This window comes from Sus scrofa, chromosome 3 (assembly GCF_054392235.1).
Source record: "Sus scrofa isolate SSC_HxYL_T2T_F1_AM1 chromosome 3, Sscrofa_HxYL_maternal_Yorkshire_Landrace_v2.0, whole genome shotgun sequence".
In the NCBI taxonomy this organism is placed as follows: domain Eukaryota; kingdom Metazoa; phylum Chordata; class Mammalia; order Artiodactyla; family Suidae; genus Sus; species Sus scrofa.
Window position 1 is genome coordinate 34,792,051 of NC_139385.1, and position 568,385 is coordinate 35,360,435.

A 568,385-nucleotide genomic window follows, 5' to 3' on the forward strand; every position below is an offset into this window, starting at 1 on the left:
GTGATCAGGCCCATTCTATGAGCAGAAGGGTTGATAGACATTTTGAATGTTTAATCATCGATAAATTGAGATATGAAAGCAAAACAAAAAAACTTTTCTTTTTTTTTCTTCCTTTTTTTTGTCTTTTTGCCTTTTCTAGGGTCGCTCCCGCGGCATATAGAGGTTGCCAGGCTAGGGGTCCAATCGGAGCTGTAGCCATCGGCCTATGCCAGAGCCACAGCAACTCGGGATCCGAGCCGCGTCTTTGACCTACACCACAGCTCACGGCAACGCCGGATCATTAACCCACTGAGCGAGGGCAGGGACCGAACCCGCAACCTCATGGTTCCTAGTCGGATTCGTTAACCACTGCGCCACGACGGGAACTCCAAAACTTTCTTTTTTCTTTGTTTCTTTGTTTCTTTCTTTATTTATTTTTTTAATGGCTGTTCGCAGGCTAGGGGTTGAATCAGAGCTGCAGCTGCCAGCCTACACCACAGCCACAGCAATGCTGGATCTGAGCCACATCTGTGACCTACACCACAGCTTGTGGCTACACCAGGTCCTTAACCCATTGAACAAGGCCAGGGTTTGAGCCTGCATCCTCAAGGATAATAGCTGGATTCTTAACCTGCTGAGCCACAAAGGGAATTCCAAAAAAAACAAAAGAAAACCAAAAACACTTTATTGAAGTATGTTTTATGTACAAAAAATACAACCATATTACTTATTCAGTTCAGTGGGTTTTGACACATACATCTCTGAACCTTGGCCGCAATTAAAATACAGAATATTTCTATCACCTCCAACACTTCCCCGGCACCTCCATGCAAATTCCCCTTTGACCCCTGGCCCCAGGCTTTCTGTCATTATAGATGAGTTTGCATTGTCTAGAATCTCATATAAATGGAATCACACAGTATATATATTAATTTATATCTGGCTTCTTTCACTCAGCATAATGTTTTTGAGATTCATCTGTCAGATAAGCAAACTACAGCCTGTGGGCCTTATCTGGCCCACTGCCTGTTTATTTAAAGACCCAAGAGCTAAGAATTACTTTATATATTTTCAAATGCTTTTTAAAAATCGGAATATTGCATGATGTGAAAATTATATTCAATTCAAAATCCAGTGTTTATAAGGTTTTATTTCGACACAGTCTTGACTCATTTTTTTATGTATTACCTATGGCTATGTTCGTGCAGTTAAGCAGTTGCAACAAGAGACTAAGTGGTTCGAAAAGGCTCTAGCATTGCTGCCACATTGGTGTAGGTCACAGCTCCAGCTTGGATTTGACCCCTGGCTTGGGAACTTCCCTATGCCATGGGTATGTCTAAAAAGGAAAAATATATATACGAATGTTTAAAGCACACTAAAGTTCCTATCGTGGCTCAGCAGAAACAAATCTGACTAGCATCCATAAGGACTCAGGTTTGACACCTGGCCTCCCTCAGTGGGTTAAGGATCTGGTGTTGCTGTGAGCAATGGTGTGGGTCCCATATGCGGCTCAGATCTGGCACTGCTGTGGTTGTAGTATAGGCCAGCGGCTACAACTCTGACTCAGCCCGTAGCTTGGGAACCTCCATATGCCTTGAATGTGGCCCTAAAAAAAAAAAAAAAAGGCCAAAAACAAAAGCACACTGCAATGTAAATATAACCTGAATTTTATAGATCAGTAAACTAAAATAGCATGAGCTTAAGCAACTTGCCCAAGTAACTTTCACTTACACAGCTTTAAGAGCTCAAAATCACTTGGATCCAGAATCTGAACTCTTGGGAGTTCCCTGGTGGCACAGTGAGTTAAGGACCTGGCAGTGTCACTGCTATGACTCAGATTGCTATGACTCAGATTGCTGTGGTGGCGTGAGTTGGATCCCCAGCCCCAAAACTTCCACATGCCATGGGTGCAGCCAAAAAGAAAAAAAAAAAATCTGAGCTCTTTTTTTTTTTTTTTTGTCTTTTTAGGGCCACACCCGCGGCATATAGAGGTTCCCAGGCTAGGGGTCTAATTGAAGCCGTACACCACAGCCACAGCCACGACCGATCCAAGCCGCATCTGCAAACTACACCACAGCTCACGGCAATGCCAGATCCTTAACCCACTGAGCAAGGCCAGGGATCACAACCTCATGGCTCCCAGTCAGATTTGTTAACCACTGAGCTATGATGGGAACTCCAGAATCTGAGCTCTTACAATGTACTACCAACCAGGGAAAAGCTGGCCCATGCACAATTCAATATTTATAACTTTGATTTAAAAGTCCACAGTTGAAACAATACTTTCATAATCTTTTACAAGCTTCTTGGGAAGAAAATATGATTATTCATTACCTGAGATTTGTGAATAATAAGAAATTCATTTCTTTTTATATAGCTAAGGCTCTGGTCTATAAAATATTTGTATGAAGGAAAATCACTCTAAGCATTTGAAATATCAACATAAGGATCTTCTGGAGTTCCCATTGTGGTTCAGTGGTTAATGAATCCGACTAGGAACCATAAGGCTGTGGTTCAATCCCTGGCCTCACTCAGTGGGTTAAAGATCCGGCGTTGCTGTGAGCTGTGGTGTAGCTTGCAGACTCTGCTTGGATCTGGTGTTGCTCTGGCTGTGGCGAAGGCTGGTGCCTATAGCTCCGCTTAGACCCCTAGCCTGGGAACCTTCATATGCTGCGGGTGCGGCCCTAGAAAAGACAGAAAGACAAAACAAAAAAGGATCTTCTAAAGTAGAAGGAAAACCCACATTGATGGACCGTATCTTGTGACACAAAATAGATGGAGAAACTGGGAGTTCTTGTTGCTGCTCAGCAGGTTCCAAACCCGACTAGTATCCATGAGGATGTGGGTTTGATCCCTGTCCTCACTCAGTGGGTTAAAGGATCGGGCATCGTCATGAGCTACGTTTGTCAGACACTGCATTGCTGTGGCTGTGGTGTAGACCAGTGATTCCAGAACGCACTATTCCAGACTTTTGCTCTCCAGGACTTCTTTCCTGGGACACTTGTCAGCATCTGAATAGAGTCTATTTTTATTTATTTATTTATTTTGTCTTTTTGCTATTTCTTGGGCCGCTCCCGAGGCATATGGAGGTTCCCAGGCTAGGGGTCGAATCAGAGCTGTAGCCACCAGCCTACGCCAGAGCCACAGCAATGCTGGATCTGGATCCGAGCCGCGTCTGCAACCTACACCACAGCTCACGGCAACGCTGGATCCTTAACCCACTGGGCAAGGCCAGGGACCAAACCTGCAACCTCATGGTATCTAGTCGGGTTCGTTAACCACTGCACCACGACGGGAACTGAATAGAGTCTATTGATAAGAAAATAGTATCAGTGTTCATTTCCTGATTTTATTGCTTGTGCCGTGGTTGTGAAGGAGGATGTCCTTTGGGGAGAAATATACATTAAGTTGCCTAGAAACCAAAGGGCATCATCTGCAACTACTATGAAATGATTCAGAAAAAAAGTTGTGTGTTTATATTTGAGAGAGAGAACAAGTAAAATGTTATCATTTAGGGAATCTGGGTAAAGAGTTTTAAGAACGTCTCTGTATTCTTGTAACTTTCCTACCGCTCTGAAATTATGTCAAAACAAAAACAAAAATGAAAGTAGGGTGATGTGAAATCATATCTTGGACTTAGACTCTCGAATAAAGTGTCCTTGTGGAGTTCCCGTAGTGGCACAGTGGTTGCGGGTTTGATCCCTGGCCTGGCTCAGTAGGTTAAGGATCCAGCATTGCTGTGAGCTGTGGTGTAGGTCACGGACGTGGCTCGGATCTGGTGTTGCTGTGGCTCTGGTGTAGGCCGGTGGCTACAGCTCCAATTCGACCCCTAGCCTGGGAACCTCCATGTGCCGTGGGAAGCAGCCCTAGAAAAGGCGAAAGAAAAAAAGAAAAAAGAAAAAAGCATCCTTGGATTTAACAACATAAATGGTGTAAGAAAATCCACAACTTTTCCCATTCAGGTCAGAATTAATTTAGATTAAAGAATATTGGAGTTCCCATCAAGGCTTAGTGGTTAACAAACCTGACTAGCATCCATGAGGATGCAGGTTTGATCCCTGGCCTCACTCAGTGGGTTAAGGGTCCGGCGTTGCCGTGAGCTGTGGTGTAGATCGCAGATTCAGCTTGATCCCGAGTTGCTGTGGCTGTGGTGTAGGCTGGCGACTAGAGCTCCGATTCAACCCCTCACCTTGGAAACTCCATATGCTTCAGGTGTGGCCCTAAAAAGCAAAAAATGGTCCCCACAATGAGTGGTTTCATGTTCTGGAAACACCGAATCTGAGCCGCATGTTATGCCAGATGCTTAATCCACTGAGCAAGGACAGGGACTGAACCCACATCTTCAAGGACACTATGTCAGGACCTGCTGAGCCATAACAGGAACTCCTTCACTGTGATCACTGTGATTTATCAGCTTACACATCTATTTACAAGCCAAATTGTTTTAATTTGTCTTACCAAGTGTGTGTGTCTGTGTCTCCAACTTGAATATAAAATGAAAGCAGGAGTTCCCGTCGTGGCACAGTGGTTAACGAATCCGACTAGGAACCATGAGGTTGCGTGTTCAGTCCCTGCCCTTGCTCAGTGGGTTAAAGATCCGGCGTTGCCGTGAGCTGTGGTGTAGGTTGCAGACGCGGCTCGGATCACGCGTTGCTGTGGCTCTGGGGTAGGCCGGTGGCTACAGCTCCGATTCAACCCCTAGCCTGGGAACCTCCATATGCCTCGGGAGCGGCCCAAGAAATAGCAACAACAACAACAACAGACCAAAAGACAAAAAAGAAAAAAATAAAAAATAAAAATGAAAATAAAATAAAATGAAAGCAATGCACATTCTCCCCCAGAAAAACGCACCCATGCAAATTTAGCAGAGTTTCAGGAGTTTTACAGACCTCTTTCTGAGTCCCAAAGTAAAAACCTCTACCATAAACAGTGTTTTCTTTCTTTCTTTTTGTTTTTTTGTCCTTTTCAGGGCCACACCCTCGGCATAGGGAGGTCCCCAGGCTAGGAGCTAAATTGGAGCTGTAGCTGCCAGCCTACACCACAGCTCACAGCAACGCCAGATCCTTAACTCACTGAGTGAGGCCAGGGATCGAACCCGCAACCTCATGGTTCCTAGGCATATTCATTTCCACTGCACCATGACGGGAACTCCTAAACAGTGTTTTCTTAAGGGCAGGATTTGTCTTATTCTTGCATTTCTAGCCCCTAGCTTTCTAAGATGGCAGTGCATAAATATTTGGGTATAATATTGAATGAACCAATTATGCCCACTTTTTGACGTTAGGTTTTTTTATTTTTAATTTTTTTGTCTTTTTTTTGCCTTTTCTAGGGCTGCTCCCACGGCATATGGAGGTTCCCAGGCTAGGGGTCAAATCGGAGCTGCAGCAACGCCGGATCCTTAACCCACTGAGCAAGGCCAGGGATCAAACCCTCAATCTCATGGTCCCTAGTCGGATTCGTTAACCAGTGAGCCATGACGGGAACTCCTGACATTAGGTTTTAAAGTCTACTTTTAAAATAGAAAATGTGAGGCTCCTGTTGTAGCTCAGCAGTAATGAACCCAAGTAGTATAAACGGGGATTTGTGTTGGATCCTTCACCTTGCTCAGTGGGTTAAGGATCCAGTGTTGCCATGAGTTGCAGTATAGGCTGCAGACATGGCTCGGATCCTATGTTGCTGTGGCTGTGGTGTAGATCGGCAGCTGTAGCTCCGATTCGACCTCTACCCTAGGAACGTCCATATGCCACAGGTGTGGCCCTAAAAAGCAAAAAAGCATGAAAAAAAGGGTGTTTTTAAAAATACCCAGGCTGAGGTGTTAAGAGGTAAAACGTACTGATGTCTAGAACTTTGGAATGTACCAAAATATAAGGTGTATTATGGATAAATAGATGCATATTTACATAATAAAGCAAATTCAGGTAAATGCTGTAGAATCTAGGCAGTCGCATATAGGTTTTCATGGTATAACAACTTTTCTAAATGTTTGATAACACGTTGATAAACGTGATGTGTTTAGCTGAAGCAGAGGTACATTCCATTTTTAGATCTTGGAAGACATAAATCTAACATCTTTCTTTTTGCAGAGTTCTTTGGAGAATCTGATTATTTCCCACTGTACATTCTAAACCTGCACACAAGGCTTCTTTTAGTAGAAAATATGCTCATTAACATAACTGGGCAATTTATCTAATACAAGTTAGAAAGCTCAAATATATAACTACTGCACTGAAAATGCCACCCAGTGATTTACACAGATTTCGGTCCAGAGATGCTCACGAGACGAGAAAAAAGGAATGGTCTTGGGTTTGCAATCATTGGTTTTCTACGGTAAAGTGTTTTATGGACTGCAGCCTTGATTGACTAGTTTATTTCAGTTTCCCTCAAATAGAGGGACTAATAAGCAACTTTATGTACTCTCTCATTACCTGGAAACACATTATGATTAGACAGCAGGGGTGGCAGCGGTTACAGAGGCAGCATGTGCAGTGTACCAGCGCTGCAGTCAGGGTGCCTGGATCCTACTGGCACTGCGAAACGGAGCTAATAATCATCTCTACATCAGAAGGCTGCTGTACCATAAAATGGAAGAGCAGTAGCTGATCTATTATCATCATTAGTATTACCTAACAAGTCGTAATTGTGACCTGACATGAAGAAGGAGGCTGAGCCAGTTCCCTCAAAGTCTTTTCCGTCTAAAATTCTGCGGTAAGGTCTGAGACAAATACCTTAGCGCTGATCAGCGCCTTTTTAGTGCAGCGGTCACTCTAGAGGGAGTCGAACACCTGAAACCCCGCTAACTCCCGAGCGCCTACGAAATCATGGGTGCTGCGCGTGCGTGGGGCCGCTCGCTCGCCCCGCCCCGTGTGGTAATGGCCTGTTCCATTCCTGAAGGGTGGCTATCATGGGAGAACTTGGAAGTCTGGGCCTGGAAATACAGGTGCGTTACAGTATCTCCAGCATTTTAGTACATGAGTGACTACTTGTAAATATTAACTTCACCCTGACGCCCGCGACAAGCTTCCCAAAAGCGTTTGGAACGGCTCCACCGTTTACCCTCCCCCTCTCACCTGGGAAGATTTGGGCTGGGCGGTGTGACGGCCAGGTACGGAAGCCTGGAGGGCCCCGCCCACCCCGCCCCGCCTCGCCCCGCCTCCCCAAGACCCGCATTCCCCTCCCCGCCGCGCAGCAAAGCAGCTCCTCCTCATCTCCGCCCCGCCGGCTTCGGGCGCGGGGGGACGTCAGCGCTGCCAGCGTGGAAACAGCGGCGGGGCGCGGGAGGCGGAAGTAGCGCCCGGGACCGCCGGGCCTCCATCGGGCTCCGCCGGCCGCCTCAGCCATGGACGCGCCCCTGGAGAAGGTCCGTACCGGGGGTGGACGCGGCGAGGCGTCCCGAGGTCCCCGCCTCTGGGGCGACTGTTTCCCGGTCGCGAGCTGCCTTTGTGACTGGGGAGGGGGTCGGGAGCTAACGGGCCCGTCTGAGGAGGCCTGGTCGCGAGGGCGTCCGGCCCAGCGCTCGCGGCCGGGGCCTGGTCACGTCACGGGGTCGAGGGGTCTCTGGGGTCCTTGTGGACCAGGCGAAGCTGGGCCTGGTTCTGCGCGGGGCCGCGAGCGACCCGGAGCCTAGTCGGGGGCCGCGGGGCCGACCTTCGGGCCTGCCTGAGCTCGACTCGCCTTCTCGGATGACGGAGCTAACAGCTTGGGACCCCAGAAGCGCTTAGAATGAAGCCCCAGTTGTTTGGGAGCCAGCCGCAAACCTGTAGGTTGTCTGTGGTCTCCACGTTAGGAAGGGAGATGTAAAAGCAGTGGTTTTTCATCTTCAGCGTGCCGAGGAATCACCTGAGGCCCTTGGGAAAAAATAACAGATTTTCAGCCCTGGGGTCCAGACCTCAAGGGGACGGGACCGGGATCTTTGGGTTTTGCAAGTTTCCCACGTGATTCTGATGCAGTAGTTTGCGAAGACTGATTAAGACCCCCTGAGGTCCAGAAAGGGGCGGGGCTCCTTTCTGTAAATTGTGCATTTCGTTTTGAGCCTGCTGCTGCTCCACAACTTTCTGGCTCCCCCTTTCCTTGGCGAGGGGAGACCCTTTTGTCGGTCGGAAACTCACTGGTGGCAGCGTTTCTTCCCTCTGGTTTCCCCTTGGGGGAACAGCAGCGTGATGTACCTGGCTGACTTCTCTGGCATGTGAAATAAATTCTAGCTGCCCTGGATTTAGGGCTAGTAAGCTTGGATTTCTTCATAGACAGCCTACCTTCAGAGCCTGACTTTCTGCCCTCCCTCAGACTCCTCCTTTTCTGTTTAAGCTTGGGAATCCGCTTGTCCAGACCCAGGTTTTCATGTGTTAGAATTCAGAAGCAGCGCTAGTGTTTTAAGAGTACTTTAAGTTTGAACTGGCAGAAATAACATATTTTGTCATTTTTTTTTCCCATGCAGCAGCTGCTGTAGATTTGTTCACTTGTCACTGGAGAGTTGAAGGGCGTAATTTTACGAGCTGAGCCAGATGTCTTCCTGTGCACACAATGTGTAGCCGCCACCTCCATGGTTTCTCATAAATCGGGTGGAAGGAATCAAGAAAGGACAAAGATAATATGCTTGTCTTCCACCGCCTCTGCGGTGAACATTACCTGTTTTTCTGGCTAGAAGTAAAAGCTTTCCAGGCTTTTGATTAGCACAGTGTCTACCTTCTGGTACTTTGAGTTTCAGTCTAAATCAGTGACTGTCAAGCACTGGCCAGTTTTGTTCCCCAGCGAACCTTAGGCCAACTTTTGGATACATTTGGTTGTCAGAGCTGGGGGTTGTCACACATTTGCTGGCACCCAGTGGGTAGAGGCCAGTGATGCCACTCACATCTGACATTGCACAGGAGAGCCCCCCTACCAGAGAATTAGCAGTAGTGCTGAGGCTGAGAACCCTTGGTCTACATCCTGTGTGGACCAGTAGTTGAATACAAATGCCATTTGATACAAAATGATGCTAGAAATGTCCCCTCAGTGTTGTTTCCTTAAGAGTTTCATAGAGGAGATGGGAGGGGCTTTGTGTCAAGCCAGAAACCCCCAAAACTGGAGTGCTCTTTCTTCCAAGAATAGTTCATTATAGGCAAATCTGCAAAACAGAGTGTGTTGGCATCCTACTTTAAATATTACTTTTCTGGTATTTGATTAGTAGATTGCAGTGGTTGCTCCCTAAATGTTAATTGATAATAAAAGATCTTAAACTCTTCTCCTGAAGATCTTACGAGGTCCTGAAACTCCAGCGTGCTTAATAAGCTCTGAGCATTCACAAAAATTGCAACGATCTTTTAGGAATTCAGAGTGTGTGGGCTGGAAGTTTCTGCCTTAAGGCCAGTGTAGAAATTCTGAATGTAAGTTTTCCAGACCTAGTACTGTCTTTATTTTTATATTCCCTGAAGCAAATAGAGGACTTTACATGTAAAGAACAATTTTTCTTGGTGAACAGAAAAAGCATTGGTGTAATATGAATGCTGAGTATTTTGTGTTCTGAAAAATAGTTTGAATCAAAGTAAAACATTGAATTGTGTTCATTATCCCTTTTTTTTTTTTTTTTTCAGGAATAGACTATTCTGGGTTAAATTCTACTTTGCTTGTATAAATGTGAGCAGTTCTGAATGATCCCATTTAAACTGATCCTTGCATAATTTATGCTGGTTACAGAAACCACAATGTTATTTGATACCCAACCTCTAAAATTTCAAGTAATCTCTCACTCTAAAATGTAGTATACTATTGTCATTTAATAGAATCACTCTGTACATTTCCTTTGGTCCACGTATCATTTTGTACCCTTGCTTTTTCTTTAGATAATGTGTAGATGTGCTGGCCTGTGATGACAGAGCCATTTTCTTGTCTTGATTTTTTTCATTCACGATGTATCAGTTTTCTTTTGGCATTTGAAATTAGCGATGTCCTCAGGAACTAGAGATAGGTTAATTAAAGGGGCAAGAAATTCAAACTGGAAGAGTAAGAGCGTCAGCGCACCCCACCCCCATACTGTATGTCCAGCTCACAAGGAACAAGTCTCACGGTGTTTACTTATGTTAATATTCCAAGTTTTAAAAAGTGCCACAGGAAGTAATAACTCTGATGCTGAAAATCTTAATAAGCTATTCAACACACCTACATACACTTGTAAAAACCTGCTGCTTTAAACTTGTAGAACAGCCCAGACCTTTTCTTGCTGCTTGGAAAATCTCATTCTTCCTGGGTGTTATGTTTAGACAAGGTGTATTGCAGTTTATTTTGCATTTACTTTAACTCCAACCTTGAGTAAACTTAGAGCAAATGTCTCAATCTTGGCACTGCTGACACTGGGCTGGATAATTCTCTATTGTAGGAGGCTGCCCTGTGCAGTATAGGATGTTTAGCGGCATTCCTGGCCTCCACCCACTATAGTGTGTGTGCATACACACGCACACTCTCACACACACACCTGTGTGACCACCTAGAATGTCTACAGTTGAAGCAATTGTCCCCTGGGGGTGAGGGGATCCCCTCAGGTTGAAAACCACTGACTTAGAGAATCTAGAGCCGCACTGTCCACCTGCCACATTTGGCTATTTAAATTAAATGTAACTAATTAAAATTAAGTAAACTTGAAGTGCCTGTGGTCGCTCAGTGATAGTAAATCTGGCTAGTATCCATGAAAACACGGGTTCAATCCCTGGCCTTGCTCAGTGGGTTAAGGATCCAGCCTTGCCATGAGGTATGGTGTAGGTCGCAGATGCTGCTTGGATCCTATGTGGCTGTGGCTGTGGTGTAGGTTGGCAGCTGCAACTCCAATTTGACTCCTAGCCTGGAAAATTCCATATGCTGCAGGAGCGGCCATAAAAAGCAAAAACAAACAAAATTTTAAAAAAAGAAAATTAAGTAAACTTAAAATTCAGTTCCTCAGTGAACTAGCTACATTTCAAGTGTTCAACGGTCACAGTGTGGTTTGTGGCTACAGTACTGGGCAGCTCAGATAATAGAACATTTCTATCCCCACAGAAAGTTCTAATGGACTGTGCTTTAGAGTCAGGCCAATTAATTTATTGTATATATAATTCTTGTCTCTAAAAGAGGCAACTGTGACTCCATTTCTGACCTAATCATCCTATCTTTGGTTCTTGTACTCATCCTGAGGTAGGTGGCCCCTACCCCTTGGACCTGGTTTTGGAAAACTCTGTTATGACCTTACTGTTTGTTAGGAGCTGCATGGATGGAATACTGCTGGTCATTCCTCATAAGGACCACTAGAGTTTCTTTTCCTGCTCTTTACTTTAAAAGCTTTTGCAAAGAACCCCCATTAGCCAAGCTTGAAATGACCAGTTTCCATAGACTAGAAAGTGTTCAGAGAGGAGATGATAGCCTGTAATTTTACTGTTCATTTAAAGCTGATCCCTGTATCATCATGATTGAGGGTTTTGCACGCAGATGCATGGTGGCTGGGGCAATAAATGATCATCAAATGCTGGGTGTCTGGGAAAACGTGGCATAAGTTCCTCATCCTAAAAATGTATGATGTCGGTGTTTCTCAATTTATGCAAGATTGAAGCTATTCTTAGCAGCAGTCATTGGTGGCCCCCAGTCCTGTGTGTGTGCCGCCATATATAGGATTATGAGTTATAATTATAGACAACAGTTGCTTGAGCTTAATGTCATCTGTTTTCACCCAAAGAAGAGACCTGTTTTGACTTACAAGTTTTATTGCCAGCCAGCTATGGTCAAAGCCCAGTGCTGAGAGTAAGACATGATCCCTGGCTTGGGGGGAAGTTGCATTCTAGTGAGGGGCATACAAGTTTAGACAGATCCTTGTATAGCAAAGACGAGTAAAAAGAACCACAGGAATTAAGAAACAAAGGGCATCTAGTGAGTGACCAGGAAAGATTATGTGGAGGAGATTCTTTATAATATTCGAGGAGGTTGAATATTTCATTCAGAATCATGGCTTTTCTAGAGTTTGTTTTAAATATATAATGTAGCTTTTTACTTTATAACATGTATGTAATGTTATTGCTGGTAGGACATACTTAAGAGAAAGGAAGCCATTTTTATCTTTTGAAATTAAATCAAATATAAGAAATATGCATCCAATCACCTTGAAAATGTCCAACAATTCCTTTCAGAAATTTATCTAGTATAAATTAAATCCATTCTCTCCAAGCAGTATTCAAGGGGCATAAAATTATTTTGAGTTTAACTTTTTTGCTTAATTTCTGTTACTATTTGCAGTAGTTGTTGGTTGGATTTTTTTTTTTTTTTTTTTTTCCCCTTTGTGGCAAATGTTAAGTGTTTAGCTGCCTTAAGGTTAGCTAGGCCTTGCAGTGCAGCCTGGGGCCCTGTCTACTTTTTACTTCTGTGGAAAAGGCATGCTGGGTTTCAAATGACCGAGGGTGAAGTAAGCTTTTCTGAGATCTTTTTCCTGTATGTGGAAAAGCAGAAACAGCAAACTAAAGCCTTTGATTTGAAGATACACCTCAGTGACATTGAACATTGTGCTGCAGTAAGGATTTCAGGAACCTAGTGAGACCGAATTGCTTATTAGACTGGACATTTTATTGGGTGCAGCCGTTTGAAATTTCTGTTTTTGTCTACTGGGAATAACTGGATATTGGCAGTTTCACACAGTTTAAAGTTATGCACAGTAAAGGTTTGAAGATGCATAGAGGCTTCAGGAATGGATGGGTTCCTTTCCTCAGAATTCTTATTATTTTGAAGATAGGGTTGGCAACATTCATCCTACATGATTCCAGTTCAGTTTTGGATATGATATTGATAAGGGTACTGGATATCTTTATCTTTCTGATTTGCTCTCCAACAAGTCCTAGGAAATACCTCCTTTAAGGAGCATATCTCAGTGAAAAACTTGCTTTTTCTAGTGCCTATAGCATGCTTTGCTTTAAGCAGTTTTCTTTTTGTTCCAGGATAAGTATGTGATTCCAGACAAACTAGTAAGCTTTTTAGAAAAAGAGCTAACCTGTTGTGGTATTTTTCCATTCTTGGAAGCACTTACTCATGATAAAATGTCTAAGAGAATTGATTCTCCACAAACAGTGGTCTCTGGGAGCACAGTTTTTGAAATTTAGTCTTGGATTCCCGGCATTCCCAGCAGGTATCTTAAGGCAAGTGAATTGAATGCCCCCTTTTTTCCTTCTGCATACTTCTGTTCTCGCCAGGTTTGAGCTGGTGTTACGAACTTTACTGCCTCGTAATTGCTACTAGGTTTTTACCGCTCTTTTGTGTATTTTACCCCCTTCTTTTCCCTATATGTTCTTTTCTGCCTTTTTTCTTGAGGGATTTGTAAGGTTAAATACTAACACCGTATGCATTATTTGCATATCCCTTCGATTAAAATGTTATGCTTAATGAGCCAATAAGTACAGAATGTCTTCATGTTCTCACACACTCAACCGTAGAGCCCATGGCTGTGAAAAATAAGATTTTCCAAGAGTATCTAATTCTTAGAAGACAAGGGGGGATGGAAGTGCCGGATTCTTAATTAAATACTTTTCCGTTGGAACTAGACAACGGTATTTACAAATGTAGAAATGGAGACTCCAGTGAGTGAGTCAGGTTCGCAAGAGGGTGTATCACTTTGGAGAATCCTTATCATTTTCTCTCATTGTTGACCCAGGAGGAACAGCTGTGTTCCCAAAGCAGCTGCTGCTGTTCTGGTTGCTTTGCGGAGATGTGTAGTATTGGGGGTACTTGTTTAGTGCTGGACAGCAGGCATTCTTTATGTTTTCACCTGGAAGGAAAATATATGGTTTTTGGAGACTGAGGGATTATCATGATCCAGGATTAACCCCGCTTAGAAAGCCGGGGGCAGGCAGAAGAGTCTGTGGAATGTTAGAAACATCAATTTAGAGCTTTATCTGATCACTTTGATCAGTTGAAGAAAGGTGGTGATTTTTAAATCCATCTCATGCAAACACTGGAAACTGGCATTTGATAGCACCAAGAGCTGGCTGGTGTGATCAGCTGGTGTTCTCACATGCTTCAGCTTTTCTTCCGTCAATAGTCCTTGAACCATCCCAGCCCCAGCCCGGGAACATTCCTCTCCTGAAAAAGGTTTACTGAAACTACAGTACTGTGTATTTCTGTTATTGATGAATGTTGTGATTTATATGTTTTAAAATTACCTTGTACACGCCCCCTTTTCTGGACATTGCTTTTTTTAAAGGTTTCGCTCTTCCTTTCTCAGGTAGCAGTGACGCATGTAACATCTTTGGGGATTTTGTCACATCAGGGTACCACTCATACTCTTATTTGCTTAATATTTCTTTTAAATGACTTTAAATCAGTTCACCCTCCTTTTTAAAAGTGAGGAACAACGTACATAGGGCAAAATAGCCACTTTAATTATGTAGTTGGAGTTTTGACAGTTGTGTATAGTCATATAACCACCAGCATAATCAAGATATGGCTCATTTCCATCTTCCTGAGAAGTTCCCTTGTGCTCCTTTGCATTGGATCGCACATCCGCTTTCTGTCACGGTGACAGTCTAGCCACCCCCACCCCCCCATTTTTTTAAACTTAGATTTATGCTAAACAGTGATGTTTCTGAATCCAGGGTTTGAGCTATTTTTTTTCCCATTATTCACGTGAAAGTAAATAATATTTTTGTCACACTTTGGTAGACTGGTTTGACTGAAGAAAATGGGCATCTTGAAAGCTGAGGAAAAAAAAGTTTGTTTGTTTTTGTCTTTTTAGGGTCGCACTTGTGGCATATGGAGGTTCCCAGGATAGGGTCTAATTGGAGCTGTAGCTGCCAGCCCACACCAGAGCCACAGCAACGTGGGATCCAAGCCTAGTCTGCCACCTACACCACAGCTCATGGCAACACCGGATCCCTAACCCACTGAGCAAGGCCAGGGATCGAACCCACAACTTCATGGTTCCTGGTCGGATTCATTTCCGCTGCGCCACAATGGGAACTCCAAAAGCTGAGAAAATTTTAAGTGATTGTACAGCTCTAGTTCCCACAGCTTAGGCCCTAAGATTTTTATTCTTCTGTAGTTTCCACTTTTTTTGTCTTTTTGCCATTTCTTGGGCCGCTCCCGCGGCATATGGAGATTCCCAGGCTAAGGGTCCAATTGGAGCTGTAGCCACCGGCCTACGCCAGAGCCACAGCAACACAGGATCCGAGCCGCGTCTATGACCTACACCACAGCTCACGGCCACGCCGGATCGTTAACCCACTGAGCAAGGGCGGGGATCGAACCCACAACCTCATGGTTCTTAGTTGGATTCCTTAACCACTGCGCCACGACGAGAACTCCTATAGTTACCACTTTTTAAAGGTTATTGTGTACAATTTCTTATTTAATAAACTTTATTGACAAATGATTATGTATCATTACTAATAACTGGATGTTAATTTTAAGTAACATCCAATAAAATCAAGTTTCCCCCTCCCACCCAAACTGCAGGTTGCATCCTGTGTATGAGATGTCAAGTCAGTTTTTGCAGGTTGATGACCAGCAGTTTTTAAAAAATGAAATAGAGGAGTTCCTGTTGTGGTTCAGTGGGTTAAGAACTGAATGAAGTGGCTCCAGTATTTTTGCCTGAATTATGTCTAACATAGATGCACGGTATGGCTCAATGCAATTTCAAAGCTCCTAAGGACTTAGTGTCTGTGAGGATGTGGGTTCAATCCCTGGTCTCACTCCGTGGGTCAAGGATCAGGCATTGCTGCAAGCAGGGGCGTAGGTTGCAGATGCAGCTTCAATCTGGCATTGCCATGGCTGTGGCATAGGCCCCAGCTGTAGCTCCCAATTCAACCCCCAGCGCCTGAACTTTCATATGGTGCAGGTGCAGACGTTAAAAAAAGAGAAAGAATAAAAAAGGAAATAGAATAAAATGATAAATATATTTCAAGTTTTAAGGGTAAGAGTACCAGTGCTGTCTCATAACTAAGTTGATACAATTCTAGCCAAAAGCAAAAGTAAGTATGGTTTTTGTTAATCCCTGTAGCCTTATTCCAAGTAAATTTATAATTTCGTACTAGCTTTTTTGAAGAATTGAGAATTACTTCCTGACCTCTTTTACTATTTTATCTTGCATTTGACTTTCAACCTTTTTCCTCCAAAATTTAAATTTTGAGAGTTTTTATGATATTTTAACATTACCCATTTACTATTTCTTCTGATAGTGGCAGGATATTTGAGTATCCCACACCGACTGAAAGCAATAGGCATCAACTAGTATGAAAACGACTGTTGAAAAAATGCTTCTAAAAAGATGAATGGGAGTTCCTGTTTTACAAAGTGAGCTGTCTAGTTCTGTGACACTTATAAACAATTAAATGGTTCTCCTTAGGAGCTTTGAAATTGCATTGAGCCATATCATGCATCTATGTTAGACATAATTCAGGCAAAAATACTGAAGCCACTTCATTACACAGCAGAATCAATGATAGCTGAAATATAAATTATAAATTAACAGTCTAGACGTTCCTGTCGTGGCTCAGTGGTTAGCAAACCCAACTGGTATCCATGAGGACACTGGTTCGATCCCTGGCTTTGCTCAGTGGGTTGAGGATCTGGCGTTGCTGTGAGCTGTGGTGTAGATCATAGACACAGCTTGGATCCCACATTGCTGTGGCTCTGGTGTAGGCGGACAGCTTAGCTCCAATTTGACCCCTAGCCTGGGAACCTCCATGTGCCCTGGGTGCTGCACTAAAAGGACAAAAGACAATAAGTAATTTTGTAGTCTATCAACAGTCTGATAATGGTTTCTGAATTTTTAGTCCTAAGTATGTAGTGTTTTGTAGTTAGAAAACTGAACCTGTGGGTAGACACACTCCATAAATGCTTTGTTGCTTTTAGGGTCTGTTTTTAAACAGTGTGATTACTACAAACCTCTTTTTTTTTTTTTTTTTTTTTTTTTGGAGGGGGAGTACACCCAGAGCATGTGGAAGTTCCTGGGCCAGGGATCAAACCTGTGCTACTGCAGTGACAACACCAGCTCCTTAACCCGCTGGTCACAAGGGAGCTCTACCACACCCTCCGGGGGCTGAGGGGTCCAGGGTGAAAGGAGGCCCTAGGAGTCCAGCTCAGCAGTCTGAATTGACTAAAGCTCCCTTTCCTAAAAAAGCCTCTTAACCATTCAGGGCATTCCTGTCATGGCACAGCGGAAACGAATCTGACTAGGAACCAAGAAGTTTCGGGTTTGATCCCTGCCCTTGCTTAGTGGGTTAAGGATCCGGCATTGCTGTGAGCTGTGGTGTAGGTTACAGATGCGGCTTGGATCTGGTGTTGCAGTGGCTGTGGTGTAGGCCGGCAGCTACAGCTCCAAATGGACCCCTAGCCTGGAACCTCCATGTGCAGCGGGTTCGGCCCTAGAAAGACAAAACAAGAAAACCCACCACATTCGTGTTCCACCTGAGTTGGCTGCTCAAGAACAATAGGAAAGGCGATGGAAGGGAAACAGACTAAATACCAGCTGGCTTCAGTAGAGATGGTTGGGATCAGTTGACTTTTTTTGTTAGTAAAAGGACCTTCTTTAGGAATTGTTTCTGGTTGGCCCCAGATTTTTAGTCAGATCACTGTACTCAAGATTTAAATGAGGGAAGGTGTGTTCGTATATGTTTATAGGTAGGAAAAGAAGGCTCTTTTAGCAACACTGCACTTGAGCCGGGAGACGGGTGCAGCACCTGCACCTCGGTGTGCTCCTTTCAAGTTATATGTCTTTTATTTTACCTTATAACTCCTAATCAGCCACCACTGCAAACATTTGCATGGCCTTCGCTAGGTGGAATAATGGTTTAAGATACGAGGTAAATATTGTCATGAGGGCTGGGGTAACTGTACATCCTGGTTTGCTCAGGACTGTCCCAGTGAATCCCTATTGTCCTGGCTTAATTATTAATAGTGCTGCCTTGCACTCTTAAAAAGGGCTGGTTTGGGTGATAAGTTTGTGGTCCTCTAGTTGAGGCTGTTATAAAATAGAAATTTTACTCATAGGGAGAATCTTCTGATACCCTAGCTTCTTATCTAGGTGAAAACATCAATCTGACAAGTGTTATCTTTAACAGAAGACCTTAGCTCTAATTATGACTTTTGAGACAAGCCTTTTTTCAAAACGTGAGTTGCTTTATTTACTCATTTGATCAAATTGAGCAGTATTGCCTAGTGGTTAAGAGCACTGCTTCTAGAGTTGTACAGACTTTAAAATTCTGCCTCTAAAGCATACTAACTCCGTGCCATTGGGTTAGTTAGGAAGTAATGCCTTCAAAGCCTGGAATAGAAGCCTGGAATAAAGTAAGCAACTCAGTAAGTGTTAGTAATTACTAAGGGTCACGAATCTTAGTGAACCCTTTTACTCTGGCAGATCCTGGTTGGGACTGAAAAAATATGACATTCTGCCTGGGAACCTGGCATAGAGTACTGCTTTTTTTCTGCCTCAATATTGTAAGACAGTCTCCTTGTAAACACTGAGTAATGGACATCTTTATTCAACTTAATTCTTCGTTTTGGTTTGCGTGTGGCTGTTGCCCTGCTGTCGTTTATTAACATTTATTATTAATACTCATCACCAAGTTACTTTGGCCCTGTGACAGGTACTGAGGATATGAAATGTGAACAAGAGAGTAGTGGCTGCCCGCAGTAGGAGCTTATGGAGTCATGGTTTTTAGTTTGTTTGTTTTCTTTTGTTTTTGTCTTTCTAGGGCCACACCCGAGGCATATGGAGGTTCCCAGGCTAGGGGTCTAATCAGATGTACAGCTGCCGGCCTACTCACAGCCACAGCAATGCCAGATCTGAGCCTCATCCGAGACCTACACCACAGCTCACAGCAACGCCGGATCCTTAACCCACTGAGTGAGGCCAGGGATCGAACCCGCAACCCCATGGTTCCTAGTCAGATTTGTTTCTGCTGCACCATGATGGGAACTCCAATAGTTTTTAGTTTTAAGGAACCAATTAGCAAATAATTTTTTCTTAAGAGCCTTCCTTGATTTATGGCTTAATATCCTGCGCCTGGATAACATTTTGTGTGTTGGGTTATCCCATTAACACAAGCATGAGAGGGTCTGCAGCCTTGGAAGCTTATATTTATATTAAAAAAAATTTTTTTTTGGAGTTTCTATCCTGGCTCAGTGGAAATTAATCTGACTAGTATCCATGAGGACTCTAGTTCGACCCCTGACCTCGATCAGTGGTTTAAGGATCTGGCGTTGCTGTGAGCTGTGTTGTAGGCCAGTGGCTACAGCTCCTATTCAACCCCTAGCCTCAGAGCCTCCCTGTGCCACGGGTGTGGCCCTAAATTTTTTTCTTTTTTGGCCACCCTGTGGCATAATAGGATTCCCAGGCCAGGGATCAGATCCTGCAGTTGCTTACACTGCAGCTGCGGCAATGCCCGACTAAGCCAGGCCAGGATTGAGCCTGTGTCCCAGTGCTATAGAGATCCTCCCAATCCCATCTCGCCCCAGCGGGAACTCTGTAATTTATTCATATTTAACTAAACATGCTATTTTTCCTACTCGCCTGCTACACCCTGCCCCCATTGCCCCTCTTCATTCCCTAGAAGAGAGTAGGAGCCAGAACAATTTAAATGTCAGCCTTTCCACTCAGTGAGTATGTGCTCTGTAGAGGGAGGCTCAGATGGGAGAATTTGAAGCTGCACTTCCCTCCTGCCTCCCTCCAGTGTACGCGTCTTGTCACATGTGATCCGGTGATTAAAAATAAGTATTGTCATATGAAGTGTCTTCTAAATTAAGTCAATTACTTTGTCTGTTCTTAATTAACTGAAAATTTGATTCCAATATTATAGGAAAAGTTAGCAGTGTTGCACTTAGAGCCAGGATGTTGATAGCCAGTATGCCATATGCCTTCCTAAGGGGTTTCAGAGGTAATATGACGATCCAAGAAGCAAGCTGACTTGAGACTCTTGAATCTATAAGTCAGAATTAGTAGGAATCTGAATGGCTGCCTTCAAGAGGCTTATGGTCTAATTAGGGAGAATATCTCTACTGGAAAGTTCATCTAAAACCAATTCACAGTAGAGGTTATAAGGAATTATGAGGATAAATGACAGATGCATATTAGAATAGCCCCAGTTTCAAGCCTTCCGTCCTTTTATCCCCATAAAATCATTTTTGTCAGGTAACGAGTCCAGATTTTTTTATTCAGAAAAAAATGGTATTGACATCACTAGAGGGGAATGTGAAAAAGTGAGAGTGGTTTTATCCACAAAGGTTTCTTGGAAGTACTGAATTGTGGTTTAATAGATAGTTAGAGAAAGATAATAGGCACAAGACATTTTAGACACTTCCAACATTGCAAATGTTAGAAGCATGAAACAAGGAGATGTGATCGACCAAGCAAATTGTTTATCTTTTCATTAGGCCGGATGATCAGAGGTTGGAGTGTCACAGGAGCTGAGGGTGCTAAGGACCATGCCTAGCAGACTGAGAAGCAGGATCACTTCTCTTGGCCTTTATCTGTTCCTTCTCCTACTCAGAATTGTGAGTGGAGAGCGTGGAGACCTTTTCAGATTGTTCTCTACCCCATCTTGTGGCTGCATTTTAAATTGTGATTTTTATTAGAAACACGTGATTTTTCTATCGTCTGTAAAAAGCATAATGATTTTTTCTACTGTAAAAATCAGATTGGTTTGGCTGCATGATTATTTTCTAATCCCTTGTAGAATCAGTGTGATGTAATACAGGCAGAAACAGGAATTAGGAACCCAGGGTCTTGGCACCTCTCTGGCATTTTAGCTCCGTGAGCTCAGGCAAGTCACTTAACCTGTCTTCCTTACCTCTAAAATGTGAGATCAGAATCAGAGGTTTTCATGCTATGCTTTTTTTTTCCTTTTTAATGAAACTTTTTACAAATGGAACTTTACTCAAAACCCTCTTATCAAAAACAGAACTGACTAAGGGGGACAGAGAGCTAGAAGCTCCAATTGGTTACCCAACCCCTTCTTCCCAGAGTTCTCCCTGCAGGTCTTTAGGCTCAGAAGAACACAGGTGGGAAATCCATGGATTCAATTTTTTTGAGGAGGTAATGCAGTACTAAACATATCACACACGTTGCACAGGTATGCTGTATAAACTGTTGCTAGGTACAGTAGACAATATGAAGAGAAAAGCAGATAAATGCATTTGAGTGAGAGGGGGACAGGAGTTGCCGTTGTACTCAGTGGGTTAAAACTCAGCTGGTATCCATGAGGATGTGGGTTCAATCCCTGGCCTTGCTCATTGGGTTAATGATCGTGTGTTGCTGCAAGCTGTGGTGTAGGACACAGACGCAGCTTGGATCTGGTGTGGCTGTGGCTGTGGCTGGCAGCTGCAGCTCCAATTTAACCCTTAGTGTGGGAACTTCCATATGCTGCAGGTGCAGCCAAAAAAAAGGTGGGTGGGGGACACACACACAAAAGAGAACTTCTATAATTGTTCATAACCCAGCTCATACTGTGTAAATGTTCAAGGCAATAAAAGTATCTCCCTAAAAATTGTTTCAGAGATTAAGAAAGGAAAATGAATGTTTTAATTCTGGAAGACTTTTTAAAATTTTTATTATTTATTTATTTTTGAATGGGAGATGGGATGTTGGTACTAAAATCCAAAAGGAACAAAAGGATGTGAACGACAAAGACTCCCTCTGACCCGGGGACCCATTCTTTGGAGGCAGTCCCTTTAGCAGCTTGTGTGAGCTTCCAGAGTTTTTAGAAGCACTTGCAGGTTTATAAGTGTGTTAATTTCAGGTGGCTGCTGAAACAAATTAGCACAAACCAGGTGGCTTGGAACAACAGAAATGTATTCTCTCACAGTTCTGGAGGCCAGAAGTTTGAAATCACCATGACTGGGTGGGCAGGGCTGCGCTCCTTCTGGAGGCCCCGGGGAAGCGTTCCTTCCTTGCTCCTTCCATTTGTTGTTTCTTGCCAGCCGTCCTTCCTTGATTGGAAGGCTGGCATCTTCAAATACCACCGTTCAAGGCTGACATCTTCAAATCTCCTTTTGTTCTGTCTTCGTGTGGCCTTCTGTGTATGTGTGGTCTCTCTCCAGTTCTCTCATGTGGATTCATGCAGTTGCATTTAGGGCCCACCCGGGTGATTCAGGGTAATTGTGCCAATCAAATCCTTAATTTACTCACCTTGGCAGAGACTTTACCATATGAGGTAACAGCCACAAGTTCCAGGGATTAGGATGTGAATATCCTTTGGGGACTGTTTTTCAGCCTACTACAACAGTAAAACAAATAGTATACATACTTTTCTGGGCTTTGCTTCTAAAAGTGAAAATTTGGGAAAACCTTAGGATCCATTATTTTGGGACTGGTTAAATAAGCTGTAGTACATCAGATGCAATAAGGTGTAACCACAAGAGTGAAATGGAGGAGTTCCCTGATGGCATAGCAGGTTAAGGATCCAGCGATGTCACTGCTGTGGCATAGGTTAGATCCCTGGCCCAGGAACTTCCACACGCTGTGGGTGCAGCCCCCCTCCCCAGAATGGATGCAGAACCATAGTCACTATAAAGTAGAAGAAAGCAATTTGCAGAGGTGCCTATGAGTAAGGTAAACATTTGGAGATACATATGTCAAACTTAAAACTGGCTTCTCCTGGGGAATGGGACTTCATGTTATTCCTTTGTGCTATTGCAATTTGAAATAATTTCAATTTCAAATGTGTGCTTTGTAACCCATGTATTTTATAATAAATAATGAAGAAAAGAGAATTGCCTTTCATTTTTCTGGATAAATTATGTGTAGAAGGAATAGAGGGTTGTTAAAATTTGACCTTTGGAAAATTTGTTTCCCAGATAGCAGACCCTACACTAGCTGAAATGGGAAAAAACTTGAAGGAGGCCATGAAGATGCTAGAGGACGGTCAGAGGTGAGCTGTGGAACAGAAGTGACCCCATGAAATGTGATCAACCTGCTGTGAAACTGGTGGCACTGGTTTTCTACTGTTAAAGACACCTCTTGGTTTCAGAATGTCATACTGAGCTTCAGCTCACTTTAAAATTGGTGTTTGTCTTGGAAGAAGGTTCTTTGTAATTAAAGGATTTTGAAATCCAGGGGCAAGACTTTCATTTCTCCCTATTAAGAGTTTCATTTACTTAATATATTGACTTGAATTTATAAATACTGCTTACTGTATGTTCATGTCATGTAGGGCATCAATTAACCAAGAAATAGGTTGGAGTTATTATTATTTACTTTTTAAGGCCACACCTGCGGCACATGGAAGTTCCCAGGCTAGTGGTCAAATCAGAGGTACAGCTGCCGGCCACGGCCACAGCCACAGCCACGCCAGATCTGAGCCATGTCTGCGACCTACACCACCGCTCACAGCAATGCCAGGGATTGATGGAACCCACATCCTCATGGATGCCAGTCGGATGCGTTTCTGCTGAGCCACAAGGGGAACTCCCTGGAGTGTTATTTTTTTATTAAATATTCTTTTACTAATTTATTTTCTTAAATCCTCTTTTCCAGCCTGGGGCGAGGAGGGGAAATGTGATAAATGTGTTGTCCTACATCAGTTACTCTGGGTTATGAACATTATCACATGTTCATGCGCAAACGTTAGAGATTTAACTGTTTAATTTCCTTTAAATTAGGAGATCAGAGGAGGAGAATGGAAAGAAGCTCATATCAGGGGATATTCCGGGGCCACTGCAAGGCAGGTAGGTGGCAATGAAGAGAAGCAGCTTTACTTAGGGTGCACGTTTTCTTTAAACCAGGATTTTACTGTCATTGATTTACACTTTTAGTTTGGATGAGCACAAAGCAAAAAGAGCCGTGTGAAGGGTGGCATCAGAAAACCGAAAGGCTGTTAGCTGGTTGGTGATGATACGGAACCCGCTTCTTTTCCCTTTTCTCAGAGCTTAACACATCCTCTTAACTCAAAAAGCGATACGCAAACTCTTAATTAGAACTCAACTGTCATCCTTGGTTCATCCTTGAAGCCAGTAATTTCTGTATTAACTTGATAAGAGTTATTTTATTATATAGTAAATGAAAGGAAGATATTAACTCAGGTCATTTATTAGCAGAGTGATTTATATGTTGCCATCTAAAGCAAATCTGTCAAGTGTCTGTGGTTTGCGCTAGCAGGGCAAATATCAGGGAAAAACAGTAGCTGTCCAACTAAAATTTTCACAGGATCTTAACACTCAGTCTGGAGTTAAGGTTCCAACCCATTTTGCCTCAGGCTTATTTTTTCAGTTTGTTTTATAATCAGGAAACTGTACATAGGTAAATAGTACAACTCCCTTAGGTTGTCCTTTGACCTGAATATAAATATGCACAAGCTTGCAAAAGAAAAGTATGGAGGCAGGATCCCAGGGTGCCAATCAGTGTCACATCCAGCACACCCATGTACTAATATCTTATAAGGGGCACTCCTGCTTGTAGATGGCGGGGCTGGCTTGACGTTCATTTGACAACTGAGAAAAGAACCAAATCCTATGACTGTCCTCATCCCAGCCTACTGAAGGGAATTAAAGCATTCTGCTGATCCCACAGACGCTTCCCTAGAGGAGATACTACAGGAACCTCTGTAACTTCGAGGATGAGAGGGCGTTAAAGGAGTACTCAACATGCAGAATGCTCACTGGCAGCGTTGAGTGCTTTCCATGGACGGATTGCAGCCTCCCAGTCCTAATGGTGTAGGGTTAGTGGGTTTAGCTCAAGGTCATGTGGCCTAATCTCTACGAAATGTCCAAGGACCAGAGTCCCTGGCGTGAAAAGGTCAGGACTTGAGGAGGATGAATTTGGGGACATGGCTTTGACAGTGCTTTTCTGAAAGAGAGAACTTTATTAGTCACATTCTCATTAATAGCATGGAGGTATTTTGACGTCACGTGTTTTACAGGCTGCCTTGCCATTGCTTATAGCACCATTCACATTCTCCCCATAAGTGTTTACCTCCTCCTGTCATAAGCATTTCAGAACATATCTTGGATAGAAGTCAGTCTGTTGACACTCTTAGCACATCTCCAGTTTCCCAGCTTGGGGAGGAGTTGGTACTAAATGATGATTGCATTTCATGGTTAAGTCTGTTAGGACAGACAGACATACAAGACACCTACATGGAGGGAAACTAGATTATACCAGTGGCATTGGAGTATTCTTGCCTGCTTCTGTGACCTTCCAGCATCTTAGAAGGACTATTTGGGTCCTTATTAAATAGTCTCCAGGATGCAAATGAACAGGTAGAGAAATATTGCTAACTCTGGTAAAATTTTTAAAAATCAAATTTATACTTAGGTGGAAGATTTAGTTAATCACAAGTAAGATTATATTCAGAATTCAGTTAATAATCTGAGGTCTCTTTTTAAAAAAAGAGATAATCTTTAAAAAAAAAAAAAAAAAGAGAGAGATAGGAGCCCCCATTGTGGTTCAGCGGGCTAAGAACCCAGTGTAGTGATGAGGATGTGGATTCGATCCCTAGCCTTTCTTAGTGGGTTAAGAGTCTGGCAGTGCTACAAGCTGTAGCATAGGTCAAAGCTGTGGCTCGGGTCCAGCGTGGCTGTGGCTGTGGTGTAGGCCGACAGCTGTAGCTCCAATTTGACCCCTAGCCTGGGAACTTACATATGCCGCGGTTGTGGCCCTAAAAAGATAAAAAAAGAAACCTCCCAAGGCTAGTTTAGATGAGGGGACTAGCGTGGTGAGGGATGTGTGCCGCTTCCACCTGTTGACCGGCTTTCTGTTCCGCAGTGGACAGGACATGGTGAGCATCCTCCAGCTGGTTCAGAATCTGATGCACGGTGATGAAGAGGAGGAGCCCCCCAGTACCCGGTAATGAGGACGGTTGGCAGCGTCTCTTTGAAAGTACATGTGTTCTTATAATGTGAGGAAAAAGAATGTCTACATGTGTGTGTAACTGGGTCACCATGCTGTACAGTAGAAAATTGACAGAACACTGTAAACCAGCTATAATGGGGAAAAAATCATTATATACAAAAAAAAATAATAATAATAAAGGCAAGATGTCTTACCGAAAAAGAAAAAAGTACATGTGTTGTTGATCTCGATGATGGTTGCATTCTCACATCTTGCTGCAGCAGTGTTCCACGCCTAGCTACATATGCCTTTTTTTTTTTTTTTTTTTTTTTGCCTTTTTAGGACCACACCCGGGACATATGGATGTTTCCAGGCTTGGGGTCTAATCGGAGCTACAGCTGCCAGCCTACATCACAGCCGCAGCCATGCCAGATCTGAGCCAAGTCTGCGACCTACACCACAGCTCACGGCAATGCAAGATCCTTAACCCACTGAGCGAGGCCAGGAATTGAACCTGCGTCCTCATGGATCCTAGTCAGATTCGTTTCTGATGTACCACGACGGGAACGCCCTATGCTTTTAAAACAATGTTCACTTTTTTCTCTACAGGGAGACTTTTACATATTTTAGATAGTATGTTTTGTACAAGGAAGTCATTGACTAAAATCTTGTCGTTTTTATGGTTGTGTCTTAGAGAGGGGCTGGCTCAGGGACAGAATAGTTTGGTGTGCTTCTTTCTGACCTCCTGCTTCTGAGCATGTGCTTCTGCCTCTGATTGGGGAGAAGTGCTGCGGCTGAATTCACTGGTGTCAGGCCACGTTGTCTGTGATTCATCTGTTTATTTATTCATGTCAGGTGGTTTATGTAGCTTCATTTTTCTCTTTAATTGTTTTAAATTTAATTTTTTGAAGTAATGCCTTTTCCTGGTTCAAATTTCCAAAGATACATGGTTATATACAAAGGCAGTTTTCCTTATTACCTCTGCTTCCCTACCTTGTACTTCTTCCTAGAAATAAAATGTGGCCAGTTTCTTGTGAATTCTTTAGAAATATGAAACGCGGAGTTCCCGTCGTGGCGCAGTGGTTAACGAATCCGACTAGGAACCATGAGGTTGCGGGTTCGGTCCCTGCCCTTGCTCAGTGGGTTAACGATCCGGCGTTGCCGTGAGCTGTGGTGTAGGTTGCAGACGCGGCTCGGATCCCGCGTTGCTGTGGCTCTTGCGTAGGCCGGTGGCTACAGCTCCGATTGGACCCCTAGCCTGGGAACCTCCATATGCCGCAGGAGCGGCCCAAGAAATAGCAACAACAACAACAAAAAGACAAAAGACAAAAAAAAAAAAAAAAAAAAAAAAGAAATATGAAACGCGTATCTATATACTCAAGCAGAATATCTCTGCCCCCCTCCTAAATACTGTGCACATTGTTCTGGGCCTTGCTTTTTCTCTGGAAGTCATGGAGTTCCTGGCCTATCAGGATACAAGGAGCTTTCTCCTTTAAGAGCTATTTAGTTTTACTTTGAATGGATGAGTCATGTTTAACTTAACTAGTCTCCTATTCATGTTTTAGGCTGCGGCCAGTAACTTTGTACTTGTGTCATTTCTTATAGAAAAAGTGTTTCTGGAGTTGAAAGTCCTAGAAGTGGGATTGCTGGGTTAGATGAGTTTGTGCATGTGTAAATTTGATAGACGGTGCCAAAGTTCCCTTCCCAGAGTCAGTTTACATTCCCAGCACGGTGTATGAGAGCACCTCCTTGCCCACGCCTTTACCTGCAGGGGGTGTTAGGGCCCAGACCTAAGGACCATTGCCAGTGTGTTAGGTGGGAAATGGCACTTCAGCAGAGTTATAATTTGCATTTTTCTTGTGTAGCAGATTAAGTATCTTTTTGTATGTTTTTGTATGTTTTTCTATGTTTTGTGACCCATTTATATTTCCCTTTCTTTCAACTATATCCTTTGCCCAGTATCCTGTCAATTTTTTCTTTTCCTTTATTGCATTTATTCTTTATAAGGTATATTGGTCCATCCATTTTTATTTATATATAAAACTATACCTAGTTCCCCTTGAATTTGCTGTTTTGTTTTAAACAGCTATTCAGTGAAGGGAATTAATCTTCCTTTATTGGTCCTTAAATTATTTTCTGTACATTTTACTCTCCATGGTTCTGAAAATTGGAGTTTAATTTTTTGGAAGAAATTATTCAAAAACAGTATGTTTAATAGGTATTCAGTAAAAAGGATATTTATCTCCAAGACTCAAATTAAAAAGTTGTTTTTTTTCCCCGAACTTTTAATACGTTCCTTGCATTGAATTTTCTAAATTTATCTCCTCTTCTGCCTTCTAGGGCATTAAGTGCATTTCAGCTCTGACATAAATATCTGTGGAATACTGCAAATCTGTGTTTTATTTATTTTATGCATTGACCAATTCTTTTTTTTAATGTAATGAATTTTGATTGACAGAGTCCAGGATATTGGAGAGCAAGGTCATATAGCTTTGTTGGGGCACAGTCTGGGAGCTTACATTTCAACTCTGGACAAAGAGAAGCTGAGAAAACTTACAACTAGGATACTCTCCGACACTACTTTGTGGCTATGCAGAATTTTCAGGTAATAAGGTTTTAGTTTCCGATAACGTCATTTCGGACTTGAGTGTAGCCTGTGAGAGAGCTCTTTTCTGGAGCTATGCTGCCTGGGTTCAGATGTGCCTCTTCCCTTTCCTCTTGGAAGCATTGCTTGATCTCTCCATGCCTCAGTTATCTACAAAAGTGGGTGGCAGGAATATGTATTTGATGATAGAATTTTGAAGAGTCAATGAATTAATAAATTAGTACATGTTAAGAGCTGAGAACATAGCATGTACGTACGTGTTGGATCATGTCTACAGTTACTTATTTTTAGGCTTCCTAATGGGCACATGTTGATAGAAGATATAGCAGTGAAATGGATTCAGATATTTTTAATCGAAGTATTAGCTATGCTTTAGTAGAAATGCTATCATCAGGAAGATAAGTATGTGTTATGAAATTGAAGTTTGCTTTATATTGTAGTAATACTGGCATTATTAAGGAATTCTAGCCGATTAAGGAGTCAGTAGTAGACACGGGACCATTGGTATTTTGAGTTGATGCTATTGCTTCTATGGGAAGGGAATGTTTGCCTAACACTGGAACATTTAACTTGGGAGACCTGTTTTCAGATGTTGGGAAAGCTTGGCTTGGCAAGAGTATGAGTTTGCCTAACTGTATGGCAAAGGGGGAATTTCCTTCTGTTCTAGTAAAAACCCAGTACCTGTAATTGGAATTCGCTCCTTCTCTTGGAGATTGAGAGGAATAAAAGGTCCCGAGCAGGTAATAGTGAAAGCAGAAGTTAGCCTGAGTGGTATTTTTGACAATTTTACTAATTTTGGATGTTTGGGGGCTGAAACTCTACTAAGAACCATGCCTGCATCATCCAGTGCTGGCTTTCTTGTAAAAGAAGCTAATCCATGATCTTCAGCCTTTTCATACCTAAGGGATTCCCATTCTCTACAGGTGTTCATAGTTTCTGCTCTTTTTGGAGTTGGGTGTGGAGGAAGGGTCATTGTCTGTGTTCTCTATAATTTCCAGATGCGAGGAGTTGTGGGCCATCTGAGCCGAGGGTGATTCCTCTCTCCTGTGATGGAGCCAGGTGATAGTTTCTAGGTTGAGAATGGAATTACTTCCATGGTTGTAAGATTGGGATATAAAATCAGAGTTAACCAGAGATAAGAACATACTGACATGTGGTTGTCTCTTAACAGGTATGAAAATGGCTGTGCGTATTTCCACGAAGAAGAAAGAGAAGGACTTGCAAGGATCTGCAGGCTTGCCATTCATTCTCGCTATGAAGACTTCGTAGTGGATGGGTTCAATGTGTTATATAACAAGAAACCTGTTATATACCTTAGTGCTGCTGCTAGGCCTGGCCTGGGCCAGTACCTTTGTAATCAGGTAATGTGGTTCAAGGTATATATGGTATTTTTTTTATTTAAAAATTTATTAATATTATTACTGTTGTTGTTGTTGGCTGTACCTGCAGCATGCGAAGTTCCTGGGCCAAGGGATCAACCCAGTCCACAGCAGTGACCCAAGCCACAATAGTGACAGTGCTGGATCCTTAACCTGAGGAGCCACCTGGGAACTCCACAAGGTGGCTATTTTAAAGAAAATGTTTTATTCTGTCCTGGAACTTTTTCACGTGTGTAGACCCATTTCTTTAGCTGCTTTTTTTTTTTTCAACTGAAAAGAAAGATATTTTCTGAAGTTCCTGCTGTGGCAGAGTGGGTTAATGATCCAGCATTGTCTCTGGCAGTGCTGGCTCACTCCCTGGCCCAGTCCCTGGCCCCATGTAGTGAGTTAAGGATCTGGTATTGTCCCATCTGCAGCATAGGTAGCAGTTATGCTTTGGATTCGATACCTCGCCTGGGAACTTGGATATTCTGTGGCTGTGACCAAAAAAGAAAAAAAGAAAGGTGATTTTCTTGTATGATTATTTTGTCATTAAAATATAAATGTGTGGAGCTCCTGTTGTGGCACAGCAGAAACGAATCCAACTATAATCCATGAGGTTGCGGGTTCGATCCCTGGCCTCACCCAGTGGGTTAAGGATCCAGTGTTACCATGAGCTGTGGTGTAGGTTGTGGACATGGCTCAGATTTGGCATGGCTGTGGATGTGGTGTAGACTGTAGGCTGTAGCTCCAATTAGACCTCTAGCCTGGGAACCTCCATATGCCGTGAGTGCAGCCCTAAAAAAGACAAAAGACTGTGTGTGTGTACACATACATGCATATAAATATGTATTAATGAATATATATGTATACATTTTAGTTGCCCAAAGGCAACCACAGTCAACATTTTACTTTATTTCTTTCCAGATTTTAATCAGAGTGTGTGCGTTTTTACATGGTTATATCTGGCTTCTTTCAAGTATTATTACAATAGGTGCATATCATGTTTGACCACTTCTTCAAAGTAATTTATTTATTTTTATTTTATTTATTTATTTATTTTTTTGTCTTTTGTCTTTGTTGTTGTTGTTGTTGTTATTGTTGCTATCTCTTGGGCCGCTCCCACGGCATATGGAGGTTCCCAGGCTAGGGGTTGAATCGGAGCTGTAGCCACTGGCCTACGCCAGAGCCACAGCAACGCGGGATCCGAGCCGCGTCTGCAACCTACACCACAGCTCACGGCAATGCCAGATCCTTAACCCACTGAGCAAGGGCAGGGACTGAACCCGCCACCTCATGGTTCCTAGTCGGATTCGTTAACCACTGCGCCACGACGGGAACTCCCAAAGTAATTTATTTTTAATGTCTTTGCAATATTCCTTCAAGTGAATGCATAGTATTTTAACTGTTGCCCTTTTGAGCAACTGGAATGTTTGCATTCCTTTGCTTTTTTATGACCATTTTCAGGAAATGTTCTTTGTACAGTGCATATTCGTGCATAAGGCTTTTTCTATATTTAGGGTTATATTCCCGAGATAGATTTTCAGAGCCAGTCTAGAATTATTAGATCAAAGAGTGTTACCATTTTTTTTTTTTTCTTTTTATAGCCACACCTGCAGCATATGGAAGTTCCCGGACCAGGGGTCAAATTGAAGTTGCAGCAGTTGGCCTACACCACAGCCACAGCAACACTGGATGTGAATTGCATCTGTATCTCCTCCATGGCTTGTGGCAATGCTGGATCCTTAACCCACTGAGTGAGGCCAGGGACCAAACTCCCATCTTCACAGACACTATATATAGGTTCATAACCTGCTGAGCCACTTTGTAAAGTGATTAGGGGACTGCTTAGGGGACCACCTTGAGACAAGAAATTGTTAAGCCTCTTGGCCAAGAATGTTTTAAAGTAAAACCCATACGATTGGAGAGTTTGTCTTTATTAAGATGGAGAAGTCCCAGGAAGATATATAGGGAAAACTTAGAGCTTAAGTTAATTCTGAGCCATGGTCATTGGTGGCAAGAAATTATGCCTTCTTTTTGAAGGGGTATAAAATGAGGAGTTTTATAATATCCCTGTAGAAACATGAAACAGATTAGTTATTGAGCGCCTATTGTAAGCCAAGCTCTTAAGGAACCAAGACTGTCTTGGGACAGCAATCTAGTCTTCAGCAGATGCGTGAGGTTGTTCTGTTAAATGGGAAAGGCAGGTGGCGGCATAGTCATGGTCATGGTTTTAAAAGTGTACATACTTACCTGCTTATGTCTTTTATACCTAGAAGAAAGTAGTTATGTAATACATTTCTACCTCAAAAATGTCTGGACCTTTCTAAGCTAATAACCTGTTAACAGTGGTAGACTGGTGGCTTATGGCCATTTTCACTTGCAAGTTCTATATTGTTTTTTATTAATATAGTATATAGTTGATTTACAGTCTTGTTGCATCTGTATTTTTAATTGTGTGTTTTACTTGGATTTCACATTCATAATTTAAAAGAAAAATTCTTGAAAGGGACAAAGTGTGAATAAAGTGCTCATTACATTTTTGGTCTTTAAATGCTTCCAAGACTCAGTAACTTAACTGCTCAGCATAATACTGAGCAATATGCTGCAAACGTTAAGAAAAAGAAAAAATTCCCAAAACATAAACTCCTCAAGGATTTAGAAGCTAAAAAATGAATGTAAAATTAATTCCAGTTACTCTCTCCATAACACTGACTTCATTTTTTTCAAGAAAGGTATATCTGCTAGTCTGCATTTATTGCTTTAAATGTGGGTGGACCCATAAAAAAGACATTGTACTCTGAATGCCTTTAGCTGACGTTATTTACCTCTAATGCTTGGAGGAAGGATCCTAAATTATCCCCCAGTCCTCAGGGCTTGGTTTGTTTCTCTGTTTGGAAAAGCTTTTGTTTTTGTTTTTTTGGTATATTCTAGAATACAATAAAAACATTAATCATTTAGAAAATTGAGTTGATAGTTACTCATTTAGTTGACTTATTTAGAAAATTTTGCATTGTCTGTATCCTCTGAAAAGACAACTCCTGGAAAATCACCTAATTTTTTTTGGCTTGACTTTTTAGATATACTTTATTTTATTTTTTTCTAGATACACTTTAACATCTGTTTATAATATTAAGAGTTCTTGGGAGTTCCCATTGTGGCTCAGTGGTTAACGAATCCAACTAGCAACCATGAAGTTTGGGGTTCAATCCCTGGCCTTGCTCAGTGGGTTAAGGATCCAGCATTGCCGTGAGCTATGGTGGAGGTCACAGACGCGACTCAGATCTGGTGTTGCTGTGGCTGTGGTGTAGGCCAGAAGCTATAGCTCCAATTTGACCTCTAGCCTGGGAATCTCCATATGCTGTGGCTGCGGCCCTAAAAAGACCAAAAAAAAAAAAAGTGTTCTTAAGGAGAGATTGTTTAAAAAGGATATTTGTTGAGAGTTCCCTGGTGGTCTAGTGGTTAAGGACTTGGTGCTTTTACCACTGTGAGTTCAATCCCTGGTCTGGGAACTGAGATCTCACATCAAGCTGCTGCTTGCCGTAGCCAAAAAATAAATAAGTAAATAAAAAGAATAATTGTGACTTAGAGCCACAGTATTTTAGGGACATAAGAGAATGGTGGCAGAGATCTTCCTTGTAAAATTCTGTTTCTTCTTGCAGCTTGGCTTGCCTTTCCCCTGCTTGTGTCGAGTGCCCTGTAACACTATGTTTGGATCCCAGCATCAGATGGTGAGTTCTCCTTTTGGTTTATAAAATAATCGTGTTTTGAAACCATGTCTTTCTTTCAAATGAAGTTCTATTTACTGGACTCCAGATAGTTATTAGCTTATTCACATATTGCTTATATCTTTACATCGTGTGACACACGCGTCTAGGTTTGAGTCTCCATGAAGGTTGGTTGGCATAGAGATCAGGAGTGTCTGGCTCTTAAGGAGTTAGGGCCGAACACGTAGCACACGGAGGTTCCCAGGCCAGGGGTCGAATCAGAGCTGCAGCTGCTGGCCTACACCACAGCCACAGCAACTCGGGATCCGAGCCGCATCTGTGACCTACACCACAGCTCACGGCAACGCTGGATCCTTAACCCACTGAGCAAGGCCAGGGATTGAACTTGCATCCTCATGGTTGCTAGTCAGATTCATTTCTGCTGAGTCACGACGGGAACTCCTTTAGGGAGTCTTGTAATCACTGTATCACCTGTTTTAAGTAGAATCAAGGAGTTCAGTTAAGCACCAGAAATTCTTACTCAAGTTCATCCTTTCAAATGGTTATCACTGTTGCCTGGATTTATGAATGGGCAGATTTTGACAATGAGGTCTTTATTGTAATTCTTGGGATTGGATTCAACTTCTTTTTATTTATTTATTTATTTATTTTTATTTTTATTTTTTTTCTTTTTGCCATTTCTTGGGCTGCTCCCGCGGCATATGGAGGTTCCCAGGCAAGGGGTCAAATCGGAGCTGTAGCCACCGGCCTACGCCAGAGCCACAACAGCGCGGGATCTGAGCCGTGTCTGCAACCTACACCACAGCTCACGGCAATGCCAGATCCTTAATCCACTGAGCAAGGGCAGGGATCGAACCGGCAACCTCATGGTTCCTAGTTGGATTCGTTAACCACTGCGCCACCACGGGAACTCCGTCAACTTCTTTTTAGATACACATGTGATAAATCTTTCCAAATTGAACCAGAGCAAATGGGATAGGTTTTAGGGTTCTGTATTTCCTTTTTTTGTTTGTTTGTTTGATTTTTTTAGGGCCACATCCACGGCATATGGAGGTTCCCAGACTACAGGTCTAACTGGAGCTACAGCTGCTGGCCCGCACCACAGCCACAGCAACCCAGGATCGTGCGCATCTGCAACCTACACCACAGTTCATGGCAATGCCAGATCCTTAACCTGCTGAGCAAGGCCAGGGATCAAATCCGCAAGCTCATGGTTACTGGTCGGATTCATTTCTTCTGCACCACAACGGGTACTCCTGGGTTCTGCATTTCCTTTTCAGGGTAGTTAGATTTTCAGGTTCAGATACATCAGTGAGTAGTAGTATTAGAGATAAATTTTTGGCTGTTTTTTTGGGGGGTTGAGAGAACATTTTTATTTATTTACTTATTTTGGCTGCACCCACAGCATGCAGAGATTCCTGTGCCAAGGATTGAACCGAAGCTACAGCAGTGACAACGCCAAATCCTTAACTGCTGGGCCGCCAAGGAACTCTAAGAGAGAATACTTTTTTTAAACATTAATGTTTAAAACTAGAGAAATGTTGGTTCTATATGTTGTAGTTTTTAATTTTAACTTCATTTAACTGATTTTTTCTAGTTAGTCTTCAGGGAAAACAGTTTGATTTTCACATCCATGATTAGGGAAAAAAGGAAAATTGTCAGGAAAAGAACTGATCTGATAAAATTTGAGTCATCTGCTTCTCTTGGAAGTTAGGTAATTTTTTTTTTTTTTTTGTCTTTTTAGGGCTGCACCCTCAGCATATGGAAGTTCCCAGGCCAGCAGTCTAATCGGAGTTTCAGCTGCGGGCCTACACCACAGCATAGCAACACAGGATTGGAGCCATGTCTTCGACCTACAACCACAGCTCACAGCAACGCCGGATCCTTGACCCACTGAGCAAGCCCAGGGATCAAATCCCCATCGTCCTGGATACTAGTCGGGTTGGTTACTGCTGAGCCACAACAGGAACTCCCAGGAAGTTATAATTTTTTTTATTTTATAGCTTTTATGCTGGTTGTCTCATGTTTTTACGGTTTGTCTTTTAATCCCAGGATGTTGCCTTCCTGGAGAAACTGATTAAAGATGATATAGAACGAGGAAGACTACCCCTGTTGCTTGTTGCAAATGCTGGTAGGTATCATGAACATGAATCTTCCATTTTAGACATAGAGAGACGCTAAATACTTAGCCTAAAAAATGCCAAGTCTTAAGTAACGTTCGTGTGCTGCATGTTGAAGACAGTCTGTGTTAGCTCTGTGGTGAGATATTATAGTAATGTCCACCTTTGAGACAGCAGGTCAACTACCATTTTCTTCTCCGCTTACCAATACCAGCATTGTATTTGAAGTTCTAGACACTGCAGTAAAACAAGAAAAATAATATGACCTACACATGGAAAGGAAGAAGAACCTACCTTTATTTACAGATGGCATGACTGTGTAGATAGAAAATCCTAAGGAAACCACAAAGAATAGCCGTTGGAACTAATAAGCAAATCTTTCACGGTTTCAATGAACAATTGAAAATGAATTTTAGGAGTTCCCATTGTGGCTCAGCGGTAACGAACCTGATTAGTATCCATGAGGATGCAGGTTCAGTTCCTGGCGTTTCTCAGTGGGTTAAGGATCCGGCATTGCTGTGAGCTGTGGTGTAGGTTGCAGACACAGCTTGGATCCTGAGTTGCTGTGGCTGTGGTGTAGGCTGGCAGCTACAGCTCTGATTTGACCCCTAGTTTGGGAACTTCCATGTGTTGCAGGTACAGCCCTAAAAAGACAAAAAAAAAAAAAAAAAAAAAAAAAAAAAAATTAAATACCATTCACAGTAGCATCAAACAAACAAACAAAAAAAACGAAACACTTTAAGGATAAATTTAACAAAATAATGCAGGATCTCTACACTGAATTTTTTTTTTTTTTTTTTTTTTTGCTTATTGTAAGACCTGTGGAAGTTCCCGGGCCAGGGATCAAACCTATGGGATCACAGCAGCAACCTTTGCCACAGCAGTGACAACGCCAAATCCTTAACCTGCTAGGCCATCAGGGAATGCCATAGAAGTTGATTTTGAGCCAGTCCACAAAGAACAGCTCAATGAAGCAGAATGTTATTTCTCTCATAGGGAAATAATGTGTATGGAAGCTATAGAAGGTAACATTATCATGCTGTAAGACTCAGAACGTACTTGTTGCTGTTGGTATCTTTTGCGTGTGTTTATCCAGGAACTGCAGCAGTCGGGCACACAGATAAGATCGGGCGTTTGAAAGAGCTCTGTGAGCAGTACGGCATATGGCTCCACGTGGAGGGGTGAGTGGAGGGGAGTTTAGCCCGATGGTGGGCCTGCACTGAGTGCCCACACAGAGCGGCCATCCGGGCACTCCCTTTGTGGTCATGTTTATCACTCAGGGCTCTTTGGGTTGCAGAGAGATAACAAAATTGCCCCAATTGGCTTAAGCAAGAAGAGATTATGATTGGCTCACATGACTTAAGACCGGTGTTAGGATTGGCCTTAGGCACTGTGTCAGCCAGGACTGGGACTCGGTGCTCCTCTCCCTCCTTCCCCTGTCACTTGGCTGAACTTCCTCCCTGCTGGCTCCATCTGTAGAAAGCCTGTTCTGGTGCAAAGTAGCTGCAGCAACTCCAGCCGCTCCAGGTTTGTGTCCAGAGGGTCACCAAGGCCTTGTGACTGGTCACTCCGCTGGTTTAGGTCATTCGCCCACCTCCAGAACAAAGCTCTAGTCTTATAGAGGAAATTGGGGTGGCTGCCCAGCAGGCCGTGGGCGTGTTGCTAAGAGAAGAGGGGAGAGGATGCAGGGAAGCCTGGGTGGGTTACAATTTCCCACTGCTAGCCCATCATACATGGTGAATGACTTAATTTTATTCCCCTGGGAAAGAATGGTGACTGGGAAATAATACCTATCAGAGATTTAAAAGGAGACACCCATTATGCTAAATAAGTAGAAGATATCCCCTGAAACATATTTTGATTAAAATGTATTTTCAAGTTTTCCAGAAATTTGTATATCCCATACTTTGCGTTGCTCTTGTAAAAAGTATCAGCACAGCTGAAAGACATGTAAATGTCAGCTTGGAACAGCACAGCCTTTTTTTTTTTTTTTTTTTTTTGAAAGTACATACTTAGTAAATATGCAGCAGTAAATAATTCGTTCTTAGGTCTGTGTTTTCCCTTCCAGTGTGAATCTGGCAACGTTGGCTCTAGGTTATGTCTCCTCGTCAGTGCTGGTATGCTGTTGCTTTATTTAATGTTATGTTTTTAAGAAGGAATTTTAAATCACTTCATCCCTGATGGCTTTTCATGATTTTTACGAATGGGAACGGATATTGGGTTTCGTGTATCCTGATGGTCTGATGGGGAGTTGTTCTCTCTTTGGTAGGCTGCAACCAAATGCGATAGCATGACATTGACCCCAGGCCCGTGGCTGGGTTTGCCAGCTGTTCCTGCCGTTACCCTTTATAAGCATGACGATCCTGCCCTGGTAAGCTTGCCCTCACTGGGAGGCAGGGAGCATGGCTAGTCATCATCGGGTCTGGGAGCAAAGTACAGAGAAAGGAAAAGGCAAAAATCTTCTTCGTGCTATTTCTATGACTTTTATTTTTTTCCCCCGAAAGTAATGTTCTTTTTAACAGAAGTGAAACTATGCCATATATGGTTTTTTCTATTTATTCTCCCCAAACTTGCCCATGTGAATGAAGAACTTTTTATCACTGTATAATATTCCATCACTTCAGTACCACAATTTAGTCATCTCCATGTCTGAACTTTCCAGCTCTTTTCACATTTTTGTTACTCAAATAATAAGCCTCATTCATTGTTTGACATTATTTCCTTAGACTGGGTTCCCAGAAGTGGAATGAATGATTCAGAGTATTCTCAGTCTCTGGATCCACGTTGTCTAAAAGGTTGTAACGTGATGCCAGTTTTAAAAGCATAGTGGTGGTTTTGATAGAGGATCAGTGAGCGACAGTCACATGCAAAATAAGCTTCCAGTGACTCTGCTTCAACAGTTAATGCCTTGCTCAGGTGATAATGGCCAGGTACTTGAGGATGCCCAGAACAGCCTTGGAAGGGCTGCCTCACAAGTGGCTAAGAGCCCCAGCTCTGGGATGCACCCATCTGGATCATCATCCTGGCCTTTACCACATCTTAGCCGTGACAAAGCAGGGGCTCTGAGCTAAGTTGCCTGGAATACTTACCTCTTGGAGCTATTGGATGATCAAATGAATATTGCAAGCCAAGGGCCTGGCATAGCATCTGACACAGACTAAATGCATAGTACAGGTAACTAATTAGTTCTGCTGTGTGATTTCATTGGCTTTGATTAATAAACCTATATTGGCTTTTTCAGACTTTAGTTGCCGGTCTTACATCAAATAAACCAGCAGACAAACTCCGGGCCCTGCCACTCTGGTTGTCTTTACAGTACTTGGGACTTGATGGGATTGTGGAGAGAATTAAGCATGCCTGTCAGCTGGTAAGTAGAAACCCAAAGTTTAAATGAGTCACAAACACTCCAAGGAGGAAATAAGAGACAGAAAAATACTTCCCTGATTTGCCCTCCACCCAATACTGTTGTCTGGATTTCCCGTCTTGTAAGCAAGCAGACCTCCTGCTGTGCATGTGTAGGTTTCTGGGACTGTCCCAGCATTTTAGATGAGATGAAATCAGATTAAAAAAGAATGCCAGTGTCAGCATGAGATCAGACGTCACAGGGTGGCAGCCGGGGAGTGGAAAAGGATGCGCAAGAGGGGGTAGACATTCCATTTGACTCACTGACTTGAGGGTAAAGGCTGTAGAGACAGTTCTAATTCTATATTTAAGGTGTTCTAATTTGTACTCCAAATTTGTAAAAAATAATATAACTATGCTGTAGTTTAGAAAGCAAAAAAATGTGTTTGTGCAGTTTGAGAGCTGCGTTCCACTTAAGTCTAAAGCGTGATGTCACCTCTCCGTACCTCTGATTTCTCACCTATTAAGGGTGATGACGTAATGGAAGATTGTTGTGAGGACTGAATCAGTCAGTACCTGGAAAGCTCATCATAGCGCCCAGTTACACAGGAAGGTATGCAGAGAGGTTTAAGAATAACTCTTTAAGTATTTTCTTGGAGTTAGTACTTTCTTGTGTCATCTAAATATTTAAGAAAAATTAGTATTTTTGTTTTACTGCAGCAGGAATCTTTGGTTCATTCATAATGTTAGGATAGTTCATTCCAATATTGGTTTCTTTTTCTTTTCTGGCTGTGCCCATGGCATGCAGAAGTCCCTGGGCCAGGGACTGAACCCAAGCCACAGCAGTGACAACATCGAATCCTTCGCTGCTAGGTCACCAGGGAACTCCATTCTAACGTTCGTTTCTAATGAAATAGAAACATTCTAAATGAACTTGTTTCATTTCTGCATCACACAATATTAAGATTTATGTTCATTATGTTTATGGAAGCACCGCATTTTTAAAAACATTGGCTCCCATTTTGAGGTTTGGTTCTTCAGAGAGAGAGAAGCCTTCATTGCCGTGGTAACTTAGTCAATTTGGGGAAGGTTTGGGCCCTCCAGGGAGGGTTTTTCAATTCCCTTTGGCTGTGGAGTGCAGGAAAATAATGATGACATTAACCACCAAGCCCTTGAGGTCCCCGCTGCTCTGGCATCTCCCTGCCAGCAAATACTGTAGCGGATCTCAAACACCCCTGGGGACCCCACTGGAACCGTGTGGGGGTTGAGCAGCCGTGGGCGCCTGCATACATTCCTGCCTCGTCATCCACAGCAGGCCCTCTGTTCCCCGAGAGCGGAGATCAGCGTCCTCCCTCACTTTTGCAAAAAATTTCTTTTTTCTTTTTTTTTTTTTTTACTAATTTATTTATTTACTTTTTTTTTTTTTTTTGTCTTTTTAGGGCCGCAGCCACGGCATATGGAGGTTCCCAGGCGAGGGGTCGAATCGGAGCTACAGCTGCTGGCCTACACCACAGCCACAGCAACGCCAGATCCAAGCCGCGTCTGTGACCTACCCCACAGCTCATGGCAACACCGGATCCTTAACCTACTGAGCAAGGCCAGGGATCGAACCCGCAACCTCATGGTTCCTAGTTGGATTCGTTTCCGCTGTGCCAAGACGGGAACTTCCTCCCTCACATCTTCTTCCTCCTCCTCATCTTCGTCTTCATGGGAAGCAGTTCTTGAGTGTTTACTCAGTGCAAGCGCTGTGGAGTCTCACTGGACCTCTGCCACTGGTCCAGAATGTGAAGTCCAGTGATAACATGTTAAGCAGGTGTCTTCCGGTGTCCAGCCCTCAGTAAATACCTGTTGAGTTAATGAAGTGTATGTCATTTCATCGCCACCTTCATGTTGAGACACGTGGGATTGAGGAGGACGCTGGTCATCCCTCCCTGACACCGCCGTGTTCTAGCATCTATCAGCTCGGGCAAGATAGCATCAGATACTAAGACCCCCACTTTAGAGTTGAGGGAATGGAAGCCCGAGGAGGGTGGAAAGCTTGTCCTGCGTCATAGCTAGTTCATGGCTGATTAAGTACCTTACCCACGGGTGGCAAGTGGCAGAGTGGGGTCATCAACCCTGATGTGGTTACTGGAGACCCTCTGCTCCTGACCAGCTCTGAACAGTGCTGTGCACTCTCATTTACCCTCGATCTTCCTTCCACTGTCAGGTCCTGTGCCTTGTAAACATTGCACTCAGTGGTTTTTGGTCTTTTTTTTTTTTTTTGAGGTATTATTGTTATATAACATACTCATTTCAGGTGTACATCATAATGATTCGGTATGTGTATACATTGTGAAATGATCACCAAAATAAGTCCAGTTAACACCTCTCACCATATATAGTTACAAAAAATTTCTTATGGTGAAGACCCTTAAGATTTTTTTTAGCAACTTTCAGTATGCAGTGTGTTAAAAGTTACGACAGTACTATTGACTGTATTCCTAATGCTGTGTATTGACTATATTCCCTATGGCTTATTTTTATAACTGTAAGTTGGTATTTTTTGATCCCCTTTCATCCACCCACCCCCAATCCCCAACCACCAGTCTTCTCTGTAGCTATGAGCTTTGTTTTGTTATATTTATTTATTTATTAATGTTATTTATTTTTATTTTTGTTTTTTAGGGCCACACCCGCAGCATATGGAAGTTCCCAGGCTAGGGGTTGAATTGGAGCTGTAGCTGCCAGCCATAGCCACAGCCACAGCAACGCCCGAGCCACAGCAACACTAGCTTGTGGCAACGCTGGACCCTTAACCCACTGAGCAAGACTAGGGATCAAACCCACATCCTCATGGATATTAGTCAGGTTCTTAACCCGCTAAGGCACAACAGGAACCCCTGTTTTGTTTTGTTTTAGATTTCACATATAAGTGACATCATCATATGGTATTTGTCTTTCTCTGTTTGAATTATTTCACTTAGCAAAATACCCCGTGTTACAAATGACAAGACTTCATTCTTTCTGTGGCGAATTATTTTCCATTGTGTGTATGTATATATGTGTGTGTGTGTAATCATGTCTTCTTTATCCGTTCATCTACCAATGATACTTATGGTACTTTCCATATCTTGGCTCTTGTACATATGCTGCAATGAACATAGCTTTTCAAATTAGTATTTTCATATTCTTCAGTTCTTATAACCCATGTGACATTTCTGGATCATATGGTTGTTCTATTTTTAATTTTGTGAGGAAGCTCTGTGTGTTTTCCACAGTAGCTGCACCAGTTTACATCCCCACCAACAGTGCACAAGGGTTCCTTTTCTCCACAATCTTGTGAACACATGTCATTTCTCGTCCTTTCGAGGGCAGCCGTTCTAACAGGTGCGAGGTGATACTGTGGTTTGGTTCGCATTTCCCCAATGATTAGTGATGTTGAGCATCTTTACATGTGCCTATTGTCCCTCTGAATGTCTTTGGAAAAATGTCTCTTCAGATCTTCTGCCATTTTAAAATTGGATTGTTTGGGATTTTTGCTAGTGAGTTCTTTATATATTTTGATATTAACTCCTTATCAAATAAATGATTTGTAAATATTTTCCCTCATTCCATAGGTTGCTTTTTCATTTTATTGATGATTTCCTTTGCTGCGCAGAAGCTTTTTATTTTTTGGCTGCCCTCACAGTATGTTGAAGTTCCCAGGCCAAGATCAAACCTGTGTCACAGTAGTGAGCCAAGACGCTGCAGTGACAGTGCGGGATCCTTAACCTATTGCACCACAAGAAAACATCTACAGAAGCTTTTTAGTCTGATGTAGTCTGTTTAATTTTGCTTTTGTTGTCTTGCACTCAGTTTTTGAATGAATGAATGAATGGCCTGTATTGCTAATAGGAAAATGCACATAAGTCTCATTAGAGAAAACATTTTCTGGGAGTTCCCATTGTGGTGCAGCGGAATTGAATCCAACTAGGAACCATGAGGTTGTGGGTTCGATCCCTGCCCTCACTCATTGGGTTAAGTATCTGGCATTGCCGTGAACTGCGGTGTAGGTTGCAGACATGGCTTGGATCCTGTGTTGCTCTGGCTGTGGCGTAGGCCTGCAGCTGTAGTTCTAATTCAACCCCTAGCTTGGGAACCTCCATATGCCTTGGGTACAGCCCTAAAAAAGAAGAAAAAAAAAAATTTTCTGGAAGCACTAAATGTAACTTATAACTGAAAGAATGGGGAATATTTGCAGATGTTGAAATGTAAAACTTGGCAGCTGGAACTTAGAAATCAGCAAATCACAGATGGCTTTATCAGCCCGTGATCCTTGTTGCAGACCTACAAAGAATAGGATTGTCTTAATATGAAATTACATAAGCTGGGTGTTTTTGTTTTTGTTTTTTGCCATTTGCAGAGTCAACGATTGCAAGAAAGTTTGAAGAAAGTGGATCACATCAAAATTTTGGTATGGTATACAGTTTGATCTGTTTTTTGAAATAAATGATTTTTAACCTCAACAGCTTAGAATATGATGGGTGTCCCTGGAATTGTGGCGGCTCTAGGAAAACCATGTTCTTTGGGAGCGAGTCATGCATGTATTGATGACCTACTTCTACAGTTAGCAGAAAGCCTAGAAATTTGCCCCATATACTGTTTGAACTCTGCAGTGTTTTTCATATAATCCATTTGCAGTTTTTAGTCTGTTAAAATTTAGAATTGCACAAAGATGTAATAGCACCGTTGACTTCACCTGCCCAAGAATTTTTAGTACACCCGTCTTCCTGAAATAAAAAATTATTTTGTCTCTCAGAGTGCTTTGGGCTACTCTTTCTGAAACCCTCTGACCCCAGAATTGGCATTTGCATGCAGGGGAATAAGGCAGAAAAAAGCAGATGGCTCTCTGCTCCTCTTGTGCTGGTGTCTTCCTGAAAGATAGCAGCACTTGTCAGAGTTTGTGCCCAAAGGCCAGTAACTAGAAAAGGAGACGAGGGTTTAGGGGGGCTGATAACCAGTATCAGTTCAGGTTTGAATGTTTTCATGTTTTGCTTCATTGTATTTTAGAATTTCAGAAACTGTATAGGTCAGATTCTTTCTGTTTTTTTGTAGGTCAGATTCTAATTTAAACAGGGTCACTGGAGGTTCTTTGACAATTCTGTGTAATACAGTTCGTTTTAAAACTAATGTGTGGGGTTCAAGTGAGTGCATGTTACTTCCATTGTAGTACATAGTTTGGCTTAAATGCCCGAATGGGGCTGCTCTGCATTGCGTTCCGAGCAGGAGCTTAGAGCTACTCAAGTCCTAGCTGAGAAGAGGAGAGTGGCCCTGCTGGAGAAGCAAGTCAGGAGACTTGGGTTCCAGTTTCAGCAGTACCACAGGGACCCTGGGACACTGACTCATTCTCCCCCTAACCTCCTAAGCCTGGGGGGCGAGCTGTCGGTGAAGGGATGTGGGTTGGTTTCCTTTGATTGCAGACAAAGACCCCTAAAGTGTGGGCTAGAATGACACGCTGTAGGGTCAAGGCAGTGCCTGGCTCGTGTACTTCCTCCCCTCCCTTGCTGGGCCCCTTTGGGCTCCTCTTCCATCCTCTCCTTCCTCGTTCTCCTCCAGGCCTGGAGGACCCGATGGCACTAACCAGTCACCGGTTGGTAAGGCCACAGAAGGCCCGGGCGTAACCCTCCATGCTTCCTTCCAGTGGCCACACGTAGTACCACCTGAAGTCATGGTCTCTATGTGTTCAGTTTGTTTTTCCCTGTAGAAGGCTGTAAAAGCAGGGACTTTGTTTTTTCATGGTTTTATGTCCTGTGCCAAGTGCAGCATAAGTGTTCAAGTGTGGATAAATGCATAGAGTCTGGGAGTTGGATGCGGTGATTACTCCCTATTTTCGAATGAGGAGACTGAGGCACAGAGAGGTCAGGTGAGGGCCCGGGCTGCACAGCGAGGCAGCGGTGGGACTGGGGTGCACTCAGCGCCGGTGTCCTTACCCAGTGGACCGTCAGTCTCAGGTCAGATACAAGAGACTGGGTCCATCCTGCCTCTGCGTCTTGCTGTGAAGGGCGTATCTTATGACACGCAGCAAAGCAACGTGAAGGTCGTCAGGCAGCATAAAATACCAGTAGCTCTCAAATGTCTTTTTGCTCCTCGCCACAGTGTTCATCTAGTGCTTTCATAGATGCTGACTCATGAGTCCTCACAGGAAATCTCTGGGTTAGAGTGTTGTCACCTCCATTTCTTGGCTCAGATTAGTTGAGTGGGTCCAGAGTCCTGTAACTAGCATGTGGCAAAGCAAGGACGTGACCCCGGGTCATCCCGGGTTAGCGTCTCTGCCGAACAGTTACTCCCTTCTCCCAGTGCCCATGGCCTTCTTCCTGCTCATCGGACTGGCCTTCAGGAGCCGCTCCCATCCCAGAAGCACAGGCCCACTGCCCCCACTCACCATTTCCACCAGCACCACTGAGGCCTCTTCCAGGGCCTGGGTGGTGCATGACCCACTTTCTCAGTGCACCAGTCAGATTTCTCCATCTGCGGGGGTTTTTTGGGTTTTTTTTTTTTTTTTTTTTTTGGTCTTTTTGTCTTTTTAGGGCTGCACCTGTGGCATATGGAAGTTCCCAGGCTGGGGGTCCAATCAGAACTGCAGCTGCTGGTCTACACCACAGCCACAGTAACTTGGGATCTGAGCTGCGTCTGTGACCTACATCATAGCTCATGGCAATGCCGGATCCTTAACCCACTGAGTGAGGCCAGGGATCAAACTCGTGTCCCCATGGATTCTAGTTGGGTTCATTACCACTGAGCCACAACAGGAATTCCCAATCTGCATTCTAATAATGCTCTCATCCAGCACATAGAGTAGGTTCTGAGTTAACATGTAAGAGAAACTCTAATATTGTCACCCTCACACCTTGCAAATACCTCCAGGGGGCAGTTACCATGGTTTTGTGTTTGTCTCTCTGCTGGCTTGCTTTTTTTGGGGGGGTCCTTTTTAGGGCTGCACCTACGGCATATGGAGGTTCCCAGGCTAGGGGTCTAATCAGAGCTGTAGCCGCTGGCCTACACCACAGCTCACAGCATTGCTGGATCCTTAACCCACTGAGCGAGGCCAGGGATGGAATCCACAACGTCATGGTTCCTAGTTGGATTTGTTTCCACTGTGGCAAGACAGGAATTCCTCTGCTGGCTTTTAAGGTTTTTTTGGTCCTCAGTATTCTGTTACTTTCACCATAATGTGTCTAAATGAGGACTTTTTTTTTCTTTGCTATTTTTAGGTCTGCCATGTGCGGCATATGGAGGTTCCCAGGCTGGGGGTCGAAACGAACATGCAGCTGCTGGCTTACACTGCAGCCACAGCAGTGCCAGATCCGAGCTGTGTCTGTGACCTACACCACAGCTCACGGCAATGCCGGATCCTTAACCCACTGAGCGAGGCCAGGGATCAAACCCTCATCCTCCTAGATACAAGTTAGGTTTGTTTCCACTGAGCCACAAAGGTAACTAATTGAGAACTTTTAAAAAATCCTCCTGTTCCTGTCGTGGCTCAGCAGTAGTGACTCTGACTGGTATACCTGAGGACGAGGGTTCAATCCCTGATCTTGCTCAGTGGGTTAAGGATCTGGCATTGCCATGAGCTGTGGTGTAGGTCACAGAGGTGGCTTGGATCCCAGGTTGCTGTGGCTGTGGTGTAGGCTGGCAGCTGCAGCTGGGATTCAACTCCTAACCTGGGAACTTCCATATGCTGCAGGTGAGGCCCTAAAAAAAAAAACTGAAAAAAAAAAGGAGATCCGGTCCTGGCACAGCGGAAACGAATCCGACTAGGAACCTTGAGGTGCCATCCCCGGCCTCACTCAGTGGATTAAGGATCTTGGTTAAGGTGTTGCCATGAGCTATGGTGTAGGTTGCAGACGGAGCTCGGATCCTCTGTTGCTATGGCTGTGGTGTAGGCCAGCAGCTGAAGCTCTAGTTAGATCCCTAGCCTGGGAACCTCCATATGCTGCGGGTACAACCCCATAAAGACAAAAGACCAAAAAAAAAAAAACCTAAAAAAAATAAAAGTCCTGCTTGGGACGTGTGCCTATTTAACCTGAGCATTCTTTTTTAATGCTGTGGAATTCATTTTTCAAGTCTGACCGCCCCCTCTGGCTGTACCTTCTGGGCCTGCAGTGAGCTGCCTGCTGCTCCTCCTGGTGCTTCCATTTCTCCTTTGCTGCTGTCTTGTGCCCCTTCCGATCCTTCTTGGAGTTTTGCTCCTGAGCTGCATCTAATCTGCTGTTTGATCATTCACTGCGTTTACTCTCAGTGACTGCTTTTTAATTTCAGGATATTCTCTTTAGTTCTGTTTTAAGTTATTCTATTTTTAAATCATTTTTTATATTTATTTATTTATTTATTTATTTTTTTAGGGCCGAACCCACGGCATATGGAGGTTCCCAGGTTGGGATCAAATTGGAGCTGTAACCGCAGGCCTACACCACAGCCACAGCAATGCAGGATCCAAGCCACATCTGTGACCTACACCACAGCTCATGGCAATGCCAGACCTTAACCCACTGAGTGAGGCCAGGGATCGAACCTGCATCCTCATGGATGCCAGTCAGATTCTTTTTTGCTGAGCCATGATGGGAACTCCTTTAATCATCTTTTTAAAAACTTCCTGGTCCTTCATTTCTCTGTTTAAACACAGTGATCATTGTTTATTTCTGATGGTGGTTTTAGTGTCTTGGTTCTCAGGGCCACAAATCGTCCCTTCAGTTGTGTTTGCTGACTCTTGCTCCCTGTGTGTGTTGTAATTTCTCTTATAAGCTAGGTGTTGTTTTTTTTTTTTTTTTTGGTTTTTTTGTTTTTTGTTTTTTTTTTGTTTTTTGTTTTTTGCCCCCTTGGGTGATTGGCCTTGGTCCATTTGTCTGTATTCGCCCCACAGCTCCAGGTGTCCTGCACCACAGAGGACCTCACGCCCAGTTGCCACGCACACCTTCATTGCTTCTGAGAGAACTTTTTCTCTCTACACAGAACCTCAGAGCCTCAGGCAGAGTTAAGCTTTCTCACTGATCAGCGGGTGGAGTTTTTCTCTGTCTTTTCTCTGTCTTTTCAAAAAGAGGGTTTCCTCAAGGGTCCTGGTTTTATGTACGCTCAGCACTACCCCTCACGTGGGCTTAAAAATCCCACTCTAGAGGGTTAAAGCCAAGTTGCGGGCACCATCCATGTTCCCCTCCCCCCAGCCCCTGCAGCTCCGCTTAGAGTATTCTTTCTGGATTCACCTTTTTAGTGAGCCTAACCATGATTAGAACTTCTTTTGATTGTTGGTTACTTTTTTTTTTATTTTTTTGACAGTAAATGTGGGAACCGGGGTGGGGGGACTCAAGGTCTCAGGGACCAAGAGCACTGCCTCAAGAAACCACACTGCTTTTATTGTGCTCTTTAGATGAGATCAAGTGAGGAGGGGCTATGGGTGGAGGATATAGGGTTCCTTTACTATTTTATAAGTTCTTTTACTATTTTAAAAGCCACTTAGCTGGTAAAAGGTTAAGCTTTTACTCCAATCTTTAGGCACATAACAGTCTTTGTTCTTAAGCTTAAGTCATTCACCAGAACTGTGACTGTTTTTCAAGCAGGAAGATGGGATAAAATAAAGAAGGACAAGATGGAGTTTTCAGGAAAGAGGCTAAGAAAATATTGTAGAATGTTGGTTACATTTAATCAAGCATTTCAGGTATTTGGAATTGATGGCTTCAGCATTAGCTTGATCTACCATGTTGTCAGAACCAGAATTCCTTGTATATATAACCCTGTCCTGTATTTCTTAGGCACCCTGACATTCGAGACCACTGAGCTCAAAGAAATAAGAAAAAAAGACTTATAGAAATCTTGGCACTCAAGTCATTCTGCCTTATCCTAACTGAGAATCGGGGAGTGGGTGTAGAATTTTGTCACTTTGTTCCTCTTTTCTCAGGGGGCTTATTCCATTCTATATTCATGTTAAACCCCTCTATCTTTAAAGGTATTGATAGATTTATTTATTTATTTGGGAGTTAAAGGAGATAGTAGATAGGAAAGCACAGGAGTTGGCTCAGTAAAAGGCAGATTTTTTTTTTTTTTTTTTGTCTTTTCTAGGGCTGATCCCACGGCATATGGAGGTTCCCAGGCTAGGGGTCCAATCAGAGCTGTAGCCTCCAGCCTCCACCAGAGCCACAGCAACGCAGGGTCCGAGCCACGTCTGCCACCTACACCACAGCTCACGGCAACGACAGATCCTCAACCCACTGAGCAAGGCCAGGGATCGAACCTGCAACCTCATGGTTCCTAGTCGGATTCGTTAACCACTGAGCCATGACGAGAACTCCCAAAAGGCAGATTTGAATGTACGTCTTGCTTGCTCTGAATCAAATCCACTGTTCCTTTGAAAAGTAGACAAGAGCTTGGGTCATCCGCCTCCTGGCTTTCCGGTTGGCATATCCCACGAAGGTCCGACAAGTGTGTCGTCCCAGGCAGAGCCTTGGGAGATAGGTTTTGAGACTAGAATTGTAGTGCTGGAATTGCTAAATGCTTAGAGACCTTCTCTTCTCCCCCGCTCCCTGTACCTCACATCCCACAGTCTGTCAAGGGCACCACTGCTCCCTTAGTGTCCTGCCCCGCTGCCCCGCCGATGCCTGACTGCACATTCAGTCAGGGGAGAGCATGAGCCTGGGCTCTGCATTTCTAATGCAGCAGCGGTCTTCATCCGCTGTGAGATCCGTTAGTTGAACTGTGGGATGCCTGCCCCAAGTATAACCACCGCTTCAGTGATCTAGGAAATAGCTAGATCCAGGTCTCCACTTGCATCCTGCCTGGAGAGTTTTACATGGTGAGGGGAAAGTACTTGTACCTTTTTGTATGAGTGGGAAAGTTCCAGTCAGTCCTTCGTGAGGTGGCATCGTTTCTGGATTCCTGAAAGCTTTGACTCTCAACATGGATTCTAGTTTCACTTTTTCCTTGTCTTTTTGATCTTTCATGAGACTCATGTTTGTCATCATTACTAAAATTTCCTCCTTTCATTTTCATTGTACCAGTATCCATTCTGTTTTTCTTTTTTTCTTTTCTTTTCTTTTCTTTTTTTTTTTTTTTTTTTTGGCTACACTCATGGAAGTTCCTGGATCAGGGGTCAAACCCACGCCATAGCTCTGACCTGAGCCATAGCAGTGACACTCCAGATCCTTAGCTGCTAGGCTACCAAGGACCCCCCCACACACATACACCCCAGTGTCAGATATTATAATTCAGCTTGGGACTGGCTTATAATTGTTTCTAAGAATTTTACTAAACCCTTGATTTTTGTTTCTCTAGAAACTGAAATTAACCTTTGAACTTTTTTATGTGTTTATTAAGTACAACATCTGTAGCCTGTTTTTCAAGCTCACTGTTTGATTATGTAGGTGTTGCGAATTTACTGTTTCTTGGTAATAATCAGAGTCCATTTTTCAGGTGGAAGATGAGCTTAGTTCTCCAGTGGTGGTATTCAGATTTTTCCAGGAATTACCAGGCTCAGGTAGGTGATTTTAAAAAGAGGGTTATCTTTCTGTCTGTGTTTAAGGGTTTCAAATTTGAAACCATTGTAAGTCAAATAGATAGTCCAGATTTTTTTTTGGTCACACCTGTGGCATGTGGAAATTCCTGGGCCAGGGATCGAACCCATGCCACAAGCAGTGACCTGAGCCACAGAAATGGCAACACTGGATCCTTAACCCACTGAACCACAAGAAAAGTACTGTAATCCAGAATGTTTTGATTGCTAAAATCTTGTCATCATTTCCAAAAGAAATTTAATAATGTTCACAAGAACTCCAGACCTGTTTACCTTAGCATTTTACTGACAGTTTCCTGTGATTTAAACCTGTGGTTGCCAAATGCCAGTCTCTGGACTAGTGCCTGAATGAATGAAAGAGTTCCTTGAAAATACAGTTGGGAGCCCTACTGCCTAAGTTGTTTTTTTTTTTTGTGTATGTGTGTGTTTTTTTGTTTTGTTTTTTAAGGCCTCACTTGCAGCATATGGAGGTTCCCAGGCTAGTGGTCAGATTGGAGCTGCAGCTTCTGGCTTACACCATAGCCACAGCAATGCCAGGTCTGAGCCGCTTCTTCGACCTACACCACAGCTCATGGTGATGCCGGATCCTTAACGCACCAAGCGAGGCCAGGGATCCAGCCTGCATCCTTGTGGATACTGGTCAGGTTCACTACCGCTGAGCCACAACAGGAACACTCCTACTTCCTAAGTTTTTTGATTCAGTAAATTGGGTCCAGGAATCTCAATTTCAGAGCTGTAGCCGCCCGCCTAAGCCAGAGCCACAGCAATGCGGGATCTGAGCTGCGTCTGCAACCTACACCACAGCTCATGGCTACGCCGGATCCCCAACTCACTGAGCGAGGCCGGGGCTCACACCTGCAACCTCATGGTTCCTAGTCAGATTCGTTAACCACTGAGCCACGACGGGAACTCCGGAATCTCAATTTTTAAAGACTGTCCCAAGTGCCCCCTATGTAGTTTCCCTAGAAACTGAAATTAACTCCAGGCACTGTCGTTTTTCACCTGTCCAGTGACCTCTCACTTTCTTACGTTCCACACACCCCATCTCGCCATCCCGTCACTCCCCTGCCCTGAAGCCTGTGGTATCTTCCCGTTCCAGATGGATGGGGTGTCTGGGTCCCAGCCTTTGCCTTCCTCTCTGACTTCCTCTCAGGCCGCTTTCCTTCTTTCTCACTCTTCTTCCGTCAGACGGGTCTTCTCTGAGTCTCTAGAACATAGCATTCTCCTGCAGCAAGACCTCTGACTGCTGCTCCCCTGCTCTCCTGGCTCCTCTCACCATCCAGGTCTCGGCAGGGTCCGCCTCCTCCTGGAGGCTTTCCTTGTCTGGCCTGTCCCAGGTGACTCCCTGGCATTGTGTCAGAGCCCTTTCCTTTTTTCACAGCCCTAACAGCAATATAAGGTGATTTCATTTTGTTTCTTTGTGCTGTTTCTTCAAAAGAATGTCAACAGTAACCTGAGAAAAACCTTGTCTGCCTCATAGCTCAGCCCTGTGCTGGCACAGCGCCCTGCACGAGCAGGCCCCTAGGCTGTGTGAGGGAAGGAGCGCAGTTGTGCAGTGAGGCCCAGCAGGCTGCGGGGCTCCAACTCCCTGCTCGGGGCTCAGTGCTTGTAGACCAGCTGCTAACATAACGACGCTTTGATTTCCCCTCAAAACTCCTTGAAAGGAAAGCTTTTTTTTTAGGGCCACACCCATGGCATATGGAGTTTCCCAGGCTAGGTGTTGCATCGGAGCTGTAGCCGCTGGACTATGCCACAGCCACAGCAATGCGGGATCTGGGCCACGTCTGTGACCTGCACAGTCTTCGACCTGCGCAAAGCTCATGGCAACACCGGATCCTTAACCCACTGAGTGAGACCAGGGATCGAACCCACGTCCTCATGGATGCTAGCTGGGTTCATTACAGCGGAGCCATGATAGGAACTCCTGCAAGGAAAACTTTTTAAATGAAATTAAGAGTCCTATTTGAATATATTCAAGTGTTGTATTTTTCATAATAAAAAAATGTGAAAGCTTTAAACCCTTTGTAAGAAACACATTAAAAAAATTTTTTTAGGCGTTCCCGTTGTGGCTCAGTGGTTGTCAAATCCCACTAGGAACCATGAGGTTGCGGGTTCAATCCCTGGCCTTGCTCAGTGGGTTAAGGATCTGGCATTGCCGTGAGCTGTGGTGTAGGTCGAAGATGCGGCTCAGATCCCGAGTTGCTGTGGCTCTGGCGTAGACTGGCGGCTACAGCTCTGATTAGACCCCTCACCTGGGAACCTCCATATTCCATGGGAGTGGCTCTAAAAAAGGCAAAAAGACAAATAAATAAAAATAAAAAATTTAGGCGTTCCCCCTGTGGCTCAGTAGGTTAAGAACCCAGTTAGTATCCATGAGGATGCACGTTTGATCCCTGGCCTCGCTCAGTGGGTTAAGGATCTGATGTTGCTTCAAGCTGCCGCATAGGTTGCAGATGTAGCTTGGATCTGTTATTGCTGTGCCTGTGGTGTAGGCTGGCAGCTGCAGTTCTGATTCGACTCCTGGCCTGGAAATTTCCATATGCCGCAGGTGTGGCCATAAAGAGAAAAACAAACAAACCATAAATTTACCATCTTAACCATTTTAATTGTAAAGGGCAGTGCTGTTAAATATATTCACATCGTGTACAGCAGCTCTCCAGAACTTTTGCTTCTTGCAAAACTGAAACTTCATTAAACACTAACTCTCATAGCCCCACCCCCGCCCCTGCAGCCACCGTTCTGCTTCCTGTCTCTGTGAATTAGACTGACTACTTCATGTTAGTGGAATTAGACGGTATTTGTCTTTTGGTGACTGGCTTATTTCAGCATGGTGTCTTCAGGGTGTGTCCGTGTTGCCAGTGTGACAGCTTTCCTCACTGGTGGCTGTGTGCTCTGTCATGTGCATGCCCCATGTTTTGTGCTCTCACTGTAAGATGCACCTTTCATTCCCATGATACCTGAGACTTTTCTCAGGTATCTTTTGGGAGCTAAGTGAGGCGGGGTTGGGGATGGCTCGTTAGCTCCGATTCTGGGAGTTGAGTCCCCTTTCTGTGCTTGTGTCAGATCCAGGTCCTAACGTCGTCCCTGCGCCCAGCGTGGCCCCTTCGGCAGTCGGCCGGGAGAGGCACTCCTGTGACGCTCTGAACCGCTGGGTAAGGGTGGCTGGCACGGGTCCGGGGAAGCAGAGACCCACAGGGGAGCCTCCTGAGAAGGCGCACGGCTTCGGCCTGTGCGTCCTAAGAAGCCCCGCTGCCTCAAACGCTACAAGGCCTGTGGCGGCGCCTCCCCACTCTCCCTTCGGGGATGTTTCCTCGCTGCTGGCTGAGGCCGCACAAGCAGGCAGGCAGTGCAGCCCCTGGGGGAGCACCTGTGTGGTGACCCCAGAAGGCACATAAGCCGGAGCCTGCATACCTCTGGCAGCCTGGCACCAGGACATGAGTATAAAGAACATTCTAAACAACGTCAAAACTCACCGGCAGGACCAATCCTAGCGAAACAGTGGACACGCCCAACCCGGGGGGTTTGGTGAACTGTTTCGGTACACCACGCAGTTAACCGTGTAGTCACGTGGTGGTGGCGGAGGGGGGACAGTCACCATCAATTCTGTGAAAAAATGCAGGTTACTGCTGCACGGCATGTAGAATATCGGTTTCATGACAAGAGAAAATACACAGAAGACCCAGGGCCGGGCCAGGGAAGGGGTGGGGGCAGGGACCACATGTCAGCAGTGGGTGTTTCTCACAGGTGCATTGTGGGTAATTTTTTTGTTCACCTGTCTTGCCTAGATTTTTTCCTACAATGGACTTGTATTTTTTAGTAAGGAAAATGAAAAGATTTACTGTTTTTTTAAAGGAGTTGCAATAATATTCAAAGAAAATTGAAAATTAAAAGAAACTGGCCTCCAGGAGCCTCTTGGGTCTGGGCTGAATGCTTGAGGGTGGGTCCAGAGAAGCGTGTCCCCCCCTTGCAGGAGTTGTTCATTCTGCCCCTTTCTCTGCAGCTGGGAGAGCAGTTGAAGCAGCTGGTGCCTGCGAGCGGCCTCACAGTCATGGACCTGGAGGTCGAGGGCACATGCGTGCGGTTCAGCCCTCTGATGACAGCGGCAGGTAACCGGTCTCCGTGGGTGGCCTGCGATTTGGTTCTGGGTCCAGGCTGTGGGGCTGGCTGGCCTTCCCTTGTGATATTCCCTTTTCTGGCTGGAGAGGCATCTCCTTTCCCTTTGGGCTGAGTTTAGGTAAATGAGCCTTCCAGGGTGACTTCTCAGAAAGAGAGACTTTTCTTTTTTTTTTTTTTTTTTTTTTAAGGGCCGTACCCATGGCATATGGAGGTTCCCAGGCTTGGGGTCAAATTGGAGCTGCAGCTGTCAGCCACAGCAACCCCAGATCTGAACCATGTCTGTGACCTACACCACAGCTCACGGCAACGCCGGGTCCTTAACTCACTGAGCGAGGCCAGGGATCAAACACGCAACCTCACGGATACTAGTCGGGCTTGTTACTGCTGAGCCATGGCGGGAACTCCAGAAAAGGGACTTTTGAAGTCACTTGAATGCCCACATTTCGATGTGCTGTGATCCTCTCTGTACTGTTCAGTGGGTCTCAGTCTAGAGCGCACATCAGAATCACTGTGGAGCTCTGAAAACTCCCAGTGCCCGGCCCAGCTGCGAGGATACTGGTTACTGGGTTTTTTTGGAAGGGAGCCTGGGCGGCACAGGCTGGTGAAGGTTGAGAAGCACTGCTGTAGACAGTTTAGAAAGCAGTACAGCTGAAAGCACGGGACCTTGATGACAGAAAGTCCCCCGGCCGTTTCCTGCCCATGTGGCCTAGAGCAAGTTTCCTCTCTCTGGCTGCTCCCCAGCGCCTCATGGTGACGTGAAGATTAAACCATGAGATCAGGTGTGTGAAACGGCTTGGGTAGTGCTTGGCAAATAGTAGGTGCTTCAGAGTGAGCTGAGAAGAGAGACATTAAAGATCTGTGGGAGTTCCCGCTGTGGTTCAGTGGGTTAAGAATCTGACTAGTATCCGTGAGGATGCACGTTGGATCCCTGGCCTCGCTCCATGGGTTAAGGATCTGGCAGTGCCCTGAGCTGTGGTGTAGATCGCACATGCAGCTCAGATCTTCTGTTGCTGTGGCTTGGATCCCACGTGGCTGTGGCTGTGGTGTAGGACAGCGGCTATGGCACCAGTTTGACCCCCTAGCCTGGCAACCTCCATAGGCTGTAGGTGCAGCCCAGAAAAGACAAAAAAAAAAAAAATTATTTTTTTTTGGCTTTTTTTATGAGATGATTTGAACCTTTTTAGAAAATATTTAATGGCTTTTCATGAGGTGTTCTCAACATTTCCTGAAAGATATTTTCTCAAGGATGTTGAAATAGGGAAGTGCAAACTGTCCTGTAAGGACAAGCCATCGTGAGGATGGCCGGTGGCCTCCGGCCCCCGTAGGAGTCTCTGCTCCTGCTCTGCAGGGGACCCAGCCCCAGAGGCTGAGCCTCTCAAACCGAGGAAGCCGACTATGGACACCCCGGGCCACGCATATAGAGGCTTAGATCACGTACAGAGTTTGAACCGGTGGAAGTGGGCACAGCGATGTTGCCAGGACTCTTGGATCCCTGAACCCTGAGGCCTCTTAGGCTCTGACCTTCCGAAGTGGCTGGTACTGTTGTCATCGTCACCCACCCTTTCCTGCCACTCCCTCCAAAAAACCTCTCTCTCTCACTCCATGATGTTAATAAGGAGCGAGACTGTGTGGTCGCCTGTTTCTAAGCTGCGATGGGACGTCGATAGCCTGACGGAAGCACAGCCGTTCTGAGAAGGGTGATTTCTCCACTAGGGTTGCATTACTTATTACATTGGCGGAACTAATGCAGTCTTTTGTGTAAGAAAAAATTGTGTCTACACCTGGACCAGCCAGCTCTGAATTTTTACCACCACATTCTTTGGTCTCTGGGTTTGTTGGCTTTTTTTTTTTTTTTTCCTTCAGTCCCTCAGCTCCAGCTGATCAGATGTACCTGGAGCCGCTGATGTTGTGACAGTGGAAGTGGCACGTCCCGGTCATCTTCAGCCGTTCCCTAAGCCTGTCCCTCACGTTCTCTGCTCACCCCCAGCTTTAGGCACCCGGGCAGAGGACATGGACCAGCTGGTGGCCTGCATCCACGGCAAGCTGCCGCTCCTGACCTGTATGCTGCAGCTGCGAGAGGAGTTCAAGCAGGAGGTGGCGGGCACGGCGGGCCTCTTATACGTTGATGACCCCAACTGGCCGGGAATAGGGGTAGTCAGGTACGCGCCGAGGAGCGCAGGCCGGTCATTTGATGACCCAGCTTAGAAGTCCGCGATGAAGACCGTGGTCTCAGGCCCTCTGTCTGGGGTTGGGGGCATTCCTGCGCGTGCGCTCAGGGCAGCGGGCACGGCGCCCAGCGGGAGCTCGCTGACGAAGGCGTCGCTGCGTGTCCTTCCTGGGGAAGGGTCTGCAGGGGCGGTGCCCCGCTCAGGGCCCAGCGCACTGCGTCCCCCCCGGAACCCAGGTCCCGGGGCTGGGCAGCGCCCGCCCTCCGGCCCCACGCCCACCAGGACGAGGGCCACTGCCCGGTGCTTGCCGGCGGGACCCCCCGCCCCGGCCTCTCCCGCACTCCTGCCCCGGGGCCCTGGCTGTCGGCTGCGGGCTGGAGGGTGTCTCCCCTCCAGACCCTCCAAGCGGCTCCTAGGCCCCTTTCTCCCATCCCACACTTGGGGCAACGTCCAGTAGCTTCTGCTCCACCTGTAACCTGGGGTCTGAGGAGACAGCAGCTCTTCGGGATTCTGGAAGTCCTGTTGTTTGCTGTCGTTTATAGGTATGAACACGCGAATGATGATAAGAACAGTTTGAAATTAGATCCAGAAGGGGAGAAAATCCATGCTGGACTCCTGAAAAAGCTCAATGAACTGGAATCTGACCTTACATTTAAAATGGGTGAGTACTGCTTCTGCGAGTCAGTTGGGAGCCTCGGAAGGCTGTTTTCACACCGGCTTAGCAGGACCTGGGCTCCCTTGCGTGGTTTTGCCCCTCCCAGGGGGAGGTGGCCCCTGCCCCTCTGCAGGCGCCCCCGCTTCCCGGCTCCTCATCAGAACCCCCGGCGTGGGGCCCCGCTGCCCGGCCTGCCTCCTGACGCAGGACTCGGAAGCGAGGGGGCCTTGTCTTCCCACAGGCCCCGAGTATAAGAGCATGAAGAGCTGCATTTACATCGGCATGGCCAGCGACGACGTGGACGTTTCTGAGCTAGTGGAGACCATCGCCGCCACAGCCCGAGAAATCGAGGAAAACTCGAGGGTCCGTAGACTGATGGGTGTCTCCTTCATCTCTGGGTTTCCCCTGGGCCGCCGGCTGGGGTCTCGGAGAACGATGCTACCCCCGGCCACGTCTGTTCATTCCTTCCTTGCCTGCGCGTACATCCGGGCTTCCAGTGAGCTGGGCTGCGTGCCAGAGGCAGGCATGCTGGCGGATTGGACGCAGTCCCTGCCCCCTGGGGAACCCACGTACGGAAGCCAGCGAGGCAGTGGGTGACGTGGCCAGAAGGCAGGGGTTGAGCATTCAGGGCAAGGCCATCGCCTCTGCCCCCGGGGCCGGGCAGAGTTCCTGACGGGAGCTGGTCCTGAGGCTGAATGTGACAGTGCTTCTGATGATAGAACTTCCCACCAGTAGTTAGATCTGCTTCTCGTGGCCCATGGGCTGGGAGGACCAGGCTCCCAGGCTTAAAAGACATTCCCGAGTTCCTGTGGTGGCACATTAGAAACAAATCTGACTAGGAACCATGAGGTTGTGTGTTCGATCCCTGGCCTTGCTCAGTGGGTTAAGGATCCAGTGTTGCCCTGAGCTGTGGTGTAGGGCACAGACGTGGCTTGGATTTGGCATTGCTCTGGCTGTGGTGTAGGCCGGCAGCTGCAGCTCCGTTTCAACCCCTAGCCTGGGAACCTCCATGTGCTGCCGGTTTGGCCCTAGAAAAAGACAGAAAAAAATCCTCTTAAAAAAAAAAAAAAAAAGAAAGATGCTCCCCATGCCAGGTATTCCAGTCACTAGAGCTCACTCAGAAGGAGGGACACAGAAGCCTATGTCACGCAGTTCACTTTTGGTGGCCAAAGAAAAGGGACTTTGAACAGCTATAGCCGTTCCAGGATGGACTTCTTGAAGCTTCTTCCAGACCTGCCTGTGTCACTTCTGACTCCATTTCCACGAATGTTGTGTGGTGTGTCTATTTCCTGTTGATACAACGTTCAGGTCGTAGGGACAGTTATTTTTGTTCCAGGGTAAATGAGCTGCTCACCCAAGTATGTCTCAGGCTTCCTTTAGCATTTTGACCTCTTCTATCTGACTGTCCGGTTTTCCGGCGGGACTTCGAAGGGCTGCTTACGAGCACACTCTTGAAAAATGCCCCCAACTCCTAGTCCTAGGCCCCCAGCAAGAAGCTTAAACAAGCGATGCCTTTCTTGGTCTTAACACAGCTTCTGGAAAACATGACTGAAGTGGTTCGGAAGGGAATTCAGGAAGCTCAGGTTCAACTGCAGAAGGCAAATGAGGAGCGGCTTCTGGAAGAGGTGAGGCCCCAGGGGGCTCCCGGTGGCCCGGCCAGGCGGCCCGTAGGCTGGGCTGGAGCAGTGGTCGTGCCTTGCAGGGGGTGTTGCGGCAGATCCCTGTGGTCGGGTCCGTGCTGAACTGGTTTTCTCCGGTACAAGCTTCACAAAAGGGAAGGACCTTTAACCTGACGGCAGGTAGGACCGCCCCCTCCCTGGCTCCTTCACCTGGAGAGTCTGCCCCGGGCTCTGGTGCCCTCCCCTCGTGCCCGACAGCCAAGTGGGCACGGAAGCAGGCCCGCCGCCCCCGTAGCTCCCTCCCCGGGTCCGGCAGATCCCTCAGGCGGTGTGTCCGGGGGTCTGGCTCCTTGCTGTCCTGCCAGCCCTGGCCCTGGCCGGGGGCTGCTCCCGCAGGGGCAGTGGGAGGTGGTCGCCGGCAGCGTGGAGCCATTTTAGTCCCACCAGGCAACCCGCAAGTGTTGGCAATCACTGGGGTCTGGGGAAGAGGCTGTCACATGGATTCCTGTCCCAGCGGGCAGGCGGTGGGATAACTCCCAGCACCCCCCAGGCCCCTCCCAGGAAACGATGACTGCGTTGTCACATGGCAGCGACGGGTAGCCAGACTTCTAGCCCACCGAGCCTCAGCCTTTGGCACAGAGGCCCCGGCCCTTGTCGCTGAAGGGCAGTTCCCACTGGAGTCTGGCTCCCCAGGCATGCGGGAGCCACGCTGCAGGCTGCTTGTTGTCACACGCTCATGGGATACATGGGGTGGGGGGCGAGGCTGAAACACCCCAGCAGCGCCAGGACTGGGGGGCACAGCCACCAGCTGGCCCCCTCAGCTCCTGCCTGTGTCCCGTGGGAAGCTCACCAGGGAGCAGGCCGAGTGGGGCCTCTAGGGCCGCCTGCCCAGCGCCCTGCACGCCCCCTGCCCACAGGCTCCCTGGAGTCCACGGAACACACTTACGTCTACAAAGTACAAGGCTCTGGAGTGACACCGCCTCAGACCCCGTCAGCCGCACGCACCAGACAGAGACTCCCAGGTATGTCCAGTCTCCGTGTTGAGTTGGCTGACACTGCAGGCAGTTGGTTGTTTTTCTTTTGGGAAAGTAGGACCTTTGCATCCTGTAATGGTTTTCCCGTTTGCTATTACTGGCGTTGTTTTGTTTTCTTGGTTCTTCAACCCTAGTCCTATTTCTCTTCATTTAAGAACTGCTGTCAATGGCCCTTTAGCCATTTCAGAGCCCCTAGAAACCCCGGGCTCAGCGCTCCGCGGGGCCAGCAGGGGCAGGAGAGCTGGCGCCGTCTTTAACCAGGCCTTTATTCCCGAGCTTTTCCTGACTACGATTCCCTCAGATGTTCCCTCAGACGTCCCCCGTGCTGGGGACACGTTAGTGTCATATCAGCTTCAGTTCTTGCCTCATCACTTAAATGCTTCAGAGCCGGTAATCCCAGTGATTTCTGCTGAAGCAGGTGTAATTAAGTGATGGCTTGGGAGTTCCCTGGTGGCCTAGTGGTTAGGATTGGGTGCTTTCAGTGCTTCGGCCAAGAAAAAGTAATAATGATAAGTGATGGGTTATTGCAGAAGTGCCCCTTTCCGAGCACTCATTGCTGTTCATTGATCTTCCTATAGGCCAAAAGCCTTTTAAAAGGTCCCTGAGAGGTTCGGATGCTGTGAGTGAGACCAGCTCGGTCAGTCACGTTGACGACTTGGAGAAGATGGAGCACCTGTCAGGCGGGCAGGACGCCCCGGAGGCTGACAGCCCAGAGCAGCACCCCGGGCCCCCCGCTGCAGAGGCCGAGCAGCCCAGGGCCCTCCAGGACGGGGCCCAGCGCCCGGACGATGGCCGCCCACAGGTAGAGGACCCCGAGAGCTTAAGATAAAAGTCAGTGTTTGTTTGGAGACTATGAATATTGTGTCAGGGAAGATGACGTTACTCTGCAAATGTGAACTGTGCCACATGCTCATGAGAGAAATGTTATTTGTGCTTAACTGGGATTTTTGCACAAGTGTGTGCCTGAAAGCCAGGCTCCTGGGAGGGCAGTTGACTTGTCTGACTTGATGGGTATAGGACAACCCCCAGCTACTGTTTGTGTTGACCCGGCCGTAGTACTGCCGTTTCCCCCCAGCCGCCGTCAACACTTGTTATCACGAGGCACACTCTCAAGTTCGAGTGCCTGCCGCTTGAAACACTTGCCCTTATCGTTCTCAACATATGTGTATGAAGTTACTAGCTTGCACATAACGACTCTTTTGGTAAGACAGCTTTCTCTAGAACTTTCTGGGTTCTCTGTTGTCCTGCTGCAGAGGAGAGACAGACAGCGTTCCTGGCCATCTGTTTCCTTGGTGTTTAGTTTGATCCGGTCTTGATACACAACTGGATTGTGTTTGGCTTGAAGGAGAACGGGTTTCAGAAGGGCTGTAAATAGGAGCGTCGGAAGCCCCCTCCTGCCATCCCAACTGCTGCCTCCCCGGAGACGCAGTCAGGACTGGGTCCACTCCAGCTGTGGCAGGGTCAGAGGGCAGGTTGGACCAGGCAGTGCTTGTGTCTGACTTACCTCTGCCACACATCCATTGCTCCCTTTATATATGATTTGTAAACAAATTGAAGGACTCATCTATTAAGAGGAACTGTAAAAAGTCTCCCTGACCATATTATATATATATATATATATATATATATATATATATTTATATATATATATTTATGTATATTTTTAAATAACTGGTAAAGCTTTTAAATTGGCACACAAGTACAGACTATACTCATTTCTACGTTTACTATCTGAAAACTCGATAAACACTACTCTTCAGCTCCTCCTGTGAACTATGCTGTGTAGCACCCTGTGGAAATTCTACAATAAGCTCACCTTTGACCTGTTCTCATAGGGGCTTCCATAGCTTCTGTTCCACTGAGGAGCCCTTGGGGCCCAACTCGGAAACAAGAACCAGAAATGTAATCTTTCTTTCTCAGGCTGATCAAGCCAGACTACTACTGAAATGATTGGGAGTAAACCCTTAATTTTACTGCCCGTTTCTACTTTTCCAAAAGTACCGCGTCATTTCGTTGATCACAGGTAAACGGCCCCTGTGCCTTTTAGTCCAGCGAAGTCAAGCCACGGGGGACCTTGGGATGGTGGGGATTCACCAGGGGTTTGTGGACGTCAGACTGAAAGCCTTAGTTGTGCCTCATTAAGCCTATAATTACACTCTGATTCCATGTGATTGCTGACATACGGCACTTGTCAAAATGCAGTTTTTCTTTTTTTTTTTTTTTTTTGGTGCAGATGATTGAACAAGGTCTTCCCTGTTTATTGGTGCAATGAAGTTTAGCAGATAAAATGGGGGAGGGGAAATTATCACCTTTAACAAGATTAATTTTTAAATGTTTTTATATACTTGGAATAGTTAAATTGGTTTTGCTGAAAAAGAATTTCACCCTTGAGACACTATTTGAATGTTGGTTTCAATAAAGGTTCTTGAAATTGTTACCAGCGAGTTCACGTCATGAATTGCCAACAGTGAGAAAGCCGCTTCTCCTCTGCCTCGTATCACTAACCAGAAAGTCAGCCTAAACAAATGCCTTTGCCAAAATAAGATTTTATTTTAAAGTCATCTGAAAGACACTGAGGAAGGAAAAGAACCTAAAACTCATGGATGTAGAGTCCAAACGCATGGTCTCTCCTGCCCCCGCTGGCAGTCTTTGCCAGGCCAGAAGTTGCTTGCTTTGGTAATTCCTAGGTTTCGCCTCCGGAAGAGATCTCCTTCCATAAGCCATCTTCATTCTTCTTGTACAGCAGAGCTTTATTTCCAGGAAACAGCGTGTTCGTTGGCGAAGGGTATTTTTTTAAAAACATCAAGGTGGATCTAATATGTTCCACAAAGTGGGGGGGCTCGGCCAGCGGTGATGTGGAAAGGTTCTGGAAAAACAAGATACGGGGCATGAGCGAAGTCTGCGCTGTTCCCTCCCTTGATGAGGCTGTGCTCCTGCAGCCCCCGTCAGGCTCTTCTTAGATCAAGATCTAGATACAGACGTCAGCTGTCAAACCATCAGGAGAAGCGAGGCGTGCGTGGCGTTGACGGGGACGCACACCGAGCGAGCTGCCCCTCCGAGAGTCCCCCGCCCTCGCCGACAGGACCGGCCAGTGGCATCCTGGAAGTAGGTGCCGCTGCCGAAGGCAAAGCCGCTCGTAGCTAGTCTAAACCCTTTCTTTTCCTTACAGAGAGGAAAGCAGGGTCCAGAGATGTAAGATTTACCCAACCTGTAAATTCTCACCTCTAATATTTGCTTATCATCCTGCTGTAACCAGAAATCCACATGGGGAAACGGCATCCAGGAATACGGTCCTATACGAAGCTGTTCTGTCTTGGCATCGTAAATACTAATCATCTAAAAAAGAACGTTTCAGGAAGAGAATTTAAGGAATGATATCAGTGTAAACGCTCCCTTTCCCGCAGACTCCAGTGTAGCCTTGGCGTTGAGGTGTTTATCTGGATGATGAGCGTCTTCTGAATTTTGTCTCAATGAGAACACAAGCTGCTGCTTATTGAATACGTCTATGTTTTGCCAGTGCGCTTTGTGGAAACATACATCATTTTGTTTAGTTTTGACAGTGACTGCAGGGAGATGGCATTTTTCCCATTTTGATTAGAAACCCGAGGCTCAGAGTCACATTTCCAGGAAGAGTCCGAGCCCGGCCACAGACCCAGGTGTGTCTGACTGAAGTCTGTGTTCCTCGAGGCCACAGAAAACACGGCCTGCTACTCACACCCCAAGTAACCTTGACCTTAAAAAGTCCACATGTATAGAGTTCCCGTTGTGGCTCAGCAGGTTAAGGACCAGACCTTGTCTCCATGAGGATGTAGGTTTGATCCCTGGCCTCGCTCAGTGGGTTAAGGCTCTGGTGTTGCTGTGAGCTGTGGCATAGGTTGCAGACGTGGTTCAGATCCTGCGTTGCTGTGGAGGTGGCATAGCCTGGTGGCTACAGCTCCAATTCAACCCCTGGCCTGGGAACTTGCATATGCTGTGGGTGCGGCCCTAAAATAAAAATAAAAGTACACGTCTGTTGCACAATCACAAGAAAGGAAAAACCAATTAGTAAAAATGTTTAATAGGCCAAATGATCAATTCCCTGAATTTTCACATTTGCCAGTGGTAGTTTTTAGCTTAACCAGCAATCTTCAATTTTGGTTACTGAGACCGAAATATGCTCTGAATCTGAGGTAAATCAAAGCTATTATGCTACTTGAGAGGCTGCAGAAGGAATCCCAAAAATGCCAAAGGGTTGGCAAAACAGATCATTCCAAGTCCAAACATTTCCAATGAAAATGTCAGCATTTCATAAGTGAGGAGATTTCTTCTGGGCACTCTGAATGCTTCTGTATATTTTTTTTTCTCAAAGCATTTTTAAAGGATTCTTTCACCCATTTTTCGAACAGCATGCAAGTTTTAGGTTTTTATTTTTCTAATTTTTTTTTTCTTTTTCGGCCACCCATGGCATATGGAAATTCTGGGGTCTGGTCAAATCAGAGCCGCAGCTGCTGGCCACAGCCACGCCACATCTGAGCGGCACCTGGGACCCATGCTACAGTTTGCGGCAATGCCAGATCCTGAACCCACTGAGCGAGGCCAGGGATCATCGATTCTGCATCCTCATGGATGCTAGTCGGGTTCTTAACCCGCTGAGCCACGACAGGAACTACTCTCCCCACCCCACCCCCTTGCTTGGCAGCCACCTCCCTGGCAGAGTTCCTACAAAGGCCAAGGGGTTCGTTCTCTTCAGATCTGGATGTGGGGGGCTCACCACACCTCCCCTAACACCTTCAAGGTGGAGAACTGGGTCTGGGGCTTATCACCCAACAGTTCATCACTCTTACTGCACATGGGAGTGTGTGAGCGTGCGCTCGGGGGGTCCTGACCACGTGCAGCTTTGAGGCAGCTGACAGCCTCTTCTAAGGTCTGTAAGACGAGACGCTCGTGCTGGCCGAAGCCCCCCCTCGGCCTTAGCCCTGGGCAGCACAGAGGACGTCAGACTCACTGGTCCTCCGGTTAAGACTCGCGCGGCACGCAGCTCCTCCTCCGGGCCTCGGTCTGGGAAGGAGGCTCTGTAGATCTCCGCAGTCTTCACGTTGACAGCTGTGAGGGACAACGGGGCGACACGGAATTGACAAGGCCCGGGGCTGGCATAGTCGCACACTCACACCACCACACGGAGGGGCAGGGGCATTGCCCTCGCGAAGAGCGGGAGCTGCACAGAGCTGCTGTGTGTCTGCACTTGCGGCCCCGGAAAGGGAGCGCAGCCCTTTAGCCACGCGTCTCACTGGAAAGAGCTGAGGCCTGCGCTGGACCAGGTAGGACCTGGTTCCAAACCAAGGGCCCCCACATGGGCAGCGCGTGGCAAAGCCTCCCTGGTCAGTCCTGTGACCAGACGCAGCTGCGACCATGGCCTGGGATCGGGGCCAGCGTCTGGTGGTTGGGGTTCGTCGCTACTGTTCCAGACACACAGAGTACAGAGGATAAAGCAGTGACCATGTGTGCACCTGCCACCAGCTGAAAAAAGCAGCTGTTCCGGGTTGTGGCGGGAGCCTCTGTGAAGACAGCCCCGGGAGTCCTAGGGCTGTCACAGGACAGGGCCGAGTTCTAGGTTTTCTTGAGCCTGAGGGTTTCACACTCTCCTTGGCAGGACCTTTGTTGTCCATCAAAACCTTACTTGCTTCCCTGCCTGTAAGAAGATTCCCACGCCCCACTCCCGCCCCCAGAGCACTGGCTGGAGAGCAGCAGGCGGGCCTCCCGTGGGAGCAGAGGGAGCAGAGAGCCCTGACGTGCAACTGCCCCGAGCAGGAGGTGGCACCTACGCCGTCTGCTTGCTACCCTCCCTGTTGCCCCTTCACAGTCTAAGGATGTGGACATTCTATCTTGTAGCTCAAGGCTGGAGGAGGTGACAAGCCACCTGCCCACGGTGACCCGGCACACACACAGCGGGGTCAGGATTTGACCCTGAGCCTGGAACACACTGACAGCAGCAGGCTCCCTAGCTGGCCGGCTCGGCCTTGGAGGAGAGCCTGCCTGGTCGAGAGACCCCTACTTACCTATGCCGTAAATGATTGGAAAGTGGTTTTCATTTTCTTCCCGGTCATTTAATTCTAACAAACAAAAATTTAAGAGCTAACTTTAAGAAACATTAAACAACTCTTTACTTTTCTGTAAATAGAGGCCAAGGAGGAGCCCCCACGGCAGAAGCGGGCAGGCGGGCAGGGGGGGGAGGGGCAGTGGCAGTAAGGCGGAGGAGAGCAGAAAATGCACAGGACTATGTTCCTCTTTCCCTGCCGGGTCCCAAAGCAGCTGGGTGCAGTGAACGAAACTGCCTCATCAGGGTGCCCCTCCCCGCCACCAACATGCAAGGCAGCAGCTCCTCTCGGGGCCCTGGCCCCTTCTTACAGAGGCTGCTCAGAATCTCACGGAAGGACTCGAGGGGGGCCAGGCTCTCAACCAGGATGAGCAGGATTTGGATGCGGGGAGGGTGGGGAAGGCCGTGCCAGATGGGAAAAGCCGGGACAAAGCAGCAGAGTGATGATGGAGGCACAGGGGCCGGGTCCGGCTTTCAGGGTGAGAGCAAAATGTCCCTGAAATCTATAGCCTTGCTCTGGGAAAGATGGCAGAACTCACCTGTCACACATAATGTCACCAAGTGAATGTCGTCTTCTTGTCTGTCAAATTCACCTACAATGAGAATTTAAAGACTGATGTCCAAAACCTTCCTTTACGAGTTCCCATTCTGGATCAGCAGTAATGAACCCGACTAGGATCTGTGAGGACTCAGGTTCCATCCCTGGCCTCGCTCAGTGGGTTAAAGAACCCGTGTTGCCATGAGCTGTGGTGTAAGTCGCAGACGTGGCTCAGATCCTGCATTGCTGTGGCTGTGGTGTAGGCCAGTAGCTGTAGTTCCAATTGGACCCCTGGCCTGGGAACCTCCATATGCCTTGGGTATGGCCCTAAAAAGCAAAAACAAAAACCTTCCTTTAATTAGCAGAGCATGTGCTGAACAGGTCAAGAAGGCGCAGAAGGTCAGATCACTTCCCTTTAAGCCACAGCATGGCCGGTCTATCCGAGGCCAGGTCTGTGTGCACTGATGCCACAGAACCCCGTCTGCCAAGAGACAGACGCACTCCTAGCCTTGAGCCCAAAGGAAACTCCATCAAGGCTTGCCATTCTTCTCATTCTCATTCAGGAGATTTTTACTCCTTTCCTAAACAATTTTTCCCCAATTATAAATTATAAAAAATTTGATTGTCGGAGTTCCCGTCGTGACTCAGTGATTAAAGAATCTGACGAGGATGCAGCTTCGATCCCCGGCCTTGCTCAGTGGGTTAAGGATCCGGGGTTACCGTGAGCTGTGGTGTAGGTCTCAGACACGGCTTGGATCCTGCGTTGTGGCTGTGGTGTAGGCCGGCAGCTATAGCTCCGATTAGACCCCTAGCCTGGGAACCTCCACATGCCGAGGGTGCAGCCCTAAAAAGACAACAACAACAAAAAATTGATTGTCATTTGCTGCAGAGCAGAAATTAACACAACACTGTATAAATCAACTATACTTCAATAAAACTTTTTAAAATTCGTGTGCTTAGTGGGTAACGAACCCGATAGTATGCATGAGGCCTCGGGTTCGATGACTGACCTCCCTCAGTGGGTTAAGGATCCAGCGTCTCTTTGCAGAACAGATGCTGATTCAGAGACACTGAAAAACTTACGGTCTCCGGAGGAGACAGTTTGGGGGGTGGGGGGATGTGCTTGGGTTGTGGGATGGAAATCCTGTGAAATTGAATTGTTATGATCATTATACAGCTACAGATGTGATAAATTCATTTGAGTAATTAAAAAAAAAAAAAGGATCCAGCGTCTTCACAAGTTGCGGATCTTATGTGGCTGTGGCTATGGCTATGGCATAGGTTGGCAGCTGCAGCTTTAATTCAACCCCTAGCCCGGGAACCTCCGTTATGTCGCAGTGCAGCCTAAAAAGATTAAACAAAAGAAAAATACCAAATTAAAAAAAATGACTAAAGAAAAATTTGGAAAACATAGACACATGTAAGGAATACGTAGGTTTTTCATGGTATAAGTGTATGGGCTTTAATGCCCATAATCCTAAAGTTAACATTCGGTGTATTTCCTGCCATATTTTTCTGTGCACAGCTGAGTTCAGAATCCATGTAGAGAATTTTCTATCCAGATTTTGTGTGCATATGTGCTTCCCCTTGTAATTCTTCTTCGTAAGTTTTGCTTTTTAATGACTATATCACTGTTGCTCCCCTCATGGACATTAGGTTATTCCCTATTGTAAATAATCTTCTACCGCCCACCTTTGGGCGGAAATCTCTGGGCACATTTCAGATTATTTTCCTAGAACAGATTCCCAGCCCAGGAATTACTGGGTTAAAGGATAAGCAGGGACCATGACGCCAAATGGCCTTCCCATCAGGCTGAGCAGAGCATGTGCCACGGCCGCAGGATACACCTCCCTTGCTGCCTCCTGGTTAATCATACAACCATCTTTTTTAAAAAAATACTTGCTAATTTAACAGAGGGGAAATGGTTTACCAGTGTTTTGATTTTCTGCAGATTAAAATGGACATTTCTGTCTGGAGGGTGGTGGTTTTCACAGAGTTCAGGGTTGACGCGCTGGGAATGCATCAACAGCTGCTCCGGGAGTTCCCAGCGTGGCGCAGTGGTTAACGAATCCGACTGGGAACCATGAGGTTGCGGGTTCGGTCCCTGCCCTTGCTCAGTGGGTTAACGATCCGGCGTTGCCGTGAGCTGCGGTGTAGGTTGCAGACGCGGCTCGGATCCCGCGTTGCTGTGGCTCTGGCGTAGGCTGATGGCTACAGCTCCGATTCAACCCCTAGCCTGGGAACCTCCATATGCCGTGGGGAGCAGCCCAAAGAAATAGCAAAAAGACAAAAAAAAAAAAAACAGCTGCTCCGGCAGAAAACTCCATCCCCGTCCCAGCTCGAAACACTCAGCTCTTGCCGTTCAGTCCAAGTGTCCATGTGGCTCTAAGCAGGGGCACCCCCTCGGTGGTTTTGTCCTAATTGGGTTTTTTATCCAAGCAAAAACAAGTCCACGTTTTTATCAAATTTGAGGAAGCAGAGTGTACTTACTAAGAAGCTGATGAGTGAGTTTTTGTGACAACTGCCTGTCGTCACTGAAGCCTCCCACGAGATGCACTTCCAGCCTGTCAAAGAGAAAGAGGTGGTCAGAGGCTTTAGCCCTCGGCTCCCGTGGCCCCTCACTCCTCAGGGGCTGGGGCTGGCAAGCTTCTGGGACCCTGCCCAGGGCGCCCCGGGGCCCAGGGGAGCACTGTCAGCACAAACATGACGCTGCCTGGATGCCAGGGTGAGGGACGCTGCTCTAGAGAAACAGGGCGTGTCATGCTGTCCACCCGCCCCACGCGGAGGCTGGCAGTGCCCGGGGCAGGTCTCGGTCCCAGGGGCCGGGCGGCGGGCCAGAAAGAGCGCCTTCTGCCATCCAGCATCCTCAGCTCCGCTTTAGGGGAAGGAAACCGGCTCTGAGGCACACGCTTATTACCTGCGACCCCAGCTTTTCCCAGAGTGTGTGCCCTGGAACACAGGCCGCATGAGACAGAAAACAGTGTTCCCGGGGTGAGGTCGGCCTGGGGCAGCGCGCCAAGAGGCCCCCACGTGGCCCGCGCTTACCCCAAGTTGCCCCCGCGCGCGCGTGCACCTCCAAACCCCCGGCCCGGCCTGTGACAACCTGGGGACCCAAGTTCGGGCCAGTGTGGCCGGATTTCACACAGCCTCCTACTGACAGACAAAATCCTCCGGAGGAAGGAACCAGAATCTTCTGCACGAGCGGCACAGGGCAGGGCACCAGGGGCCTCATATCACGCATCTCCCAACCGCGTTCTGAGACTCTGGGAGTCGGTTCTGTGGCCAGGGCAGCCTCACAGCCCAGCGACTGCACAGGTCCAAGGCCTGCGGCTAAGCCAGCCTGACTGAGGCCCCGTGGGAGTAGAGTTCGGTTTAAAACCGCTCCGGGTTAGAGCCTGAATCCTGGCACAAGCTGGATTTTGCATCCCTGGGAGTCCAGGAACCTGCGGACCCGGGACCAGGTCGTGCACGGCTGCCTCGGGCTTGAGGGTGATGAGCGCAGTGCCTGCCTGGCCACCCAGAGCGAAGGGGACAGGCGGGAGCACAGCGTTGGCCGCCAGACAAGAGCTGAATCTCAGAGCGTGGGGGACACCAGTGGTCACGCTTTCTGTCCCCTTGGGAGGGCCGCGCTTGTGGCCAGACGTCAGCCCTGGCACAGAATCCTTGCCGCCCAGTGCCCGCCTGTCCCCCGGGCTTGCTCTCCTCCACAGCACCACCCACCCCAATGCGTCTACGTCCTGCTGCGCCTGCTCACTGTCCCCTTGCCTGGGGACGCGAGCGCCGTGGGGACAGGCTTTTGTCTACTCTGTTCCCTGGCACCTGTGACAAGTTCCAGATCACAGAAATCATTCGACACAGCCGCAGAAGGAAGGACAGGTGCCACCGCGGGGGTGTCACAAGTGACGTCCACCACACGGACACCTAAGGGGACGTGCCGGGAAGGCAGCTACAGGTTCAAAGTCAAAGCTTCCAGCCGCAGCCAGCCCCGCCCCCGCCCCCAATCGTTCACTCGGCCGCCTCAGACCAGGGGCCGACGCTGGGCCACGTTCTGCTCTAGGGGAACTGGACAGCCACCGTGCTGGTGACACTCGTTGCTGGCACAGCCGCCACGGCTCTTTCCTCTACGAGACACTGCCAGGTCCCCGGCATCACGAGACAGAGTAGCGTGGAGCTCACCTTCCACGTTGAGTGTGGTCGGAAAAGGATTTAATGGAGCTCATGATCAGGGAGACCTCAGCTTTGGTGTCAGTTCCGTCGCAGTGGGTCAAGCAGGTCGCCCCATTACCTGAAGAACAAGGGTGAAACGACGCGGGTTACGCCAGGGGAGAAGGCAGGGAGCGAGCCAGGCCTCCTCCTGGGCACTCAGACGCCTCGCCTCTCAAGAGCCTGCGGGAAGGAAAAGCGAGCCGCGCACCGCCCGCCACCCCATCGGACCGGGGCCTGGGGACCCTGCAGCCCAGAGCGCCAGGCGCAGCCACGAGACGCAGGTGGAGACCCCGGCGGCCCCACGGCTTGGGTCGGTCCAAGCAACGGCCTCCTTCGTCTCCCTCACCGTACCTGTGTGCCTCAGGACCACAATGTGACAAGTGGTGGCATCATCAGAACCCAGAATGCAGACGGAGCCTGTTTAAAAAAGAAATAAAATAAAGTATCCAACAGCCTTTGGGGAGAACGCCCAATTCACTGCTTCCTAACCTACCATCCTTTGGGGAGGTCACTGCAAGCTCTCTTTGCTGAACATACAGAAGGCCCTGGGGTCCCACTTGTTGAACAGACTGACCTCTGAGAAGTCTGGCTCTTTCCTGTTCAATTAAAAAAAAAAAATAAAATAGTGACGGACATTAGTGAGGCTCGAGCTGCTGGAGGGGTGCAGAGCGCCAAGGCCCCTCGGAAGCTTGAGCTGAGGAGGGCGTGTGTCCGACAAAGGCTCAACCAAAAGGCGCCAGGAACTGTGGGGTGCACCAGGGCGAAGGACGTGCCATGAGACAAGACCCTGGTACCTAGGAAATAAGGTGCGAAGACGCTTTCCCACACTTCTTTACGAAAGAGTGTGAGCAGCTCTACAAGTGTAAAGAGTCAGACCCGGGGACCGTGGATCCGGTGGCTTTGATGTCACCGCCCTGCTTCACTTTCTTCAAAGAGAAAGACGGCTTCAGGCTTTTCCGATCCCCTAAGCTAGCGATCCCACTTCTGGAAAGTGGCACTAGGGAAACGACCCAAGAGATGCAGAAAAGGTAAGTTCTCCAGAACCAGCTCGCAGCCGCTAACGGCACAGCCAGGAAAGGTGAAGACAAGGGGGAAAGAGCTTCTCTGAAATGCAAACTGAAGAGCAAGATAGAAGAGTATAAAAAAGACTTTTGAAGCCGTAAAGATGCTAATTTTTCTGGTAAATATGCTGTTAATACCACAGTGCCAAAAATGCTGCTACATGCAGGAAAAAATCCTGGAAGGAAATTCACCAGCATAACTCTGATTGAGACATGCTGTCACTGCTTTCTCTCCTAAGTGCTCTGTGCTGCAATGATGTTATTACAGAAAAAAACAAAAAGGATCCCTCATAAATGAGCAAAGTATAAAAAGGATAGGTTAACAGTAGGGGTTAACATTTTGACTAATTAAATATTTGTATATATTCTTATGCTGTAAGCCCTGGGGGGGGGAGTTAATTCTTTAACAAGAACTAATTTTTTTTCTAAAAATGTCAAATTGATACATCGCTGAAATTTCCTCCTCACTGACAACAAATAAAACTCCTCAATACACAATCTCCTATCCAAGTGTGTAAATGCGGAGCCTGTATGTGCCGTCTAGACCAAGGAACATTTTTACAGTCTTACACTGGCTGCTGGCCTTTCCTCACGGCTGGTGCTAAGCTAGGTTTTAGGGCTTAGCAAGCCCTTTACCCCTTTCCAAGACATGTAAACGCACATACTGGTCCGCTTGATGAATCTCCAATGAACCTCCATCAGCTGGAAGCAGCAGCTGGAATCAGAGCAGCCCCTCCCTTTAAGAAAGGCGCCAAGGGAGGTGCGGAGTGAGATGGAGTCAAGAAAAAAAGAGATGCGGCCATTTGTCCAAAACCGCACACCACCTCCCCAGCCGTGAGCGAGCGCTTTTCATCTTCCTACCACTTCTCACCTTAATTCAAAGCAAGAGGAAGGAGAGTGCGGGACGCCCCCGCATTACCGCCTTAATACTCACCTCTCCGTGCTGCTCTTTGGGGAGGGGGGTAAGCAGTCAAGGCAAATAGTTACTGTTCATTTTCACAAGCGGGTCTCCGCCCCCAAGCAAAGCTATTTCTGAGAAATGCATGATCAGGGTACCCGAGACCCAAAGTCACGTCCACCATGGACTTAGTTCCCACTGCTCCCCAGACCCAGAGAGCGCGCATCTTCAGGGGGGAGGACAGCCCCACAGCAAAGCGGCCTCCGCCCTGGGGTGTCACTCGGTGAAGAAAGCTTAGCCAGAGTTCTCCCCGGAAAACAGTCCTACTCCACAACCGCGCAGCCTTCCTGACATAAAAGCAGCCCCTGTCTTCTCAACCCTTTCCTTCCTCTGGATGCAAAGATTCACCAAAAAAATGTCTTTTCCCCCAGGCTCTCGCCACCACCATCCACCCCCTCCCAATCTCCATTCAATGGCACTCCTTTTTTTTTTTTTTTGGCTGCACTCACAGCCTATGGAAGAAGTTCCTGGGCCAGGGATTGAACCAGAGCCACAGCAGTGACAACGCAGGAGCCTTAACCCACTGAGCCATGAGGGAACTCAATGGCACTGTTCTCTTGGGGGGGGGGAGAGAAACAGTTCACAATTCACAAATAATGAGTATTGTGGGCTTTGCAGACTGGGGGGTCTCAGCATCCCAGCTGGAGTGTGACAGCAGCAGAGAACATGTGACAAGTGGCTGTGGCTATGTCCCCAGAAAACTGTATTTATGGGTGACAGTGAAATTTGAATTTCACGTGTCACAAAGTGGCATTCTTTCATTTCCCCCTCCCTACCGTTTACAAATGAAAACCCATTTGTGGCTGGTAGGCCACCCACGGACAGGCTCTGGGCCGTGGCTGCCACGAGTTAACCCTGCTGGTAAGCAGTCACTGAGCCGTACGGAGGACAGCCGTGTGTCCCTCCCTCCTGCTGCCACTGTCCCTTCCACCTTCCGACGGGGGAGTCAGCATGAGAGCGTGGTGCGGCGTGGGCGTGAAGGACCACGCGGCGCCGAACTGCCCCCCTGCCCCCCCGGCCCGGGGAGGGCCCGGCGCGTCTCTGCCCGCTGTTCTCTGACATCTAGATCCCTGCTCCAGCCCGGGATCGGGTGACCCTGTGCCGCTGTGCTTCGTCTCCTGCTCTGGGAGACGTGTGACGACGAACTGAGCGGCGGGCGGTCGGGGAGGTGGGGGGGGGGGAGCCGGCACCACCCCCCACCTCTGCTTCCCCGTCCCGACCCCAGGGTCTCCCTTGCCCACGCCCTCCTCCCTGAGGGCTGCGGCATCACTGCTTGGAAACTCTGATCTTGTTACATCACTTTTCTGCTCAAACAACTGTTTGCTGAGGAATGAGGCCTGGCGTTCATCAAGATTTAGCTCTGGGCCTGTTCACAGGGCGAAGGAGTACAACCAAGGTTCATGGAATTCCACGGATCACAGGACTGGTTCCGAGCGTGCGGTGAAGAGTGGAGGCTCTAGACGGCACTGCCCACAGGTGCTTTCTGCACTGATGGCCACGACCTGAGCACCTGAAATGTGGCTAGTGTGACCAAGGAGCTGATTTTTAAATTTTATTCAATTTTATTTTATTGTTTGTTGGTTTTCGCTGTGCCCGCAGCATGCAAAAGTTCCCAGACCAGGGATGGAACCTGTGCCACAGCAGTGACAATGCCAGGTCCTTAACCAGCTGAGTGATCAAGGAACTCCCTTTATTCAATTTTAATTTAAATGTAAATCGCCACAGGGCCCCAACAGCTATCCTAGGCCAACAGCTACCCTATGGGGAGCAGTATAGGGTTGCCAGGTTGCAAGGCAGGCTTCACTGCTCATGGGATATGGGACCATGGGCGACTCACTCCCCCTCTGTGCCTCATAGTCCCCACCTGTAAAATGGGAACAGCAGTAGTACTTGCTTCCTAGGGCTGGGATGCTCGGCAAGTTCTGCTGCACTGCTGTTACTGTTGTAATTATCCTAGACTAAGCACAGCTATGGACAGGCTTATAACTGCAGGTAGTGCATGCTTACATCATGGAAAAGAATATACAGTGTGTTATCATTTAAAAGGTGTATCATATCCTTACAGAGATTTTTCTTTGTATATTTACCAAAATGTGAAGCATGGTTGTGGTCAGATTCTTTTTTCTTCTTTTTGAGATCTATATTTTCTATTTCCTTACCAAGGGGACACACTACTTGTTTAAAACAAACAAACAAAAAAACACTTTCATGTCTCCACACTGTACACTGGCTGAAAGATCCACCTAAATCCCTGCAACTGGAGTCCTGGCTCAGTGGTAACGAACCCGATTAGCATCCATGAGGATGCAGGTTCAATCCCCGGCCTTACTCAGTGGGTCTGGGATCCAGCACTGCCGTGAGCTGTGGTGTAGGTTGCAGATGCTGCTCAGACCCCACATGGCTATGGCTGGGGTGTAGGCCATTGGCTGAAGCTCCAGTTGGACTCCTAGCCTGGGAACTTCCATATGCCACAGATGTTACCCTAAAAAGCAAAAAAAAAAAAAAAAAAAAAAAAAAAAACCTACAACTTAGGTATGACCTACCTCTCCCAGCTTATTCTCCACTCTCCCCGTCCCCACCCCCTCTGCCAGGGAAATCAGCCAGGCCACCAGCACTCAGAGCCCTTCCCCTTCTGCCCAGGGGCCGTGGAGCAGAGTCCAGCTTGCCCAGCTAGAACGCCCTCCCCCTCTTCCAAGAGATTTCTATAGATGGATGTGACCCCCTACTCCACGTTCCTATAATGCAAACTGGTCCCCGCTACACAGCCCTCCCAGGCCATGTCTCTCGAAAGAGGCCAAACCTCCCTTCTAGAAGGCTGGCCTCATTCCCCCTCTCTCCACACTCAGGGTGGGGTCTTGGACACTGATCTTTCTAACTTGATAGCAAAGAAATTTTCAAACAGACATAAAAGTCAAGCATCACCTAAATTCTTCAGGCAGTTGCAACTTTCTTCCCCTTGGTGAGTCCTACTCCCAACGTCACCACTTCAAGAAGTGCCTAATTAACAATGCCCAGTGTCTGCTAGGCAGCCAGTATGTCTTGGCCAATATTACTATTGTTTTCTTGAAATGCAAGTTGAGAATCACACACAATTGTCCCCTTTTCCCTGGCAGTAACTCCTCCTCCTCTTTTGGGTCAGTTTCAGGGGCCAGTCTGCTCAATCATTAACAAATATTTACAGAGCACAGATTCACTACCAAGGCCAGCCCTAGGCGCTGAGGTTACAAAGTGAAAGCACACAACTCTGCCTGCCTTCAGTAAGTTTACAGTCTGGGGGGGAGATCAAGGAAAAATAAAACAAATATGCAGAAAAAAATCGTTACACACTGCCAACTGTTACAGAAGAAACCTCAAGAATAGCTTCTCTAAGCCTAAGAGTTGATTGGGTTCCCCTGCTTCACTCTGCAGAGTGAAAAGAGGCTTTTTTTTCCCCTTTACGACACTTAATTATCAGTTATGGTGTTTGTGCCACTCTGTGATTAAAAACCATCCCAAGCCTGTGAAAGTCCCAACTGTAGGGCTAGAGGCAAACACGGTACCCAATCCTTAACTGGGTTTGCGGCAAGTGAGAGACTGGGTCCCGATTTTTTTTTTTTTTTTCACAGTAAGAACCCTTTTCCAAACAGTCTTTGCATAAGCACAGACTAAGGGTTCAGAGGTCTATCTAAGGACAAAAGCAGGAAACAAAACAAAACCCTTACATAGGGCGTGGTTCTCAACACCGCCCGGCTGGGGAAAAACAGAGTCCTTTCGCCTAAAAATAAAGAGCCCCCGGCCCCCGGCAGCTAGAAGACTAGGGGACCCACCAGGATGCCCCTGCTCCCGCCCGGAACAACTTCCTGCGTCCTGAGAACCCAAGGACGATGCCGCGCTCAACAAGGGTGGGGATCCCCGGCGAGGAAGTGAGCAAGGGCGCTGCCCAGATGTGCCTAAAAGGGCCAAGTCCGGAATGGGGGTTGGGGCCGCCCCGTCTGGGACGAGGGAGTCCTGGGGTGTCCTCAAGCCGCGGTGCTGGGCGACCTTGGGCGAGTCACCTAACCTCTCTGGGCCCCTTGTTCCCTCTAGAAAAGCGGGCCTCAGCAGATGCCCTCTAAGGTCCAAAGAAGGTATAAGCTCCAGATGCCTCAAGCGACAGCAGAAAGTCGGCTGCCGGGGCCCGGGCTCCGGATGTGCCGACAGCACCTCGGCTGCGCCAAGTTTGGAGTCTGATTCCGGGGAGAGCGGGTGGTGGCGGCGGAGTGAAGAGCTCGGGGCCCACCTCGAAACCCCCCGCCCAGGCCCTGCTCACCTCCAGAGGCGGGTGGGCTCGGACGAGGTCCCCGGCGGACTGCGGCAGCCGCACTCGCCGCCCCTCCACGAGCAGCGGCATCGCGGAGGCGGCAGCCCCGCAGGCCCAGGGAGGCGGCGGCCTCCCCGGCCCGGAGTCGCCCGCCGCCCCCGCCCTCGGGCCGGTCCGCCCCGCCCCGCCGCGGGTGCCACCGGGAAGTGGAGTCCGGAGGCGGAGCAGCCCCAAGAGGCTGAGGAAACCGACCAGGGGCAGGAGGGCGCCAGGCCCCATGGGAAATGTAGTGCAAAAGCGAAGGCGTGACCCTCCTCCGCAAGGGGCGCTGGGAAACGTAGTTTTGAAAGCGTGGGAAGTGCAGTAAAGGCAGTGCCAGGTTCACGTTCAGCCTATCTGGGCTGAGTGCGGGCTCCAATTTAGGTTCAGATCACGGCTCCACCACTTCTCAGAGTGACCTTGATCAAGTTTTCCCACGTTTTTACCTGCTCCATAGGATTGGATTTAACATAAAACATAAATCATCTTAAACGGAAAATGGAGCCTCAACTTTGCTGGTCCCAACATTTAGAAACCATTAGTGACACCTGGTGCTTGACATTCAGTAGGCACTCATAGATGGGCAAGGAACGGTGGGAGTAAAGATCATCAAGATGCCCACAAACCCTACCGACAAACACCCTGGCTTCTCACTTTGGAGCTACTCTAAAACTTGGAAATAGTATTCAAATGGATCCAACTCCACCTACATTAACAAAATTAATTTTACAAAAGGCCGTACGTGGTGAGATTAAAAAGATGGCCCACTTCACACAGAGCAAAAACTATTGGAACATCTACAGGGCACAGCAAGAGTTAAGAATCACCTTAATAAGCACGGCCTGGCAAGGGGAATACGCCGGCCCTTCCCCTCCAGGTGAGATTGCTTAAGCTGGCACCAAGGAGGTAACATGGGTGAAATGGAAGTTAAGTTTGCCTTCAAAAAACCTTTCCATGAAAGTGCTTCCTGCTTCATTAGACTTTCTCACAAGTTAGCCCAACAACTCACTTCATATGCATTTCCATCAAATCCTCACTACCCTAAACAGCTAATAGTTGTTTGCAATTTTATTTTCAATAAAAGAGGTCAGAGAGAGGCTAGGTAACTGGCTCAAGATCACACAGCTAGCTAGAAAGAGTAAGCCGATCTGACACCAATCTGTCATTTCACATTTGTACAAATTGGCCAGTTCTCACTAAAGAGCCACCCATAGCAGGCAGACAGGATGACAGACCCTGGAACTCCTACCCTACTTGAAAGCCTGCTTCTGAGTAAATGGGATAGAAAAATCCCTTGTTTTCATGTAATTCCCAACTTTTGTATAGATGTTCCTTAAAAGAATGTAACTTTGGGGGGGGTGGAGTTCCCTGGTGGTCTTGTAGTTAGGACTCAGTGCTTTCACCGCTGCAGCCCAGGTTCAATCCCTGGTCTGGCAACCAACACTCATTTCCACATGAAGCTGCTGCACACCAAGACACCCCGCCCCCACCCCCCCAAAAAATACTTAACTTTTTGGAAATGTTTGTTTTTCTTGGACCAGTTTGGTGTGATCAAGGAAAGTAATTGGTGCTTCAGATGCACCTGGACACCATTCTCATCACTGACATGTAATTATTTTTGCACTGGCAATATTTTTGCCTCTTAAAGTCTCAGGGCAGTAGAATCTCAGTTGCAGTTTTCTGTTGCAAAATGGTGATTTAATATAGCTCAGAAAAAAAAAAAGAAAAACCAAAAAGAAAAAAAATCAGAAATCCAAAGACTATTTGGGTGAGAAGCCTCTTTATTGGGGTACTCCCTTTATAAAGTTCTAGATTAACCATATCATTGTTTTATTGTCACAATGGATTTTTTTTCCTCAAATGCCTTTGAAATTAGAATTATTTGTATTTACATCCTTCTACGTTAAAACTACTTCTGAATCTACAAAGACCCCACTTACCATTAATTTCTATGGGCACGTTTTCAATAATTCATTTTATCCACTATACAAAAATCCCACTTTTTGTCAGCAGTTAAAAAAAACAGAGAACCTTAAGGCTCTCCACCAAGTCACCCCCCAAAAATTACCAATATCCAAAACTCTTTAAAACAATAAAAATTTGTTTGCCAAAAACTTATTTACAGACTGAAATTCAAACTACATTGCCATCGATATAACTATACAAGAACCTACAAAGCGCTAGGAAAAAGAAAGTATTTCATTACAAAATATTTATGATCAAGAAAGTATCGCTTGTCTTTAAATAAAGAATAGGAAAAAGTGGCAAAAAAATAAATATGTTCAAAAATGTCCATTTTCACAAATAACAAAAAAGTATACAAATAAGGGATGGAGCTAAAATATGCATGAGCTTCAAAATGACTATAGCAGCGCTTGCACAAATTTGTTGCAAAGCAGGGTTGTTCAGACTCCTCTCTCAATGTTTAGTTATAAAAATACAAACAGAGCCTCACCACAGGATTTCACTGAGCTGGCATCCAGGGTACCAACAGCCAGTAGACAGGGCCTGAAGCTGTCATGTTGCCCTGTGGTCGCTAGCAAAACCCTTCCACCAAAGGACCTAAGATTTTTTCTCTCTCTCTCTCTCTCTCTCTCCCCCCCACTTGGATAGATTCTCCAAATGACCAATACAATGCTCCACCCCAAACAAGTAGTTCCAGTTCTAAGAGGACTCTTGGGAGCCTCGGGGTAAAATTCTAGGAGCTGTGATTCCTAAAAGTCCAGCCCCACTTTTGGTCGGTGGGCATCACATTTACCCAGAACTCCTTTCTTCTTTTAAATCCATTCTGAAACCACTGCTTTCTCTGGTTCTGGTTCCCTAAGTTCTCTCTCTCTTCCCTCCAGGCCTTTATTGGTTTCTCAAGCCCCTGGAGCTCTCCTTCAGTGCCAGCTGCAACCTGCAGCATCAGGACCAGCTCTGGCCACCTCCCCACCTTCTCCTCTTCTCTTCCCTGTGTCCGCTGGACCCCAACACACAAGTACAGTTACAGCAGAGGGTGGGCAATGTAACCCAACCAGTTATACTCATTCTGAAGGCTTGAAATAGTGTCCCAGAGGATTTTTTTCTATGAAAAGATATCTTATCAACCAAGCCTTGGGACTATGGTTGTGACAAAAACCTTGTTAAAAAGGCAATCTGTTAAAAATGGGCAGTTGCCGACTTTGGAAATTTCATGATAATGATGTCAAAAAGCTGTAACCAAAAAATGTATACTTTCAACAAACAAGCCACGCTTTCCACATTTATCACCAACTCCACTGTAAAACGGTGCACATGATGGTCTGCCTCTTCCTTTTGTCTATCGAGGTGCAAAACAGAAAAGAAAAACAAAAAAACCTGTTCAGACACTGGAGTTAGTCGGACTTGAAAGGAAGATGCCTGAGGCACACACTTGCTCTAGTTCAAAGCGATGGTGAAAAATACGAAGCCTGGTGCCGCCGAGCATGATGGGAGCAGTGTGTGTCAATCACACATCTTTGCCATCAGGGGCGACTGGTCAGGCAGGTACAAGACAGGTGGGGAGCCCACGCTACTCGAAGGACTTCGGAAATGCGCGTCAAAGGAGCTCGGCGTCACCCCAGCTTCACCTTTCAGAAAGTCATCTTCTTCGTCTTCCGCCTCCTCCTGCACCAAAAACAGAGGTTATCAACACATCACCAATGGCAATTTGAAAAGTTTTCAACAATTCCATTCCTCAGGAATGCACTGTCTGGAAAGACAAAGGTACAGGGAAAAAAAGCATCTTAATTTCAAGACGCTTTTTTTTCTCCTCATTTTTTGGCCGCACGCGTGGCATACGGCAATTCCCCAGCCAGGGATCAAATCCAAGCTACATCCTTAACCCACCGCGCTGGGCTGTGGATTGAACTGGCAACACCTCAGGAATAATCCAGATCATTAACCCACTGTGCCACAGTGGGAACTCCAAGAATCTGAATTTCAAAAGCTTCCTCTGATACACACTTCTTTTTGTGTGTGTCTTTTTAGGGCCACACCCATGGCACAGGGAGGTTCCCAGGCTAGGAGGTGAACTGGAGCTGCAGCTGCCAGCCTACGCCACAACCACAGCCATGCAGATCCAAGCAGCATCTGCGAGCTACAGCTCAGCTCACGGCAGCGCCATATCCTCACCCCCACTAAGCTAGGCCAGGGATCAAACCCGCGTCCTCATGGATGCTAGTCGGGTTCATTTCTGGAGCGCACTTCTCTATTGCGAATCACCCACACAACTGCTCATCACATGTTGTAAGTATCTGCTTAAAGTCTGATTTTCTTAACAGCTTTTAAGTTCACGGAGGGCAGGTAACATGTCATTCTTGCTCAATCTGACATAATGTAAATAAATGAATGATTGCAGCCCGTCAAATGCAAAACATAAAGGAAAAAATAAATAAATAAAGAGAGCGTTCCAGTGATTATTTGAAAAAGAAGACAGGCACACAAAAGCTGACTCTTTAGGTGGAAATGAATGTGCTTGGAGGAAATGGATGGTGACAGGTTTTATTAATTTTCTTCATTGGCAATGGCTGCCTCAGCTCCGTGTTGCGTGCACCGCAGGGTGTGCTACAGACCCGCATCTTCACCACCTCTTCACGAAGACCTACGAAATCAACGCTAACTTCTGGGAAAATGTCAACCCTAAGTAAATACGAGTGTTAAATTGGTGCTAATGATCAAGTGGTAAAGACTGAAATTTGCAGAGTTCCCGTCGTGGCGCAGTGGTTAACGAATCCGACTAGGAACCATGAGGTGGCGGGTTCGGTCCCTGCCCTTGCTCAGTGGGTTGACGATCCGGCATTGCCGTGAGCTGTGGTGTAGGTTGCAGACGCGGCTCGGATCCCGCATTGCTGTGGCTCTGGCGTAGGCCGGTGGCTACAGCTCCGATTCAACCCCTAGCCTGGGAACCTCCATATGCCGTGGGAGCGGCCCAAGAAATAGCAAAAAGACAAAAAAAAAAAAAAAAAAAAAAAAGACAAATTTGCTCAGCTGATTTTTCATTATTCTTTTCCAAAGTCAGCATGTGAAGTGTCTGGTTTAAATGATTCGTTAAAAAATAACTGGCATTCCCCGGTGGCCTAGCAGTTAAGGATCTGGCATTGTCACTGCTGTGGCTGGGGTGCAATCCCAGGCCCCGGAACTCCGGCACGCACTGGCCAAAAACAAACCAACCAACCTCTTCTAAGACCACGACCTAAGCTTGGAATTCTGTAATGGCAGAATAAAAAATGTAGTCTTTCTCAAGGGTAACTTGTTATTTACTGTGTGACTACCATCTGTAACCACAGGGGAGACGCCCAGAAAGGGTGCTGAATCACAAAGTTACCTTTTTAATGGGTTTCTTCAACTCCTGAAGCTCTTCTGCACTCAGGTCTTCCCACACCTGATAAACAGGATCGATGAACTTCTTTGACCTGTCAAAAGATCACATTCCAAAAGCAAATTAAATACTATATCGAAGATCACAACATACTTAGGTCGTATCTCAAAAGTCACACTCCTCAAAATGACGAAGAAAAAACTATCGCTCAGATAATGAGTACCCCAAAATACCCCATGAGGTCCTGCCACTGGCTCCTGCTTTATAAGAGTTCATCGACTCACAGATGGAGTGTTACACCTACTGCTTCTCCTCTTTTCATTTTCAAGTGACAGGAGAAGCACATACTTGCTCTGGTTCAATTCGAAGCCGAAACGCCCTGAGCCCTGGAACCCAAGAGCACAATGGGAGGAGCGCCCGTCTCGATCACAGATGCCTGCGACGGGGGAGGGGGACTGGCGGCAGGTGTGAGATGGGAGGGGAGCCCGCACCACTTGCTCAATTTGGCAAAGATCAACAGTAAGTGATAATACATCCAAATGAAGGCGAAATGATGATTCTGGAATTTTCTATTTTTAGATTCCTATGATCATTTACTAAAAATAAGTTTGGGGAAAAAAGACCAATCTGGTTTCAGTCAACCAAGACTTAGGGGACCAGACAATCCCAAATCACTGTGTCGCTAGTTACAAAGAGCAATAAGCACAAATCCTGCTTCCTTATATACATGCCCAGCTAAGACTGGCTTGAGGGGTTTTCCAGAATTACTCATCCAGATAAATCACTTGGCTTTTGCTCATCCCGTGTAACAGGGTGGGATGTGATCTCTAGAGGACGGAATGAGTCATGTGGCAGAAATACATGAGCCTGGAAAAGGCAGCACCCTCCCCCAGGCACCTGTACCCTCCACCCCTTGTATTTTTAAGCCAACAGGTTTAAAGAAAAAACAACCCCCCCACCCCGGTGTCAATCTGGGCTCCTACTAGGGTAGAGACCTGCAAGGCCTAGGGTGCTACGACCCTCCGCAGCCTCTAAGAGGCTTCTCCACGCTGGGCCTGGAATACACGCAAGGGGACCACAAGGCCCTAATCAATGGTCAGGAAGGGCCACGCGTGACAAAGACATCCAAAATCCCAACCCTGGGACAAGCACATACACATCACATTTAAATTCACCACCGACAAGGCCAACTGTCTACACGCACCTACCTCTTCAGCACACAAGGATCGAAGGGGAAGAAGGTGTCCAGGGGGTTTGTGCAGGTTTGCACCGAGTCCCCCCCAGCAGTGTTTCTGATAACAGGCAGCATCTGGCGGTTGTTCCTCTCAATGAGGGTGTAGCAGAAGACGAGCTGGTATTTGCTGTGGAACAAAAGCCAACAGAGACAGAGGCACTGAGGTGCTGGGATTCCTCTGCATGGACACGGGCTCGCCCGCCAGAGTGTGCCAGCTACACGGACTCTACAGATCTTCGTGTGTGAACGGAACGAGTGCAAGAAAAAATAACAAAGTAGAAAAAAAGTAATGCTTTTAGGGGTGCAGTTCTCTGGGCCTAGGATTTAAGAGCTGGCTAAGGAGAAAGAAAAGCTATCACTTTAAGAATGTGAGAGGCGCTCAAATTATTAATAGGCACAACTCACTAATGCAATCAAGGCAATACTTTTAGTTTACAAAATTAAGGAGCTATCTCTACTTCTTTATCTGGACTCCGTAAAAGAATGAGCGGGCTGGTAAAAGGGGATTCAGGATTCACGGAGAAGATATGGGCGGCTGATGAGACTTGGCTGTTGAAGGAATTTAGGTGAGTACTGGGACGGGGGACATGGGCCTTCCTGAGTCAGGAGCTCAAGAAAGAGGGCAAGAAAGGAAAAGGCACAGTGAGTGAAAAGAGTTAAAGAGAAGAACGTGCAACAAAAACCAGCAAGAGCATAGGCTGTCAACCCCTCAGGTGGGAACCTCCACATGACTCAGCAATTTCAAAATCACTCACTGGGCCTCTTCTCTGAGATGAGGAGTTAGCTCACTTCTGCCAACTGTCCCCTCCCCTCCACCCATGGGACTTACAGGTTCCCAGGTCACTGCCACAATTTTAGGCAACACTGATTCCTGTTCTATTAGCAAGGGGCACATTTGACTCTTGGTGGAGGGTAAACCGGCAGCATCTGGTAACACCAAAGAGAGGCGCCTCCTACACCCTAGCCACCGCACTTCTGGTGACAGGGAGTGTGTGCCTGCCCACCAGGACACACATACCACGTTTCCAACACCACTGAAATCCCAGCAAACAATCGATTTTTTTAATTCTTTTATTTATTTATTTATTTTGCCTTTTTGTCTTTTTTAGGGCCGCACCCCCGGCATATGGAGGTTCCCAGGCTAGGGGTCTCATCGGAGCTATAGCCACTGGCCTACACCAGAGCCACGGCAACACGGGGTCCAAGCCACATCTGTAACCTACACCACACATCCAGCAACGCCAGATCCTTAACCCACTGAGTGAGGCCAGGGATCAAACCCACAACCCCGCGGTTCCTAGTCAGATTTGTTTCCACTGCGCCATGACGGGAACTTCCTCGATTTTTTTTTTTTTTAATTACGACATTACACAGCAGTCAAACATCAAAACACAGCTACATGAGTCAGTAGGGCTCTCACGACCTTGAAGTAAGGAAAGCAGTAGCCACAGAGCAACACGCCTGTCTCTTGGCCTCCTGCTCTCAGCATCGCATCTCACTCCCCGTCTGTCACCAGCACCAACCCCCATCCAGAGGCTCTCTGTTGAGTCTGCTCCTCAGCTGCAGCCCCTCCTCCCACCCCAAGGTCGTCCTACTGGGCAGCTGCCTCTTCGCCGCTCCACCCACCCTTCCAGCTGCTTCCCATCTTCCCACAATGTGCTGGAAGCTTCCACTCACTGCTTGTGGTTTCCTAATTCTTTACGATCATTTTTGAGATCTCAGGAGAGAGACAACCTTGAACTAGATGGCCAGTGAAGAAAAATAAGGCCACTAAATGGTAGCATCAAGATGTCCAAAGAGGACTGAGGGACGAAGAAATTATTCTTGTCTTCTAACAACACAATCTGTTGAAGATTTTAAGCTATGATCCAGGAGTTCCCATCATGGCTCAGTGGTTAATGACCTCGACTAAGAACCATGAGGTTGCCGGTTCAATCCCTGCCCTTGCTCAGTGGGTTAAGGATCCGGCGTTGCTGTGAGCCGTGGTATAGGCTGCAGACTCGGCTCAGATCCCGCGTTGCTGTGGCTCTGGCATAGGCCGGCAGCTACAGCTCCGATGTGACCCCTAGCTTGGGAACCCCTATATGCCCCGGGAGCAGCCCTAAAAAAGGCAAAAAGACCAAAAAAAAAAAAAAAAAAAAAAAAAAAAAATTAAGCCATGATCCTGCCCTCGATATCCTGATTAGATGCCCACCGTCTCCAATTCGCTTTGTACGTGAAGCAGAATAATTCAGTGACTCCTTACGAAGGAGCTGGACTGCCGGCACACAGACCCTAGCTCTGCCACAGTTCAGCCACGACCTCACACAGGTCGTTTAATTTCTCTTGGCCCCATCTCGCCTTTTATAAACAGGGGTTAATAATGCAGTCATTGGACTGTGTGAGGATTGAGTGGGTTCTATGTCAAGTGCTTATCAGAACTGGGCCAGGAACAGAGTCAAAGGCATGTGTTAGCTGTAGCCACAGGCCTCACTAAACCAACTTCCTATTACTGGATGGTTATCTCAGGTCCAATCTATTTTTATTACTCTTAGGGGAGTCACTCTAATAAACACCTCTAGTTTGTACCGCTCAGCTTGCTAGCTGCCTTACTTATTTCAAAGTGCCTAAGCTTCTGCTGAATTATCCCTCTTCAGAAGAAAAGTAGTGGCAGTTTTCAATGAAACCAAAGTATAAAAACAACAGTTGCAATGGGTTTTAAATGTTTCATTGTTATCAACATAAATTTACTTTTAAATAACCTCCACCAATAAAACATAAATACCTTGTGATTGCAGCAAAAAAGTTAACGACTGAGGGCAGGCAAATCTTCAGAGGATTTAGCTGACTCATCACTATCCGTTCAAAATTTAGACTTTGAAGGTACCTCAAACCTAGGAGTAAAAAACAAAAAGTTTTTCTTTTTTTAAAGTACAAACATAACAGACAAGCAGCACAGATTATTTCATATATTAAAAAAACAATTTTAAAACAAATGCTCTAGGAGTTTTCCTGTGGCACAGCAGATTAAGGATCAGGCATCTTCACCGCACTGGCTTGGGTCGAACTTTTGGCACCGGAACTTCCACGCACCACAGGTGTGGCCAAAAAAAGAAAAAGAAAACAAATGCTTTAAAGGTCCATGTAGAAAGTCACACAATGCAGACCCCAAAGAATATCACTACGCTTAACCATGTGAATTTATGACCAAGCCAACTTTTGTAAAGAAAACAGTTTATTCTTTTAAAGATCCAGGAAGTAAACACACATTCCTAATGTGCTACAAGCTTATGTGACAATTTGGAATTCAGACATATATTACAAGCTCAGCAGATGCTGAGTGTACAAAGAAAAAAAAAAAAAAGACCGCTCTGATTGAAATCAACCAGCAGGGAAGTTTTTAAGAAGTTAAGGGAAGAGTTCCCTTGTGGCTCAGTGGGTTAAGGATCCAGCATCGTCACTGCTGTGGCTGTTACTGCAGTGGTGCAGGTTCAATCCCTGGCCCAGGAACTTCCACATGCTGCAGGCACGGCCAAAAAAAAAAAAAAAAAAGGTGACTATATATATTTATACACGCACTCATCTGACAACAAAACAAACACCAAGACTTGCATGTTTTAAGTTACTAGTGAAGTTGAGCATGCTTTTCAAATGTGCATTCGTTGTCCGTATTTCAGGTTTTTTGTTTCATTTTGTTTTTTAACAGAACTGTGGAGGTAGAAGGAAAAATGAGACAGAGAATGCCTTGGAACTAGCAAATATAATTCTCTCCTGTGTTAAAAAGAAAGACATCACACTTATTCTAAGAGAAGCAAACCAACCTATGCCTAAGTGTATTTTCTTAGGAGGCTCCTTATTTTGCTTTTTTTTTTTTAAATTTTTCGGCCATGCCTATGGCATGTGGCAGTTCCTGGGCCAGGGACAGAACCCGGGCCACAGCAGTGATCCAATTAGCCACAGTGACAACACTGGATCCTTAACCCCTGCACCACAAGAGAACTCCTTTAGAAGACTCTCTGATGTGTATTTTGATAAAAATGACTAAAAACGTGATAATGTAATGGCTCATATGGAGTAGGTCAGATCCTCTTTAAGACTCTTACCATTCATTTACACAAAGAAAAGCAAAGATTTACTTACTCTGTAATAAAACCTTGTCCTACTAGAGTTCATATGATGATTTTTAAGCCCTGGATCTCTTTATAAGCATTCAGGACATGAGGCCTGGCACCAGTGGGGTACAAGAGCTCAGCCTCACTTCACATTTTACAGTGACCCTAGATGCCACCCTCCAAAGCAGAGGTCCCCAGTATCAAATCCACCAACCCCGCCCCCACCTTTTTTTGTCCTTTGAGGGCTGCACCCATGGCATATGGAGGTTCCCAGGCTAGGGGTCAAATCGCAGTTACAGCTGCCGGCCTACACCACAGCTACAGCAACACAGGATCCGAGCAGCTCACAACGACACCGGATCCTTAACCCACTGAGCAAGCCAGGGATCGATCCTGCGTCCTCGTGGATGCTAGTCAGTTTCATTTCCACTGAGCCATGACAGGAACTCCCCCCACCAACTCTTAAAGAGAAGGCCTAAGGGATTTTTAGGAGCCTTATAGGCTTATCGCTGCTTGAAATTATCTGTAAAAGTTTGCATGCACGTGCGGTTTTCTGACTCCATAGTTTTCGTCATTCTGAAGGGTAACCGGACACAGCAAAGTCTAGTTCACATCCACCAGCCCCAGGTCACTGACCTTCCTTCAGGTTTCCACTTAAAAGCTGCCTGTGTCTAAAAACAAAAGTGTAGAACACAGCTTGGCAGGCTGAATAGAACGGCCCGTGGAGAGCGACATCGCAGAATGCCTTGGCTCCCGAATCCTGGTTATTAAGGTATACGTGCAGCCAGTTAACCAAAAGATCTAGGCATGATTTTACAGTACTAGAGAAAAGAGAAATCCAAGTCAATTTCGCCGGCTTCTTAAAAAACCAGAGCGACATACGAACACACAATTGCCTCTCGCTACAAACTAAGGAAAGTCTATCCGTTGGCTTATCTCTTCCTCAAGGCCACGGAGGAGAAACCACCAAAGGAAAGAAAATCACGGGCAGGTGAAAAGGTCTTCCAGTTACAAGGTCAGGCATCTGGACCTTCCAAGAACAACAGGCAGCCCCCTAAGCATGCCTGAAGTCCCCAGGAATGGAAAACATTTTCTCCTCCTCAGCCCGGAAGGACTTTTCCGATGGCCTCCCAGCCCTCTTCGGGGATGTGGCCAAAGAACAGGGCACGCTGACCCATATCTTGTAAGAGAAAGATGGTCTGGTTGACCTCATCACTCCCTCCAGGATTCTGATGACGAAATCTGGTCAGCGAGGTAAGAGAGAACGGCCAGGGAGCTTTTAGTTTTCGGGGAAGGTTTTGTAACAGCATCCTGGCCAGACGAGATCTTCATGGATCACTGGGAGAAACAGGCCTAGAGTGGGCCTCCTGGACAGATCTTACTATTACCTTTAAAAGGATTTTTTTCTTCAGCTTTAACAGATACAACTGATTCGGAATGCAAATGAAAAATGACAAACCTATAAAAAGAATCAAAACAGTATACAACACTACGCCATCCACGAGAGAAACGGATCTTCATGTTCAAGTGCAACCATGCAGAACAGATGACAAGAGCTTTGCATATGAGGTTTTACATTTTAAAAAGGAGATATTTTATTCTGAAACTGCCTCTTGGAAACATAAACATCTTGCATAGAGTGGGAGAACAGATTTTTTTCACTTTAAAGACAGACCAAAAAAATAAGGCATATATTTCTCTGACTCGAGACAATACTATAATCTTTTGAAAGCGTGATAATGAAAAAGCACTTGGAAATTTAGGTTACTTACATAAGAGGAATAAATTTAGCTCTTGCCAAAAAGCTTCCAATATAATTTGCAGCAGCTTGCCTGATGATAGCAGGATTATTTGGATCCTGTAATTTTTTCCAGAGATGTTCCAAAAATGCTTCTGCGAATCCCTATAAAAAGAAAAGCTGTTGGTCTCATCCTTTTTTTTTTTTTTGTCTTTGTCTTTTTAGGGCCATACTCATGGCATATGGAGGTTCCCAGGCTAGGGGTCTAATCAGAGCTACAGCTGCCAGCCCATGCCACAGCCACACAACACCAGATCCAAGCCACATCTGTGACCTACACCACAGCTCATGGCAACGCCATATCCTTAACCCGCTGAGCAGAGGTCAGGGGTCAAACTGGAGTTCTCATGGATGCTAGTCAGGTTTGTTAACTGCTGAGCCACAATGGGAACTCCCAGGTCTCATCTTCTTTTTTAATTTTTTTATTTGTTTATTTTTTGGTCTTTTTAGGGCTGCACCCTCGGCATAAGGAGGTTCCCAGGCTAGGGGTCTAATCAGAGCTGTAGCCGAAGGCTTACGCCACAGCCACAGCAATGCCAGATCCAAGCCGAGTCTGTGACCTACACCACAGCTCACGGCAACTCGGGATCCCCAACCAACTGATCGAGGCCAGGGATCGAACCCGCAACCTCACGGTTCCTAGTCAGATTCATTTCTGCTGTGCCATGATGGGGACTCCTCATCTTTTTTTAAATTCTTAAGATATTCTGGCTATCAGAATCCTAAGATTTTTAACTCACTTATACGAGAAAGTTCTGGTATCTCAGTTATACTACTAAACAGATAATGAATACTTTTTTTTTTCAGTCTTTTTGCCTTTTCTAGGGCTGCACCCTCGGCATATGGAGGTTCCCAGGCCAGGGGTCCAATCGGAGCTGTAGCCACAGGCCTACACCACAGCTCACAGCAACTCTGGATCCTTAACCCACTGAGCAAGGCCAGGGATCAAACCCGCAACCTCATGGTTCCTAGTTGGATTCGTTAACCACTGAGCCACGATGGGAACTCCATGAATACGGTTATTGTGGTTATTTTTAAAATGTCTTGAGATAATATACATTAACAACAAAAGGTGTTCCCCAGCATTAAATAATTCAATGGATCTAAAAACTAGCTGAACATGAAAACTAACCCTATAGATTCAGGGCTTTGGAACCCTTGGATTTGTGACCGGGCTATTTCTAAAGCTCTACAAGTGATTCTGAGATTTAGCCGGCACTCGAAACCAGCGATAATCTGCACCCATGGGAACCCTTCTGCAGTGCCTCTCAGACTGCACACGTTCAACTTAACCAGAAACAGAAATAGGGATTAAATTACAGTTGGTTTTTGACTCATTATGCAAATCATAGGGGAAAAAACAGACCAATTAAGTTTTTTTTTAAAACAAAGGATGCAACCTCCATCTTTTCCCAAATAGCTCTTTTCAGAAGCTGCTAACACACGCTTTGAGGCAGAGTGAGGTGAACCTTCCTGCCCAGGACCAACACCCTTCCAGACTATTCGAGGAAGCTACGAAAGAGTTGCAAAAAGAGGCCTCTATTTTTTTGGTTTTGCTTTGTTCTCAAAATAGAAAACCAATGCCTAAAGTTTTAAAATTCTAGATTAAAAAAAATTTAGTTTGGGCTACTTAAGAGCAACTGAAAGAAAATAAAACAGTTAAATATCCAATATGAGATTTTAATTAAGGCTTGAATTGAAAGGAAGAGCACCGCCTAGCGGACCAAACACGGGATGACACTTTCCGAGCACTCAGATGAACTGCACTCAGATGAAGCCCTCTGCTTCTTCCTTATATTGAAAAGGGCTTCCTATTTTTTATTTATTTATTTATTTTTTTTTTTTTTTAATGGCCAGAAGTATGGCATATGGAAGTTCTGGGGCTAGGAGTTGAATTGGGGCTTACAATGGCTGCTGGCCTACACCACAGCTCACAGCAATGCAGATCCTTAACCCACTGAGTGCGGCCAGGGATCAAACCCACATCCTCATGGATACTAGCCGGGTTCTACTGAGCCGCAATGGGAACTCCCCAAAAGGGCTGGCTATTATTAGAGGCACTAAGTAAAATGAGCTGAAGACAACGAAATACTCACCTCGGTCTCCCTTTCCATACCATCCCCTCATCCCTCATTTTTAAATGGAAAATTGTGGGTGAGACTAAAATAAGCTACAATTATGTTAACGACATACTCACCAATTTAAAGCTACAGAGGTAAAACATAAAAAACTGCACGTGGCAGGAGGCATGTGTGGGCAACAGGAGTTTGTCAAAGATGGTTATGAGATCTCGATATAAATCCTTTGTCTTGTTGTTATCAATCTTACCTACAAAGAAAATTTGGCATTTCAGTTCTATAAAGATATAATTTTCAAGCTACCAGTTTCACTTATCAATTTTTAAAAAGAAAATAAAACTACTAAGAAACACGTCATGGAGGTCTGTCATGGCTCAGTGGTTAATGAACTAGACTAGTATCCATGAGGACACAGGTTCAGTCCCTGACCTTGCTCAGTGGGTTAAGGATCCGGCCTCACTGAGACCTGTGATATAAGTTGCAAACAAATGGGCTCTGATCTAGCATTGCTGTAGCCGTGGGATAGGCTGACAGCTACAGCTGCGATCTGACCCCTAGACTGGGAACCTCCACATGCTGCAAGTGTGGCCCTTAAAAAAAAAACAAACAAAAAAAAAGACCAAAAAAAATAGAAAAAGAAACACATCCTCAACGGATACCTGTATAACTGATTTACACTGCTGTATACCTGAAACTAACACAACTTTCTAAGTCAACTATACTCCAATAAAATTTTATTTAAAAAAAACAACAACACATCATCCATTGACCTATAGGGGAAAAAAAAGCCATCTTCATCTTGCACAGGTTTTCCTTTTCACGTATAACAACCCAGCAGTGGCAAGAAAGAGGCACTCATCTCACACACACACTCCTGTGATGCCATAAACTGTCAAAGCGCAACTTAGAAGAAGCCCTTTGATCCAGCGACTCAACTGCTGGGAATTCACCACACAGAAATAATCGAAGATATATGCATAAGAACGTTCGTTACACTGTTATTTATAATGGCCAAAAAAAAAAGCATGGGGGTGGTTTTAAAACATCATTGGGCATTCCCTTTGTGGATTAGTGGTTAATGAACCTGACTAGGATCCATGAGGATGCAGGTTCCATCCCTGGCCTCGTTCAGTGGGTTAGGGATCCGGTGTTGCCATAAGCCGTGGTGTAGGTTGCAGAGGCGGCTCAGATCCCACATTGCTGTGGCTGTGGTGTAGGCCAGCAGCTGTAGCTCCAGTTCAACCCCTGGCCTGGGAACCTCCATATGCCACTGGTGCAGCCCTAAAAAGCAAAAATAAATAAATACATAAATAGCAGGGGGAGGAAAAAAAAGGAGAGACCAGTTAAATCTATATGATTAGCAATAACTATTTTAGAATAACAATGAATGGGATGAGAAAAATGTTCACAATAGGTGAAAAGGGCAGATAATAAACCACTTACAGTGTGATTCTGCCGGATCACTGAGAAAAACACTCATATAGCCATGCAAACAGGAAAGTAAAACATAAAAATGCTAATAATAGGGAGTTCCCGTTGTGGCGCAGTGGTTAACGAATCCGACTAGGAACCATGAGGTTGCGGGTTCGGTCCCTGCCCTTGCTCAGTGGGTTAATGATCCGGCGTTGCCGTGAGCTATGGTGTAGGTCACAGACGCGGCTCGGATCCCGCGTTGCTGTGGCTCTGGCATAGGCCGGTGGCTACAGCTCCGATTCGACCCCTAGCCTGGGAACCTCCATATGCCGCGGGAGCGGCCCAAGAAATGGCAAAAAGACCAAAAAAAAAAAAAAAAAAAAAAAAATGCTAATAATAGTTCTCTGAATAGTAGGAATGTGGTCATAGTCTTTTTTTTTTTTCCCCTTTCTTTTCCTTTATAGGGCTGTACCTGCACCACAGGGAGGTTCCTAGGCTAGGGGTCAAATTGGGCACTGCAGCTGCCAGCTTACACCATAGATGCTTCTGCAACCTACACCACGGCTCACAGCAATGCCACATCCTTTAACCCACTGAGCAAAGCCAGGGACCAAACCTGCATCCTCATGGATACTTGTTGTATTCTTAACCCATTGAGCCACAACAGGAACTCAAGTGTCTTTTGAAATCCTTTCCTGTATTCTCCAAATTTTCTCTAATCAACATGTATCATTTTTATAACAGTAAAAAAGTTTAAATGGTGACACAGTTAACTCAGATTCAAGTCCTAGTACTCGGAATGGCTGAGTTTCATTCTTGAACCCTAGTTAGCAACGTGAACAGAAAATTTCTGTTTTTTCATGGCAAAACCTCTAGACTGAAAAATCCCTCAAGGGCAAGAAGCATATCAATTTGTTCACTACAGTACCAACACCCTGGCACAACCAGCTACCAAGATTCTCTAAAATCAAATGTAACACCATGCACCATGTGCCCAATCTATTACACCATTCTCACATGTCTTGAACTTGAGTATGATTTGAATTCCACCTAAAACCGACCAAACTTCATACATAATCTTTCAATACAGAAGTCAGTGGAAAGATGATCAAGGGCTTTGAAGAGAAGTATAACTGAGCCCGAATCCCAGTCCCACCATTTTCAAGCTGTGTCACATTGGCAAGTTACAATGTTTCTAAACTTTCTTTTCCTCATATGCAAAATAGTGATCTTTTTTTTCTTGGCTTTTTATTTTTTGCTTTTTAGGGCCGCACCCATGGCATATGGAGGTTTCCAGGCTAGGGGTCGAATCAGAGCTGCAGCTGCCGGCTGACACCACAGCCACCACAATGCCAGATTCAAGCCGCATCTGCAACCTACACCACAGCTCATGGCAATCCTGTGAGCTGAGTGAGGCCAGGGATCAAACCTGCATCCTCATGGATCTTAGTCGGGGTCGTTAACCGCTGAGCCATGACAAGAAGTCCTTTTTTTGTTTGTTTTTTAGGGCTGCACTCACAGCATACGGGAAGTTCCCAGGCCAGGGGTCGAATCGGAGCTACAGCTGCCAGCCTATGCCACAGCCACAGCAACATGGGATCTGAGCCTCGTCTGAGACCTACACCACAGCTCACAGCAACGCCAGACCCTTTAACCCACTGAGCAAGGTAAAGGATCGAACCCTCGTTCACATGGATACTGTCAGGTTCATTTCCACTGCACCACAAAATAGTGGCTTCGGTTCTAAGACTTCTATCAGTGCTAATGTATGAAAACTACCCAGTACATGGCCTGGGGCACTGGAGGTTTCAACAAAGCAGCAGCTATGGTGACTATCAGAGGCTTACCATCTACATAGCAGACATCCTTGACATAGGACAAGAGCAAAGACAGCAGGATGTCCAGGCGTTCAGCTACGGGATGGACCATCTGAGTGGGCCTTTCGGGATCAGCCTTTGTTTCGTGTTCAGTTTCTTCATCTTCATCCTTTGAAGGTAAAGTAAAAGTTGAAATTTAAAAAATCAGTAAAAGTAGTGAGAAAAGTCTGAGGTAACAGTTTCCTTTAAAAACTCCTGTGCTGGCTCAGGAGGTTAAGAAGCCGACCAGCAGTGGCTTTCCAACTGAGACGCAACTCCGGCTTAGCTCCTTCCCTGGCCCCTTCCTGTTGCTCACACCCTTTGTCCCGAGGGCACCCAAATCCGCTGTTCCCGATAAAGCCCACGTAAAACATCACCCCAGAGAGAAGCACTACGTACGACTGGTAACACACGGAAACGAAGCTGCTATGCTTCTCTAGGCATCACTCTCTCACAAACAATATGTGGTTTACAACAACAATCAGAAAAGACAAACTTAAGAATAAAAGTGAAACCCAAATTCAAAGCCTTGGCAACCAGCCAAGCCTACCAGTCAGTAAGCGACCGAGCAGAAAACGCCTCATTCTAGAAATCATCTTCAAGTTTGCTCCAGTACTGTTTTAATGCTATGCCTCGGAAAAGACTGAGAAGCCATCAGCTGTCTCCCCAGCCCTCGGGGACTGTGAAGTGTGTCTGACTTTGTTAATAAACACTAACCATGTGAAACAGCCCTTCTGCGGCGTCTGTTCCACTACCAGACTGAGGTGCTGTTTCCTCGGCATCTTCAATATCCTGCCGAGATGCATTCACCTACAGTGTAACAGAGGAGAAAGAAAAAGAATAAAAACATTTAAACTACAACTACATTATTCCCACATGGGACACTCATCTGATATACATGCTTTAAAACTGTCCAGGGAGGTCCCGTCGTGGCACGGCAGAAACCAATCCAACTATGAGCCATGAGGTTGCAGGTTCAATCCCTGGTCTTGCTCCATGGGTTAAGGATCTGGCATTGCCGTGAGCTGTGGTGTAGGTCGAAGACACGGCTTGGTTTCTGCATTGCTGTGGCTGTGGTGTAGGCTGGCGGCTTCAGCTCCGATTTGGACCCCTAGCCTGGGAACCTCCACATGCCTCGGGTGTGGCCAGGTTAGCACCCTCGTCAGCACTGTCACTCAGTACACAGTGATGGTGTGCAAACCTTTACATCAGTCTGGGTCATGAAGGAATTAACAATACATTAACGATTAACAATGAAGCCTCTTGTATTACATACTTACATAAAATCACTATCTACTGTGCTTGGTGGCCTAAGTCACATAGCTTCAACAAACCATGTCTATTGCAACTCTTAGTAAGCACGAGACACATGCACATTGTCTAAGAAGCATATCATCAATCAACTGAGCAGAAGATGATTAAATGAAAGTCAAATGCGGCCTCACCCCCCATGTCTCCAGTTCCAATGCAGTCTCAAGGGCCAGTGTGCCGGCCTTCCACGTGTCACCAGAATCCACTTTCCCTCAGAACCCACTTTTTTTTCCCCCTCGCCCTTCAGAATCCACTTTTCCCACTGTACCTTACTGCAGGCCTCTTAAAAAAAGGCAAAAGAGGAGTTCACGTCGTGGTACAGCGGAAATGAATCCGACTAGGAACCATGAGGTAGAGGGTTCGATCCTTGGCCTCGCTCAGTAGGTTAAGGATCTGGCGTTGCTGTGAGCTGTGGTGCAGGCCGGCAGCAACAGTTCCAATTAGACCCCTAGCCTGGGAACCTCCACATGCTGCAGGTGTGGCCCTAAAAAGCCAAAAGCCAAAAAAAACAGGTAAAAAGAATCCCTAACTCACTTCCTCAGGCATGACGTCCTGACTCTTTCTGACTACAGTGGGTTTGCTAGCTCCCAATGCCCGTGTGCACCTCGCATTAACCATACCCGTAATTTCCACGTATGGGTCTAGCTGATGAATCCCTGCTCCCTCACCATGAGAAGTGGGACCTTCTACAAACCATAGTCACCGATGGGGTTCAAGAAATGTGTCAAACTGTAGATTCTTTTTCACTCTTGCTACAATTGTTTCAAATACTAAGGCTATAACAAATACTATGACAGAATTAATAAGTGAAAATCAAAGCGAAAAACAAATGACCCAGCACTTACATCCAACTTGAGTAGCTTCTCAATAACAAGCTCCAGAATTTCATGCCTCAAGGTCGGAAAATACACACTAATCCTTAATAAGTTATGAACATAACATTCCTAAAATATAAAAAGATGATATTGCAACAGAGAATGTTTTATAATTATGCAAGCAAAATACCAACAGTCTTTAGTTTCAATAATTTAAATAGAAGACACTACCCAGCAACACAGAAACTACACTGCTTCTGTACACAATGCTCAGTATAATCTAATCACCTCCATTAAAGAAAAGTTTGTTATCTGCACACTTTTACAGTGTTTTTATTTTATTTTATTTTATTTTATTTTTTTGTCTTTTTTTGCTATTTCTATTTTTTTTTTAATTTTTATTTCTTTGTCTTTTGTTGTTGTTGTTGTTGCTATTTCTTGGGCCGCTCCCGCGGCATATGGAGGTTCCCAGGCTAGGGGTTGAATCGGAGCTGTAGCCACCAGCCTACGCCAGAGCCACAGCAACGGATCCGAGCCGCGTCTGCAACCTACACCACAGCTCACGGCAACGCCGGATCGTTAACCCACTGATCAAGGGCAGGGACCGAACCTGCAACCTCATGGTTCCTAGTCAGATTCGTTAACCACTGCGCCACGACGGGAACTCCTTTTTTTTTGCTATTTCTTTGGGCCACTCCCGCAGCATATGGAGGTTCCCAGGCTAGGGGTCGAATCGGAGCTGTAGCTGCCAGCCTATGCCAGAGCCACAGCAACGCAGGATCTGAGCCCCATCTGCAACCTACACCACAGCTCACGGCAATGCCGGATCATTAACCCACTGAGCAAGGGCAGGGACCGAACCCGCAACCTCATGGTTCCTAGTCGGATTCATTAATCACTGTGCCACGACGGGAACTCCTACAGTGTTTTTAAAACAGGTTTTGGAGTTCCCATTGTGGTGCCTCGGAAATGAATCCCACTAAGAACCACGAGGTTGTGGGTTCGATCCCTGGCCTCAGTCTGTGGGTTAAGGATCTGGCGTTGCTGTGGCTGTGGTGTAGGCCAGCAGCTGCAGCTCCAATTAGACCCCTAGCCTGGGAATCTCCATAGGCTGCAGGTGAGGCCCTGGAAAAGACAAAAACAAACAAACAAACAAAAAACAAAAAAACAGGTTTTGTTGAGATATAATTCACACACAATTCAACCATTTAAAATGTACAATTCAATGTTTTTTATGTTCAACAGGACATATAACCACCACTGTAATCAATTTTAGAGCATTTTTACCACCCTAAAAAGAAACCCTGTATCTTCTAGTAATGTACCTCCTACCAGCCCTAGGTAAACACTGGCCTACTTTCTTTCTCTACCAATTTGCCTAGTACAGACATTATAATATGCAGTGTTTTAGCACAATGTTTTCACAGTTTATTCATATTGTAGCAAGTAAACCATTCCTTTTTACTCCTGAATGATATTCCACTGTACAGACACATCACATTCTGTTTATTTTTTCTTCTTTTTTTTAGGGCCACACTCACAGCATATAGGAGGTTCCCAGGCTAGGGGTCGAATCAGAGCTGCAGCTGCCAGCCTACACCTCAGACATGGGAACATCAGATCCAAGCTGCAATGCAACCTATACCACAGCTCATGGCAATGACAGATCTTTTAACTCACTGAGTGAGGCCAGGGATCAAACCCTCATCCTCATGGATACTAGTTGGGTTCTTAACCCAATGAACCAGAAGGGGAACTTCACATTGTTTATTTATAAGCTGCTACACATTTGGTTTCCATATTTTGGCTGTTAGGAATAATGCTGCTTGGAACATTTATGCAAAAGTTTTATTTAAGCAGACAAATATTTTCACTTCTCTTAGGTATATACCTATAATGGAAATGCTGGGTCATACAGCAATTCTACATTTACTTTTTTGTTTTTTTTCCTGGCCTCACCTGCAGCATGTCGAAGTTTCCAGGCCAGGGATCAAACCCAAGCCACTAAAGTGACAATGCCAGATCCCACTGCACCACAAGAGAACCCCTACATTGAATCTTTTTGAAGAGATATCAGACTATTTTCCAAAGTAGCTGCAACATCTACCATTTTACATTCCCCCCAGCAGAGTAGGGAGTGTTCTGGCTCGTCACAGCCTCAACTACATGTGTTATTATCTGTCTTTTGAGTACCGCCATCCTAGCGAGTAATAACAGTATCCCATCTTGGAGTTTCCATCGTGGCTCAGTGGTTAACGAATCCGACTAGGAACCATGAGCTTGCAGGTTCGATCCCTGGCCTTGCTCAGTGGGTTAAGGATCCGGCGTTGCCGTGAGCTGTGGTATAGGTTGCAGATGTAGCTCGGACCCTGAGTTACTGTGGCTCTGGCGTAGGCCAGTGGCTACAGCTCCGATTCAACCCATAGCCTGGGAACCTCCATCTGCCTCGGGTGCAGCCCAAGAAATGGCAAAAAGACAAAAACAAACAAACAAACACCAGTATCTCATTTTGGTTCTGACTTGTGTTTCTCTAATGGCTAATGATGTCGAGTTTCTCATGCGCTCATTAGCCATTTGTATGTCTCTTTTGGAGAAACACCAACTCAGATCCTTTTATTTATTTATTTATTTATTTTGCTCTTTTCCCCACTGTCTGATACAACTGGTGTGAATACACTGATCATATATCCTACAACCACAATCAACTCATTAACTACTGCTAGTCTTTGTGAGAATTCCTTCGGATTTTTCTATATGTTAAGATCTACTCATCTACAAATGTAGGTGTACTTCTTCCTTTCCAATCAGAGTGCCTTTCTCGTTTTCTTCCCTAAATGACCTAGCTAGGACCTCCAGTGTAACACTGACCAGAAGTGGCAAAAGTGACGTCTTTGTTTTGTTCCTTATCTTAGGGGAGAGCCTTCAGTCTTCACTACTGAGACTGAATAGCTGTGAATTTTTTTTTTCTTTTTAGGGCCACACCCATGACACATGGAGGTTCCCAGGCCAGGGGTTGAATCGGAGCTGTAGCGCCAGCCTACACAATAGCCACAGCCGGAGTTCCCGTCATGGGGCAGTGGTTAATGAATCCGACTAGGAACCATGAGGTTGCGGGTTCAGTCCCTGCCCTTGCTCAGTGGGTTAACGATCCGGCGTTGCCGTGAGCTGTGGTGTAGGTTGCAGACGCGGCTCGGATCCCGAGTTGCTGTGGCTCTGGTGTAGGCCGGTGGCTACAGCTCCGATTAGACCCCTAGCCTGGGAACCTCCACATGCTGCGGGAGCGGCCCAAGAAATAGCAAAAAGACAAAAAAAAAAAAAAAAACAACAAAAAAAAAACAATAGCCACAGCCATGTCAGATTCGAGCCATGTCTGTGACCTACACCACAGCTCACAGTAAGGCTGGATCCTTAACCCACTGAGGGAGGCCAGGGATCAAACCTCATGGTTCCTAGTCGGATTTGCTTCCGCTGCGCCACAATGGGAACTCCTAGCTATGAATTTTTTATAGCTGCCCTTTATCAGGCTAAGAAAGTTTCCTTCTGTTTTTGTCATAAAGGGGTTTTGGTGTTTGTCACTTTTCCTGCATCTATTGACATGACCATGTGGTATTTATCATTTATTCTACAGGTATATTATACTGATACAGGTATATTATACTAATTAATTCGGGGATATTAAATCAACCTTGCATTCTAAGGATAAATTTCATTTGATCATGGTGCCTAATTTTTTTTATATGTTTCTAGATTCAGTTTTTTGAGTATTTTGTTGAGAATTTTTGCATCTATGTTCAAAAGAGATACAGAATTTATAATAGTCCACCTGAAGAAGACTATCACAAATATCAGCAGAAGTTATTATTAACCCCTTGTTTAAAACTGATCATACTTTAGGAAAAAATAATCTATGCTTAGAAGGGAACCACTAGTAATTATTAAAAGCTACACAGATGATCTAAATATTACACAAAAAACTTAAGACATCACTTACAGAAGGCGCTGCCTTCATGTCCAAATGAGGCATGTTTACTACTGGTAATAAATAAATGAACTATTATCTTACAGTAATTCCTATCTATGTAAGCATTTAGCCTATACAAGTATTTGTGAAATGGACTATGCCTTTGATGTGCACAGAGGAATAAGAAAAAAGACACATGGAGTTCCCGTCGTGGCGCAGTGGTTAACGAATCCGACTAGGAACCATGAGGTTGCGGGTTCGGTCCCTGCCCTTGCTCAGTGGGTTAACGATCCGGCGTTGCCGTGAGCTGTGGTGTAGGTTGCAGACGCGGCTCGGATACTGCGTTGCTGTGGCTCTGGGGTAGGCCAGTGGCTACAGCTCCGATTAGACCCCTAGCCTGGGAACCTCCATATGCCGCGGGAGCGGCCCAAAGAAATAGCAAAAAGACAAAAAAAAAAAAAAAAAGAAAAAAAGAAAAAAGAAAAAAGACACAGAGAACCCTCGGTCACTTGCCAGGAAAGGAATCTCAATCAAATTTTTAGTCTTGAGTTTAAAACACAGCAGACAAAACAACTTTTAAGAAAAAGACCTGGACGTTCCCATCATGGCTCAGAGGTAATGAACTCAACTAGTATCCATGAGGACGCAGGTTCAATCCATGGCCTCATTCAGTGGGTTAAAGATCTGGCATTGCCATGAGCTGTGGTTAGGTTGCAGACACGGCTCCGATCTGGAGTTACTGTGGCTGTGGCACAGGCCAGCAGCTGCTGCTCCAATTCAACCCCTAGCCTGGGAATGTCCATATACCTCGAGTTCGGCCCTAAAAAGCCAAAAAAAAAAAAAAAAAAAAAAATTAAGAGAGAAATCTGAAATCGCCAAAAACTAAATCACACAAAACATCGTTTTCATTGTTTTCCCCCATTAAAAGATTTCTTACCAATGTTCTCTCTGATTTTCGAACGAATGGAAATTTTTCTACCAGTATTGGCATAAGAAACCATGGCGTCCTATTTCGAAAAGAAAAAAATTCAATCAATTCATGTTAACCAGACTTTCTCAGAAGGTACCATTTCCATTCTAAGAGCAAATATGGATACAGGAGAAAAATGCTAATTCCTATCTCAAGCAATTGGAATAAATGCACAGCTTCAGAGAAAAATCTCTAACAAATTTAGGGCAAATGAGCTTCTGTTAACTTTGACAGCAATAGTAAATTAAAGGGGGTTCCTTTTTTCTACAAAAGTTTAGCAAAGAGCTTTAGTTTAAAATCAAAACATTTCCCACTACACACATATATTATTTTAAAAAGAGAAAAAATTATCAACTTGGACTTTTTTAAAGTTAGGTTGCTATACCTACTGGGAGAATTTGCAGGTCACCCCTCCAAAAGAAACCTACACATCCTAAAAGCCTTTTCTTAGAACTGTTATTTTTATTCCTATGGCATGACCCCAACACAGAGGGGTTTCTCACTAAAAAATTTTGGCTATCTTGTCAGTTGAAGACAAAAGCAAAATTCCAACCATAAAAAGTTGGAGGGGAGAATTTGCATATAAGTGTTGAAAAATAATTAAAGACAATGAATAGGAACTGAAATGACATTTTTTTGTAGAACATGATGTTGTATCAACAGGATACAAAAAACACGCAGCATACAGCTGGAGTTTGGATGCTATGAACATCCTGTAATTTCCTCCCAACTGATCATAATTTTCTTGAGACTTAAACACCATGATTCAAAAGTATACTCACGATGGGACATATCTTGCTATTATTTGTAAGGCTCTGTGACATGTGTCAAAATTTGCAGGAAGATCTACAAGGTGAAAAAGGAGAGTATGAGCATCAAGATAAGACTGAAAACTGAAAACTGATCTGTTTGATGCTAAAAACAACTGCTAACCAAAACTGAATCATTCATCACCAAAATAATAATTTCAAGATTTTTCTCCATGACCAACTATCAATGCAGACTAGAAATAATGCCATTAAGGGCAATCGACTGCCTATTAACATTAAATATTAACAAAAAAGATTCTATCAAAGGTTGCCTTGGTGTTCCCATCATGGCACAGTGGAAACAATCTGACTAGGAACCATGAGGTTGGGGGTTTGACCCTGGCCTCACTCAGTGGGTTAAGGATCCGACACTGCTGTGAGCTGTGGTGTAGGTCGAAGATGCAGCTTGGACCCCACATTGCTGTGGCCATGGTGTAGGCCGGCAGCTACAGCTCCGATTAGACCCCTAGCCTGGGAACCTCCATATGCCATGGGTGTGACCACTCCCCAAAAAAGAAAAAGACAAAGGTTGCTTTTGCTACAGTCTACCTATCAGAACAAATCCTAGAGAGGCAAAGATACTTTATCACTCAGCATGCATTCGCCAAGCCTTTGCTTTAATCCTCTTTGTACTTACTATCGTCTTCATCGTCAGAATCCGAAACATCTACGTCGCCATCCTTAACGATCACTCGGGCTTTTGAAAAAAGAAAATATGTTATTCTTCTAATGATGATCTAAACAAACAACAGCCACATAATAAAGCGATCTTTCCATCATCCAAACTTAATACAAGAATAAAATTTACAGTTGGGAGGGAGGGATTTTAAGTAACTAAAAATCCCTGAGTTCTAAGACTGCATCAGAAGCTCACCATAGCAAATTACAACCCACAAAAATAACAGCAACGAATGAATCTAGATGCCTCCACAGAGGTCATTACAGGGAACAGACATGTATCAGAACTGCTGCTGATATGTAACCTGGAGTCTTCTGTGGTGGTACAATCTCCAAAATGTATGGGGAAGTGGCACTGTAACAGAGATATTTAAAAAATGAAAACTCAGAGTTCCTGCCATGGTGCAGCGGAAATGAATCAAACTAGGAACCATGAGGTTGTGGGTTCGATCCCTGACCTCGATCAGTGGGTTAAGGATCCAGCATTGCCGTGAGCTGTGGTGTAGGTCAAAGAGGCGTCTCGGATCTGGCACTGCTGTGGCTGTGGCGTAGGCCGGCAGCTACAGTTCAGATTAGACCCCTAGCCTGGGAAACTCCATATGCCATGGGTGTGGCCCTAAAAACACAAAAGACAAAAAAAAAAAAAAAAAAAAAAAAAGAAAGAAAGAAAGAAAAGAAATGTCAAAGCAAGCCAAGAGCAACCACTCACGAGGTACAAAATGAGAGGCGATCATGCTGAGACATGGTCTCAGGAAGACAGTCTGTGCAGATACAAGATTCCCAAGGAAAGCTAAATACTCTTCTACCACTGTCTGACTTCTGTTCAGCCACTTCAATCTCTAGAGGTGGGAGAGAGGAAAAAAGAACGGAAACATTTTACTGATACAATATATACTATTTTTAAAGTACTGAGTTACAAAAATAAGAGTCAATGAAATTAACAGTGAACTTACCAACAGAATATTAATAAGCTGCTCAAAGTCTTTTGTCAAGTACATGATGGAGGAACGGAACTCTAGCAGCCAGTTAATGATCTGGTCATCCTTAAGTTAAACAAAAAAAAGTACTTTCAAAATCACAGATCCTCTAAAACAACACAGAAGATGGTACCTATCTGGGGAATAATATTTAAATTAGGGGGGAAAAGTCACAAATTTGGACTGAAGTGAAAACTGGGATAAAAATTTCTTACTGTGGACTTCCTGTCCTGGTTCAGCGGTAACAAACCCAGCTAATATCCATGAGGACGCGGGTTCAATCCTTGGCCTCGCTCAGTGGGTTAAGGACCTGGTGTTGCCATGAGCTGCAGTATAGGTTGCAGACGAGACTCAGATCTGGAGTGGCTGTGGCTGTGGAGCAGACCGGCAGCTACAGCTCTGAGTTGACCCCTAACCTGGAAATGTCCATATATGCCAAAGAGAGTGTGGCCCTAAAAAGACAAAAAGAAATCCCACTAGTATCCATGAGGACAAGGGTTTGATCCCTGGCCTCCATCAGTGCCTTAAGCTGTGGTGTAGGGCACAGACACTCGGCTTGGATCCCAAGTTGCTGTGGTGTAGGCCAGCAGCTGTGGCTCCAATTCAACCCCTAAGCCTGGGAACTTCCATATGCCAAGGGTTTGGCCCCCCAAAAAACATCATTTTGGTCTCTTCTGTTTGCCCTAGGAAACACCTCAAATGTTGACACCTGGGACTTTTTTTAAATTGAAGAATTATAACAGATTCAAATATTCTAAGATCACAAGGTACCTCTACTTCCTCTATACTCATGCTGCCTTGCAAACATGCTGATCACACTCAGTCTAAGTTGATCAATAAATACAACTTTTTCTTAACCCAACCTGCAAATGAGTTTAAATGTATTAAGATGTGTTCTATATAAATGACAGCTCCACTACACCTTCACATATTTTTCAGACAATAAAACTGCCATCCATAATACATTAAGTGCGGGGGAAAACCTGCTAAATAAAAAAAATATATATCTAATAAAAATAGTTTTGTATTCATGCATATATAATTCACAAGAAAAAAATTAAAACCCCTAATTTTTGAAAGAAGATGGTTAATGCAGGTTAAAGTAGGAGAAAGAGACATAAAAAAACAAAAGCAATACCGTGCTGTACCTTCAACAAGAGACCATGAACAGTCTTGATCCTGCAGTTATAGGCTCTTAACAGCGCTGCACCTACAGCGACAGGCTACTCATAAGGAGCATCATTCAGGGAGAAGACGCCGAGTGCCAGCCATCAACACTGCACATATGGACCTCTTCCTAATCCCGACAATGCTGCACAGGGATTACTGTCATTCCCATTTTACAGGAATGAGGAAACAGGCTAAGAAAGATTAACAAGCAATTTGCCCAACCAAGCCAGTATAGAACTAGCTTCAGACTAAAAAAAAAAAAAGGAGTTCCCGTCGTGGCGCAGTGGTTAACGAATCCGACTAAGAACCATGAGGTTGCAGGTTTGATCCCTGCCCTTGCTCAGTGGGTTAACGATCCGGCATTGCCGTGAGCTGTGGTGTAGGTTGCAGACGCGGCTCGGATCCCGCATTGCTGTGGTTCTGGCATAGGCTGGCAGCTACAGCTCCAATTAGACCCCTAGCCTGGGAACCTCCATATGCCCAGGGAGCAGCCCAAGAAATGGCAAAAGGACAAAAAAAAAAAAAAAAGAACTAGCTTCAAACCCATTTGCCTAGACTAGTGCTCCAGCCACTCTCCCACAATGCCCTGCCCCGGGGGAAGGCGCTCCCCACCTTCACTCAACCAGTGAGAGCTTCCTATGCACTCTGTGACAAACCTCAATGACATGGATGGCCTGCTGATGAAATCCTAACTAACCTGGCAGTAAAAGAGTCACGACTCATTTGCACTGCAGTAATGTCACAATGTCCACAATCATTAAAGAAAACAAGGCCTGAAGCAGAAAAGACAAGCTAAGTTATGTGCAAATAAAAATAAGTTAGCTCTATCCGATCTCTTTTCCACTAAAACAAGCTTAGGTAAATTATAAGGACAACATTTAAACTGCACCTTTTTTTTTTTGCTTTTGCTTTTTTAGGGCCACACCTACAGCATATGAAAGTTCCCAGGCTAGGGGTCAAGTGGGAGCTTCAGCTGCCAGCCTACGCCACAGCTCACAGCAATGCCAGATCCTTAACCAGTGAATGAGGTCAAGGATCAAATCCTCATCCTAATGGATGCTAGTCAGGTTTGGAACACGCTGAGCCACAATGGAACTCCTGGCCCCCTTTTTAGGACCGAACCCTCGGCATATGGAAGTTCCCAGGCCAGGAGTCAAATCAGAGCTACAGCTGCCAGCCTACGCCACAGCCATAGCAACGTAGGGTCCAAGCCTCATCTGTGACCTACCCCACAGCTCATGGCAATGCTGGATCCTTAACCCACTGAGCGAGGCCAGGGATCATACCTGCATCCTCAAGGATCCTAGTCAGCTTCGTTAACCACTGAGCCACAAAGGGAACTCCCAGAACTGCTCCACTGTTTCAAGCAAACCAGTCAGAGACTTTGGTGCTTAAGTACTGAATTATTATTGGAAATAAATTACTTGCAACACTCTTCTGAACTAACATACACACAACTGATATGATTCTTGGTCTGTTAAAACCCCAAGGAGGAGACATGCTGACATAAAATACAGTAGAACACAAAGAATGCGGTCCTTGTTCCTGTGGAAGAAGGCACAGGTCAGAGAAGGTTCTAAAGAGGAAATGACAGGAGTTCCCTTCATGGCTCAGCAGTAATAAACCCAACTAGTATCTATGAGGTTTGATCCCTGACCTCACTCAGTGGGTTAAGGATCCGGCATTGCCATGAACTGTGGTGTAGGTTGCAGACATGGCTCGGATCCTGCATGGCTGGTGGCTGTGGCTACAGGATGGCAGCTGTACCTCTGATTCGACCCCTAGCCTGGGAACTTCCACATGCCATGGGTGTGGCCCTAAAAAGCAAAAAAAAAAAAGAGGAAGTAACACTTGCACTGTCTTTAAAAAGAGTCTTCATTCTCTGGGGTGCTATCCCTTACGAAGGTAAAAGCAAGTCTTCAGAAAACCAAAAGCAGCTCAGTTAGGCTGGTGTATACGGTAAGCAAGCCAGCCAGCCGAGAGAGAAGTCTAAGGAGCAAAGAGGAGCCGGACAACTCGCTGAAGTCCCTGTAAGCCAGACTGATCATCAGAAAGATCTGCCGGCAGCGTGGGGCAGGGACTGAATGAACAAACCCTGTACTAAGACAGAACCTGGGACAGTTCACTATCGAACATGACACTTTGGCTGGATCTCAAAGAGAAGTTTTGTAATTACAGTAATAACAATAAACACTAATATAAAACCACGTGCCAGGCACTATTCTAACACATTAACATACATTAACTCCTTTAATCATTACAACCACTCCATGAGACAGGTACTAACACTGGTTCCTGTTTTACAGCGCGGGACACTGAGGCTTTAAGGTTTAGTAATTTGCCATTGGTTTCAAAACTTGTTAGGGAGGGAGGCCATGTAACCAGGGCCCATGTTCAAACAGGCAACAAATAAAAGGGATAGAGGACAGAAAGAAAAGGCAAAGGTATAAAGACAAAAAAAAAGTGGCAAGTTCAGGGAATGAAATAACCAGTGAGTCTGAACACTGAAAATTGTTGCAGGCCAGGCTAAAAAGCTGGTCATTTCCTCTTCAGTAGCATGAAGTTTTCTGTTTTTTTTGTCTTTTCAGGGCCGTACCCACAGCATATGGAAGTTCCCAGGATGGGATCAAAATGGAGCTGTAGCCAAAAGCCTACATCACAGCCACAGCAAGAAAGAATGTGAGACATGCCTTCGACCTATACCACAGTTCATGGCAAAACTGGACCCACTGAGTGAGACCAGGGATCAAACCCACATCCTCATGGATACTAATTGGGTTCATTACCGCTGAGTCATGATGGGAACTCCTCAGTAGGGATGAAGTTTTTAGCAATGACTTTAGATGACTCAGTTTGCACTGCTGAGGATAAATCTGGGGGAGGGTATATGTGAGACAGAGAAGAACTGGAATCTAGACACCACTAAAGAGGTTATTAGAAGAGTCCAGAAAAGAGAAGGCCAACAAAACAAGAAACTTGATTTTTTTTCCCAAAGGGATCAATGGATACAAGGGGTGAGAAAGTCTAAAAGGATTCCAAGGTTCCCAACTTAAGAACTAGGTAAGCAATAAATCATTTGAACACATGAAGAAGGCTAGCGAAGTGGGTTTGGAAGAGAGAGAATGCTAAGTTTGCGGCACCTGTTACACTTGTGGGCTGGCAGTTAATAAACAAGTCTGGAGCCCACAAGAGCAATCTGAGATACAGATACAAATCTGGGAGTTTATCAGGACGCAGGTCAATTTCAAAGCCACAAGGGCATAAGAAGATCACACAGGAAGGATCTGTAGAGTGAGGGTCAAGTTTGGAAGTCCAATAAGCATAAAATATAAGAACCTGTCACAAAAAATGATTAGAGATAAGCTTAAGAAGACAGGAAGAGGGAGTTCCCACTGTGGCTCAGTGGGTTAAGAGCCCGACACTGTCTATGAGGATAAGGGTTTGAGCCCCGGCCTCACTAAGGATCTGGCATTGCTGCAAGCTGCAGCGTGGGCCACAGATGCAGCTCAGATCCTATGTCGCCGTGGCTGTGGTGTAGAAGACAGGAAGATCATAGAAACCAAAGGAAAGGTATTAAGAAATTGGCAACCAACAGCATAAACTACTAAAAGGAATCAGTATGGGGCATTAAAAAAAAAAACAAAAAAAGGAGTTCCCGTTGTGGCGCAGTGGTTAACGAATCCGACTAGGAACCATGAGGTTGCGGGTTCGGTCCCTGCCCTTGCTCAGTGGGTTAATGATCCAGCGTTGCCGTGAGCTGTGGTGTAGGTTGCAGACGCAGCTCGGATCCCGCGTTGCTGTGGCTCTGGCATAGGCCGGTGGCTATAGCTCCGATTAGACCCCTAGCCTGGGAATTTCCATATGCCGCGGGAGCGGCCCAAGAAATAGCAAAAAGACACACACACACACACACACACACACACACACACAAAAAAAACTCCACTGAAATTAGCATGTAAGAAATCAGAGAGGAGTTCCCTGGTGGCTCAGTGGGTTATGGATCCAGCATTGCTGTTCCAGTGGCTCGAGTTCCAGGTTCCATTCCTGGCCCAGGAATTTCACATGACGTGGGTGAGGCAAAAAAAAAAAAAAAAAAAAAAATCACTGATAATCTCTGTCACAGTAATTACAGCAGTGGATTTAAACACGAATGAGAAAGTGCACACTGTCAGCAGGAGTAACAATCAACAATTACAAAGTCCCTCGGGTCAGAGGCTGTCCTAAGTGCTTCTTCTCTATCACCTCATTACATCCTCTTAAAACTTACTATATGTTTAAAGAATTCCTCTATGTCTCTGGTTTTACAAGGAGGAAAACAGAGGCAGAAATGTTAAACAACTTGCCCTAAGATGGAACGCTGGGAAACAATGAGCTGGGATTTCATCTCAGGTCATCTGATTGCCACTGCTCACAATAACAGACCACTCTTTCCAAGACAGGGCAGTAAAGGAAGAAAAGGGAAATAAGATTGATTGAGTTATTACTATACCACAGGTACATAACTTGAGCCAATTTCCAAAAATGCTGAAAGAGTAGTAGCTTGAAAGACAAGTCACCTTTTGGTTTTTATTTTGTTCTGTTTTGTTTTACTACTGGGGAACCATGAGAATTGCATACGGCACTGAAGAAAGGTTCTAGAAAGGAAAAATTAAAGCAGAGTTTCTCAACGTCAGGGTTAGTGGCATCTGGTGACAGATCATTCTTTGCCATCGAGGGCCACCACGTGTATTGTCTGTAGGATGTTCTGCAGCGTTCCTGTCATCCACTCACTAGATGCCAGTAGCACCCTTCCCTTCCCCCAGCTGTGACAACCAAAAACCGCCCCTGGTTGAGAACCATTAAAGAAGGATCACAGAAGACTTCCTGTTGTGGCTCAGCGGTAGCAAACCCATGTGGTTCAATGGTAGTAAATGTGACTAGGATCCATGAGGATGCGGGTTCAATCCCTTGCCTCACTCAGTGGGTTAAAGATCCAGAGATGCTGTGAGCTGTGGTGGAGACTACAGACATGGCTCAGATTCCAAGTGGCTGTGGCTGTGGTGTAGGCGAGCAGCTCTAACTCCAACTCGACCCCTAGCCTGCGAACTTCCATATTCCGCAACTGTAGCCCTAAAAAGCAATAAATAAATAAACAAAAACCAAAGAAGGATCAGAGAGTAAATTCCAGAGGATGAAAGAGGAACACAGTGCCAATTACTGTCTCTACAAAGTGGCAACGACTTTGCTAATGATCAAACACAAATTTAATTACCTTTATCTCTGGATCTAACAGCTGGTTCTTCAACAATTCAAAGTCATTTGTTTCGCCCTTAATAAAATGGGGGGGAAAAATGAATTTTTGCTTGCTTGGGTTTCCAGTTAAAGACCAACAGCAGAACTTTCAACTATTACAAAAAAATGCATCGTGATATATGTATCTGTATAAGTGATTTACTTTACCATACACCTGAAACTAACACAACTTTCTAAGTCAACTATTCTCCAATAAAATGTATTGGGGAAAAAAAAGATCCTAGATTCTAACAAGATAAACACACATATAAAAAGAACATTGTAACATTCATACATCAACTGGAATTACAAATCCTGACTACGAAAATTTTAAAACTTATGTTAGTGAAGCTAGTGGGCTAGAAAAAAAGAAAATGACAACTCAAATGCAATTCATCTTTAGGTGTACTTGTGTACTGACATTTAAATATGAAAGTGAATATGCTACATAGAGATATATATGCAAGTTGCATATAAAAATACATAGTCCTGATTATTTTCCCTCCATTGCTGACATACAGTAGAATCACTTCTAAACTGATGCAAAAACAAACCAAAACCAAAACCCTCATCAACAAAGCTGGTTTGTGGCCCAAAGCAATGCTTAGGTAACTCCTTAAGAAATAAAATGCCCTGATCTAATGATTTTTTAATTCTACCTCTTGCCAAAGTTTTAAAAAGATACTATACAAAGAAAGCATTTAAAGATCTGTAACAGCAAAGGGGTTACTACTCTCTGAGCTGACAGCACCAAGCTGCTGTGAAATATCTGATTTCAATATTGATATCAAATTCATCTTATCTGTCCTGTCTATCAGATTATAGCTATAGCTGTAATCTGACTAGCAAAAATAAAACCTCAATATGTCAATTTTAATTCAATAAAGGTGAGGAAAAAACTCACCAAACCTCACATTATCCCCTCTTACCTTTTTGTATTTCAGCAACACTTCTGTCACAGTTCCACCAAACCGAACGGTTTTTCTTGGGGGAGAAATGAAGAAATCATTCTCTAGTGCAAGCATATCTGAAAGCCTATAGAATGAAGATTATCAAGCCATTAAAGTGCTTGACAGGGAACAATAAAATATATAATAACCAACATTTACTGGACCATCATCATCCGGGGGGACTACTGCTGAAGTCCCCTAACTGGCCTCCGTGCCTCTCCTTGAGTCCCCCAACAATTCCTCATTCAGTGATCTAAAGATCTTTCAAAAAGACAGATCAAGCTATCCAACTCTCCTGCTTAAATTCTCCAAAGGTTTCCTACTTCACTCAGAATAAAAAGTCTACACTCTTTACTGGGGGCTTTGAGGTCCAACATTAATCTGGCCCCTGCCTACCTCTCTAACTTCATCTCCAAACACTTACTGCAGCCAGAGTCTTTTCTGTTCTTCAAACTCACCAAGCAGATTACCATTTTACTTATCATTACTTCTATCAGAGACACTCATTTTCCAGATATGAACCTGGTGGGACCCCTGTCTTCACTCAAGTTGAAGCTCAAATGTCAGAGAGGGCTTCCCCATCAGAATTCTAAAGTACTCATCCTTTCTTTCTCCCCTACCATCATCCTGTTTTATTTCTTCACAGAAGTTTCCAGTATCTGAAATCATCCTGTTCATTTATTTTTTGTCTTCCCTTCCTCACACTGTAAGCTCTGCTGAGAGCAGGGACACTGTCTCTTTTGATTGACTACGATCCCCCATGTCTAATACAGAAAGCAGGCACTTAAGAAATATCATGAATGATGCTATGCCGAATGTAAGTTTGTTTCTTTTAAACACAGTAGATTAGTGAAAAACATAGTATCTTGCTAGTGACTCTCAAAGTTAAACCCCACAGTGTTTCACCAGGATCAGGGACTTTAAAAGTTGACTAGGATAAACACTGTTAAACAAAAGTGTGTCAAAACAAATTTCAGGGGTTCCCATTGCTGCTCAACCAAAACGAATCTGACTAGTATGCATGATGACGCAGGCTGATCCCTGGCCTCCTTAACTCAGTGGGTTAAGGATCCAGCATTGCAGAGAGTTCTAGACCGCAGATGCGGCTCAGATCTGACATGGCTGTGGCTGTGGCATAGGCCAGAGGCTGCAGCTCTAATTCGACCTCTAGACTGGGAACCTCCATATGCTGTGGGTGCGGCCCTAAAAAAGACAAAAAATAAAATTAAATTAAAAATTTCAAAAAAACTAAAAAAAAAATAAAAGGCAGTATGCCATTAGTGATGGCATTCAGCTGATAATCCATATAACCCAGGGACTAAATCTAAATCTAACCAAGGAAGTTCCCTCTTGGCTCAGCGGGTTAAGGATCCGGCGCTGTCACTGCTGTGGCTCAGGTCACAGTATGGCACGGGTTCGATCCCTGGCCTGGGAACTTCTACAAGTCGCAAGTGCGGACCAAAAAAAAAAAAAAAAAAAAAAAAAATCTAGTCCAAGAAGCAGGTGGAACGAGTAAAAGGGTAGAATGCCGTACCCAGGCCTGGGACGCTATTGAGCGAGCCCAGTAAGAGGGAGTCCAGGGAGGAGCAAAAGGAACTCTGGAACAGAAAATAAGTTCATATTTCCAGCCCCTCTCCCACCTTTATTACCCACCTAAGGGACATGGGCTCCCTATTGAGAAACTGAACTGACCCTGTTCCCTCTGTTCCCACCCCCCACTCCTTTTCGGACCCTTCGGATTGCTCCCCTAATCCCGGTCCTAGGCTTTGGTCCCAGACGCGTAAGAGCAAGCGCCCCGGATTCTCACCCTGTTCTAGACGCGCCCAAGGTCTTGACTGCGGAGGCCGAGGTGGCAGCATCTCCGGGAAACCGCGTGTGAAGCAGCGGGGCCGCCATCGGGCCGGACAAGCGCGACGATTGCAACCTGCGCCGGAAGTCTTGTTTCTTCTAAGACCGCCTCCGTCCAGGAAGACTCGCGTGAGAGCTGCGGCCGTCAGCCAATCAGGAACCGCAACTGGGGAGCGCTGAGTGAGCTCGGCGAGCTAGAGCGCCACCAATGCGGTCTCCTCCAAGCCCTGCATCGGGCCCCTCCTTCTGCCTGGAGGACTTTCTCTGCCTAGCGAGGTGTTGCGCTGAGGGCGCCTCCTGTACAAGTAGGGGAGGGATTCGTAGGGCGGCACAATCCAGCCTCCAGGGTCCCAGAGAAGGGGCGGGGACACCGGCAAGTGCTAAGCCGTGGCTAGGTATTAAGCTTTTGGAGTCAAAACATCCGTCAGTCAAACTGAAGAACCCAAGGACCCGTGATTAACTCAAACCCGCAAAGAGATGGTGCCGTCCAGGGTTGGAACGAGTCGGCTCGATCCACAGGAAGCTGCTTCCCGGTACCTGCTGGCTACCCTCACAGACGCCCAAACTAATCTTATCCTCGCGGAGACAGGCTTGACGAAGCGGCTTACCCCTATACCTCAGAGCTTATCGTGATGCTGGGATGAGAAATCAAAGAGTGAGAGGAGACAGTTTCCAAAAGACATTAGCCCTTGAACTTAAATTTTTAAAGGAGGCACGGAGTTGGCCAGACCATAAAAGCAGGAAAGGGTCTTACAGGCATAGGGAACAGCAGGTGCCAAAGAAGGGTGGGTGAGAAGGAGGCAGAAGGAAAGATGGACTGCCCCTCCCCTTAGTCCTCCCCTCTCAGTTTCTAAGAAGGAAAAATGTTGCAACCTTTGGAAACTGTATAGAATTATATCAAAAGGACATTAAACCAGCTACAGCAATTTGTTAAATGTAAAGCGCTGTTCTGTTTTTGCAAAGGTGTAAAATCAGTGACTAAATATCTATGGTGGAAAAAAATAAACATTATTGAATAAACTAAAATCAGTAACTGTCTTTTGGCTGTCCCCAACCATTTCTTCCCTCACTACTTTATAGAATTCCTGCGAAACACTGGGCAGAAGTCATCAACGTCCCAAGAGCAGAGGAAATTGCACCCTGCTCACAGAGATGTTCAAGAGAGCTGTTTAAGTGGGACTCGCTCTCCTCCGCCCCCAAAGCAGAGGGGAAAACAAACAAACGAAAAACCTCACAGTTCTTTGCACTCTCAGTCAGTAGTTTAACTGTACTCTCCAGCAATTTGACAATTACTTTAATCTTTTATTTTTAAAAAAGTCTTATATGTACAAAAGAATGTATGTTAATCCGACTAGAAACCATGAGGTTGCAAGTTCAATCCCTGCCCTTGCTCAGTGGGTTAAGGATCTGGCATTGCCATGAGTTGTGGTGTAGGTCACAGGTGCGGCTCGGATCCCGAATTGTTGTGGTTCTGACGTAGGCCGGTGGCTACAGCTCCGATGAGACCCCCTAGCCCATGAAACTCCATATGCAGCAGGAGCGACCCTAGGAAAGGCAAAAAGACAAAAAACAAACAAACAAAAACAAAAAACAAAAAACCACCACAGTAGAGAGTTCCCCCTGTTGTGCAGTAGGTTAAGGATGCAGAGTTACTGCAGCTGTGGTGTAGGTCACAGTTGTGGCTTAGATTGCATCCTTGGCTAGGGAACTTACATATGCTGCAGATGTGGCTGAAAAACAAAAACAAAAACAGAGTAAAGTGAACACCTGCGAGTGTACACCCAATTTATGAGACAACCAGTATTACTGACACTTCTTGTGTGGTCCTCACAGATCCCATTTTGTCCCTGCTTCTTCTCCAGGTAATCACTAACCTGATCTTAATAATTTCAACTTTTTTTTTCTTTTCTTTCTTTTTTTTTTTTTTTTGTCTTTTTAGGGCTGAACTCGCGGCATATGGAGGTGCCCAGGCTAGGGGTCCAATCAGAGCTGTAGTTGCTGACCTACACCATAGCTCATGGCAATTCCAGATCCTTAACCCACTGAGCAAGGCCAGGGATTGAACCCTCAACTGCATGGTTCCTACTCAGATTCTTTAACCACTGCGCCACAACAGGCACTCCCATTTCAACTTTTCTTTATGCAGTTAGCCATATATATCCCCAAACAATATGCTATTTATGGAGTTCCCGTCATGGCTCAGTGGTTAATGAAGGAGACTAGTATCCATGATTACACAGGTTCAATCCCTGGCCTTACTCAGTGGGTTAATAACCCAGTGTTGGGCTTGGATCCGGCATCGCTGTGGCTGTGGTGTAGACCAGCAGCTGTAGCTCTGATTTGACCCCTAGCCTGGGAACCTCTATATGCTGCGGGTGCGGCTCTAAAAAGAAAAAGACAAAAAAACCCAAAAACCAATATGCTATTTACTTTTACTTTTCTTTCAATGATAACAATATTTCCATGCTGTATTATAGTGCTGCTTCTTTTCTTTCCTTTTTTTTTTTTTTTGAAATACTTTCCCCTTTGTTTTATTTTTTCTTTTTATGGCCACACCTGCAGCATATGGAAGTTCCCAGGCTAGGGATAGACTTGGAGCTGCAGCTGCCAGCTTATACCACAGCCACAGCAATGCCAGATCTGAGCCGCATCTGAGACCTATACCACAGCACGTGGCAACACCGGATCATTAACACACTAAGCAAGGCCAGGGATCAAACCCACATCCTCATGGACACTAGTTGCATTCTTAACCACTGAGCCGAAATGGGAACTCCTGCTACTTCTTTTCAATCAGGATTATGCTTCTAGAATCCAAGCCTGTTGTATGTCACTGTGTTTTCCCTGCCATATAGCATTTCATTATGTGAATATACTATGATTTGGGGTCAGGGGCCTTGACCACGTCCTCCAGAAGTTCTGGGGCCGAGAATAGAACCCACACCACAGCAGCAACGCGAGCCACGCCAGTGACAACACCAGATCTTTAACCTGCTGAGCCACCAGGAAACTTCAGTGTCCTATGATTTATAAATCTGTTTTCCTATCTCCAACATTTAAATTGTTTACTTTTCCTCTCCCTCCCATGGTTATGTACATTGCTATAAATATTCTTATATAGTTTCCTTATTCATAAGTGCAAGAATTTTTCTAGGGCGGAGTTGTCAGCTTGAAAGATATACAAGATACAAAGAGCTTTCCAAAGTGGTTGTGCCAATATACCCTCCCAGCAACACCTTCTTCTTAAGCTCGAGCACAGCTCCTTCCTTACTTTCACAAAGCACAGTTAATCAAGGCTTCCATGTTACAATTTTTTTCAGTGACACCTGGGCACAAGACAAGACAAATCTTAAAACTGGGAGTTCCCGTTGTGGCTCAGGAGGTTACAAACCCGACTAGTATCCATGAGGATGTGGGTTCAATCCCTGGCATCTCTCAGTGGGGTAAGGATCTGGCGTTGCCATGTGGTGTAGGTCAGGGATATGACTGGGATCCCAGGTTGCTGTGGCTGTGGTGTAGACTGTCACCTGCAGCTCAGATTTGATCCCTAGCCTGGCACCCATGCTGTGGGTGCCACCTTAAAAAGCAAAGCAAAACCAAACAATGCAAGCCAAAAAAGAAATAGCATAATCTGCTGTTGGAGTTCTTTGGTCATGTTCATTCATATTCTTTGGGGATCCTCTACTCAGTCACTCTGTTCTGTGGACCAACTCGGTTTGCCAGGATAAAAGCCTCCTTTATCCAGTCTTGCCTTCCACAGACACTGGTATCTTTCAGTCTCCAACTCTAATAAAAATGAATAAAGATCCCCCTCCTCCAAAAAGGAAAAAAAAATCAACATGCCACTCGCAAAAAGGCAGGCTTGCCCCCAAAGTGGTCATTCTTTTATATCACTGTGCATTACAGTTCATAATAATTGTGAACTTCATTCCAGAATGAAATTTTGCTTTCATATACCCAGCAGACCCATTAAACTGTTTTTCAAAAGAGCAATATTTCCCTGGAGATAATTTAAAAATCATCCCTAGAGTAGTTCAGTTGGTTAAATCCTCTTGGCTTGAAAGTAACAGAAACTATCTCAAGCTAGTTTAAGCAGAAAAGGAGAATTTGTTCTAAGGAGACAAGATATCTTAAAGCGCCAGAGAAGAATGTCCCACTGGCCAAATTTGAGTCAGGCACCATCCTCTAACCTAATCTATAGAGGTGAGGACATATTTTACCAAATGGATTCCAATGAATCTTTACTATATTTGAAAGAGTAACTATTAATGCTCCATAAATGTTTTTCAAATGGCTGAATGGCAGGGAAGATCCAAATGACAAATTTCCCAAAAGCAAAGCCAATAATAGATACACCATTTGCTCCTTTCCCCTTTCCAAAAAGAGTCAACATTTACTTTGTAAATCAATTATTGTTATAAAAAATCCATTCATTAATGCAAGATCTTAACTGTGTGTGTGTATATATATGTATATGTATGTGTATGTGTGTGTGTGTGTGTGTGTGTGTGTGTGTGTGTATATTTTTTTTTTTTGGCCATGCCTGTGGCATGTGTGAATTCCTGGCCCAGGGATCAAACCTGCACCACAGCAGCAACCCAGGCCACAGAAGTGACAATGCTGGATCCTTAATCTGCTGAGCCACCAGGGAGATCCTCAACTGTATATCTTTAATATCTATCATTAATGTATATTATAATAATGTATATATTTACTAATTAATCTGTTGTATGTTATATTTACACACAATGCATGTAATTATGAATAATAAAATACATATATATGTAATGTAACATATATAATATTGGTTCATTTAATGTATTATTAACCAATATATATAATATATATAATTATGAATAATAAAATACATATATATGTAATGTAATATATATATAATATAACTGATTCATTTAATATATTATTAACCAATAATATAAATATATTCCAAGACTATTAATTTAGAGCCTCCTTGTCCCAGAATAGTATAAAGTAGAGCTTCTCAACCTTGACACTGTTGATATTTTGGTTCAGAGGGAGAGGAGGAGGCTGTCCCATGCGCTGCAGGATGTTTAGCAGCATCTCTGGCCTCCAGCCACTAGGTGATAGTAGCATTCCCTTACTATCCCCATTGTGACAAGCAAAAGTGTCCAGACATTGCCAGATGCCCTGGGGGATGATATTGCCAAAATTAAGAACCACTGGTATAAAGCATGGCCATAGTAAACTTTTATTCCAACTGAAGACACAAAACATTCAAGACAACTAGAGAACAAAAAAGGAAACTTTTACTTCTAGTAGTAATTCAGTATTAAAGCACCAAAAGTCTCTGACTAGTTTACTATTTTATTTTGTTTGTTTAGTTGTTTTTTTGTTTCTTTGTTTGTTTCTGCTTTTTAGGGTGGAACCTGCAACATCTGGAGGTTCCCAGTCTAGGGATTGAATTGGAGCTACAGCTGCTGGCCTATACCACAGAGACCTCATATTTCCCATTTCAAAGTTTTCACCATGGATAAGGTACTTCTGTGTAAAACGTGTCAGTTACAAGGAAGTCCGGATTTAAATTACATTTCTTTTAATGCTGTAGCAAGCATTGCTTGAGTATGATCTGTACTCTCTGTAACTTGACATGCCTTAATAAAGCCAGAGATCTTCCCTGAATTTTTTACAGGGGCCATTGCCCTCCTACAATCTTTATATGCATTTTCACATGCCAATCGTCTAATTAAAATATCAGCTGCTTGAGAATGTGCCATCTGGCGCTATATGGCTAGAGTTACGTGGTCCAACCATAAGAGAATACTATGAACAATTGCATGCCAACAAATATGACAACCTGGAAGAAATGGACAACTTTCTAGAAACTTATAGACTGCCAAAACTGAATCAAAAAGAAGTAGATCAACTGAAAAGACTGATCACTAGAAATGAAATTGAATATGTCATAAAAAACACTCCCTACAAATAAAAGTCCAGGACCAGATGACTTCACAGGAAAATTCTACCAAACATACAGAGGGGAAATTACACCCATCCTCCTTAAACTTTTCCAAAAGGTTGAAGAAAAAGGAACATTCCCAAAGACATTCTATGATGTCACTATCACCCTAATACCAAAATCAAAGATACCACAAAAAAAAAAAAAGAAAACTATAGGCCAATATCTCTGAGGAATAGAGATGCAAAAATTCTCAACAAAATTTTAACCAACCGAATCCAACAACATATAAAAAGAGCTTACATCACAACAAAGTGGGATTCATCCCAGGTTCTCAAAGATGGTTCAACTGATGTAAATCGATCAATGTCATAAACCACATTAACAAAATAAAAATCAGAAACCACATGATCATCTCAATAGATGCAGAAAAAGCATTTGACAAAGTCCAACATCCATTCATGATCAAAACTCTACCAAAGTGGATATGGAGGGAACATACCTTAACATAACAAAAGGCATTTATGACAAACCCAGAGCAAATATAATACTCAATGGAGAAAAGCTGAAAGCCTTCCCATTAAAATCTGGAACAAGACAAGGATGCCCACTCTCACCACTGACAAACAAAAGAAATAAAAGGTAGAGAAGAGGTAAAACTGTCACTGTATGCAGGTGACATGATACTATATATGGAAAACCCTAAGGACTCAACCCCAAAACTACTTGACCTGATCAACAAATTCAGCAAAGTAGCAGTAGAATTGCCAAAGCAATGCAGAGGAACAAAAACCAAGCAGGAGGCATAACTCTCCAGACTTCAGGCAATATTACAAAGCCACAGTCATCAAGACAGTGTGCTACTGGTACCAAAACAAACGTACAGACCAATGGAACAGAATAGAGAACCCAAAAACAACCCCAGACACCTATGGTCAATTAATCTTCAACAAAGGAGGCAAGAATATCAAATGGGAAAAAGACAGTCTCTTCAAAAAAAAAAAAAAAAAAAAAAAAAAAAAAAAGGAAAAAAGGAGTTCCCGTCGTGACACAGTGGTTAACGAATCCGACTAGGAACCATGGGGTTGCAGGTTCGATCCCTGGCCTTGCTCAGTGGGTTACGATCCGGTGTTGCCGTGAGCTGTGGTGTAGGTTGCAGGCGCGGCACGGATCCCGAGTTGCTGTGGCTCTGGCATAGGCTGGTGGCTACAACTCCGATTAGACCCCTAGCCTGGGAACCTCCATATGCTGTGAAAGCAGCCCAAGAAAATGGCAAAAAGACCAAAAAAAAAAAAAAAAAAAAGTCTCTTCAGCAAGTGGTGCTGGGAAAACTGGACAGCCACATGTAAATCAATGAAACTGGAACACACCCTCACACCATGCACAAAAATAAACTCGAAATGGCTCAAAGACTTAAATGTAAGACAAGATACCATCAAACTCTTAGAAGAGAACATAGGCAAAACATTCTCTTATATCAACCTTACAAATGTTTTCTCAGGTCAGTCTCCCAAAGCAATAGAAATAAAAGCAAAAATAAACCAATGGGACCTAATCAAACTGATGAGCTTTTGCACAGCAAAGGAAACTATATATTTAAAAAAACCCCAAAATGACAAACTATAGAATGGGAGAGGGAGAAAATAGTTTCAAACAATGTAAATGACAAGGGCTTAATCTCTAAAATATACAAACAACTTATACAACTCAACAGCAAAAAAGCCAACAACCTAATGGAAAAATGGACTAAAGACCTGAACAGACATTTCTCCAAAGAAGATATACAGATGGCCAACAAGCACATGAAAAAATGCTCAACATCACTGATTATTAGAGAAATGCAAATCAAAGCTATCACGAGAATGGCCATCATTAACAAGTCCACAAATAACAAATGCTGGAGAGGGTGTGAAGAAAAGGGAACCCTCCTGCACTGTTGGTGGGAATGTAAACTGGTACAACCACTATGGAAAACTGTATGCAGGTACCTTAGAAAACTATACATAGAACTACCACATGACCCAGCAATCCCACTCAGGCATATATCTGAACAAAACTTTCCTTGAAAAAGAGACATGCACCCGCATGGTCATTGCAGCACTCTTCACAATAGCCAAGACATGGAAACAACCTAAATGTCCATCAACAGATGAATGGATTAAGAAGATGTGGTATATACACAATGGAATACTACTCAGCCATAAAAAAGAAGAAAATAATGCCATTTGCAGCAACATCGATGGAACTAAAGACTCTCATACTAAGTGAAGTCAGTCAGAAAGAGAAAGACAAATACCATATGATTTCACTCATATCTGGGATCTATGGCACAAATGGACCTTTCCACAGAAAAGAAAATCATGGAGAACAGACTTGTGGAGTTCCCGTTGTGGCGCAGTGGAAGCGAATCTGACCGGGAACCATGAGATTTTGGGTTGGATCCCTGGCCTCGCTCAGTAAGTTAAGGATCCAGCATTGCCATGAGCTGTGGTGTAGGTTGCAGACACGGCTCGGATCTGGATCTGGTGTTGCTGTGGTTCTGGTGTAGGCTGGTGGCTACAGCTCCAATTAGTCCCCTAGCCTGGGAACTTCCATATGCCGTGGGTGTGACCCTAAAAAGACAAAAGACAAAAAAAAAAAAAAGAGAGAAAGAGAGAGAGAGACAACAGACTTGTGGTTGCCAAGGGGGAGGGGGAGGGACTGGGCAGGACTGGGAATTTGGGATTAATAGATGCAAACTATTGCCTTTGGAATGGACAGGCAATGAGATCCTGTTGTGTAGCACTGGGAACTATGTCTGATCACTTGTGATGCAGCACAATAATGTGAGAAAAAACAATGTATACATGTATGTGTGACTGGGTCACCTCGCTGTGCAGTAGAAAATTGACAGAACTCTGTAAATCAGCTATAATGGAAAAAAATAAAAATCATCATAAAAAATTATGCCATTATGAATTGGGGACCAATTGAAGAACTAAGATCTGATAATAACCTAACTCTCAAAGTACACAAACAAGATAAGGGTGGATTCCAAGTGATGTCCTCTTCACAATATATTGGCATCCTGGGAGATTAGATGGCCCCCAGCTAAGAATGGGAAAAAGGCCTTTGCAGGATACTCAGTGGAAAATAGTAGCGGCCCTACAAAGAGTATCCTTATGGAATTTTAATTATACATATAGTAACTAAGCAAAAACTTTTACAGTGATTAGTACTTTTTTTTTTTTTAATCTCTATTGTCTTTTCTAGGGCCATACCCATGGCATATGGATGTTCCCAGGCTAGGGGTCTAATCAGAGCTATAGCCGCCAGCCAATGCCAGAGCCACAGCAACCTGGGATCCGAGCTATGTTTGCGACCTACACCACAGCTCACAACAGCGAAAGATCCTTAACCCACTGAGCGAGGCCAGGGATCGAACCCACAACCTCATGGTTCCTAGTCAGATTCGTTAATCGCTGAGCCACGATGGGACCTCCATCGCTTTTAATCAATCTAGTTGGATTCAGACTTCTGTTTTTGCTCCTTATGTACTTATGGTAGGGAATAATTTACATGTTTTCTTCAACTGTAGTTCTCAGGTCTATCATATCCTATGCACGAATTGCTATTTACATCACTGCATTGATAGGACTAATAAAAATCAATTCATTATGACCATGTATCAACCCCCCATGACCTGGATACCTATGTATCTTACTGAACCTTGGGAACAATACCCCACCTTGCTTATATTACATAATATATTTCAAAAGATTCTTTTTTGGGGAAAATGTATGATTGGATTAATTATGGGGCCATATTTACTACCATTGGTATTATTACATCGGTAGCTATATCTGCTGTAGCCCTGTCTCAGGAAATTCAAACTCATACCTCTGTGAACAATCTGGTCTGAAACTCCTCACAATTGTGGCATGATCAAATTTCAAATGATTTAGCCTTGGAGTTCCCGTCATGGTGCAGTGGTTAACGAATCCGACAAGAACCATGAGGTTGCAGGTTTGATCCCTGGCCTTGCTCAGTGGGTTAAGGATCTTTCGTTGCCGTGAGCTGTGGTGTGGGTCACAGACCTGGCTCAGATCCCGTGTTGCTGTGACTCTGGTGTAGGCCAGTGGCTACAGCTCCGATTAGACCCCTAGCCTGGGATCCTCCATATGGCTCAATAAAAGGCAAAAAGACAAAAAAAAAAAAAAAAAAAAAAAAAAAGGATTTAGCCTTTCAAGATGAATTGAATAGGCTAAAAGATGAATTTTTTTGGATGGGCAAGGAATTAGGTAGTATTCACACACAATTAAGGCTACCTTGTCATTATAATGTTATTACTTATAATTCCTTTTAAATATAATAGCAGTCTGTATAATTGGGAAAAAAAACTAAGGCTCATGTTTTGGGAGCCTGGGGATGCCACGATGCTATACTAGATATTATAGCCCTTCAAAAGGATATTCAACAATGTAGCTCTATGCACCTAGACACTTATAGGGATCAACTTATTGACAGCATCTTTGCCGGATTTCAGGCTTTTAATCCTCATACCAGGTTTAAAAATCCTAATATTACTTTCATTACTATTTTTTTTTTTTTTGGCTTTTGTTTTTTAGCGCCACAGCTGTAGCATATGGAGGTTCTCAGGCTAGCGGTCGAATCGGAGCTGTAGCCGCTGGCCTACACCACAGCCACAGCAATGCCAGATCTGAGCCACATCTGTGACCTACACCTCAGCTCACGGCAACGCTGGATCCTTAACCCACTGAGTGAGGCCAGGGATCGAACCTGCAACCTCACGGTTCCTAGTCGGATTCATTTCTGCTGTGCCAAGAAAAGAACTTCTTCGATTTTTTTTAAATTATGAGAACATTACACGGCAGTCAAACATCAAAACACAGCTACATGAATCAGTACATGAGTCAGCACCACAGCGGGAACTCCTACTCTTGCTTTTTTTTTTTTTTTTTTTTTTTTTGTCTTTTTTTTTTTTTTGCTATTTCTTGGGCCACTCTCACGGCATATGGAGGTTCCCAGGCTAGGGGTCGAATCGGAGCTGTAGTACCGGCTTACGCCAGAGCCACAGAAACGCGGGATCCGAGCCGTGTCTGCAACTTACACCACAGCTCACAGCAACGCCGGATCGTTAACCCACTGAGCAAGGGCAAGGACCGAACCTGCAACCTCATGGTTCCTAGTCGGATTCGTTAACCACTGCACCACGATGGGAACTCCCTCTACTCTTCTAATCATAGATACATTTGTACTTTTTTGTGCAGTCTGCAGAATCTGATTGATCAATAGAAGCCAAATGAAAGCACTGCAATCAAAAATTACCATGACCATTCTTGTACAACAATTACATAAAAAGGGGAGAGATGTTGGAGACCCTTAAACTTCTGAACTCTGCAGAAGGCATACTTGGCGTTATGTGCAAAACACAACAAGCCAAGGAATGATTATCCATGGCAAAGCCAGACAGGCATGTATGCCGACACAGGATTCTAAAGTATAGGGTCCCCTTGGGAAAATAAGATAGAAAGTTATGCATTAACCCTAGCATTTTGTAAGCAACTGTACTTTGTCCTGAAAGCATGCACCTCGGTTTTATTGCTGATTGTTTCTTCAGATCTTGTGAGGTCTGACCTCAGCACTGCCTGTTTTCTGTTCCTGCTTGACTGCACTACTTACGTCATTTAATAAAAGTCATGTGGGCTAAAGCCTAGGTGCCTTTGTTCTGCAGAACAGAGTGCCTCTTGGCCCCCCACTTTCTAAATGTAAAGAATCTTATGTGTCTTTGTTATATGGCACCACTCCTCTTTCAGGTTCCTGTTGCCCTGCCGCGCAGGATGCAGCACCAAAGTACTGCATTACCTAAAAATGTACTTTTACCTATAACTGGAAATTTTAAGAGGAAACTATCTCTAAATTAGAGCATTCTTGCATAAGAATTGACACACAAAAAAACATGAAGAGGAGTTCCTGTTGTGGCTCAGTGGTTAACAAATCCAACTAGGAACCATGAGGTTGCGGGTTTGATCCCTGGCCTTGCTCAGCAGGTTAAGGATCCTGCGTTGCCGTGAGCTGTGGTGTAGATAGCAGACGTGGCTCGGATTCCGCGTTGCTGTGGCTCTGGTGTTGGCCAGTGGCTACAGCTCCAATTCGACCCCTAGCCTGGGAACCTCCATATGCTGCAGGAGCAGCCCTAGAAAAGACAAACAGACAAAAACAAAACAAAACAAAAAACCATGAGGAGAGCAGTTCCAAATGAATTTTATTTGATTATCATTAAAATATGCAATCAAATCAGATTTTAAATCCTTGGGAAAAAGGGAAACTCAAGTTACCTAAAGAAAATGAACATATAAATTATAGCATGTTACACTGATTGTATTTATGTTTCTGATACCTGAGAGGTCACAAAGTATCCTTAACTACAAGGAGCTGCATTTTTCAATGTCCATTTCTGTGGAAATTGCACCTCTATCTTCACCCAGAGTATGTGAGATATTATTTTCCACTCAGAAGGCTGGAATGCTTTCACAAGCATGGTCTGTTTTAAAATCCAACTTATTTTAAAACAATGTTCATTTGGAATAGCATAGTTTATTATGGCTTAAAATTCTGGCAATAAATAACTTTATTGCCTGCAAGCTAGAAAATTCTCCTCAACACTGAAACATGTATACTTGGCAGAGGCAGGCTGGTTATTGTGCTGGTCTCAGGCAGGTCAGGACTCTAGACGGAGATTTCCAAAACAAGGTGAAGGCAAGTATTTGTGCTTTTAGAAACTTGGCACTTAAATCTGGAGGACGATTGGTGAGTTCTGGAAAGACAAAAGCAATTTTACTTGAGATTTTATAAACACAGTGGAACCAAAAAAATTACAGAGTTGTTGTTGATTTTCATTCTCCTTCTGGAAGTAAAGTTTTCGCTTTTTTTTTTTTTTTTTTTTTTTTTTTTGGGCTGAACCTGCGACATATGGAAATTCCCCAGCTAGGGGTGGAATTGGAGCTGTAGCTGCCAGCCCACACAGCCACACCACATTTGAGCCGCATCTGCAACCTACACCGCAGCTCATGATCCTTAACCCATCGAGCAAGGCAAAGGATCGAACTGGCACCCTCCTGGATACTAGTTGGTCCATTACTGCTGAGTCACCATGGGAACTCCTGGAAGTAAAGCTTTAAATATTGAAGTCATCCGTAGATTGATGTGGGAGTATTACAGCTCAGATTACAACTAACGGGCTTAAGAAAAAGATTCATTAATAACTTTCACTTGGAAGGGAAGTGTCTAATGTCTAACATACACCTTATAATCATACATCAATTACGAATCAATTCCACCTCCTCCACTGGTGTAACACTGAAAAAATTACATCACCTCCCAATATCAAATCTACCTTCCTTCAAGCGGAGCTAATAATGGTGCCTACCTGATTATTGTGACCAATGAGATGAAACCTGTAAATTACTTAGCAAAGTGCACTATAAACACTCAATAAATGTTAGTTACTATTATTAACAAATGCTCCACATGTTGGGGCATACGGATTGATTCAAAACTACATGGAATGGGAATACACAGATGAATAAAACAAAGGTGAATGAGATTCTCGTGGTCTGGCAGAGAAGATACCATTACTACTTAAGAGGTAATGAGTCATCTGAGGAAAAAAAAGGCTTTTTTTTTAAAGTACTTCATGAACTACAGAGCCTTTTTTTTTTTTTTTTTTTTTTGGCTGCCCCGAGGCCTATGGAGTTCCCTGGCCAGGGATCAGATCCAAGCCGCAGTCATGACCTAAGGCACAGGTGTGGCAACACAGGTTCCTTAACCACCCACTGTAACTGTGATGGTTCGAACCTGCGTCACAGTTCTCCCAAGACCCAGAGCTCCCAAGACAAGGCCAATCCCTCTGTGCCACATTGGGAACTCCTAGAGTGCCTTTTTTTGTTTTGGTTTTTTTAGGGCCTCACCTGCAGTATATGGAGACTCCCAGGCTAGGGGACGAATGACAGCTACAGCTGCCAGCCTACACCACAGCCACAGCAACTCTGGCTCTGAGCCATGTCTGCAACCTACCCCACAGTTCATGGCAACACAGGATCCTTGACCCACTGAGCAAGGCCAGGGATCAAACCTGTGTCCTTATGGATACTAGTCAGATATGTTTTGGCTGAGCCACGACGGGAACTCCTACAGTGCGATTTTTGATTTACTCTAGTTCAGGGTTTCTCACCCTCACACTCAGTGTTGCAGGGGGCTGGCCTGGGCACTGTCTGGCCTCTACCCCCTGGAGGCTTGCAGCACCCGCATCCCTCTCTGCTGTGGGCTGTGACTGTGATCCTCAAAGATCAAACCCGTCATCACTTTCCCCTCCTGCTCTCCACAGAGCCCGGTGCCTGCCTGTGTGGCCAGCGGTCTGCTCAGGGCCTGAATGTTACCACCTACACATTCTCGACTCTGCTGTTGGCAAATAGTAGGCACCAAATGGTGGGCTCTCACTCTGGGAGTCAGAGACCAGGCTAATCGCCTTGCCACGTGGTGGGCTCTCACTCTGGGAGTCAGAGACCAGGCTAATCGCCTCGCCACGTTGGCAGACAAAGAAAAGATGGCTGGATTCTCCGACAAGAGAGAAAGATGCCCTAGGGCCTGCGAGTCACTAGAGCAGAGAGAAAAACACCACTCTGGTTGCAAACCAGGCCCCAGCCAGGCCCGCCTCCCTCTCCCTTGGGCCAGGTGCTCTCCTAAGGTGGATGACTCCAGCTGATGCAACCGAGTCAAGGCGACTGCACAGTCTACCCCCCCAGGAAATGGGAGCAGGGTCAGCAGCGGTGGGGGGGGGGGCATGGGTGGGCAGTGTTACTCTCATATAAGCAGCCACTTAATATCTTGGATGTTGCCTTTTTTGTGTTTGTTTTTAAAGGATTTTGGATTTTTATTCCAAATGTAACAATAATTTGTTGGAGGCATGACACGATCCTTGATTTACAAATGGAAAGTTTAGGTTTTTCATACAGTCACTAGAAATACAGTTGAAAATACTATGATATTGGGGAAGCTGTTCGCCCTTCAGAAACTTAAGATAAATGGACTTTGAAGATTAAAGATTGGTACAAGTTTTGTTATAATTGACCTGTGACACAGTTGAACACTTGGATAAATGACTTCCATTTAGATTCTAGTATTTAGTGGCTGGATATACTGAGGAAGCTCCCTAAAAACAAGTGCCAAGGGTTTATTATTAGACTATCAATATTTTATTTTACAGTCTATAAAATCCACAGAACTGGCACACAGGTAAAATTGTATGAATGCATATTACTTCCCGTACACCTAATGAAAACACGGCATCTGCCTTAAGTGGGGGTGAAGTCTGCAAATGACAACAAAGTAATTAGAATTTTCCCCCTTAGACTGTGTCTTCCATTGGAGGTTTTTTGTTTGTTTTTTGGCTTTTTGCCATTTTCTTGGGCCGCTCTCGCAGCATATGGAGGTTCCCAGGCTAGGGGTCAAATCAGAGCTGTAGCCGCCGGCCTATGCCAGAGCCACAGCAACTCAGGATCCGAGCCGCATCTGCAACCTACACCACAGCTCACGGCCACACCGGATCCTTAACCCACTGAGCGAGGCCAGGGATCGAACCTGCAACCTCATGGTTCCTAGTTGGATTCGTTAACCACTGCGCCACGACGGGAAGTCCTGGAGTTATTTTTTTAAGCGGCAATTCTTTGAGCATTTCGGACTTTAACAGCCACTTTAATTGATTTTATTTATGCTTGCCTCTTGAGCTAATAGGAAAGCCACTCTATGCTGGATTTTTGCCTTTTAGCCCACAGAGTCTAAAATATTTACTATCTGGGCCTTTACAGAAAACATTTGTCAACCTCCATTTTCAATAAGTACTTATCTTGCCATCAATAAAGAGAAATGTAGGAGTTCCCGTTGTGGCTCAGTGGTTAACAAATCCATAAGGTTTCATGAGGTTGCAGGTTTCATCTTTGGCCTCCCTCGGTGGGTTAAGGATCTGGCATTGCCGTGAGCTGTGGTGTAGGTCACAGACGTGGCTCGGATCCCACGTTGCTATGGCTGTGGTGTAGGCCGGTGGCTATAGCTCTGATTAGACCCCTGGCCTGGGAACCTCCATATGCCGTGGGAGTGGCCCTAGAAAAGGCAAAAAGACCCCCCCCCCCCAAAAAAAAAGGGAGAGAGAAAGAAATGTATCATAAAGGTGTCATTCTACCTGATGTCCTCTTGAGACATGAAGACAAGAGTACAGCCATTTTGGGAAAGGACAGGGAATGGCCTCGAGCAAAACAGGCCTTGCAAGCTAAAGAACAAAGGCCCTGGGGGCCTGAGTTCCAGAGATAAAACAAAAAAAACCAACCAAGCCCATAGGAATAAAACATTAACTTTATCTCTGTTTCACTAAGTATACCTAGTTGTCCCAAGACAAGAAGCGCAACCATAAATTTTTTTGTCTTTTTTTTTGTTGTTGTTGTTGTTGCTATTTCTTGGGCCGCTCCCGAGGCATATGGAGGTTCCCAGGCTAGGGGTTGAATCGGAGCTGTAGCCACCAGTCTACGCCAGAGCCACAGCAACGCGGGATCCGAGCCGCGTCTGCAACCTACACCACAGCTCACGGCAACGCCGGATCGTTAACCCACTGAGCAAGGGCAGGGACCGAACCCGCAACCTCATGGTTCCTAGTCGGATTCGTTAACCACTGCGCCACGACGGGAACTCCATCAACCATAAATTTTAAAATTGTCTCTTCCTGTGCTTTCTTTCTTTCTTTCTTTTTTTTTTTTTTTTTTTTGTCTTTTGTCTTTTGTCTTTGTAGGGCCACACCCGTGGCATATGGAGATTCCCAGGCTAGGGGTCGAGCTGGAACTGCAGTTGCCAGCCTACACTACAGCCACAGCAAAGCGGGATCCAAGCCATGTCTGCGACCTACACCACAGCTCACGGCAATGCCAGATCCTTAATCCACTGAGAGAGGCCAGGGATAGAACCAGCAACATTATGGTTCCTAGTCAGATTCGCTTCCACTGCGCCATGACGGGAACTCCGTCTTCCTGTGCTTTCTTGCAGAAAATTCTCATGCCTGTCTTTCCTTCTCACCGAAGCACTCCCTAGTCCTGACAGCCACCTGCTGCTGATCAAAGAGGTTTGATGATTTCTGGAAATTATTCGTGATCATAAGACAACCCCACTGCCTTTTGTTATAAAAGCAACTTGCCTCTTCTGCTCTGGGAGCTGGCACTCCCCCACGGACCCCCTCACAAGCTCATGAGGAAGTTCCAAGCCAGTGATGGAACCTGAACTACAGCAGTGACCCAAGCCACAGAAGTGAAGATCCAGGATCCTTAACCTGCTGAGCCACCAGGGAACTCCACAAGCTCTCTCTTTTAACAAAAAGCTTTGCTTGCCTGAGTCCTGTGGAAGTGAAATTCACTTCTATGGTATCGCTGTCCAAGAATCTAGAAAGGGTCCAGTAACAATCTTTATAGAAAAAAACAAGTTACGTACAAGTAAATAAACTCCTGAAAGTGTTTTCCAGGAGGAATACCCATGGAGACCACACTTAAGAGTTAGAAACTATCGGTAAAACCATAAAACCTTAACAGCAATTATGAGCACTAAGTTTCCCAAACCTACCAAAGTTCAAATGACCTAATTCCTGAGGGAAAGCCCACTTTACCTCCATGAACTTAATGTTTCTGAACAGAGGGGGTTGAGGAAACCACCAGAGTACATACCCAGCAACAATTAAATGCTGCGGGTATTCCTCCAGAGGCACTTACTTTTCAGAGGCTGGGGTCTGGCTCTGTGCTAGAGTGAGCAACTCTTCTTTGCCAGGTCAGGGGTGGGCCACCTCCTGGGGGACACTGACTCCTGGGCATGAGCAGCTGGAGTTGGGGACTCAGGGAGCACTGATGCCACATCAGGGGGGTTCGGACTTAGCTTCTGGCCCACTGGTGGCGGGGTCTTGAAAGCCAATGACTTTCCGTGAAATTCCTGGGCAGACAGGGACTGGCCTGGTTCAACCCTTTGTACTGAAGAGCTGCTCTGGGTGGCCTGTTGGGTGTGATCCATGGCCTGAAAGTCCTGGATGGTCTGAGCCACCTGAGGGTCCACCATTTGGGTCTGAAAAGACAGTGTGGGCAGAAGTTGGAGCAGAGAGACTGGGGTGGCCAGATTCTGGGCTTGGGAAGCCTGAACAGGCGGTGGCTGAGTTTGACAGGCTTGAGAAAGATTTTGGAGCTGGGTCTGGGCAGCCACAGGCACCAGGAGGTGGCTCTGTGAAGTAACAGTCATTACGGAATGCCTCTGAGAGGCCACAGGTACCAGAGGCTGGCTCTGGGAGGTAAGGATGGTCAGAGGTTGGTTCGTAGAAGACAAGGGGACAGCAGGCTGGCTCCTAGAGGCAAGTGTGACTGCAGGGGCCTGGCTAGCAGCAGCCAACAAAACTACAGGCTGCTTCTTTGAAGTCACAACAGGTACAGACTGGCTTGCAGAGGGCAAGGGGACATCGGGCTGGTTCCTAGAGGCAAGAGTGGCTGCAGGCAGCTGGCTTTTAGAAGTCAGAATAAGTACAGGCTGGCTCATAGAGGCCAAGGGGACTACGGGTAGGCTCTTAGAAGCCAGGATGGCTGGAGTTAGAGGCTGGTCCAGAGAAGACGGAGTTAACTGCGGCTGTACCTGATGGGTCGATGGCAAACTAGTCTTAGGGCCTAGGGCACCAGGACTGGGGCCCAGTGAGCAAACTTCCTCTGCGCTTTTGACAGCTTCAGGTTGGGGGAGATCCTCGATATCGCGAGCCGCATCGCTCTCCTTGGCACTTTCCATCTGGTCTTTGACCTGGTCCTCCTGGTCTAGCTGGCCCAGCTGACCTGTGACGGTCATCTTCATTGAAGCACTCTCTGGCAGGATCCTCCTGCGGCACTGACGCCGATGCCGCATCCGCATAAAGGTGCTGGAAACATTGCCGATGGAGAAAGAGAAGCGGTTGCTGATGGTCTGGCTCAGGATTTCCAGCGTGGTGGCGGAGGGCAGGTGGTAGGGTCTGGGTGTGGGCTCTTCAGAAGGCAGTTCGATGTTAGCGCTGTACCAGAAAACCCACCAAAGGAGGCTGAGGAAGATGATGATGGAACCCAAGTAGAGCAACAGGTCGTAGAAGAGCAGGTTGGCGAAGACCCCGGTAAGGAGCACGGTGGCGCCCACCGTGTCGAAGGCGACGCCCAGCCAAAAGAAATGCCTGCAACGGCCCAGGCCCCGCCGGTTCTTGGTCTGATCGACGTCGTTAATCGGAAGCTCCATGAACCTGGTCCCAAGAAGCTGCCAGGCAGGAGGCGCCGCCACAGGCGGGCAGTGGCCGCTGGGTCCCCATAGCAACGCCTTGGGGGCGAGGCCAGCAGGAGGCGGGACGAGAGGGCGGGAAAGTGCAGCCGCCGCTCACCAGCCTAGAGGGAAAAAAGGACACCGCCCCCAGAGCCGGGCGCACGCGCAGTGCGCACCGTCGACCGCGCGGTCGCCTTCTCCGCATGCGCAGTGTCTCCTCCGGGCGCTACCTTCTGGCGTTCGTGTAGCCGAAGACCCCCGAGAGCGGAGTGTTTACTTCCGAGGCGGTGGTCTGTGTCCCGGTTGTCAGGGAAGGACGTTAATATATTCCTTCCCCCGTCTTCCCGCAAGGTGGCGAAATCCTGAAGGAGGGCAAAGGTCAAGGGCCCTAGTCTAGTAAATTGCCCCTCTCACCGTGGAGTAAGAATCTGAAAAAGAATGGATATATATGTATGTGTGAGTGATTCATGTTGCTGTACACCTGAAACTAATACAACATTGTAAATTAACTATTCTAATAAAATTTAAAATAATACTTCTTACTGTATGTAATTTTCAATGGAGAGAATTGCCATGTTTCACAATTTTTCATGAGCCAGTAACTGTCTTTAATTTTAAATTACTTCACACTTACCAAAGCATCTTTCACAGGACCCCGTCATTGTGACTAGTAATGTTCAAAAAAAAGGGGGGAGTTCCCGTCGTTGCTCAGTGGTTAACGAATCCGACTAGGTTGCAAGTTTGATCCCTGGCCTCACTCAGTGGGTTAAGGATCCGGCGTTACCTTGAGCTGTGATGTAGGTCGCAGACGTGGCTTGGATCTGGCGTTGCTGTGGCTGTAGTGTAGGCCAGCAGCTACAGCTCCGATTAGACCCCTAACCTGGGAACCTCCATATGCTCCGGGTGAAGCCCTGAAAAAAGACAAAAATAAATACCTTTTTAAAAAAGGTACATAAATTCAGTTTTGAAATTTAGATAAGATTACACCAAGCAAAATTTATAAATCAATTTTAGAAGACAAAACCATAATGGTGATTTTTAGCATATGAGTGGTTGATAGTGCATGCTACTTAAAATCATTGAAAACGAAATTTTGGCAGGAACTAAATTGTCAATATTTGAGAGTCAAGTTAGTGGCTGCTTGTTACAAATCATATATATTCATTGAAAATAATTTTTCCCCAATTAATATCTGAAGACACTCAACAACAAAAAAGCCAACAACCCAATTGAAAAATGGGCAAAACACCTGAATAGACATTTCTCCAAAGAAGATATACAGATGGCCAACAAGCACATGAAAAAATGCTCAACATCCCTGATTATTAGACAAATGCAAATCAAAGCTACCATATATGAAGTACCACCTCACACCAGTCAAAATGGCCATCATTAATAAGTCCACAAATAACAAATACTGGAGAGGTGTGGAGAAAAGGGAACTCTCCTGCACTGTTGGTGAGAATGTAAATTGGTACAACCTCTATGGAAAACAGTATGGAGTTTCCTCAGAAATCTGTACATAGACCTACCATATGATCTAGCAATCCCACTCGGGCATATATCCGGACAAAACTTTCCTTGAAAAAGACACGTTCATTGCAGCACTCTTCACAATAGCCAAGACATGGAAACTACCTAAATGTCCATCAACAGATGATTGGATTAGGAAGATGTGGTATATATATATATGATGGAATACTATTCAGCCATTAAAAAAACAAAATAATGCCATTTGCAGCAACATGGATGGAACTAGAGACTCTCATAATGAGTGAAGTAAGTCAGAAAGAGAATGACAAATACCACAAGGTATCACTTATATCTGGGATCTAATATATGGCACAAATGAACCTTTCCACAGAAAAGCAACACATGGACTTGGAGAATAGACTTGTGGTTGCCAAGAGGGAGGGGAAGGGAGTGGGATGACTGGGAACCTGGGGTTAATGGATGGAAACTATTGCCTTTGGAAGGGATAAGCAATGGGATCCTGCTGTGTAGCACTGGGAACTGTCTAGTCACTTATGATGGAGCATGATAATGTTCGAAAAAAGAATGTATACATGTGTGTGTAACTGGGTCACCATGCTATACAGTAGAAAATTGACAGAACACTGTAAATCAGGTATAATGAACAAAATTAAAACCATATAAAAAATAAAAATCTGAAGACAATTTTTTTCCAGTTACCTTGGAGTTTATTTAAACTAAGAGAAAATGGTCATAATGTTTTCATGCAATACATACTTGGGTCTTTAAATAACAATTGTGACAAATACAAGAAAGAATTAAGGAATGCTGCACTTGTGATCCAACATTTAGGGTTGTACATAATTTAAAAAAATGTCTTGGACTTCCCGTCGTGGTGCAGTGGAAATGAATCTGACTAGGAACCATGAGGTTGTGGGTTCTATCCCTGGCCTCACTCAGTGGGTTAAGGATCCGGCGTTGCTGTGGTGTAAGTCTCAGACACGGCTCGGATCTGGTGTTGCTGTGGCTGTGGGGTAGGCTGGCAGCTACAGCTCTGATTAGACCTCTACCCTGGGAACCTCCATATGCCACAGGGGCAGCCCTCAAAAGACAAAAAAAAAAAAAGAAAGAAAAGAAATGTCTCAAACAGTTTTCGAAATACTGTAGTAGCCAATATATAGTGGCATGCCTTAGGTAGCCATAGGAACTCAGTTTAGAAAAGAAAGAAAAAAGGAGTTCCGGTCGTGGCGCAGTGGTTAATGAATCCGACTAGGAACCAAGAGGTTGCGGGTTCGGTCCCTGCCCTTGCTCAGTGGGTTAAGGATCCGGCCTTGCCGTGACCTGTGGTGTAGGTTGCACCGTGACCTGTGGTGTAGGTTGCAGATGGGGCTCGGATCCCGCGTTGCTGTGGCTCTGGCGTAGGCCTTCATTCCCAGGCTGAATCGACCCCTAGCCTGGGAACCTCCATATGCCGTGGGAGCAGCCCAAGAAATAGCAAAAAAGAAAGGAAGAAAGAAAGAAAAAAAAAATCACACTTGGAGCTACTCAATTTCTTCAAAATCATTGAGCAAGAAAAGCAACAGTGAACTTCCATATAGATTTTACATAGCTTCTATACAGTACCTTGACTTAAATCTAAGAACAAAAGTTAAGACTCTCCTCCTCTATTTTTGGTAAACAACTGCTTGGCAAACTTAGATGACTTTTCCCCTTGGATTTTACCTGGGAGTGGCCTTTTGAAGTTTTTATTTAAAAGAGGGCAGGTTTGGCACTTTTATACTGATGTCACCCATGTTAATATTTCTTGGGATCTCAGGGAGGTTTATATTCTTTACAGCTGTTACAGCCGGAGCTGGAGCTCCTGCTAAGCCAGCCTCAGATTTGCCCAGTTTATTTGTGCATCAGTTTGTGTAACAATCTCATTCATGTTGGTCTCTAATACCATTCCTCCCATGACCATTTCTGCAAGAATACTGTGAACCTTATCTACATGAAAAATTAAATCCACCTCACAGACGTTTTCAAAACATTTGTCTAACGTTTCCACAAATACTTGAATTAGATCTAAAATGCCAAGTTCACTTTCTAAAGAATCACACAGAAGACAAAATGTAATTGTGTAATGTCTATAAATCAGTTTTCAGATCCTCCAATTAATAATCCTCCTTCTAGGAAATTACATTTTCATCTCTCTTAGATACCGAATGGAATGTCTCCCTGATGATTTGTTGTTGTGTATCTCCCCTGTAGGGCTGCTAGAACTTGGAGAGCCGCGGTTTCGTGTGGTTATTAAGAGGAGGATCGCCTTGATCATGGCTGAGCCAGGTCCACCCGCTGAGCAGGGGGTGCGGGTGAGGCTCGCCTCGGGATCTCGCGGGTGATCCTTCCCCACCCGTCCTTTCCTGTGCGCATGGGGGACCCCGAGTTGCGGGGCGGAGCTTGGAGCGACAATTTAATTTTTTTTTTTTTTTGTCTTTTTGTCTTTTGTTGTTGTTGCTATTTCTTGGGCCGCTCCCGCGGCATATGGAGGTTCCCAGGCTAGGAGTTGAATCGGAGCTGTAGCCACCGGCCTACGCCAGAGCCACAGCAACGCGGGATCCGAGCCGCGTCTGCAACCTACACCACAGCTCACGGCAACCAACGCCGGATCGTTAACCCACTGAGCAAGGGCAGGGACCGAACCCGCAACCTCATGGTTCCTAGTCGGATTCGTTAACCACTGCGCCACCACGGGAACTCCCGACAATTTAATTTTTTATGTCTTCATTTAAAAGATGAAATGATAATTTCTGTAATACCCTAATATTTTATTTTATTTTATTTTATTTTATTTTAATTTTGTCTTTATAGCGCCACACCTGCCGGCATATGGAGGTTCCCAGGCTGGGGATCAAATGGGAGCTACAGCTGCCCTGCTATGCCACAGCCACATCTTCACCCTTGGATACTTAACCCACTGAATGAGGCCAGGGATGGAACCTGTGTCCTCATGGATGCTAGTCAGATTCCTTAACCGCTGAGCCACGAAGGGAACTCCAGTAATTGATCTTTTATTTATTTATTTATTTTAGCAGCCTCAGTGACATATGGAGGTTCCCAGGCTGTGTATACGAGCTACACCACAGCTCCTGGCAATGCTGGGTCCTTAACCCACTGAGCAAGGCCAGGGATGGAACCTGCGTCCTCATGGATCCTAGTCAGATTCATTTCCACTGAGCCACGCTGGGAACTCCCAATAACTGATAATTTAACCCAGTGATTGATATACAGTTCCAGTTTGTTTATGTTTTTTTATTGTCTATTTATTTTCTATAGGTCACATAGTCATGTGTCTTGCTGAAGTTTTATATCCCTCAAGCATACTTGCAAAGTTACTTTCTTTTGTTGTAAGCAAGGGGGTAAGCCTTTAAGCATGAAGTTGTATATATTGGCAGGGTTTCTCATTGGAGGATTTTCTTATATTTTTTTACTTGTTTCAAAGTATCATCCAACACTGATAAATTGCATTAAAATGTATGATCTATTTGCACCAAAATGCTTTTGATTTCAGCATAGTGTATTTCCTCATTTGATATTATACATGTTAGAATGTTAATTCGCGTGGGAAATGCCGATTGCATCTGATCCTGATATCCATTGTATATCCTTTATATGTCTATAATGTATATAACCCATATGCTCGTCAAATTTGGAAAACAAATTTTTGTCTTTAATAAAATATTCAAAAGAATTACATTTGATTTTATAGAAGCAGAAGTTTTGCATATAAAATTTGAGCAAAACAAGACAAATGTGGGATAATCATTTAGGGAGAGGAAATAATGGCTTCTACTCCTTTATACTCCTACTGTGGCTGTTCCATTGTCATTTATCTGCAATATCTTTTTCCAGATAATAATTTCCCAAGTCTGGCCATATTAAATTTTTCTTTCAATAAAGTTGATACATTTTCTGTTGTCATGACAGTTCAGTACTCAATGTGAACATAATTTATAATCTGACACATTTGTTAATACTAGGTTGCATACGTTTTTTTTGTTTGTTTTTGGGGGGTTTTCTTTGGCTTTTTTTTTGTCTTTTTGCCATTTCTTGGGCCGCTCCTGCGGCATATGGAGGTTCCCAGGCTAGGGGTCGAATCGCAGCTATAGCCACTGGCTTACACCACAGCCACAGCAACGCCAGATCTGAGCCGTGTCTGCGACCTACACCACAGCTCATGGCAAGGCCGGATCGTTAACCCACTGAGCAAGGCCAGGGATTGAACCTGCAACCTCATGGTTCCCAGTCAGATTCGTTAACCACTGCGCCACCACGGGAACTCCTGCATACGTTTTAAAATGGGAAAGTAAGGAAGAGTGTTTTCCTTCTTATGTTCTCAATGGTATTTCAGGCTTCATGAAATTTCCTACTAGCATTATCAGTTCCTTTTTTTTTTTTTTTTGTCTTTTTGTCTTTTGTTGTTGTTGTTGCTATTTCTTGGGCCGCTCCCGCGGCATATGGAGGTTCCCAGGCTAGGGGTTGAATCAGAGCTGTAGCCACCGGCCTACGCCAGAGCCACAGCAACGCGGGATCCGAGCCGCGTCTGCAACCTACACCACAGCTCACGGCAACCAACGCCGGATCGTTAACCCACTGAGCAAGGGCAGGGACCGAACCCGCAACCTCATGGTTCCTAGTCGGATTCGTTAACCACTGCGCCACCACGGGAACTCCTTTTTGCCTTTTCTAGGGCTGCTCCTGAGGCATATGGAGGTTCCCAGGCTAGGGGTCGAATTGGAGCTGTAGCCACTGGCCTATGCTAGAGCCACAGAAAGGAGGGATCCAAGCCGAGGGTGTGACCTACATCACAGCTCTCGGCAATACCGGATCCTTAACCCACTGAGCAAGGCCAGGGATGGAACCTGCAACTAATAGTTCCTAGTCGGATTCATTAACCACTGAGCCACGATGGGAACTCCTATCAGTTCCTTTTAAATTCTGTTACACAGATAAAGCACAGATCCCTTTCCGTCATTACCTACATGACTATTCTTATAAGCTATAAATTCATCTAAATTGAGAAAGATTTGGGGGTTTCAGCTTCCAATGCTTTCTTGTGATCCTCTAAGAAGCTTTTTTTTTTTTTTTTTTTTTTTGCATGAAACTAATCTTTTATTTTATTTTTGTAAACTCTCTTTCTCTCTCTCTCACTTTGTCTCTTACCTGCCCCAGGGTATATGGAGTTCCTAGGCCAGGGATTAGATCTGAGCCATAGTTGCAACCTATGCCACAGCTGTAGCAACACTTTAAAGAATCCAGCGCAGATCCTTCAACCCAGTGAGATCAAGTCTGCGTCCCAGCGCTCCAGAGATGTCGCCAATCCTGTGGCGCCACAGCAAGAACTCCCCTTCCTTCCTTCTTCCTTCCCTCCCTCTCTCCCTCTTTCTTTCTTCCACACTCTCAGTATGTGGAAATTACTGGGCCATGGATCAAACCTGTGTCACATCAGTGACCTGAGCCACAGAAGTGACAACACCAAATGCTCAGCCCACTGAGTCACCAGGGAACTCCAAGGGTGGCCAATCTTTTAAAGAGCCGTTGTAAGACACAGACATACAGATCAAAAACCTTATAATATAGAATAGATAATTATATATCTATATGTTTTTTAACACCAAAATGCAAAAAATAAACATTTTAAAGAAAGTGTATATTAGTTTGCATTATTTGCCTTTCTGTGACAAAAACATTATTATTTACATAAAACCACCACAGCACTAGTTAACAGCGGCAGCAAACCTTTGTAATTTTAGAGTCTAAAAATCACTGGGGTTCTAGTATAGACCCAGAAAATTATAATTCCTCAACCTTCTGAACTCAGAAGAACTCTGAATGAAAGACTCTCCACTGGCGATCCTTTATGGGATAGAATAACCACATTCTCTTTTACTTATTTCAGCTTCTTCGAGAAAGAGTTAGTTGTCCAGCAGAAAAACACTCCTGAGTGTTTCTTGTTCTGTTTGTCCATTTTCAGTTCAGGTTTGGACAGTCATATTTTCTTTTTTTTTTTTTTTTCTGGCCCCTCCACTGCATTTGGAATTCCCAGGCTAGGGATCAGATCCAAGCTATAGTTGCAATCTAAGCCACAGCTGTGGCAACACCGAATCCTTAACCCATTGTGCCAGGCTGGGGATTGAACCTGCATCCCAGTGCTCCCAAGATGCTGTGGATCCCATTGTGCCACATCGCAAACTCCCGGGACAGTCATGTTTTCCATCTGTATTATGATAAAGGGAGAGGCATTCCCAGTACAAGGCTCTGTACCAAGTTTGTACCCCCTCTCCCATTTTTGGCCATGCTGCAGCATGCAGAAGTCCCTGAGCCAGGGATCAAACCTGTGCTACTGCAGTGATAATGCCTGATCTTTGATCCATTGAGCCACCAGGAACCACAGCTCCCCCTTTACACTAAATTTGTCTGTCCATTTCTTCATAGTTCTTAGAAGTTTGCATACGCTCTTTACTAAGATATGTTTCCTTACATTACCAAAAGATTTACGACAGCACCTAAAAGGTTTATGACAGCACCAACAGCCTCGCTGGAGTGCTCTCTGTGTGTCAGACGCTGTGCTCCCTAACCTCTATATTTGCATTGCCATTTCATTCTCACAACAGTCCCGGGAAATAAGTTCTATTACTATGTTTTATGGTTGAAGAAATTGAGAACCAGAGACCAGCTCTTTCAGGATCATACAGCCACTAGGTGGCAAATCAGTACATAAAACAGAAGCCGGGATTCAGGAGATAGGGGTTCAGGACTTCGAGCTGAAAACTGGGGCTCTAGATGTGTTGGAGCCAAGGGCTTGGCAATAACACCCAGCCTAGTGGAGAGAGACATGTGGCATCGAATAGGTGCTGGAATAGAGGAACATACAAGGGACAATCGAGCAAATAGGTGGTAAGCAAATAACACAGACACAGAGCATGGAGCTGTTGAGTTCTCAGCATAACTACTGAGGGAGAGGAGGCTGGCCTGGGGAACTGGCCTCTCAGCTACGTAAGGCAGTCGTGTGAGGAGAGAGTATGAAAATACTTACCAAGGAAACTGCCAGGGGGTTTGGATAGCCAATGTGAGTGTTTGGGGATTTGAGGAGAGTATTAGCAAAGTGGGGTGACAGGTGCAGAGATGAGGCTACACGGGGTTCGAGCCTCAAGGGATGATGACATGATGTAGCATCTAGACTTTTGAGTGTAGGGGAGAAGCACAGAAAGGCCCTAGGCCGGGGAATGATAAGACCAGACTGACAGTTTTCTTTCTTTCTTTCTTTCTCTCTTTCTCTCTCTTTCTTTCTTTCTTTCTTTCTTTCTTTCTTTCTTTCTTTCTTTCCTTTCTTTCTCTTTCTTTCTTTCTTTCTTTCTTTCTTTCTTTCTTTCTTTCTTTCTTTCTTTCTTTCTTTCTTTCTTCCTTCCTTCCTTCCTTCCTTCCTCCCTTCCTTCCTTTTCTTCTTTCTTTCTTCCTTCCTTTCTTCCTCTCTCTTTCTCTTTCTCTCTCTCTCTGTCCCTCTCTTTCTTTCTTTCCTTAATGGTTTGTTTTTTTTTTTTTTTGAAGGCTACACCTGCAGCATGTCAGAATTCCCAGGCTAGGGGTCAAATCAGAGCTGCAGCTGCAGGCCTACCCCACAGCAGTTGCAACACCAAATCTGAGCTGCATCTGTGACCTACACCACAGCTCACAGGAATGCCGGATCTTTCACCCACTGAGCAAGCCAGGGATTGAATCTGCATCTTCACAGATACTAGTTGGGTTCATAACTGCTGAGCCACAACAGGAACTGCTCAGATTGACCGTTTTAGAGAGAGCTCACAGCGCTATTTTTTTTTTTTTCACTCATGTCCTAGAAATTTTCCTCCAGAAAGCTGGACTTCCATAAAGGCTCTCTCCTCCATGCTTGACTGTCTTAAGGCAGTGTTTTCCAGGGGCTCCCAGATCACAGCAGAGAGAGGCTGGTGGCAGGTCATGGCCCACTGCAGGGTCTATAACTGGGACCCAGGTCTGTCTGCTATTGCTTGAGGACAGAGGGGCAAGACTTCTCCATTCCTTGGCCTATGGTGCTGGGTCCCATAGCGCCCTCAATAGCACCTCTGTTCATAGATGGATGCTGAATTTTTGTTGTTTGGAGGGGAAGGGACAAAAACAAGGGATGTCTATGCCTTTATAATGCTGACCTCACCTATTTCATGTGTACAATTTAACTGTTTCATGTGTACAATTTCATTTACTATTTTTAAACTATTGTTTTATTTAAATATTTAACTAAATATTATACTTTATTATTTATTTATGTTTATTTAACTGTTCCATGTGTATAATTCAGTGGCATTGAGTATGCTCATGCCACTGTGCAACCACCACCACTGTCCATCTCTAGAACTTTTATCTTCCCAACCTGAAAAATCTGTATCTATTAAATAGTCACTCTTCATCATCCCTGCCCCTCGGCACCCGGTATAATCACTATTCTACTTTCTGTCACTATGAATTTGACTATTCTAGGTACCTTTCATATTAGAGGAGTCATACAGTATTTGTCCTTTTGTTTTTTTCTTTTCTTTTTTCTTTTTTGCTTTTTAGGGCCGCTCCCATGGCATATGGAGGTTCCCAGGCTAGGGGTCGAATCGGAGCTACAGCTGCCGGCCTACACCACAGCACAGCCACATCAGATCCGAGCTGTGTCTGCGACCTACATCACAACTCATGGCAACACTGGATCCTTAACCCACTGAGCGATGCCAGGGATTGAACCCTCGTCCTCATGGTTCCTAGTCAGGTTCATTGACCACTGAGCCATGAAGGGAACTCCCGAAAATCCGCATTAATTAGTCATTCTTCATCATCCCCTCCCCTCAGCAGCTGGTAATCACTACTCTACTTTCTGTCTCCAGGAATTTGACTATTCTAGGTACCTTTCACATTAGAGGAATCATACAGTATTTGTCCTTTAGTGTCTGGCTTTTTTCAGTTAGCAGCCCTGTTGTTCAAGGTTTATTTATGCTGTGGCTCAGGCCACAATTTCATTCCTTTTTAAGGCTAATATTACCCTGGTGCAGGAATTCCTGTTGTGGTGCAGTGGGTCAAGGATCTGGTGTTGTCCCTGTGATGGGGTGGGTTTGATTCCTGACCCAGCACCGTACATTAAGATTCAGTGTTGCTGCAGCTGTGGCATAGGTCGAAGCTGTGGCTCGGATGTGACACCCCCACCCAAGAACTTCCGAATGCCATGGGCATAGCCAAAAAAAAAAAAAAAAAAGCTCATCCTACCCACGTTGTTTCTGTTTAACAAATGGTACTGATTTCATTCATGTTTTCTGGGGGCCCACCTCATTTGTGTTCTATAACTAGGCAAGGCGAGTAAAACTGGGTCGTCCTTAAATTTTTTTTTTGTCTTTTCAGGGCTGCACATGCAGCACATGGAGGTTGCCAGGCTAGGGGGCAAATCGGAGCTGTAGCCGCTGGCCTATGCCAGAGCCACAGCAACGTGGGCATCTGAGCCGCATCTGCGACCTACACCCCAGCTCACGGCAACACTGGATCCTTAACCCACTGAGTGAGGCCAGGAATCGAACCCACAACCTCATGGTTCCTAGTCGGATTTGTTAACCACTGAGCCACAACGGGAATTCCTCATCCTTAACTTTTAATTGATGAATTGGTTAAATTTAAAAGGGACTAGGGACTTTGCCCTATTTATTCTAGAAGGCATTGTCTCTAGGATTTAAGAAAAGTTTAATAACCTGGCTCTGAAGAATTGCTCCCTAAACCTACTTCTTCTGATGGTTATTTACTGAGTCACCAATATCTGGAGAGAACTTGGAATTATTATTGTTATTATGATGATTATTATTATTACTATTAGTCTTTTTAGGGCTGCACCCACGGCATATGGAAGTTCCCAGGCTAGGGGTCTAATTGGAGCTGTAGCCACCAGCCTACGCCAGAGCCACAGCAATGCCAGATCTGAGCCGCATTTGCAACCTATACCACAGCTCACAGCAATGCCAGCTCCTTAACCGAAACAGTGAGGCCGGGGATCGAACCTGCATCCTCCTGGATATTAGTTGGGTTTGTTCCCGCTGAGCAACCATGGGAACGCCATAGAACCTGGAATTATTAAAATGAATTTTTCCCACTGTCTCAAACAGTATAAGAAAAGCTAGTCTGACAATGGAAATGAACAGAATAGAAGCAACATCTTTATTGCTGTGGCTTAAAAACTAAAATTTCGTTCTGGTTTAAGAAGAACAAATAAAATGGAGGTACCTAGGAGGCCTGGCTCTGCACACAAAAATGGATAATAGGCTCTTTCTGGCTCTTGCAGCTCTTGCCCAGATTAAGCTGGAGGTTCCTTTGTGGGCAGACACCACAGTGGCTTGCCTTTGACTTGCCTTCTTCATTGCTGCTCTATAATATTTATACACTGAGTATCAGAACCAAGAGAAGAAGCAGTCCAAGGATAAAAGGTATCCAGTCTTTATCTGACAAAGCCGTTCCAACAGACACCAGCAAATATCCTAACGAAAAGTGAATGATGAATTCGCGGTACAGGATCAAGAAGTGTCTTTCACGCTGCATCTCTTGCAACAGGGTGTTGAAAATAGGAGCAGGGGGGATCCCAGGCGCAGTGGATTTTTGCTGGTGGTGGAATGATGAGAGAAGGAATTACAAATACAGGCGAAAGGCTGACTAATGTCTTTCTCATTTTGGAAAAGCATTTTTTTCAATAAGAAGTTCATCTGTACTGGGGGTGGGGGGCCAGGGGGACTTGGCATGGAAATGCTATAAAATTCGGTTGTGATGATGGCTGTACAACTATGAATGTAATAAAATTCATTGAGTAATTAAAAAAATAAAATGAAATTACTGAGTCAGCATATTAAAAAAAGGAAGTTCATCTGTGTCCATAATGAGCAGGACTGGTCAGACTAGAGTTCTATCCTGTCTAGTTTTCTGGATTTAGATGAGGAACATAACATTCTAGGATATTTGGTGAATATCTCCTGTGAAAGATGATCAAGAGAGGAGAATGCTGGAGTTCCTGTCGTGGCTCAGTGGTTAACGAATCTGACTAGGAACCATGAGGTTGCGGGTTCGATCCCTGGCCTTGCTCAGTGGGTTAAGGATCTGGTATTGCCATGAGCTGTGGTGTAGGCTGCAGACGTGGCTCAGATCCCGCGTTGCTGTGGTTCTGGTGTAGGCCGGCGGCTACAGCTCCGATTGGACCCCTAGCCTGGGAACCTCCATATGCCGCAGGAATGGCCCAAGAAATGGCAAAAAGACACACACACAAAAAAAAAGAAAGAAAGAAAGAAAGGAGAATGCCTAGCTGTAATTCCTGAATGGCTTCAGACAAGTTCAGGAAGCAATCTGTTATTGAGCAAATCTTACTGAACTTTTTTTTTTTTGGCTCCACCCCCTGCACGTGGAAGATTCTGGGTCAGGGATCGAACCGGTGCCACAGATACCACCTGTGCCACAGCTGTGGCAACACCAGATCCTCAACCTGTTGTGCCACAAGGGAACTTCCATGGTGAACTTTTTTTTTTTCTTTTTTCTTTGGCTGCCTCTTGACATATGGCATTCCCAGGCCAGGGATCAGATCCTAGCTGCAGTTTAGAACTACGCCACGGCTGTGGCCACGCTGGGTTCCTTAACCCAGTGTGCAGGGCCACGGATCGAACCTGCAACCCAGCACTCCAGAGATGCCACCGATCCCTTTGCACCACAGCGGGAAATCCCATAATGAACTTCTTTTGAAACTGGTTTCTATCCTGTTTTCCTGAGGCATTTTCATGTGGAACACGTGAAACGAGAGAAAGTTCGTACATTTTTCTGAAACATTTTCACTAGATGGCAAGTCATTTTATACTTCATGAAAACAAATGTGACCAACAGAAAGTAAAATCCATAGGAACTTAGGAACCACTAGTTTGAGCCATAATCACTGTGTCTCTAGATAGTGATCTGTAACTACTACACGTGGGTGAAATGGCCTCATGATCTGCCATTCTGACCTTCCCTTTCTTTCTTCTTTTCCTCCCTTTCCTCCCTCCCTCCCTTTTGTTTTCTTTCTTTCTTTCTTTCTTTCTCTCTCTCTCTCCTTCCTTCCTTCCTTCCTTCCTTCCTTCCTTCCTTCCTCCCTCCCTTCCTTCCTTCCTTTCGTTCTTTCTTTCTTTCTTTCTCCGCATCCATGGCATATGAAAGTTCCCAGGCTAGGGGTCAAATTGGAGCCATGTTGCTTCTGCAGCCACAGCAACACTCCAGGATCCAAGCCGCGTCTGCGACCTACACCACAGCTCAGGGCAACGCCGGAATCCGCAACCTCCTGAGAGAGGCCAGGGGTCGAACCCGCATCCCCATGGATACTAGTTGGTTCATTCCCACTGCTCCACAACAGGAACTCCCTGAACTTTCTCTCTCTCTCTCTTTTTTTTTTTTTTTTTTTTTTTTTTTTTTGAGGGCTGTACCCACAGCATGTGGAGGTTCCCAGGCGAGGGGTTAAATCAGAGCTGCACCTGCCCGCCTACATCACAGCCACAGCAACGCCAGATCCAAGCCGCATCTGCAACCTACACCACAGCTCACGGCAACGCCAGATCCTTAACCCACTGAGTGAGGCCAGGGATCGAACCCGAAACCTCATGGTTCCTAGTCAGATTCATTTCCACGGCGCCAAGATGGGAATTCCCGAACTTTCTTTAAACACACACATGTCCTAAGGTCTCAGGGCTGGCAGGGATCCACTGTTAAGTAATCAGGTAGGCAGCCAAGACCACGTGGGTATTCAGTAACTTCAGGGCAAGGCAAAGTCTCCGTGGGGCCATACTTCCACATCAGGACACGGGGATTTGACAGAACGGAGAGACCCCACCCCCTTGGGCAAGCTACCTCCCTAACCTCAGTGTCTTCACTAGTGACAACACCCACCTCATGTGGCAGGGAGAACATTAAACTGGCAGGCCAAGTAGAATGCCTAGCTTAAGAGTGAGGATCACTGCAGTTCCCATTGTGGCTCAGCTCAGGCCAGCAGCTGTAGCTCGGATTAGACCCCTAGCCTGGGAACCTCCATATGCTGCAGGTGTGGACCTAAGAAGGCAAAAGACAAAAAAAAAAAGAGTGAGGATCTCTACAGTGGCTTCAGGCCTGTCTCCCCAAGAGTAAGAATTTGCAGTCCGCTGAGTAGAGAATGGCAATCTGTCCTCATTTACCAATTTTCTGAAAAGTTGGATTCTTCATTGAGGAGCAGGTGCCAGGGAAGGAGCTGCAGGCCTCATCTGACAGCTTTCAGATGGACTCATTCTAAAGGCAAAATACATGCAAGTTCAAGAACATAAGCGACTCAGAGAGGGCCAGTGCACGATGGATTAATAACATGTCTAACTATGGAGCAGAAAAATGTAAGCAGCTCAGAGAGCTCATCTTTTCCGTATCAAGCCTAGAATTTTTAAATTTTATTTTTGCTTTTTAGGGCCACACCTGCAGCACATGCAGGTTCCCAGGCTAGAGGTTGATCAGAGCTACAGCTGCCAGGCTACACCACAGCCACAGCAACCCCAGATCCAAGCCACGTCTGCCACCTACACCACAGCTCACGGAAACACTGGATCCTTAACCCACTGAGCGAGGCCAGGGATCAAACCCGCATCCTCATGAATACTAGTCAGATTCATTTCTGCTGAGCCACAATGGGAACTCCCTATTCTTCAAGACTTTTAGACCTTAGCTATCCTTTAACATATGTCATTGGGTGATTGCACTTATGAATTTCACCTCCCGCTCCCACTCAGTACAGAGAAACGCCCTAAACAGACCCTTTCATAAGCTTACAACCTAATAAGAAATTTATTTCATTGAGATCTACACAATCATTATGCATGTCCAAGAAGTGTGCACATGCCCTGTATTTTTTTTTGATGGTGTGATAATTTTTTTTCCTTTTTTATTACTTAATTTATCACACCTCTAGTTGTACAATGATCATCACAATCCAGTTTCACAGGATTTCCATCCCACAACCCAATGCACGTGCCCCTTTACATACTTTTTTTTTTTCCTTTTTACTGCCGCACCTGTGGCAGGGCCAGGGTGGAATTGGAGCTGCATCTGTGGCTTATGCCACAGCCACAGCAACACCGGATCCAAGGTACATCTGTGACCTACGCCAAAGCTGTGGCAACACCGGAACCTTAACCCACTGAGTGAGGACAGGGATCAAACCCGAATCCTCAGAGACAATGCTGGGTCCTTAATCTGATGAACTACAATGGAAACTCCCTTTTACACACTTTTAACAGTGTTGTGTTGGGGTGTTTTTCTGTTTGTTTTTTGTTTTTTCTTTTGGCTGTGCCCACAGGATGTAGAAGTTTCAAGGCCAAGGATGGAACCTGTGTCACAGCAGTGACCTGAGTCACAACAGTGATAAGCCAGATCTTTAACTGCTAGGCAACCAGGGAACTCCTAATAGTGTTTTTGTTTTTTTACTTTTTCCAGTGACAAGCCAGATCTTTAACTGCTAGGCAACCAGGGAACTCCTAATAGTGTTTTGTTTTTTTACTTTTTTACCTTCTCGGCCTATGGAGGCTCCCAGGTAGGGATAAATCAGAGCTACAGCTGCCGGCCTACACCACAGCCACAGCACCATGGGATCTGAGCTGAGTCTGTGACCTACACAACAGCTGACTGCAATGCTGTATCTTTAACCCACTGAGCAAGGCCAGGAATCGAACCCGCATCCTCATGGATACTAGTCAGATTCATTTCAGCTGCGCCACAATGGGAACGTTTTCCTTTGCCAAAGAATTTTAATCTGTATCATTTAACAACAATAAACCATAACCCTGATTATACCAGCTATGCTGCCTTCTGTGAGTTCTAGTGACTTAAACTGAGGATGGTCTTGGCCCCCCCCCCACAAGAAATAAAAACATTTATTTATTTATTTATTTTATGGCAGCACCCACAGCATATGGAAGTTCCCAGGCCAGAGAATGAATCCGAGCCATACCTGAGACCTATGCTGAAACTGCAGCAACACCGGATCCTTTAGCTTGGGGAGAACTCCTACATTTATATTTGTATTAAAAAAATGTGTAAAACTCTTTTTAGGGCCATGCCTGCATCCTATGGAAGTTCCTAGGCTATGGGTTGAATGGGAGCTGCAGTTGCTGGCCTACACTGTAGCCACAGCAATGCTGGATCCAAGCCACATCTGTGACCTACGAGGCAGCTTGCTGCAATGCCATGGATCTTTATTCCACTGCGCAGGGCCAGAAATCGAACCCTCATCCTCATGAATACTAGTCAGGTTCTTAACCTCCTTATCTGCAACAGGAACTCTGAGAACTTCTGCATTTAACATGTACGAATTCATACATTTGGTCATGAGAATGATGGATTTGAGGGGGCTATCATTAGGAAGTCCAGAATGGAGATGCAAGGGTCTCAACGAGAGCAGTATTGGGGGAGCCTAGAGAAGACGTGATGATGACAAATGAACAAGGCTTGATGACTGATGGTGGCAGGGGTGGGGGGGAGTTGGGGTGGAGCGAAGAGGTGTAGGAACTGGGATCAGCTGGTTTGAGTAACTGGGCTTGTAGTAGCTACATTTTCGGAGACTGGATACACAGGACAAGACCTGTTCTAGAGTAAGGAGGATGAATTCTGTTGTAGGCATGTCAGGACTGACGTGCTTGGGAAAGATCTAGGTGGACAGGGTTAGGGAGAAACATCTCCTACCTGAGATAGATATAACCAAGAGTGAGAAACCTCTCCAATCAGAAAGTGCTTGAGGAGTTCCCGTCATGGCTCAGCAGAAACGAATCTGACTAGGATCTATGATGACACAGGTTCGATCCCTGGCCTCGACAAGTGGGTTAGGGATCTGGTGTTGCTGGGAGCTGTGGTATAGGTTGCAGACTCCGCTCGAATCTGCTGTGGATGCGGCTATGGTGTAGGCTGGCGGCTACAGCTCCAATTTGACCCCTAGCCTGGGAACCTCCATATGCTCTGGGGACAGTCCTAAAAAGCAAAAAAGAAAGAAAGAAAGAAAGTGCTTGAGGTGGAAGTTCCATTCTGGCTCAGCGCATTAAGGATCTGATGCTGTATATACTGCTACCAGCTCTAGTTGCTGCTGTGGCGCAGGTTCGATCCCTGGCCTGGGAACTTCCGTATACCACAGGTGCAGCCAAAAAAAAAAAAAAAGAAAAACAAATTTTAAAAAAGGAAAAGCAAGTCCTCAAGGCTATGGAATAGGCAAGATCACCCTGAAGGAATATGCAGAGAGCAGTGGGAAGAGCATCAGGTCCACGGTGCCCTGCTGGTTGGTTAACCCCTTTGCTTTCTGAACGACAAGGGGTCGTGCTGGCTCATCTCTACTAAATTTCTCCCTACCTATGAACGTCATCTGGCTCTAGTCCAAGACAAAAGAAACCTGGTCAATTTCTTGCAGCTTCAGTGCCTGTCACATTATAGCTACTCAAATACTTCTTTCACGGGGTGGTTCTGAAACCCATTAAGAACCGCTACTACAGGAAAGGGAAGAAACTGGTTTTCGGCTACTGGAGTTGAAATCCTATGTTTAGATGAAAAATGTATCACTCATTTAAGTCAGCTGGAAATGATTCTAAAGGTTAAGAAGCTAGGCATGAGGGAGTTCCCATTGTGGCTCAGTGATAATGAGCCCAACTAGTATCCATAAGGATGCAGGTTTGACCCCTGGCCTCGATCAGTGGATTAAGGATCCGGCATTGCCATGAGCTCTCATGCAGATGTGAGTAGACATGTCCCAGATCCTGAGTGGCTGTGGCTGTGGTGTAGGCTGGCAGGTGTAGCTCCACTTCAGCCCCTAGCCTGGGAATTGCCATATGCCGCAGGTGTAGCCCTTAAAAAAAAAAAAAGCAATAAGTTGGGCATGGGGTGTGGGTGAGGCAGAAAGATATGCACAAGCCAGAAGGACTCCACTACCTTTTAGAGATGGTAAATTGTCTATATCAGAGGAGGAAGCTCTTGTTACCCCTAACTAGGCTATTGCCTAAACACTTGAGCTGTTTCTTTAATGGTGTGCCATAGAACACTCCTCCCCAGAGAAACGCTTCACATATAGAAAGTTTGTCAAATGAGTTTGCGAAATGCTACCTACTCCTGGAGTTTCACAATGCACAAGAGTACTCTAAAGACTCTGGGGGATTTTGCAGTGACTTTGGCTTGTTAAATCCACTGTTCTCCAGTCACCTGGCCACTGAACCACATCCCACCACGACCTTTTAAAATCCTTCAGAACTCATGCCCCTTGGAAACACAGAGCACTAAATACTGGTTTGAATACTCCAAATGCCTCCCACTATAGGAGCAATTTTATAAGGATGTTCTTCGAGGAATTTTTTTTTTTTTTTTTTTGCTTTTTTTTTAGGGCTGTGTCTGTGGCATATGGAAATTCCCAGGCTAGGGGTCAAAGTGGAAGTACACCTGTGGCCTAGGCCACAGCCATAGCAACACTGGATCAAGCCACGTCTGTGACCTACACCACATGTCACGGAAATGCCGGATCCTTAACCCACTGAGCGAGGCCAGGGTCTGAACCTGCGTCCTCATGGATACTGGTCAGGTTCGTTACTACTGAGGCACGACAGGAACTGCAACTAACATCTTTTTTTTTTTTTTTTTAATGGTCACTGCCTGGCACATGGAAATTCCTGGGCCAGGGGTCAAACCCACACCATAACAGTGCCCTGAGGCACTTTAGTGGCAATGTCTGATCCTTAACCCACTGTGCCACAAGGGAACTCCTGGTGAATATCTTAATAGAATGCAAAGCAAGCTTTCCTATCTGGTGGACCAACAGTTTCCTCTAGTCTAAATTAAGGAAATTATGGAAGATTTTGTAATGCAGGTAGACAACCAACTTTGTAGTGAAACAACTGGCACTGTGCAGATCTGTACCAAAGGACAGTGAGGAAGAGCGTGGGCCCTGGAGCTGCACTTCGTGGGTTCAGGTCCAGTCTCTGCCACTTTCTAACTCCCTGACCTTGGGCGAGCTGCTTAATCTCTCTGCTCACATGTCTCCATCAGTACAGGGCTGATAACAGTGCTGATCTCTTAGAGTGGTTTGTATTGCCCAGAGCATCACAAGTGCTCTTCTAAGTTCCTGTGTATTTCATATTTATTAATTGGTACAGCAGTCTAGCAAAGTCCATTTAAAGGTGAGGCTTGTTCTAGTCAATAAAGTATTTTGACATCAAATGACTAGGAAATTAGCAAACATTTTTTCTGAGAAGTGAAATAATGAAGCAGCGTTTTCAAGAATCCTGCAAGGGAAGTACACTCAATATTTTGTAATGACTCATAAAGGAAAAGAATCTGAAAAGAATACATTCATATTATACATATGAAAGTACATATGAACATATGTATGAATCTGAAAAAGAATATATATAAATGAATCACTTTGCTGTAAACCTGAAACACATTGCAAATCAACTACACGTCAATAAAAAAACATTTTTTTAAGTGAATTAAAAACAAAACAGGAGTTCCCGTCGTGGCACAGTGGTTAACGAATCCGACTAGGAACCATGAGGTGGCGGGTTCGATCCCTGCCCTTGCTCAGTGGGTTAACGATCCGGCCTTGCCGTGAGCTGTGGTGTAGGTTGCAGACTCGGCTTGGATCCCACGTTGCTGTGGCTCTGGCGTAGGCCGGCGGCTACAGCTCCAATTGGACCCCTAGCCTGGGAACCTCCATATGCCACGGGAGCGGCCCAAGAAATAGCAAAAAGACCAAAACAAAACAAAACAAACAAACAAAAAAACAAAACAATCCTATACAAACTTTCAGATAAATGATATAGCAGTCATTTTTAAAAACTTGAAATTTACTTAACTGGTCTAAAAGGTGATTTTCAAGCAAAGATCAAGAAGTTTCATGAACGAGTATCCTTCACAAACAAATATACACTGTAAACCATCTATATTTTAATAAAAACAAAAATAAAAAACAAAAATCACCAGGGGAAAATGACACCTCTCTTTTTTAGGAGTAGGCTATTGACTATCTAACGCAACAGGGATTTCCAAGAAGAACCCATTATTACACCTTGGGTTACAATTTTTTGTAATTGAGTGGATGATGTTAGCTGACTATTTACCAGTTTATTTCAGAAATCATTTCAAAGGCTGTGAACTAATACTAATTAAGTTATTGATAAGTCATTTGAAAATAAATATTTATAAAATAAGAGTACATATACTTAACTGTTTTTTTGTTTGTTTGTTTTTTACTTTTGTCTTTTCTAGGGCCGCTCCCGGGGCATATGGAGGTTCCCAGGCTAGGGGTCTAATCGCAACTGTAGCAACTGGCCTACACCACAGCCACAGCAATGCAGGATCCGAGCCACATCTTTGACCCACACCACAGCTCATGGCAACACCGGATCCTTCACCCACTGAGCAAGGCCGGGGATCAAACCCACGACCTCATGGTTCCTAGCTGGATTCATTAACCACTACGCCACGAAAGGAACTCCCCATAGACTGCTTTAAGATTTTTATTTTTTCTATTATAGTAGATTTACAATGTTTTATCAATTTCTGCTGTACAGCAAAGTGACTCAGTCATATATATATATATATATTGTCTTTAGGGCCACACCCGCAGTACACGGAGGTTCCCAGGCTAGAGGTCAAATCAGAGCTGTAGCTGCCAGCCTACACTGCAGTCATAGCAACACCAGATCGAGCTGCATCTGTGACCTACAGCTCACAGCAACGCTGGATCTTTAAACCCACCTCCTCATGGATAATAGGTTCATTTCCGCAGAGCCACAACGGGAGCTCCTACATTCTTTTTCTTACATCATCCTCCATCCTGCTCCATCACAAGTGACTAGATATAGTTCCCTGTGCTACACACCAGGATCTCATTGCTTATCCACTCCAAATGCAACAGCTTGCATTACCCAGTCCATCCCACTCCCTCCTCCTCCCCCTTGGCAACCACACATCTGTTCTCCAAGTCCATGTTAACTTATTATGTTTCAATTAGTAGTTGTACCTCTTATCTTTTTGTTTGGTTTTTCCTACTCCTAATTAGCTAAAGTGAAAGATACTATCTAGAGAAAGATAACGGTAAACTACCTCATAGTTTAAACCTCCTACAAAATGCTTATTTTCAGCCATTTATTTAAACTGTGTATAATTTCAGAAAATAGACGTTTATTTTCATTATTTAAAAAAAGCTTCAGGGAAAGAAAACTTGGAAAATACACAACAAAGGAAAAGAATAATAAAGGAAAACATCCATAACAAAGGCTAGAAGAAAATACACTGAAATATTAACAACAATTCTGATTGTAGAGGCGCTCAAAAACCATGAAGTTACACTGTATTTTTTTATGAGCTTTTAAGTAGAAAGAGTTCTGAATCTTTTACTTTCTGGAAGTGCCCCCATTTCAGTGAAAGAAAAACCAAAGCACAAAGCAGAGAGAGAGAGAGAGAGAGAGAGAGAGAGAGAAAGAGAGAGTGTGTGTGTGTGTGTGTGTGTGTGTGTGTGTGTGTGTGTGTGTCTTTTTAGGGCTGAATCCATGGCATATGGAGGGTCCCAGGCTGGGGGTCAAATCAGAGCTGTAGCTGCCACACCATAGCAATGTAAAATCGAAGCCATGTCTGCGACCTACACCACAGTTCACAGCAACCCCAGATCCTTAACCCACTGAGTGAGGCAGGGATCGAACCTGCGTCCACATGGATGCTAGTCAGATTCGTTTCTGCTGAGCCATGCAATTTGTCTTTGATACTTAAAACAATGCCAAGAAATAGCCTTTAAGGAAGATCAGGAGAGGACTGTCTAGCAGTCCTCTGGGTAAGCAATCCACAGCACTGTTGTGACCGACTCCCACCTCCTCCTATCAGGACAACACAGGAATAGGGCTCTCATGACATCTGTCCTTTCTGATAAATTTGTGAACATATGTTTTGTTTTTGTTTGTTTGTATTGGCCGAACCCACAGCATGTGAAAGTCCCTTAGGCAGGGATTGAACCTGAGCCACAGCAAAGACCTGCACCACAGCAGTGACAATGTGGGATTCTTTTTTTTTTTTTTGCTATTTCTTGGGCCGCTCCTGCGGCATATGGAGGTTCCCAGGCTAGGGGTCGAATCGGAGTTGTAGCCACAGGCCTACGCCAGAGCCACAGCAACGCGGGATCCGAGCCGAGTCTGCAACCTACACCACAGCTCACGGCAAGGCCGGATCGTTAACCCACTGAGCAAGGGCAGGGACCGAACCCGTAACCTCATGGTTCCTAGTCGGATTCGTTAACCACTTCGCCATGACGGGAACTCCGTCAACTTCTTTTTAGATACACATGTGGGATTCTTAACAGATGTATTTGAACATGGATTCTAATGTTGGACACCTGAAACTAATAAGATGCTGTTCATCAACTATACTTTAAAAGACTGTAGTAACCTTTATCCTGAGTCATCAGGGTAGTGCTTTAAGCTAAATGCAAACATCATTTCAAGTTTCAAAAAAAGGAGAAAGAATATATATATATGTATATATATATATATATATAAACCAGCTCACTTTGATGTACAACAAAAATTGACAGAACATTGTAAATCAACTATAATGCAAAAATTTTAAAAACTAAAAAAAAAAAAAAAATTCAAAAAAGGGCTCTGACTAGTTAAATTTTTTTTTTTTTTTTTTTTTTTTTTAAGGCTGCAACCATGGTACATGGAAGTTCCTGGGCTAGGGGTCCAATCAGAGCTGTAGCAACACTGGATCCGAGCCACATTTGTGACCTACACCACAGCTTGCAGCAATGCCTGATCCTGAACCCCCTGAGCAAGGCCAGAGATCGAATCCACATCCTCACTGACACGACATTGGGTTCTTGGGTTCATAACCGCTGAACCACAACGGGAACTCCAAGATAACTTTCTATGTGTCGCTAATACTTTTAAAGAAAATTCGGAGAACCTACAGCCATTAAACTGTTTTCTAAGCAGGAAGAATTTTAAGTTCACATGAATGAAACCTTCATTTCAAGAGAAAAGTTAAAAAAATTTTCTGAGCGACGTCAAGGCATTTTATATGAAATTTTTATTTCACTTACCGATTATAAAAAGTAGCTCATAGGCAAAAAAATTAGAAGAAATGTCAACAGACAAGACAAGATCTCCTTTAACCTTCAGAGACAACCTATTTCCTCGGAGAAGAAACATTCACCTTTTAAAAATATGGCATGGATTGCCATTAATTACAACAACGTGGATCTTCAGGGGAACCCATTTTACAACTCAGATTTGTATTTTTTTCCTTTTTCCCCTCATAAGTTTGCGGCTTCAGTGCCCTTCTGCAAGCAGTGAAGGATCTGATTAACAGGGACTGTGAGTAATACTTGTTACTTCCTATAGGGCAGTGATTCTAATGTCATTGCTCAGAATAATCAACCACTTAAGGAGCTTTTAAAAATACAGACGCGAGGGGCGTTCCCGTCGTGGCGCAGTGGTTAACGAATCCGACTAGGAACCATGAGGTTGCGGGTTCGGTCCCTGCCCTTGCTCAGTGGGTTAACGATCCGGCGTTGCCGTGAGCTGTGGTGTAGGTCGCAGACGCGGCTCGGATCCTGCGTTGCTGTGGCTCTGGCGTAGGCCGGTGGCTGCAGCTCCAATTCAACCCCTAGCCTGGGAACCTCCATATGCCGCGGGAGCGGCCCAAGAAATAGCAACAACAAAAAAGACAAAAAAAAAAAAAAAAAAAAAACAAACAAACAAAAATACAGACGCGTGCTCGCTTATGGCAGCCCATACACTAAAATTGGAATGATACAGAGAAGATTAGCATGGCCCTTGTGCAAGGATGACACGCAGATTCATGAAGCGTTCCATGTTTTTAAATGATCTATAGGTGACATGATTGGAAAAGTCTTTATATTTATAATTAATTATTAAAGATTACTGTATGTGTGTGTATATATATATATATATATATATGTATATATATATATATATAAATACAGGTGCCTCTGCCCTCCTCGCAAACCACCTGAACAAGAGTCATGGGGATGAGGTCCTGCATTAGGAGAAATCAAAAGCGTACAGATCATCCTAAAGCTCACCCTGGGTCAAAAACTGCTGTAAGCGAAGTAACTTGAAGGTAATTATGTATAAATTCGAAAAGAATACATTGCTTTATTCTACCCTCTCTTTCCATTAGACACTATACAGGCCTCCCCATTTGATTTTGCCTGATGCTGTTTTGACACAGCTGTTACTTCTAAATGAAGGCTCCATCTGAGCTGTTGCACTGGTTCTCAAACTGTGGTCCCCAATCAGCAGCATCAGAGTCACCGGCAAACTTGTTAGAAATGTAAATTACCAAGCCCCTGGACCTGCTGAATCAGGGGGTAGGGCCCAGCCATCAGTGTTTTATTCATTTTTTTAAAAAATTTCTTTTGTTTGTTGGTTTCTTTTTTTTCTTTTTCTTTTCTTTTTTTTTTTTTTTTTTGGCCTCACATGAGGCATGTAGAAGTTCCTGAGCCAGGAACTGAGACCACATCACAAGCAGCAGCCCCAGCCATCTGCAGTGACAATGCTGGCTCCTGAACCCACTCATGCCACAAGAGAACTCCATTTTTTTGTGTGGTTTTTTTTTTTATTGTTTTTCTGTTTTATTTTTTATTATTTTTATTATTATTGTTATTATCATTTGCTTTTTAGGGCTGCAATTGTGGCATATGGAAGTTCCCAGGCTAGGGGTCAAATTGGAGCTTAGGCGCTGGCCTACACCACAGCCACAGCAACAGAAGATCTGAGCTGCATGTGCATCCTATACCACAGCTCATGGCAATGCCGGATCCTTAACCCACTGAGGGAGGCCAGGGATCGAACCTGAATCCTCATGGATGCTTAGTCGCGTTCGCTAATCACTGAGCCATAGAAAGAACTCCCTATCTTTTTAAAATTAGTGTTTTAACATGCATTTTAATGCACCCTGAGGTTTGAGAACCATGGAGCTACTGTGAATAGACAAGGTTAGATACAGGATACCCAGTTAAATATGAATTTCAGATAAATATTTTTATTTTATTTATTTATTTTTATTTATTTTTTTTTTGTCTTTTTGCCTTTTCTAGGGCCGCTCCTGCGGCATATAGAGGTTCCCAGGCTAGGGGTCGAATCAGAGCTGTAACCACCAGCCTACACCAGAGCCACAGCAACACGGGATCCGAGCCGCGTCTGTGACCTACACCACAGCTCACGGCAACGCTGGATCGTTAACCCTCTGAGCAAGGCCAGGGATCAAACCCACAACCTCATGGTTCCTAGTTGGATTCGTTAACCACTGCGCCACGACGGGAACTATAAATATTTTTAGTATGATTTTGTCCCAAATATTGCCTAAGACATACTTAAACTTCAAATTTATACTATACTATAAACTTTACTGTACTTTATATATATAACTTCATATATATACACATACATGCATGTACACACACAAATAGATATCTACGTAGGAATTCCCGTCATGGCTCAGTGGAAATGAACCTGACTAGCATCTGTGAGGATGCAGGTTCGGCCCCTAGCTTTGCTCAGCAGGTTAAGGATCTGGTGTTGCCATGAGCTGTGGTCTAGGTCGCAGACGTGGCTCAGATCCTGTGTTGCTGTGGCTATGGCGTAGGTCAGCGGCTATAGCTCCAATTTGACCCCTAGACCAGGCTAGACCCGTCTTACTAATTCAGTTGAACTCTTTACCAAATGTTTGTCTCCCTATCAAAATTGAATATTATTATGCTACTTTTTTTTTTTTTTTTTTTTTTTTGCTATTTAGGGCTGCACCTGCAGCATATAGAGGTTCCCAGGCTAGGGAACCTGGGAACCTCCACATGCCATGGGTACAGCCCCAAAAAGACAAAAAAAAGAAATAGATATCTACCGAGTTATCTACCTTGGGATAAAACAATCAAACATAGTGAACAAAATCAGGTACACTGATAGGCAAACATTTCATAAGCTATACATTTTATCAATTGTACTGAATCGTCACGTAAGCATTGTACCTACTCTTTTAGCAGTAGACTTAAAGCAAGCATAATACATGTCATGAGTAATTATACTCTGTGAAAACTTCGCTAGAAAATTACCTTTCTATCCTGAACACTGGGGGCACTAGTTTGGTCAGAAGTAACATAATAGGAGCTCCCAATATGGCACAGTGGAAACGAATGTGACTAGGAACCATGAGGTTGTGGGTTCGATCACTGGCCTCGCTTAGTAGGTTAAGGATCCGGCATTGCTGTGAGCTGTGGTGTAGGTTGTGGACGTGGCTCAGATCCTGTGTTGCTGTGGCTGTGGCACAGGCCAACAGCTGTAGCTCAGATTTGACCCCTAGCCTGGGAACCTCTCTATGCTGCAGGTGCAGCCCTAAATAGCAAAAAAAAAAAAAAAAAAAAAAAAAAAAAAAGTAACATAATAATATTCAATTTTGATAGTTAGACAAACATTTGGTAAAGAGTTCAACTGAATTAGTAAGACGGGTCTAGCCTGGTCTAGACTCTTGGATCTGCTGCCTCACACTGCTTATCCTCCTGTGGGTGTCATTGAGGTCAGTAGTTTTTTATATAGACCAGTTCAACGAAGAGGCCCTTCTTGAGTGGAAAATATGAATTCAAGAGTCAATTCTGGGGGTTCCCACTGTGGCTCAGCCTGGCTGGTATCCATGAGGTTGCAGATTTGACCCCAGGCCCTGCTCAGTGGGTTACGAATCTGGTGAGGATACCGTGAGCTGTGGGATAAGTTACAGACGAGGCTTGTATCCCACGTTGCTGTGGCTGTGGCTGACAGCGGCAGCTCTGATTCAACCCCTAGCCTGGGAACTTCCACAGGCTGTGTGTGTGGCCGTAAAAAGTAAAAAAAAAAAAAAAAAAAAAAATCCTCTTTTCTCTTTGGTCCCCTCAGTCTTGAGTATTGCAGGTAGTCTAGATAAGACCAAGATGAGGTCCTGACAGCCCCAATAAAACATTTACATCTTAGAGGCACAGGTGGAGAAAAGAAAGTTCCTCCTAGAATGACCTGTTCCCTCAGGGCCAGCATTCTGAAAAGATGCTTTATCAATCTGGCAAAACCAGTTTTGGATAGTCTAATAAGCCTCACCTGGGGCATTTTTCTCCAATCTAAAGAATATTGTGACCAGGAGTTCCCATCGTGGCGCAGTGGAGACAAATCAGACTAGGAACCATGAGGTCGCAGGTTCAATCCCTGGCCTAGCTCAGTGGGTTAAGGATCTGGCGGTGCCGTGACCTGTGTGTAGGTCTCAGACACGGCTCGGATCTGGTGTTGCTGTGGCTATGGTGTAGGCCGATGGCTACAGTTCTGACTGGACCCCTAGCCTGGGAACCTCTGTATGCTGTGGGTGAGGCCCTAAAAAGACAAAAAAAAAAAAAAAAAAAAAAAAAGGAATATTGTGGCCATATAGTGTTACCAAAAAAATCATCTTTTTGGCTTTAGTCATAGAGACAGAACTAAAAGCTGTCCAATTTTATTTTTCTCTTTTTTAAAATTTATTGACATTGGAGTATAGCTGATTTACAATGTTATATTATTTTCAAGTGTATAGCAAGGTGGATAAGTCACTCATATAAATATATCCATTCTTTTTCCCCATACAGGTTATTACAAACTATTGAGATTTTCCTGTGATATACAGTAGATTCTCGTTACTCATCTATTTTACACAGCAGTGTCTGTGTGTTATTGCCACGCTCCCAATTCTTCCTCCCCCCAATGGTTTTACCTATGGTAACCATAAGATTGGTTTTGAAATCTGTGAGTTTGTTTCTATTTTATTTATTTATTTATTTTTGTCTCTTTTTAGGGCCGCACCTGTGGCATATGGAGATTCCCAAGCTAGGGGTCAAATCTGGAGCTGCAGCTGCTGGCCTACACCACAGCCACAGCAATGCAGCATCTGAGCCTTGTCTGAGACCTACACCAGAGCTCACCGCAAGGCCAGATCCTTAACCCACCCACGGGATCCAAGCCAGGGATGGAACCCTCATCCTCATGGATACTAGTTGGGTTCGTTTCCACTGCGCCATGATGGGAACCCATAAGCTGTGAGTGCAGCCCTAAAAAAAGAAAAGAAAAAAAAAAGACAAGCAGCTACAAGGGAGACTATTGGAACCTACTTCGGATTGGTTTTGTAAACGGATTCTGTGGCCCCCGAGGTTTTAGGTATGAGCGCTGCAGCACTTGAGTGTCTGTGAGGAGGTGCTACCGGCCTCGGGTGGCCTTACTGGGGCTCACTGATTCGAGCGCCAGTCTTCCACTCCAGCCTGGGAACTCCCACATGCCACAGGTGTGGCTCTAAAAAGCAAAAACAAACAAACAAAAATCCCCCAAAACTATACTGTTTCTAAAGAAAATTTATTAAAATTGTAAGGCTCTAGCTTGTTGATCCCTGATTGATAGGCATTTATATTGTTTCTATGACTGTGCTGTTGTAAAGTTGTTAAAATGAATTGCCTTGAGCACATGTCATTTAATTTTTTTGCCAGTGTGTTTTGTGATATATACTTAGAATGAGATTCCTGAATCAAGAGGTAAAGGCATATTTTTTCATCTATACTCATTTTTTTTTTTTTTTGTCTTTTGTCTTTTCAGGGCTGCACCCACGGCATATGGAAGTTCCCAGGCTATGGGTCAAATCGGAGCTACAGCCGCCGGCCTACACCAGAGCAACACGGGATCCGAGCCGCATCTGCGACCTACACCACAGCTCACAGCAACGCCAAATCCTTAACCCATTGAGCAAGGCCAGGGATCGAACCTGAAATTTGTTCCTAGTCGGATTTGTTTCCACTGTGCCATGACAGGAACTCCTACTCTATATTCATTAACCAAAAACTCCCCTCATCTCCCTCCCCAGAGCCCCTGGTAAACAAAGGAATACAAAGTTTTTCAAAAAAACCCCACAATCAGCAACTTAAAACTTATGGGCATCTTTATCCTTATACTTATGTCTCTGAGGTTTCAGAATAATATCGAGATAACTTTCAACAGAGTTTTCTTGAGTTTATGAATCTGATTTCGTTTTATTTTTAATTTTTTCCTCTGAATCACAAAAGTTTAGGTTCTCATAGAAATGTGGAAAATAAAATTACAAGGACAAAAATAAGAATTGTGCAGAGGAATTCCACCAGCAGAAGATAACCAGTAACCACTGTGATATGTTTCATTCATTTTTCCTATTTTTTTTCTTCACTCCTCTCCTCTGCTTGTTCTAGGAGAAACCCCATGTATGCCATGCGTAGTGGGAATACACATATGGATATGTTTACGTCTGGCTCTCTCTCTGTTGTATGATTTATAATTATAAAGGTAGGGTTATACTGTAAACTTCAGCTGTTTAAAGTATTATTTTTTACTTTTATTTATTTTTTGGCCACCCTGCAGCATGTGGAGTTCCCAGGCCAGGGATCAGATCCAAGCCAGAGTTTCTTTTTTCTTTTCTTTTCTTTTCTTTTCTTTTTTTTTCAGCTTTTTAGGGCCTCACTGACAGCTTATGGAAGTTCCCAGACCCGAATGGGAGCTACACCTGCCAGCCTACACCACAGCCACAGCAACCTGGGATATGAACCTTGTCTGAATCTACACTGCTGCTCAGGGCAATGCCAGATCCCTGACCCATTGAGTGAGACCAGGGATCGAACCTGCGTCCTCATGGATACCAGTCAGATTCATTTCTGCTGCGCCGCAATGGGAATTCCCCAAGCCACAGTTTTGACCTACGCCACAGTGACAGCTATGCTGGATCCTTAACCCACTTTGCCAGGCTGGGGATTGAACCTGTGTCCCAGCACTCCAGAGATGCCACAGATCCCATTGCACCACACCGGGAACTCCCTGAAGTACTTTTAAATGGCCAGGAGATAGTCTTCAAAAACACTCTACGTTGGAATGAATGCCTATTCTATCATGTGAAAATCCTATAATTTAACTTTTCATTGTATAAATCTTATCTGAGGAGTTTATTTTCTTAGAGCTATTTCCCAAGTTGGGTTGCTGGGTCAAAGGGTGTGCTGGTATGTAACAAAATTCATTGATTTATTATTTGGGAGTCTCACGAGCTGAAGAAAGTACACAGATTCACATGCTCGCCTGCATGGATAGCTATTTTATCTCCTTATCACTCGAGGGCACCCACTCCCATCACATAAGAAAAAATCATTTTACTCACCAAACTTTTTTTTTGTCCCTTAAAGGCTGCACCCATGGCATATAGAGGTTCCCAGGCTAGGGGTCGAGTTGGAGCTGCAGCTGCCAGCCTACACCACAGCCACAGCAACGGAGGATCCAAGCCATGTCTACAACCTATACTGCGGCTCACCGAAACGCCGGATCCTTAACCCACTGAGCAAGGCCAGGGCTCAAATCCTCATCCTCATGGATACTCGTTTCATTCATTAACAACTGAGCCACGATGGGAACTACTTAATTTTTTTTTGTCTTTTTGTCTGTGCCTGGGGTATGCAGAAGTTCCTGGGCCAGGGATCCAACCCACACCACAGCAGCAGTGACAACACTGGATGCTTGACCCACTGAGCCATCAAGGAACTCCAGGACCTATGCATTTAAATTAATTTTCCTCCGTCCATATTGATTGGGAAATTCCTTGAAAGCAAAAGTCGTTCTAGATTTATGTGGGATATTTTATCCCCTGTGGCCTATAGAGAACTTCAGAAGAAAGAAAATGTTGTTTACCCATGTTTTGGAGAGTCTAAAACCTATAATCTGTGTGGACACACCTTAACCTTACACCTGTTTTGTGTCAGGCAGGCCAGTGGTGGGTGATCAAGAAGAGACCCAAGTCTTGCCTTGAGGGGCTCACTCCGGCGGGGAGACAGTGATCTCAGAGTATGGCTGAGGGATGGTGTGATGTTTCAGGTTTTCATAGAAGCAGGGAGACGGAGGTTTGGCACCATATAGAAATGAATTTGAATCTGGGTTCCCCTACTTCCCCTGAGCCTCAGTTTCTTCCAGTGAAATGGGAACAGCAGGGGCCTGAGGTTGTGAAAAGACCATGCACCTAATGTCCTTAGCGCACTCTAGCGGGTGGGATGTGACATCCCCTTAATTGCCATCATCCTTAGGAAAGCTTGGCGGTGGCGATGCAGAGTCTAGGGTTCCACTCTCAGAAGCAGTTCTGGCTAATTGCGAAGGGCTAGCACCAGAGACAGAAGGAACAGACGAGTACCATGACTGTCACCTATTTCTTTCTCTCTCTCTCTTTTTTTTTCCTTCTGCTTTTTAGGGCTGCTCCTGCGGCATATGTAAGTTCCCAGGCCTAGGGGTCTAATGGGAGCTACAGGTGCGACCTACACCACAGCTCAAGGCAACGCTGGATCCTTAAACCACTGAACGAGGCCAGGGATCGAACCTGCAACCTCATGGTTCCTCGTCGGATTCGTTACCGCTGATCCATCACGGGAACTCCTGTCATCTCCCTTTTTTTTTTTTTTTTTTTCTTTTTTGCCTTTTGCCTTTTTGCCTTTTCTAGGGCCGCTCCCGCGACATATGGAGGTTCCCAGGCTAGGGGTCGAATCGGAGCTGTAGCCACCAGCCTACGGCCACGGATCCTTAACCCACTGAGCGAGGCCAGGGAGCGAACTCGCAACCTCATGGTTCCTCGTCGGATATGTTAACCACTGAGCCACGACGGGAACTCCTCCTGTCATCGCTTCTCAATACTGAGCATCTATGGTGTAGACTTCCTGGCCTCCCCCGGTCCCTTGGAGGCCTCCTTGAGCTTGACCTGATGAGGAGCCTGAGGAGGCGAGGAAGGGGAGGCGGGCTTGCTCACACGCACCTCCCTTCCCTTTCCCACCGCTGTTGCTTTAGCTTTTTTCACCAGAATGTACTCAGTGACCTGGAGCAAGTCTTTGACCCGCCTCAGTTTCCGACCATGGTGGTGTTCGGGGGTGGCTAGTGGGTTGCAGAAGGCTGCTTTCGGGGGTAACAGGGACCCCAGGCTTCCCACATTCCAAGGGTTGATGATCGCGCCCGTCCTCCCCCTCCCCCCTCCCGTGGGTCGCTCAGGTGAGCTCTGGGAGGGGCCCGCAGGGAACGATAACATCAACAGAGTACCTCGCATTTTCTGAGACTCGACCCGGGCTACTCGTCTTTCCTCGGGAATTCTCGGCCCTCCCCCACTCCGCGACATCCCCGGGCGGATTCCTCCTGTGGGCCGGGAGCCCGTTCGACAACCGGGAGGCGGAGGGCCTCCTGGCACCGCTCTCGGACCGCCCCTGGCGGCCCCGCCCCGCCCGCTGGAGAGGGAGGCGGGGGCGGGGCCGGGGCGGGGCCATGGGCGGGCGGGGCGGGGCGTCGTGGAGGCGCCTGGGGGCCCCTGGCCACTGGTCCGCCAGACTGCCCCACACCTGCCACCCTCCGATGGGTCCGCTGCCTTTGTGCCCGCCAATAGGGCTGTCGCTGCTGCTGCTCCTGGGACCCGGCCTCGGGCTCAGCGCAGGTGAGTGAGGGATGGGCCCCTTCCGAGGACCCAGGAATTCCTGGGACTCCTCCGGCTCCCCAGGATCCCAGGAGCCCTATGGCCCTCAGCTTTCCTTCCTGTGGCGCATGGACACATTGCTTCCCACCTTCCCAGGAGCCCTGTCCCCTGTCCTCTCCAAGAGCCCCGACTCATTCAGGCCTCCCAGGAACCCAGATCTGGCCCAGCCCTTCCCTGGAGGCTCATTGTCCTCCCCAGACACCCTCTCCAGCCATTGTCACCCTCTCCAGCCATCAGATCTCCCCATCCGCCTGGTCTAGGCTCCTATGAACCGACCTTCCGCTCCACTTGTCCCTGGGGACTGCAGCAGCACTACGAGGGGGACTCCAGGGGTGAGACTGAGCAGGGGAAGAAGGGTCCCACCCTAACTGGGGCCAGGGAGGAATGTGATGTTGCCTTCTCACCCACCCCAATCATCACCCTTAGAGAAGTCCCCTCAGCAACGGCCCATTTCTGGGTGTACAGACACCCACAGGGAAATATACAGACGCTACAGGCATGGAACACAGTCAGACTCACCTGGGCGCTCAGGTATAGGGCTCATAGACAGGCTGACACACAACACAGGCAAAGATATGCCAAGGGGAACACACACACACACCCCTCTCAGGGACACTGAGACAGCTCCATATGGACACACATATAGAAGCACAAACACACAGTAACTCATAAACACACACACACACACACCCTCAGGCCAGTAGGAAGCCTGGACAGCCTTGGCCCTCCCAGCAGAGGCTGTCGTGGGCAGACAGAACAAACAACCCCCAGAATGACCTGCCCCACCTAAGCTGGCATGGAGAGAGTGTTTGCCTTGGTTACAGACCCAGTGCCGGGCATCCGCCCATGCCTGGGTTCCCCATAAGGCTGAGTCCGGGACCCTGAGACGCCAGAGTAGGGGTCAGGTCAGGGTGGAGGGACCTCCGGAGCCACCTTTGGGGTGTGGCGTTGGAACCTGGCCCGTCAGATAAGCTTAGCCTGTGTTCCATGGGGCATGGTAGATCCAGGGACCGAGGGCCTTTTTCTGAAAGCCCCACTGCACACCAGGGGATGCCAAGCTGCCGATGGCAGTTATCTGAAGCTGGAGGGTCACTCCCACAAGCAGGCAGCAGCACAGTGTAACCAGGGTCCCTTTGGAGGCGAGGCAGATTCTAGAAGGAGGTGATCGGTGAGCTGGGCGAGGATGGGGTGAGGGCATTTGCTGTGTATGTGATGGGAAATTTACCTGGAGGAACAGGAAATGATGATGGAGGGCTGTGTGTGTCTGGGGGGCGGGGGTCATTGAGAGAGGCCGATGGGGAAATGGGAGGGTTGGCCCCTGCAGGGCCTCGAGCTGAGGACCCTGAGCTCTACCTGGAAGGGGGAGGAGGGGGATGGGAGCTGCGAGGTTTCAGACAGAGACGTGGGCAGTTGGGAGCAGCCTTCGGCAAGTCCCCTGAGAGCTGGGACTGGTCATCCAGAGAGGAAGGCAAACCTTTAACTCTAGACTCATTTTCACATTTTGTTTCTATTCAGCTCACCTCTGTCCCCTTCATGAAGATACTCCTTTTTCCACAGAGAAAAAATGAAGTTGAATTTAATTTGGGCCTGGACGCTTTGAAAAACAATCAGTGTGATGACCTGTTCTAGGAGTTCCCGCCATGGCACAGTGGGTTAAGAACCTGACTGCAGCAGCTCGGGTTGCTGCAGAGGCAGGTTCAGCCTTCATCCTGCCTGGTGCAGTGGGTTAAGGATCTGGGGTTGGTGGAGCTGTGGTTTGGAGTCAATCCCTGGCTGAGGAATGTCCATATGTCAGGAGTACAGCCGTTAAGAAACAAACAAAAGACTTGTTCTCGATAAAGAGAAATGAAAGAGGCATGATGTTAAAGTCCAGAGATTCTGCTCTGCTGCTCACCTGCCCAGGCAGCAGGACACCAGGATGGGTTCTTTCGCCTCTCTTAGCCTCAGTCTCGCCCTCTGTAAATGGGAGAATGGCTGCCCACAAGCCAAGGAGGCGCTGCCACTGACAATGACCTTGCCTGTCCACTGGGGAGCACAGTGCAGGGTGAAGTGATAGCATCTCCTTACTGCAGCCTGATTCTGTGTTTTTTCTTTAGCTCCTGGGTCAGGGATTGAATCCAAGCTGTAGCTGTGACCTATGCCACAGTTGTGGCAATGTATGATCCTTTTAATCCACTGCATCAGGCCAAGGATTGAACCCACAGCGACTTGAGCTGCTGCAGTCGGATTCTTAAGCCACTGCACCACAGCGGGAACTCCTGATTGTGCTTTTTTTTTTGGTCTCTTTAGGCCACACCTGCGGCATATGGAAGTTCCCAGGCTAGGGGTCAAATTGGAGCCACTGCTGCCGGCGTGTACCACCGCTGATCTACATCACAGCCATGATAACACTGGATCCAAGCTGCATCTGTGACCTACGTTCCAGCTTGCAGCAATGAGGGATCCTTAACCCACTGAGCAAGGCCAAGGATCAAAGCCACATCCTTATGGATACTAGTTGGGTTCTTAACCTGCTGAGCCACACGGGAACTCCCTGATGGTGCTTTTTGACCAAACACCAGCCAGCATGGACTCACGGCCCTCACTGGAAGGAGGAGTCGCTCTGGGATTCTCTGATGCCCAGGTCACAGCGGGTTTGGAGGCCCCTCACCCCCAGAGGTGGCCCCCTCGATCCCCTCTGTGCTGTCACCCTGGCAGGCCTCCTTCCCCTGCTGCTACTCGGGGAGGATAAGGAGCACTGGGTTGGGAGTCAGAAGCCCCTAATCAGCTCAGGTTCTTCTTGGCTGTGTGACTGGAGGGGTCGTCCTTCCCACCTGGGTCACCTCTTTTTCGCCTGTGAGACACAAGTGTTCAAGTCGCACTGACTGTGTACTGCTATGTGCCAGAGCAGCGTGGGGGTCCAGAGAAATGACTAGAATCAGGTCATAGGGCCTCCCTGTGTGGGAGGAAGCGGTGCCTGGATGGTGAAAAATGAGGCGAAGCCGAGAGTCCTGAGCCAGAGTCTGGAGACCCAGAGACAGAGAGGCCTCCACACAGGAGCCCTCCTTGACGGCGGGGACCCCTTTCAGCTCACCTCTGACACCAGTGCCCAGCACAAGTGCCTGGACAGATATCTGATGTGTGACTGTGTCTGGAGTTGACAAGGGCACAGGTTTGGGAATTAGGGTGTTCCCAGAAGAGGGACCAGTCTATGCAAAGGCCCAGTGGTGAGATCTTTCAGAGGCTGTGGTTCTGTGGCCTGTTCTCTCTTCCATGGCTGCCTTGAAGATACTGATCATAATAGAACTTGTTATATGAGGAATGCTTTACATGCATGATCTCATTTCATTATGTGGTGTGAGGTCCCCTTCTCCCTGTCTTACAGATGAGGAAACCAAAGCACAGAGAGGTAGTTCCCGTCGTGGCTCAGTGGTTAACGAACCCAACTAGGAACCATGTGGTTGAGGGTTTGATCCCTGCCCTTGCTCAGTGGGTTAAGGATCCAGCGTTGCTGTGAGCTGGCGTGTAGTTCGCAGACGTGGCTCAGATCCCATGTTGCTGTAGCTATGGTGTAGGCTGGCGGCTACAGCTCCAATTGGACCCCAGTCTGGGAACCTCCATATGCTGCCCATGCGTCCCTAGAAAAAGCAAAAAAAGCAAAAAAAGCAAAAAACAAACAAACAGACAAACCAAGGCACGGAGAGATTGTGTTGTCCAAGATCACACAGATTGGAAGTAGGAGAAGCAAGATTCAATCTCAGAGAGTCATCCAGGCCCTTTTAAAGCTAGTGCCCTTCCCCAAGACCAGGGCAGCCCTGACCTGCAACCTCTAACGTTTGTCCCCACCTCTCCAGCTTCCCAAAGGTCACATGTGCACCGACGTGGGCTCATCGAACTGGCAGGGACTGTGAATTGCGTTGGCACCCGCACCCCCGTGGCCTACATGAACTACGGCTGTTACTGTGGCCTGGGTGGCCATGGCCAGCCCCTGGATGCCATCGACTGGTAAGTGCCTGCTTTGGGCTGGAAGGTCCCCGCCCCCTGGGGTAGTTAAGGCTCAGGAGGCAATACCCCAAACCAAGGTTGGGTTTAAATTAGGAAGAGCTGGAGTTCCCATTGTGGCGCGGTGGAAGCGACTCCGACTAGTATCCATGAGGTTGCGGGTTCAATCCCTGGCCTTGCTCAGTAGATTAAGGATCTGGCATTGCCGTGAGCTGTGGTGTAGGTCGCAGATGCGACTCAGATTTGATGTTGCTGTGGCTCTAGTGTAGGCCAGCAGCTGCAGCTCCGATTCGACCCCTAGCCTGAGAACCTCCATATGCTGTGGGTGTGGCATTAAAAAAGCAAATAAATAAATAAACAAATTAGGAAGAGCCCAGGGCACATGTGCTACTTACGGGCAGAGGGCCTCCTGGGTAACACGGCCAGTGAGGCCAAACCTTGGTGCCAGCTGCCCCCACTCTGCCCCTTGATTGCTTTCGCTAAAAAAGAGACATATCATTGACCAGACTTATTATGCATAGGAAATGTTCTGAGAACCCTGTCGAATCCTCACAACAGCCCCATTTCAGAGATGAAGAAGGTGAGGCAAAGAAAGATCAACCTGCCTGGGGCCACATAGAGAGTAAGGGGTGGGGACTGGGATTTGAACCCAGGCAGCCCGGCTGGATTCATGCCCCTAGTCACTGCCCTCTGCTGCTGCTGTGTGAGGCGGGGCTGTTCTGTGTGTGTTGGTGGGGGGGCTGTGGGCTTTGATCTTAAGTGACTTCCTCTCCCTTGCCCTCAGGGCCATGGCCATCCAAGGAGGCAGATACAGTGGCAATCCCCCTTTTATACACGGTCCCCCCCTCCGAGGCTTAAAGGGCCACTCATCCATTTCTACTTAGTGCCAGTAGGGGGTGGAGGGCAGGATGCGATAGTCTCTTCCTGGGCTCCAAGGAGGTCATTGTTCCTGACAGGCCTTTACCCAGCCTCGTGCCTGTGAGGCTCCCGCCGTGGGCCCTGCCCTCCCCCAGTCTGCTCGTCTGGTTCCTGAGCACCTTTCCAGATGCCACCCAGAGGTCACGGCCTCTAGGAAGTCTTCCCTGAAGCCTCCTCTGGCTCCCAGGATCCCCTCTCCTCACCCTGAATTCCAGCATCTCTTGTGGCATCTGGTGGCTTCTCTGCCTGCCCCATCAGACTGGGAGCTCCTCGAGGGTGGAGGGGACTCTGGCTGCCCTGTCCCTGCCAGACCCCACCCAACATAGAGAGGGGCTGTGGGCTGGATGGAAACGATAGCAGCAAACGATTGTGTGATGAGGAAGTCTCCAGACGTTGGTGGGTGTTTCTCATGGAATTTGTGTATTATTCTCATTTTTACCATTGTTACTGAGGTCCCATCATGTGGCAGGCCCTGGGCTGGACACCGGTGACACCGTAGGCAACAGGACAGAAAGGGCCCCGCCCCCGCAGAGGTCTGGTCAGAGGAAGGCAGATGCTCATCAGTCTTCTCCCTAATGCTGGTCTCATCATACACCTGCCTGGAGGGCGGGAGCCTGGTTTTATGAGAGGGTTTAACCAGGATATCATCAGAGCCTGGGGTGAGAGGGGGTCTGGTTGGCCTCCTGGCAGCAGAGCTGGGCTTGGGCTGAGACCTCAAGCTGGAAAGGTGGGCGCAAAGTTCTCCCAGGCAGAGGGCAGAGTCGGGGGCTGAGTCAGGAGGTTCCTCTCTCCAGGAACAGAGGAGAGACTCAGAGAACGAGGCAGGCCTGCCTCGAGCCTGGCCAAGGGATGGAGGCCTCACAGGACCTACTGGGGTCAGCGGAATTTATTTCCCAGGATGGGGATTGTCTAAGGCAAAGCTTGGACCAGAAGAGGCTGTCCCCCTGTGGGTCTGCACTTGCTCCCAGTCCTGGCACAGGCTGACGCCCAGGAGAGCATCCTTGCCTTCACTCACCTGCTGGTCTGCCTGTCTGCCACCCACAGGTGCTGTCACTACCACGACTGCTGCTACAAACGTGCCGAGGATGCTGGCTGCAGTCCCAAGATGGACCGCTACTCCTGGAAGTGCGTTGATCAGCACATCCTGTGTGGTGAGTTCCCAGCATCTGATCCAGTCGCAACCGTTTCCTAAAGCTTAGCAGGGCTTCCAACTACAGGCGGGGCCTGCCTCTCCCATCTCCTCCAGGCTCCACCATGCCCTATTGTGCGTCTGACTGAGGCCAAGTGTCAATGACCATGTTGCATATCCCTTGTGCCATTGATGTTGTTATGGAAAGGGAATGTTTCTGTCAAACCTAGGAAAACAGCAGGTAGGTCAAAAGGCCGGATGCTTTGAGAAAACTCGGAGTAGCAAGCCCCCTTGTCACCGTGGAGAGAAGATGCCTGGGTTTCGCGTGTCCCCTTTGCTTCCTTCAATAGCACTGCCTGCCCAGGGGACGTTTGAGTTTGCAAACCCTGGCCTGGGAGTCAGCAGCTTCATCAGTGATTCAGGTATTGTGATGTTGGCTGAGCCTTGATCTCCGAGCCTCAGTTTCCTCATTGGTGAACTGGGAGCAGAAATCAAGCTAGCCTGCGATGAGGGTGAAGTGATGGTGCCATGGTGCTTCCTTCCTAGTAGAGGTCATTACCTGTCTGTTAAGGAGATGACCCCACGTGGAACCTCTGGTGAGGATGACGGGGTTCTGTTCCATCAAGCTCAGAATCTGGGGGAGTACACGAACACAGTTCTGAGTAATCCTGAACACCCCGAGGAAAATGAGCTCTCTTTCGATTATCTCTTCATCTTCCTAATTTTGTGAAATTAGGAGAAAGTCTCGGTTCAGTGTCACTTTATTCATTCATTCATTCATTCATTTTTATGGTGTACCCATGGCATGTGGCTGTTCCCGGGCCAGGGATGGAATCCAAGCCTCAGATGCAATCTATGCTGTAACGCTGGATCCTTTAACTCACCGTGCCCGGCTGGAGATCGAACACGTGCCTCTGCAGTGACCTGAGCAGCTGCGTCGGTTTCCTAACCCACTGCGCCCCAGCAGGAACTCCAGTTCAGTGTTACTTCAGCTTTACCATCCCTGGGACACTTGCTGATCCTTCTAACAGAGAGAGTAGGTTTCTGGCTTACAGCCTTATTCAAAAGCAGTTCTAGGAGTTCCCGTTGTGGCACAGTGGAGACAAATCCGACTAGGAACCATGAGGTTTTTGGCTCGATCCCTGGCCCCGCTCAGGTGGATTAAGGATCTGGCATTGCTGTGAGCTGTGGGGTAAGTTGCAGACACGGCTTGGATCTGGCATTGCTGTGGCTGTGGTGTAGGCTGGCAGCTGTAGCTCCACTTAGACCCCTAGCCTGGGAACTTCCATGTGCTGCAGGTGCGGCCCTAAAAAAAGCAAAACCAAACAAACAAAAACAGTTCTAGGAGTTCCCTGGTGGTACAGTTGGTTAAGGGTCTGGTGTTGTCACTGCTGTGGCATGGGTTCTATCCCTGGCCCAGGAACTTCCATATGCTCCAGATGTGCCCCCTACCAACTCCAAAAACAAAAAACAAAACAAAACAAAAAAAACCCAGAAAACCCCTAAACAGTTCTGGTCTTACATTTAATTCTGGCTTTAAAAAAATCATTGTCTATCTGCCTATTTATCTACTTATCTTTAACCACCAACTGCATGTCTTTAGTAAGGATAATTGTAACAAAATCTAACATTGCTCTACATTTTACTTGACCAGTGCTTCTGCAGCTAAAAGGAAGATAAAACCGCAGTTTAAAATATTGCATCCCTGGGGCAACCCGACTGGTTTTTAAAACAAAACAATAAGAAAAGGAGTGAGGTATTTGTTTTTAAGATTACCTGCTGATGGATGGTATTTTCTACCTACGGTTTCCTTTCAAATAAATTAAAAAGCTGAGTCAATGGAAAAAACAGGAACTGAAGAATAGTACAGACACGATGTAGGTAAGCCTGGAGTTCTGGCAGTGAAACTCCACCTTATTTGAGGAGCTAGAAATGACTCAGACAACTGGTTCTATAACTTTTTTTCTTTTTACTTTGAATTGAGACTAGAGATGATATAAAAATTAATGATTTTTTTTCCTTTTTATGGCAACACCTGTGGCATAAGGACATTCCCCGCCTAGGGGTCGGATCAGAGCTGCAGCTGCCAGCCTACGCCACAACTTGTGGCAGTGCCACATCTTTAACCCACTGAGCAAGCTCAGGGATTGAACCTTCATCCTCGCTGACACTATGTCAGGTTCTTAACCCACTGAACCGCAACGGAAGCTCCGAAATTACCCAATTTAAAGTGTACAATTCATAGAGTTCCCTTTGTGGCTCGGCAGTAACAAATCCGACTAGTAACCATGAGGATGCGGGTTTGACCTCTGGCTTCACTCAGTGGGTTAAAGGATCTGGCATTGCCATGAGCTGTGGTGAAGGTCACAGGTGTGGCTCAGATCCTCCATTGTTGTGGCTGTGGCCTAGGCTGGCAGCTGCAGCTCCAATTCGACCCCTAGCCTGGGAACTTTCATATGCCGCATGCTCAGCCCTAAGAAAAGCAAAAATAAATAAAAATTAAAGTGTACATTTAGTGATATTTAATACATTCACAATGTCCTCCAACTACCATCTCTATCTAGTTTCAAACATTTTCATCAACACTACCCACCTCCCAAAAATCCCATATCCGATTAAGCAGTCAGCCCTCATGCTCCCTCCAGCCAGCACCTGGAAGCTACCAATTTGCTTTCAATTTCTATGAATTTATCTGTTCTAGATATGCCACATAAATGAAATTGTACAGTACGTATCCTTTTGTGTCTGGCTTCTTTCGCTTAGCATCATGTTTTCAGGAGTCATCCATGTTGTAGCCTGTATCTGAACTCTATTCCTTTTTATCGCTGAGGAATATTTCATTGTAGGTATGTCCCACGTTTTGTGTATCCACCATCCATTGGTGGACATTGGGTTGTTTGCACCTCTTGACCACTGTGGTGTAGGCCAGCAGCTGCAGATCCCACTCGACCCTTAGCCCGGGAACTTCCATATACTGCAGGTATGGCCTTGAAAAAAAAAAAAAGGAGTTCCTGTCGTGGCGCAGTGGTTAACGAATCCGACTAGGAACCATGAGGTTGCGGGTTCGGTCCTTGCCCTTGCTCAGTGGGTTAACGATCCGGCGTTGCCGTGAGCTGTGGTGTAGGTTGCAGACGCGGCTCGGATCCCGAGTTGCTGTGGCTTTGGCGTAGGCTGATGGCTACAGCTCCAATTCGACCCCTAGCCTGGGAACCTCCATATGCCGAGGGAGTGGCTCAAGAAATAGCAAAAAGACAAAAAAAAAAAAAAAAAAAAAAAAAAAAAGAGTGTCCTTGTGTTGTTGAATTGTAAGAGCTCTTTATATATTCTGGATAGTGGACTCTAGCATATATGCGATTTGCAAATATTTCCTACCATTCTATTGTCTTTTCATTGTCTTGGTAATGTCTTTGATATACAAAAGTTTTAATTTTGATAAAGTCTAATTTATCTCTTTTGTCTTTGGTTAGTTGTTTTTGGTGTCCTAAGAATCCATTGCCAGATCCAAGGTCATGAACGTTTACCCTTTTTCTTTGAACGGTTTTATAGTTTGAACTCTCACATTTAGGTGTTGGTCTATTTTGAGTCAATTTTTACATTTGATGGGTGGTAGGGATCCACCTTTATTCTTTTGTGTGTGGATATCTAGTTGTTGAAGAGACTCTTTTTTTCTTCATTAAATAGTCTTGGTACTTTTCTTGAAAATCACTTAGCCCTAAGCCTCTCTGAGCCTGTTCCCTTCCCTGGAATGTGGGTGTTGTAAAGATGAAAAAAAGGGGGGGGGGGCATTATAATGTGATACTCATGTATCAGATGGAGGTGGTTACTTTCTTCCTTCCCTTCTCCTCCATCCTTCACCTTCATATATGAACCTCGCTCTGACCTCCATCACCTCCACATGAGGGATTGAGGATCTCCACGAAAATCCCAGCTTCTGCAGATGGGGTCTGCCCTAGCAGGAAAGAGGCAACCCTAAGGATTACGTAAGATGATGTTTTAGATAGGCATCTATTCTCAGCTGCTTCTTCTTGGTCTGAATTAGGAGTTGGCTTAAAGCAAGGCTGAATTAATATGGAGACACGACATCAATTTTTAGGACTGAAAGTACCCCAAGCCTCATCTTATCCAATCTCAGTTAATTTTTTCTTTTTTTTTTTCTTTTTTTTTTTTTTGGCTGCACCCAAGGCATGTGGAAGTTCCTGGGCCAGGGGTCAAACCCAAGCCACAGTCGGAACTCCAGTCACAGCAGTGACAATGCCAAGCCTTTAACTGCTAGGCTGCCAGGGAACTCCCAACACTCTCACTTACTTTAAAAAAATTTTAATTTTAGAAGTTTTATTTATGTATTTCTTTTGGCTGCACCCACGGCCTGTGGAATTTTCCAGGCTAGGGATCAAACCCAAGCCACAGCAATGACAGTCCTTAGCTGCTAGGCCAGCAGGGAACTCTCCAACCCTCTCATTTCAAAATTTTATGGACTGATTGATTTTGGCTGCACCCATGCCATGTGGAAGCTCCCAGGCCAGGGATCAAACCCGAGCCACAGCAGTGACAACACCAAGTCTGTAACTACTAGGCCACCAGGGAACTCCTCAACCCTCTCATTCAGAGTTGGGGAAATGAAGCCCAGGGGGAGAAGCAATTTGCTTAACCTGGGGTGATAGACCCACTTCTGGGCACGGTCCCTGTCCCCAAACTGCCCCCTTCCCCTGAGGGGCAGAGAGGGAGGGACGTGGACCTTAAATGGGAAATCTGTTAAAGACTGATCTCTTCGCCCTTCAGCCTACATGTTCTGCTTGCCCCTCACCATGTAAAAATGAGGTTTGTGAAATATTTATTGGTGTGTCTGCTGGTGGAGTCTGTGCCTGTTTACAGAACTGCCCTCCCTGAACCGAATGAAGAGAACCAAAATACCTATTATGCATTTTTGGCTAAAAATATTCTCTTATTCTGTTTGGAGATATTCTGAACATAGTTGTTGACTTAATTACAGGTGTGGCCCATTTTCCATTTATGGGCCTGACAAATATATTTTGAAAAATGTTAAGCATATAATAATATTTACTGGCAGGCCTTTATTTTAAATGTAACCCTTGGGAGCTTCATTTTCTGCTTTTTTTTTTAGGGCTGCACCTGAGGCACATGGAGGTTCCCAGGCTATGGCCCTAATCAGAGCTACAGCTGCTGGCCTCCACCACAGCCACGCCAGGGCCAGATCCGAGCTGCATCTGTGACCTACACCACAGCTCGTGGCAACGCCAGATCCTTAACCCACTGAGCAAGGCAGGGGATCAAACCTGCAACCTCGTCGTTCCTAGTTGGATTCATTTCCGCTGCGCCACAATGGGAACTCCTGAGTTTTTATTATTCTTGAATAACATGATGCTCTGGGGCTCCTGAGGCCATGGGCAGTGAGACCAAACCTTGCTTTTGAAAGAATCTTTCTTGCTCAAGGAGACGGGAGCATAATTATGGGACATGCAGGCGTTGGGTCTGCAAATTCTGGGGTGGAAATCTGACCCACCCCTTCCAGCTCTGTGCCCTTGGGTAAGTTCCTGAATCCTTCAGAGCTTCACTTGCCTCATCTATAAAATGGGAACAATGAGACTCTGGTGCTGGGTTTGTATAAGAATTTGAAATGCTCGGAATTCCCTTGTGGCTCAGTGAGTTAAGAACCCTGCTAGTAGAGTTCCTGTTGTGGTGCAGCAGAAACAAATGCAACTAGGAACCATGAGGTTGCAGGTTCGATCCCTGTCCTCACTCAGTGGGTTAAGGATCCAGCATTGCGATGAGCTGTGGTGTAGGTCACAGAAGTGGCCTGGATCCTGCGTGGCTGTGGCTGTAGCTGGCAGCTGTAGCTCTGATTCGACCCCTCACCTTGGAACCTCCATATGCCATGAGTATGGTCCTGAAAAGCAAAAAAAAGAACCCAGTTATCTATGAGGATGCCAGTTCGATCCCCAGCCTTGCTCAGTGGGTTAAGGATCCAGAGTGGCCACAAGCTGTTGCATAGGTGGCAGTTGCAGCTCCAATCTGGCGTTGCTGAGGCTGTGGTGTAGGCCGGCAGCTGCAGCTCTGATTCCACCCCAGCCTGGGAACTTCCATATGCCACAGGTGTGCCCTAAAAAGACAAAACAAGAATTGAAAATGCTGTATGGCTTTTCTGTATTTTCCCCACAAATATTATTGAGAATGTACCCTTGAAACCATCAGGGTTAGTAAAAGAAGCCAGACACAAAAGGTCACCCATCCTATGATTCCATGTATATGAAGTGTCCAGACTAGGCAAATCCTTAGAGACAGAGAGTATATTAGCAGTTACCAGGGACTCTGGAGAGGGGAAGTGAGGAGTGACTTAGTAACTATGGGATTTCTTTTGCGGTGAGAGAAATGTTTTGGAACTAGGTAGCAGTGACGGTCGCACCACATTGGGAATGTACTAAATGCCACTGACTTGTGCACTTTAAAATGGTGAGAATGGGAGCACCCATTGTGGCTCAGCAGCAGTGAACCCAACTAGTATCCATGAGGACTCGGATTCAATCCCTGGCCTTACTCAATAGGTTAAGGATGCAGTGTTGCCGTGAGCTGTGGCGTAGTCACAGGCGTGGCTCAGATCCTTTGCTGCTGTGGCTGTGGTGTAGGCCAGCACCTGCAGCTCCGATTGGACCCCTAGCCTGGGAACTTCCACATGCCGCGGGTGTGGCCCTAAAAAGCAAATAATAATAATAATGATAACAGCAGTGAAGCCTGACAGTCGTCTGCAGTAGAGAGCCTCCATCTTGACGCCACGGACATCGCTGGCTGGATGACCCTGTGTTGCGGGAGGCTGGGCTGGGGGCTGAGGTGGTTTAGCAGCATCCCTGGTCTCACCCACCAGAAGCCAGCAGCAGGTCCCACATGGGACAACTGAAAATCTCTCCAGATGTGGCCAAACACCCCCTGGGGGAGATGACAGCCCATGGCTGACGGGTCTGTGACATGAATGTATGCTGACCACTTCCCTATCAACTGCTGGTCACGGTTTGCAGAGACCGTGGCTTTTCCCAAGTCTTTGTGTGCCTGTGAGAAGGCTATATAGGGTTGAGTCCTAGAATTGTTGGGTCAGATGGTGTATTTGAGGCATCTCTAGAATTCATTTGTAAAAAGGGCTGGGGGGGCAGCTGGAAAGGGGTTGGAGAACTTGTCCTGGAGGGGTCTTTATGGGGCAAGGGCAATTAAAAAAAACCTAAATTGTGTTTATCGTAGAGGCTGGTGAGACCTGGTAAAGACTGGGGGAGGGGGGAGTAGGGCCACCAAAGACCCCATAAGCCACCTCCCTTGAGCACTGCCATCGAGTGGTTTGGATATTGTAAGTCTAACAAACGACAAACTGCAACAGCTGCCCTCCAAATTCTGTTACTTGAGATGACTTTTGCCATAATGAAAGCCATCATATAGCTCAAAGTGGAAAAGTACCAAATTACAAAATGCAAAAGTGTTATGGGAAATAAAACTCCCATAGACACTACCCAGACAACTACTTGGTGAACTTTCCAGTGTTCGGGGTTTTTATTTTATTTTTTAAGGGTTTTGTCTTTTTTGAGTACATACTATATAAAAAATATAGCAGTACGTTTTGGACCTCTTTTTTTCTCTTAAATATAAGCTGTTTCTCATGTCATTAAAACTCTAGCAGGAGTTCCTAGTGTGGCGCTACGGGATCGGCGGCATCTTGGGGACACTGGGATGCAGATTCCAGCCCCGAGCCTGGTGCAGAGGCTTAAGGATCTGGTGCTGAAGCTACAGCTTAGGTCACACCTGCAGCTCAGATCTGATCCCTGGCCCAGGAACTCCATATGCCTCAGGGCTGCAAAAAAAAAAAAAAAAAAGAGAGAGAGAGAGAGAGAAAGCAAACTCTAGTGAACAATGCTCTGTTACAAGCCTGGATTTGTAAGGGTGGGGGTGTGCCCCAGAGTGGACATGCTGTTCCCTCCTGCAGACAAGCCATGAGGCCTGGGGTCAGGCGAGCTGGGTTGGGGCCTCAGTTCCCAAGGCACCCCCCCCACCCCCGGATTTCTCTTCTGTAAAGCTGGGGTGCTGAGAAGACTGGGTGGGATGGGGACCATAAGGCCAGCCCTTTGCCCAGTGCCTGGCTCTGCATAACTGCAAGGCAGGCTCCTCTTGCCTCGACGTTTCCTGTTACCCATACACTGAATTACAACCAAGGCAGTCTGCAGAATTTAAGTGTTTAAATTCTTTGGCTTTGGGAATGAGGAGGGGAGTGGCTGTGTTCCGCCCTCTTCTTGCAATCGTTTTACCAAGTGTGGGAAGCTTGATAAATGAATTTAAGTGAGAAAGATTTTCCCTTTTCAGGGAGTTCCCGTTGTCGACTCAGTGGAAATGAATCCAACTAATATCCATGAGGATTTAGGTTCGATCCCTGGCCTCGATCAGTGGGTTAAGGATCCAGCATTGCCGTGAGCTGTGGTGTAGGTTGCGGATGAGGCTTGTGTTGCTGGCTGTGTCATGGGTGGCAGCTGCAGCTCTGATTCCACCTCTATCCTGGGAACATCCACATGCCACAGGTGCGGCTCTGAAAATGCTAAAAACAAACAAACAAAACAAACTTCCTTTTAAGTCCTTTGTTAAATTTTTCCAATTAGGCAAGGAGGAAGTATCAATGGAATGATGGTCTGACTGCTGGAGGGGGTAAATCTCTCTTGGACTTGCTAATCACTCCCCAACCCTTAAAAAAAAAAAAAAAAAACAGTTTAGAGGCTTCAGATGGGCAACTGCATCTAACTAGACTAATATTAGAACATTATCTCCACTGGTTTTTATTGTTGTTTTTGTGTTGTTTCTGTGTTTTTCAGTTTCTTGTATTGTGGTTTAAGACTTTGGGTTTCCATGAATGTCACTGATAGAATTTATTAATGCAATTTAATACCAGTTAGCATAATGAAATCAGAAGGTATTTAATCATTGACTTAGTGTTCAACAAAGAGGGGATGTAAAGCTGCCAGGAGCCTAAGTTTGGGAAACCCTGTGTGCAGCCATGGAGATAAACACTCAGGTCATTGTAGGGCCAGGGGGTGCCGGCCGCTGATTGACAGCCCCGCCCATCACTCCACTGCCTCCTGGTGCTGCCAGACTCCTCAAGTCTTGCCCTGAGAGAGAAGCTGATGAATTTTTTGTCTTTTGCTTCGCCCTGCTAGGATCTCCAAGGAACCTGTGCATTTTTGCTTTTGTGGTTTTTGTTTGTTGGCTTGTTTGTTAGTTTGTTTTGCTTTTTAGGGCCACACCAGCAGCATATGGAGGTTCCCAGGCTAGGGGTCCAATTGGAGCTATAGCCAGCGGATGGCCTACACCACAGCCACAGCAATGTAAGATCCAAGCTGTATCTGCGACCTACACCACAGCTCACCACAATGCTGGAGCCTTAACCCCCTGAGCGAGTCCAGGGATCAAACCCGCAACCTCACCGTTCACAGTTGAATTGTTTCTGCTGCGCCACGATGGGAACTCCAGAACTTGTACATTTAAAAGGGGGTCTTTTTTGTTGTTGTTGTCTTTTTATTGCCACATCCGAGGCACATGGAGGATCCCAGGCTAGGGGTCTAATCGGAACTAGAGCTGCCAGCCTACACCACAGCCACAGGCACAGCCACGCCAGATCTGAGCCACATCTGCAGCCTACATCACAGCCCACGGCAACACTGGATCCTTAACCCACTGAGCGAGGCGGGGGATTGAACCTGCAACCTCGTGGTTCCTAGTCAGTTTGTGCTGTGCCACGACGGGGAACTCCAGAACCTATGCATTTAAGAGGGGATCTCTAAAGATGATGTCGCACCTTAAGGTCAGCTATGGCTCACGAGCACCTGCTGTATGCCCTGAGTTACACCAACTCATTCTCCCAAGAGCCCTTAGAAGTATGTACTTTTAGTATCCTCATGTGGCTCCTGTGGAAACTGCCTGGGAGGGATGAAGTGCTGTGCCCACAGGTACACAGCTACGATACCCATGGCCAAGTTGGCTACCTAATCCTTCACTGTGTCTCTGGGAGGAATTTGGAAGGACTTAATAGTAGGATTTTTGCCCCTATTTATGAGAATAATTAAAAGCCCGTAGTCAAAGGCAGGTGATGTATTCATAGCAGTTATACCTTCTACACTAATAAGATACAACTTGATGATTACAAAATCTAGGGCGTTCCCATTGTGGCTCAGCGGTAACGAACCCAGCTAATATCGGTGAGGATGTAGGTTCGATCCCTGGCCTCGCTAAGTGGCTTAAGGACCTGGCATTAGTGAGCTGTGGTGTAGGTTGCAAACTCAGCTCAGATCCCGTGTTGCTGTGGCTGTGGTAGAGGTTGGCAGCTGCAGTTGAGATTCGACCCCTAGCCTAGGGCGGCCCTAAAAAGCAAGGGAAGGGAAAAAAAAAAACTTTCCAACCCAGATTTATCTTTGGATGGCAACCTTTATGTCTCTGTGTAAGGCAGGGCCAGGATGGAAGGGAGAGATGGAATACAGGATTGTTACTGAAAACGAGTTTTTTTTAGATAGTATCATGTCATCTGCATATAGGGACGATTTTACCTATTCTCTTCCAGTTTGGATACCTTTTCTTTTTCTTGACTGGTTGCTATGGCTAGAACTTCCAATCCATTGTTGAATAGAAGCATTGAAAGTCGGCATCCTTGTCTTCTTCCAGATTTTATCTGGAAGGCTTTCAGCTTTTCACCGTTGGGGTATTTATTATATTGGCTGCGGGAATAAGCTCTTTTCTTGAAGGAGCATCTGCAAGAGACTTGGAGAACAAAGGCAGAGAAATGCAGATGGAGGCAATATAGATGGAATGCCTCCCCAGGGCCAACCAAGCCCCTGCAGGGCACTTTACATGGGCTTTCTCCCCCAGGCGTCCCAGTCACCTGCAAAGTGGACAGTGTCCCCATCTAAGCGAGGGCTTGGCTCAGAACGTTCAGATAAGATCACGCAGCTAGGAAGGAGCAAAGCAGATGTTCCAAAAAAGCCTGATGGTTCCCAGGCGTCTACTGCTTATCTAAACGGATCCTCACATGCAAGGGTTTAATACTGATGCAGAAGCCAAAAGGCATATGGACTTGGGACTTCCATCTGAAAGCACTTCCCTGGCAACTTCAATTTCCTTTTCTGTAAAATTGGGGCAGACATCTCCTCCCTCTGGACTTGCCTCGATGATGGAGATCACATCGGAACTGTCACCCGGATGCAATTTATGGCCCTCTTGCCTCCAGCTTGACTGGTTTATCCTCAGGTCACTGCAAGTCCCTGCCTTAACCTCACTCTCCCCACTTCTTCTAGGACCGGCGCAGGACAAATGTCAAGAACTCATGTGCAAGTGTGACCAGGCGGTTGCTTACTGCTTAGCCCAAACTGAGTACAACATCAAGTACCTCTTCTACCCCCGTTTTCTGTGTGAAAAGGACTCACCCAAATGTGACTGACTAACCTGACTTGAAATGTCTTTTTTGCACAAGGAAATAAAACTCCTTTTTGCGTATCAAGAGTCTTATTCAGTCCTTTGCAGAAGGGAACTGAGGCCAAGTGTTCAAGCTGCAGCCCTAATGTTTGCTTTCTCTGCTGTCCTGGAACTTGGGGCTGGAGCCAGTTTAGTTTCCACTTTGATTAATGTCAAAAGTCTCATGCCTGTTTTGTAAAGCCCCAACTGTATTTACGACTGTCTTGGGTTTGGTACCACTTTTGAGGTTCCATCTTGATGAAAAGGGCTGAGCTTCGGGGCTGGGCTGAAGCAACACACAAGATGGCCCACACGATGTCCAACCTTGTGAAGTTCAAGTCTGGCAGTTGTGAGCTCGAGACGTTTTCCCTATCCTGCTCCACCTCAACTGTTAACTGTTGTAACTCAGCAGTTAAACTTATTTCCTGATTGCTCATCATTAAGAAGAGAGAGAAATACAAGGGAGGAAAAAAAAAAAATCAAATTCCCACAGTCCAGAATAACCACTTTTAGCATCCTAGTGTGCTGTACATTCATCTCATCTGTTTTAAAACTGTAGCTCTCTACCATATGATTTTCATAATTTTTCCCCCGTTTCTCCATGTCTTAAAAAAAAACCTTTGGAAACTTCATTTTAAATGGTTGTATTGCTAGCTTTTGGATACTGGTGCTATTTCCTATTTTTATCAACTACTGATGTGATGAGGATGCTTGTGAATAAATCTCTGCCCTCCCTCCTCATTATTCTTTACCTGAGATGTATTTAAATGCAATTCTTGCATCAAAGGGTCTGAATATCGGACCCACCCAGGCCTGCTCTGATGAGGGGCCGGAGGCAGGAGGGGCGGCCTGTGGCCCTCACTCTCCAGGCCTGTTCCCTGTGCAGGTGATAAGCAGGGAGTGTCTAGCCCCGCCTGTTTGCTCCAGGCCAAGCTGGCTTTGCGCTGCTCCTCCCCAAAGCGTAGGTGGGTATTACTTATCTTGGCAGCATGACATGGGGAGCGGGTGGGAGCAATGTGAAGAGGCCAACGGGTGCAGGTGGGGAGCCCTGGATCGGGAGTCCGGCCCGGGCCCAGGTCCACCAGCGCCACCCGGCCTCCATCTCTTCATCGAAGAAGGAGACAGTCCTGCAGGGCCAGGGAGGCGCAGGTGCTGCAGGGTCTGTCAGGGTGACTGGAGGGTTAGAGGGTTAAGGAGATCTGCGGTGTCCAGCCACGAACCAGGGCCAGAGCAGGGGCTCTGTGAACGGTGCGTGAGTAAGTGAGTTCACAGAAGTGAAACAGATGAGGGAGCTTCTTGCTGGGTTCTGAGAACCACCCATAGGGCTGCTCCTGACACATGAGGCCAAGGGCCCTTCAGGCCTCGGGCTGCTTCGGGCCAAAAGGATGCTGGCGTGGTGACGTGTTACTTCTGCCTGCCTGAGGGCCATCCCTGTCTTCTGGAAGCACCTTCCGAGTTTCCCTTTGGGGAGCCTCCCTCCCCTCTGCTCCTTCATGTGGCCTCGGAGGGCTGACGCCCACCCCAGGTTGGGGGTGAGTGCGCGCCCAAGCCTGGCGAGGCCCCAGACCCCTGCATGTGGGATGGGTTGGGGGGGCCCGTGACCCCGGCTGGGCCAAGCACAGCCAAGGCCTGTACACTGGGCTTTTCCTAAGCGCTCCGGGGATTGAAGGGCTCTCTTTCCTCCCGGGCTGCTGAGCTGCACACCTGCACCTGCAGTGACCCAGGGCCCCCACGCAAAGAACTTGCCAAACAGCAGGTGCAGGAAAGCACGGAGCTGTGACAGGGACAGGCAGTGCGTGGCCCTGATGACACCATTCGGGTCTCTTGAGTACCTCCCATGGTAGGAAAGCCAACTGAGGTTTCTGTCACTTGCGACCAAGAGTTCTGACTCGGGAGCTGTCCCGTTCGGCTCTCTCATCTTACACGTTAACCCAGAGAGATGGGCACTGTCCCAGGTGGCGACAGAGCAGGGGGAGCACTCAGGCCCACAGAGCTCCCCGTCAGACCTCTTTCCGCTCTGCCACACGGCGGCCTTCCATAAAGTACCTTCTTCCCCCCGGTTTAGTCCTCAGTCATCAAACTCCTCCACGCACACCCGCCGCCAGGAGTTAGCTGGGATATCGCGTGGGGCAAAGGGCCTCGGAGCCGCCCTTCACCAAGGAGCACTGTGGAGTTCCCGTCACCGCTCAGCAGTAACACACCCAACCAGTGTCCACGAGGACACGGGTTCCATCCCTGGCCTCGCTCAGTGGGTTAAGGATCCACTGTTGCTGTGAGCTGTGGTGTAGGTCACAGATGCGGCTTGGATCCTGTGTTGCTGTGGCTGTGTGTAGGCCGGCGGCTGCGGCTCTGATTCAACCCTACCCCTAGCCTGCGAACTTGCATATGCCGTGGATGTGGCCCTAAAAAGACAAACAAACCAACAAAATTGATAAGCACCTCGAGAGCCGCCCTGCCCTGACACAAAGTCATCCTCCTGTTCCTGCTTCAGCCGTGTTTCTAAAGCAGAGCCCCAGTGTGAACCCCACTTCTTGGGGGGCGTCACTCCACCTGCTGTTTCCTTCCCAGTCTCTGCTGCCCCAACCACCTCCAACATAAAAACACACTTACTTCAGTTCACTTCTTGACCAGATCCTCCAAAAGGAGAATAATTCCAGAACTGAGAGTAACATGGCATTGACGATGAGAAACCGTGACGTCCAGTAATGGACCTCCAGCCAGTCCCAAGCAAATTCGGCAATCAGCTGGTACGGAAGGAAGGAGTATTTCACCAGGAATTCTCTCCACTGCTTCCATGTGGGCTCCCTCAGATCCTTTCCGAGTAACAAACAGGTAAATACAAACAAAAAAAAGATGTTCACAAAAAAGAATGAGGATTGACTTTTACACAAAATACTATGGTTATCACTGTATTACATTTATTAAAACACACACACACACACACACACACACACACACACACACACATACATTCAACAGTCTAAAATGAGATTTCTATTCACCAATTCAGTTTGTCTCTTTTTTTTTTTTTTAAGGGCCACAGCAGCAACGAATGGAAGTTCCCAAGCTAGGGGTGGAATTAGAGCTGCAGCTGCCAGCCCACACCCCAGCAACACCAGATCCGAGCTGTATCTGCAACCTACACCACAGCTCACGGCTGGATCCTTAACCCACTGAGCAAGGCCAGGGATCAAACCTGCATCCTCATGGATACTAGTCAGATTTGTTTCCACTGAGCCATGACGGGAACTCCCATCAATTCACTTTGTAATAATTACTCTTACATTGGATAAATGTTACCAAAGAGGCTGAACTGAGATGCTTGTTATATAATTGTGGGAACTCAGAATTAAAAACAAACAAACAAACTAAGCCCAAGTTACTAATAGCGAGCTTAAAACTAATCAAAATTAACCGTTTTCAAAATTTCTTCATCACATAAAACATTTTCCCAAATCAGCATCTCATCGGTGATGAGTAGAATGGTAACAGGTCCTGGCAAGACATACATCTTTAAAAGGTGCTTATGCAGAAAATAAAAACCTTTAATTACAGGTATCAGCAGGTAATGTGTAAAAGGGTATTTAGACAACTCATCGGCAGCCAGAGGTTAATGAAAGCTGCGCGGGAACATGCACGTGGACACTGAGAATCCCCAGAAAAAAGCTGGCCTGGGGAGCAGGCAGGGGTGGATGGAGCTTGTGAAAACGGAAAAGGCCAGGGCAGCTCTGTGCTCCCAGGCCTGCAGAGGCAGGTGACAGCTGACCACTGGAGAATTAGAGAAACACAGTGCAGAGGGGCTAATCCGTAGGCTTTAAACTATGTCCAGGGCTGAGGTCAGCTAGGCAGGCAAAGGTCTTTGGGGAGTTCCCGCTGTGGCTCAGTGGAAACGAATCTGACTAGTATCCATGAGGACACGGCTTGGATCCCTGGCCTCAATCAGTGGGTTAAGGATCTGGCATTGCTGTGAGCTGGGATGTAGGTCACAGACGTGGCTTAGATCTGGTGTGGCTATGGCTGTGGTTGGCAGCTGCAGCTCCAACTCAACCCCTAGCCTGGGAACTTCCATATGACGCGGGTGCGGTCCTAAAAAGGAAAGAAAAGGTCGGGGGAGGGTGGTCTTTGGTGGACTTCCCCGTGTGGCTCAGCAGAAATAAATCTAACTAGAATCCATGAGGATGCAGGTTCCATCCCTGGCCTTGCTCAGTGGGTTAGGGATCTGGCGTTGCCGTGAGCTGTGGTGTAGGCTGCAGATTCGGCTTGGATATGGAGTTGCTGTGGCTGTGCTGCAGGCTGGCAGCTACAGCTCCGATTCAGCCCCTAGCCTGGGAACCTCCATATGCCCAGGGTGCAGCCCTAAAAAGACACACACACACAGACACACACAAGGATCTTTGGAGACTTAGGAATTGGGTTTCAGCATGTATATGGATCATATGATGATTCCCATATCTATGTGACTTTTGACAGAAAAGGGCCAGAAGGCTTGCCCCAAAAGTACCAACGCAGAGGACCTTGCCCCCTAATGACCAACTAGACACACAGAACCACCCCCAGTCAATGGGCTCCACCGACGACTCTGCAGACCAGGTGGGCATCTGTCCCTGCCAAGGGCCCTGTGCCAGCTGATGCGAGGACTCCCATCTGTGAGGATGGATGCTGATCCTGCCTCATGGTAGGACAAATAACCATCCTTTGGGGACCCTGTGAAGGGACACTCACCACGCTGGAGGGCCCAAAACCCTAAAGCTCAGGCAGTCTGGACCTGTGCTCTCTTTGCTTTTTGTTTTGGCCTCCCCAGCAGCATGTGGAAGTTCCCAGACCAAGAACTGTACCAGCGCCACAACAGCGACCTAAGCCACTGCAGGGACGAGGTCCTGTCCTTAACCTGCTGTGCCACCAGGGAACTCCTAAGCTGCGTTCTCTTATAACAGAGGCAGTGCTGGGTTTCGTTGCCTAAATATTTCAAGTCCGGAGGGTAATCTCTCTAGCTATGCAACGCAGCAAACAAAACGGGCCTTCGGGAGTGGAGGGGTTCCTGCTGGCTTTTCTTTTGTGGGGTTTCTCCCAGAACAACTGGAATGAAGGCTCCTGTTGTTGGCTCTTCCCCGACAGGCTCCGGCTGCATCTCCAACTCCCCCGAGCCGAGGGACGGCAGCAAGACCCGGCCCAGGGCCCTCTGCAGACCCACCAGCAGCCTGGTGATGATGTCCTCGCTGGAGCCGCCTTCCTGCAGAGGGCAGATGGTGTGGATGAAGGGCAGGAAGGTGTCCGTGTAGTCGAACAGGTAGAGGTACAGCAGGCCGAGCCTGGGGGAGCTCTTGAGGGTGTAGAGCAGGAACAGAGACCTGCCGGGGTTCACGGCCTGCAGTGGACGAGAAGGGGGGACTCGCTACCCCCCGGCCCCCCCCCACCTCCCCTCATTCCTTCTGGTCTCCCGTCCCCGCCACTCGCTTCGCCCTAACACCGAATGAATGAGTGAGTGAATGAATGAATGGGAAGAAGCGGCCCAGGGATCCACGTGGCGGGCTGCATCATCTGAAGAGCCAGGGTCTGTCCACGCTGGGGAGGGAGGCGGAATGAGAAGCAGGCTCCTAGACACTGTGAGAAGAGCACAATCTTTGGGGAAAGTAATGGGTTGACATCACTTAATAAAGACGATGTGAAATTCGGAAGGCCTCATGCACATTTCGAGTGCTGCACTGTGTACAGCAGAGAAGATGGACCGTCGGGGACCTCAGTCCTGAAGTGACATCGGTGTTGAGCCCAGAATTCACACAGCCATTGAGGAATGCACAGAAGGGGCTTTCGAGCTCACATTACAATGTTAGGTGAAAAACAGATTCAAAGACACACAGCTGTCCCATCTCAACAGGGTCAGGGCCCTGGAAGCAGGGCCTGCCTGGTTCAGGACTGAGATCCCCTTTCTAAGGGAGCGCTTGGCTCATAACAGCTGTCAGTATCTATCTGTGGAACGAATACATAAAAAAAGGGCTGGAGGAGTTCCCGTTGTGGCTCAGTGGTAAGGAACCTAACTAGTATCCATGAGGATTGATACCTGGCCTCGTTCAGTGGGTTGGGGCTCTGGTGCTGCCGTGAGCTGTGGTGCAGGTCGCAGACATGGCTCGGATCTGGTGTTGCTGTGGCTGTGGTGTAGGCCCATGGCTGTAGCTCCAATTTGACCCCTAGCTTGAGAATGTCCATGTCCCAGGTGTGGCCCTAAAAAGACAAAAAAAAAAAAAAAAAAAAAGAGAGAAAAGGGCTGGATATGTTCACTATCTGGATGTTGTAGTGATGGTTTCACAGGTGTGTACAGAATGTTGAAACGTGTCAAACTGTACACCTTAAATATGTGCATGTCAATTATTTCTCAGTAAGACTGTTAAAACATATCCAACTTACTTGATGCTATAAATGGCTTGCTACTAAAGATTTTAAAATGTGGCAAAGGTTACATCTAAGAAGAAAGACCTTTGGAGTTCCCCAGTGGCCTAGCACCTAGTAGTTAAGGATGCAGCATCATCACTGCAGTGGCTCGGGATCGATCCCTGGCCTGGGAATTTGTGCATGCCGCCGGGGTGGACAAAAAAAAAAGAAAAAAAAGAAAGAAGAGAGAGCTTCAGAAATGAATACGAAAATTGTGTATCAACTCTACTTCAATACAATAAATAAAAAAAAAAAAAGAAGAGAGAGTGCTTCTCCTTACAGAGTTTCACACTGAAGTGCTTAGGGTAAAATAATTCAGTGTTGGATGTGCCTCACATATAGACCCAGGACTGGGTGTGGGGAGTGGGAGGAGGGGACACATGAAGGGAGGGGGGCCGTGAGCTGGTGCTCGATGAAGCTGGGAATTCTCTTCCCTCTGTTTTTGTATGTACATAACATTTTCTACATTTAAAGTTTTTTTTTTTTTTTTAAAGGTTCCACTTGTGAAATGGCTTGGTTCTAGGTCTCGGGCAGGCAGGGTACAAGAGTAACTTGACTATCTTGTCACGTGAGAAAGGAAAGTGTCAAAGACGAATGAGGTCAGGTTAAAAGGACCCTCAGCAAGTATACTGCACCTCGGCTCAAAAGTTAGATTTAAAAAATGGACTCAGAAAATAATGTGAGGTGACTCCTACTCCAAAAAGAAGGGACAACGTGAGCATCAATTAGAATAACTACTGAGGAGTTCCCGTCGTGGTGCAGTGGTTAACGAATCCGACTAGGAACCATGAGGTTGCGGGTTCAGTCCCTGCCCTTGCTCAGTGGGTTAAGGATCCGGCATTGCCGTGAGCTGTGGTGTAGGTTGCAGACGCAGCTCGGATCCAACGTTGCTGTGGCTCTGGTGTAGGCCGGTGGCTACAGCTCCGATTCGACCCCTAGCCTGGGAACCTCCATATGCCGCAGGAGGGGCTCAAGAAATAGCAAAAAAAAAAAAAAAAAAAAAAAAAAAAAAAAAAAAACACACACAAAAATAATTAAAAAAAAAGAATAACTACTGAAATGGGGATTTCCCGTTGTGGCGCAGTGGTTAACAAGTCCGACAAGGAACCATGAGGTTGCGGGTTCAATCCCTGCCCTTGCTCAGTGGGTTGACGATCTGGTGTTGCCATGAGCTGTGCTGTAGGTCGCAGATGCGGCTCGGATCCCGCGTTCCTGTGGCTCTGGCGAAGGCTGGCAGCTACAGCTCCGATTCGACCCCTAGCCTGGGAACCTCCATATGCCCCGGTAGCAGCCCAAGAAATGACCAAAAGACAAAAAAAAAAAAAAAAAGAGTAACTACTGAAATGTATTCAAACACAACGAGAATGTTAAAATCATCAGTTAATGATAACCCTAAAGAAAGAAACTGGTCCCCCTTCTTTTTTGTTTTTTTTTTTTTTTTTGCTTTTTAGGGCCACATTTGCATAATATGGAAGTTCCCAGGCTAGGGGTTGAATCTGAGCTGTAGCTGCCGGCCTACACCACAGCCACAGCAACGCAGGATCCGAGCCGAGCCGTGTCTGCGACCCATACCATAGCTCACGGCAATGCCAGATCCTTAACCTGTTGAGTGAGGCCAGGGATTGAACCAACATCCTTACGGATCCTAGTAGGGTTTGTTTCCACAGAGGCACAACAGGAACTCCTGAAGTTGGTCACTTTTGGAGGAAAATAAGAAGCAAATCATTACTCTAGAATAGGTAAGTTCAAGGAAAAGAATCAAGCATGTATCCTGCCTTTGCGGTATAAACTAGACTTAGTATAATCAAAATGGTTGATGGCAGTAATTTTCCTTTTGTTTTAAAGATGTATTTCAAGAGTTCCCGTCGTGATGCAGTGGTTAATGAATCCGACTAGGAACGATGAGGTTGCGGGTTTGGTCCCTGGCCTTGCTCAGTGGGTTAAGGATCCAGCGTTGTCTTGAGCTGTGGTGTGGGAGTGGCCCTAGAAAAAACAAAAACAAAAAACAAAAAACAAAACAAAACAAAAAGATGTATTTCAGTGAACAAATGAAGAAATGAAAGAGTTACAGTATCACCGTTTGGCAGCCCCTAATGAACTTAAGGGATCTAAACAATCAAAGACCATGGGACATCACGAGCCTCTGGGTGGAAGGCAATGCCACCGTGAATGAAGCAGTCTTGCCAAAACACCAAACCTAAACCAAACCAAGCGTCTACACAGAACTACCAGATTACAGCATACGCAGGGGAGGAAGGGACCTGCCAGAGACCATCGGCCAAGGTCAAGACATGGGAAAACCACAGGAGAAAATAATGCGGTTTCCTCAAGAAAAAAGAGAGAGGGACAATCTCCAGACTGAAAGAGACTTAAACAACATGACACGCACAAACAACCCGATTACAAAGTGGTCAGAAGACCTGAGTAGACATCTTCCCAAAGAAGACACACAGAGAGCCGCCAGGCCTGTGAGAAGATGCTCAACATCGTTAAACATCAGAGACATAAAAAGCAAAACGACGATGAGTGTATCCCCTCGCACCTGTCAGAACGGCCATCATCAAAAGGACCACAAGTAACAAGTGCTGACAAGGATGCAGGGAAAAGGGAACCCTGGTACACTGTTGGTAGGAATGTGAGTGGGTGCAGCTGGGGTGGAAAACAGGATGGCGGGTTCTCAAACAACTAAAAATAGAACACCATGTGATCCAGCGATTCCACTCTTGGCAATGTATCCAACGAAAACACTAATTCAAAAAGATACATTAGGACATCAGGAGGAGTTGTTTTGGAGTAGTGATTAAATGAAAATACACGTAGATTCCTTATCTGTTCCCTTTTATCAGAAAATGCAAACCCACTTTCACAGGGATTCCTCCTTAAAAGCGCCCCCAGGGCTGGCAGATGGTGCCTAATGGGTGGGCACAGGCACTGCAGCGGAGCGGAGGTGGATGTGCTCTGGTGGGCAAGTGGGTAATATGTCGTTGTAAAGGTTTATTCTCCTCCCCTCAGCAATTCTAGTTTTAGGAATCTAGCCTCTGCAAGGAAGATGGTTATGCAAAGATACACTGTATTAACTAGGCACAGAATTTTTTTTTTTTTTTAAACAAACCATGACTGGGGCAAGGTGGGAGGTGGTGCTACTTCTTACAAAAAACTGACCCGCGGGAGCATTTTGCTTCCTCAATGGAAAAGTGTTTTTTGTTTCTTGGTTTTTTTTTTAGGGCGGCACCCACGGCATATGGAGGTTCCCAGGCTAGGGGGTGAACTGGAGCTGCAGCTGCCGGCCTACACCACAGCCACAGCAATGCAGGATCCCATCCTTCACAGCTCCTTTGTGAAGCCAGCAATATGTATCCACAGCTACTGCCTGACCTTTATACTTCCCCACGTGGACAGGTTCAGAAGCTTCTTCCATAAACTGCAGTAATCCTTGGATCCCCAGAGTGCCAAGTTAACTACAGGATGTGAAAAGAGAAAGGGAAAGCAGCAATATCTAAAGCAAATTCTGTTTACCCCCAAATTTTTGAAAAATAAAGAAAGAGAGCTTGGAAACTGAAACAGCAGCTGCTGTTGTTTAGATATTTGAGAATCAATGCACTTTATTTTATTTTGCTTTTTAGGCCCCGAGATCAAACCCATGTCACAGCAGTGACCTTGGCGGCTGCAGTGACGACACCGGATCCTTGACCTGGTGTGCCACAGGAGAACTCCATGAGCTATCCTTTTTTCAGGCCTGAAAATTTACTACTATCGGAATGCTTTATTCCCAGGATTGACCATTCTGTGAATCAGCAGTGGTGGTGCCCGGAGGCACCTCCATGAGACTCTGCCAGCTCCAGGCAAAATAACATGAAACTGTGCCTGGGAGGGAGGCACAAAGCATCCTCAAGAGACGGTCCCAGGACAGGTAGTAGTGATGTCACCGCTCCATCCAGTCTCACAGGGACTGGCAGGTCGGCCCAGAAGCCGGTTCCAGGAGTTCCTGTGATCTGCGCAAAGTTAAGGAAACAATGTACTTGTCAACATTTGGAAACTGGGAGTTTGAGCATAAAACCGGCCGGTCAGCTTTTGCAGAAAAACAAGAGGACCCTCCCTCAGTAGGCCAAACCGCACTCCCAGGCCAGGTGAGCCCACTCCACCGGTCCATACTTTCCTGCACCAGGAGCTCCGCTCGCTCGCTCGCTCGCGGGTGCTTGGCCAGCCGCCCCCAGGGCCACTGCAGGGTCTAGCGCGCCTCAGACCATCCCTCTCCCACCCTAAGATCCTAGATCCCCAGAGCTGGAGCGGGTACCAGTAGGCAGACACCACGGGCCGCCCCCACCCCTCGCTTCCCGGGAAAGGCCATCCGTCCAGCTGAGCGCAACCGGATGGGGCCCCGAAGCCTGTCTGCATGGACCCCACTCACGTGGTCCGGTACAGGGGAGGCTGTGGCAGGGAAGTCCAGGAACAGGCAAGCAGCGCAGCGCTCAGCGCAGCACAGACCGCTGGACCTTTCAATTTGCGTGGTATGGGGGGGGGGGAGCGCCCAGATGAAGTGACATCACAACCTCGCCTCCCAGCACCTCCCGCTCCCGGCCTGGACCGTGGCCTAGACGCTGCCTTTCTGCTGGCCGAGTCCGCTGACCATGGAGTCCTGGGCTTCTTTGCGGAGGGGTGAGAACAGAGCTGGCTCTGCTGCCACCAGGGCGAGGCACTTGGAAAGTGCTTTTAAGTTCCTGTCTCCGGGAGTCGTGAATCTGTCCGGACTGCAGCCTGAGCTCCTGGCCGCCGCCGCCGCCGCCGCCGCCGCCGCCGCCGCGTGTTTGGCTTGAGGTTTCTAAACCTAAAAAGATCCCTGACTGGAGCTGTCCCTAGCCCTTGGGTTGTGCTGCTGCCCCGCCTCCTGACAGGCAGCTGCAGGTGGGCTGCTCGGACACAAACTGCAGCTTAGGTACACGGTCCTTGGAGTCTCCCTGTAGCCTTTTGGAAAGGGAAGGAGCACTTACTGAATTCACTGCGAAGTGACAGAGAGCCTTTCCTTGGCCAGGTTGGACAGGTGCTTCTGCCCTCTTTTCAACTAGTTCTCAACCTTGGCCTCTAAAGACTTAGGCACTAAGATGGTTTTGAACATCACGTCGGCGTCGCTAGGATGACTCCAGCTCCACTTAGAATGCCTGCCTGACAAAGCTCAAGGTGCCGGGAGAATCTAGCCAACGCCAGAAGAGAGTCTCTGCTCCTCAGTGTCTCTAGGAGAAGAGGAGCATAACTTCCAGAAACTCTGCTTAGTGTCCCCAGGTGAGTCTCCAACTTTCCCTTCCCGATTTTTAAAAAATTCTCACTACCTGAATCTATTGAGCCACCACACCCCCCGACCCACACCCACCCATTCCCTCTTTAAACTGCCCAGCCACTTCTGTACAAATCCAGGGTGAGTCATTTCATGCTTGCCACGTCCCTGTTTCCGTATATTATTGACGAAAATCTGCCGTGATCCCTTTACCTAGTGTCCAGCTTAATCTCTGGCAGAAGCCTGGGAAAACTTTATAACCAGTCATGAAAATGGGCCTATGGTGCATACACTTTAAAGATTTTTCTGACTTTGGAGGCCACTTGGGGGGAAGCGTCTAGTCCTCATAACACTCTAAACCTGGTTGCTGTCTTCTTAGGAGTATTGTAGTTAAGGAAATAAATGAGGAAGTTCCTGTTGTCGATGCGCTGATTGTGGCACATCAGAAATGATTCCAATACGATTCCCACGAGTAGTATCCGTGATGATGAGTGTTCGATCCCTGGCCTCAGTGGGTTGGGGAATCCTGTGTTGCCTTGAGCTGTGGTGTCGTTCTCAGATGAGGCTTAGATCCCAGGTTGCTGTGACTGTGGTGTAGACCCACAGCTGTAGCTCTGATTGTGCCCCTAGCCTGGGATTTTCTGTATGCTGCAGGTACGGCCCTAAAAAGCAAAAAGAAAAAAAAAATGGGATGAAGTTTAGTCAGGTCAGACCACAGAGTATATTCTGGGTCCAGAGATGAGCTGGAATGAAAATTCAGACTCAGTTTAAGGAGTTAAAGGGGAAGAAGGGAGCACATTTTAAAAAATGCTTCTTGTTTGACTGCCTCCTCTGCATGTTTCTCTCATGCTTTTAAAGTCTTCATGATCAGTCTCTCACGTCAACACATTACGTTCTAAATTGTTGGAGAGATGCCACTGGTGGGGGTGGGATGGGGGTGGGATGTGCATAGTAGGAGCAGTGGGGGCTTGTCTTAAGAGCTGAGCCCAGGAGAGGAGGTGAGAAAAGTTGTCTTGCCATGGGGTTCCACCAGCTCTACAGTGGTAGACCTCACCCTGTTCCTGCATGGAGCTGACTGTAGCAGACTGGGGGAGAGTTCCAAACTAGGCTGAAGAGGAACTTAAATGTGGGCAGGATTCCTTGTAGAGAAGTGTTCTTTTTCTTTCTTTTTTTCCTTCCCTTCTTTCTTTCTTTCTGGCCGTGCCCGTGACACGAGGGAGTTCCCAGGCCAGCGATGGAACCCACGTCACAGCAGGGACAGTGCTGTGTCCTTAGTCTACTGAGCCCCAGAGGGACTCCTGTAGAGAAGTGTTTTCATAGTCAGTGGACTGACTACCCAGATGTAAGTAACTGCTTCTGTGTCTGATCCCAGCAAAAGGATGCCACACATGGCGGGGGCGCGGAGGGGATCTCAGGAAGTAGCCGAGGTACCAAAAATATGTCCACTGGACAAAACAGTGATTCAGAGGGAGACATGCACCTTGATGTTCATGGTAGCACTTTTCACAATAACCCACCCTTGGAAACAGCCTATCCATAGACAGATGAATGGATAAAGAAAATGTACATATACACACACGACTACTACGCAGCCAGGAAAACGAATGAATGAATGCCATTTGCAGCGACATGGATGGACCTAGAGATGAACATGCTCAGTGAATTATGTCAGAAAGACAACCACGTCATATCATGTATATGTGGAACCTAAAATACGGCACAAATGAACCTACCTCCAACACAGAAACACAGATAGAGGATAGATTTTTGGTTGTCGAGGAGGAGGGAGGAAGAGGGTTGGACTGGGAGTTGGGGATAGTAGATGCAAACTATGACATTTAGAATAGATAGACGGCAAGGTCCTACTGTATAGAACAGGGAACTATATCCAGTTCCCTGGGATAGACCATAAAGAAAGGAAAAATTTTTTTGAGGAATGTATATATGTGACTGTCTCCGTCACTTTGCTGTATAACAGAAATTAGCCCATTATAAATCAACTATAACTTTTTAATGTGAAAATAAAATTGCACTTTTGAAAAAGCTGAGATCTTTATGTTGAATACTTCCCATTAGATTTGACTATCTTTTTGTGAATAAAAATTATATCGAACTTTCAAAAATGAAATGTGCCCGTGACATCACTACCATGGACAGTTATTGCAGCACAAACAGTGCCTGTCTGTGTTATGATTTTGTCTCCAAAGATTCCAGACTGGATTCTTGGGTGCAGTGTTGAAAGAAAGAAAATAGCCGTTGACAATGATTTCCCAAACAGAATGCTTTCACTCTTTGGGAAGATAAAGCCCTTTGACTCAGTTCCTGAGGTCATGTACTAACATGCCTTTGGTGTGCCTGTTGGTCCTAGGTGGAGTGGGGAACACAGACCTGGTTCCTGTCTTCAAGCAACTCAGGATCTAATCTGCAGACAAGACATGGATTCATCCAAAAGGTAAGTCCCACATGATGGTGATGTGTTAGGAACTTCTGAAAGGAGTGGAAGAGCCCACAGAGTTCTCAGCGTAAGACTCAGTTGTCTTCCCAGCTCTCTGAAGTCTTTCCTCCCAGCAGCCCAGACATCCTGTGATGACCTCTGCCCTGACCATTCTCATCCGCGTTCATTGGACTGTCCCCAGGTTTAGCCGATAAGAGCAAGATAGGCCCAGTTACACTGGCATTTCAGATAAACAGCAGATGCATTTTCAGTATGAGGATGCCTCATGCGGTGTTTGAGACCTACTCAAAAGTATTCCATGTTTCTCTGAAATGCAGATGGATATGTACCGCATCTTTCTTGGCTCATCCTTCCGTAGACGCTGGGGTTGTTTTCCTGTCCTGGTGACTGTGACTCTGTTGTGGTGAACATAGAGGTGCATGTGATCGTCAAGCGAGTGTTTTAGGTAAATCGCCAGAAGTGGAATTGCTGGGTCCTACGGTAGTTCTGACTTTAATTTTTCGAGGAATCTCATGCTGTTTTCCACTGTGGCTGCACCAGTAATGTTCCTTTTTCTCCACATTCTCTCCAGCGTTTATTGCTTGTGTGTGTGTGTGTGTGTGTGTGTGTGTGTGTCTGTTTATATAGTAACCATTCTCTAAGGGATGAGGTGAACTATTACTGTGGTTTGGGTTTGTAGTTCCATTAGTGTGGTTGAACCTCTTTTCATATGCCTGTTGGCCATTTTCTGTTTTCTTTGGGAAAACATCTGTTCAGATCCTCTGCCCATGTTTTTTATCTGCTTTTTGTCTGCTTTTTGTTTGTTTTGTGCCACACCCAAGGCATACAGAAGTTCCCAGGTTAGGGACCCCGGAACCAGCAGCACCCCATGCCACTGTGGTGACAATGGCAGATCTTTTTTTTTTCTTTTTTTTTTTTGTCTTTTGTCTTTTGTCTTTTTTGTTGTTGTTGTTATTGTTGCTATTTCTTGGGCCGCTCCCGCGGCATATGGAGGTTCCCAGGCTAGGGGTTGAATCGGAGCTGTAGCCACCGGCCCACGCCAGAGCCACAGCAATGCGGGATCCGAGCCGAGTCTGCAACCTACACCACAGCTCACGGCAACGCCAGATCGTTAACCCACTGAGCAAGGGCAGGGACCGAACCCGCAACCTCATGGTTCCTAGTCGGATTCGTTAACCACTGCGCCACGACGGGAACTCCGCAATGGCAGATCTTTAACCCGCTGAGCCGCATTAGAATTCCCCTCTATTTTTGTACTGGGTTGCTTGGGGGTTTTTGATGTGGAGTTGAATGAGCTTTGTTTGTTTCTTTTTTAAAGTATTTTGCCTCTTAATCCCTTATCAGATGTACGATTAGTAAATAGCTTCCCAGAGTAGGTTCCCTTTTCACTTTGATTTTGGTTTCTTTCACTGTAGAAACACTTTATAGTTTGCTGTCCTTCCACCTGTTTTTATATATATATATATATTTTTTTTTTTTTTTCTTTTTCTAGGGCTGCTCCCGGGGCATATGGAGGTTCCCAGGCTAGGGGTTGAATCGGAGCTGTAGCCTCTGGCCTACACGACAGCCACACCATCGCCAGATCTGAGCCGTGTCTGCGACCTACACCACAGCTCACGGCAACGCCGGACCCTTAACCTGCTGAGCAGGGCCAGGGATCAAACCCGCAACCTCATGGTCCCTAGTCGGATCCGTTAACCACTGAGCCACGATGGGAACTCCATTCCACTTTCTATCACTTGCCTTTGAAGTCAGATCCAAGTGTAAGCAGACAGATGTCCATGTGCTTACCCCCTATGTTTTCTCCTCGCCATTGTATGGTTTCGGTTCTTCCATCCGAGTCTTTAGTCCGTTTTAATTTGGGGATGTGGTGTGAGGTAGTGGTCTAGTTCCATTCCTTTGCGTGTGCCTGTGCAGTTCTTCCAGCACCATTGATTGACAAAGCCGTCCTTTGTCCATTGGATGCTCTCTGTTCCTTTGTTGGAAAGGAATTGTCTGTGTCTGTGTTGGTTTTACTTCTGGGCTGTCAGTGTTGTTTCACTGGTCTGTATGTTTTGTTTGTGTGCCAGTCCTGATCTGTTTTGATGTCTATAGCTGTGTAGTATAGTTTGAAATCAGGCAATGTAATCCTTCCAGCTTTGCTGTTCTTTCTCAAGATGGTTGTAGCTAATGGGGCTCTATCGTGGTTCCATACCAATTTTAGAAGTGGTTCTCCTAGTTCTGTGCAATGTGTGATTGGGATTTTGGTAGAGATTGTATGGAGTCTGTGTTGCTTTTGGTAACCTGGACATTTGAATGAGATGAATTCACTCCTCAACATGAACTATCTTTCCATTAATCTGTGTCTTTCATTTCCTTCCTCAACATCGTATAATTTTCAGTGTACAGTTCTTTACCTTCTCTGGTTAAATTTCTTTCTAGGTACTTTATGTTTGATGCAATCGTAAATATGATGTTTTGGTTTGTTTCTGTTTTAAATCTTCTATGTCTTTGTTCAGTCTTTCTTGTACTGTATTGATCTTTGCCTTCAGTTTTTTTTTTCCCGAGCTCTTGGATCCTCTTGACTATCGTTATTCTAAAGTCATTTTGCATGGAGGTGGCGGGGTGTGGGGGGGGTTGTCTTGTTCCTTCACCTGGTTCATATTTCTCTGGCTTTTCACTTTGTATGCTTTTTGTGTGATCTTGTTTGTGTAGGCTAGAGGTGTGTGGCCTCTCTTGGTTCTGGTGTCTGGCTGGCCCCTTGTAGGTGAAATGGATAGAGGGGCTTGTGGCCAGCTTCCTGATGGGAGGGACAGGTGCCTGCCCGCTGGTAGGTGGAGCTGAGCCTTGTCCCTCTAGGGGGTGGACCTTTGTCTCTGGGTGTGATGTGGGGCCCTTGAGGTACCTGTGTGTTGATCAGTGGGGCTCTGTTCCCAGCCTGTTGGTTGTTTGGCCTGGGGCTTCTCAGGCCTAATGTGTGGGACCAGATTCTTCCAAAATGGCCGCCTCCAGGGGAGCTCATGCCAACAGCTACTCCTGGGACCTCTGCCTAGACTGTCCCACCCCCACAGCGTGCCCCAGCCACCCCCTCCTTTCCCGGGAGACCCTCCATGACCGGCCGGGTCATTCTGACCCAGATTCTTCTTGAGTGCCTGCTTAGCCCTGGGACCCAGTGCACATGAAAGCCTGTGTGCACCCTCTGGGAGTGGAGTTTCTGTGGCGCTCTTGCACACCAGCCTCACTGGCCTTCAATGCCAAGTGTTCCAGGGGCTCCTCCTCCCCATGCCAGACCCCCTGGCTTGGGCACCTGCCCTGGGGTTCAGAAGTCTCCTGTGGGAAAGCCTCTGAAATAGAGTTCTTTTGCAGTCCGTGGGCCGCCCACCCAGGGGGAATGGGATTGCTTCTATCATGAATGAGTACCTCCTGCTGTCTCAGTGTGGCTCCTTATTGCTTTTGGGTGTAGGATATCTTTTTCTTGGTAGTTTCCAGTCTATTTTGTTGATGGTTGTTCAGCACTTTGTTGTAATTTTGGTGTTTTCATGAGAGGAGCGGAGCTTGAATCCTCCTACTCTGCCATCTGTCTATTTCTCTCTATTTTTTTGTTGTCTTTTGTCTTTTTGTCTTTTCTATGGCCGCTCTTGCAGCATATGGATGGTCCCAGGCTAGGGGTCTAATCAGAGGTGTAGCTGCCAGCCTACACCAGAGCCGCAGCAACGGGGGATCCTCAACCCACTGAGCGAGGGTTGCGATCGAACCCGCAACGTCATGGTCCCTTGTCAGATGCATTAAGCACTGAGTCACAACGGGAACTCCTTGTCTCTCTTCTTGGGTTTTTGTCTTGTTTTGTTTGTTTTTAGGGCTGCATGGCGGCATGTAGAAGTTTCCAGGTTAGGGATTGAATCGGAGCTGTAGCCACCAGCCTACACCACAACCACGTGGGATCTGAGCCGCCTCAGCAACTACGCCACAGCTCATGGCAACACAGGATCTTTCACCCACTGAGCAAGGCCAGGGATCGAACCTGTGTCCTCATGGATGCTAGATGGGTTTGTTAACCATTGAGCCATGACAGGAACTCCTGTTTCTCTTTTTAATGTTTTGTTATCATTGTATGGAAATGCCACTGATATGTATGTTGATTCTGTAAACTGAAATGTGACTGGATGTATTCCTTCAAACCGCTTTTGCTGGAGTATGTAGGATTTTCTGTTAGAGTGTCATGTAATCCGCAAAAAGGACAGTTTTGCTTTTTTCATTTATGATTTGGATGCCTTTTTTTTTTTTCAGTTTTTGTCTAATTGTTAGTAGGACTTCAAATCCTATGTGGAATAAAAAGGGCAAGAGTGGAGTTCCCATCGTGGTGCAGTGGTTAACGAATCCGACTAGGAACCATGAGGTTGCGGGTTCAGTCCCTGCCCTTGCTCAGGGGTTAACAGTCCGGCGTTGCCGTGAGCTATGGTGTAGGTTGCAGACGCGGCTCGGATCCCGCGTTGCTGTGGCTCTGGTGTAGGCCGGTGGCTACAGCTCCGATTGGACCCTTAGCCTGGGAACCTTCATATGCCGCGGGAGCGGCCCAAGAAATAGCTAAAGAGACAAAAAAAATAAAGTAAAATAAAATAAAAAGGGCAAGTGTGGGCATCCTTGTCTTGTTTATCATCTTAGAGGAGAAAAAGCGTTCAGCTTGTCACAGTTGAGTGGCATGTAAGCTGTGGGTTTGCAGCTGATGGCCTTTATTAAGTTGAGGTCCGTTCCCTTTTATACTCGCTTTGTTGAGAGTTTTTAACACGAGCGGATGTTCAGTTTTGTCGAATGGGTTTCTTTGCATCTGTTGAGAGAATCATGTGCTTTTTATCCTTTTTGTTTGTTTGTTTGTTTTCGTTTTGCTTTAGTTTTAGGGGCGCCCCCACATCATACAGATGTTCCCAGGTTAGGGGTCTAATCGGAGCTAGAGCTGCCGGCCTACACCACAGCCAAGCAAGTTCTGTTTCCTTTCCCAGATGATGGAAGTTTTTAGTCCTTATTTCTCCAGCTAGTGTTTCTGTCCTGTTCTCTTTCTCTTCTTCGGGAACCACCCCTGTAAGGCCAGTGTTATTCTGCTTGGTGGTATCCCATAGGTCCTTTAAAGTAACCTAAGTTTTTCAAACATCCTTTTTTCGTTTTGCTGCTCTGTCTGATTGAGTTGCATTGTTTTGTCGGGCAGGTCTCCGATTAACTCTCCTTCATCCAGTCCGCTGTCGAGCCCCTCGAGTGTGTTTTTCAGTTCGTTAATTACTTCTCTCCGGTTCCTTCCTCTACTTCCCATCTCTTTGTTGAAGATCTCCTTGTGTTCGTTCCTTCTTCTGAGTTCAGTGAGCATCTTCATGTCCATGCCTTCTGCCTCTTGATCGGGTAGATGGCTTGTTTCCCCTTCGTTTTGTTCTTTTTCTGTGATTTTGCCTTGTGCTTCTTTTAGGAAGAGACCCCTGTGTTTCATTGTGCCTCATTTTCTGTGTGGGTGTCTATGCATGAGGTCCGTTAGCCATCTCTCCCAGTCTTGAGGGAGAGGATTTATTGGGGAGCTGTCCCGTCGGGCTCAGAGGCGCCATCCCACTTGGCCACAAGAGCCAGGCACTCAAGGGGTGTCCCCTCTGTGGTCTGTGGGCACCCTGCTGTTGTGGTGGGGGCCCAGCTGCGACTCTCTTCGCTGGGAGGCGGGGAAGCTCCTGTCTGGGACCCAGGGTGCCTGGCTGTGGCGGATGGGAAGCCCTGAGTGTTTCATGTTCTCTCTGCTTGAAAGCCCTTGTGTCCTGACGTGTACTTTGGAGCATGGTGCCTCCCTTGCTCCAGAGCCGGGTCTTCTCCCATGTGGACTTCGGGAGGTGATCGAGGGCCCTGGTCCTCAGGAAGGCTTCACAGCCTCTCTGGGTTGCTTTGTCCCCCTTCCCTTGCTTCAGGCAGGGTTGCTACAGCCACAGCTGAGCAGCACGTCCACAACGGTCGTACTTAGAGACACACCAGCGCTTGCCAAGCAGACGTGTGGGAATGGGGTTCCTCTCAGTCGGCAGCAAGGGGAGGCTGTTTCTCAGAGTCCATTCCGCTCCCAGCCTCGGAGACGCACCTGGGAGTGAGCTCCAGTGCTGAGCAGGTCAGCGTCCTTTTGTCAGAGAGTCGGGGGGCTGCGTGTTCCCGTTTTCCTCTGTCGGACTGAGCATGAAGGGGGACAGTGGGATTTTTAAAGTAGAACTGTGAAGAGGCTTACAGAAATGTGAGCAGAGGTGGTAGTTGTTAGGGAGCCATGGAACCCAGTGCTCTTTTTGTGGGCTTGATTGTGAGCAGGTCTAGTTTTCTGACTGAGTTTTCTATTGTGAGGTGTTCGTCTTGGTAGCTCAGATTGATTTTTCTTTATGTTTAATTGTTTTTACATTTTTAGAGTATTTAACCGAATTACTTTGTCATTGTATTTTTACAGTGACGTGTATGACGACAAATCTGTCTCTTCTTTTTTTTTTTTTTTTTGGCCACCCAGCGGCATGAGGGTTTCCTGAGCTACGTAAGGATCAGATCTGAGCTGCAGTCACGATCTGTGCCGCAGCTGCTCAGTGCCAGTTTCTTCACCCACTGTCACTGTGCTGGGCCTGGGATCGAACATGTGTCCCAACACTCCCAAGACCACACTGATCCCGGTGTACGCCAGTGGGAACTCCCAGATGGTTCTTAGGGTTCAAATGAAGTTTGCTTTTTATTTTTTTATTTTTTGTCTTTTTTGGTAATTCCTGGGCCGTTCCCGCGGCATGTGGAGGTTCCCAGGCCAGGGGTTGAATCGGAGCTGTAGCCGCCGGCCTACGCCAGAGCCACAGCACACGGGATCCGAGCCGCATCTGCAGCCTACACCACAGCTCACGGCAACGCCGGACCCTTAACCCACTGAGCGAGGCCAGGGATCGAACCCGCAACTTCATGGTTCCTAGTCGGATTCGTTAACCACTGAGCCAAGATGGGAACTCCTGAAGTTTGCTTTTTAAATGAATTTAAGTTACATATGTGTCCATTTGAAGAATTCATTCCTCCTCACAGCAAAGTATGTGTAAGGGTCATGTTTAAAAACATGTTCCCTGAGAAGTTTTCTCCCTGTGTAGAATCCAGTAGTCTGTCCGGAAAAGGAATAGTGCTGTGAACTACCGGCTCTGTCCACTGCAGTATTCTTTTCTCTCACAGAACTTCTTCTTGCAACAGCGTGTAGACCAGCCAGGATATGGCAGCAGCCTGTGTCCACTGGGCTCATGATGAGTCAAGAAGGTGTGGTGTCCACATGCAGTGCAGTGGTCTTCGGCCGGAAAAGAGAGTGGCCTCTTGCCACTGGCTGCACCTTGGGTGGGCCTAGAGAGTATTGCGCTGAAGGCCGCAGTCAGACAAATCAGGGCAGATAGTGTGTGACGTCCCTGATCTGTGCAGTCTAATACCCAAAACCAATGAACAAACACGCCGAAGGGTAACAGACTCATAGATACAGAGGGGAAAAGAGGACACCGTCTCCCTCGTTGTCCTGTCGGAAAAGTGATGCATTCGGTCTCTCAGTTTTAGATACTTGGGGTGAATCAGCCACGGCAGAGTTGTCTCTCACAGCCTCCCGTACCTTACACCCTCCCCGCTTGGCTTGAGCTATTGCAGTGCCCTCAGTTTTCTCCTGGAATTGTCTCATGTTCCACGTGGGCTGGTGCTCACTTTGCTCTCGAGCCAGGTTTCATGACACTATCCCAGGAACCGGTGCGAGGAGGGGTTGAATTTTGAGAAGAATGCATTTAATCCTAGAGCTTTGAGTTATCTACAGTCTGTTGCTTAGAAAATCCTGAGAGATCTGTTTTCAGACACCCCTCTGTTGAAAGTAGGGTGAGTCCTTGTTTCCTGACTGTTCAAGGCATGGTAAGTTTTGTACGTATACAATGACAGGGACGCTGTTAATGAAGAACCAGTGGAAAGATAATCAAGTGTACAGATAGTCGCATCCAGAGAAAAATGCTGCACGCGGTCAATGAGTGAAGAATTTTGCAATTTGATGAGCATATGGTTAGCGTGTGGCATTTTACGATTGAATTTCTGTAACTACTCTTTCTTCTGGACAAACGTTACCTATGGACTGTAAAGACGTCTGGCGCCTCAACTGCTAGAAATGAGGGAAACGGTATTTCCATCAAAAAAGGGGAGCCCTTTTACATCTCAGCACTGTTAGGTTTTTTTGCCTTTCCCCTAAATGTTGAATACCCGTTATATTTGGGGAGGTCTTTTTCTCTCAGATAGTGTCTTTTCAAGACGGAGAGCAATACTGTTTGACTTTAGGTCTTTTTTTTTTTTTTTGCTATTTCTTGGGCCACTCCTGCGGCATATGGAGGTTCCCAGGCTAGAGGTTGAATCGGAGCTGCAGCCACCGGCCTACGCCAGAGCCACAGCAACGTTGGATCCGAGCCGCGTCTGCAACCTACACCACAGCTCACGGCAACGCCGGATCGTTAACCCACTGAGCAAGGGCAGGGACCGAACCCGCAACCTCATGGTTCCTAGTCGGATTCGTTAACCACTGCGCCACGACGGGAACTCCACTGTTTGACTTTAGGATGCAGTGTTTGAAAGAAAACCCGGACCCTGTCCAGGGAAACGGCCAGTGGGCTATGTAGAGCAGGTGGGCCCAGAGGGGGCAGAGTTGCCTCCCCTGTCTGAAAGTTCCAGGCCTTGACCAGTTGCCACGGCAATGGAATGATGCCCAGAGAGCCTTGTGACCCAACTGCCAGTGTGAGCGTAGAGAGGAGAGCGTTGGGCCACAGCTGGGAGGCTCTCCCCTTCGCTGCTCGAGTCGTTGACGATGGGCAACCTGAACTGTTGTTCGGGAGGTATGTTGGTGCTGAGCTAAAGGCTGTTCCCTCAGAGGGGTGGTTCGTCTTGACGGAACATGTTCTGTCCATCTTCAGCTTCATTGCCACCAGTCTCATCAGTCTCCCGAGCCATAGGTCTGTTGTACAGGCTTGCCGTAAGACGAAGGTGTATCTTAATGCTCCGAGTGAGCCGTCTGCCTCTCGTATTTTCCTAAATTTGAGAAAAGACTCGTGTCTCGTGGCAGTTTGAAACACGTTCTCCCAGTGCACAGACACTGCAGACGTGCCCCTCTGCCTGTGTCGAAGCACGAGGCCCTCGCCGTCAGCCCTGCAGTGGACATTCAGAAGGGGGACATGACAGCTCCACTCTCCTGAACGTACATGGCAATGTCTGACCCCACCTGCTAGCAGTCCAAAGGCAGAGGAATTTCCATGGAGAAAGAAACGGGGGTTTTTCAGGTTGGCTTTCCAGGGGTGGATGAGGAGCAGCCCACTGGCTCTTTGGGTGCTAGCTGGTAGTGTGGTGCCCGGGGCCAGTGCCAGCAGGGTGGTGGGGTGAACACTGGGTAAGGAAGGGAAGGAGGGTCTCTCTGGTGATCCTCAGAGAGACCCGGGGTGGGGTCTTCAGGCTGAGGTCTGGAGGGGGTCTCTGTAGGAGGAGCGGGGCCTCTGTCCCTGCCGCTCTCAGGTCTGGAGAAGGATGAGGAGTGTCCAGAGTGTAGACTGGGTTTGGGTGACAGAAGACTTGCACTCCGGCCCATTGTCAGCTAGGCCGTGGTCAAGGTTGCTGAGACCGGTGCTCTGACGGCAAAGTCAGCGAGACATGGAGAGTCACAGACTTCCTTTCCTAACCGCCCACCCAGCACTGGTCCAGATGGCCACCTCCCCAGCGAATCCGCAAGCCCTGATCGTCCAGGTGTGGTGCGCTGCAGGAAAGCTGATTCTTGCTAGAGCCCCCCTGTGAACTTGGTTGAAGATGTTTTGATCTCTGAGTGAGATTGGGGATGCAAGCAGACCGCTGTTCCCAGGAAGTGGTCAGCTGGTCACCGTGAAGGGCTGACAATGGGAAGACTGGGGGGGAGGCTGGGCCGTCGTCCAGAGGAGCTCTTTTTGGGCGAACGTTTGTATTTTGGATTGGCAAAATGTTGGGTAAAGAATTGGACTGCTCTCCTGGCTCCGATGTGTTCTCCAGGCTTACCCCAGGACATCTTGGGGCATCAGGACTGGACAGAGAGAGCCTCTGAGTGAGAGAGTAAGGGGCGTTGTGGGTTCAAGTAAGCGTCCAGGGCATGATGTCAGCGGCGAGCAGGTCTCATTGGTTCAGGGGGATCTGCGACCTGAGGGAACCAACTGCCCTCTTGTCCCAGATCCGTCAGGCATGGTTGGCGTGACTCCTGAGAAGTTGCTCTAAGTGTCAGTGGTCTCTGCTGGAAGATAGGGGTTCGAGCCCCTGTTTTGCACCCTCTTCCTCTGAAGTGGCATGATGTGCGGATCAGGGAGAATGACAGCAGACATTCTCCCTGAGCCGTGAAGCCCCCTTCCCGTTGGCAAGGCCTTCTCCTGTTTTGTTCGTCCTCACTCCTGAATCCTTGTCAGTGTCCCGTCTACTTGGGACGTGGGTCTTTTTCGCTCCCCTGTCTTGTTTTCTCAAGCAGAGAGTAATACCGTGTGGTTCTGGGATGCAGTTTTTGGGAGAACATGTTGACCCTGAACTGCCGTCCCTGTCCGTAGAAACACACACTAGTCTAGACCGAGCAGGTGGGCCCAGAGGGGGCAGAGTTGCCTTCCCTCCGAAAGTTGCAGGCCTTGACCGATTGCCATGGCAATGGGATGATGGCCCCGGAGCCCTGCGGTCCAACTGCCAGTCTGAGAGCGGAGAGGTGCGCGTTGGGCCATAGCTGGGAGGCTGTCCCCTTCACCCCTCGAGCGCTGGACGATGGGCAACCGGAACTGTTGTCGGGGAGGGATGTTGATACTGATCTAAAGGCTGTTCCATCGAATGGCGTAGTTTACCCTGAATGGAAATGTTCTCTGACTTGTTTTGTTTTCGTTTCTGCCGCTTCAGTGTATGTACAGAGATAGAAATGTCTTATGCAGCCATTTTGTATTACTCTTAAGAGTTTTAGTTCTTTCTTTCTGGTTGGGCGCCTCAAATAGTTTCCTGATTTATGAGTAGACTCCTGCCTATTTCCAATGTACAGGCCTTCTCCCATAACACCAGCCCCGGTAATACCCCACTCTGCGTTTATGCAATGCAGGGGGGACCCTGGTTCTGTCCTTCAGTGCACCTGATGGCAATGGGCATTTATAGCTCCACTCTTCTGAAGGCACATATCAACTTCTGAAGCCAAATAGTTGCATGTTAAATGTAGAAATTGTTTATAAGGAATGGAGGTGAGATTTTCAAGTAGGATTTCCATGGGTTGATGACGATAAGCTCACCGGGCAGTCGGCTGTTAGCTGGTAGTGTGCTGAGAAGGCACAGTGCCAGTAGGTTCGTGGGGTGAACATTTGGTAACCGAGGGAAGGAGGGTCTGACTGGGGAATCCGCAGAGGGAGACTTCGGGTCGGGTCTTCAAGCTGAGGGTCTCTAAAGGGTCCCTTTAAGAGGGTAGAAGACTCTGTCCCTGCCACTGCAGGGTCTGAAGAAGGACGAGGAGTTTCCAGAGGACACATGGGGTTTGGGCGAAGAACGACTTGAGCTCCTGCTCATTCGCAGCGGGACCTTGATCCGGGCTGCGGAAGAGGAGCTCAGACCCCTATTGCTGTACAGCAGCCAGGGGTACAACATTGCCAGTCAACAGTATTTTCATCACAACAGTTTTTTAAAGAACATTGTGTAAGTACGGCATTGACAGTCAGAGACTTGAATGTACCAAGCAGTCAGAGCACTGGCCCAGATGGTCTCCTCCCCAGTGAAGTCCCAGGAACCTCTTACCCAGGCACGGTCAGTGGAAGGGAAGCTCATTCTTGGCAGAGCCCTCATGTGGCATCCGGGTGAGACCGTTCTGAGCTCTGAGCCGTCTTGGGAGCGAAACAGAGCCCTAGTCGCTGGAGGTTGTCAGCTGGTTGCCGTGAGAGTGTAATGTGATGCAGTGGATGATGTGAAGTGTTGGGGAGGATGCCTGGGTTGGAGCATCCACGGAGCCAGGACAAAGCCCCGGTCCTTCGGAGGGGCTTTGTTTGCAGGAAAATGTTGGCTTCAGATCAGGGATTGAAGCATGGAGACAAAGGGCTGGATAAGGATGTGGACTGATGGCTTGGTTCAGCATCTCCTGCAGGGAAGGCATCCGAGCTCGCCCACTCAAACCTCGGGACGGGAGGACTTGAGGGAGCGAGTGAGGCGAGCTCTTGGTTCAAGGGTCAAGGGCATGGTCTTGGCCCAGAGCAGGTGTCCGGCCTTCGGGGGTTCCGGGGTTTCTGTCCTCAAGGGACCCACACGTTCTTGGCCCAGATCCGTCAATCAGCATTGCCCTGATTCTTGGCAAGTTATTCTAAAGGTCAGTGCCCTCTGCTGTCAAATCTGGCTTACTCCCGCTGAGTTGCACCCGCTTCAGCTGCAGCTGGGCCAACGTGGGGATGAGGGGAGATGAGGATAGATGCTCTACATGAGCTGGAAAGCATCCTTCCCATGATGCTCTTCCATCCTCTCCTGCTGGGGAGCTATTCAAACTCCATCTTTGGATGCAAGCAGCACCGAGACTCAAGCTTATGCAGGTAGTCCTTCCATGAAACCAATCCCAAACGTTAGCAAGAGAACAGTGGATAAACCAAATGCACTATGTACCCACACGAGCATAAACTTCTACCAGAAAACAAATTGTAAATACGATAAACATGGATGATGCAAACTGCAACACTCTTTTAACGATAGTGAAGCCAAGCAGACACAGAAAAAGAACACTGTGCAGTTCAACATATAGGCGGTAACGAGACTAGGCAGACTGTCAGAGATGGCACATAGAGATGGCTGAGACCTGGCAGCAGGGATGAAGGGGGACTGATTCCTGAATGGGTGCAGAGGTCCTGTGAGTTACGCCGAGAAAGGTTGTTGTGGACAGTAGTGCAAAGTCCATGGCATTGGGAAGGCCTGCTCTCCGCCTGAGATTCCTACGGCCAAAGCATTCCAACGAGAAATATTATGCATCTAAGACCATGAAAGAGGCGAACCACTCCAGAGGATGGAGCGTGAACTCAGGAGCACCCTGTGGGAAGCGTAGGGAAGCTGAAACGATGTCCTGCCATTTCAGACGATGGAGGCCTGTGGCTGGACGTGAGAATGGGCAGGAGCACTCAGGAGGCTGTCTCGTGGCAGCAGAGCCTGCATTCTCTCGTGTTGGCCATTTCTCAGATGGGGACTATGCCCCGGAGAGGTTCCCTTTAGCAAGAGAGGCAGAGGCTCCCTTTCTCAGGTCTTTCAAGGTGCTCGCTGCCTTCCTTCAACACGTTTACCCGGGAGGATGGGCCGGGAGAAGCTCCGTCCGTGCTTCATGCCAGCCCCACCCCTTGACTCCCAGCCCATGTCCAGTCAGGTGAGGCGCCCAGAGTACCTCCTGAGCAGCACCACCGCCCTGCTGACAGTGAGTGTGTGTCCCCCTAGCAACGCACGACGATGTTGTGGAGGCCGGTGGGAGTGAGAAGACCGAGGAGGAGGCCCAGGCTGTGACCAAGGAGGAGGAGGCGGGCCCGGCCCCTGAGAAGGGGGCAGAGGAGGCCGCAGCCGTTGGCGAGGCAGAGGAGGAGGCGGGCCCAGGCAGTGACAATGACAAGACGTCCCCAGCCAGGGCTGGGGCTGAGCAGGAAGATGAATCTGCCCCCAAGGTAAGCTCACCTTTCTTGATGTGAGGTTGGAAAAGTCGCCTCCTTTCTTTTTTGATATTCCTACTTGAGAAATGAAAATCTGAGGAAGTCCATTGTTTATGAGGCATGCAGATTCCTCTGCGGAGGAATGTGGAGTCAACGTTTGGTACCAGCAACTAGCTCCTTCCAAGGGGCATTTGCAAAAGGGAGCGCATCCGTTCCCAAGGGTACAGTAGGGAGCATTTTTCTTTGAAGAGGCCGGAATGTTTTTTAAAGGAACATGGCCTGGGGAGGTCTTCCGTGAGAAGTTCGCGCCTTTTCCAAAGGTGTCTTCGCTGTCTTCTTTTGGGGAAACCGACTCAACTCTGCCTTCTGTGTGCCTGCCTGTGGTCCCCAACAGCAGGAAGACCTGCGGCCACCGTGCAGAGGATGCTGTGACGCTCACCGTGTTTTCTTTTCTGTCATTGCAGGTGGACGGGACGGACGGTGAAAGCTGTGAGTATTCTGGAACCCTGCTCCGCTGAGGAGAAGTCCAGATGTTGAGGAAGGGAGGGGGGCTTTCCTGCTCCTTTGGTTGCAGAGACACGTTGAGGCCATAGAGCCCAGGGAAGTTCTGAGCACACGGAGGACAGACCAGGGCAGTGCTGTGAGGCCCCAAACAACCTTCGGTAGGCGACATGAGTGGGGGACAGTTTCTAACACCTTGATTCCTCATGTCTGTGTTTCTGCAGTGTGGAGCACTGTGAGTCTGTGTGGCAGCGTCCACGATGAAGATGACACAGGTAGGAACAGCTCTCGGGTAGGGGCCAATGGGAGAGGGTTCCCGGGACACTTGGGTTACACCTGCTGCTTGGGGTGTGGGGCAGGTGAGTCTGAAATCTAACAACAGAAAGAAATTGGTGTAAAGATGTTCAGCGCCTGTTTTAAGAGGGAGAGGGAGCAGATGAAGAGGTGCCGGAATGTTGGCATCTGTGCTCACATTGGGTCGAAGCGTCTCAGTCCCTGGAGCCGAGGGAAGGTGTGGGCACCTGGAGGAAAAACCAGGGTGATGCTCCGTGACCCGCAGTCACCTCAGGGACGGGGGAGAAGCGGGAGGGCCGCTGTTTGTACGTCCTTGATTCCCCACGGTGTGTTTCTGCAGACTCGGTGGTGGGGAGCAGCAACAGCCACCAGGACGAGGAGGCTGCAGGTAGGGAAGAGCACGCAGCTGGGATCCAGTGGGAGAGGGTTCCTGGGAGCACCTGGGTTGCACCTGCTGCCGGGCGAGGGAGGAAGGGGGATGGGACATGGCGGGTGGGTGGGTGGCCTAATGAGTGGAAGCCTGGTGTGGCGTTTTCCCCTCTGAAATTGATCACACGAAGAAGACTTGGGTGCCTGGTCTTTGTTGTGCTGTGTGTGTCTTCCTGTCTCCTTCCTTGGAGAAGGAAAATGGATTTTCCCTCCCAAAGCTGCTCCTTCCAGCTCTTGGCTCTGGCCACTGTGCCAGCTTGCTTTGTGACTCGCACCCTGAGGGTCCTGTGCACAAGAGCTGTTGACTTAGTTTCCTTTAGTGACCTTGATGGACCTGACGGGGTGGGACGCCAACCTCTCCTAGGCCCCCGACCCTGGAGACGAAGTTGGTCTAGTGAGTGTCAGGTGGTGGGTGAGAAGGCAGCTCTCTCCCTCTGCACGTGCAGGATTTCTGGGCTCCCTGACCTGTTGTGTCCTCACGGTGTGTCCTCAGGGAAGGGGCGTCCCGAGAGTTGGATGCCCAGAACAGGGAACTGAGGCACAGAGATTACTAGGTCCCCTTCCCTGGCATGTGTTTCTTCAACAGGGGATGTGCAGAGTTCGCTAGTGTCCTAGACGTTAAGGGTCCAGTGTTGGATCCCTGCTGTGGTGCAGAGTCTAGCCGTGGCCTGGGAAGTTCTGCATGCCCTCCCTGGGAGTGGCGAAAATCAGTCAGTCAATCATTGGGATTGACATCAGACCATTCTGCATGGTCATCATCTAGGTTGTCTCAGCTACCAAGAGGCGTTTTCCCACAACCCTGTGTGGGGAGGTAGCGGTTTGAAGTGCAGCCCAAAGAGCAAGGTCTTTCTAAGTAGAACTTGGATGCTGGAGGCTCTGCTGGGCAGCTGGGGATTATGGGCATTGAGGGCTTGGCCTGGGAGTCAACGATTAGTCATGTCCCTGTGGTCTTCTGCAGTCAGTCTATCACTCGTTCTCTCTGTTGTCATGTATTTTCCAGAATCTTGCTTTGGGAGGAAAGGATCTTGCTTCAGGAGCCTGAGGATAAGTTTGTCCTCTGCGAGCTTGGCTAGACTAATCCCCTGGTGGCCGCACAACAGGGTGCACCCAGCCACTGAGCCAGATGAAGGTACTGTGGAACCTGACTCAGTACACTCAGGCATGAACGATGATTCTGGTTCATTCAGTGCTCCAGATTTCAGAACAAACTCTACAGGTGCTAAGCCGTATCTCTCTTCTAGTGCATGGTGCAAATTCAAATGAACTAACTCGGAGTTCCGGTCGTGGCGCAGTGGTTAAGGACTCCGACTAGGAACCATGAGGTTGCGAGTTGGATCTCTGGCCTTGCTCAGTGGGTTAAGGATCCGGGGTTGCCGTGAGCTGTGGTGTTGGCCACAGATGCGGTTCGAATCCCGAGTTGCAGTGGCTGTGGCGTAGGCCAGTGGCTACAACTCTGATTAGACCCCTCTCCTGGGAGCCTGCGCATGCCAAGGGAAGCGGGCCTAGAAAAGGCAAAATGACCAAAACCCAACCAACCAACCAAAACCCAAATTGAATCACTCCCTGGGCACTTTCACAACCATGAAAATAATGGTTCGTTTAAACTCAACATTTGGTTCCTGGTTAATAGCAGAGATGCCCTCACTCATGTTTTGACATTTACTAATAGTTGATATTTGGGCTAGTTGTGCTGGATCCCTCCATGGAACCACATTTCCCAACTTGAAAACAATACTAGACGCGATTTAGAACAAGGTCATATGAACAAGACATGGTGAACAGATATCACAGAGAGCTCCCGTAAGCCATTCCTCCAATGTCCACCATTGACAACGTCCAGCACGGAATGGGGAACATGTGGTGCCCTGAGCGGCAAAAGAGTCATACCATTTTAGTCAGTGAGAAGTTCCCCGTTTACATTCAGATTCATTTTTGTGCTGTGACGTTAGTTGAGGTTGGACACCTGCACAATGTTAGGAGTCCCTGGTATGTTATTACCATAGAGGACGTGTACACTGCCGTTTGTAGCAGCGGGTTATTCCCAATAGCCAAAAGGTGAAACCACTCCCAAAAGACAAGAAGAGATCAGGGGACAGATCCAATGTGCCGTGTACCCAGAAGAGAACAGTATTCTGCCAGAAACAAAATTAAACTTTTAAATAGGTGACCACATGGATGATTCCAAAGAAAACGCAGTTTTAACATGAGTGAGGAGTTCCCGTGGTGGCATGGCAGAAGTGACTCCGACTAGGAAGCCTGAGATTGTGGATTGGATCCCTGGCCTCGCTCAGTGGGGTAAAGATCCGGTGATGCCGGGATCTGTGGTGTAGGTCGCAGATGTGCCTGGGATCCTGCCTTGCTGTGGCTCTGGCGGAAGCCGGCAGCTACAGCTCCGATTAGACCCCTAGCCTGGGAACCACCATATGTCGCGGGAGCGGCCCTAAAAAGCAAAGAACATTAAAGAAAAAAACAACAACAACAACAACAACCACCACACTTCAATCAGGCAGACACAGAAAAAGGACCACTGTGCAATTCAACATATAGGCGGTAACGAGACTAGGCAGACTGTCAGAGATGGCACATAGAGATGGCTGAGACCTGGCAGCAGGGATGAAGGGGGACTGATTCCTGAATGGGTGCAGAGGTCCTGTGAGTTACGCCGAGAAAGGTTGTTGTGGACAGTAGTGCAAAGTCCATGGCATTGGGAAGGCCTGCTCTCCGCCTGAGATTCCTACGGCCAAAGCATTCCAACGAGAAATATTATGCATCTAAGACCATGAAAGAGGCGAACCACTCCAGAGGATGGAGCGTGAACTCAGGAGCACCCTGTGGGAAGCGTAGGGAAGCTGAAACGATGTCCTGCCATTTCAGACGATGGAGGCCTGTGGCTGGACGTGAGAATGGGCAGGAGCACTCAGGAGGCTGTCTCGTGGCAGCAGAGCCTGCATTCTCTCGTGTTGGCCATTTCTCAGATGGGGACTATGCCCCGGAGAGGTTCCCTTTAGCAAGAGAGGCAGAGGCTCCCTTTCTCAGGTCTTTCAAGGTGCTCGCTGCCTTCCTTCAACACGTTTACCCGGGAGGATGGGCCGGGAGAAGCTCCGTCCGTGCTTCATGCCAGCCCCACCCCTTGACTCCCAGCCCATGTCCAGTCAGGTGAGGCGCCCAGAGTACCTCCTGAGCAGCACCACCGCCCTGCTGACAGTGAGTGTGTGTCCCCCTAGCAACGCACGACGATGTTGTGGAGGCCGGTGGGAGTGAGAAGACCGAGGAGGAGGCCCAGGCTGTGACCAAGGAGGAGGAGGCGGGCCCGGCCCCTGAGAAGGGGGCAGAGGAGGCCGCAGCCGTTGGCGAGGCAGAGGAGGAGGCGGGCCCAGGCAGTGACAATGACAAGACGTCCCCAGCCAGGGCTGGGGCTGAGCAGGAAGATGAATCTGCCCCCAAGGTAAGCTCACCTTTCTTGATGTGAGGTTGGAAAAGTCGCCTCCTTTCTTTTTTGATATTCCTACTTGAGAAATGAAAATCTGAGGAAGTCCATTGTTTATGAGGCATGCAGATTCCTCTGCGGAGGAATGTGGAGTCAACGTTTGGTACCAGCAACTAGCTCCTTCCAAGGGGCATTTGCAAAGGGGAGCGCATCCGTTCCCAAGGGTACAGTAGGGAGCATTTTTCTTTGAAGAGGCCTGAATGTTTTTTGAAGGAACATGGCCTGGGGAGGTCTTCCGTGAGAAGTTCGCGCCTTTTCCAAAGGTGTCTTCGCTGTCTTCTTTTGGGGAAACCGACTCCACTCTGCCTTCTGTGTGCCTGCCTGTGGTCCCCAACAGCAGGAAGACCTGCGGCCACCGTGCAGAGGATGCTGTGACGCTCACCGTGTTTTCTTTTCTGTCATTGCAGGTGGACGGGACAGACGGTGAAAGCTGTGAGTATTCTGGAACCCTGCTCCGCTGAGGAGAAGTCCAGGTGTTGAGGAAGGGAGGGGGGGCCCTCCTGCTCCTTTGGTTGCAGAGACACGTTGAGGCCATAGAGCCCAGGGAAGTTCTGAGCACACGGAGGACAGACCAGGGCAGTGCTGTGAGGCCCCAAACAACCTTCGGTAGGCGACATGAGTGGGGGACAGATTCTAACACCTTGATTCCTCATGTCTGTGTTTCTGCAGCATGGAGCATTGACAGTCTGTGTGGCAGCATCCACGATGAAGATGACACAGGTAGGAACAGCTCTCGGGTAGGGGCCAATGGGAGAGGGTTCCCGGGACACTTGGGTTACACCTGCTGCTTGGGGTGTGGGGCAGGTGAGTCTGAAATCTTAACAACAGAAAGAAATTGGTGTAAAGATGTTCAGCGCCTGTTTTAAGAGGGAGAGGGAGCAGATGAAGAGGTGCCGGAATGTTGGCATCTGTGCTCACATTGGGTCGAAGGGTCTCAGTCCCTGGAGCCGAGGGAAGGTGTGGGCACCTGGAGGAAAAACCAGGGTGATGCTCCGTGACCCGCAGTCACCTCAGGGACGGGGAGAAGCGGGAGGGCCGCTGTTTGTACGTCCTTGATTCCCCACGGTGTGTTTCTGCAGACTCGGTGGTGGAGAGCAGCAACAGCCACCAGGACGAGGAGGCTGCAGGTAGGGAAGAGCATGCAGGTGGGATCCAGTGGGAGAGGGTTCCTGGGAGCACCTGGGTTGCACCTGCTGCCGGGCGAGGGAGGAAGGGGGATGGGACATGGCGGGTGGGTGGGTGGCCTAATGAGTGGAAGCCTGGTGTGGCGTTTTCCCCTCTGAAATTGATCACACGAAGAAGACTTGGGTGCCTGGTCTTTGTTGTGCTGTGTGTGTCTTCCTGTCTCCTTCCTTGGAGAAGGAAAATGGATTTTCCCTCCCAAGGCTGCTCCTTCCAGCTCTTGGCCCTGGCCACTGTGCCAGCTTGCTTTGTGACTCGCACCCTGAGGGTCCTGTGCACAAGAGCTGTTGACTTAGTTTCCTTTAGTGACCTTGATGGACCTGACGGGGTGGGACGCCAACCTCTCCTAGGCCCCCGACCCTGGAGACGAAGTTGGTCTAGTGAGTGTCAGGTGGTGGGTGAGAAGGCAGCTCTCTCCCTCTGCACGTGCAGGATTTCTGGGCTCCCTGACCTGTTGTGTCCTCACGGTGTGTCCTCAGGGAAGGGGCACTACCAGAGTCGGATGGGTTAGTTTAGTTGTCCTCTGAGTTCCTGTTGTAGCTCAGTGGTTAATGGATCCACCTAGGAACCATGAGATTGTGGTTTCGAGCCCTGGCCTCATTCAGTGTGGTGAGGTTCCAGCGTTGTTGTGAGCTGTGGTGTTGGTCACAGATGCGGCTCGGATCCCGCGTTGCTGTGGTTGTGGTTTAGGCTGGCAGCTGCAGCTCCGATTGGCTCCCTAGTCTCGGAACCTCCATATGCTGCAAGAGTGGCCCTAGAAAAGGGAAAAAGACAAACATGCAATACAGTAAAACAAAGGAGATGTCGTCTGGGGTTGCTGCATAGGATCCCGTATCCTTGAGTCCTGTCCACCTGCACAGCTGACCCCAGTCTGCTGTCATGACTGTGCTCCCCTCTGGGAGAGGTCCATGTCCAGCCGCCCTGAGAGACCCTCCCCCCTGGCCAGCAGGCATTTGGGGGACTGTCTGACGGGGCTGCTGGCCCTGATTCACACACTTTCTTTCCTGGCCCTGTGACCCCGTCTCCCGGGATTGACCACGTCCGAGGACAGAGCCTCTGGGCAGCAGGACCAGGGGGTCACAGCTCCCGTCAGATCCCCCTGCTCCCATCAGACAGCCGTCCCCTGACCCCCACACCCCAGTCAGGTTGACCCTGTGACCCTTCCTAGCCCCGCCCCGGTCTCCTCCCGTCCAGGCCCCCAGGGCTGAGGGCAAACGGGGCAGGTGGGGAGCATTCACATCGAGTCTGTACTCAACCAATCTCAGCCTGAGAGAGGTGAGACGGGGTCCTTTGCCTCTGCGTTTGTGTCCACCTCTCCAAGGCCTCCCCAGTTTCAGGGCTCCAGAAAACAATGGAGAAGAAGGCATGTACGCCTCAGTGCTCATGCACCCAGGGCGGCTCACCTGGCCCAGCCCTGCATCGTTGTGGATGCTTAGTGCTCCTGGCCTCACAGAGAAGACATGGCAGCAGGATCCCGACCTGAGTGGGAAGTGCCCGGGTCTGGGTCTTCCCTCAGCCTCTGTAGGGCCCAGGGAGGGCCTGGGCCACCCCATGGCACCCGTTCTCCTACTGAGGTTGGAACTTCTGTAAACTCTTTGACGTAGATGACAAGTTCAAACGCAGCAACCCCTGAGGCAAATTCAATTCCGTGTTCTCTTGGGAAGAGGGAAAGGCTAGGATTCAAGTTCGTTATATTCCTTTTACTGGCTTTTCACTTCGTCATCTCATACTGTGAATGGAACTTGTTTTACTACACTTTCAAAAACATTGTCTTCCCAGCATTGAGTTTCTGCTGTGGCTCAGTGGGTTAAGAACAGGTGTCCATGAAGATGCAGGTCCAGTCCCTGGCCTCACTCAGTCAGTTTAAGGCTCTGGCATTGCTGCGAGCTGTGGCATACGCTGCAAAGGCGATTCGAATCCTGCCTTGTTGCGCCTGTTTTAGGCCTGCAGAGGCAGCTCGTATCTGACCCCTACCCGTGCACTTCCATGTGCCGCAGGTGTGGCTGAAAAAAGAAAAAAAAGAACCCATTTTCTTCTATGTACTCTTCATGTAGCAGTATAATAAAAAGATAAGTTTATGTGTTGATTAGCACATCTTCATGATTCTGTTAAACTCTTAATAGCAAAAAACATTCATGGAATTTCTTTCACTGCAGAGTAGTTAGCGTATTGTGTTTGTTTCAGGGGTACAGCTTCAAATTCTCTTTCCTTACAGGTTATGAGAAGATAGGGCATAGAGTTCCATGTGCTACACAGTGAATCCTTGTTGCTTCTCTCTTGATCTCACACTCCTCATTGATCCCTTCCCTTCTCTTTCCCCTTTGCTGATGGAGGTTTGCTTTCCATGTCCGTGCGTTGTTTCTGTGTTGTAAAAAAGGTGGATTTGTTTCAGAGTCAGCATAGAAGTGTTAGAACTTTTGTCTTTGTCTGACTCACTTCACGTGGTATGATAATCTCTAGGTCCTTCCGTGTTGCTGAAAATTGCATTGTCTCTTTCTTTCTTATGGCTGAGCACCACTCCGATATGCATACATATATATATGTGAAATATTTTTTGAAGAAGCGAAGTATAGTTGATTACCATGTTGTACCCATTTCTGCTGTACAGCAAAGGGACCCAGTCACACCTGTGTATACATTTTTTTTTTCTCTTCTCATGTTCCATTGTGTTCTCTCCCAAGAGACCGGATCCAGTTCCCTGTGCTACCGCGTAGGGCCTCATTGCTTATCCATCCTAAATGTAAGCGTTTGCATCGGCCAAGCCCAAACTCCCAGGCCATCCCACTTCCTCTCCCCTCCCCCTTGGCTCCCCACACGTCTGTCCTCCAGATCTGTGAGTCCGTTTCTGTTCTGGAGATATGTCCCTTTGTGCCGTATCTTTGCTTCCGCGTGTACGTGATGTCATGTGGTATTTGTCATTGTCTTTCTGACTTAGGTCACGTGCCGTGATAACTGTAGTGGCATCCCTGTTGCTGCCAGTGGCATTGTTGCTTTCCTGTACCCAGCTGAGCGGCATGACACTGTCTTTGTGTACCCCATCGTCTTCACCCATCCGTCTGTTGGTGGACATTTAGGTTGCTTCCATGCCTTGGCTCTTGTGACTTGTGCCACGAACATACAGGAGCATGTGTCTTTTTGAGTGAAAGTTTTGTCTGGAGAGAGGCCTAGGAGTGGGATCGCTGGATCACATAGGGTAGTAGTGTATTGAGTTTTCTGAGGAACCCCCACACTGTTTTCCAGAGTGGTCGCACCGATTTCCACTGCCACCAACAGTGTGGGAGGGTTCGCCTTTCTCCGCACCCCCTCCAGCATTTGTTATGTGTCGACTTCTTAATGACGGCCTTTCTGACAGGCGTGAGGTGGTCCCTCGCTGCAGTTTGGATGATGTGCAGTCCCCTCGTGATGAGCGAGGTTGAGCATCTCTTCATGGGCCCATCGGCCATGCATACGCCTCGTCTGGAGAAGTGTCTCTTTAGGTCTTCTGGCTCTCTTTGGATTGAGGCGTTGGGTTTTTGTGGTGGTTGTTGAGTTGTGTGTGTTGTTTCTCTACCTTGAAGATAAAGCCATTGGTGGGTGCATCGTGTGCAAATATTTTCTGCCATTGTGCGGGGTTTTTCTTTTTTGTTAAAGGGTCTCCTTTGCTGTGCAGAAGCTTTTGAGTTTAATTAGTGCCTGCTGATTTAGTTGTGTTTTTATTGTCATTATTCCAGGAGGCGTATCAAACAAGGTCTTGCTGCGATGTATGTCCAAGAGCATTCTGCCTGTTGTGCTCTAGGGGGTTTCTAGTATCTGGCCTTACGTGCGGGTGGTCCAGCCGTTTCGAGTTTATTTCTGTGTATGGTGTCAGTGAATGTTCTAGCTGCATTCCTTGACAGGTACCTGTCCGGTTTTCCCAGCACCACTGATGGAGGAGCCTGTCTTTCCTCCACTGCATGTTCTTGCCTCCTTTGTCATGGAGCCGTTGCCCCTTGGTGCTTGGGTTTATTTCTGGGCTTTCTGACTGATCAGTATTAGCTGCTTTCGTGCCTGGATCATAGAGGTTAGTGACTGTAGCTTTGTCGTATAGTCTGAATACAGGAAGGCTGATTTCTCCAGGTCTCCCCCCACACCCCCCCCCCATGAAGAGCGCAAGTGAGAATGGCTGGGAGGTAGAAAGGATTCTCAGGGTAAAAGGAGGTCTTCAGGCCTCTGTCCGTTTCCGCCACGCAGGGCTCATGGTTGGTGGTATAGAGTGTGGGCTGCAGGGGCTGGCTACCCCTCTCCCTTGGGTTATCAGACGTCCTGCTCCTCCCAAGATCCTCCCCTTTCCGCGGCATCCGTTTCCCTGTGCAGGGATCAGTCCCTTGAAGGCTGCCCAGCCCAATGCACAGGGAACTCGCTCCTGGAGGACAGTGATGTTCCCTCTTTGTTCACAGAAAACCCCCTCGGCTAAGCGCAGCACAGACGGCAGTGCCCTGGGGATCTGAGCCCTGGGGAGGTCCCGGCCCCCGCGGAGCCTGATGGAGCCACGCGTCCACCCGGGGGAGCCCTCCTTCCGTCTGTCTCTGCGCCTCCTCGGTGATGGCGTCCCTGTGTTTGTGCTGCAGACTCCGCTGGGACACCTTGAAGCCTCAGCCTGGGACTGGAAGAGTCCGAAGGTTTCCATCTTGACCAGGAAACAAGAGCGACCTCACTCTTCATCTGTTACGAGCCAACTTTAGTATAAGCTTAGTTCTTTATTGTCTAGATTTAGTATTCAGTTCTGATACATGTTTACTACTTGGTATGTAAGATTTTGGTAGAATGTAAGATGTGTGTGTTAAATAATCGTTATCTATCTATTTGCTTTTGAACTAGTTTTCGATAAAATAAACACATGTACAGGAAAGCCCCTTTAAGCAGAGGTAGAACTTAATGCACTGGCGTCAGGCAGTCACCCTGGTGTCCACCACCAGGATCACCCCCTGGCCTGTCACCCGCATCAGTCCTGACTGAAGAAGGGGACTGTGGATTTAGTCCTGACCGCCATCTGCCCTCATGCCAGTTTCCTTCCAAGGATTCTGTGGCCTCACGTCGGTGTGTACTGTTCACCGTGGGACCTCTGTCACGCTCCCTCTTTCAGGATGACGTGGATGGCCGGGCCTTGCATGCCCAGACCCTGGCTGCTGGAACATCCCTAACTCAGCCTTTCTCTCCTCGTGTCTCTACCATGTTTCTTTACATCCCGTGCCTGGTGTTGGTATTTTTAAACCATGTAGCGTGACACCGAATGGGACACAGATAAAACTGTAAAAGCAACTTGAATAAAGTACACTTTGATTGCAAAGCAAGTGTGTTTTGTGTTAAGGGATCCCTTGGGAGGATAAAGAATGGCACACCCAAGTGTGGAAGGCAGAGACAGGAAACATGAGAGAAGGCGTGAACGTGCAGCTCTCTCGGCAAAGGCCGAGGGAAACATTTCTTTGTCCACAGAAGGAAGATGTGGTGCTGCAGAATTGGGTGGCGAGAGTATTTTCTCTATTCCAAACTCTGAGAGTGAATCCCAAGGTTAACACTATTCCCCCCTCCACAGTGCGTTGTCACACCTTTCCATCGTCCACACATACTCGTGCCGTGCTCTCCCTGCCTTGTGGGACTCCGGGTTCTGCATGACCAGGGTTGCTCCTGAAACAACAGAGAGAGAGAGAGAGAGAGAAAGCCCAGCTGTCTTTGCCTTGGCTTCCCAACCCCCTCGGGCTCTCCTGGACCTCCTGGCATTCCGTGTCTAAAGAGTCTCCTGTTGGAAAGCTGAGTCCTGGTCATTCAGACAGGACGTGGGACGGCCGAGCGGGGCTCGCCCCTGGGAACAGACCCTGCGCACTTCCCCAGGTTGTAACGCACACCCCGCGCCCAGACCCACCGACCCCCCTGCTCCAGTGCTTCTACTGGGCGACCACAAAAAGAGGCGGCTGTTTCCTCCAGTCCACCGGCATCAAGGACAGAAGAGACAGACCAAAAGGAAGAGAGACAGATAGGGAGCGAGAGAGAGAGACAGGGCTGAGCATAAAACGGGGAGAAAGAGGAAAGAGGAGTGAGAGAAAGACACCAAAAGAATTCGGAGAGAAAGACAGGGAAGAGAGACTGTTGACATAGTGGCCTTAACAGCGGGCTCAAGTCACCCCGAGCGACCAAAGCTGTCACAACCCTGAGCTATCTCAAGGTGCTTTTCGTCCTGGGGAAGCCTCTCCCTTGGGGAAGCCATTCTCAAGTTGGCGGCGGAGGCGGTGGTGGGGGGTGGGGGGTCGCTGCCATGCCAATCAGGTCAGGTTCTCACCCAGGTTTCCACAGACGCTCGCCCAGCATCTGATGGGGACGCAGTCCGTCCAAAAAGGTGTGCTCCCAAGCCATGTGGCCTGAAGAGCCCCAAGAAGGGAAGCAAGACAGCTGCCTTTCATGTTCTGCAGGCTGGGAACCAGGCAGCTATCAGCAGGATACTCCTGGCGCGGACTGCCCTAATGCAGTCGGGGCAAGGCAGGAAGCATGGCCGAGAGCTAAAGGAAGAGCTGTTGGCCGCAGCGAAAGGAAACTCCAATAAGGTGCGAAGTAGGGTGCTAGACCCCCTGGCTGCAAGATCAGCAGAGACCGGACGGACGTGCGGAGTTCCCTCTGCCTCCCACAGCAGAACCTTGGTCTGCGCTGGCCTGGGGCACCTGCCGGCGAGGTACCCGCTCCTCTCAGTGCCCCGAAATGAACGCCAGTTGCAAAGTCGGCCGGGGCTCTCACCCCACCCGACACCACCCTGCACCCTGAAATCAGCAACCCCGCTTTTGAAGTCAAGTGAGCAGGCTTTGAATCATCAGCACGCTTCAGACCTGAGACCCAGACTGAAGTCAAGCACCACCCAGCTTATACCCACATGACCTGGATTCAGGTAGTTTCCTTCTAACGAGGGTGCCACAGAGGAGGAAGAGGCTCGGGCGGAGAAGGAAGAAGGAGAGAGTGGAGCTCTCTGCAGAGAAAGGGCACAGGGATGAGCCCAGCCTGCCCCCAAAGTACCACCACACGGACTCGCTGCGCTCACGGCCAGAAGCCAAACTCCACGCCAGCCTGATTCGAGAGAGCTGCACAGCCAGGATTCAAGCCAGGTCCACCTGGGCCAAGAATGCTGCCTCCAAACCATCGAAGGGCACTCAGAGCCCCCAGACAGCCTGCCCAACTCTCTAGCCACTGGGCCGCCCAGCCAGACAGGACTCGACTGGAACTATGTCCCCTCTCTGAGTTGAGGCAAAGTGGGCCAGAGGTTCAGAGGCTCCATGTACCCAGGTGCAAGGCCCTGGGCACCTCCATGGGGTTCAACCGACCTGTCTCCAACCCCATCTCTGAGCCTGAAGGCGCAGCCAGGGAGCTGCAGAGGGTCTCTGCTGGTGTCTGGCACCATCTGGGGGCCATGGGCTCTGAAACCAACCCTCCATTTTTCCTACTGTTTCCTAATACAGCTCCCCTGTCCCCACTGGGCCTGGGGCACTTGCCAGTGTGACTTCCTTAACCCTCTCCCTCTCGGTGCACTGAAAGCCTATCTCGAAGTTTCCCAGGACTCTCTCCCCACTTGTCACCACCCCACTCCCTGAAATCAGGGACACTGCGTTTTTTTTTTTTGTATGTTTTTTTTTTTTTTTAAGTTTTTAATGCAGTACCTGTGACATATGGAGGGTCCCAGGTTAGGGGTCGAATCGGAGCTGTAGCCACCAGCCTACACCACAGCTCACGGCCACACCGGATCCTTAACCCACTGAGTGAGGCCAGAGATCGAACTCGCAACCTCATGGTTCCTCGTCGGATATGTTAACCACTGAGCCACGACGGGAACTCCTCCTGTCATCGCTTTTCAATACTGAGCATCTATGGTGTAGTCTTCCTGGCCTCCCCCGGTCCCTTGGAGGCCTCCTTGAGCTTGACCTGATGAGGAGCCTGAGGAGGCGAGGAAGGGGAGGCGGGCTTGCTCACACGCACCTCCCTTCCCTTTCCCACCGCTGTTGCTTTAGCTTTTTTCACCAGAATGTACTCAGTGACCTGGAGCAAGTCTTTGACCCGCCTCAGTTTCCGACCATGGTGGTGTTCGGGGGTGGCTAGTGGGTTGCAGAAGGCTGCTTTCGGGGGTAACAGGGACCCCAGGCTTCCCACATTCCAAGGGTTGATGATCGCGCCCGTCCTCCCCCTCCCCCCTCCCATGGGTCGCTCAGGTGAGCTCTGGGAGGGGCCCGCAGGGAACGATAACATCAACAGAGTACCTCGCATTTTCTGAGACTCGACCCGGGCTACTTGTCTTTCCTCGGGAATTCTCGGCCCTCCCCCACGCCGCGACATCCCCGGGCGGATTCCGCCTGTGGGCCGGGAGCCCGTTGGCCTACCGGGCGGCGTAGGGCGACCGCCTCCCGGCGCCACTCGCGGGCGGCCCGTGGCGGCCCCGCCCCGCCCGCTGGAGAGGGAGGCGGGGGCGGGGCGGGGGCAGAGGCGGGGCCATGGGCGGGCGGGGCGGGGCGTCGTGGAGGAGGCTGGGGGCCCCCGGCCACTGGCCCGCCAGACTGCCCCACACCTGCCACCCTCCGATGGGTCCGCTGCCTTTGTGCCCGCCAATAGGGTTGTCGCTGCTGCTGCTGCTGCTGCTGCTGCTGCTGCTGCTGCTCCTGGGACCCGGCCTGTTTTTATTGTTTTTGCTTGCTTGCTTTGTTTTTCAGTCCGTTTCTTGTACTGTGATTTAAGACTTTGGTTTTCCATGAATGTCAGTGATAGAATTTATTAATGCAATTTAATACCAGTTAGCATAATGAAATCAGAAGGTATTTAATCATTGACTTAGTGTTCAACAAAGAGGGGATGTAAAGCTGCCCGGAGCCTAAGTTTGGGAAACCCTGTGTGCAGCCATGGAGATAAACACTCAGGTCATTGTAGGGCCAGGGGGTGCCGGCCACTGATTGACAGCCCCGCCCATCACTCCACCGTCTTCTGGTGCTGCCAGGCTCCCCAAGTCTTTTTTTTTTTTTTTTTTTTTTTTTTTAGGATGTGATGAGTATGTATTATCTCTGTTTTCTTTTCTTTTTTGTTGTTGTTATTTCTTTGGGCCGCTCCCACGGCATATGAAGGTTCCCAGGCTAGGGATCGAATCGGAGCTGTAGCTGCCAGCCTACACCACAGCTCATGGCAACACCGGATCCTTAACCCACTGAGCAAGGGCAGGGACCGAACCCGCAACCTCATGGTTCCTAGTCGGATTCGTTAACCACTGCACCACGACGGGAACTCCTCTGTTTTAAATATAATTTATTTAATTGTATGTTTGCATGATTTATTTTTAAATAATGGCCGTTTAACAACCGGTTCCATAACTCCTGAGATTTCAAAACAATCGGCTTGCTTGGGGTGGCTCCAGCACACTGCTGTTGCTGTCACGCCCATTTCTTAGAAAGGGAAACCGAGGCTCAGGAAGTTGTTCGAACAGACAGGGACAGACAGGGCATAGATCCCAAGCCAGGACTCGGCCATGCCTCGCTTTCCTTCATCCCACACTGGTCTAGAGGGCGCAGGTGGTCCCCACGAGATCATGTGACCTCGGGAAAGCCTTTGCCCTCTCTGTCCTCAGTTGGCCCATCCAGAGAGTGGCCCGCTCAGAAAGTGAATACTTGCCTGGGTTTCGTGTGCACCAGATTCAGCCCTTGGGGGGAGGTAACATGTGGATCCTCGCCCTCACTTTATAGACTGGGAAACTGAGGCCCGCAAAGATCAAGTCCTCGCCAAGAGTTACATACGTGGACAGAGTCCTGGAACCCCAGCTCCGCTGCAGAGGAGAGGAGGCTGCAGCCCACAACCTCGGGGTCTGGAGTTTTCTGCGAGCTGGGAGGCAGCGTTGCTGGAGAGGTTGGTCACCCTTCCCCAGTGGCTCCGCCCAGACACCATTCCCCCCAGCACCCTTGGCCCTCGGTCCCCAGAGCTTCCTGGACTGGGGAGGAGGGGACCGGGAGGGAGAATGTGGACAGCGCCGCCTGCCGGGTTCTTGCCTCTGGGGGGACTCTCGGTCTGTCTCTGCCGCTTTATCTCCATTCTCTTCACCGGGTCTCTGCATCCCTGTCTCTGTCTCCGCGTGCGAGTCTTTGTCGCTCTCTTCTGTGTCTCCGTCTCTCCTTCTGTCTCTTTGTATGTGTCTCTCGTTCCCTACGTTTCTCCCTCTTTCTGCCTTTCTCTTTTAGTCTCGCCATTCTTTGGCTGTCTTTTTGTCTCTTTCTGAGTCTGTCTCTGCCTCTCTCAGTATCTTTCTGTGCGCCTCTGGCTCTCTGCCTTGATTGATGTTTCTCTCCCCTTCTCCTCCGACGAGTCTTTACTCTCCGGTGAGAAGAGGCTGGCCGAGAACGCGCCCAGACCTGCCTCCGCCCCCAGAGCCCCGGGCCGCTGAGGGCCTGCGCCTTTAAGTGCTGGCGGCAGGGGGCGGGGTCTTGTCGGCCCCGCCCTGCCCGCCCCTCCCCGTGACGTCTCTTCCCAGCCCCTCCACCGCCTCCCTCCGCCGCCGCCGCACCAGCCAGCTCTGCTGCGCCCACTCCCCGGCCTCCGCCCGCCGTCCTGCCCGCCGCCCCATGGCGCCCCAGGCCCTAGTTGTGCGGGGCCGCTAGGACCCTAGGCGTCCCCTTCCCTCCCCCCCTCCCACGGCGCGAACCCGGGTGTCCCCGGCGCCCAGCTTTGGAGCTTCGCGTCCCTGAAGAGAGGGGACCCCCCCCCCCCACCTCGCCGCCCAGTCTCCTGGGACCCGGAGAAAATGTCTTCGCGGACTGCGCTGGCCCCGGGGCAACGACCGGAACTCGGACACGGTGAGTGGGGCTCGGCCCCTTGGGGAGACCCCGGCTGGGTCTGGCCGCCGAACCCCTCGCCCACCCTAAGTCTTGCCCTGAGAGAGAAGCTGATGAATTTTCTGAGTCTCTTGCTTCACCTTGCTAGGATCTCCAAGGAACCTGTGCATTTTTGCTTTTGTGGTTTTTGTTTGTTGGCTTGTTTGTTAGTTTGTTTTGCTTTTTAGGGCCACACCAGCAGCATATGGAGGTTCCCAGGCTAGGGGTCCAACTGGAGCTACAGCGAGCGGATGGCCTACACCACAGCCACAGCAATGTAAGATCCAAGCTGCATCTGCGACCTACACCACAGCTCACCACAATGCTGGAGCCTTAACCCCCTGAGCGAGTCCAGGGATCAAACCCGCAACCTCACCGTTCACAGTTGAATTGTTTCTGCTGCGCCACGATGGGAACTCCAGAACTTGTACATTTAAAAGGGGGTCTTTTTTGTTGTTGTTGTCTTTTTATTGCCACATCCGAGGCACATGGAGGATCCCAGGCTAGGGGTCTAATCGGAACTAGAGCCGCCAGCCTACACCACAGGCACAGGCACAGCCACGCCAGATCTGAGCCACATCTGCAGCCTACACCACAGCCCACGGCAATACTGGATCCTTCACCCACTGAGCGAGGCCAGGGATTGAACCTGCAACCTCATGGTTCCTAGTCAGTTTCTGCTGTGCCACGACGGGGAACTCCAGAACCTATGCATTTAAGAGGGGATCTCTAGGAGTTCCCGGCGTGGCGCAGTGGTTGGCGAATCCGACTAGGAACCATGAGGTTTCGGGTTCGGTCCCTGCCCTTGCTCAGTGGGTTAAGGATCCGGCGTTGCCGTGAGCTGTGGTGTAGGTTGCAGACGTGGCTCGGATCCCGCGTTGCTGTGGCTCTGGCGTAGGCCGGTGGCTACAGCTCCGATTCAACCCCTAGCCTGGGAACCTCCATATGCCCTGGGAGCGGCCCAAGAAATAGCAACAATAACAACAACAACAACAAAAAAGACAAAAGACAAAAAATAAATAAATAAATAAATACTATCAGTTGCTACTTAAAATCTGTGGGAACTTGAGTGTCACTTAACTGTTTAAAAAAAAAAAAAAAAAAAAAAAAAAAAAAAAAAGAGGGGATCTCTAAAGATGATGTCGCACCTTAAGGTCAGCTATGGCTCACGAGCACCTGCTGTATGCCCTGAGTTACACCAACTCATTCTCCCAAGAGCCCTTAGAAGTATGTACTTTTAGTATCCTCATGTGGCTCCTGTGGAAACTGCCTGGGAGGGATGAAGTGCTGTGCCCACAGGTACACAGCTACGATACCCATGGCCAAGTTGGCTACCTAATCCTTCACTGTGTCTCTGGGAGGAATTTGGAAGGACTTAATAGTAGGATTTTTGCCCCTATTTATGAGAATAATTAAAAGCCCGTAGTCAAAGGCAGGTGATGTATTCATAGCAGTTATACCTTCTACACTAATAAGATACAACTTGATGATTACAAAATCTAGGGCGTTCCCATTGTGGCTCAGCGGTAACGAACCCAGCTAATATCGGTGAGGATGTAGGTTCGATCCCTGGCCTCGCTAAGTGGCTTAAGGACCTGGCATTAGTGAGCTGTGGTGTAGGTTGCAAACTCAGCTCAGATCCCGTGTTGCTGTGGCTGTGGTAGAGGTTGGCAGCTGCAGTTGAGATTCGACCCCTAGCCTAGGGCGGCCCTAAAAAGCAAGGAAAAAAAAAACAAAAAACTTTCCAACCCAGATTTATCTTTGGATGGCAACCTTTATGTCTCTGTGTAAGGCAGGGCCAGGATGGAAGGGAGAGATGGAATACAGGATTGTTACTGAAAACGAGTTTTTTTTAGATAGTATCATGTCATCTGCATATAGGGACGATTTTACCTATTCTCTTCCAGTTTGGATACCTTTTCTTTTTCTTGACTGGTTGCTATGGCTAGAACTTCCAATCCATTGTTGAATAGAAGCATTGAAAGTCGGCATCCTTGTCTTCTTCCAGATTTTATCTGGAAGGCCTTCAGCTTTTCACCGTTGGGGTATTTATTATATTGGCTGCGGGAATAAGCTCTTTTCTTGAAGGAGCATCTGCAAGAGACTTGGAGAACAAAGGCAGAGAAATGCAGATGGAGGCAATGTAGATGGAATGCCTCCCCAGGGCCAACCAAGCCCCTGCAGGGCACTTTACATGGGCTTTCTCCCCCAGGCGTCCCAGTCACCTGCAAAGTGGACAGTGTCCCCATCTAAGCGAGGGCTTGGCTCAGAACGTTCAGATAAGATCACGCAGCTAGGAAGGAGCAAAGCAGATGTTCCAAAAAAGCCTGATGGTTCCCAGGCGTCTACTGCTTATCTAAACGGATCCTCACATGCAAGGGTTTAATACTGATGCAGAAGCCAAAAGGCATATGGACTTGGGACTTCCATCTGAAAGCACTTCCCTGGCAACTTCAATTTCCTTTTCTGTAAAATTGGGGCAGACATCTCCTCCCTCTGGACTTGCCTCGGTGATGCAGATCACATCGGAACTGTCACCCGGATGCAATTTATGGCCCTCTTGCCTTCAGCTTGACTGGTTTATCCTCAGGTCACTGCAAGTCCCTGCCTTAACCTCACTCTCCCCACTTCTTCTAGGACCAGCGCAGGACAAATGTCAAGAACTCATGTGCAAGTGTGACCAGGCGGTTGCTTACTGCTTAGCCCAAACCGAGTACACCATCAAGTACCTCTTCTACCCCCGTTTTCTGTGTGAGAAGGACTCACCCAAATGTGACTGACTAGCCTGACTTGAAATGTCTTTTTTGCACAAGGAAATAAAACTCCTTTTTGCGTATCAAGAGTCTTATTCAGTCCTTTGCAGAAGGGAACTGAGGCCAAGTGTTCAAGCTGCAGCCCTAATGTTTGCTTTCTCTGCTGTCCTGGAACTTGGGGCTGGAGCCAGTTTAGTTTCCACTTTGATTAATGTCAAAAGTCTCATGCCTGTTTTGTAAAGCCCCAACTGTATTTACGACTGTCTTGGGTTTGGTACCACTTTTGAGGTTCCATCTTGATGAAAAGGGCTGAGCTTCGGGGCTGGGCTGAAGCAACACACAAGATGGCCCACACGATGTCCAACCTTGTGAAGTTCAAGTCTGGCAGTTGTGAGCTCGAGACGGTTTCCCTATCCTGCTCCACCTCAACTGTTAACTGTTGTAACTCAGCAGTTAAACTTATTTCCTGATTGCTCATCATTAAGAAGAGAGAGAAATACAAGGGAGGAAAAAAAAAAAATCAAATTCCCACAGTCCAGAATAACCACTTTTAGCATCCTAGTGTGCTGTACATTCATCTCATCTGTTTTAAAACTGTAGCTCTCTACCATATGATTTTCATAATTTTCCCATTTCTCCGTGTGTTAAAAAAAAAACAAACAAACAAAAAAAAAACTTTGGAAACTTCATTTTAAATGGTTGTATTGCTAGCTTTTGGATACTGGTGCTATTTCCTATTTTTATCAACTATTGATGTGATGAGGATGCTTGTGAATAAATCTCTGCCCTCCCTCCTCATTATTCTTTACCTGAGATGTATATAAATGCAATTCTTGCATCAAAGGGTCTGAATATTGGACACACCCAGGCCTGCTCTGATGAGGGGCCAGAGGCATGAGGGGCGGACTGTGGCCCTCACTCTCCAGACCTGTTCCCTGTGCAGGTGATAAGCAGGGAGTGTCTAGCCCCGCCTGTTTGCTCCAGGCCAAGCTGGCTTTGCGCTGCTCCTCCCCAAAGCGCTGCTCCTCCCCAAAGCGTAGGTGGGTATTACTTATCTTGGCAGCATGACATGGGGAGCGGGTGGGAGCAATGTGAAGAGGCCAACGGGTGCAGGTGGGGAGCCCTGGATCGGGAGTCCGGCCCGGGCCCAGATCCACCAGCGCCACCCGGCCTCCATCTCTTCATCGAAGAAGGAAACAGTCCTGCAGGGCCAGGGAGGTGCAGGTGCTGCAGGGTCTGTCAGGGTGACTGGAGGGTTAGAGTGTGAAAAGGTCAAGTCGGGCAGCCTTGGGCCAGATGAGCAAACAAAGGAGGGAGAAAAACATTCCCCCTCCTTTCATTCAAGCCGCCCTGGGTGGCTCCTCAGCCCAAGGTCCGCATCAGGCTGGGGGACTTAATCGTGACTAGCTGGTTGTCCTGGGTGGTGCAGATTTTCTTTATCTTTCCTAAACAGTTACTTTTTCTCTCTGGAGAAATTTTATCTGTATATATATGTATATGTATATGTATATATATATAAATCTTTATTTTAGTTTCAGGTAATTTCTTCAAACTTTCAGATGTAAAGGTGGGGTGAAATCGTCAAAGATACAAAGGGTTAATGAATAGTTCATGGAGTCACCAAAAAACACTTTGGATGCAAGCTCATCTCTGCAGGGCCAGTCTTCAGATGTATCACAATTCACACCTGCTGTTGTCACACTGGAAGGAAGTCAAAGGCCATAGTTCCTCTCGTATCTACAATTACAGCACTTGGTGTAGTTACACTTGCTGTTTGGCATATCAGAATAGGATAATAAAGATTATACAGTGTGAGGTCAATGTACAAAATGTTTCCTTAAACAAATGGACTAGCCTGGATTTTTAGACTGGATCCTTAAAAACTAAACAACGCAGGAGTTCCTTTATGGCACAGCAGGTGAAGGATCCAGCACTGTCACTGCAAGGGCCTGGGTGCCTGCCACGGCGCAGGTTTGATCCCTGGCCTGGGAACTTCCGCCTGATGTGTGTGTGGACAAAGAAAAAAAAAAAAAATCAAAAAGCAAAACAACAACCAACCCCGCAAAACAACAACTCTGGGTAGCCCTGAGGCACTTCAGCCTGACGTGAACTGCTCTCCATCAGCTGCCTGTCATCCCACTCAATCCCTTCCGAGAAAGGGTTCCCGACTTTCCACGATTACAAGCAGCAAGCAGGGATGACAAGTGGAGCCGTCATCCTCGTCTGAAACGGAATCCTTTTTCAGGTTTCCCCCTGAGACCTCCTAGCCATCTTCAGTGAGACAGGATTGTTGACTGGATTTTGGTTTTTCCTCTGAACGTTTTATGTGCGACTGCCTATGCCTATGATAAAACCTCCTGTTTTCCTAAACTTGACCTAGAGGACAGGCTGGCCCTGGGCTTGGTCTCAGGGCTCCGACGTGCCCCAGGAGCCTTTTGCCCATCACAGGTTAGGGCAAGGGGGACTGCGACCCAGTCCGGGTCCTCCCGGGTCCTTGCCAGCTGTCGTGGGCTGCGCCTCCCGAGTCCCTGCGAGGAGGGCGGCTGGGTGGGAAGTGCTGCTGCCGTGTTGGCCACGCTCTGGGCCGCCGATCGCTGCTGCCACAGGCAGAGCGAGAGAGGGGCGGCTGCAGCCTCTGACAGACCAAGCAGCACCTCGTGTCCTTGGGGCAGAACGGAGGAAGCCCGCTCTCTCCTACGCCTGAGCATCCGAGCTGGGCCAGCGGGGAGGCGGAAGAGTCCCTCGGAGCCCGGGCAGCAGTGGTCACAACACCTGGGTTTCCAGCCGTCGGACCTCCTTGACCACAAGATCAATGTTAATAATTGGGTTAAAGTACAGGGCCCAGTAAAAGAGACAGTTGCACACAAACTGAGGGATGAGGGGCCAGAACATGGCCACAAAAAGCCCCTGTGTGGACACTTTCCAGAAATGGCTCCACATCCTCTGAGGCACAGTCCTGGAAAAGGAAGAGACGCATCTGAGGTGGGGTCGGGGCCGCCTTTCTCACGACGGGCGGCGCGGCGTCGCTGCGCTGCTCGGGCCCCAGGCCCTTCCCAGAGTCTGGCCTCCCCGCCTTCACCTCCAGGGCGCAGCCCGTGGGGTGCGTCCTCAGGGCCCTGGCACCCGGTCGCCACCCTGGGCCCCACGGGCAAGGAGGCATCTCCAGGAGGGCACAGCCCCCACGCCACCCGCGGCATCACCGACTCGCGCGCAGCACATTTAACATAAGAGTTTCTCTGCTGGGCTGTCGGCCTTCGGAGGACACACTGTCTTCTTTTTTGTCTTTTTGCCTTTTCTAGGCCGCTCTCACTGCACATGTAGCCGCTGGCCTACACCACAGCCCCAGCAACATGGGATCCGAGACGCACTGCGACCTACACCACAGCTCAAGGCAACGCCGGATCCTTAACCCACTGAGCAAGGCCAGGGATCGAACCGGCAACCTCATGGTTCTTAGTTGGATTTGTTAACCACTGCGCCACGACGGGAACTCCACAGACTGTCTTCTTTACCAGAAGATCTGCGGTGTCCAGCCATGAACCGGGGTCAGAGCAGGGGCTCCGTGAACGGTGCATGAGTAAGTGAGTTCACAGAAGTGAAACAGATGAGGGAGCTTCTTGCTGGGTTCTGAGAACCACCCATAGGGCTGCTCCTGACACATGAGGCCAAGGGCCCTTCAGGCCTCGGGCTGCTTCGGGCCAAAAGGATGCTGGCGTGGTGACGTGTTACTTCTGCCTGCCTGAGGGCCATCCCTGTCTTCTGGAAGCACCTTCCGAGTTTACCTTTGGGGGGCCTCCCTCCCCTCTGATCCTTCATGTGGCCTTGGGGGGCTGACGCCCGCCCCAGGTTGGGGGTGAGTGCGCGCCCAAGCCTGGCGAGGCCCCAGACCCCTGCATGTGGGATGGGTTCGGGGGGGCCCGTGACCCCGGCTGGGCCAAGCACAGCCAAGGCCTGTACGCTGGGCTTTTCCTAAGCGCTCCGGGGATTGAAGGGCTCTCTTTCCTCCTGGGCTGCTGAGCTGCACACCTGCACCTGCAGTGACCCAGGGCCCCCACGCAAAGAACTTGCCAAACAGCAGGTGCAGGAAAGCACGGAGCTGTGACAGGGACAGGCAGTGCGTGGCCCTGATGACACCATTCGGGTCTCTGAGTACCTCCCGTGGTAGGAAAGCCAACTGAGATTTCTGTCACTTGCGACCAAGAGTTCTGACTCGGGAGCTGTCCCGTTCGGCTCTCTCATCTTACATGTTAACCCAGAGAGATGGGCACTGACCCAGGTGGCGACAGAGCAGGGGGAGCACTCAGGCCCACAGAGCTCCCCGTCAGACCTCTTTCCGCTCTGCCACACGGCGGCCTTCCATAAAATACCTTCTTCCCCCCGGTTTAGTCCTCAGTCATCAAACTCCTCCACGCACACCCGCTGCCAGGAGTTAGCTGGGATATCGCGTGGGGCAAAGGGCCTCGGAGCCGCCCTTCACCAAGGAGCACTGTGGAGTTCCCGTCACCGCTCAGCAGTAACACACCCAACCAGTGTCCACGAGGACACGGGTTCCATCCCTGGCCTCGCTCAGTGGGTTAAGGATCCACTGTTGCTGTGAGCTGTGGTGTAGGTCACAGATGCGGCTTGGATCCTGTGTTGCTGTGGCTGTGTGTAGGCCGGCGGCTGCGGCTCTGATTCAACCCTACCCCTAGCCTGCGAACTTGCATATGCCGTGGATGTGGCCCTAAAAAGACAAACAAACCAACAAAATTGATAAGCACCTCGAGAGCCGCCCTGCCCTGACACAAAGTCATCCTCCTGTTCCTGCTTCAGCCGTGTTTCTAAAGCAGAGCCCCAGTGTGAACCCCACTTCTTGGGGGGCGTCACTCCACCTGCTGTTTCCTTCCCAGTCTCTGCTGCCCCAACCACCTCCAACATAAAAACACACTTACTTCAGTTCACTTCTTGACCAGATCCTCCAAAAGGAGAATAATTCCAGAACTGAGAGTAACATGGCATTGACGATGAGAAACCGTGACGTCCAGTAATGGACCTCCAGCCAGTCCCAAGCAAATTCGGCAATCAGCTGGTACGGAAGGAAGGAGTATTTCACCAGGAATTCTCTCCACTGCTTCCATGTGGGCTCCCTCAGATCCTTTCCGAGTAACACACAGGTAAATACAAACAAAAAACAGATGTTCACAAAAAAGAATGAGGATTGACTTTTACACAAAATACTGTGGTTATCACTGTATTACATTTATTAAAACACACACACACACATCCAACAGTCTAAAATGAGATTTCTATTCATCAATTCAGTTTGTCTTTTTTTTTTTTTTTTTTTTTTAAGGGCCACAGCAGCAACGAATGGAAGTTCCCAAGCTAGGGGTGGAATTAGAGCTGCAGCTGCCAGCCCACACCCCAGCAACACCAGATCCGAGCTGTATCTGCAACCTACACCACAGCTCACGGCTGGATCCTTAACCCACTGAGCAAGGCCAGGGATCAAACCTGCATCCTCATGGATACTAGTCAGATTTGTTTCCACTGAGCCATGACGGGAACTCCCATCAATTCACTTTGTAATAATTACTCTTACATTGGATAAATGTTACCAAAGAGGCTGAACTGAGATGCTTGTTATATAATTGTGGGAACTCAGAATTAAAAACAAACAAACAAACTAAGCCCAAGTTACTAATAGCGAGCTTAAAACTAATCAAAATTAACCGTTTTCAAAATTTCTTCATCACATAAAACATTTTCCCAAATCAGCATCTCATCGGTGATGAGTAGAATGGTAACAGGTCCTGGCAAGACATACATCTTTAAAAGGTGCTTATGCAGAAAATAAAAACCTTTAATTACAGGTATCAGCAGGTAATGTGTAAAAGGGTATTTAGACAACTCATCGGCAGCCAGAGGCTAATGAAAGCTGCGCAGGAATATGCACGTGGACACTGAGAATCCCCAGAAAAAAGCTGGCCTGGGGAGCAGGCAGGGGTGGATGGAGCTTGTGAAAACGGAAAAGGCCAGGGCAGCTCTGTGCTCCCAGGCCTGCAGAGGCAGGTGACAGCTGACCACTGGAGAATTAGAGAAACACAGTGCAGAGGGGCTAATCCGTAGGCTTTAAACTATGTCCAGGGCTGAGGTCAGCTAGGCAGGCAAAGGTCTTTGGGGAGTTCCCGCTGTGGCTCAGTGGAAACGAATCTGACTAGTATCCATGAGGACACGGCTTGGATCCCTGGCCTCAATCAGTGGGTTAAGGATCTGGCATTGCTGTGAGCTGGGATGTAGGTCACAGACGTGGCTCAGATCTGGTGTGGCTATGGCTGTGGTTGGCAGCTGCAGCTCCAACTCAACCCCTAGCCTGGGAACTTCCATATGACACGGGTGCGGTCCTAAAAAGGAAAGAAAAGGGCGGGGGAGGGTGGTCTTTGGTGGACTTCCCCGTGTGGCTCAGCAGAAATAAATCTAACTAGTATCCATGAGGATGCAGGTTCCATCCCTGGCCTTGCTCAGTGGGTTAGGGATCTGGCGTTGCCGTGAGCTGTGGTGTAGGCTGCAGATTCGGCTTGGATATGGAGTTGCTGTGGCTGTGCTGCAGGCTGGCAGCTACAGCTCCGATTCAGCCCCTAGCCTGGGAACCTCCATATGCCCAGGGTGCAGCCCTAAAAAGACACACACACACAGACACACACAAGGATCTTTGGAGACTTAGGAATTGGGTTTCAACATTTATGTGGAGCCCATATCTATGTGACTTTTGATAGAAAAGGACCAGAAGGCTTGCCCCAAAAGTACCAACGCAGAGGACCTTGCCCCCTAATGACCAACTAGACACACAGAACCACCCCCAGTCAATGGGCTCCACCGACGACTCTGCAGCCCAGGTGGGCATCTGTCCCTGCCAAGGGCCCTGTGCCAGCTGATGCGAGGACTCCCATCTGTGAGGATGGATGCTGATCCTGCCTCATGGTAGGACAAATAACCATCCTTTGGGGACCCTGTGAAGGAACACTCACCACGCTGGAGGGCCCCAAACCCTAAACCTCAGGCAGTCTGGACCTGTGCTCTCTTTGCTTTTTGTTTTGGCCTCCCCAGCAGCACATGGAAGTTCCCAGACCAAGAACTGTACCAGCACCACAATAAGCGACCTAAGCCACTGCAGGGACGAGGTCCTGTCCTTAACCTGCTGTGCCACCAGGGAAATCCTAAGCTGCCTCCTCTTATAACAGAGGCAGTGCTGGGTTTTGTTGCCTAAATATCTCAAGTCCGGAGGGTAATCTCTCTAGCTATGCAACGCAGCAAACAAAACGGGCCTTCGGGAGTGGAGGGGTTCCTGCTGGATTTTCTTTTGTGGGGTTTCTCCCAGCACAACTGGAATGAAGGCTCCTGTTGTTGGCTCTTCCCCGACAGGCTCCGGCTGTGTCTCCAACTCCCCCCTGAGCCGAGGGACGGCAGCAAGACCCGGCCCAGGGCCCTCTGCAGACCCACCAGCAGCCTGGTGATGATGTCCTCGCTGGAGCCGCCTTCCTGCAGAGGGCAGATGGTGTGGATGAAGGGCAGGAAGGTGTCCGTGTAGTCGAACAGGTAGAGGTACAGCAGGCCGAGCCTGGGGGAGCTCTTGAGGGCGTAGAGCAGGAACAGAGACCTGCCGGGGTTCACGGCCTGCAGTGGACGAGAGGGGGGGACTCACTACCCCCCCAACCCCGGCCCATCCCCCACCTCCCCTTGCTCCTTCCGGTCTCCCGCCCCCGCCACGCGCTTTGCCCTAACACCGAATGAATGAGTGAGTGAATGAATGAATAGGAAGAAGAAGCCCAGGGATCCACGTGGCGGGCTGCATCATCTGAAGAGCCAGGGTCTGTCCACGCTGGGGAGGGAGGCAGGATGAGAAGCAGGCTCCTAGACACTGTGAGAAGAGCACAATCTTTGGGGAAAGTAATGGGTGGGCATCACTTAATAAAGACGATCTGAGGAGTTCCCGTCGTGGCGCAGTGGTTATCAAATCCGACTAGGAACCATGAGGTTGTGGGTTCTATCCCTGACATTGCTCAGTGGGTTAACGATCCGGCATTGCCTTGAGCTGTGGTGTAGGTTGCAGACGTGGCTCGGATCCCACGTTGCTATGTCTCTGGTGTAGGCTGGCAGTTACAGCTCCGATTAGGCCCCTAGCCTGGGAACCTCCATGTGCCGCGGGAGCAGCCCTAGAAAAAGCAAAAAAAAAAAAGATGTATTTCAGTGAACAAATGAAGAAATGAAAGAGTTACAGTATCACCGTTTGGCAGCCCCTAATGAACTTAAGGGATCTAAACAATCAAAGACCATGGGACATCACGAGCCTCTGGGTGGAAGGCAATGCCACCGTGAATGAAGCAGTCTTGCCAAAACACCAAACCTAAACCAAACCAAGCGTCTACACAGAACTACCAGATTACAGCATACGCAGGGGAGGAAGGGACCTGCCAGAGACCATCGGCCAAGGTCAAGACATCGGAAAACCACAGGAGAAAATAATCCGGTTTTAAGAAAAAAGAGAGGGAGAATCTCCAGACTGAAAGAGACCTAAACAACATGACACCCACAAACAACCCGATTACAAAGTGGTCAGAAGATCTGAATAGACATCTTCCCAAAGAAGACACACACAGAGAGCCGCCAGGCATGTGAGAAGATGCTCAACATCGTTAAACATCAGAGACATAAGCAAAACCACGATGAGTGTATCCCCTCGCACCTGTCAGAACGGCCATCATCAAAAGGACCACAAGTAACAAGTGCTGACAAGGATGCAGGGAAAAGGGAACCCTGGTACACTGTTGGTAGGAATGTGAGTGGGTGCAGCTGGGGTGGAAAACAGGATGGAGGGTTCTCAAACAACTAAAAATAGAACACCATGTGATCCAGCGATTCCACTCTTGGCAATGTATCCAACGAAAACACTAATTCAAAAAGATACGTGCATCCTCAGTGTTCATAGCAGCATTATATACAATTGCCAAGAGGTGGAAGCAACCTAAGTGTCCATCAGCAGAGGGATGGGTAACCATGTGGCACATATACAAGAGAGTACTACTCTGCCATAAAAAAAATGACATTTTGTCATTTGCAACAACAAGGATGGACGTGGAATAAGTCAGAGAAATAAGTTAGTGAAATAAGTCAGAGAAAGATAAATGTGTTATTACCTCTTATATGTGGAATCTAAAAAATAGAATAGGAGTTCCCGTCGTGGTGCAGTGGTTAACGAATCTGACTAGGAACCATGAAGTTGCGGGTTCAGTCCCTGCCCTTGCTCAGTGGGTTAACGATCCAGCGTTGCCGTGAGCTGTGGTGTAGGTTGCAGACGCAGCTTGCAACTGGCGCTGCTGTGGTTCTGGCCTAGGCTGGCAGCTACAGCTCCAATTCCACCCCTAGCCTGGGAACCTCCATATGCCGCAGGAGTGGCCCAAGAAATGGCAAAAAGATAAAATAAATAAATAAATAAATAAATAAAAAATAGAATAAATGAGAACTAGTGGGGAGAGGGGAAGGGGGAGGGGCAACATGGGGTGGAGGGTTAAGAAGTATAAACTACCAAGTATAAATTAAACAAGCATGGAGTTCGTGTTGTGGCGCAGCGGAACCAAGTGGTTGCAAGTTTGGTCCCTGGCCTTGCTCAGTGGGTTAGGGATCTGGCGTTGCTGTGAGCTGTGGTGTAGGTCACAGATGCGGCTCGGATCCCAGTTGCTGTGGCCGGCAGCTGTAGCTCCAACTGCACTCCTAGCCCAGGAACCTCCATATGCCGTGACTGTGGTCCTACAGAGCAAAAAGTAAGAATAAATAAATAAGCAGCAAGGATTTATTGTACAGCACAGGGAATATAGCCAGTATTTTATAACTTTAAGAGGGCGTATAATCTATACATATTCTGAATCACTGTGTTGTACACCTGAAACTAATATTGTCAATCGACTTTACCTCAACTGGAAAAAAAAAAAAAAAGACATGACAACCAAATGTGAATCTTGATGGACCTTGGCTGGAACAAATCAATTTAAAAAAAAAAGTGGGATATCTGAATACTAACAAATTATTTGATAACATCAGAGAATTATTAATTCTGGGGGGTACATTGTGGTATTTTAGTTGTTTTTTTAAGTCTTTCCTTTTTAGAGATTCAATGAAATATTTGCCTAAGAAATACACGACATCTCAGATTTTCAAAACATCAGGGTTAGCAAGAGTTAGCATTATTGAAACTAACACAGTCATGAGTTGCCATTGCAGATATGGATTGATGGCCATTTTGTACAATTATCCTGCTTTCGTGTATATTTGAAATTTCCTAATAATAAAAGCCTTGGGAAAAAAACCCAACTTCTAAAAAATACCTTTGTACCGTAACTTTAGATGAGATGTAGAAATTTGAAAGTAGTTCTGCATCCTAAAGTAGTGTTTCCAACCCTTTAAAGACATTTTTTCATAGACCACCCCCCCCAAGAAGTGTTAATACCACGGACATACTGTGTATCTGCTTAAGGACTGTGGTCTTTGGGGGGTCGCAAGTCACTGTGATACTGAAAGCTTCTCACCCCCCAAAAACCAAAGGTCTTGGGGCAAGGCCACTCTTGGGGAGCACACATGCTCTAAAAGGAACACAGGTCCCAGGAATAAAGCTTGATGCTGTCCGGCTACATCCTGGTTTGCAGGAGACAGCGAGACGACAAGGTTTCATGCTTGCAGGTCTGCTGTCAGCTGGACCCAAATCTCCCCACTGTTGGCTACCTGCTATCAGAGGAGGAGGATAAACCAACCCACTGGGGTGGCGATTACGATGACGGCACTAGGTGGGGGGCTGTCTCTTCCAAGTGAGATGAGAACAGTGGCCCCCAGGGAAGGCCGGCTGCTCAGGACAGTAGAGCTGGAGGCGTCGCATCACACAGCCTTTTGGCTAAACATCAAATGCTCCCCCCTTGGAGAGGGGCTGGGAGCACAGAGCTCTGAAGGAGCAGACTGCTCACAAGCTTCTGCTTGCTTTTTACAGCAGGACCAGAATCACATTCCGATTCGCTCTGGTTAATAGTAACCACCTATTCTAAATAGAGGGTCACTGCTGGATATGTGACCCAGAAAGGTTCTGCCAGATATTACACCTCATCATGGGACTAATATTGGCTACAAAAAGTCCAGAGTTTGACTGCATTATCAGAACTAATAATTTATGATAAAAGAAAATATGGGATTTTTTTTTTTTTGGCCTCGACGTGGCAAATGGAATGCTGTGGCCAGGGATCAGATCAGCTCCACCCACACAGCTGCAGCAATGTCAGATCCTCAACCCACTGAGCTGGGCTGGGGATAGAACCTGCATCCCAGGGCTCCAGAGATGCTGCCAATCCTGTTGTACAGAAGTAGGGAATTTTTTAAATTAACAAACAAATAATGACACAGAAAACAATAAATCTTCTCTCTTAGGAGCCCATCCCCATTCTTTAAAAATTCTGAAACTACTGATTTTTTCAGTTTTTTTTTTTGGTTTTTTTTTTTTTTTTTTTGGTTTTTTGCTTTTTACAGCCTCACTTGCGGCATATGGAAGTTCCCAGGCTAGGGCTTGAATGAGAGCTGTGGCTTCCAACCTGCACCACAGCCACAGCAACGCCATATGCAAACAGTGTCCACAACCCACACCATGGCTCACGGCAACGCTAGATCCTCAAACCACTGAGTGGGGCCAGGGATTGAACCTCATGGATACTAGTCAGGTTTGTCACCTCTGAGCCATGACTGGGAACTCCCTGTGTTTTTTTCAGTTTTAAAGAAATACATACACAGGGTAAATGTAATTTTTTCCAAGTGGCACAGAAATGTATCATAGGACAAATAGAATTTGCCCTCCCACGCCAAGCCTCAATGCTTAGATGAAAACACGGTTAACAATCTGTGCATCCTTCCAGAAACTGTCGATGACACATACAAATCAGCAGGCCGTCTAATGTGCTTTCCTTCATCGTCGGGTAACAGGACAACCTGGGCATCCTTTCTTGTTAACGTGCCCTGAGTCGCCTCCTTCCTTTGTACTGACTACACGTGTCATCTGCCTTATTTAGTCACCCTGCTCCTCCTACTAATGGGCGAGGAGGTGCTTTCCAAGGTGCTATTGCCAATGGCACTGGGATGAACATCTTGTTTAATGACCTGCGGCTCAAGCATTCAGGTCTCACTATGACTCCATGAAGGCACTGGCTCAATAGGAAGGGACATCAGGAGGCCCAGTCTTTGCTGGTGTTCCCACAGTCAGCCTGTACTGGAGGAGCCTGGCCAGGGGCCCAGGGGTCAGGCTCCAGAGCCTTCTCCCGGTCACAGTACTGTGCTACCTGTGCTCTAGAGGCAAAGAACATGAAACTGCAGATCAAAGAGTAGGTACCATTTATGTTTTAAGAGTTAACCGACAAACTGCTCTCCAGAGAAACAGCACAATGCAGGATCTGCAAAACATGACTGTCTCTGTCCTCGGGTTATGAACGTTCCTGTCCTGACAATGCAGAGGGGAAAACAACGTACAAGTACAGCTTGTGCTGGAATTACCTGTGAGCTTTCTCCCCTGTAGATTTATCAGTTATTTGTATTTATTTTTCTCCATGATGTCTTCTTTTAGGATCTAGGTCTACGTAACCCAGATAGTCTATAACTAATAAAAATAGGGGATTTGTGGCATAGTATTGGCTAAACCTCCTCCATAAAAGAGAACTAGTTGGCTCAGCCACACTGAAGAACAATTTATCAGCATCTAATAAAGCTGAAGATGTGCATTTCCTGTGACCTGGGAATCCCATTCCTCAGTGAATGGCATAAAGCAAGCTTTCCGTGGGAGCTCACGTGCTTTGCAAGAACGTCCACAGCAGCACTGATTCTTGTAGCAAAAATGGAAACAATCTCAGTGTCCACCACGAGGAGAAAGCATAAGCTGTCACACACTCGTGCAGTGGGATCCAGCACAAGAGAAACGGTGAGCTGGAGCCAGAGGGAAAAGTTACTTGCAGAAGGATAAGCTCAGCCTCTTATGTTGAGGTTAAAATTCTGTAGAACAGGGACTTTCTGTCTTGGCTCAGCAGAAATGAGTCTGACTAGTATCCATGAGGACGCAGGTTCAATTCCTGGCCTCGTTCAGTGAGTTAAGGAGCCAGTGTTGCTGTGAGTTGTGGTGCTGGTCCATACGCATCTTGGATCCTGCGTTGCTGTGGCTGTGGTGTAGGCCCGCAACTACAGCTCTGATTTGACCCCTAGCCTGCGAACCTCTGTATGCCGGGGGTGTGGCCCTAAAAAGACGAACCCCCCCCAAAAAACAAACAACCTGTAGAACAGGAGTTTCTACTGTGGAACAATGAGACTGGCAGCATCTCTGCAGCACCAGGAAGCAGGTTCAATCCCCTGCCTGGCACAGTGGGTTAAAGGATCTGGTGTTGCTGCAACTGCGGTGTGGGTCGCAACTGCAGCTTGGATCTGATCCTGGCCTGGGAACACCCATGCGAGGCAGAGCAGCCACAAAAAGGAAAAAAAAAAAAATCTGTAAAACAAAGTTCTTAGAGCTGCAGATACACACAGTAATACAAGCAAGAAAACACACCCAGGAAGGATTCGAAGCCTGGCGAGGAAAGGGTGGGACTCGAGGGGGTGACAGTGGTGTCTGCGGTGTGTCCTGGAGCAGTGGGCAGACAGATAACGGCTAGCTTGTTCCCTACACTTTTTTTCAATTGGAAAAAGAAAGCATTCACCTTATATTCCCAGAGGTTCTGGGGTGGCTTCACGCCGAGTGCTTTGACTTGCTCCAGTTCCATGAGGATGGCTCTTCGGTGGATGCTATTTTCTATGCTGTATGGCGCCCTGGAAAAGTCTTCCTCTGTCAAAGTTAAGAGCAACCTGGGTCGGGGGAGGGGGCGTGGGGAGGGGAGAGGAGGAGATTTCTTTGAGATTATATTCTGGAAGCAAACTCTGCAGAGTTCCATCTTATCAACACAAATAATACTTGGGGCTCGAGGGAAGACACTTAATATATGAAATATGAGGAACAGCAAGAAATGAATGCTTGCCATGTGCTACTGACTACCTGCTAATGCTTTCATACACTGTCACGGATCCAGTTACCAATTCTGCATTGTGGGTGGCATTACGCCCATTGTGCGGATGAGAAAACTGGCTTAAAGAAAGAGTGACTTGCCCACAGCACATCCAAGGAATGGATTTAGTATTGCTCCTAGCCCTGGACTTCAGCTATGCACTTTTTTTTTTTTTTTTGGTCTTTTTAGGCCGCACTGGTGGCATATGGAAGTTCCCAGGCTAGGAGTCAAATTGGAGCTGCAGCTGCTGGCCTACACCAGTCACAGGGACACAGATCTGAGCCACATCTGCGACCTACACCACAGCTCACGGCAACACCGGATCCTTAACCCACTGACTAAGGGATGGAACGAACCCACATCCTCATGGATACTAGTCGGGTTTGTTACCAATGAGTGGCAACTCCAACTCTGACCTATTTTTGAAAGTGAGTGTGTGTATACAGAAAAAAAAAAAAAAAAAAGGAAAGAAAGCCAGCAAAACATTAGGACATTAGGAGGAGTTGTTTTGGAGTAGTGATTAAATAAAAATAAATGTAGATTCCTTATCTGTTCCCTTTTATCAGAAAATGCAAACCCACTTTCACAGTGATTCCTCCTTAAAAGCACCCTGAGGGCTGGCAGATGGTGGGCACAGGCACTGCAGTGGAGCGGAGGTGGATGTGCTCTGGTGGGCAAGTGGGTAATATTTAATTGTAAAGGTTTATTCTCTTCCCCTCAGCAATTCTAGTTTTAGGAATCAAGCCTCTGGGAGGAAGATAGTTATGCAAAGTTACACTGTATTAACAAGGTAGAGAATTTTTTTTTTAAACAAACCATGACTGGGGCAAGGTGGGAGGTGGTGCTACGTCTTACAAAAAACTGACCGAGTGGGAGCATTTTGCTTCCTCAATGGAAAGTGTTTTTTGTTTTTTTTAAGGGCCACACCCACGGCATATGGAGGTTCCCAAGCTAGGGGGCAAATTGGAGCTGCAGCTGCCAGCCTACACCACAGCCACATCAATGCAGGATCCCATCCGTGTCTGCAACCTACACCACAGCTCACAGCAACACCAGATCCTTAACCTCCTGAGCGGGGCCAGGGACTGAACCCCTGTCCTCATGGATACTAGTTGAATTCATTCCTGCTGTGCCACAACAGGACCTCCCAAGAGTGTCAAGTGTTGAAAGCTCAGTTCAGGGGGGAAATGACCAGAGCTGGAGGTGGAGTGCTCAGGCAGGCTGGCAGGGTCTGCCTCAAATGGGGTACAGCACGGCTGCCTGGTGGTCTAAGTAACATCCCTATGTGGTCCCTTCGAGGAAGGAGGGGCCTCAGTCAAGATGCACAGGGCTCAGGAAGGGGCAGGGGATTTGCTGATGGGCAGAAGCAGGCTGCCCCACTGCCCATCGATGAGTGAGCTCCTCCAGCTACTGGGTTCTTCACGGTATGTGCACAATGCAGTCTGGTCCTGTCTGGAGAAGAAAGGACGCCTTGCAAATGTGTGGTTGTAGATGTTAAATTAACAGACCTTAGCATGGACACATTCATATAGATGTACACATATAAACACAGGTCTGCTTAGTATAATCGCATTTTTAGTTGAAATAAACAAATAACACGTTCCTATGTGAAAGCCTGTGTAAACCTTGAAAGAAATGTGGACAAGTGTCCAGCAAGATCATAGTAGTAGGTATCTCTGACGAACAGGATTATAATGGTAAATTTCACTTCTAATATCCTATATTTCTACATTATTATTATTATTATTTTGTCTTTTTAGGGCCACACCCACAGCATACAGAAGTTCCCAGGCGAGGGGTCGAATCTGAGCTGCAGCTGCCGGCCTACACCACAGCCACAGCAACTCAGGACTGGAGCTGCGTCTTCAACCTACATCACAGCTCATGGCAACGCTGGATCCTTAACCCACTGAGGGAGACCGGGGATCAAACCCGTGTCCTCATGGATACTAGTTGGGTTAATGCTGAGCCACAACGGGAACTCCCCTACATTATTATTTTTAAATAAATAAATATGTCACTGTTATAATCAGGAAACAGCAATTAAAAGGTAAGGCCATCACATGGTATGGCTGCTTGAGAAAGACGTTCAGTGAGCCTCCAAAAGGTAAACACAGAGTCACCTTATGGCCCAGCCAGTTTCACTCCAAGAGAGTACTGAGGATTGAAAATGCACGTCCACACAAAAACTTTTACCCGAATGACCATGCAGCAAGTGTCCATCAACTGAAGGAGGGACGGATGAAGAATGGAAATACTCTGAACAGACAGATCCAAGAGTCAGAAGGCCGACCGGCGCTTGCCCGGGGCAGAGGGAGGGAAAGGAGGACTGACTGCTTTTAGCAAGAGCTGCCTTTTGCGGGGTGACTGTGGCGATGGCTGCGCCTATCTGGGAATATGTTAAAGCCCACTGAGTGTACACGCTAAATGGGTGAAGTTTAGAGCATGTGGACTGCATCTCAATAAACCTGTTTAAAGAAAATGCCAGTGACGGAACGGGAGATATTGCTCCTCACCTGCCATTTACTCTTTCAGATAAAAACCTGTCTCTGTAGAGAGAGGCCCAGGGGCCCAGCTGCTCCAGCCAGAGGACAACTTCTTCCGCTGTCCACCTGGCCACTGCCTTGTGGACCAGGAGGTCGTGCTCGGATTCCTTGCTGCTCCAGTGATACACCAGCAGGACCACCTGGGGAAAAGGGACACGGACTCACTGCACAGAAGGATCAGAGATGCCTGCTTCTAACTACGTGGGTGTGGGGCCAGGAAGGGAAGAGGCTTGAACTGTATCGGACGCTGGGCACCATCCCCGCCACAGAGAGCTGGGCAGCGCCAGCCCGGTGAAGTGCCCAGGCGAGGGGTCGAATCGGAGGGGCAGCTGCTGGCCTACGCCACAGTCACAGAGACTCAGGACTGGAGCTGCGTCTTTGACCTGCATCACAGCTCACGGCTACCTCTCTGCTGATTCTCGGGCCATCGGGGAACAGGGACAGGGATGGGTCTCACTGCAGGGCACTCCTGACCCCTTCATGTGGCCTCTTGTGTCCTCCCTCCTTCCTTCCTCCCCTCCCTCCTTCCTTCCTTCCCTCCTTCCCCCCCTCCTGTCTGTGGCACATAAAAGTTCCCAGGTCAGGGACCGAACCCATGCCAAAGTAGTGACAACACCAGATCCCACTAAGCCACCAGGGAACTCCTCATGTGCCTTTCCTACTGGAACATTGGTAACATCTAGCTTTTGTCCCATGGGTGGAACTTACGAAGACACAGCCTCTGCACTGGAAGGTGGTCACTGTTATAATCAGGAAACATCAATTAAAAGGCTGCAGCTCATGGAGTTCCTGTCGTGGCACAGTGGTTAACGAATCCGACTAGGAACCATGAGGTTGCGGGTTCGACTCCTGCCCTTGCTCAGTGGGTCAAGGTTCCGGCGTTGCCGTGAGCTGTGGTGTAGGTCGCAGACGTGGCCGGGATCCTGCATTGCTGTGGCTCTGGCATAGGCTGGCGGCTACAGCTCTGATTCGACCCCTAGCCCGGGAACCTGCACATGCCGCAGGAGCGGCCCAAGAAATGGCAAAAAGACCAAAAAAAAAAAAAAAAAAAAAAAAAAAAAAAAAAAAAAGGCTGCAGCTCTGACACCTCCCCGTCCTGGTGCCTCCTCTCCATGGAGCCCACTGCACAGTGCGAAGCTAACACTTCCTGGGCTCTGAACACGACCCAGGACACACTCGCACAGGCAACCTCCCCAGGCTGTAAAGGACCATGTGGTCACATCACTGATCGCTTAGGTGTATTTCACCAGGACTGAGTCCTTGGAAACTGCGGGAGGGAGGGGGACCGACAAACATCAACTTACTGCCACGCCAGTTAGAGCCGTGAGCACACCCGAAAAGAATCCCCCGCCTCTCTGCTGAGGCGCTCGGCCTGTGTGGGGAGCGAAAGGAATCTGATCGCTCCCGTACTTCTGAAAGGCTGCAAGACTCTGGATGATGTCATTATTCTGCTGAATGTCTTCGACTCGCATTCTAATGGCGTCGGGAAATAACTTTTCAATGGCATCCCTATGGAGAACAGAAAAAAAAAATCACGAGACAGTTGTTTTGCTAAATATAATGTTAGAGGTCACACTGAAACTAGTATCAACATTTAATAATATACAAGTGTTCTAGAGGAATGGACAAGAAGATTGGTTATGGCCCCAGTGGTAACACCAACACATGAGAAACCCTTATCTGTCCACTGTTAGGGAAACAGCTACATAAAGCTCGGCATATTCACACAATAAAACACTACAGAGTTCTTTGTTTGTTTTTTTATGGCTGCACCCACCACACACGGAAATTCCCAGGCCAGGGACTGAATGTGAGCCATAGCTGTGAGCTATACGGCAGCTGCAAAAACCCCAGACCCTTTAACCTGCAGGACTGGGCCAGGGATTGAACCCCTGCCTCAGCAGCCACTGGAACTGCACAGATTCTTAACCTACTGCACCACAGCAGGAACTCCCAAAACTCACTACATAGTTTAAAAAATGAATTTACTGGATGTCACTGTGTATCAAGGTGAATAAATTTAAGCCTTATATTGTCAAAAAGAAATAGTAAACTGCACAAATAGATGGTATGGGAGTTCCTGTCGTGGCTCAGAGGTTAACGAATCCAACTAGTATCCATGAGAATGCAGGTTCGATCCCTGGCCTTGCTTAGTGGGTTAAGGTAAGGATCCAGTGTTGCTGTGAGCTGTAGTGTAGGTTGCAGACGCAGCTTGGATCCTGTGTGGCTATAGCTGTGGTGTAGGCTGGCAGCTGCAGCTCCAATTCGACCTCTAGCCTGGGAATTTCCATATGCTGCAGGTGTGGCCCTGAAAAGCAAAAAAAAAAAAAAGAGAGAGAGAGAGACTGCTCCATGTGCTACCAACATGGACGCAGCATTACCTGAGGAGAATATTGACTTTGGGGAAACCTTCCCATTTGTCTCGGCATTCTGGGCATTCTGTTTTCTTGGAAGAGGCCCACCACAGAGCGAGGCAGTGCCGGCAGAAGCTGTGCCCACAGTTCAAGGTAGTGGGGTTAACCAGGATGTCGTAACAGCAGTGGCAGGAGAATTCACTGACAGAAATCTGAGGGCTAGTGCTCGTGACAGGGTCATCTTCCCTGTGGCTCTCTGTGTTCAGATCATTTTGTGGCAATTGCTCCATCTCTCAGCAACTAAGGGGCTCCACAGACACAGAAAATGTCAGAGTCGGAAAATGGCTGTGAAGCATCATTAAATCTAGGAAAAAAGAGACAACAACAGAAATAGGACACAGAATTTAGTAGGTGTTTGAGATGACAGCCATTCTATTACAGTCCTTTTTTCTTTTTGATTTTTAGGGCTGCACCCAGGGCACATGGAGGTTCCCAGGCTAGGGGTCAAATCTGAGCTGCAGCTGCCGGCCTACACCACAGCCACAGCAACGCAGGATCTCAGCTGTGTCTGCGACCTACACCCTAGCTCATGGCAAAGCTGGATCCTTAACCCACTGAGTAGGACCGGGGATCGAACCCAAGTCCTCATGGATACTAGTCAGGTTCATTACCAATGAGCCACAACAGGACCTCCCTTAAAGGTCTGTTTTTGAAATGTACCAAAATTTGTCATCTAAAACTTTACATTCCAGGGAGTTTTCATGTGGTACAGTGAATTAAAGACCCTGCGTTGCCAGTCCAGTAGCTTAGGCTGCTGCTGTGGCAGGGGTTTGATCCCTAGCCTGGGAACTTCTATGGGTCATGGATTCAGTCAATGAAGAAATAAAGAAATAAAATTTTACATTCCATAAACCACAGAAACAGCACTAAATTTCTTTCTGACCTATTGTCATACATTCAAAAATTTGGTAAAGCAGGAGTTCCCTGATTGCTCAGCAGGTTAATGATCCAGTGTTGTCACTGCTGTGGCTCTGGTCACCGTTGTGGTGTGGGTTCGATCCCTGGCCTGGGAACTTCTGCATGCTGTGGGTGTGGCCAAAAAAACATTAGGTAAAGCAAAACGGTGTAGTGGAAAGTTCAATGGACTTGGAGGGGGAGGCTGGAGGATTCTAGCTCCTTGCTTTTTGCTAACTTCCTTTGAAAATGTAACTTCTCTGGCCGCAGTTTTCTCAATGAAATGACATACATAATTTGAAACAAATCACCTTCTTGGCCCACTAAAATGTCTGGAGTTGGCAACAACAGATGTACTTCATGGAAATAACAGATTTTTTTTTTTTTTTTTTTTTGGTCTTTTGAGCTTTTAGGGCTGCACTGCCGCATATGGACGTTCCCAGGCTAGGGGTCTAATCAGAGCTGTTGCTACCAGCCTATGCCAGAGCCACCGCAGCACCAGCTCTGAGCATGTCTGCAACCTACACCACAGCTCACGGCAACGCCGGATCCTTAACCCACTGAGCGAGGCCAGGGATCCAACCCGAAACCTCATGGTTCCTAGTTGGATTCATTTCTGCTGCACCACGACAGGAACCCTGAAATAGCAGATTTTACCCAAACAAATCTGCCTTCCCATTAAGTAATCATTTCTTTTAACATCTGATTCAGAGGCGCCCATAGGAACAGTACTTGTGGCACAGCAGAAACAAACCCAACTACTATCCATGAGGACCCTCGCTCAGTGGGTTAAGGATCTGGCGTTGCTGTGAGCTGTGGTGTAGGTCTCAGACTCAGGTCAGATCCCGAGTTGCTGTGGCCGTGGTGTAGGCCGCCAGCTGCAGCTCTGATTTGACCCCTGGCCTGGGAACCTCTGTATGCTGTAGGTGCGGCCTTAAAAAGCAAAAAACAAAAACAAAACAAACTAGAACCTGCTTGGGCTTTGATGACTTCTAAGGGATTTTGCTTGTTTCATTTTACTCTAAATTCCCAGAATGGAAGCGAACAGAGAAAGAATACAGCTTAACTGAATGCGGTTGATCTTTTTTTGCTATTTCTGTCCTCAGGTATTTGGGTTCTTTCCGTTAAAGAAAGCAGTACTTTTAGAGAAAGAAAGTGCCTCTTAAGTGATAAAAATCTAGCTCAGATACTAAGGTTCCGAGTCGTGGCGATCTGACTTGGATCAACACGCCCTCCTGCACTGGCCACGATTAAAGGCCTCTCTGAGGAGGAGGCCCGATGTTCCTGGGCTGTTTACAGCTGTTCTCTACGGACTCTGCTCGCTCGCCAGTGGCTGGGAGCCGGGAGAAGGTTCATGGGCTCCAAGTTCCTTCACAAGTAAGCTCGTGTTGGAACCTGCCCAGAGCCTGCTGCTTCCCTCCTTGTTGCAAAACCTCAGAGGAGACTGGGCGGACGTGGCTGGACCTGGGGCGAGGGACTCATTCCATTTCCACTCCTAGTGCCCTGTGGACACGGATACACTTGGGTTTACGTGTTAGCATCGCATGACTTTATGAGTGCTGGTTACCTCGTTCACAGCCGACAGGAAGCATGTCTGAATTGGAAAAGCCTGCAAAACTGAAGACTAATGACGGCTGAACGCGGCAGGATGGAAGCGCACAGCAAAGCCGCGGGACTGAGCATGGGTTTCTGAAATAAAGGTTGAGTTCTCAACTGCTGGCTGGGGAAGCACTTCAGGGGCTCCGCGCACGCTCTGAAACCATGTGCGAGCATGTGTCTGTGCACGCCTTTTTCTGAAGGAACTCTATAGCTTTGATTAGGCTTCTCAAAGGGGAGCAGGATCCAAATGAGGTTAAGAACCACTGTTTAGGAGTTCGCGTTGTGGTGGAGCAGAAACGAATCTGACTAGTCTCCTTGAGGATGCAGGTTTGATCCCTTGCCTCGCTCAGTGGGTTGGGGATCTGGTGTTGCCGTGAGCTGTGGTGTAGATTGTAGACACTGCTCGGATCTGGCATTGCTGTGGCTGTGCCACAGGCTGGCTGCTGCAGCTCCAATTCAACCCCTAGCCTGAGAACTTCCATAGCCCATGAGTGTGGCCCTAAGAAGCAAAATAAAAACAAAACAACAACAAAACAAAAACAAAAAGCCCCAATGTTTAGGAGGTCTGGTTGTGGCTCAGGGGGTCAAGGATTCAGCATCACTGCTGCTGTGGCATAGGTTAAAGCTGTGGCTCGGATTTGATTCCTGGCCCAGGAACTTCCATATTCCTTGGGTGCGGCCAAAAAAAAACAGAACAGAACAAAACAAACCCCTCTGTTTATCCAGTGGGAGAGCAGCTTTCTCACTCCGCTGGGCGCTCCACAGTGAGGCAGCATCACTGTCAAGTGCATCCATCCTCGGAGACCTCTGGCACAGTCTCCACAGAGGCAACCGCCGCTCCACGGTGATGGGGGACATGTGGCCTTCAGGCCGACTTTCCCTCCTGTGGTTTTTCTTTCTCCCCTCCCCCTCCTCTTTCTATACAATTTGGTGCCAGCATTTGAAATCCAGATTCCTGGCTTCTTTGGACAAATCACATCTGGCCACACTGGGCTCTCCGTTTGTGTGACAAGAATCAGCTCAGGCTGTGTGTGTGAACACCCACCCCCTCCGTGCCAGTCAGCTGCCTGAGCCCTGGGGCTATCGGTGTGTTCATAACCCAGCCCGAAAGCTGAGGCTTTCAGGGTCTCTACTGCCCAGTGGAGGATTTTTCTGGGTTGACTGGCCTTAGGCGAGGAAGCCTCCAGAAGCTCTATCAGCTTCCAGGTTTTCTGTCTCTCGGCTTGCTCTCAGGTTGTGACGGCTGAGAAAGTGATGCCTCCGGGGCCTTCTCACGGACTGCCTCTAGCCTGCTTTAGACTCTGAGGCCGGACAGGAGATTCTGTGTGTGAAAGGCTCTGGGAGGAACCCGAGGGCAGGAGCCACGTCTCAAGATGCTAAGTCGGATTTGGTCTCGGCAAATTCTCACGGGCCGAGCTCAAAATAAGTGAGAGCTGTGGGCTCTCCTAGGAATCAGATATTTCATACGAGGCCTTTAAAACACTTATTTTAATTTTTTGGAGGTATGAGCTATGTCTTGGTTCTGAGTGACAGTGTAATTAATACATCTCAGTTTTAAACTCAGAAGACGCGTTCTGATGCCCAGCTTCACTATGAGCCATGAGATCATGGGCGAGTTATTCATTCTCACCAAGTCTCACGTGGGCGTCAAGAAGCAATGGCTTTACCCACGCGGATCTCACAGGACTGGCCTGAGCAGTAAGAGGACAACGTCAGCTCCGGCACATAGGAAGTGTGCAATAAAAGTGGTCCCTCACGAGTGGACTTACCTACAAAATAGAAATAGAAACAGACTCCCAGACACAGAGAAAAGACTTGTGGGTGCTGAGGGGGCAGGTGGAGGAGGAGTAGATGGGAAGTTTGGGGTTAGCAGGTGCAAACCAGTATATACAGGAGGCTAAAAACAAGGTCCAACTAAATAGCACATTCAATATCCTGTGAAAAACTATAATGGAAAAATATAAAAAAGAATGGTATGTATAACTGAATGACTTTGCTGTACAGCAGAAATTAAAACAACATTGTAAATCAACTATACATCAACTAAAAAATAAAAAGAACCTAACACCAGTCAGAAAGGCCATCATTAATAAGTCCACAAATAACAAATGCTGGAGAGGGTGTGGAGAAAAGGAAACCCTCCTGCACTGTGGGTGGGAATGTAAATTGGTACAACCTCTATGGAAAACAGTACGGAGGTTCCTCAGAAAACTAAATGTAAAACTAGCATATGATCCAGCAATCCCACTCTTGGGCATACACCTGGACAATAGCCAAGACATGGAAACAACCTAAATGTCCACAGACAGATACATGGATTAAGAAGATGTTTTTGAGTTCCCATTGTGGTTCAGTGGTTAACAAACCTGACTAGTATACATGAGGATGTGGGTTTGATCCCCGATCTCATTCAGTGAGTTAAGGATCTGGCGTGGCCATGAGTTGTGGTGTAGGTCGCAGACGTGGCTTGGATCTCATGTTGCTGTGGCTGTGGTGTAGGCCAGCAGCTGTAGCTCTGATTTGACTCCCTAGCCTGGGAACCTCCATATGCCTCGGGTGCAGCCCTAAAATGACAAAAAGTTTGGGAAAAAAAAAAAAAAAGAGAAAGAGATGTGGTTCATATACACAATGGAATACTACTCAGCCATAAAAAGGAACAAAATAATGCCATCTGCAGCAACATGGATGGAACTCGAGACTCTCATACTAAGTGAAGTCAGAAAGAAAAAGACAAACACCATATGATATCACTTATATCTGGAATCTAACATATGGCACAAATGAACCTTTCCACAGAAAAGAAACTCATGGACTTGGAGAACAGACTCGTGGTTGCCAAGGGGAAGGGAGTGGGGTGGACTGGGAATCTGGGGTGAATAGATACAAACTATTGCCTTTGGAGTGGATGAGCAATGAGATCCTGCTGGGAACTATATCTAGTCACTTATGATGGAGCCTGATGGAGGAGAATGTGAGAAAAAGAATGTATATATGTATGTGTGACTGGGTCACTTTGTTGTATAGTAGAAAGTGGACAGAACACTGTAAACCAGCTATAATGGAAAAAATAAAAATCATTTGAAAAATAAAAAAGTAAAAGAATCCTAAAAGATATATCAACTTTTTTTTTTTTGGCTTTTTGCCTTTCTAGGGCCGCACCCATGGCATATGGAGGTTCCCCTAGGGGTCTAATCGGAGCTGTAGCAGCCAGCCACAGCCACAGCAGATCCGAGCCGCGTCTTCAACTTACACCACAGCTCACGGCAGTGCCAGATCCTTAACCCACTGAGCGAGGCCAGGGCTCGAACCTGCAACCTCATGGTTCCTAGTCGGATTCATTTCCGCTGCACCATGACAGGAACTCCAGAGCTGGTGCCTTGACTGCTGCAGTCCTGGTTCGATCTGTAGTCTGGGAATTGAGATCCCACATCAAGCTGCTGCACATTGCAGTCAAAAAAAAAAAAGCAAACCAAAAAAAAAACCCAAAAAAGCCAGTGGTCCCTTCTTCCACATCAGGTTCTACTGAGCGACATTTCCCAATCCATCCAAGCAGAGAATCCCTAAGTGGCTGTCCTCATGTCCATGCCACACAATTAATTGACAACTTACTCTGACATTTTACTAATGAAATTTTTTAAAAATATCTGGAATGGAGTTTTTTTGTGGTGCAGTGGGTTAAAGATCCGGCGTGGTCACTGCAGTGGCTCAGGGGTTCGATCCCAGATCTGCGCATCTCCACCTGTCGTGGGTGTAGCCCAACAAACCAACGGACACCTGCAGAGATTACTTCCTGAGGAGCACACCACCTCTAAAGCATCAGTGTCAAGAAACGGCACAAAATCTTAGAAAGCATTAATATGTAATATGTGAAACATGACATGAATATACACATGGGAGCAAATGTACAACTGACCTTTTTCTACAGTGTTCATGGGCTCGGTCTGCTGGCACAACTGCCAGGAAAGAATGATCACGGTCTCTGATGACTCAGGCAGTTACAAGACATCTATCACCAAGGCCCTACCTATGTTCCCCCAGAGAAATACCCAACTGACATGACATAGTCTAAAAACCTTCATCTAAAAATCTTAAAAAAAAAAAAAAAAAATTCCGCTACAGCACAGGGAGTTGTATCTAATCACTTGGGATAGAACATGATGGATGATAATGTGAGAAAAAGAATGTGTACATATGTGTAACTGGGTCATCTGGCTGTATAGGAGAACAATGTAAATCAAGTATAATTTAAAAAAATTTTTAAAAGGTATCACTGTACACCTAAAAGAAAATAAATAAAAATCTTTAAAAAAGGGGGGTGTTGAGATACATATAATGTCCCAATAATTCTACATAACTAAAGACCCTAGAATGAACTGGCGATTACATCCTTGGAAGGAACGCTGTCAGTGTGCCTGGTCAAGCACTCGTTGTGGATATACTGAGAGGGCTACTATCCAGGAGGCGGTGCGAACACTGCTGGGAACGGTTTCGTTCTTTTTTTTTTTTTTTTTTTTTTTTTTTGAGATTTTTGTTGTTGTTGTTGTTGTTGCTATTTCTTGAGCCGCTCCCGCGGCATATGGAGGTTCCCAGGCTAGGGGTCGAATCGGAGCTGTAGCCACCGGCCTACGCCAGAGCCACAGCAACGCGGGATCCGAGCCGCATCTGCAACCTACACCACAGCTCACGGCAACGCCAGATCGTTAACCCACTGAGCAAGGGCAGGGACCGAACCCGCAACCTCATGGTTCCTAGTTGGATTCGTTAACCACTGCGCCACGACGGGAACTCCCGGTTTCATTCTTTAGTCGCTCAACTAACATTCAAGAAAATCAATTAATACAATAATTTTTATTGAGTTTATCAAAGAAGACCACATTAACTCCAAGTTTAGGAAGTTTTATAGCTTAGCTTATAAAGATTCCACGTGGTGACGGCTAATTCTTCAGGAAACGTAATGATCAGGCTGCTTGGTTCAGTGGTATGTAATTATGGTTCTACTTTTTTACTCCACAAAACACTGACTGTGACTGCAATACGTAGCTAACATTTTAGGAATGATCCTCTGAAGAGCTAATTTTTGGGGATTCCAGCCTGAAACACATAATCTCAATCATTTCTGAGAAGAGATGTCTGCTGCAAAATAAAAAGGTTTTGGCTTTAGATGGGTCTCTAGGGAGGCTCTTTCTTCTCATGACATGTTACCTGACAACAGAGAAGGACAATGGCTAATACTTACTGAGCCCTTAGGCCATGTGAGCGGCACGACAACCCCATGGGATAATTATCACTATCATCTCCATTTTACAGATGAGACCGTGGAGGCCTACTTAGTATAGGACAGAGTTGGGTTTTTTGTTTGTTTGGTTGGTTGGTTTTTAGGGCCGCACCCGTGGCAGGCTAGGGGTCCAATCGGAGCCACAGCCACAGCCACGAGGGATCTCAGCCACGTCTGCAACCTACACCACAGCTCATGGCAATGCTGGATCCCTGACCCACTGAGCGAGGCCAGGGATCGACCCCACATCCTCAAGGATACTGGTTGGATTTGTTTCTGCTGCGCCACGACGGGAACTCCCAGAGTTGGGTTTTAAATCATAGTCTGATAGACCTGTAACACCACGCTGGTCTTGGCCACATCACAGAGCTGCTGCCACGACACTGAGAAATCTAAACTAGAATCTGACATCACTGCAGGCTGAAGCAGGAACTCCAGCTTGTGGCCGTGAGGGTGAGCAGGCTGTTCCTCCGATGAAATAAACAAGCAGAAACATTCACGAGAGCAACAGGGGTGAGGGTGACTGGGTAAGTCCCTATTTCTGATACCCCAAGTCCACTCCTGGGGACATGCCTATAAACCCTGGCAGACACCACTGACCATAAATGTCCAAAGAGTGGCCACCCGTTTGTAGTGATTATGAGATAAAAAAAATGTGTCCGGATGTAGCCGGCCAAGGGTCGGAAATGACAATAAAGAGAGAACCTTATGAGTACTTCCTGCAGGCGGTGGAAACTGGCTTTCATTAACATAAGTGTTTCCAGGCTCTTATTGTATAAAATGGTGTTGTTCCAGCTCCACATAGACAAATTTGCTTTTGAGCCAGGGTCAGAAATCACTAGGGCAAAGGGAGCCTGACTCGCTGCCTGAACTCGGAGGCGGGGTGATTTACTGCCTGTGACTGGTGTTGGGCAAGATAAGCGCACACTGCGAAGGGTGTCCTGGCTCTCTCCTCTGTCGGGTCTATTCTGTAGCATGTTTTCAACGACCTATCTTGTATTAAACACTGAAGATGTTCCAGTAACTCAGAAAGTAATCAAACACTGCTGGTGGTTACTGGTAACCCACACCTCGGCTCTCGGTTTTTAAACTGTCCCCCTCTGATTCACACCCTATAAACAAATGACGCCTTTTCAGGTTTTGCACACGACTGTTCGAGGAGGCTCTGCCTCTCCAACCTGACTCTGATCTTAAGGTCAGGAACCAAGCCGGAGAATTCTATCTTTGGACTGGAGGGTAACTGGCACAAAGCTGGGTTCTAGATATTTGCAGCTGAAAATCAAATCCACAGATATCTGGCTTCTATCACAGAAATTTCTTAGAACCTCCTTCAGAATCACCTGGGAAGTTCGGTGAACTCCAGTAAGGATACTTGGGAGAGAGGTCGAGGAATGTTCATTTTAAACAAGCCCCTTAGAATATTCTTGGGTACATGGAAGCCTGGGAAGTGGAGAGCTGTTATGTAAAAAGAAAAACTTACATGCTGAGTATATGTTTCAGACAAGGGATGGGTGAGATTTTAACAAAATCAAGTTTAAATAACACTCCTGACCTCATTTCTTTTTTTTTTTTTTTTTTTTTTTTGTCTTTTTGTCTTGTTCTTGTTGTTGTTGCTATTTCTTGGGCCGCTCCCACGGCATATGGAGGTTCCCAGGCTAGGGGTCCAATCGGAGCTGCAGCCACCGGCCTACGCCAGAGCCCCAGCAACGCGGGATCCGAGCCGCGTCTGCAACCTACACCACAGCTCACGGCAACGCCGGATCGTTAACCCACTGAGCAAGGGCAGGGACCGAACCCGCAACCTCATGGTTCCTAGTCGGATTCGTTAACCACTGCGCCACGACGGGAACTCCCTGACCTCATTTCTTCTTCAGTCCTCTCCACTGCTTGAAACATCATCCTGGAGCAAAATTCTGATCAAGCCCTTTCTTTGCTCAAAACCTTCTCAACGATGAGAATATAAAACCTATGGTCATTAAGTTTGTCATTTAAGAATCTTTATGACTGGCTGCAAACAACATAACTTTTCTTTCCCTTTTTGGCCACGCCCTTGGCATATAGAAGTTCTTGGGCCAGGGATCAAATCCAAGCTACAGCTGTGACCTAAGCCATCCTTAACCCACTGCACTTGGCCAGGGATCAAACCTGCACCACAACAGCAACCCCAGCTGCTGCTGTGAGAATGCCGAATCCTTAACCCACTGCACCACAAGAAAACTCCATAGATCTTTTTAATGAAGAGCACAAACTCTGGAGCCAGAAGGACTGAGTTCAAATCCCAACACCTTCAATTATTAGTTGTGTGACCTCAGACAAATCACTTAACCCCTCTGTGCCTCAGTTTCCTCATCTGTAAAATGGGGATGGGAATACTACCTGTCTGACAGGGTTGTTGGCTGTATGACATGCATGCACAGAACTCAGAATAGTGCACAGTTGCGAAATAAGTTGGCTGTTATGATTATCCTACGTTGTCCCTACCACACACCTACTCAAACATTACACTCTAGTCCCATCTATTAATTCCTGCTCCTTGGGCATTTTTCATATCACACTGTTCCCTCCATGGGTAACATAGCTCCCACCACACCAGTACTACATCAAATGTCCAACTGACACGACTCAAATTAACTGTCACTTGAAAGTCTTTAATGACTCATTCCTCTTATACCCCAAATTAACCCTTCTGGTCTCTATGTCTTAGCCTAACTTTTATTTGTGCATGTTCTTATCTCCTAGACTAAAATCTCCCTGCAGAGGCTTGTATGGTTGAAACATTCTGGTCTTAAGAGTGAGACAGACCAGGGTTCCAAACCAGATCACATTTATCTTCCCTGAGTCTATTTCCCATTTATAAGTTCAGAATAGTAACATCGCCTTTGAAGGAAGCCTAAATGACAAACTTATAGATATTCAAAAAGGATCTCCTGCGTGGTTGCTTGGTATTATTAATAGAATTATTAATAGCGGTATTTACTGAGTGCCAGCTATGTAGGTACTCCACTGCCAAATGATGGGGCTTAATAAAAAAAAAAAAAGGCAGAACTGCCCTGTAGAAGCACAAATTTTCCATCAAATTTATGGAGATATGCACAGAAACGCACCATATCGGTCTGTATATCCCTAGGCTGGCTTGTTTACAGACCGCTGTTACAAGAACAAATAAAACAACACAACCCACACGTGCACTCTGCCAGCCAGCTAGCTCTGTCCGCGGGGGAAAATAGCAAAGCTCCTTCCTATTGGCCTTTTAGATCGTGACATCAAGACCGCTTCCTAAAGACCGACCAATGAGCTTCGGCGGGGAGGACCCAAAGGGACTGTGAGGGCGTGAAAGCAATTGGGGGGTCTTTCTCTGTTCTATCAAAGTTGGGGGCACCCGCCTCCCGCCCCGCCAAAGATCCCCAGTTAGACAGCGCCTGATATCTTTTGCCTTTTTTTTTTTTTAAAGAACTTCCTTTTGCATAAATCCAGATTTCCGAGCCATAAGTTCAGAATCAAAAGAGCTGAGGGTGTGATTCTGGGGTTGTTTCACTTTCGCCTTTTTGTGCCTCCTTTTAAAACGCGAGCAATCATTCAGCCCTGGGGCAGGAAAGTGCCCGGCCACTTAAGACCTGAAGGCCAGCCTGGCTCTATCAGGAACCTGGTCAATTTTGCACTCGCTGTCGCAAGCCGCAGCCCGCGCTTCTGGGGTGGGCGCCAGGTTGTCTCCCTCTCCCAGATGCGTGAAAGCGAAGCCCCCTCCCTTTCGCCTGGGGGAGATCCTGGAACTACGGGCTCCGACTGTGACCCTGGAGAGAACGGCGAAGGCCAGGGAGAGGCTGAGCGGAGGTGGGGCTCTTGAGAAGGGATGGAGAAGTTGGCCAAATGGGGGGTCAGCGCCCTAAAGCCAGGTCTACGGCTGCTCAGGACCTGGGCCTGGGAGGAGGAAAGGTCCTCTATGTCCGCCCTTCACACCCCGCCCCCAAATCAAGACCGAGGCGAGGCGCCCGCTCGCCATCCTCTGCCACGCCAGCTGCTTACCGCCGAGCTCATCCCGGAGCCGTCCCTGCTATCGCCCCCTGCCAGGATCCCCGCGGAAGCGGGGGGAGAGGTTGCGGCTTCACTTCCGGAGGTAACCTAGCTTTGCCTGCGGAGGAGGGTGCCCCCGGCCCACGACCATAGAGGAGAGGCCGCGCCGGTCTCCAAACTCCCTTAACCCTGCGCCCTCCCCGCTGCCTAGAGCGGCCACTCCCAGGCCGGGGAGCTCCGCGCAGGCGTACTACCGCCGGCCCCCCGCCCCTTCCTCTCGGGTGAACAGACCTTGAGCCAGGGCGTTATACCCAGAAGGTGAGGCTGCTGTGTGTATCTTCTCCTCCAGGGAGGGCGTTTCTGTATCTTCGAGAAACACCTTTGTCCGAAATTAAAGTAATGTTACAAGACTGTACTGCACACGCTACGGTTTTTTTCGCCTTTACGTTTTAAAAAATTCTAAGTTCCACTAAAGAAGAATCAGAATTAAAATGACTCACCACATTTTTTTTTCCTCTTAGCGTCTTGATCCGTTAAGAATTCATGCAGATTATCTGTTTTAAATTGCTGGCCCGGAGACTGTTATTAATCATTTTGGATGCTACTTTGTTTTCTATCAATCAGATGAGCAAAGAGTAAAAAAATTGGCGTTTGATGGTCTGTGCTAGTGCCAGGGGTATATGAACTCATTTTCTGGAGGATCATGTGGCAATAGGTATCAGCATGTTTTTTTTTTTTAATTGTGGTGAAAGTTACATAACAGAATTTACCATTTTAACCGTTTTTTAAGGGTGCGGCTCAGTGGCACTAAGTATATCCACATTGTGCTATTATCACCACCATTCATCTTTACGGCTTTTTTATATTCTCAAACTGACAGTCCATGCCCATTCAACAATTTCCAATAGTTCATTCCCCAGCCTCTGGTAACCACCATTCTACTTTCTGTCTATGAATTTGACCACTCTGGGTACCACATGTTAGTGGAGTCATACAGTGTCTGTCTTGTTGTGACTTGTTTATTTCACTTAGGATAACATTCTCCAGGTTCATCTGCTTTGTAGCATGTGTCAGAATTTTCCTCCATTTTATTTATTTATTGATGTGTAAGCATTCCTTTTTTTTTTTTTTTTTGGCCACTCTGGAGCCAGGGATAGAACCTGTGCTACAGCAACCACCCAAGCCATTGCAGTGACAATGAATTCCCTTTCATTTAAAGGCAAGAATAATAACCCACTGTTTATATGACATTTTGTTTATCCACTCATTTGATGATGGATACTTAGGTTTCCATTTTTTGGCTATTGTGATTTATGTTCCTATGAACATGGCTGTACAAATATCTGTTCAAAACCCTACTTTCAATTATTTTGGGTGTTTGTCCGGAAGTGGAATTGCTGCATTATATGATAGTTCTACTTTTAATTTTTGAAGACGCACCATGCTGTTTTCCATGCTGTACCATTTTACATTCTTACCAGCAGTGCATGTACAAAGTTCCAATTTCTCACCCAGGGGGTGTGAAATGGTATCTCATTGTGGTTTGTTTGTGTTCCTTTTTATGGCTGCCCCTGCAGCATATGGAAGTTTCTAGGCCAGATGTCAAACAGTTGTGGCAACGCCAGATCTTTAACCCACTGCAACATATCAAGCACTCCCCTTCCCTTTGTCCTTTTTTTTTTCTTTGTCTTTTGTCTTTTGTCTTTTTAGGGCCACACCCACAGCATATGGAGTTTTCCAGGCTAGGCGTCTAATTGGAGCTGTTGTGCCAGCCTTCGCCAGAGCCCAGATCCGAGCCACATCTGTGACCTACATCATAGCTCATGGCAATGCAAGATTCTTAACCCACTGAGTGAGGCCAGGGATTGAGGCCAAAACCTCATGGTTCCTAGTCAAATTCATTTCTGCTGCACCATGACGAGAACTCCCCTTTGTCCATTTTTAAATTGGATCCATTTTGAGTTGTAAGAGGGTTTTGGTTTTTTGTCTTTTTAGGGCTGCACCTGCAGCATATGGAAGTTCCCAGGCTAGCAGCTGAATCAGAGTTGTAGCTGCCAGCCTAGAACACAGCCACAGCAATGCGGGATTGAATCCACAGCCTCCTGGATATTAGTTGGGTTTGTTACCACTGAGCCACAATGGGAACTCCTAGGAGTTCTTTATGGATTTTAACCCTTTATCAGATATATGATTTGCAAATATTTTCTCCCATTTTGTGGGTGACCTTTTCACCTTGTTGATAGTTTCCTTTGATGCACAAAAGTTTTTAACTTTAACATAGTTAATCAGTTTTTTCTTTTGTTGCTTTTGCTTTTGATGTCATCACCAAAAAAACATTGTGAAATCCAAATCCCGAAACATTTAGCTCTGACACAGATGTTTGATTTATTTTGAGTTAATTTTTTTTGTTTGTTTGTTTTTTGTCTTTTTAGGGCTGCACCTGAGGCATATGGAGGCTTCCAGGCTAGGGATCTAACTGGAGCTGTAGCTACTGGCCTACACCACAGCCACACCAACCCCAGATTCGAACCTTGTATGTGACCTACACCACAGCTCATGGCAACACTGGATCCTTAACCCACTGAGTGAGGCCAGGGATCGAACCCACAACTTCATGGTTCCTAGTCGGATTCATTTCTGCTGTGCCACAACAGGAACTTCTCCATCTAGGACTTCTAAAGCTGATGCCAGAAGGCAGAGTTATTTCTTTTATTTAAAAAAAATTTTGAGCAGTCCTGGGAGTTCCTGTTGTGGCTCAGTTGAACTGAATCTGACTAGTATCCATGAGGACACGGGTTCGATCCCTGGCCTCTCTCAGTGAGTGGTTCGAGGATCCAGTGTTTCTGTGAGCTGTGGTGAAGGTCACAGACATGGTTTGGATTCCATGTGCCTGTGGCTGTGGCATAGGTTGGCAGTTGCAGCTCTGATTTGACCCCTAGCCTGGGAACTTCCATATGCCACAGGTACGGCCCTAAAAAGAAAAAAAAAAAAATTTAGGAGTTCCCACTGTGATTCAATTGGATTGTTGGTGTTTGGGAGCAGGTTCCATCCCCAGCCTGGCAGTGGGTTAAATATCTGGCATTGTTGCAGCTGCAGCTTAGATCACAACTATGGCTTAGATTTGATCCCTGGCCCAGGAACTCCACATGCTGTGGGGTGACCGAAAAAGAAAAAATTAATTAATTTACAACATTGTGTTAATTTCTGTTGTATAGCAAAGTGACTCAGCTATACATATATATCTATATTCTTTTTCATATTCTTTTCCGTTACGGTTTATCACAGGCTCTTGAATATAGTTCCCTGTGTTATACAGTAGGACTGTGTCTATCCATCCTATATATAATAGTTTGCCTCTTTGAATCCCAAAATCCCACTCCTACCCTCCCCCACACTCCCTCCCCTTTGGCAACCACAAATCTGTTCTCTGTATCTGTTAAGTCTATTCTTGTGTTGTAGATATTTAACTTGTGTTATATGAGATTCCACATTGTATGTGGATGTGATATCATATGGTATTTGTCTTCCTCTTTCTGACTTACTTTGCTTAGTATGATAATCTCTAGGTCCATCCATATTGCTGCAGATGGCATTATTTCATTCTTTTTCTTTTTTTTCTTTTAGCAGTGGAGTAGTATTTCATTGCATCTCCATCCCACGTCTTCTTTATCCATTCATCCGTGGATGGACATTCAGGTTGTTTCCATGTCTTGGCTATTGTAAGGAGTGCTGCAGTGCAATAGTGTCTTTTTGAATTACAGTTTTGTCTGGGTATGTGTTCAGGATTTCTGGGTCATATGGCAACTCTGTTTTTAGTATTTTGAGGAATCTCCATACTGTTTTTCAGTGGCTGCACCAATTTACAGTCCCAGCAACAGTGTAGGAGTGTTCCCTTTTTTCCACATCCAAGAGAAACATTTCAAGTTTGAGGCTAGACTATTTGTCATATTGTTTTTTCACCTTCCCATTCCATCTGAACTCTCTAATTCATTTACTCTCTGCTGTTCATAGTCAGAATAGTGCGGGTAATTAACTATACACAAATTTCCTTTGGTGAGGAGAGGAAGATCGACTTGTGTCACCTGGTGGGGAAAACATGGCCAGAGTCTTGTTCTTTAGGATACTTAATATGTCCTTTTGGAGGAAAACGGTTCTCTTCAAAAAGCACAAGTGGTTCATACTCATTCTTTCTCTCAAATGTAAGGTGTGAATGCAGGAATTGTGACAGCAAGTCACAACCCTAATCGTATCTTACCTCTGTCTATTTAGTGCTTTACACTTCACATACATTATCACCACTGATCCTTGACCCTTTTTAGAGGATGAAGAAATCGAGGATGAGTAAGGCTGAATAGCTCCAGATGTAATAAATGGGAGAACTAAACTTTGAAAGGTCTAACCGACTTTATGATGAAGTAAGCTTTTGCGAAAGGCCAAGATGAAGTCATCCCCTCCACCTATGTTTACTGAACACCTACACGTGTCAGCAGTGTTGTAGGCTCTGGGAAACAACGGCAAACCTCAAACCCACATAAAACTCCGTTAGGCAAGACCTCATCTGTTTTGCTAGCCGTAGTATTCCCGGGGCTAGTGCAGTCAGTACAGGTCTCAGCTTTGCTTTCCGCGTCACCTCTGTACGTGACTTTGCAGCACCCTTTTTCTCTTCACAGGGATCTTCGTGTTTCCAAGCGGCAAGTTTGAGTCCTGCCTGACTTTCCCTTCTTCCCGCAAGTTAAATTGGGTGGGGACCTTGTCTTTTCCATTCATTACAGTATTCCCACTCCTTTCAGGGTGCCGCGCATAAAACAGGACTGCGGAAATATCTGCTCATCAACTGGATGTCAGGTCAACCACTCTGCCAAAGGGAATGGTCCAAGTCCGGTCCTCACAAGTAGACGGCACCTTGGATGACCGCGATGGCCACGCCCCTCCTGTGTCCCGGGTGCGAGGGAAAGGAACCCAGCCTTGGCCCCGCCCCCGCCATGACGCAGACGCACGTGACGCGCGCCGGCGCGCGCTGTTTCCGGAAGTCGCCCCCGCGGTCTCCGCCGCAGCTGCCTGCGCTGTCGCAGCGGAACTCTGCGAGTGGAACGGCCAAGGCGGGCCGGGGAGGGGCGAGGGTCTGGCCACTCTGCAGAATGGAGATAATCAGGAGCAGTGCGTGTCCGCTGCGCACCTCCCCGAGGGTCCCCGCGGGCTCCCTTACTCGCCCTGCTAGGCCGGACCACGGCCGGTGTGCTTGGCGGGGCCTGGGGCAGAGGCAGCCCCTCAGGGGTTTGCTCTCCTTTTGCGCCTCTTGGGGCCTTGTTCCTCTCTGGCCCTTGCATCGCTAACGGCTTTGTTGTCCTCCTTTCCCGGGCACCCCTATCCCCCAGGGCCTTGTCCCTCTCAGGCTCGTGCACCCCTCGGGGCTTATTTTCTTCCGGTCTGTGCACCCCTTAAGGACTTGTCCTCCAGCCCGAGGAGCCTTAGGAGCTCCTGGGCCTTCCTTTCCTCCTACTCAAAGTAGCCCGTGGGCAGGAAGCCAGGCCACCGGTTCTGAGCCTCTTCTTGGTTTCTCCGCAGATTTTAAGAGTAACCTCCACAAAGTGTACCAGGCCATAGAGGAGGCGGACTTCTTCGCCATCGATGGGGAGTTTTCAGGTATCCCTTGCTTGCAAGCTTGAGGCTGGCACCTTGCAGTGCAGAGCCAAGCCTCCTTCTGCCCTTCCTGCCCCTGACTTCTGTCTGCTGGCCGCTCCTCCCTCTTTGTAGCCTTGGGCAAGTCGCATGAGTCTCCACGTTTCCTCTTGAACGTTTCTTAAGCACGGAAGACGTGCAGTGGAGTTGGTGATTGGTTTTGTGATTGTTGGAGCGCTAAGGGTTGCAGATAGAGATTATGGTTTTGGTGCAGTTTAGAAACAGTTGGACCTGTGCTTGGGGCAGAGTTTGAGGATTAGGATCAGTGTGTGTGTGGGTGGTGAAATACACATAACATAAAATGCATCGTTTTCACCATTTTTAAGTGGTTTTACAGCTCATTGGCATTAAGTGATTCACATTGTTGTGCATTCATCTCTACTTCATCTCCAGAACTTTTTCATCTTCCAGAACTGAAACACTCTACCCATTAAACAATACTTCCCAATTCCTCCCTCCCCTCTGCCTCTGGTAACCACTGTTTCTGTCTCTCTGAATTTGACTGCTCTAGGTGTTTCCTGTAAGTGGAATCATACAATATTTGTCCTTTGTGACTGACTTTAGGGTCAGACTTATGCAGATGAATTGAGGGTGTTCCTCTAGGCATTAGTGGGAGTGTTCATTGCCTGCCTTGTCACAGGTGTACATGTGTTCTAATACTTTACTAACGGTTATAATTGCAGGGGTTTTTTCTTTTTCTTTTTTTTGCATCAAAGACTTTTTTTTTTATTATTTTAGTTTTTTTTTTTTAATCTTTTGCTATTTCTTTGGGGCCGCTCCCACGTCGTATGGAGGTTCCCAGGCTAGGGGTCTAATCGGAGATGTAGCCACCGGCCTACGCCAGAGCCACAGCACGTGGGATCCGAGCTGCGTCTGCAACCTACACCACAGCTCACGGCAGTGCTGGAACCTTGACCCACTGAGCAAGGGCAGGGGTCGAACCCGCAACCTCATGGTTCCTAGTCGGATTTGTTAACCACTGCGCCAGGACGGGAACTCCTCAAAGACTAATTTTAAAATCCTAGCAGTTGGGGAGTTCTCTCATGGCACAGCAGGTTAGATCCAGCTCTTGTCACTGTAGCGGCTTGGGTCGCTGCTGTGACTCGGATTCCATCCCTGGCCTGGGAACTTCTGCATTTTTTTGGCGAGGCCAAAAAATAAAAAAAATTGTTGAAGTCAAGGAGTTTTCTGCTGTGACTCGAATTTCATCCTGGCTCAGGAACTTACGCATTTTTTGGCAAGGCCAAAAAAATGTAAAAAATTATTGAAGTAAGGGAGTTCTCTTCATGGCTCAGCAGTGAATGAACCCGACTAGGATCCATGAGGATGAGGGTTCAATCCCGGGCCTTGCTTAGTGGGTTAAGGAGCCCCCGTTGCCACGAACTGTGGTGTAGGTCACAGACGTGGCTTGGATCCCACATTGCTGTGACTGTGGTGTAGGCCAGCAGCTGTAGCTCTGATTCAACCCCTAGCCTGGGAACTTCCATATGCTGGGGGTGCAGCCCTAAAAAACAAACAAACAAACAAAAATAATAAAAAAGTAAAAATTATTTAAGTCATTACAAACAGTGGGCTTCTTTGGTATAGATACCCACTTTTGCTACTAGATTTTTACATGTTTAAGAAAGGTCAGCTCTTTTTAAAGAAATGAATGCTGGGGATGATCTTTGGCTTTTTTTTTTTTTTTTTTAGGGTTTATTTATTAGTATTATTTATTTATTTATTTTTTCTGGGGCCACACCCACAGCATATGGAGGTTCCCAGGCTAGGGGTCTAATAGGAGCTGGAGCTGCCTGCCTACACCACAGCCACAGCAACACCAGATCCAAGCCGTGTCTGCGACCTACACTACAGCTCAGGGCAACGCTGGATCCTTAACCCACTAAACAAGGCCAGGGATCGAACCCGAAACATCATGGTTCCTAGTTGGATTCATTAAACACTGAACCACGATGGGAGCTCCTAATCTTTGGCTTTAAGCATACAGTTTCTCATTGGAGTCAATTCTCTGAAAAGCTAAGAATTTTCACCATAAATATTTCTTGACCTCGAATATACTTTTGTTGTATGAATGTTACTCCAAACAGTTGAACAAGAGTTAAAATACAATTACTGTACTGTAACAATAATGTACATCAGGATTTGTTGATGTCTGCTTATGCATTAAACTTTTGAAAGCAGCAAAGCTTATTCAATCATAGAAATTGTTTTCATAAATCATGATTGTTTTGAATTATAACTGACCTATAATATATTAATTTCAGGTGCACAGCATAGGATTTAATATTTTTTATACATTTGGAAAACCACCACGATAAGTCTAGTTACCATCTGTTACCATAAACTACGTTATTACAGCATTATTTGCTTTATTCCCTATGCTGTGGCTTATTTATTTTATAATTGAAAGTTTGCACCTCTTAAACCCCTTCACCTCTTTGGCCCTTTCACTCACCCCTTTCCCTTCTGGTAACTATCACTTTACTCTCTGTATCTATAGTCACTTTGTTTTATTTCATTTGTTTCATTTTTTAGACTTCATCAATAAGAAAGCAGAGTGTTTGTCTGACTTGTTTTACTTAACATAATGCTGTCTAGGTCCATCTATGTTGTTGCAAATGGCAAGATTTTATTCTTTTTTATGGCCGAGTAATATTTCCTTAGATATATATTGCATCTTCTTTATCCATTCATCTATCCTTGAACATTTAGGTTGCTTCCATATTGTGGCTGTTGTAAATAATGCTGCAGTGACATAGGAATGCATATATCTTTTTGAGTTAGAATTATTGAAGCCAAAGGAGGTCCTGTCATGGCTCAATGGTAATAAACCCAACTAGTATCCATGAAGACGTGGGTTCCATCCCTGGCCCGCTTAGTGGGTTAAGGATCCAGAGTTGCCGTGAGCTGTGGTGTAAGTTGCAGATGCAGCTTGGATCTCAAGTTGCTGTGGCTGTGGCATAGGCCAGCAGCTACAGCTCTGATTGGATCCCTAACCTGGGAAGTTCCATATACTTCAGGTGTGGCCCTAAAAAGCAGAAAAAAAAAAAAAGAAAGAAAAAGTAATTTTTGTTTTCTTTTGATAAATATCCTGAAGTGGAATTGCTAGATCGTATGGTAGCTGTGTTTTTAATATTGTGAGGAATCTTTATACCGTTTTCTGTAGTGGCTGCACAAATTGACATTCCTACCAACGATGCACAGTGGTTCTCTTTTCTCCACATCCTTTCCAATACTTGTTATTTCTTGTGTTTTTGATAATAGCTATTCTGACAGGTGTGAGGTGGTATCTTGGGATTGCTTTGGCTGTTCATTTGCGGTCTTTTGTGGTTCCATACACTTTTGAGGATTGTTGGTTCTAGTTCTGTGAAAAATGCCATGGGGGAGTTCCCTTTGTGGCTCAATGCTAACAAACCCAACTAGTATCCATGAGAACATGGGTTCGATCCCTGGCCTCGCTCAGTGGGTTAGGGATCTGGCATTGCTGTGAGCTATGGTGTAGATCACAGATGCAGCTCAGATCAGGCCTTGCTGTGGCTGTGGTGTAAATTGGCAGCTGCAGCTCCGATTTGACCCCTAGCCTGGGACCCTTCATATGCCTTGGCCGTGGCCCTGTAAATATATATTAAAAAAAAAAAAAAAAAAAGCCGTGGGTATTTTGATAGGGGTTGTGTTAAATCTGTAAATTATTTTGGTTAACATGGACTTTTTTTTTTCTTTTTTTTAATGGCCACAGCATTTGGAAGTTCCCAGGCCAGGGATTGATTCAAGCCACAGCTGTGGCAACACCAGATCCTTTAACCTACCATGCCAGGCCAGGGATCAGATCTGAGCCTCTGCAGTGACCCAAGCTGCTGCAGTTGGATTCTTAATCCACTGTGCCACAGTGGGAACTCCCCATGGACATTTTAATATATTTATTCTCCCAGTTCATAAGTGTGGTCTTTCTATTTATTTGTGTTGTCTTCAATTTCTTTCATCAGTGTCTTAGAGTCGGGTCTTTCACCTTCTTGGTTAAATTTATTCCTTGATATTTTATTCTTTTTGATGCAGTTGTAACTGGGAATGTTTTCTTGGTTTCTCTTTCTGATAGTTTGTTACTTAGTGTCTAGAAATACAACAGGTTTCTTTTTTTTTTTTTTTTTTTTTGTCTTTTTGCTATTTCTTTGGGCTGCTCCCGCGGCATATGGAGGTTCCCAGGCTAGGGGTCTAATCGGAGATGTAGCCACCGGCCTATGCCAGAGCCACAGCAATGCAGGATCCAAGCCGCGTCTGCAACCTACACCACAGCTCACGGCAACGCCGGATCGTTAACCCACTGAGCAAGGGCAGGGACCGAACCCGCAACCTCATGGTTCCTAGTCGGATTCGTTAACCACTGCGCCACGGCGGGAACTCCTGCAACAGATTTCTGTATATCAATTTTGTATCCTGCAGCCTTACTAAATTCATTTATTAGCTCTAATAGTTTTTTGGTGAAGTCTCTATAGGGTTTTCTGTATTTGAAATCTGTTTTAGTCATTGAAACTGTACATTCTCAGATGGAAACACATCTCTAAATTTGTTATTATAGAGTTTAGCTTGGTAGCCAGTGATAGTAATGCTAATTTTGAAAAAGTGAAGGAGCAATTCCAGTTAATTTTAATTCATAAAGATATGAAATTAGAAGTTCCCGTTGTGAGGGGAGTTTCCATTGTGGCACAGCGGAAACGAATCTGACTGGGAGCCATGAGGCTGTGGGTTCGATCTTTGGCATCTATCAGTAGGTTACGGATCCGGTGTTGCCGTGAGCTGTGGTGTAGGTCATAGGCGTGGCTCGGATCTGATGTTGCTGTGGCTGTGGCATAGGCCTGCAGCTATAGCTCCGATTTGACCCCTAGCCTGGGAAACCTCCACATGCCACGGGTGTAGCCCTAAAAAGCAAAAAAAAAAAAAAAAAAAAAAGTTCCTATTGTGGCTCAGTGGGTTACGAACCTGACTAGTATCCATGAAGATTCAGGTTTGATCCCCGGCCTTGCTCAGTGGGTTAAGGATCCAGTGTTGTTGCAGGCTGTGTAGGTTGCAGATGCTGCTCGGATCCTGCATTGCTGTGGCTGTGGTGTAGGCTGGTAGCTGCAGTTCTCACTTGATCCCAAGCATGGGAACTTCCATATGCTGCATGTGTGTCTGTGAAAAGAAAAAAAGTTATGAAGTCATAGAGCTATTGAATAGTCAACTGACGTTTTTACATTAGTGTTTGTTAACAAGCTAAGAACTTGTATTTCTTAAAATCTAGGAATCAGCGATGGACCTTCAGTCACTGCATTAACAAATGGTTTTGATACTCCAGAAGAAAGGTATCAGAAGCTTAAAAAGGTAAGTGGATATGCTGGAAAAAAAATTTTTTTCCCCCATGTTGGTCCTTCATATGATGTTGAATTATAGAGAAGTGTAATCATTAAACTTGCTCGTTAACCTCTCAGCCTCAGCTGTGAAGTGATATTTTCATGATATTTAAAACAACAGCAAAAATAATTGTTTGCTGGAAAACACTTTGGGGAAGGTTTTAGTATTTTCAGTATTTGATTTACAGGAAATATGATGAGTTTATGTTAATAATTTGGAAATAGGCTTAATATGATACTCTGGTGGGCGGGTACTTCATTGGGAAAAATATGAAGACATGTGTATAAACTAATAATGCTTCTGATAGATAATCTGTAATCTGCTCTAATCATAGTATTCTGCCAAAGTCAAGTTGAGTCATCAGAAAGCCCACCTGATTGAGAATACTATTGCTGACGTAGAATATACAGCACTGTTTTGACAGATATTTTATCTCCCTTTTTCCAGCATTCCATGGACTTTTTGCTGTTTCAGTTTGGCCTTTGCACTTTTAAGTATGACCACACAGATTCAAAGTAGGTTGTTTTAACAAGTGGTGGGAATTCTTTGGTCATGGCATAATGTAACCCCCTAAGTCTCCTTTTATCTTATTTTCCCTAGGTATATAACAAAGTCTTTTAACTTCTATGTTTTCCCGAAACCCTTCAGTAGATCCTCACCAGATGTCAAATTTGTTTGTCAGGTTAGTAGTATAATTGCATTTTTTTTTTTTTTTCTATTTCAAATTGCTAATGAGCCAGTATGGAACTGTGGAAGCAGAATTCTCTTGAAAATTTGGTTTCACCACTAACTTGGCACTTTGGGCAAATCATTTCACCTCTCTAACCTTTAGGGTTGTAAATGCGTGACACTCTCATCCCCCCTTTTACATATCAGTGAGTTAAGGAATAAGATGTAAGAGACGGGCAGATGCAAATGAGAACGTGAGCTTTATTTTCAGCCATGCTGAATTGGAGGCCATGGTTTGTAAAGTGCCCCTTTTGGGGGTTTATAGTGTCTTACCCCCAAACTGAACCTCCAGATCAGGACCTGCAGGCTGCTTCCCACCCTGTTCTCATGACACCCATCTCCAAGGGTAGAGCTTTATTTTCTGAAAGATCAAAGTACGTGTGTAGCTTCTTTGAAAAGAGAGACCTGAAGGGACTGAGCTGTACATGTGCGGTTTCTTTGCCCAAGCTCAGCAGTTGGGAAAGACAGAGTCGAAAAAGACCACGGTTTCCTCAAGGTCAAGGCCAAGGTCAAGGTCAGGATACTGGGAGGCTCCCCCTTAGAACATCCGCTTTAAAGTTGTAGCTAATCTGTGAATTTCTGAATACCAGTTTCCCCTTTCTGCCCTCTTTTTTTTTTGGCCTGCGCCCGCAGCACATGGAAGTTCCCAGGCTAAGGATTAAATTGGAGCTGCAGCAGCCGGCCTACACCACAGCCCCAGCAACTTGGGATCTGAGTCTGCGACCTACACCATGGCTCACGGCAGTGCCAGGTCCTTCACCCGCTGAGCAAGACCAGGGATCAAACCCCCATCCTCATGGATACTAGTCAGATTCTTAATCTGCTGAGCCACAGTGGGAACTCCCCCTCTCTGCCCTCCTAACAATCTGATACAGTGGATCCGGGGAAAGTGAGTAAGTGGTACAGTATGTGCACACCCAATGACAGCTGAGTATTCCTCTTTTCTCCCTGTGATCTTGTGCCCAGGCTTCTCTCCAAGCAGTAATACTAGTTCTTTGGAGTCTTCCCATCTTTCTCTTTTCCCTTGTGGAAGTGGTAATGCAGCTGAGAAAGCCTGGAGGGTAGGCTTTGAGTGACTGAGTCGTGTCAGCCTCTTTCTATAATAAGGCAGGATAGGAGCAAATGAAATAGAGCGTTAGTTGTATGTCTGGGGCCGAAGAGGAGGTAATTTTGGCCTTGTAACCTGTATTTTTCTTAAATTGCCGAATAAACTATAGTTGATATTTCCCTACCTTGCCATCATCTAACTTATTTACCAGTCACCTTCGTGATTTGTAGATTTTCACTGAGAGAAACAAAATAGGCTCAGTTTGGAAGTTGTGTGGCTAGAGTTTTCCAGCAGTTGTTTCCAGTAACTGTCCAAAAGACAGTTATTCAAGTGGGTTGGCCATGGCTTCAGCCAGAGGTTAATCAAACAAATGCACATGGTGGCAATAAGACACCTTAGGGATGACGCTTTGTCCTAAAAGAGCCACACAAACAGTTATTCTAGGAAATGAATTGAAAACAGATCAAGTGACCCCTACCCATTGTATACAGCCATTCTGTGGCTTTACCTGGAACACTTCATGCAGTTCTAGTTGCCAGCCGTTTTTTAGAGAAAAGACAGACATCATCGACTTGAAGACAGGTCGGAGACTGATGTTTAAAATGGACAATGGGATAAAAATGGTGCAGTTTTCTAGTCTGGAAAAGCAAAGAGATTTAGACTCAGTAAGTAAACCTGTTATTTGTATACATAAGGCAAATGATAGTATCCTTTTTTTTTTTTTCCTTTTGTCCTCCATCTAAGATGGCTTTTGTTTAAAATTCTGTGGAGTTCCTGTTGTGGCTCAGTGGTAATGAACTTAACTAGTATCCATGAGGATGCAGGTTCCATCCCTGGCCTTGCTCACTGGGTTAGGAGCATTGCCGTGAGCTGTGGTGCAGGCCGGCAGCTGCAGCTCTGATTCAACCCCTGGTCTGGGAACTTCCATATGCTGCAGATGCGGCCCTGAAAAGACAAAAAGAAAAAAAATATCTGTGACTGCAGCAGAGTTGCATCTCACAAGGGAGTTAGCACCTGGAGTCAGCGAGTAGGATGAAAATTGTGTCTAGTCAAAAAATTTTGTCTAGGAGTTCCCGTCGTGGCTCAGTGGCTAATGAATCTGACTAGGAACCATGAGGTTGTGGGTTCGATCCCTGGCCTTGCTCCGTGGGTTAAGGATCTGGCGTTGCCGTGAGCTGTGGTGTAGGTCGCAGACAGGCTTGGATCCCACGTTGCTGTGGCTCTGGCGTAGGCTGATGGCTACAGCTCCGATTCAACCCCTAGCCTGGGAACCTCCATATGCCATGGGAGTGATCCTAGAAAAGGCAAAAAGACAAAAAAAAAAAAAAAAAAATTTTGTCTAGTCTTAAAAAACTTATTACCCTTAAAGGAGGGAGGTGCAAAACAATCCGATATGATCTTTGAAAAAAAATAAGCATCTGTACACACAGCAAGATGCTCACACCAGGCAAGATATGGAGGAATGGGCAGACTGAGAACCAGTGCTTCCAGAGCATGTGCCTGTTCAGTGGGACGGCCGGCAGTATTGCATGGTGTCTACATGGTTTTCGCCTCCTCTTCTTCATTTTTCTGGCTGAACATCTGTAGTTGAATCCCTAGAAGAAAATACCTACATGGACTTGAAAAATCAAGATATTGCTAAAAAGAAAAGAAAAGGCTGGGAGTTCCCTTGTGGCACAGTGGGTTGAGGATCTAATGTCTTCACTGTAGCACCCAGGTCACTGCTGTGGCGCAGGTTCCATCCCTGGTCTGGGAACTTCCACATGCTGTGATACAGCCCCCTCCTCCTCCCCAAAGTCAAGATACTGCTACTGTCTACCGAGTAAAAAATGAGTTTCTTTCTTTTGAGTTTCTTTTTAAAATACTTCTTCTCCATGCCAGTTCCTTCCTCATTTTACTCCCAATTCTTTTTCTGTTGTTGTTGCTTTTTAGGAAGTTCCCAGGCTAGGGGTCAAATCAGAGCTGCAGCTGCTGGCCTATACCACAGCCACAGCAATGTGGGATCCAGGCTGTGTCTCTGACCTACACCACAGCTCACAGCAATGCCAGATCCCTGACCCACTGAGTGAGGCTAGGGATTGAACCTGCATCCTCATGGATACTAGTCGGATTCATTTTGGCTTTGCCGCAATGGGAACTCCCACCTAATTTTTTTTTTTTTTTTTTTTTTTTTTTTTTTTCTTTTTTGGCTGCGCCTGTGGCATGTAGAAGTTCCTGAGTCAAGGATTGAACCCAGGCCATGGGAGCCACCCAAGCCATGGCAGCCGCCCAAGCCACTGCAGTGACAACGCTGGATACTTAACCAACTCCACCACAAGGAGACTCCCGCATTTCACTCCTTTTATGTACATATGTACATATCCTCCTGTGCCTACATATATATACACACACACATAATTTTAGCTTTTCTCATTAATATACACAGAACCCTAATATTTGTATTTTATATAACTTGCATTTTCTACTCATCACAATGTCTTCATACTTTGTAGTATGGATCTGTGTGATTTATTTAATAGGAGTTTGGAAGCTTTCCAATAGTTCCCTATTTATTTATTTATTGTTTGGTTCCCTCTTTTAAACAATACTGTAGTCAGTGTCCATCAGTGTGTCTTTGTGTATATGGAGCTATGTTTTATAGGCTAGATTTCCTAGAAGGGGAATTGCTGATTCATAGGACTCATGCATTTAACATTTTGATAGAGGCCTCAAATTGTCCTCTCCAACAGCTGTACTTCATCTCCCGAATCCTAAAAATGGTACATTTAGGAAAAAAATAGTGATTAGTAAACCACAAATAGATTTTGTTGGTTCAAAGGGTTTATTCTTTCTTTCTTTCTATCTTTTTTTTTTTTTTGCTTTTTAGGGCTGCACCCGCAGCATGTGAAGGTTCCCTGGCTAGGGGTTGAATCGAAGCTGCAGCTGCCGATCTATTCCATAGCCATAGCAACACCAGATCTGAGCCATCATCCACGACCTATATACCACAGTTCACAGCAGCGGCGGATCCTTAACCCACTGAGCGGGGCCACTGAGCGTCTGCGTCCTTGTGGATACTAGTTGGTTCGTTATTTCTGAGCCACAATGGGAACGCCTCCTTTTATTTATTTTTTTTGTTATTTTTCCTTTTTGGCTGCCCCGAGGCTATGGAGTTCCCTGGTTAGGAATCAGATCTGAGCCCCAGTGGCGACATACACCACAGGATCCTTTAACGCGCTGTGCTGGGCCGGGGATTGATCCTGTGTTCTGGCACTGCAGAGATGCCTGCGATCTCATTGCACCACAGTGGGAACTCCAAGATTGCGTTTTTATATCTCATCATATTTTAAATAGAATTTGTGTTGGCTAATAAAGATACATACAGTATATGAAAGCATACACAGTACATAAAAGGTGAATACCTTTTAACATAAGATTTAAAAAAATAAGTAATTGAAAAATTGGAAGAAAAGAAAAATGAGGTTATGATTACTGGCTTATGATCAGGACACGGATTTCATGCCAAAGAAACTTACCTATTTGTCCCTGAGCTTCCTACCGGATACGAAAAGGGGGGAAATAATTCTGTGGCCCATAGGATCAAAACTAACCAGGGCTCAGGAGAAGTTCAGTTTTTCTCAGACTAGAGGCCTGAGAGCATTTCCCCTTCTGTCCTCATGAAGAAATCATTAGGGTAGAAGGCTTTGTCTTCAGCTGCTCTCTAAAGTGAAAGTGTTGATTGGTCATTTTTTTTTCTTTTTCTTTTTTTTTTGTCTTTTTAGCGCCTCATCTGCAGCATATGGAGGTTCCCAGGCTAGGGGTCGAATCGGAGCTGTAGCCACCGGTCTACGCCACAGCCATAGCAACGCGGGATCCGAGCCTCGTCTGCGACCTACACCACAGTTTACGGCAATGCTGGGTCCTTAACCCCTGGGGCGAGGCCAGGGATCAAACCCACATCCTCATGGATCCTAGTCGGGTTCCTTAATTGCTGAGCCGTGAAGGGAACTCCTCAAGAGTTCAGTGGTGCTAGTGCAGCATCCCTCAGTCTAGACGGAATGCATAATGATTCAGGAGTATGATTTCAGGAAAGATAGCTCTGGGATGGGCAGACTCAAATGACTCAAGTGTGCTGCCCACTGGTTTTTTGACTTAAAACAAGAATAAATCTAAGAAGCAGCAGTGATGTTTCCCACTATTTAGTTAACATGAGTAAGAACTTTGTGAAATTTTTGCCATTCTTTTTTTTTTTGGTCTTTTAGGGCCGAACCAGTGGCATATGGAGGTTCCTAGGCTAGGGGTTGAATTGGAGCTATTGTCTCCGGCCTACAGCAGAACCACAGCAATGTCTGGTCTGAGCCGCATCTGTGACCTACACCACAGCTCACGGCAACGCCAGATCCGTAACCCATTGAGCGAGGCCAGGGATTGAACCTGCGTCCTCATGGATGCTAGTCGGGTTTGTTAACCACTGAGCCACGATGGGAACTCCGAAATTTTTGCCATTCTTATGTAACGTTATTTAATATTTTTATTAACATTTACCTATGTATTTTGACTTCACCTAGGTTTGAGAGATGTGTTTAATAAGTCTCATTACTGGGAATTTTTGCCTATTTTGATATTGAATGTAAAGAGCATCCGATTAAGGAGTTCCCATCGTGGCTCAGAGGAAACAATCTGACTAGTATCCATGAGGATGCAGGTTTCATGCCTGGCCTTGCTCAGTGGGATAAGAATCCGGCGTTGCTGTGCGCTGTGGTATAGGTCACAGAAGCAGCTAGTATCTTCCGTTGCTGTGGCTCTGGTGTAGGCCGGTGGCTGCAGCTCTGATTCAACCACTAGCCTAGGAACCTCCATATGCTGTGGGTATGTCCCTAAAAAGACCAAAAAAGAAAAAACAATTAAGAACATCCAATTAAGAATTTGGGTTTTCAGAATCTAATTTGAGGTGGATAGTCATACTTTGTAACCTGCACACATGGGCTCCCTTAAACTTGAACCTGTGGTAAGATAACATAAATACATTTTTTTTTTTTAATTTGGCTGCCCCATAGCAAGTGGAGTTCTCGGGCCAGGGGTCAGATCCGAGCCACTGTGGCAGCCTATACCACAGCGGTGGCAACACCAGATCCTTTTAACCCACTGTGCCCAGGCCTGGGGGTTAAACCTGCATCCTGGCACTGCAGAGACACTGCTGATCCCGCTGTGCCGCAGCAGGCACTCCTATATTAAATACATTTAATTTCTATTTATAGTCTGCTGGTCAGTACAGCCATCAGGAGTTTCCTGTCTATTGGGAGAAGATATGTTTGCCAAGTAAAATTTTCTTAAATGTTGTGAAACGAAGGATTCACATGTATATATTTTTGTATTTTTAGGGCCGCACCCGAGACGTATGGAAGTTCCCAGGCTAGGGGTCCATTCAGAGCTGCATTTGCTGACCGACGCTGCAGCCGCAGCAACATGGGATCGGAGCCGCATCTACTGCCTGCACCACAGCTCACAGCGATGCCGGATCTTTAACCCACTGAGTGAGGCCGGGGACCAAACCTGTGTCCTCATGGATGCTAGTCAGATTCATTTCTGCCGAGCCACGACGGGAACTCCAGAGGTGTTTGTTTTGTAATCTATGAAGGAGAAGACCCCTGCCTGGGAACCTCCATATGCTGTGGGAGTGGCCCTTAGAAAAGGCAAAAAGACAAAAAAAAAAAAAAGAAGGAGCAGAGCCCAGATGGTTTCAGTGAGTGGATGGGTGACTCAGGGCTGTGCAGCAGAGCCACCTTCTCCTCTGGCCGCGGCCCTGCTGCTCGCTTGCCTGGTTACCTTTGTTTGCTCACCTGAGTTCCTCCTCTGCTTCTCTTCTTCTGCCTGCCCCGCACGTCACCCAAATGTATGTTCTGTTTACTCTTGTTTCAGAGCTCAAGCATTGACTTTCTAGCAAGCCAAGGATTTGATTTTAATAAAGTGTTTCGCAACGGTAAGCTTATATGTGACCTCTCTTTAGAACTCGGAAATCTGGATGTGTTTGAGAATGGTCTTTCCGTGCCTGCTGTCTGAGCCAGAGTCTCAGATTTCCAGTCCATCATGTGGCCCCTTCTGAAAACCTGGCCCGCCGTGCCCTGCCTAGGAGAGCAGCTACTACTCTCTTTCTTTAGCTCCTGCCTCATTGAGTGGAGCTGCTTCTACCGCTGGTATGACTTGGTTGCCTGGCAGACCACCTGTGGGGAGTGCGTACCTGTTCTCTTTTTTCTTTTCTTTTTTTTCTTTTCTAGGGCTGCACCTGCTGCATATGGAGGTTCCCAGGCTAGGGGTCCAATTGGAGGTGCAGCTGCTGGCCTACACCACAGCCACAGCAGTGCGGGATCCGAGCCACATCGCCGACCTACGCCACAGCTCACGGCAACGCCAGATCCCTAACCCATTGAGCGAGGCCAGGGATCGAACCCGAAACCTCATTGTTCCTAGTCGGATTTGTTTCCGCTGTGCCACGACGGGAACTACTGTGTTTCTGTTTTCTGTCAGTAAGACAAGTGCTATGACGTAGTACTTTTAAAAGCAGCTGTATTCCCAGAATATGGAGATGCTTTTGGAGGAAAAAAGTCTACATAGACTGCACAATCCTGATGGCCCGCTTGCTAGCATGATGGGCTGGCAGGCGCCCTGGGGAGAGGGGCTCTGTCCCCTTCTGGATCCCCGGTGCAGAGCGAGATTCCCCTTCAGAGATGTGACCATTACGTATTCAGTGAATGAATACTGGATGGTAGAGGATACCAGAGTGGTTTTCTTTCTTGCTTTCCTTTATTTCCCCCCAAACCTCTGGTTTTTCCAGCAGCATTAAGCACCTGCTGCTCCCTGGTCAGCGTCTCCTTTTAACTTAATTGTCTTCATGGATGGTGTGCTTTCCTATGGCCAACGTATTAACGAGGGCGGTAAGGAAGGAGATTTTTCTCAGCGAAGGTACTAGAACATGGACTTCAAATAAACTCTCCCCTCAGTGCAATCTCCTTGTGAGGCCTTTAGAACTCATAGCATGTTTTTTAACTGCTCTAGAGGTGCCTCATCTTTATTTCTATTAATGATTTTGATTTTGGGAAATACTAAAATGGAATCCAAACTGCTTAACCTAATGGGTGAGCCAGTTGGATGATGACACACTTTGGGTATAAGAATTCATTTCCTTTGGCTCAGACATGACTCTGAAAGTCATTTTAAAATATAAGTTCCAAACGTGGTTAGAGCATTACAGTGAAATAAGTGCAAAAATCTTTGGGGGAGGGGGTGAGGATGGACTGGGAGTTTGGGGTGAGTAGATGCAAACTATTGTATTTAGGATGAATAAGCAACAAGACCCTACTGTACAGCACAGGGAACTATATCCAGTCTCTTGGGATAGAACATGGTGGAAGATAAGAAAAGGAAGGCGCATATATGCATGACTGGGTCACTTTGCTGTGTAGCAGAAGTTGGCACAACATTGTAAATGAACTATAATAGAAAAAGAAATTAAGAAAGCAATGTAATGTAAAAAAAAGGAAATCTTTTGAAGCAACTGCTTTAACCAGACTCATATGAAAGTGTAATTTCTGGCCTGCTGGTTTTATTTTCACAAGTGGAGAGAAACTGTCAAATTGGAGGCTCCTTCGTTCTCATTGTTTTATAGTTGGGCCTTGGAATATTTTAGTCACAAGTGCATCAGCCTTTCTGGCCGTCTGTTATGCCTGACACTCTCGTCCCTGTGCTGTTGTTGATACTCTCAATCTGACCTAGGCCTTCACTCCTCGGCCTTATCAAACCTTTCCCCTCAGGATTTGCAAACCCTGACCCTTTTCTCCTGCCGGTCCTCTCGGAAGTGGCTTTCACTTCCTTGTCTGAAGTGGAGCTGGGTGACTCATCCCGTCACCGGTCCCCCTGCAGCCTTTCAAGCACAGGCAGTTTCTGCTCCATCTTTCTATCTGCAGCCAGACAGCAGTGGGCATTCTTGTTTTTCTGTGCCACTTTCCGTCTGCCCAAATTCCCTCTTAGGAATAGACATTTCTCCCCAGGACTGTGTCCCCAGCTCTGCCAGGCTTCTTTCTGAGGACTTCCTGGGCTTGGGCTTCATCGTCAACCTTGGCTTTGGCTCATTGTCTTTCTCTCCTCTCCTACCTCTCTGCTTCTCCGGGATGACTTCAGCATCCACAAGAAGGACCAGCAAATGCTCTGGCTTGCCTGTTTCTTGACGAGGTGGCCAGCAGTCTTTGCCTCTGCCTCCCCTTGTTCCTTGCTCCCTTGGTCGCATCTGGGTCTTGTCAGCAGTGAGCTGTGCCCACCCCCTGCATTTCTCCTTAAAGCACCACCTCTTGTCCCCCTCCGCTTACTCAGGTGCCTCGTTTCTGCAGCCTCCACAGCCTTTTCACTGTCAGTTACCGTCCACGCCCTTGTCCACCTGGTCCTGCCCTTGCTCCTCTCTCTCTGTGGCTCTGGTGTGGCAAAGTTCCAGCCCCAGTTGCATCTAATCATCCACCTTCTCTATTTCTTTTTTCTTTCTTTCTTTTTTTTTTTGGCTGCACCTGTGGTATATGGAAGTTCCCAGTCTAGTGATCAAACTCATGCCACACCAATGACCTAAGCCACTGCAGTGGCAACACCAGGTCCTTAATCTGCTGTACTGCAAGGGAACTCCAACCATCTCTATTTCTGAGCATCTCTGAATATTGGTGGAAAACGTGATGCTCCTGAGCTAATTTGTCACATTACAGTCATGAGCATTTGAGTAAAGACTCAGATGTGCTCAAAAGCTCTACTTTTTTTTCTTTTTTTAATACCCCCATTTTTTTTTTTTTTTAAGGCTGCACCTGCATCATACGGAGGTTCCTGGGCTAGGGGTTCAATCAGAGCTGCAGCAGCCGGCCTACACCACAGCCACAGCAACGCAGTATCCAGGCTGCGTCTGCGACCTACACTATAGCTCACGGTAATGCCGGATCACTGAATGAGGCCAGGGTTTGAACCCGAGTCCTCATGGATGCTAGTCGGGTTTGTTAACCACTGAGCCACAATGGAAATTCTTAAAGTTCTACTTTTCTAAGTTAGAAATTCCCATTCCAGCTTTTTATGATGTGTGCGTGTGTATAAATATGAATTGCTTTTTAGGGCTGCACCTGCAGCATATGGAAGTTCCCAGGCTAGGGGTCAAATTGGAGCTGCACCTGCCAGCCACAGCTACATTCAGGGCAGATGGAAGTTCCCAGGCTAGGGGTTGAATCAGAGCTGCACCTGCCAGCCTACACCATGGCCACAGCAATGCCAGATCCGCATCGTGTCTGAGACCTACACCCCAGCTCATGGCAATGCAGGCTCCTAACCCACCGAACAAGGCCAGGGATCAAACCCATATTCTCATGGATAGTAGTTGGGTTCATAACCCACTGAGCCATAGCAGGAATTCCATGATGTTTGTATTTTTACCATCTCTATTCCAAACCTCCCACTTAGGGGATGGCCATGCCTCTCAATGAAAATAGAGGGATTTCCCTGTTGGCCTAGTGGTTAAGGACATGGCATTGCCACTGTTGTGGCTTGGGTTACTGGCTCTGGTTTGATCCCTGGCTGAGGAACTTCTGCATGCTTTGGGCATGGCCAAAAAAAAAAAAAAAGAAGAAGAGGGAAGAGCCGTTTTGTGTTCTCACTACCAGACCTGCAGATCTCCCCCGAACCCGGGCCCAACCTTTTTGCTTCTCTCCTTATAGTAAAGCTGAGCCCCTGCACCTGTCAAAGACTTGTCTCTTCTTCCTTGTCAGGCATTGGCTCTTCCAGTTTGCCCTTCTCTCTCCTGGGTGTTTCCCCTCTTCTGCTGATCATTCCATCAGCCTTTGTAAACAGACTTCGAGCACAGAGCCTCTCAATCTAGTCCACAGGCCACCTTTCTTCCTGCCGTAGATAGAATTCAGGAGTCTGTGAACTTGGGGAGGGCAGTTTGGAATTCACATCGATATTCTCCCTAACCTTGAACTGAATTTGTTACTTCTGTTAGGAATTGTAGGCAGCAGCCCAGCAGTGTTAGTGGGAATTTGTGAAATAAATTCCAGGTATCCTCAACTGGCATTTATATCGGGGCAGGTTTTTTTTTTTTTTTTTTGTCTTTTTTTGTCTTGTTGTTGTTGTTGTTGTTGTTGTTGTTGCTATTTCTTGGGCCGCTCCCGTGGCATATGGAGGTTCCCAGGCTAGGGGTTGAATCAGAGCTGTAGCCACCGGCCTACGCCAGAGCCACAGCAACGCGGGATCCGAGCCGCATCTGCAACCTACACCACAGCTCACGGCAACGCCGGATCATTAACCCACTGAGCAAGGGCAGGGACCGAACCCGCAACCTCATGGTTCCTAGTCGGATTCGTTAACCACTGCGCCACGATGGGAACTCCGGGGACAGGTTTTTTGAACTTTTTTTTTTTTTTTTTTGGTCTTTTTCGGGCCACACCTGTGGCCTATGGAGGTTCCCAGGCCAGGGGTTGAATTGGAGCTTAGCCACCGGCCTACACCAGAGTCACAGCAACGAGGAATCCTAGCCTTGTCTGCGACCTACAGCACAGCTTATGGCAATGCCGAGTCCTTAACTCACAGGTCGAGGCCAGGGATCGAACTTGTATTCTCATGAATACCAGTCAGATTCATCTCTTCTGCACCACAGTGGGAATTCCCGCTTTTCAAATTAGGAAGTGATGGTGCTAGAATACTGTTACCTCACTTACCTTCTCTCAGTTTTGCTGCTCATAACAAAAGAGAAAAAAATTCCACCCTCCCATCCAGATTCAATCCAGGATCACATGTTGCATTTAAGCTGTCATATTTCTTTGCTCTGTTTTGCTTGTTTATTCATTTGTTTTGTTTTTTTGGTTTTTATTTTTATTCGTCTTTTCTAGGGCTGCTCCTGCAGCATATGGAGGTTCCTGGGCTTGGGATCGAATCGGAGCTGTAGCCACGGCCTACACCACAGCCACAGCAACACCAGATCCGAGCCAAGTCTGCGGCCTACACCATAGCTCACGGCAACGCTGGATCCTTAACCCATGGATTGAGGCCAGGGATCGAACCCACAACCTCATGGTTCCTAGTCGGATTCGTTAACCACTGAGCCACGATGGGAATTTCTATTTTTCTTTTTATAGCCATGCCTGAGGCATATAGAAGTTTCCGGGCTAGGGGTTGAATTGGAGCTGCACCTGCCAGCCCACGCCACAGCCACAGCAGTGCAGGATCCAAGCTGCATCTGTGACCTGTGCTTTAGCTTGTGGCAATGCTAGATCCTTAACCCACTGAGTGAGGCCAGGGATTGAACCTGTGTCGTCATGGACACCATATCGGGTTTTTAACCTGCTGAGCCACAACAGGAACTCCTTGCTTTGCTCTTTTAAGATCCACAACAGTTTCTCCATTTGTCTTTGATTTTAGTACCTAGACATTTTTGCATAGTGGAGGCTAGTTATTTTGTATCATGCCCCTTAGTTTGGACTCCTCCTCAGACAAGTCGAAATGCACCCATTCATTTCAGGCAGGACTACTGCAGATGCGACTGTGCGTGCTGCTTATTGCATCATAGCATGACATTAGTTAGTCATATTACTGATGATATTAACCTTTCTTTTAATTTGTGAAAAATTACATATACGATTTATCGCCTTACCCTTTTCTAAGTATACAGGCGAGTGGTAGTAAGTCCACTCTTTTTGTTTTGCAGCTGTTGGTGTTGTTAAGGTTGATCACTTTTTCACCAATTAGCTTTAGCATCCACTGATGAGTCTTGGTTCACATAGTTATTACTGCTGACAAATGGTGATTTTCCAATTTCAGCATTCCTTTCTTTTTTTTTTTTTTGCTTTTTAGGGCCGCACCCACGGCATATGGTTATTCGCAGGCTAGGGGTCAAATTGGAGCTGCAGCTGCCAGCCTGTGCCACAGCCACAGCAGCTTGGGATCCAAGCTGCATCTGTGACTGACACTGTAGCTCACGGCAACACCGGATCCTTAACCCACTGAGCAAGGCTAGGGATCGAACCTTCGTCCTCATGGATACTCATTGGGTTCGTTACCATGGAGCCACCACAGGAACTCCTAATTCCATCATTCTTACTACAAAGTTTGTTGAGTGTCCTATGGCTTAATGCCCCCAGCATCCTGATGATGCCTAAATTTCTATCTCAGCACCTTTCTTCTAGCTTTAGGCTTCTATCCGTAACTCTTCATTTCTGTGTCTCTATGTCTCTTTAGATGATTTAACACATCTAGCAGGTAGCCTTTGATTTTTCTCCGCTAGGCCCCAGAGATCTGTTTTCTGCCTAGTTTTTCCCATTTCAGTAAGTGGCCCTACTGTTTTCCTAGTTGCTTAAACTTAATAGTTAGAAGTCTTTTTTTTTTTTTTTTTTTTTTGTCTTTTTGTCTTTTCTAGGGCTGCTCCCACGGCATATGGAGGTTCCCGGGCTAGAGGTTTAATCAGAGCTGTAGTCGCCGGCTTACGCCAGAGCCACAGCAACGCGGGATCCAAGCCATGTCTGAGACCTACACTACAGCTCACAGGAATGCCAGATCCTTAACCCACTGAGCAAGGGCAGGGACCGAACCTGAAACCTCATGGTTCCTAGTCAGATTCATTAACCACTGAGCCACAACGGGAACTCCAGAAGTCATTTTTGATTTTGCCCTTCCCTTTCTCTCTTGCCGCCAGTTTGTTGGCAAGTTCCAGCTCTCCTGTCTTGAGAATCATTCTCTCCATCTCTGTAGAGTGAGCCGAGGTCACAAGCTGTGACCCTTTGTCTATTTTATAAATAAAGCTTTATTGGGACACAGTCATGCCCATTCATTTACCCATTGTGTGTGTGACCGTTTTCATGTTACAAAGATCAGAGTTGAATAGTTGGAGCAGAGATCCCCATATGGCCCACAAGCCTAAAACATTTATCATTTGTCCATTTAAGAAAAAATGAGTTGACCCCTGATCTAAGTGGTTATCTCTTGCCTGGACAACTTCAGTGGCCAGTTCCTTCTCACTCATCTCCCTGCTTTCACTCCCAGGAGTCAAATGATCTTTTAAAAACATGGAGCAGGTAATATGATTAAAACCTTCCAGTGGCATCTCATTGCTCTTGGAATAAAGTAAATTCTTTCCGCGCCCTCAAGGGCCTGGGTAATCTTACCACATCCTTTCCAACCTGACATTTCACCATTCTCTTGCTCACTATATTCAGGTCGCACCAGCTTCCTTGCTGTTTTTGGAACATTCCAAGCTGTTTCCATCCTCTGGGTGTTTATGCTCATTCCCTGCTTGAAATGTTCTCCCTCCAGCTCCTTCCTGTCTGATTCATTCTTACCCTCTGGGTCTTCCCTCCTGGTGGCCTTCTCTGGTTGTCATATCTAAGGTCATTTCCTTCACTGCAGAGCAGGACACGTCTGCCTTGTTCACGGTGAGCTCATTGGTGCCTGGTCCAGTGCCTGGCGCAGCTTCAGTGCCAAAACAAGTTTGTTGAAAGAAGAGTGGATGAGTGAATGAACAGACAAAACATATTTCAAAATGATTTGCTTTTTCCTTTGATTTCTTAAGCGGTAGTTAAACATGGTAGGTCTTTCCTGAGTCTTTCAGACTCTGGTTTGTTAAAAGTTTTTTTTTTTTTTTTTTTTTTTGTCTTTTTTTGCTATTTCTTTGGGCTGCTCCCGCGGCATATGGAGGTTCCCAGGCTAGGGGTCCAATCGGAGCTGTAGCCCCCAGCCCACGCCAGAGCCACAGCAACACGGGATCCGAGCTGCGTCTGCAACCTACACCACAGCTCACGGCAGCGCCGGATCATCAACCCACTGTGCAAGGGCAGGGACCGAACCCGCAACCTCATGGTTCCTAGTTGGATACGTTAACCACTGCACCATGATGGGAACTCCTGGTTTGTTAAAAGTTTTTTTATGTTAGACGTTTACTTCTGCTAATGCATTCTTTTCAAAACTGTGTTCAGGAATTCCATACTTAAACCAGGAAGAAGAAAGACAGTTAAGAGAGCAGTATGATGAGAAGCGGCTACAGTCCAATGGCGCGGGCGCTCTCTCGTACGTGTCTCCTAACACTTCAAAGTGTCCCGTGGCGATTCCGGAGGATCAGAAGAAGTTCATTGACCAAGTGGTGTAAGTTCCTAAACCGAAACCGAACGTGCATCGGGTCCTGTGGATTGGGACAGGGCTGGCACCTGTATCTAAGGCTTGTGCTCACACACACACACACACACATACACATGCGGTGCACACAGAGGTGTGATGCTGTGTGTGGCAGGGTTTAACTGTGGAGTGTCTGAGTTTGAGTGACGGCCATTAATTGTCGGTCAAGTTCTGTGCACTGTGCTTAAACTTCCCACGTGTCCCCAGGCCAGAGACTGTCCTGACAAGTGGGTGGATCTCCTGCCTGGACCACTGTCTCGTTTCCCGGCAGGCAGAGGAATGATGCAGGCCCAGCCAGTTATTTGCAGCGTGTCCATGTTTTTTTCTCTTGTGGTAAATTTTCTGACAAGCAGACATGTCGCTGGAAGCGCGTCTGGGTTTGCTCGGTCGCGTTACGAGTGTCATTGCTTTATTAAGAAAGTGAGAAAGTCAATCACTTGTATTGATGAATCCTTGAGACGCTGTCACTTAGCTCATTAATAACAGCAACAGAAAGAATATGCCCAAATCGCGTTTTTTTCTTGAAGCCGTACTGAACTAAAAAGTTGTGACACGATTTGATGAAGTCACATTGTCATATGTTCTTGGAGTCCTGTTGCTTTTGAGTGTGATGATTCTCTTGGTTGATAACTTCATGCCTGAGTAATACTGACAGTCGTGTTTTTATTCTCATTCCTCAGAGAAAAAATAGAAGATTTATTACAAAGTGAAGAAAACAGGAACTTGGATCTGGAGCCGTGTACTGGGTTAGTTGCCCTGAATATTTTCACGTGACCTTTTTTTTTGGAAAGGTAGATGATTTCTGACATGTGCTCCATTTGGTTTTTTAAGAACATATTCAGGAGTTCCCGTTGGGGCTCAGGGGTTAACAAACCCAACTGGGATCCATGAGGATGCAGGTTCAATCCCTGGCCTCGCTCAGTGGGCTGAGGATCCGGCGTTGCCGAGAGCTGGGGTGTAGGTCACAGATGCGGCTCGGATCTGGTGTTGCTGTGGCTGTAGTGTCGGCTAGAAGCTGTAGCTCTGTTTCGACCCCTATCCTGGGAATCTCCATATGCCGCGGGTGCGGCCCTGAAAAGCCAAAAAAGCCAAAAAAAAAAAAGAAAAAAAGCCAAAAAAAAAGAGAACACATGCATATTTCATAAATAGTCTTTTTATTAGAGGTACGTTCCTAAGATTCCAGCACTAAGTTTAGCATTGACACAGTGGGGACCCTGGTATACGAGACAGTGAAGAATGCTTTGTCTTGTCCTCCATGGGAGAAATTGTGCAACTTTGCTTTAAATTATGCTCAAGAGTGGCGTAATTACTCTAGCCTCGAGGTGTGCTTAAGACATAAAGGCTTCCAAAGAGTAGAATGCACTGCCAGGCTACTTCTGTCCCTTCAAAATTTTTTTTATTATTGAGATATAATTTAGGCATGATATTACATAAGTTACAGATGTATAATATAGTGATTCACAATTTTTAAAGGTTATATTCCATTTATAATTATTATAAAAGATTGGCTATATTCCCTGTGTTGTACAGCATATCTCTGTAGCTTACTTTTTTTTTTTTTTGTCTTTTTTGTCTTTTTCTAGGGCCACACCCTCTGCATGTGGAGGTTCCCAGGCTAGGGGGCAAATCAGGGCTGTAGCCTCTGACGTGCGCCACAGCTACTGCAACACGGGATCCGAGCCGCATCTTCGACCTACACCCCAGCTCTGGGCAACGCCGGATCCTTAACCCACTGAGCGAGGCCAGGGATCAAACCCGCAACCTCATAGTTCCTCGTCGGATTCATTGTCCACTGAGCCACGACGGGAACCCCTGTAGCTGACTTATTTTATACGTAATAGTTTGTACCTCTTAATCCCCTCCTTGAATCTTGCCCCTGCCCCCCTCCCTCTTCCCCCGGTAACCACTGGTTTGTTCTCTGTACCCGTGAGTCTCTTTCCTTTTTGTTATATTATTTAGTTTGTTTTTCAGATCCCACATAGACGAGCGATGCCATACAGTATGGTCTTTCTCTGCCTGACTTAACTTCACTTAGAATAGTGGTTTTTTTGTTTTGTTTTCTTTTGTTTTGTTTTTAGGGCTGCACACGCAGCATGTGGAAGGTCCCAGGCTAGGGGTCAAACTGGAGCTGCAGCTGCCGGCCAACACCGCAGCCACAGCCATGTGGGATCCAAGCCGCGTCTGCGATCTACACCACAGTTCCTGGCAATGCCGAATCCTTAACCCCCTGAGCAAGGCCAGGGATCAAACCCCCATCCTCATGGATCCTAGTCAGGTTTGTTACTGCTGAGCCACAGCGGGACCTCTGAACGTCTATCCTTTTAATCTCTCTCTTAGTAAAAAAATCAGTGTTTCAAGAAGTCGGTAACTTAAACAGCCTCCATTGCTCTTCCTCTGTGACTCGCTCGACCCAAGTGTTTTCGCGCATCTGTCTCCTCAAAACTCTGTTGGTGAGCCACAGGCACGGATGCCTTGGTTAGACGAGAACTTGGGCCTCTTCTCTCGGGGCCGCGTGTGGTGCTGAAGAGCGTGCAGACAAAGGAGGGGGCCTCACATCCTGGTGTCATTCGCACGGGGGGTGGAGGGGGACCTGTCGCGTCCCTGTCTCTCCTAGCCAGGGCTTGATTGGTGTGACCTTTCCCTGCAAGGAGCCAAAATTAATACCCTTTCACTTGTTTTTATAGGTTCCAAAGAAAACTGATTTATCAGACTTTGAGCTGGAAGTAAGTGTTGAGTGTTATGCATGTGAGCTCTGGGAGGGACCTCCGGTTTAAAAACAAAATGTGGTTTTTTTTGCTCCTACTTCATTTTTAACATTCTTCTGTTCTCAGTGATTTGACCATTTTATGTCCTTGGGCGGAGCTTTATTTATTTATTTATTTTCATTATTTCCCCCTAATTTCTCAAGCTGAATATCCACTTAATTTATTTTCTTTGTTCTTGGCTCCTCATAGGTGCTATACAGCCTTTAAAATTTTCTTTTAACGCTCGCTTTGGCCTGTCCATTAACTTCTAGGTGTGTCGTGGTTTTTTGTTTGTCTTTTCATTTTTTAAAGTTTTATTGATGTGTAATTGATTTTCGGTGTTGTGGTAGGTGTGTAGTGTTTGCGTTCTTGGAAGGGATACAGTAAGGATTTGGTTTTAAGACCAGGGAAATAATTCAGGTGAATGCCTTTTCTAAAGCAGCATTGAGACCATGGGTAGGTTTCAGGTGGTCCATGAATCCCCTAAAATAATATCCAAAATTTTGAGTGAGTATTTTTTCTGGAAGTGTTTCCATTAGTTTAAGTTTCAAGTGGATCTCAAATCCAAAAATTGGATATCAGAATTGGACAGAGGGATGTTTGCATTTGACTTTGTTTGGGGTTCTTTTTGGTGTGTGTATGTTTCTTTTTAGGGCCGTATCCGAGGCATGTGGAGGTTCATAGGCTAGGGATTCGATCAGAGCTACAGCTGCCAGCCTACACCACAGCCACAGCAATGCAGGATCTGAGGTGCATCTGCGACCTACACCACAGCTTATGGCAACGCCAGATCCTTAACCTACTGAGCGAGGACAGGGATGGAACCCAAGTCCTCATGGATACTAGTCCGGTTCGTTACCTGCTGAGCCACGATGGGAATTCCTGTTTGGGGTTCTTATTCTTTCATTAACATCTGCCAGTGGCATATATACTGGGCATTGTCTTTGACCATTGTCATTACCAGGCTCCTTTCGTCTTCTGTTATCCTTGCAACACATTCCACCTGGGTTCTAGATTCTTCTCCTTGGCTGATGCCACCAATTATGCCAGCTTACCACAGCGTTACTCATCTCAGCCCTCCCCTAAGCACACCCATACCATCCAAAAAGACCTTCAGCATGTCACTTAGGAAGTAAGCTTTGTTATATTTACAAGCAAAATTTGATTATGTAGTAAGGAGTTGACTGCATGACATGATGCATGACATGTCAGAAGATGCCCAAGCCCTAAACAGATGAATTTGTCATCATTCCTGTTACAAGAGCAGCGACAGGGAAGCATTGGGTACCTGCAATATTATGGGCTAGGCATACGCTGAAGTCTTCCTCGTGGTAATATTTATTTCATACTTAATAAAACGTATGTAGTGAAGTTGTAGCTATATAGAGGCTTTTAAAATACTCAGGGTTTCAGCTGTCATTGTCCCATCTAAGATGCTGTATTTTCTTTTTTTTTTTTAGGTATCCCAAAGGCATTCATGTTGAGACTTTGGAAACTGAAAAGGTAACCCCAGGAATTATCCAGGTCCATCATTAAATGCATCAAACCCATGCAGCAGCACGCAAATGCAAAAATGCAATCGATGGTTGAACGTCAGAGTTTACTCTTTGACTCTGCTCGGGAGGAGCCAGGTGACATTGGGCAAGTCATCTCCCGTCTGCACACCTTGCCTTCCTCATTTGTGTATTAGGCATGAGCATGGCAGTGGTGATCTGTGCCCACCTCACAGCTTTTTAAAATATGGTGATCAGGAGTTCCCATCATGGCTCAGGGGACAAAAGACAAAAAAATAAAAAATAAAAAATAGCGATCAAATGTGTGGGTGGAAGTTAACATGCTTTGTAAACTTGAAAGTGTGCAAATGTATGTTCTTATTATTGCAGAAGACTGATATGTGTAGTATGCATGTAATAACCACTTCCTGTTACATGGGTCAGTAAAATGGGTTTTTTTTTGGTTTTTTTTTTTTTTTTTTTTGCTTTTTAGGACGGCACCTGTGGCATATGGAGGTTCCCAGGCTAGGGGTCTAATCAGAGCTACAGCTGCCGGCCTACACCACAGCCACAGCAACGCCTGATCCGAGCCGAGTCTGCAACCTACACCACAGCTCAGGGCAACACCAGATCCTTAACCCACTGAGCGAGGCCAGAGATCGAACCCGAAACCTCATGGTTCCTAGTCAGATTTACCTCTGCTGCGCCATGACAGGAACTTCAGGCCCAGTAAAATTTAATTTTAGAATCCGGTCATAAGCTTGGCCGTGGTCATGCTCCCAGGATGCTCTGATAGAGCCATGATCAGTAATGGTGGGCTGAGGGTGGGTTCCTTTTGTAGAACTTCTTTAGAATTTAATTCTTGTTTGTAACTCAGATATCTAGTTAAATAAGAGATTGAGTAAATTAAAGCTTGCTAGAAGATAAATCACAAACTCTGACATTGTAGTTTTTTTTTTTTTTTTTTTTTAGCCCCGCACCAGCAGCATATGAAGGTTCCCAGGCTAGGGATCGAATCGGAGCTGCCAGCACCAGCCTACACCACAGCCACAGCAATGGCAGATCCAAGCCCCATCTGCGACCTACACCACAGCTCCCGGCAACACTGGCTCCTTAACCCACTGATCGAGGCCAGGGATTGAACCCAAATCCTCATGGACACTACTTGGGTTTGTTACTGCTGAGCCATGACGGGATCTCCTGACGGGAGGTTTTACGATGTGTTTGATATAAAATGCAGTATGTTAGAAAGAAGGTTCTTATTATCTGGCAAGTTACCAGAAAACCCAGAATTTTTTTCTTATGTTAATGAAATATGATGTAGAAATATTGAGATGTAGTTGATTTCTGGTATTACATTAGTTTCAGGTTGTGCAACATAGTGGTTTAACATTTTTATAGATTAAATAGAAATTTTATTTTGTTTTTTATTTTTTTGGCTGCACCCAAGGTATTTGGAAGTTCCTTGGCCAGGGATCGAATCCCAGCTGCAGCTGCTACCTACGCCAGAGCTGCAGCAATGCTGAATTCTTAACTCACTGCACCAGGCCAGGGTTCGAACCATTGCCTCCAGAGAGACAAGCTGGGTCATTAACCCACTGCACCACAGCGGGAACTCCTAGAAATTTTATTTTGAATCAACTATGTAACATTTCATGTTCAAATGCAGCATCTTAGTGTTCATTATAGAGTGTCTTTTTAAAAATTTTTCTACATTTTAGGGCTACACCTGTGGCATGTGAAGGTTCCCAGGCTAAGGGTCGAATTGGAGCTGCAACTGCCGGCCTACTCCACAGCCACAGCAATGCAGGATTCGAGCCTCGTCTCATGCCACAGCTCACGGCAACACCAGATCCTTAACCCACTGAACGAGGCCAGGGATCGAACCTGCATCCTCCTGAATACTAGTCGGGTTCATTACCACTGAGCCACAATGGGATCTGCCATTATGGAGTGTCTTATTTTCAGTTTGTTGATAATTATAATTGATGTCTGTTAAGGTGTGTTAATAAACCATGGGAAAATGTCATGGAAAAATACGGGGCCTGAATTTTGGTTTGTAAAGCATCACCTCAACTTTGGGTAGCATTTCAAAATGCTTTTAGTGTGTTTAGCCCATGAAAGTGTTTGCAGTGAGAAAATTAAAATTTCTGTTGGTAGCAGAACCTGACTTTGGGGCGGAAGGGCACTCAAGTTGTTTTCCAGAAAATTCTATGTCTGCTTTATGTCTTTTAGAAAGAGCGATATATTGTTATCAGCAAAGTGGATGAAGAAGAACGCAAAAGAAGAGAGCAGCAGAAACAAGCCAAAGAACAGGTGATTGAGTGATGTTCGTTTCCTTTGGGTGAGACCTGGCAACAGAGTTGTGGATCCTCTGTTGAATCCAATTAAGTGAATAGTTTGCCCCTGTAGAAGAATTGAGCCCGTGGTAAGACCCAGAAGGGAATGAGGGGGGCTTACAGCTAAGGATTTAGACGTAGCCAACAAAGCGAGGCTGGGGTTATGGTCAGCTGGTCTTCACTTTTGTGAAGCAGTCTTGTAGGAAGAATTTGTGATGGTCATTCCCATTGTGTGTCACTGTGCTTTGCTGCCCATTGATTAATTAACATCACCGTGCCTAACTTCAGGCACAGTTAGTGGTTTTCCTAAAACCCAGCTCTGATGCTGTGATTCGGCAGATGAGGATGCATGGCTGTATTTGCACTGTTGGACCCTCCCCCCAGTTGTCATCCCTTGTCACCCGGGGGGTGGGTTCGAATGAGTAAGACTGGACGCAGGGAGACCCTAGGTGTGCAGTGGGCTCGTGAAGGAATGTGAGTGTCCTGGAACAGGAGAGGCAGCAGCAGTTGTGGCGGCGTCAGGAAATGTGTGGATGGTGGAATCTGGGGCGTCTGTGACTGGGTGTGGGTGGTGAACGAGGAGGGGAGGAGGGGGGGATGCTCGAGCAGCTGGGTAGCCTGATGTCAGTCCCCATCGAGGGGGTGGGCCGGGGCGAGAGGTGGAGGAGGCCGGGAGTAGGCTTGGGCCACCGAGGATGTCAGGTTCACACATGCATAAAGCACGGCCACACTAGACGAATTCCATCAGCAAAGACACCACACGCCTCCGTGGGTTTAGATACTTGATCACTGGGAGAAGGAAGGTCAGCCAAAGGTGCCAGCTGGTCCACATGCCAGAAAGATGACACTGGAACATGGGGTGTGAGTTGTGGGTACCCCTCCGAGGACCTGACTCTAGTCTGCAGCTCCGTGCTTTCGTGTGCTGTAGCTCCATCCTGAAAAGGTGGTGGCAGAAAGGTGTCAGAACCCAGCCGGCAGTGAGGAGCTGTCTCCTGGCAGGGCCTCCCCCCCTGCCCAGAGAGAGGAAGGTGGGTGGGAAATGGCCCCCCAGCCACCCCTCAGCCTCTGCCTCCCTTCCTCCCCTGGCTGTTCTACCCTGAGGCAAGGCTGTCCCACTGCAGTGGACAAAGGTGTCACACTCTGCTGTTGACCCAAGGAGATTTCAGGCGTCGTTGGGGCATCCGAGTGTGGGTTGTCCTGTCAGCAGAGTGTTGAGCTGGGGTTCGGGAGCGGGGCGAGGGCTGGCCTGGTTGTCGTCTGCAGAGACCAGGGCTGGATGAGAGCCCCTGTCAGGTCCATGAGGAAGGAGGGGGCCCCGGTTGGAGCCTGCTGACCACCAGCACTTGAGTGGTGGGCAGAAGTGGGGAGCTGTGCCCGGAGGTTACTGTGACAGCAGCCCAGGGAGAGAATGCTGGAAGGAGGCATGTTGACAGTGTCTGATGTCCGGGAGAGGTAGGATAAAGACTGAGGTGTGGCTTGGGTTTAGCCTTGGGAGTAGGTTTTTTTCCTTTTCTTTCTTTCTTTTTTGGTCTTGCCCATGGCATGTGGAAGTTCCTGGTCCAGGGATCAAACTGCACCACAGCAGGGACTGACAATGTCAGATCCTTAACTACTAGGCCACCAGGGAACTCTTCTTTCTTTCTTTTTAAAAATACCCCCCCCCCTTTTTTCCATCTTCTGTCTTTTGAGGGCTGCACCTGCGGCATATGGAGGTTCCCAGGCTAGGGGTCCAATCGGAGCTGTAGCCACCGGCCTCTGCCACAGCCACAGCAATGCCAGATCTGAGCTGTGTCTGCGACCTACACCACAGCTCACGGCAACGTCGGATCCTTAACCCACTGAGCAAGGCCAGAGATCGAACCCTCAACCTCATGGTTCCTAGTCGGATTTGTTAACCACTGAGCCATGACTGGAACTCCTAAAAATACTATTTAAAAAAAAAAATTGTAGTAAAATGTATACCATACGCTTAATCATCTTCAGCACGTTGAAGTGTGCAGTGCTGCACTCTCAGATACACTCACATTGCCGTGCAGCCATCGCCACTGCCCATCTCCAGAACTCTTGTCAACTTGCAGAACTGACACTGGATACCCATTAAGCAGTCCCTCCCCATTCTCCCTGCCCCCAAGTCCCCGGCAACCACCACTCTACCTCCTGTCTGTGAATTTACTCCTCTTATAAGTGGAATAATATAGTACTTGTCTTTTTGTTACTTGCCTAGTTCTCTCAGCATAATGTACTTTTGGTTCATCTATACTATAACCTGTGTCAGAATTTCCTTTCCTTTTTATTTTTAAAATTTATTTTATTTTATTTTTTTGCTTTTTAGGCCTGCACCCACGGCCTATGGAGGTTCCCAGGCTAGGGGTCCAGTCGGAGCTACAGCTGCTGGCCACAGCCACAGCCAACTTGGGATCCGAGCCGCGTCTGCAACCTACACCACAACTCTCGGTAACACCAGATCCTTAACCCACTGAGTGAGGCCAGGGATTGAGCCCACAACCTCATGGTTCATAGCCAGATTGGTTTCTGCTGTGCCATGACGGGAACTCCAGGATTTCCTTTTATTTTTTTTAATTTTTTTTTTGTTGTTTTTTTGTCTTTTTTTTTTTTTTTTTTTTTTTTTTTTTTTGGTCTTTTTGCCTTTTCTGTGGCTGCTCCTGTGGCATATTGAGGTTCCCAGGCTAGGGGTCTAATTGGAGCTGTTGCTGCTGGCCTACACCAGAGCCACAACAACATGGGATCAGATCCGAGTCTGCAACCTACACCACAGCTTATGGCAACGCCAGATGCTTAACCCACTGAGCAAGGCCAGGGATCGAACCTGCAACCTCATGGTTCCTAATCAGATTCATTAACCACTGTGCCACGACGGGAACTCCCAGGATTTCCTTTTAAAGGCTGGGAATGCTACCCCGGAGGACGCCTTTTATCCATTTATTTGTTGATGAACACTTGTGTTGCTTCTACCTTTTGGTTCTTGTGACTGTTGCTGCTGTGAACGCAGGTGTGTAAGTATCTCTTTGAGTCCTTGCATTCAGTTTCTTGGGGTAAATACCCAGGAATGGAATTGCTGGATCACATCGGGATCCTATTTTTAATTTTTTTGAAGAGCCGCCACGCATTGGCCGTTTTCCACAGCGATGGTACCACTTGCCATTCCCGCTGACAGGGCGCAAGTGTTCCAGCTTCTCTGCATCCCCTCCAGGGCGTGTTAGGCTCTAGAGTAGAAGGAGGGGGGCAGCTTCAGTGAGGATGCGGTGGGAGAGCTGAGGGCTTGCAGGTCCCTGGGAGGTAAACTGAAGTTTGTGAGTGGAGAGACGGCTCTAATTTAGCTGTGAGGAGACAGGGTGAGTGGTTGCATGGAGCTTAGAGTCAAGGAAGGGGTTTCAAGGTAGGAGCGAGAGTGGAGCTGCTTTAAGCACCCTTGGCAGGAAAACAGGAGAGAATAAACTGAAGGGATGGGTCTCAGTGCCGTGCTATAAAGTTTTTATGAACATACATTTGACCAGGAAAAAAAAAGTCGGAGAATGCTTGATTTGACCGTCAACTGCTGGGTGGGTCGTGTCAGAATTGGATGCAGTATTGAATTTGGCCAGCAGGTGGCATCTTTTAAAAGTTTGTGTTTTTAAGGCAGCTTGATAGACTTGGAGACTTCAGCAGATGATGGGAAGTGATGGGTACACTTTAACACTGTTATTTTATTTTTCATTTTTATTTTTTGCTTTTTAGGGCTCCACATGCAGCATGTGGATGTTCCCGGACTAGGGATTGAATTGGAGCTGCAGCTGCTGGCCTACACCACAGCTACGGCAACAGCAGATCCTTAACCCACTGAGCAAGGCCAGGGATTGAACCCACATCCTCATGGATACTAGTTGGATTCATTACCACTGAGCCACAACGGGAACTCCAGCCCTGTTATTTTAGAAACTGATGAATAATTTGCTACTAAAGCAGAGGAAAGGTATGTTCGTGGATCATTTCAAGTGTAGTTGTTTGAGGTGATAGACTCAAAGCACATGAAACTAAACGTATCTAACTCAATATAAAATTGCAGTGGTTTTTTTTGGCCTAGATTTTAACCCATTCAAATAAGGAATATGTTTATGTCAATAGTTTTTTTGTTCTGTTTTGTTTTTAAATTAGGAAGAGCTGAAAGATGCTGTGGGATTTTCTAGAGTCATTCATGCCATTGCTAATTCGGTAAGTGGACCAGACTTTTTAATTAATTTCCTAAACATAACAGTTAAAGGGAAATGCCTAGTTATCATTGCAAATTAGTCATCTGGTCATGTTTAGAATGTTTACCTGGTCTGGAAGGAGAAGTTAGAACTTCATCAAGATAGACCGTTGTTGTAATGTGCCTATTGTGACATCATAACTGCTGAATTATATCCAACCCACTTTTTGAAAACATAACTCTTACAATTTTTACTTACTCCGTGTGAACAGTCAACCTATTTTATAGTCATGGTCATCACATATAAGTAATTTTTCATCTTGCTGTTTCACTTAACTTGTCCTTGTTCACATTTTTCCATATTGTTTGAGAGCTTATGACTTTTTTTTTTTTACTTTTTCTAGAGCCGCTCCCGTGGCATATGGAGGTTCCCAGGCTAGGGGTCTCATCGGAGCCGTAGCCATCAGCCTACGCCAGAGCCACAGCAACGCAGGTTCCGCATCTGCAACCTTTACCACAGCTCACGGCAACGCCGGATCCTTAAGCCACTGAGCAAGGCCAGGGATTGAACCTGCAACCTCATGATTCCTAGTCGGATTCGTTAACCACTCCGCCACGACGGGAACTCCAAGCTTATGACTTTTTTAAAAAAAATTTTATGATAGTTGATTTCCAGCATTTTTTTTCCAGAAAGCATTTCTCGTAAACAGTGAGGAGGATGGTCCTTAGAGGGCATTATGTAGCCCCATGAAAACTGTCATTTTTTTTATTTTCGAAACCAATAAGAAGGCATTCCCTGGTGACCTAGCAGGTTAGGGATCCAGTGTTTCCATTGCTGCGGCTCCCTCCAGTCACGGTAGTGGGAAGGGTTCACTCCCTGGCCCTGGAATTTCCGCATGTCTTGGGTGCAGCTGAAAAAAAAACCAAACCCAGTAAGAAGTAGAATTACAAACTACAGAACATAAGGGTAAACAATCCAGTGTTTGAAGCATTTTATTCCTTAATTAGAAGAATCTAGAAGATAAAAATAATTGTGTTGCGTTCTTCTGCATAATTGAATCTTGTATCTCATAGCCTTAGTCACATTTGATACATTTTAACAAAGTGTCAACCATCTGTGTAAATGCGCCAGACAGCTCTGGGTGAGGTATGGTGGACGTTGTCCCTTGCTTGGTGAGTCTTCTCCGAAAAGAGGCCTCCACGTCTGGCATAGCTAAACTGGCCAGTGGTGGTTTGTGCATGACACGTGTAAGTCAGGCCACTCGCTTGGATGCTGAATTGCCTGGAGTCCGAGACTCTTTTCCTTGAGTCGGTGGCCTTGGCAGAAAGCATTGGCTCTCTGGAGGGGGAATCATCTTGTCCCTTAGATGCTGAGCTTCAGGGAGGTTTTAAGGCTGTACCCCGGGGGGAAGGGCTGGCTGTTTGGTCCTCAGGGGCAGGTTTGTCAGCAGGAGCACCTGAGGGGAGGGGGCTGCTGTCTTTGGGGGGATGGGGAGGGAGAGAGATGATGAACTGACCTTAGAGAGCTTTGTGCCGGAGGAGGGCTCCCCAAGGACTCTTTCTCTAAAGCAAGTGAGGATATCAGAATGGGATGGAAAGTTGGGTGAGCCCGGAGAAGCACAAAGCTGCGGGTCTCTGTAGAAGTGACTTCGATTACAGGCATCCAGAAAGGCAGAGGGGAGCTTCTGATACAAGCGTTGGCTTATATCACCCATACGTAGCCACCAGCTTCAGATCAGTGGCTGGTTGCACCGGGGTTGTCTCTGGAATACAGGGATGCGGGGCAGCGGTGGGCTTTGAGCTCTCTTGTAACCACTGTGATGGTTTACTTAGCTTCTCCAAGATTGGGAGTGTTTGCCTGGTACACATGCAGACCCCTTAGCCTGCTGTGCCTCTCTTTATTTTTCCTCTCTGTTGTCTTTCTTCTGCAGAGTAACTCGTAGTATTCTGCTGCCTCTTGGTAGTTCATGTTGCAAAGCATACTGCAAAAGAAGCCCTGGGTATTAGTGATCCAGACTTTTTTTTTCTTTTTAGGGCCGCACCTGCAGCATGTGGAAGTTCTCAGGCTAGGGGTCCAGTCAGAGCTGCACCACAGCCACATCAACACGGGGTCTGAACCGCATCTGGGACTTGCATCGCAGCTTTTGGCAGTGCTGGATCCTTAACCCACTGAGTGAGGCCAAGGATCAAACCCGCGTCCTCATGGATACTAGCCAGGTTCTGAACCTGCTGAGCTGCAATGGAAACTTCCAGTAGCTTCTCTAGTTTTTTTTTTGTTGTTGTTGTTGTTTCCTGGCCACACTCATGGCACATGGAAATTTCTGGGCCAGGGACAGAGCCTGCGCCATGGCAGCGACCCAAGCCCCTGCAGTGACAGTGCTGGATCTTATGCCGCAAGAGGACGTCCCTACTTTCTTTTCTTATTTGTAACTTTTTTTGCCTCCAACACTGGAAAATGCAAGTTCTTATTATCTGCTGTTTTCATAGTTCTGTGCATCCCAACCTCCTTCCCTGCGGGTGAGGGATTCATTGATAGTACAGTTGGGTTTGTCTTTGAGGGTTTGTGTCCCACCTTGCGTATCGCTGTGGTTTAGTCACTGCTGGGTGTTTTCATACTATACCCGCACCGTGAGCCCCAAGGACGACTTGTCTGTGAGATTTGGCAGATTTCGTGTAGAATTATTTATTTCAAAGAGGTGTGTTTAGCCCTCTGAGTCAAGGAGCCTTGCTCTGTAGGTCCCCTGGGACGTAGTGAAAAGACCAGATGCTTTATGTTACAAATGGTTAATCTAAGTTAATGTTCCATTTTGGTAGTTTAATTTTTATCAGAATTGGCTCATTTATTGCTCTTGTACTTCATTGGTTGAAAAGCAGTGAATTTCATATTTAAGAATAAACCTCATGAATTTTGACAAAGTGATGAAAGAAATGAAAACTCCTATTTAATATAATTAGAAATTAGTTATTTTACTGTTTAACATTGTTATGTTGTTATGAATATATCTTTTATCTTTTTTTTTCTTTTCTTTTATCTTCTTTTATCTTTTATCTTTTTTTTTTTTTTTTTTAAGGGCTGTACCTGCAGCATATGGATGTTCCCAGGCTAGGGGGTCAGATGGGAGATGCAGCTGTTGGCCTCTGCCACAGCCACACGGAATTTGAGCCACATCTGTGACCTGCACCACAGCTCACGGGTACACCAGATCCTTAACCCACTGAGTGGGGCCAGGGTTCGAACCCATGTCCTCATGAATACTGGTCGGGTTCGTTCCCACCACTGACCCACAGTGGGAACTCCCTCAATATATGTTTTAAAAATGAATGAGTTTCTTTAAAGAATCCATTCCTAAAATAGACGTGTGGAGTTGTCCACAAATTATTTGACAGTTCAAGGTGCTTAACATTTTCGGCTACTTTTTTAAACTCTTCAATAAAAATTTTACCACTTCTGGGAGTTCCCGTCGTGGCGCAGTGGTTAACGAATCCGAATAGGAACCATGAGGTTGCGGGTTCGGTCCCTGCCCTTGCTCAGTGGGTTAACGATCCGGCGTTGCTGTGGCTCTGGCATAGGCCGGTGGCTACAGCTCCGATTAGACCCCTAGCCTGGGAACCTCCATGTGCCGCGGGAGCGGCCCAAGAAATAGCAAAAAGACAAAAAAAAAAAAATTTTACCGCTTTTGATTCTTGAAGGCGGCGAGATGAGTAACAATCAGAGGGAAAAGATCATTGCCATCAAAATCATTTGGCCCTTTGGCTCTGCATTCTGTACTTTAATACCAGGAGAGGCACGCGGCCAGCTCCACATTTCTTCTGCATTTGTGTATCTTTGTATATATGTATTTTTAATGTCAGAAAGTACGTGTCGTGCAAAGTCCTCGTGGCACCGAACCATGCGTTTCGCTCGCAAGCCCCGGTGTAATTTTGTACCAAGAGGACCCTTCCTAACCTTGGCTTTTTTAGGGGAAACTTGTCATTGGACACAACATGCTCTTGGACGTGATGCACACGGTTCATCAGTTCTACTGCCCTCTGCCTGCGGTAAGTGACTTGTCCGCCCCACGATTCGAGCGGCATCATTCCTGAGAAAGTGTTTTCTGCTGGGATGCCTTTGCCCTGTCTGCAGTGTGGTCCCCGAGGGACCACCTCCCTGGTGTGGTTGTTTAGGGCTTTTTGTGTGTTTTGTTTGTTCGTTTTTTGCCTCGAGGGCCTCACCTACGGCCTATGGAGGTTCCCAGGCCAGGGGTCGAATCGGAGCTGCAGCTGCCGGCCTACACCACAGCCACAGCAACCCCAGATCCGAGCTGCCTCTGCAACCTACACCACAGCTCATGGCAATGCCAGAGCCCTGACCCACGGAGCGAGGCCAGAGATTGAACCCATGTCCTCAAGGATACTAGTCAGATTTGTTTCCACTGCACCACAGTGGGAGCTCCTGGTTGTATGTTTGTGCAGAGAGGTCCCCCAAGCCATTTTGAGGGATCTTCAGTCATCTGCAATCAGTGGAGCGAAGTTCAACCTTTGTTTCGTCTTGTCACCAGTGATGTGCTGAGTTAGTGTGGGCAGGGTTCTGAGCTGCAGGTGTGGTCCCCTGGTTTGGTACCACTGACGTGAGCCGTAGCCGGGCCATTGAAGGGGCTGGTGCTGGAGGCCGCGTGGACTGAATCAGGTCGTACGGAATTCTTGCCTGCTTCTTGCGAGGCTGCTCCTTAGATTCTCTGTCGACCTTGCTGTTTTCTTACTCTTGGAGCCAAGCGGTTTCAGTGCACCACAGCGCGGACTTTTTGGCTCCTCAGGAAAGATCTGCTCTGCTGTCCCCTCTGCTCCCTGACTGCCGTGGCCGCGTCTCATTGGTCTCTCATCACTGGTCCTCCCCTGGCTTTGATTTTCTCTCTACAGTTCCTTCCTCCCCTCCCTCCCCTCCCTCCTTCATCTTTTTAGGGCCACCCCCACGGCATGTGGAAGTTCCCAGGCTATGGGTCAAAGTAGAGCTTCAGCTGCCCAGTAAAATATTTGGGGCTTCTCAGGCTGGACAGTCTCTGTCAGTACGTGTAACACCACACTGCTGTGTAGCCCGAAGCCTGCCGTAGAATGCAGTGTGTGAACACCTGGGTGTGGCTTTGTTCCAGTAAAACTTTATTTCAAAAACAGGTGGTGGGCCGGATTTGGCCTCCAAGGCAGTGGTTTTCCAACCCCCCCCCCCACTTTAAACTACGGTCACATTATTCTTTTATGACTCCTGGATTGGCTGTCACCTCATTTAGAGTTCAGTGTCATGTGTACATCTGCAAAGCGTCAGTTTCTTCACGTTTCTTACGGGACATTGTTCCATCAGCATCTTGATTCCTTTTCTTTGGAAAAGTCTGACACAGCCCAGTTCTGAATACAGCGGGTCTGTTGCTTTCCTTGTCCCATTTCTGCAACCTAAGGTTGTCCCCATTTTTTCATGAAAGCTGTGTCACCCTCTGGGACGCAAAGCCTTCCTAGTTGTGAGTCTCGAAACAAACGTGTTAGGTGTGAATTTGCATTGTGCAAATCTAAAGAGCTGATGTGAATTTCAGATCAGCTGTTGACCAAATAGTAGCAGCCTCTCTCGGGACTCTTTGACCTTTAAAGCAGCGAAGTTTTATGTAAGGAAAGAGGAAGGCGTATTTAATAGTGTGTTTATAGGTGTTTTGAAAAACACCAACAGAGCTTGGCAAGTAGGCGGCATTAAATATTAACTAAACAAATGAGCATCTACCTTCCAACTGTGCCAGTTTTATAATCTCCTGATGTATGGTTCTGTTCACATCACTGACTGTGCTCAAAATTCTAAATTAATTCCGCATTCTTTGTTTTTTCTATACAGTGGGTTCTTTTTAGCCTGGCATATCGAGCTTTCTGTGACCTGGCCCAGCCTTCTCATGTAGTCAAGTCACTCGTTACTGTCCTTATTCTCAGCCAGACTGGCTCATTTTACCCCCCTGCATAGTGGTTTGCGTTTTTACTTGTCTGTGGTTTTGGTATGTAATTTCCTTCAACTTGAACTTCCTCTAGCTTTTCAAGCTGTATTCCGCTTTACCTACCTTCCCGAGGCGCAGCTCCCACCTCTTCTGGGATGTTTCTCTGCCTGCTGCCTTTGGTCCAAGAGGAGATCTTTCTCTCAACTCCCACAGAACTGTGTATCTCGTCTCTGGCATGAATTTTGTCTTTACAGCTTTCTCCGCTTTTCCTTCTAGGTGACTAGCTCCTTGGCCAAGGAGTGTATCCTGTTTATTGTCTGTATTTAAATGCCTGGCACTTAATGCGTGTTATCTTGACTATAACTGGCTTTGAATCACATTCTGCTGGAAAGAGCGTATGATTTGTTGCAAAGTGGAAGGTGGGTTAGGATAGTGATTTTTTTTTTTCCTCCAGGTAGCAGCAGGTGAAGCATATGGAAGTTCCCAGGCTAGGGGTTGAGTCAGAGCTCTGGCTTCCAGCCTACACCAGAGCCACAGCAACACCCGATCCGAGCCTCATCTGTGTGACCTACACCACAGCTCACGGCAAGCTGGATCCTTAACCTTCCAAGCGAGGCCAGGGATGGAAATCCCATTCTCATGGATACTAGTAAGGCTCCTTTCTGCTGAGCCACGATGGGAACTCTAGAATAAGTAATTTCATCCCTCTTTTATGACTAAAGTGACCTGAGTTCGTTCTGTCATTGTCAGAGGGAGAAGGTGGTTTTTTCCATTTACTTTGGAAGAAGTAACGAGAATAAAGGAGAAAACTTATTTAAAATGATTGAGCTCTTACCTACACTGGTATCAAACATTGCACTTAAAAATATATAAAGATTGCATATTTCTTTTTCTTTTTTTCTTTTTTTTTTTTGGTCTTTTTAGGACCGTACTTCTGACGTTCTCAGACCAGGGGTCGAATAGTAGCTGTAGCCACCAGCCTACCCCACAGCCACAGCAACGCCAGGTCCAAGCTGTGTCTGTGACCTACACCACAGCTCAGGGCAATGCCAGATCCTTAACCTACTGAGTGAGGTCAGGGATCGAACCTGCGTCCTCATGGATGCTATTCAGATTCGTTGCTGCCGAGCCACGCACGGTGGCACCTCCAAGACTCCGTATTTCAAAGCAGGCTTTTAGGGAAGAGTCCCTTGTTAAAAGTGCTCTTGGTGCTTCGTTATGAGCTTTTAGAAGGTGCTGGTTAAGAACTCTGCTACACGCCCTGGAAGTTGCCATAACTCTAATTTTTTCCTGCTTCGGAGACTTCGTAATAGTCTTGAGAGATTACAGTCTTGATGGCCTTCTTGTTGGCCTTAGCAGTGAAACCGCTTGTTTGTGTATTGGTCACTCATTTAACGACAGCCGTTGAAAAGCTGGTAAATATTTCAAGCTAGCTCAGCGCAGCCCGTATTTTTCGGCTTGAAAAGCTAATGGGAAATGGCAGCTTCCAGCGAAGCATGAATGACGCCGAAGAGAAGTGCAGTTGGGAAGGGTCAGGAGTGTGACTGCACAGCGTCATGTGGGCAATTACGTATGTAGATGAGGTAATTTAAAATGAGAGCCAGCTCCTCTCAGCTCGAGACTTCCTGATCCCATCAGCTGGGCAAATGAATTCTCTAATTTAGGCACTTGCTGTGGGTGCCATTTAGCAGTTTCCTGAGTGGTGAAAGCAAGAAGCGTGTGGGGGAACGTCGGTGTTGTTTGTGGCTATTTTAATCCATATTTCAAAGGTGTCCCCATTAAAAGTCGAACCTCATTTACAGTATGTCCATTTCCCGCGCGAACCATTTTATGTTTAAATAACGCCACTAGCCCTACAATCAGGATGCTTCGTGTAATAGAGACAGTTTTCTGCATATAATAGAAGCCAATCCCCCCCCCCCACTTCAGCCATAAAATATTTGTCTATTTTGGTTATGCAGAAGTTTAACCTCAGGTCATGTCATTCCCAATCACTGAGGAAACTGCTTCAGTTTTTAGAAAGTCATTATTGGCGAGAAATGGGCCTGGCAGTTTAGCTTACAGGGCCTGTGTGAGGTGTCACTGTTTGAGAAGAGAGCTGTGGGACTTGTGCTATTTATGTTTTAAATGCTGGGAGTGTATTAGTAAAAGCATAACAGGTTATTCTCTTGTGTTTCAGGACTTAAATGAGTTTAAGGAGATGACAACATGTGTTTTCCCCAGGTAAGCGTTCTTTGAGGGTTTGTTTTCCTTTAAAACAGTCATTGGCAGGGGGAGTTCCCTGGTGGCTCCGTGGGTTAAGGTTCTGGCATTATCATGGCTGTGACTGGGGTTCAATCCCTGGCCCGGGAACTTCTGCATGACAGAAGTGGCCAAAAAATAAAATAAAATAAAAAGCAATCATCAGGGTATCTATACAAATAGGTACACAGTAATTTATTAAAACCATTAGATCACCACAATGATCTAGTTCATGTCAGCTGGGAAATGGCTTTATACTCCACCTTGGAGAAAGTTTGCTTTTACAGCTAATGATTGGCTTTGTCATTAAAACCTAAAAATCAGGAGTTCCCATAGTGGCTCAGTGGAAATGAATCTGACTGGTATCCATGAGGACGCAGGTTCAATCCCTGGCCTTGCTCAGTGGGTTAAGGATCTGGCGTTGCCACAAGGTGTGGTGTAGGTCATAGATGCAGCTTGAATCTGGCATTGCTGTGGCTGTGGTTATAGGCCAGGTGGCTACAGCTCCAATTTGACCCCTGGCCTGGGACCTTCCATATGCTGCGTGCAGTGTGACCCTAAAAAGACCCCCCCCCCCCCGTAAAAAAAAAACACGTAAAAATCGGGGTTTGAACTGAGGGTGAAAATGGACAGGCAGCTGCTTTTTTCCTCATCCCACATCCCGGTGAGGTCTTCTCGAGTTGCCTGTTGACTTTCTTGTGTGTCAGGTGAACCTGTCACAGCGAAGTGTCTGGTCCAGGGTGTTCAGTTACACATTGGCAACAGTTGGATATAAAGTTGCATATAGTTGAGTATGTGCACTGGAAAGTATCTCTAGTTGGTCAAGAAGTGTCTGGCTAGAGAATGTGTTTTCCTCAACTGTAAGTCAGCGCCTTCACCCGTTAGTGTTTTCCACAGTTAGTATCGCTGTTCCGACAGGTCACACGGCAGCCACGTGGGACCCACAGGGCAAGGGTCCGTGTGCAAGAACCCATCTGAAGACGGATGGTGGACAGGTGCTCTTTCAGCCGGGCTCTTTCCATCCTGTTATCTGCAGTGCTCACATTTGAGTGGAAAGAAACCGTTTTCCTATTAATCTCTCTCTCTCTTTTTTAGTAACCCAGTCTCTGAATCAGAATAGTCAGAAATAACTCGATAGGATAGAACTGCCCAATGCAGATTCTGACCCTCCAAGAAATGATGCTGTACGAATCTGGGTTGCGGTAGGAGATGCTAAGAGCTTGGGAGTGTTAGGCCCGCCGCAGTGTGTGCCTTGTGTGGCAGCACGTGAGGATGTTTAACTTAGGCTTGAGGTCACGCAGCCCCTGCGCTGTCAGGGTGCAGGCGCGTCTAGAGCTTGTGCCCTGGGTGTGGCCTTTCCCACGGCCTCTGGAAGGAGTTCCTGGTGGGGACCCGTCCTCAGCCTCACGCAGCAGATGCCAGCGCTGGTCAGGACAGCTCGCGTGCTTCATTCCCTGGTCCACTTCGAAGACAATAGCCTGTTCATTTGTGTGAAGGACATTTGGAAATTGCTCGCCATTCTGTTTACCTTTTAAAAATTCTTTTGTTTTTAGACTCTTGGATACGAAACTGATGGCCAGCACACAACCTTTTAAGGTATTTTTAAATTTTGAACTGTTGCCGTTGTCGGCTTATCAACACTGCTTGTGCTATATTTAGAAATTTTCTGAATTGCCACAAAGAGCTGTGGAATTCTGGTCTACTTAAATGTCATTTTCAGATACATCCAAAAAAAACAAACAAACAAACAAACAAAAAAAGAACAAAAATGGAAAAAAGAACCTGAGAAAAGACTAGAAATAAATATATCAAAATATGAATAGCAGTTGTCGGAGTTCCTGTCGTGGCTCAGTGGTTAACGAATCTGACTAGGAACCGTGAGGTTGCAGTTCCATCCCTGGCCTTGCTTAGTGGGTTAAGGATCCGGTGTTGCGTGAACTGTGGTGTAGGTCGCAGACGTGGCTTGGATCCCACGTTGCTGTGGCTCTAGCAAAGGCTGGTGGCTACAGTTCCGATTCGACCCCTAGCCTGGGAACCTCCATATGCCGAGAGGGTGCAGCCCTAGAAAAGAAAACAAACAAACAAACAAAAAACAAAGCAATTGTCTTTGGGTGGTGGAATTATGTTTTTTTTTTTTTTTTTCTCCTTTATTCTTTCCGAATGTCAATTTTTAATTTTTTTTTTAATTTTTTTTTTTTTTTGGTCTTTTTGCCTTTTCTAGGGCCTCTCCCGCAGCATATGGAGGTTCCCAGGCTAGGGATTGAATCAGAGCTGTAGCCGCCAGTCTACACCAGAGCCACAGCAATGCAGGATCCGAGCCAAGCCGTGTCTGGTGTCTGTGACCTACACCACAGCTCACGGCAACCTGGATCCTCAACCCACTGAGCAAGGCCAGGGATCGAACCCTCAACCTCATGGTTCCCAGCCAGATTCACCAACCACTGCACCACGACGGGAACTCCTCAATTTTTAATATTAAAATATATAATGTATTTTTGGGAGTTCCCGCCGTGGCTCAGTGGATGCAATCCTGACTTCTATCCATGAGGATGTGGGTTTAATCCCTGGCCTCACTCATTGGGTTAAGGATTCGGCATTGCCATGAGCTATAGGTCACAGATGCAGCTTGAATCCCACATTGCTGTGGCTGTGGTGTAGGCTGGCGGCTATAGCTCTGATTCAACCCCTGGCCTGGGAACTTCCATATGCCTCAGGTGTGGCCCTTTAAAAAAAAAAATGTATAATATATTTTTGAGTAGATTACACATGCATACATTTCTTCATTTCTTTTCCTTATTTTATATATGTTGGATATATTTTCTAATCAAGGGAATTCAGGTCAAAGTATAATCAGTTGCTGCTTCTGAAGTGACTTTATATAACTGAGTGAAATGAATGCCAGAGCCGTATAGCTCTCTGGCTAAAGGACTGTAGATCTTTAACACATCAGTAAAAAACCTTTCGTACGGATCTACCCTCCATATGCTTGAAATTAAATGTGCTGTTTCTCTTTCACTTTGAATAACCGCTCCTGTGTTTCTCCAGGGAACACAAGGGGGCAGTGCTGGATGCTTTGGTTTTTTGTCCTGACGCTCATTGAATCTCTTTAATATGTGCTTCCCTGAGACGATGCCGGCTCATCATTCTCTGTTACTGGTTTGTAGGATATCATTAACAACACGTCCCTCGCAGAATTGGAAAAGCGGTTAAAAGAGACGCCTTTCAACCCTCCTAAAGTTGGTAAGGAGATAAAATGATCCTGAAGAGCCCCAAACTCTTGGTGCTAATTACGGGTGTCTGTTGTAGAAGAAATGTTGAAACCGTTCTAGAAACTGTGTATATTTATAGACTTTTTTTCCCTCAAACAACTTGCCCGTGCCCTGTGTTGAGTTACTGTTTTCGGAGTAAAGGCAGTCTTCTAATCCTGCATCTGTTTTCTGTGAGTAGGATTGGGGCCTGTTCATGGAGAAGTTTAGCAATTAAAGCCTCAGGACTTTTATTTCCTAATGCTTGGAATACTCCCCAAACTCAGTGTCTTTCTTTTTTATGGTGCATTGTTTAAGTGGAGACAAAGAGTTGGTGATTAATTGCCAGGGGTAGGATGAAAATAAACTTTTTGTCTCTGGAAAGCCCAAGAACAGGGTTTGCTGATGAGGAAGGAGCTGGCTTAGGTGCAGAACCGATGACGAGAGGAAAACCAGAATAAGGAGAAATGTTCCTTGAGGGCAGAGGTGTTTTGCCAAGTCTGGCCACGGCCCCTACCCAGGCAGTTGGTGACCCTTCCAGCTGTGCCTGCCTTGCTTCCTCCTAGCGTAGTTATGCTGCTGATACGGTGACTCACGTTCCACCAGCTGTAGCCTACAAACTTCCCAAGACATTGATCATAGGACTAAAGCTTCAGAAATTGACTGCAGAAGGTACTCAAGCAGCCAAGGTTACAGTTCTTTGCTTCCCTTTCTGGAATAGTCCAAAAAAGGAGTAAGAAGAGGGGGTGGGGGCTGGTAGTGGGTTAGTGGGGACACCTGGACCTTTTCTATAACGACACAATGGCACTAGTGGATCTGGGAAATATGTGGTCCAGCTGGTGAGAGAGGATAGGACTTAATTGGCCTTCATGTTAAAATACTTTTATAAAGCTTAAAATCTAATACTTGATACTTACGGAGGTTAAAGAATTCTTGCTCAAAGAGCATTGTATTGATGTAAAAACAGTGACAGCCTTTTCAGTATTAGTTTCCACTCATGCTTTTCATCCTGTTGTAACCTTTTTGATATTCACCTCCACAGTGGTTCTCGGAAATAATTATTTATGAGTTACAGTTTTATCCTGTCATTTCCATGTACTATTCCGGCAGAGGGTTTACTCTAAAGCAGGTTTCTCTTAGACCTCATTCTTTCGGCATCTGTGTCTATGCATGTGACCGAAGAAGCCTGTTTAAAAACGGGCTCTCCTCTGAAGTGGCCCCATGTTCCAAGGGCAGCATGACAGCGAGTTTTGATCTATTTTCGGACAGAGTTGTGCTTTCATCTTTAGATCTGTGAGCTTGGAGACCTAGCAGAGGCCAGTACTGAGTGGAGCCGATATTGATCGGAGACCTTTGCTTTGGGGGAAGGTTACCTACGGGGCGTTTACTGGGTACCAAGCACTGTGTCAGAGCTTTCCTTCCATGAGCTCATGGGAGCCTCACAAAGGCCTCATGAGGGAGCCATGATTCTCCATCTCCACTCTACCAGAACGGAGGCCCAGAGGCCAGGCTCCCCGGGAAAATAAGCGGTGGGGCCAAGATTCCAACCCAGGCAGTGGGACGCCAGAGGCCATGCTATTTAGTCATTACTCCAGAGTCAGAAGAGGAGTCATGGTCATAGTGCAAGTGGTGCGTGCTTGTCGGCAGCACCATCAGTGCAGCGAGGGGGACAGTGGCTGAGTCTTTGATAATGTAACGGAGGCATTTCTCTGGTCAGGACCAAAGCCCTCGTTTTCGGTGACTCTGTTATCTCAGTGTCCTGCGGGGAGAGAATTAAGACATAGGTAGCCTGGAGTTCCTGTCGTAGCTCAGTTAACCGACGCGACTGGGAACCATGAGGTTGCAGGTTCGATCCCTGGCCTCACTCAGTGGATTAAGGATCCGGCATTGCTGTGAGCTGTGGTGTAGATCACGGACTCAGCTTGGATCCCTGTTGCTGTGGCTGTGGTGTAGGCTGGCAGCTGCAGCTCTGATTCAGTCCCTAGCCTGGGAACTTCTGTATGCTGTGGGTGTGGCCCTTAAAAGACAGAAAAAAAGAAAAAAGAAACAGGTAGCTCTTTTTCTGCTTCTTTAGGGTATTTCTACAGCACAGACTAATGCCTTTGGGATGTGGCAGGGCAGTGCGCTCACCAGTCTTCATGATTTGTGATGACCTTGGGAAAACTTTTTTTTTTTCTCTCTTTTTCCTCTTTAGAAAGTGCAGAAGGTTTTCCAAGTTATGACACGGCTTCCGAACAGCTCCACGAGGCAGGCTATGATGCTTACATCACAGGACTGTGCTTCATCTCCATGGCCAACTATCTAGGTACTCCCTATTCCTGCTTCTGTCAAACTCACTGTGGTCCAGAGGGGATCTCACCTGTCTCCTCTTTCCCTGGGATCCACTCATGAGAAGTGGGAGGGTTTTGCGGTCAGAGTGCAGGGAAGGTTGGGGCAGAGGGCCTGGAGCGCACGCAGGAATGAAGCATCACCCCTTACCTGTGCTGTGGTACTCGGCCCATACGAGTACCTTTTACCCGTGCTGAACCATGCTGTTGATTTAAATATATTTTTCAGGCTTTGTCTGCCTGACCGTGTATAATGTTCTGCTTCTTTTCTTCATTAGGTTCTTTTCTTAGTCCTCCAAAAATTCATGTGTCTGCCAGATCCAAACTCATTGAACCTTTTTTTAACAAGTAAGTAACAGGGTCCCAGGCCCCCAGTGTTCTCTCCGTGCAGGAGCCCCCAGTGTCTGGGATGTCAATTAGGGGTAATGGGAGGGTCGAGGGCATTTTTAGATGGGCTATTTCTCCTCTCTGGTGACTCAGATGTCTTTTGAAAAATAGAAATTGACCTTTTCGAAAATAATGTATTAAATATTTTTGCTTCAAGACAAAAAAAGAAAGAAAACGATACTGAAGGTAATGCATCTCTTCCAAGACGAAGACCTGGTGGTTTTGGAATGTAAATGACCCACGAGGGAGCCTGGGTCTGTGTGTCTGTGTGGCAGTCAGACCTGGCCCACCCCTCTCGAGCTTTCCCTTCGAGATTATTGTTTGTGCTTGTGTTGTTATCTGCCTAAATAGTGTTCTTTCTAAGAAGATCTCGGTCCCCCAAGTGGCTTTTAAGCCCGTCTGTGACGGTTTTATTGCCATCGCGTTCTGAGCCCGCCTCCGAATGGTTCCAATGAAGGAAAAGCTGGCTCATAGCCCCTCATTGTTGGCCGAAGTCAGTGTGATTTAGGGAAATGTCTGAGCTCAGAGCCTTTTCAAAGACTCTCAAGATTGTTACTTCAAAGTACGGCTTGTTGCTTTCTTGGCACCGTCGAGACTCACGTTATGGATGTGACCCTCAAGCCAGCCACGGCGGGCTCCGAGCCAGAGGCCTAAGCCTTCATCTCTCCCCCAGCTCTCTTCACGCGGTTGGTTCTAGGAGATTCTGGGCGAGCCACACGGACCAGGGGCCGCCCGCCCGGATCACCGCCCCTGCGAGAAAGACCCATTGCCTTGTCGGGCCGGTCACCTCCTTTCCTCCGGTCATCCGCCGCCCTTGACGTTTCCGGCTGCGCTTTCGCAGTGAGAACACCGTCGCCCTCCGCGGCTGTAGAAATATGGATGTCACGGCGCCTGTGCGTAGGTGACATGCTGCAGAGACATGTTCCTTCAGAACATCGGGATCCCTGCAGGTTGGGAATCTGGGTAGTCTGATGAGTGCATGGTATCCTACCACGGCTGCTTCGGGTTTTGTTTACTTCCGGTTTTCTGTGGACGTTCAGAGGTACACGTGTTGCACTTTTTCAAAACATCTTTCACAGAGGGTTGGGTACCAGTGTCGCACATATCGACAAGTAAGTTGCGTTTTTCTGTGGGCAAAATTAATTCCGCTAACAATTGAGTTCTTGCTACTATCCAGTTCAAAACAGGCTTTTCTTGGCTCTCAACTCTAATTTTCGGGGCAGCGTTGGTGTTTGTAAATCTGAGGAAGGGCAGCTTGTGTGTGTACTTCCTGTTAAGTTGGGACTTGTGTCCGTTCAGATTTTTTTTTTTTTTTCTGAAACCTAGATGCATTCCAGAAATAGTTGAGGATACAGGAATCTTCCTGTGATATTGCACTGAAAATTCTTGCCCAGTTTGGTTTTTGCTCTGTTTTTCCCCATCTGTGAAGGAAGAATATTGTGTTCATCTTTGAAGGGAAAAAGAAATTCCATCAGGATTTGAAATGCAAAATAAGGACTATTTTTATTCTATATTGGAATAGCTTCGTCAAGTACAGCCACCCATTCTTTCTTTTTCTTTTTCTTTTTTTGGTCTTTTTAGGGCCAAACTTGTGGCACACGGAAGTTCCCAGGTCGAATTAGAGCTGCAGCAGCCAGCCTATACCGCAGCTCATGGCAATGCCGAATCTTTAACCCACTGAGCGAGGCCAGGGATCAAACCCGAGCCCTCGTGGACACTAGTGGGTTCATTACCTCTGAGCCATGATGGGAACTCCCACAGCCGTCCATTCTTAATCCATTTAGAAAGTGGAAAAGCAGTTGCTTATTTTGATGTCTCTTTCTGTGTTAATATTGACCTCATAGAAGAACATCCAACAATTGCCATCAACATTATCTCAAATGATTGGTTTTAGAAAAATTTGTAAGCTTTTCTTAATTGTATATGCATCGTCCTAATGTAAATTTGAATGGACATTAGACTACTTATATATGCAGATAACATTTTGTTCTGCTCTTACCAGATTTTTGTTTAAAAAGTAAACCTTAAAAAAAAAGTAGAAGTTCCCATCGTGGCTCAGCGGGTTCGACCCCTGGTCCCCGCCCAGTGGTTTAAGGATTCAGTGTTGCCATGATCTGTGGTGTAGGTCACAGGCTCAGTCCTCTGTGGCTGTGGCTGTGGCTCTGGCTGGCAGCTGTAGCTCCAACTCGACCCCTAGTCTGGGAACTTCCATATGTCTCAGGTGCGGCCCTGAAAAGACAAAAAAAAAAAAAAAAAAAAAAAAAAGTAAACTTTGAGGGGTTCCCTGGTGGGTCAGTGGGTTAAGAATCTGGTGGTGTCACTGCTGTGGCGAGGGTTTGATCTCTGGCCACATGCCGTGGATGTGGCTAAAAAGAAGAAGAAGTCAACCTTGAGGGGAGATAAACTTCACCCCTCCACACCTCTTTCTGCATTACCCTAAGTTAGCATCTAGCCACATTAAGTGTGCCTTTGGGGGAAACTTTATTGAGCCAACTATTGAGAAACTCCAGAGACAGCTGGTGTTTGAGCAGAATGCAAAGACTGAATGCAGTACAGGGTGCTTCCTGAACCCTCTTTGTCCAGGAGAATGTTTCAGCAGGACTTTGCATGATGTCGGTTGTCTCTTTCATGGCCTGGGCACCTCCTGTATTTCTCCTGTCCTTTTTGGAATCAGAATGAAAGTCCTAAGATTGCTGAGCGATGGAAATCCAGATGAGACCACTGCCAATGACAAGCCACGTGCTCTGTGCTTTTCCTGTCTGTCGTGAACTCTCTGCTCAGGAAATTGTTTCCCTTTTTTTATGACCTTGGTCAGTTGCATCAGTGCATGGAAAACCAGACGTAGAGAAGATCCTTTGGTCAAATCCTTTTAGGCTGGAAGGAGCTAAAAATAATCTGTGTTTCCTTTTTACAACACCACAGAAAGCACAAAATCAGACTTTTTGCCTTCTTATTAACAGTCATCTGTTTCTGAAGACACCTTGCACTCTCTCCTAGATAACCTTTTGTGACGGGTTTTGGGGGAAGGTCATTTTCTATTTACCTCAGTTCTTAGAAGGAGGAAGGAAATAAGCATGTATCTTATTTTGGCTAATCTCCAAGCCGTGGGAGTGAGAAGGAAGCCCTGCCTGTGCTTCGCTGCACAGGAGAGCGGCCGCGTGCTGGCACAGGTGTTCCGAATCTGTACGGGCTTTCTGAAGAAATCGGGGTCTTTCTGGGGTGACACCACCCCACGTTCTTTCTGAGCTATGGAGGAGACACGCCAGGAGACAATTTGTTTGTTTGTTTGTTTTTTCCTCTGTAAAATGGGATGGAACCGTTCACCTTCCACGAACATTAGAAAGGCCGCATGAGCCGCAGCAGGACTTTGATGAAAGCTCCCAGAACTTGGTAGGTGGCCAGCATATCTTATTTCCCTTCCTTGAAAGATAAGAGAACATAACACGCTGAGAGATTCAAAACAGGCGATGTGGTAGCAGGATGTGTTTTTTTATGTTTTGAGTTTCCTAATAAAGAAGAACATTTGTCACCCTGCGGACGTAGAAAGGGGAACACGTATGAAGTGTCCGCTTTTCTTGTACTCGTGTTTTTAGCGCTTGCGTATGAAAAATCAGGCCATGATGAAGTGTGTCAGGCTGGTACATACTGGAAGCGGGACTGCTTTGATGTGGAGCTTTCGATCACGTCTTGTTACTCAGGTGAACTCAGCAGTGTACGGAAGGAGGTGTAGGTACATATGACAGCGTCCTCGCAGAGGTGACGGCGCCTGAGATAAAGGACACTCGTGTTGTCTTCTGTTTCCTCCATGGAGAGCTGACCGCAGGTTCCTCTCCCAGGTTTCATGTGCTTCCTGTTTAACACCAGCGAGATGTCAACCTGCAGGACGATAGGAAAACGAGATACTCGAGATCAGCCCCGAGCCTCCTGTCTTTCACTGGGACCACGCTCGTTTGCCCCGTTTACCAGCAGCGGCCCATCCTGCTGAGCTGTGTGGTGCAGGTGGCCCATGTGTCAGAAAGTGCAGACCCGATTGTCTCTCAAGAGAGAGGCCCTCCCCTAGCCTTCTCTGTCCTCTCTGTCCTTCCTCGTACAGAAGAGCAGAGGTGCTGCGATAACCAGAGGACGTGGCTCATCGGTTCTGGTTCCCAGCGCTCACCTTTGGATTTTAGCATTCAGAGTGATGGATCAAATGTGTCCTTATGGACATCCGGTTCAGCTGGGGTATCGGTTAAGTCCATTGTTACAGTGAGATCCTCATGAGATCCCAACTTCCCAACAAATGCAAGAGCTCCGGCACAGTTTGTGCTGTTGGTAAGGCCCAGGCATGAGAGTCTCAAGACGCCACCTAATTGGTTTCCATTTGCATTTCACATCTTTTTTTTTTAATTTTGAAAAATTTTTATTAAAGTGTAGTTAATTTAAAGTGTCGTGCCGGTTTCTGCAGTACAACAAAGTGACCCAGTCAGACACACACACACACACACACACACACACACACACACACACTCACTCCCTTTCTTAGGGTATCTCCCATCATGGTCTATCTCAAGAGACAGGATATGGTTCCCTCTGCTGTACGGTAGGACCTCATTGCTCATGCATTCTCAGTGAGGGGTTCGTATCTACCATCCCCACACTCCCTGTTCATCCCATCTCCTTCCCTCTCCCCCTTGGCAGTCACAAGTCTGTTCTCCCCTCTTTGAGTCTGTTTCTGTTTTGTAGGTTGGTTCCTTTGTGTCATATTTGAGATTCCGCATGTAAATGATATCATATGGTATTTGTCTTTTTCTGACTTGCTTAGTAAGAGAATCTCTAGCTGCATCCACATTGCTGCAAATGGCATTGTTTCAGTCTTTTTTTTGTGACTGAGTAGTGTTCCATTGTGTATATGGACTGCATCTTAATCCATTCATCTGTAGATGGACTTTGAGCTTGTTTCCATGTCTTGGCTCTTGTGAATAGTGCTCCTGTCTATTTGAATTACAGTTTTGTCCAGATGTATGCCTAGGAGTAGGATTGCTGGTAGTTCTGTATGTAGTTTTCTGAGAAACCTCTGTACTGTTTTCCATAGTGGTTGTACCAATTTACATTCCCACCAACAGTGCAGGAGGGTTCCCTTTTCTCTACACCCTCGTCAGCATTTGTCGTTTGTAGACTTGTTAATGATGGCCCTTCTGACTGGGGTGAGGTGGCACCTCATTGTTGTTTTGATTTGCGTTTCTCTGATAATTAGTGATATTGAGCATCTTTTCATGTGCCTACTGGCTGTCTGTATGTGTTCTTTGGAGAAATGTCTATTTAGTTCTTCTGCCCATTTTTCGATTGGGTTGTTTTTTTGTTGTTGAGTTGTATGAATTGTTTGTATATTTTGGAGATGAGGCCCTTATCTGTTGCATTATTTGCAAAGATTTTCTCCCTTTCTATGGGTTGTCCTTTTGTTTTGTTTACGGTTTCCTTTGCTGTGCAAAAGCTTTTGAGTTTAATTAATGGTCCCATTGGTTTATTTGTGTTTTTATTGTCGTTATTCTAGGACGTAGATCAAACAAGATGTTGCTGTGATTTATGTCAAAGAGCGTTCCGCCTGTGTTTTCCTCTAGGAGTTTTATAGTATCAGGCCTTATGTTTAGGTCTTTAATCCCTTTTGCATTTCACATTTTAAAGTCACTTGATTCATTTCTCCAGTAGAATTGCTTCACTTGAGGGTATGAGGTAGTGCGTAGAGAGCTGTCCTGGTCTCTGGCTCAGATACCTGGATTTGAATCTCAGGGCACTCCTTCTACCTGGGCCACTATGGGCATCACCCTCTCCAGGCCTCAGCTTCCTCATCCATAACTGAGAACATGGGTCCTCGTTTGATGGGGTTGCCATGGGGGGGGGAGGGGAATGGGAGAATGCAGCTCAAATGCACAGGGCCTGGAATGTCATGGGCACATTGTCACTGCTGTGGGGACATTTATGCTGTGGGGACATTTATGCTGTGGGGACATTTATGCTTCTTTGACCAGATGCTGGGAGGAAACGAAGAGCTTTTTGTTTTGCTAAAAGATACCGTGTCATTATACCTTTGGTGCCGTGCAGCCCCTGTAAGTAGGGCTTTGTATTTAATGATGAGCCTTGATCAGAAGAGGGAAGGAGAGGGGGAAGTGTGCTTATAACCAGATGGTGTTCAGGGAGGAGATTTGAATGTGCTGCCTTTTTTTACTTGTTGTTTTTCCCCTTTGAGGTGTATGGTTCTTCCTCAGGCTTTGGTAGAGGAAAGTAAAGAAAGAGCATTTATGAAGTGAGCCATTGGAAGCTGCTTCTTTTTATATTTGCTTATTTATTTATTTTACTGGCCTTCTCATAGCATATAGTGTTCCCGGGCCAGGGATCGAATCCAAGCTGGAGTTGCAGCCTATGCCACAGCTGCAGCAACGTGGGATCCTTAGCCCACTGTGCCAGGCTGGCACTCGCATCCCTGCCCCTGCAGAGACACTGTTGATCCTGTTGCACCACATCGGCAACTCCTTTTTTTATGTTGTTTTTTTATTTAAAAATTTTTTTTTTTTGTCTTTTCTAGGGCCGCACCCTCGGTTCCCAGGCTAGGGGTCGAATCGGAGCTGTAGCCACCAGCCTACGCCACAGCCACAGCAACACAGGATCCTTCGACCTACACCACAGCTCATGGCAATGCCCGATCCTTAACCCATGGAGTGAGGCCAGGGATCAAGCCCGCAACCTCATGGTTCCTAGTCGGGTTCCTTAACGACTGTGCCACAACGGGAACTCCCTTTTATTTTATTTATTTATTTATTTATTTATTTTTGCCATTTTCTTGGGCCGCTGTCGCGGCATATGGAAGTTCCCAGGCTAGGGGTCCAATCAGAGCTGTAGCCACCAGCCTACGCCAGAGCCACAGCAACACTGGATCCGAGCTGCGTCTGCAACCTACACCACAGCTCATGGCAACGCCGGATCGTTAACCCACTGAGCAAGGCCAGGGATCGAACCTGCAACCTCATGGTTCCTAGTCGGGTTCGTTAACCACTGTGCCACGACGGGAACTCCCCCTTTTATTTTTTTAAACAGCTTTATTCACATATAAACATGTGACTCTATCATGCAATAAATATACGGTGAATAATTATAAATGTAAATAATTATATATTTACATACCATGCAGTTCACCCATTTAAAGTGTATAGTTCGGTGGTTTGAGGTATATGACATGAATTTTTTTCCTTACTTAATGATTTTATTACATTTATAGGTATACGACAGTCGTCACAAACAAATTTTACAGCATGAAAAATGACATGAATTTTTAAAAATTACGGTGAAATTTATGTAACATATACCTTGCCATTTTAACCATTTTTAAGGGTGTACAGTTCAATGGCATTAATTGCGTGCACAGTATTGGGTAGCCGTCACCAGTATCTATTTCCAGAATTTTTTCTTCACTCCAAACCAACTACGTATCCATTGGGCAGTAACTCCCCATTCCCCACTCCCCTCAGCCCAGGCGAAACCTCTCATCTGCTTTTCCAGCTCTGTAAATTTGTCCTTCTGTGAGCTGTTCTTTTTTGAGCAGCTCATGGCTTCACTGAGATTTTTAATCTGTTAAAACGATGGAGCCCTTTTCTAGCTGCGTTGCTGTCTTGGGTTGAGATCACTTCCTGGACACAGAAATCTGGAGGCCTGAGGAGGGGGTGGTGTCAGCAGGGCCGTGGAGGTGGGGGGGGGCGGCAGCTGGTTTCCTTTCTGAGGCTGGGTCTGCGCGTCTGTCCATGAGGCAGAGGGGGTAACCATCCAGCTTGGGGACCTCCCATCTGCCAGGACTAGCTCATGGCATGGAGTGGGTGTGCAGAGTGTGGCCGTGACCGTGGCTGTCACCACAGTGAACTTGCAAGAAGATAACATGAATAATTAGTTTTTCCTGGTACTGGGGACGGTGGCAGATAAACAAATCAGGGGGTGTGTACTTAGCTCACATCCTGGGGTGACAGTGTCTCTGTGTTGACAGGAGGAAAGAGGCAGACGTGTGTGATGCCAGTGAAATCTTTTTGGTAGAAAACAAATCTGACTAGTATCTATGAGGATGTAGGTTCGATCCCTGGCCTCATTCAGGGGATTGGGGATCCTGTGAGGCCGTGAGCTGGGGTGTAGGTCGCAGACACTGCTTGGATCCTGCGTTGCTGTGGCTGTGGGGTAGGCCGGCAGCTGCAGCTCTGATTCAACTCCTTGCCTGAAAACTTCCATGTGCCACGGGTACAGCCCTAAAAAGCAAAAAAAGAAAAAGAAAACACTTCACAACGGTCTTTGTATCTTCATTAAAAAGATCTCACTCGAGGTTGCATCGTGCGTGAGGGGAAGAAAATACAGGCTATGTGTATTGGTGCCCTCGTGTGTGCTGAGCCTCGGGCTGCTGCTGAGGCTCTGTGGCTGGTGAGCAGCGGCGTGAAGCACACATCTTCCTCTGTATGTCTGCCACCAGGAGCATCTGTGCCATGTACATCCCTTTCCCCAGGAGCCCCTGGCGATGTCAGAACGAGGAAGTCAGGGGAGGCAGGACAGAGGCAGATAATAGCAGTGGTGACTGTGGGACTCTTTCTTTGCCATGGGCTGGCTTCCCCCAGAACTTGGTAGCACCTGTCCTTTAGTTTTGCTTTAATGGTGCTTGGATGCAGGAGCCATATCCTCCATCCCCTAGGTACGGAGTCTTGAATAGGTCTCTAACCAGGGACAGGGAGTGGCGCTCTGCACTCACTGTAAACCAGTTAGAACTGTTGTGGACGCTGCTTCCTTATTATTAAGAGTCTGCGGAGTAAGCCTTTTCATAGTGAGTCCATTCTCAACCTCTTCCAGGTGGTGCAGATTTTTTTTTTTGGGTTTTTTTTTTTTTTTGTCTCTTTGTCTTTTTAGGGCGGCACCTGTGGCATATAGAGGCTCCTAGGCTAGGGGCCTCATCGGAGCTGCAACTGCTGGCCTACACCACAGCCACAGCAACACAGGATCCAAGCCGCATCTGTGACCTACACCACAGCTCAGGGCAACACCGGATCCTTAACCCACTGGGCAAGGCCAGGGATTGAACCTGCAACCTCATAGTTTCTAGTTGGATTTATTTCCGCTACGCCACGCTGGAAACTCCAAGATGGTGCAGATTTTGGAGTCTGCTGCCAGGAGGAGTAAAACTCATACAGTCATAAATGCTGAGAGCAACCTCCCTGATTCCAGAAGACTTGAAGCCAGTTCGTCCTAGTTTACAGACTGTATTGTTTTTCCCTGGTACATGAGATGTATTTTGTCCTCATCCCCCTTAACCAAATCCCTTAGTTTTTCCCTGAGTCATGTTCATTTCACTTGGGGTCTCCAAATTACTGGGATAGAAAGACTCTCCATTGTTGGCTTGACCTGATTATCCTGAACGTTGGTACACTGATTTTCACAAAGGTCAGAGACAAGGGGAGTCTGGGGCACATTAAAATATCCTGAAGGCTTTAGTGTGAGGTTTCTTAAGACTGGGAACTCGTTCTTGTTTCCAAACTGGTTGTTGGCTTCTTCAGGAAAGGGCGTGCTTGCCTTAAGCTAATCTTGCCTTATATATAACTTCTGCCTTGCGATCTCATTTGCCAAAAGATTTGTCAGGCAAGCTGCTTCTGTGGTTTTATCAAAAGGCTCCTTCTTTTTTTGCTTTTTGGGGCCACACCTATGGCATATGGAAGTTCACAGGCTGAGGGGTCCAATCAGTGCTGCAGCTGCCAGCCTGTGCCACAGCAATGCTGGCTCCAAGCCGCGTCTGCGACCTACGCGACAGCTCACAGCAACACAGGATCCTCAGCCTGCTAAGTGGAGTCAGGGATCAAACCTGTGTCTTCACGAATACCAGTCAGGTTTGCTGCCACTGAGCCACCAGAGGGAACTCCACCAAGACTGTTCAGCAGTTAATTTACATGATTCAAGGGTTAGCCGTGTGCTCTCAGAAACTTAGGCGAGCAATGCAATATCCTCTGCATGGACCCTCTTCCCCGGTTCAGGGCATTTCCCCCCTTTGACTAATTTCTGACAAAAGCCCTGGGGGCACATGATCATGTCCCCATTCGAGAGCGGAGGCTGTCTGTTCAGGGCCCCAGAAACAGCAGTCGGGGGTCACCCAGGTCTTTCCTCAACAGAGAATGAATTCTTCCTGCACAGCAACAGCCTCTAAAGAGTCTGTTCTGCCGTTAGCTGTACATTTTCTTCAGAGACAGTGCAGGTGTCTTTGAAAGATTTCTTTCTCGGTGTTTGGCCTGAGCAGTGCTTCTAAAAGATGTTGACCTTGACCCCTGGGTTGTATGGGGCATGTTCCTCTGGCATTGTACAAGCTGCTGTTTCACAGGCCTTGTCGACGTTGCCTTTGTACAGTGTTTAGTTTAACACTTTTATTTGATGGAATTTGATCTGATTCGTTTGATGGAAACTGTTTAAATAAGCTGCTGGTTTTCTTTTTTCCCCCTGCCCCCCCACCCTTGTTTCTTGCATTCTATCTCTATTTAAGAGAGAAGTTCCCGTCATGGCGCAGTGGTTAACGAATCCGACTAGGAACCATGAAGTTGTGGGTTCGATCCCTGGCCTTGCTCAGTGGGTTAACGATCCGGCATTGCCGTGAGCTGTGGCGTAGGTCGCAGATGCGGCTCGGATCCCGCATTGCTGTGGCTCTGGTGTAGGCCGGTGGCTACAGCTCCAATGAGACCCCTAGCCTGGGAACCTCCATATGCCACAGAAGTGGTCCTAGAGATGGCAAAAAGACAAAAAGACAAAAAAATAAATAAATAAATAAAAGACAAAACAAAAACAAAGACAGGGCGTGAGTTGGCTTCAGGACAAATGTCAGGTAATGCTCTATTTGTCAAAACATCAAGTGACTAGATTGAAAGTTGCATGCACCGCCCCCCCCCCCCCCCCCCGAGTGAAATGAAAATAGCTGGTGCCACACTAAACGCCCTTCCAGCCAGCGGGCGCCCTCTTATTTTACACAAGAGCTTTAGTGAGCAAAATAAATGAGCTTATTTTGTGAGAGATGTCTGCATACTTCCTACCCTGGATGATAAAATGAGTTCTTTATAGCGCATAACGATGTATAATGATGAGCCCTGGCATACGTGGTTCTTATGAAGAGCTTTTACTGCTGTGCCCTGAAGGAAACACCAAGGCCATTTGCAAGTACAGTAGAGCTGGCCGTCATTAAAGGGCTCAATTTTCCTTTGGACGGCTTGGGAGTCGGGGTGAGGTACAAATTAATTCACTGCTTGCCTCGTGTTGAGATTAGGTTTTCCTGGGCATTTCTGTCTCCCGGTCTCCAGTGGCGCGAGAGGAGTGCGGTTTTACTTGGCAGTCTCTTTTCTGCGGCACATCTTTTTAGGGGAGAGAAGGGTCGTCTTGATGGACACAGGTGAACAGTTGCCAGTTTTCACTCATTGAAAGAAATACCCAGTTTCTAGAAGGAAGAATGAACAGTTTGGGGGCTTGAGGAGTTTCCTTTCTCTCGGGCAAGAGGCTGCAGTAACGCTGCTGTCCTCACCGAAGATATGTCGTAATAGCCCACGATCCTGGGATCACTCAGCCTGCATGTGGCATACAGATCTGGCCCGACGGAAACCACGCGCTCGTACTCGGACACCTCGGTGTCTCACTCAACCTTGAGACGTGCCAACTCGCTGGTTGTTCCTGATGGTGACTGTGGTGTGGGGGGCAGGTGTGACCAGAAGGCCTGCCGCCCAGGTAGCCCTTTGTGTGCCCATCACACGTAGCTGTAGTTTAATTAGCTCTTAGAGCATCGCCAACAAAACAAACAAAACTCATGTCTAGAATCTTTACTTATATCCTGAAATCTTGTTTCACTTATATATTTTTTTCTTTTTACAACCACACCTGCGGCACATGGAAGTTCCCAGGGATGAATTGGAGCTGCAGCTGCAGGCCTATGGCCTATGCCAGATCCTTAACCCACTGAGGGAGGCCAGGAATCGAACCTGCATCCTCACGAACACGATGTCAGGTTCTTAACCCACTGAGCCACAAGGGGAACTCTTTGCTTCACTTACATACCCTAGAGGTGATTCAGGACCAAAATCTGGATTTGTCCCTTCGAGGCTTCTGCCGGGACTCCGCACTCACTGTTTCCCATGGAGGCTTTGAAAAGAGCTCAGGTCAGAAGCCTGATGTGAGGGGTACCCAGCAGAGGCGGGGGCAGCTTTAGGTCTGATCTGAGCCCGTCTGTGCTCCCGTCTTGGCCACGGGTGAGCCGCCGGACTGGGTCAGACCTGCTGCCTCATTCCTTGTGTGATGACGGATACTTCTCTGCCTGTCTTGCAGATTCCAGAGGATCCAGTGTGGCCGAATGTGATAAATACTGTGATTTTAGTTAGGCACTTTGGACTCTTAACAAATAAAATATTTTTTCCTGATTGAAACTCAGATTATGCTCTCATAAGTCCAAACAGCCAAAAAGGCGGGTGGGGGGGGGGGAACTGTCATTTTAGTGAATTTCCCATTAGTGTGTTTTCTAGCTTGCATTTATTTATTTATTTTTCTTTTTTCGGGCCACACCCGTAGCATGTGGAAATTCCCAGGCTAGGGCTTAAATCAGAGCTGCAGCTGCCAGCCACAGCCGCAGCCACAGCAACACCAGATGCGACCTACATCACAGCTCATGGCAGCGCCAGATCCTTAACCCACTGAGCGAGGCCAGGGATCAAACCAGCATCCTCATGGATCCCAGTTTGGTTCATTAACCACTGAGCCATGACGGGAACTCCTAGCTCTTATTTACTAATTGAGATCATCCTTGTTATGTGATTTTGTGACTTAAAAACGGGACTTTTCAACAGATGTTAGAACTCGTGGTCAGCATCACATCACTGACATGGTTTGTCCGGTGGATCTGTCCTGGTCCACTTAGGAAGCCGACGTTTGTGCTGGGCCTCGTGTCAGACACACGTTCCCTGGACGGCCCTGAGTGTTCCTGCTTTTGCCAGTTGCTTGTCAAAGCGGCCCCCAGCGCTCCTCACCGATTCACTTCCTCTGCCTGCCGTACGTTAACAGCGTGGGAGAACGGGGTGCTTCCAGAGCAAAACTCAGTGTTTTCTGTCATTTCTGAGTGGAATTGTTGACTTTATGCAGAGACTGGGTCCTGCCGAGTGGTGAAGAACTGTAATGGTCTTTTTGGTTCCCAGAGGCGTGAGCCTCTGTGCAAAGTACTTTTGACTCGCCTTCAGGACTTCTTGTGTGCATTTTGAAGATCAGCTTTTTGTTGTCTTCAGCACGGTGGCTGCATTATGTGGGTTAATACTGGCGCTGTTGTGCAATCCTTTTTTATTCACTGGACGACCAGGGAATGGTTCAGATAAGCCAGAGTCCAAGGCAAGCTATTGTGTCATCAAAGAATAACCTTTGATTTTAGTGAACTTCTTTGGACCTGCCTCGTGTGTTTTGTGGTCGTCAGAATCTGGGTCTGAACCTCACTGGTAAGGTCAGGGAATTCTGATACGGCTGGAGAGGTCTGATTCTTTGTGTGTGCGTGTTCCTCCTTCCAGTGTTGGCCAGCTTTGAGTGCTCCATCAGTGGCTAACCTTTGCGATGCTGGAGGCATTGACTTGTGGCCAAGTCACAGAAACAGGTTGGACTTTTGCCAATGAATTGCCAAGAAAGTAGTTTAAGTTTTTTGGTTTTTTTTACTTTCTTCTTAAAAAAGAGAAAAATAGCTGTCAGTAATAATTTCCGCCACGTTATCTCTTGCAGAGAACTTAAGTTTCTCACCACAGTTAACCTCCTGGTCTCAGGGAGTGGTAGAAGCCTTATGGCTTTGCCTCCTGGATTTTGAGGTGGTCTTTGGTGTTTGTGGTAACACTTTTGTGTTTTTCTAAGCCAGCATGATTTACTATAAACAAGTCATTAAGACTCATATTTTTTTTTGGAGAAGTTGGCCCAAGGCATTATTATCCAGCTGACCAGTGAATCGTCCATCACGGCAGTGAACACAGCCTGGAACATACTCTTTTTTTCTGTGAACCCCGTGAGTCTCTGTTCCCAGGTTCTGAGTCTATAAGGGCTTAGGTGGGGCCTGGGGACCTTGTGTTTCTCTCTGACTGCCGATTTTGCTGGTCTGGGGAAACGCGTTTTGCTAAGTGCTCCAGGTTAAGGCTCCTAAGAAGCTTTGTGTCTGAAATGAAGTGCTTCTGTGACTGACAGCCTTCTCACACAGTCTGGGTCAAGTGTCACACCACCCTGGTCGGAAAAGGATGTCAGCAGATGGCTTTTTCTGCCTGCCACACAGCAGACACGCAGCAGAGGTCATTGGCGTTTTTGGACCTAAAGGCTTTTTTTTTTTTTGGTCGTCTTTTTGCTATTTCTTGGGCCACTCCCGCGGAATATGGAGGTTCCCAGGCTAGCGGTACAATCGGAGCTGTAACCACCAGTCTATGCCAGAGCCACAGCAACGCAGGATCCGAGCCGCGTCTGCGACCTTACACCACAGCTCTCGGCAACGCCGGACCCTTGACCACTGAGCAAGGGCAGGGACCAAACCCACAACCTCATGGTTCCTAGTCAGATTCATTAACCACTGCGCCACGACGGGAACTCCTGGACCTAAAGGCTTTGTACGGAGCCTGGGAAGATGCTGAGCTGAAGACATGCAGGCTGCTGAGGGCAACACCCCGGAGCTCGCCGTGCTGTACCCTTGGGTCTTTCCAGGCAGGTCGGAAAGCTGAGAGGAGCAGCATCACCCTTATAATCGTCGACCGTTCAAAACCTGACAGGTGCCCAAAAGGGTAACCTTTGTTTTATGGCATCTAGAATGTGAACTTGAGTCATGCCGTTTTTTAGGGTCGAATCCTGGTGTGAAATTGGCCCTTGAATCACATGGGAATTTTCATTTTGCTCTTTGACAGAGTTAGTGTCTGTCCATTTGAGAATGAGTGCAGAGAGAATATTCCACCAGGAGGCCTGGAGGAACGTGACCCAGGGCTTGAGCATCTTCTGCCAATGACAGCTGTTGCGCCTCTTCCCTGAAATAGAAATAAGGTTTCGTGCAAGCACTGGTCCGAGTGGCTTTTTGATATCTGCAGATGGAAGGCCTGGAAGAGCGCGCTTTTCGTTGTGATTCACAGCGAGGGGACGTCCTTGGCTGTGTTAACTGGCATTTGGCTTGCCTCGTGCAGTTCCTCACATGTTAAAATGAAAATCGTCCGGTCAGCTGATCCACACGTGAGGCATTTTGTCAAATCTTTCCAGCGAGTCAGTGTGATGGCCGGTTTGTGTGAGGTGTGCATACAATGAGATGTTTTAATTTTCTTTCAAAAGGGCAGGGAGGCTTCCAGAGCAGTGGCCTGCAAACCGTCTGGCCTAAGCAGGGAGGGAGGCCCTCGGCCAGTTTACTTTGGTTCCATTCCACGGACGCTCAGCTACGGTTTTAGAATCGGTTTCCCAACTGCACGGGGTGCAGGCTGCCAAATCACACACACAGTCGGCTTTCGTGTTCTTCCAGGGCGTGGGGTGACTCGCTTCCTTCTAGAGCCCAGACCTGAAGATGGAGATGAGGGGATGGGTGAGAAGGGTTATTAATATTCACTTGAAAGGAGTTTCTATTTGGTTAAAATATTGAGCAAGCCAATGAGGTAGTTTAGGATTAACTAACTTTAAAAAAATTTTTCAAGTGTTTTAATTGAGAATAAGTTTGTACTTATCTCAGCAGAGATAATACTTAGAACCCAGAAGAAATATTAGGGAACAAATAGCCAGTAGAATGCTTGACAAAAGGTATCTTTAAAATTTTTTTCCTTTTGTCTTTTTAGGGCTACACCAGCGGCATATGGAGGTTCCCAGGCTAGGGGTTCAATTGGAGCTGCAGCTGCCGGCCTACGCCAGAGCCACAGCAACCTGGGATCTGAGCTGCGTCTGTGACCTATACCACAGCTCACAGCAACACCAGATCCTTAACCCACTGAGCAAGGCCAGGGATTGAACCTGCAACCTCATGGTTTCTAGTCAGATTCATTTCCGCTGAGCCACGCAGGGAACGCTGATGGATACTCATCAGATTTATTTCCACTGAACCACGATGGGAACTCCTAAAAAATTTTAAAGGAGTTCCTGTAGAGGCTCAGTGGTAACGAACCTGACTTCACATGGTGAGAGAATTGAGAAGTTTACTTTTTTTTTTAAAGAGCCGCACCTGCAGCATATGGATGCAGGCTAGGGGTTGAATCAGAGCCACAGCTGCTGGCCTTCGCCATAGCCATGGCAGTGTAGGTTCCAAGCTGCATCTTTGACCTACACCGGAGCTCAGGGCAATGCTAGATCCTCAACTCGCTGAGCAAGGCCAGGGATCAAACCCACGTCTTCATGGTTACTAGTCGGGTTTGTCACTGCTGAGCCGTGACAGGAGCTCTGGGAAGTCTGCTTCTTAAGTGTCATCCCTGTTTGTATTTATAGGACAGTAGGTTTTTCTAAACTCGTTGAGGCCACGTGATTTTAAGAGAAAAACAATATATATATGTGTGTGTATATATATATATATATATATTTTTTTTTTGTCTTTTTGCCATTTCTTGGGCCACTCCTACAGCATATGGAGGTTCCCAGGCTAGGGGTTGAATCGGAGCTGTAGCCACCGGCCTACGCCAGAGCCACAGCAACGCGGGATCCGAGACCCTTCTGCAGCCTACACCACAGCTCATGGCAATGCCAGATCCTTAACCCACTGAGCAAGGCCAAGGATCGAACCCACAACCTCATCGTTCCTAGTCAGTTTTGCTAACCGCTGAGCCATGATGGGAACTCCGAGAAAAACAATATTTCAAGAAGAAATAGGAGTTCTCTTGTGGCCCGTGGGTTCAGGATCTGGCATTGTCATTGCAGTGGCTTGGATTCAGTCTTTGGCCCAGGAACTTCCATATGCTGTTGGCATGCTCCCCCACTCCAAAAAAAACAAAACAAAACAAAACAAAAAAAACGGAGAGAGAGAGAAAAGAAATGAAAAGAAATGATGCAATTGCAGACTTAAACCTGTGATTTGACTTTATAGTCCTTTCCCGCAGGGCAGGTGAGCTAGTGCTCAGGATACTCAAGTTTGATTCAACTGGCATTTTCAGCTGGATTTTTTTCTTAGATATCTCTAGTTAGTTCTTCTGGGCTTCTTAGTTCTGGTAGCCTTTATTATTTATTTCCTTTTTTCTCTTTTTAAAAATATTTTATTGCAGTATGGTTGACTTACAATGTTATGTTAGTTTCCAGTGTACAGCAGAGTAATTTGGTTACATATATATACACACACACACACAGACATATATATGTAGACTCTTTTCCATTAGGTAATTATGAGATTTTGAATATGGTACCTGTGCTATGCAGTAGACCATTGCTGGTTATCTCTTTAATATATAATAATGTGTATATTTTAATTCCACACTCCTAATTGATTCCTCCCCCTCTATTTTTTAAGTTTAGAAAAATAGTAGTAAAAGGAATTTTCAAAAACAAAGCTTTTTGGAGGGGTGGGGGAATATTTTTTATTTTGGTTTAATGACGTCATTGTTTTATAGATCTGTGAACATAATATAAAATTTTGTGCTTTTTGTTTTTTGTTTTTTTGCCTCTTAGGGTTACACTAGCGGCATTTGGGAGTTCCTAGGCTAGGAGTCAATTGGAGCCGTAGCCGCCAGCCAACACCACGGCCACATTAGGTGAGATCTGAGCCACGTCTGCGATCTACACCACAGCTCACAGCAATGCTGGATCCTTAACCCACTGAACAAGGCCAGGGGTCCAACCCTAGTCCTCATGGATACTGGTTGGATTCGTTTCCAGTGTTTAATTGTGGGAACTCCCTGTGCTTTTTTAACACTTAAAATTGTATCACAATGAACTGATGTTTTGAAGTTTTCAGAAATTATCTTGAAGTTAATTTTTTTTTTCTTTGTCTTTTTAGGGCCATACCCACGGCATATGGAGCTTCCTTGGCTAGGGGTCGAATCGGAGCTATACCTGCCAACCTGTGCCACAGCCACAGCAATGCCAGATCCAAGCCGCATCTGCGACCTACACCACAGCTCACAGCAACACTGAATCTTTAACCCACTGAGTGTGGCCAGGGATCGAACCCGCAACCTCATGGTTCCTAGTCGGATTCGTTTCCACTGCGCCATGGGGAACTTCCTCTTGAAGCTGATTTTGATTGTTTAACATCCTGTTGAAATGATGGACTATAATTTATTGACCCCTACATATTGTTGACTCTGGAGGTTGATTTTGATTATTGGTGAATTTTGACGGTATAGCAATGACCATCTTGTCAATTCAGGTTTTATTCTCTTGAAATTTGGATACAAATTTTAAATTATTTTTATGGTGCTCGATGTGTTTATTTAACTTTGTTTTTTGCCTTTGGCCACGGCATGTAGAATTTCCCAGGCCAGGGATCGAACCCATGTCACAGCAGTGACCTGAGCCATTGCAGCGACAATGCTAGATCCTAACCCACAACCCACATGCCACAAGAGAACTCTTGTTCCTTTAACTTTTCTTTTTTTAATTAATGGCCACACCCACAGCACATGAAAATTCCCAGGCCTTTTACTTTTAACGAAAGTTTTTTTTTTTATATTTGGTTTTTAGAGGTTGGGGACTATGTCTAAATTTACTAAGTGGGGAATCGAAAATCATATAATGCATAAAAATACTGATCCTTCTAACCCAGGACTAACTTTTCAGGTTCTGGTTGTCAGTAGTAATAACAGCTCCTTTCATGGGGAACCTACTATGTGACAGGAGCTTTATGTGTTTTATGTATTGTCTGCTGGCGTTGCAGGCACTATTGATCAAATTGAGTAAACCAGCTACCAGAACCAGAGTAGTACACTTGGGCCTAAATTAGTGACCTAAAAATAAATTTGGTTTCTTAGCCAGAGGATTTGGTTTATTAAATTGTAGGCTAGGCAACAAGTTCTCAAACCGCAGAGTATCATGACTTCGTTTTTTCTGGCGTTAACAGAACAGTGTTATTCAGGCTGATGGTTCCATTTGTAAACTAGATCATGCCCTGCCTGGCTTTTGAATGCCTGGTAATCATGCGCCTTAATTGCGGGTCAGTGAAGCCAAACTAATTGCTTGTTGGGCACTTGGATGGTCTTTTTAATTTGTTGGCTAATGCAGTCCCTACCAGAAACGTACAATATGTCGTTATCTAAATAAAACTCATTAAAATCATCTTACGAACAACAGACGGTCTGATGCTTTGTCTGTAATCTTGCAAATAAAGGCAAATTGAATGGCATTCTGGAGAGTTGTCATTTAAAAGTGCTCTTTAAAAAGTGTGTTTGTATCCATTTTGGAAAGTATACATAAAATGACTGCTATGGTTTGTATCCATGGGATAGGGTTGTTTTCTTCCTGTTTGAATACCAAAGATTATTTTGCTTTGCGCTTTTAATATGTTTTAAATGATGGTAATGACATGCGCTTTTGAGACAGTCACTTCTTTAAGATTGTGTAATTCACCCAGTAAGATTAGTATTCATCCATTGACTGCATTTCGGTAAAAAGAAAAAAAAAAAAGACACCAGTGACACATTCTCAGCTCACAAAACACCAGTCCATAGGGGTTAACTTTACAGTTTGTAAATTTAACAAACTATATTGAGTAGCGACTGAGCTACCGAGTGTCAGGAACTGTTGTAGGTGTTAGGGATCCCAGGTGTTGTGTTTGTTTGTTTGTTTTCTATTTATGATAAATATTTAGCTCTAAAAAAATTCTGAAGAGAATCTTAAGACCTTTTAAAGTGATTTTTAAAAATAGAGTAATATAGTTAAGAAGCTTCTACAAAAAATGTAATAGATGCCTGTATCAGGTTGTTGTTGTTTTTTTTAATAGAAATTCATCCATTACCCATTTTTCTTTTCCTTTGGTAGGTTGTTTCTTATGAGAGTCATGGATATTCCCTATCTAAACTTGGAAGGACCAGACTGTAAGTGCATTTTTATTTTCTCATTGATGCTGCACACTTAAGTGTGTGGTCTGGAAGGGATAACAGGAAAAGTATTACTGAAGAAAGACCTTTATTCATTTAAAAATAGGCAGTGATTTTGTGGTTGATATGAATATTATGCTTAAGTTAATGTTACCCTTGGGCCTTGATTAACTCATCTCTTGACTTACATTTTCCAGTCTGTACATGAGTTGAATTTAAAAAGAAGTCTTCATTATTTCATTTTCACTCAGAACTCTAAATTCATTTCCTATACATTTATATATAATAGATTTTAGGATGTGCTCGCCATCCATGTCCATAGCAGTACATTTTCTTTTTTCCAATTATTTGAGTGTGTATATATTTAAGTTCAGTGGGTTGAATTTTTTTTTTTTTTTTTTTTTGGTCATTGGAAACCTCAGAGAGCCAGTCTGCTTGGGAGGTGGTTGCTTCTTTTTCTGACTTTTCTTTCCCATGGCTGTTTTCCTAGCCTTGGTTTCTTTGCCTTCATATATGCCGTTGGCGTGTAGAAGTGGACAAACTGTACTTTATATCTGATGATACTGATCACTGCAGTGATCGTTTGAGGACCTAGTGAATTGCACTCCACATTAGGCTTGTGTTTAAATCTGTGCTTCTCACTATAGTTCTGTAGGCGGCATAGCGTCACTCCCGATTTATATAAGATTTATAACCACGCGTGGCTTGGGTGTGGTCAGGTCTCTCGCTCAGAGTCAAGCACTTAAGTGGTGGGTCCGGGATTAGCAAACAAGATCGTGACTCAGGACTGCCGCTACTCAGACATAGTCTGTTTAATTTGGACAGTGCATTATTATTTTCTTTAAGCTAAATAAACATGTGGATAGCTAGATTAAAAGGAGACAGTTAAATGGGTAGTGAAACTTCTTGAACAGATTGAACAGAGCCGCCTTTTTTTTTTTTTTTTTTTTTCCCTTTAAATAATTATTGGCAGGAACTTGCATGAGCAAAAATGGTTTTGCATAGAATTGCTCAAGTTCAAATTGTTGTAGGTTCTATCAGGTGTCAGAGTATGAGGCCTCGGCTCCAATGGGGGTGTCCTTCCAATCCAAGGAGTACTTTTAGGGGTGATCACGAGGCCTTCACGGTGGTTCCCCAAGTTCGAGTGGGCTCTCTTTCATCCCAGAACCCCCAGGCTTTTGTTCACTTTTTAGCGATCAACGCTCTATCAAAAATTTGTCTTGTAGTGCAGCCCAAACGCGACCATGTCCTCCACGTGACCTTCCCCAAGGAATGGAAAACCAGCGACCTTTACCAGCTCTTCAGTGCCTTTGGTAAGTGAAGGACAAGCACAGATGGACTTTGGCCCATCCTGCTCCTCTTTCAGTTTAGGTGGTCAGAGGGGTATGTATCCGTGGCTTTAGCTTGAGCGTAAACATGCATTCGTATGCAAGGTGTCAGTCTCATTCGGGGAATTTGGGGGGTTCACTAGTTTAGTACCCTGCTGTCTTGGTGCTAATATGTTCTGAGGAACTTTTGCTGGCATGTTGCAATAGTGCTGTAATTAATCCGTGGAGCGCGAGATACAGTTACTACGACTGTCCCTTACTGCCGACCACGGAAAAGAATTCTAGGCTGAGGATAAGTCATTTTCAAGATGACATTCAGAGAGAACGTCTGTTTCATAAGGGCAGACAGTTGCTGCTTGACATTGCATAGTCCAGGCAGACACACAGATGTTCGAGGGGACCGAAGCAGGCGGTAATGTGTGACGGAGGGCAGTCTGTTACCTGCTTATCAGGTCAGGTGATTAGGTTAAACTGAGCAGTTTTCTAATTAGGGTTTTAAAATATCATTCTGATTGTAGTCTTCAGCAGTATCTCTTTAATGAGTGAGGTATTTAAGGTAGTATTTCTGGAAATTCTTGAATGAAGTGGAAACAGCAAAAATCTGAATGTCCAATGGTAAGAATGTTTAGTGAATATTTATGTGTCTCGCTAGCCTTTTTTTTTTTTTTTTTTTCTTTGTCTTTTTAGGGCTGTGCCTGGGTCATATGAAAGTTTCCAGGCTGGGGTGCAAATCAGAGCTACAGCTGCCGGCCTATACCACAGCCACAGCAACACAGGATCTGAGCCGTGTCTGCAACCTACACCACAGCTCACAGCAACGCTGGATCCTTAACCCACTGAGTGAGGCCAGGGATAGAACCCAAGTCCTCATGGATACTGTTGGGCTCATTACCGCTGAGCCACATTGGGAACTCCCTAATAGGTAGCCATTTTAAAAATAGTTGAAGTTTATTAAAAGATAGTAAATATTTATTTTTCAAAAATTTTTAAAATGTTTTGGCTGTACCTGTGACATGTGGAAGTTCCTAGGCCAGGGATCAAACCCTGCACCACAACTGCGACCTGTGCCACAGCTGCAGCAATGCTGGGTCCTTGACCTGCTGTGCCACAAGGGAACTTACATAAAGTGTTTATATTTTTAACATTTTGTGTAAGACACAGATACAAAGTAAGATTCCTTTATAACTAGCATTATTTTTTTAAACTTTATATAGAAATCAAACTGAAAGGAAGCATCATGTTTTTATCACTGAATGTTTTAGATATGATTTTTTTCCTTCCTGTTTATGGTTTTCTGTATTTCCTAAAATAAGCAGGTGTTAGCTTTTGTAGGTATAAAAATTACACACTTATTTTTTATTTTTTTAATTAATTTATTTTTTGGTCTTTTTGTGATTTCTCGGGCCGCTCTAGCGGCATATGGAAGTTCCCAGGCTAGAGGTCTAATCCGAGCTGTAGCTGCCAGCCTACGCCAGAGCCACGGCAACACAGGATCCGAGCTGAGTCTGCAACCTACACCACAGGTCACGGCAACGCCGGATCGTTAACCCACTGAGCAAGGGCAGGGACCGAACCCACCACCTCATGGTTCCTAGTCGGATTCGTTAACCACTGAGCCACGACGGGAACTCCCACACTTATTTTTTAGAAAAGTAAGTGAACACAGGTATATTTCTGGAAAGTTATCCTAATCTTCACAGAGAGTCTAAATGCCTTCTGAAATTCTAGTCCTGCTTTGTAATGTAAATGCAGATACAGAAATGCTGTTGCATTTCATGGTCCATTTCTTGGGACCACCTTTGATGTTTTTGTTTCTCATCCTGTAAAGTTCTTATCCCATTTAGTCAAACTTTAATTGCTAATTTAAGCAGAAGGCTCTGAGTAAAATTTTTTTTCATTTTAATTAAAAGAAAATGCGAGTTCCCATTGTGATGCATTGGAAATGACTCTGACTGGGAACCAAGAGCTTGTGGGTTCCATCCCTGGCCTCGCTCAGTGGGTTGGGGATCCGGAAGTGCCATGAGCTATGGTAAAGGTCAAAGATGCAGCTTGGATCCCATGTGGCTGTGGCGGTGGTTCAACCCCTAGCCTGGGAGCCTTCAAATGCCGCAGATGTGGCCCTAAAAAGCAAAAAAAAAAAAAAAAAAAAAAAAGGAAAGAAAGAAAGGAAGATGAGGTGTGTGATATGGGACAGGTAACCTCTCTGTGTCTGTTTCCTCCTCGGCCATGGTGCTGATGATGAGGAGGCCTGTGAAACAGGCCTGTTTCATTGGCACATCACAGAGATTAAATGAACCCATCCAGGGGGTTCCCTGGTAGTCTTGGGGTTAGGATTTGACGCAGTCACCACTGCAGCCTGGGTTCAATCCCTGGTCTGGGAGCTGAGATCCCACCCGCATCAAGCCACAGCACATCACAACCAGAAATAAATAAATACATGTATGAATTAATAAATGAGCCGATCCATGGAAGGTATTTAGAATTGTATGTGGCATATAGGAACTACTTAATAAATGGTAGATATTATTATTTATCTACGAAAGATACAGGGTGGAGAGGTAAGGAAATAATGCTGAGTGACTTTGGTGATGGAAAAAGCCACAACACTGCACTATACAGCAGGAAGTGAGGGTATTTTCCTGTGACAGTGAAACAAAGAGATTTTCAAGCATTTCTAGCCTTGAAACATTCTGGGAGGGGTGAATGCATTTTTTTCATTGCTAAGTTTTGGTGGTGTTTACCCATGTTTTAACAATTCCAGCCTTCTGTGTTTTCTCAAGAGGAACGCTTGCAGAATGCCTGGCTCTCTGCTTCCCCCACTTCTCTCCCGCCCTCCGCCCCAGCCGCGCTCCCCTCCTGCCTCAGCTCCCCTGCCTGCCCTCCTGCCCGCGTTTCGCCCGGACCGAGGGTTTGTCTCTCTGTCATCTCGTTCCTCTCTGCTGCTTTCCGCCCCTCTGTGCTTGCTCTTCGCGTTTAGTGTGTCTCGTTTTTCTCTCTCTGACGCCTTCTTTCCCTTGTCCTCTCTCCCCTGCTTGTTCTCTTTATCTGGCCTTGAGATCAGCATTGACTTTTTCTTAGTTTTTGCCAGATTGATTCATTTCATGTCCCCCATTCCTCATTTTCAAAGTTTGCATCTCCAAGAAGAAATACTCGGAGTTCTCCGATGGCTTAGCAGGTTAAGAATCCAGCGTGGTCACTGCTGTGGTGTGGGTTCAATCCCAGGAACTTCTGCATGCCGTGGGCACAGCCAAAAAATAGAAAAAGAAAGAAAGGAAAGGAAATATATGTGTTTTCTAACATATGCTGTTTTTATTAGTGATCTTGTTGGGGAAAAAGTCTCTGGTCCTGTCATGAGATTAGGTTGAATGATGAACTGCCACAAGATTTAATCTACAAGGAGCTTTGTTTTTTCTTTTTTCTTTTTCTTTCTTCTTCTTAGTATTTTTTTTTTTTTTTTGCTTTTTAGGGCTGCACCAGCAGCATATGGAGGTTTCAAGGCTAGGGGTCGAATTGGAGCTACAGCTGCCAGCCTACACCAGGGCCACAGCAATGCCAGATCCAAGGTGCATCTGCGACCTACACCACAGCTCATGGCAACGCCGGATCCTTAACCCACTAAGAGAGGCCAGGGATCGAACCCACAACCTCATGGTTCCTAGTTGGATGTGCTTCTGCTGAGCCACGAAGCTGAGCCACAGCTTCTTTTGTTTTTATTTATTTATTTATTTTATAATGATTGTTATTTTTTCCATGATAGCTGGTTTACCATGTTCTGTCAGTTTTCTTCTGTACAGCAAGGTGACCCAGTTACACATGCATGTGTACATTTTTTTTCTCACATTGTCATGCTCCATCATAAGTGACTAGACATAGTTTCCAGTGCCACACAGCAGGATCTCATTGCTTATCCACTCCAAAGGCAATAGTTTGCATCTCTTAACCCCAAATTCTCAGTCCATCTCACTCCCTCCCCCTTGGCAGCCACAAGTCTATTCTCCATGATTTTCTTTTCTGTGGAAAGGTTCATTTGGGCTACATATTAGATTCCAGATATAAGTGAAATCATATGGTATTTGTCTTTCTCTTTCTGATTTACTTCACTTAGGATGAGAGTCTCCAGTTCCATCCATGTTGCTGCAAATGGCATTATTTTGTTCTTTTTTTATAGCTGAGTAGTATTCCATTACACACACGCGCACACACACACACACACACACACACACACACATCTTCTTAATCCAATCATCTGTCGATGGACATTTGGGTTGTTTCCATGTCTTGGCTATTGTGAATAGTGCTGCAATGACCATGCGGGTGCGTGTGTCTTTTTCAAGGAAAGTTTTGTCCGGATATATGCCCAGCAGTGGAATTGCTGGGTTGGATGGTAGTTCTATGTATATAGTTTTCTAAGGTACCTCCATACTGTTTTCCATAGTGGTTGTACCAGTTTACATTCCCACCAGCAGTGCAGGAGGATTCCCTTTTCTGCACACCCCCTCCAGCATTTGTTATTTGTGGATTTATTAATGATGGCCATTCTGACTGGTGTGAGGTGGTACCTCAGAGTAGTTTTGATTTGCACTTCTCTAATCATCAGGGTTGTTGAGCATTTTTTCATGTGCTCGTTGGCCATCCGTATATCTTCTTTGGAGAAATGTCTATTCCGGTCTTTTGCCCATTTTTCCATTGGATTGTTGGCTTTCTTGCTGTTGAGTTGTATAAGTCGTTTGTATATTTTAGAGATTAAGCCCTTGTCATTTGCATCATTTGAAACTACTTTCTCCCATTTTGTAAGTTGTCTTTTTGGGAGTTCCTATCACAGTGCAGTGGAAATGAATCTGACCAGGAACAATGAGGTTGTGGGTTTGATACATGACCTTGCTGAGTGACTTAAGGATCCAGTATTGGGGAGTTCCTGTTGTGGTGCAGTGGTTAACGAATCTGACTAGGAACCATGAGGTTGCGGGTTCGATCCCTGCCCTTGCTCAGTGGGTTAACGATCCGGCGTTGCCGTGAGCTATGGTGTAGGTTGCAGACGCGGCTCGGATCCCGAGTTGCTGTGACTCTGGCGTAGGCTGGTGGCTACAGCTCCGATTGGACCCCTAGCCTGGGAACCTCCATATGCCGCGGGAGCAGCCCAAGAAATAGCAACAACAACAAAGACAAAAAGACCAAAAAAAAAAAAAAAAGGATCCAGTATTACCATGAACTGTGGTGTAGGTTGCAGATGTAGCTAGGATCTGGCGTTGCTGTGGCTGTGACATAGGCCGGCTACAGTTCCAATTCAACCCCTAGCCTGAGAACCTGCATATGCTATGGGCACGGCCCTAAAAAAAAAAAAAAGTTGTCTTTTTGGGTGTTTTTTTTTTTTATGGTTTCCTTTGCTGTGCAAAAGCTTGTCAATGTGATTAGGTCCCATTGGTTTATTTTTGCTTTTATTTCTTTTGCTTTGGGAGACTGACCTGAGAAAACATTTGTAAGGTTGATATCAGAGAATGTTTTGCCTATGTTCTCTTCTAGGAGTTTGATGGTGTGTTGTCTTACATTTAAGTCTTTAGGCCATTTTAGATTTATTTTTGTGCATGATGTGAGGGTGTGTTCCAGTTTCATTGATTTATATGCAGGTGTCCAGTTTTCCCAGCATCACTTACTGAAAAGACTGTCTTTTTCCTGTTTTATACTTTTGCATTCTTTGTCAGATTGATTGACCATAGGTGTCTGGGTTTGTTTCTGGGTTCTCTGTTCTGTTCCATTGGTCTGTATGTCTGTTTTGGTACCATTAGCACACTGTCTTGATGACTGTGGCTTTGTCATATTGCCTGAAGTCTGGGAGAGTTATGCCTCCTGATTGATTTTTGTTTCTCAGGTTGCTTTGGCACTTCTGGGTCTTTTGTGGTTCCATCTCTTTTGTTTTTAAAACACATTTTATTTATTTATTTATTTATCTATATATTTATTGATGGCTACCCCCACAGCATATGGAAGTTCCTGGGCCAGTGATGAATCCTTACAGGATCCTTATCCTGCTGTGCAATAGCAGTAACTCCAAAATTTTGAAACTTCTTTTTTCCTGGTTTGTCTCTTTTCTTGAAGTTTTTTTTTTTTTTTTTTTTTTTTTTTTGTCTTTTTGCTATTTCTTGGGCCGCTCCCGTGGCATATGGAGGTTCCCAGGCTAGGGGTCCAATCGGAGCTGTAGCCACCGGCCTACGCCAGAGCCACAGCAACGCAGGATCCGAGCCGTGTCTGCAACCTACACCACAGCTCACGGCAACACCGGATCGTTAACCACTGAGCAAGGGTAGGGACCGAACCCACAACCTCATGGTTCCTAGTCGGATTCGTTAACCACTGCGCCATGACAGGAACTCCTCTTTTCTTGAAGTTTTAACTGAAATAGCTGCTGTGGTAGCTTTAAGTTTTAGCTCTTTGTATTGCTGAGGTTTTAGTGAAATTTTAAACAATTACCTCATCGCTCTTTAATTTTTTAAATTGAAATATAGTTGATATACAGTGTTGTGTTCATTGCTGCTATATAGCAAAGTGATTCAGATATATATGCATATATATATATATATTTTTTTTCCTGTCAATTTTGGCTGCCCTGTGGCATATGGAGCTCCTGGGCCAGGGATCACATCTGAGCCGCAGTCGAGACCTAAGACACACCTGTGGCAACGCCAGATCCCTAACCCACTGTGCCTGGCTGGGAATAGAACCCACATCCCAGTAGCTCCCAAGATGCTGCCGATCCCATTGTGTCACAGTGGGAGCTCCTGTATATTCTTTCTTTATATTCTTTTCTGTTATGAGTTATCACAGGATATTGAATATAGTTCCCTGTTGTATATAGTAGGACCTTGTTTTCATCTCTGTTTAAATTGATGGATATATAGCAGATATACAAATGAAATCGGACAGCTGTCTAAATGGTTGGATGTTTACTTTGCTTTTAATTCAATATTACAGGTAACATTCAGATATCCTGGATTGATGACACATCAGCATTTGTTTCTCTCAGCCAACCCGAACAAGTGCAAATCGGTAAGTGTTTCAGACAGTTGTTTTGTGTATTAATCAAAAGTGGGAGCTTGTCCGCTTCCAAATCTAAACGCTGTGGCTTAGTCAGCTGACTCAGAAGCACTGCTGCCTGGTTTGTTTTGAGCTTGTCTCTAAAATAAAGGAAATAGGAGTTCCCTTTGTGGCTCAGTGGTTAACGAACCTGACTAGTATCCATGAGGATTCGGGTTCCATCCCTGGCCTCACTCAGCTATGGTATAGGTTGCAGTTGTGGCTCGGATCTGGCATTGCTGTGTCTGTGGCGTAGGGCGGCAGCTCAGCTCTGCTTTGACCCCTAGCCCAGGAACTTCCATAAGTGGGTGTGGCCCTAGGAAAAAAAAAAAAGAAGACAAAATAAAATAATGGAAATAATTAGTAAGCATCAAATGTCGATCAGAAAGTGAGACAAATGTATTGATTCTTCGGATATACCATATCATGTATTTTTGACTCTACTGTTCCTTTCCCTTTGCAGTTTTTCTAAAATGATTTGTGTGTTTACTTTGAGAGTTAGAAATAGCAAACTGAGAGGAATGGGGGACACCAAAAAGTGATTCCTCTATTGACCTGTCTGCCTCTGTGCTTTTCCCATTTATTTATAAATTTTTGTGATTTATTTATTCCATTAAACTTGTGTCAGATATTTATGTTACAAACAGAGAAACTGAAAGGCATTTTATTTGCTTTTAAAATAGGGTGGTAAAAAGGTGGAATACCACCTCTGCTGTTGTTGGACCCTAAATAACTTTGATATTTACCATCACAAAACATTCTATTTTCTTAGGGGGAAAAGTTACTGAAGAAAGCATGTATTGTTAAGCTACTTACTCACCTAGATTTCAGTTTCTCTGGTGCTTCCTAATGTAAATTGTGTGAAAATTTAAGTGACATGCTAATTAATTTTTGTTTTTGTTAAACAAAGTACCACAGACTAAAATGATATCATTCTGCTAATGTAACTATATGAGCATTATATATGAAAATTTCTACAAATACTTACATTTGGGTCAGTCTTTTTGGTACTTTTTAAAAATTATATAACCATCACAGAAACATATGCTGTTACAGAAATGAAAGGTTTAGGCTCTGGAGTCATATTGCTGCACTCCCTGTAGCTGTGTGACCTTGGGCAGGTTATTTAACCTTGATCAGCTTCTGTTTATCTCTATAAACCTGAGGAGGATGTTATGGATTTTTTAAGGTTATTGTGGGGATTACATGAGATGAGTATGTATATGAAGCTTGGCCTCGTTTTGAATTCTCGTTGTGATTACTTAGTGATAGATTTCAGTGTGAAATGCACTTCAGGAGCTCATGACGCCAGGGATAGTGTTGGATACACGGTGCAAACGGTATTGCTCGTTGCATGTTCTCATGTTTGCTTATTTCTGTGCCGCATCCCCCCACAATCCTTAGAAAGACAGTTTAGATGGAATATCCAAAAGAACTGGATTAGAGAACTCGGGGTAACTTCTAGTCGGGGGCAGAGACCCTGAGCTTGAGACTGGTGAGGCTTCACCGGGAAGGAAAGAACCCTGAGCGGGACCCCCCCCCTCCCCCGCCCCCGAAATCTCATCACACCTCCTCTGCTCCCTCCGTGTCACACCTCAGCCCCCTGGCTGGTCTCGCTCGGGTGGCGTGGAAGCCGGGCGGCGGGCTAGCAGGGGATGCGTGGGCTTCGAGACGGGACTGACCTTGCCTCTGCCCCACCCGCCACGCATCTTGGGGCAAGTCACAGGGTCCTCGTTTGAGAGACGGGCTGATGATGGTTACTTTGTGAAAGGAGGTCACAGATTTTAGGTTCCCAGCAAAGAGCCTGGCCCTCCTCTAGCCGTGCTTAATGTAACAGTGGGTCGTAATTATGAAAAGATCCGCTTGGCCTCCCTTGCTGTGACCAGTGCACATGAGCGTGTGTAAATCTGCAGTGTGTGAGGCAGTAGTAGTGAGTAGTGTCCCCTCGAAAGTACCAGCGTAGTTCCTAGTGGCTGTGTGAGGGGTGTCAAAGCCTCTTTTACTGTCCTGTTATTGCTGTGTTGGATATCCAGTCATGAGACTCCCTTATTTATGACTGGAAAATTCTGCCTGTCGTACGGTAGCTTTTAAGCTCGATCTTTTATTCAGCGATACCTGGAATCTGGGCGCTCCACTTCAGAGTCAGGAAGCCACAGACGTACCCTAACCTGCTTGTTTGCCAGGCTTATTCGCCCCTGGAGTTTGCTCTCGTGCTTGGCACACTGTGCCACGAGTAGTAAGCCTGTGTCTGAACGGGTGGTGTGGGGAGTAGGTCAAGGTGAAATTGTGACCTTTTAACTTTTTTTCCCCAGGTTCAGAAGTTAGATGGCTGTTGCCTTTTAATACATGCAGCTTTACTAGAAAAGTCTGGTTTCCACGGTAGTCTCTCTTCTTACACACAAGACAACGCTTAACAAACACCTGGCCGTTTGTACCTACCATACCTGCAACTGCAGTTGTCTCTGCCAGAAGGCGCATTTCCCTCAGTCCAGAGCCTGGCCGGCCCTACTTCCTGCCTCCTTTCAGCCCAAACATCTGTGTGTCTGGATGTTTTCTCTGGCTCCCTTTGTGGGCATTGGACCTCATCCTCTGTGCGCGCCTGGCATCCTTTCTTGACATACTTTGCTTGGTTGTCTCCTTCGATAGACTCTGAACCCGATGAGAGCAGGGACCCGGGCTCTTGTTTGCCTTGACGTTAGTGAGTATATGTTAAATAGTTGTTGAACTGAATAAATGACATTCAAGGTGTTGGGACATAGAAGTGCCTTTTTGTGCATGTGATGGATGCACCTCCTGTCTCTGGCCCTTTGCTGTCATGTCGGAGATTATGCAGATGTTTCATTGAAAGACAATGTAGCATTTTTTTTTTATGGTGGTAGTTTTACTGAGGAGAGAGACCCAGGGTATATAATCTGCTGCGAAGCCTATTAATGTTATCTTAAACAAATTACTTATTCATTTCAGCGGAAGCAGAGGGCCTGTTAGATCAATAATATAACATTGGAAAAATCATTAAATGCCTATTTATATAGCGGCATGTAATGGCTTCTTTGGCTCCGTTACAAACTATTTTTGATTTACATTTAAGGAGTTGCTCTTTAACTGACACCTGTCTTTTTCTTTTGATAGTGCTAAATCTAACCCTAGCTCTTTAAAGCCGTTTTCCAAGTGACTATGAAAGCTCTTTTTCCGATCGATTGCAGTTGTTAAACCTCTTTTCCTGAGTGCCCTTTAGTTTGATTCCTGTTGCCTTTTGTTTGCGGCAGCTGCCGTGACGATGAGGGTCCCTGTGGCTCTGGGGTGTTCAGGTAGTGAAAGCCCATCCAAGCCGCCTGCTCACATTCTTCCCTCTGCCTCTTTAGGGAAGAAAGCGTGTGGCCAGGCTGGGACCTGATGCCAAGGAGGAGGTCCCTTAAGCCTCACCGTTGGAGAATTTTTCTCCAAGTGATTAATCAAGAAATCATCTCTAATGGTCCCATCGGATTAGCTCAGGCATATTTAAGATTTTTCTGTATCTGATGGAGTTTTGTGAAATGGGGAAAAGAGCCCAACAATATTTCAGACGTCCCAGCACTTTGTAGTCATACCCTCAATATTTAGCCATTGTCTTGAGTGTCCTTAGATGCATTATAAAGCCTTGTCCTCTGCCTGCAATTTTTATGGAAACAGCTTGAGAAAAATAACCTTTTCATTTGTGCAGAAAGCTGGAGATTGGAGCACACGGTGAATACTACAGGAGAAAGTTAAAAAGCAACAAAAGTGATGAAGGCACGTCCAAAGAGGTAGAAGCCGAAGGGTTGTTTTAGAAAGCCAGCCACCGTGCGGGTGGGGAGTTCTATAAATTCCTGACCGGCCGCCTTACGAGCGTGTTCAGGATGATTTGTTGAGGTAGAGGGAGATACTTGGCTTCACAGCTTCACTTCAGTCCAAAGTATGAGTGTGCGTATTTTATTTTATTTTATATTTGCCTTTTAAGGCCACACCCACAGCATATGTAAAAGTTCCCGGGCTAGGGATTGAATCAGAGCTGTAGCTGCCAGCCTGCACCACAGCCACAGCCACAGCCACAGCCACAGCCACAGCAGGATCCCAGCCACGTCTGTGACCTACACCATAGCTCACAGCAATGCCTGATCCTTAACCCACTGAGCAAGGCCAGGGATCGAACCTGTGTCCTCATGGATACTAGTTGGGTTCATTAGCCACTGAGCCAGGACAGGAACTTCCTGAGTGTGCATATTTTAAGTCATCCTTTTAAAAGCACAGCTTTTAATTGTGCTGAACAGATAAATATCAGTGTTGCGATGCGACTTTTGAGGCAATTATTTAGCTCTGGATTTGCTAAATGGCTGCTGATAACTTTAAACTTTACCTGTGCTTTTTGTTAGCCAGTGTTTATAGAATTTGTAGTGATAAGTGGGATTGATGTCTGTTCTGGTTTTTCCTAGCTCGCTTTAGCTAGGGTTTCTGGATTTTGTTGATCTTGTCAAAGAACAAGCTTTTGGCTTCCTTCACTTTTCTCTGTCCTTTGTTTGTATCTATTTTGTTGGTTTCTGCTTTTTTTTTTTTTTTTTTTTTTTTTCCCCTTTACTTGCTTTGGGTTTACCTTCCTTGTCTCTTCCTTTTCCAATTGAGTTATGTGATTTTTTTTTTTTTTAATTCTTCTAAAGCTTTTTGCAGTGGACTTCCTGTAGCTTAGAGATCAGCCAGTGACTGGTCAAGTGTTGTGCTTAAATACCTTGAGCCAAGGAAAGCCTCCCCCTTTGCCAGTGAGATTGGCAAACATTCAGCATTCAGGCAGTTCACAAGTCTGCCCCCGTTTTCACTTAAGGCTGGACCTTCTCCCTCCTGTGTGAGTTCACAAGGCCTCACGTCGAGCTCATGGGGTGTGTGTAGCTAAGCCTCTCTCCCAGTCATTGATTTTCACTCTTTGTTTCTAATACAAGCATTTAAAGCTACCAAGTATCCTCTAAGCACTGTTTCAGGTGCATCCCATCAATTATATGTTGTGCTTTCATTATCACTAAATTAGTTTTCTGATTTCTCTCTTGACCTTGGATTGTTTAGAAGTGTGTTACTTAATTTCCAAGTATTTAGAGTTCTCCTAGATTTATTATCTTTACTAATTTATAATTTAATTCTGTTATGATTAGAATTTTTGTTACAATTTCAATCCTTTTCAGTTTACTGAAATTTGCTTTGTAGCCTAGCATAAGATATGATCTGTCTTACTGAACGTACTGTATATACTTGTAAAGAATGTGAATTCTGCAGTATATGGTTTGATATTTAAATTTACTATTATTGGGAGTTCCCGTCGTGGCGCAGTGGTTAACGAATTCGACTAGGAACCATGAGGTTGCGGGTTCGGTCCCTGCCCTTGCTCAGTAGGGTTAACGATCCGGCATTGCCGTGAGCTGTGGTGTAGGTTGCAGACGCGGCTCAGATCCCGCGTTGCTGTGGCTCTGGTGTAGGCCGGTGGCTACAGCTCCGATTCAACCCCTAGCCTGGGAACCTCCATATGCCGAGGGAGCGGCCCAAGAAATAGCAACAACAACAACAAAAGACAAAAGACAAAAAGACAAAAAAATAAATAAATAAATAAATTTACTATTATTCAGATATTATGTCTTTACAGATGTTTTAAATAGTTTTGTCTGTTTTTGAGAGATGGTGATAGAATCTCCTATGATTGTGGCATTGTCTATCCAGCACCCCCTTTTTTTTGGTCCCACCTGTGGCATGTGGAAATTTTGGGGCCAGGGATCAAACCTCCTCCACAGCTGTAAGCAGAGCCACAGCAGTGACAGTGCCGGCTCTGTAACCTGCTGTGCCACAAGGGAACTCCTATTTCCCCCTTTAATTTCGTCATTTTTCATGTCAAGTATTTTGAGGCTGCGCTATTAGGTACTTGAACATTTATGATTGTTTTGTCCTCCTGGTAAATCGACTCCTTTATCATTATGAAACGATTATTCATTTTTCGTAAAGAAAATGCCCCTCTTTATCTTTTGCATTACTATTATTTTTAAGTCTAATCTGATATTATTATAGTCAATGTATCCTTTTTTTGTGTTTTTTTATACTTGCTTGGTATATCCTTTTTCTTTCATTTACTATCAACTCATCTATTTTTTTTTTTTTTTTTTTTTTTTTTTTTTTGTCTTTTTGCCATTTCTTAGGCCGCTCCCGCGGCATATGGAGGTTCCCAGGCTAGGGGTCCAATTGGAGCTGTAGCCACCGGCCTACACCAGAGCCACAGCAACGCGGGATCCGAGCCGCGTCTGCAACCTACACCACAGCTCACGGCAACGCCGGATCGTTAACCCACTGAGCAAGGGCAGGGACCGAACCCGCAACCTCATGGTTCCTAGTTGGATTCGTTAACCATTGCGCCACAATGGGAACTCCTATTTTTTTTTTTTTTAAGATGGCCAAACCCTCGGCATATGGAAGCTCCCGGGCTAGGGGTCCAGCCAGAGCTGTAGCTGCCTGACTGTAGCATAGCAATGCCAGATTCAAGCCATGTCAGTGATCTGTTCCACAGTTCACGGCAACCCTGGATCTTTAACCCACTGAGCAAGGCCAAGGATGGAACCCACATCCTCATGGATCCTAGTTGGGTTCATTACTGCTAAGCCACGAGGGGAACGCCCTTTGCTTTTTTTTTTTTTTTTTTTTTTTAGGCAGAGCCGCTTGTGGAAGTACCCAGGCCAGGGACTGAACCCGTGCCGTAACAGTGACCCATACCATGGCAATGACAACGCCAGATCCTTAACCCACTGGGCCACCAGTGAATTCAGGGTCTTGCTTTTTAAAAATTTTATGTATTTATTTATTGTCTTTTTAGGGCTGCACCCGAGGCATATGGAGATTCCCAGGCTAGGGGTCGAATCTGAGCTATAGCCGCCGGCCTACACCACAGCCACAGCAATGCAGGATCTGAGCCGCATCTGTGACCTACACCACAGCTCACGGCAACTCTGGATCCCCAACCCACTGAGCAAGGCCAGGGATCAAACCCGTGTCCTCATGGATACTACTCAGATTTGCTTCTGCCGTGCCACAACAGGAACTCCAATATAGCATCTTGCTTTTGATGCAGAACTTCCTGCCATATTCTGTACGATGCTTAAACTACCTCTTCCTCTTCATTTAATAGCATTTTAAGAAAATCTAATATTAATGCATTAAAAACCTGCTACATACCTCCTTTAACCATTTAAAACTTATCTGAGTTCACTTTCTTTGAAGTACTCACGTACGATGATAGACAGTATCCTGACAAAGCATTTGGTATTTTTGCATCTAACTGTGGCACTTTTCCGAGTTGGCTAGTGTGTTACTGTACATTTGTTCTTGTCAAAGAGGAAATGCACAAAATAGTCAGAAGGAACCAAAAAATAAATGATGTATTTTCCTCTGCATGTTAATTTTCCTGATCTTACCCTGTGTGTAGAGTTGGCTTATAACAATTAAATTATAAATGATAGCAATAGAAAAATGAGTTCAATTACAACATGCCTTCTTAAAATAAAAATTCTGTTAAGTAAGCTTGTTTACTTAGAGGGAGGGGACTCATAACTTGTTGGTTAAAATGATACATTATTTTTATGCCATCAGTACTGAGTCCTGGAAACAATGTGTTTTTATACAGATAAGATTTTTGTAGTAGTGGCTTACTGAGTATTTCAGTTTGGTAAAGGAAAATCTTTATTAGTAAGAAGCATGCATGTCTGTATGTTTTGTGTAGATATCTTCTTATTTGAAAACATGTAAGAGGAACTGACTCGTTTCCCCTCTAAATCACTTAATCCATGAAAGACACTGTGGAAATTTTTAATAATACTTATTAAGAACCTTCTTGTTTTCCTAATTCCCTTATGTGTTTCGTCTGAGAATTAGCAGTATTCTACATCTCTGCTGTGAAATCTGTATCAAGCAGATTTATTTAAGAGCATGACCGTAACTTGGACACTTCTTAATTAATGTTCTTTAAGGCATTAGCTGGTGTGAGAATAGGGGAGAAAGCTTCCTGACTGCCAGACAAGGCTTCCTAAAGTCTTAATCTAATTACCAGTGTTAAAGCAACAGTGAGGAAATGGGTCCTGAGGTATAGATAGAATGTAACCTGGAGAAATGCGGTGTTTTTGCTTTGGAGGTTGCATCTTCATATTCTCTTAAATTGCTAGCTGTCCAAAGTTTTGGGTTTGATTTTTGTGTTTTAGAGACCATGTTATCTGGATCTAAGAATGTTTGCTTTGTGAGGCATTGTCAGAATATTCAGAATATCTATCCAATTTAGTTCTAATGACAAATTACATATTTAGTTGTAAAAAAATTGCTTTTGTTGTGCTGTCTCATCCCCAGTTTTAGAAGTAAATCAAACCCATTGTTGAAAATGTGGGAAATATTTGAAAATGTAAAGAAAACAGTTCAACCATGGGCTCACAACATACACATGAATAATAGCAGTATTTTGGTTAGTATTTCCTGTCAGTTGTTTTACTGTCTAGATGAGTATTTTCATAACATTTTTAATACTATTGGGACCTGGCTTTAAATGCATTTTTGGATCTGCTTTTTTAGTTACCTTATATCATGAGCATTTCTCATGCCATTACATATTTTTCTAGAATTTCCTTTTAATGGATGCATTATATTTCATTGCACAGCTACACATAACTTATTTAACTATATCTGTTTTCAATGTTTAAGTTACATCTAAATTTTTAAAATTCTTTCCCATTATGGTTTATTATAGGATAGTGATTATGGTTCTCTGACCGATGCAGCAGGACCTTGTTGTTTGTCCATTTCGTATATAATAGTTTGCATCTGCTAATTCCAAACTCCCAGCCCATCTCTCCCCCTCAACTCTTACAACCAAAAGTTTGTTCTGTGTGTGTGTGAGTCTGTTTCTGTTTCTTAGCATATTCTTACTGTTTTAAATTAATTCTTTAATGAGTGACTTTGTACCTTAGTCTTTGTTTTTCTCTCTCATTATTGTCTTAAAAGAGATTCTGAAGACATGAAATCATTTGATCCACAATGATGATCTTAAAAAAAACAAAACCAAACTATACTCACTTCATCTTTCCCCTCTTCCTTATTAAACAGGGATAATTTTTGTTAATATAGAAATTTTAGAGTACCAAAAAATAAAAAAAATTGTGTAGTGCCCCTCTCTTCATTAACAATGATAATTGCAATAATATTTGAGAATTTACTTTTCAGTTGTGTAGATAATATTTAAGTATATATTTCATCTTGGAATATTTTATACTTTATATATTGTTTTACCACGTGTTCTTTTAACAGTCTTTGTGTCTGTCCCGTCCACTCTACCTTTTTTTGTGTTTAGTTGAATGATATTTCATTACATGAATGTTAACATCATTTGTTTAACCAATTCTTTGTTGGAAGCTTGAACAGTTTTAGGACTCTTTACAACTTTTTCAAAATAAACTTTTGTTTATTCTTTGGATTGTTCTTTAGAATCATTCTTTTAGGAAACAGTCAAAAAGCCCACTGGGATTTTTACTGCTGTTGTACCAAATTCCTTCCATTCACATCTTTCTTTAGACATATTCAATCTTTCTGACCAGGACATGTATTTTTTTTTCATTTCCTCAAATAATTTTGTGCATCTTTAAATGTTTCATTGTTCTTGTTTTTATCATACATACTTTTCAAGGTTATGCAGCGTAGCATAGAAAGCGGGTTCCACTGTGCCTGATTTAGTACCACGGCCACAGTCAGCACGCAGGAAGTGTTTTAGTGTGTGTTGGTGGTTTTAGGAAATTTAAAGCAGTGAGATTAATCTGCCTGATTGCTCTTAGGTCAGTGGAAGTCTGAGTTTGAGAATTCAGCTCGAACGTTGTGTCTCTGGTTCTTATTCCTGGGGCTTCAGGTGCCGTCCATTTGTTGTTGTTTTGTCACCAGAAATGATGAACTGGTTGATTAAGTAGGTTAGTTATATTAGTCTTTACATGTCTTTTTTTTGAATTTTTTCTTTTTTTTTTTTGGCTGAGCCTAGGGCTTGCAGAAATTCCCGGGCCAGGGATTGAACCCATGCCACAGCAGTGACAACACCAGATCTTTGAGCCACCAAGGAACCAACCGTTACATATTAACATTGTTTTCTCAGACATAATTCCTATTGTCTAAAATAATACTATTTATTTACTATTTTTAAAAAATGAAATAAATTTGACTTTAGAAAATTTGAAATACTATAAGTGAATTTAATTGATTTTGAACCATTTTGATGGCTGTTTTAGAATATTATTTTGTTACTAAAAATGTTACCAGTGAGTCTCTTGGGGTGATGAAATTACAGGTAGATTTTTACTTTCTGGTGAGGTTTTTTTTTTTTTTTTTTTTTTTTTTCTCTGATATTTCTCTAGGACAGGTATTATCTGTGTGCTAAAATATTTAAATTTAAGAATAAAGACATATTTCTTTCTTTTTTATGTGTGCATGAGCACAGCAAAAAGAAACTTCTTTCTTCTGAGGTTCTTAGACGGCTGGCAGATGGTGACTGTAGTTATTTTATGGTATCTCTTTTCTAATCATGAAATTCATGGAATTAGTTTCTCTGAATTTTCCTTCTTCCATGTTTTGGTTTAAATCTGTTATTCTGGAAAGGCGAATGTGAAACATTTTTGATTTGTGATGTTCGTTGATAATATTTCCACTGTTGAGTATTTTTACAACCTGTCTTTTCTTGTTTATTCTGGAAGGAAGCCCAGACATCACTTTAGTAGCTGGGTGAATGTCACTTCATTTTGTTTAGCCAAAATGCCAGAAAATGCTAGACCACTGGAGTGTTAAGTAACTTATAATTGATGGTGGTGGTGACCCAAACACTTTAGACCAAGGTTTTACTTTAACTTCTCCATCACGTGTGAACATATCTAGATAATTATGAGTGTTTACAGGTTGCATGATTAACAAAAGCAAGAATGACTTAATTGCTTAGTAATAAGGCTTTATGTTCCACAGTCCAACAGTAGGAATGTCTTGTTCTTTTTTTTAATTTTTAAATTATAGTTGATTACAGTGTTCTGTCAGTTTCTGCTCTACAGCAGAGGGACCCAGTTATACATATATATCCATCCTTTTTCTCACATTATCCTCCGTCATGTTCCATCACAAGCGATTGGATATGGTTCCCTGTGCTGTACGGCAGAGCTCATTGCCTTCCACTCCAAATGCGATAGCTCGTATCCACTAACCCCAGACTCCCAGTCCATCCCACTGCCTCCCCCCCCTCCCCCGCCTCGGCAACTGCCAGTCTCTTCTCCAAGTCCATGAGTTGGTTTCTTTTTGGTAGATTCTTTTGTTCTTTCTTACTGTGAATTAGAGCAATATGGGGAACTCCACAGAGATTTGGTTTCTAATTGCTTCAAAGGCTGAGGAGCAAACTGCTACAGTATCAGGGAAAGCAACGTAGAAAAGACACCAATACATTAAAATAAAACTGTGAAACCGAGATTTTTTTTTCTCACAAGTCCTTTATTATGTTATAGATGATTTAAAGGAAAGGGAAATAATTATAGCATATTATCTAGCAAAAAATAGGAGCTATTTATAGGATGTTTACTGATTTTAGTAATTGTTAATTCCCAAAATATGAATTGCTCTACAGCATGAGCAGGGGCCTCATTTAGGTAATTTTTTAGGCATTTTTGTAATCTTATTTTCAGAGGGAGTTTAAGCCTTATTGCTTTATCACTGTATTTCTAGACACCTTATATTTTTATGCTCAGTGTTCTTTATAGTAGCAACAGAAAAGAGAATAATTACGAAGGTATTTCAAGTGGTTTTTATCTTTTTTTTTTTTTTTTTCTGGGCCACGCCTGTGATATGTGGAGGTTCCGGGGCCAGGGATTGAATCCACGCCACAGCAGTAACCCGAGCCGCTGCAGTGACAATGCCAGATCCTTAACCTGCTGCCCTGCAAGGCAACAACACCCTTGCACAGTTTTTTAAAGAGATGGTTTTCATTTGAAAGCTGCAGTGTTAATCTTTGTATAAATATTTGAGTTACTGTTGGGTGCCTCCGTTGAAAACTGAGGGACTGAATTTAGATGGGGACTAGAGATGAAATAGTAAGAGCTTCTCCACGCAAGGACTTCATGGCCTAGTGCTGTAGGTGGGTATCTAGACAACCAGTGCATCCATACGCTACGGGGCTGTCATAAGGCGCGTTGCTCGGGGAGGGAGAACCAGCCCAGACTGGCCTGGAGACGCGGAAGAGGGTCAGCAGGGAAGGCTTCCTGGGATAGGTGAGGCCCATGCTGATCCTAATAGCGACCCGGAGTTACCTATCAGAGGAAGGCTAAGGGCGCTCTGGCGAAGCATGGGACCAGCACATCCTTTGGTCTGCCTGGAGCAAGTGGTACATATGGTGGAGAGGAAGCTGGAAGGTGGAAACACAAAATGTGTGTGTTAGAATTCGGAGTTTGAACCTTACCCCTTGTACAAACCTTCTGCAGTGTTGATTTGAATGTTCTTTTTTTGGGTGGGGCACCCCTGAGGCATATGGAGCTCCCAGGCCAAGGGTCAGATCCGAGCCGCAGCTGCAAACTAAGCCGCAGCAACGCTGGACCCACTGTGCCCCCCCGGGGATTGAACCCGTGTCCCAGGGCTCCCAAGCCGCTGTGGATCCCCTTGTGCCACAGCAGGAGCTCCTGGGATGTTCTTTTAAATCAAGTTTTAGAATAAAAGATGTCACTGGCTTTCTTTTAAATCTGGGGCTTTTGACAGAATTTCTAGGTAAGGCGTGTCAGGTTTGTCAACTTGAAGCTGCTCTTGTAAAGCCTGATTGTTGTCAGAGGTGTCAGCCCCAGTGCCAGTCTTCCAGTGCCATATGGTGGCATTGTAGCACAGGGTCAAACATAGATGGATATATTCGAGCAGGTTCTATTTATTTTTTAGTGTCTAGGAGTTGGTCTTTGCATTGACTCTAGTTCAGAGCCTTCTCTTAAGAGACAGAGGCCAAATTGAATTTATCTGGGAACCTGCCACATCTATAAATGCCACACAGAATAATAAATGGGCCATTGGCTTCCAAGAATTGGTGACAGTGCATTTCAGTTCCTAATTTAGAGTTCATGAAAATGATCCTTTGACAAATAAGATTGCAAAAAAAAAGAAATCCTGCTTGATGGATTCATCTTTCTGACAAACATTTAAATGTTGTTTACACCAACGATACTGGAGTGAGTCAGGTGGGGTGTGAATAATTGAATGAATGAATGAATACAGAGGGCAGGTGTTTTGTGTTCAGAGAAAGGGGAGATGTCTTACCTAAGGCTTATATATAGTGTTCAACCAACGAAGTCTGGCTTCTTGAAGCGGGGAGGGCATCTTTGTTGTTATTTTACATGCTCGGTATTTGGGGCAGGGCTGGAAAGAGTTTGGGAGGACTCTGAGCAGAGGCCTTGGTGCTGAGTTAGCAGAGGAGAGAGGACTGTGCAAGCTGAGCAGCTGTAGGTGGGAAAGTGGATGCTTGATGACAGCACCTGTCAAACCGGCTCACCCTCTCACTGGGCTACACAATCGTTATTGTGAATGAGCGTGACCAGCTTTTTTGTAGAAGGAAAAAGTTTGAAAATGTCCCTGAGCCACTGCAGTAGCAACGCTGGATCCTTAAACCACTGCACACAAAGGAACTCTTTTTTTTTTTTTTTTAATGTAACTTTTTTCCAAGTATTAATCTGTATGTGCAGGTCAACATGTATATGTACTGGTTTGTAGTCAAAATGTATTGTTGTAGGTCATGGTCAAAAAATTTGAATTTAGATGGTGGAGGAGACTAGTTTTCATGTAACGAGGAGTCTTCTCACAGAGCCCCGTGGCAGGTGTTGGAGGTTGGGGAGGAAGCGAAAGTGACTGACAAAGATCTCAATCCTCAGGTGCTTCCTGTCCCTAGATCAGTGTGGCTGGGAGTCCTGTGGACGGCATCTGGCAGGATGCTCACTTCTTCACGCCGCATCTCCAGGGGCCGGGAGGAGGCTTCCATGCTTCTCACCGAGAGAGGAGTGTTGTGGCCAAAGTGTCTGACCCCCGTCACCCCCCTTGCTTGGTCCTCCTTGTGGAAGGAGGCCGATGGCCTATCTGATGGATGAAAATCAGGAAAGGCTGATACCCAAGGGCCTTTTTGACCAGTGGGAGGGATCCTTGCATTGAGGAAGTCAGACTTGGAAAAAAAGAAACCAGCTGCAGGGGTCTCTTCCTAATCTGGAGATTAGGAAACTGTTTAGATATTGGGGGTCTCCTGGCCGGGATTTCTGTAGGGGTGGCATCGGCTATGGTAGGAAGCCCTATTTGGACCTCAGGCCTCAGATCCATTGCCAGCACAATCCACAAAGGGGTCTGAGGCTTCGAGGGAACATAAAGATGCTGCTGAGTTGTCACCAGTTCCTTCATCTGTCCCTCAAAAGAGATCAGTGCTCTCCAACCTCCAACCAGAACTGGCCGGGAGGGTGGTTGGAAAGGGCCCTGGTTGCTGTGCCGTCAGATTTCCACTCTGTGTGTGAGCAGCAGAGAGCCTTTCTGTGCACCCAGAGGGGTGCGGGTGAGAGCGACGCCAGAGGGAGTTTCTTTCATAAGGCAGGAGGGGCGCTGCGGGTGGGAGCACTGAGAGGCTGGCCGTGGCTGCTGTGTTTCCAGATGATGTGCAAGTGTGACCAGTACGGACCTGCAATTAACATGCTTTCTGTTCCATGATTGGCCCATGAGGGTGTTTGTTTACTATGGTTTCGATTTGCAGAAACTAAATTTTCTGGTTTGCTCCTCCTCTGGGGAACCTGTCAGCGTGCTTTTTAAGGCCAGCTGTGACCTTGAGTCTTCATTCTGTTTCACCAACCAGAAGATGGTGCTGTCGTGCTGGTAACGAATCCACCTTCCCCTCTTCAAGTAAAACTTGTCACCTGAATGCTTACTCATGCTAAGTAATGTGGACAGACAGAGCAGGCTGTTTCCACAGTGTAACCCTCATGCCGCATGGCAGTGGTTAGGCCACGTGGAGCCTTCATGCCCTGAAACCTTCAGGGTCTGAAGCTTCAAGAAACCGGCCACCAGGCCTTCTGTTTAGCGCTTGCTCAGAGCCACCACCTTTGCACCGAGGGTCACGTGACACTCTTGGAGAACTCAGGATGAAGGCTTTGTTACTTGCGTTTGATCTGTGTGCAGTCTTCCATGATTTGATTTGAAAGGTGGATGAATGAGTAAGTACCTAGAGGAAAACTCATGAATTAAGTACACCGGAAATGCTATGCTCAATTTAACATTTCACTGGATACTCAAGGCATTGGATCACCCAAGCAGCTTCTCACCTTATTTTCACGGTTTGAAAGAAACCCAGATGTGTGATGGACCTGGCGTGAAACATTGGCTGTGTGACCTTGGGTGTTTGACTTAACTTCTCTGTGCCCTCCGCCGTAAAATCAAGATGAGAACATACACTTTTCAGAGCTGGGAAGGATTGACGGAGGTGACGTTCTCCCACAGTGCCTGGCACTAGCTGCTTAGGAAACTGCCCTGCTTGCCCTGTGCCTTCCCCATCCAAAAATCCAGACATTAGAATAATATTATTGCCCAGTTGATTTTATGGGAGGCTCACGCTGCTGCCTCGCAGAGAAGATGGTGTGACGCTCTCGGTGCTTGTGTGCCCAGCTTGCAGAATGATGTGTCCCTCGGCAAGATGTGCCCTCTGGATAAAGGCACACCACCGTTTCCACAGAGGACCCAAACTGCTGCCCCAGTGATGTTCACTTGTCTGTCCTCGGCTTACCTGTTGCTGTTCTCATTCACCTCTTTCCAGTTGCAGTCAGGGGTCTCCCTCAGAGCCTACCCAGGCGTCCCACGTCAGTACTTTCTGGAGCCTCTTTCTGTTACTGAGGTCAGCTTTTGAGTAGGTTCAGAAGTAATACGAGAATGCTGCAGACACAGACGTTTGCAAGATTGCTGTAAGGTTGGTCTCCGGATTCCTTCCCAGAGTCCGTTTGGGAAGCTGGTTTGGGCACGGTCTGAAAAGTACAGGCAGTCCTCATTAGAAGCACAGATTCTGTGTTTGTGAATTCACCTACTCGTTAAAATTTTTGTGTAACCTCAAAATCAGCACTCACAGAGCTTCTGTGGTCACTCACGGACATGCGCAGGGCGGGGAAGCTGTGGGCTTCCCGACGCCCATGGTCACCCGTCGAGGTTGAACAAGGCGCGATGCTCGGCCTTCTCCTTGCAGCTCCTGCTGTAAACAAGGGTCCTTTTCACAGTCTCTTTATTGCCGCGTTTTTCACATTTTTGGGCTTTCTGTTGGCGATTTTGCCATTTGAAAGGCCCCCCCGCAGCCTGGGGCCAGAGCGCTGCCTGTGTCCCCAGGCACGAGAGGACGGCCGGCCACGCCTTGCAGAGAACACACGCGGGAGGCGCTGCATTCCCGCCCAACCCACAGTCTGTTCCTGAGATCAGTGGCGGCGAATCGCCGTGTGTATAAGGAACGTATCTTGAAATAGAAGCACTCATGAAACAAGAGCGTGTTAACTGGTTTAAGAAAACGTGGCCAAAGCCTCGCCGGAACCTAGCCCTGGTTTCCCCGAAGCGCTGGTTCAGTCTGGAGGGTGCTTGGTCAGGCATCCTGGTGACCTGGAGTAAGGAGCCTGGAGCCTCTGCTCGGTTCCCTTCTGCCTTCCTTTCTCCTCTGAGGTATCTCACCCAGAGCCCCGAGGGGACAGGGTTTCTGGGCTGCCTGGTTTTTATTCGTTTTCCAAGGAGGGTTGTTCTGGCTTCTGCCCGACAGGCACACTGCTGCAAAAATGACCTTGCTGCGGGGTGGCAGGGCCTCACCCGGACGGTAACTGGCACAGGGGTTGAGGATGCCTCCACGTGCTGGATACGTAGGTAGATGGAGACTGACGAGCCTCATCTGTGAGATGAGTACTGGGAGCCGTCGCCCCAGTCAGTTGTGACTTTGGGCCTTTTTTCTTACCATTGTATCGCGGAAGGATGGAGGTTGGTTAAATAGGGTTGTATATTGAACATCGGTGCCTATAATTCCTATAGCTGTTTGACTTTCATTGAAGATGGTTTTGTTCTCCGTTCTTCTTTTTCTTGGTACCTGTTTCTGCACATGAATCCTCTCGTTGTGGATTTCTCTACCTTAACATTTCTGTTGGGTGGTGAGGTTCGAGGAAACCCGGGATGCGGGGTTCACCTCCCCAGCCTCCCCATTTCAGCAGAGTTCAACTTGCCTGTTGGTCCCCTTAGAGGGGAAGGGGCCTGAGATGGGAGAGAAGGAAAAAGCCATGGAAGACTCAATTAATTCCTTTGGCAGGTATTTGGAGAAAGGAACAGGTAGCAGATTTGGTTGAGAGGGGACTTGCTACCCCATTTCGCAATCTCTCTTTTCACCTCTGCACACATAACACGCAGTCGCCCTTTCCCCAGTGGAGCCTGCAGTCCCAGAAAGTGTCTTTTCCAGGTCTCTAGGGCCAGTCTGTTGGGTTCACTGAGCAGCACGTGGGACCCCTCACAGCTGGGTGACAGTGAAGACAGGCTCAGTGGGACATCCTGGGCCCCAGCAGATCCCACAGCTGGCGTGTCTCGGCCTCCACATACCTGCCTGGGAGCTTGTGCATGGACATGGCCCTTCTGACTTTCATGCAGATTTGCGGGGGGAGGTGCCCTCCCTCAGTCTGAGAGTGACTGATGCCCCACCTCATGAGCTCAGAGGCCTTGTCCCTTCTGTGACCACTGCATTGACAGCTCGGTTATCAGTATTAAGTACCCAGACTGACAGGTCTTGGACAGCTTCAAACATGGCTTCCTGCCTTTCCCAGACACTTCCTTACCTTACAGGTGGGCTGGGGTCGTCTGTTTCATTTCCGGCAGAGAAGAGCCTTCATCCATTGGTGCTTTTACTTCCTCATCTGCAGAGGGTCACACTTAGTAAGAGTGGCATAGGCACTTAATCTGCGTGGTTTTCTCGGAGATCTTCCAACTGAAATTCTGTCGTGAGATGATCTGTAAGCATTGTGGCTAACCTCAGACAAACAGAAACAAGGAAGTACTTTGTTTAAGACCCCCTACGTGTGTGCATTTTGTTTTGTAGTAGTAGTAATAGTAGTATTTGTTGGAAAAATATCTATCATAGACTGTTTTAAAATCTGTCATTGTTTAAATTCTCTCTCTCCCGTGTCATGAGATTACTGAAAAATGAGGTAGAACGGGTCTTCCTTCCTCCCCACTCTGTATACTGTGTTGGGCTCTGTTTAAAGCAGAGATTCACGTGGGTGTACAAATGATGTAGGAGTTTCAGTTTTTCATGTATGTATGAAATTCTATAATCTCTAATAAAAGAAAGATTCGAGGGATCCAAACGAAGTAAGATACGCATAAAACCTTGGGACAGGATCTCAGTGGTACCAGTGGCTGTACTGTGTTGACATTAACTCCTTGGAGGAAGTTTTACAAGCAGTTGATAGTCATTTGTGTGTGTGTGTGTGTTTGCCTTTTCTAGGGCTGCTTACCGTGGCATATGGAGGTTCCCAGGCTAGGGGTCCAATTGGAGCTGTAGCCACCAGCCTATGCCAGAGCCACAGCAACGCGGGATCCGAGCCACGTCTGCAACCTACACCACACGCCGGATCCTTAACCCGCTGAGCAAGGCCAGGGATCGAACCCACAACCTCATGGTTCCTAGTCGGATTCGTTAACCACTATGCCACGATAGGAACTCCTGATAGTCATTTTTAATATTGCTACAGAAACAGTTTAGCAGAATACTATTTGGGAAATTATCTGTAAGTGGAGATAAAATGTTTTCCGTGAAGTATTTTAAGTGAATTTAAGACTTCCCTCTAAATTTTCATTAGATTCCCATCTGAGGAAAGGGACCTTTTCCCCTCCCAGTCTAGCCCTTCCCCTCCCTTTTCAATGCGTTGGGAGAAGTGATTATGTTAGAGCTTGATCTTTGTCTCCTTATCTTGATAAATCGAATACTCCTAATGCTGCTGTTTAGCAGCCGCAGTGAACAGCTGCCCCTAGGAGGAAAGCTCTTTTTTCATAATTCATGTTTGGACAGGAAAGTGTACCTGGCAATGAATCTTGATTATCTGAGCAGCTTGGGATGGACCGAGGGTAGGGTAATATATACTGGTTTGCCTTCGGGCCCCAGCTCTTCTTGGAGAGCTCAGCTTACTGCTAAGGGAAAACAAAGGCAGACCGAGCAATCGTAACTCGGTAGTTGCCTTGGGAAAACAACAGCTCATGAAATGTTTTCAGTGTCCCGGGCTAAGAGAAAAGAGACCTTGAATAAAACTCACAGGTTAGAATCAACTACTGTGTGGCTTCTGGGCTCCCCTGAATGACTGAGTCTGTTATCTGCCGAATCCTCGCCTCACTCCCAGGAGGCACTCGGAGACGAGCGGGTCCTGTCTGGCCGCGTGGTCAGCTGCTGCTCTGTCTTTGAGATTAAGTGACAGCATCACGGCCTGGGCTCCAGAAGGATGCAGTCTCTCCTCGGTCTCCACATACACAGCATTAATGTTAGGCCGGCGGGAGGGGGGATTCTCTGGGGTCAGCGGGTTGGGGAGAAGCTGGTGGTCATCTTCATCTGTACCCCGGTCCCCACCGTAGAGTTTCTGGTTTTACTGCTTCACGTTGGAGAAGGCGGTTAAGACAGATCATCCATGATATTGGTTGAGTCTTTCCCTGTGACCTGGTCAGTGTTTATAAATATTCCAGTGTGTTCGAAGGGAAAGTACAGTTTCCCAGTTGTGAAGTGTAGGGTTCCCTCTGTCCAGAAGGTCAAGCTTGTGAAATAATACGTGGTTCTCATCTCTTAGTTGTTTACTCATTGCTTGCATTTGCTTGATCTGTAAATTTATAATTGGGATTTTGTTTTGTTGTGTTTGGTTTTTCACTCGTACTGTGGTTTTGAAATTGTTGCTTTCTCCTTATCATTCTGTCAGTTTCTGTTTTGGGGACAAGTTGGTGCTCTTGTTCTAACTAGTAGTTTGTTGTTGTTGTTGTTTTTTTCCCTGAACTCAGTTTTGTCTGATACAAGTATTTTCATTTTTTGGTTAGTATTTGCCTCATTTGCCTCATTTCTTTTCCAGCCTCTTATTTTGACTTTTCTGGATTGCTTTAGATGCGTCTTTTGTGAATAACAAATAGGTGCCCATTCAATTTTCTTCAGTCAGAGAATCCCTTTCTTTTCTTTTTCCTTTCTTTTCTTTTTTTTTTTTTTTTTTTTTTTTTTTTTTTTTTTTGGCTGCCCCTGTGGCATTTGGAAACTCTCAGGCCAAGGATAGAATCTGAGCCACAGCTGCAGCAATGTCAGATCTTTAATACACCGTGCCAGGCTGGGGATTGAACCTGCACCATCGCAGAGACAAAGCTGGATTCTTTTTTTTTTTTTTTTCAGGGCTGCACCCAAGGCATATGGAAGTTCCCAGGCTAGGGGTCAAATTGGAGCTACAGCTGCCGGCCTGTGCCACAGCCACATGGGATCCGAGCTGCATCTATAACCTACGCTACAGCTCATGGCAATGCCGGATCCTTAACCCACTGAGGGAGGCCAGGGATCGAACCCACATCCTCATGGATCCTAGTTGGGTTCATTAACCACTGAGCCGTGAAGGGAACTTCTAACGCCAGATTTTTAGCCTGCTATGCCACATCAGGAACTCCTGAGAATCCCTGTTTTATAAATGGTGAATTTGGTCAATTTATCTTTACTATTCACCATACATGCTGCTTTTTTCTTTTCTTTCTTTTTTTCTCTTTTTCTTTTCTTTCCTTTTTTTTTTTTTTTTTTTTGCTTTTCAGGGTTGTACTTGTGGCGCATCAAAGTTCCCAGACTAAGGGTCAAATCAGAACTTCAGTTGCTGGCCTGTACCACAGCTCACGGCAACACCAGAACCTTAACCCACTGAGTGAGGCCAGGGATTGAAGCTGCATCCTCACGGATACTAGCTGGGTTCATTACTGCTGAGCCACAGCGGAAACTCCCATGCTTCTTTTTTCTGAACACTCCCTTGTGGAGCAGTCAGAGGTGTGAATTCTCCTATGGACTTTTCTCTTCCCACCCACAGCCTTAGGCAGGGACAGGCTTGGGTTCCAGGTCTCCCAGCCAATGGGTGAGTCTTTTTTATGTGCACAGCTATATGCAGGACTCTTAACATCTGGCTTTCAGTTCTCACTCATTTCTGACACCCGAGGATTTCCTTTTCTTTCCTTCAAGCTCAGCTGTACATTTACATTAAAAAAAAAAAAGAAAGAAAGAAAGAAAAAAGGTGTTGGTTTGCTCCCTCCACTCTGTGCAGTTCTGTTGGGAGGAGACTCTGTCTGCATTTCTTCACTGACTCAGTCTCCCCCCCCCCCCGCCCCCGCCTGCACCCCAGTGCTGTGTGCTTCTCGCCGATGAGAGTGATGTGTGTACCTGCAGATCTTTCTGTCGTGTTAAATAGGCCTTTCTCGTCCTTCGTTGCCTGCAGGACTACTTTTACCTTGGTTTAACTCCTTTGTAATATTTAACAAGTATTCCAATGGGAAGCAGCCACGTTTCTCTGTTGGTGTGCACTGGTTGCTGTGGTTCTGTGTGTTCAGTTACTGATATGTGACTCTATCCAGGTTTCACCACGTGTCAGATGTTTGCCAGGCCGGAGGATTGTGGGGGGGATGGGACCTGTGGGTCACTGCATTTTTTGGGACCCCTGGTTTGCTTTCAGAGAACAGCCACAAAAGCTTCCATTTGGGGAGATCTTTGCTGTGTTCATTGTTTGAACGTCTCATTCCCATGAGTGTGAAAATTTCAGGGGAGCCCCATTCTGCTCAAGGTGTCTTAGCTGATGCTTAGACCTCATCGTCATTATTCTGGAAAAAAAAAAAATTGGAGGAGGAATTTGACATAAAGTGACATCATGTGGTTTCACTTATATGTGGACTCTTAAAAAAATGATATTAATGAACTTATTTACAAAACAGAAATAGACTCACAGACAAAGAAAACAAAGTTACGGTTAACAAAGAGGATAGCAGTGGAGAAGGAGTGGAGAGGGAAATTAGGAGTTTGGGGGGAAAATTCGAGGAATTTGGTCTATGGTATGTCAAGTGCTCTCTTTGACTTCGTTTTCCGTCTGAAAAAGGACAGGGGATGTTGAGGTTTCTCAGAGAGTGTTGTTAGTAGCCACTTGTTAGAGCTGGGAAAGCAGCAGACGTGGAGGCGATGTTCTGTCCCTTCAGCTGGTCAGGGAACTGGAGTCGAAAGCCAGAGGGTAACCCGCTGAGGCAGAGTCACAGGACGGGGGGATACATCAGCTCCCTGTGGGGTCTGGGGAGGGGGGGGCCTCCTGTGGTCCAGTCGTTGGTTTGGTTGAATTTTTTATTGTGGAAGACTTTTAAAAGATTCACAGGAAAGATGGAAGAATATAATGACGCCTTCTGTGTACTCACCGCCACCCCGTTCAGCCCCTAGCATGGCCAGTCCTCTTTCATGCCCAGCAATGCCACTCTCTCCCTTTTTGTTTTAATTTGAAGCATATTATAGACACCCCGTCATATTCATTGGTTCGCATTTCAGTATATCTCTCAAAGACAAATTCCTTTTCTTTTTAGTCATCATCACAGTACTGTTTTTGCTCTGTAATTTATCGACTTAGAAAAAGAAATCTTTCGAGTTCCCTGGTGGCCCAGTAGGTTAAGGATCTGGCATTGTCACTGCTATAGTTCAGGTCACTGCTGTGGCGAGGGTTCAATCCCCAGCCCAGGAATTTTGTATGCCGCAGGCACAGCCAAAAAAAAAATACTAAACTTTAATATCCTCAAATATTCACTTACTGTTAACATTTCCAGTTATCTCAAAGTGTCATGAGTTTTTCTTTTTTTCTTTCAAGTCAGCATCCAGCTGAGGGCCACACACTGTGATTGCTAAAATGTCTATTATGTCTCTTAATCTGTAGGTCTCTTTCTCTCTTTCTCTTATTTGTTGAAGAAACAGTGTCGTTGTCATATGTCCTGCAGAGTTCCCCGCAGTCCTGATTTTACTGATTGTATCCCCCGCTCTCGTTGTCTTAGACATCCTTCTGCCCTCCTGTTCCTGCAAACTGCTCATTAAATTTAGGAGCTTGATCCGAATAGGATTTGATTTGGTCACGGTGCGGAACCCCTTTGTATGTATCGTTGTGTTCTTCCATCGAAGGACATGTGTCCGGCATTTCTCGTTTTGTGACAAGACTGCTGTTAATGCCTAACCTAGATTCATTATTTTGTTAAGAGGTTGCGATACGGTGATACTGTCATTGTATTCAACTTTATTTGTTGGAATACATTCATAAGAGAAACTCTCACTTATCTACTCTGTGGCTTGCAATTGGTACAGGAAAAGCAGCATATGTATTTGATTCTTCCATTTATTGCTTTTTTAAAAAGTGAATTGATTTTCTAGAAGTCTCCAGTTGTGACCAGCCACTGAGTTATTTTGTTGTGGTATCACTATGTACTCTTGGACTTAATGGCACCTAAACCTGTCCACTGAGATTGACTCAGTTACAATTTTGACCCTTGCTACTGATCAAGTTCTCCCAGCTTTACAAGTGGGAGCCTCTTGAGGTTGGCAGAGCCCTTTCGACTTGCCCTGTGATTTGACAAGATGTTCCGGGCTGGTCTGGTACATGTTCTGCCCCAGGCCTGGAGTCAGCACTCCTCCAGGGAGCTCTGGTTACTTTTCATGGAAAATGGCATTTCAAGACCACAGTCTGGGTGCCAGAGTGCTCATTGCACTGGGTCGGTCATTGTTTCTGAGCCTTTACAGTAGGAAGAACTCAGAAAAACGTCTTCCTTTCTTTCAGATAAAAATACATCATGAGTTGAAACTGCTACCTCTGATTCAGCATCAGGATTAAAGGTTTTTTACTTAACCTCTTTTGTCTTGTATATATCTTTTTTTTCTCCCAGACCAAGAATTCTGGTTCTTAATGGTACCGGGAAGGGTGGAAAGAAAGTATCATGTAATTATTCATCTGTTTTATCTCATGATATAGACCCAACAGTCTCGGAATAACCAACATGCAGTCAGTCACCACCAAGGTGAGAGAGAGAAGAGTTCAGGCTTTTTGCAGTTCTCTTGGCTCTGGCTGTCTCCCTGGAGGCAGGCACCACCAGATAACGGTTTTAAAGCCTCCGGGATTGGTTCCCTCTCTGTAAGTTACTGCCCCGAACTGGATACATTTAGGCTCATTTGTTTTCTTTTATTTTCAGTTCTTAGGGATTTCTTTTTAAAATGCAATTCTTTGGTAATTATTTAAAATATCATCAAGGTTCCAAGTTACCTTTAAAAAACAAGGTATATACCATATTCAAAAAAAAATCTGGTTTTTATCCCAGTCTCCATCACCCCGTTCTCTCTCTCCCCTTACAAGTAACTGTTTTAAAAAGTTTATGCTTTATCCTCCCAGTGCTTGGTTTTTCTTAATATAAATGGATAAGTAGACATATTTATATTCTTCTATTTCTTAGATAAGTTGTAACCTATATTGTTTTTTTTTTTTTTTCAACTTTGCTTTTTTTCATTTCACGAGGTTTCTAGGAGATCACTTCACAGGAGTGCCACAGTAATTGCACAGAGTTGGATTTTGCTTTGCTGGCCAATCTGAATTCTTTTTTTTTTTTAATAGATGGATTTAAGCCTATTTAAATTTATTTGTATAATCGATATGCTTGACCTCAGTTCCATCATTGTTTTATATTATATATGTAGGTATACGTCTTTTATATGAATCCTTTTTCTCTGTATGGTCTATTTTATTTACTCTCTGCTTTAACTCATATGTTTTTTGATTTTGTTTATTGTTTTTGTGGTTTTTTTTTTTTTTAAGTGGCCTACGTTTTGGTTCTAAGGGCTACCATCGTCTAATGCCACCATGTAATGCCTTAGCCATGCCCCTTTTCACTGTCCCTTAGTTCCCTCTGTGTGCATTAACCTGCCGGAGCAGGTCACATGAAATCTGGGATTCAAGGGGAGCAGTGAACTCACTGCACCTCTTGAAGGGAAGAGCAGAAAAATCACATTGCAAAGGGTATGCATGAAAAAAAGGAAGAATTTCTGGCTATTTTGTAGTCTGTTGCAACTAACATTATATGGTATCTTAATCTTGTTCATTTTTAGTCACTGTTATTGGTTCCCTACCAATATGAGCAATATTAGCTGTTAATCTCTTGCCTTCCTTCTCCTCTGCGTATGATTTGAGGAAATACCTTTTTAGTCACCGCTGTACTCACCGTTAATACCTATAAGGAAGGCAGCATCTTATTTTCCTACTCACGTGCCTTCTTTATTCTCATATTTTCTCTGGTGATAACTGTATCTCCATTGTCAGAGCAAACAGCCCTGTGCCCTGTACTCTATCCCTTATAACCATCATTTAGTGTTAGTGTTACAGGTAAATAGACGTTCAGTGCTCACCCTCAGTCCTTACAGTGATGTTTCTTCAGTCAGTTGGAGTATCTGAAGCAAATTTCCTTAATATGTTTTTTAGGAAGTCATGGGAAAAATGCTTCTGAAATTTCTGCATGTGTTCGTGTATCTGTAGCCTTTATATTTGAAAGTCGGTTAGCCAGCTATGCATTTTTATATTTTAAAAAATTGGTTCAAATATTCTTTGAGGTTTTTTTTTTTTTTGGCTTTTTGCCATTTTCTTGGGCTGCTCTCGCGGCATATGGAGGTTCCCAGGCTAGGGGTTGAATCGGAGCTGCAGCCACCAGCCTACGCCAGAGCCACAGCAACGCTGGATCTGAGCCGCATTTGCAATCTACACCACAGCTCACGGCAACGCCGGATCGTTAACCCACTGAGCAAGGCCAGGGATCGAACCCGCCACCTCATGGTTCCTAGTCAGGTTCGTTAACCACTGTGCCACGACGGGAGCTCCTCTATGAGTATTTTAAAGTAGTATGCTATTTTCCTCTGGCTTGAAGTGCGTCTCTCAAAGTATTACAGCAATCTGATTTTTATTCCCCCTCCTAAGTGACCTGCTCTTTTTGACTAAATGTGTCAGAGTTTTTGCTTTAAAGTCCCCTGATTTGACTAGAGTATATCTTTAGGCCAGTTGTTTTGGATCACTTTTCCCAGGTATCTGATGTGTCCTTTCTGATGTGTGCAATATTCAGTTTTTTTTTTTTTTTTTTTTTTTTTTGGTTCAGCAAAATTGCTTTAAAATTTTTTTCTCCTTTATATCGCTCTGTCTCTTAAGGCATGTTGCATTTATTCATTCTTGTATTTTTCCTAATTTAGTCTTCATTTATAAAATGATTTCTTTCATATCAGATTCTTTGTTGAGTTCTAATGTTTTCCTGAGTACCATTGCCTCATTTCTGAGTATTTCTAGCTCTGATTTTGTTCCCACATGTTTATATCATTCTTTTAAATTCTTTCAGTTTATTTCAAAATATTAGGCACAGTTTTCATCCCCTTTGTAAGCATGTCTTTCCGACATGCTTTCATTGGCCTTAGGGATAATTTTCTGCATCTTTTATAATAACTTCCTATGGGATTTGAACACAGTCCTTTTCTGTTACTCATTTTGGCTGGTTTTTTTTTTTTTTAAACTTTTAAAACCTCTGGAGAAACATTATGTTGGCAAAAAAAATATGTTCATACACATGTATTTGAGTTCAGTCGTTAGTCCTAGTGATTTCATGGCAATGAAACATACCTTAGAATTTCCTACCTGAGATGGCTTAAAACCAGTTCATGTTTATACTGGCGATGTTGTTTTACAAAGGAGGTTAACAACCCCAAGTACTTAGGTTCACATTCTGGGTGAGTTGCTTATAGCTGAATGGGGGAGACAGAAGCAAGCATATATTTTATAATCAGTCAGCCCGGTAACAAAGGTGAGATTAGGTTGAGGAGACATGGGGAACAGGGCAGCGTTGATTTGGGGCGTTTGTGAAGATGTTTGTTCTGCGGGCCACATGGGGTCTTATCACCAACAGAGAAGTTATATGATGAAAACTGAGCTTCACCTTGGCATCGTGATAATTTTTTTTTTAAGTTGTATCGAGGTGTAGTTGATCCGCGATGCTGCGACAATTTCTGCTGTACAGCAAAGAGACTCAGTTATACACATACATTTTCGGATTCTTTTCCCATATAGATGATTAGGCATCTGTGGTAATTCACAGCTTGACCGTCTGTAACTTTTCTGTGCTATCGCATTGGTATAAAACAGCATCAGGAAGTGTTCACTACCGCCTGCTTGTTCCAGGCATGCCCCCGCTGCAGCCTTTTTACACACTCATTATGCCCCTTGGAGAGATCTTTCTTTCCCCAGATATTTGGTGATTCACACTCTCCCACCTCACCTCCCTCATATCATGCTCAAAATTTCTTTGCTTTACCACTCCATCTAAAAAAGTACTCCTCCAGGAGTTCCCACTGTGGCACAGCAGGTTAAGGATCCCGCATTGTCTCTGGCATTAAGGCAGCACATGTTTGATCCCCAGCCCGGTGCAGCGGATTAAGGATTTCACATTGCTGCAGCGGTGGCCTAGGTTACAGCTATGGTGTAGGTCACAGCTGCCGCTTAGATTTGATCCCTGGCCCAGGAATTTTCACGTTTCAGGAGAGGCACACACACAAAAAAGAAAAAGTCACTCTTGCCTACGTCGTCCCAAGTTGTTAAGCCTCTGTTCTCCAGAGCACTGTCGTGCTTTGATTTTTCATTTTGTCTATCCCCGCCCCCGCCTTGTCTGTTTCCCCTTATTGGTATCAAGAGCCCATGATAGATCCCCAGTGCCTAGAACGGTCCCTGGCACACACTAGGCGCTGAGCAGTTTACTGAATGAGTGCATCCGTGTTGGGCGCTGAGGATACAGGGCGAGCCCCAGGTCCCCTTTCCCTCATGGAGTATGGAGTCTAGTGGGAGGGACAGAAATTAGTCTAATAAAGTGCACACAGAGCCAGATGAGAGGACAGAACAGGGCAAGCGAGAGCAGTCAGGGAGGCTGCTCCAGCAAAGAGAGTTTTGAGTTAAGACGTGAAGGAGAATGAGCCTTGTGACAGTGCCCGGGAACCTTTCTCAGAGGCTCAGAGGCGAGAGGAAGCAGGGCCAGTGCCGGGAGGCAGCAGACCGAGGTGACCAGGAGCTGGCGGCTGGGCAGGGCCACGTCAAGCAGGGCCTTCAGGCCTTGTTACAGGTTTTGTTCTTGGTGAGCTGTCTAAAGAGCGGTACCCGTCGCAGCCACACAGGTTGGGTCATAACTCAGACCGTGCGGTATGTCTCAGTATCTAAGGTAAGAGTGATTAATGATGGGATCCGTTTGTCGTGGCCCACAAATGTCTCCCTCATAGTGATTTTTGAGAAACCGCAGATAAATAGTCCATATTTATATTACTTTTTTTTGTCGTTGTTGTTCACACCAAAAATTCCCAGGCCAGGGATCAAACCCACGCCGTAGCGGCACCCCAAGCTACAGCAGTGACGACACCATATCCTGAACCCACTTAGCCACCAGGGAACTCCCGTATTTGTATTACTTACTAGCAAGGTGACAATACTGTAATTTTTTTTTGTTTTTAGCAGTATATTTTATTTGTTGAAGTCCTGAAAATGTCTCTGGTGGTCCTGGAAGAGAAGAATTTATTTTATTTTGTTTTTATTTTTTTAAAAATAATTTTTATTATAATGGATTTACAGTGTTCTGTCAATTTCTGCTCTACAGCACAGTGACCCAGTTACACATATACATACATTCTTTTTCTCACATTATCCTTCATCATGTTCCATCACAAGTGACTAGATATAGTTCCCTGTGCTCTACAGCAGGATCTCACTGCTTATCCACTCCAAGTGCAAGAGTTTGCATCTGCCAACCCCCAACTTCCAGTCCATTGCACTTTGATTTGCATTTCTCTGATAATTAGTGATGTTGAGCATTTTTTCTTGTGCCTGTTGGCCATCCTGTCTTCTTTGGAGAAATGTCTCTCTTCAGGTCTTCTGCCCATTTTTCAATTGGATTGTTTATTTATTTATGTATTTTTTTGCTGTTGAGTTGTATAAGCTGTTTGCATACTTTAGAGATTACGCCCTTGTCAGTTGCATCGTTTAAAACTATTTTCTCTCATTCCATAGGTTGTCTTTTTGGGTTTTGTATTTTTTATGGTTTCCTTTGTTGTGCAAAAGCTTGTAAGTTTGAGTAGGTCCCATTGTTTTATTTTTGTTTTTATTTCTGTTGCCTTGGGAGAATGACCTAAGAAAACATAAGGTTGGTGTCAGAGAATGTTTTGCCTCTGTTCTCTTCTAGGAGTCTGATGGTGTCTTGTCTTAAGTCTTTAAGCCATTTGGAGTTTATTTTTGTGCATGGTGTGAGGGTATGTTTTGGTTTCATTGATTTACATGAAGTTGTTCAGTTTTCCCAGTACCACTTGCTGAAGAGACTGTGTTTTTCCCATTTTATATTCTTGCCTCCTTTATTGAAGATGAATTGACTGTAGGTGTGTGGGTTTATTTCTGGGTTCTCTGTATGTCTGTTTTGGTACCAGTACCACACTGTCTTGATTACTATAGCTTTGTAATATTGTCTGAAACCTGGGAGAGTTATGCCTCCTGCTTGGTTTTTGTTTCTCAGCATTGCTTTGGCAATTCTGGGTCTTTTATGGTTCCATATACATTTTTGGATTGTTTGCTGTAGTTCTGTGAAAAATGTCATGGGTAATTTGATAGGGATTACATTGAATCTGTAGATTGCTTTGGGTAGTATGGCCATTTTTACAGTATTAATCCTTCCAATCCAGGAACATGGAATATCTTTCCATTTCTTTGAATCCTCTATAATTTCCTCGATTAATGTTTTATAGTTCTCTTATAGAAGTCTTTCACCTCCTTGGTCAGTTTTATTCCTAGGTATTTAGTTTTTTGGGGTGCAATTTTAAAAGGTGTTGTGTTCCTATTCTAATATTTCATTGTTAGTATGCAGAAATGCAACCAATTTCTGAATGTTAATCTTGTATCCTGCTACTTTGCCAAGTTCATTGATCAGTTCGAGTAAGGTGGAGAGTGGAGTCCTTAGGGTTTTCTGTATATAGTGTCATGTCATCTACGTAGAGTGACAATTTTACCTCTTCTCCTCCAGTTTGGATGCCTTTTATTTCTTTTGTTTGTCTGATTGTTGCGGCTAGGACTTCCAATACCATGTTGAATAAAAGTGGTGAGAGTGGGCATCCTTGTCTTGCTCCAGATTTTAGCAGTCAGGCTTTCACCTTTTCTCCGCAGAGTATTATATTGGCTGTGGGTTTGTCATAAATGGCGTTATAATTATGTTAAGGTACTTTGATAAGAGTTATTATCGAGAAGCATTTACTTTAGTTAAATGATTAAAAAGAGAAAGAAACCTTTAAAATGAATAAGATGACTGCTCTTATTGCTAGCCTCACCTGGAAAAGTGAAGTTTTATAGAAATGTATGGATTAAAAGAGGTATCAGAGGCCCTAAGACGGAATGGAAAGAGCAGGCATTTTTGGCATTCCGTGGCCTCACTTTGGTTTCTGGAGCCTGGTTCTTACAACACATAACTGGCGTTGGCCAGTTGCTTATCCAGGCTTTCCTGAGCCTAGGTTTCCTCCTGTGGCAAAGGAAGCTGAAGTAGTTCTTAGCGCATCCACCTGTAGCGAACCAGTGAACCTCCTCCTCATGGAGGCCCCACTTGCAGGCCTCCTGGGATGGAGGAGGTCGAGGGAGATGATGGTTGGTACCACGTTTGGCTCCGGCGTGGCACTTAGGAATGATCCACTAAATGGCAGCTCCTGCCTCCAGCGTGGAAGATAACGTGACCTTACAGGGTTTTGTACACAATTAATGGCTTTTCAACTTAGCGCCTTCCAGGAGAAGAAAAGAAAATCATTTATTTCTATTTCTCTTTATTTTTATTTCTTTTAAGATTTTTATTCTGTTGTAGTTCATTTACAATATTCTACCAATTTCTACTGTACAGCAGAAAAATCACTTATTTTTAGATCCTAAAGCCTTTTCAGAATTACTTTATAGATGCCTCTAACCCTCTCAGTGCATGGATCTGAACTTGAATGTGTTAAGCCTACTCATTCAGGAGGCAGAGAAGAGCCAAAGATATCTCGGTCTCATTTTTTGGTCATGATTTCAACATGTTGATTCAAACTTAAATTATGTGTGATGTATTATTAGCTACCCTCTCTGACTAGTGCTGGAATTTGTCTGCTGCTTGCCCACATAATTTTTTTTTTTTTTTTTTTTCAAATGAGCCATCAAATAGGATGTGGCTTGGGGTTTTCGCAGCCGTTGGAATGGATTTGTATTCCTGTGTCCGGCCTGCCTTTCCCTCTCTTTTGTCAACAGCATTCATTTCTGTGCAGGGCATTAAGGGCTTGGGGTACAGACTGTGTCCCAAGAACAGGCCAAGTTGTTTCATCCTTGACCTTTACAAGATAATGGAACCTTGGACTTATCACCCTGTGTCAATTCGGTAGATAAGCCAGCTCTGTGCTCTAAGGTTTGAGCTAGCAGTGAATTTAAAAAAATTTTTTTGAAGGAAAGCTAATGTACAATTTAAAGGAAATACCTGTATAGATTGGTGATAACAGAAGAGTAAGAACTTGTGATCTGATTTTTTGTGTGTTCTTGGGACTCGTAAGAAGGGGAAATGGTCCAGAAACGACCTTTTTTTGAGCAATCCCATGGTTGGGTAGCATTCAGAGCTTTTGACATGGGTGAATTTTTTTTTTTTTTTTCTCCCTCTGCGGCCCAATTCTTTTCTACATTTTCTGCTGTCTGTGTAGATTTCCTCTGACTTTCCTCCTTCGTGGTGTAGCACAGCCTATGAGCAAGCTTGGCCAGCTGATCAGCATTGCCTGTCCAGGGTGGTGGGAGCGAGGTGGTCGGCTGCTGTGCTGTCTGAGGTTGTCAGTGGAGATCTGGGTTTCAAAGGCCGTGACCCGCTGTGGTCTTTGGAGCAGCAGCATCACAAATTAGCAAACTAAAGCCCGGCTCAAGGGTTGGGTTTCCTTATTTGTCACTTTCAGGAAGCAATTGTTTTCCTTCTCTTTAAGGCCTTGATCATCTTCTTCATATCATGCAGTTCATCTTTCTCCTTGTGCTTAAAAAAAGTGAATCTTTATAAACCTCAACATAATTCAGGGTTCTAGACAGGCACTTAATTATCTGTAAGGAGACAGTGTTCCCAGCCTTCTTTTTTTTTTTTTTTTCTCAAGAATTTGTGAAAATGTTAGCAAAATACAGCCCTGGTCCCGTTGACTGTGGCCTGTGTATTGATGTAAAGAGCCTCCCTGGCTGGCAGTTGCCAGTTTCAGGAGAACAGGATGGTTGACTCGGTTTCCCTGCAGCTCTCATCGAGGTTTGTTTGGTGAAGCGGGTGACCCCCGCTTTGGAAGTGGCTCTGACCTTTTCCTTTTCCTCCAAGGTGGGACCCCTTCTTCCAGCCCCCCGGATATTTGTTCCCCCCGTGGGGAGACTCTTAGGCTGCAGAGATGCCTGGAAAGCCCACAGCAATCCTAAGCAGGTTAAATTGAATCATCGGGTGTCAGGGAATCTCTTCCAAAGAAAAATGTTTCCACCTTGTGTTTTTGTCATTGTTTTCTTGGGATATCATATTAACTCCCTGGTTTCTCTCTTTTTTTTTTTTTTTTTTTTTTTTTTTTAGGGCCGCACCTGTGGCCTGTGGAGGTTCCCAAACTAGGGGTTGAATTGGAGTTTCAGCTGCCAGCCTCTGCCACAGCCGCAGCCACACCAGATCCGAGATGCGTCTTCTACCTACACCACAGTTCACGGCAACCCCAGATCCTTATTTAACCCACCGAGTGAGACCAGGGATGGAACCTACGTCCTCATGGATCCTAGTCAGATTGGTTTCTGCTGAGCCACAACAGGAACTCCAAATTCTTCTTTCTTTAAAGAAGTTCAGTGCCAAAATATTTTTTCCTTAAGGAATAGAAAAATATTTCACCCTCTCCCAAGAGTTGGGAAATGCACTTTTATGTGTATGAAGCAGGTTTCTACCTGAAGTAGTTGCTTCTGTAGTCTTTTTTTTTTTTTTTTGCTCCAGCTATAAAAATCTCTTTAATTTAATACGTTTTACCCTAACACTTCTATTAATATTACAAATAAAAATGCTTTTCAGATGCTCTTAAATATTAGTGCTATTCAACCAAGTATTTGGGCTTCATTTTTGTGGGGTTTAAATTATAAGGATGACGATAATATGAGTTTGTCTTTTTTATTAAAGATTTTTATTTTTTCTGTTATAGTTGATTTACAGTGTTCTGTCAGTTTCTGCTGTACAGTATAGTGACCTAGTCATACCTTTGTGTGTGTGTGTATACACACACGTATATATAAATATGTACACATATATGTACATTCTTTTTCTCACATTCTCCTCCATTTTTTTCTCATGTTATCCTCCATGAGTTTATCTTTGTAATTTGTTATCCATTCGATATCTCTCTTAAGGCATGGGTGGGGTATAGAGTTTAAAATTTTCATACACACACACGTACCCCCACGTATCTCCTCACAAGAAAATGTCTTGGTGGTTACACTGCTTTGTCATTGGTGGCAACATTTTTAAATGATCTATTTACTTACAGCCAAAGGAAAAAATTGCTAAACCATCCTGCAGCAAGTCCCATTTATTGAATCAAGCTCTTTCTTCCCTTTCTTTCCACCTCCGTGTCAGTGACTCTTAAGTGCAGTGTTTATGCTTTCTGTGAGGAAGCAGGCCAGCCGAGCGAATATTCCAAGGTGCAGGCTGGAGGTTGGAACACCCATCTGTGTGGTGGGGACCTTGTCTGGAAGCCACATCAGGGGCCCGTCAGTCAGGTGGAACAAGCACACTGGCCCGTTGTTTTCATCTTCTCTTTGGCAGCGCCTGTCCTTGTAGGAGAGTCCCTTTCTCAGTGGAGAGGGCTTTCTTAAGAGGTCAGTCCAAGTAGGCGAGGTCTCCTAAGTGGATTATTTTATTTCTCAGAATAATTTATTCACAATTTAGCTTATTCTTTGGAAATTTTGCCTTTTAAAAACTTTACCTCCTAGGAGTTCCCGTCGTGGCTCAGTGGTTAACGAACCTGACTAGCATCCACGAGGACACGAGTTTGATTCCTGGCCTTGCTCAGTGGGTTAAGGATCCCGAGTTGCCATGCGCTGTGGTGTAGGTCAAAGATGTGGCTCAAATCCCGCATTGCTGTGACTGTGGTGTAGGCCTGCAGCTGCATCTCTGATTAGACCCCTAGCCTAGGAACCTCCATATGCCTCAGGTGCGGCCCTAAAAAGATAAAAAAAACAAACAAATAAAACCTTTACCTTCTAAATTCTCAGAATAATTTTATTATACTCAGAACACTTTACTTTTAAGAATAATTTTTACATTCTCACAAACGTTGGGAGTTGCCAGCTTAAGATGCTGATTTGCCAGCATTCAGAAATGATGCAGAGATTTCTGTTCAGTGGGTGTAACTCTGTTCTCTGAAATCTGTAGATAAAAATGAAATGAGCCATGGAATTTTGGTTTAGCCTAGACTAGGATTTTTGAGGTTGAGCTATAGCCAAACACCAAATTAATTAAATAAAATAGCGAGATGGCTCTGTTTCAAAGAAAATTTATTTGGCCTTTTCTGGCATCAACTCAATCCTTTTGAGTATAACATTTCAGCCTATTAATAATAATATGAGTAAATGTATTCATAAGTCATAACCTTCCTCTATAATTATCAAAAACTTTCTATACCACGGTCAGTTAAAGAGTTTTCTTTTTAAATAGGGCTCTCTTAGTTATTTCAGAGTACACAGCTCTGGGATTCTGAGCCTGTATTCCCTTCTCTCAGCTTTCAGATCATCTAATTAGGTAACAAATTATAGTAGCAAAAAATTTCACTATGTGCCAAGTCTAAGAATGCCAGAATTTTTTCTTTTATTTTTAAAAAGCTTTTTTTTTTTTTTTTTTTTTTTTGCTTTTTTTGCTTTTTTAGGACTGTACCCGCGGCACACGGAGGTTCCCAGGCTAGGGGTCCATTCGGAGCTACAGCTGCCGGCCTACACCACAGCCACAGCAATGCGGGATCCGAGCCAGGCCTTCGACCTACACCACAGCTCACGGAATGCCAGATCCTCAACCCACTGAGGGAGGCCAGGGATCGAACTCGCATCCTCATGGTTCCCAGTTGGATTCATTTCTGCTGCGCCACAATGGGAACTCCTAAAAAGTATTTTAAAAAATAAAATGAATACTTGCTTACTACAGAAAATTGAAGAGAAACGTACACACAAATAGAATGAAGAAAATCACCCAGAAATAATCATAATAACATTCTGGTATATTTTCTTTTAGTATTTTGCCTCTTTATCTTATGTGGGTATAATCCTGCATACTCTGCATTTTAGTTTTTGCTATTTTTGTTAAGAGTTATGAGAAATCTTCTCCAGTTCAACTGGTTGGTGAAGGAAAAAGTGTTCCTGTCTGTACCCTTTCTAGGTTCTTGACCTGAGACAGAGGAGCAGGAGAAAAACAAATTGAATTACATACATGCTAGAGGCTCCATAAGAAACATGAGACTCAAGGAGAAGTTAGGCAGTTGAGGCTTCTGTGCCTGCTGGAAGGAGGAGAAGAGGGGTAAGAGTTTGGGACTTCAAAGGGAGAGGAAGGGAATTTGCATACAAATTTTAGATGGTCTCTTACATTTTACATGGGAAAACAAACATTTGGTAAGCGGAGCTTGCTGGGCTGTGCAGAGACAGTGGGACACACACAGGACTTTGGTGTCCAGGACCTGAGTTCCCCCACCTGACCTCACCCATGTTCTTTGCAGGTAGCTCTGGCAGTAAGTGCTCTTCCTGGACCCAGCCCTATAGCCAGATTCTTTTAGGCAGTTCGAAGAGGAGAAGGGGTTCAAAAGAAAGACTTCCCCAGTCTTCTGTTTCTTAAAAATAATCAGCCTAAAATAATTCTCATTCTGGAGTTCCCCTCGTGGCTCAGTGGTTAACGAATCCAACTAGGAACCATGAGGTTCCAGGTTTGATCCCTGGCCTCACTCAGTGGGTTAAGGGTCCGGCGTTGCCGTGAGCTGTGGTGTAGGTCGCTGACATGGCTCGGATCTGGTGTTGCTGTGGCTGTGGCGTAGGCCGGCTGCTACAGCTCCAATTCGAACCCTAGCCCAGGAACATCCATATGCCGTGGGTGTGGCCCCAGAAAAGACAAAATAAATAAATAAATAAATAATTATTCTCATGCTAAATAGACATGATTTAGGGTGGCAAATTTTGCTCCCTGACCAACTCTATGAAAAAATATTAACTGGTTGCATTAGTTAAATAAACCATCAAGTTGCTATACTATAATTTACTTGATAATATTCTTATTATAGAATTTTTAATTTAAAAAATTATTAAAAAATTTTTAATTGAAGTATAGTTGACTTACAATGTTGTGCCATTTTCTGCTATACAGCAAAGTGACTTGGTCATTGAAATCTTTATTTATTTATTTATTTAGGTTTTAGTCTTACCAGATAAAGGAAGAATTTATTTATTTTTTTAATTTTTAAAATTTATTTTTGTCTTTTTGCCATTTCTTGGGCCGCTCCAGCGGCATATGGAAATTCCCAGGCTAGGGGTCCAGTCGGAGCTGCAGCCACCGGCCTACGCCAGAGCCACAGCAACGCAAGATCCGAGCCGCATCTGCAACCTACACCACAACTCACGGCAATGCCGGATCGTCAACCCACTGAGCAAGGGCAGGGATCGAACCTGCAACCTCATGGTTCCTAGTCGGATTCGTTAACCACTGCGCCACGACGGGAACTCCAAATCTCTACTTTTTTAAAATATTATTTTCCATCATGGTCTGTTCCAGGAGATTGGATATAGTTCCCTGTGCTATATGGTAGGACTTTATTGTTTATCCATTCTAAGTGTAATAGTTTGTTTTATCTACCAACCCCAAACTCCCAGTTCATCCCACTCCCTTCCCTCTCCCCCTTGGCAGTCACAAGTCTGTTCTCCATGTCTTTGAGTCTGTTTCTATTTTGTAGCTTGATTCCTTTGTGCCATATTTTAGATTCCACGTATAAGTGATATGGTATATGTCTTTCTCTTTCTGACTTACTTCACTTAGTATGAGAATCTCTAGTTCCATCCATGTTGCTGCTATTTTCCTTTTTCATTCTTTTTTATGGCTGAGTAGTATTCCATTGGGTATATGTGCCACATCTTCTTCATCCATTAATCTGTCATTGGATGTATAGGTTGTTTCCATGTCTTGGCTATTGCGAATAGTGCTGCCATGAACATAGGGGTGCATGTGTCTTCTTCCAAATATATACCTAGGAGTGGGATTTCTGGATCATATTCTGTTTTTAGTTTTCTGAGGAACCTCTGTACTAGTTTCCATAGTAGTTGTACCAATTTACATTCCCTGGTACTTGCAGTATAAGAGGGTTCCCTTTCGTTCAAACTCTCTCCAGCATTTGTTAATCGTAGACTTATTAATGATGGCCATTCTGATTGGAGTGAGGTGTAGTTTTGATTTGATTTTTCATTTTGAATGCATTTTTTATTTTTTAACAATACTCTCAAACCTCTCTGGGCATAAGAATTCGTTGTGCAGGAATTCCAAAGGTTAAATCATAAATCTCTGGAATATCCCCTTGGCTTCTGTCTGTAACATGATCGAATCAGAAAATTGATTTTAAAAAAGTTTAAAGAAGTTCCCATGTGGCTCAGCAGGTTAAGAGTCTAGCATTGTCACTGCAGCGGCTTGGGTTTCTCCTGTGATGTTGGTCCAGTCCCTGGCCCAGGAACTTCTGCATGCTGTGGGCGTGGCCAAAAAAAGTTTAAAAATCAGAATTTTTCATGTATCGTCTGTCATATTGCCCTGTATAAAGGTTATATAAGTTTATAATCCATGCAGTATTAATTTTATCTTTTTAAAACTGTTTTTAATCAGCAGTTCTTTGATTACTTAGAATGTATTTTCTGTTTTTTCTTTTTCACAGACTTTATGTATTTTATTTTTGCTTTTTCCTCTAACTTATATTTTGAAAAATTTAAAATCTATTTTTAAGCAAGGAGTTCCTGTTGTGGCTTAGTGGATTAAGAGCCTGACGTAGTGTCCATGAGGATGTGGGTTTGATCTTTGGCCTTGCTCAGAGGGTTAAGGATCCAGCGTTGCCTTAAGCTGTAGCATAGATTGCACATGCACCTGGAATCTGATGTTGCTGTGGTGTAGGCCTCAGTTATGGCTCTGATTCAGCCCCTAGCCCAGGAACTTTCGCATGCTGCAGGTGCAGCCGTAAGTCTGTAGATAAAATGGGAGCATTTTGTCACATTTGCTTTATTTCCCTTTCGCTCTGCACATATATACACATATGCATCGTAATGTATCATATGAGAGCATGTATTTATGTATTATTATTATTATTTTTTTTTGGTCTTTTTTTTTTTTTGCTATTTCTAGGGCCGCCCCCGTGGCATATGGAGGTTCCCAGGCTAGGGGTCCAATCGGAGCTGTAGCCACCGGCCTACGCCAGAGCCACAGCAACTCGGGATCCAAGCCTCATCTGCAACCTACACCACAGCTCACGGCAACACCGGATCGTTAACCCACTGAGCAAGGGCAGGGACCGAACCCGCAACCTCATGGTTCCTAGTCGGATTCGTTAACCACTGCGCCACGATGGGAACTCCTATTATTATTTTTGTTAAAGGAAATTTATGATATTGATATGATCTAATGTCCAGGCTGTAATCAAACTTCTCAAATGTCCCAACACTGTCATAGTTTTTTATTTTATTTTTTAATTCAAGATCAAGTCAAAATCATGCATTGAGTTTAATCATCGTAGTTCTCTTTAAAACACGTGTCAAAGATTTTATTCAACTCATTAAATAATGAAAAAACCAATAAGAGGTTAAAAGCAATTCAAATGAGAATTTAACCTGCTAGGCAACATTTTGTTTTTGTTTTTGTCTCTTTAGGGCTGCACCTGCGGCCTATGGAGGTTCCCAGGCTAGGGGTCGAATCCGAGCTATAGCCGCTGGCCTGCACCAAGCCGTAGCAAAGCCAGATCTGAGCTGTGTCTGTAACCTACATCTCAGCTCACGGCAGTGCTGGATCCCTGGACAGGGATCGAACCTGTGTCTTCATGGATACCAGTCAGATTCATTTAAGCAGAGCCACGATGGGAACTTCTTTTTATTTTTTTATTAGACAACGTATTTTTACAGTTCTGTGAACAGAAATCATTTGCATAACTAGAGACAAGAAGCATATCTATTTCTCTCAATTTTCTGCAATTTAGATCCTACCCATCCAAGCTGGAGGGGAAGAGACTCTGACATTGGGTTTTGTACTGATGGTGTAAATAACTGCCAAAAACTTAGCTTAGCTTAAAGCAACAGCAGTGTGTATTGCCTTACCCGTTTAGTTGGAGTAGCTTGCCATTGGAGGGCAGAATCCGCAGTGGGTCCCACCTGGCTGGAAGCAAGGTGTCAGCAAAGCTGTGTCCCTTCTAGAGGCTTTGGGGGCGGGGGACGGACCCGTGTCTTTGCTTTCTTCACCTTCTAGGGCCACCCCTGTTCTTTGGCTCTTGGTCCCCTTCCTTCTTCTTCGACACCAGTAGCGTCGTCATAGCTCTTTAGTCCCCTTTAATCTAGAACAGTCTGTTTTTGTTTTTCCAAACATTGACACTTTTTGAAGCGTTTAGACCAGGTGTTATTTTGTGGTGTCCTTTGATGTGGTTTGTCTGTCAGTTTGCATCATACGTGTTTGACAGGAATGCTCCATGGGTGAGGTCTTAACACTGAGGGACCCAGGTGCTCTGTTCCATTATTGCTGATGTTTTGTTTAAAAATTTTGTTAAATGATGGCCTCGGGAATCTCCATGGTGGCTTTCCCCCTTTGTATTAATGAGCACTCTGTGGGTGACACTTGTGCAAGGATGTCATTCATATGTCATTTATGTGTTGCAAAGTGGGCACTAGACTTACTCATTGGTCCTTCCCATTTTGTGAGTGGCGTTCTTTTCTTACTGATTCGTAAGTACCTTTTTATGATGATGATTATTCATTTCGAACACCTAGTGAGCTGTTAGTTATTAGATACGAAACACTGTTCTGAAATCTTCATAACAATTTCATGAAACGCAAGTACCATCTTCCGCCTGCATTTTGCAGAAGAAACTGAAGCTGAGCGTGATCAATGCTGGGTTTTGTATTTTGCAGATAGGTGTCCCAGTTTGTTGTGTACATTTTAATATAGTCTATTTTGCTGCACCAAAACGTTACATTTTTTCATAGTCACAACTATCAATTGATTCTTTTATAGTTTCTGCCTTTGTTGTCCTATTTAGAAGCATTAAATGTTAAATCCATTAGGAATGAGTTTTGCTCAAACGCCATCTTATCAGTAAGTAGGGTTGCCAGATTTTGCTTAAAATAAATAAGCCTGTCCCAAATATTGTTTGGAATATACTCACATTATAAAATGATTTGTTGCTTATCTGAAATTCAGCTTTAACTTGGCGTTCTCTATTTTTGTTTGGCATCCCTGTCAGTATGGCTTTCCCTGACCACTTTATTTAAAATCGTAACTCCCATCTCAGCATTCCCCGGCTTTCTCTTTCTCCCCAGCACAATGTATACACAGTGTATTTTACTTTTTCATTTAGCGTCTGCACTCTGCCACTGGCATATAAACTCCATGATGCCAGGCTTCTTTAAACTTTCCATTGTAGGTTTAGCATTCAAATAGAAAAGTGCATACGTCATAAGTGAACTACCTCAGATGAATTACCTCGGAGTGAATATACCCATATAACCACCCTCTAGGAGGGTGAAGATTTTTATTCTCAAGGTATTTTTCACTGCCTAAAGTAGTACCTGACACAGTACGCGATCAGTGAACATTTGTTGAATGAATCAGTAATGATGTAGCTGGTGAGGCAGGCATTCAAGTTACTCTTGTCCAGATAACTAGTGAGAGAATTTATTTATGTATGTATTGTCTTTTGGGGGCCGCTTCTTCGGCATATGGAAGTTCCTAGGCTAGGAGTCGAATGGGAGCTGTGGCCACCAGCCTACACCACAGCTACAGCAATGCGAGATCCGAGTTGAGTCTGTGACCTACACCCTAGCTCACGGCAACGCCGGATCCTTAACCCACTGAAGCAAGGCCAGGGATCGAACCTATATCTTCATGTATACTAATCAGATTTGTTTCTGCTGAGCCACAAGGGGAACTCCTAGAATTTATTGATTACTTACTGCTTGGTTGTTATTCCCCTGAAAAGCATCATTTTTGGTAAATCGCAATAGTGTAATGTTCCCTACTGTTGAACATTTAGGTGGCTTATGTTTGTGGTTTTAAAATTCGATACATATTATTTATATTTAAATCCTTAAGCTCTTCCTGCATTAAAAATTAGTTCTCATTTCAGAGTGCTTTCATAGACTGATTTCCTGAAAGAGAGTTCCTAGGTCAAAGGATATGCCCCTCTCATTTAGACAGAACACCCACTAACCAGTGAACCTGGTCACTGAACCTGTCTGCTAAAGACGGCGCATGAACAAAACCAGCACCATGGCCCGGGGTTCCCTGCTTCAGAGAACAGCTAGGGGACCAGGTGGCCCGTGCCTGGTAGCTTCCTTGACATCGCTCTTGCTGGTTGGTAGGGTGACGGTGCTGCCTCAGGTCTGAATGCCAGCTCCTCTCCTTCTACCAGCTGTGGAACTTTGGACACATCATTCAGCAGATGGCCCTCTTGTCTCAGCAGTGAGGGCAGCAGAGCCGGCACCACTGGAGGGGGTGCCACACGGGATGTCGTCTCCGGAGGTGATAACTGCAGCTCAAGGGCAGGGGTCCCTGCTGCTCCAGGCTCATCCCGTCGCTGGTCCAGATCATTTGGTAGATGAGCTGACAGATGCAAGAGGCGACCATCTCACTTTGGCTAAGAAGTAAATACCTGTCAAGCGAACGAGGAACAGGCTGTGGGCTGTCGGGGCAGGATTCCCACCTTCCCGTTGTGACCACAGGCGTGCGGGGAAAGAGGGGTTTCCCCCCTCTCAGATTCATTTGAACTGTGAGATCAGTTTCAGCTGCCCTTGCTTATCCGTGGTACATCCATTTCTGTCACCTTTGCTGGAAAACATAGACACTGCATTACCCTTTCTCACACCAGCCCGCTCTTTCCAGGATCGCTTCTAACCACAGCGCTCTCCGTGAGAGTCATGTGTGCCTTGAGAGTACAAAGTGCCTGGTGTAAACCCCTCCACGTGGATGCTACATGTATCACCTGGCTGCCAGGCAAGGGTTTCTTCTCCCTTTTGATGCTCTCACATCTGGGTTCATTCAGTTAATTTTTATTACTAAGGGCCTGTGTGGAATGAGGCTATTCTTTTTTTAAAAAATACATGCTAAATTTATTTCTTTTTTTAACTTTTTATATAATGATTTTTATTTTTTTAAAATACATGCTAAATTTATTATTTTTTTTTTTTTTAACTTTTTGGATGAGGCTATTCTGAGTCTTGCACTGGCCCCAAGGAAGAGCGAGTCGGGGCCTCAAGGGCCTTTGGGGAGGGTGGGTGCATTGGGGAGCCCGAGGTGGCATTTCTCTGCAGTCTCACCATCTATTCAAAGCACTCTCACAAATTTGAAAAAGTCCACTCTATAATGCCTCCATTTTATTTTAATATTAAAATGTTTTAAATGACTGGATTAATTATTTAACGTTTCCTCCCTGATCTCTAATGAAATCCATGCTCCGGGATATCCGTTGCGGTTGTTCAGTGGCTTGTTGTCATCAAGAGCATCAGGCTCTTGGGAAGCAGAGAGAGAGAGAGAGCTGTGTTAGATCCGAGGTCCTGCAGAAACATCACTGGTGACAGAAAGTGACTGAAACACATTCCTTGTCTTGAAGGGTCTGGGCGCTCAGAGGACAGGCACAAAGGCCTGGATTGTGCATTTACTCGGTTCCAACTACAAGAGCATCCTAAAAATGTTAAACTGGGAGTTCCCGTTGTGGCGCAGCGGAAACGAACCCCACTAGTATCCATGAGGATGTGGATTTGATCCCTGGCCTAGCTCAGAGGGTCGGAGATCTGGCATTGCCGTGGCTGTGGTGCAGGCCTCCAGCTGTAGCTCCAATTCGACCCCTAGCCTGCGAACCTCCAAAGGCCTCGAGTGTGGCCCTAAAAAGCAAAAAAAAAAAAAGTTAAACTTGTATGAATTCAGATTTACTCATTTGAGGAGATTGTTTCTGGTGGTGAGACTGGTTTTGCTCGTCACTCCACTCTGTGGAAGTGAGTGTTGGGGGTGCAGTGGGAGAAAGGGCTCTGCTTTCCCACGTGAATAGTGGGTTTCACGTTGCGCCTGTAGAATGACTCCCGAGATGAGACATTGTGTGCTCACCCGCTCATACATTCAACGACCTGGTCCTCTGTCCCCAGCCCCGCCCCCGGGTGCAAGAGGAGAGGCAGCAGTGTGCCCTGCCCCTGGGGGCAAAGAGCCACGTGGCATGCCTGTGGTATGCCGCCGGAGTTCCAGGGTGACTTGACTCAGGGCGGTCTTCGCGGTTAGTCCCCTGGCCGCCCCTCCAGGCTGCACACGGAGGCACGCAGCGCATGCTGTTGCAGCTCCTCTGTGTGAGGCGGGCCGCGCTTTCCCTCCCGTGACCTGTGGACAGCCCCTCGGCTCCAAGGTTGGGTGGCAGTGCCCAGAGAGGTGACGTGGGAGCCCAGTGGTAGAACCTTCCGACCCCAGAGCGCCCACTCCTTCCACCGTGCTCTTCTGCTCCTACAACTCTATTAAAATCTTCCCAATCATGAAGCGGTCCAAAAAAATGTTTTTAAATTTAAATCATCCCAACAGCTTTTAGTCCAGCCCTGCAGAGACCCAAGCACAGGGTCTGCCTATGCTCTTTTTGGCAACAGCTGTGAATTCCAGCTGCGCCCTGGCCTGAGCTGGAGAGGAAGCTGGAGAAGGGCAGGGGTTTGGCGCCCCATCCGTGACTTTCGGGCTGCTCTCAGTGACTGCTCCCCGATGCTCTCCGTCCCCCCACGGCGAGCTTGTGGGGAGAGTGTGTGTCTGGAGCCTGGGAGAGCGCAGGACGCAACATTCCAGCCGCCCTCTGAGGATACTCACCGCTCCTGCTTTAATAAAATGTGGCAGGTTGCCCGGCAACCCGTGAGTTGGTGGAGATTTTTTTCTACCTACTTTACCAAAAAGCCCTTTATCAGCTGTTGCCTGATAAACTCGGCTCTGCAAGCCAACCTCCTCCTTTATTTTCCATGCCCCTGCCTGGATCTTAACATTTGCCCTGTCTTCTGTTCTCATTTGTCTGTCACTTAAAGGTAGAAGCTGGACAGTTTGGCTCCCAAATCAAGTCCTGAGGGGAATTTGTTATTGAAAACCATTCTTTTTGATATTACTTAAAATTACTGCTGTGTATGTGGGTCAGCCCTGTGGACTCATTCACTGAGTGTGTTGTATATAATAGCCGCGTACCTCCGTGCTGCTGACTTGGTTTTGACAGAAGGATCCGGTTGTAGCCTTGGACGCAAGCATGGCTTGTGCATTTCCTGTCGGTGAAAGTCTCCAACCACCGGCCAGGCCTGGCGCAGGAACGGCCTGTGAGTACACGGCAGAAACGTGGCTTGTGGGGCCCTGCAGCTACATCCCGGGCAAGGGGCTATGAGATACTCATGTTTTTCTGCCTTAAAATCATAGCATAATGCTCTGCGAAGGCAGGGTAAGTAAATTCATTCATTAAACACACATACTTGAGTTGACATACCATGTGACCTGACTCACGTTAGGGGTGCTGGATGTGGGACTACAGTTTTTCGTTTTTTCTTTTTTCTTTTTAGGGCCACACCTGCGGCATATGGAGGTTCCCAGGCTAGGGGTCAAATTGGAGCTGTAGCCACCGGCCTACACCACAGCCACAGCAATGCTGGATCCAAGCCGCATCTGCGACCTAAACTATAGCTTGTGGATCCTTAACCAACTGAGAGAGGCCAGGGATCGAACTGGCATCCTCATGGATACTAGTTGTGTTCGTTTCCACTGAGCCACAATAGGAACTCCAAATTTAAAGGGTGATAATATTTTTCTAGGGAAAAATAAAGGTACAGAGTACTTTTAAATCCCTGACCGCTCCATGATCAATCAAGAAGCAGTCTCTGTACTGCTGTGCAGATACATGACCTCAAAAGTAGTTTTTCAGTTTCCTAATTTGTATTAAGCACTTTGGCATTGTAGGAAGCCCTTGGATCTTTGGGGGTTTTAAGTGTTAATGGTATAGGAATCCTCTTGTGGCTCAGTGGGTTAAGGATCTGGCATTGTCAATGCAGCAGCCTGGGCCACTGTTTGATCTCTGGCCTGGGAACTTCCACATGCTACAGGCCAGGAAAAAAAAAAAAAAAGAAGTAATGGTATAAAATATTCCAAAATACAAAAACAACAAAAAACAACAACAACAAGGAGTTCCCGTCATGGCTCAGTGGCTAACAAATCCGACTAGGAACCATGAGGTTTCGGGTTTGATCCCTGGCCTCGCTCAGTGGGTTAAGGATCTGGCGTTGCTGTGGCTGTGGTGTAGGCTAGTGGCTACAGCTCCGATTCGACCCCTAGCCGGGGAACCTCCATATGCCACGGAAGCGGCTCTAGAAAAGACCAAAATAAATAAATAAATAAATAAATAAATAAATAAATAAATAAAATGAAATATCCCAAAATACTTTTAAAGTCTAGCAGTATCACAACACTTGTCACTGTGTTAGTTTTTTTCATGTAAGTATTTTTTAATATAACCCTCGACTCTCTAACTATTTCATTTTGCATCAGACGTCCAAATACACAAGATCTATGTCCATTTCTTCTTAGGATGCAGAGAACAAAGTGAAGGTTTGGAACAGGGCAGAGACATTAATAACTTGAGACAGGAAAGCTGAACAAGGCCAATATCCCTGTTTAAAAAAATCTTCCTTGTGCTCCTGCTGGCGAAGAATGTCACAGGTTCTTTAACTGTGCCCGAGCGGCGGCGAACTTGTTCCTTCTTTGACTGGGAGAAGGAGCCACCTTCAGAAAGCACTTACTTACTCACCGAATGGGACATGCTCCCTCTGGCCGATGCTCAAGCTCCCCGCCTCCTTCCTGCCCCTGCCCCCCTGCCCCTCTCTCCCTCCTGTCTTGCCTTTACCCGCCGGCTGCCGTGTGTATATGTTTGGCACTGAGTTGCTTCCGCGGCTCTCGACAGCTTTACGGGCTCATGTCAGATAACCTTTGATGCCGGCAGCAGAGGCAAACTTAAGGATGAAGAAAATGAAAAGTCTACAGGGAGATGATTTGATGACTTAAAAGGAGAAACATAATACAAATGCAGAATGAATGTGTTCAATGCCAAGAGGGGATGGGGCTTGAAAACCAACATAACGCTTACTCGGTTTTGTGCCGCGCTTTTGGGCTGTTTGGTTATCCGCAGGGTTTTAGGGTGTGGGCTACAGGTGGAACCCCCCAGTGAAATAAGTTAGTCATTGGGCACGTGGTCTCAGCCAAGACAAAGTAAAACTGATGCGCAAAATGAGGCTAACCTCAGCATTCTTTACGTCCCTGTTGGAGAAGGGTGTGATTCTTTGTGTACTTTTCTGAAGTCCAGCATCACCCATTTTAACGAATACGGCACATCGTCCCAAGGCCACCTGTGGCCTGAAGAGCACATTCCATTCCTTTGGTTATGAACCGACTCTCTCTCTCCAGAGGATGGGCACCGTTGAAACTGACAGCACTAAGGGCCTGAACGTAGCCAGAACACAGTTTGGGGCTTGAACCCAGATTAAAGCCAGATTGGGACTTAAACCCACGGTTTTACATTAGAATCACTTACCTGGTGTCTGGACTCACTGAGGTTCAGGTTCTTCATGCGTCTGCGCAGAAGGAATTCAGCGAGAGACGGAGTGATCGGCAAGGAACAGATTTATTAGGATAGGACACTTGTGAGAGATGCAGGCGGGCAGGCACGGAGGCTCTGCCCCCAGGATCTGGTGGGCTACAGTTTTATTACCCAAAGGGAGTGGGGATTGGAAAAGACCGCCTCTTCCTCTTTCTTCGAGCAGTAGCTTCTCCTTAGGATCTGTTAAGGTGTGTATTCAAATCAGCAGAAGGGTGCTCCTAAGACTCCTGCCTCTGGTCTGAATCTGAATGTAGGCCTCATCCCATCCCCCGCCCAACGTCCTGTGCCTCCACTGGTCAAGCAAGCCTGCCTCATTCCGATGGCTTTCTTGAGCAATTATTAACTTGCAGGGATCTCCCAAAGTCCCCTAAGTTTCCCTCTTTTTCTGTGGTCCCTTACTGGGATTTCTGCAGCTACCTGTGCCTATCCATCCCTATCACACAGCCAGCAAGGCCTCCCTCCATGCAGGCATTTAAAGGAGGTTATGTTGGCATTTTTTCCCTCACCTTTTTGGTGGTGACAGGTCACAGGTGGGGTGCCCTGGAGACACTGAAGAGGCAAGTCGACATTTGATGTCGATTTCAGAGGTTCTCAGTCTGCAGATGGGTTGCGGGGAGCGGGGGATGGAGGAGAGAACAAGGCAGGACTAGGAGGAGGGTTCTTTTTATGGGTAGCAGCGCGGTCCCGTCGTGAGAACCCTAGTGGGTTCCAGATGGGTCGTGTGGCAAGGAAGGGCGTTGAGCCGTAGACGGAGTTGTCTGTCCCAAGTACAGCTTTTGTGGAATTTCTGTGACCCCTTCTTACAAGGTAAGGAGAGGCCACTTTGCTTTCCGAGACCGATACCCTCCCTCCCAGGGGTAATGACTCACCCAGTGGGCGAGGTCGCTCAGCGCAGCCTGGCTGATAAGGGCTGGTCATTCTCTCTCTCCCCAGCTCCCCTCCTTCCCTCCTGGGTTTCACTCGGTTAAAGAATAAGCGGAGTCCTGAGGTGGAAGCGAATTCTTTTATCAAATGAAAACCACATCAAAACCTCCACAAAGAGACATTTAATGCAAGTGTAAATATTGCATCACAGCATCTCAGGTTGGCTTCTAAACAGACTTGAAGTGTTGCAACTATTGAAACCTTTAACTCTAAAAATGTGCTGCTCCGTTAGGCTTTTTGCAAACCTGGTCTGGGGAGAAAGGGTGATGAACTGAGGCGTCATCTCAGTGGCACTAATAAGGTGCCAGACTTCATGCTCCATGACCAGCTCAGACTGCCACGGTGAACAGTCCAAAAGTTTGTCTTGGTGTATGTGGGGGGACATTTATATTGGGTGTGTGTTTGTACCTGGCATCCGAAACATCGTTAGCGAAAACTAGTCCGGATTAAAGAACCCTCCTTAACTCCGACTGCAGACCCAGCCGTGACCTCCAGCCAGCAGCTCAGTTACACACAGGCTCTGGTTGGTGAATAGGTTGTGTCCTAAAAGTGCTTTTGTGGATGAACCTTTCAGAACACAAAGCGCATTGTCGCACAGAAATGCCACTTTGAATGGTGGGTGTCAGTGAGCTGTGGCTTGTTTCAGACTTCAGGTCAGGGCCCATCAGTGGGTCAGGAAATCAGTGCTAGTTGACACCAGTATGAAAAAGAAGGGAGAAAAGGAACAGAATAGGAAACATCAGAGCAGGTCACGTCGGAAAGGTAGGTCTTGTTTGGTGGTATTGTTGCTATTTAAAACCTACCCCGCATTGTATGCTGCCTCTGTGGCGTGGAAGGCTCCGTTGTAGGGGGAGGTTTTGTCAGCCATGGGCTGAATCTGGCTCTTTGCCACTGTCCAGCACTGTGATGTCAGGCAAGGGATTGAACTCTCTGGGTTTCCGTTCTGTCATATTCAAAATGGGGCTGTTTTGTAGAGGGAGGAGGAGATGAAGAGGTGTTTGTTAGGATTAATATATCACAGAGTTCCTGTGGTGGCTCAGCAGTAACAAACCCGACTAGGATCCATGAGGACGTGGGTTTGATCCCTGGCTCTGCTCAGTGGGTTAGGGAGCCGATGTTGCCGTGAGCTGCAGCCTAGGTCTCAGATGCGGCTCGGATCCTATGTGGCTGTGGCGTAGGCCAGCAGCTGCAGCTCTGATTCAACCCCTAAGCCTGGGAACTCCCATGTGCCAAAGGGGTGGCCCTAAAAATAAAAAAATAGGATATTACTGAATGTAGGGCAATATATATTAAGTTTATAAGTTTAACTTAAATGCATATATATAAGTATATAAATATATTAACTCTATAACTTAAATATATTAAGTTTAGAGCTCCTGCAGCACGTGGTGCATGGTCACTTTTCAGTAAACCATGATCATTATTTATTTGTACTCTTTGTGATATATCTATCAGCAGACCTGAAAGATGCTGTTATAAAATAGTATCGCTAAAACCTGTACTGTTTAATCTTCCCTAGAGTGCAATTTATTCAGTGTTCCTGACATTTAGGATCTGTCATTTCGCACATTCTAGGAGGAGACCTTTGATTTTCCTTTAAATTATTCCTGTGTAGTTGAGACATCAATCTTAATTTTCTCCCATGAAGTGTGAAGAATGCTGCAAATTGCCTCGGGTCTTTCAGCTGTCTGTCAAGTTCAAGACTGTTCAGTATGGAACCGCTTCCCAAATCCCTATTTTCAGTTGTATGTTTTGTCTTTTTTGAAAAAGGTTTTCTCTCTGTCTTTGTAAGTGACTCTCCAACTTTTAAGCTTTTTTTGGAGCTCCATCTGCTCCTGTTTGACTCCATCATCAAATCCTTCTTACCTGCCCCCCTCTGCCAGCCCATCCTTGAAAGAGCTGTGTCAGCACTTGTGAAAACCTTTTCTAAGGGGCCCCAGTTTAGAGCCGCTGTCGTGTTGGCGGCTTTGAGGGGTAGGCGAAGGCTGGCGTCGGAAGCGTGGCAGCAGTCAGGGCGGCCAGGACTCACGTGCAGCGCCCCAGCTCTGCAGAGGCCCCTGCAGCTTACTCAGCCTAGTTCCGGGTCTGTAAAAACAGAGTTCCTGGGCGGGGGCCGTTTTGGGGAGAAAACCAGCAGGAGCAGATTGGTAACTCTGCCTGCCGAGGCGGAGCTGTCTCCGGCTGGGTCCTCCGCCCTGGGGGCGCCCTCCCTGTCCTCGGGCCACCAGCCCTGTGCTGTCAGGAAGACTCGCCCCCTCCACCCAGGAGACGCCCAGATGCCTAAAGCCCTGCCCCCGCCCCCCTCCTCTCAGAAGTGGGTCCGCCCCATGTGCTCTGGGTCCTCCTCAGGCCTGGCGCTGCCCCTTGTCCCTGTACCCCCACCTCTTCCCAGCAGCTCGGAAACCTGCTGAATCCTGCGTCTTTTCAAAAGGACCCCCTCCGAAAGGTGCGGGTTCCCCTTTGCTCCTGGGGATTTCGCTGCTGTACAGTCTCCAGTGGTCTGCATTCATCACCCTCTCGCGGTGCCCCTCACTCACCCGGGGCCTTCGTGACCTCCGTGCCATGAAGCTCCCGGGCCCTTTCCTCCTCATACCCAGGCGCTCAGCCTTCTTCCTTCGTGGGTTCCAGAGCCCTGTACTTTCTAGCTTAGCCCTCCTGCTTTTCAGCCCACATCCCTGGCTCCCGTGCCTGCCCCGCTGCGTCTGTGTGGTGATGACATGCCACTGCTCCTCAGCTTTCTGCCGGCACGGCTTTCCTTACTCTGTGCCTTCTCCGTTCTGTACCTGCTTTCCCCTTCAGTCACGGTGATCTTGTGGAAACACCCATCAGAGCACGCCCTCCTGGTGACCGAAGCCCCATGGTGGCTTCCGCTGCACTTGGCGTGACCGGAGCCCTGGTGTCGTGTCTGTGGCTCTGGTTTCACCGTCTCCCTGTTTAGTCTCCACGTTGAGGTCGTATTTCAATTCCTGAGTTAAGACCGTGTCTCTACACTCATATTGGTCACACCACAAATAACCATATGATATCTCATATGTGGAATTTAAAATACAACACAGATGAACTTATCTACAGAACAGAAACAGACTCATAGACATAGAGAACAGACTTGTGGTTGCTGGAGGGGGAGGGAGGGGGAGGACGGATGGGCTGGGAGTTTGGGGTTAGCAGGTGCAAACTAGGATATCTAGGATGGGGAAACAACAGGGTTCTACTGTATAGCACAGGGAACTAGATTTCTTTTTTCAAAAAATTATTTTTTAAACGATTTTTTTTTTCTATTACATCTGGCTTACAGTGAAAACATTTTTTATTACAGTTGATTGACAATGTTCTGCCAATTTCTGCTGTACAGCAAACTGACCCAGTTATATATGTTCTTCTTCTCATATTATTTTCCAACATGTTTCATCTCATGTAATTGAATATAGTTACAGGGAGCTATATTCAATGTGCGATGATAAGCCATAGTGGAAAAGAATATGAAAAAGTGTGTGTGTGTGTGTGTGTATGACGGAGTCATTTTGCCATACAGCAGAAGTGAACGGAACATTGTACATCAACTCTACCTCAATAAAAGTTTAAAAAAAAAAAAGATTGGTCACTGCATGTTCCCTCTGCCTGGAGCACAGTTCCCCATCCCCAGTGGCTTTTACACAGGCTGCTTTCCCAAGCTTCAGTCTCGTTTCCTTAGGGAAACGCCCTGTGTCCTGGCCCTGCGTCCCCGGCTTGACCAGCTCCCCACTGGAGACCCCAGAGCACTTCTCTAACCCTCAGCGCACGCGTGGAGCTCTGTGCCCTCGCCCTCCCTCCCAGCGAACACAAGGACTGGGTTTCTCATTCAGCCCCAGAGCCCGTGTTGTCTAGGCACAGACGATGGCGTGTTTGTTCATGAATGAATGGATAGATGACTAAATGAACAAATGAGAATTTCATACATTAGTGGTTGTATTCACAGACAGGTGGAAGGATGAATAAATGCACAAGTGGGAACTAAATACATTTGTTTGTAGAGCAGTCAGCAGAGTTCTTATATGTAGTAAGTACTCAGTAAATGGTAGCTTTATTTATTTTTAATTGACTTTTCAGCTAGGCACCATGAAAAGAAAAAAGAAAACACAGCCCCAGGCTGATTAATGGAAGCAGTGCTCCTTAGTGACATCATTCATGAAATGCTGAGGCGCTTGGCAGGGACCATGGGAACTTAGAGCTTAAACAGCAGCCTCTTCCCCACCGTCAGCCTCCTGCCCCTCCTCATGCTAGAATCATCATTTCTCACCTAGATTCTTGCCTCCCTGGTGCTCCGCCACCAACCCGTTCCTTTCCTTTCCTCCTCCTCCACATTGTGAGCTTCCTCAAGGCAGAGGACATCCCTTCCTTCCCCCCACGCCCCAGTGCCCAGCACAGTACCTGGAGCCAGTGTTTGTTGAATGAATGAATGAGATGCATGTTTCTAAAGCAGACCGCCATGTCGTCAGGAGAGTTGGTGAAATTTAATGGACTAATTTTGGTCTCCGTTCAATTTTTAAAAATCATAGTTCAGATGTTTTGATTTCATACTTATCCACTCTGGTTAATATCTTGGTTGTTGTATTTCCCATTTTATTTCCACGTTTCTGCATGGGAAAGATTTGCTCGATTGCATTCCAATTCTGAATGATGGTGGCGTGCCATGAGATGTCGTGGGCTCAGGTGTGTGAGGCCCCCTCCCCTGAGCCCCCCAACATGATGAGCTGCATCATGCCACTGGACCTGTGTCACTGGACAGTGTCTTAGGTGGCTTAGATGTAGTCCTTTTTAGTCTGAACTATGTTTTGTGATTTAACAGCAGTAACCTCGTTAATTAAGCACCTACTCTGTGCCAGGCCCTAGGCTAAGAGCTTTGGGTACACACTCTCTGCTCTTCCTAATAGCTTTCCTTTGTGTGTGTGTCTTTTTAGGGCCACACCGCAGCATACGGAGATTCGCAGGCTAGGGGTTGAATTGGAGCTACAGCTGCCGGCCTACACCACAGCTACAGCAAAGCGGGATCTGAGCCGAGTCTGAGACCTACACCGCAGCTCACAGCAGTGCCAGATCCTTAACCCACTGAGCAAGGCCGGGGATCCAACTTATGTCCTCATGGATCCTAGTCAGATTCGTTTCGGGTGAGCCACAACAGGAGCTCCCTTAATAGATTTCTAAGGTAGGTAGATAAGCCCATTTTATGGATTAAGAAAGGCGAGCCCAGGGGGGCTGGTGACTTGCCTCAAGGAAGTTAAGATTTGGACCGGATTTGAACCCAGACCCCTGTGGCCTCAGAACCTGTGATTTTCCCACTTGACTTAGTTGCCTTCCTTTGCATAGGTTTTAGGTGAATGTCACCATATTTGAATGTCAGCCACTGTCCAGTTTGTAAAGATCGTTTTCTTCACCACTTCCTTGGCCTTAATTAGAGACTCGGAGGTGAAATGAGGTGGGAGCCGTGAGCAGAACGAGGGGGTGACGTGGAGGGAGCACAGGCGTGACTCGGAGGTGGCAGAGCCAGGACGAGCCCCACTTCGTCTCTGGGTGCCTGTGAGGTTTCCTCTCAGCCTCATCCATCACAGGGCTCATGGCACCTGCCCTCCCAGTGCCAGCAGCCCGGCAGGGGGTGGGCCTTGTGTGGGTCTGTGAACGCTCAGCTGCCCTTGCCCTCATACTCCCCCCTTCACTTTTTTTTTTTGTCTTTTGATTTTTTGTCATTTTTAGGGCCGCACCTGAGGCATATGGAGGTTCCCAGGCTAGGGGTCGAATCAGAGCCGTAGCCGCAGCAGCGCCAGCAATGCAGGATCCGAGCCATATCTATGACCTACACCACAAGCTCACGGCAACACCGGATCCTTAACCCACTGAGTGTGGCCAGGGATTGAACCCACAACATCATGGTTCCTAGTCAGATTCATTTCCACTGCACCACAATGGGAACTCCTCCTTTTTTTTTTTTTTTTTTTTTTTTGTGGCCACACCCATGGCATGAGGAAGTTCCCATACTGGGGATCAAACCTGTGCCACAGCAGTGACACCACCAGATCCTTGACCCAGCTGCACCACCAGGGAACTCCAGCCCTTCACATCCTTTTAAGCAGGGTGCCCTGAGCGGCTTCCTTCTCCTTGATCTTCTTCTTTACTGAGTGTCATCTACGAGTCAGGTGCAGTTGTGGAGGCCTAGGGGAAGCAAAGATGGATGAACCCAGTCCCCCCACCCCCACCTCTTCCTCTGTTGTCCTCTTTACAGGGCTTGGATCTCTTTCATGTGCCTTAGTTTTCACTCTTTAGCCTTAGTGCTTTATTTTTTATTTTTTATTTTTTTTGTCTTTTTGCCTTTTCTAGGGCTGCTCCCGCAGCATATGGAGGTTCCCAGGCTAGGGGTCGAATCGGAGCTGCAGCTGCTCACCACAGCCACAGCCACGGCAATGTCAGATCCAAGCTGTGTCTGCGACCTAAACCACAGCTCATGGCAATGCTGGATCCTTAACCCACTAAACAAGGCCAGGGATTGAACCTGCAACCTCATGGTTCCTAGTTGGATTCGTTAACCACTGCGCCACGACGGGAACTCCTAGCCTTAGTGCTTTAAAAAAAAAAAAAATCACCTTCACTGGAGAAGTGAGAAGTGGTCACTGTCTGAGGAAGAGCAAGGGATGCAGATCCAAGCCCTGGGTCCCGACTGTGTGCCTGAGGCAGGGGTGTGGGCCTCGCTGGGTGTCCAGGGCCATTGCCTTTTTTTCCTCGGTGTTGCCGTGAGGCTCAGGCTTGGTGATGTGCTCGACTGCCACTGCCACTGCTTGAGAGTCACAGCCAGCGCCTCTTGTTTCCGGTCCAGGGCTCTTTGTCCACTAGCTCAGCCTCCATCGCGGAAGCGTCTGGCCCCATTGAGTAAATATGGGGAAAGAGCCAGAATTGAGGTGGGGGCCGAACAGAGCTAGAGCCCCTGACGTGCACTAGCAGGTTTGCACTTTATCTTGAAGCCCCTGCAGAGTGTTACAGAAGCAGATGGACTGGCAAGGGTAAAGCAGGGCTGTCATCTGGGCTGGCTGCCCCCCTCACCACTGGGCACCCTAGGGATAGCTGCACTGCGCATGCTTCTGGCAGACCTCCCATCCCTGGTGCACCTTTGTACCCACCTAGTTCTTTGGGTGGGTCGAGGCAGGGAGGTACATCTAAGGTTTTTCCTTTTTTTTTTTTTTTTTTTTGGCCATGTCCATGGCATTCAGAAGATCCCCAGGCCAGGGATCAAACCTATGACGTATCAGCAACCCGAGCCACAGAAGTGACACTTCCGAATCCTGCATTGTCCACACCACAATGCTGCACCACAAAGGAACTCCCCAAGATCATTTCTTGAACACAGGAAAATGTTCAGAGTGACCACTAGGGTTGAACGGTGTGTGTGTGCGCGCGTGCACACGTGAAGTTGGCGCTCCTGTAGAAATCCAAGATAAAACCCTTCATTCTCTCTCTGGTAAAAGTTGAGAAGTAGTCATGCTGTCGAAAACCCAAACTTGATCGAATTATCATGGAATATGGGAAAACTTCTGAATCCAGTAGGTTTGAATTTAAAGAAGCAAAGACAAAGCAGCATTTGATGCCCTCCTGGTGTAGGGTCGAGACCCAGAGTGCCCGGCCCCAGGAGGTGGCTGTGGGAGGAGTCAGGGGAGGCCTGGGGGGACCCAGTCAGAAGTGGGCGCCATCGAGCATTCAAACACACATTGACAGTGGGGCCTAGGGTTGGGTCTGCAGAGCTGGCAGAGGCCACTCTCAACCCGTGTCACTTCTGGCGATGGGCTAACATACCAGGTGATCGGAGAGATGCCTTCTGCTCTTGACACAAAACCGTTGTATGCAGAGGTGGACACAGAGGGGTTTGCCTGTGTTAGCGCTAAATGACCTGATCTAGTGTGGCCCTAAGAAGCGAATAAATAAATAAATGACACAGCCTGGGACCCTTCCAGTACACATGGTGCCATGAAAAGAATATAGCTTGCTTTGGATCCCAGCACTTGTCCTCCTTTGGGACCTTGAACTAGTCACTTCTTCTGAGCTTCAGTGTCTTTCTGCATAAAGTCAGGGTAATCCGTACAGATTTTCCATACCTGGCAGAGTAAGGAGCCAGCAAATATTTCTCTTTCTTGTCACCGTTGGATTGATAAGCATAGAGGTGATTCCCTTAGGAACTGCCCGAGAACCTGATGTTGGCTGAGGTTAGCCCCTACAGAGAATGCAGGACGAGTGGTGTGTCACAGCTTTGGCTGTCCCCAGAGGCTCTCCTCCACCCACCCCACCCACCCCCAGCAGTGGCTGCAGTGAACTGATTTCAGCATCCGGATAACTAGGCTGCACACATGTCCTCAGCTTCCCGAGGAAGGTCTGAGAAGCCTGGCATTTTGGCAACAGTGCTTGTTTACAGCACACAGACCCTTCAGGGTCACCTCCTTATCACTGAAGATGTGGAAACCAGAAAACTCTTACCTCGTCTTGCAGAGACGAGTCTTAGACGGTCTTAGAAATGAAATGAAATGAAATGGCCCTTTGGAGTTGGACAGAAGGAACAGACGTCCTAAACAGTTTGTTTGACCTGTAATGAACATCCGTGAAACCACCACTCACCCGCACCTAAAATATCATTAAGAAATTACATCTTGGAGTTCCCGTGGTGGCTCAGTGGTTAACAAACCCGACTAGGAACCGTGAGGTTGCAGGTTTGATCCCTGGCCTCGCTCAGTGGGTTGAGGATCTGGCATTGCCATGAGCTGTGGTGTGGGTCTCAGACATGGCTTGGATCTGGCGTTGCTGTGGCTGTGGTGTAGGCTGGGGGCTACAGCTCCGATTAGAACCCTAGTCTGGGAACCTCCGTATGCCATGGGTGCGGCCCTAGAAAAGGCAAAAAGACAAAAAAAAAAAAAAAAAAGAAAGAAATTACATCTCGCTGTTCTTCTTCCCCATCCCATCCTCCCGACTCCCTGGCCGGACAGCTGCTCTCCTCAAAGTCGTGCTGACGCCTTTCTTGCCTTTTTTAGTTCTCTCTCTCTCCTTCCCCCTCTAACCCCCACCCCACCCCTTCCCTCTCCCTCTGCAAATCCACAAAATGATACCTTATTGTGCTTGTTATTTGCCTTTGCCTGAGGTTGAGCAACTCTTTATAACACTATCGCGTGATGTGCTCCTTTTTCTGTGAAATGACTCTGCGTGCTTTTCGTGTCTTCTGCCCGTTTTTCTGTTGGATGTTTGTTCCTTTACTGATTGGTAGGCGTTTTCAGGTATTCTGGTGCTAAGCCTCCACCAGTTGCACGGGTTACAAATACCTTCTCCTGGCTGGTAGAGTGTCTTCCCTCTTTAAAGCGGCTTCTGATGAACAAGTTTTCCTCGTCAGTGTAGCCAGACTTACTGATCTTTTTTTTTTTTTTTTTTTTTTTAAATGCTTAACAATTTTTTGTATCTTCATAAATTCTTTCCTGCTTCAAGCTTGGGAAGATATTCACTTCCATTTTCTTTTCAAGTTTTCAGAATTTGCTTTTGACATTTAAGTGCTTCATCCATCTGGAGTTGATTTTTCTGCCGAGTGTAAGAATCCAGTTTCTTTTTTTTTTTTTCCTATGGATAAACAGTTTTTCCAGCTTTGCCTTTTCCACAGTGTCATGCTGCCTGTGTCAAAAGTCAAAGTTGCACAGATGCGTAAGGTCTGTCTGTGTCCAGGCGCTTCTCTCCCATTGGTCACGTTATCTCTGTTACTCTTACTACACCGTCGTTTTTAAGTATTACTGGTTTATAGTAAGCCTTTTTAGCTAGCAAAGCAAGTCTCTCTTCTTTAGTCTTCAGAAATGTTTGGGTTGTCATTGTTCCATTTAAGATTTAAGATCCAACCTTTCACATTCCACAGAATTATTGAGGTATAAGTTATATATATACAGTGAAACATACTGTTCTGTTATATTGGTCTTTGTTTTAGTTTTTATTGTTATTTTTGCTTTTTAGGGCCATACACCCGCAGCATATGGAGGTTCCCAGGCTAAGGGGTCTCATCAGAGCTGTAGCCGCTAGCCTACGGCCAGAGCCACAGCAACTCGGGATCTGAGCCGCATCTGCGACCTACACCACAGCTCACGGCAACACCAGATCCTCAGCCCACTGAGCGAGGCCAAGGATTGAACCCACAACCTCATGGTTCTTAGCCGGATTCATTTCCGCTGTGCCACAGCCGGAACTCTGGTTTTTGTGTGAATAAATGCAGACCATCATGTCATCATCACCACCATCAAGACATAGGGCCCCCCCTCCAAAAAAAAAATAGGACCCCCAGAATTCTCTCACCCACTTTGCGGCTGACCTTCCCCGTCTCACTGCTCTGTGTTCTGTTGAGGTTTTTTAATCTCATTTTTAATTTTTTCCAATGTTTTACTAACATGTTGGAATTTTTAAAAGTGAAATTGCATTAAAGCTATAGATCAGTTTTGGCTGGAATCTACATCTTACGTCAAGTCTTCTGATCCGCGAACATCATGACTCTCAGCTTAGTTGGAGAGAGTTTTTTGCTTGACAATAATGGAAAGTTCTAAATTTTTATGTTTTTTTTTTTCACTCTCCACTAGGACTATTTTTTTTTACTTTTTTCATTATTAAAATATAGTTGATTTACAGTGTTGTGCCAATTGAAAGTTCTAAATTTTTAGAAAAACGTCTACATATTTTAAGTAGTTCTTTAAGAATCCTGTGAAGGAAACATTTTGGAATTGTCGATCGACACAGACACATAAATACCCGCAAATATATGTCAGACTTGGGGCAATATTACATTAAAAAACGAAAATCCTGTTTTGGTTCCAGACCGGCTGTTGCTCACACAGCAAGACCATAGGCAAGCTGATGCTCAGTCCCTTTATCTGTGTGGTGCCTGGGATGCCCCTTCCTCTTGGGGCGGCTGTGGTGATTGAACCCCGTAAGGGGTGTGAGCAGACCCTGCCCAGGGAGGCCCAGGGTGGGCGGGGAGGCTCTGGGGGAGGAGCCGCTCTCACTCATCTGCAGGGAACTGGGGAGGGCCCCCACCGCGTTTGGTTTCCCGGTGGCTTTAACAAAGCGGCACGACCGAAAGCTAGCCCTGAATCATTTCCCTGACACATTTGGAGAAGGTTCGTGTTACCAAGCCGCCTGGCCCACGCTGCTGCTGCCGCCGCCGCCGCCGCCGCCGCCGCCGGGCGAGCTGGAATCGCTGGAGAACACAGCTGACAGCCAGTTCATTTTGCTGATTCATCCATTAGCGGGGTGGCTCCCAGCCAGAGCTTGGCTCCGAGATGAAAGGCCGAGAGCTGCAAAGCTGCTGGGCCTCGAAGGAATGCTGGTACATGACTGCCACGTGAAGGCCAGCGGTGACAAGTGGGCTGTTATTCGTTTCCCCCGTGTAGCGATCCTACTTCCACATGTGCTCCGATGAACTCGCCACCGTGGTCAGCGAGCCGCTGGTGACGTTCGTCCTCGGGGCTGAGCACCGCGTTCTTGGGAAACAGCCGGACGCTGTTCACTAGATCATCTTGGCTCCTTTATGACCTTATCATCTGCTTTGCTTTCATGGGGAACGTTGACTCAAGCTGACTCTTTTCCCGGGTTGTCCAAATCAAACTCGAGAGAGCGGCGTTATTGCGGGTGTCATCCCTGAGGGGCCTCCTTGCACGTAAACCTGCCCGAGTGAGGAACGAAACGCAGGAAAATCCAGGCGATGCACTTTGGCCGACGAGCCGCAGTACAGCATGGTCACGTAGAAGTGGCGGCTTCTCCTTCTGTATCACCCGGAGAGATGAACCTGCTCTAGCAGCTTGCCTCAGGCCTACGGGAAGCTCTCCATGTGACGGGTGAGCCCGAGAGGGTGGAACTCGATCTGGTTTTCCCAGATCTCCAGCATTGTCCCTGGGACGGACACTCGGGGAGCAGCTGCTGGATGGACGCATGGATGGACGGCGCTTGTTGGTCATACACGTGGCTCAGTGGTTAGATCAACGGGGCAAGAGAGTCAGGGGTGCAGCCCTTTGAAAGCAAGAAAAGTCACTGTCTGGAGAAATAACATTTTCAGGAAAGGATCCTCTTTCTGGGGGTCTCCCATCCCAGTGACTTTGGTCAACAGCGTATCTGCAGAACTGAATGCTTTCTGTTCCCCTCCTGGGAGTGAGTCAGAGCACCCTGTTTTAGGCTCCCATTGCAATAACTCGCCCTACTTCCTTGGGAAATGTGAAAGTTCTTAAATACCCTTAGTGGTCCCCCCCCCTTTTTTTCTCTTCAATTCAGGAGTGAGTATTTGAAAAGTTCAGCCAACTTAGTAAAGAACAACTTTTTAAAAACAAGACTGGGAGCCATTTTTCTTTTTGTTTATTTTGCTATGCTCTTTAGATGGCTAACCATTTAGGGCATGACATTCTGTAGCTCCTGTCGTGCTGAGCAATTGCTGGCAAGTCTAGCTCACTTGGAGTGAAGAGGACAGAGTCAGGTGTGAGGTATGTGGGGCGTGTCTGCCTGTCTCCCACGTAATATTTGCTGAGAACCGCTCTGTACCAAGAGCTGAAGTGGGTGTACAGTCTAGTTTGGACGCTGTGGCGCATGTGCAGCTGCCCAGGTCCCAGGTCTGCTCCCACAGCCCCTCCCAGCACAGCCCGGCCCCTGCTGTCTTGCTGGTGGTAGCTGTGGGCAGGGAGAGGGCGCCCCGGGGGGAAACCTGCTCACGCTGCAGAAGCCGGAACCAGCACGTGGGTACCCACCTGCCAGCAGGTTTCCATGGGTTCTCACACCCACCCTTCCTGCACCTTCCATCCCCCAGCCTCTCCGAGGAGGAGGCAGCAGGACCAGTCTGGCCTTGGTCAAGCATTAACACCAAAGAGAGAACGAGCTCCAGCTCTCAAGTGCTCCTGCCAGAGGCACATTACAGAGAATTAGCGGTCTTTAAAAGCAGAAGGAGAGGCTTGTCTCAAGTATTGTGGGAATATCTTCAGTCTGCAGCGTCCAAAGTGAAATGCGGAACAGCAGGAAGGGCCCCGGCCTTAGGGTCGAAGCGGCCTGGCTTTGCATCCCAGCACTGCTGCCGGCCTGTGCTGTGGTCCAAAATCATCCCCCAACGTCTGTGCCCCTGCCTTCTCATCTTCAATAGAGATAGTTTCTCCCTTGCGAATGCACCGTGAACAGCAGACATGTATGCAGAACAGCAGGGCACAGACAGAATGGATCTTCAGTGTTTGACATGGTGGTCAGCACTGCTGTCACTGTTGCTTTTCTTTTCTTTTCTTTTTTTGTCTTTTTAGGGTCACACCCACGGCATATGGAGGTTCCCAGGCTCAGGGTTGGATCAGAGCTGTAGCCGCAGGCCTACACCACAGCCACAGCAACACCAGATCTAAGCCACGTCTGCAATCTACACCACAGCTCACAGCAATGCTGGATCCTCAAGCCAGTGAGCGAGGCCAGGGACCGACCCTGCGTCCTCATATACTAGTCAGATTCGTTTCCACTGAGCCACAACGGGAACTTCCCACTGTTGCTTTTCTTGTCATCTTTATTTTTTTAACCACGTAAGTAAGGGTATACCGTTTTCCCTTGGTGGTTTGGTTTTGTTTTTCATTTTCTTACTCTGGAAAGGAGGACTTTTCAAGCGATAATGTTGCCTGCAAGATAGCGTTTTATTTACATCATGCTAACTCTTCATAGTGCAGAGCACTTTGCACACAGCGGGGGAGCCTGGGGAGCTGTGACTCTCTGTTCCCAGGTGAGAAGACTCAGGCTTGGAAAGCCTCTGGGACGTTCCCAAGGCCGCCTGGCTTCCAAGCGGCAGAGCCGGGATCGCAGCTCAGACCTGCCCCAGGACCCCTCTGACCACCTCTGTCTGGCCACCTTTCAGAAGTGACACCCCTGGGACTAAGCCAGACTCTGATCGGGATGTTTTCTTTCCCTTCTAGCTGTCAATACCAGCAAATATGCAGAAAGCTATCGGATCCAGACCTATGCTGAATACGTGGGCAGAAAACACGAGGAGAAGCAGATGAAGCGAAAGTGGGCAGAAGATGGTTGGAAGGAGGTTGAGAGGAAGCGGTCAAACAGCCAGTGCCTCCCCTACGCGCCGCAGAATCACTACTACCACGCCGATGGGTAAGCGTGCTTGCCGTCGATTTGAAAGGGCAGCGTTGTCTTAGCAAAAGCTCTTCTGGCGGCTCCTTACAAGATTGTGAGCAGCGAACCTGACTTGTGAGAGAGACTTTTTTCCACCTTCTCACGTAACATCAGAAGTTCCTGCTCCCTTAATTCATTCTGTGCTGTAGAGACCATTTCAGTTAACACTCACAAAACCCCAGCGAGGCGGGCGGGGTACATCTCCCGTGTTAGGGGTGAGGAAACAGGCTGCATGACTTGCCCGCCGTTCAGGGAGAGAGCCAGGGGGACAGCTGACCTTTTTCATGTCTGACCCCTTCCTTCTCTCAGGCTGCCACGTTCATGCTTCTGACTGATCGTCTGAACCCCTTTCAGATCCCCCGCAGACCTGGAACCACGTGCCTGCTGTAGAGAGTGAACTTGACACATACATCCTTTACTTACTCATGATCCTACTTTCAGAGGATAAATACTGCGGATATTTTAGGATCTTTGTGAAACTGTAGAACATAGGTATAAAAAAGAGGTTGGGGAGGGAGTTCCTCGTAGAAAGTTGCAAAGATTAGAATGGTGTGAATGAACAAATTAGCCATAATCCCACCAGCCAGAAGCAATCATTATTAATATTTTGGAGTTCCCGTCGTGGCACAGCAGAAACGAATCTGACTAGGAACCAAGAGGTTGCGGGTTTGATCCCTGCCCTTGCTAAGTGGGTTAAGGATCCAGCATTGCCGTGAGCCGTGGTGTAGGTCACAGACAGAGCTCGGATTCTGTGTTGTTGTGGCTGTGGTGTAGGCCAGCAGCTGTAGCTCTGATTCGACCCCTAGCCTGGGAACCTCCATATGCCACAGGTGCAGCCCTAAAAAGACAAAAGACAAAAAAAAAAAAAAAAATCGCTCTTAATATGTTGGATTTCCCTCCATATGTTTAAATTCTTTTTTAGAGATTTTTTTTGAAATGAGGTACACATATCTAAAATGTATAGAGGAGTTCCCATCATGGCTCAGTGGTAAAAAATCCAGCTAGTATCCATGAGGACGCAGGTTTGATCTGTGGTCTTGCTCAGTGGGTTAAAGGATCCGGTGTTGCTATGAGCTTTGGTGTAGTTCACAGACAGATGTGGCTCAGATCTGGCATTGCTGTGGCTATGGCGTCGGCCAGTGGCTACAGCTCCAATTCTGCCCCTCACCTGGGAACTTCCATGTGCCGTGGGTGTGGCCTTAAAAAGACAAAAATAAAACAAAATAAATGTTTAACAGTTATATATGCCCATGTACCTATGACTCAGAGCAAGCCTTAGAACATTTTTATCTCCATCCTCTAAATTTCCTTGTGCTCCTTTTCAAGCAACTACAATCCTCTCCTCCCCTGAGCAACTATTTAAAGTTTCTGTCACTATGGATTAATTTTGATTATTCTTGAAATTTATAAAAAGTGGAATCATGTGGTATTGTGTTTAGCTTCTTTCACTTAGCGTGTTTTTGAAATTCGTCTTTGATACTGTGTGTATTAGGAGTTCATAAATTTTTATTGTTCAGTAGTGTTTGATTGTACGATTATACATTTACCTGTTGTGTTGGTGGATATTTGGGTCACTTCCAGATAGAACTGTTAAAAATAAGGCTGCTATGAACATTTCTGTTAAAAAATTCTTATGGTCATATGTTTTCATTTCTCTTGAGTAAATATCTAAGAGTAGAATTGTTGGTTCCTAGGACAGGTGTATATTAAACTTTATAAGAGCTGCCAAACAGTTCTTCAAAGTAGATACACCATTTTATACTTCACCACTATTATATGAAAGTTCCAGTTGTTCCACATCCTTGTCAACTCTTAATGCTGTCGGTTTTTTTAATTTTAGCCATTCTAGAGGATATAGGATGTATTGCATTGTGATTTTAATTTGCATTTCTCTGGTTGACCACCTTTTTGTATTCTTCTTGACCATTCAGATATTTTCTGTTTGAGCTGGGTATTTTAAGTCTCTTGCCCACTTTCTAATGGGTCTGTGTCTTTTTACTGTAGATGTGTAGTTCTTTTAATGTATTCTGGATACATATCCGTTGTCAGATATGTGTGATATAAATACATATTTTTGAGTCTATGGTAGTACATTCATTTTATTAGTGATGCGTTTGATGAGCAGATGTTTTTAATGTTGATGAAGTCCTTTTAATAGTTTTTTTTTTTTATGGTTAATGGGTTTTTTCCCATCCAGAAAAATCTTTGCCTACTTAATGTTGCAATACTTTTTTGTTTTCTTCTAGAAGGTTTATAATTTTAGCTTTCACAATTAAGTCTGACCCATTTCAACATTAATATTGTATGAGATAGGAATCAGGGTTTAGCTTTTTTCCATATGGATTTCTAGTTGTTCTGATAACATTTGTTATAAAGGCTTTTTATTGTTGAATTGACTTGACACTTTTGCCAAAGATAAATTGACCATGTATGTCTAATTCTTTTTCCACTCATTTTTATACCTATTCTTATACCACTACCACACTTTCTTATTTTCTGACTTTATAGTGAGTCTTAAAATCAGGTAGCATAACCTCTCCAACATTGTTGTTTTTCATACTGTTTTGAAAATCTAGATCCTTTCTATTCCACATAATTTTTTTTGTTTTGTTTTTTTGTTTTTTTGCCTTTTCTAGGGCTGTTCCCACGGCATATGGAGGTTCCCAGGCTAGGGGTCGAATCGGAGCTGTAGCCACCAGCCTACACCAGAGCCACAGCAACGTGGGATCCGAGCCACGTCTGTGACTTATACCACAGCTCACGGCAATGCTGGATCCTTAACCCACTTAGCAAGGGCAGGGATCAAACCTTCAACGTCATGGTTCCTAGTCAGATTCGTTGACCACTGTGCCACAATGGGAACTCCTATTCCACGTAAATTTTAGAATCATCTTGTTTGTTTCTTCTCTAGACCTGTTTTGTAGGTTTTACTGTTAGAAGTCTTATATGTCTTATGTTAATTTTCTCTAAATGTTTATATTATTGATTGCTTCTTAAATTTCATTTTCAAATTGTTCACTGCTTCTATATAGACATATAACTAACTATATGTTGACCTGGTATCCTGCAACCTTTGAAAATTCACTTACTCAGATAGGTTGAGTGTTTTTTTTTGTTGTTGTTTGTTTGTTTTTGATATTCTGCAGGGTTTTTAATTTAGACAGTCATGTTGGTATACTGGTAACAATGGTTTTGTTTCTTTTCCAGTCTTTATGTCTTTTCTTTTTCTTGCTGTATTGCACCTACTAGTACCTTTGGTGTATTGTTAAAGTGGGATGAGTTGATATCCCTGCCTTGCTTCCAGTGTTGGAGAGGGGAAGTTAGTTCAGTGTTTCACCTTGAACTACAATTCTTAGATTGTTCATACAAGACTTTTTTTAAGTTGAAAAATTTCCTTTGTGTTTCTAGTTTACTAAGAGTTTGTATCCTGAATAGGTATTGATAATTTTTGGATGCTGTTTCTGTATCTTTTTAAATTATCGTATGGCTTTTGCCCTTTGTTAATATTTTGAATGGCATTGATTGGTTTTTGAATGTTTAATCAGATTTGCATTCCTGGGAGAAATTCCGCTGGGTCATGATGCATTTATCCTTTTTAACTTATTGTTGGGTTTGTTTTGTATTATTAAACATTTTTATGCCTTTGTTCATGAGGAATATTAGATTGTAATTTTTTCTTTTTTTATGTCTTTGTTGTTTTGGTATCAGGGTTATGCTTACTTCATAAAACCAGTTAAGAAGTTCCTCTTCTGTTATTTTGTGACAGTGTGACAATTATTGTTCAATTTTACCAGTAAAGACATCTGGGCATAAGGGTTTTTTGTGGAGTGGTTTTGGTTATGAACTCAGTTTCTTTAATAGATATGAGATCATTTAGATTTTCTGCTTCTTCTTGTATCACTTTTAGGAATTTGTGTTTTTCAGTGAATGTTCCATTTTATTTAAGTTGTCAAATTTTTTAGCATAAGATTATTAGTTTAAAATATTCCCTTATAATTTCGATATCCTTAGGGTCTATAATTACGTCCCTTAAAAAATTCCTAATGTTGGTAATTTTTATCTTCCTTTTTTCCTTGATAGGTGTTTATCAATTAATTCTTTCTAAGAATCCACTTTTAACTTTGTTCTTTTTCTCTCTTTTATTTGTGTCTACTTTTTTTTTCATTTTTCTATAGTCTTATTACTTCTTTGGCTTATTTTGGATTTACTAGTTATTCTTTGGATTCTTTGGATTTAATGTGTTATTCTCCCATTTTAAGACGGGAACTTAACTCATTGATTTTATGTGTTTCTTCTTTAGTAAAAGCTTTTAAAGCTGTGAATTTTCCTTTAGTTTTTGCTGAGCCACATCCCACATATTTTGATACGTTGTCTTTTCACTATCTTATATTAAAAAATATTTTCTAATTTCTCTTGTGCTTTCTTCAATAACACATAAGTTATTTAGAACTTCTTTGATAATTAGTAAGACATGTTTTATGGCCTGACATGTGGTCTGTCTTGGTGCATGTTCTCTGTACATGTGAGTGACCATTTTAAGTTATGTTGGTTCATGGTTTGTGCAACTCTTCTATATGTTTACTGATAGAGGGTTGGATTTTTTTGTTGCTTTTGTTGGGTTTGTTTTTTTTTTTTTTTTTTTTTTTTTTGGTCTGCTTTTTCTTTCAGCTGTTGAAAGTGGTATGGAAATCTCCAGTTATGTTGTAGACTTGTTTATTTCTCCATTTATTTTATCAATTTTTGCTTCATATATTTTGAAGCTCTTTTGATGGGTATCTGCCCATTTGGAATTGTTATGTCTTCTTAATGAATTACCCCTTTTATCATCATGGAATATTTCTCTTCAGTTCCGGAAAGAAAATGTTTATTTTGCCTGGTATTAACATAGCTACTCTTGTTTCTTATGCTTGGTGTTTGCCTTTGACTAGCAACTTCTTTGTCTTTATAATTAAAGTGTGTTTCTTATAAACAGCTCAAGGTTGGATCTTGTTTTTTAATCCATTCCGACAATCCCTGTCTTTACATTTAATCTAATTAATGATACAAGTGAGTCTTTCTTCCATCTTGGCATTGTTTCCTTTTGTTGGTACTTGGTGCTTTTTCTGTGTCCTTCTGCACCTCTTTTCTGTCACTTTTTGGATGAATTGTGTGTTATTTAGTGTTTGCTGATTTTATAGCATCCCATTTTATCTTTCCTATCAACTTTTTGCTTATACCTCTTTGTGTTATTTTTTTGTCATTGCGCCAGAGTAATAGTTGGCAAACTAATAGCTTATAGGTCAGATCTGACCCACCTGTTTTTACAAGGTTTTGGAGGGACACAGGCATGCCTGTTAATTTACATATGGCCTCTGGCTGCTTTTGCATTAGGATGGCAGATTTGGGCAGCTGTAACAGAGACCATATGTCCTACAATGCTCAAAATGTTTGCTATCTTCCCTTTCCAGAAAATTTTGCTGACCCCTGCCCTAGAGCCTCACCGTTCAGTGTGGTAGCCACTGACCGCACGTGGCTAACGAGTACTTCAGCCGCAGCTAGTCCAAACCGAGATATGTTGTAAATTTAAAATACATACCTGATTTTGAAGAATTGATTACATCTTAAAATCATAACATTTTAGATACATTGGGCTAATTAAAAATATTAAAATTACAGCCACAGCAACGCGGGATCCGAGCCGCATCTGCGACTTACACCACAGCTCACAGCAGCGCCGGATCCTTAACCCACTGAACGAGAGGCCAGGGCTGGAACTTTCAACCTCATGGTTCCTAGTTGGCTTCGTTTCCGCTGCACCATGATGGGAACTACTCTTTTTTTTTTTTTAATGGTAGTTCGTAGAAAATTTTAAATTGCATACCTGGTTCACAGTATATGTCTGTTGGCCAAGCACTGCTCTAGACATTATTATATGCCTCTCTCATGTATCACAGTTTACCTTCAAGTGAAAATTATACTGCTTCATGAACAAGGTTCTTAAAAGAGTCTCTTTCCATCTACCCCACGCCCCATCCTTTGTGATCTTTTGTGGCGTCTTTTGCTTCTATATTCAGTAAAACTTGATGTGCTATTGCATTTGTTCCTTTTTTTCTCTGTCTTTAAGACAGTTAATACTCTTTTAAAAAGAGGAGAGGGGACTATGGTAGGGGGGAAATGGCATAAGAGTAAACATAAAAATTCAAGCATCACGAGAAAGGTCCAGTTATGACTGTGCAGGGCCTTTATGGTTGACTCTGTAACCCACTTGTGTTGCCTCCAGAGGGTTGACTGTGAGACCTTGGGAGACACATCACAACAGCTGAGCTTCTAGGGTTGACTGTTAGCAGTGCTGAAGGAGGTAGATGCCCATTTTTCTGCTGTTTGCAGTGGTGTCGTAGCAGCAGGCTTCTCTTCTTTTCTGTCTTAAATTCAGGGCTCAGACTATTCGAGGATTTTATAGTCGATAACTAGACAAAAGATAGGATTCAGGGTCTGGAAATTGGACCAGACATAAATTTGCTTGAGAAGGAAGAAGCAGGTTTGGTTTGGTGGCAGGAGATCTGAATAAGTACAGGTTTGGGGCATTTGGGGAATCTCCCTTTGCAGTGGACCAAAAGCTTTTGAGATCTCTTTAACAGATATTTGGCTCCATAAATAAACACTGATGTTTGCAGCAGCCCTGAAAACAGATGCTGTTACCATGCCCATGGTGTTAAGAATGTTCTATTATTAAAGCAAAGGGTTTTCCAGAGCCACTTTGCCCTTTAAGAGATTTGGTCACTCGCATCTATGGGTTATTTTGCTCTTTAGATGATTTTATTTCACCTGTTGGGAAACACCCTTTGGTTAGTCTCTTCCTTCTAGCTTTGCCTTTCTGTGAAACGAAGTTTCAGCCTTCCCTGAAAATGTAGTAGCTTCCTGGGAATTCCTGCTTAGGTAGGAAACGCTACAGCCTCTGTCAAAGCTCTGGTTTTCCGATTTCATCCCATTTTCACCTAAAGTTCTTGGTTTCTAACACATCATTGCATGTGCACAGTCCATTAGGAAACGAGGGGACAGTCCTTTAGAGACGAGAAGGATTCTCTTGTCCAGGACCCACGGCTTTGTCAGACGTACATGTTTATTCGCAAGGAGGCCCGTGGAGCCAGCGTATCCCCGCGCCACCCCGCCCCCCAACTGAAAGACGCCTCAGAGACACAGAGGCCCGGCGTGGAAAGGGAACTGAGTTGTATCAGGCAGCTGCACAGCCAGGGCTCTAGCTTAGGCTCAGCTCATGGCTTGGGAAGGACGTGCTTCCTTCTCCCCTTCAGTGGATACCCAGCACGAGCCCGCTATTTGTCTCTGTTTTTTCACCTTAAGTGGGGCTTTTTGCTGGAAAGATTGCTCGCATCCCTTCTAGCTCTTAAATCCCAAATGTTCTTACACTGTATACAGTGTCGGGCATGAGGCGGAAACTGATCAAAACCCTGTGAGATTCCTTGATAATCTCAGATAGTGGGTAGTTTCTTCTCAACTTGAGTTGGATTTTTGAAAATCCTTGTGTGGGAGAACTTTTAGTTAAGACGTGTATAATAAAAATAAGATTAGGTAGGGGTTCCCACTGTGGCTCAGTGGAAATAAATCTGACTAGTATCCATGAGGACACAGGTTCGATCCCTGGCCTTGATCAGTGGGTCAAGGATCTGCTGTTGGTGTGAGCTGTGGTGTAGGTCTCAGGTGTGGCTCGGATCCTGCGTTGCTCTGGCTGTGGTGTAGACTTGCAGCTGCAGCTCCAATTCAGCCCCTGGCCTTGGAATTTCCATAAGCCACAGGCGCTGTGAAAAAGCTAAAATAAAATAAGGTTGGGTAAACCACTGTCACAAGTGAACTGATGAAAGCCCTTTACCACACAGAAATGATGAAGACAGCACCCCAAACAGACGCGTTCAGGGTGTTATGGCCATAGACAGCCGAACAGACGCTTTCACTACAGACTGCCTTTCGCATACCCACCTGCTGTCTATATGCTGGGCTTTTTTTTTTTTTTTTTTTTTTTTTGTCTTTTTCGGGCTGCACCCACGACATATGGAGGTTCCCAGGCTGGGGGTCCAATCAGAGCTGTAGCCACCGGCCTACACCACAACCACAGCAACCCAGGACCCAAGCTGCGTCTGCAACCTACACCACAGCTCATGGCAATGCCAGATCCTTAACCTACTGAGCAAGGCCAGGGATTGTACCTGCATCCTCATGGATGCTAGTCAGATTCGTTTCCGCTGAGCCATGACAGGAACTCCCATTATACTAGACTTTCTTTGAAGCCCCTGCTCCCCAGGATTTCAAGATAGTTAGCACTTGTTGGCTGCAGTCTTGGTCCTGTGGACCTTTTTTGTCCTGTATGTCTTGGTCATCGGTTTTCACACTCATCACTAGTCCTGCTTCTAGGACTCCGAGTGGGTGCCTCTCGCTTTCAGTCCCCCTCCCTCTTCCCCCGCCCCCCCTGCGCACCGCCACCCGGTGCTCTGTGTCTGTACAGCCTGAGCTGCACCGCCTCCAGCCGCCAGCTCTCTCCCTCTCAGCGGCTGAGAAGCGCGCTCAGATGCTGAGTGTTGACCGTCTCTTGGTTCTTTTCTCTTGCCCCTGGTTCTGCTGCAGAACCTGTGTTGGGCTTTGACTGCTGCTTCTCTTCCTCCTTCTCCGCTTCCTTTTTCTGGGGAAATTTTCCTTTTTTTCTTTTTTTTGTTCTTGTTCCTTTCTTGGTTCTTTATCTTAGGAACAGACCTGACGTCTATGTCTTGATGTCTACTGAATGACGTTTCCACAATTTGCATATCCCTTTGGACAGACCCTCAGCTTCTAGAAAGGATGATCCCAGCTGCCTGGTTCAGGAACCTCAGAAGCTTTCTTGCGCTGGGGCAGAGTCTGCGTTGGCAAATTCACTGTAGAGCTTGTGGGTTAAGCCTATTTCAGCAGAAAACGTGTTTCCCACAACACTTTTTAAACCGTTAGAGTGATAGATAAATGCACATAATTTTTAAAAATTCACGCAGTATGAGAGAATGTAAAATAAAGGCATGGGGGGTGGGGGAAATCGTGGCTCTAGTCCCAGTTCTTTTTCTCAGTAGCAGCTACTCTTATCATTTTCTTTTGATGGTTTCCATTATACTTTCTTTTTTTGTCTTTTTGCCTATTTCTTGGGCTGCTCCCTCGGCATATAAAGGTTCCTAGGCTAGGGGTCTAATCGGAGCTGTAGCTGCTGGCCTACACCAGAGCCACAGCAACGTGGGATCCGAGCCGCATCTGTGACCTACACCCCAGCTCACGCCAATGCTGGATCCTTAACCCACTGAGCAAGGGCAGGGATCGAACCCGCAACCTCATGGTTCCTAGTCAGATTCGTTAACCACTGAGCCATGACGGGAACTCCGATTTCCGTTATACTTTTAAGTAATACCTCTGTTTCTAGTCTTAGGAATTTCGACCAATATATCTCAAACACTTTTTTTTAGATTTAAAATTTAACTTGTATTGGAATTCCCGTTGTAGCTCAGCAGTAACGAGCACAGCTAGTATCCCTGAGGGTTTAATCCCTGGCCTCGTTCAGTGGCTTAAGGATCCGATGTTGCCGTGAGCTGTGGTGTAGGTTGCATACGCAGCTCGGATCCCGCATTACTATGGCTGTGGTGTAGCTATAGCTCCGACTTGACCCCTAGTCTGGGAGCTTCCATATGCATATTTCTTTTTAAATATTAATTTTAAAATTGAAATTTAAAGTTTTAAAACTTCTGTATTTCTTTTTAGGTGTGGCCCTAAAAAGAAAATTAAAAGCAAGCTTAACTTGTATATATTACCTTCTCTCTGTGTCTCCCTTCTCACTCTGGTTAGGGATCTTATTTACACTTCTCACTAGTTTTTTTGTATCTGTATTTTGTGCCTTCTTGAGAACTTTTATTTTTTTTGCTTTTCAGGGCCTCACCCATGGCATATGGAGGTTCCCAGGCTAGGGGTCAAATCGGAGCTACACCTGTCAGCTTATGTCACAGCCATAGCAACGCCAGATCCAAGTCGTGTCTGTGACCTACACCACAGCTCACGGCGGCGCCAGATCCTTAACCCACTGAGCAAGGCCAAGGATCGAACCCACAACCTCATGGTTCCTAGTCGGATTCCTTTTTGCTGCACCACGGCAGGAGCTCCCCTTCTTGAGAACTTGATTCCAAGAGAGGGTAGCAGGTATACAGTATTTATGATATGAATGTATAAGTGCAATATCTTGAAGAAAAAAAGTTGTGTAATGGGGCCCACAGAGAAGAAAATGTATTCCTGTGCCATTAAAGCTTGGCCACCCCAAGAGAATCTTCCAGATATCCCAACCTTTCTTTGTGTAGATTTTTTTTTTTTTTTTTGGAGGGAAGTAATCTTTTTTTTTTTTTTTGAGTGATTTTTTCCCCCTTTTTTACGCATATACTGTATGGTTAGGAAACTCTATAAGAATGTCTCTCTTTCACCTTCATCATTGATAATGTTACTGGATGTAGAATTCTAGGTCCAGAATGTTATCCTTTCAAAACTTAAAATGCATTGCTCTCACTCTTGTGATCATTTTGCTTTACTCTCCTGTTTTCCTTCAAGGCAGGTGCCGCGGTGGCTGTGTCTGTTCTCTCTCTAGCCCCTACCTTAGAGTCTGACCTGGAGATGTACTCAGCGGTTGGCTGAATTCATGAAAGAGGAGGCTCTCGAGGGCTGGCTTCCTGAGTGCCTGCTCGGAGCCTCCACGTTTCACCTCCTCGGATGCTCGCAGCAGCCCTGCGAGGGGGGTGAGGTTATCCCCATTTCACGGAGGCTCAGGGAGATTGAACAATTCTGGACAAAAAACTAGGAGTTGCAACTGAGGTATCTCCAAGCCTCGTACTTCCCGCTATCCATCCTGCTCCCTGAAAATCTTCCCAGGTCTGATATACAGCCCTATCCTCCAGGGAAGAAAGTACTTAGACAGATTGCATCTAGGGACGTGCCAACTAGGGGACTGTTGTCTTGACTGTCATCCCCACACGTCTAAGAAAACATCTGCGTCTTTTCATGTAAAAGTGGTGTCCTCGGGGAGTTCCCGTCGTGGCGCAGCGGAAACGAATCTGACTAGGAACCCTGAGGATGCAGGTTTGATCCCTGCCCTTGCTCTGGGGTTAAGGATCCAGTGTTGCCGCCGTGAGCTGTGGTGTAGGTCACAGACGCGGCTGAGATCTGGCGTGGCTGTGGCTGTGGCTGTGAGTAGGCCAGCAGTTACAGCTCTGACTTGAGCCCTATCCTGGGAACTTCCGTATGCATTGGGTGCGGCCCTAAAAGACAAAAAAAAATTTTTAAATAAAAAATAAAAGTAATATCCTCAGCAGCAGAAGAGGCGCCCTTTTAAATTTCTGCTTTACAGAATACCAAAACTTTTCATCACAGAAAAAGTTCATATATATACAGAAGTAGAGAAACTAATGTAACAAACTCCCATCCAGCTATCCCAGTGTGTGGCCGGTCCTATGTAAGGAGTACTCCTTCCCTCCCTGTCCCCTTCAGATAAGAACGAGACAAATCACGGAGAGCGTATCATGTCAGTCTCTAAAAGATAGGCAATCTTTTTTTTTTTTTTTTTTTTTTTTTTTTGTCTTTTTAGGGCCGCTTCCTTTGGCATATGGAGGTTCCCAGGCTAGGGGTCAAATTGGAGCTGTAGCCACCGGCCTACACCAGAGCCACAGCAACTCGGGATCTGAGCCGCATCTGCGACCTACACACAGCTCATGGCAATGCCGGATCCTTAACCCACTGAGCGAGGCCAGGGATCAAACCCGCAACCTCATGGTTCCTAGCAGATTTCGTTTCCTCTGTGCCACGACGGGAACTCAGGCAATCATTTTTAAAGAGAACTACAATAGTGCTACCACATACAAAAAATGAATAATAACTGTAATATCAGAGATCCAGGGTTCAGACTTTCTGTTCACAAATTTTTAAAAATAATTGTTTTGTTCAACCTCTCGTTTCCAAACGAGTTCACATATTAATTTCTTTGACATGTTTCATCTCTTGATCTCTGCATTCCTTCTCTCTGAGGGTTCTCTCTTACCCCTACTCCCTTGCAATAAGAAACCAGGTTGTTTGCTCTGTAAAGATTCCATATTCTGGAAGATTCTTGTAAGGTTGTGTAACATGTTAGCTGACTACTGTATTTGTAGTTAAGTGGTAGTTAGATCTCTAATCAGATACAGGGCTGAACTGAATGGCAAGAATATTTCCTGGATAGTGTTGTATATTTATTTCCTATTGCATCACACTGAGCGGCACAAAAAGTCTGCTTTTCTCTTTTTTGTGATAATATTGAGCAAGTGGTATGGAGTTCCTATTGTGGTGCAGCAGAAACAAATCTGGCTAGTAACCATGAAGTTGTATGTTCGATCCTTGGCCTCTCTCACTGGGTTAAGGATCTCGTGTCGCCATGAGCTGTGGTGTAGGTCGCAGACGTGACTTGGATCCTGCGTTGCAGTGGCTGTGGTGAAGGCTGGCAGCCGTAGCTCCGATTTGACCCCTAGCCTGGGAACCTCCATATGCCGTGGGTATAGCCCTCAAAAACAAGGGGAAGAAAAAAAAAGATTGATCAAGTGGGCTCAGATATTGCTGGCCTGGTTCATCTGATAGGAAGTTCCCCTGTCAGTTTTTCACCTGATGGTTTTAGTAGCCATTAATGATCAGTGGCTGATTCATTACTTCATTAAGGGTTACAAAAGGGTAATATTACCGTTCGTTACTTCATTTATTATCCTAGATGCACTTATTTAAAATAGAAAAGTTCTTGCTGTGGCACAGTGGGTTAAGAATCTGACTGCAGGAGTTCCCGTCATGGCGCAGTGGTTAACGAATCCAACTAAGAACCATGAGGTTGTGGTTTCGGTCCCTGCCCTTGCTCAGTGGGTTAAGGACCCGGCGTTGCCGTGAGCTGTGGTGTAGGTTGCAGATTCGGCTTGGATCCCGAGTTGCTGTGGCCAAGAAATAACAAAAAGACCAAAAAAAAAAAAAAAGAATCTGACTGCAGCAGCTGGGGTTGCTGTGGAGGTGTGGGTTCAATCCCCGGCCTAGCACAGTGGGTTAAAGGATCTGGGATTGCCACAGTGGCATCTCAGATTTAATTCCTGTCCCAGGAACTTCCATATGCCATGGGTGTGGCCATAAATTTTTTAAAAAGTTAAAATAAAATAAAAAATTTCTTCTCATCATCTATTTGGTTACCTGGAGTATATATAGTTTATATAGAAAAAGCAGAATGGGTTCTTTAATTTCTTCTCCCATCACACCTTTTTAAAATCAATTTTCAGAAAAATTAGTTGGTTTCCTAGCATATTACACAGATAAGCAATGAGGTTTGTTTTGTTCATTTGAATCATGGGTGGGTTGTTGGGTTTTGTTTTTTTTTTTTTAGTCTTTTGTCTTTTTAGGGTCACACCCATGGCATATGAAGGTTCCCAGGCTAGGAGTCAAATTGGAGCTGTAGCTACCGGCCTACACCACAGCCACAGCAACGACAGATCCAAGCTACGTCTGCAACCTTTACCACAGCTCATGGCAGTGCCAGATCCTTAATGCACTGAGCAAGCCCAGGGATCAAACCTGCATCCTCATGGATACTAGTCAGATTCGTTCCTGCTGGGCCATGATAGGAACTCCCTGAATCATGGGTTTTTTTAAAATATGTATTGTATATATTTTAGTACATTATAGTTGCTCTTCTTTTTGATGCTCTAATTATATTGTTTTTAACCAGTGGCAGCCATTTCCAGTTGTCTCTTGAGTATTTCATACAATCCCAATAGCCTTTAATAGCTTCCTTGACTTCTGATATTCTTAAGAAGGTATTCCAGGCTCTTCTGTACGTTTCCTACCTTGTGTTTGGAATCAGCCTTTTCTCCAAGATTCCTTTTGATGGGAAGTTGTATTTAGAAACCATAATCTGGGTTCTGAGGGTGTTTGTGGATATTACATTGGTCATTGTTTATATCCTTTCTTTTTAAAAGTTTTTTTTATTATAGTTGATTTACAGTGTTCTATCATTTGCTTCTGTACAGCGTAGTGACCCAATTATGCATATATATATATATATATATATTCTTTTTCTCATATTATCTTCCATCACATTCTATCACAAGTGATTAGATATATGGTTCCCTGTGCTACGCAGCAGTGCCTTCTTGCTTATCCACTCCAGATATGATAGTTTGCATCTACTAACCCCAAACTCCCTGTCCATCCCACTCCCTCCCTGTCCGCTTTGGCAACCACAGGTCTGTTCTCCAAGTCCATGAGTTTGTTTCTTTTCTACAGATAGATTCATTTGTGCCATATATTAGATTCCAGATATAAGTGATATCATATGGTATTTGTCTTTCTCTTTCTTACTTCACTTAGTAGGAGAATCTCTAGTTCCATCCATGTTGGCAGATGGCATTATTTTGTTCTTTTTATGGCTGAGTAGTATTCCATTGTATATATGTACCACGTCTTCCTAATCCAATCATCTGTTGATGGACATTTGGTTGTTTCCCTGTCTTGGCTTTTGTGAATAGTGCTGCTATGAACATAGGGGTGCATGCATTTTTTTGAATGAAAGTTTTGCCTGTATATGTGCTCAGGGGTGGGATTGCTGGATCATTTGGTAGTTCTGTGTTTACTTTTCTGAGGTACCTCCATACTGTTTTCCATAGTGGTTGTACCAATTCACTTTCCCACCAACAGTGTAGGAGGGTTCCCTTCTCAGTTTATATCCTTTCTGAATAAAAGAGCTAACGTGAAAGCCCTCTCTTCTTGCCTCCCTGCCTTCCTTCCTTTTTTGTTTTAAGATGAATTTATACTGATATTTCCAATTCCCACTATAGGACTTATTTAACTTCTTTTAATTTTGTTTCTTTCTGTTTTTTTCTTAGGCTAAAAATTTTGGTTCCTAATGATGTTAAAGTAATTATTTATTTGCCGTATCTACCATACATAATAGTTTCAAAATAGCCATATCAGTACTGTTCCTAATGGCATAATTCTTGAAAAAAAATGTTATTTTCTTGAAGTCATTTTTTTTTTTTTGTCTTTTTGCCTTTCCTAGGGCTGCTCCCATGGCATATGGAGGTTCCCAGGCTAGGGGTCCAGTTGGAGCTGTAGCTGCCAGCCTACGCCAGAGCCACAACAACTCGGGATCCAAGCCACATCTGCAGCCTACACCACAGCTCACAGCAATGCAAGATCCTTAACCCCCTAAGCAAGGCCAGGGATCGAACCCGCAACCTTATGGTTCCTAGTCGCATGAGTTAACCACTGAGCCACGATGGGAACTCTTTGAAGTCATTTTTGTCCTCAGAGCATATTTGACTAGAGGTGAACAAATTATTTTAAAGGTCACTTGAAATAAGCTACCAACTCAATAAATATTTAGGTTTCTTTTCTTTTTACTTTTAAAGATGGCCCCTTAAAAATATTTAATTTGCCCTATAATTATGTAAAACATATATGTGGTTCCCAAGCTTCTCTCCCTGCCTCCTCTGACTTTTTTCCTCCCCAGCTTGAGGGGATCAGTTTTCTTAGTCTTTAGTATGTCCTTCCATTTTTACAAATATATAAACAGCCCTATAACCCCCCACGTTTTGTTGGATGGTGATGGACCCCACATACTTGCCCCCACTTTCTTTTTCTCCTTTATCTTTGTATCTTGGAAATTACCTTTATTTTACTTCTCTTAAAATATGATTCTTTTTTGTTCGTTTTTTAAGTCCACACTCATGGCATATGGAGGTTCCCAGGCTAGGGGTCAAATCGGAGCTGCAGCTGCCAGCCTACCCCACAGCCACAGCAATGTCAGATCCTTAACCCACTGATTGAGGCCAGGGATCGAACTCATGTCCTTCCTCATGGATACTAGTCGGGTTTGTTACCACTGAGCCATGACAGGAACTGCAAAATATAATTCTTTACACTGAAGATGGTTTCATTGTTCTTCAGCCTCCTTAATAAAACATACTAACCACTAAACCTGGGCATTTAATCCTAGTTATAATGATCAACCTCGTAGCAAAATTCATGAATGTTGTATTAAGTCAGATGCCAGGTGAAAAATTACTTCATGAGCAATGCTCTAGTTCAGGTGAATCATTCTCTTTTTTTACCTTTTCTCATCTTCTTATCACCTTCTCTGTCCCTGTCAGCATAAAGGTATAATGCCCATGACACACAGTGTGCTTTTTGGAATATCTGCAGAGCAAGGTGAAAAACTAAAGAGAGAGCTCATTTATTGAGCAGATTCCTCATTCCAGGGCATGTGCTCCGTGTTTTACATAATTAAAAAAAAAAAAGTCCAGGCGAGTTCCTGTCGTGGCTCAGTGGAAACGAATCTGACCAGCATCCATGAGGATAGGTTTGATCCCTGGGCTCTCTCAGTGGGTTAAGGATCCGGCGTTGCCATGAGCTGTGGTGTAGGTGATAGACGGAGTTCAGATCCCGAGTTGCTGTGGCTATGGTGTAGGCAGGCAGCTGTAGCACCAGTTTGACCCCTAAGCCTGGAAACCTCCATGTGCCGCAGTGCAGCCCTAAAACGACAAAAAAAAAAAAAAAAAAAAAAAAAAGTCTAACAACTCAGTGAAACCCTTGCCGTATCCTAATTTTTCCAGGAGAAAGTTTCTCAGAGGAGCTAAGTATTTAGCCAGAGTCACACAGGATAATAACGTACAGCCTTTTGGATCCATAGCCCAGTGCATTAAGTTGTTTCTTGGGAACATGGCACTTTACACCTAAGAGTGTGTACCTTTGCGACAGATGCTGTCTCATTTTATGTATTTTTTTATTTTTTATTTTTATTTTTTGGCTTGATGGGGGACTCTCAGTTCCCAGGCTGTAGCAGTGAAAGTACCGAATCCTAACCCCTAGACCGACCACCAGGGAACTCCTCTGTCTCATTTTAATAAATCATGTTTTCTTTAAAAACCCAAAACAACAACAACAAAAAACACCCATGTTAAAGAAGCCATAAGGTTAAAACATCTGACTTTCAAACTTACTTCTTTGGGGAGAGGCTTTAGAGATCAGGTCCCACAGATCATTGGTGTAAAACTGTTATTTTAATTTATTAGAGAAACAGAAATGACTCTGGGATGTACCAGCCAATGCCCATTGTACTGAGGTGTCATCCTCCTGGATGCTCAGCACTGGGCATCCATCCCCTTAGCAGAATCCAGCTTGGCCTTGGTGGATTATTTGAATTTTTTTTTTTCTTTTTTCTTTTGTCTTTTTAGGGCCATACCCGCGGCATATAGAGGTTCCAGGGCTAGGGGTTCAATCCGAGCTGCAGCTGCCGGCCTACACGACAGCCACAGCAACGCCAGATCCGAGCCGCATCTGCCACCTACACCACAGCTCACGGCACCGCCGGATCCTTAACCCACTGAGCGAGGCCAGGGACAGAACTGCAACCTCACGGTTCCTAGTCGGATGCGTTTGCGCTGCGCCATGATGGGAATTCCTTGTTTGAACTCTAAGCAGAGGACCTGCAGCACGTGCAGGGGCGTGACTTAGCGGGAGAGGAAGGGAAGGCGTGGAGTCTGTCCAGCCTGGGGCAGGAGCAGGAAAGGGCAGTGGGAACCCCGTTGAAATGCCGCGGTCCCTAGAGCAGTGGTTCTTTGCGCTGGCAGAGGTCGGAGGAAGAACCCCGCGGGGCTGAAGTAGCGTTATGCCTCCCGTGTCGCTGATAAGGACGAGGAGGGCGGAGAAGTGCGCCACATCACGGAGCTGGTGATGTCACAGGCACGTTCATGTTTTATTATAGCAGTGGTGTTTGAAGATGACTATTTTCTTTTCATATCGTCATGTTGTTTTTGAAAATTTTATGGGTTGAATTACAGTGTTGTATTCGTTTCAGATTTATAGCAAAATGAGTCCGCTATACATGTACGTTATCTCCATTCTTTTTTCCTGTATAGGTTATTATCGTCATGTTATTTATTTGATTAACCATGGTTAAAAGTAATTGTCAATGTTTCTAATAGTGTATTATATTATTCATACTGACCTTTCATGAGCCCCGAGTATAATTTTTTTTTTAATGGCCACACATGCAGCCTGGTAGGGGTTGAATCGGAGCCGCACCTTGTGGCAATGGCGGATCCTTAACCCACGAGCGAGGCCAGGGATCAAACCTGCATCCTCGCAGAAATATGCCAGGTTCTTAACCCACTGAGCCACAATGGGAACATCTGTTTTGTTTTTTTTTTTTTAATTAATGATGCTAACAATTAAAATTGCCCTCAGCACACTTAGATGATAGGGAAGCGAAATTCGGTTTTTTACGTGTCTTTTAACTAAATACAAAACGAATTTCCTATTTGAGATACTCAGATCATGTGCAGTTGGGATTATTCCTGTACCATTTGTAGTGTAGTTTGAGCTGAAATAAATTACAAAATATGTAAATCCTATATTTCAGTTGCCAGGTACAGAAATCTGGCAGTTCACTTTTCTGACAGTTCTTTTCTGACACTTTATGCTTTTTAAAAATTCTGCTAGTACACTGTAGCCAGCAGAAGCCGCAGCGTGCTTGTTGGGCTCGAGGATGCAGAATGGCTGCCGTGACCCAGCACCAAGTTTGTCATTGTGCTGATGGGGTTCTGTGGTTAAGTGCTATCCAAGGGTTTGAGGTATGTCCTTTTGTCCAATCACAGATCTTTGAGGCAAGATTTCATTTCATTTCAGCCTTGCTGGCAGTACAGAAGCCAAATGCTTGCTAGATAAGAGCCTTTTGTGCCCCCTTTTCCCCAAATGTAAAGGAACTAAAATCTGCTGTGCATTTTCTTACCTTTTTTTTTTTTTTTTTTTTTTTTTTTTGTCTTTTTGCCTTTTCTAGGGCTGCACCCACGGCACATGGAGGTTCCCAGGCTAGGGGTCGAATAGGAGCTGTGGCCCCCAGCCTATGCCACAGCCATAGCAACGCTGGATCCAAGCCGCGTCTGCGACCTCCACCACAGCTCACGGCAATGCTGGATCCGTAACCCACTGAGCGAGGCCAGGGATCGAATCTGCAACCTCATGGTTCCTAGTCAGATTCCTTAACCACTGAACCACAATGGGAACTCATGCTGTGCATTTTCAAATCTCCATTTCCAAAGTAGAACTGATTGTAGAATCTAAGTGATGGCTCAATGGTTACTATCTAATTCTTCAAGCTTTTCTGGGTAATTAAAGTTTTTCTAATACAGTGCTTGCTTGGGGGGAAATAGAACTGTACCTTCTAGAAACCTTGTATATTTCCAGCAGAGCAGGGCCGTTTGGGTGGTTCTTGATGACCTGCAGGTTCCAGGTACCCATGAGTTACAAAAGGATGTTTGGGTGACGGCTTGGCTTCCCCCCAACAGGGAGGCTGCGGGAACACCCTCACCTTAGCCATCATGACCACACATACAACCTGCTCATGCCGCTCACCCCTTCCTTCTACTCTTCTCTCTCTCACCTCCTTTCCTGATGCTTTGCAAAGATTGAGACCACAAACTCTGAAGACTCAGATCAATATCATATCTAAAAGGATGGGCCTTTTGCCCATCACGGGACAGGGCAGGAGCAGAGAAAATGCTGGCATTTACATGTGTGCCATGTGCCAGGGCATGGCCCTCTGGGGCAAACCGGCTCTTTACACGACTAGGTTTGTTTCCTCCTCTGGGCCACGCTCTCCGCCACTCTTCTCCCTGCTCCCGTCCCCAGAGCGTCTCCAGCGTGAGCTGACATCCCTTCCTCTGCCGCTGCCTCCATGTGGGTGTTTCTGACTCTCTACACGTAAATACCTGTTCAGTTGGTCATGTTTAACTTCCTGGAAATGTTTTAAAAAGCAGTGTATTTTCTAAAATAGTTGGGCTTCTGGTATGAGGGGGAGTCGTTTTGTTTTGATGGCATTACTGGTTTGATTAGTAAACCCTTTAATCAGAGCCAAAAGTCTGTTTTAGTTGTAAAAGTAGATTCCATCCTAGCCTCTGAAAACTTCAGATGTTCTCAGTTCAGCCTCAATTAGTTATATGTCGCGTGTAAGTTCTTAATTTAGGAATTATGTTAATGTCTTTCAGGTTTATTATCACTTAACCTTTTCTATGTCGAATGAAAGTGAGTTAGGAAGAGGGAGTTCCCGTTTTGGCACAGCAGAAACAAACCTGACTAGTATCCATGAGGACGTGGGCTTGATCCCTGGCCTTGCTCCGTGGGTTAAGGATCATGCATTGTTGTGAGCTGTGGCCTAGGTCGCAGATGAGGCTCAGATCCCACATTGCTGTGGCTGTGGTGTAAGCCGGAAGCTGCAGCTCTGATGCCACGCCTAGCCTGGGAACCTCCATATGCCACAGGTACGGCCCTAAAACGCAAACAAAACAAAACAAAACAACAACAACAACAGAGATACAAGATACTTTCTTACTGCTATGATAAAGTAAACAATAAGAAAAAAGTGAGGTAGGAAGAATTTCAAACCATGTTCTTATTAAAAAAAAAAAAAAAAAGGATTTCTAATTGAATGCCAGTGAATCTTTTAACCCAGAACCAGTTTCTCTTGTTTCAGTGAATTTACACATAAGCTTCATTCCCAGGACTGAGCGCATACTCACCTCATGTAGTCTGTCCACACCCGCTGTTCCACAGGAGCTGTCCTTCACTCCTAGGTAGCTATCTTTCAGACATACCTTCCTTCATATTAATTTTACTTTTCGCAGTCAGCTTCTTTACTAGAAATAGGAATCACAGTTGATCAGTGACCTCCAAGGGATCGCCTTGTGAATGGGGCCTCAGCCAGCCAGCATCCTCCCCGAGCCATCCAGACCGTGCCCGAAAAACAGAAACAGTCATGCTCTTGGAATGTGGATTCAGCATGAGAGTTTGGGAAAACAATACAAATGCATTTTCTAGCTCCCACCTCCCAGACTTTTCCCACTCATTTTGCAGCGTGAGGTAGTTGGCCCAGCAGGATGCTCCGTCTCCCTTGGCTCTGTGTTGTGGGGCATGTGTTTCTATCCAGGCGGACCAGGGAAGTTGTCTGTGTGCTGGACTGTCAACCGTGTGAATATTCCGTATAACTCAGGGCAGGATGAGCAGTTTGCTCTGTCGCTTGCCTTAGTGCTTCGGCGGGGGGCGCAGTTGCCTATGTCATCGGTTCAACAAACCTTGGCTGCTGTCCCCACGGTGCGCAGACGCCTGCGCTCAGCAGGGAACGTGAGATCCTGCTCCCCCTAAACTTGCCTTCTGGGGGCAGAGGATAAACAAGTCAGGAAACCAATATGAAGCAAGGGTGAATAGGAAGAGGAAAACGAACAGGGTTGTGAGAGGCGTGCTGCAGGCTGAGGGGCTGCCTGAGGGGCTGCCTGGGCTCCTCGGGGTGTCAGGGCAAGCCTTTCTGAGGGGTTCCTTCTCAGTTGAGGCCTGCCCGGTAAGAGCTGACCCTGGGAAGATGGGGTGGGGAGCGTGGCTCTAGACGCCCTCAGATCTGCCTAACCAGCTGCACCACCTGGCGAGTGTTGCTTATCCTGACAGTGAGGTTTCCTGCTATAAAACGGGAATGACCATGCAAGTTCAGCCTCTGACAGTTGGCCATGGACAGATATCAAATGCGAGAATTTTGTAAACTTAGGCACTTATTTAAAGGAAAGGTCATTATTATTTTATCCAGCAGTGTGAGCTTCCCAGCCAACTAAAGAACTCTGAGATTATCTCAAAAGCTACAGGACTTGGAGTTCCCTTGTGGCTCCACATGTTAAAGAATCAGTGTTGTTACTGCTGTGGCTCTGGTTACAGCTGTGGCGCAGGTTTGATTCCTGGCCTGGGAACTTCCTCATGCTGAAGGCATGGGGAAAAAAAAAATTAAAGGAAGGACAAATAGATAACGAAAGAGAATGGGAGGTCCAGTTTGTAGTCAATTGATTTCCACTAGCGTTGCAGGAATTCCTTCCTGGCGTTTCTAGAGACGTGTGTGCTATTCCAAATCATGAGAAATATCAATCAAGAAATCAGGATAAAGGGGAAAATAATCCGTGGGAATTAAAGTTTAACCATCAGCATAGGCATTACTAGTTCAAAGGAATCATCTTTCCTAAAGTTGAAAGCAAGAGTGGAGTCAGTGTCACAGGTCAAGGTCAGCATTTCTGAAATCAGGGCAGGAGCACACTGGGTCTCCCTCACATCTGTTATTCTTCTTTGTCACTGTTGCCATGTTGTACGTGTGTGTTTGCAGCCCTGTCTGCTACTAATAGTGAGTCAGTCTTATGAATAAGACTATATTAATGAATCCACACACATCAGTACAAATGATAAGAATCCTGTGAACTTTGCTCCAAGAAATAAGTTTTGGAAGCAGTCCTTAAATTGGCAGTTTTGAGACACGTACTGTCAACCTTGCTAGGGTATCTGAATGTTACATGATCTTAATAGAATCCAGTACTGTTTCTGTGTTTGAATATTTGCTGTAGGCTATAGTTCTTTGTAAATATTTTTACAGAAGATATGCAAAGACAATGTAAATGTTATTGTGGGATGCTGTGATGTGAAAGCAAGTCATCTAAAATCTAAATTAGGACAAGCAATATCAGTTTTAACAGCAAAATCAAAATCAAGGCAGGCAGACAAAGTGTTTTTATCTCTAAGAACGGAAGTGAACGTATATGAGGCAGTACGTAGTTTAACCCCCGCCTTGTACTCGTTTTAGACACGCTCGGAACAGTTTGACCAACCTCAGCACCACATAAAAGAATCTCTTCTCCATCATTATTATTTGTTTTGTGGTAAATATTAATGATGGAGCGTTTTAAAATCTCATTTGAGGATAACTTTTGAGGGAGTTTCCTTCATGCTCATTGGTTAACGAACCTGACTGGGATCCATGAGGACGCGGGTTTGATCCCAAGTCTCTCTCAGTGGGTTAAGGATCCAGTGTTGCTGTGAGCTGTGGTGTGGGTTGTAGACGTGGCTCGGATCCTGCATTGCTGTGCCTGTGCCATAGGCCGGCAGCTATAGCTCTGATTCGACCCCTAGCCTAGGAAGCCACTGCTTCCATATGCAGCGGGTATGGCCCTTTAAAAAAAAAAAGAATAACTTTTGAGAGAGTTCCCTGGTGGCTCAGCAGGTTAAGGATCTTATTGTCACTGCTTTGTTACAGGTTCAGTCCCTGGCTCAGGAACTTTTGCATGTTATTGAAATAATAATTTTGCCACAGTTATTAGTTCATAATCATGTGACCCATACATTTATTATTATATCTTACTATACCAAACTAACCCCTGAAACTTAAATATAACCCTATCAGGCAAAAGTGATTCACTGTTGGAGTTCCCATCATGGCACAGTGGTTAACACATCTGACTAGGAACCATGAGGTTGCAGGTTCGGTCCCTGCCCTTGCTCAGTGGGTTAACGATCCGGCATTGCCATGAGCTGTGGTGTAGGTTGCAGATGCGGCTCAGATCCCGCATTGCTGTGGCTCTGGTGTAGGCCGGTGGCTACAGCTCCGATTGGACCCCTAGCCTGGGAACCCCCATATGCCGTGGGAGCGGCCCAAGAAATGGCAAAAAGCCAAAAAAAAAAAAAAAGTGATTCACTGTTTAGGATAATTCATTATTATTTAAAATCTTGCAGTAAAGTGCTGTGAAAAATATAGAGGAATATATGATTCAGAGATTCCAATTTCTTGTTCTCAAATCCTGAAGATTTAATAGCTGTCAGGAAAAAATGAATAGCTGTTGGAAAAAATTAAACATTTCTGACAAAAGTGCTAGTAATTCAGTAGGCAGAGTTTAGCTTTGACAACAAATAGTTCTAAAACAAATGCAAAAAAAAATGAACCTCCACTCTTATATCCACCATATGCATAATGAACTTGAAATGACTCGCAGACCTAAACGTAAGAATTAAAACTGTAACAGTTTTAGAAGAAAAGATGGAAAAAAGTCTTAGTGATCTAGTGCTATGGATTGAATTGAGTTCCCATCCCACCTCCATATTATATGTTGAAGCCCTCACGCCCAGTGTGATGCCATTTGGGGCCTTTGGGGGGTAGATGGGGTCATGAGGGTGGGGGGCCTCATGATGGGATTAGTGCCCTCATAAGACGAAGACAGAGAGATGACTCTCTCTTACTGCCTGGAAAATATTGCAAAAGAAATTAAAGAAGTTCTAAATAAAAAGGCATTCCGTGTTTATGGATTTGAAGACTTAATACTGTTACAGTGTCATTGCTAGCCAAAGTGACCTATAGATTCAGTGTAATTTCTTTCAAAATTCTAATGACCTTTTTTTTGTAGAAACAGAAAAATCCAGCCTAAAATTCATGTGGAATTTCAAGGGATCCCTAATAGCCAGAACAGTCTTAGAAAAAGAACAAATTTAGAGGCCTAACACTTTATGGTATCAAAACTTAGCACAAAGCTACAGTAATCAAAACAGTGTGGTTCTGGCATAAAGACAGACATATGCCAATGGAATAGAATAGAGAGCCTAGAAAGAAACTTTCACATGTATAGTCAGATGATTTTTAACAAGGGTACTAAGACCATTCAGTGAGGAAAGGACAGTTTTCAATAAACAGTGTTGGATAAACTATATACCACATGCAAAAGAATGAAGTTGGACCCTTACCTAACACCATATACAAAAATTAACTCAAACTGGGGAGTTCCCTTTGTGGCACAGTGGAAATGAATCTGACTAGTAACCATGAGGATGTGGGTTTGATCCCTGGCCTTGCTCAGTGGGTCAGGGATCTGGTGTTGCTGTGAGCTATGGTGTACGTCACAGACACGGCTCAGATCCTGTGTTGCTGTGGCTGTGGTGTAGGCCGACAACTGTAGCTCTGATTCAGCCCTTAGCCTGTGAACAGTGGAAATGAATCTGACTAGTAACCATGAGGATGTGGGTTTGATCCCTGGCCTTGCCGTGGGTGTGGTCCCTAAAAAGTAAAAAAAAAAAAAAAAAAAATTAAGCTGGATAAAAAACATAAACATAAGAGCTAAAATTATAAAACTCTTAGAAGACAATGTGGAAAACATAGGGGCAGTGATTTCTTAGATATGACACCAAAGACAGAGGCAACTAAAAAAAAAAGACAAATTGGACTTTGTGAAAATTAAAAGCTTTGGTGCATCAAGAGACCCTAACAACAAAGTGAAAAGGCAATCTCCAGAAAGGGAGAAAGTATTTTCAAATTATATATCTGATGAGAGATTAATGTCTATAATATGGACAGAACTCTTAAAACTCAACACCGGCAAAAACCAGACAGCCATTCAAACATGGGCAAAGAACTTGCATAGACATTTCTCCAAAGAAGTTGTACAAATGACCAATAAAGCACAGGATTCTGAATGTCACTCATCATCAGGGAAATGCACATCAAAACCCCAGCGAGATACCACCTCACACCCATTAGGATGGTTACCATCAAAAACAAAAACAAACAAAAACTAGAAAATAAGTGTTAATGAGGATATGAGAAATTGGAGTTTTCTGCACTCTTGGTGGGAATTTAATTAGGCAGAGCTGCTATGGAAAACAGTATGATGTTTCCTCAGAAAAGCTAAAGCTACGTTTGCCATGTGATGCAACACTTCCTCTTGGTGTACACCCCAGAGAATTAAAAGCCAGGCCTTGGAGACATACTTACTTGCACACCTCTGTTCATAGCAGTTTTTTTTTTTTTTTTTTTTTTTTTTTTGGCTTTTTAGGGCCACACCCGAGGCATGTGGAGGTTCCCAGTCTAGGGGTCCAAGCAGACCTGCAGTTGCCAGCTTACACTACAGCCACAGCAACGCAGGATCTGAGCCGCACTTGTGACCTACACCACAGCTCGTGGCAATGCCAGACCCTTAACCACTGAGCAAGGCCAGGGATGGAACCCTCATGGTTCTCATCATGGTTTCCGCTGCACCATGATGGGAACTCCCCATAGGAGTTTTTAGCACAGGTAAAATGTGGAAGCAACCCAAGTGTCCATTGATAGATGAAGGGCTAAGCAGCTTGTGGTATACATACAATGACCTATTATTCAGCCTTGAAAGGGAAGGAAGTTCTGACCCATGCTGTAACACAGGTGAACCTTGCTTGACATCATACTCCGTGAAATAAGCCTGTCATGGCTCAGTGGTTAACGAATCTGACTGGGAACCATGAGGTTGCGGGTTTGATCCCTGGCCTTGTTCAGTGGGTTAAGGACCCGGCGTCGCCGTGAGCTGTGGTGTAGGTCATAGGTCGCAGACGCGGCTCAGCTCCCGCATTGCTGTGGCTGTGGTGTAGGCCGTTGGCTACGGCTCCGATTCGACTCCTAGCTGGGAACCTCTATATGCCGCGGGAGTGGCCCAAGAAATGGTAAAAAGACAAAAAATAAAAAAATAAAAAATAAAGAAATAAGGCTGTCACAAAATGAAAGGTACTGTATGGTCCCATGGATGTGAAGGATCTTCTGGAGTGGTCAGAAATCATAGAATCAGAAAGTAGAATGACGGCTTCCAGGGGCCGAGAGGAAGAGGGAATGAATGGGGCGTTAATGTTTAATGGGTGCAGAGTTTCAGTTGCGCACGTTGAAGAGAGTTCTGGAAAAGGATGATGTACTTAATACCGCTGAAATGTACACTCAACACTGGTAAAGATGGTAGGTTTTATGTATGGTGTCTTTTACCACCACTAAAAAGAAAAAAACTCAGAAAAGCCTTTCGAGGAATGTTCATAGTATTATTATTTATAACAACAAAATATTAGAAGCAGCCCAGATGTCCGTCAACTGGTAAATGAGTCGCAGCATAACCATACTATGAAATAACACTTGAAAATAAGAGGACTGAAATACCAATACTTGCAGCTGCGTGACTGGTTCATAGAGTGTTATGCCACGTGCAGGAGTCAAACAGGAAAGACTAAATACTGTATGATTTCATTCGTATGAATTAGGAAAGGCAAAACCCTAGGGACTCGAGGCAGGTCAGTGGGTGCTGGGAAGAGGGTCGAGTGCAAAGTGGCGCAAGGAATCTTTTCAGAGAAGGGGACGCGCCTCTATATTTTGATTGTAGTAGTGCTTCCCTGATTGTATACAATTCCAAAAATGAACCAACCGTACACTTAAAAGGAATGTATGTCCTTGCATGTAAACAATACTCTAATTTAGAATAAAGAGGGGACATTTTTCATGAGGCAGTCAGCTTTTTGTGGTTTTACAGAAAAAAAGTATTTGGAGGAGCTCATAAATATGGCCTTTCCACGAGCAAACCTTTTTTCTACCACGAAGAGAACGTTAATGGAGATAGTCACCCTTGCAGCATTTGATTTGTAGTTGCCGCATCGTTCAAAGAACCTCGAAGCAAAATTCTACGTCTGACCTAATAGCCATTACAACCATTGGCTTATCATTTGCATCCCCCAGATAAATGCTCATCAAGGTTTATTGTTCAGTTTTGACATACTGAGTCGGCTCTAACATTTTATTTTTTTAGAATCACCACTTCTTTAGTGGATTTAAATGTGCACTCATATTCATTATAAAGTGGCTCGCTTTGTGCATTATAATTATGCATGCAAAACGAGCTCAGACTCTTGGGGGGTTGTTTTGTCTGATTTTTGTTTTGTCTTTTGACCTTTAAAATCCGCAGAGGGATAGCTTATCAACATGCACATATTGCGTGTCCGTATGTGTCCGCACACACACACACACACCATTGTACACACCGCACATTGTATACAACCATACTGTAAAAGTGTACATATAATAAAAAACTGAGGAGTTCCCACCGTGGCTCTTCAGGTTACGAACCTGACTAGTACCCACAAGGATGCCGGTTTGATCCCTGGCCTCGCTCAGTGGGTTAAGGATCCGGCGTTGCCGAGAACTGTGGTATAGGTTGCAGACGTGACTTGGATCTGGTGTGGCTGTGGTGTAGGCCAGCAGCCACAGCTCTGATTTGGCCCTGTGCCACAGATGTGGCCCTAAAAATAATAATAATAATAAAAACTTAAAGGCAGTACTTCATAAATCTGGTTTTCAGTGTGTAATAAAAACTGGTTTTGATAAAAAACTGCTCTAGTTAAGCTGTATGGGATATAATCAGCTTTTATTTTTTATTAGAGAATAGCGGTTGAGAGATGTTTATGTTGGTGTGGCTATTACATATGTACACAATTCTTTGAACTATGAACTGCATTAATTTCACACATAGCTGAGGGCTTTCGCAGGCAGGATGTCCAGTAAACAATAGCCCTTCCTAGGAAGCAAAGGATTCTTATTTGAGAGCCGAAACTACAGAGTGAGAACTAAGGAGTGTATTGTAAATTAATTGGGGAAATGTTTCTGAAAATGCTTTCTAAACTTAAAAGTTATATAAAAATGAGAACACCCCCCCTCCCCCAGCCCCGAAGCAAGGTGCTTGCAGGGTGCCTGATGCATGGTAGACTCTTGGACGCTTGGACGTTTGTAGAGAAGAACACTACAGATTCATGGGCCTCATTGGCCAAAAGTACCACAGTCAGCTCTGGTGAGAATAAAGATAATGTATTCTGGCAAAGCCCACAGGGCCATCATCTGCAAAGGAATGCTCCCATTAATCCACTCGGTCCTGATGTTTGTCGAAAACCCACCTAGTTTTGAGATCTGAGTTTTGACAAAAGCTAATTCTGTACAGATACAGAGTATCAGCGTCCCCCCAGAAAGTTCAGGTCCCCCCCATTGATCCCTGCCTGCGCCACCAACCCCCCTTCTGAATTTTTTCTGTCGTTTAATCTTTCCTGGAATTTGTACGTGGAATTAGGAAATGTTGACTGTCTTATGGGAAGGCTTTATTCACTGAGAGTGTGTTTGAAAGTCCTCCACATCATTTCTATCAGGAGTTCCTTATTGTTTTATACAGAATGTATTTTGCTGTATTTGTTATATTCTGCAGTTTGTCCTCACTCCTGTTGACGGCCATCTGCACTGCCCCCAGTTTGGGATTATTTATGAATCCCGGGTATAGACGACTTCAAGGCCCCTGGAGACAGACAAGAGTGTTCCAAGAGGCATGGGAAAGGAACACCAAAGAGAGGAATTGGGGCACATCCTAAGAGGCTAGTTAGGTATTTGAGCAGGAGGAGATGCAGTTGGGGCTTGGCACAAACAGCAACGTCAAAGTGGGAAAGACAGGGTGTCCTGGGGCGGATCAGCCCGCAGGCGGGAGGGCGGACACGTGGAGGAGCGGGTGTCAGGGAGGGCGCGAGGCCACAGTGTACTGTCTCTGCCCCTCGACTGCCGTGTGGGAGGAAGAAGAGGCAGCATATGTGGGAGCTCCCCAGATGGCAGGGGATCCCGGATGCGGGGCCAAGAAGTCACCATTCAGCTTGGTAGTGGAGAGCCGTGGACGTCTAGGAGCCAGGCATGTTTGATGACATCTCCGCTCTGGGGAAGGTTCGGTGACATTCGAAGGAGGGGCTTTGAAGGGGAAGGGGGCTGTGAAGAGGAGGAGGGGGAGGGCCTCAGCGGTTCAGATCCTGTTTTAAGGTGGGGAGAGTCCACTGCATAGTGGCCAGAAAGAGCCGGAATGCTGAGAGTAAAACAGGCAGGACTGGAGGCTGCTTGGTCCATGGGAGGGGCTCTTGTTGTGGGTTGAATGTTGGTTAAACAAGAGGATGAGCCTCTGAAGGAGCCTGGACTCAGGCCCTGAGGAAGGAAGAGGGCCGGTGGCCACCCCCAGGGTGGGAGCTTGGATGGCAGGACAGGGACCCCGTTGTATCGAACGAGACTTCTTGTTGATGGGTCAGGGCAGCTTCGTCCTGGTACTGCTGGGAGGCGATGTATTTATCAGCCGTGTGGAAGCACACTCAGCGCACGCCTAGACTGTGCAACGGCAGGCGGAGGCCAGAAGATACTCCTCCGCGAAGTTTCCGTTTCTCGATTGGTTAAGCAGCATGCTTCTCAAGTATCCCCAGCAATATATATATATATATTTTTTTTAGCTTTTAGTTTGGAAATAATTTCAAACTTTTAAAAAAGTCACGGAAATATTACAAAGAACAGCTGTGTGTTCCTCATCCAGATATCTCTCCTGTTAATTTTTTTTTTTTTTTTTTGTCTTTTTGGCATTTCTTGGGCCGCTCCTGCGGCATATGGGGGTTCCCAGGCTAGGGGTCCAATCAGAGCTATAGCCACCAGCCTACGCCAGAGCCACAGCAACGCGGGATCCGAGCCCCGTCTGCAACCTACACCACAGCTCACAGCAACGCCGGATCGTTAAGCCACTGAGCAAGGGTAGGGACCGAACCCGCAACCTCATGGTTCCTAGTTGGATTCCCTAACCACTGTGCCACGACGGGAACTCCCTGTTAATATTTTGCTCTCTTCCGCTTTGTGTGCACACGCTCTCTTCCCTGCCCCTCCTGGCGTCTCTCCCCCTCCTCGGTGCATACACATCCTGGGTGGCCTTTGCCCTCCTCTCTCTGTCCACACCCCACTTCCCAACACACTTCTTTTCTTTCTGAACCATCCAAGAGGAAGTTACACACGTCATGATCCTTAATGCCTAAATACTCTAAATAAGGATATTCTCTCGCATAATATAGTGCAGTTAACACCCTCGATGATTTCACATTGATGTAACACGGTAATTTATTCTTCGTGTCCGTTTTATTATTTGAGCCGATATTATCTTTATAGCTTTTTTCCTCCAGTATAAGATCAGTCTATGATAATGTGTTGCAACCCGTTTTCAATGTCTCTCTGGTCTTTTTTATAACGATGACATTTTTGAAGGACACCAGCCCCTCCCCCCACGTCTTTTTCAATAAGGTATTTTTCCCTTGGGTTTGACATCTTTCCATGATTGTATTCGGGTGGTCTAGTCCTGATCAGCATACTGTATTATAAGTCATGCTGTGTCCTTCTCAGAATATCAGTCTCAGGAGAGACACTTGAAGACCATGCAGATATCCTACCCTTCAGCAAAACATCTCCCCCAATTCGGCATCTCTTGATGATTTGTGCATCAGTCATGCTTCATGTGATGGTTGTCAGAGGATGGTTTGCCAGCTCCGTCTCTCTCCCTGCCTTTACCCTTTCATGGTCAGCATTCAGCCGTCCTGAAGAGTTCCCCCTCCTCTCTGTCTCTCTGTCTTATGTATTGATGGAGACCCATGGATTCCTCTTTTTTTTTTTAAAGGCTCAGAATTTTATTGCCCCTTCATTATTTTGGTGCTCATCTGGCCAGTGGGAGCTCTTTCTACCTGGTTCCTAGGTCCCTGTATCATGCCCCATCAGTGCTTGAGCAGTTTCCTACTTTCTGGTATCACAGGATGTTCCAGGCTCATTGTGTAAACCCCAGCCCTGGAATCAGCTGCTTCTTTGAGGAGCTCTGGGTTTACTTTTTTTTTTTTTTTTTCCAGTGGAGTTTGGCATTAGACGTTAAGATCTGGACACTAGAGGTGCTCCTGGCCACTGGGTTTTTTTGCTTTCTTTTAGTAGGTCCTTTCAGTGGGCAGAGCTGGGAAATCGGTGCGTGGATAGACACACCTCCATCTCATACACATATGCAGACACACAAACGTGCACACCTATACACATACTTATTTTAGAAATGACAAACACAGACCCCTATCTCCGGTTTCATTCCATCCCCACAGGGTTCCCCCCTTACCTTCCCCCAGTCCAATATTTGCATCTCTGTCTTCCAGCTACATCAGCACATCCCTACTAATTTGCTGAGCATTCTCATGTATCCAAGTATTTTCAGAATTGCTTCACTCATTCAACTATAGAAGCAAACCTATGGAAGAGTTCAGGATTTTCTTTTCTTTTCTGTCTTTTGTGTGTGTGTGTGTGTGTGTGTGTGTGTGTGTAGAATTCTCCCCAGCATTCCACCCAAGATTAGAAATACCTTCATAAACTGCTCTTTTGACCTTCTCACCTTTTTCGCTGGAAATCATTCCATAGCAGTTCTTGGAGATCTTCATTCTTTATTGTAACTGCTTAGTTACACGGACTGTGTGTAGCCTACTTTATTCAACCAATTTCCTGTGCTTAGACATTTAGGCGCTTGGCAGTAATATATCATAATAACAGATAAAACTGCCACAAGTACGTAGGTAGTTTTGCAGTGTTGGAGCTGTATCTTCTGAATTCTCCAGAGTGGGATTGCTGGCTCAAAGAGCGAGCGAGTGCGGTAAATGGGTTCAGAGTTGTCTCAAATACCGCCGCGTTCCCTTCCACGAGAGGCAGTTGTACCATTTTTCAGTCTCAGAAGCAATGTATGAGCACCTTTTTCCCCAGTCTCACCAACAGAATATTTCATCAAGCTTTTAGATATTTTTTGCCAATTTAGTGGGTGAGAAATTATCTTTCATTGTCATTTTATTTTGCATCATGAATGGAGTTGAACATCTTTTCATGTATTTAAAGGGTGTGCATGTGAGAGAGAGAGAGATGAGCTATTTATTCATAGCTTTGCTTGTTTTCCTATAGAATTTTGTTTTTTTTCTTTCAGTTTTGAGAGTTACTTGTGTATTAGGGATGTTAGTCCTTTATCTGGAATATATGGTACAAATATATCCTTCTGGTTTGTCATTTGTCTTTTGACTTTGCCTGTGTTATTTATTGCAGTGCAAAGGATTTTTATTTTTCACATTTAGATATCCCATCCATTTGGTGTTTATTCTTTTTTAATGGATGAGGAATGGGTCTAATTTATCTTTTTCCAATCGTCCTACCACCATTTTTTATTTTCATTTTTTTATGTTTTATGTTTTGTTTTTTTTTTTCAAGACTCCACCTTTTTTTTTTAGTCTTTTTTTGCCATTTCTTGGGCCGCTCTCATGGCATATGGAGGTTCCCAGGCTAGGGGGTCTCATCGGAGCAGTAGCCACCCACCTATGCCAGAGCCACAGCAACTCGGGATCTGAGCCGAGTCTGCAACCTACACCACAGCTCACAGCAACGCCAGATCCTTAACCCACTGAGCAAGGCCAGGGATCGAACCTACAACCTCATGATTCCTAGTCGCATTCGTTTCCACTGCGCCACAACGGGAACGCCCCTCCACCATTTTTTAAAAGTTTGTCTCTGCCCCAGTAGTTTGAGCTACCACCTCTATCATCCGCTAGATTTCTGTGCGCAGTTGGGGCTGTTTCTGGACTTTATATTTCTTGAAGTACTTAGAATGCGAGTGAGTTCATTTACATCTCAGAGGCTGCCTGGTTCCAGGGTTTACAGCACAGCGAAATATTTAGGCCTCTTACTCTTTTGTGATGGCAGGGTATGTGTGTGTTTTGTTTTTTACTTATACTTTCTGCATTTTCCAAAATTTCTGAAACCAGCCAAAAATGGTTTTAGTCTTTTAAGAAAACTTTAAAGGTATTATCAGTTTTCAAACAGTAAACTTTAGCATGAATTTTAATAACCCCCCCCCAATACTGCCATTGGCATTTTCCTTTTTCTTTATATCCTCTCAATAAAAGAGATGTTTCCGAAAGTTGTATGTAACCCAGGTGAAAACAGGACAGTGGCAGACTGGCCACAGGTCTCGAGAGGCCAGCTGCTCTGAGCTGTGTTCTGCTTCCTGTGGCCTCTAAGAACCACCACGGAAGCAGTTGATTCTCCTTCTTCATGTGAGTGAGCAAGTGTAAGATCCAGGGAGGATGTAAGTGCAGGGATTACACTTACAGATGTTAAGTGTTGTGGAGCTTGAATAATTGGGTAGCCCGAGGTTTTTATACACCACGTTGCAAAGTTCGCGCCCTGGGGAAGGCTGACTCAGGAGCCCGATCACGTTCTCGCTGCCCCCCTCTGCCTGAATGGCCCCCCTTCGGGGGAATGACTGGATTCTTTATGCTTTTCATAACTTGGGGGCTATCATAAAAAAAAATCTATTTATAAGATGCATTTAGAGGAGACAGGACTCACACAGGCCATGTGGTCTGTGTTTTTATCAAGTTCTATTTCAGGGAACGTGTTTTCTTAAGGAGAACTGGGATAGAGACTCTGATTTAATTCAACATGTCAGATCCTATCAAGCTTTAAAAACAAAGCCAGGTTTAATTATAATCTTGACAAGTCTCCTGTTTGGAATGGAAGAGAAGTAATGCAGGTGGGGGTATTCCCTTTAAGTGTATTCAAATGCACAAGCAATGTGACAGCCAACAGACTCAAGAATTCTTCTCTTCTGCTGTGTATGCATTAGGCAGTCATGCGGGGAACAGCGCTCTCCTCTGATTTAATGTAATCCAGGCTATGATTTTGTTATGGTTGCACTCCTATTCTTGTTTTTTTTTTTGTTTTGTTTTTTGGGGGTTTTTTTGTTTGTTTGTTTTGTTTTGTTTTTGTCTTTTTAGGGCTGCACCTTCGGCATATGGAAGCTCCCAGGCTAGGGGTCAAACTGGAGCTACAGCTGCCAGCTTACAGCCACAGCAGCGCTGCCAGATCTGTGACCTATGCCACAGCTCATGGCAACACCAGATCCTTAACTCACCAACTGAGGCCAGGGATCGAACCTGCAACCTCATGGATACTAGTCAGTTTTATTACCGCTGAGCCGCGACCGGGACTCCTGTTCTACTGTTTTGCTCTACTCTTCCATTGGAGTAGCTCCATCAAAATAGATACCAGGGGTTTTCTTTCATTTTTCTTTCGAATGCCACGAACAGCTTGGAGTTGTTTATATCCGTGCACAAGCATGCTTCTTCTGAATAAGCTTGTCGTGGGTAAGGTCTTAGACTTCAGTTCAAAGTAAGATCTTTAACTTGCATCTCCGGGTGGCAGCTGCCCGTGCTGTTTGACTGCTAGTTAAGTGTTAATGGAATTAAGAGTGTAAAAATATTTTTACAGGCTTGGTCTTCCAATTACTCTCAACACCTTTCATGTTGTTCCACTTTTGCTTTGCAGTCTTACAGCCACCAGCACAGTCAGAAAGAGAAACCTGAGTCCCTGTCAAGCAGAAGCTGACCTGGAGGCCAGAGTATCGGGGGAGCTTTCTGACACTGAGCTTGAGCAGACAGATCCCTGTGCAGAATCCCACTCAGAGGGAAGGAAAAAGGCCAAGAAATTAAAAAGGATGAAGAAGGACCTTTCTCCGACAGGTTTGTATTGGATCTCACTCAGGTTCTAGAGCTGTGTCTTTGATGTTCTAGAAGCTCTCGTTTCGGGGGAGAAATTAGAGCAGGGCTTCAGTTGATGGCAAAGCCCATGTCGTCTTCCACAGGACCAGATGGTTTTTGGATCATTTTAATTTTGTTTGCGGAATCCCTTGGAAGCCCTGGCTCTTGGTGGAGCAAGGCTTGGCGGTGGTCTCCTTGTTAAGGACGGGGAGTCCACTTTGGTCATCGTCTCTCTCTCCTCTGTGGTTTAGAGGTTTTAGGGATGTGTTTAAAATCGCCTCGGTAATTTAAATGTGGACATGAATTCGCACCGAGGCCTACTCCTACACACGTTATTTTCAGTAGCAGAGTTTTCACTGTTCCCAGTAAAACCCCAAGGCAGCCTGAATTTCTCTCATGAGCGGAATTATGTAAGGAGCCAAGGAAACGGGGAAGGAACACGTGTTGAGAGCCTACTGTGTGCAAGATGCTGCAGTAGCAGCCTCTCTCTCCTCTCTCTCTCTGTGTCGTGAGAGCCCCGACACAGGGCCTCATCCCTGTTTTGGCGTTGGGGGTGTCTGGGCTCAGAGAGGCTGAGAAACGTGCTGGTCCGGGTAGCTAGGAAGAAGCAGAACCAGAAGAGGAGCCGAATTCCACGTCCCCTGCATCACCCAGGGGTGCTCTGGAGGCTCCCTGAGCTCCCTCAGCCCTTGGTGCACAGACCCTCTGCAGGGCAGGAGTGCCAGGTGAGGAGGGGGCTTGCGGGGCCTCCAGTGTCTGTGAAAGGCCCTGCTCAGGACACGTGGCCAGAACCTGGTCAGCTAGCATGTCACGGTGACAGTACAGCTGCTGCTGACCTGGCGCCTGCTAAGGGCCCAGCACTGCACTTCATGCTTGACAGAAATGCTTCTGTTTAAATCTCAGAGGTGGGTGTCAAGGACCTTTTGACAATTAAGAAAATTGAGAAAAGATAGTCTCTTCAGGGAGGGCCTGTTGTGGCTCAGTGGGTTAAGACCCCAACACAGGTCTGTTAGGATGCAGGTCAGATCCTGGCCTCACATATGTGGGTTAAGGATCTGGCATTGCCGCAAGCTGTGGTGTAAGCAGCAGACTCGGCTTGGATCCTGGCATTGCTGTGACTGTGGTGTAGATTGGAAGCTGCAGCTCACATTTGACCCCTAGCCTGGGAACCTCCATATGCCGCAGGTGCGGCCCTAAAAAGACAAAAAAAAAATAGTCTTTTCTGCCAGAGGTGTTGGGAAAGCTGGACAGCTGCTTGTAAATCAGTGAAGTTCAAACACTGCCTCACACCATACACAAAATTAATCTCAAAGCGGCTTAAAAACTTAAATATAAAACATGACACCATAAAATGAGAACATAGGCAAAACATTCTCTGACATAAATCCTGGCAGTATTTGCTTAGGTCAGACTCCCAAGGCAATAGAAATAGAAGCAAAAATAAACAAATAGGACCTAATCAAACGTACAAGCTTTGGCACAGCAAAGCACAGCCTGTAGACTGAGAGAAAATATTTGCAAATGATGTGACCAAGGGCTTAATTTCCAGAATATACAAATAGCTCAACAACTCAGTAACAAACAAAATCCAGTCAATGGGCAGAAGACCTAAATAGACGTGTTTCCAAAGAAGACATAGAGATGGGCAACAGGTACATGAAAACTTGTTCAATGTTGCTAACTATCCGAGAAATACAAATCAAAACCTCAGAGAGTTACCACCTCACACCCGTCAGAATGGTCATCATTAAAAATTCTATGAATAAGAAACGCTGCAGAGGGTTTGGAGAAAAGGAATCCTTCTACACTATTGATGGGAATGTAAATTAGTACAGCCACTATGGAAAACAGTATGGAGGTTCCTTAAAAAACTGAAAATAAAGCTACCACATGATCCAGCCGTCCTATGCCTGGAAAAAACTTAATTCAAAAATATACATGCAACAAGGACCTACTGTACAGAGCGCTATAGTTAATTTCTTGTAATAAACCGTAATGGAAAAGAATCTGAGAAAGAATATATATATTCAGAGCTCCCATCAGGGCTTAGCGGAAACGAATCTGACTAGTATCCGTGAGGACACAGGTTTGATCCCTGGCCTCGCTCAGTGGGTTAAGGATCTGGCGTGGCTGTGGCTGTGGCTGTGGTGTAGGTCGCAGATGTGGCTCAGATCCCATGTTTCTGTGGCTGTGGTGTAGGCCGGCAGTGGCAGCTCCAGTTCAACCCCTAGCCTGGGAACCTCCATATGCCATGGGTGCGGCCCTAAAGAGACAAAAATATATGTATATATACATACATATGTATAAAACCAAATCACTTTGCTGCATACCGGAAATGAAGACAACATTGTAAACCAACTATACTTCCGTAAAAAAGAAAGAAAACAGAAGCCTGAAAGTTTCGTGACTTGCCCAAAGTCATGGAGCTCTCAAGTGGGCCCTGCAGGAAAGCCTTTGCTCCTAAGCGCGTGTCGCGTGTTGTCTCCTTGGATGAGGGGCGCCAATGAGCCAGTTACTCCTCTCCCGTGTCTCACTCCGTGACAGTCGCCCAGGTTAGTGGAACCAACAGTCAAATCAAAGGGTGGAACTGGTGCCCTTGGCCTTGATTCATGCCGAGGCCAAGACTCCATTGTGTTTCAGTTACTTCCTCTTTTTACATGTGGCTCGATCTGCCTGCAGGGCGTTTTCTGAATCTCATTGATATTAATGAAATCAAAGAAGCAGCAAAAATGTCACAGATGCCTTTTGTACCTTATGCTGAAGCTTAACTTAAACTGAAAACTTAGACTCTTGTTTGAAGTCTGAACTGTGTATTTAGCTGTCTCCTTGAATCTGCCTGTCTCCTTTCCTTTCCCTAATTTAAGTGTCGGAGAAGTTTTTAATCTGTAACACACTTAGTTTTCATCTTTGATACCTTGTTACTGCCGCCTCGCGGTACCTGCTCCACAAATGTTAAATATTAAAGGGTAGCCCTCCCCTCATAGCTCACCCCCAGAGTGGCGGGGGCGCAGGGCAGCTTTCCCCCCTTGTATAGCTTTCTTCGTGTCTTGTTCTCTCGAATTTTTCCACTTAGCTATTCCCTCTCAGGAACAAGATTGTAATACTTTTAATACTCAAAGGTATTAAAACACCTAGTAATAACAGTAGAAATTGACAGAACACTGTAAATCAACTATAATGGAAAAATTAAAATCTTTAAAAAAAAAACCCACCTAATAATAGATTGCCTTAATAGATTAGCTCCTTTTATAACTTTCATCATTTTAAGTGAAAACTTTCTATGAAGCATTTGGGCTTTTGAATTTATCATACGGTCATTAGCAGAGGGTCCCCCCCCCATTGGCTTAAGTAAAGCTGTCACTGCCACAGATTTGAGCTTGGGGTGGGGGGAAGGTGGATTTTTGTACTTCTTTGTCAGTCCTGTTAAAAAGAGAGCACCTTGACAACTTTTCATCGAATGGGGCAACTTGAGAGCATTGTGCTTTCTGCTGAAGCACCATCCATGGAGTAAGACCTTCCCACAGTGCAAGGCTGGACCATTCCTGGATCCTCTTTGGCTGGTTCGTTTTCAGCTTGTGGTCCTAATAGTATCAGCAGGATTGAGATCAAGGCTCCAGGAGCTGAGCCTGGTGAGTGAACCAATTTTGATTGCTCATCTGCTCAAAGGAGGTCCTATAGTGAGTGAGAGTACAGAGTTCACACCCAGTGGAGGGTCCGTATTGAACTCCCACAGGTGCAGTGTCCCAGGAGCTGAGACGGCCTGGATGGGTATCTGCAGGTAGAGTGTCTTGTACAGTGTGCTGATGTCTGTCCTGCAGAGGTGGCTTCTAAGGCCTCCAGCCAGTGCTCTCCTGCTGGGGCCAGCGTCTTGATGGTGCTCAGATGATTCAGTAGGATGCATTGGGTACCAGTGCACTGCCAGTAGGGCCATGAGAAACTTAAAAGACAGCATTCCTGGTAGCTCAGCAGGTTAAGGATCTCAGCGTTGTCACTGCTGAGGCTCAAGTCGCAGCTGTGGCACAGGTACAATCTCTGGCCCAGGAACTTCTGCATGCCCAAAAAACAAAAACAAAAAACAAAGCCAGCATTCCACCTGTAGGGGATCTTGTGTTTTCCAAGGGGAAAGTAGGAGAAAGTAGGAGGGTAGAATATGGTGTGCTGCAACAGTACTGTAACAACCGACAAACCCCACACAAAACAGGGCCGGTGTTCTTAGTTTTAATATCAAAGATAGCAAAAAGTTAAGTCCTAGACTCCCTAGACTTAACAGAATGTCTTAAGCTGCAGAAGAAATGACCATTTATCGGAGTTCCCGTTGTGGCTCAGTGGTTAACAAATCCAACTGGGAACCATGAGGTTTTGGGTTCAATCCCTGACCTTGCTTGGTGGGTTAAGGATCCAGCGTTGCTGTAGCTCTGGTGTAGACCAGGAGCTACAGCTCCGATTACACCCCTAGCCTGGGAACCTCCATATGCCGAGGGTGCAGCCCTAAAAAGACCAAAGGAAAAAAAAAAGAAATTACCGTTTATCAAGTTTCTGTCATATACCAGATGTCATGCTAGCATTATACCTTAAGATCTAGTCATTATAAAAACAGAGGGAGGTGTAGCTCTCATTATTTCTAATTTATAGAGAGGAAACTGAGACTCAAAGACTCACATATGCAAAGTTAAATACAGCTGGTGCTGGGGGCTGCAGGGAGGGCCGTCTGATACAGAGCAAATCCATCATGCTGCTCTCCAGCATGTGACGTTTTATCCAAGCTTTAGAGGAAGCAAAGGCTTCTTTGCAAAAATGAGTATTTTTGGAGTTCCCATCATGGCACAGTGGTTCATGAATCCAACTAGGAACCATGAGGTTTTGGGTTTGATCCCTGGCCTTGCTTGGTGGGTTAAGGATCCGGCGTTGCTGTGGCTGTGGTGTAGGCCGGCGGCTACAGCTATGATTAGACCCCTAGCCTGGGAACCTCCCTATGCCATGGGTGCATCCCTAGAAAAAGGCAAAAAGACAAAAAACAAAAAAACAAACAAAAAATAAACCGAGTATTTCTGGCAGTGGTTCTAGATCAGAAACAACTACCAACCTGAACTTTGTTGTGATGAAGTCGTGTGATGAAAATCCACATGCCTGTTCTGTTTTAGAGCTTTTTTATGTCCATATTATGTGCTGAGTTAACATTTTTCTCCTAACTCTTGTTGTTTCTACCCTGTTTTCAGGAAGCAAACATACAATGTCAGTCCCCTCCTTTTACATTGATTACAATCAGCGTAGATTGGCAGCGCCGTCTGCTCTCCTCTGGGGCATTCAGGCTTCGTAACAGCCCTGCCCGCCGTGTGTGCTGGAGTAAACTGTCTCTAAGAATGGGCCCCAGTCAGTGTCTCACGGGTGGTATCCACAGTGCCCTTGCCCTTGCTGAGCCAGCGGGTAGCGTTCCAGTGGCCTGGTGCTGAGCAGACTGGCAGGTCTCAGTGTACGGACGGGCCATCTACCAGCCGGGTGTTCCATCAGCGCCCCATTAGACAGCATTCGCAGAGCAGGGCCACGGGCTGTGGGCGCTTCCTGGTGATTTTTTGGTCATGTAACAGCGACATCTCCAAGTCCCTTTCACCCTTACCTTTAGGATGTAAACCTATCAGAGCTTAGCAGGTTTGCCGAGAACCATGAGTTTTATTGGCTTCTTGACCAATCTGCTGGACCTTTGAAGCTTAAACCCTTAGGGTGACAGTAGGAAGATACAGACTCTGCTCAGAGCAGCGGTCTCCTTGTGCTATTATTACAGGTCTCCTTGTGTCAGAAACACGACCTGCGGTTGGTGCTGTTGGTCACCTGAATGACCAGGCTTGGAAAGTCCACGGGCGTCCCGAGGAGCTTTTTAATTACTCAATTAAAATGTGAATTTCAGGAGGTTCCCATCATGCTCAGCAGTAATGGGCCCGACTAGTATTCATGAGGACACAGGTTGGCTCCCTGGCCTTGCTCAGTGGGTTAAGGATCTGGCATTGCCATGAGCTGTGGTGTGGGTTGCAGACGCAGCTCAGATCCTGAGTCGCTCTGGCTGTGGTGTAGACCGGCAGCTGTAGCTCTGATGGGACCCCTAGCCTGGGAACTTCCATATGCCATGGATGCAGCCCTAAAAAGCAAAAAAATAAACTAAACTGTGGATTTCAGCCTAACTGAGGGGTGTGCTGCACTGCCGGCGGTGGGGGGGGGGGTGTGCTCCCTGCGTCTGTGTGCCCGCCCTCTTCCTCCAGGCAGCCTTTGGGGGCTTCCCATATGCCATCCAGGGGAGTCCTGCCTTCTTGGTGTGGAAACCATCCCTCTGGAGTATTTCCTGGTTAAAAACGTCTGTATGGCGCCCCAGAGGGTCTTTCTGTGCACAGAATCCCACCCTGTAGTTTCCAGTGTGCTGTGTAGTTTTTCAGCTTCGTGTGAGGGAAGAGCTCTCTTCACTCTCGAAGGGTCTCTCTTTTACCTTTAGAAACAGTCCCCTTTTGTGTTTACCGCTTACTAATTTCTTTTGTTGTTTTTGTTAGGAAAAAAAAAATTAGAAAGCGGTAAACACAAAAGGGGATTGTTTCTAGAGTTAAAAGGGAGAAAATCAGTAAGAAGAAAATTAAACTCTAAGCTACTCGATACCCTGTAACAAGTGTCCATAGCTGGCATTATACTCTCTGTGCCACCTTAATAGCTTGTTTTTGCCCCATTAAAAAAAAAAAAAAAAAAAAGAGTAAGCCTCATGGTCATGTAAATTTTAATTATCAGCACAATAGTTTATATTAAAATTTTGTTGGCTATTTTTAAATAACATTCTTAGTATCTTTTACAGGGTCAGCTTTATTAAAATACAGTTTACATACAGTATATAAGCTGTGGCTTTTGGGTGTACAAGGTGATGAGTTGGGCGAATGTGAAGTCAAATAACCGGCAGGGCTGAGAATAGAACAACCATTCCAGAAGCTTCCCTCCTGCCCCTTTGTCCTCAGTCCCTCCGCATCCCTAGATGCCAGCAGCCGTTGCTCTGCTCTCCGTGTCACTATAATTTTGTCTTTTTCAAAAGGTCGGTTCAGTGGAATCACACTGATAACCCTTGGAGTTTTTGACTTCGCATAATGCATTTGAGATTTGTCTGTTTTGTTGAACGTATCATTGGTTCATTCCCTCTTTCTGCTGCATAGTGGTCTGTTTCATGGCCATAGCACTGTTTATCCATTTGTTGGCTTTTAAGTTATTACCAGTTTTTAGCAACTAAGAACCTAGGGGACAGAAACATTTGTACGCAAGTTTTGGTATGAACCAAGTGTTCATTTCTTTGGGATAAACACCTGAGAGGGGAATTACTGGTAGGTGAATGTGTCACTTTGTAGGAAGCCGGCACACTGTTTTCCAAAGTGGCCACACCACGTTGCGTTCCCACCAGCAGAGCACCGGGGCTCTGTGGCTCTGCGCCTTCACTGGTATTCATGGTGTCCTTTTTACCCATTCTAATGGTGTAACTGCTGTCTCATTATGGCTTTGATTTGACTTTCCCTGATGACTAATGATGTTAAGTATCTTTTTATGTGATTACTTGTCCATTTAAATCTCTTCTTTGATGAAATATATGTTCAAATCTTTTGCCCATTTTTTCACTGGGTTTTTTTTTCTCCTTACTGAGTTTTGAGAGTTCTTCATATATTCAGTATACAAGTCCTTTTGAGTGTTTTACAGATTCTTCCAGACTGCTTTGCTTTTCACCCTCTCTTTTTTTGTGTGTGTGGCTGCAGCATGCAGCAGCTTGATGTGGGATCTCAGTTCCCAAACAGGGCTTGAACCCAGGCCGCAGTGGTGAAAGTGCCAAGTCCTAACCACTAAGCCACCAGGGAACTCCCTCCATTCTCTTAACAGCAGCTTTCAACAGAAGTTTTGTTTTTTGTTGTTGTTGTTGTTGTTTTTTGTCTTTTTGCTACTTCTTGGGCCACTCCTGTGGCATATGGAGGTTCCCAGGCTAGGGGTCGAGTTGGAGCTGTAGCCACAGGCCTATGCCAGAGCCACAGCAACGCGGGATCTGAGCCGTGTCTGCAACCTACACCACAGCTCACTGCAACGCCGGATCGTTAACCCACTGAGCAAGGGCAGGGACCGAACCCGCAACCTCATGGTTCCTAGTTGGATTCGTTAACCACTGCGCCACGACGGGAACTCCCATCAACAGAAGTTTTAAGTTTTAATGGAATCCAATTGATCAGTTTTTTTTCTTGGTTATGCTTTTGGTGTCACATCTAAGAAATCTTCGCCTTACTGAAGATTGCAGAGATTTTTCTCCTGTTGTCTTCTAAATTTTTCTAGTTTCAGGTTTTACATTTAGGGGAACAGTCCATTTTGAGTTAATCTTTGTAGATGATGCAAGGTATGGTCCATGATTGCAGGAGGCAAATGTCCCGAAGTATCTGTTTTAAAAGAAAAATTGTTCCTGAATAATTCTTTGCTCTCTAGTAACTAAACGGGGCTGTGAAAATGAGTTCCCTGGAAAACTGACCATAGTTCCTTGTCCATTAGCTTTGAGTCTGAGCCTTCGATAGCCTTCAGCTCTCCCTTTCTGGCAAGTGTTAGAATGAACAGCAGCAGTGACCCCTAGCTCTCCTCGGGTCTGGATCTCCTTTAGGTAGTTTGTAAAGTTTGGGTTCCTCTGTACATACCATTCTTGCTCAGAGCTGCACATTTTAGGCAGTGAAAAATGAGCATCTCTCTGACTGCAGGCAGCGACCACATTCTGTGTTGGGCCACTGGCCTAATGTGCATTGAAACCCTGCTCTGTGCCAGAAGCTTTGCGGAATCCCAGAAGCCCTGTGTGGCATGAAGTAGCACGAGTCCATCTTATAGACGAGGCAGGAGAGTCTCAGGGTCACACAGTTAGTAAGATGGTCTGGCCAGACCTGTCTCACTCCACAGCGTCTGCTGCTTCCGTTATGTCTCACCAGCTTGTCACAGTGTCACTCTGCGTCTGGCATGCCACCAGATGCACATATCTTCCCACCCAGCCAATGTCAGGTGCTATTATGACAATGAAGCTGCTTTGGGCCATTTATCTTTTCTCCTCTCTGCTAGTTTTAATTTACTTCCGTTCCCCACATTGGGCGTTGCGGCTTTCACCTTTAGAATGGCAGGTTGGCTGCTGTAATATTACTTTGATAATGTGAGTTATAAGAACGCCCTCATCGATGTCTATTTTCCTCCCTAGAATTAGGTCTAGTATGATGAGTGTGTGATGGAAAAGGAGAGGGTCAGGCTGGTGGTGTCTTCTCCCGGGCCATCTGCAGTATTTAGTTGTTTCGGAATGGGGGTGTTTGTGTTTATGTTTCATTTTGGTTTGACTTTTGGCCATGCCCAGGGCATGCAGAGGATCCTAGGCCAGGGATCGAACCCGCACCACAGCAGCAACCCGAACCACAGCAATGACAATGCCAGGTCCTTAACCCACTGAGCCGCCACGGAACTCCTTGTTTTGTTTCTTAGTAATCTTTATTCTTTTCCTAAGTGCAGTCATGGGAATCTTTGTCACATGGACCATCTCCTGCCCATCTTCCCGTCTCAGGAGCAAGTACCAAGACGTGCATGTTCAACACAGCCCTGAGACTCAGGGCGGACACTTTACATGAATCCTCTCCTGCTCTTCTCACCCTGTCTCTCTGGATTTTATCTCAGTAAATGAGCAGAAATGGGGATGCTCCTTTTAGCAGAAACTCCCATGTTATTTCATGTGCTTGGACCTAGTCACACGAAGGCATTCCCCTCATTGGCAATAGCCACTCTCAGCTGAGTTCCTCTCTGTTTTTAAGTTTCTCTGGGCGTTCCCATCATGGCTCGATGGTAACAAATCCCACTAATATCCATGAGGACACAGGTTTGATCCCTGGCCTCACTTATTGGGTTAAGGAATCTGGCATTGCCATGAGTTGTGGTGTAGGTCGCAGATGCGGCTGGGATCCTGCATTGCTGTGGTTGTGGTGTAGACCGGCAGTTGCAGCTCTGATTTGACCCCTAGCCTGGGAACCTCCATATACTGCAGGTGCAGCCCTTAAAAAAAAAAAAAAAGTTACTCTCCATTTCAAGCGTCATCACAGACCGCTGCCCTTTTGACATCTTGGAGTGGTAGCAGCTGGAGCTGGCTTTGCCTACTTCCCTACCAACCCCACCACGGGATTAGATAATACATGCCATGGGTACGGGAGCACGGAGTCGGCCACGTTTTCCGTCATGAACAGGCTCTTTCCTGACTTAATTCCCATCCACTGGCTCTAGACCTCTGTGGTCCAGTGGTGCTGCTGCTGCTGTTGCAGAAAAGTAGCACCAATGGAGAAGGGCTTCTCACTTCGGGGCGAGACTGTAACAGAAGAGACCCCTTTAGTCCAAGACCGTAGCCAGTGCTGCTGAAATTGGAAAAAGCTACCAACTGCTGTCTCCCCTTTGGGGAACTCTGAACCCCCACCAGTCGGCTTCCCTGTCAGCCCCTGATCTCTTATCTGGGTGCTGGTCACCCCAGCGCAGAGAAACCCAGTGTCCCGGGACTGTGGCAGGGACCGTGGTGCCGGGGAAGGATCCAGACCCCATGTCCGCCACTCGCTAGACATCTTGTATCTGTAAAATGGGGATGTCGGTACCGCCGACTCGGGGACTTCAGAAGATGAAATGAGGGGAGTTCCCATTGTGGCTCAGCGGTTAACGAATCCGAGTAGGAACCATGAGGTTGTGGGTTCGATCCCTGGCCTCGCTCAGTGGGTTAAGGATCTGGCATTGCCGTGAGCTGTGGTGTAGGTCACAGACACGGCTCGGATCCAGCGTTGCTGTGGCTATGGCGTAGGCCGGTGGCTACAGCTCCCATTAGACTCCTAGCCTGGGAACCTCCATATGCCACGGGAGTGGCCCAAGAAATAGCAAAAAGACAAAAAAAAAAAAAAAGAAAAAAAGAACGAGGTGCCCGGCATACTGGCTAAGAGTTCGGGGCGTGAGCTCATCCAGGGAGTGTGAGCACCCACATTTTAACTCCTGCAGAGTTAAGATCTGCAGAGGCAGCCAAGCAGGGAGGCCCTTGCTCCATCCTGCCTGTGGCCTCCGTGTGGCAGGCACTGCCCTCCACGGACAAGACCCGTCCGTGGACTTTCTCCAGGCGTGGCCGCACCACCGCCCGGCCCTGGTCGAAGCTGCCTTTGCAATCGGTCACTCTGTTCTCCCCGCGCCCCCCGCCCGGGGGTGGGGGGCAGTCCTCCTCTCGTTCATCTTGCTTTGTCCTTTCCCACCAGGAAGCATCACGGACAGCCCGGCCAAGCTCTTTGAAGTCCCTGACACGTGGTAACCAAGACCCAGGAGCGAATCGCTGGTGCTGCGGCCGAGCGAGACGCAGCAGCCGGCACGTCGGAAGCCATACCGTTCGATTTCACCCCATGTGCGGCGGGAGAGGGTCGAAACCCAGGGTGACTCCCGAAAAAGCCCAGTTTTTATTTTCAAGGCTGTGTTTCTCTTCTTCCTCTTTAACCTCAGCTGTCTGCTGGCACTCGGCACGGTTGTCGGCTGTCGTGACTGTGTACGTGATGAACCCGTTCAGTTCCATATTTGTAGCGCGTGCGAAACCCTTCCTGTCATGAATTAGCGTGTTTAAGAATCCACTGGGTGGAGGAGGTCGGCAGAGAGATATGCAGAAAGAGCCAGCATTCACGGGTGTCCTGATTATGAATTTGGGGTCCGACCCTTTCCTGCTGTGAGAGGCTCTCATCCACCTTCTCCTGCTCAGGTTGGAGGGCAGCCCCCGCCAGGGGAGAATTCGGTTGTGTCGCCCTGCTTCCCACCACAGCTGCCTGAAAGTCTGAAGCTCTCCAGCTTGTTTCTCCAGTAGGAAAGTGTTTGCCGCTGTCAACATATGCCTTGGCCTTTGGGGCATATTTTTTTCATGTTTTTTCCCCCCAAGATGTGAGTTTCTCGTGGTGGAGTGTACAAGTGACACGTTAATTTCCGTTTTTCCACGTAGCACTGCGTTCATGTGTCGGTGTCATGGCCTGGTGTCCTTCTGTCCGGGTGGCGTGGGGATGAGGTGGCGTGTGTGTCCGTGTGTGTGTGTGTGTGTGTGTGTGTGTGTGTGTGTGTGCGCGCGCATGAGACCATGACACATCTGCACCGTGTAGTACCAGCGCTTTCTCTGTTGACACAGATCACAACAGCGACAGAATCGTGTGGATCTACCTCAGTAGATCTGCTTCATCCAGACCATGGTTAGATATTTAACATTTTTGTATCATGGAAATGAAAATGAAACATGTATTTCCAAAAGATGAAAATTAAAGGAATTTTCTTAGGACTTTGGTTTTTTCCTTTCTCTCATTTATTTAGTGATTGATTGATTTAATTTTTGGCTCCACCTGTGGCATGCAGAAGTTCCCAGGCCAGGGCTCAAACCCACGCTACAGCAGTGACCACACCATATGCTTAACCTGCTAGGCCACCAGGGACTCCCCTCTCTCTTCTAAGTGCATGACATGCTTGAGCTCTCTATAGACATCATTCTCTCTAAAGATCGTCCCTAAAAACCTGTTAAGTCAGTAAGCATTGTGCGTATATGGATTTATTTTTCTTTTTTTTACCCTCTAACCCCTTACGCCTCCCTTGATGAGTTAGATGCCTGGTGCTGGAGCAGAGCCTGTGGTAAATAGTGTAGGAGAGGCTGCATCTTTTTCACGGTGGGAAGGATCTGAGCTCTTCCAGTGGGAATTCAAATGTATAAGACCACCCCGATTCAGAGCCCATTTAGGAGTTCCCATTATGGCTCTGCAATAACAAATCCATGAGGATGCAGGTTCGATCCCTGGCCCTGCTCAGTGGGTTAAGGATCCAGCGTTGCTGTGAGTTGTGGTGTAGGTCACAGACATGGCTCAAATCTGATGTTGCTGTGGCTGTGGCGTACACCGGTGGCTTTAGCTCTGGATCGACCCCTAGAACTTCCATATGCCGTGGGTGCAGCCCCCAAAAGACAAAAACAAACAAACAAAAGAAAACCCAAAAAGCCCATTAACATTGCCTCTCCCCCTAGTCCCCAAGAGTTTGAGAGCCCCAAAGTTACAAACCCAGACTTGGCAGGACAGATCTCCCACCCCTTCTCAGTGTCCTTGCTCTGCACCCCCAGCTAGACAGTGGGGAGGGAGAGTGAAGAGAGACAAAGGGATTTAAAGGGCTGCTGGACTCTGCTGAATCATCAAAACCTACAGGTAGAGACAGGTAGGACCTGACACGTCTTTTAACAGAATGAACAAGAGGGGAAACCACTGTGAGGCTGTGATGGGCAAACATATAAAAAGTACATCTGGCTTGGTGAGCACACCGGGTGTGGAAATGCAGAGCGGTGGTGGCTCAGCAGCTTCCGTGTGGTGCAGGGCCTCGGAGGGACAGAGATCAGGGCCTTTTGCTCTCAGGAAATGAGATTCTTCATCACCCCCTGAAGCCCAGTTCTCCCTGCTCTAGAAGCTTTACAAACACCCAGGTTGCATCACTGCTGATGCAGAGAGAGGATGAGGGTGGAGCGCTTTCTAGGAAGGGCCAGTGCCCAGAGCCTCATGAAACGTGCCTGCATCCCAGCTCTGGCTGTGTGTTCCTGGGCACATTACTTACCCTCTCTGAGCCTCAGTTCCCTCAGCCATAAAAGTAGGATAATAAAGCTACCTCCTAGGGTGGTTGTGAGGATGAATCGAAATCATGTCAAATGCCCAGCACACACAAGCTCACAGCAAGTCATAGTGCTATTTTGATCTGAAACCCTGGTTGGGGCTGACGTAGGCATGGTTGGGGCGGGGGGTGGGGTGGGGGAGTCTGGCTTAGCTGAACCCTGGTACGTGCCCAGACCCCTATTTTCCCAAGTGTCTCAAATAAAGCAGGTGAACTGGGTTGGCTTTCGTACGCACGCGCACACACACACACAGTCTTTTCTGGGCATGAAACCCTAGAATGCTGCCTTGGCTTCTTGATATTAAAGCCCAGGGGCAGGTTATAACAATGGGGCTGTGGTTCTGGGGTTTCTTAAGTATTGTAGCCAAACCTGGAGGCGGTCGTGGGAGTGGGGACCTTAGTGTTTTCCTTCGAATCATTTCGTAGTCGTTTGATTTCAAAGCTGGAGTGGAAATTGAGCACTGAGGCTCTGTCCTTTTTTATAGCTTCATATTTGTCTGTTTTTCTCCCCAACATTTTATTATGAAGGTTTTCAAACACGCCAAGGAGTTGAAAGAATGGTCCACTCATTCCTCCTCTCAACACACACACACACACACACACAGATTGTGCTGCTACCATTTTGCTGTATTTGCTTTCTTACGTAACCACTCAGCCGTACCTTGACCCACCCATCAATTCATCTTCATTTTGGATGCATTTCTAAGTAAGTTGCAAACATCAGTCCATTCCCCCTCCCAAATGCTTCAGTATGCTTGTCATGAGCCAGAGTTTAATATGAGTTTATATTTGGGGGTTAGTGCAGATAAAATTTATAGTGAAATGCTCAAATCTTAAGTGTGCCATCTGATAGGTTTTAACAAATGCAACACAAATGGTCTATCAAGATAGAAAACATCGCCATCACCCCAGAAAATTCCCTTCTGCCTCTTCTCAGTCCCACCCCCAGAGTTTACCACTGGTCTGAATTTTTTTCATCACGGATGAGTCTAACCTTTTCGGAAACTTCATGGAAATAGAATCATGAAGTCATGCTCTTTGGTATGAGGCCTCCTTCACACGGCGTGATGTTTTTGAGACCAGTGCATGTCGCCGTGTGTATCAATAGTTCCTTCCTTTTTATGGGTGAATATGTGGGCACCACAGCCTTCGATCCATTCATAATAGATGGGTGCGTGGGGTGTTTCCAGTCTGAGCCTGTGACAAAGCCGCTGTGAACAACTAGTACAAGTCTTCTCCAAAACAAAAGCTTTCATTTTGGAGGGTAAACGCCAAGGAGTAAATTGCTGGATTGGTGTATGTTTAGTTTTATAAGAAACTTCCAGATCTTTTTCCAAAATTGGACGTTTCATTTAGACTCTCACCAGCCATATGTGAGAGTTCCAGTAGCTCTCATCCTTGGCAGCGTGTGACATTGTTGGTCTTCAGCCCTAGAGTCTATCTTGGGCAGTTTTCATGTGCATTTCCCTGGTGACTAACAATGAGTTACTAACTAGCATTTGTATGTCTGCTCCTCTGTGAAATATCTCTTCAATTCTCTTGCTTGTATTTTCTCAAGCTGTTAAATTTCTCTCTTATTAGGTTGTAGATACTCATCATGCATTCTGGACCTCAGTGCTAGGTGGTAACTCTACAAGAGGAAACACAAAGCTGCCAGACAAGAGGAGCTGGAGAAATTGTTAAATTGTAACGACATAGCTTGTATCTTCCCTGTTTCTTACTCCACCCACTGGAACCTGTGCTAAACTCCACCCACTGGAACCTGTGCTAAACATAGAAACTACCCCTTTCCCTGTATAACTAGCTGCTCCCCAAGCTGGGGGGGAGCATGAGTTCTGTCTACTCAGTGCTCCCCACCACTCTGCTTGCGGATAAACCTGCTTGAGCTCTCACTGCTCCAATCTCTGTCTCCTTCTTCCCGTTGTGTTTCGAACAATTACTCCCTTGTCAGATGTTTTGCAGATGTTCAGTCCCAGTGTATGCCTTGCTTCTTTCTTTTCTTTCCTTTTTTCCCTCCAGTTTTACTGACTGAGATACAATTGACGTATAACCCTATGTAAGCGTATAGCGGACAACATGCGGACTCGATACACACGAAAAACAATCGCAGCTTCTGCCATCACATCGCACAATCCCCATGTCTTTTTTTTTTTTTTTTTTTTTCTTTTTTTGGTCTTTTTGCTATTTCTTGGGCCGCTCCCGCGGCATATGGAGGTTCCCAGGCTAGGGGTCGAATCGGAGCTGTAGCCACCGGCCTATGCCCGAGCCACAGCAATGCGGGATCCGAGCCGCGTCTGCAACCTACACCACAGCTCACGGCAATGCCGGATCGTTAACCCACTGAGCAAGGGCAGGGATCGAACCGGCAACCTCATGGTTCCTAGTCGGATTCATTAACCACTGCACCACGACGGGAACTCCGCCCATGTGTTTTTTCTGTGGGGAGAACATTCAGGATCCAGTCTCCCAACAACTTGGTTTTGTTTTGCTTTTTTCTAATTGAATGATAACTAACTTGCATTAGTTTCAGGTATGCAACGTAGTGATTCAGTATTTTTGTACGTTACAAAATGATCACGCTCAATCCAGTTGCCATCTATCACCATACAAAGTCATTACAGCATTATTAACTATGTTCCCCAGGCTGTAATTACACCCCCGTGAGTTTATTTTATCACTATTATTATTATTTTGTCTTTTTAGGGCCACTCCCACAGCATATGGAAGTTCCCAGGCTAAGGATTGAAACAGGGCTGCAGACGCCAGCCTATGCCAGCAATGCAGGGTCTGAGCTGTGTCTGTGACCTACACCACAGCTCACGAGATGCCGGATCCTTAACCCACTGAGCGAGGCCAGGGATCAAACCTGCATACTCATGGATACTAAGCAGGTTTGTTACTGCTGAGCCATGATGGGAACTCCTATTTATTATTTTTTAAATTTTTTGGGCCACATCCATGGCATACGGAAGTTCCTGGGCCAGGGATTGAACCCAAGCTGCCACAGAGACAACGCCAGGTCCTTAACCTGATGCTCCACACCAGGAACTCCCCCATGACTTTATTTTATAACTGGAAGTTTGTACCTCTTAATCTCCCTCACTTCCTTCAATCATTTCCACCACAATTTGTTTTTTTAAAACAACAGTATCTTTTTCTGGGCAGAAGTTTTTCAATTTTTTAATTTTTTAAATTATTTTATTTTATTTTTTGTCTTTTTAGGGCATATGGAGGTTCCCAGGCTAGGAGTCTAATGGGAGCTGTAGCCACTGGCCTAGGCCACAGCCACAGCCATGCCAGATCCAAACTGTGTCTGCAACCTACACCACAGCTCACGGCAACGCCAGATCCTCAACCTGCCAAGCAAGGCCAGGGATTGAACCCATGTCCTCATGGATGCTAGTCAGGTTCATTAACCGCTGAGCCACCACGGGAACTCCAGTTCTAGTGTTTATGTTCATGTCCCCAATCCACTTGAATGAATTTTTGTATATGGTGTGAGACAGGAGTTGAGATCCCCTAATTCCATGGGAATATCCAGTTATTCCAGCACCATTTATGAAGACCCTTCTAGTTGGATTGCTTTGAGGCCTTGCTCAAAAATCCATTGATCTAATAACAAGCATGGGTCTTGAGTGTGTGTTTTATTTAATTTAATTTATTTATTTTGGCTACACCTGTGGCATGTGGAAGTTCCTGGGCCAGGGATCAAACCTGAGCCACAGCAGCGACCCAAGTGGCAGCAGTGACAATGCCAGGTCCTTAACCTGCTGAGCCACCAGGGAACTCCTTGAGTCTGTGTTTTATAAGTGTGCTGTTATTATTGCTGAGCACCAGCACAGAGAGGGTCTCACTGTTCCTGCGTGTGCAGTTCCCACTTAGGCAATTTTGCAGCCCTTCTCTTGATGGGGAGCAGAAAATGCAGTGACCCTTGGTTACTGCTCAGGCTAGGCCAGGCCACTTTCTCCTGACCTGGGAAACTAGTACATGTTAAAAATAGTGCCATCTTTTTGGAAAGTTTTTTTAAAAAAATCTCATGACTTAAGTTTCATAACTTCAATTGAGATCTTTTTTCCCCCAAATGATTCATGGAGTAAATTTCTGTGTCCAGCTTTGTCGAGGAGGGGCAATAGAATACCCAAAAGCTAGTTCGTATTTCTCTGGAGTGAGCCATGCTCTCTTCCAAGTTGCCTGGTCCCTGCTGAAAGCGGTTCAGTTTGTCTCAGCCACTTACCCATTTCTGCCCCAGCCTCCTGCTTTTTCCAGTCATCTTATGAACCTGAACTTGAGAAAGTGCTTGGAGTGACTGGGCCTGCTGACAACATCCACCAGCTGGGACGGGCTTTTAAAATTTATTTTTCTTTTCTTTTTTTTCTTTTCGCTGAACTTGTGGCATTTGGAAGTTCCTGAGCCAGGGATCGAACCCAAGCCATGGTAGCAACCCAGTCCATAGCAGTGACCATGCTGGATCTTTAACCCCTAGGCCACCAGGGAACTCTGAAATGTTTTAGCTAAGAGAACCCCATCAAAAAAGAAAGGACAACCAAAAAAGCCTCCCTATCTTTTCTTTCCTTTTTTTTTTTTTTTTTTGGTGTTTGGGGGGTGGACTTTGTGTTCCCTAGGAAAAGAGACTGAATCCTCATGCCTGTTTTTCTTAAGTGACAAGATAGGGAGATACTAAGCCAGAAAGCTTGAAGGCAAAGCATCTTGCCCAGTGTGCAAATTGTGGGCTTGTGCTGAGTCCTGGAGGGGAGGAAGCCTTAGGCAGCCACGCCCAATTCGAGTGACTTGTGCATGGGAAGTCTTGTTGCATTTCTGAGACCAGCCCGAGAGCGAGGTACCTGCCCTCTGACATTTGTCTCCGCCAGCAGGAGGATGGAAGGGGGCCAGCCCTCCTCCATCCAGTGGCCCTCGCTGGTGCTCCAAGCCCAGACAGTGGAATCTTCATTACTGGCAACGGCCAGACCACCAGAAGCATTTATCTGACAGTGGTTGCCCACCACATGCCAGCTGGTGGCTGAGGAAAGTCAGCTCTCTCTGCTCATGTCCCCTCTGTGCACCGCGGTCCGGTCGGTCCAGGCTCTTCGTACCCATACCCAGAATCTGGGAATTCAGAGTCGTTGATTTTATTCAGAAGGATCAGAACAACTCATCTAAGAAGTTGTCCTCCATTTGTTGAACGGGGTAAAAATTAAATAGCATCTCAGCATGCCGTGCCTACAAGGGACCTTGGCAAATGATCGTGACTCAGAAGCTCAGGCTTTTGCCCACTTTGAGACACTGGATCTGGGGGCGGGGAGGGCATGGAGTGTCCTTTGGGTGTTTGGGTTGTTCTCACAAAGCCCCAGAATTCTCCATTGTCCAGGTGACTTCATCATCCTCCGGGTGCGCGTGAATCACCGGGCACTTGGCGTCCTGATGGATGGCCTGATAGCAACACCCCACCTCTGAGTTCCGAGCCTCAGAGCCCTCATTGTCTCCCTTTTTCCATCCTCTCATACCCGCTCAGGCTCTTGAAGAGTTTCCATGAATAACAGGCGTGGAGGAAACCACACATTAGAGGCTGCGAGCTCGGGTGCCCGGTCTGCCTCTGGGATCGCGCTCCGCTCACCAGCTGTGTGAGCCCGCGGATGCTGGCCGAGTTCCCGGGGAGTCGGTCCAGACCCCCGCCGGCTCCTGCCAGGTCACTGCGAGCTGCCTAGAGATGACAGGGAGCGGGCGCTCACAAAGGGCCATTGCCCCCCTCCTGCCCCATTCACTGCTATTGTCTGCCTTGATTAGGACAGAGTCTTGAAGACACATAGCCCCTGCTCTCTAGAACTTTCCACTTGTAAACTTCCAGTATTCAACGCTTGGGTTTTGAAAGTAAACTCTCCTCTCTACAGCACTGTGTTTTTTCTATAATTGATAAAGGGAAATGTAGGTTGGAGCCGACTCTATTCTGTGCATTTCACGACTTTTCAAAGGGTAGGTACTCTTAGCTCCCCTTGAAGGTAAAACAGGTTCGGGGGGTTCAGTCAAGTGCTCTGGACATCAAGGTCAGTGGCAGAGCTGGAATTCAAGCCCCAGAACGCCCAGCTACAAGGTGAATGTGCCTAACTAAGCAGGACCTGATGCCGCTGGGTGTCCACCTGCAGGGGGAGGGGAGATGCAGAGATGCAGCCTCAGAAGTGCTGAGGGGCCCTGGTGGCCAGAGTACCTTGGCACACCTGAGGCTCACCTCACACGCCCTGCACACAGGAGTCAGTGCTCTGGGTTGGGGCTGGATGCCCCCCTCCCCGCCCTGCACCCAGTCACAGCGCTCTGAGCAGAGATCTACACAGACCTGCACCCCACCCCCCCACCCCACCCCATCACCCCCTGCCCCAAGGTCATGGCAATCATAAAGCTTCGTCCCTGTTTCAGCCATTTCTTAAGGGACAGCTTCCCAGAAAGAGGGGAGGGGGACAGCAACAGGGAGCAGAAGTGTCCGCAGGGCTCTGGATGTATGGCCAGACTGCATTCCAATTTACACCCCCGAAGGACAATGGTCCTGAGTAGCAGCAGCGTCCAGGACGCCCTGGGCCTGAGTTAACCATTTCGCTTCCAGAGGAGGCTCCAGAGGCCCGTGAGCCCTGAAGAGACACGCCCGGGTCTTTGAAGCTCCCTGTTCCCAGCAGCATCATGGGCATCACCTGAGAACTTGCTAGAAATGCAAATGTTGGAGACTCGCCCCAGCCGACCTGAGTCACAACCTCCAGGGGTGGGGCCCGGCAGCCTGGAAACGAGCCCTCCAGGGGTTTCTGGTGCCTGCCCAGGTCTGGGAGCCGCTGGTCTGGTCTCAGGAAGCCGCCTTAGCTGCAGGGGAGGGGCACACACTTGTTAATAAACCAAATCTGTGCTGGCCGGGGGCAGCTCCCAGGGCAAGGTGGCGTCCATCTCCAGTTGGTGTGATGTGTCGGCACCTCTCAGCTCATTGGTATCTTTACTTTGGGTAATTGGGACCGTGTGGAAAATGTCACTCTTACTTTCCTGTGAAGGGTCGAGCTCTCGTAAACACCTGTTATTCGGGCTTTGAGGTTTATTATGTGTCAGGCATGTTCTGATGACCCCCTTTGTTCCCTGGGGAGGGGAAGGAAAGCTTAGAGCCGTTTAGAAACCCCCTAAGGTCACACAGCTAATAAGTACTGAAATTGGAACCCTGCCTGTCTGCCAGGGAGTGGGCTCTGAGCAGCCACACTCTGAGAGAAGGAGTGGGGAATACTTGCATAGTGTGGGGCTTTCAAATGATTAGGGTTGTTGCTGTTGTTCTGGAACCTTCCAAAGCACGGTCTTCTCAAGAAGGGGCTTTCCTCTGCATCTTCTTCTTCTTCTTCTTCTTTTTGGTCTTTTTAGGGCTGTACATGTGACATATGGAAGTTCCCAGGCTAGGGGTCGAATCGGAGCTACAACTGCCAGCCTACACCACAACCTGAGCAATGCTGGATCTAAGTCTCATCTGTGACCTATACCACAGCAAAGCTGGATCCTTAAGCCACTGAGCGGGGCCAGGGATCAAATCTGCGTCCTCGTGGATACTAGTCTGGTTTATTACCGCTGATCCACGATGGGAATCCTCCTTTGCGTCTTCTAACCTCGGACTCTGACAAGCCAAAGCGGATCTCAGACACGTGTAGCTCCTGCCTGGTTGACAGTCCCTGGTTGACAGTCCCTAAAATGTTAATGGGGTGACCTCTTACTTCACTCCCACCGGCTTTACTTTGACTGGTAGGAATTGCTTCTGGAGTGTTCCAACTGCAGGCACCCCCTGCGAGGTGTCTCAGGTGTGTGCCACTTGCCGGGGTGACACTTATTGTGATGGGTTCTCAAATCCTGTCTCAAATGGCAGGTGGGGGCCCGAGGCACTTGGAAGGGACAGGGTCTGGGGGGCTGGAGACACCGAAGTGGCCTCCACCATCTGCTCCACCGTCTCACTTAGGGCTGAGGCTACAGTCTGGGAATCACACTGGCACTCTGGCTACCACTGGGGCTTCTTGGCTCAGACCCTGGGCCATGGTGGAGGCCAGAGGCAGGCCCAGCTCCCAGCTGCCCCAAAGGAATCCCCTGCACAGCGTGAGGAGGGGCCTGCCATCACAGCGGAACAGAAGAGGCTCCAAATATTCCCTTTTGGGGCTGCAGAAAGGAAGCCAAGCGAAATGTGAAGAGGTGTCTGAAAGCCCAGAGGAAACCAGTAGGCCTTTCCAGAAGTTCTATTTGTGGTAAGAAGCCTTGGCATGGGGCAACCGGCTCGACTGCAAAAATAGACTGAGGTGCCGAGAAACGGCTCAATTCTGGAAGCAAATGTCCCTCCTCAGAAGCAGGGAAGGCTCTGCCCCTCTCTGCTGCTTCCCTCTGGACCCCAGCATCAAAGAGAGAGAGTGAGAGAAGCTAAACATTGTGAAATGAACTCTCAGAGTGTTGCCACACTGTTCCTGTTATGTGGGGCCCCTGGAAACACAGGGCAAAGAAAGTCTCATGCAAGCGCCTGGAAACCGAGCGGGCCAAGGCCCATCCTCAGGTCTCACGGGACCCGCTTGCCGTCACTATGTTCTTTCTCTCCTTTGCCTCCCAATGGGGAGGACGACTAAGCAAGATGGGGTCCGACATGCAGCAGCGGAAGGGAGCGTGGCTAGTCAGGAAAGGTAGACCTGGAAGTGATCAAAGCCAGGTCCCCTAGGAAAGGCTGGTCTGGAGACCCTTCTTTACAACGCCGGGCTGACAGCCTGCTGGGGGTTTAAGATGCAACCGCGAAAGGAGAGGAGACCAAGATGTTCGACGTCCCTCCTAACTCTGGAGGTCTGCCATGGCCATCTGCCTTTTGGGGGACTCCTGTGGCTCCTTTGTGGGGCACAAGCTTTCACACTCTGGAGGACGACCTCGCAGCTCCGCAGCGGTAAGAGGACTGCGAGCCCTCCATGTAGGTGTCCATCCGCTTCCCGACATCGGGGTGGAACCCAGCCTGAAGGCCCTCTGGGTGGTCCCGAGTAAGCCCGCCACACTTTCCCGGACTCCTGGCTGCTGTGAACAGATCCAAAAGTGCAGGGGCACAGGCAGCGTCGTGCTTCTGGGAAAGGGGTGCGTTATTTTATGGCCCAAGCAAAGGAGCGTATGCCCAGCGCCTCTGCCGCTGGGACTGGGATACGTCAATCAAATCCGCTTGCTCCTCCTCCCCCAGGAGATGGGCGGGTCTTTCCATCTTTTCAGCCTAGAACTGTCTACGTCCAGCTGTGGCTTTGCACTCAGCTGCCACTCAGCCCGTTGGAGTTGAAAGGTCAAATGTCATCAGGAATTAGCAGCCCGGCTTACCAGCAGCTCTTCTGTCTTCGGAGAATACAGGGCCGCTGTCAGAGGGCTTAGACAGGGACTAGGGAGGAAATTCCCTCTGCGCCAACGGAGGAAGCTCACCCATCCTGGAGGGAAAATGGCAGGATCCGCCCCAGGAACTTTATAGCTGGTGGTTAAGATCCCCATGCAAACAAGCAGGAGGGAGAATGAGGGAGGTTGTCAGGAAGAGAGAAGGAAAGCCGGGCAGAGGGTGGTGAGTGGGAAGGAGCCCCAAGCCAGGCTCAGGAGGGCCAGGGCATTGAGAGATCCGTCTGCAAGCTGGATTCCGCAGGGCATTTGGTCTTGCAGGTACGCGCAGAAAAACCTTCATCCGTATATTTAACAGTGTTGGACCGAGTAAAAAAGGATGCTTTTTTCCTGGCAGCATCCCATGTCTGAGCCCAACTCCTCTAATCAAGCAATTCTGGTGGGACCCACCATTCACAGCACCCTGCCCCTGTCCGCAGGAGGTGGGCACGTGACCCAGGCCAATCAGCGAGCCAATAGAGAGCCCCCTTGCCCTGGTGGCGCTGTGGGGAGGAGTCTCCAGCCTGCTCCCCGGCCCTGCGCTGGAAGGTGGTGTTGCTGGCAGCCCTTCTCCAATCCGCATTGAGAACACACGTGCAATGATAGAACTGGACGACCCAGTTTGAGGGAGCCCTGGGGTCCTGGATACATTTGTGCCCAGTGCACCTCATCCTTTCCCGGTAAGTAAATCAGTAAGCCATCTCCCTCCTATGATTTATCTGAGTTACCTTTCTGTGACTTGAGCCCACAAAAGCCCTATTACAGGGACTATGCGGGTACAGGGAGGACCCTGCCATCTCTGGAAAGAGCTTGCTGGTCTGTGGTAACTGTAGACTTTCACGAGGGATAGAACAGAAATGTTTAACTTGAGAAAGTCAAGTCTTTCTAGTCCCTTGAGAAGCACTCTTTAACCTACCACTAACGGAGAGGCTGATAAAAAAAATCCTTCCTTTCCATTCATCTGGGGACGTTCATTTGCGGGTTAGTGTTCAGTCCGCAGTCCTGCCGTTGAGCAGGGTGAGTGGATGAAAGAAGGAAAACGTAACTTACCCTTGAAAAGGCTACACACACCTGGAGCTGACAGGCATCCCTTCACCACTAATGGAAGCCTGGGTTCTCCAACAGGTCCTGGGGTCTGAAGTGGGGTTCCCTGGTTAGGGGATGGTGGGTCTCCACCAGAGCTTGCCCTCCTACTCTAGTGGGGGTCTGATTAGAATCTTCTGGTGGCCTTGTGCCTGGGGGTCTGGCCCTGCTCTGAGAGGGCACGCTCTGCCAGTAGCCTGAGGCAGCTGCCTTGCCAACCCCATGCCATCTGTTACCCAGACTTTTTGCTCTTTCAGCCCAGCCGCCTTCCCTATCACTTATTCTGAAATTGGGAACATTTCCCAAGCCAACAACTGCCCGGGCCACAGTGTTCCTTGCTGAGTGTCCTCGCAGGAGAGACAGGGTACATGGTGAATTAAAAACAGTGATCTTTGCTCCCCGCCCTAGTGAAAGGACGGTCTTGCCAGGCTGCAGTCTCCTGCCATTCCTGTCTCCCATTTGCTCTCACGTGATGAAAATTGTCTATAAGATGGACTGGACCTCTAGATGGTCTCTTGCTAGAAGCATTGGGAGAAGGATGTTTTGTAAATGAAACTAACTGGAAGTCAGGCTCAGGCTTCACCCCCTGCTTTTGACCTCGGATAAGTTCTATATACCCAGGAACCTCAGTTTTCTGTTCTGTACTATGGGGATGATAATACTGCTGTGCGTCAGACTGGGTTGTGTTGTGAGTGACAGAGCTCTCAGCTCTGTGGCTTAAAACACTCCTGTGGATGGTGGTTGCCAGGGGCTCCAGGAAGAGGAGGATGGGGGGGTTATTGTTTAATAGATATGGTTTCAGATTTACAGGTTGAGTTGTTGGAATGTATGGTGGTGATGGCTGCACAACAATGCGAAAGTATTTAGTTCCACTAAACTTTACCTTTAAAATGGCTAGGATGGTAATTTTTTTTTTTTTTTGGTTGTTTTAGGTCCACACTCGCAGCATGTGGAGGTTCCCAGGCTACAGATCGAATCGGCGCCTCAGCTACCGGCCTACACCACAGCCACAGCCACATGGAATCCGAGCTGTGTCTGCGACCTACACCACAGCTCATGGCAACACCGGATCCTTAACTCCCTGAGCGAGGCCAGGGATTGAAACTGCATCCTCATGGTTGCTAGTCAGATGAGTTTCCGCTGAGCCACAATAGGAACTCCTAGGATGGTAAATTTTATGTTATGTGTATTTTTCTTTTTTTTTTTTTTTTTGGCTTTTTTTAGGGCCACACCCGTGGTATATGAGGTTCCTAGGCTAGGGACCTTTTTTTTTTTTTTTTGGAGGAATAAAAAAGACCTTGCTATTCCGTCCTTTGAGTTACAGCTATTATGACAGTTGAGAGGGGCGAGGCGGGGGGGCGGTGTAGAATTAGGAGGGGTTTTGATGGCTGCCCGTCTAGTCCACTTAGTTTTTGTACTGGAAGGGCTCGTCGCCAGTTTCGTTGAGAAGACACGTGCGGATGAGAGCTTCTGTCACCGCAAAGGGGTCACAGTTGGCAGAAGGGCGACGGTCTTCGAAGTAACCCTTCTTCTCCTGGCCGACAGTCTGGGGAATGCGGATGCTAGCGCCACGGTTGGCCACGCTGGCAGAAAAGTCATTGATGTTGGAGGTTTCATGGAATCCAGTTAGGCGCCGGGCGTTGTCCAGGCACCCCTTGGGATCGTAGGCTCGGATGTGGTACTGGTGCCGCTTGCTTAGCTTCTCGATGGCCTCCTCGATGTACTTCAGACCATTCTCCTCTCGCATGGCCTTGGTGCTAAAGTTGGTGTGGCAGCCGGCACCATTCCAGTTCCCAGGAATGGGCTTAGGATCAAAGGTGGCGATCACTCCGAAGTCTTCGCACACACGATGCAAGATGAATCGGGCCACCCAGAGGTGATCTCCCATGTCGATTCCTTCACAGGGTCCGATCTGGAATTCCCACTGGGCGGGCATGACCTCGGCATTGGTGCCCCCAATCTTGATGCCAGCATACAAGCAGGCCCGGTAGTGAGCCTCCACAATGTCCCTGCCATAGGCTTTGTCTGCTCCAACACCACAATAGTACGGACCTTGGGGCCCAGGGAAGCCATTGGAAGGCCAACCAAAGGGGTGTCCATCTGTGCCCATGAGAGTATATTCCTGCTCCATTCCAAACCAGGGGTGCTGGTTGCTCACCATGTCCATTATCCATTTACAGGTGTGCCTTAAGTTGGTCTCTGCAGGCTTTCGGTTGTACTTGAAGACCTCACAGAACACCAGCTTGATGGGGTCCTTGCGGAAAGGGTCCCGAAACATGGCTGCAGGGACAAGATACAGAGCCACAGCAATACCAGATCCAAGCCGCATCTGCGACCCACACCACAGTTCACAGCAATGCCAGATCCTTAACCCTCTGAGCAGGGCCAGGGATGAAACCTGTGTCCTCATGGATGTTAGTTGGGTTTGTTAACCACTGAGCCACTCCCCTTTTTTTTTCTTTTTTTTTTTCTTTTTTGGCGACCCCAACGCATAATGGAGTTTCCAGGCCAGGAATCAGATCCAAGCTGCAAGTACAACCTACGCCACAGTTGCAGCAATACCAGATCCTTTAACCCTCTGCACCAGGCCCGGGATCAAACCTGCATCTGGGTGCTGCAGAGACGCCACTGATGCACCACAGTAGGAACTCCTGTAATGTGTATTTTAACTCAAAAAATAAAACAACAATATTTTAAAAATATTTAACATTTTAAAAAAGTACTAACCCCACCTCTAGCCCATAATAGAAGACTCCCCAGGCAGGCAGTGCGGGCTAGCTGGATGGGTCTATGAAATCATCACAGACCCAGGTCCTTCAGTTTTCTCACACCAGCATCCATTCCAAAGGTCACCTCATAGTCCAAAATAGCTGCTAGAGCTCCAGCCATCATACTCCAGATTACAAGAAAGAACTATGTTCTGATGCTCTTTTTAGGGGCCTTCCCAAAAGTCCACCCCAAAACTTCTGCTTATATTTTATTGGCTAGAATTTAGTCCCATGGCCATGTCTGGCTTCAAGGGAGTCCGGGAAAGGTAGGTGTGGTAGGAAGCCTCAACTCCAGGCTTCCTGGTTGATTCACTCCTTTGTGGAATTCTACCCCTGAGTGTGGGCCAGACCTAGTAACTTTTTTTCTAACCAATAGAATATGGCAAAGGTGATAGGATGTCACTTCTGAGATTAGGTTACAAAGAGATGGTGACTTCTGTCTTGGGTGGCCTCTCTTGCTCAGAGGGAAGCCAGCTATATTGTGAGCTGCCCTGTGTAGAGACCCCCATAGCAAGGAACTGATGTCTCTGGCCAACAGCTAGTGAAGACTTGAGGACATGAATGAGCTTGGAAGGACATTCTCCCCCAGTTGAGTCTTCAGATGACTGCAGCCCCAGCAGACATCTGAACTTTAACTACTTGAGAGACCTGGTCCAGAAGACCCATGAAACTGACTTGCCGAGTTTGGGCCTATGCGTTACACAGCCTTGACTGACTAATACAGTTTTCCAGGCAGACACATTCCCAGGCTTCTGTCAGTAAGAAGGAGGAGAAAGATGGAGTTGGGAGGCAGCCAGCAGGCACTGTCACCTGTACCTCCCTCACAGGACTGTTGCAAGGATGGCATGAAGTAAGTCTGCAAAGTGCCCACCTGCCGTCCACCAGCATCCAGGAAGTGCCTGTGCGAAGAGAGGTGGGTAGCAAAGGGCACCATCCAGGGTCTATCTTCCAGGCGTCTCACCAAGCTGTTTTAGGAGACACAACTGCACTGTGTTTCATGTGTGACTTTTCCAGGCTCCCTCTCCCCTTTTACAGTTCAGAACCCCTCCCCAAATCCAATCCTGCAAAACCCCAAGCCAACTGGTGGGTCCATCAAACTGAGATTTTAGAGGAAAAGAGCTAAGAGCCCCTCACATCCAGTCCCTCCCACACCAGTTACGGCATGAACCACACACTTGCTTGAGATCCCCCAGCCTCTAGGCAGAGGTGGGAGCTGGACCCTCCCACCCAAAAGAGATCCCCAGTCTCTGCTCCACCTTCTTCCTGCACCACTGGTGCTGAGGCAGAACCCAGGATTTGGAGCATTTAAAGCGTTGCCTGTAAAATGATGGCACGCCTTCCATCCAATTTTCTCCCCCCTTGAGGAGCGGAGGTCAGGTGGGTGAGGTGTTTTGAGTGAATGCCTCTCATGTTTCTTGCTGGTTTCCCTTGAGGCGATTGGAGATGATTCCTCTTGTCTGTCAAAGAGAGACCTGAAGTCCTTGTGGTTCCCCAAGAGCCTGTTTCTCTTGAGAGCAGCTGGGAGAAAGATTGAGTGTTCCTCTGAGTCCCACAGTGATATGTGCGCTTAACTGAGGCAAGAATTGTCTCCCTGGAGCTCCCGCTGTGGCTCAGTGGTCACGAACCCAACTAGTATCCATGAGATGCAGGTTTGATCCCTGGCCTCTCTCAGTGGATTAAGGATCTGGTGTTGCCATGAGCTGTGGTGTAGGTGACAGACGAGGCTTGGATCTGGTGTTGCTGTGGCTGTGGTGTAGGCTGGCGGCTCTTATAGCTCTTCAACCCCTAGCCTGGGCACTTCCAGATGCCGCAGGTGCAGCCCTAAACACCCCCCCCCAAAAAAAAAACCATTTCTGATGAGTCATTGATGTCCGTTCAGCTCAGCGACAGTTAGGACTGGAACGTGGGTGATTTTCTTTGCTCTGCTCTCTGCCATTATTGCCTCTATTAGGAATTTGATGTGCTCAAAAGATAGAGTTTGCCACTTGCTAACTGTGGGCCTTTTGCGGGTGGTGGCATCCACAGGAAGCATTCCCATTGGGGTTTTGTGACCCTGGCATCAGTATGTACATATGTATGTATGTATTTTTTTCCTTTTAGGGCTGCACCTGCAGCACATGGAAGTTCCCAGACTAGGGGTTGAATCGGAGCTACAGCTGCTAGCCTACACCGCAGCCACAGCAACGCCAGATCTGAGCCGCATCTGTGAATGTCACTGCAGCTTGCAGTAACGCCAGATCCTTAACCTAGTGAGCGAGTCCAGGGATAGAACCCTCATCCTTACGGAGACTACGTCGGTTCCTTAATCTGCTGAACTACAGTGGGAATTCCAGTACCTAGCTGGTGGTAATTCCCTTCTTGCTTTTCAGACCTTAAAGGGTGGCCTTGTAATCCTGGAGCTAAACCTGCACGCACAAAGGCCCCTGGTCCCGCTGTGTCTGTGCGGGGACCCAGCCTGCAGCAGGAGTCCCTGGAAACAGCTTCCCTCTCTGCACATGGCTCTGTGTGTGCCTGGCTCGCAGTCTTGCCGGCGATCGTGTGTTGGCACTGACCCACGAATATTTGCCTCTCATGTCTTTGAGAGAGAAGAGTCGGCCTCGCCTGGAGGGTAGCCGGGGTGTGCATGGACGGCTGTCTCGGGCTGGATGCCGCACTCCAGGTCGGGGAAAATGTGGTGGGCTCACCTTTGTTCATGGGGTGGGTCACAGGATTCACTGTGTGAAGCTGGAGGGAAGCCCAGGAAACTGGAGAAGTTTCTTGGGGAGGGTACCAGCTTGGGGACTCCAGGAGGGAACAGGAAGACACTGCCTGTGGTTACCGAAGGCAGCGATGCGCAGGAGGTAGTGGCAAGAGCGGGCTGTTTGCTCATCAGGTGAGGGGCCCGCGGAGTGAGGTTAGTGATGGGCCAGGCCTGGGCCTGAGTAGTGCATCTTTGCAGTTTTATCCTTATGCATTTAGAAGAAAATGTGTTGATTTTTTTTTTTTTCCTGTCACATGCTCAGCACTCTAAGAGGTTATTCATGCCAGGAGGAGCTGCTGGTGTTTTAGCAAACTAGCACGTCTCACCTGAAGCTTGTAAAGCGATAGACGGAATCGTAACTGTGATAATAAGGGCAGGCACTGATGCGGCTGCAAGGTGAGCCAGGGATCCTTCCAGGTGCTTTGCGTGTGTTTAAGAGCAGATGGGAGGTCCAGAGGCTGGGCTGGGGGGTGGCCAGCAAGCCTTGCCCGTGGGCTCCCCTAGCATTAGTTATATGAATGAGTTTTACTCCACAAACGTGGCCTTTTAAAATGTCACAATCCTTACAAAAGTTTTTACGGTAAAAAGCCCTTGCATTATTGAAATATACCTGACACGTAACATTGTGGAAAATTCAGGTGGCCGCCCTGTTGATTTGATACACTTACATGGCAAAACGATTCCCGCCATGGGGGGGCGCTAACACCTGCAGCTCGTCACATGGTTACCATTTCTTCTTTGGGGTGAGACATTTACTCTCAGCAGCTTTCAAGTGTACAATACAGTGTGATTAACTAGACTCCCCCTGCTGTGTATTTGATTCCCAGAACTTCATCTTATACCTGATAGCATGACCCTTGACCAGCGACTCATTTTCCCACCTCCCAGCCCCTGCTAACCACGTCTCTACCCTCTGTTTCAATGAATTCAGCTGTTTTATTTATTGTATTCATTTATTTTATTTATTTTGGCTTTTTAGGGTCACACCTGCAGCATACTATAGAGGTTCCCAGGCTAAGGGTCGAATCGGAGCTGCACCTGCCGGCCTACACCACAGCCATAGAAACGTGGGATCCAAGCTGCATCTGTGACCTACACCACAGCTCACGGCAACGCTGGATCCTTGACCCACTGAGCAAGGCCCGGGGTGGAACCTGCATCCTCATGGACACTATGTTGGGTCCTTAACCCACTGGGCCACAACGGGAACTCCAGCATCCTTGACTTTCCCCTCTGAGCTCACCTTCCTGCGTGTGCTTGGGGACTGGAATGCTCCAGCTGGCCTTGTCCCTCAACACCGTAATTGTCCTTTATCTCCCACTAAGCAGGAACCAGCTTTTCCTAGTACAGTACCTGCTACAAAGTCAAAGCAATGACCTTGGAAAAGTTGCTCAGTGATACTGAACCTTGGTTTCCAGTTTGGTACTGAGGTCCAATGTGCTTCTGCGCCACCTGTCAATTCTCTTTCCCTTGCCCCTGATGGAAAACTAGTTCATTCCTGGCTTCGGTAAAAAGGTACTGACTGGCCCATGTTATTGAAAAGAGCTAAGGCTTCAGGAATGGCTGGATCTAGATACTTGAATGTGGCATCAGGAATCCCTTTGAGGCGAGCCCCTGGTCCTGCGCCTGCGCCGCCCGCATCCGCGTGGCCGGCGGCTTCCCCATTCCGTGCCCTCTCCCGGCCCCAGACGCGTCTCGGAGGGGGCGCCTGTAGATGGGAGCAGCGTCTCCCATGAACATCCCCCAAACGGCCCCTGCTCGGGAGCCGCCCCTGCCCCGAGGCTGCCAAGGGCCAGCCCTGAGCAGGTAGCGCCAAGGACCCGGAAGCTCACTGTTTGGGTGTAAATTCAAATCGGCGGCATATGCGCAACGAGGGACATGGAAGGACTGACCAACAGGGACCTGCTGTAGCGCCCAGAGAACTCTACCCCGGATTCCGCGATGGTCTATGTGGGGAAAGAATCTGAAAGAGAATGCACGTGTGTACATGTTATAACCGAATCGCTGTCGTGCAGCAGAAATGATGACGGCATCCTCAATCACCTCTACTTCAATAAAACGATAAAAAATAAATTAACTCTTAGAAGTTCTCAGACCAAAAGATAAATAAATCAAGAAGGAATCAACAAGATATACTCTATCATTTAGCTATGGCTGAGTAGCAAACCACACCAAAACTTAGCACTGTTGGAGTTCCCATTGTGGCTTAGCAGGTTAAGAACCCGACTCGTATCCATGAGGATCCCTGGCCTCATTCAGTGGATTAAGGATCTACTCTTGCCAAGAGCGGTAGGTAGCATAGGTTGCAATGGCATAGACTGGCAGCTGCAGCGTGGATTGGACCTCTAGCCTGGGAACATCCTGTCGCAAGTGTCCCCCCCCCAAAAAAAAAAAAAACACTTGGCAGTGTTAAATAATAATCATGTATTATTCTCACGTTGCTATGGGTTATCATCATGGTTCTGCTCATACAAGCTTGACTTGGTTGACCTACACTGCCAAATTAAAGATCTTTACTAAGACTGAAAAAAAAAAAAAAATCAAATTGGCTGCTTGCTGTCTGTGTGACCTTGGGCAAGTGACTGCTCCGTGCCTCAGTGTCCCTGTCTAAAAGATGGGAGTAATGACAGAACCCTCCTCCCAGGGCTGGGTGGGGTTACAGCACAGGTGTCAGCAGTCTTGTTGGAGGTTATGAGCTGAGAGGTGGAGCCCTTGGGTCCCAGAGTCAGAGGAACTGGGTGCAAATGGCAGTGGCCTTGGGCAGCCCTGTACCCTGAACTTGAGCCTCCCATCTGAAAGATGGAGACCACGCAGCACATCCCCCATCAGACGGCCATGAAGATGAAAGGGGACAGGTTGCTGCAGGTGACCCCAGACAGCTCCAAGGGTAAGCAAATGTTACTCTGATTGACACAGATGCTGGGGCCCAGCCGGCGATTAGTTTAAATTGTGGGCAAAGTTCCCACAATCTTTTTCCTTCCGGTCCTTCCGCCACCCAACCGCACATGTTTTGAAGTGTCCCTGAGCTTGCAAGGGGACCAGCGAGGGGGCCCTCCCACCAAAGAGTCAGCAGAGGAGTTCTTGCTGTAGCACAACAAGATCAGCGGTGTCTCTGCAGTGCCAGGACGCAGGTTCGATCCCTGGCCTGGCACAGTGGGTTAAAGGATCCACTGTTGCCGCAGCTCCCGTGTAGGTCATGACTGCAGTTCAGATCTGATCCCTGGCCCCAGGAACTCCATGTGCCATAGGGCAGGCAAAAGAGAAAAAATTAAAAAAAAAAAAAAAAAGCAGAAAGGCTGGGTGGGAGAGAGGGGTCGGGCGACCGGAGACCCGGCTCCTGGCTCGGCTTCATCTGACCTCACACATGCTGGGTTTCTCAGGCTTTGGTTCCTCATCCACAGAATGGACAGAACTTCAGGTTTGACGCCTGGGCTTAGGCTGGAGACGGTTTCAATGGTCTTTCTCCCGGGGGACAGGCTAAGTAGTTTTCAATATTCATCATTCCCTGGACCAGGGCCAGCTTCCTGGCAGGCAATCTGTGTGGCCTGGGACCCCCACTCAGAAGGACCTCATGCTGGGTGGAACGCTCTGCTGTCACCATTCATAATTTTCCAACAAGAGGCCCTGCATTTTCCTTTTGCAATGGTTTCCTTAAATTACAGAGCCAATCCTGCCTTTAACAAACCTTTTCTTTTTTTTTGGCAGCACCTGCAGCATATGGATGTTCCCGGGCCAGGGATCAAATCTGAGCCGCAGCTGAGACCTACCCTGCAGATGTGGCAATGCTGGATCCTTAACCCGCTGGGGATTGAAAGTGCGCCTCTGCAGGGACCCATGCTGCTGTAGAAACAGTGCCAGGTGCTAAACCTGCTGTGCCACAGCAACTACTCTGATAAATCTTTTCTGAGCATCAAAGGCGCATGAAGCTCTGTGGCAGATACCAGGAATACACTGGTGAAAAAGGTTGATGTTTTTGTTCTCATGGAGTCCACCAACTAGAAGGATTGTAGCGGGTTGGACAGTGCCCCCCCCCCCCCCAAAAGACACGCCTAAGTCCCAGGCAGCTGTGAATATGACCTTATGGGGAGATTGGGCCCTTGCCGATGTAATGATATTAAAGATCTTGGGGTAGGGTCATTCTGGATTTAAGGTGGGCCCTAAGTTCAGTGACTGATGTCTTTGTAAGAGAAAGAAAAGGAGATTTGAGACACTCAGACACAGAGGAGATACTCAGAGGGAAAGCCCACATGAAGACAGAGGCAGAGATCAGAGCCATGGGTCTACAAGCCGAGGAATGGCAGGATGGCTGGCAGCCGACAGGGGCTGGAGAGAGGCAAGGCATGGCATGGATTTCCCCCTGGAGCCTCCAGGAGGCTCCAGCCCTGCTGGCGCCTTGGTCTGGGACATCTGGCCTCCAGAACTGTCAGAGAATCCATTTCTGCTGTTTGAGGTCACCAAGATTGTGGTAATTTGCTAGAGCAGCCGTAGGGAAGTGAATATGAGAGTAGTCGGGGATTGATCAACCCATCACACAAACAGATGTGAAATTGCTGGTGTGACCAGGGACACACTGGGTGCCTGTGTTGAGGGTTATCTGGGACTTGAAGTCCCAGCAGGAGTAACTAATGGGGTGGGAAGCGCATTTCAGGCTGAGGGAACAGCATAGGCAAAGGGCCTGGGGTAGGAGGCGCTCTGTGTAAATTATTATTATTATTTTTTTTTTGGTCTTTTCTTGGGCCATTCCCGTGGCATATGGAGGTTCCCAGGCTAGGGGTCAAATGGGAGCTGTAGCCGCCTGCCTACACCAGAGTTACAGCAACGTGGGATCCCAGCCACATCTGCGACCCACACCACAGCTCATGGCAATGCCGGATCCTTAACCCACTGAGCAAGGCCAGGGACAGAACCCGCACCCTCGTGGTTCCTAGTCGGATTCGTTAACTACTGAGCCACGACGGGAACTCCTCTATGTAAAATTGAGAGACACCCCACCCCACCCCCAGCAGCTTCAGGTCACATGGGTCGCTGATGTGTTTTCTTGGCCACAGAGGGCTTTTAGAAGCCCAGATCTGGACAGGTGTCACTTCGAGTGGCAGTGGCAGCAATTCAGTACCTACGGTTTCAATCCATCCGTTTTTGTTCCATGTGTTTATGTTGCCAGCCTGGCCCCTGAAGGAGATCTGTGTGCCAGTCTCTGACCTGCCCAGAGCCTCTGGCAGCATCCTCTGAGCTGGTGGAGCTTGTGCCTGGTTGTCCAGGCCGGAAGTGCCATGTTTTTGCTGTTCCCAATCAGCAAAGGGGAGAGTTTACCTCTGCCTCTCATGGCTCTTTGGAGCTCGACAAGACCTGGCTGAAGATGTGTGAGGGGCCCCAGACCTGCCGTTTTGGGGAGCAGAACTTTCCCTGTAGGAGCTGGGGAGGCAGGCAGTTCTGTGGCCCTGGCTGCAGGTCCAGGGGCCCCAAGCTGCAGGGAAGGACACAGGAGGGGCCAGAGGGATTTGGGCTCCTCTAGGAGGCCAGCTGCATGGCCTGGGACATGCCACCTCTGTGCCTTTTTTTCCATCAATAAATCCAGAGAAATTACTTTCATGGGCTCCACCTCTGTAAACAGGGTTTCTACTCATACCTCCTTGGTTAAGTAGCTGTGAGAATTCAATGAAGTGACTTAACGCTTTCATTCACCAAATTCTTTTATTTTTTACATTTTGGAGTTAGGATTTTATTTTTAAAACGTTTCTATAGGTATTTTTATCTATAAAATATTTTACCTATAAAGTAGTTTATTTATTTTGCTTTTTAAGGCCGCACTTGTGGCATATGGAGGTTCCCAGGCTAGGGGTGGAATCGGAGCTACAGCTGCCAACCTACACCACAGCCACAGCAACACCAGGTCCTTAACCCACCGCACCAGGGCCAGGGATCAAACGGGTGCCTCCACAGAGACAAGTTGGATCATTAACCAACTGTACCACAGTGGGAACTCCTACGTGTCTGTTTTTCAACAGATATTTTTCAAGCAGCTACCAGGTGCTAGGCACGATTCCAGATGCAAGGGATGCTATGGCGAATAAAAGAAGGCAGAAATACCCGCTCTCCTGGAACTGACATTCCTGATCAGGGGTTTGCAAACTTCAGCCCAAGAATCAGATCTGGCCAGTCTGTTTCTGCACAGACTGTGAACTCAAAATGGTTTTTGCATAGTTAAATGGTTGAAACTAATTTTTTTAAAAGAATAACAAGGAGTTCCCATTGTGGCTCATTGGTAATGAACCTGACTAGTATCCATGAAGATGAGGGTTCGATCCCTGGCCTCAAAAAGTGGGTTAAGGATCCTGCGTTGCCATGGGCTGTGGTGTAGGTTGCAGATGCGGCTCAGATCTGCCATTGCTGTGGCTGTGGTGTAGGCTGGCAGCTGCAGCTCTGATGTCAGCCCCTACCCTGGGAACTTCCATATGCTGCAAGTGTGGCCCTAAAAAAGCAAAAAATAAAAAAAATAAAAATAAGAATAACAGGAGTTCCTGCTGTAGTGTAATGCAGTGGGATTGGCAGCATTTCTACAGAGTCAGCACGCAGGTTTCATCCCTGGCCTGGGAACTCCATATGCTATGGAGCGGCCAAAAAAAAAAAAAAAAAAAAAAGTGCTTCCTGACATGTAAAAATTATATGGAATTCAACTTTCAGTGTTGACAAATGTAGTTTTATTGGCACACCACCATGCCCATCTGCTCTTGTATTAACCGTGGCTGCTTTGGCACTACAGAGACCACAGGGCCTTCAAAGCTGAAAATGGTTATTCTTAGGTCCTTTACTGATAAAGTTTGTCGGCTCCTCCTCTGGAGGCTTGCTGTTCACAGTGCGGTTTCTGGACGACAGCAGCAGCAGCCCCTGGGTGCCTGCTGGAAATCCAGACCTCCTGAGCCAGAATCTGTATTTTTTTTTTTTTTAATGTCTTTTTGTCTTTTCCAGGGCCACACCTGCAGCATATGGAAGTTCCCAGGCTAGGGGTCTAATCGGAGCTGTAGCTGCCAGCCTACACCACAGACACAGCAACGCAGGATCTGAGCCTTGTCTGCAACTTACACCACAGCTCACGGCAACGCCAGACCCTTAACTCACTGAGCGGGGCCAGGGATCGAACCTGTGACCTCAAGGTTCCTAGTCGGATTCATTAACCACTGTGCCACAACGAGAACTCCAGAATCTGCATTTGAACAAGATCCCCTGGGGAATCTGGTACCTGTTAAAGTGTGAGGTGTGCCGCCCTAAAACAATGCATGAGAGTTCCCTGGTGGTGCAATGAGTTAAGGATCCAGTGTTGTCACTGAATAATTTTCACTGCGGTTGTGCGGGTTTGATCCCTGGCTCAGGAACTTCCACAGGCCACCGGCGCGGCCCAAAACAAACAAACCAAGACACAAAAACAACAACAAAAAAATCCATGATGAGTGTAAAATGCCAGGCACAGGGCAAGCCCTTAGTTCGAGCTGCAGTAAGCTGAGAAATGGTCCCCCATGAAAGCCACAGCTTAACTACCAGAACTTGTGACTATGCTACTTACATGGTTGCAGGGACCTCGCAGATGCAATTAAGGATCCTGAGATAAAGACATACACCTGGATTATCAAGGCGGGGCCCAAAGACGTCATCACCCGGGTCCTTCTAAGAGGAGGTAGGGGAGTGGGCAAAGAAGCCGAGGCTGAAGAGGGAGGAGCAGCCATACCGGCAGCTAAAAACTGGAAAAGGCAGGGAGACAGTTTCTTCCTTGCGGAGGGGGTCCCCCCCCCAGGAGGCGTGCAGCTCTGCGGACCCCTTGATTCCGACCTTCCGAACCGTAAGAGAACACGTTTGTCTTATTTTAAGTCCCTAAGTTTGCGGTGATTGTTAACAGCAGCGATAGGCGGACGCTAGAGCGGCTATTATTATTACTACCAGTGCCGTTGTTGTTGGTGTGTGTTGAGTGCTGGCTCTGCCATCCCCCGACTAAGTTGTTTCAGGCCAGGTATTAAGTCTCAGGGTGCCTGTTTCCTGGTCCTTAGAATGGAGGCGATGCTCTGCCTTCCTCGGGTCGTTGAGGGGCTTCGGTGGCACGATTGATGTGTGTGGGGTGGCTCATGGGTGGGTGGCCATAATTATGGACTTTGGTGGCCAAAGGGCTGGCTCTGGGTGACCTCAGGCGAGTCATTTACCGGTTCCCCTCCTACCCAGTGCAGATCAGGATGGGGCCTCCCTCCTGACGCGCTGAACCGAGACCCCAAGCATAACTCCGGGTCCAGGCCTCATTGAGGAGAAGGCAGGTGTGTTGGGGGCCAAACTGAGGAGCGTGGAATCGAATCTCTAAACTGGGGGTGGGGGAGGGGGCTCCCCGAGGTGTTCTGATTCAGGGCTCTGCCCGGCTCCTGGCGGCGGGAGATCATCTGCCATCGCTTTTCCGAGAAGCGAAAATGCCCATGCCTTTGCTTTCCGTTGTAGCAGCAGCTGATCCCTCATGGGGTTTCTGCCCTCACTGGGCTGGGGGCTCCGCTGGCTCCCCGAGGAGGGGGAAGGGCGGCGGAGCCCAGGAGGGGCCCGGCTCCGGCTCCTCTGCGCCTGCGGCGAGCGGAGCCTCGGCTCTCTAACCAGCCTGGCCTTCCCCGCCTTTGCTGCTGTGGGTCCTGGGCTCGGCTCCCCAGGAGCGTTTATTCCACTGAACTGGGACCATCCGTCTGTGGAGGGAGTTCCTTAACAGCAAGGACCTGTTAAATTGAAGGCAAGGGCTCCTGGCATGCAGCTCGGGGCCTGACACACAGAGAAGATTTGCTGGCCCCGTGACGGGATGACCAAAGTGATGGAGAGGCCCCAGCACAGACAGGCAGGCGGGGCTCATGGTGGAGCCTCTGCCAGTACTGGTTGACCAGTTGTTCCCCTGAATCACTGGCAGCAGCATTTCCTGAGTGCCTACTGTGTGCTGATGGGATGCTGAGGGCTGGTCACCTCATCAGGTGTGGGGGACCCTCAGTTTTCTATCTGCTGGGGACCCAGGCTCAGAGAGGGCGGGGTCTGAGGCAGTGGTGGGTGATGCTGGCTAAGCCCAGTGGCGTGTTCTGTGGGAAATGAGGGCTACTGAAGGCTTTGTGCTTCCACATTGGTTTTCTTTTGTTACTCCCCACCCCAAGTGTTTCTTATGCAAAATGTTCAAACATGCAGCAACCTTGATTTATGAACATTTTAGAAAACCTAGCTTATCACCGATCCATCTATTCCTCCATGCATCCGTCCACGCATCCTCTTTTGGGGGCATTGCTCTTAATTTTTTGTTGTTGTTTTACGGCCACACCTGCGGCATAAGGAAGTTCTTGGGCCAGGGATTGAATCGGAGCCACAGCTGTGATCCTTAACCCACTGTGCCACAGTGGGAACTTCTTGTTTTTGCTTTTTCTTAGAATTTTAACCTTATACAAAATAGGGAGAATAATACAATCGATTTGGATGCACCCAACCTCAGCATCATGGCATTGGGCCTGTTCTGTGTCTTCTTTGTTCCCTGTCCCTGCTTCTCCCTTCCTCCCTTGCCCCATCCCTCCCTCCCTTTTTTTCTTTCCTCTCTTTCTTCCTTTTTTTTCTTTCCTTCCTTCTTTTCTTTAATTTTTTGGGAGGATTTAAATTTTTTTTTATTCTTTCATTTGTCCAATTCAATTAAAAAAAAATTTTTTTTTAGGGCCACACTGGCGGCATCTGGAGGTTCCCAGGCTAGGTGTTGAATTGGAGCTACAGCTGCTGGCCTACACCTACAGCCACAGCAACACCAGATCCGAGCCGTGTCTGTGACCTGTACCACAGTAACACTAGATCCTTAACCCACTAAGCAGCATCAGGGATTGAACCCACAACCTCATGGTTCCTAGTCAGATTTGTTTCCTCTGCACCATGGTGGGAACTCCCCTCCATCCGATCTTGATTCACTTATTTACCCATCAGATACCTGGCTCAAATCCTGTTCCAGCTTCCCAACCTATGCACCCTGAGCAAGTCACAGGACTTTTCCCAAACTCTTCTCTGTTGTGCTGGTAACCAGGGCTTGGCTGCAGGGATGCACAAGGCCCAGCCCGCAGCTGGTATTCACAATGGGCAGCTGCGTTTTTTTGTTTTTTGTTTTTTTTTAAATGACTTAAAAAATATTTTTTATTATAGTTGATTTACAATGTTCTGTCAGTTTCTCCTGTACAGCAAAGCGACCCAGTGATACATCTACATACATTCTTTTCCTCATATTATCTTCCATCATGTTCTATCCCAAGTGACTGCATATGGTTCTTTGTGCCGCACAGCAGGACCTCATTGCTCATCCATCCTAAATGTCATAGTTCGCATCTACTAATCCAAGACACCTTTTCCTTTTATTTGTGCATTTTTTTATGCAAAGGTTTGGTGGGGAGCCCTCCCTGGTTACCTCCAGGCTAAGGGGCTCTGTCAGAGACATCAGCAGCCTGGTGGGCAGGGCAGAGCTGATGGGCACGGGCTGAGTGTGGGCTAAGAAGAGGCTCAGGTAGCCAGGTCCCAGTGGGTCAGGCCTGGACCACCCCACTCTGCACCTGCTCTGCAAGCCTGGGCCTTGGACACCCACACGAGGAGGCAGGTGCACAGCGCAGGTTAGACTGAGGTCTTCCCTCTCCCTGCCCCCCCACTGCCACCTCCCTCTCTCAGTCACTGTACCAGAGGCCCAGGATCCCTCCTGAGAGCCACTCAGGTGGCTTCTGGGGCTCGGTATTATTAACAAGGCACTATTTTGGAAATTCACATAACAAAAATAACTTCTTTTCCTGTCTCTCTCAGTATTTTCTTTTTTTTGGGGGGGGGCTTTTTAGGGCCGCACCTGTGGAATATGGAAATTCCCAGGCTAGGGATTAAATCAGAGCTACAGCTGCCAGCTTACACCATAGCCACAGCAATGCTGGATCTGAGCTGTGTCTGTGACCTACACCACAGCTCAAAGGAATGCTGGATCCTTAACCCACTGAGCAGGGCCAGGGATGGAACCCTCGTCCTCATGGATACTAGTTCTTTACCACTGAGCCACAGTGGGGGCTCCTAAAATTAACTATTTTATTTTAGCTTTTTTTTAGGGCCACACCCAGGGCATATGGAAGTTCCCAGGCTAGGGGTCGAATCGGAACTGTAGCTACCGGCCTACACCACAGCCATAGCAACGCAGGATCCAAGCCACTTCTGCGACCTACACCACAGCTCACGGCAATGCTGGATCCTTAACCCACTGAGCAAGGCCAGGGATCAAGCCTGCATCCTTGTGGATGCTAGTCAGATTCATTTCTGCTGCGCCACCAGAGGAGCTCCCAAAATTAATTATTTTACAGTGAGGGGTTCAGCCACTTCTATCTAATTCCCAAACATTCTTTTCACACACCCACCCCTGCCCACCCCCCCGGATAAACCCCTGTACCCATTAACTCTCTCAGCCCCTCAGTCCCTGGCAACCACTCATCCGCCTCGTGTGTCTATGGATTGACCCACTTGGGGTATTTCATATAAATGGAGTCGTGGGACACGGCCGGAGTGTCGGGCTGCTTCCACTTGGCCTGTTTGTTTTCGAGGTTCATCCGCGTCACAGCTTGTGCCTGGGGCTCGTGCCCAGCGAGCACCCTTTCCCAGGTCTCCTTGTACCCAGGTTCCTCCAGGGAAACCCCTGAGGCAGGGTTGCAGGGCAGTCGCTGTGCACACCTCACCTGCCTCCTGAAGGTCATCTCGCCACAGCGAGGCCAGACGTGTTAATAGCAGATGTTTTCATTTGGGGCAATCTCAGAAAGAATGCAAAAGAGGCACCACCTTATTTCACGTGGTCTTTTCTGATGCCCAGCACATGAGCACCATTAGGAAAGGTCCCTCCTGGTGACAGTGGAATTCCAGGTGTCTGGGATAGAGGAGTAAGGGGGCGAGATAAGCTGGGAGTCAGGAACCTTCTGGATACCCCCGCATCTCACCGAGTGGGCAGTTGCTAAGGTGACCAAAGGCCCCGGGTTGTCCAGGACTGTCCTGGTTTTAGCACCGGGATTCCCATGTCCCAGGAAATCCCTGCGCCCCAGACTAACTAGGGGTGGTTAGTAACCCCTGTGACTTCCTGGAGTCCCTGAACTTGGACCACAGGGCTGAGGGAGGGAGGGATGGACAGAGTGGAAGCCCCCATTTCACTGTGGAAAGAGAGCAGGGGAGGGGAGAGGGGAACAGGAGGAGGAGGGCTGGCCCAGGTATGTGTCAGCTGCCCACACTGGACCCTCTAGTGGAGGCGTTTCACACCCAGGGCTCGCTCTGCCGTACCTGTGCACACCAGCCTGGTCCAGGACTGGGGGCTCCCATCCTCCAACTCCACGTGCCACTGCCCAGCTCACCGAGCCTTTGGGAGGCAGGACCTGGCTTCTTGCCACCTGCCTGAGCGTCCCTTCTGGTGCCTCCCCCACTTCTCCACTCGTGCGTTAAATGCCCCTCCCTCTGGGACCCCCTTCCAAGAGCAAAGTAGACATTACCCCAGGGTTGGGTGGGGGTCAGCTTTTCCTGTTTGAGAGACAGGGGCTGCACTGTGTCTAGAGAGCTGGGGGTGGGCCAGGCTCCTTCTGGGAGACAGGGGACTCCTGGGTGACACCCTCAGTAGAGAAGTGAGAGGCTCCCTTTTTAACTTTTATTTATTATCTTTTTGGGTCCCCACCTGCAGCATATGGAGGTTCTCAGGCTAGGGATTGAATTGGAGCTACAGCTGCTGGTCTGCGCTACAGCTCAAGCAATGCCGCATCTTTAACCCACTGATTGAGCCAAGGATCAAACCTGCATCCTTGTGGATACTAGTCAGATTTGTTTCCACTGCACCGCAATGGGAATGCCCTTTTTAATTTTTTTTTCACTTTTAAAAGTTTTATTGTAGTATAATTGATTTACAAGGTTGTGATAACTTTTGCTGTACAACAAACTGATTCAGTTATACACACATCCATTCTTTTTTGGATTCTTTTCCAGTATAGATGAACACAATACTGGGTAGAGTTCCCTGTGTTATACAGCAGGTCCCTGTTGGCCAGTCATTCATATACCACAGTGTGAGGCTCACTTTTTCAAATAATTTAGTTTTGGAGTTCCCGTCATGGTGCAGTGGAAACGAATCTGGCTAGGAACCATGAGGTTTTGGGTTTGATCCCTGACCGTGCTCAGTGGGTTAAGGATCTGGTGTTGCTGTGGCTCTGGCATAGGTTGGCAGCTGTAGCTCCAATTAGACCCCTAGCCTGGGAACTTCGATATGCTATGGGTGTGGCCCTAAAAAGCAAAAAAAAAAAAAAAAAAATTCATTTTATAGAAATATAGTTGATTTACAATGTTTGTGGTGTACAACAAAAGTGATTCAGTTATACACCCACACATATAATTTATTTTTTACATTCTTTTCTGTTATGATTTATTATAGCACATTGAATATAGTTCCCTGTGCTATATAGTAGGACCTTTCTGTTTATCTATTTTATGTATAGTAGTTTGTATCTGCTAATCCCAAATGCCTAACTGATCCCTCCCTTAAGCTCTTTCCCCTTTGGTAATCATAAGTTTGTTTTCTATGTCTGTGAGTCTGTTTCTGTTTTGTAAATAAGTTCATTTGTACCATATTTTAGATTCCACATATGTGATATCATATGGTATTTGTCTTCTCTTTCTGACTTAGTATGAGCATCTCTAGGTGCATCCATATTGCTGCAAATGGCATTATTTTATTCTTTTTTATGGCTGAGTAATATTCCGTTATATAAATACACTACATCTTCTTTATCCATTCATCTGTCAGTGGACACTTAGGTTATTTCCATATCTTGGCGATTGTAAATAGTGCTGCTATGAACATAGGGGTGCATGTGTCTTTTCAAATGAGAGTTTTCTCTGGATATATGCCCAGAAGTGGGATCATTGGATCATATGGCAACTCTAGCTTTTTAAAGAACTTCCATTCTCTTTTCTGTAGTGGCTGCACCAATTTACTTTCCTAACAATAGAGTAGGAGGGTTCCCTTTCCACCACACCCTCTCCAGCATTTGCTATTTGTAGAATTTTGATGAGGGGCTCATTTATTTATTTATTTTTTTCTTTTTTGGCCACCCTGTGGCATATGGAACTCCCAGACCAGAGGTCAGATCTTAGTGGCAGTTTTGACCTATGCCACAGCTGTGGCAACACCAGATCTTTCAATTCACTGTGCCGGGAGGGGGTAAAACTTGAGTCCTCGTGTGCAGAGATGCTTCTGAACCCCTTGTGCCTCAGCAGGAACTCTGAGAGGCTCATTTTTTTTATCTGTCTTTCTATTTGTCCTTCTGTCCAGGAAGCAACCCCTGCCCCATCCAAGACAGGATCCTGATGATAAGACAGGGGACCCAGCCATGTCTGTGTGTCTGGGGAGAGAAAAGATGTGGGCTGTTTGCCCCCAGACGTAAAACCCCCAAGTCAGCAGGCCAGTGAGTAGAGCAGGTGGAAAAACCAGAATTGGACTGAGGTGGAGGATTTGGAAAGCAGGCAGCTCTGGGCTCGGCTGCAGGTGTCAGTTTAAATGTCCTTGACTAGGGAATGAGGGCAACTTTAGGACAAGGGCCGTGTCTTACCATGTCCCCCCATTCATCATGTTTATCACAGGGCATGGCACATGGGAGCTGCTCAGCAAATCTTTTCTGGACGGATGATATCAGAGGGGGACTGACTCATCATGGGCCCCTGGGCAAGTCACTTTTCCCCTCTGCAGGCTGGACAGGGAGTCCTAAGTGTCCTTGGACCTCCCAGCTTGAACAGACCCTGCTCACCCAGCCCGTGCTTGGTGTTTGGCCATTGGCGGTCCTGAAGTGGTTTGTGGGCATTGCCCTGCCCTTTCGGGGAAGCTGGGCAGTTCCTACATCTGGCCTCAGGACATGCTGCTTTGCGGGGGCAGGGGGAACCCCTGGACCAGCCCCAGGCTCCAGAGAGGGAGCGCTCACATGGTGTCGGGCTCCAGCTCCACGCACCAGGAAGATTGGAACAAAATCCAAAATCCCAACCATGGCCTGACCCTGAATCTCCACCCCCTCGCCCCCACCAACCCCAACCCCACAACTACCTCAGTTCTCTCCTGCCTCAGGGCTTCTGCAGAGCTGTTCCCTCTGCCTGGAACACCCCCCTGCACCCCCGCCAGTCTTTCTCTCTCTCTGCCTCCAGTTCACACTTCAAGCCTTGCCCAGGTGCTGAGTTCTCTGAGCCTCCCCGGACTCCCGCCCCCATTACTCTGCCTCCAGACACCCTGTTCTTTCCCTCCATAGGAGTCTCATCATTTTATAGTCATGGTTTGTTCCTTCTCTTTTGGGGACAGGGCTGGGTCCGCCTCGTTCCTTACTGAATCCCCGTCTGGCGCAGAGTAGATGCTCAGTAAGCATTTGTTGAACGAATACGTGAATGAGGAGGATATTACCAGTCTTTGCTCCCATCATCCCCTGCTCCGCACCCTCCACACACTGCCCTCCCCTCACCAACTGTGTCCTGCTTCCACGTTGCTGACTTACCGAGGGCTGCTTTTTTGCCGGGCACTGTGCTAAACCCTCTGCGCAGAAACGCTATGAGGAGGGTAGCCCCCACTGCCATACTTTACGGATGCGGCAGCTGAGGCTCAGAGAGGTCAGGCCCCAGGCCCCAGGCCCCAGGACACACAGCACGGAGGGAGGAAGCAGAATCCGACTGACGTTTGCTCCAACCTCTGGGCCTGTGCTCTGAATCTCCAACCAAGTGTCCTGAGGTGGGCCCCCGTCCTGGCCCCTGCCCCCTGCAGAAACAAGCAGGAGCTGGAGAGTTCCACGGGGCCCCAGCTGCCTCACCTGGACAGCGGCCTGGCTCCGGGTTAGGTTTCGCTGTTCCTCACTGCCTCCCAAATTAGTTCCACGTTCAGCCCAGGGCCTGCGGTGTCTACTTGTTTTCTGTAACTGGAGCTTCCCCAGCTCTTGGCCCTGAGATCCAGAACTCGGCTTCGGCTCAGGTTCCTGATTTCCTTGGAGGGTGAGATGATGTGAAATGATTTCCCTGGCAGCGGAGAGCCCAGCGGGGGGGTCAGTTTGTTGTCCCCACCACCCACCCCATGAGCAGGTAGGGAAGGGACATAGTGTATCAGCAGCGCCTCCCTTTCTCATTGCACCCTGGCAACAGGTGATGAACCCGAGAGCTCAGAGTGACTGGGTGACGGACCCAGTGTCACACAGCAAGTGAGAGGCGGGGTGCCATTTTTACCCAACCACCCAAGCTCTTCCTCCCAGATGCCCTTCCAAGACCAGAGCCTGGAGGCTAAGTGGTGAAAACCCAGATTTTGCCCACACAGGGCTCCAAGTTGAGCAGAAAAAGACCAGATTGAGTGCAAACAGTGATCAAAGCAACACTCGCCAACATGAGACAATGTATATTTTTAGACAGTGAGTGAGTCAGCCGGTGATGATTCACAGGCCTGGCTGGGCTTGCAGGGCAGCCCCAGGCCGCTGAGGGCAGGGCGGGAGATCAGCCACACCGGATGGACCAGGGCAGGAAGGCTGGGAGGGGTTGACCAGGCTCAGCGGGGCGCCTCCTTTGCCATCCACTGTTCTATCAAGGGTTCGATCCATACTTTGAATATCGCTTGGAAAGGGTTCACGCCAACACGACTAGAAGTTGATGGTATAAGCAGCTTTGTGACACTTTGTAACCACCCACCCTGGACTGGCCATTGTGCAAGGAGCCCCGGGACAGTGGCAGAGAAAAGTAACAAAGCCCTGACCTCTGGCAACTTCTTTGTGGGCTGGTCTCCATCGCAACAGTTCAGCCCCACTGTTATTTTATCTTTTGGTAAAAGACGTTTCATTGAGATTTTGCTACATAAATAGCGAGGAAAAGCTGGGAAGACTGAAGGGAGCAGCTGTCACCTCCTCCTGCGCAGGTCACTAAGGGATCTAAGAGCAGTGAACTGGGGAGGCAGAATCCGCCTGGGTGCTACCTGGCCCAAGAGGAGTCTGATAGGAGAGGAAGAGGGAGGGGCTAGCAGAACAGCAGCCTTGGGCGCTATGTAAATGAATGGGCGTGGTTATGTGCCAATAAAACTTTATTGATAAAAACAGGAAGTGAGCCAGTGTTGGCCTGGGGGCCATAGTTTGCTGATCCCAGTTCTCTAAGATGCCTTCATCCACTCCCTGTCTCCCCTTATTTGCCCGCCACTGTGTGACAAATAGATCCGTCTCCCCACCAGGACCCGCCTGAAACCTCCTCCCTTGCTTGCTAGTTTTACAGGTAAAAAAGGCTACAATGAGAGTTATTGCCATGGCTCAGCAGAAACGAATCTGATTAGCATCCATGAGGACACAGGTTCAATTCCTGGCCTCACTCAGTAGGTTAAGGCTCTAATGTTGTGGTGAGCTGTGGTGTAGGTCACAGATGTGGCTTGGATCAGGCTGTGGTGTGGGCCAGCATCTACAGCTCTGATTTGACCCTTAGCCTGGGGACCTCCATATGCTGCAGGTGTAGCCCTAAAGAGATGGAAAAAAACCCAAAAAAACTGGCTACAGTGGTCTACTTTCAATGAAAAGGCATTCTTGTTTGGCTTCACAAGCCCCCTACACACAGGGGTTTATGGACTATGTTGGACTGTGGCCTTCTGGGGCAGCAGCTTCCACATGTCACTCTGTGTCCAACCATGTGCTTGGGGCAGGTAGGAATTGGAGAAGCCTTTGCAGAGCATCCGCCAGGTGGTACCCAGGCCCATACATCTTCTTTGCTTTAGATAGAAACTGGCAACGAACAAACAGACCAAAAAAAAAAAAAAAAAAAAAAAAAAGGTGTGTGTGTGACAGAGCAGGGCCTCTTCTGGTCTTCTGCTCTGTCCCTGGGGGGTCTGGGCAGTCCCATTTGCCCATTTCCCACTCTATATTCACTTGACAAGTCCAACAGGAGAGAGAGAAGGGGCAGTGGTGAGGGCCTTGACCTGTACCCCAGCCCTGTGTGTTGTGGGCACACAGTCCCGAGCCTCAGCTTTCTCATCTGCAAAATGGACAGAGATAAGGCCCACCTCCCGGAGTTTGTCAGAGCACCTTGCTGGCTTGGCTTCTAAAATTCGAGACGAAGTGTCTGACATATTAATTGTATATGTATTTATGGACCGATAGTCCCCAACGTAAATGATGGTTTTCCTTATGATGGTTAGACTGAATTTTTTATTTTATTATTGTTTTTTTCTTTTAACGGCCACACCTGTGGCATATGGAAGTTCCCTGGCTGGGGGCTGAATCAGAGCTGCAGCTGCCGGCCCACATCACAGCCACAACACCACCAGATCTGAGCCACATCTGTGACCTACGCCACACAGGGCTCCAACCATGGCCTGAGGTAACACCAGATCCTTAACCCACTGAGTGAGGCCGGGGATCGAACCCACATCCTCACACAGACAACATTGAGTCCTTAACCCACTGAGCCACAACAGGAACTCCATTTTTTTCCCTTTTACTTTAAATGGTGTGAAAGCACTACACATTCAGTAGAAGCCATACTTCGAATGGTGAATTTTTATCTCTTCCAGATGTCATATGTGGTCTGATCTTGTCGCGTGATGCTGGGCAGCAGCAGCCACGTGGTCATGAGTGTCAACAACTGATACCCTTACAACCATTCTGGACCCAGACAACTATTCTGATTTTCACTTTCCGCCCAGTATTTAATAAGTTACATGAGATATTCAGCTTTATTATAAACTAGGGTCTGTTAGATGATTTTGCCCAACTGTAGACTAATGTAAGTGTTCTGAGCACATTTAAAATTCCTGTCATGGCTCAGTGGGTTAAGGATCCTACACAGTGTTCATGAGGATGTGGGTTCAATCCCTGGCATTGCCATGTGCTGTGGTGTAGGTCACTGATGTGGTTTAGAACCTGTGTTGCTGTGGCTGTGGTGTAAGGCGGCAGCTGCAAGCTCTGATTTGACCCCTAGCCTGGAAACTTCCATATGCTGTAGGTGCAGTTCCAAAAAGAAAAAGAATAAAAATAAAGTGGTCCAGGCTCAGCTATGTTAGGTGTACGAAGTGCATTTTCCATTTACGATATTTTCAATATCCGATGGCGTATCAGGATGTAACCCCATGGCAAGTAGAGGAGGATCTGTGTGTGCGTAAGTTGGGAGATTATACGGAAGAGGCCTGTCTTAGTAGCCCTGCCATATGCAGTCACTACCCCAAAGCAGCCTATGGAAAGATGACCTGCTCCTTCTGCAGCTAAAAATCTATAATATTATAGAGAACCTGCTCTATGCCAGTTCTGAGCTAAGCCCTTCAGAGCTTTATTTCACTTGGTCCTCAAATAGTCCTGTGAGTTTGGTACTGTGCTTTCCCCCCTGCTACAGATAAGGTGCAGAGAGGTTAAGTCAATTGCCTGAGGTCACACAGCCAACAAGAAGGATGCAGACCCAGGTACCTGGGCCTCACACACGGCCTGGCAGAGAGTAGTAACACTTGCTGGTATGTTTAGACCAGAAATTGGACCTAAGCCTGTCTGGATGCAAAGTGCACCATATTATGAGAGATGAATATATTATTACCTCCAAAAAATTAACCAAAATTCCATATCATCCGGTATCCAGTCCATATTCACATGTTCCCAGTTGTCCCAAGCTATAAAAACATATATATTTCATAGCTGCTGGAGTTCCCATTGTGGCACAGTGGGTTAAGAATCCAGTTGCAGCATTTCAGGAGCTGTGGAGTGTGATCCCCAGCCCAGTGCAGTAGGTTAAAGGATCCAGCATTGCTGCAGGGAACTTCTGTCTGCAATGAGTGAAAAAATACCATATGTATATGTATGTCATCATTGCCTTTTTTTTTTTTTTTCCTATCTTTTTAGGGCTGCACCAGTGGCATATGGAGGTTCCCAGGCTAGGGGTCTAATCAGAGCTGTAGCCACTGGTCTACACCACAGCCACGCCAGATCCGAGCCACATCTGTGGCCTATACCATAGCTCGCTGCAATGCCGGATCCTTAACCCGCTGAGCAAGGCCAGGGATCGAACCCGCAACCTCATGGTTCCTAGTTAGATTTGTTAACCACTGAGCCACGATGGGAACTCCAATCATTGGCTTTTAAAAAGAGGATTCTAGGAGTTCCTGTCGTGGCGCAGTGGTTAACGAATCTGACTAGGAGCCATGAGGTTGCAGGTTCGATCCCTGGTCTTGCTCAGTGGATTAAGGATCTGGCATTGCCATGAGCTGTGGTGCAGGTTGCAGACACGGCTGGGATCCCGCGTTGCTGTGGCTGTGGCATAGGCCAGTGGCTACAGCTCTGATTAGACCCCTAGCCTGGGAAACTCCATATGCCGAGGGAGCGGCTCAAGAAAAGACAAAAAAAATAAAAAATAAAAAATAAAAAGAGGATTCCGTCACACTCAGTTCATACCCTACATTTGGTTATTTGGTTATGTCTTTTCAGCCTTTTAATCTATTTTCATCCTCCCATCTTTCATTTCCCCTGTGACATTGACTTTGAAAGAATCTAGGTCTTGGAGTTCCTGTTGTGACTCATCGGGTTAAGAACCTGACTAGTATCCTTGAGGATGCAGGTTCAATCTCTGGCCTCGCTCAGTGGGTTAAAGGATCCAGTGTTGCCTTGAGCTGTGGCATAGGTCACCAATGCATCTTGGATCTGGCATTGTCGTGACTGTGGCATGGGCTGGCAGCTGCAGCTCAGATTCGACCCCTAGTCTGAGAACTTCCTCATGCCGCAGGTCTGGCCCTTAAAAAGAAAGAAAAAAAAAAGACTCTAGGTCTTTCATCTTATCATTGAGCTCAAATTCTTATCATCTAATTATCTGCTCCTGAAGTTACTTAACGTTCTTCTGTCCTCTGCATGTCCTGTAACCTGGAAAGCTTAAACCTTGAGACTTAACTAGATTCTGATGCAACTTTTTAGGCAAGAATCCCCATGAGTGGCATTTTGTTGCATCACCCTGGGGAACTCACACTGGCAGTTTATACCCCTCAGTGATACTGAGTTGATTACTTAATTTAGGTGTTGCCTACCCGGTATCTCTGTTATAAACTCTGTTGTCCCCTGTGCAATAAGCAACCCATGGGGTGATGTCTTGGTACCAGATCAATATCCTGTCCCTAAATGGACTTTTACCTGGGGCTCCCACAGCCGGTAGAGATCCTTGCCTGAAACCGATATTGCACCTGAGGTTGCAAAACCGTGATTTTTTCCCCCGTCATTCCTTCTATGTTTTTAGATGGTATTTACTTCTGCAGAAAGAGCTTTCCCCCCACTTTTATTTTCTGAGTACAGCCAGTTCTCATTATTGGTGGTAGTTAGGTTCCGTTGGGTCATCTTGAACGCTAAACCATCACTCTTGGAGGAAATACCGGCTTAGGTTCTTATGAGCCTTGGGTCACCATCTTTTAGTCCACCAGTCACTATACAACCTTGTTTTATGTGCATTTCTGTTTTAAGACTTATTGTTCAATATGTTTTTGATTCATTAAGAGTGAACTCATGGCCAACGGCACTAAAACTCATGCCTGAAGGAATCTCATCTAACACATATTTTCACCACAACGCATATCACAGCCTCTTCTGCTTAGAAACCGTAGACAGCAATTCACTACACTTGGGGCCATTTTAAGCAGCAAAATCACCAACAAATCCCACAAAAATGTGGGGGGGAAAAACACCCCCTGGCTCTCAGTAGACCACAAAAAGGACCTTTGTTATTGAGAGCTGAAATAAGAAGGCAGAGAATTGCCTTGTTGAAGCTTACCTGGGCACTTATATGCCAGGCTAATTTTTTTTTTTTTTTTTTTTTTTTTTTTTTTACCACTTTAGGCATGTTGGAGAATGACCATGACAGTTGCTGGGAGAATTGATATGGGGGTTAGAAATAAAGTTTACTGAGTAGACAAACTTGCAAATACTGAATCTGGGGATGATGCGGATACATTGCGTGGATCTGCTCACAGGAATGTTTGTTTACTGAGTACCTTGCGGTTCAGCATGGGCACTGTTCTTCCAGATGTTCCCAAGTCTCAGTTGAGCCAAGGGGACTCCCTTCATGTTGGCTTTTGTGACCTTCTGACATGACTCTTTTTGTCTTTGATAACTTTCTTGCTTTTTGGTACAAGATATCCTAAGCTGATTTGGAATCAGCCATTTCTCCAAAGAGCCTCGGTTAAGAAGAAATGGTGACTTGTGGGTGCCGAGGGGGAGGGGGAGGGAGTGGGATGGACTGGGAGTCTGGGGTTAATAGATGCACACTATTGCATTTGGAGTGGAGAAGCAATGAGATGCTGCTGTAGAGCACAGGGAACTCTATCTAGTTGCTTGTGATAGAGCATGATGGAGGATAATGTGAGAAAAAGAATATGTGTGTGTGTGTGTATGACTGGTCACTTTGCTGTACAGTAGAAATTGACAGAACATGATAAATCAACTATAATGGAAAAAAAATAACTAAAAAAAAGAAGAAATAAAAAAAAAGAAATGGTATTTAAAAACCAACAGCTGAATATTGTGTGCTCACTGCTACTGGGGTGTCATTGCACTTAGACCATTTCAGTGGACAGAGATAGAAAATATATTGATACCTGTATACATATTAATATTTCTGATTCAAATTTCAGTTGGCAAGAGTTATTTCTTAATGACTTTTTATTGCATTAAAAAATATGACATAAAATTTACCATCTTAACCATCTTTAAGCAAACAATTCAGGGACATTAAGTACCTTCACATTGTTTTGCAGCTATCACCCACCATCCCTTATCACACAGTTTTTATCATCCCAAACTGAAATGATACACTCATTAAAAAATAACTCCCCAGAATCTCCTTGTGGCACAGTGGGTTAAGGATCCTTTGTTGTCACTGCAGTGGCTTGGGATGCTACTGTGGTATAGGAACTTCCATATGTCATGGGTGTGGCCAAAAAAAAAAAAAAAAATCCCCATTACCTTTCCTTCCCAGCTCCTGGTAACCACCAGTCTCCTTTCTAGGCATGTGACTACTCTACATACATCATATAAATGAAATCATATAATATTCATACTTTTGGGACTGGTTCTTTCCTTCCTTTTTTTTTTGGTGGAAGTTCTCAGGTCAGGGATTGAACCTGTGCCACAGCTGCTGTGATGCTGAATCCTTAACCATCTGTGCCACAAGGGAATGTCTGTGACTGTTTTTCTTTCAATTAACGTAATGTTTTCAAGGTTCATGCAAATTGTAGCATGTGTCAGAATTGCCACCTTTTTCAAGACAGCATAATATTCCATTGTATATTTATACCACATTTTGCTTATCCATTTATCGGTTTGTGGAGCTATGACTTGTTTCTACCGTTTGGTTATTGTGAGTAATGCTGCTATGAACATGTGTGTACAAATACCTATTCGTTTGAACTACTTTGACATTATATCTATAATTCTTTTCTCTTACACCAAAAATCTAATAACATTCATATTTATCCTTTGCTTTATCCTACAATAAGTATAGCATATTTCCAAAATTGTAATAGCAATGACTTCTAAAATAAACCTACAGGAGATGGAAAGATTAATGGGGAGAGGGGAACGAGGAATGACTGCTTAATGGTTTGGGGATTTTATTGGAGGGGAGAAATGAAAACGTTTTAGAACTAGATAACAGCAATGGTTGCATACCATTGTGAATGTACTAAATGCCGTTGACTTGTAAGCTTTCAATGGGTTAGTTTTATGTTTTGTGAATTTCACTTCAATTTGTAAAAAACCCATGGGTGCTGTTTAAGATTCCTTCACATTTCTTTTTGTCCTTAGAATGTATCATTCTGAGGAAGTGCAGTCCGATCACTGTGTTCAAAAGTTCTGAGAAATACTCTTCTCAGTGTGGTTATCAATCTGATAGACACTTGGGTTCACTTGTTTCTGTTTTGGATTCATACTGGGGGGTTGCTTTCTTTTCCTCTTATCTCATTTACAGAGAATAAAACAACACACAAATAAAATGAGGTCAGGGATGCCACTCACATCCCTCCCCGCTCTACTCCAATCCCAACCAGCTTCCTTTGCGTGACCATTTTCACCAGTTTCTGTTCATTTTCCTTTCTTTTTGCAAAAATAAATATAACAGGGAATTCCCACTGTGGCGTGGTGAGTTAAGAACCTAACTGCAGCAACTTGGGTCACTGTGGAGGTGAGAGTTCAATTCCTGCCTGAGAACTTTTATATGCTGTGGGTACAGGCATAAAAAATACAAACAAACAAAAAAAAAAAACCCAAAAAAGGTAGATATAGATATTCTTATTTCTTCTTGTCTAATACAAAAGCGTGCTATATTCACCATTATAGGCCTTGTTTTTTGTTTTTTCTTTTTCGCTTAAAATATAAACAACAAGGAGTTCCTACCATGGCTCAGTGGTAACAAACCTGACTAGTATCCATGAGGATGCAGGATCGATCCCTGGCCTCGCTCGATGGGTTAAGGATCTGGTGTGGCCATGAGCTGTGGTGTAGGTCGCAGCTGTAGCTCTGATTGGACCCCTAGCTTTGGAACTTAATATGCCACAAGTGTGGCCCTAAAAAGACAACAAATAAAATAAGCTATAATAGCATTTTTATCAAACATTGTGAATAGTTTTCAGTTTGTAGTTTGCCTTTCACATCTGCATAGAACAAAGATGAGGAAAAGTGTTCCTGCAGGCTGTCAGGGGTGACTGCTGTGGGGGTTGGAGGGAAGTTTTGAAAATTGAATAGAATTTACTCGGGGAAGCAGGGGAGAGGCAGCTGGGAAAAGCCTGTAGCAAACCAAGGAGGCCTCAGAGGACTGGGTCCAGGACCAAGCCCCTAAGGCAGGGGTGGAGATGAGGTTTGAGGTGCTGGGGAGCCACCGAAGGCTTTAGAGCCACTGGGTGGCTGGTGCCTCTGGTTGGTGATGGATCCAGGGCTGGGAGGGGCAGCTTAGAGCGTTTCCTGGGACCCTCTCCGGGCTCTTAGATTCAGAGCTGAGGGCAATTCTGGTGGCTCCCGAGACCTCTCCCTCCCCTGCTGCCCTCTCTCTGCCCCCGGGGTGACTCCACCCTGTACCCTTAGGTCCTCCCCCTCCCATCCTCCACCCAGGGCCTCCCTGTTCCTCTGGAAAGATCTAGGCCCCAGTAAAAGCATGTACCCATTTGTGGGGACGTGATCTTCGAGCCCACGCCTCCTTCTCACCCCTTGGCCACAGCCTCGGTGTGTGTCCTGGGGTTCACGGGATCATCTCAGTACGCTGGGGGCCCTTGAGGAGCTGGGGGAGCAGCCGAGAACAGCCATCCAATCCCAGAGCACCTCTTCCAAAGCCCAGGAGGCTCTCTGGACCCTGGGGAGAGGGAGAGCAGAGAGAAGACAGCCTCGGGCCTCTGAGCGGAGTGGCCCAGAGCAGATGTCAAAACGACTTCCCCCACCACCCCTTTATCTCGGCAGAGAAGAAGGACCCTGGGCTCCTCAAAGGATCGGGGTCAGGTGGGGGCCAGGGGTCCGCATAGAGCTCACCATAGTCAAGCAAGAGATGTGCCCTGTTCCTGTGCCCCTGCCTCCCCCTGCCCAGGCTAAGTGCCCGCCCCGCCACACCCTTCCTTTGGGTCAGCGGGTGCCAGGAAGCCCTGAGTGACCTTATCTGTGGGGACACAGTTGGACCCAGTGGGCCTGAAGATCCTTCGATGTCCAAACTGAGATTCTTTCCTGTTTTAAACAGTCGTATTCAAATATAGATCACGCACCATACGTTTCAGCCATTGGCAGGTGCCATCCAGGGAGTTTTAGTGTGTTTACAGACAGGTGCAACCATCCCTAGTGTCAATTTTAGAATGTTTTCAACCTCTCAGAAAGAAACCTGGTACCCATTAGCTCTCCGCCCTCCCCTCCGCCCTCTCTGGAGCTCCAGACCCCACCATCTGCTTTCTGTTTCTTGCATGTCCCGAGTTGGACTTTGATATGAATGAAATCATGGACTACGTGACCTTTTGTTTCTGGCTGCGTTTCGCGTTTTCAAGGTTCGTCCGTGTCCTGGCCCGTGTCGGGACTTTTGATGGTGGATGATCCTCCATCGTCTGGACACATTCCATTTGGCTCGTTCAGTCGTTGATGGACATCTGGGTGGTTTCCGCTCTTCGGCTCCCGTGAATGGCGCTGCTACAAACATGTGTATGAGTTTTTGCGTTGGGGCTAAGTCGTCCGTTCTCTTAGGTACGTACGCAAGAGGGCAACTGCTGGGTCACAGGGTCACGCTGTGTCCCACTGTGGGAGGAACCACCTGACTGTTCCACAGCAGCTGTGCCACTTTCCAGGAGGGTTCTGATCCGCTTCTCCATCCTTCCTCCTCTGTTCGAGGTTCTGGGGTGCAAAGGACAAGCTCTCCAGTCTAATGGGCTGCACAGTCCTGTTGGTCTCTTCCCACCTGTCCAGCCCCGTCTTCGATGCGAGAGCTTGCTCAGGAGGAGGTCACAGCGAAGAGAGGATGACGCTCTCAGAACGTTCTGTGTCCTCCGCTCTAACTCCTGCCAGAGTCCCCGATGCGGGCACTGGCACACGATGGCCAGTTCTGGGATAAGGAAGCTGAGGCTCTGAGAGGTGATGAAACTGGCTGGGTATGAAACAGCTACCTAGTGACCAAGCTGGGATTTGAACCAGGCTGTCCGAGCCCAGAGCCTGTGCTCATAACCACCCGTCTACACTGCCAGTGCCCCCTTGGTCTCGAGCCCTCATGGGGAGAGGGCTCCTGTTCTGCCCAGAGAGCCTAGGGCTGGAGTTCCGATGGTGTCCCTGACCCTGGGGGACAGTAGGGGTCGGTAGGGACTGGTCCCAGGTCCGTTGTCTCAGTTGGCACCTACGTAAGTTCATGTTGCCCAAGCCTTCTGGCTGGTTCACTCGGAGGCAGGAGAAGGAGCTGATGCCCCAAATAGCAGTGCTCCTTCCCTTGGCCCCCCTGCCTCCTCCCCCCTGGGGTCTGTCCTCAGCTAGATGGCCTGGAGGGGGTACACGTGGGCACAGCCACCCCCCTGGCAGTCCCTGTATCTGCTTTACAGATGAAGAAGGCTGCTTGGGGCCGTCCCGCCCTCGGGCAGGGTCTACCCAGGGTAGGGGGGGCCTTCATTTACCTCTCTGGGTCCGGGAGGCCTTCTCGTTAACAGCTTCCTCGAGGTGTACTTAACATTCCCCAAATATTCATTTGTTTGAAGTGCACGATTCTATGAATTTTGGTCAGTTCACAGCTGGGACATCCTCATCACAATCTCAGTTTACATTTTCATCCCGGGAAGGAAGCCTCTGCCCACTTGCTGCCATTCCCACGCCGACCCTCAGATCCAGACAGGCACCCAGCTGCTTTGTGCTTCTCTAGGTTTACCTTTTCTGGCTGTTTTATATAAACAGAATCATACTGTATGTGGGGTTTGTCCCCCTTTTTTCTTTTTCCACGACACCCATGGCAGATGGAGTTCCTGGGCCAAAGAGCAGATCCAAGCCACAGTTGCAACCTATGCTGCAGCTGTAGTAGTGCTGAATCCTTCAGCCACTGTGCCAGGCCGGGGATCGAACCTGCATCCTGCCTATAAAGATGCTGCCAACTCCACTGTGCCACAGTGGGAACTCCTTGTACATGGTCTTTTGTGATTGGCTTTTTTCACTTAGCATGCTTTTTTGAGGTTCATCCATATTGTAGCAAGTATCAGAATGCGCTCCTTTTTTTGGAGTTTCCGTCATGGCTCAGTTGTTAATGAATCCGACGAGGAACCATGAGCTTGTGGGTTCGATCCCTGGCCTTGCTCAGGGGGTTAAGGATCCAGCATTGCCATGAGCTGTGGTATAGATCGCAGACATGGCTCAGATCTGGTGTTGTTGTGGCTGTGGTGTAGGTGGGTGGCTATAGCTCCGATTGGACCCCTAGCCTGGGAACCTCCATATGCCACAGGTGCAGCCCTAAAAAGACAAAAAAAAAAAAAAAAAAAAAAAAAGAATCCACTCCTTTTCATGGCTGAGTAATATTCCATTGCGTGGAGTGCCACTGTTGTGTTTATCTATTCATGAGTTGGCGGACATTTGGTTGTTTTTACTTTGGAGCTGCTGTGAATAATGCCACTATAAATATGCCTGCATAAGTCTATGCAAATGCTATGCTTCCACTTCTTTTTCATTTTGCAGATACCCAGGTGTGGAATTGCTGGATCATGTAGTAACTCTGTTTAACTTTCTGAAGAGCTGTTTTCTGGAGCAGCTGCTCTATTTTACACAAAGTTTCCAGTTCCTTCTACATCTTCACTAATGTCTTTATTGTCTGGCTGCTTGATTCTAGCCATCCCCATGGGCATGAAGGGGCATCTCGTTGTGGTTTTGACTTGCATCTCCTCTCATGGCCAGTGATGCCGAGCATCCTTCTGCGGTCTGGTTGACCTCTTATAAACCTTTTTGGGAGAAATGTTCATTCAGCTATTTTGCTCACTTTTGATAGGGTTGTTTGTTTTCCTCTTATTGAGCTGTCAGAGTTCTTTACATATTCTGGACCCAAGGGCATTGAATGTCTCTGTTTTCAGGGCAGGCCCTGGCGGGGCTCCACAGTGGGTCTCTACCTGGACTACAGAGTCAGTTCTTTTTGGAGCCAGAGTCCAAATTGGCTCAGCTGGAAAGGGCTCAGAAGAAAACCTCAGGGCTCAGGGCCTCTGGATCCCAACTGGCTTGGGACTGTAGTCAGAATGGGGGGTGAATAGGGGTCTGTTCTGATGCCTGCCTGAGAGGGGGAGATCCTTGCCTCTGACCCCTCACCCCGACTGTCTCCCTTCTTGTGAGGGGGTCACCATAACCTCAGAGCCTCCAAGCCTGCCCTTGGCCCCAGCTCTCACCAGAGGGCCTCAAGGTGGCCTTTGGGGTTCATGCCCAACTACAGAACCCCAGGCTGGGAGCTCTCCAGGGCACCCTTTCCTCATCCTTCCCCCAGCCCACCCCCTAAGCATCAGGAGCCAGTGTGCTTCAAAGATGCCAGTGTGAGCCCAGAGGCAACCAGAGCCCACTTTGGTCACCCACCTCAGGCGTGTCTGTCCCGAGGGGCTGTGGTCCACCTGGCCTTGGGCCTGTGAACAAGTGACTCTTTGCTGGAGAAAATCCCCAAACGAAGGGGCTTTCTGGGTGGCCTGGCTTTGGCTCTGGCACCTCATGTGGGTTGACTGAGAGCAGCAACAAGAGGCAACCTGAATGGAGTACATGGTCCTGTCCCAAAGCCATGGCATTGGAAGCCCCGGGTTCAAGTTCCCTTCCTGCCCCTCTGTGGGTGACATCATTAACTCTGTGCCTCAGTTTCCTTTTCTGAAAAATGGGACAGTGGTGGCTGTGGCCAAAGAGCCAGGGTGTCTGGTTGGCTAAGAGCCAACTGAGAAGGTGGCTCTGGGTGTCCTCCTCCACCACCTCATGTCATGTCCTTGCGTCGCCTCCATCGCCTCCTCTAGGCCGGGCAAGGAAGGTCCCTTCTGGATTTCGGCAGCCCTGCCGGCTTGCTCAGCAGTCCTTGCGGGGGCGGGGCTGGGGCACTCTTCCTCGCTGTTGCTCAGGGGGCTCGGGACCTGTCCTCCTCCTGGCTTGTCACTGACCGGGCTTTCTCGCTCAGCCCAGGCCTGGGGAGCCTTGCAGCTGCTCCTCGCCAGACTAGATTCCTGGTAGAGTGGCACCCCCTGGGGTTTGCTGGCATGACTCTTCCATTCCTAAAAGGAAGGAAATCTGGTAGGAAGGGGACCAGGACAAGGCATGTACATTCTCTGGGACCTCCGTGGGCGGCCCAGCTTTCCTATTTCCATCCCAGAGTCAATGGACACCACAGCACTGTCCTGCTCTGTATGTTTGCTGATCTGTAAAGTTGAGGTCACATGGATATTAATTGCTAGCAGTCATCACCCCGCCCCCACCTCCCATACCCACCTATAGTGAGATAAAGGATGGACAGACTTTTTTTTTGGCTGTGCCTGTGGCACGTGGAAGTTCCAGGCCAGCAGTCGAACCCTTGCCACAATGGTGACCTAAGCCACTGCAGCAGCAATGCCAGATCCTTAACCTGCTGAGCTACCAGAGAACTCCAAGATGTGTACACATTTTAAAAGGGTAATGCAGTGGCCTCTCCCTCCAGGAGCTGAATCGCCTGGGTTCGATCCAGCCTCAGGTAGCCACCCAGTGACTCTCTGCGCCTCAGTTCCTCACCTGTCCTGGTTTTCTTGCAAATATACAGTCATACATAAAGCACGTTCAGCATGGTGCCTGGTCCACGAGTGCCCCATGAATGAACATGCTGGGCAGTGGTGAAGGAGTCCCCATACCTTCCTCTGCTTCTTGGTGTGCTGACTGCCCTGTGGCTGCCTTCCCCCATGGGTGGGAGGTGACAGCCAGCAGTCAGGGGGCCACCTGCTGCTTGCTCAATATCCTGGAGCGTGGGTGGGAAAGCATTTCTTCCCACATTTGGCCAAGGAGAGTCTTACGTAGGGTTGCCAAATAAAACACAAGACACTTGGTTGTTTATTCAGATACATGTTGAGTGCATTTTTAGTATGAGTGTATCTCAAATGTTGCATGGGATATACTTATACTAAAATTAAAAATGTCTTGGTTAAGCTGAAATTCAAACTTAACTGTCTGTCCTGTATTTTTACTTTTGCCAAATCTAGTCCTGATTGTCCACTACCACCCTGGGCCCGGGGCCAGCCCTGGGCTCCCTGATTTAGGGTGTGCAGAGTTGGGACTGCTTTAAGCCAGTCAGGATTCATCCCCGAACCACCTGGCCAAAGGGGCTGTTGGGGAGATCACCCCGGCTCCCTGCAACTGGGAAGATGCCAGTTACTGTGTGTCCTTCCTTTGCTTACCTAGAGGGAGACCTGGCCTGGAATGAGAAGTCTACAAATTCAGGCAGTGTTTGAATCTCAGTCCCTCCTTGTTCTTCTCTGAATAGGAGTCTCGCCCATTCCACAGATTGGAGAGACTGAGGCAGGGAGCCCGGGGAAGGGAGGTGGCCAGCTGGATGGCTGTGTCTTTTCTGACAGTGGGAGGCCCCTGAACCGCCCATGACTGAGCATCACCTGTCAGCATCTCTTCATCTGTGAGCATCTGGGATTTTTCCAGGGCTGGAGTGATGTTATTCACACCCTTCATCCCTGGGTCACACAGCCATCATTCCCATCCACGTACCGTTTTTGTCCAGGGAGAAGCAGGGCCCTGCTAAGCATCCTTCTGCCTCACTGGGAGCCCAACATGGGCTGGTAGACGCCCTGGGAGATGCCGGAAGTGAAGTCCCCTCTGGGAGGGTTATTTCTGCTTACCGTGGAAGCTCACACTCTGAAAATGACCAGCCCAGGGTCACATGGTGACTTGGCCACAAGGCTGGGACTCAAACCCAGGGCTCCTGGCTTCTCATCCAAGTGCGGTTCTTTCCACTCAACAGGCCACTGCCAGCTGGACTGGGTTTTAAGGTAACCCCACATCTTGTGCCAGCTGCACTCAGGGTGGAAGGACTGGGCTGGGACTCCCCCCCACTTTAAAAAGTCTTCTGGAGCTCCCTGGAGGTCTAGTGGGTAGGACTTGGTGCTTTCATTGCTGGGGCTTGGGTTTAATTCCTGGTCTGGGAATTGAGATCCCACATCAAGCCACTGCATGGCATGGAAAATGAAATGAAAATAATAATAAAAATGAAATTAATACAATCAAATAATACAATCAAATAGAAAGTCTGGAAAAGGGACCTGCAGGGCCCGGGGGTTGAGGAGGGAGGAACCAAGGCCCTCTTCTTGGAAGCTGGACAGAATGGGGCACTTGTCCTCCTGGTGAAGAATATGACGGTTTTCAGTGGTACACTGGTGAGCCATGTTTCAGATTTGTAGTTATTAATTTACCATAAAACTGTAGGTGGGCGAGAAGGGTAAATAGCCCCTCAGACTGATTTCACTGGGTAGTGCTAGGATATATCCATTTCAAAGAAGTAATGGATTTTTTAAAAAGTGGTCCTATTATGGAAGGTATTAGGTGAGTGATAAGGGAGATGATATGTGTGGGTGGATACAGCGGATCTTAAAGGCTGGGGAACTCATGATGACTTTGCACTAAGTGGCCTCCGTTGGAAGCAGCCAGAAGCCAAACCCTCTACCCTGGGCTTCCTGGCCGTGGCTGTAGCCAAGCTCTAGGGATGGGGTTGGAAACAGTGACTCCCAGCTGGTCTGCCCTGGAGGTCATGGTGACCGAGTGGGGCCCTGTGTCCGCCTATTCTGGCCAGCAGGGCCTTCATCCCAGGGGTCCTCATGTGGGCCAGAGGCCTGGTCTTCCCATTCCTGGGCTGGAGCCCCACAGAATAGACTCCCACTGCTGATATCTGGGGACCCTCTTGAGGCTACATCAGTTCCCCTCTGCCCCCCCCCCCCGCCACCCCCATGCTTGTGTTACCTCAGCGTGGCCCCTGTGTGTTCTCTTGTCCTTCTGACAGGACTCCAGGGGGCCAGGTGGTGTGGGCTGTCGCCCACTTTACAGATGTCCCCTAGGGAGGGGGTGCGCCTAAAATAGCATAAAGTTCAGACTCTGGGGGACTGGGTTCCAGTTCCGCCACCTCCTCACTGAGACTCTGAGGTCTTGTGCAGATTAAACGGGATAAAATAGAGGGTGTGTCTAGCAGGGGGTGCATACAGCAAGCACCAGATAAGTGCAGAGTTCTGGTGTGGCTGTTGTTCGGGCTCTGGACGCCCAGTTCGCCGTCTTCCTTTGTTTCCGGGCCTTTGGGAAGTGTCCCTTGACATCAGGTATCAGGCTTTGGGTGGGCAGAGAGCCAGGGACCATCCTTGGAAAGGCGGGCAGATAACAGGATGGCATTTCCACCCCCCCACACCGCCCCCACCCTGCGGGCTCCTTCCTTGCTCCAGGCCCCAGTGATGGAATGTGGCGTCTGGGAGACCAAACAATGGGACTGAGACCTTTGAGTCAAGCACTGTCTCAAAGAAGGGTCAGCCTGGGGCAGGGGGCAGGGCCCCCCTTGTCTGAGGGTCTGAAGTGCTTCTTCTAGGGGACGAGTCATCTGGCAAAGGCCAGGAGGGAGGAGGGGCTCCCTGGGACCTGTGAAGGCCTGGCTGCCATCCCTGGTCACTGCGCAGTGTGCTAGCCTTCCAACGTGAGTGTGTATTTTTTTGTCGTTGTCTTTTTAGGGCCACATCTGCAGCATATGGAAGTTCCCAGGCTGGGGGTCACATCAGAGCTGCAGCTGCCAGCCTGTGCCATGGCCACAGCAATGCCAGATTCAAGCCGCATCTGCAAACTACATGCCACAGCTTGCAGCAACACCAGATCCTTAACCCACTGAGCAAGGCCTCACGGTTACTAGTCAGGTTCTTAACCCAGTGAGCCACTCCATTGTGGGCATATCTTTTTTTTTTTTTTTTTTTCCTGCTTTTTAGGGCCACACCACAGCCTATGGGCATATGGAGGTTCCCAGGCTAGGGGTTGAACTGGAGCTACAGCTGCCGGCCTACACCACAGCCACAGCAACACGGGATCGGAGCTGCGAGGCCAGGGATCGAACCTGCATCCTCATGGATGCTAGTCAGGTTCATTACCGCTGAGCCAGGAAGGGAGCTCCCGTGGGTGTGTCTTGATAACAGACAGGCCTTTGACCCCTTCCAGGTGTCAGGAGCGTGGCCAAAGGTGCAGAGGTATGCACTGCTGAATGGGATCCACTCTTGAAGGTGCCAAGACAGAACTGACACTGGGTACACAGGAGCCAATTCTACCGGGGACGGGGAAGGATATAGAGAGAGGGCAGGGAAGGTTTCAGGGGGAAGATGCCTGCAGAGGAATTAGTCTTGGGACAAAGCAGTGGGATCAGTCTGAAGGACAATTACGCTCCTCCCCCAAACAAGGCGTAGGGAGCAGCCTGTCCAAAGGCCCTGGGGTATGAAAGAGCCGCAATGTCAGCCCAGTTGGGTGGCTTAAAGCCCATCAAACTGTTTAGTGTTTTTTTGTTTTGTTTTGTTTTGTTTTGTTTTTTGCTTTTTAGGGCTGCACCCAGGGCACATGGAGGTTCCCAGGCTAGGAGTCGAACAGGAGCTACAGCTGCCAGTCTACACCTCAGCCACAGCAATGCCGGATCCGAACTGCATCTATGATCTACACCCCAGCTCACGGCAACACCAGATCCTTAACTCGCTGAGCAAGGCCGGGAATCCAACCTGCGTCATCATGGATGCTAGTCAGACTGGTTAACCACTGAGCCACGACAGGAACTCCCAACCTATCAAACTGTGGCAGCTTTATGGATGGAGTAAGGTTGGGGTCAACTGAGGGATGGGTGAGCTGCTCTTCTGGGACACAGGGCACTGCCTGTCTCCTGCTCCCAGCCCAGAACGGAAAATCACAGTTTCTGCAGAAACTGTCTCAGTGCATTTTTTTGCCTGAGGAATGTTATCATCCAGAGTCTAAAGAGCAAGACTGCGCCTCCCAGTGCTTCCCGTATTTGCTGACCAGCCGGAAGGGCAGCTCCTCCCCCGGTCTGGGGGCAAAGGTCGTGTCCCCTGTAGGCTGACCCCTGTGAGCAGAGCTGTCCCTGTGCCAGGCCCCGCTGACCCAGAACCTGTGCGTGTGGGTCAAGACACCCCTGCAGCCGCCTTGGAGGCCACCCTGCCAGGACTGCAGGAAGCTGCTCCCTGGTCTGCTGCTGGGGTTCCGGGGTTCCTGGCTTCCAGCCGGTTCTTTCCTCCTCTCCTTCCCTTCACCTGCAGCAGACAGGGGGTAGGGGAAGCGATGGCGAGCGGGGCGGGTCTCGTGCCTTTTCTGCCATGTAACTTCAATGGGAGACCTTGGCCTCACTGAGCCTCCATGTCCTCATCTGAAAAATGGGCACACCACCGCCTGGCTCCTGAGTCCATTACAGGAGGAATGTGGAATGAGGCAGGGTGGCCTGGAGCCTGCGGAGCTGGACTTGGGCCTCAGGCAGCTGGCTGTGGGGCAGATGCTTCAGTCTTGCAGAGGGAATCCACACAGGCATGTCCTCGAGGGGTGCAGGGGTGCCCAGGAGACACATATTTTAAAGAGAGCAATGCCTGGCCCCTGAGACTTTTTTTTTTTTTTTTGGTCTCCAATGTGAATAATTTCTGAAATCTTAGTGTCCTCAGAATAGCATGTCTGCTTAATGGGCGTTGGCATGGTGTGTGTTTACTGACGCCGGGGCGCTCGTGGGGCCCTGGGGAGGAAGTGGGCAAGGACACAGATGAAGCCCTTGGCTTTGTGAGCTCACATCCATGGTGAGGAGAGGTGGAGAGAAAGGAGTCCAGTAACAAGATTATGTCAGGGAACCGTGATTTCCAGAAGGAAGTCAAATCAGGCAAAGGGAGAGCAAGCAACCGCGGAGGGCCCCTGGGGACACCTGCCCTGGAGAGTTTGGGAGGGCAGGCTTCTCAGAGGAGGTGACTTTTGAACTGAGTCCTGAAGGGGGAGAATTAATACAGGGTCCAAAAATAGGCATCCTTGGCTGAGGGAATGGCCTGGGCCAAGGCCCCAAGATCCCAAGATCCCAAACAGCCTGTGATGTTGGCCTGTTTGGGTGGTTTGAAGCCAAGTAAGGTGTCACTTTACGAAGGAAGGCTGAGGTCAGCTTAGAAACAAACGTGTGCTCCCCACCCACCCACCCATACCCTCAGCTCAAGCCACGGCAAGGTCTGCTGGGAAAGCATTCTAGGCAGAGAGAACGGCATGTGCAAAGGTCCTGAGGCAGGAGGGAGGTGAAAGAGGGTCAGTGAGGCTGTTGCAGAGGGAAATGAGGGTGGGGGGAACATTCAGCGAGGCTGAGGTTGCCAGGGGCCACATCATACTGGACCCGCAGGTCTTGGGGATGGGTTGGGACTTGACCCAGTAGATATAGTGGTTATGTTATATACATACATACAAACACATATTATTATGTTATATATATATAACTACATACACATGTATATATTTGTCTCCCAGTGGCTTAGAATGGAGGAAGGGGCTAACTTCAGTCCCGTGTGCTGCAAGCTTTCAGTAGAGGCCCTTGGAGGCCCCAGGGAACTGAGGCCCCTCCCGCTGGGAAGCTCAGGGATGCTGTGTGTGAAGCAAAGTTCCCAGGGTGAGGGGCAGTGGAGGCAGCTAGAACCTACTGGCAGTGTCTGGGGGAGCTGCTGCTACTTCAGGAGGGCGGGAGAAGAGGGAAAGAGGGACCTGGGGAGGTGGCCAGAGGCCGGTCACCAGGGCTTCTCTTCATCTGAGGACGAGGGGCAGAGCCAGCCGTAGGTGGGCTTTGTGTAGCTTCTACAGCACTAGATTTCTTTCTCTGTGCACATATGCAGGTTTTTTTTTTTTTTTTTTTTTAGAATTGCAATGTTTAGAAATCAGGATTTAAAGCAATCCAGAATTCAGACTAGTTTGAACAAGGGAAAGCTCTGGCAGCCCTGGACCCACATGCCCATCTGACAGGCACCAGTTTTGAGTTGAGTGACAGCTGCCACATCCCGGGCCTGTGAGTTCCCCTTGTCCACAGTCTCCACCACTCCCTATTGTTTCCCACCAGCCTCCTTTCGCTCTTTGGTCCTCAGCCTCATCCCTGGAGGAATGTGAGTGTACGGTTCCTGCTGGAGCCAATAGGGAGCCACATTAGGGGAGCCATGAGGCCAAAGTGGGGACTTGGAGGGGACAAGGTGTACCAGCAGCCCAGGGAGTTGTGGTCACCCTGCCCCACCCCCGCCAGGTGCCGACGAGACTTGAGCCCAGGCAGTGGGCACAGGTTGGAAGGTGGCGCGCACCAGCCTCCAGCCCAGACGGGTCTTCCAGGGCTTCTCATGATGACGTGCCGTGGATCTGTCGCCTTCTCCCAGGCTGTCTCCATCCCCTGCCCCATCACGCCCTTCCGGCTGACCTTTCATCCCGTGAGGAAGCTCTTCATGTCTGGATCAGACGCTCCATAAACTGCACCATAAAGGCGGCCGGAAGGCTGTTGTCAGTGGTAATTGAAGGCTTTCCACCCCAGCCGGGGGCACCTCCTGTCAGAAGCCTCCTTCCTGGACGCGTGGGAGGCAGGGAGGCCTCGGGACGGTCCCCAGGGCATTGCTATCCCTGCACATTCCCCTCGCCTGCCGGCAGGCTCTATCCTCCTCACTCATAACCACTGACCAGGGTTCTCGGTGACTCAGCATCCTGTGCTGACAGTGTCTGGGGAAACCAGAGCCCCTCCAGACTTTGCAGAAGGCGCTTGTTGGGTCCAAGTTGTCATTTCCAGTCTGGGGTCTGCCCTGCCTCCACTACGGAGGCGGGGTCCGGAGCGGGCGGAGTGGCAGCCACGTGCAGCCCCTCCCCCCCAGCCGGCTTCCGGTGCTGGAGTCACTTCTAGATGCTTCCAGCAGCTTCTTTCTCCTTGCACACCTGCCCTTGTGTCTTGCTGGGTGTGGCCTTCTCTGCTGGGAAAGTCCTCGAGGGCTGCGGGCCGTGGTGGGCGTGGCTGCCTTGCCAGCCCCGCCCCCAGCCCAGCCCGCGGGCCCCATTGTACAGAGCGGAAAGCCGAGGCTGGGTCCCACAGTGATGAGTAAGCAGGCGTTGTTTCTGAGTTACCTGGCAGACATCCTCCCTTCCATCATGAAGTTCCCGCTGCTGTTCCCTTGTTCCCGTGTGATGTTGAGAAGGCCAGGCACTGTGGTGGGCCTGGCGGGGGGCCCCCTCCCTGCTCCCCCACTGCAACTGGTCAGGTCTGACTGGTCCTTTTTTTGTGTGGTCCTTTTTTTGTGTGGATGCCAGTCTTTAGCCTGGGTGGGGGCTGGGGCCTGGGGACTGGGCTAGCTGAGCCTTGCAGTCACCTTCCCAGCCCAGCGGGTGGCAGGTCTTCAAGTGGGAACAGAGAGGCATTTCCTCCCCTGTATTTCCCTCCCAACTCATGCTTCAACTATGAACATGCTTTCAAACTTAAAATCATTCCCATAAATAGCATTTCCGTGCAGAGGGCCTAGCACTCACTGTTTGAATCACCCGTTCCTCAGTCTAACACGTGTGTGACCTTGGGCAAGTTTCTCAACGTCTCTGTGCCTTGGTCTCTTATCTGGCAAGTGGGGTGGTATCCGTTTAGAAGTGCTGATTATTGAAGGATATAATTTGCACGGGGTTCTTCGTGCGGTGTCATGCAGTCAGCTCTGTGCATGGCTGCGGCCACCCTGTGAGCTTTGTGCCACTTTCAACCCATTTTTCAGTTGATGAAACTGAGGTTCAGAGCAGGAAGTGGGCCACCAAGATCAAGCCATCATTTAAGAAAAAAAAAAAAAATCTCTTGAGGGAGTTCCCTTTGTGGCTCAGTGGGTTAAGAACCTGACTAGTATCCACAAGGACGTGGGTTTGGTCCCTGGCCTCCCTCAGTGGGTTAAGGATCTGGTGTTGCCCTGAGCTGTCCCATAGGTCACAGACATGGCTTGGATCCCTTGTCGCTGTGGCTGTGGTGTAGGCCGGCAGCTGCAGCTCTGATTCTACCCTTACTTAGCCTGGGAACCTCTATATGCCGCAGGTATGGCCCTTAAAAAAAGACAAAAAAAAAAAAAAAAAGTCTCGGAATAATAATGCCATTGAAGGGATTGGCCAGGATGCACTGGCACAGCCATTCCCACCCCCAGGGTGCACTGAGGGACCACCCCATCCCCAGCCTCCACTTGTCTAGGAGCCACCTCCTCCCCAGCTCCCAGACTCTGGGGAACTGCTGTGGATTTAACCCCTTCTTGGCAGTCTCCCCCTCCCCAAACCCTTCCCCATTAGGAGCCCCCTCAGCCATCCCCCACCCCCTACTTTCCAGAACATTCTTTTTGGGAGTTCAGAACAGCCCTTGGATCCCCTTTGGACCCCGCCCTGCAGATGGCCTGACAAACGTGCGACCTGGCGTGGCTGGATTCCACAACGGTGGTTAAGCGTTATTTGTTTCCTTTAATGCACATGTATACACGGACAGCTGTGTCTGGAAGGGTTCCTGGGCTCAGAGCGGGTGTGAGTCAGGGCCCCGGGTGCATGCCTGCTCGCCGGTGTCTGGGCTTACGTGAGCCCACTCAGGCATAGCAACATTCTTAATTTAATATCTTTGTGATGGAAAATTTCAAAAATGTACAGAAGTTGAGGGGACCAGACAGGGGTTCCTGCATCCCCACGGCCCTCTGAGTCTTGCAGTCTTGTTTTGTCACCTCCTGGCGGGCTCCCTCTGCTGCTTTTTTCCCTTTTTGGTTGGAGTCTTTGACAGCAAACTGTAGACATCATACACACGTGTGCCATTAAGAAAAAATTTATTTCTGAAATAATTATAGAGTGGCAGGGAATTATAAAGACAGTACAGCGTGGTCCTATGTACCCTTCACCTAGTTCGCATGGTTACACCTCACGTAATTATGCTGCGGTGTCAAAGCTTGGAACTGACACTGGAAGAGAGGGTGTGTGCGTGTGTGCACACGGTTCTGTGCCATTTTTGTCACGTGTGTGGATTCACTTCATCACCAGGCTGCAGTGAAGAATAGAACTATTCCTTCACCACAAAGATCTCCCCGTAGAGCCGCACCCACCACCCTGCCCCCTACCACCTCTGACCCCCCGCCACTCTGTACTTTGGTCATTTGAGAATGTTATATAAGTGGAATCATCTAGTGTGTGCCCTTGGAGATCGGCTTTGTCTTTTTTTTTTTTTTTTTTTTTTTTTTGCACAACAGAATGCCCCTGAGATCCGTCTGAGTTGTTTTGAGAGTCAGCAGTTCCTTCCCTTCTGTGGCTGGGGAGGGAGTGGCCATGCCACCGTCTGCACCACCGTTCACCTGTTGAGGGGCGCCCAGGCCATTTCCAGTTTGGAGCTATTCTTTTTTCTTTTCTTCTTCTTCTTTTTCCTTTTTAGAGCCACACCCATGGCATATGGAAGTTCCCAGGCTAGGGGTTGAATTGGAGCTATAGCTGCCAGCCTACACCACAGCCACAGCCACACAGGATCCGAGCTGCCACATCAGCAACCTACACCACAGCTCATGGCAAGGCTGAGTCCTTAACCCACTGAGCAAGGCCAGGGATTGAACCCGCATCCTCATGGATAGGAGTTGGATGCATTTCTGCTAAGCCACGATGGGAGCTCCTGGAGCTATTCGGAATAAAGGCTCTTCAGGTTTTTGTGTGGATATAAGTTTTCATTTCTCTGGGCTCCATGCCCACCCATGAGTGGGGCTGCATAAATATCCGAGTTTATGTTTAGTGTTTGAGAAACGGACAAGCTCTTTTCCCAAGTGGCTGTGTAGGTTGACAATTTGTAAGAGAAGCATCAATTAGGAGGCGCCCAGGGAGGGAGCCCAGGGGCCTGGCAGCCTGTGTGCTGTGCTAGGTGTCTTTCCCACAGCAGGTGTTTGCTCCCTTCTTTCTAGAAGAGATGACCAACAGCCAGAGCTAGCAAGTGGGAGCATTAGAGCTTGAATCCAGCCCCCTCTGCTCCAAAGCCTGTGGGGGTGATACCCTCCCTTGCTGAGTGGCAGGAATCGGTGTGGACTCTCTTGGGGAGCAGCAAGCAGACCGGGGGCATCGGGGAGGAAGAGCCTGCTGAGAAGAAGGGGGCACAGGGATTTCTCTCCTCGCCAGGCTGAACTCCTGCCTCCTGACCTTTGCACCGGCCCTTCCTCTCTCCATCACTGATGGGGCTGTTGGTCTGGTGCTAACTGCCTCTCATGTCACCTGGCTCCCTGCAGGGAGGGGGCTCCCCGCCACTGCCCCCTGCACCCCGGAACCTCCAGCGTTCCCCTATCCACCTGAGAAGCTGTGAGGTGAGTGCAGAAGACCTGTTCTTTGCCATTCATTCTCCCTGGCAGCTCTGAGCCCCTTTGCTGAGCTTTGGTATCACAAAGATGCTACTGGCGGCAAGGACAGCAACACCTGCTGTATACCAGGCACCATGGCTGGTGCTTGAATATATGATTTCATATGATAGGCACCACCAGCCTGAAGGCAGGCCTTATGCCACCGCTTTAGACACACATGCTGAGGCTCCCCTGGTTCACAGGTGGCAGAGCTGGGATTCAGAACCAGGTCCCTCCAACCAAGGCCCAGTCATCTCCTGGCCAAGCCAGATAGGATGGTCTCTCGTCAATTCAGTTGAAGGAGTCTTGTCTTTCATGCCCAGGATGAGGTGGCCTGGGGCTCTGAGACACCTAGACTCTGCACAGGGGGCCCACCTGCCCAGATGGGGGTCTGTGGTGGTCCAGGCATTGGGGGAGCAGCCCTTGGGCTGAAGCCCTCACCTGGTCCTTCTCCCCAGCTGGCCATGCCTTTCCTTCCTGGCTGTGTGAGCCCAGGTGGGTGACTTGCATTCTCTGAGCCTCCCTGTCTGCTCTGCATGGGGAAGTCAGCCTTTCCCCTCCTGGGCTGGCCCAGCCACCAATGCCTTCCTAACCTGGAAGACAGCCAGAAGGAGGACGAGTGGGGAGTTCCCATTGTGGCTCAGCGGCTTAAAAACCTGACTCATATCCATGAGGAGGCAAGTTTGATTCCTGGCCTCACTTGATGGGTTAAGGATCCAGCATTGCCAAAAGCTGTGGTGTAGGTCACAGATGTGGCTCGGATCCCGTGTGGTTATGGCTGTGGCGTAGGGCAGCAGCTGCAGCTCCAATGCCACCCCTAGCCTGAGAATGTCCATATGCCACAGGTGTGGCCATAAAAAGAAAAAAAAAAAAAAAAAAACAAAACAAAACGAGAGAGAGAGAGAGAGAGAGGAATGGACTGGCAGGTGAGGCCCCTACCTGGGATCCCAGCCCTGGCCCTGGTCCCAGCCCTCTCTGTGACCCCGGACGAGTCGCCTCAGTTTGGGGTCTCTGTTTTCACTTAGCAAACCTGGCTGCCACGACAGGATTTGCTGGGCTGACTCACGCGACGGCTCTTTGTGAACCACGATGCTCAACCTCAATGTGGAGCCTTTCTGATCCATCCAACCACAAGTCTGGAGCGCTGTGTTTTGATTTCTGATCCTGCTGCTCTGTTGTGGCTCCAGTTTCACTTTTTAATGTGGCGTTGGGCCAGTGTCTTTCTGAGCAGATCACATTTTCTGTACTCGGGGGCTGGGGTGAGGGTGGGGAAGAGAACGCCCCCTCTGCGCTTGCTCGGCCTCACTGGCATTTCCTGAGCGCTGCCGCCGCCACATGCCGGGCTCAGCGCTGGGGATGGAGGCGAAGGCCGGGCGTGGTCTCTGCCTGCCAGGGCCCCACAGCCCACTGGGGAAGTGACCAGAGCATCAAGACACAGATCTGCCCGGTTAGGGGGAGGAGGACCAACTGGGCAACTTCACTGGGACACAGAAGCCCAAGATGAGTCAGAAAAGACTGAGGGGGTGATGCACAGGGAAATAAGCAGAGAAGGGGGTTCTCGGCGGAAGGAGTGCACAGCCCGAGGCCTGGTGGCGTGCAGTGCAGTCACACCCCCGCCCTCCTCCGTGTGTCCCAGGGTGTGCGAGCTGCCCATCACCCTCCCCTGTGGGACGCTAGGTTCACCTTAAGACTGGGCTGCTTCTGTCATGCCCAGCTGGCACCTTGGGCCTGCAAAGCATCTTCCTTTATCCTTAGTGATTAACGACTCCATCCATCCATCTATTCATCTGTCCATCCACGCATCCACCTGTCTGTTCATCCATTACTCGTCTATTCATGTATCCATTCCTCTCTCCATCTATCCATTCATCCATCCTTGCATCCATTGGTCTGTCCATCCATCCATGCATCCACTTGTCTGTTTATCCATTAGTCATCTATTCATCTATCCATCCATCTCTCCATCTTGTCTGTTTCTCCATCTATCCATCCATGCATCCATGCATCCATTGATCTGTCCTTCCACCCATCCACGCATCTTGTATGTTTATCCATTGCTCATCTATTCATCTGTCCATCCATCTATCCATCTTATCTGTTTATCTATCCATCCATTCCTCCATCCATATTCATCCATCCATCCATGCATCCATCTGTCTGTTTGTTCATCCATCCATCCATTCGCCACTTTACCATGCACTCATGTATCCATCCATGCATGCACCCATCCATTCATCCATCCATGCATCCGTCTGTCAATTTGTCCAACCATCTATTCATCCAGCCAGCCAGTCAGCCATACAGCTACCAAATATTTTTGAGTGCTGACGATGTGCCAGGTCCTGCTGGGCAGAGCCTCCTCCGGGCGGTGCAGGGCAGGAGATGAGCACACGTGAGCTGAGGTTTGATTCACTCCCAGCAGGGGCCCTGCCCAAGACGGGCACACCCTTGCCGCTGAGTCCCTCCCTCTCCGTCCTGAGCTGCCTGGTCTTGCTAGGAGGGAGGTGGCCCTCAGCTTCCAGCTTGGGAAACTGTCCCTGAAAATATGCTCTTGAGAGCATCACCTCCACCCATGAGGGTGAGGAAATCGCCCCAGATCACAGATGACTGCACAGCCCCCAGGACGTGGTCTTCCTGCCGCCCCGCTGAGAATACCCACTCCGGCTGCCTTTCTAGGGATGTGAACCCCCAGGGCATCCTGAGTCACTGCTGAGAACGCTTTTAGCTTTGTCTCCCCACCCCAGGCTTTGTGTTCCCAGACAAAACTTCAAATATTCACACTGCCTGTTCCCATCCCAGCTGGTCCCAGAGCCTCACAGTGGCCCTCTTTCGTTCTGTGACTTAAAGCAAGTCCCCACCAGCGGTGCTTGGGAAAGCCAGCATCACTAACCTCACTGTGGACGCTTCCTGGCGTCCTGAGCCTCAAAGTCCGCAACCGAGGCTCTGATCTGGCTGTTTAGAGATTTGGACAACTTTGCGTCCAATTTTAAAGTAAGGCAGTTTTGGAGTTCCTGTTGTGGCTCAGTGGTGACGGAACTGACTAGTACCCATGAGGACATGGGTTCAAATCCTGGCCTCACATAGTGGGTTAAGGATCTGGAGTTGCTATGAGTTGTGGTGTCACAGACACAGCTTGGATCTGGTATGGCTGTGGCTGTGGTGTAGGCCAGCAGCTGTAGCTCTGATTCGGCCCCTAGCCTGGGAATTTCCATATGCCACAGGTGTGGCCCTAAAAAATAATAATAAAATAAAGTAAGGCCATTTTACCCTAACCCTAACCCTAACCCGCCTTATCCTGTAAACAGGAAGATTAGCTGACACTTCATCCACATGCCAGCTTGCTAGGAGTGGGCTGGGGCCCACCAGGACTGTCCCTTCAGGTAGAAGGTGACCTCCCCATGATCCTGTTTTGGGATGGAGAAAAGCATGGAGAGAGACAGGACTGAGTCGGTCAAGGTCAAGAGGGAAGGAGCAGTGTTGCCTCTCATAGGTGCTCCTGTGACCCCTGGTGTGATGATGCTGGTAGGGTTGAAGCCTGGTGGGATGGCTTTATTTCAGCTGGGGGGCCCAGCCATTCCTTCCGGGAGGGGTGGGCTTCCTAGAGGGAGGAAGCTCCTTGTCCCCCAACCTGGGAATAAGTCCATCTTTGGCTAAGAGCTCAGTGTGGGGAAGGTCAGCCTAGGAAGCAGGGTCAGAAGTGACCACCTGAGGCTTTGGGGTGTTGTGGGCCTGGATCTCAGAGGGCAGAACTGTGCGCTGTCATGATCTGTGCACACGGGTCAGAAGAATTTCCAGATTCAAGGCAAGGTGAAGAAAGGACAAATTGATTGAGGCAAGAGATGCTGTTAACAGAGTGGGCCTGCTTCCTGATGATTGGAGAGAGCCAACCCCAAAAAGAAAGAAGAGTTTCAGCGGTTAGCGAACCTGACTAGCATCCATGAGGATGCAGGTTCGTTCCCTGGCCTTGCTCAGTGGGTTAAGGATGTGGGTTGCCGTGAGCTGTGGTGTAGGTCGCAGATGAGACTTGGATCCTGTGTAGCTGTGGCGCAGGCTGGTGGCTACACCTCCGATTGGACCCCTAGCCTGGGCACCTCCATATGCCGCGGGTATGGCCCCAAAAAGACCAAAAAAAAAAAAAAAAAAGAAGAAGAAGAAGAAGGAGAGTTTAAGATGATAGCTGCTGCAAATGCAGCAGGACAATTTCCTGATGATTAGAGAGAGCTGACCCCGGGCACGTGGTCATGTGTGTTTTTAGAGCCTAGGGAGAGGAGACGTCTCACGATACACTTGCTGGTTGGTGGGGGTGAGGAGTGGGCCACGTGCCTTTCCTAGTAGGGGCAGGAAGGGGTAACCTGGTTCCTCAAGGTGGGGGAGGGGCATTACATTGAGACAGGTGGGCTGCTGCTGAGGGTCTGGTAATTCTGCTCTTGGCCAGAGGCCTTGTGTTTACTCTCCTTGGAGAGTCCTTGAAGCCCCCCACCACACACACACCTCTTTTGAGATGGGAGGTAAGTTAAGAGTAAGACAGGTGGGCGTCAGAGGTGCACTGAAGATGGGCTTGGGGGCTCTGAACAGAGGACCACTGTGGCTGGTAAAGGCCAGGGGAGTATGCCCAGCCCCAAGTCTGGGTACCTGGGGTGGGCCTGGATGAAGCTTTGATCCCGTGGGATCCTAGTCAAGTCAATATGATTTGCAACATGACTCTTGTTACCATAGGCTGTGTCTTTGGGGTCTGTTTTATCTGATAAATGCTCATTGTGGATCCACTTTAGGGGAGGTCCTCCCTTCAATCAAAACCACATTCTTGCCTCAGGGAAAATGCTGTCTGGGGCCTAAGGAGGGCTTCCTGGAGGAGGTGATGCCTTGGTAGGAGCTGTGAAGGATGCTGTGAGCATCTGACCAGGTGAAAGGAACAGAAGGTACAACAGGAGGAGGCACTGGAGCACCCTGGCTCGTGGTGGGGACAGAGGGACTGGGGCCAACTGGCACCAAGGGGTGAGGCTGGTACACTAAATGCTCATTGGAGCCTGGGACAGAATGGCCTTGTCGAAGGGCTCAGCAAGGTGGAGTTAGAAATTTTCCCTTGTGCCAATGGGGAGCAATGAAATAGTTTTCAGTAAGGGAGTCAGTTTATAGAGCCCTCAGCTGGGCGCGAAGAACAGATAGCGTGGGGGTACTCCTGTAATGCCAAGGGGTGGCCAGGGTGGTGAGGAGAGGCGAGATGTGGGAGGGCTTTAGAGGGAGCCCTGAGGACCGATGGCTGGTGGTGGATGAAGGAGGCGTTCTCCTCCCTGGGAGGTCAGGGAGCAGAGCCAAGACCTTCGGCAATGACACACTCAGGGGGCAGTGCCCTGGAAGCCTCTCCCCCAGACATCCTAAGAAGAGGTCCTGAGGTCACTAGTCCATGATGTCAGGAGGCAGGGAGGAGTTGAGATCTGAAGGATGCAGATGGGCTGGGCACAGGTCAAGGGGCATCCATGGCAGATAGCACAGCATGTGCTAAGGCCCTGTGGCTGCAGAGACGGAGGACAGCAGCAAAAAGGTGGCTTGCGTGGCTGGTCAGGAAGTGAGGCATGAGAGGTCAGAGGGTACAGGAGCCGGACCACAGGGACACAGGGGAGGTCACTGAAATGCTTTAGGTGGTGACATCATCTGATGTGCCTGCCATGGTCACCAGGCTGCAGGAGGTGACATTCTTAGATCAGTCCAGGAGCTGGAGCAGGTGTCCAGATGAACAGTGAACTCATATGACTCCCAGAACCAGAAGAAAAAGTTAACTGTGTATATACCATATGCCTTTGTTTCCTTGGGCAGCCATAACTGCCACAGACATGGTGGCTTAAGGCACCAGAAATTGGGAGTTCCCGCTGTGGAGCAAAGGGATCGTCAGCGTCTCCTCAGTGCCAGGGACACAGGTTCGATCCCCAGCCCGGGCTATAGGTCGCAAACTGTGGCTCGGATCTGATCCCTGGCCTGGGACCTCCATATGTGGCCAAAAAACAAAAAAAACCCAAACCAACTAACCAAACAAAAAACAACAGAAATTGGTTCACCCAGAGCTCTGGAGACTGGAAGTGGGAATTAAGATATTGGCTGGACCACTTTCCCTCCGAAGCCCCTAGGGAAGGGCCCTTCCTTGCCTCCTCTAGCTGCCAGTGTTTGCCAACAAGCCTGGGAGTTCCTAGGTTTGTGGCTGCATCCCCTCCCACCTCTGCCTCCTTCATCACATCACAAGCCTTTCTCAAGTCTGTCTTTTCTTATAAGAATCCTGATTGGGAGTTCCCGTCATGGCGCAGTGGTTAACGCATCCGACTAGGAACCATGAGGTTGCGGGTTCGATCCCTGCCCTTGCTCAGTGGGTTAAGGATCCAGCATTGCCATGAGCTGTGGTGTAGGTTGCAGACGCGGCTCAGATCCCGCGTTGCTGTGGCTCTGGCGTTGGCCGGCGGCTACAGCTCTGATTCGACTCCTAGCCTGGGTTCCTCTATATGCCACGGGAGAGGCCCTAGAAAAGGCAAAAAGACAAAAACAAAAACAAACAAACAAAAAAGAATCTTGATTGGATCAGGTCCGACCCTAATCCATAGTGACCTCATCTTGACTTGATTATATTAGCAAAGACCCCATTTCCCAATAAGGCCACATTCACAGGCACCAGGGGTAGGACTTCAAGGTACCTTTTTAGGGGAATCCAATTATCCTACAACATTAAGAGGATCCTGATTTTATTCCAAAAACACAAACACACACGTGGTTACTCACATTCTGTTCCTTTCTTTTTTTGGTGCAGCACATGGCAGTTCCTGGCTGGGGGCTGAATTCGAGCCGCAGCTGTCAGGCTACACCACAGCCACGTGGATCTAAGCGCCACCTACGACACAGCTTATGGCAACACGAAACACGGGATCCTTATCCTTACCCGACTGAGAGAGGCCAGGGATCAAACCCACATCCTCATAAAAGACAACAATGGGTCCTTAACCCACCAAGCCACAGTGGGAACTCCTCATGCTCTATTTCTTTACCCTATGGAGGTTCCCAGACTAGGGGTCAAATTGGAGCCACAGCTGCCAGCCTACACCACAGCCACAGCAATGCCAGATCCAGGCCGCATCTGTGACCAACACCACAGTTCATGGCAATGTCAGATCCTTAACCCACTGAGCGAGGCCTGGGATTGGTTCCTAGTTGGATTCGTTTCCGCTGCGCCACGGAAAGGGAACTCCATTCACATTCTGTTTCTTGATGTGGATGCTTGTTACATGAGACACTCTGAAAACCGAACTATACATTTATGATCTGCACACGTGTTCTATTTCAATCAGCATATTAAAATATATGCACATGCTGAGAACAGAGCCTGGCGGCCACTGTACCATAAGGTTAATAGAGGCTTCCCCCAGGTGGTGGGTGTATGGATTAATTTCATTTTCTCCCCATATGTTCCCTGTTTTCTGCCATAAGCATGTGTTACCTTTATAGAATAATACAGCCATGCGTATCATAAAAGAAGAGATGGGATGGAACCCTTCCTCAGAGTCCTTCCCTGAGCCCAAAGCTATTGGAAGAGGAGGTTGGGGGTCTGAGGGGGAATTTGGTCTGCCCCAAAGACATATTTTTAGCCCCATTACCTATCCCCTTCAAGTGTCCTGCTAATGATTTGTGGTCCAGATGATCCAAACAGCCTTTCTCTGGAGCGTGTGGCTTGGCAGTTACCTCACCTGTGTCCTCTTCTGGAGGGAGGACGAGGGTAATAATAGAAGTGACCTCATGGGCGGCAGGGAGGCGTCTTTGGAATAATGCACGTGAAACCCTCGGCACAGGGCGGGGCTGCCACAAATACCCTCCTGATTAGGAAATGCCCCAGTACTGTGGCAGGCATCTCGGTGTCCTAGTTTAATGGTCCAGCTGGTCAGGGAGAGTCCAGGAAGTGATACCTCGCCCCGCTGCACATGGTCAGCCTTGGGGGATGGTCGGGGGTGGTGGGGCTTGGCTTCTCGGTATGTTTTCCCATTTTGCTCCCTTTTAATACGCTTGGTGCTCTTCCCCTGTTGGCCTCCTCACCTGTTGCACCTGTGTGCTATTTCATCGCGTTCAAGGCCATGCACTGCCATTGACGGTTAAGCCATCACGGGAAGCTTGAGAGGGAGCAGGTGAGGGTGAGAGGTGAGAGGGTGGCTGGGCTGGAGGAGGCAGCCCTGGGCAAGAGGGAGGAGGTGTTCTTTCCGCCCCAAGCCCCGCCCACTGCTGTGGACCACGCCCCTGGAGGCGGTGCCTCACCAGATCTCCGATCCCATCCACCTTGCAGCCCAAAGGCTTCAGAGTGTGAGCTGTGCCTTGTTTGGAATTAGGTCTCTCCTTTGGCAGTATCTGCCCAAATTACAAATGCAGAAACCTTCTGTCCTAGCTGGGCTGCTGCCCAACAATAATCCTACAGATAAACTGGGACTTGTGGGACATTATTTATGTACAAGGTTATCCTTTGCAACATTGTACAAGCCGAAGACTGAAAACAACGTAAACCCTCCATCAGTAGGGGGCTGATTAAAGACACGGGCACAATCCGTGTAGTGGAATACTGGGAATGCTGTATTCTGCTGCCGTCCAGAACAGTGAGGAACCTTCTCTAGGCTTTATTAGGGGAGAAAAGCCAGGTTCAGAAGGCTGTATGGCACATACCTCTGCGTAAAAAGGGAGGGTGCCTATCTATTTGTATTAGTTTATATTTGCATAAAGAAACTGATTGCCCACTGAAGGACTAAACGTTACTCGTGGAGGTGGGGGTGAAGCCTAGTGGTTGGCGCACACCGGCAGGGGAGGGGACACAGATTTGTTCATTGCCTGTCTTCTTTTTCTTAGGACCTATGTAACTTTCTAGTGTTCAAAATTGTAAATTAAAAAAGCATCTTCAAAACAAAGCATGTTTTGGAGTTTCCGCTGTGGCTCAGCGGGTTAAGAACATGACTAGTATCCATGAGGACACGGGTTCCATCTCTGGCCTCAATCAGTGGGTTAAGGTTCGCCACAAGCTGTGGTGCGGGTTGCAGACTCAGCTTGGATCCCACGTTGCTGTGGCTGTGGCATAGGCCGGCAGCTGCAGCTCGGATTGGACCCCTAATCTGGGAAACTCCATATGCTGCAGGTGTAGCCTTAAAAAGAAAAATAAAAAATAAAAAAGGCAAGAGCATGTTTTAAAGCATGAGCTCGGATTCAGGTGTAACACTGAGTTTCACTTCAGCCTCTGATAGCTGTGTGATCTTGGACAGGTTACTCAACCTCTCTGTTTCAGTTCCTCCATCCTGGAGGAAATAGGGGTAGTAACCGTTCTAATCTTGGGCTGTTGGGAGAATTAAATGAGATCAATGTGCCTGGTGCCTGACCTACAGAAGGCAAGCAACAAGTGTGAGTTGGTGGTGGCAGAGGGTTGACTTTCTGAAAGCAACGCAGCTTGGAGCAGGCATCAGGTGGCAGGATGTGAACTCCAGAGCTGCAGTGGGCCCTCTCTCTCTGGCATCTGTGTCTTCCCTCTGCCACAGGGGCCCTGGCCTGGTGGGAGCCGCTTGTTAAGTGACAGTGGGGGCTCTTCCTGCTCCTCGTCCCTTTGCTCAGCACAGGCAGCATGGAGAGTCCTTGCAGCTTTGAGTCCTGGGTTTGGGAGAAGGGGGTTGAATTCAAGCACATGAGCATCCATTGGGTTGCTGAAGCCAGAGCGTGGCGAGTCCCCTTCGAGCTGGCCTTGGCCTCCTGTCCTGCCTGACCCATTGGCTCCGCTTCTGGAAACCCAAGTGTGAGGAGAAGAGGGTATAGTCTCTGTGTGGAAGCCCACACCTGCCCCCAGCCCTCGTGCTGCATGGATGACAGCAGCAGAGAGGGGTACTGCCTGCCCACAGTTGAGCTGTCACCGAAAAAGGAGCCAGACTGCAGACTCAGGTCAGAAGTCTTCTTACCTCCTGCCTGGTGAGGGCTTTTTCCAGAAGGTTCTACCCACCATGGCTTTGGGGACTGGTTTCGCTAAACAAACAGCCCTGGTGCCTCACTTCGTTCACCTCTGAAATGGGGGCAATCATGTTCCTGCCTCTTCCGCGTGAGGACAAGCTGAGGCTGGCTCTCCCTTTGGAGAGAGCAGGGACCTGAGGACTTGTGCCCTCATTTGCGTGTCTGCCTTTACTCAGTGGAGCTGGTCCTGAAATCTGAGTCCACGTGGTTTCTGTCATGTGCCTGCTCTTGAAACTAAAGGGGATGTGTAAGACACAGCTCCAGACACCGGTGCGGTGGAATTTGAGTTTTACACACACATTTCAATTTCTGTTGCAGCCTCCAACCCGCCAGTCTGGTGGAAAAGTTTAGCCTCGGTTGGTCAAGGCTAAACCACTTGTGGGCATGGATGCCGGGGTCCACAGGCCCTGGCAGAAGCAAGGGATGCGTGAAGGTGTCAGAGGCCCCTTGAGTTCTGGAAAGCTGGGGCTGCTTGGGACCCGACCCTGTGGTCAGGGTCCTGCCTCTTTCCTCTTGGGAGCTCTCTGACACCCGAGAATCAGAATGGGTGTCTTCTTCCTCCCCTCCTTCCCCTACGTAGCAGGATCTTTGCCCTCTTGCTTCCAGCATGTTCCTGGTCCAAACATGGCACCCTGGCCTCAATTCCCTGGAGGCCCCAAGGGCTAGAACAGGGGTTGGCAACCTTCTTGTCAGGCGTCAAATAGTAAATACTTCAAGCTTTACCGGCTGTACAGTCTCTGGAGTAATGACTCAACTGTGCCCTTGGGGGTCAAAAGCAGCCCCAGCTAAGGCATAAGCAAATGGGCATGGCTGTGTTCCAATAAAACTTTATTTACAAAAATAGCATGCAAAAGAAACAATCAACTTGGGAAAGAGGACGGGTGTTCCTCAAAAAAACTGAAAACAGACGTGCCTTATGATCCAGCAATTCCACTTCGAGGTGTATTTCCTAAGGCACTGAAATCAGGATCTTGCATTTCCCTGCGTGGCGCAGTGGTAATGAACCAACTAGTATCCATGAAGATACTAGAGGTTCAATCTCTGGCCTCGCTCAGGGGGTTAGGGATCTGGTGTTGCCGTGAGCTGTGTTTTAGGTCGCAGACGTGGCTCAGATCTGGCATTGCTGTGGCTGTGGTGTAGGCTGGCAGCTGCAGCTCCCATTCGACCCCTAGCCTGGGAACCTCCATATGCTGCAGGTGCGGCCCTAAAAAGATCAAAAAAAAAAAAAAAATGAAAGAGAGAGAGAAAGAGAGAGAGAGAAAGAAAGAAAGAAAAAGAGAAATCAGAATCTCCAAGAGCTGTCTGCCACTCCCATGTTTATTACAGTATGATTCCCAGGAGTTAAGGTATGGAAACAACTTAAGCGTCCACTGACAGATGAATAGATTAAGAAAATGTGGTATGTACATACAATGGAATATTATTTTAATTTTATATTAGGGTTAGTTGATTTACAATGTTGTGTTACTTTCAGGTGTACAGCAAAATGATTCAATTGTACATATACACGTATTCTTTTTCAGATTCTTTTCCCATACAGGTGATTACAGAGTATTGAGTGGAATTCCCTGTCCTCCAAGTAGGTCCCTGTTGGCTGTTTTACATATAGTGAATATCTGTCAATCCCAAACTCCCAGTTTATTCCCCCGCCTATTTCCCCTTCGGTAACCATAAGTTTGTTTTCTATGTCTGCGGGTCTGTTTCTGTTTCATAAATAGGTTCATTTGTATCTTTATTTATTTATTTATTTATTTAATTTATGGAAGTTCCCAGGCTAGGGGTTGAATTGGAGCTGCAGTTGCTGACCTAGGCTGCAGCCACGGCAATGAAGGACCTGAGCCGCATCTGTGACCTACACTACAGCTCACGGCAACACCAGATCTTTAGTCCACTGAGTGAGGCCAGGGATCAAACCTGTGTCCTCATCGATATTAGTTGGGCTCATTACTGCTGAGCCACAACAGGAACTCCTGTATCATTTTTTAAATTCCACATATAGGTGATATTATATATTTGTCTTTCTGTGTCTGACTTCATTGAATATAATAATCTCTAGGTCCATCCGTGTTGCTGCACGTGGCATTATTTTGTTATTTTTATGGCTATGAAATAAATATTCTATTGTGTGCATGTACCACACTTTCTCCATTCCTGTGTAGATGGACATTTAGATTGTTTCCATGTCTTGGCTATTATAAATATATAAATTAACATATAAATTTATAAATATATAAATTAAATCGATAAATATACATTAAATTAATAAAATATACACCATTTCATTATGAATTTAAATATATTGATTTAAATAGTAAATATATATTTTATTAAGTTAAAAAAATATAAAATTTTATATTATTAAATTAAAAAATATATAAATAAATAAATATAAATGAGTGCCGTTATGAACACTGGGCTGCATGTATGTTTTCAAATTATGGTTTTCTCTGGATAGACGCCCAGGAGTGGGATTGCCGGATTATATAGAAGTCCTATTTTTAGCTTTTTAAGGAATCTCTAGACTGTTCTCCACAGCGGTGGTACTCATTCTACATTCTCACCGAGAGCGTACAATGGAATATTACTTAGCCTTAGAAAAGAAGGAAATCCTGCCATTTGTCACAGCATGAATGAGCCTGGAAGACGTGTTGTGAGATAAGCCAGTTACAGAAAGACAAATGCTGCAGGATCCCACTAAGACGAGGCATCTAAAATAGTCAGACTCACAGGAGCTGCGTGGTGGCTGCCAGGGGCTGGGAGATGGGGGAGGGGGGAGCTGCTGCCCGGTGGGTATAAAGTTGCAGTCGAACAAGGTGAATCATTTGCAGAGATCTGTGCAGTGCCGCGCCTGGCCTTAACAATACTGTACTGTGCCCTTAAAAATTTGTCAGGAGGTAGATCTGTTCTCGTGTTAAGTGTTCTTACCACATTTCAAAAAAAAAAAAACCCTAAAACAAAACCCCAAACCAGGGAGTAGCTGGTTGCCCCCTGACCTCCGCCTTTGCAAGCCAAAGCCTTTATTAAAGACATGGTTTCCATGGTACCCGCTGAAGTTCTGGAGGCGCTGAGCTCTTAGCTCCTAAAGAAGGAAAAGGAGAAAATGCCTCGAGGATTGAGACTTTTGTAAGTCAAATACTCCCTAATTTACCTCTGGGGGGAGGATACATTTTCCTACCTTGATTTGCCTAAAGCTACCTGTGTGTGATGCCCTGGGGTCATCCAGCTCTCAAAAGCTCTTTTGTGGCCACCCCGAGTTTTGGTAAGTCCCAAGCACTCCCAGATGTGTGACTCAGGCCTCTTGACTGAAGTCGGTCTGAGCTGGAGTCCTTTCTGCTTCTGTGACTTTGGGGAAGATGTCCTGCCTCGGTGGCTGGATCTATAAACCCAGGAAACCCACACCACCTCTGGTCAGAGTTGTACCAAGGCTCATGTCCAGCCCTGGGCCCAGCAGAGGCGGGTGTTTAACAATGGGAACCGACAATCCAGCCTCTCTCATTCTAATCGTCTTGGGGAGAAGGGACTTGAGGCCATCAGTTAGAGATGCTTAGAAACGCGTAGGAATGGGGAGTTTCTGCTGTGGCTCAGCGGAACCGAATCTGACCAGCATCCATGAGAACAAAGTTTCAATCCCTGACCTTGCTCAGTGGATTAAGGATCTGGCCGTGAGCTGTGGTGTAGGTCACAGACACAGCTTGGACCCCATGTTGCTACAGCTCCAATTGGACCCCTTGCCTGGAAACCTCCATATGCCTCGGGTGCGGTCCTAAAAGGAAAAAAAGAAGAGAAAGAAAACATCGAAATGACAGGATTCAGCGAGTAGAATCATCCAAATCCTTCCTTCTGTGTTGTCTGTGGACTCCCTATGTAACTTCCCTGAGCCACAATGTCCGCATCTGTGAAATGGGGATAATGGGCGGGACCAACTTTTGGGTGACTTGAGTGAATCAGCGCACAGTGCTGGGCATGGAGCCTGTGCGTAATAACGGGGAGCCATTTACTGTCTCACCTCTGCTGGATCCCCTCCTCACTGCCCTGTGTTTAGGTTTTCCCAGCAGCCGGGGACCCCCTGAGAACAGGGTCCAGGGCTTGGCTGGAGCAGGGAAGGTGCTCGTGCTGAGGCTTCACTCACGCAGAGCCTGGACACCAGCATCTGCCAGAATTTCTAAGATCATTTCATCATCTAGTGTGAGAAAAAGAATGCATGTAGGTACATATATCTAAATGCATAATATATATGCATTATATATAATTATATGTATATGATGGGGTCACTTTGCTGTACAGCAGAAATTGACAGGACATTGTAGATCAACTATAATAAAAAATAAAAATCAAATCTTTTCATCTCCATCATCTCTAGCTGCACAGGTACCTGCTCCCTTGGGCCAGTAGTCCAGGCTTTCCACTGAGATAGACCTGTGCTGAGTCCTTTAAGAATGTTTTTTGGTTTAAAAAGAAAAAAGTGTGTTGGTTGAAAGAAAAATATGAAGCAAAGAAAGAGTACAGAAGGAAAAATCATTCGTGACTCAAGTTTGGGGAGGCCTGGAGTAGCGTAGAGAGCTGGCTTGGGTAACACGGTAACGTGCGAGGGCGGCTGGGGATGGCGCGGCAGAAACCCAATTTGGCAGGTGGAGGGGGTGATGCTTCAAGGACTTCTAATTACTCCAGGCCTCAGTTTCCTCATCTGCAAAATGGGGGAGGTGAGAATGGTGAGAATTCATTGAGGTCAAGCACATGAAATGCTTGGCACGTCTGATGCTTGGGTATTAATTTTTAGGCTGGGAGGGGAGCTGCATGTGACATGGTATCCTGGATTGGGTCCTGGAAGAGAAGAAAGGGATGGAAAAGCAGGGGAAATCCAAATAAAATCTGGAGTGTACGTAGTTATACTAATGTACTGATGTTAACAGCTTAGTTCTGACAAAAGTACCACTGTCACGTGAGATGTGACAGTGCTGGGGAAGCTGGGGGAAGCGTGTGCAGGAACGCTGGAACCTTCTGTCCAAACAGTTCAACCTGTTTCCCAAATAAAGCTTAGTTACAACCATTACAATGAATGCGGGCAAAGTGCTCTAATCAGAGATGGGAGGTGCTGAGTCCAGGTTAGGAAATGAGGGAGAGGCCTTCTAGGGAAAAGGCAGGCTGAGTCTTGGAGGAGGAAAGGGGCACAGCTGTCTCAGGGGGGGCAGCCGGGAAGCCAGCCCTTCCCAGCCTCCTGGCCTTTGCACCCGCTGTTCCCCCACCTGGAACCGCCTAGTCACCACCTCCCCATCATCTGGCACACAGCAAGAAGTATTACCCTGTCAAGAGCTCTCCCAACCCCCCACCTGGGTCCCCCTCCCTGTCACACGCCCTCAGCCATGTCCCGCCCCCCACCCCAATTCTCTCACTTCTCAGCCCATCTCACCATTGGGATGCTCTAGTTGTGGGTGAGATTCAGGACCAGCCTCGAGGGTGGGCCTCCTGCATATTCGCTGATGGCCCCACACCCAGGAGGGCTTGGTTGAATGCCCTGCGGTTATATTTTGAAATTCTTAATAACTTTTGAGCCGGGGGCCCTGCATTTCCATTATGCACTGCCCACATGTAGCTGGTCCGGATGGGGTTCCTGGGCTGAGCATTGCCCCCTGCTAGACCATCGTAGTAGCTTCCTGTGGCTGCTGTGACAAATTGCCACCAAGTTGGAGGGGCTTCAGCAACACAACTTTTCTTATCCTGCGGTTCTGGAATCGGAAGTCCCAGCTGGGGCAGCAGGGCTGCGCTCTTTCTGGGGGCTCTTCCTGCCTTTTCCAGCCTTGGGGGCCATGCGCATCCCTTGGCTCGCGGCCCCTTCCTGTCTTCAAAGCCAGGGGTGCAGTGTCTTTTCTCCCCTCTGACCTCTGCTTCCGTCCTCACATCTTTCTTCCCTGGCTCCGACCCTTTTGCCTGCCTCCTATAAGGACCTGCGATTAGGTTGGGCCCAGATGATCCAGGATGATCCCCGCATCTCAAGATCCCTAATGTAGTCACATCTGCAAAGTCCTTTCTACCATCGGTGTAAAGTAACACATACACCGGTTCCAGGGATTAGCACGTGGATGTCTTTGAGGGGCTATTCTTTGGATCTCATCTGCTCTCCATTGTATTCTCCTGACCTAGGATGGTGCCCAGCTTATAGCAGATGCTCAATAAATAAATGAATGAGTGAATGAATGGAATGAGGCATTGAACATGGCTGGAGCAGCCTCTGTGAGCACCAGGAAGGCAGGAGGGCAGGGTCTGGACAGTCACTTTGCTGGGCTGGAGCTCTGCCTGTTGGTATGGGTGGTGGTCCTTGAGAAGCTAGCCTGAAGTGACAGAAGCTCAGAGAAGGTGGCCAGTTCCCATGGAGGGCCAGCTGCGGAGGTCCATGGCCTTTCCAAGTCGGCCCAGTGTTCCTGATGGTCCTCAGTGTCCTTGGCTGCCTGGTCACTGGACACACGCACTTTGTTTTTCTCCCCCCACATTGTTACCTCCTTTCCAGAAGGGTCTCCCTCCTGTGTATTCTGGGGTGGTGGGCGGGGGCGGGAGCAGTAACATAACGGGATGGCAGGACGCTCTGAGAGGGACCATAAAGGGAGGCCTGTCATCACGGTGGGGAGGCAGCGACTCTGTGGCCTGGAGGTCCCTCAGCGTGTTTTGTAGATTAGAGGAAGAATCAAGGATGCAGGTCAAGCCCCAAGCCCCTGGTCCTCTCCTCAAACCAGCTGGGGGATGGTTATTCCTTGGGTTCCAGCAAATGCTGAGCACTGACTGTGTGCCAGGGGCTGAGCCCCTGGGGATAGTGCAGCAAAAAGGCCCCTGATCCTCAAAGTCTCCCCAGGGGACACTCAGAACAGCCCATATTGTGATTAGAAGAAGAGGCAAGGACACACGTCAAGGTCATTTCCGAGAGAGCAAAGTGCCATGAAGAAACTACAGCAAGAGGATGGGGGAGGGTCCCCGAGACGGGTACAATCAGGCTCTGGGCGCCCGGCCCTGAGGGACACACGCAGGAGCCATGTCGGGAGCTGGGACACGGAGCTTCAGGCAGAGCCACAGGCCTGGGTGGAGGGGAGGCCAAGGGTGTACAGACTAGGAGGAGGCTTGAGGGAGGGAGGGGATGGGGCTCCTGGTGGCCTGTGGGAGGGAGGCAAGGGGGCAGGGGTCCGAGGTGACTGGCAGAAGAGGGCTTATTTGGAAGATGCTCTGCAAGTCAGCCCACCAGGACTGTGAAATTGGAGCCCCCTCCCCACCAAGATGCTGCCCCCCACCTGGGGTCCCAAGCCCCGTGCCTCTGCAGGGCCTATGGGGTGTGAGACGCCAGCCTCCCTGCCTCCATCCTCAGCTTCTTCCTGAAGGGGGTGCCACCCCATGTCAGGGTGAGAATTGGGTCCCCCCTCCTCCCCAAACCGTTTATCCCAGGAAGGCTCTGTCCCCTGTGTTCCATGAGGCTTCCTCTGTATGCTGTGAGTGTGACCCTAAAAAAAAAACCAAGTAGCTGCAGCCCAGTGACATCCCAGAGTGCCCACTGGCCCCACCCGTGGAACTCCCACGATCAGCACCAAAGGCTTAGTGCTCACAAGGCCAAGGCCCTGGGACCATGGCAGGTGCGCTCTCTGATCTGTGTCTGTGTGGTCAAGGTCAAGTGTGTCCAGGGTTACCCATTGCTGCCCATCGCCTCCCTGACCCTGGCCCTCGGACGGCTCATTTCCTTGTCTTCCTGGCTTCCTGGGGAAGCTCTGAGTGTATTTTGCTTACCTGCAGCTCATGTGTTTTGAGTGAATGGATGCAGGTGTCTAATCCCTCCTCTGCTGTGGGCTTTGCCTGGGTCACCTCATTCTCACCCATCAGGAAGCCTTACCCCCATCCTAATGAGCCTCTCTCCCAAATTCCTATAGGAACATGTGCCTAGTATTGTAACACAACTTTTTTTTTTTGTCTGTTTAGGGCCGCACCCATGTCACATGGAGGTTCCCAGGCTAGGGGTCTAATCGGAGCTGTAGCCACCAGCCTACGCCACAGCCACAGCCATGCTGGATCTGAGCTGCATCTGTGACCTACACCACAGCTCACGGTAACACGGAATTCCCACTGAGCGAGGCCGGGGATCGAACCCTTATGGATATTAGTCAGGTTCGTTAACTACCGAGCCACGACAGGAACTCCATAACACAACTCTTACGTGTTAGCACTGGCAGTGAAGCCTTTGTTCTTTTGTTCATTTATTCATCCATCTGACACACCTTTACTGTGGCCCTACTATGTGTCAGCTGCTGCTCTGGAGGCTGAGGGTCCGGCAGTGAGGGAAGTGGCCCAGAAGCCAGGGTGTGACAGTGAGAGGGTGGAGGTGGAGTTATTGGTGAAGGGGTATAAGGGGTTGGTTTTCTATTTTTGGCTGCCCCCTGTGGTATCTGGAGTTTCCAGGCCAGGGATCAGATCCAAGACCCAGTTGCAACCCATGCCACACCTGTGGCAATGCTGGATCCTTAACCCACCATGGGGGTGGAACCTGTTTCCCAGGGCTCCCAAGATGCCTCTGATCCTGTTGGGCCACAGCGGGAACTCCTAAGGTCCAGTTCTTGGCAATGGTAAGGGCTTGACTCCAGGGGGTGGGTGGCTGAGATGGGGAAAAGGATGGCCAAGAAGATGAAGGACTCCAGGGGCCCGTGGATGGGCAACAAGGTAGATGGTGGACCAGCTGCAACCCAGCACGTCTTGCTGAATCCTCACAGCAACCTGGGAGGGCTGGACACCCCACTGCTAACCCCATTGTCCAGATGCAGGAACAGATGCAGCAACTTGCCTGAGGTCACACCTCAGTCTCTCCTTTGTAGACAAGGGGATTTCAATCCCTTCCCTGCTGGAGTGCCTCATGCACCATGGTGCTGCAGGGGCTCAGCCTGCATAGACCTCCTGGCTCTAAGGGTAAAAGAATTCTTTTTTTTTTTTTTTTTTTTTTTTTTGTCTTTTTATGGCCCCTCTTGCGGCATATGGAGGTTTATAGGCTAGTGGTCCAATGAGAGCTGTAGCTGCCAGCCACACCACAGCCACAGCCACAGCAATGCCAGATCTGAGCCTCATCTGTGACCTACGCTATAGCTCATGGCAACCCACTGAGCCAGGGATCAAACCTGCATCCTCATGTATACTACTTGGGGTCTTTATCGCTGAGTCACGTTGGGAACTCCCAAAGAATTCTTGTCTTCTCTGACCACTTGGTTCCCCGGTTCCCCAGGGCAGGCAGCCCTCTGCTCTGTCTCCTAATCTTGTTTGTGTTGCTGCTGGAGCCACTGCCTGTCCCCTGGAGCACTGGCAAGGGACGAGGGTGACATTTGTCTTCATTTGTGCCTACTTGGAGACAGACCTGAGTCCAGCCTCATGTCGGGAAGTGACGCCCCTTGAAAACCCCAAACTGGGATCACCTCCAGTGCGTGTCCGTGCTCCTGCTTCCCCAGGTCTTCCTCAAGCTCCCAAAGTAGGGTTTAGAGCTTTCTTTTCCCTCCTGGTGCATGAAACTGTGACTCTCTTATTGGCTGGAGGGGATGTTCCTCCCCGCAGGGGCCATCAGGACCCCTGTGGGCATCTGGAAACAGCAGAATAAATTTGGGGCTGCCCAGGATTGTTCAGTCACTCAACACACACTCATTCAGCAGCACATTTTTATTTTAAAAAAATCCAAATCAGGAGTTCTCTTTGTGGCTCAGCGATAACGAACCCAACTAGTATCCAAGAGGATGCAGTTTTGATCCCTGGCCTAGCTCAGTGGATTAAGGGTCTGGCGTTGCCTCAAGCTGTGGTGTAGGTCGCAGGCTCAGCTGAGATCCAGCATTGCTGTGGTTGTGGTGTAGGCCAGCAGCTGCAGCTCCAGTTCGACCCCTAGCCTGGGAACCTCCATGTTCCACAGGTGCAGCCCTAAAGAGGAAAAATAAATAAATAAAAAATAAAACAAAACTGTGCCCTTTGACCCCATCACCTCACTTTAGGGCTGGGGAGTTGGATGCAAGAGGGTCAGTGCAGCATGGCTGGCTGAGTGAAGCTCTGCAAACAGCCTAAATATCCATCTGTGGGCGGGGAGGCAACACCCTGCAGTGTCCTGGGATTTATCACCAATGGGGAATATTAGGAAGCTGTTAAAAAGAGCAAAATTGATTTCTACTCTATTGGCCTGGGAAAATATGGATGGTACTAGCTCACATCTGTGAAAATGAAAGAAACAAACCACGTACAGGCTGATGGATGATTCTGCAAAGAGAAAGGTTTAGAAGGAAAAATGTCCACTGTCACCTCCTGGGCCATGCAGGGTGTGTGGGAGGGGCTTGTACGGTGAGAGTAAAGGCACAGAAGGAGACCCGGCTTTTTCTTTGATCCCCTCTGCTGTTTGGCTTGTTTCAGGAAACATGCATTGCCTCTGTAGCTTGGAAGGAAAATCTAATAAAACATTTTTAGAAATGTACCATGCTACATTCCATATTAACAGAGGTAGAGGCTGCATTTGTCTAGTAGGTTCGCTGTGTCTGGGGCTGTGCTTGGCACTCAGAGACCTTAAGAACCAAGGTAGGCTGGGTGCATTTATTACCTTGATCTTTCGAATGAGGAAACCGGGGATCAGGGAGGTTGAGAGACTTGCCCAAAGGGGCACAGCTGGCAAGCATCAGAGCTGGTGCCTGGGGACAGACAGACAGGGGTCTTGCATCCTAGTACATCATCCGGGTACCATGTTTGAGGGGCCACAATGGGTTGGGGTGAAAGAACAGACTTGCCTATCTAGGGGTTGGGTGGGAGCACCTATATCTGCCTCAGAAAATGGTCCTAGACAGTCATGGCGTGAAGGGGGCCAACACGCTCACCTCCAGGTGGGGCAGAGTTAGAACCTACTTACGTCAGGCGTGGTTGCAAATACCTAGCTGTACTTAGAAATCACATGGGGACGTAAGGTCCTTTGTCACTATGGTAAGCAGTGACAACCAGCCCTCAACAGTACCTGGAGAGAGTTGGCGTATAAATACTCCAGTTCCCTTGCCTCTCAAATGGGTTCTTGTGGAGGGGTGAGTTCAGTATTGTCTCCCCAGGCTCCTTTGTGGGAATGAGCCCTGGCTGCTCCTGGAAGCAACTTTGTGACCTGCCCCCACTGGCTTCCTTCCTGGTCTCCCCCTCCCCTCCCTCTGATCCTCTCTCACCCAGATTACTGCCACGGCTCTGATCCTTGTCTCAGCGTCTGGTTCCGGGGGAGCTCAAGGTTACACCTGAGGCTGCTGTTCATATGCGATCCGATCTCTAAATCCTCTCCAGTCTTCTTCCAAAACAGATCGCAAATCCCTTCCTCAACTCCCCAGCCAACAGCTCTTCCTGGACGCTTGCAGCAACATCTTGGTGCCTGTCTGTCCTTCCGTGACCCGTCTTTAATCCATCATCCACACAATAGAGGCATCTCCTGAAATCTAAATACAATCATGTTCTTCTTCGGCTTGGAATTTCCCATTGCTGTCCCAACACACTCAGAGAAAATGCCCAGCCGTGTCTCATAACTTCCGCTTTAGACTGAACGTCTGTCTACCCTGAACGTTCATAGGTTGAAACCGAATCCTCAGTGTGATGGTAGGTGGAGGTGAGGCTTTGGGGCGGCGATTAGGTCACGAGGGTGGAGCCCCCATCAATGGGATGAGCGCCCTTATAAAAGCGACCCCACCGAGTTCCTTTCCCTTTCTGCCGTGTGAGGACACAGTGTGAACTCGGAAGTGAGTCTTCATCAGACACCAGCACCTTGACCTTGGACTCCGAGCCTCCAGAACTGTGAGAAATAAATTTAGTCGTCTGCACAGGGAACTCTGTCGAGTCACCCATGATGGCACATGTAATGTGAGAAAAGAGAATGTATACATGTATGTGTAACTGAGTCACCATGCTGTACAGTAGAAAAAATAAAAGGTAAAACATTTCAAAAAAAAAAAAAAAAAAAAAGTCCTTGTCTGTAAGCCACCCAGTGTGTGGTATTTTGGTTCCAGCAGCCCAACGGGACTAAGACAGCCCCCAAGACCCCGCCATCCGTCCCGGCCCACACTGCCCTGTCTTCACCCCCTCTCCTTCTCACCCACTCTGTTCCCACATCCCTAGAAATCCCCATTCTCCATGCTTCCTCAGGGCCTTCGCTCGCGCAGTTGCTTCACCTTGAATTATGATTCCTGTTTCGCTGTGCGTGTCTCCATCATCCTGGTGGACTCAGCTTAAACATCACCTGCTTGGAGAAGCCGTCTCCCATCGCCTGATCTAAAGTGACTTCGTTCCATTCTTTGCTCTGCTCAGAGCCTCTTGGTTTCTCTTGCAATATTTTTTGCAACTTGTCATGACCTAGTTACTGGTTTATTTTGTCTGTCTTTTCCCTGAAACGTCAAGCTTCCTGAGATCAGAGACCTGATGCTTTCTGCCACATACCCAGCACCTCGGATAGTGACTGTCACCTGGTAGGTGTGCAGGTGTTGGTTGCTGGATAAGTGAGACCCCAAAGTGAGTGTTCCAGGAATCTGCGGCTTCCTTCACATGGATGAGCTGGCAGGGTCTTTGGTGGCGTGTCTGTTCTCTGAGTGCCCCACACTCAGGGGCTCTATCCTTTGCAGGTGCATTGTCATAGTCTCTGCCTCTGAAAGGCTCAGATTCTAGAAATGGGAGACCTGGGTTAGCATCTTGGCTTAGACTTTTACAGTGGTGTCTCAGTCAGCCTTGGCTGCATGACAAACAACCCCCAAAACATAGTAGCTTAAGACCACAACTTATTATTTTTATGATTCTGTGATTAGCCTGGTGATTTTTTTTTTTTTGACTTTTTTTAAAAGGCCACACCTGCCACATATGAATTTCCTGGCCTTGGGGTCGAATCAGATCTGTAGCTATAGTCTACACTACAGCCATGACATTGCTGGACACCAGCCACATCTGCAACCTATGCTGGATCCTTCCCCTGCTGAGTGAGGCCAGGGATAGAACCTGCATCCTCATGGACACTATGTTGGGTTCTTAAGGCCCTCTTTTTTTTTTTTTTTTTTTTTTTTTTGGTCTCTTTAGGGCTGCACCTGCGGCATATGGAAGTTCCCAGGCTAGGGGTTGAATCGGAGTTATAGCTGCCAGCCACAGCCACAGCCATAGCCACGCCAGATCCAAGCTGTGTTCTGCAACCTACACCACAGCTCATGGCAACACCAGAGCCTTAACCCACTGAGCGAGGCCAAGGATTGAACCTGCGTCCTCCTGGATGCTAGTCAGATTCGTTTCTGCTGAGTCATGATGGGACCTCTCCCCTCTTTTGGTTTTGATTGGGTTCCCTTGGCTGGAGGGTTAGCCAGACTGGAAGGTCCATGGCTTCCCTCGCAGGTGTGGCAGCTGGTGCGGGCTGTTGGCTGGGTGGCCACAGTTGGCCTCTCTCATCTTCCAGTGGGGAGACCCAGAGGCTTCAGGTCAGCAAAGACAGTAGCTGTCAGGCTTCTCGAGGCCTGGGCTTGGGGCTCAAACAACACTCCTGGCATGTTCTCTTAGTTGAAGCAAGTCAGGAGGCAGTGGAGAAGTAGAATCAACTCTTGTTGGGAAGAGCAATAGGGAATTTCTGGACATATATAATCTACCACAGTAGGCTGTAAAGTCTTAGGCAAGTGACCTAACCTCTTTGTGCCTCACTCTCTGCCTCCCCTCTGGCATCTATTTTATAGAATTGTTTGTGAGAATTAGATTATGCATGCAAAGTTTTTAGCACACAGCCTGTCTCTTAGAAAATGCCCATTGAATGGGAACTGTTATTATTGCTGTTATTAAAGTTATTACGGGAATTATATTGGGAACTTAGCAAATGATAGATGGACAGGTGGATGGATGGATGGATGGGTAGGTGGATGGATGGATGAAAGAACAAATGGCTTTTGGCATTCAAATGGCATATAGACCCAATGCTTTACCTGGTGATAAGTCATTTCATAGAGTTCAGAATAAATAGCAGCTCTTTGTCGTTGAGTTCAAACAATCTGATTTCTAAAGAGACCTGCCCTCTTGCTCAGTTTACTTCTTGGTCATCTGTATTTGGAAACTGGGGAAGGTCAGGCCATTCCATGCTGCCTTTGTGCACAAAAGACTCTGTACAGCGCTCTCCTTTTCTCTCCACCCCCCACCCCTCTTGCCATCTCCACGACCTTGGTCAAAAGTAACCAAACACTAACAATTGTGACAAACACAGCCTGGCTTCCCGCTGGAACGCTGAGCCACAGACCACGTGTGGTTGCAGCCCAAGGAGTCTGGCTGACATACGTTCCCCGAGGCGCGCTGGCCAGAGCGGGGGCGGCTGGGGCGGGCGGCCCAGGTCCCAGAGCAGAGCCCCCTACTCCTTCTTCAGCCTGCCTCCCAGGGTGCCCTGGGCAAGGGTGGACATAGTCTTCCTGGAAAGGATGGCCTTTAAGAACATTCTTTCTGAGGCTGGCCCGGTGAATTGTGAGAAGGACCTGTTGGTGACATTTTTTCCTACACCAGCCCCGCACCAGGTGTGGGAGAGGCGGGGAGAGGGGAGGGCCGGGGAAGGGGCGGCTGTAACAAACTACCACAGACCTGCTGGGAGAAGACGAGAGGAATTCGCCCCCCTCACAGTGCTGGAGGTTAGAAGTCTGAAATCAAGGTGTCAGCAGGGCCACATCCCCTCCAAGGGCTCGGGGAAGACTCCTGCCTCGCCTCTTCCGGCTCCTGGTGGCTTCCCACAGTCCTTGGCATTCCTGGCTCTTTGTTGTGTCACTCCAGCCTCTGCCTCTGTCATCACACGGGCTTCTCCCTGGGTGTCCTCTTCTCTCACAAGGACATCTGTCATTGGATATAGGTCCCACCCCAACCCATCAGCAAAGACCCTATTTCCAAACAAGGTCACATGCTGAGGTTCAGAGCGGACATGAATGTGGGGGATGAGCATTCAGCCCAGCAGAGGAGGTAAGGCAGAGGCAGATAGGCAGGGATGGATAAGGTCAGGGTGCAGAGAGCAAGGGTTCTGCCATGCAAACCAGAAGGCCATGAACAGAGCAGCTCTGCCTGTAGACCTGGGGAAGGTCTGGCCCCTCCTGTGACTTGGAGGGGCCCACCCTGTCCTTCTCCAGCCAGGCTTCTTCCCACAAGGCAGGGAGCCATGGAGCCAGAGGGATGCACCCAGATGGTCCCCGCTTCTGGGCCACGTTCTGGGTTCCCAGGACTCTGGAACTCCCTGCCCCAGCTGCCCTGAGCCATTTCCAAAGCTTGCTTGGGCATCTCCCCAGAACTGCCCTGCTGAGGGAAGGCAGGCTTCCAGTGTGTGAACCCCTAAACTTAAGCGGGGCTCAGGGCCAGGCGTTTGTGGAGTTTAGGACCAAACTTGGAGGGGGGTGGCCTACAGGTGTGCAGAGTGGAGCATGTGGGCAGAGCCGCAGGTGCTCTGTGGAGCTGCAAGGCCTCTGGGAGAGCTCTGAGTTCAGCCCTGGCTTTCAGGTCGGGTTGAAGGTGGGAGGCCAGAATGTATTTTATTTACATGGTTTCTAGCTTGATTTATAGCTTTAAATCCATAGACATACAATGGGCCTGCATTTCTGTTCTTGCTCCAGGTCCTGCATACATTACAGACTGTGAGTTAAGATGGAAGCATCTGGGAGCTTCTGGACTCCACGAACTACCATCACTCTCTGAATTGTGTGTGTGTGTGTGTGTGTGTTTAACGTTTTGTCTGGTCTCCCATATTAGCATATAAGCTTTATGAGGGAGTTCTTACTATGGTGCAAAGGGATTGGCAGTGTATTGGGAGCGCTTGGATGCAGCTTTGATCCCTGGCCTGGCACAGTGGGTTCATGATCTGGTGTTGCCGCAGATTCAGCTTATGTCGCAACTACGGCTTGATTCAGATCCCTGGCCCGGGCACTGCATATGCCACAGGGCAGCCAAAAAAGAAAAGAAAAAAAAAAAAAGCTTTATGAGAATAGGACCTTTTTCTTCCCATCTGTAAAATGCGATTAATGCTAGTCACTGCTTCAGAGAGTTGCTGGAGGAGCAGGCGAGGGAGTGGATGATTTTGTGGGCCTGAAGCCTGGAGTGTGGGGCCTGGCCGGAGGCAAGTGCTCTATGAGTTTTGCTTGGGCCGCTGTTGGTCGTGTCTGGAGCCACAGCCCAGGGGATGGTGCCTGGGAGGGGCTTGCAACTCTTTGTGGAATAAATGATAGAGCGGCTAAGGATGCAGGGGAACTGTGTCTTTCCTGCCCCAAAGTCTGGTGGGACCCGGGGGTTGCATGATTCTCAGAACTTCTCCAGAGGTAAATGTCTGCCGTCGGGTCAGTAAACCCGGGCTCCCCCAGCAAGCCATCAAGACCAGACTGGCAGAGTCCCCATTGTGGCTCAGCAGTAATGAACTGGACTAGTATCCATGAGGACACAGGTTCGATCCCTGGCCTTGCTCAGTGGGCTAAGGATCCAGTGTTGCCTTGAGCTGTGGTGTAGGTCGCAGACGTGGCTCGGATCTGGTGTTGCTGTGACTGTGGTGTAGGCCAGTGGCTGATAGCTCCGATTTGACCCCTAGCCTGGGAATTTCCATATGCCACGGGTGCGGCCCTAATAAGACAAAAAAAAAAAAAAAAAGAAAAAAGAAAGAAAGAAAGAAAAAAAAGACCAGATTGACATTTTGAGCCAATTCTTCTGGATGCCAAGAGGAGCCATATTGGAGGAGAGGGGTGGGAGTCTATCATATAGGCATATATGTAGGAGAGCCACGCGGGAGGTGACTCTAAGAGGCTGAGGTTTCAAGAAATGAAGGCAGCCTGGGCAGGGGTGGGGAGGCGGACCAGGGAAGGAGTAAACTGCTTGCTTCCAGGGCTGCCAAGGAGGTCGATGGACAGGACTCGGGGAGGCTTGGGTGGAGGTGGGAGGGGTCAGGGATGGCACCTGGCTTCCAGTGAGGCCCCCCAGACTGAAGGAGGTGCTGTGCTCGGGAGCAGGGACCCTGGGGGGAAATCAGCCTTGAGGGGAGGCCCCCAAATTCAGTGTTTTGTTTGTGTCTTTTTAGGGCCACACCGGCAGCATATGGAAGTTCCCAGGCTAGGGGTCGAATTGGAGCATTAGCTGCCAGCCTATACCACAGCCACAGAAATGCAGGGGCCAAGCCATGTCTGTGACCTACACCATAGCTCACAGGCAATGCTGGATACTTAACTCACCGAGTGAGGCCAGGGACTGAACCAGCATGCTCATGGATACTAGTCAGGTTCATCATCACTGAGCCACATTGGGAACTCCTCAAATTCAGTTTTGAAGAATCCAACTGTAGTGGCTCAGGTCACAGCTGCAGCTCAGACTGGGTCCCTGGCCCAGAAACTTCCGTATGTCACAGGTGCAGCCATTAAAAATTTTTTTCAGGGAGTTCCCATTGTGGCTTAGTGGAAGCGAATATGACTAGTGTCCATGAGGATGTGGGTTCGCTCTCTGGCCTGGCTCAGTGGGTCAGGGATCCAGTGTTGACATGAGCTGTGGTGTCGGTTGCAGACGTGGCTCGGATTTGGTGTGGCTGTGGCTGTGGCGTAGGCTGGCACCTGTAGTTCTGATTTGACCCCTAGCCTGGGAACTTCCATATGCTGCAGGTGTGGACCTAAAAAGAAAAAAAAAGGGGGGGGGAATTTCAAATTTGGACAAGTTGAATTTGATGAGCCACCAAGACATCCGTTAGACCAGGTCTGAATCCCTGCACACATACTGGCAGTATTATCTGAGCTGGGCTCCCTTACCTCTCTGAGCCTTAGTTTTTCTATCTGAAAAGCAGAATACCGCATCTGGTGATGGCAAGGATCCTGTGTGAGAACACATGCAAACTGCCCACCCCAGAGCCAGGCAGCATGAGGCGAAAGTGTGTCTCGGTATTATTCACACTCTGTCAGTTAGAAGCAAGAGGCACACAAAGCAAACTGGCTTAAACAGACAAATGACTTACTGTTCCTTTAACTAAAATCCAGGAAATAGATCTGAGATTCCCGACAGCTGTACCTGGAACTCAAGCATTGTCACAGGAGCCCCCTTTCTTCCTCAGGCTCCTTCCACGTGTGTTCACACTGGTCACTAGCTCAGCACCTCCAGGGGCTAAAGGGGCTGGGGAGGTTCTTCTCCTATAATTCTGGCCAAAAAAAAAAAAAAAAAAAGCACAAGGGTAATTCTGATTGGCCCAGTTTGGTCATGTTCCCATCCCACCACCAATCACTGTGGCCAGGCCTGGGTCACATGATCTTCCCTGTCCTGTGGCTTCCCTGTTAGTGAAAGATGAAGCAATGTGAAGAAAAGCAGCCAATGTTCATCACATCATTCTCAGTCTGTCCAGTGGGAGTTTGGGGATGGGAGATGTGTATGTAAAATTTCTAGCACAGTAGCCAAGACACGGAGGCAACTTAAATGTCTACCGACAGATGAACAGATAAAGGAAGTGTGGTATAGAAAGCGGAATATTTTCAGTCCTAAAAAAGAAGGACATCCTGGAGTTCCCTGGTGGCTCCGTGGGTTACAGATCCAGCATTGTCATTTCAGTGGCTTGAGTAGTGGCCATCATGGGGCTCTGATGCTTGGCCTGCTGGGAACTTCAACAGGCCATGAGCGTGGCCAAAAAAAAAAAAAGATAGAAAGAAAGAAATCCTGAAATATGTGAACACAGGGTTGGATGCTGGGGACATTAGGTTAAGTGAAATAAACCAAACACAGGACAAATACTACATGCTGCATGATACCATTTATATGAGCAACCTAAAATAGTTAAACATAACCAGTGAGTAGAATAGGGATCGCCAGGGGATGGAAGGAGGGGGAAATGGGGGGATATTGGTCAAGGAGTACAGGAGTTCCCACTGTGGTTCAGCGGGTTAGCACACCTGACAGAGTGTCCTTGAGGATGCAGGCTCGATCCCTGGCCTCGCTCAGGGGGTTAAGGATCCGGAATTGCCACAAGCTGTGGTGTAGGTTGGCAGCTGCAGCTCTGATGTGACACCTGGCCTGGGAACTTGCATATGCTGCAGGTGCAGCTGTAAAATAGGGAAAAAAAAAGAGTGCAAGGTTTCAGTTCTGCAAGACAGGTAAGTTCTTGAGATCTAATGTAGAGTGTGGTCATGAAGAGTTAACAACACTGTATTGTATCCTTAACATTTGTTAAGAGAGTAGATTTTTTTTTTCTTTTTTTGGCTGTGGCATGCAGCGGCTTGATGTGGTATCTCAGTTCCCAGAGCAGGAACCCTGGGCCACAGTAGTGAAATCATCAATTCCTAACCACTAGGCTCCCAGGGAACTCCCAGCTCAAAGGGTAGATCTTGTGTTAAATGTTTCTATCACAATAAAAAGGGAATGATAAAGAAGGCGGGAGAAAACTTTGGGAGGTGATGGAGATAATGATGGCATCGACTGTGGTGAAGGCTTCACAGGTGTGCACCTATCTCCAAACTCATCAACTTGTACCTATTAAACACAGACCACTTTTTGTATGTCAAAGCATGTCTTAACGAAGTGATCTAAAAAAAAAAAAATACCAATCAAGTTTCTGGTGCACGGTAGGAACACAGTTCTTGGTGGCTCCTTGCACTGGGATTCTGGAGGTGAAAGGCAAGAGTGGTCCCCCACGGCATCCTTACCGTTGGAGTGTTTTAAAGACTTTTCCAACAGCAGCCTCTGCCCACCCCCAACCCCACATTCAATGGCATCTGCTTTTCCTCAGCCTCCTTCAGCCTTTCACCAGCCTTCAGAGATGGCACGGGAGAGCCTCAGTCAGGGGAGGCTGGAGGCTTCCTCCAGCCTGGGGCGGGGCACCTTGCTGTCCTCCATGGTCAACTACAAACAGGCCCTGGGCATTTCTGTCCCTGACCCCAACCTGGCAACTTGGCCACCCCGCGACTCCCTATTCCTCCAGGACCCGGGGGGCTGGCGGGTGGGTGGTGGGGAGGTTCCAGGACCTCTGGCATCCCCGCAACAGCCTGCACTCTGGGGAGAGGCAGACAAGATCAAGAGAACAGGTTCTGCATAATTAGACAGAGACTTTGATGGTTCATAACGTCAGGGAGAACATTCCGATGCCCTGGGGCCAGCTGCAACGTGGATGCTCCTTTCAGCAACCTGCTTGTGATTGGAGCTGCCCAGGGCCTCCCTGCCAATCAGCAGGGGCGCTGCGGAACCTGGAACTTTATAGCTTAGCAACGAGAAATCTGGAGGAACTCTGGAATTAATTTAAGGAAAGGGGAAGGGAGAAAAAAAAAAGAACAGAATGAGTAGCCAAATAATCAGGCTGCATGATTTTATTATTACCTTTGTGGCCAAGGCGAGTCATGAACATTTTCAGTATTAATTACAAGCAGAAAGAGAACCAGCCAGCTCCCTTCTCTCAAACTCTGTGACAATGTTTTGTTTTGATTTTTTTTTCTGAGCTGGTACTGGGGGGGGGAGAGCCAAGAAAAAAATGGGCAGGACAGGTACAATAATTAGAAAAAACACACCCGATCCTGTCTGTCGGCACTCCCTCCAGAAGCCTATTGGCCAGGCTTTCTCTGGAATCATCATGTATCACGGGCCATCAGGGATGTCTGAAATGAGAACCGGAGGTCAGGGGGGCTGTAGAGGGTTGCTGCAATTTCAGATGGAGGCCCAGTCAGAGGTGATGGTAGCGTTGGTTGGTCCCTTTGATGACTATTGATTGGGCATCGATTATGTGTCACCATTGACACAGGGGCTGTAAAACACAAGTGAGCATCACACACTGGTCCCTGCCCCGTGGGCTGATGGTCTAGCTGGGGTAGGGGAGCCTAGGTATTCATAACCAGTTAATGGTATAAGTGTGAAACCCCAGTACTTCTGTGGGGACTTGCTGCTCGTTCTCAGCCAGCTCCATCCTGGGGCCCCATGTCTTGGAAAACATCCATTCAGATGCCTTGCTGGGAGAAGGCATGATTAATTCATCCCAGTTGGCCCAGGACTTTCTTGGCTTAAGCATTTCAAGTTTCCAGTTTTAGGAAACCCCAGGATGGCTGGTCACCCCACCCTGGGGACAGGATAAAGTGGGGCAGGAAGAGTCAGCCTCCTTCATGGGGCTTCTGTGCCCCTTTTTCCCAGGCAGCCTAGACACAGGCTAAACAGCGAATTTGCTGTGCGGCTTGATACAAGTTACTTGGCCTCTCTGGGCCGCTGTTTCCTCACCTGCAAAGTGGAGTTTGACCTGGAGAGTTTTTGGTCTCCTGGTGGTTCTGGTTTTCCAGCATGCATTTCAGAGCTTAATCAATGCAGAGGGCTAAGCTCTGTGCTCCCTATAGAGCCATTACCTCACTTCTGCAGGCCTAGCTTCCTTCTCCATAAAATAGGAGAAAGAAAAAAAAAAGAAGAAAAAAATGGAGTTCCCATTGTGGCGCAGCGGAAATGACTCCAACTAGTATCCATGAGGATTCAGGTTCAACTCCTGGCCTCGCTCAGTGGGTCGGGGATCTGGCATTGCTGTGAGCTGTGGTGTAAGCTGCAGACGTGGCTTGGATCCTGTGTTGCTGTGGCTGTGGTGTAGGCTGGCAGCTGTAGCTCCTGATTCAAACTCTAGCCTGTGAATGGCCATAGGTGGCAGGTGCTGCCCTAAAAAGCCAAAAAAAAAAAAAAAATAGTAGGAAGGGAAGTACTTACTTCATGAAAATATGAGCACTTATCTAGGTGAAGATATTCTATGGGCCTGGCATGGCTGGACACTCAGTAGTTGGAAAGTATGGATATCCTGGTTAATGAAAATTATGACTACGAATTGTGATATTCCCTAAGTAGTGACTTCCAGTTTTGAAAAAACAAAACAAAACAAACAAACAAAAAACCCCAACTCTCTACAATGTGTACTTTCTCAAATACACACTCTCAAGACTGCCTTTTGGAGTTCCTGCTGTGGCACAAGGTTATCGGCAGCGTCTGAGGGGATGCAGGTTTGATCCTTGGCCTGGCACAGTGATTAGAGGATCCGACATTGCCGAAGCAGTGATATAGGTCACAACTGTGGCTGGGATCTGATCCCTGGCTCCAGGAGCTCCATATGCTTTGGGGCAGCCAAGAAAGAAAAAAAATAATAATTGCCTTTTACCTTCAAGGGTCTAGTTCTCTTAGGTGGAAACTAGGTCCTATTGGCCACTGTCCCCCCATAATAATGATTTATTGAGTTAGCTGAAGTCACCCATTTTATAGGTGAGAAAATCAAAGCACGGGAGGTTAAAGATCTCGCTATTACATGAGGTCAAGAGTTGAATCTGGATCCAGTTCGAGGTCCTGTTTTCTCCATTCATTGGCCTCTACTCCTCAGGGGGTGCATAGGGAGGGCAGGAGTGATGGCAGAGGGGTACAAGGAGGCGGATGCGGTGGTGGGTGGGGCTGTGAAGATCTAAGAATTCTCCGTCGGGAGCAGCTATGGTGGGTTGGGCACAACAGCAGCAGCCTGGTGCGATCCTCATGTGGACAGGAGGCTTTTGGATGCTGCTTTCTCACCTCACTGGTCGCCATGGAGACAGGAGAGGGTGTGTGGACATGCACGAGACGAGACGTCTCTCAAACCTGCTCCCCAGGCTTGCCCCAGAGATGCCAGCATGGGTGGGCAGCCCAAACCAATACCTTTGAGCGAAGAGAAGGAAAAGGCAGATCCTTACTTCTTTATTTGTATCATGAAAAAACTTTAAGTGTACACAAAAGTAGAGTATATGGTACAGCAAACCCCAGCGACCCGTCACCCAGCTTCAGGAATCACTGATTCTCAGCCAATCTTGTTCCCCTTTCTCTCCTTTCTCATCCCAGATACTCAGAAGCAAATTCCAGACATCAACCATTTCTTCAGCAAATATTTTAGCATATGACTCAAAAAAAAAAAAAAGAATTTTTTTTAACCACCATTACCCCTACTCAAACTACCAGTAATGTTTTAATATCAGCAAATATCCAGTGTTCAAATTTTTCTGGTTGTCTCATAAATGTGTCCTTTCTAGTTGGTTAAAATCAGTATCCATATAAAGTTCATACGTTATGACTGGTTGACATGTCTCATATCTTTTGGAATCTGTGGTTTCTTCTTTCCCTTTTTCTACTCATGCAATTTATTTGTTGAAGAAACTTGTTGGTTGCAGAATGTCTCCAACTGGCTTTTGCTTATTTCATGCCCGTGCTGGGGTTTCACATGTTCCTCTCCCAACTGTATTGCTTGTAAATCAGTAGATAGATTTGGAAGTTCACTTAGATTCATGTCTTTTTTTTTTTTTTTTTTTTTTGGTATTTGTATGACTACTTTCTAGGGGCTGTTCCATATTTTTATTTAAAGGCACATAACATGTTGTTGGTTCTGTTTGTGATGTTAGTAGCCATCAATGGCTGGATCCATTAGATGCTGCAAAATGGTAGCTTACTAATTCTTTTTTTTTTTTTTTTTTGGTCTTTTTGCCATTTCTTGGCCTGCTCCCATGGCATATGGAGGTTCCCAGGCTAGGAGTCGAATCAGAGCTGTAGCTGCCAGCCTACACCAGAGCCACAGCAATGCGGGATCCGAGCTGCATCTGCAACCCACACCACAACTTTCACACCACAATGCCAGATCCTTAACCCACTGAGCAAGGCCAGGGATCGAACCCGCAACTTCATGGTTCCTAGTCGGATTCGTTAACCACTGAGCCACGACGGGAACTCCAAGTGGCTTACTAATTCTATCCTCTGTCTTTGTTTGTTAGCTGGAATACTTCTAAAAGAAGCTTCTCCTAATCAACTCTTTGGTTACCATAAAGTATGGTTTATACCAGGAAGGATAAATGCTTGGTTCCTCCCCTTTATTTCACAAAAATAAGAAGTTGGTTTCCCAACATTCTCCAAAGATGACAGAATATATTTTTCAGTTTTTCTAGGTAACATTGTAAACTTATAGATCTGGATATATGTGACATGTTTCCATCCACTGTGGTTATTTTTCTTATTGAGGCTCGATCTACACCATCTTTGTCTTCCTGCCTCCATTTTTTTTTTTTTTGTCTTTTTTTTTTTGCTATTTCTTGGGCCGCTCCCGTGGCATATGAAGGTTCCCAGGCTAGGGGTCGAATCGGAGCTGTAGCCACCGGCCTACACCAGAGCCACAGCAACGCGGGATCCGAGCCGCGTCGGCAACCTACATCACAGCTCACGGCAATGCCGGATCGTTAACCCACTGAGCAAGGGCAGGGACCGAACCCGCAACTTCATGGTTCCTAGTCGGATTTGTTAACCACTGTGCCACGACGGGAACTCCCCTGCCTCCATTTTTTGACATCTCCCCAGAAATCTCTGACAGCTTCCAAGATACCTGGATGACAAGCTGTTCCAGGCTCATCTTGTACATTTCCTGCCTCAGACCTGAAGTCAGCCCTATCCCCACAAAGCCTCCCCAGAGCACAGAAGTGGTAATTAAAGACCACAAGGTTGGTGCTGGGAGTGCTCACTGTTATTGAGTTGCCCAAAATAAAGTATGTGTTTCCTACCTGCATCCAGGTAGGAAACACACACTTTATCTTGGAAGGCAACATACTGAGGCTTCTAAGTCCAATCTGGGGCTCCATTTCTCCCTTCATTTCTGCAATCCACATCTCCTTCTGGCCGTGACAGTGTGCAAAGCCTGCTTCTAAAAGAGGAGTGCTGAGGTATGTCTCCCATCAAGCGGGAAGTGTGTGACAAAGCACTTAAGTCTTTCCTTCAGAAGTGAACCTGAGCTCTCTGATGAGGAGGCTTACGTGTGGCTCTGAGAAAAGGCCATGTCGGGGCCCACAAGGGACCACATTCTCATGGCAGGTGAACCAACGTCTTCCACCATCCTTTGTGGGTGGATCCTCTCACCTAACTTTTCTCAATCCTGGCTGCACATTTGAGTCACATTGGGAATTATAAAAAGCCCTCTCAGTCACAATGAAGTCAGCATCTTGGGGACCCTAACATCCATATAGTTTGCAGCCAGGGTAGAGAATCCCTCGCTTCTCAGCCAAAGGAAGAGAAGGAAGTGAGGAAGATAGTAGAGGCTGCCTCCAAAGCCCATTAGCTTGGGTTTGAAGTCTGGCACTGCCAGTTCCTAGCTGTGACATCTCTGGAATGGCACTGATCCATAGAACCTAGTAATCGAAATGTCCAATATGGTAGCCACGAGCCCCATATGGCTATTAGTGCAATGAGGGAGTGAATTTTTTTTTATTAAATGTTTTTAAATTTATTTATTATTAGTGTATCATTGGCTTACAAGGTTGTGCCAAGATTTTTAAAAACGTAACTAATTTACACTGAAATAGCCACAAGTGGCCAATAGCTACCAACTTGGACAGCACCACTCAGGAAAATTACTTAACATCTAGGAGCCTCAAATCTGTAAAACAGGGGCTAATAAGAGTTACTTCCTTGGGCCGCTGTCAGGATTAGGGATAATGTATATTAAGTGCCTGGTACAGACAAGGCATTCAATAAAATGCTGTTTATTTTCCTTATTAACATCAGCCTGTCACTCTGCAAAGAAAAAAAACAAAAGCTGGTCTGGAAAAATGAGTGCTCAGAAGCACCCCACCCCAGACACTAAAAATGCTCAGCTCTTCCAGAGAAACTCTCAGAAAATAGTCCTTAATTGTACAAGTTCAATTGTAGCAGGAGGTTATCAGTTGCAAGGGCTGTATTTCATTACAGATCTAGCCACAGCTCAATAAATTAAGCAATCACTCAAAATAACATGTTGCTTTAATCCCCTCTTGGAACAAATTCAAGTTGCTTGGTTTTATATTAGCACAGCTCTTGAAAGGCAACTCACATTGGCCTCATTTCTGTATCCTCAATTCATCAGCCCCTCTCTGGATAAATCTTTGCATCTCCCGACGAGCGGGATGGAGGATTCCATGCTGAGCAGATCTCCTTTTATCAAAACGGAGTGTTTCCACCCTCCGGTCTTTACACACGCGTTCCGTGTTTCATCCTCTGAACTCCCGGGCAGGTTTGTCTGCAAAAAGACAGAAAGAGACTGAGGCAACAGCCCAGTTTTGAAACACCTTCCGCAGCCCGGCTCGGGCACATAAAGTGAAATGGCTTTTCCACCCTCGTCTTCTTTCTAGTGGTTGATAATCTCACAGTAGAATTTCGTTTCCCCTAGAAACTTGGCACCGGAGGTGTCAGCCCGGGAACATATTTGTTTGTGTAAATGAAAAGAAGAATATGTTTTGACCATATTTAAGTTCTAACCGCACTAAAGAAATAAATACTGAGCTGCACAAGGCGTCACTGCACGGTTCTGGCTCACCTCCCCAAACTCTGCCTTTGTTTATAAAACCCAAGTGAGAACTCTGAATGGTTTAGCACCTCTGAAAGCTGCAGGGACAACCTCGGAGGCGGTGTCCGCCCCCACCCCACCCCCAGGACAACATGGAAAGTCCACTTACCTGAGTTTGGGATGGGCTTTCCCTGACCTGCTGCATCCTTGCCAAGGTGGGCAAGAGTGCTGGAAACAGACACCCTCACACGTGCATGGTTTGTTTGTTTGTTTGTTTTGCTTTTTAGGGTCACACCCGCAGCACATGGAGGTTCCCAGGCGAGGGGTCCAATCGGAGCTCCAGCCACCAACCTATGCCACAGCCACTGCAACGCCAGATCTGAGCCACATCTGCGACCTACAGCACAGCTCAGGGCAACACCGGATCCTTAACCCACTGAGTGAGGCCAGGGATTGAACCTGTGTCCTCATGGATACTAGTGAGATTCGCTTCCGCTGCGCCAGGATGGGAATGCCACCTGTGTGTTGTTGGGCGTGAGAATGATATCACCGTGGTGAAGGGCACGGGGCAGTCGCTGTAGAAATTAAAAATGCCCGTATCTTCTGGCCTAGAAATTCCACTTTGAGGAATGTATCTGATGAGTATACTTGGACCCGTGCCAAGGAGTATATCCGTTATAAGAGCAAAATCCTGGAGTGACAGAAATGTTGGCCAGCAGGGGACAGGTTAAGTACGGTGCCTTGCCAGAAGTCATCAGGAAGATGGTTGTGGGTTGGAGGGCTGCCGTGGCTTCAGGATGTATTATCACGCCCCCAATGTTCTTAATGTCACAAGCAAAAAACATATATGCTCTCGAACACGCTTAGGAAACGTACGAAGATCATGCAGATGCACACAGGGGCTACATTTAGAAAGTGAAACTGGAGTCAGAGCACAACTGCAAAGGGGCTCCTTGATTTCCCATATTTCTGTACTGTTTTTCTTACCATAAGCATGATAGTAGTTTTAAAAACTGGGATAATGAAAAAAAAAAAAAACAAAAATGGTGTTTTCACAATCATTACACACTCTGACTGGAGCAAATGTGACACAACCTGAATACCCTTTTCATTACTTGTCTGTCAAGCCAATGGAATGGGGGTGGGAATCTTGGCTTTCTGGTCTTTATGCAAATAACTCAGTGGGCTGAAAGGTGACCCCCAGAGAGAGAAAAGATACAGACACTTCTTAGTCCCCAGAAACCTTCCTCGGTTTCTGTACGGAAAGGGGTGTGATTAAATTAAGGATCCGAGAGGAGGGGTTTCTTCTGGATCATTCAGATGGGCCCTAAATGCAATTCCATGCACCCTTATATGAGAAAAGCAGAGGTAGCTCCAGAGAGAAGAAGAACAGATGAAGATGGAGGCAAAGATTGGAGTCATGTGGCCACATGTCCAGGAACACTGGGGCCACCAGAAGGAGATGAGGCAAAGAATGGATTTTCCTCTGGAGCATCTGGGAGCCAGGTAGTCCTGCCAACTTCTAGCCTCCAGGACCATGAAGTGATAAATTCCAGTTGTTTTAAGCCACTCAGGTTATGGTAATTTGTTATGGCAGCCCTAGGAACCTACCACACCACCTGACTTTCCTCATACTGGTTAAATGCACGAAGTGCATAGGGAGAAAGAAATTTGGTAAGACTCTGGTTTGGGTGAATTCAGTCATTCATCCCAGATATTTACTGAGCATCTACCAGGTGCCAAGGATACAGCAGAAAACAAATCAAAGACGGCTGCCCACCTGGAGCGGCGGCCATTGCAGTGAGCGAGAGAAAGAGAGAGCAGATAAAATAAATACAACACAGAGAAAGACCAGGGGTGGTGGAAGTGAACAAGAGTGAGAATGAGAAGGCATGGAAGAAGGGCAGGGGTCAGGAAGGGGACTGGGAGAACGCAGTTCACTGAGAAAGCAACATTGGAGTAGAGACCTGAAGGAGATGAGGGCACCAGCTGTGTCCACCTGAGGGTCGAGGATCCAGCAGAGGAAACCAGTATAGAACTTGACCCTGTGAGTGACTCGTTGGTTGATTAGAATCCACAGGAAGGAATGACCCTTTCTCCCCACCTCCTCCTCTCCCTTCCTTCCTCTCTTCTATACTTGCTGCCGGCTGCCCGCCTGCCAAGTGTGCCAACAGCTGGGGGTGCAAAAGTGAGTGAGACCTGGGTCCCCAAGCTCAAGGTCACCACTCATGAGGGGGACAGTCATAAATAAATCATTACAAATGGAACCTGGTGGGCATCAGAGCAGAAGCAAGGACAAGCTGCAGGATCTGCCCTTGGTGGACAGAGGGGTGGGGAAGAGAGGTGGGGTGTGGGTTGGGGATGAGTTCGGGTGATGGAAGCAGGCAGGAAGAGGGCAGGACTTGAAGTCCAAGAGCAAGTGAGTAGTTCTGATTCAGCGGTAAATTAAGGGTGGGGGGCACGGCCTGGAGATGTGTCTAGGGAACCCATCATTCTCAATCAAGTACAGCAGGCACACCTAGGGGAGGCTGAGGGACGATAACCTACCCCTTTTAGCTTCACACAATACATGAAGAGGCAAACAGTTCCCAAGTCCCGAATCAGAACGCTTTGGACCATACAGAGTTGATGTGAGATCCACTATTAGGGGAGCTATGATGAAGGAGAGACGCTGATAATGCTCTTGGATACAGAGACAGAACACAGAGCGTGCTCTCGTCCTCCCCTGTCCGCTATCCCGCCCCTGATCTCTCCCACCCTCCAGACTGGCCTCAATCAGCTGCGAGGCGGAGGCTGGAGATCGGGTGCGAAAAGCAAGCTTCCCACCTGCTCCAGTTTGGACAATCCTGGATTGGCTCCGTTTGGTCACATGCCCAAACCTGGACCAATCACTGCGGCCAAGTTCAGAAGTGGGCTGCTGTGATTGGTCCTTGTGAGTCATGACACCCCCACCTGGATCAATGACGGTAGCTGAGGCTTGGGTATTGTGAGCGATTGTCTTTGGCGGTATTCCCACGGGCCATCGTGCCTTTTACTAAAAGTGGGAGAGAAAGTGCTGGCAGGAACAAAAACAAAAGCCAAACCGAGAGCCACCTATCTCCGCCAGAGCCTTCTCCTGGCTGTGCGGCTTCTACGCTTACTCTGCTGAGAATTGCCTCAATGGTGAGTCGGGCTTCGCTTTAAGATCCACTCTTGTCTATAAACCCCACCGCTGCCTGCAGGATTTACTCAGACTTGTTGTAGTTGGGTTTTTGCCATTGTTATTACATTATTTAATCAAATATAAAATGTTTTTTAATTCTTTAGTTTATGATGGCCTCTCCAGCCCCCGAGGGTAGGAACCGTGTCTATCTTGTTGGTTACTGCGTTGCTCCGGCCCAGTACTCAGCCCCTTTTCTATATAGTAGGTCCAGGAACGAATGAATGAACATTCACACATTCATTGAACATCCTACAGAGAACAGGAGGCACCACAAGGTCGTCACCAGTTCGCTCAGTCTCTCTCTTCCACATTCTCCCTTCTTCTCTGTCATGTTGGATTCCCCTTCATGACAAAGTTCTGTTCGTCTAAGTCTATCCTCAAGTGTCCTCCCAACACACACTGCAAAGCCTTGAATCTCTGGGTGGATTCTTGGGTTGAGCGCCTTAGATAAGCCCAGGAAATCAGGTTCATTGGGTTGGTGGAGACTATTCTTTGAGGGCGATAACGGAGTTCTGTTTGGGCTGGAAGGGACTGGGAGGGACTGGGTGCCATGATAGGCTGCCAACGTCTGCCCTGACCGCCTGCCTCTGATGGGACTCCTGGTCCTGTTGCTGTTCTGGATAGTTTGCTGACCAGCGGGCCTCTGTTCTGAAGACTGCAGCTCTGGCATTTGCTGTGGGATCAGAGTACACTCAGTCTAGGACAAAATGGAGTGGCCAGATAAAACAACTGCAGGCGCTTAGGGAAGAAGGCTTAAGACAAATGGCTATTTTTTTTTTTTTTAAAGTACTTATAACCCACATGTCAGCTGGGGTCATCTTATTTTTGGAGATTCAAATGGAATGGGCTTGAACTTGGTCCCACATGCCATGGGAGACCCAACTTTCCTTGGAACCTTTCCAGGGAATGGGGGTGAAGGGCGTTTGTGTCTCTCCTAGTCACCCAAGGTTCTGAATTCCTGCATCCAATGAATCCGTTCTGCTTAGGTGCCCTTTTGCTGGCCTCGTGGGCGCATGACCTGTACAGTTGTAGAGGGTCTACTTTGATTTTAATGCTCTACTGTTGTCATCCTGAACTTCTTAGTAATTTCTCTCTTTCTTTTTTTGGATGAGTTAGGCATAAATGATTTTTCTAAATTTAACTTTAATTTTTTAAAATTATAGTTGATTTATAATGTTGTGCCAGTTTCTGCTGTACAGCAAAGCGACCCATTCATTTGTTTACACACACACACACACACACACACACACACACACATTCCCTTTCTTACATTATCTTCCATCATGGGCTAACCCAGGAGATTGGCTATAGTTCCCTGTGCTATATAGTAGGGCCGCACTGCTTAATCCAGTCTAAATGTCATAGTTTGCATCTACTAACTCCCAATTCCCAGTCTGTCCTACTCCCTACCACCCACCACTGCAACCGCAAGTCTGTTCTTGACGTCTGTGAGTCTGTTTCCGTTTTGTAGATAGGTTCGTTTGTGCCATATTTTATATTTCACATATTACTGATATCATGTGGTATTTGTCTTTCTCTTTATGATCTGCTTCACTTAGTATGAGACTCTCTAGTTGCATTCACGTTGCTATAAATGGCATTATTTCACTCTTTTTATGGCTGAGTAGTATTCCATTATATACGTGTACCACATCTTAATCCATTCATCTGTTGATGGACATGTAGGGGTTTCCAAGTCTTAGCTCTTGTCAATAGTGCTGCTATGAACACACAGGTGCAATGTATCTTTTTGAATGAAAGTCTGTCCAGATTTATGCCCAGGAGTAGGATTGCTGGATCATGTGGTAGTTCTATATTTACTTTTCTGAGGAACCTCCATACTGTCTTCCATGGTGGTTGTACTTAGTCATTGTTGAACAAAGGGCTGCACATTTTCATTCTGCAAATCAGGTAGCTAGACCTGCTTGATTCAGGAGCTTTCCTTTCCCACCCCACGCTGACCCACTCGAGACTCTGCCCCAATTCCTCCACTGTCCCTAAAGCCCATCCATGGAGTTCATGTGCGTATAGACTTGGACTGAAGCTTTCGGATGAAGGAAAATTTTGGCCTTCGAGCTAAGTTAACAGCATCAAGTCCAGTGTATGAACTGGCTCAAAGCTACTCAGTGGGAAACAATGAAGGAGGAGGGAAGGCCGATGAAACAAGAGAGGCCAAAGGTGGACCCGTGAATATACTCAAAGACACAGAGCTGGGCACTTGAGATGGGTGAATGAGATGGTAAGTGAATTATATCTCAATAAAACTGTTGGGGGAAAAAAAAAGTCATGCCTTCCCCACTCCTCCCCTCATCCTGCCAGGAATCCTTAGGCTCCAGACTCCTGCCTTTGGGGAAATCTGTCTTCCACCCTCTCTCTGCATGTGTGCACACACGCACGTGCACACATACACACAACTTCCATCTCTCCTTCCCATTACCTTCTTCTGCCTTAAGACACTTTTTTTTTCTTCTTAGGGCCGCATCTGCGGCCTATGGAAGCTCCCAGGCTAGGGGTCAAATGGGAGCTGGAGCTGCCAGTCTGTGCCACAGTCACAGCAATGCCAGATCCAAGCGACCTACACGGCAGTTCATGGCCATGCCTGATCCTTAACCCCCTGAGCTGGGCCAGGGATTGAACCCTCATCCTCACAGACACTATGTTGGGTTCTTAACCCGCTGAGCCACAACGGGAACTCTGGGACATTTTTCATTCTATTTCCATTCTCACCAATATCAGGGGAGGGCCTTCTCCCACAGTCAGGGTGCCCCACGGAGGTATTTTCTTACAACACTTTCCTCTTTAAAGGCTACTCAGTTGACAGGTATTAAAATTACAATTTTTGAAGTCCCCTTGGTGCCTATCATGGCAATCACTAACGACTCCTCAGAGTTGTCAGTTCCAAGAGCTTCATCATCCCCTCAAGGAAAGAGGAGTCAGCTCAGCCTCTGCCAAGCGCCGCTGGTCTCTGTTCTATTTTTTTTTTTTTTTCCTTTCCTTTAGGGCCACACCTGCAGCATATGGAGGTTCCCAGGCTAGGGATCGAATCAGAGCTGCAGCTCTGGCCGACACCACAGCCGCAAGCAACAGGAATCCAAGCCACATCTGAGACCTACACCACCGCTCACGGCAATGCCAGATCCTAACCCACTGAATGGGGTCAGGGAGCGAGCCTACAGCCTCATGGATACGAGTCAGTTCTTAATCCACGGAGCCACAGTGGGAACTCCTGGTCTCTGTTCTTGAAACACAACTCAAGTCACTTCACAGAGGGTGGGAGAGGCTGCGGAAGAACGAGGGCAGGGCCAAGTTCGTTCTAACTGAGAGGCAGGTTTGAGGGTCTGGACCAGGGTAGGCAAAGGAAGAGCATGTGGGCCCAAAGCAGCCTGCTGCCTGACTTTGCAAATAAAGTTTTCGTGGAACACACAGCTGCCTCCATTCATTTTGCTGATTGTTGCCGGCTGGCTTCTTGTTACAGCAGAGTAGCTGTGATAGGGACAGGATGGCCTGCAAAGCCTAAACTATTGAGGATCTGACCCTTTTCAGAAAACGTTCACTGACCTCTGAGATGGAAGATCCAGGCTCCTCACACGCTGGGTGTGTGGGCTTGGACAAGTCCATTCCTCTCTCTCAGCTTGTTTCCTCGTGGCAAAGCCAGACACAGTAACACTGCCTCCCTTCTGTGTTGCTTGTGCAACAAAAATGACTTCATCCGTGTGGAGGGCTTAGCTCTTATAAAACACTCAGTATAGGGTGATGGTTATGATGTTATTTAGAAAATGAGGATGGTTAACTCCTATTTCACATGATTATTCTCTGAAGCGACCGGAGATCAAGCCTGTGAAAACAGGTGGCAAAACACACGGTTATTATTGGTGCGAGCATCTTAAAGGCTTTTGAGATGATTCTCTGCTTCTCAGGAAAGCTAAGTAAGTTTTTTGAGGAGCAAATGGGGGAACTGGGAGGGTGGAGCTAAATTCTCATTTCGGAGGCAAAAGGATCTTTAGTCCCCAAATCCAAACCCTCTCGTTGAGCTGTCTGGGAAACTCTGCCCCCTGATCCTTGGCTGGGACTTGAACCTGCGCAGAACTAAAGCTGAAAAACCTGGCTGTTCTTTGGGCCGCGCTTGGCATCGTCCCCAATAACAGGAGCTCAGGAATCCAGGCCTGTGTGTCTTTAAACACTTGGGTTGCTGCTACGGGCTCCACCAGAACCTGTTTAAACAGTAATCTGCTACAAGATATCAGCGCGCAGGTTCACAGGGGTGGGGAGACCTTTGTCTCCATACCCTTCAGGGAACTGTCCAGAAGCCAGCTGGGGGTGGCTGCCACGGATGACCTGCTTTAGTTTGGGAGCTACAGCCGCCTCCCATTCATTCTTTGTTTCACAACTTTTAAGTGAGCAGCTAATATCTGCCAGGCCCTGGGGATACGGCAATGCATGAATCACCCCCTGCCCCCGGCAACTGCCCTACCTCCCGTCTAATGGGAGGCAACAAACAATCTAATAGGCATCTGGGTGATCTGGTCCTGTAATAAGTCCTGCATTCGCCCCAGGATTTCAGTCCCACACTAAATACTGTACCGATGAACTGGAAAACCAATCTGGACCAGCTGTGTGATACACGGATGGCAGGAGTTAAGCGTGCCGGCTTCGGAGTAAGTCAGATCTGGGCAGGACTGGCTCTGTAATTTGCAAAATAAAAACGTGAGCCCCTTGTTCCAAAATTATTCAGAAATTCACAGAGTTCCCTTCGTGGCCCAGCAGAAATGAATCCAACTACCATCCATGAGGACCCGGATTTGCTCCCTGGGCTCTCTCAGTCGGTTAAGGATCCGGTGTCGCCCCAAGCTGTGGTGTAGGTCGCAGACGCGGCTCGGATCCCGAGTTGCTGTGGCTGTGGCGTAGGTCGGCACCTGCAACTCCAATTCGACCCCTAGCCTGGGAACTTTGACATGGCCACAGGTGCAGCCCTAAAAAGCATAAAAAAGAAGAAGAAACTCAGGATGACACGAGCAGAGCATTGAACTAGTGGGGTCCACAACCATGAAGCCAGCCTTGTACCGGGGGTCAAACTGCTTTCCAGCTGGATACCCTGGATTTATCTCTTCACCTGCCTCAGCATCCTTTTTCTCATCTGAACAAGAAGGTGGGAAGGCCTAGGGGAGGGCTGGCTATTAAGTGAGAAGGCAGCAGGTAAAGCATTGAGCAGGAGGGCGAGCTCGGTGTTACTGTGTTCTCTGCCAGCGGTGACGGCTGCCTTTCATCCTATGAGAACAGCGCACATTTATGATTCTGAGATGATAGCTCAGACTTAGCATATAGTTGATGCCAGACGCTGCCTTTAGTTCTTTACAGATGTCCATTTCATCCTGCACACAGCCCTATTGTGTAGGCACCATTTAGCACCTAGAGATGGGGAAACTGGGACCCAAGGAGGAGCGGGAACTTGCTTGAGGTCTCACACCAGTCAGTGGAAGAATCCAGATTCAAAGATGGGACATCTGGCCCACAGGTCTGTGATCTTAACCCACCTATGTGTCCTGGGAGTTGACACATCCCTGACACGCCCATGTGGGTACACGCCCCTTCCCTGAGAGGCTAACACGAAGTTGACAGTGTGGCAACATCCCCATAACACGGGAGTCTTTCTTTCCCTACTTGCTCTTTCGTCCATCCTCCCAAATTCAAGTGGGAGCCCCAGGAGGGCAGGGATTGTGTTGCTCCCTGATGCTCCTCTGGCACCTGGCACTGTGCTGGGCACACAGTAGGCCCTCAAGAGATATGTGCCAGTGAAGGCAGGCAGGAAGCAGAGGTCTGTCCAACTGGAGCATGCTGATCCGGAATCAACAGCCATAGTTTCTGAAACCTCAAGACTGACGGGCTTAAGAACTTCTCTGGGGGAGATCCTGTGGCTGGAGGGGCCATCCTGCCCGCTCCTGGCTTTTCTCACTTGGGGTTCTCCCGCCATGCATGATGGGGGGTGAGAGTCATTTAAGGGGTGCCCCAGGGCCCAGCCCCCCTCCTGGCAGGCTGCAGGGTGAGGGCACGGGTTGTGTGCTGGCAGCTGGGCCGCAGCTGTCCGCCAGCCTCTTGGTGCCCGCCCCAGCTGGCCAGCTGGGCCTCGATGCCACCCCCCACCCCATGACACAGCAGAAAGTGAAACCCAGGCCCGCCCTTGCTGGCTGGGACCCAGTGCCTGCTGTTTCCCCATCCCAGGGGGTGGTGGGGAGCTGGTGCCCAGGACTGGCACCGGGAGGCCTGTCCAAGGAGTGCTCTGCTGGGCCGAGGGTGCCCACCACATTCTGAGCTGGGCCCTGTCTGTGAGCCATCACGGCTACTCAATGGAGCCCCGTGAAGCCCTGATCTTCACACTGTTCTGAGACAGAGGGTTGGTTATTCTCCCCATCTCACTGAGAAAGCCGAGGCTCAGAGAGGTGCCCCGGCCAGGAAGGATGGCGCTGGGGCATCAGGATTCTAAAATAAGAGACAAATCAGAGCTGTGAGTGGGCCTGGGGGCAGAGATCTGAAGAGGCCCACTGGCATTGGCAAGCAGGGCAGGGGTGCGAGAAGGCGACAAGTGACACCCAGGTTGTCGCAGGTAGAGGCCTCCAGAGGTTAGAGCTGGCAACCTACCCCTCCCGACACCAACTCCACAGGTGCAGAAAATCCCTAAGACAAACAAGGACTCTTAAGTAAGCAGACTATGAAAGCTGACAGTCACCTTGAGTTCTGCCCCATCCTCAAGCCACCTGTACTATCTGTTGCTTGCTATTTTTCTTCTGAGCCACTCACCTTCTTTATCTTATATAAATTGATGTAAAAAAAAAAAGAGTCCTTCTAGCAGTTCCCACTGTGGCTCAGGGGGTCAAGGTCCTGACATCGTCTCTTTGAGGATGCAGGTTTCACCTCTGGCCTCGCTCAGCTCGCTGCTGCAAGCTGCGTGGGGTAGGTCACAGATGCGGCTTGGATCCAGCGTTGCTGTGGCTGTTTCCTAGGCCTGTAGCTGCAGCTCCAATTTGACCTCTAACCCACAAACTTTCACATGCCCCGGGTATGGCCGTAAAAAGGAAAAAAAAAGAAAGAGCCTTTCTACCTCTAACCCTAAACTGAAAACCAACCGCTTGGTATGAATAGAAATTAGTTGTTAGAATGTTAGAAATACCTACTAGAATAATTTACTTCTCTAGCCAGGTACCATTTCAAATCACCGAGTAGATGGGCTTAAAAACTTGGGAAACTCCTATTCCAAAATGTGGGTTTCCAGGGTAAGGAAACGGAGGCCCAGAGAGGTTGAGTCACCTGCCTGGGGGTGACACAGCGAAAGAGTCCCAGTGCTGGGGCTTCTTGATTCCATGATCCTACAAACTGCCGAGCTGCAGTCTTCCCTCCCATCTGCGTTGTCTCCGTAAGTATTAGCGCTAACGCCTTGGACGTTTGATGCCTTGGCGACCCCTTCTCAAAGCATCCTCTGAGCCTGTGTCCCGCTTGAGCACGTGACCACATTCAAGGTACCGGTGGGAACCCTTTCTGGCCAGAGCAGGGGGTGCTGCCCCTCCGTTGCCAGAGAAGGAAACCAAGACAGAGTGGGAAAGTGGGCTGACTCAGGGAGCTGGTGAGCAAATCAGGACTGTCCAGGGCCCCTGGCAAGGTGAGGATCCCAGAGGCCCAGGCTGAATGTGAATCGCCTTGTCAAACAGGTAACACTTGTTTCCTTCCCACTTTCCCCACCTCCCCCCAGGAACCCCCTGAGCAAATGCTGGCAGCAGCCCCGGGCTGTCCTGTTCCCCCAGCCCGGCCTCTACCATTCAGCCCCTGGAGGGCCAAAAGAGCATGTGTGGCAAGCAGCGTCTGCGGAGGGCATCTTTTTATTTTTCGGGGTGGTCCCCAGTTCTGAGGGCCGTGAGGGGACCAAAAGGGAGAGTTTGGGGGAACATCTTTCTCTCTTCTTTTCGTTGCTGGAGAAACTCGGCTGCCGTCCTCCCAGCCGTGCGTGGCTGGCCCAGGCACCCCCGAGGAATACTGCAAGAGCAATAAGGATTTTTAGGGGCATTATGATAGTGGAATGGAAACACATCTGCCCCCAAAAGTCCCTCATTTTCCCTGCGGTAACCAACCAGCCGGGCAGGAAGTGGTGGCTCTCGGGGCACCAAGAGCCAAAACTAAAAAGGAAAAAAATGTACAAAGTTAGAACACACTTTACACAAGCCAGCATTTTCCTGGTGCACGGCTGCGGCGGCGGCGGCGGCGGCGGCTCCACCCAGGCTCCCGACGGGCTGATAATTGGCTAAATGTGTCTCCATAGTGTGGCTTCACTACAGACGCGCCTCCTCCTCTGTGCCCAGAAAATCAGGCCCTGGAGTCCCCAGAGCAGGTGACAAGGATTAGTCCCTAAGGCCAGGCGACTCTCGGGAGCCGGTACCATCTCCCCAGGATCCCAAATGATGATTCCAAACTCTCATTAACAACCCAAGTGAATCATGGATCCTTCAATCCCTCTTTTTCTGGAAGGTGGGGAAGTTGTCAACGTGGAAACCCGGACGAAAATATCTGGAAAGCAAGCAGCTGTTTCCAGGGCTTGTCGGAACAAGTGAAGGGCCAGAGCTTAAGGAGGGGAGCCTGGTGGTTATTGCGCAAGGGGCCAAAGGCAGAAGATCACGGCTGAGGTCCAGGGTGCTGGCTCTCAGGTCTGTCCACTAACAACTGCGGAGGACTAAGGGGGCAGGGGCAGGGGCTCCCCCAGGGTGAGGCCTTCAAGGTCTCTGCAGACAGCCCCCCCCCACGCCAGCCAGCACCCTCGGGCCTCAAAAGGGTTAACCCCTCCACAGCTGCTGACACCGGAGGAGGAGGAGGAGGCTGCTCGCTCAGCAAGCTGGCGTATCACCCTGGGCCATCGCGGGGGAGAGGGGCTGAACTCGGCCTCCGTGAGCTCTGTGAATGGAAGCGGCCTGATCACCATCAGAGGGAAAACGAGGCCAACAGACTTGCCAGCGCAGAACCCACGACCTGGGCTCTTGCTGGCTCCTTGGCACCTGTCGCATGGCCAGGACGCTCTGGCAGGGACCCGAGGCATCGGTGGGGGTAAGCACCCAGCCACCCTGGCCAGGCCTGCGGGGGAGCCATTCTACACTCGCCATGTGACAGCCGGCAACCCGGCCCAGATCTCGCCTTTCAAGCAGCACCTAAAATATTCGCCGGGTGAACCCAAGGCTAAATATGGCCTAGCCTACGAGTGCCTGGCCTGGACCTTTTAATGCCACTCGGAGATACAATCAGGAACCCAGGGGGCCTTTTGGTGGCCTGGAGTCCAGTTACTGAGGCCAAGTGGGAGGCCCGTGGGATTGGCTGACTTGGGGCTGGGTGCCGCTTCCCGGGGCGGGTGCGTCCCGGTGCCAGGGCTGGGCAGGTTCCTCTCCTGCGTGTTTTACCCCAGAACGCCCCTACCCCAGTTCTCTCTCTCTCTCTGCCGATGCCTGGGGTGGCTCAGATGTAGGTCCCCCTGGCCCCCACTGCAGGTCCTCTGATGGCCTGCCAAAGCCTTCTCCCCACTTCCAGGCTGCAGCCCTAGCCCCTTGGCATGCTGACTGCCACTGGCTAGAGAAGACAGGCACAAGCAAACACACACGCACACGCACGTATGAACACTTGTGCGCGCACACACGGTAGCCTGCACGGTAGCTTAGATGTGTCCCTGCTCCGTGGCTGGCCCCAGCCCATGCCCCCTTGGCCCACTCCAGGGATCACAGCCCTTTGCAGCAGGGAGAGAACTGCAGCTGAGGCTTGGGAAGCACAGCTCTGCTCTGGAACCTGCCAGACTCCAGTCAGCTCTTAGCAAAGCGGGGTTCTGCCCTCCCCAAAGGCCACGTTGTAAACTGGGACAGTCAACCACCCAGAGTCCCTGGGGAGGCCGCCTGGGGAGCCTAACACTCCCCCACCCCCTTCTAGACTTGAAATGCTGCGGGTGGGAAGGGGGGTGAGAGTTCTGGGAGGAGAGGCCCCACCCCACCCCCCGGGCACCTGTCTGGGGCCTGTTTGGGCTGGGGTGGTGGTTCGAAGGCCATGTTTTGGGCCTGGGCTGGCAGCAGTCCAGGCTGTTTGGGGCAGAGATGCCAACAGGCCCGGGCATTGATCTCATGCATGATTCCAGCGAGAGCCTGGTTTGCTGCACGTCTCTGAGAAAACTTTCACACTGGCCGCATGGTCCCTTCCCCTGCCTGGGCCAGATCCTCTAGCAAAGGCTAATATCTCTGCCTCCTTCTTGCCAGTGCCTTTTTTTTGGCCAAAGGCTTTCTTGGGACACCAACCGTCAGTTTTCATTTTCTAGGTGTGTCCCCCCTCTTTCATGTGAGTGGTGCAGCCTTTCCAGAGACACTGAGCAAAGAGTTTGCTTTCTGGTTCCTTCAGCTCAGATGTTTTATATAAGGAAGATGATGTGAAATCAGAAACTTGAACGCTTCCTAAGCATTTGCACACGCCCCCTACCATGGAGGATGCTGGGAAAGCAGCATCTGATGACCTGGGGCTTTGCAAAGAGCCCCGGAGGAGGAGTAGGGGGCTTGGGGTGACAGGGACCCTGAAGTCCTCTCTTCCCAAACTCTCTTCAGCATCCACCCCTTTGCCTGAAACGTCTGCGTGGCTTCTAGGCCCAAAAGGTCTGTGATTGTTTTATATCACATCTGTGTCAGTGTTTCCCTTGGGTATGTATGTTCACCTTGTTCCAAATAGAAGAAGTGAAAAGAACATGTTACATGTTCCCAAGTTTGGGGTGCTGGGCAAGAAAGAAAATTCCAGAAAGAAAATGGATAATTTTGTTTGCATTTGCCCTTTCCGGCAGGTGGGTCTAGGGATCAGGTTTGCCTTAACTGTTCTTCATTTCTACCCTTAAGCCTAAAATAGCTGTATTTACTCCACCATCCCACTTACAAGAGACTGAAGTGGTTTACTATCAGGCTGTGAGTCTACCTGGCAAGATTCCCCTTTCTGCTCTTAATATAAGGGGGTGGGAAGCAAGAAATAGGGGAGAGTTCCTTTAGGGACTTTTCCACTTTTCATTGGTTTGAGTCAGAAACGCATGTTTTATTTTCCGTTTTTTACAATTATGTGTATGTGGCCACACCCGTGGCAGGTGGAAGTTCCCGGGCCAGGGATCAAACCCATGCCACAGCAGTGACCAAAGGGCCGCTGCCGGGACACCACCAAATCCTTAACCCACTGCACCACAAGGGAACTCCTGCAGGTTTTATTTCTAAAAGAGATGACAGTTTCACCACTGCCCCTCTTCTACAGATTTTAACCCCCTGCTCTTCCATATTCTTTTCTAGTGACCCATTTTTTTTTCCCTCTGAGAGTCCTTATGGCTTATGTATTGCTAAGAGTGAAGTTCAAGTTGCTTTTTTTTCCCCCCTAAATCCACACTTCTTTGGGAAGTGGGAGGGAAACAGCAATTGTTTAGTGCACCTTCACACAGAGGGGCAAAGGCAAAAAGCCAAAATATACTTAGCAGTTCCACGGTTGAGCTTTTTTTTTTTTTTTTTTTTTTTTTTTTCTTTTTGGTTGTGGGGGAAGGTGGTGGTCAGAATATGAAAAGAAGCTGTGACTCTTTGCGGAATTAATGACCTCTTCTCACTGCAAAGTACTGATTTATAATCTCTTCACCATACTACTGCGCCTGTTTCCAGACTCAGAGAGGGTGGGGTGGGGGCAGTTTGCTCCGTGTATTCAAAATGACACGCGCCCTTTCAGAGGCTGCATAGAAGCAGGGACTGTACTGTTGCAAGTGCTCGAGTGAAAGCGGCCCTGGTTCGCATGCAGCACTCACTTCTGATTTTCCACACTTAAAAATTCGCTAATTTGAACATACGGCTTCATCGCTGCGATCCTAGCTCAGTCGCTTGGCCCGACATTTGGTGCTCCGGCCTCGTTAATTCACGTAAAACACCCTATTTGTGGAAGTATCATTAGAGGCTAATTTGGTGAGATATCCTTATTTAGCAAAGCAAATAGGATCTGACAGTCAGCTCTCTGGCGCTACGACCGGGGGTGACAATTCAGCAATTCACAACGTGACAATTTCCCATCCCCAAGCCACGCTGGGATTGTGGACTCCTGAAAATTGTGCTGTTTCATCGCATCCCAACAAAGGGAAAGAACTCTAGAAGTAGAGAACTGTTTTGGCCAAGCCACCCCCCCCCCACCACCCCATCCTGAGCACAGAGGCCATCGGTGTGTGTAATGTGTCATGTCTATGCAACATGAATCTTCTAGCAGGGGCTTTGTAGTCCAAAGTTTTTCAGGTACAGTTCACTTTTCTGTGTCCTGCTGTAAACACCTGATTGAAATCAGTTTTGCAAATAAATAAACTTGAGGTATGTGGATGTCTATACAGGTTACAACTGAAGGGCGTGTGTGTGTGTGTAAATTAACACAACTTAATAAGGTTAATGTTCTGGGAGGGGCATTTGTACCTCCACCAGCCTTGCCTTTGAGAATTCCCTGATTATCCAGACACATTATCCAGAGTTTCTTATAACATGACTAAGATCGAGGTAGACAAGCATTGCAAAGAAATACTGCGATTCCACGTGAGAGCAAGCAGGCAATCCTAATGTGACTCCGATGCACGCTTTCTGCGGTGTTTGATTTTGGGGGTGTCAAACGGTTTGACACGACCCATGGATGGCTCATTCCCTTCAAATCCTGTCCACTCAAACATCTCATTAAACTACTAGGGGTCGGGGGGGGGGGGAGTACTTTCACCTTCTCATACTCTTCTCGGCCTTCCAAAGAAAGGCCCTTGAAAACAGCAGGTTCCCAAACTGCGAACATATACACACACATACAAGAATATCCCCCAAAGGGCCTTGCACTTTCACCAAAAGTGGCAAACCTCCCTCCCCTTTCTCCAACCGACTTTTCAACTGCGGCTAGCTCTGTGCCCCCTCCCTTCAGAGGCTGCTGGGACCTGAATCCCTCGACGTTTAGAATGACCCCAAAAGCGGGACTTTGTGGGCCAGTTGGATAAAACATAAACTCATCTCGCCCTCAAAACCCCGATTCTGGGACCACAGCCTCCAAAACCTCCTTCCTCCAGCAGGGTGTCCAGTCCACCGCTCACAGCCCGGGGCAGGCTGCCTTTGAGGCAGGATTTTGGAGAATCCTGGGTAATTAAAGGAATCATTGCTGGGTTTTCCTGCAAGAATGACAGGGGTGATAGTTCATCTTGTTCAAAAGCCAGGGTTGCAGGGCGGAGAAGGGGAGGCATATCTGCCTATCCCATGGGGGTGTCTTTTCCCTCCCTGGCCCCCAGACCCATACTTGGGCCTGAAATCTTCCCCGAGAAGAGGCTGAGCTGCTGAATGTCCAAAATGTCCCTTAGCAAAGCGCAAAAGGAGTACCTGGGGTGCCTCCAGCAGCCCCACACACCCCATCCTGCTAAAGTTTAGTTATTTGTGCTCTTAATTGTCTTATTAAAGTCAAATTTGCTGCTTGCCCAGACTGGGGGAAGTGATTTCCATCTTAATAGCTCAATTAGCCTCCGGGTTCTGGAAAGGCCACCCCCCAACACACACCTTTTCTCCCCACTTTAAACCCCCTCCTTTTTTCACAACTTCTCCTAAAAATAAATTATAAATATGGATGTGTCCTCAGAGGATCTGAGCCGCACATTCCAACGCTCCCCACGGTGGGGCTTGGAAGCAGGAGAAACCAGAAACGCCACTCCCCCGACCCTCAAATCAAAATGCCTTTTCTCTTCTTTTCTCCTAACTTTTACCAGAGCAACTTGGTGAGGTCTTGGGCCCTGACACCTCGATCCGCACCCCGGAACCTAGATTTTTTTTTTAACTCCTGTCCAGCAAAATAAAGCCAACGTGCTATGGCCGCCTGCTCCTTGGTGGGAGCGGCTGCCAACTTTACTTCGGGGAGGTGGTAACTCTCTGGGGACTGTGCTCCCGGCTTTCTGGGACGTCCCCCGGGGCTCGGCCCTGGGAGGCTGGCACGGGCCCCCCAGCCCGTGCCAGCGCGGCCCGGGGCGCACGTGGAGTGGCGAGGTGCGGCGGGCGCCGACGGCCGTGCGGGCGGCCTGCTCTCCGCACGGCATTGATATCGGGGTCACGCAGCGAGTCAGTTTCCCGAACGGGCTTTCCGGGGTGGGGGCGGGGTGGCAAGCTTGCAAATCGCCTCGTTAATTTCCCAGCCTGGGCATTAGGGAGGTGGGGGGCTGCCTCACCCCCATCCCACCTCCTCGCCTAACACGCCCCTCTCGGGAGCTAAGGAGGGAGGAGGGGGTGGAGGGAGCCCAGCTCCGCCGCCTCGGGGGGTGGCAGCGGCGGCCGCGGCGGCGGCGGATCCCCTCCCAGACAAGCGTCTAGCGCCGGGTCCCGGGAGAGCCGCGCGCTTCCCCCGCCGCCACCTCCCAGGTCGCGTTGCCACCCACCCCCCCAAGCAGCCGCCCCGCACCCCCTTCTGCCCCGGGGGGCCTGGGCACCCACCTGCCGCGGCTCCTGCCCTGGCCCGGGGGAGGGGTGCCATGCAGGAAAAACGGGGAGACTCACCGCCGCTGCCTCCTCCGGGGGTGCAGGGGGCCCCCCGGGGCTGCGCCTTCCCGGGCTCCCGGGAGGCGTGCGCGGGGCTGGGGGCGCCCCGCGGGCCCTGCCGCCTCCGCCTCGATTAGAGTCCAGCCTCAAATCCTTCACCATGGTGCGTGTCGGGGGGACATTCAGAAAAATATCCCCCCACCTCCCCAGAGCAGATCCAAGTGATGGGCGGGGGGCGTAGAAAAGCCTTTCCTGCCGAGAGCGCGGAGCCGACGGGGCTGCACCCGGCCTCCACGGTCCGCTGCCGCCACAAAGCCGCGCCCCCGCCCCCCCACCCGGCCCGGCCCCCCCCTCCCGCTCCCCGCACCCCACGCCCTATGGCCGGCCCGGGGCGGGGGCTGGGCCAGCCCGGGGTTGGTCGCGCTGGGGAGGCGGCGGCGGCGGCGGCGGCCCAGGCGGCGGGGCGGCTCCTCCCCGGCCCGGGAGAGAGGGCGAGAGCCTGGAAGCCGAGCGCGCCCGCCTGCCCCGGGTGGGGGCTGGGGCGGGGGCCGGGGGCGGGGGGGGGCCTTCCTAGAAACCCTCGCCAAATATAGTCAGCGGATAGGGGCATTCCTAGAAATGCGGCGGCGACGTCAGCCTGGACCTGTGGGGGCAGAGCCTGGGGTTCTCCAAACTGGGGGGCACGGGGAGAGGGGAGGTTCCCCACCTCCAGTACCCCCGTGGCCCGGAGGAGGGAGCCTAGGCTGGGCCTCCCTCCTGGGGGGCGGGTAGGATTCCTCCAAATACGCTCCCGGGATTCCTCAGCCAGGGGCGTCTGAATGGGGACACATCTACTTAAAATTCAGACTCGCCCCCCCTCCTCCTTTCGGGAACACTCCGTGCCAGTCGGCGCTTTGAGCCCTTCCTCCGATTTTTCACACTCCCCCGACCCACCGTAGAAGTAGGGGCTGCAGCAACGCTGGCTCCCACACCTGGCCACCTACCCCCTTGGTGGCCCCTTACCACCTCTGGCATCACCGGAGTCCCCTAGAAGCCCCAAGTTTGACATGGGATGGGCGTGTTCTGATCCCAAGAACTCCCCCAAAATACCAACCCACCTTCAGGCCAAAAAATAAAGTTGTGCTTCCCCTTCGCCATTCCAAAGCCCCCCTGTTTCCACTTTCACAGTGCCGGGCTCTGGGAGATAGGCTGGAAATTGGGGAGTGGGGGTGGGGCATGAGCGTACCCTCGCTACCCCCCAAAGATCTGACCCCTGGTGCTGACACCCGCTCCCCTCCCCCTATAAGCCACTCCCCCCTCCCCAAACTACCTAAGGTTCCAACAGTTAGGGTGACGATCCCTCACAACCCAGTGACCTCTCGGAAATCTGCCCCCCACCGCACCCTTTTCCCAGAACCCCCAGATCATCCCAGAAGTGTTCTCTCTTGCCCGAAGAGGATCCACATAACTGAGACATGACTAGTCCCCTAGAACCGCCAGGCCTCTTTTCAAGTAAATGTGACTGGACTCAGCCTCCCAGGATCATAAAAAATGTATTTGCTGTCCTCTGTTGGCCAATGGGTGTCACACTCAGAAAGCACATCCCTCAGCCCAGTGGGCGCTTCTGATGCCGTCAGCGGGGGTCCTAGGGACCCCAGCCAGAGGAGATGAGCCACACAGCCCCCTCCTCTCCTTCTGCTCCAGCTGCACTCCCACTTTGCCCCCACGTCCCTGGGAGGGGTGTCCTGGTTTGCAGCCACCGAACTGGACTTAGACCCACTGGCTTTGTGGCTTATGTCTCTTTTCCCTCCGTGGGCCCCAATTCCAGAAGTCTGGAGGGCCATGCTCAAGGAGAGGCAAGGAAATCTGTGGTCGGGGGGCCTCTGGGCTCAGTTTGGGCTGGGGGACTGCCCCCCCACCATGGTTTCTCCAATAGCAGCCTAGAGGTGCAAAGGGGGGCTAGGTCAGCCCCCTCTTAAGGCAAAGGACTGATCATTGGATCATTGCTAATCATCAACCCCATTTCCTCTTGAGGACCTACTATGTGCCTAGCACATGGAATTACTTTTTTTTTTGGCTGCGCCATCAGCATGTGGATGTTCCTGGGCCAGGGACTGAACCTGTGCCACAGCAGCAACCTGAGCCCCTTCAGTGACCATGCCAGGGCCTTAACCCACTGCACCACATGGGAACTCCCTGCAATTGCTCTCTTAATGGAACTCAACCCATTACCTTACCTCCGAAGCTTAGAGGTCAGTGGTTCATTGAACTGATGCTTGCTTGCCTCCTGTGTGCCAGGCACAGAGCTGACACTGTGGCCACCGTGGCAAACAGGACAGGTCCTTCCCCTTAAGGAACTCATCATCTCAGAGAGACCCACATTAGCAGGGAATTACCACGCCGCTCTCATGGTCTGGGGCATGAGCTCTAGAGCCCCGCTGCCTGGGGTCAGGGCACCACGAGGCTGCGGCTGGGCGAGGACACCCCACCTGGTCCCACCCTGCTGCCGCCATCAAGGCTTCATCGTCTCCTCTGTCCCCTCTTGTGGGTAGAGCCAAAGGGAATGGGCCTCCTGCCACTTCCCAACAGCTGCAAGTCCCTGGGCCCTGTTGAGCCTCCCTGGCCCCAGTTTCCTCACCTGTAAAGTGGGAGTTATAATCTCTGCCTTAATGGACGTTTAGGGGGATTAAATGAGACACAGTCTATGGAGGAGGTTTTGGCCATCTAAATTTTTTTCTCCTGTATATTCTTTTTCTTATTTTGTGGTTAGAAGTTGCAGTTTTAAGTATGTTGACAGAACATAGCAAAAGCTTCCTAGGAAGTAGAAAAAAAGAACTTAAAAATACTGGGAAAATGGGCTTCCTGAGCATATTTACAGACTTTGGCTTAATACCTACTCCATTGGAAATTAATTATGTGACTTTTATAGGAGCCTTAATATTTCCAATCACTTGGAGTAGGGAGGGGACATTTCAGTGCTTTTCCGTCTATACCCAAGGTGGAAAGTCACTCCGTTTCTGGCTGTAAAACCGACAAACACCAGAAATGGTCAGTCTGACATCCTGTTGACATACTGTTCTGTTCCCTCGTCGAAAGATGTTTCTGTTAAGTGTCCCTTTGCTTCTTTGTCCTCGTTGCTCTGATCTTCCTACAGCTTCAGGTATGTTTCGGATTTCTTCTCTTGTTGCTCTCGTTCTTGGGGGGAGGAAACCAGTTGGCCAAATTCATAGGTAAAGTTAAAAACCAAGAATGGGGCTCTTCTTCGAATGTTGACATCCGACTGAGAAGGGCCTCTGAGCTCGTTCACCAGACAGTTGGCGGTGCTGGGTGTTATCACCTGGACGGAGGAAAAAAACTGGGCCAGCAAGAGGGGTGGAGTCCAGGCAGGTGTAGCCCATCCGAAGCCGGCCCCTCTGGGGAGCTGGCGGAGCAGCGGCCTGGCTCAGAGTCTTGCAGGAGCTGCCCCTCCACCCACATCTGTGTGTGGAGCCCCGGGATTCTGGAAGCTCCCCTCCTCACCCCCAGGAGCTGGGTGCAAAAGGCAAAAACAGGCTCTGCTGGGACCCACAGGACCCATGGCAGCAAGGCCCTGCCTTTACCTTGAACTTTAAAAGTGCCCTAAAATGCGTCCCTCTGATCCCTTCGAGGCCTGCCCTTGCCCGTCCTGGCTCAGCTTCCCGTGACTCAAGCTAGCGGCGGGCCTGAAATCCAGTGACGCTACGGAAGCATCGCCAGACTCTGGAAAACAGCCCACTCCTCGGCCAGAAGCCCCAGAGGCCCACCCTGGCCTTCTCCCAGGAAGGAGCCCCACCCGCACCCAGGTATCTGGCCCCGGGGAGAGGGCCGAGCCCCCAGGCCAGAACCTGGCAGAAGGAGCCTCCGGGAAAGGCCTGGACTCCTGGCTCCCAGGCCCAGAGAGAGAGAGAGAGAGAGGGAGGGAGAGAGGGAGGGAGAGAGAGAGGGAGAGAGAGAGGGAGAGAGAGAGGGAGAAAGAGAGAGAGAGGCACGAGCATGGGTGCTGGCCTCACCTTGCCTCTCTGTAGGTTTTGCTCAGGGCTTTCAGGATGGAGACCAGAGGACCTCGCCAACACCCGGTCACTGCCATCTCCTGAGACGCCTAGAATGTTGAAAATGAACACCTTCCAAAGCAGGAATGCAAAAATGATTATACAATAGGTTTTTAACATCTGCATGGAATAAATGTGTACCCTTAAAAACCAGATACACACAAATAGGAACGCAGTCACAGCAGTGCAGTTAGGCTAGACGTGGGACAGTGGCAGGATTTACATAGGGTACATTCTATTTTTTTTTTTTTTCTTTTTAAGGCTGCACTTGCAGCATATGGAAGTTTCCAGGCCAGGGGTTGAACTGGGGCTGCAGCTGCTGGCCTACACCACAGCCACGCCAGATCTGACCCATATCTGCACCTACACCCACCACGCACGGTAATGCCAGATCCCTAACCCACTGATTGAGGCCAGGGATCAAACCCTCATTCTCACAGACACTATGTCAGGTTCTTAACCCAGTGAGCCACAGTGGGAACTCCCAGAAAATACATTCTTATGTGCTTCTGGCGAGATTCATGGGACAGAAGTTTGGAGTGGCCTGATGGCCACCTTGCTCCCTCAACCCTATCAGGAGGTGGCTGTGGCCACCCTTAGGATATCTTCTGGAGATAATGTTTAAGAATCTAGCCTTAAAAATCTTTCTGAATTCCAGGACTTAGGCCAAGTGGCCCCCGGCTCTGCAATGTCAGGTGGAGGCAGCTCCTGGCCTGCCTGGATCTCTTTAGGGCCACCCAGGGCCACGGGTCCCTGTGGGCCTGCAGCCTTGTGTTTCTTTATGAAATGGAAAAGGCTTGGGGGCAAACTGTTTCCTCAGGACCTGTGGCCCTGGTACCCTGCCTTGTCTGGCACATGCTGGAGCGAAATA

The 568,385-nt window shown here is 47.2% G+C and overlaps 10 protein-coding genes, 6 long non-coding RNA genes, 2 other non-coding genes and 2 pseudogenes across 53 annotated transcripts; 7 read left to right on the forward strand and 13 right to left on the reverse strand.

Moving 5' to 3' along the window:
- Positions 1 to 7,259: 7,259 nt before the first annotated feature.
- Positions 7,260 to 74,926, forward strand: PDXDC1 (pyridoxal dependent decarboxylase domain containing 1). 6 transcript variants are annotated; one of them, XR_014840731.1, is made up of 25 exons: positions 7,260 to 7,336; positions 22,744 to 22,817; positions 23,548 to 23,613; positions 25,649 to 25,729; positions 28,173 to 28,319; positions 29,491 to 29,680; positions 33,340 to 33,408; positions 35,458 to 35,536; positions 36,622 to 36,706; positions 37,594 to 37,642; positions 37,795 to 37,896; positions 38,767 to 38,892; positions 43,252 to 43,302; positions 50,286 to 50,349; positions 53,449 to 53,537; positions 54,386 to 54,491; positions 56,489 to 56,660; positions 57,212 to 57,330; positions 57,566 to 57,687; positions 58,857 to 58,949; positions 59,027 to 59,123; positions 59,861 to 59,965; positions 60,556 to 60,779; positions 61,898 to 62,000; positions 62,211 to 62,414. XR_014840731.1 is itself a non-coding variant. In XM_085017513.1 (24 exons), exons 1-24 carry the CDS (start codon positions 7,316 to 7,318, stop codon positions 74,271 to 74,273), a joined length of 2,415 nt encoding a protein of 804 aa, XP_084873639.1. In that variant the 5' UTR covers positions 7,260 to 7,315; the 3' UTR covers positions 74,274 to 74,926. The 6 variants fall into 6 exon arrangements, 3 of the variants coding, with proteins under 3 accessions (XP_084873639.1, XP_084873640.1, XP_020941837.2); XM_085017513.1 differs by lacking the exons at positions 61,898 to 62,000; positions 62,211 to 62,414 and adding an exon at positions 74,190 to 74,926; XM_085017514.1 differs by having other exon boundaries at positions 61,898 to 62,414.
- On the reverse strand, positions 62,504 to 77,186 carry NTAN1 (N-terminal asparagine amidase; the record flags this gene model as incomplete). The annotated part of the gene is given in 10 exon segments (NM_214042.1): positions 62,504 to 62,843; positions 63,200 to 63,313; positions 64,962 to 65,059; positions 66,013 to 66,066; positions 66,590 to 66,643; positions 69,079 to 69,152; positions 70,765 to 70,873; positions 71,146 to 71,211; positions 71,288 to 71,390; positions 77,102 to 77,186. Coding segments are annotated over 10 exon segments (936 nt in total). The 3' UTR covers positions 62,504 to 62,660.
- Positions 77,187 to 78,894: 1,708 nt separating this feature from the next.
- Positions 78,895 to 113,778, reverse strand: RRN3 (RRN3 homolog, RNA polymerase I transcription factor). Of its 3 annotated transcripts, none has more exons than XM_021086180.2 (18): positions 113,641 to 113,778; positions 111,813 to 111,867; positions 110,864 to 110,920; positions 104,419 to 104,508; positions 104,175 to 104,304; positions 103,425 to 103,484; positions 102,761 to 102,824; positions 101,946 to 102,015; positions 97,078 to 97,176; positions 95,639 to 95,731; positions 94,913 to 95,051; positions 91,772 to 91,902; positions 89,549 to 89,679; positions 88,413 to 88,597; positions 86,450 to 86,558; positions 83,660 to 83,812; positions 82,458 to 82,545; positions 78,895 to 80,758 (listed from the first exon to the last, which is right to left on the reverse strand). In XM_021086180.2, the coding sequence occupies exons 1-18, from the start codon at positions 113,727 to 113,729 to the stop codon at positions 80,597 to 80,599; spliced, it is 1,905 nt and encodes a 634-aa protein (XP_020941839.1). In that variant the 5' UTR covers positions 113,730 to 113,778; the 3' UTR covers positions 78,895 to 80,596. The 3 variants fall into 3 exon arrangements, with proteins under 3 accessions (XP_020941839.1, XP_020941838.1, XP_084873642.1); XM_021086179.2 differs by having other exon boundaries at positions 111,813 to 111,918; XM_085017516.1 differs by having other exon boundaries at positions 104,419 to 104,894; positions 111,813 to 111,918.
- Positions 113,779 to 125,864: 12,086 nt separating this feature from the next.
- LOC110259862 (transmembrane protein 238) lies at positions 125,865 to 133,108 on the reverse strand. Of its 3 annotated transcripts, XM_085017522.1 has the most exons (3): positions 132,316 to 133,108; positions 131,418 to 131,760; positions 125,865 to 126,433 (listed from the first exon to the last, which is right to left on the reverse strand). In XM_085017522.1, the coding sequence occupies exons 1-2, from the start codon at positions 132,931 to 132,933 to the stop codon at positions 131,446 to 131,448; spliced, it is 933 nt and encodes a 310-aa protein (XP_084873648.1). In that variant the 5' UTR covers positions 132,934 to 133,108; the 3' UTR covers positions 125,865 to 126,433; positions 131,418 to 131,445. The 3 variants fall into 3 exon arrangements, with proteins under 3 accessions (XP_084873648.1, XP_020941841.2, XP_020941840.2); XM_021086182.2 differs by lacking the exon at positions 131,418 to 131,760; XM_021086181.2 differs by having other exon boundaries at positions 131,418 to 133,108.
- A 3,064-nt stretch (positions 133,109 to 136,172) lies between these two features.
- LOC110259863 (AP-3 complex subunit sigma-1 pseudogene) lies at positions 136,173 to 136,741 on the reverse strand (annotated as a pseudogene).
- Positions 136,742 to 144,634: 7,893 nt separating this feature from the next.
- LOC146404524 (uncharacterized) lies at positions 144,635 to 165,736 on the reverse strand. The gene is made up of 2 exons (XR_014840735.1): positions 165,609 to 165,736; positions 144,635 to 145,095 (listed from the first exon to the last, which is right to left on the reverse strand). It is a non-coding gene; the product is annotated as an uncharacterized LOC146404524 (long non-coding RNA).
- LOC146404525 (U6 spliceosomal RNA) lies at positions 157,248 to 157,355 on the forward strand. The gene has a single exon (XR_014842655.1). It is a non-coding gene; the product is annotated as a U6 spliceosomal RNA (small nuclear RNA).
- A 151-nt stretch (positions 165,737 to 165,887) lies between the features above and the next one.
- LOC110259864 (group 10 secretory phospholipase A2-like) lies at positions 165,888 to 183,580 on the forward strand. Its single transcript, XM_021086183.2, has 4 exons — positions 165,888 to 165,993; positions 169,866 to 170,016; positions 171,976 to 172,082; positions 183,382 to 183,580. Exons 1-4 carry the CDS (start codon positions 165,915 to 165,917, stop codon positions 183,522 to 183,524), a joined length of 480 nt encoding a protein of 159 aa, XP_020941842.1. The 5' UTR covers positions 165,888 to 165,914; the 3' UTR covers positions 183,525 to 183,580.
- A 2,425-nt stretch (positions 183,581 to 186,005) lies between these two features.
- On the reverse strand, positions 186,006 to 193,138 carry LOC106509687 (bifunctional apoptosis regulator-like). Its single transcript, XM_085020102.1, has 3 exons — positions 193,127 to 193,138; positions 188,730 to 188,903; positions 186,006 to 186,351 (listed from the first exon to the last, which is right to left on the reverse strand). Exons 1-3 carry the CDS (start codon positions 193,136 to 193,138, stop codon positions 186,145 to 186,147), a joined length of 393 nt encoding a protein of 130 aa, XP_084876228.1. The 3' UTR covers positions 186,006 to 186,144.
- A 402-nt stretch (positions 193,139 to 193,540) lies between these two features.
- LOC146404526 (uncharacterized) lies at positions 193,541 to 194,506 on the reverse strand. The gene is made up of 2 exons (XR_014840734.1): positions 194,373 to 194,506; positions 193,541 to 193,956 (listed from the first exon to the last, which is right to left on the reverse strand). It is a non-coding gene; the product is annotated as an uncharacterized LOC146404526 (long non-coding RNA).
- Positions 194,507 to 209,410: 14,904 nt separating this feature from the next.
- LOC102164141 (uncharacterized) lies at positions 209,411 to 222,514 on the forward strand. Its single transcript, XM_021087969.2, has 11 exons — positions 209,411 to 209,507; positions 211,096 to 211,331; positions 211,781 to 211,805; positions 212,042 to 212,092; positions 212,452 to 212,499; positions 213,541 to 213,669; positions 215,765 to 215,985; positions 216,435 to 216,459; positions 216,697 to 216,747; positions 217,107 to 217,154; positions 221,796 to 222,514. The coding sequence occupies exons 1-11, from the start codon at positions 209,411 to 209,413 to the stop codon at positions 221,813 to 221,815; spliced, it is 951 nt and encodes a 316-aa protein (XP_020943628.2). The 3' UTR covers positions 221,816 to 222,514.
- On the reverse strand, positions 220,821 to 226,093 carry LOC146404527 (uncharacterized). Its single transcript, XM_085017523.1, has 2 exons — positions 225,456 to 226,093; positions 220,821 to 222,852 (listed from the first exon to the last, which is right to left on the reverse strand). The coding sequence occupies exons 1-2, from the start codon at positions 225,940 to 225,942 to the stop codon at positions 222,743 to 222,745; spliced, it is 597 nt and encodes a 198-aa protein (XP_084873649.1). The 5' UTR covers positions 225,943 to 226,093; the 3' UTR covers positions 220,821 to 222,742.
- A 205-nt stretch (positions 226,094 to 226,298) lies between these two features.
- On the forward strand, positions 226,299 to 231,589 carry LOC110259924 (uncharacterized). Its single transcript, XR_002342406.2, has 3 exons — positions 226,299 to 227,079; positions 227,534 to 228,020; positions 230,676 to 231,589. It is a non-coding gene; the product is annotated as an uncharacterized LOC110259924 (long non-coding RNA).
- On the reverse strand, positions 229,793 to 261,835 carry BFAR (bifunctional apoptosis regulator). Of its 12 annotated transcripts, none has more exons than XM_085015742.1 (9): positions 261,624 to 261,835; positions 253,956 to 254,094; positions 249,800 to 250,136; positions 248,723 to 248,927; positions 247,389 to 247,558; positions 244,531 to 244,675; positions 238,271 to 238,444; positions 235,723 to 235,925; positions 229,793 to 230,142 (listed from the first exon to the last, which is right to left on the reverse strand). In XM_085015742.1, exons 3-9 carry the CDS (start codon positions 250,060 to 250,062, stop codon positions 230,091 to 230,093), a joined length of 1,212 nt encoding a protein of 403 aa, XP_084871868.1. In that variant the 5' UTR covers positions 250,063 to 250,136; positions 253,956 to 254,094; positions 261,624 to 261,835; the 3' UTR covers positions 229,793 to 230,090.
- On the forward strand, positions 261,153 to 451,369 carry PARN (poly(A)-specific ribonuclease). Of its 6 annotated transcripts, none has more exons than XM_085017517.1 (25): positions 261,153 to 261,431; positions 266,402 to 266,553; positions 267,177 to 267,254; positions 272,566 to 272,645; positions 273,123 to 273,190; positions 273,276 to 273,357; positions 280,351 to 280,411; positions 288,408 to 288,573; positions 289,284 to 289,349; positions 291,288 to 291,326; positions 292,808 to 292,850; positions 295,076 to 295,156; positions 299,332 to 299,388; positions 303,326 to 303,403; positions 307,487 to 307,530; positions 309,102 to 309,144; positions 310,713 to 310,788; positions 312,988 to 313,098; positions 313,399 to 313,468; positions 333,437 to 333,492; positions 334,722 to 334,808; positions 341,790 to 341,864; positions 403,761 to 403,950; positions 438,833 to 439,026; positions 450,321 to 451,369. In XM_085017517.1, the coding sequence occupies exons 5-25, from the start codon at positions 273,129 to 273,131 to the stop codon at positions 450,371 to 450,373; spliced, it is 1,734 nt and encodes a 577-aa protein (XP_084873643.1). In that variant the 5' UTR covers positions 261,153 to 261,431; positions 266,402 to 266,553; positions 267,177 to 267,254; positions 272,566 to 272,645; positions 273,123 to 273,128; the 3' UTR covers positions 450,374 to 451,369. The 6 variants fall into 6 exon arrangements, with proteins under 6 accessions (XP_084873643.1, XP_020942223.1, XP_084873647.1 ...); XM_021086564.2 differs by lacking the exon at positions 261,153 to 261,431 and adding an exon at positions 261,870 to 261,929; XM_085017518.1 differs by lacking the exon at positions 261,153 to 261,431 and adding an exon at positions 266,172 to 266,302.
- LOC110259925 (uncharacterized) lies at positions 388,951 to 392,479 on the reverse strand. The gene is made up of 4 exons (XR_002342408.2): positions 392,355 to 392,479; positions 389,763 to 389,876; positions 389,400 to 389,489; positions 388,951 to 389,073 (listed from the first exon to the last, which is right to left on the reverse strand). It is a non-coding gene; the product is annotated as an uncharacterized LOC110259925 (long non-coding RNA).
- Positions 451,370 to 464,531: 13,162 nt separating the features above from the next.
- Positions 464,532 to 471,065, reverse strand: LOC146404528 (glutamine synthetase pseudogene; annotated as a pseudogene). The gene has a single exon (XR_014840736.1). The product of XR_014840736.1 is annotated as a glutamine synthetase pseudogene (transcript).
- A 5,305-nt stretch (positions 471,066 to 476,370) lies between these two features.
- On the forward strand, positions 476,371 to 561,323 carry LOC146404529 (uncharacterized). The gene is made up of 2 exons (XR_014840747.1): positions 476,371 to 476,518; positions 557,446 to 561,323. It is a non-coding gene; the product is annotated as an uncharacterized LOC146404529 (long non-coding RNA).
- LOC146404530 (uncharacterized) lies at positions 539,766 to 563,920 on the reverse strand. Of its 10 annotated transcripts, none has more exons than XR_014840746.1 (7): positions 563,487 to 563,920; positions 553,519 to 553,619; positions 552,496 to 552,772; positions 545,905 to 546,637; positions 545,283 to 545,468; positions 541,982 to 542,104; positions 539,766 to 541,093 (listed from the first exon to the last, which is right to left on the reverse strand). It is a non-coding gene; the product is annotated as an uncharacterized LOC146404530 (long non-coding RNA). The 10 variants fall into 10 exon arrangements; XR_014840745.1 differs by having other exon boundaries at positions 540,070 to 541,093; positions 541,728 to 542,104; XR_014840740.1 differs by lacking the exon at positions 545,905 to 546,637 and having other exon boundaries at positions 540,070 to 541,093.
- On the reverse strand, positions 556,963 to 557,042 carry MIR365-1 (microRNA mir-365-1). The gene has a single exon (NR_038545.1). It is a non-coding gene; the product is annotated as a microRNA mir-365-1 (primary transcript).
- Positions 563,921 to 568,385: the final 4,465 nt, after the last annotated feature.

Excerpts from the sequence above, each read along its gene's own strand:
- LOC106509687 (XM_085020102.1), bottom strand. Across the intron at positions 186,352-188,729 it reads ACATCATCACCAGGCTGCTG|GATCTGAGGGAGCCCACATG; the intron begins GTGGGTCTGCAG and ends TTACTCGGAAAG.
- LOC146404527 (XM_085017523.1), bottom strand. The coding sequence starts at position 225,942 with ATGGAAAACCAAAGTCTTAAATCACAGTACAAGAAACGGACTGAAAAA. Across the intron at positions 222,853-225,455 it reads CGAGTCTCAGAAAATGCGAG|GAGCAACCCTGGTCATGCAG; the intron begins GTACTCTGTTGA and ends CTGTTGTTTCAG.
- BFAR (XM_021085723.2), bottom strand. The coding sequence starts at position 250,062 with ATGGAGCAATTGCCACAAAATGATCTGAACACAGAGAGCCACAGGGAA. Across the intron at positions 248,928-249,799 it reads AAAGTCAATATTCTCCTCAG|GGATGCCATTGAAAAGTTAT; the intron begins GTAATGCTGCGT and ends TGTTCTCCATAG. Across the intron at positions 244,676-247,388 it reads TCTGAAAGAGTAAATGGCAG|GTTGCTCTTAACTTTGACAG; the intron begins GTGAGGAGCAAT and ends CCCCCGACCCAG.
- LOC110259864 (XM_021086183.2), top strand. The coding sequence starts at position 165,915 with ATGGGTCCGCTGCCTTTGTGCCCGCCAATAGGGCTGTCGCTGCTGCTG. Across the intron at positions 165,994-169,865 it reads CGGCCTCGGGCTCAGCGCAG|CTTCCCAAAGGTCACATGTG; the intron begins GTGAGTGAGGGA and ends CCACCTCTCCAG. Across the intron at positions 170,017-171,975 it reads CCCCTGGATGCCATCGACTG|GTGCTGTCACTACCACGACT; the intron begins GTAAGTGCCTGC and ends TGCCACCCACAG.
- PDXDC1 (XM_085017513.1), top strand. The coding sequence starts at position 7,316 with ATGGACGCGCCCCTGGAGAAG. Across the intron at positions 22,818-23,547 it reads ATGCTAGAGGACGGTCAGAG|GAGATCAGAGGAGGAGAATG; the intron begins GTGAGCTGTGGA and ends CCTTTAAATTAG. Across the intron at positions 43,303-50,285 it reads TGGATCACATCAAAATTTTG|GTGGAAGATGAGCTTAGTTC; the intron begins GTATGGTATACA and ends TCCATTTTTCAG.
- PARN (XM_021086561.2), top strand. Across the intron at positions 272,646-273,122 it reads GGTATCAGAAGCTTAAAAAG|CATTCCATGGACTTTTTGCT; the intron begins GTAAGTGGATAT and ends CCCTTTTTCCAG. Across the intron at positions 292,851-295,075 it reads AGACTTTGGAAACTGAAAAG|AAAGAGCGATATATTGTTAT; the intron begins GTAACCCCAGGA and ends TATGTCTTTTAG.
- RRN3 (XM_021086179.2), bottom strand. The coding sequence starts at position 113,729 with ATGGCGGCCCCGCTGCTTCACACGCGGTTTCCCGGAGATGCTGCCACC. Across the intron at positions 88,598-89,548 it reads GCTAAATTTATTCCTCTTAT|TACTGTAAAATCATGCCTAG; the intron begins GTAAGTAACCTA and ends TCTTTTCTCTAG. Across the intron at positions 86,559-88,412 it reads AAGTGGAAACCTGAAGGAAG|GTTTGAGGTACCTTCAAAGT; the intron begins GTCAGTGACCTG and ends TTTTACTCCTAG.
- LOC110259862 (XM_021086181.2), bottom strand. The coding sequence starts at position 132,933 with ATGGAGCTTCCGATTAACGACGTCGATCAGACCAAGAACCGGCGGGGC.
- LOC102164141 (XM_021087969.2), top strand. The coding sequence starts at position 209,411 with ATGGTCTCCTCCCCAGTGAAGTCCCAGGAACCTCTTACCCAGGCACGG. Across the intron at positions 211,806-212,041 it reads CGGGACGGACGGTGAAAGCT|TGTGGAGCACTGTGAGTCTG; the intron begins GTGAGTATTCTG and ends GTGTTTCTGCAG. Across the intron at positions 213,670-215,764 it reads AGCCACTGAGCCAGATGAAG|CAACGCACGACGATGTTGTG; the intron begins GTACTGTGGAAC and ends GTGTCCCCCTAG.